The sequence below is a fragment of the Mustela putorius genome, unplaced genomic scaffold (genome assembly GCF_011764305.1).
Source record: "Mustela putorius furo isolate JIRA1106 unplaced genomic scaffold, ASM1176430v1.1 tig00000151_pilon_pilon_pilon, whole genome shotgun sequence".
Taxonomy (NCBI): domain Eukaryota; kingdom Metazoa; phylum Chordata; class Mammalia; order Carnivora; family Mustelidae; genus Mustela; species Mustela putorius.
The window spans coordinates 1,072,719-1,649,434 of NW_025421296.1; the positions used below are offsets into that span (position 1 = coordinate 1,072,719).

General features: G+C 36.5%; 8 protein-coding genes, 3 non-coding genes and 4 pseudogenes across 35 annotated transcripts in view; 11 read left to right on the plus strand and 4 right to left on the minus strand.

The window, feature by feature from the left end:
* Window positions 1-19,137: 19,137 nt before the first annotated feature.
* Window positions 19,138-175,100, plus strand: ARFGEF1 (ADP ribosylation factor guanine nucleotide exchange factor 1). Of its 3 annotated transcripts, XM_045075689.1 has the most exons (39): window positions 19,139-19,725; window positions 68,087-68,117; window positions 68,632-68,788; window positions 69,982-70,128; window positions 71,805-71,984; window positions 74,256-74,532; window positions 78,057-78,167; window positions 90,504-90,679; window positions 91,846-91,979; window positions 95,332-95,566; window positions 105,033-105,132; window positions 105,450-105,589; window positions 105,696-105,804; window positions 106,476-106,677; window positions 113,782-113,893; window positions 114,235-114,440; window positions 114,705-114,789; window positions 120,097-120,268; window positions 129,194-129,345; window positions 133,137-133,265; window positions 134,156-134,314; window positions 134,553-134,703; window positions 141,862-141,952; window positions 146,845-146,885; window positions 146,979-147,148; window positions 147,731-147,882; window positions 148,024-148,196; window positions 148,985-149,145; window positions 150,137-150,267; window positions 153,367-153,496; window positions 154,594-154,729; window positions 154,810-154,948; window positions 156,594-156,666; window positions 164,234-164,366; window positions 167,957-168,096; window positions 169,437-169,605; window positions 170,938-171,076; window positions 172,048-172,165; window positions 173,634-175,100. In XM_045075689.1, exons 1-39 carry the CDS (start codon window positions 19,602-19,604, stop codon window positions 173,796-173,798), a joined length of 5,550 nt encoding a protein of 1,849 aa, XP_044931624.1. In that variant the 5' UTR covers window positions 19,139-19,601; the 3' UTR covers window positions 173,799-175,100. The 3 variants fall into 3 exon arrangements, with proteins under 3 accessions (XP_044931625.1, XP_044931624.1, XP_044931626.1); XM_045075690.1 differs by lacking the exons at window positions 170,938-171,076; window positions 172,048-172,165; window positions 173,634-175,100 and having other exon boundaries at window positions 19,138-19,725; window positions 168,010-168,096; window positions 169,437-169,574; XM_045075691.1 differs by lacking the exons at window positions 19,139-19,725; window positions 68,087-68,117; window positions 68,632-68,788; ... (1 more) ...; window positions 71,805-71,984; window positions 74,256-74,532 and adding an exon at window positions 75,683-75,713.
* On the minus strand, window positions 86,129-87,561 carry LOC106004583 (annotated as a pseudogene).
* A 1,030-nt stretch (window positions 175,101-176,130) lies between the features above and the next one.
* CSPP1 (centrosome and spindle pole associated protein 1) lies at window positions 176,131-343,977 on the minus strand. 11 transcript variants are annotated; one of them, XM_045075692.1, is made up of 31 exons: window positions 343,764-343,977; window positions 332,125-332,233; window positions 324,251-324,350; window positions 296,086-296,189; window positions 295,339-295,362; window positions 290,812-290,892; window positions 289,552-289,653; window positions 287,569-288,011; window positions 275,727-275,825; window positions 274,300-274,367; window positions 260,651-260,744; window positions 259,150-259,207; window positions 257,216-257,424; window positions 254,586-254,707; window positions 254,153-254,231; window positions 238,046-238,175; window positions 235,826-235,973; window positions 227,410-227,562; window positions 224,484-224,596; window positions 221,182-221,331; window positions 220,641-220,787; window positions 217,243-217,347; window positions 215,210-215,276; window positions 214,311-214,428; window positions 195,116-195,255; window positions 192,839-192,979; window positions 190,844-190,890; window positions 188,658-188,721; window positions 183,410-183,519; window positions 178,852-178,990; window positions 176,131-176,999 (listed from the first exon to the last, which is right to left on the minus strand). In XM_045075692.1, exons 1-31 carry the CDS (start codon window positions 343,775-343,777, stop codon window positions 176,791-176,793), a joined length of 3,687 nt encoding a protein of 1,228 aa, XP_044931627.1. In that variant the 5' UTR covers window positions 343,778-343,977; the 3' UTR covers window positions 176,131-176,790. The 11 variants fall into 11 exon arrangements, with proteins under 11 accessions (XP_044931627.1, XP_044931629.1, XP_044931630.1 ...); XM_045075694.1 differs by lacking the exon at window positions 343,764-343,977 and adding an exon at window positions 342,245-342,409; XM_045075695.1 differs by lacking the exon at window positions 343,764-343,977 and adding an exon at window positions 338,407-338,491.
* On the plus strand, window positions 300,224-311,189 carry LOC123390904 (annotated as a pseudogene).
* Window positions 326,219-326,351, plus strand: LOC123390922. The gene has a single exon (XR_006605509.1). It is a non-coding gene; the product is annotated as a U11 spliceosomal RNA (small nuclear RNA).
* Window positions 343,978-344,055: 78 nt separating the features above from the next.
* COPS5 (COP9 signalosome subunit 5) lies at window positions 344,056-361,550 on the plus strand. 4 transcript variants are annotated; one of them, XM_045075704.1, is made up of 9 exons: window positions 344,056-344,512; window positions 344,669-344,763; window positions 346,666-346,900; window positions 348,295-348,423; window positions 349,101-349,166; window positions 349,702-349,787; window positions 355,072-355,183; window positions 358,568-358,716; window positions 361,311-361,550. In XM_045075704.1, exons 1-9 carry the CDS (start codon window positions 344,447-344,449, stop codon window positions 361,393-361,395), a joined length of 1,023 nt encoding a protein of 340 aa, XP_044931639.1. In that variant the 5' UTR covers window positions 344,056-344,446; the 3' UTR covers window positions 361,396-361,550. The 4 variants fall into 4 exon arrangements, with proteins under 4 accessions (XP_044931639.1, XP_044931640.1, XP_044931641.1 ...); XM_045075705.1 differs by lacking the exon at window positions 344,669-344,763 and having other exon boundaries at window positions 344,065-344,513; XM_045075706.1 differs by lacking the exon at window positions 344,669-344,763 and having other exon boundaries at window positions 344,383-344,521.
* Window positions 361,551-374,396: 12,846 nt separating this feature from the next.
* PPP1R42 (protein phosphatase 1 regulatory subunit 42) lies at window positions 374,397-436,964 on the plus strand. 5 transcript variants are annotated; one of them, XM_045075722.1, is made up of 8 exons: window positions 374,437-374,612; window positions 380,574-380,790; window positions 384,455-384,621; window positions 385,900-386,038; window positions 389,743-389,859; window positions 417,123-417,240; window positions 426,150-426,273; window positions 430,069-430,162. In XM_045075722.1, the coding sequence occupies exons 2-8, from the start codon at window positions 380,662-380,664 to the stop codon at window positions 430,145-430,147; spliced, it is 873 nt and encodes a 290-aa protein (XP_044931657.1). In that variant the 5' UTR covers window positions 374,437-374,612; window positions 380,574-380,661; the 3' UTR covers window positions 430,148-430,162. The 5 variants fall into 5 exon arrangements, with proteins under 5 accessions (XP_044931656.1, XP_044931657.1, XP_044931653.1 ...); XM_045075717.1 differs by lacking the exon at window positions 430,069-430,162 and adding an exon at window positions 436,878-436,964 and having other exon boundaries at window positions 374,446-374,617; window positions 426,150-426,280; XM_045075716.1 differs by lacking the exon at window positions 430,069-430,162 and adding an exon at window positions 436,878-436,964 and having other exon boundaries at window positions 374,447-374,612; window positions 426,150-426,280.
* On the plus strand, window positions 379,794-379,923 carry LOC123390920. The gene has a single exon (XR_006605507.1). It is a non-coding gene; the product is annotated as a small nucleolar RNA SNORA51 (small nucleolar RNA).
* A 1,413-nt stretch (window positions 436,965-438,377) lies between the features above and the next one.
* TCF24 (transcription factor 24) lies at window positions 438,378-448,914 on the plus strand. Its single transcript, XM_045075723.1, has 3 exons — window positions 438,378-438,634; window positions 439,238-439,650; window positions 446,536-448,914. Exons 2-3 carry the CDS (start codon window positions 439,261-439,263, stop codon window positions 446,647-446,649), a joined length of 504 nt encoding a protein of 167 aa, XP_044931658.1. The 5' UTR covers window positions 438,378-438,634; window positions 439,238-439,260; the 3' UTR covers window positions 446,650-448,914.
* Window positions 448,915-452,340: 3,426 nt separating this feature from the next.
* LOC123390907 lies at window positions 452,341-471,963 on the plus strand. Its single transcript, XM_045075804.1, has 6 exons — window positions 452,341-452,667; window positions 464,095-464,175; window positions 468,445-468,742; window positions 469,010-469,079; window positions 470,951-471,063; window positions 471,536-471,963. Exons 1-5 carry the CDS (start codon window positions 452,341-452,343, stop codon window positions 471,027-471,029), a joined length of 855 nt encoding a protein of 284 aa, XP_044931739.1. The 3' UTR covers window positions 471,030-471,063; window positions 471,536-471,963.
* On the plus strand, window positions 471,133-471,221 carry LOC123390921. The gene has a single exon (XR_006605508.1). It is a non-coding gene; the product is annotated as a small nucleolar RNA SNORD87 (small nucleolar RNA).
* A 131-nt stretch (window positions 471,964-472,094) lies between the features above and the next one.
* On the minus strand, window positions 472,095-506,835 carry MCMDC2 (minichromosome maintenance domain containing 2). Of its 2 annotated transcripts, XM_045075708.1 has the most exons (15): window positions 506,715-506,834; window positions 504,026-504,216; window positions 503,801-503,931; window positions 503,673-503,732; window positions 501,676-501,871; window positions 500,720-500,842; window positions 500,500-500,604; window positions 497,424-497,549; window positions 495,522-495,759; window positions 491,682-491,887; window positions 489,040-489,206; window positions 488,155-488,334; window positions 484,345-484,487; window positions 479,324-479,433; window positions 472,095-473,773 (listed from the first exon to the last, which is right to left on the minus strand). In XM_045075708.1, exons 2-15 carry the CDS (start codon window positions 504,117-504,119, stop codon window positions 473,607-473,609), a joined length of 2,046 nt encoding a protein of 681 aa, XP_044931643.1. In that variant the 5' UTR covers window positions 504,120-504,216; window positions 506,715-506,834; the 3' UTR covers window positions 472,095-473,606. The 2 variants fall into 2 exon arrangements, with proteins under 2 accessions (XP_044931643.1, XP_044931645.1); XM_045075710.1 differs by lacking the exons at window positions 472,095-473,773; window positions 484,345-484,487 and having other exon boundaries at window positions 479,307-479,433; window positions 506,715-506,835.
* A 379-nt stretch (window positions 506,836-507,214) lies between these two features.
* On the plus strand, window positions 507,215-508,185 carry LOC123390895 (annotated as a pseudogene).
* Window positions 508,186-508,504: 319 nt separating this feature from the next.
* Window positions 508,505-576,716, minus strand: part of SGK3 (serum/glucocorticoid regulated kinase family member 3) — a 145,054-nt gene continuing 76,842 nt past the window's right edge. For 3 of the 5 annotated variants that reach the window (XM_045075712.1, XM_045075711.1, XM_045075713.1), the window contains exons 3-17: window positions 571,319-571,402; window positions 565,680-565,752; window positions 557,734-557,809; window positions 550,973-551,060; window positions 546,113-546,162; window positions 542,933-542,990; window positions 537,196-537,279; window positions 536,951-537,082; window positions 532,808-532,920; window positions 532,681-532,717; window positions 531,999-532,085; window positions 521,416-521,511; window positions 519,023-519,178; window positions 513,949-514,038; window positions 508,505-510,320 (exon numbers count right to left, since the gene is read on the minus strand). In XM_045075712.1, the coding sequence (XP_044931647.1) occupies window positions 510,150-510,320; window positions 513,949-514,038; window positions 519,023-519,178; window positions 521,416-521,511; window positions 531,999-532,085; window positions 532,681-532,717; window positions 532,808-532,920; window positions 536,951-537,082; window positions 537,196-537,279; window positions 542,933-542,990; window positions 546,113-546,162; window positions 550,973-551,060; window positions 557,734-557,809; window positions 565,680-565,752; window positions 571,319-571,402 (1,395 nt within the window). In that variant the 3' untranslated portion in view covers window positions 508,505-510,149. Of the gene's footprint in view, window positions 510,321-513,948; window positions 514,039-519,022; window positions 519,179-521,415; window positions 521,512-531,998; window positions 532,086-532,680; window positions 532,718-532,807; window positions 532,921-536,950; window positions 537,083-537,195; window positions 537,280-542,932; window positions 542,991-546,112; window positions 546,163-550,972; window positions 551,061-557,733; window positions 557,810-563,600; window positions 563,792-565,679; window positions 565,753-571,318; window positions 571,403-576,716 lie in introns of those variants that run through there. The other 2 variants (XM_045075715.1, XM_045075714.1) reach the window with 2 other exon arrangements.
* On the plus strand, window positions 530,256-531,490 carry LOC106003793 (annotated as a pseudogene).

The following is a 576,716-nucleotide window of genomic DNA, read 5'->3' on the forward strand; positions in this document are numbered from 1 at the left end:
GTAATGTGTCAGGGAAGGCCTCACTTACCAGAAGACTCTTGAGCAGAGACCTGACAGAAGTGAGCCATAGATTATCTGAAAAAAGAGGATCCTAGGAAGAGGGAACAAGAGTAAAGATCTAGAAGCAGAAAACACTTGACAAGTTCAGGAAATAACAAGGAGGTCAGTGTGGCTGGACTGAGCAAGCCCAGGAGAGCTTAGTTGAGTGACTGGGGGTAGGTGCATTCCATAGATCCTTGCGGTGTGGGGACTCTGACTCCTGCTCTGAGTAAAAAGGAGAGCCACTGGAAAGTGTTTGAATGTAGGAGTGATAAGAATTGACTTCTATTTCCAAAGAAAAATCCCTGTTGCTATTGGCTAAATGGTGGTAAGAATGGGAAAGGCCAAAAGTGGGAAGACTTGATGAATCTTACTAGGAGTTTTAGTTTATTTTGGTTTGGCTTTTAAAACAACTAATGGATGTATCTTGGGGACAGGGAGGGCTTCCACTGATGATTTTGTCCGCATTGTTGGGCTGTTAACAGATGAAATAGGAAATAAATTGCATTTTAATTTACACACAGGAGCTAGGATTCCCTTTTGACCTTAGGTTCTGGGATCTTTCTTTCTTTTTTCCTCCTTCCTTTCTTTTTCTTTCTTTCTTTCTTCCTCCCTCCCTCCCTCCCTCCCTTCCTCTTCCTTCCTCTCTTTCTTTCTTTCAACTTTTATATTCTAGTTCATATGGGTTACTGGAGTAGAATTTAGTGATTTGTCACAGTTCTAGGATCTTTCTAAGTTTCTCTTTGGTTCATCAACAAACTTCACCAGAGCCTGTTCAGTGACCTTTCTCTCATAACCCTGATAGACCACTGATTTACCTATCCTAGGGCTGTTGACACTGTCTCCATGCAACTCCACCTGCCTTCTGGAGCAGTACTTCTTACATCTGAAGGTACACATAAGTTTCCTTGGGGAAATTTTTGTTAAAGTCCTGATTCTGATTCGGTAGGATGGCAATAGTGCACAAGGATTCTGCTTTTCTAGCCAGTTCCCAGTGCTACTGGTCCTTGGACAATACTTTGAATAGCAAGATATTAGGGTATTCCAAGGATCCTACATACTTCAGAGTTTTTGTGTGAGGAAAACAAAAATTGCATCAAACATGTACAATTAGAAACTTATTCTTCAATGCATTTCTACTGAGTGAGACTATGGGGGACCAAAAAGGAAACTGAATTATCATTTCTTCTTTTTTCCGGGCAAATTACTTTTTTTTTTTTTTAAACACATAGATACTTTGTTTTGAAGGCAAGGGGGATGATTTTTATTTTAATTGATTTTTATAATAGGTAATGCATTCACGGGATTCAAGATATAAAATGGTCACCAATAATGTCCCCTCTTCTCACCCTGAACACCTTGAACTCCCACTTCTGTATTCTTCTAAAAATATACTTACTTAGACTAACTACCTACATGTGTATGTTTGTGTATAAACCTTGCTGCATTTTTTCACAAATAAACTGCCTACTATTCTAAAGTTCACTATTTTTATACTTAATAGAGATTTTATACCTAGTAGATCATTTCATATCAGTACATTATTTTTTACTATGACTATAACATGCCATTAAATGGATGTACCTTAGTTTATTTAACTAGTCTCAAAAAATAACTTTAAATTAATATAATTGGAACTAACAACTCTAAAAACTGCAAATGAAAACAAATTATAATCCAGTTTTCCAGCCATGGAGGATATGTATTTATACACAAGATTAAGAAATTGTTATCAAGCCTATAATAAATTCATATTTTTCTTAAATATTTCAAAAATTAAAAGTCTTAGCTACATTTCAGTGGTGATATTTACAAAAGAAAACAATGTTGATGTCTTCAGGTATATAAGGGATTCCCTTGGAATTATGTATGAGTGGAGTGTTAGGAAATTGCAGTAACTCATGTTAAAACAATAGTGAATCACTAAAAAGATTTGAAAGTATGTAAGTGTTCATGAGAATTCCAAAAAAAGTAACTTATTGCAGTGGAATTATTTATGCACTTGAGTCTTGCTTGCTTATATGTGAGCAGAGTCATGTGTAATGATTCAGAAAATTCCATTCATGGCATATCTATATGATAGAGCCTCTTTATTAGCCAGACCTTCCCGAATATCACTTACATTTTTCTACTGCTAGATATAGCAAAGCTATGCTTCTTTCCATTACCTAAATTCTACTTATCTAATTCTCCAGAATTAGTCATCTCTATCTTATATCCAGTGGGATCTTAATTCAGCCTCATAAAAGTAAAGTTCATATTTGGTGGTGTTAGAAGTAGAGGGTTTTAGAAATTATAGAAAAGAAAAATTGACTTCTTCTTAAGAATTATATGAATTTAAACACATGTATGTATAGATTCATGTAACCACAACCATAATTAGGATACAAAACGTTTCTTCCACTTCCCCTAAAAATTCTCCCTCTCCCTATCTTTTTATAGACATCTCCTACCTCTACATAAAACAGCTGATAACCACTGCTTTTTTTTTTTTTTGGTCCCTATAATGTTGCCTTTTTGAGAATGTCACAGAAATGTATAATACAGTATGAAACTTTTTGAAACTGCCTTCTTTCACTTAGCATAATGTCTGTGAGATCCATCGAAGTTCTTGCATGTATTAATAATTTGTTCTTTTGTATTGCAGAGGTCTTTTTCATTGTGTAGATGTACCATGTTTATCCATTAATTCAATGAAATCCAGGAGTTGTTTTCAATTTTCAGTGAATATGAATAGAATTTCCATAAACATGTGTACAGGTTTTTGTGTGAACATAACTTTTAATTTCCCTAGTGTAAATATCTGGGAGTAGGATTGCTGAGCCACATGCTAAGTGTTTAACTTTGTAAGAAACTACCAAACTGTTTCCTAGGAATTTCTGTACCATTTTGCATTTCTGCCAGCAGTGTGGGTTTAAATTATTCTGCATTCTCTCTGGCACTTGATATTATCAGCTTTTTATTTTGGTCACTCTAATATATGTATAATAATATCTCATTCTAGTTTTAATTCACATTTCCTTAATGGTTAATGAGATAAACATCTTTTCCCATGTTTACTTGCCACTGTATATCTTTAGTGAAATGTCCAAGTTTTTTATCACTTTTAAAATTAGATGGTTTTTTTAAATGAGTTTTAAGAATTTTTAAAATTTGTATTCTGAATGTAAATTATCAGGTATATGATTTCAAATATTTTCTTATTTTGTAGCTTACTTTTTTATTCTCTTAAGTGTCTTTCACAGAGCAAAAGTTTAAATTCTGTGCAATCTAATTTATCAAATTTTTTCTCTTATGAATCATGGTTTTGAAGGTTTTATTTCTTTGTTTGACAGAGAGAGAGAAAGAATACACACAAGTAGGCAGAGGCAAGGAGAGGGGGGGAGGGAAGAAGGCTCCCCACCGAGCAGAGAGCCTGATGTGGGGCTCAATCTCAGGACCCTGAGACCATGACTGATCCGAAGGCAGAGGCTTAGCCCACTGAGCTACCCAGGCGCTCCTGAATCTTGGATTTGATGTCATGTCTAAGAACTTTGGCCTATCCCCAACTCATGAAGATTTATTCTAAAATTCTATAGGATTTTATCCTATCCTATGAAAGTTTTATAGTTTACACTTTATATTTAGATCCATACTATATTTTGAGTTCATTTTTGCACAAAGTATGACTTTTAGACTAAGGCTTTCTCTCCACATATGAGTGTTTAATTGTTTCAACATTATTTCTTGAAAAGACTATCCTTTTACACTGAATTGCCTTTGCACCTTTGTCAAAAATCTATTTTTATGAGTCAACATCTGGACTTTCATTTTCTCCTGTTATCTATATGTCTATTCCTTTGTTAATACAAGTGTCTCAGTTTTCACAACTTTATATTAAGACTGGTGGGTATTATGATTCGTCCAATTTTTTTTCTTCTTTTAAAAAATTGTTGGGGGAGGGGAGCAATCCAATATGACAGTATAGGGAGATCCTGAACTCCCCTCCTCCCACAGACACCCTAAATCTACACGTACAGATGAAATAACTCCCTCATAAAAAGATCTGAAAACTAGCTGTTGTGAAGGAGCAACATCTGGGTGTAAAAGAGCAACATCTGGATGGGTACAAGAAGTGGAGATGCCTTCTCAACAAAAACCCAGCACCAGCACAGTGACCTGCAACTGGAGGGGATTGCACAGATCCAGGGCTTTTCCATAAGAATGTGGGGTTTGTGCCTCATATCAGACACTCCAACCCCTGTGACCTGCAATGAAATGGCCAGTCCCCATTATGTCTAGCTTTGAAAGCAACAAGGCTCATATCTGAAGACCCAAGGGGCTAGGACTGAGATAGGACTCATTTGTCCCAGGACCAACACAAAGGCAGAAGTTTGAAAAGTGCCTACACAGTACATGAAGGATATTATTTGCTTATCTTAAAACATCAGGCGCCTATTCAGAGTCTCTGGAGATGGAGGCTACATACTATTTTCATGCTCTCCCTCTACCTGAATAATGCAGGCAGACATACTTCTGCTTTGTGCTCTCCTGCCGTATTGGTAAAGCCAGCAGATATTCCTTTGCCTTATGCTCCCCTATGGCCCTGTGAAAGCCAGTAGGTGCAACATAGGCACACCACAGCCCTGTGCTCTCCCATAGCTATGCAAAAGCCAGCATGCGCACACAGTACACACAGAGGATGCTCCTAGATTGCCTTGCATTGGAGGCCAAAGGGGCTTGCATTACTGAGTATCACATGACTGTTACAATCAGACAAATTTCTTAGGCCGCCAAACCCAAAGCACTAGATAGATAGTAGACCAAAACACCCTCTTAAAGAACTCCTCTTAAAGAATGTAGGCTATCTTTGCATTCTCCCTTGGCCTCAATTCAGCTTGCTTGTCTCTCCCAAAAAAGATCTTATACACTCATTTGAAGCCCTAATTTTTCCAACTGTCACCGAGGAGATACCAAAAGATTGTCTGGTTTGGAGACCAGCAGGTTTTCTGATTGCAGTGCCATAAGATTATATATATTTGCATAGTTTAAAAGCTACTGGATGCTTCCAATCAGCCTAAAACTAGCTTCCAAACAGCCTAAAACTAGCTGCTAACTGAAATATTTCCCTTTGGAACAATGACAAATCTTGGCACACCCTCAACAACTGGGAACAATCAAGAATAAATCAGACCTTAGAAAATTACAAAGATTTGCAAGAAAACCAAGGTTAGGGCAAAGTTGAAAGATAAGGTCCATCTCCTATACAAGACCCCTCCTTTATGACTGGGAGACATAGCTGTTTCACTTCATACAGAGAAACAGAGGCAAGCAGAAGGAGGAAAGAGAGGAATATGTTCCAAATATAGAACAAGATAAAAATTAGGGAGAAAACCTGGTCAAAAACATGCTCACCAAATTCATGAGAAGAATAGATGAGAACTTCAAAGAGACAGAAAATGTAAGAATACTTTCTTACATTACAAAGAAGTCACAGTGCTTGAAGAAGACAATAATTGAACACCAAAATACACTAGAGAATTTCAACAGAAGACTAGATGAAGCAGAGGAAAGAATCAGCGATCTAGAAGAGAGGGCAGTGGAACTCACCCAAAGAGAACAGCAAAGAGAAAAAAGAATATGAAAAGTAAAGACAGCTTAAGGGACCTAGAGTAGAATAACATTCACATTATAGAGGTCCCAGAAGGAAAAGACAGAAGAGGCCAGAGAACTTACTTAAAAAATAATGCCTGAAAACTTGCCTGAATTGGGGAAGGAAAAAGACATCCACATCCAGGAATCCTTGAATGAGATGAATGAGATGAATCCAAAGAGATTTACAGCAAAACATACCGTAATGGAAGAGTTGAAAGTTAAAGAGAATCTTAAAAGCAGCAAGAGAAAAACAACTTTTTACATACAAGAGAACCCTGATAAGATTTCCAGTGGATTCTTCAATGGAAACTTTGCCTACCAGAAGAGAGTGGCACAATTCATTCAAAGTGCTAGAATGAAGACCCTTCTGCCCAGAAAGATTATCTTTCAGATTAGAAGAAGAAATTAAGTTTTCCACACATGTAAAAGCCAAGGGAATTTATCACCACTAAACTAGACTTACCAGAAATGTCAAAGGGACTTGTGTAAGCTGAAAAGAAATAGCATTAATTAGTAACAAGAAAAGATATGGAAGTATAAATGTCAGGGATAAAGGTAAATATATAGTAAAGGTATGGGTTAATCACTTATAAAGCTAATGTGAAGGTTAAAAGACAAAGACAGGGGCGCCTGGGTGGCTCAGTGGGTTAAAGCCTCTGCCTTCGGCCAGGTCATGATCCCAGGGCCTGGGATCAAGCTCCACAATGGGCTCCCTGCTCAGCAGAGAGCTTCTCCCTCTCTCTCTCTCTCTCTGCCTGCCTCTCTGCCAACTTGTGATCTCTGTCTGTCAAATAAATAAGTAAAATCTTTTAAATAAATGAATAAATAAATAAATAAATAAAAGACAAAGGCAGTAAAAATAATTAATACAATCAGTTAAAGTAGACACAAAATAAAAAAAGATGTAATATATGACATCAAGCATAAAACATGGGAGGAGGAGAGTGAAAATGTAGAGTCTTAGAATGTGTTCAAATTTAAGTTGCTATCAACTTAAAATAGACTTATACATTAAAGGCTGTTATATGTGAGCCTTATGGTAGCCGCAAAGCAAAAACCTATAATAGATACACAAAAGATAATAAGAAAAGAATTTAAGGGACACCTGGGTGGCACAGTGGGTTAAGCCTGTGCCTTCAACCCAGGTCGTGATCTAGAACTGAGACCCACATCGGGCTCTCTGCTCAGCGGGGAGCCTGCTTTCTCCCTCTCTCTCTGCCTGCTGCTCTGCCTACTTGTGATCTCTCTCCGTCTGTCAAATAAATAAATAAAATCTTTAAAAAAAATAAGAATTTCAGCTTATCACTAAAGAAAGTCATCAAACCACAGGGAAGAAAGGAAGATAAGTAAAATGGAAATAAGAGGAATTGCAAAACAGAAAACAATGAACAAAAAGGAAATAAGTACATAGCTATCAATAATTGTTTTAAATGCAAATGGACTATTTTCTAATCAAAAGACATTGAGTGGCTGAATGGCTTAAAAAAAAAAAAAAACAACCAAAATGACCACTTAAATGCTTCCTATAAATAACACACTTCAGATGTAAGGATACACAAGATTGAAAGTGAACGCCTGGGTGGCTCAGTGGGTTAAGCCGCTGCCTTCGGCTCAGGTCATGATCTCAGGGTCCTGGGATCGAGTCCCACATCGGGCTCTCTGCTCAGCAGGGAGCCTGCTTCTCTCTCTATCTCTGCCTGCCTCTCCGACTACTTGTGATTTCTCTCTGTCAAATAAATAAATAAAATCTTAAAAAAAAAAAAAAAAGTGAAGGTATGGGGCACCCAGATGGCTCAGTCATTAAGCGTTTGCCGTTGGCTTAGGTCATGGTCCCAAGGTCCTGGGATCCAGCCCTGTATGGAGCTCTCCGCTCAGCGGGAAGCCTGCCTCTCCCTCTCCCACTCACCCTGCTGTGTTCCCTCTCTAGCTGTCTCTTTCTCTGTCAAATAAATAAAATGTTAAAAAGAAAAGAAAAGAAAGTGAAGGTATGGGAAAAAATGTTCCACACAAATGGTAAAGATGAAAAAAACCAACAACAACAAACAAAAAGAAAACTGGGGTAGCTGTACTTTGACAAAATAGGCTTTAAAACAAAGACTGTTATAAAATACAAAAAAAAAAAAAGATTACTACACAATATAAAGGGGCCAATCCAGTAAGAGGACATAACCATTTGTAAATATCTATGAACCCAACATAAAAGCACCAAAATATAAAAAGCAAATATTAGCAGACATAAAGGGAAAAATTGACAGTGCACAATAATAGGGGACATTAATATCCCACTTACATCAATGGATAGGTTATCCAGACAGAAAACCAATAAGAAAAATCTGGCCTTAAATGATAATTAGACATACATCTGATCTAACAGATATGGAACATTCTATCAAAAAGCAGCAGAATAAACATTTTTCTCAAGTACACATGGAAGATTTCTCCAGATGGATCATCTGTTAAGCTATAAAACAAGTCTCAATAAATTTTGGAAGATTGAAATCATATAAGCATTTTTTTCCAACAACAATGGTGTCAAACTAGAAGTCAATTATGAGACAAAAACTGTAAGAATCCTTCATATGGGGAGATTAAACCACATGTTACTGAAGAGCCAATGCGTCAATGAAGAAGTCAAAGGAGAAATTCAAAAATACCTTAAGTAAATGAAAATGGAAGTACCACTTAACAAAATCTATGAGATGCAGCAAAAGCTGAGAGGAAAGTTCAGAGTGATACAGGTCTACCTCAAGAAACAAGAAAAACTGGGGCACCTGGGTGGCTCAGTCTGTTAAGCATCTGCCTTAGGCTCAAGTCATAATTCCGGAGACTGCGGCTTGCATGGGGGCTCAGCAGGGAGTCTGCATCTCCTGGCACTCCCCCTGCCTGTTCTCTCTTTCTCTCCATCAAAAAAATAAACCTTAAAAAGAAACAAGAAAAATCTCAAGCATTCTAACTTTATACATAAAGTAAGTAGAAAAAGAATAAGAAATGAAGGCCAAAGTTAGAAGTTAGAGCAGAAGTAAATGAAATAGAGTTCAAAAAGACCAATGGATTTAAGAGTTGGTTCTTTGGATTTTATCAACAAATTTTACCTACACTCACCAATAAAGAAAAGAGGGGGTTCAAATCGACAAAATCAGCAATGAAAGAGAATTGCAACTCATACAGAAATATACAGGATCATAAGAGACTATTATGAACAACTACATGCCAACAAACTGGAGAAGAAATGGATAAATACTTAGAAACCTAAAATCTTACAAGATGAATCAGGAAAAAATAGAAAATTAAATGACTGGTTACTAGTAATGAAATTGAATCAGTAACCAAAACCCTCCTAAACAAACAAATTTCCAGAACCAGATGGTTTCACAGGTTAATTCTACCAAACATTTAAAGAATATTTAATACTCCTTCTCAAACTATTCCAAAAGATTGTAAAGGACGGAATGCTTCCAAATTCATTTTACAAGGCCAGCATTACTATGATGCCAAAAGTAGAACACTACAAAAAAAAAAAAAAAAAAAGGTAGGTACAGGTCAATATCCCTGGTGAATATAGATGATAGGTGCAAAAAATCTTCAATAAAATATTATCAAACTGAATTCGACAATAATGTTTAAGAATCACACATCATGACAAATGGGATATTATTCTTGGGATTCAAGAATAGTTCAACGTCCACATATCAATCAATATTATAGACCACATTAACAAAATGAAGGCTAAAAATCATTATCTCAATAGATGCAGAAAAAATATTTGACAAAATTCAATATTCGTTTGTGATAAAAACTCTCAACAAGGTACATAGAGAGAAAACATACCTCAACATAATAAAGGCCATATATATTAAGCACACAGCTAATATCCTACTGAAAAGCTAAAAACCTTTCCTGTAATATTAGAAACAAGACAAGGATGCTCGCTCTCACCACCTTTATTCAACAAAGTATTGGAAATTCTAGCCACAGCAATTAGGCAAGAAAAAGAAATGAAAAGCATCCAAATTGGTAAGGAAGAAGTAAAACTGCCACTATTTGCAGACAGTATCTTTTTCATATAGAAAATCTAAAAATTCCACCAAAATACTGTAACAACTAACAAATGAATTCAGTTAAGTTATATGGTATAAAATCAACATGCAATAATCTATTGTGTTTCTATACACTAACAATGAAGAACCAGAAAGAGAGATTAAGAATACAATTCCATTTATAACTGCATTTAAAAATACCTAGGGAGACAACCATGAGAAACTATGGACTCTGAGAAACAAATGGAGAGTTTTAGAAGGTAGGGGGTTGGGGGGATGGGTGGTGAGCCTGGTGATGGGTATTAAGGAGGGCATGGATTGCATAGAGCACTGGGTGTTATACACAAACAATGAATCATGGAACACTACATCAAAAACTAATGATGTACTGTGTGGTACTAACATAACACAATAAAACCAAAACCAAAATCAAAACCAAAAATAATACCTAGGAATCAATTCTACCAAAGAGGCAAAAGACCAGCACATCAGAGAATATAAGACATTGATTAAAGAAAATGAAGAAGACACAAGTATAAGGATATTAGCTGCTCATGGATTTGAAGAATTAATTTTGTGAAAATGTCCATATCACCCAATCTACAGTGCAATCCCCATGAAAATCCCAACGACATCTTTCATGTAAATGGAACAAATAATCCTAAAATTTGCACAGAACCAAAAAAGACTTCAAATAGCCAAAGTCATCTTGAGAAAGAAGAACACAACTGGAAGCATTATGCTCCTTGATTTCAAGCTATATTACAAAGCTAAAGTGATCAAAACAGTATGGTATTGCCAACAGTATTAACACAAAAACAGACACCCAGATCAACGGAAAAGAGTGGAGAGCCCAGAAATAAAACTATGTATATTTGGCCAATTAATTTACAACAAAGGAACAAGAATAAGCAATAGGGAATGGACCTTCTCTTTAATATTTGGTTTTGGGAAAACTGGACAGCGACATGCAAAGGAATATAACTAGACTACAATTTTAGACTATACACAAAAATTAACTCAAAGACACCAATGTAACACCTGAAAACCTATAAAGCTCCCAGAAGAAAGCATAGGCAGTAAGCTCCTTGACCTTTGTCTTGGTGATGACTTTATAGAACTGATTCTAAAAGCAAAGGCAATCAAAGCAAAAAATAAACAAGTGGGACTACATAAAAAGCATCTGCACAGCAAACAAAACCATCAACAAAATGAAAAGGTGATCTACTTAATGGGAAGGGAGTATTATAAATTATACATCCAGTAAGACATTATTATCTAAAATATATTTTAAAAACTATATAACTCAATAGCAAAAAAATTGGTTAAAAAAATGGGCAGAGGATCTGAATAGATATTTTTCCAGAGAAGACCTACAGATGGCTAATAGGCACATAAAAAGATGTTTGACATCACTAAAAATCAGGGAAATGCAAATCAAAACCACAAAGAGATACTATTTCTCACCTACTAGAATGGATATTATTAAAAAGAGAGAGAGAGAGAGAAAATAACAGGTGTTGGCAAGGATGTGGAAAAAGGGAACCCTTGTACACTCTTGGTGGGAATGAAAATTGGTGAAGCACTATGGAAAAACAGTATGGAGTCTGGTAGCTCCTCAAAAATTGAGGCTTCTCAAAAAATTAAAGGTAGTAAAGGATAGAATTACCATACAATCAATAAATTCACTTCTCAATACTTATCCAAAGAAAGCAAAAATACTAATTTGAAAAGATATATGCTATATTATATTCATTGCACATTATTTATGTGATGGATGAATGGATAAAGAAGATGTGTATACACACATACACACACACAGAGTAGAAAACTAGTCAGACATACAAAAGAATGAAATCTTGCAATGTTTGACAACAGGGATGATCCTTGAGAGTATTATGCTAAGTGAAATAAGAGAAACCAAAATATTATTTGATCTCATGTATATGTGAAATCTAGAAAACAAAACAAACAACAACAGCAACAACAAAACCCTCATAGATACAGAGAATAGAATGGAAGTTCCTAGGGTAGAGGGGGTTAGGGTATGGGCAAAACAGGTAAAGGGTATAAAGTTCTAGCATAAATAGGTCATGGAGATGCAATATACAGCATGGTGACTATAACCAATAATATTATAGTGTATATTTGAAAACTGCCAACAGAGTAAATCTTAAAAGTTTTCATCATAGGAAAAAAAAAATTCTTTTGAGACAAAGCAAGAAACTTAATTAGAGAACAATCTGATGGTTACCAGAGAAGGTGGCTGGGGGATGAGTTAAATAGGTGATGAGGATTAAGGAGCACACTTGTTGTGATGAGCACTGAGTGATGCATGGAACAGTCAAATTACTAAATTCTACACCTGAAACTAATATAACACTGTATGTTAACTGGAATTAAAATAAAAAGTTAAAAAAAAAACAAAATTTTTGTAACTTTTTATATTTCACCTTTTATCTTTTCATTTATTTAGGTCTTCTTTGAGTTCCTTCATCACCATCTTGTTTTCAGCATAGGATCCTGTATATATTTTGTTAGATTTATAGTCGAACATTTCATTTTTTGACTCTGTTGTAAATGGTATTTTTAAAATTTTGGTTTCCAATTGTATATTGATAATATATAAAAATATAACAGATTTTTATGCATTGACTTTATATCCTGACCTTGTTTAACTTAGTTATCATAAGTTCTAGGAGTTTGGGTAGATTCCTTTGGATTTTCTACATAGAAAATTATGTTGAGTGTCAGTGAGAACAGTTTGTTTCCCACATTTCAATCTGCAGGCCTTTTCTTTCCCTTGCTTTATTGTATTGGCCAGAACTTCCAGTATGATATTGAATAGGAGTAGTGAGCATGGACATCCTTGCCTTGTTTCTGATTTTACCATTCAATGTTTTACCATTGAATTTTGTCATGACTGAGTATGATGTTGCCTATATTTGTTTTTTCTTTTTAAATGTCCTTAATCAGGGTGAGAATGTTTGCTGAGAGCTTTTACCGTGAATAAATGTTGAATGTTGTCAAATGTTTTTTCCTATCCATTCATATGATCATATAGTTACTTTTAGTTTCCCAGTGTGGTCAGTTACATCACTTGATTTTCTAATACTGAACAGGTCTGCATTCCTAAGATGAACCCCCACCTTCCCTCCTTTGGTTATGGCATATTATTTTTTTATATATTGCTGAATTTGATTTGCCAATATTTTATATTTTTACATTTATATTCTTAGGGGTTATTGGTCTGTAGTTCTTCTTTTGTTTGGATTTCAGGGTTATGCTAGTTTCATAAAATAAATTGAGAATTGTTCCATCTTCTATTTTCTGAAAGAGATGAGGTTGGTGTTTTTTCTTCTTTAAATGTCTATAGAATTCATGAGTAAAACTAACTGGGCTTAGAGATTTTTTTCTCTATAAAGTTTCAAACTACATTTCAATTTCTCTAAAAGGCAGGCTTTTTATAAAAATTCCCGTTGTTTTTTTTTTTTTAAGTTTTTTTATTTTTATTTATTTGACAGACAGAGACCACAAGTAGGCAGAGAGGCAGGTGGAAGCAGGCTTCCTACGGAGCAGAGAGCCCGATGTGAGGCTTGATCTCAGGACCTTGAGATCATGACCTGAGCTGAAGGCAGAGGCTTAACCTGCTGAGCCATCCAGGTGCCCTAAAAATTTCCATTTCTAATTAAAAAAAAAAAAGGACCTCCAGAAAATTAATGTCCATTTATTTCAGTGTACTAATTGGTGAAAATAGTTTCAAAGGAAAGAAAAGATATGGTCCTACTTTAAAATAATTTTGGCACAGTATTAGTGAAAAAGCATTTTCAAATGGATATATACAATTCAAATGGATATATATGTGACTAAACACAGAATAGCTCAGTATTTAAGAGCATGCATGAACTTTGACAAGTGACAGATATATTTGGTTCTGTAACCCTGGGCAATTAACTTCCATAATATTTCCCCCCCTCATTTGTAAAAGAGGAATAATACTACACACATGGCTGAGTTGTTTTAAGGATTAAATGAGTTAAGGCAAGGGATTCATATAAAGTAAACACTTTGTAGTAGCTATCATCAGATATCATCCAGATTTTACTGGAAATTTTGTAACTATGTATACAGGAAAGAGAGAATAGTATCATGGATTATTAGTAAGTACTTTCCACTCCTCTACAGAATTATGTAACTTAGAGATTTTTAAAGAAATTTAAGTGCTAATGCTTTCAGTTTTATTACTCTGTAAAACATTATAATTGATTATTTAAAATTCACGAAAAATTCTATTACTTCCAACTTCCTGCTCTAGATTTGTAACTTTTCTCTGCAGCATTCTATTTTTTTAAATTTCACTGTGATTATCAAATACCATAATGTAGTCTCCTATTTAATAAAAATATGCTTGCTCCTGTTTTCTTTCTAAATCAAATTCTTCAATATACCATGCTCTCCCTTTGTCTGCCCTGTCCAGTGTATTGATAGTTTTTCTGCAGAACAATGAGCAGGACTTCTGAGTTTGAAGACACTATTCACTTACTTCCCTAATAAACAAGATTAAAAGAAGCTGACTGATAAAAGAGGAATATATCACATTAACTTATAAGCTTGTTAACATGAAAAGCAAGAAAGCAGATTGGGCTTACTTTGGATATGGTCTTGTAGTCATGTCATTGTTATGGCCTCAGCAAAACTGATAAGGTTCTATTTAATCAGTGTTCCCCAACTTTTATTAAGTTGCTTGCTTTAATCTTTCCTTATATCCCTGGTCTTTAAAAATGTGGTCTCATTAAACACTACTATGGATACAGAATTAGATATAAAGTGTGAGGTAGATGATGCTTTATAAGGAGAGGAGGGAGGGACTGGTGCTGTTGGAGATAGAAAACTTAGAAGGTGATGGATTTTAATGAAGTTTTGAATGCTGGGAAACTGGTGAGGAGAACAAACAAAAGAAAGTGGTAGTGGGTGCTCTGGTGGGTGCTGAAAAATGAACAAAGGTATGCAGGTACAGAAGAGCTTGTTTGTGTTTGTGTGGGTACATGGTGTGGGGATGGAAGGAAGATTTGCAGGGAGAAAGGGCTGGAACTTCTGTGCCTACATGTGTATTTCAGGAGAGGAGAGAGTAGGCAGGGAAGGTTACAAGAACAGACTGTTCAGAGAAGCTTAAGGGCTCTGGAGCCAAACTTTCCAAACTGTAATCCTGGCGCCACCACTTATAAATTGTATGCCTGGACAAGTTGACTAAACTCTGTTTCTTCATCTACAAATCAGGGATAATCATGGAAACTTCTTCATTTGGGTTACTATGCCTGGCTCATAATAAGCTCTATATAAATATTACTATAGAGAAATTGGTTGGCAGAGTCAGAAGGGTCAGATGATGGAATGTTTTGAAAGCTAATAGAATTTAGAGGTCATGTGAAAGACTACTTTCGTTTAGTCAATTGAACATAATGTTATTTTTGGTGTTAACGAATATTGGCTTTTAACCGCAATCAGATGTGCTCAAGACTTCATTAAAATTATATTTAAATTTTATTTAATTTTCATGCTACACCAAACTTCTATCTATACTTAAAAAGATGATGGGGTGCCTGGGTGGCTCAGCTGGTCAAGGGTTGGACTCTTGATTTCGGCTCAGGTCATGATCTTGGGTTATGAAATCAAGACCCACATCAGGCTCAGTGGGGAGTCTGCTTGAGATTCTCACTCTCCTTCTCCTTTTGCCCCTCCCCCATTCCTGCCCCACCAATAAATAAATAGATCATTTTATAAAAAATTAGAAATAAATAAAAGGATGATGATAAAGCACACCAACCAAGATGCTAAAACCCAGGTCAAAGTCTTTTATTGTTTGATATTATTTGACTCTTTGGAATCAAAGGGGGAATATTATCTAAAGAGAAAAGGCAGCCACCATGAGGGGCAATTAAGTGATAGAAGGTGAGACTGTAGACTGAGGGGTAAAAATGGACTCAGGAGAAACAATCGTGCAAGAAAACCATATTTTAAAATTTAGAGAATCATAGGTAGTTCAGAAGAATTTGAATGTTTTAAAAATAGCAATGGTCAAATGCAAGTTAATACTGAGATTGAATTTATTTAAATAGGCTAAACATTAAGCAGCAATAAAGGAAACTTGTACATGGAAATACACTTAACATTTTGTGTAAAAATTGCCTGAGCCTGGTACCCCTTCCCCTTCCCCATCTCCCCCATCCTTGTGAATAACAGACTAAAAATATTACCTGTCCTTCTTTTCTTCCAAGGACATCTTTCTTTTAGAGTCTTATCTTTAGTTGTTGTTGTTGTTGTTGTTGCAGGCAGGTCAGAGTTATTGTATTGAATTTCCAGTTAAGTGAGAATGCCTACCTCCCAAGGCTGCATACCGCCTGCCCCCATCACTACCCGCTTTGGGTGGAAGCCCTAAATTCAGCAAAGGAGGAAGATGAATTGTCCTCTGAGAGAAAGGATGCAGGCCATTCCTTTTGAGAGGGTTAGGTTGTATCACAGAGCAGTCAATTGTTCTAAAACTAAAAATTGTGTCCTTGCTCTCGAATTTGTTCCTATCCCAGTCTAGGTCATCTCCATAAACAGCATTTCTACTCATTCTCTGGCTCTGGTCAGAAACGTGACATTCGTGACTTCTTTTTTCCACTTATCTTCACTCCAGTTCATTACTAAGTCCTGTCCATTCTGCTACCAAAATATACCTCAAATCTGTCCACTTTGCTCTATCTCCATGGCCATCACTCAGAAACCACTGGTCTAATGTTTATACAAGTTAGAAAAAGGATTCCCTTCCCCTGGGCAGCTGTTGGACCTGGACTTCAACCCTATTTGCCATCTTTGTGCAGGACATGAGCTCTAAAATCCTGCATGTTGGTTCTGGACCCCAGCCCACTTCATGATGCTCTGTTGTAATCACATTTACTTTCTGCCTACATCCACTCTTGTCCCTTTCCAATCCATTCTCCACACAACAGAGGGACTACTTTTAAATTCCCACTTTTACTTCACTCCCTACTTAAACCTTCAATAGGTTTCTACTGCTATTGGAATGAAATAATCCTGAACCCTTACCATGGCCTATAAGGTTCTGTATGGTTTGGCGCCTAGTTCCCTCTTTTATCTTTACTGGCATGGTTTTGCCTTGATAATTTTCAGCCACACTGCCTTGCTTTGGTTCCTGAAACTTGCCAAACTTTCCCCTTACCCCAAAAGACTGCCTATCTTCTCTTGGCTAATTTTTACTCTTCCTTCAGGTTTCAGTTTAAACGTTACTTCTTTATGATAGCCAGCCCTGAATCCAAAATCTAAAGATCTCCTCATAGCACTCTATTTTGTAATCATACTTAACACATTTGTAATTATACATTCACTAGTGATTTACTTGTTTAATATTCTTTTTCTTTACCATATATGCTAAGCTCCACAGGATCATTCCACAAGGATCATTCCTGACTTAGGTCCAGTATCTTTCATTCATCCAAGTTTCTATTCAAGTTCATTCTAAAGATCTTCTCTATGCTAGTGACTATACTAGATGCTAGGCATAGAGAAGTGAATAGTCAGACGAGGTCCTTGCTCTTACGAGGGAAACATAATCAATCAATAAACAAATAAGCAGACAAGATGATTACAGATGTTGATATGTATTATGCAGGAGACTCTGGGCTCTTTAAGCTCTGAGATCTGTTGTATCAATGCCAAATGTTTTGTTTAGGACAAAGCTAGCTGCTAAACATAACTGAAGAATTTACTTTGCTCATGCAAAGTCTGAAACAAATATTCATGATGGGTGGATGGCTCTCTTCCAAGTGGTAATTCTGGGACTCAGGCTCCTTCTAATTTGTGCTCTGCCATCTTTAGCATGTGGCCACAGAAGGGAAACAGCATGGAAGATTGATTGTGGAATTATTATTATTATTTTAATGAGCTAAATCTAGATGGTTACACCTAATTGCAAGGGAGGCTGGGGAATATAATCTCTGTACTGAGGAAGAAGAGTAAATAGATTTGGTGATCAGCACTTCCAGCATTACCTGGCACCCTGGCATAATGAAGAAACAAATATAAATTAGAAATACAGCTTGTTCTAAAAATTTTTTTAAATCTTTGAGTGTACATGGAAATCAGAATTATGTCTGATCTAGTATATTAAATCTCCAATCCCCAGGGATCTAGAAAGTCTTTAAAATGAAATTAGTGAATTTATTTGTTTCTCAGAATTAAACACCACAGTTTTAAAAATTAATCTATGTTTTTACTTTAATTCGGAGTCACCTTCAAGGTTTCCATTTTTATTTCTCATGGCTTTTAGCCTGTCCCAAATCTTGGCACTTCATAGCCCCTCCATTCGTGGGTTTGGATGATTGTATTAGGACAAGTCCCTACTCAAGGCAATAGAACGGACCAGAAGTGAGAGACACTCTTAACAATTTGGGAATCAGTAGATTTGAACTTGTAGGCACGCACGTAAATCACTTATCAATTCTTCACATATATTTTATGGCATTCTTCATAATTGTATGCTCTAAATTAAACACGGTAGAAATTTTAATTATTCTTTGATATCAAAGCAGACACATGGTCACATGTTTCTGGTAATCTGTATTTAAAGCTTTTCTATTCTTAAACTGGTTTTTATGTCCTCACTGCATTAGTATTAAAAGCACAGAAACACGGAGCTCTAATGGACCTCATCAACTCGAAATATTTACTTGTTAGCTTAACTTCAGGCTCAGTTCAGAAAGAATCTGAAATCTACAGTTTACCGATTTATCCTACAGAGATTAAAAAAAAAAAAATGAAACATGCCTGAATCCATGTCAAATTGGTTTTAGTTTACTCTTCCTAAGAGAGACTCCTCCTTGAGGTAGTCCGAGGGTACGGGCACGGTCCTGGATAGCAGTTTTGCACATCTAGTAAGGAAATTTATTTAGAGTCGAGCGTGGCAGGTAGGAACACTCTATGGCTGAGAATGGGCGATGCGGGTGTTTCCGTGACCCCTGGAACGGAAGGGACTGCACTTCCACTAATGGGACCTTCAGGAAGTCGGAGAAGTGCAAGCACCGTAGCTGGGAGTCCTTTACACCCCGTGGGAGTAAGGGTACCAGGGGTCCAACGCCCCGCAGCGGAGCCGCCCGGAGGTGCCTGCCCGGCGCCGCAGGGCGCCCGCCACGCCCCACGCCGCCCTGCAGGCGAACGCAGGTGGCGACGAGGCCCCGCCGGGCCACCGTACCGCTGCGGATCGGGCCTCTCCTCCCGCGCCGCCCTCCGCCCCCAGCCTCCCGGCGCCGCGGCAGCTCTGGGCAGGCAGCGCCGCCGTCGCCACCGCCGCCGCCGCTTCCTCCTCTGCAGCCGTTCGGCCGCTGCGTGACGCGTCGTTTCCTCCCAACATGGCGGCCGGGGCAGGTCGGCGGTGATGGAGGCCAGTCCGCGGCCGCGGCGGGTGTTAATCCCCACAGTAGCCAGGGCAGCCGTATTCTCTCTGGGTTTCTGAGACGCCGCCGCCGCCGCCTTGTTCCTTGACTCCCGGCAGACGGCCGCCCGGGCTGGGCTCCCTCGCCGCCCCTGGGCCGGAGGGGCGAGTGAGGGGGGTGGCCGGGAAGCGACCCCAGGCCGGGAGAAGCGGCGGTCCGACGGGCGCGGCCCTCAAGGGGCGGCCTCTCAAGGGCTGGTGAAGATCTCTGCGCCCCTCGTCCGCACCGCGGCTGCTCCCACCTGCCTGTCCCTTCGTGATCCCGCCGCTGCCCTCCACGCCTCCTCTCCCCCACTTCCACCCCCTCTTCTTTCTCTCTTCTCTTCCTCCCCCTCCTCCTCCTCCCCTCCAGCCGCTGGGAGCCGCGGGTCGGACGAGCCGCCGCCTCCTTCTCTGCGTCCATGTATGAGGGGAAGAAGACGAAGAACATGTTCCTGACCCGGGCCCTGGAGAAGATTTTGGCCGACAAGGAAGTGAAGAAGGCGCATCACTCCCAGCTGCGCAAAGCGTGCGAGGTGGCGTTAGGTGAGCGGGGAGGAGGCCCCGGGGTGGGGGGGTGGGCGGCGCGGCAGCCTCCACGGGAGGTGGGGTCGTCTGGGGCTGCCTTAGGCCGGCGCCACTGACCTCAGGGAGCCCTCGCGAAGCTCTTTGCTCCCCGGCTGGAGTTGACAGTAACTCGGCTGGATGTGGGGCAGCGGCAGGGTGGAGGAGGAAGGGCAGTTAGCGAGGCTTCGGGAACGCGGCAGGGCTTGGAATCGACTTGAGAGTATCGAGATTTTGTTGCGATGCGGACGGGCTAGCACCCTTTGTGATGAGCAGAAGATGAGCTGTTGTTTATTAGCTTGGAAATTGAGGTAGAGCTGATTCGTCAAGATTGGGCGTGGGAAGGGTTCCGTATCGTAATTTTGATAACTTTGTCTATTGGTGTGGTACTTTGGAAGACAGACCGAAGTTGTTCCCTGTTGACAGTCTTGAGAAGGGGTCTGGCAAGAGGTGTAGCCCATTCTGACATCTCTCCTCCTCCGCCACAGGAAAAACAGAGTGATGTTGTATGTGACTGGGCTGACCTGGAAGAACAAGACCAGAGGTTAAGGGGTGGGGGTGGCCATATAAAAGCCAGGAAGGGAAGGACCTTTAAATATGCTGGCTTTAGTGACAGGGAAGGGAGGGCTTGGAATGGGGAAAATGAAAAAGACAATGACACCCACCAGCCACATGTCTGGACAGTGGCAGCTGCTCTCAAGCTTGAATTCTGATTTATAGTTCAGACGGAGGAGATCTAGTGTATTGAATCCCATAGCAGTGTAAATCCAAACAATACCTATAGTGAGGACAAGCAGATAAAGAATTGTTAAAGGGGGAACACTGATCTATTGCATCCATTAAAGATGAAATCGTTTAGGGAAAGACTAGGACATTTAACACAAAGATTAATTTCTAATGCTTCTGTTTTTATTTTATAGCAGTGGAAATAGATTACATGAAATTGACAAGAAAATCAAGCTCGTTAAATGGGCTTTGGAAGAAGTGTTCTTGAAGGAGGAAAAATCTGGAAAACTTAAATGTGTGTTAAAGTAAAGAGTGAAGACAGGAAAGATCTTTTAATTATTAAAATAGAGTACTTTTTAAAAAATTGGCACAAAAAGCTATACTGTTTTTCTTTTTAAGCTATTTTAAGGTGTGATGCTATGAAAAATATTACTGAAGAAATTTCATTAAAATTTTTTTGAATCTGTAGTATAGTGGGTTTAAGTTTAGTCCTTTGGCCCTTCATGAATCAGAAATTAATCTTTTTATTCTTGTAGCTAGTGAAATACGGTTCTGGGTATATGAGAAAACCTTGTATAGCGAAAAAAATAGAATTTATATAGGTACTGAAAGGAGTAATTATTGAATTAAGGTGGTATGAGGGAAGAAATGCTTTTGAGTTTTTTTTTTTTTTTTTTTAAGATTTTATTTATTTATTTGACAGAGAGAGATCACAAGTAGGCAGAGAGGCAGGCAGAGAGAGAGAGAGGAGGAAACAGGCTCCCTGCTGAGCAGAGAGCCCGATGCGGACTCGATCCCAGGACCCTGAGATCATGACCTGAGCCGAAGGCAGCGGCTTAACCCACTGAGCCACCCAGGCGCCCCTGCTTTTGAGTTTTTTAAAAGAATTATGTGTAGGTTCATAAATAACTTGCAGGTTAAAGGACTTAAGAGTTGCAAAGTAAAGTTTTAGTTTGAGACCACATTTTCCATGTTAATTTTATTTTTAGTACACTAAGTAATAAGTATTAGACCAATGAAATGGAGTGTATCTTGTATATGTATTTTTTTTTCTGCTCCAAAATGCCAATAAGTTGAGCGTGTTTTGATGGAGAGTTCTGTGGAAGGAGAACTGGGGATCCTGGGTTTAATTCCCAGTTCTGTTATATTGCAGTCAAGTCATTGGGCCTTAGTTTCCTTCCTTGTAAATCAGGATATTGAACTTAATTATTGTAAAGTTTCATTTCCTCTAATGTGCCATGACCGTGAACACAATTTGGTTAACTTGTGCACTGAGTATTCCTGCCCTTCTTGATTGGCATCTTTAGAGGCTTAGGGCTTGGTCCTTGCGGTTTAGGAGCTACTTGGTAGTGTGTGTTAAGTGTACTGGGAATTGTCTTTTGCAGATTTTGCTGGTTTTACTTTTTTGCCTGCCTCTTGCATATAGTTAGCAGAAGCTTGTTATGAGAAATATGACTGCTCAGGCAAGGACTAGGCAACACAATACTTTTTTAAAGCTGTATAAGGCTTTTTCTCAAAATTTATAAAAGTTATATTTAGTCTCCTGCAAAATCTCATTGAGCTCAAGATAGTGGATCCCTGATGGATGAACTTTGTTTCTTTCCTTCTAGTCATTCACATACATTATCACAAATTGGTAGGGATAACCCCTTTCATTTTTACAGGAAATGCAGTGTTTTACAATAAGATGGTGTCTTCAGATATGTATTGTCCCTGGAAACTATTATAAGTCTTCTCTTTTTTCTCTTCATTATTGAGAATCCAGACCCACTTTGGTCTCTTGATAATCACTGTGGCCATCAAGCAGGAATGGTAAACTGGAAAGGACTGGTGTGGTCATCCCTGATCTAGATTAGGTTGTGAGTAGGTAGGAGTTGGATGGTGGAAGCATAGAAGTGAGTGCTATAATCCTTCTAAATATACTTTCTAAATAACCCTTCTAAATATACCTGCCTGCATTCTTCGTCCTCCCCACCCCCAAATATTTATTGAGCACCTACCAAGGAGCTGACTGGAGACAGAATAAACAGAAAAGTATATAGTATGTCAGACTTTCAATCCTTTAGTGTTTTAAAATCATTTTATTGCCATGTGAGGTGATTTCAGAGCACTGGTATTCAAAATTCCGTTACCTTTTAACAATGGCCAGTTATAGTTTTTCTGTAAATAATGCTGTTGAAATTACAGTTCATCACATATTCTTAAGAAAATGATATTTTTTTGGTTAAAGTAAAACTTTTAGCACATCTCATCAAGATCAGAAGAGATTTCACTTTATTAAAAACAAAATTCATCCTCAAAGATACTGCATAAAGGAAATTTTATTTTATTTTCACAGAAAAAATAATGAAAACTTTAAAGGGTGTGCAGATTATTTAAAATTATCAAATTATCTTACATTTCAGACTTTATTTTGAAGTACAGAATGGTTTAAAAAAACAAACAAAATACCTTCACATCTACATTGTTACAATCAGTGTGAAGCCCAGGGGAGAAGAATAGCTCCAGGTTGCCCTCTCTTGGTTCCTGCCCCACTACAGCTTTCTGCGGCTAAGACAACTCTGCAGAGGCCTTCTAGGCTGCCCTAGCTTAGCGTGATCCATTCGTGCTCTCTAGAATCCTGAATTAAAAATAGTCTGGCCATCTGCTGGCAGATGAGACAACAGCTGAGCTATTTTTAGGTTCAAAGAATTTAGGATTGTTGCAGGATCTGACTTGAAGGTAGCATTGTTTGTCTTGGGGAGGGTGCATTTGCGCCCTATTCCAGTTAGGCCTCTTAAGTTTCAGGAGTTTCTTTGATGTTAGGGCTATGACTAGTTCAACTTCGGCTGCTAACATCAGGTATGGACAAAGATATTCTGCAAATGTTAAGATGAACTAGTTCAAGTTTGGAAACTGGCACTGACACAGAATAGGAGTGAAAGGGTGACCACAAGAAGGTTTTAGAGGCAAGGGAGGCATGCAGGGGCATTCATAAGGGTGGAATCCCTTGAGATATGGGAGAATGGAGAAAAAGAGGATTTTTGAGGGAAGTAATTTTTGCATCAGACAGCGTATGAATTTGTGTTGTTTATTGTATCCTAAAGTGATCCTACTGATTTAATTTATTCAAGAGTCTGTTACCTGTATTATAGTTACCCCCAGAAATGTAGTTATAACATTTTACAGAAATTTACAGAACTTCCTACTATACCTCCAGTCCCACCCTTATTTTGGTTAGCAGTGTTATAAAAAAGAGATATTTGGGTGGAGGGGAATTACTTGAGTGCTATTGACCCCAATTTTATGCTACTTTTGGTAATATCAAATTTTGTTACTCTGCACCTTTTGTGGAAAAAAAAAGTGATTTATGCCCAAATAATATGCTGCAGTGAACATTTTAATTATAATTTAAATCCATTAGCAAATCTCCTTTTAAACCTTCCTCAATATCTAAGGTGAAAGGTGTTTTCAGTAAGTCAGACTGCTGGAATTTTTGAGGTAGCTAGGAAAAAAGAGTAGTGAAATGAAATAATTGATGAAAGATTCTGTTAAGTTTGAGTTGAAAAAGTAAGTTTGGGTCTCAGTGTATATTCTTTCCATTGTGAAGATTTAGAATGCACATTAACATAGTTGAGATTCTCGAAAGTCTTCTAAGAAAGATACCTGCTCTGTTCTGCTTATTGAAGTTTTACTTAATTTATTTGACCCCTTTCAGAGTCTCTTAACACCTCTGTGATACATTGTTCCTTGGAATTTACTTTGGGGGACACTATTAAAGGGAAAGAAAGACCCTAATTACTGATAAGGTATAGATACAATATAGTAGATGTAGTAGCCCTACATAAACATGAGACCATTCTCCAGATTAGTGATTGTGTTTTGGGAAGGCAGTTCTGTTGGCAGTGAAGGAAGAAGAGTCAGAAATAAGGAGCAGTTGGGAGGAATGGTATCAGATCACAGGACTATTTGCTTACTAGCTCTTTGTTTCCCATCCCGTCTAACGGCAAGCAACTGGTTGTCTCTCCTGGTAATATTTAACTTGTAGAGAGGAACGTCTGTTAGTAATTGTTTTTTCAAAGCAGAATAAAAATGTATTGTGAATGGGAAATAATTTGAGGAAATACTTCTCATAATATACCTTACAGAGTGAAGGAGGGGATATTTGAAAAGGGAAAATGGATGAAAAAATTATTGTCGCCATTCAAAGTTAGATATGTTTTCCATTCAGATACTAGTTGTGCTAGCGGTATGCCAGGTATTATTCCAGTGCTGGGCATATGGCACTGAACCAAACATACTTTCATGGAACTTACTTTCTAGTTTATTGAGGCTAACAGTAAAAAACAAACTAACATGGATTGTCAGATTGTTATTTTCTGAAGCAGTAGTTCAGAAGGGTAAAGGGAGAATGGCCCAGGAGTGCAATTTTAGATAAGGTGGGCAGGAAAGGCCTTTCTCTTAAGTGACATTTCAGCAGAGAATTGACAGAACAGAGAGATTCAGCCTTTTAGGTACGTGGATGAAAGAGAGGTAACAGTAAGACAATGTGTGGTTGGTGCTTTTCCAGGTTGAAAGATTTAGGTGACTGAGGGGAGAGTAAGAGGGAGAGGGATGGAAGAGGAGAGCAACTTTGGATTTTATCGTATCTGTGATGGAAGCCATTGCAGAGTTTTGTATAAGAGAGTGGTATAGCAGATTTACATGTTAAAGGGCTCACTGGTAGTGATTTAGATTAGGCAGGGGTGAGGGGGTGGGGGAGTGTATGAGAATTGTTTGCATTTGGAATATATTTTAAAGGAGTCCACTGAATTTGCTGATGGGTTGCTTGTATGACAGCAGACTAGTTGCCAGAGCTACACGTTGTTAGGGCATTCGCCGTGATGAGAAGGAACACCAGGAGAGAGATAACCTTTGGGAAATAAGTTGTTACAGTAAAACATTTTCATCCAACTCTTTATATATATTTTATAATTTTTTAATGATGGAATTTCCTGATTATATAATAGGATACTTTCTACTGGGAAAAGGAATCAATTAAAATGATAGGATATTTCCAACTGAGACTATACAAAATAATTTTAAATTTGAGTTATTAGGGTTTTTTTTGTGAGCTTTTTTTCCTAAGAGAGCGAACTTTGATGTAGTTAATAAACAACTGGCCTAGTCCCTTTTTGGGATAGGATCTTTGCAGATTTAATTAGTTGAGGATCTCCAGATGAAATCATCTTGGATTCAGGGTGGGTCCCAAATCCTGTGACTGGTGTCCTTATAAGTGGAGGAAGGGACAGGAAGACCTATGAAGGAAGAAGGCTATGTGAAAATGGAGGTAGAAATTGGAGTTATGCTGTCATAAATAAGCCGAGGAACACCTGTAGTCACCAGAATCTAAGGAAGAGGCATGAAGGATGCTTTCCTGGAGCCTTCAGAGATAGCTCAGATATCTGGGCTCCAGAACTGTGAGAACAAATTTCTGTTATTTTAAGCCATCAAGTTTGTGATAATGTGTGAACGCAGCCCTAGAAAACTAATAAAAGTTCCCTTTATCCTAACTTTTCAGACCCAGTTTGATTTGAGTTTCCATTTATAGAATATACCATGTATGTGTTGAAACAATCAGATGCAGTCTTTGGCTAATTTCTATCTCATAAATCTAGACAGTAGTTATTCTGAGGCTTTAGTGTGTGTGAGTCTCTTGAAAAGGTTCTTTTTAAAGGGTACTGGGACTAAGTATTTAAAAAGTTTATGTTCTTTTAGTATTTTTGTTTTGCTTATTAGACTTGATATAACTACGTAGGTCTATATATAGCCTGTGTTACCTTCTCATCCAGGAAAGACTGTAAAAAACAATCTATAAAATATTTCATATCACAGTATTACCTCTGGTAGGATCTTTAGAAAAATTCATGTGCGACATTTAATATTTCTCACTCAACTTTGACTCACTTAATCAGCTGTTTAATAACTGTCTAGAAACTTGCTAAGGAATGAAATAATAAAAATATAAGCAGACAAAGAAGGTATCATGAAGGTCAAGTACTTTATTCAGAGGAGAATCCCATTGTCTTTACTCTGTTTACTTTTAATTATACATAAGTCCAATGAATTGGCAGTTTACTAAAACCATTTTCAAAAGTAAAACTGGGGAAAAAAATAACCCATGACACTGTTAGGTGAAGATCGCCATTGCTAATTTTATAAAAAGCAACTTTATTGAGGTATAATTTACATAGTATAAAATCTGCCCATTAAAAAAAATTAATCTCTATACTTAACATGGGGCTCAAACAGCCCCAAGATCAAGAGTTGCATGTTGTTCTGAGTCAGTCAGGCACCCCCAAACTGCCCATTTTAATTACCCCTATTTACAATAGTGCCTATTTACAGTTAATCCCTGGTACCTCCCACAGCTCTAGGTGTCCACTGATCTGCTTTCTGTGTCTAGATTAGCCTTTTCTGTATATTTCTTGTAAGTATTCATCATACAGATAGAGTGTTTTGTGTCTGGCTTCTTCCACTGAGCATATTTTTGAGGTTCATTCATGTTGTAGCATGTATCAGTATTTTATTTCTTTTTATTAATGAATAGTATTCCAGAGTGTGGATGTACCACATTTTGCTTATTCACCAGTTTTTTTTTTTTTTTTTAAAGATTTTTATTTATTTGTTAGAGAGAGAGATACAGAGCGCAAGCACAGGCAGACAGAGTGGCAGGCTAGAGGCAGAGGGAGAAGCAGGCTCCCTGCCAAGCAAGGAGCCCGATGTGGGACTCGATCCCAGGACGCTGGGATCATGACCTGAGCCGAAGGCAGCCGCTTAACCAACTGAGCCACCCAGGCGTCCCTATTCACCAGTTTTGATGGACGTTTGGGTTGAATGAATAATGCTGCTGTGAATATTTGTGTGTAATATTTATATAGTTACTACCTAGATGTAGAATTGCTGTGTCATATGATAAATCTATGTTTAACTTTTTAAGAAACGAAGTTGTTTTCCAAGTAGCTACATCCTTTTATATCTCCATCAGCAACATAGGAGGGTTTCTCATATGTCCTTGCCAGCCAAAGATTATTACTGTCTTTTTAATTTTAGCCATCTTAGTTGATATGACGTGTTATTTCTTTGAGACACTATTAACTTTTTTAGGTATTTTTTCCATACTTTATTCTGACAATACAATACACACAGACGTAGTCTTCAGAAATTGAGCTAGTTAATTTATAAGGCAGTAGTAAGAAGGAAAAAGAAATAGCTGACATTTATTGTTTACTGTATGCCAAGTTCTGTGCCAATTATTTTATTGTCTTAATCTCCGTTTGTCCTCTAGACAACCCTGTATGTTTTGTGCTGTTATTATCTGCCGTTTGCAAATGAAGAAACTGAGGTTTAGAGCTTATGTTTGGTAGAGTTAAAATATGAGCAAGTCTTTGGGGCCTAATGTGGCAGACCTGACCTGCGCCCTTATCCACAAATCTTTGTTTATAATTAACAAATTACAAAAAGGGAAAGAAGGGCCTCCATGGAAAAAGAGTTACTGTTAAGAAAGAGAAAGGGCAAAATACAGAACAAAGAAACAGCTAACAGCAGTATAGAAAAATACTGCTCTCTACATTTCAGTGATTCTCAGGGGTATTTATGTACTATATGTTAATAATTGCATCTCTTAATCTGTTATACAAAAAAAATATTTTGTGGTCTGCTTAAGTCAGCCAGATTCATGTGTGTTTCTGTGTATGTAAGATTTTTAACAAAATTTTAAAGTAAGATTTTAATAATTTAAGCCATTTGGAAAATACAGCTGTCCCATGCCATTCCCAGGGATTCTGGTGATCTTATGGTACCTGAGTTCCTGGTCTTTTTTAAAAATATTCTAATTTTTTATCTTAGTATTTTATAATATTTTTAAATTATTTTAAGAATTGAAACTAGTTAACGACGGGGGGGGGGGTCTTTCAGAAACAAAAACAAACTCTTACTAGAAGTGTTATCTTATAGGAAGTAAGACTCTGTTACCTAAAAATAATTGTTTATGTTTATGGAGTTATGCTGCCATAAATAAGCCAAGGATCTCCTGTAGTCACCAGAATCTAGGAAGAGGTAAGAAGGATTCTTTCCTGGAGCCTTTAGAGATAGCTCAGATATCTGGGCTCCAGAACTGTGAGAACAAGTTTCTGTTATTTTAAGCCATTAAGTTTGTGATAATGTGTGAACGCAGCCCTAGAAAACTAATAAAAGTTCCCTTTATCCTAACTTTTCAGACCCAGTTTGATTTGAGTTTCCATTTATAGAGTATATCACGTATGTGTTCAAACAGTCATGAGTCTCCATAAATTCAGTGGCTTTCGTAAGTATATAATTGTTGTGGGGTGCCTGGTGGCTCATTTGTTTAAGTGTCCAAATTCTTGATTTTGGCTCCCGTCATGATCTCAGGGTTGTGAGATCCAGCCCTCTGTGCGGCTCTGCGCTCAGCAGGAGTCTGCTTGACATTCTTCCCTCCCCACCCCTCCCCTGACTCAGGCATGCACATCCTTTCTCTCTAAAGTAAGTAAATAAAATTGAAATAAATACAATTATTGTGTAATTGTCATAACTCTCAATTGTATAGACTCTGATCATTATTTCATATGCATTTTCTGTGTATATATTTTGTCTTCCTACCAAGCATTTTATTTTAATAATGTGGTTTTTTTTCTTTTAAGTTTTTATTTATTTATTTGAGAGAGAGAGGGACAGAGATAGGGTGGGGAGGAGAGAGAGAAGCAGGCTCCCTGCTGAGCAGGGAGCCTGATACTGGGCTGCATCCCAGGACCCTGAGATGATAACCTGAGCTGAAGGCTGACACTTAACCACCTAGGTGCTCCTGTTCCTGTTGAAGGCTGACACTTAACCACCTAGGTGCTTCTGTTCCTATTGCAAAGTGTTGTTTGAGTTTGGGGACATTTCCATTTAAATTCTGCTGCACAGAGTTTTCTTAATATATTTTCTTATTAATCTCTGCAAAATTCATTGAATATTATGTATACAGAATTATGTATGGTAAACACTAAGATTGAATTCGTTGGTAGAGTGTGGTCATTTATGGCTCTTGTTCCTTAGGTATGACATGTCATAAATGTACTCTACCTATGCTGGGTGCAAGTATACAGCCATCTGCTGAGGAAGACAAGAGTTTTCATTCTCTTTAGAGTTATTGGTTTGGACTTACTTTTATGTAACCATTCCTTTTCATCTTTTCTTTGCAATTTTTTTTCTGTTCTAAAAGTAGAAAACAAAGACCTGAAACTCCCCTTTATAATCAGAATGTGTATATTTTTGTTTTTTATAGATTTTGAGTTTTTTGGTGCTTATTTTCTTGAATTTATTAGGGTATAATAGCAAGTATTTAACAGGTTCATTTTCTCCCATTGAATTGACAGGTAAAAAACAGTTATGAAGTTAAAAAGTATTTTATTCTGAAATTATTGATTATTAATTTTTATTAACATAGTGCCTCACATGATATCTGACAGGATTAATTAGTCCTCATGTCTTATTTTTTATAATGTTGCTCCCCCCCAAACTAGTATTTTATTTTTTGTACTTTAATACTTACTTTTAGTGTCTTATTAATATAATGCTTAGCTTGTCTTACCATTTGTTTTTATATATAAGATTAAAAGTGTTATAGCTGGAAAGAAGTTGATGATTTCACCTATTTTGTTGGGCTCTCGTGCCTATTCCCTAAATTTTAATTCTTACTTAGTGATTTGAGAATGTGTTTAATGTGTTGACAAACCAAAGCTTATGTGTAATTTCTAATGTGCTTGTTGTATCTTTAGAAATGAAAATGGAACCACTTGAATCTTGTAATAGTGAATAGAAATAAAGTGTTAAAAAAAAAGTGTGGTATGTTTGATACCAGTTAATAATTAAATTAACAATTAAGCCTTAATAATTGAGCTATTAAAATTTATATCAGTGTCCAAAATAGGGATTTTATTATGATTAGAGAACTGTTTTACTACAAGATACATGGACAGAAATTAATCTTAATCAGAATGTATTTGTTATAAATGCAGTGATGAATCTCTGTGTTTGTATCTATGAAGTGAAATTACTTTATTCTCTTTGTTCTCATCCCAACCGCATTTCTGAGGCTATTGAGGAAGACTCTTCAATGGCAAATTAAGAGGAAATGTACCTTTTTTGGTTAATATGTAGCACACACACTTCTTTCTCTTAAAAAGTCAACGAATATGCCAAAGTATGGTATCTTAAACTTCTATATGTGATTATATATTCATTGAGTTATATTCCTTTTGAAATAGTTAAATATTTTTTCAGTTTATAATTTTCTTTCACATTTCAAAAAGCACACTTGATTAAATGATTAATATGCCAAAATCTGATTTACCTGTAAAAAAGTTAGGCATACGAATTATCATCATTGTAATTATTTTTGTTTGGTTGGTTTTTCTTGGTTTGAAAGAAAAATGTCTTTGGGAACGATTAGTCTTTCTGTTTCATTACTAAACTAAAATCTTATTTATGAGAATTTACTGAGCAGTTTTAAATCTTAAATTGAATATCCTTTGAATTTTTTTTAACACCACCTCCTAAATGGTTTCTCCCAACTTGGTCTCATTGAATACCACTTACAAAAAATATAAACAAGTAAGTGGCTCTGAGGACTCATCAGTCAGATACCATGTTATGCACTGTGCTAATTTGAATTGAGAATGACTGAAGGAACAAGATGTGATAAAATGCTTTTGAAAATGCTCATTAAAGCTTTCTACCTTTAACATTTATTGAAGTTATGTGATCTTTGACTAATAGCAAATAAGGAGCTTTGATTGCCACTCATGCATGCCTAATGCTATTCTGTGTAATTAAGACCTCTCATTAGTTTGCTTGACTAAAATATCTTAATGTAAGTTTTTGTTGATTCATTAACTTAATGTCCCCAAATATTTTGTCAAGGATAGTCACTGTTAATAATTTGGCTTTCTAGGAGATGTGTAAGAAAATAAAAATATCTTTGAGTTTGGAAAGTAAATGGCAAGAATGTTTGCTTTTCCTCAGGTTTTCATGTTTATTCTTTATTTTTTATTTTATTTATTTATTTTTAAAGATTTATTTATTTATTTATTTGACACAGAGAGAGAGATCACAATTAGGCAGAGAGGCAGGCAGAGAGAGACAGGAAGCAGGCTCCTTCTGAGCAGAGAGCCCAGTGCGGGGCTTGATCCCAGGACCCTGAGATCATGACCTGAGTCGAAGGCAGAGGCCCAACCCACCCAGCCACCCAGGCGCCACCCCTAATGTTTATTTTTTAAACTTCTGTCCTGAAATTTTCACTTAAAAATTTATCACAGTATTTCAGTTCCTTTTTTTGGAACCACTCCTTTTATGTTCATCTCCTACCTGATCCTCCTTATCTCTTCCTTTTCCTTTTCAAACCTCAGAATCATGTGAGCATTGATACATTAATACATTCTTGATTCCGAAAAGCATATTTTAGAGAAATTGAGGCAATTTAAAAATCATCAGAAAGTAACCGTGTACCTGGTTAATATCTCTTGATGTGACCTCCCAAATGACCACTAAATTGTGGAAATGGAAGGAAATTCACTCCATTGTAGAAAACCAGATTAATGGCAATCTGTTTCTAGATCTGGAAGGAATGAAAAGAAGCTAAAAGGATGAGCGATAACCTAAGTATCTAACAAAGATGTCTAACGTAGGGATAATTCTTTTTTCCTAAATGAAAGAAGATTAATTTGAAATTGCAACAAAGTAATAATCAGAGACATTTTGAAATGGCTGCACTAAAAAAAGAACCCGTTACATCCTAACTGCCATATTCTAGGAAGAAAAAAACGCTCAAAAGACATTCTTACAAGTTTCAATCTGTGGATATTCTTTAAAATTAAGGATAAAAACTATATCCCATAAATATCTAGGCAGAGAAAATAAGCTTTCAAAGAAGGAATTGTAATTTTAGTTAAAGATTGCAAAGAAGAGATTTACCCTAGCTAAACCTAAGTAGTACAAATTTGCTGAAAATGATAGAACAGCAACAGCAACTCTGGTAATAAAGTGAAATATACTGTTTCACGTCTTTTTTTTTTTTTTTTTTTTTTTAATCTGTGCCTTATCCGGCTTCTCTGTCTTGTTTTTCATTGTTCCTTTCTTTCTTCTCTTTCCCTGTCTCCTTCATCTATCCACTCCTTTCTCTCATCCCTTTTATTTCAAATAATATTTTTCTTCCCCTCAAATAACATCTAAAAATTGTTAGAAAATAATCAGACATGTTGTGAAGATGTCTGTACAAATTCATCTATGCTTGTGCTCTTTATGACAACTAAAAGTTGAAAGTAAGGTTGTCAACAGTATGGAGTGGGTTAAATAAATAATGGTGTTTGGAATACTACAAAGCACTGAATAGTGAGTGACATGTTGGAAATATATTCATTGATATAGGAAGATAAATGAGTGGAAATATATGAAAGTTACATAATCTGTTATGTAATTATGTATTAGTGTTTATCTTTGAACAAGTGTATATAGGTATACATAGAGGTGTTCCAAGTATAAGGAAATTTTGACACATATATTGAGAGGCCTGTTCCATTGTCTTGTTTTTCAGTAGAACTACAATATATCTATAACGTTGTTAGAGAAGTATATGTTATTAAAGAATCTATAGCTCTGAAGAACTTCTTTTTATTTATTTATTTATTAAAGATTTTGTTTATTTATTTGACAGACAGAGATCACAAGTAGGCAGTGTGGCAGGCAGAGAGAGAGGCGGAAGCAGGCTCCCTGCTGAGCAGAGAGCCTGATGTGGGGCTCGATCCCAGGACCCCAAGATCATGACCTGAGCAGAAGGCAGAGGCTTAACCCACTGAGCCACCCAGGGGCCCCAGAACTTCTATATATTAATTTTATATATTATTTGTTTTCCTGTCCAGGCCTGTGGTATTTAAATGTAGAGAAAGGAGGAAAAAAAACAAAAACAAAAATAAGTAGTCGTCTTCATATTGATGTAAAAAATAAAACTGAGAAAGGAGATGGAGGATATCAAAGCTAGCTGATTGAATGGTAGTCACATTTATTTAACCATCATGTCAGCCTGGTACTAAACACAGGGACAGTTCAAATGTGTCTTTGGTATTGCTTAGACAGACTTAATTATCAAATAAAAATTGATCGTATTCTAGGCTTTATCAGTTATTAGCTTATGACACTAAGAAAGAAATTTTTTCAGGTAATACCATTTTGCTCTTTCTCATTTTGATTATTCAAAATGGTTAGAGAATAACTGGTCTGAAACAGACTTTTCACTAGGAACTACTTAAAATTTCTGTCTCTGGTTATCTACCTAAGTATCATCTGAGAATTAAAAAGTCTTAGAAAACTTCATTGGTTGCTGTATCTTTGAAAACACAAAGGAGGAATCCTTAATTTTCATCTCAGATAAATCTTAAGATTTATTAATTACTATTTATAAGAAGAAAAGTTTGCAGGTTTTAGAAGATCTCTCCATGTATGTATCCATTGTACTTTTTCAACCCATTTAGTAAAGGTATGAAAATTGATTGAAGAATAGAGTTTTCTTGATGTTTATTAAAAAGCCCATTAGTGTTAACTGGTTTCTACTTAGTATTGCAAATTCTTGGGTCTGCATCTTTTCTGGAGTTGGATACCAAGTTCTTTTCAATCACAGCTGACCTTTGAACAAGGTGGGAATTGGGAACACTGATAACCCTGCACAGTCAGCTCCCCAAAACTTTACTAACAGCTTACTGTATGCTGGAAGCCTTACCGGTAACATGAACAGTTGACTAACATGTATTTTGTGTGTTAAAAGTATCATACCGTTTTTTAATAATAAAGTAAGCTAGGGAAAAAAAAGTTGAGAAATTCAAAAGATAAAATACATTGAATTACCATACTTAATGTTTTCTAGAAAAAAAAAAATTCTGCCTGCAAGAGGTCCAGTGCCATGGAGGTGGGTCTGGCCCAGAGTTGGCAATGTACCAGAGGCTGGGTAGACTTGGCTCAGAACAGGCAGATGATGGGCTAGCTTTAGGCAGCAACACTGACCTGAAGGCACAGCACAGTCCAGTCTGTTGGGAGGTCCATCACTGGTCTGTGGCCATTGGTGGCTGCCAGCCATGTGGGAGTGTGCCCACAGAGAGCTTGGGGGATGGGGTGGGACTGGCCTGTGTGGGAGGGGCCCCAAAGGCTTCACCTATTCTGTCCTGCAGTCCTGCTAGGCTACTGGGAGGAGAAGGGCTCCCAGAGCAGCGCCCACCCTGCCCTCTAGGTGTGTTTTTCTGCTTCAGCATGGCCTTTTGCCTGCCAGCCGCGGGTGCTTGACCTAGCGCATCGTTCAGGGCAGCTCACAATTCTGCCTGGTCCTGGGCCATGGGGGAAGAGGGCGTTGCTCATGGTCTGAGCAGGCCTCCCTTAAGTACTTAGAGGAGAGAAGGCATGGCTCGTGTGCCAGCTGTCTTCCATTCAGTCCTGTAGAGACTGGGGTGGGCAGTTGTAAATAAATGCCCTGTGGCTTTTGCTGTCAGTTCTCAACAAAGCAGAATAAAACCAGTAGAAGTGGGCCTAGACAATTTAAACCCCCATTGTTCAAGAATCAACTATACATAAACTCTCTCATTTATTAAGTATTTTCCTATATATTCCCGTTGAGTCACAAAATAATACTGTGAGTTGTAGATGTTGTTATTCTCTTATATTGATAAATACTAGCCTGAAATCAGTGGGCCAAAAATTTGTTTTCATTCTATTGTAATGCAGTTACAACTTGGTTAGTCTTGAGTTGATAATGTCTGTATTCTTTCCGTTTTTAACCCACTCAAAAATCTCTCATATTATACCAATTCAATATTTATTTGCATTTATAATTAACTTTTTAAAAATGCAGATAGTGTTTAGAAATATTAAACATACAAGTTATTCATTTGTTGGTGGTATCCTTGGATTTCTGGAGAATGCTTTCTTGGCTTCATCATCAACCTGAGTTTTGCCTATTGAGAGAATGAGATATTGGACTGCAAAGGAAGAGAAAATGGATTAATTTTAGAACATGGGACATTACAGAACTGGGACAGCCCTGAAACAAGCTCCTTTACATAACCTAAGGCTAGCATGAGGTTGTGGGTAACAGAATAGATAGAAAGGTGCCGAATGGTGAATTGAGAAAGTGTTAAAAACACACTTTACTTTGCTACACATAAGAGCATTGTATACTATTTAAAATATGTCAGCCCTTTTTTTTTTTTGAATATTTTGATTTATTTATTTGACAGAAATTACAAGTAGGCAGAGAGGCAGGCAGAGAGAGAGAGAGAAGAGGAAGCAGGCTCCCTGTTGAGCAGAGAGCCCGATACGGGGCTCAATCCCAGGACCCTGAGATCATGACCTGAGCTGAAAGCAGAGGCTTAACCCACTGAGCCACCCAGGTGCCCCATGTCAGCACTTTTTAAAATTTGTTGGTGAGAGCTCATTTTATGTGTTTGGGGGATAATGCTAATTATTAGCTATTTTCTGTTAAAAAGATAAATTAGTGGATTTTGCCTCCATGTGGCTGTTTGGGACTATCAAATGTTTTATGTGTTAAATTTTGTCATTTGTGAACTATTGATTTTACCACATGGTTAAAAGCCAGGGTTATTAGTCTGCATTAATAAACATTTATTGAATGCCTTCTATGTGTCTTATAATTTTATTAGATTCTGTGATTGCTAGAGATCATGTATGACCCTTGCCTTCAAGCAGTTTTTAGTGTTCTTGGGGGAAATAGATTGTAAAATGTGCTATCATAGAATTACACATAAATTGATGGAAACCCATTAATGCTAATGTAGACATACATAAAATTGATGGAAACCCAAAGGAAGGACTGACCAGTTCTTTCCAAGAGTAGTGGTTGTGTGAGAGCATGAATCAGGTATAGCTTTATAGTGGAATCTACCTTAGACCTCAGGCTTGCAATCACTAGATGACTGTAATATGGAAGAACATTACAGATAGAATGAGTTGCTTGAGCATAGATGTATGAGTTAGTACGGCTCTCCCTTTTGGGAAGTGCAGGAAGTTCAATGTGGCTATAGGGTGTAGTTTGATAGAGTGAATAAGGAGAGAGGAGTTTGGGGAAGACAGCAGGGGACAGAAGAAGATCTTACAGATCTTAGACTGTTTCTTATATAGACGGTAGAGTGCCAAGCAAAGGAGTGAAGTGTGGGTGTTGCAGTTCAGAAAGATTATTGGCATTATGAAAAATAAATTGTTAGGGTTTGGAACTGGAGGCAATAAGACCATTATATATATAAAATGTATATATATGTATATATGTTTAATTTTATTTAAATTCAATTAACATATAGTGCATTATTAGTTTCAGAGCTGGAGTTTGTGATTCATTGGTTGCATATAACACCCAGTGCTCATTACATCGTGTTCCCTCCTTAATGCCCATCACCCAGTTACCCCATCCCCCACCTACGTTCCCTCCAGCAACCCTGTTTGTTTCCATATATTTAAGAGTTTCTTATAGTTTGTTTTCTTCTCTGTTTTCATCTTACTTTATTTTTCTCTCACTTCCCCTATGATCATCTGTTTTTTTTCCTTAAATTCCACATATGAATGAAATCATATGGTATTTGTCTTTTTCTGATTGACCTATTTCGCTTAGCATAATATCCTCTCATTCCATTCATGTCTTTGCAAATAGTAAGAATTTCATTTTTTGATGGCTGAGCAATATTCCATTGTATCCATTCATCTGTTGAGGGACAGCTAGGCTTTTTCCATAGTTTGGCTGTTGTGGACATTGCTATTATAAACATTGGGGTGCAGGTGCCCCTTTGGATCACTGTGTTTGTATCCTTTGGGTAAATAGTAGTGCAGTTGCTGGCTCATAGGGTAGTTCTATTTTAACCTTTTTGAGGAACCTTGATACCGTTTTCTGGAGTGGCTGCACCAGCTGTGTGCCAGCAGCATGAGAGGGTTCCCCTTTCTCTACATCCTCCCGAAATTTTTTTTTCTAACTTGTTAATTTTAGGCATTCTGACCAGTGTAAGGTGTTACCTCATTGTGGTTTTGATTTGTATTTTCCTGATGCTGAGTGATGTTGAGCATTTTTTCATGTGTTACTTGCTGTTTGTATGTTGTCTTTTGAGAAATGTCTGTTCATGTCTTCTGCCCATTTAGAAGACCATTATACTAATAACTGTTGGTATAGCCCGGATTTGAAGAAGCAGGGGCATGAACTTGTGGCACATATGGAAAGCTTAGATCTCAGTAAATCAGTAGGACTTCATAACTGAGTGTGAGAAATGAGGAAAAGGAAGGCATTTAGGATGATTGAGGTTTCTAATGTGATTTTGGGCACAAAAAGCTAGCAAGCTAGCTCTAGATAGAAGTTTAGGTATTATCAGCATATAGTTAGCCATTTATGTCCTTTGGAGAAAAGGAGATGTATATTAAAATACCCAGTAAATTTGTTCTCATTAATTTCTTTCTTCAAGAAGCATTTGTTAAAGACCTGTTTGCTCCAGATTTTATGCTAAGCCTGAGTAATATAAAGATCTAAAGTATGACCCTTTCTGTTTAAGGAGCAAATTGAGGGAGATGAACACATGAAATAATTTCAGCATAATAAGGTAGATATTGATAATGAAAACCAGAAATGCTTTGGAGATAGAGAAGAAGTATAATTCTGTTAGCCTGGAAGTTCAGAGGAAGACTTCTTAGAGATGACAGCTGTTTATTCTAGAAGGATGAATATGTGTTAGGAAAAAATGGGTGGGTGAAAACTGTTCTTGGGAAGGAGGAGTATCATTAGTTAAGGCATGAGTAGCTGAGAAAACACAAAGTTTGGGAGAGAGTTACCCAGAAAATTGGCATTTTAAGAGTCTTAAATGTGAGGCAGGAACTGTAGGAGATGAGGTTTGTGAGCAGTGTTATAGGTGATGGTGAGCATTGACAGAAAACTGAAGATTTTTAGTTGGGAGTGCCATAAAACATGTAGCTGAACCAGTCTTAAAAGGTACCTGCCAGGCAGATTCGTGGTGGGGGTAGAATTCCAGGCAAAGAGTGTATTTTGAGCAGAAAGCCTGGAGGCATGAAATAGCAGGTCACTTCCAGGGATTTAGAGTTTTCTTTCAATATTGCAGTGTGGAATACAAGGGCATGCAGAGAGATGGAAGTTGTTGATGGGGTCAGATCTTGGAGGGTTCTGTGCTGAAGAGCTTGAAATTTATCATGCCAAAGGTCACTCTGGCACTAATGTAGTAAGACTCAAAAGAGAGATGAGGAATCAGTAGGTCTTGTGAGAGATAAGAGCCTGACATGAAGATGTAACAGAGGAATGGAGAAATCAGATTCAAGGAATTACAGCTGATCTCATTCTTGGCTGTACACCAGGAGCACCTGTGAAGTGTCTTAAAAATGCAATCAGCTACATCACAATACTGGAGATCCTGTTTCACTAAGTCTGGGCATGGGCTTGAGCATCTTATTTTGCTTTTTAATTTTGTGTTTTACATTAGTATGAGTAAAACTGGGTTTCTTTCGTGTGTTTGTGTACAGTTGCATGAATTTTAACACGTGAAGATTTATGTAAGCTCTACCATAATTTAGATACCAAATAGTTCTAGCACCCTCCCAAAATTCTCTTGCTACTTCCTTGCAGTCAAAAACTTCTACCCATTTCTAATCCCTGACAATCACTGCTCTGTTCTGTGTCACTACAATTTTGTCTTTTTGAGAAAGTCACATGTATCGAATCATATAGTATGTAAGCTTTTAGTTTGGCTTTTTTCATTCAGCAAGTTGCTGCATGTATTAATAGTCTGTTCCTTTTTATTGCTGAGTGATAGTACATTGTATGCATATACTCCAGGTTATCTTTCACCCATCGATAAAGGGTATTTGAGTTGTTTCCAGTTTTTGTTAGTATGTCTAGAGCTGCTATAAAACATTCATGTATAGATTTTTATTTGAACATAAGTTTTCATTTCTCTAGGGTATAGGTACCCAGGAGTGGGGCTGCTGGGTCATGTGGTAAGTATATGTTTAACTTTATAAAGAAGCTTCCGAAGTGTTTTCCAGAGTGGCTATACCATTCCACATTTTCATCATCACTGTTGGAGAGAGTTCCAGTTGCTCCATATCTTCACTAGCTCTTGTTGGTATCTATACTTTAACTATTTTTAAACTATTTTAATAGGTGTGTCATAGTATATCATTATGGTTCTCATTTCATTTTCTTAATGGTTCCTGATACTGAACATCTTTTCATGTATTGGCCATGTTACATCCTTTTGGTGAAGTGTCTTAACTCTTGCTCATATTTTAATTTGGTTATTTTTTTTTCTTACTTTTGAGTTTAAAATATATGTGTGTGTGTGTGTGTATATATATACACAATATATATATATACATATATATGTATATATATACGTATATACATATATACGTATATATATACATATATATGTATATATATATACACACATATATTGTGTATATATATACACACACACATATATTGTGTATATATATATATATTTCATTTATTTAAACATACATATTTGTGCACATATACAAGTCCATTGTCAGATATGTTACTTGCAAATAACTTCTCTAGCCTACCTTTTCGTTTTCTAAATGACAAAATTTCATTTTTTTTTATGGATCAGTAATATTCCGTTGTATTGATGTGCATCATCTTATGCATTAATCTGTCTGTGGACATTTGGGTTGCTTCCATAATTTGGCTCTTGTAAATGATGTTGCAATAATCATAGGGGTGCATATGTCTTTTCCAGTTAGTGTTTTTGTATTCTTTGGGTAAATACCAATTAGTGGAGTTACTGAGTAATGGATCATATAATTCTATTTTTAATTTTTGAGAGACTTCCGTATTATATTCTGCAGGGGCTGCACCAGTTTGCATTCCTACCAGCAGTGCACAAGGGTTCCTTTTTCTCCACATTCTTATCAACACTTGTTGTTTCTTTTGTTTTTGATTGTAGCCATTTTGATAGGTATAAGGGGATATCTCATTGTGGTTTTGATTTGCATTTCCCTAATGGTCTGTGATGTTGAGCATGTTTCTGTGTATCTGTTGACCTTCTGTTTTCTTTGGTGAAATGTCCGTTCATGTCTTCTGCCCATTTAAATGGATCATTTGGTTTTTTGGTGTGTTGAGCTGTATAATTTCCTTATATTTTTTGGATTCTAAGCCTTTATTGGATATGTCATTTGCAAATATCTTCTCCCATTCCATAGGTTGTCTTTGTTTTGTTGTTTCCTCTGCTGTGGAGAAAATTCTTACTTTGATGTATCCCAATAGTTTATTTTTACTTCTGTTTTTCTTGCTTTAGGAGGCATCTAGAAAAATATTGCTATAACCATCATCAGCAAAATTACTGCCTGTGTTTTTTTCTAGGATTTTTATGGTTTCAGGTCTCACAGGTCTCCATTTTGGGTTTGTTTTTGTATATGGGGAAAGAAGGTGGTCTAGTTTCATTCTTTTGCATGTAGCTATCCAGTTTTCCTAACTCTGTTTTTGAAGAGACTTTTTGCCATTGGCTATTCTTGCTTCCTTTGTCGAACATTAATTGGCCATATAATCATGGGTTTATTTGAGTTCTGGTCTGTTCCTTGATCTATGTGTCTGTGTGGCAGTACAATACTGTTTTGATGACTACAGCTTTATATCTTAAAATCTGGGATTGTGATACTTCCAGTTGTACTCTTTTTCAAGATTGCTTTGGCTATTTGAAGTCTTTCATGGTTCCATAAATATTTTAAGATTATTTGTTCTAGTTGTTTGAAAAATGCTGTTGGTATTTTGATGGGGATGGCATTTAATCTATAGATAGCTTTGCATAGTATGGACATTTTAACAGTGAGTGTTCTTCAAATCCATGAGCATGGAATATCTTTCCATTTGTGTCCTCTTCAGTTTCTTTTTTCAGTGTTTTATAGCTTTCAGAATACAGGTCTTTCCTTCTTCAGTTAAGCTTATTCCTGGATTTATTATTTTTGGTGCAGTTGTAAATGGGATTGTTTTAATTTTACTTTCTGCTATTTCATTATTAGTCTACAGAAATGTAATGTATTTCTGTATGTTAATTTTTGTACCCTGCAAACTTACTGAATTCATTTAGCAGTTGTAGTAGTTTTTTGATGGTGTCTTTTGGGTTTTCTATGTATAGTACCATGTCATCTGCAAATAGTGAAAGTTATACTTCTTCCTTACCAATTTGGATGCCTTTTATTTCTTTCTCTTGTCTGATTCCTATGGCTGGGACTGTCAGTACAATATTGAATAAAAGTTTGTCTTGTTCTTGACCTTAGGGGAAAAGCAGTTTTCACCAGTGAGTGTGATGTTAGCTGTGGGTTTTTCATATATAGTCTTAATTATGTTGAAGTTTGTTCCCTCAAGAAACCTTTTAATCATGAATGGATGTTGTACTTTGTCAGATCTTTTCTCTGCATCCATTGAAAGGATCATGCGGTTTTTATCCTTTCTCTTGTTGATGTGATATATTACATTGATAGATTTGCAAATATTGAACCATCCTTGCATCCCAGGAATAAATCCATGGTGAATGATTTTTTAAAAGTACTGTTGTTGGATGCTGGTTTGCTAATATTTTGTTGACGATTTTTGCATCTGTCTTCATCAGCAATGATGGTCTATAGTTTTTATTTATTTATTTTTTGGTAGTGTCTTTATCTGGTTTGGATATCAGGGGTAATAATTGGCTTCATAGAATGAATTTGGATGCTTTCCTTCCTCTTCAGTTTTTGGAATAGTTTGAAAAGAATAGATACTAACTCATATATTCTTTAAATGTTTGTTAGAATTTACCTGTGAAACAGCCTGGTCCTGGACTTTTATTTGTTGGGAGTTCTTTGATTACTGATAAAATTTTGTGACTGGTAATCCGTCTGTCCAAATTTTGCATTTATTCCTGATTCAGGTTTGGAGGGCTATATGTTTCTAGGAATTTATCCTTTTCTTTCAGGTTGTCCAATTTGTTGGCATGTAATTTTTCATAATACTCTCATAATCCTTTATATTTCTGTGATGTCAGCTGTTATTTCTTCTTCATTTCTGATTTTGTTAATCTGAGTCCTTTGTTTATTTATGAGTCTGGCTAAAGGTTTATCAGTTTTTTAAATTTTTCAAAGAACCAGCCTCCTGTTTCACTGATCTGTGTTTTAGTTTCAGTGTCAGTTATTTCTACTCTTATCTTTATTATTATTTACTGGTTTTAGGTTTTGCCTGTTCTTTTAGTAGATTCCTTAGGTAAAGTTAGGTTGTTTATTTGAGGTTTTTCTTCCTGTTTGTGTTAAGTCTCTGTTGCTTATCTTCTCTCTTAGAACAGTTTTGCTGCATTCCAAAGATTTTGGACCATTGTATTTTCATTTTAATCTCTCCCCATGTATTTTTTTATTTTCTCTTCTTGTTTCTTGATTGACCCATTCATTGTTTAGTAGTATGTTATTTAACCTCCATTTATTTGTGTTTTTTCCAGATTTTTGGGGTTGATTTCTAGTTTCATAGTATTGTGGTCCAGAAAGATGCATGGTATGTTTCCAATCATTTGGCATTTTTTGGGACTTGTTTTGTGTCCTAACTTGTGATCTGTTCGAGAATGTTCCATGTGCACTTGAAAAGAATGTGTATTCTGTTGTTTTTGGATAGAATGTTCTGAGTATATCTGTTAGACATAGCTGGTCAACCTGTCGTTCAAAGCCACTGTTCCCTTGTTGAATTTCTTTTTGGATGATCTGGCTGTTGATATAAGTGAGGTATTAAGGCCCCCCCCATTACCATATACTATTGATTACTTCCTTTATGTTTATTAGTCTCTTTATATGTATTTGGGTGCTCCCTTATTGGGTATGTAAATAAAGTTGTTATGTCTTCTTATTGGATTGTTCCCTTTATGATTATATAGTGTCCTATTTTGTTTCTTGTTAACAGTTTTTGTTTTCAAGTCTGTTTTGTCTGATATAAATATTGCTACCCTGACTTTTTTTCACTCCCATTTGCAAATAAATACTTTTCCGTCCCTTCACTTCCAGTCTGCATGTGTCTTTAGGTCTGAAATGAGTCTTTTGTAGGTAGCATATACATAAGTCCTGCCTTTTTGTCCAGTGTGGCACCCATTATCTTTTGATTGGAGCATTTAATCCATTTGCATTCAAAGTAATTATTAATAGGTATGTACTCATTGCTATTTTGTTACTTGCTTTATGTTTGTTTTTGTAGTTCTTTGTTCCTTCTCTTGCTCTCTCAGTTTGTGGGCTTTCTTTAGTGATAAGCTTGGATTACTCTTTTTTTTGTTTTGCTTTTGTTTTTGTTTTTGCATACTATCTGTTACCGGTTTTTGATTTGTGGTTGCATTGTTTTGTATATAATATCTTATGCATATAGCAGTCTACTTTAACTTTATGGCTGCTTAAGTTTGAACCCATTCTAAAAGCACTAAATTTTTACTTTTATCCTTCCCTCACATTTTAGGTATATGGTGTTATACTTTATATCCTTTTCTTAACCCATTGAGTCACCCAGGCTACTTTATATCCTTTTCTTTTGTGAAGCCCTTGACAGGATTTTGTAGATAAACTTAATTTTGCTGCTTTTGTGTTTTCTACTTTTTTTTTTTTTTAACTCCTACTAATGGTCTATCCTTTCCACTTGGAGTCCCCTTTTAAGTTTTTTTGGAGGGCTGGTTTAGTGGTTATGAATTCCTTGAGCTTTTGTTTTTCTGGGACACTGTATTTTCTATTCTGAATAATAGCCTTGCTGGATAGAGTATTTTTGGCTGCAGGTTTTTTGTTTGTTTGTTTGTTTGTTTTCCTCCCCTTTCAGCACTTGGAATATATCATGACTTTCTCTTCTGGCCTCCCAAGTTTCTGCTGAAGAATCAGCTAAGAGCCTTTTGGGTTTCTCTTTGTATATAACTGTCTTCTTTTCTTATGCTGCTTTAAAATTTCCTCTTTATCACTATTTTTTACCATCTTAGTTACTTTGTTTCTTCATAAGGATGTCCTTGGATTGTTCAGGGTTCTGTTTCCTTACCCAGTTTTTCAGCTGTTGTTTCTTCAAATAAATTTTCTGCCCCCTTTCTCTCTCTTTTCCTTCTGAGATTCCTATAATGTGAATGTCATTGTTTGATAGTGTCAGAGTTCCCTAAGTTTGTTTTCATTTTTTATTATTATTTCTCCCTTTCCTGTTCAGCTTGACTGCTTTCCATTATTTTGTACTCCAGGTCACCAGTCCATTCTTCTACTTCCTTTAATCTATTGTTGTTCCATCTAGTGTCTTTTTCATTTCAGTTCTTCATCTCTCACTGGTACCTTTTGATGTTTTCTCTTTTTTAAGGGTCTCACTGAGATTCTCCACTCTTTTCTCATGTCCAGTGATTATATTTATGACCGTTACTTTAAATTCTTTGTCAGGCATATTACTTACCTCCATTTCATTTAGCTCTCTTGCTATGATTTGGTCCTCTTTCATTTGGGACATATTCCTCTGTCTCTTCGTTTTGTCCAACTCTGTTTCAGTGTGTTAGGCAAGTCAGCTATGTCTCCTGCTCTTTGAAGTAGTGGTCTTATGAAGAAGAGGTCCTGTAGTGTCCCTTGTAAGTGCAGTGTTCCTGCTTACGAGAACCTGGCACTTCTGGGTATCTCATGTATGTGTTGCTGCATGGGCCATGCTGTTGTGGCTGAGCCCTTTTTCTCTTTAGTCCATTTATCTGTAATAGGCTGTCTTTGCCTGTTGTGGGCAGAATTTGTTCCCTGTGTTGTTAGTGGGCCAGTCTGTGGCTACCTTGGGTATAAATTACATCAAACCATGCATTTGCCAAAGATGGAGTATCACCAAACTGCAGGAAAGGTGTGGAGGTGAGGCACTCCATGCCAGCAGGGTAAGGTTGAGTTTGCTATAGGAGGGGATCTGGACCTCAGTCCTCTTGTGTTCGCAGGATAACTCTGGGGCCCAGTGCACTGTTAGCAAGCTAGATAGTGAATGATGGCCCCACGCTAGTTCCTTCAGGTGTCTGTGCTCCATGTATGTATGCTGGGGGACGGCAGGGGAGAGAATGGTGCCTGCCAGTTCCATTATTCCTAGAGAAGTCTCCAAAGATCCTTGCCCCCTTCCATCACTTGCTCTGAGATTTGTAAACAAATTTCCCTTCTGTGTACCGCAGGCAGTTTTTCACACTGCTGCTTCTATGTAGTGTCTTGGGGGGGCTCTGTGTTGTGTTGTCTTTTGAAGGGAGGGAACTCTGCCCTCCCTGCTCTCCCAGGGGCCTTCTGATTTTTAAAGTTCCATGTGTTAAGAGTCACTGATTGTAAGAATTGGGGAAATTCAGCCCCTCTGGTTTCTTCTTCTTTATGTAGTCGCTCTCATGTCAGTCTGCCTCTCCCCTTTCCACGCCCACAGTCTCCTTCCCTTTCAAGACAGTCCTGTGGTCTTTTTAGTTCATGTCTCTGCCCATCCTATATACTTTTTGATGTTACCTCCTCTTTACATGTAGCTGGCTTGCTAGTCTTCAGGTAATTTTTGTTTTGTTTTGTTTTTGCTTTAAATACCGGTGTGGGTATTATCTAGTTATCTGTGGGATGAGGTGAACTTAGGGTCTTCCCACTCCTCCATCTTCCCCACAAGTCTGTTGTAGCTACTCTTTTTTTTTATTTCCATTTTTTTAAGGTAAACTTTTTACTTTGAAATAATAATGGATTCACATGCAGTTGTAAGAAGGAATACAGACATCATGTCTGTATCTATTATCTAGTGTACCCCATGATAACACCTTGTAAAAATACAGACAGCGTCACAGCCTGCTACCAACATTGCAATAGTCCTCCCATCACATTCAGATTTAACCCCTTGTCCGTACATTCATTTGTGTGTGTGGACTAGCTATACATGATTTTCTAACACACATGGGTTCCTGTATCCACTGTCATAGTCAAGACTCAGAACAGTTCCATCATCACAAGGATCCCTTATAACCATATCCACTCATTCCTAAACTCTGCAACCATTAATCTCTCTCCATTTATAAAATTTTTCATTAAAAAATGTTATAGAAATAGAATCACATGGTATATAACCCTTGGGGATTTTTTTTTCCCCAGTCAGCGTAATTCCCTGGAGATTCATCCAAGTTGTTGCTTGTATCTGTAGTTTGTTCCTTTTTTTTTGGTAAGTGGCATTCCATGAAGTGGATGTACCACAGTTTGTTTAATCATTTACCCACTGAAAGACATTTGGGTTGTTTACAGTTTTTCGTTATTATGAACAAAGCTGAATGAATGAACATTCTTGTACAGATTTTTTGCCGGATCATATGGTTATTGCATGGCTAGCTTATAAGGAACTGTAAACTTGTTTCCCAGAGTGGTGGTATCATTTTACATTCCCACTAGCAATGCAAATGGGATCCAGTTTCTCTGCACACTCACTATGTTTTTCTTTTTGTAGCTATTCTTAAAAGTTGAGGAAACTCTCTTTTGTTGCTAGATTGCTGAGAGTTTTTATCATGTTGAGTTTTGTCAGATGATTTTTCTGCATCAGTTGATATGACCATATGATTTTTCTTCTTTAGCTTCTTCACATGATGCTTTACATTTGTTGATTTTTTTGAATATCAAATTAACCTTAGCTCTTTGGAATAAATCCCAGCTGGTCATGGTATGTAATTTTTTCCCTAGGTTATTGGATTCTATTTTCCAATATTTTTGTTGAGGATATTTACTTGTATATTCAGAAGTGGTAGGGCTCTGTATTTTCTTTTCCTGGGCTGCTGTCTATGTCTGTGCAGTGCAAGTTCTGATACTGACTACCCAAGGTGAGGTCATATTTGACAGGTTAAGTTCTCAGTCCTGCACAAAACTATCCTCCCTCAAGACACTAGCCCTAAGCTCTAGAGTTTCTAGGACATCTGTACTTTTAACCAACTGGCTACACATTTGAGGTTCCCACTTCCTCCTCAGATTGCCAGAACAATTCTCAGAACTCAGGAAAGTGCTCTACTTGGGATTATAGTAGTACTGTTAGGAATACAAATCAGGACCATCAAAGAAACCATAAAGTTTGGGAGAGCTCTAATGCAAAGCTTTCATGTCCTCATATCCTCTTACTGCCACATCAGTATGTATCATCAGCTTTTTTTTCTCTTTTAATAATAGACATCCTAATAGGTATGACCTGATATATTGTGGGTTTTTTTTTGCATTTCCCTTTTCAAGTACCTGTAGGCCATCTGTGTGCCTTTGGAAAAATGACTGTTGAAGCCTTTTGCCCATTTATTAGTTAAACTGTCTTTTTGCTATTGAGTTGTATGAGTTCCTTATATATTTTGGATGTTAATCCTATATTTGAAACATGGTTTGCAAATAATTTCTCCCATTCTGTACATTGCCTTTTCATTTTGTTGATGGTTTCCTTTGCTGTAGAGAAGCTTTTTCGTTTGACATAGTTCTACTTGTTTATTATTGCTTTTGTTGCCTTTGCTTTTGGTGTCAAATCCGAAAAATAATTGACAAAACCAACACTGAGAGGCTGACCCCCTGTATTTTCCTTTTTTTTTTTTTTAAGATTTTATTTATTCATTTGACAGAGATCACAAGTAGGCAGAGGGGGGAAGCAGATTCCCCGCTGAGCAGAGAGCCCAATGCGGAACTTGATCCTAGGACCCTGGGATCATAACCTGAGCTGAAGGCAAAGGCTTTAACCCACTGAACCACCCAGGCGGCCCCCCCACCATATTTTCTTCTAGGAGTTTTTCAGTTTCAGGTCTATGTTCATCTTTAATTCATTTTGAAATGATTTTTTGTGTGTGCATGTATAAGGTAGGGGTCCAGTTTCATTCTTTTGCATGTGAATATCCAGTTTTCCTGCATTATTTATTGAAGAGACTATCCTTTCCCCATTGTATATTCTAGGATCCTTCATGGATGATTAGTTGACCGTATATGCATGGGTTTATTTCTGGACTCATTTCTGTTTCATTGACCTGTGTGTCTGTTTTTATGTCTGTACCATACTGGTTTTTACTTCTTTTGCTTTATAGTTTGAAATCAGGAAGTATGATGATTTTAGCTTCATTCTTTCTTCAAGGTTGCTCTGGGTCTTTGGGATCTTTTGTAGTTCAGTACAACTATCAGGATTGCTTATTTTTTTCTATTTCTGTGAAAAAAATGCCTTTGGCATTTTGACCTGAACCACCTTGTATCTGTGGGTTGCTTTGGATGGCATGGACATTTTAACAGTATTAATTCTTCCAATCCATGAACATGAAATATCTTTTTTTTGATTTGTGTTGTTTTCATTAATGTCTTAGAGTTTTCAGTGTACAGATCTTTCACCTCCTTGCTTAAATTTGTTTCTGAATATTTTGTTTACATAGAAAATTTCTAATAGTTTGTTGTTGGCATATAGAAACTAATTCTTATATATTTTGTATCCTGCAACTTTACTGAATTCCTTTATTAGTTTTTATTTTAAAAGAATTTATTTATTTATTTGACAGATGCAGCAAGAGAAGAACACAAGCAGGGGAAGTGGGAGAGGGAGAAGCAGGCTTCCCGCTGAGCAGGAGCCAGATGCAGGACTCTATCCCAGGACACTGGGATCATGACCACAGCCAAAGGCAGATGCTTAATAACTGAGCCATCCAGCCCTCCTTTATTCATTTTAACAGTTCTTGGGTGGCATCTTTAGGGTTTTCTATATATAAAATCATGTCATCTGTAAATAGACGTTTTAGATCTTTCTTTCCAATTTGGATTTCTTTTATTTCTTGTTTAATACCTCTGGCTAGTGTTTCCAGTAGTTTATTGAATGGAAGTGGTGAGGGTGGGCATCCTTCTCTTTCTCTCAATCCTATTGGAAAAGTTCAGCTTTTCACTGTTGAGAGTGATGTTAGCTGTGGGCTTGTCATATATGGTCTTTATTATGTTGATGTGTACATTCCTTTTGTACCCAATTTTTTGAGAGTTCTTTTTTTTATCATGAAAAGATGACCTTTATCAGATGCTTTTTCTGCATTTGTTGAGCTGATTGTATGCTTTTTATCCTTTATTTTGTTCATGTGGTGTATCATACTGATTAATTGCATTTCAAGGATAAATCCCACCTGATATCTTTTCTAATAGAAGCAGTTATTGCTATAGAGTTCTCTTTTAGTACAGTTTAGCTGTGTTCCATAAAACTTTTGTTGAAGGTTTATTATTATTTAGTACCCAGTATTTTTAAATTTTACTCAGGACTTCTTTTGATCCTGGAATTGTTCAGAAATACTATTTATTTCCCCATGATTCCTTGTTTTTATTCCACCAGAAAATATACTCTGTATGATTTTAGTTCTTTTAAATTTGTTGAAGTTTAATTTGTGGTCTGTGATATGGATCATGTTGCTGATGTTCATGGGCATTTGATAAGAATGTGCATTTTTTGTTGAATAGAGTATTCTATAAATTTAGGTCCTGTTGATTGATGGTGTTATTCAGTCCTTCAATTTTTATCTAGCTGTTCTATTAATTATTGTGAGAGGGGTGTTGAAGTCTTCAACTAAAATTGGAGGTTTCTGTTTCATGTGTTTTGAAGCTCTTTTATTTGTTGCACACACATAAAGGATTGCTGTTCTTGGTGTGTTGACCCTTTTATCATTACTCTGTAATGTTCTTTGTCTCTGTTTTTTTGTTTTGTTTTTCTACTTCATCTGACATTAATATAACTATTCCTGTTTTCTTTTTCCTTAAAGATTTTTTATTTATTTACTTATTTTATTTTATTTTTTTTTAAGATTTTATTTATTTATTTGACAGAGAGAGAGATCACAAGTAGGCAGAGAGGCAGGCAGAGAGAGGAGGAAGCAGGCTCCCTGCTGAGCAGAGAGCCGGATGTGGGACTCGATCTCAGGACCCTGAGATCACGACCCGAGCCGAAGGCAGCGGCTCAACCCACTGAGCCACCCAGGCACCCTATTTACTTAGTTTAGAGAGAGTGCATGCATGGTGGAAGGGGGCAGAGGGAGAGAGAGAATCCCATGCAGGCTGCAGGCTCAGCTCAGAGCCCAGTGTGGGACTCAGTCTCACAACTCTGAGATCATAACCTGAGCTGATATCAAGTTGGACGTCCAACCGCCTGATCCATCCAGGCCCCTCTTTCTTTTGATTAATGTTTATGTGGTCAATCTTTTTTCATTCATTTACCTCGAGCCTATATCATTATATTTGAAGTCAGTTTCATGTAGATAACATAGAGTTGGTTCATATTTTTAAAAACTGGTCTGGTAAAGTCTGTCTTAATTATTGTGTTTAGATCTTTTACATTTATTGTAGTACTGATACGTTAGAGATTAATACTGCCGTCTTCCTTTTGTTTTCTTTTTCTTTTTTTGTGTGTCACTTTTTCTGCTTTTTTGTGGGTTAGTTAACAGTTCTTAGAACTCCATTTTGGTTTTACTATAGAGTTTTGAGTGTATCTCAATATTTGGTTCTTTTGTGGTTATGTTAGATATTACATTATCCATATATAACTTGTCAGAGTATACTGATGTCAATATTTTACCAGTTTGAGTAATGTATAGAAAGCTTAGCTATTCCATTTAGGCCCCATTTTCTTACCTTTGTGTAGTATTGTTTTAAATAGTTCCTCTATGTATGTTAGGAACCGCATAAGAAAGTGTTTTATTTTTATTTCAAATGTCTAATATCATTTTGAAAATTCAAGTGGAGAAATGATAGTGTTACATTTTCCCATATTTTTGTACTTCATATTCTTGGTGTTTTGAATTTTCTTCTTTACTATTTCCTTTCAGTTTGAAGAACTTCTTTTTGGGTTGGTCTGGTGGTAACAAACCTTTTCTTTTCCTTTTTCTGAGAGGGTTTGATTTTACCTTCATGCATTCAAAGTATTTTCACTGGATATAGAGCTTTGGATGACAGTTCTTTTCTTTCAGCTCTTGGAAATATACCATTGCCTCTAAATGTTGGCCTCCATATTTTCTGATGAGAAATCTTCTGTCTTTGAATCTTAGTTTTTCCATAGGTAATACATCTTTTTTTTACCTCCTACTTGCTTTCAAAATTTTTTTCTTTGTCCCTAATTTTCTGAAGTTTGATTAAGGGTCTTGGCTCATGTTTCTTTGGATCCTACTCTGTTTGGGTTTTCGCAGCTTCTTGAATCTGTAGGCTCATGTGTTCTGCCAAACTTGGGTAGTCTTCAGCTGTTACCTTCATACACTCTTTTAGCCCTGCATTCACTTTCTCCTCTCCTTTTGGGACTTTGGTTATATGAATAATACAGTTTTTGTTACTCTTACTAGATCTCTGAGACTTTGTTTATTTTAACCTTTATTTTTTGCCTGTTATTCAGGTTGGTTAATTTCTGTTGTTCTATCTTCAAGTTCACTGATTTTTTTCCTCCATCATATTTATTTAGCTGTCGAATCAATTCAGTGAGTTTTTACTTTTATGTATTGTATTTTCAGTTTTTAAATTTCCATCTGTTCTTTTTTATATCATTTCTTTGCTGACTTTATACTTTTTTTATTTGTTTCAAATATGTTTATAATTGCTTAGTGAAGAATCTTTATGATGGCTGTTTTAAAATCCTTATTAGATAATTCTAATGTCTTTATCTGCCCGGAGTTGGCATCTCTTGATTGTCTTTGCTCATTGAAGTTGAGATTTTTGTGGTACTTGGTATCATGGGTGATTTTCCATTGTGTCTTGGATATTTTGAGTTACGTTGAGAGATTCTGGATGCTATTTAATATTCATTTTGCAAATAGTCACCCTGTTTAGATATAGTATGCATGTCCAGGTGGGTTTGGGATGTTCAGCTCCTTCTTGGGACTAATGATACCAGGGTGGGTGAAAGCAAATGGCCTACTTGAACTATTTAGTTGCTGCTGAGCTGGGGTTGACCCTGCCAACACTATTCTTTAAGATAGAGTATTGCCCACTAGCGCCACCTTGCACCACTCTATTCTTCTTCTTTGCGGTCTTGTAGGATTGGAAATTAAACTGCCCATTCAGCCTTGCTGACATTACTGTTGTGGGGAAAGCTTAGGGTCACTTGTTCTGCCCCATTGCCACAGATGGGAGTATGAGTCCAGCCCCATTAACACTGTAGATGCAGTTTTTCCTTTAGTCTTTGGTAACAGTTGGGCAGATAATATTTAAAGAGTTTTCTGTTCTATTGGCTGTTCTTATACCTGTCCTTTGGCTAGAGGAAGATGAATTTTCTTGAGGCTTTTTTTGGGGGGGTGGGGGAGTCTGTGCCTGTTGGTAGTTACAGGTTGTTATGGCAACTATAGTAGTTACAGGTAGTTACAGGCTTCTTCAGCATGCTATCAGGATATATAGGAGGCAGAAAGAAAACCCAGGGAATTCACCACTCTGTTATTCCTCCAGTCTCAAGGTCCTTCTTTACCTTTGTCTTCTCTACCATTCAGTCTTCCTTTGTTGTATTACATGCTCCAGGATTTCCTAGTTCTAAGAGGTTGGGCTTGTGAGGATGGGGCTTAACTACATCTTGGCCAAAACAAATTATGTCTTTTTCTTTTGAAATTGTGGTGAAATACACATACCATAAAATTTATCGTCTTAACCATTTTTAAGTGTACGGTTCAGTAGTGTTAAGTACATTCACATTGTTGTGTAACTAATCTCTGGAGTTCTTTTCATCTTGTAGAACTAAAACTCATTACCCACTAAATAATTATCTCTTCTCCCTCGTCCCCCTAACCCCTGACAACTACTGTCTCTATGAATTTGTTTACTACAAGTAATTCATATCAGTGGAATTATACAGTATTTGTCTTTTTGTTATTGGTTTACTTCACTTAACATAATGTCTTCAAGGTTCATTCATGTTGTAGCATATGTCAGAATTTCCTTTCCTTATAAGGCCAAATGTATACATACATTGTATTTATATAGACATTTATTGTTTGTTCATTTGTCTGTCGAGAAGACTTGGGTGGCTTCCATCTTGGGCTATTATGAATAATGCTACTATAAGAACATGGATGTACAGCTATCTCTTCATGACCCTGCTTTTCATTTTTTGGGGTGTATACTCAGAAGTGGAATTACTGGATCATATCATATTTTAATTTTTTCAGGGATTTCCCTACCATAGTCAGTAGCAGCTGTACCATTTTACATTCCCATAAATAGTCCAGCAGTATTTCAGTTTCTCCATATCCTCACCAACACTTTTTACTTTTCTTTCTTTCTTTCTTTTTTTTTTACAGCAAGCCATCCTAATGATGATAAAGTGGTATCTCATTGTAGTTTTGATTTATATTTACCTAATTATTAGTGATGGCTGAACTTCTTTTTTATATTCTTATTGACCATTTGTCTACCTTCTTTGGAGAACTGTGTTTCCACGTTCTTTGCTCATTTTTAAATCAGGTTTTTTGTTTCATTGTTGAGTAGTAGTAGGTGTTTTTTGTTTGTTTTTTTTTTAAATACTGTTCTGAATATTAACCCTTTCTGAGATACATGATTTGCAAATGTTTTCTCCCGTTCCTTAGGTTGACTTTCGCTCTGTTAATTATGTCTTTTTATGCATAGTTTTTACTTCTGATGTAGTCTAATTTTACTTTTGTTTCCTGTCCTTTGGGTGTCCTATCCAAGAAATCATTGCCAAATCCAGTTTCATGAAGCTTTTCCTCTATATTTTATTGTAAGGGTTTTAAAGTTTCAGCTCTTATATTTAGGTCTTTGATCCATTTTGAGTTTTTTGTTTCAATATGGTATAAGGTAAGGGCCAAAGATAAAACTTAAAATATTAGAATTTGCTAGTAAACACACAAAATTCTAAAGAAATTTGAGTTGTTTGGTTATTAAGAATTCTCTTTTTTTACTTTGGTGACGTCCAAAGGCTTTCTGCAGTATTGCACATTTTACTTAAGCTACTCTTATAGAAGTTATATTATTATTTAGGTTGTCTAGGGTGGTTATAAGTGTTGTACAAAAAGCAAAAAGAGCTAGTAGACTCAGAATAAGAGAGAAGAATCAGCATTCTCTTTCTGTTTACTTCATACTGTTCATTTAGATAGATGCCATGATATGATCGACAAAAGCCCTGACAGTTTTTTAATTCTGTTTCTGATTCTGCCATTTGTTAGATCTGAGACGAGAAAGTAATCAAGTCTTTTGGGTCTCCTTTCTCATCTGTAATGCCTAGTTCTTAAGGTTATTACAGGATTAAATGACACAGCGTATATAGTCAGTAAATGTTTTTATCCCCTACGTTGTGGTTGGCAAGAGGATGTATATATGGACAGTTTATGTACAAAACCATAAGTATCTACACAATATTAAGGCAGTTGCTTAAATCATTTAGTTTTTCAGAGGAAAGTAGCAGTTAATACAGGTATCTTGGTAAAGGAAAATCTATCAAACTGAACACTTGCAATTCATACACCTTCCATAATATATATTATACTTATGTAAGTTTACATTAAAAATAATGTGTGTAGGGGTAACATTATGCATTATAAGGTTAATAAGAGTTTTCTGTATGGTGGGATTATGGTTGGTATTTTTTTTTCTCCTTTATATACTTCTGTAGTTTCCAGATTTTCTAAAGTGATCTTGGATTACTTTTATAATTATTTTTTAAAAGAAACTTAAAAGGTAACTTAATGCTGAAATATTTGTAAATGGATTTATACCTGGATTTTGCTTTAATTGAATTCATTAAAGAATGAGAGCATGAAGTAGTTCACAGTGTTTAGGTGAAAAGGTAGTTGTTCCAGATGGATAATGGAACATGGGATTCATTATATTATTTATTCTTTACTTTTGAATGTGTCTGGAATTTCCATAATAAAAGTTTTAAAAAATTGTTTAAAGAGTGTATGTACTGTGAAAGGGATACTTAATAAGGATTCAAGTATAAGATGGTTTTCCTTTTTCTGAGGGAAATAATTTTTAGAGAACAAAAAAAAAATTGTCCCCTGATGCAGGAGCCTGCATAGCACTTCACAATTATTGGAGGTTTTTTGTTGGTTCTCTGGGTTTAAGGCTCCTACATTTTAGCTAAGTCCCTTTACTGGGCTGCGTTTACTTACAGAATATACATGAAATGGCATTTGCGCTCTACATCCAATCATGGAAGTCTTTTTTTGTCTTAATACAACTTTATTGAGGTGTATTTTACATATCCTCTAATTCCCCTATTTCTATTGTGCAACTTAGTGTTCTGTTGTTGTTTTTAGTAAATTTAATGAGTTGTGCAGCCATTATCGAAGGTCAATTTTAGAACACTTCCAACACTTTTATAAAAAACCTCGTATCTCTTAATTATTAATCCCATACCTATGCTTAGCACCCGCTTACCTACTTTCCGTCTTGGTAGATTTGCCCCTTGAGGACATTTCCTGTAAATTGAATCATATAGTATGTAATCTTTTGCATATGACCTTTTCCTTAGCATAATGTTTTTGAGTTTTATCCTGGTGCTAGCTTGTTATCAATATTTAGTCCCTTTTTATTGCTGAGTAGCATTCCACTGTATTGAGTTGATATGGTTATGCATTCACACATTGGTGGACACTTAGATTGTTACCAGTTTTTGACAATTATGAATAAAGCTGCACATGGAAGTCTTTGTGTGGATATATGTTATTTCTTTTAGTTAGGTACCTAAGGTTGCAATTGCTAGGTTATATAGCAAATTATGTTTAACTTTTTAAGAAATTGCCAGTGTTTTTCAAAGTGGTTACAGCATTTTATTTACCTCCAGCAATGTATGAGGGTTTCCATTTCTCCCTATCCTCTCCAACAGTTGTTTATTGTATATCTTTAGAATGTAAAATAACCATTCTGGGACTGTGAAATAGCAACTCATGGATTTGATTTGCATTTCGCTAGAATAATCATATTGAGCATCCTTTCATGTACCTGTTAGCCATTAATATATCTCGCTTATATGATGTATAATGTCTATTCAGATCTTCTGGTCCATTTTTTAAGTTGATTATCTTCTCATTTATTGAGGATTATCTATCTTTACCAATTGAACCCCCATACACAATGCACATTCATCTCTCTTGCTCTTTGTCATTCCTTTTTTTTTTTTTTTTTTTTTACCAGTACTTTGTACCTCCCTAAATTCTTTTTTATCCTTGAGGTTTAGTTCAGGTAGCACTTTCTTTTTGAAGGCTTTCCTGCTTAGCTATTACTTATACTTCTGAATTTCCTGGCCTCTTAGATGAATTATTACTTGTTCCTTGAAATTTAGTACTTAATTATTTTAAAAAAGTAGAATAAAGAATGGCATTGGTGGACTTAAAATTTATACTTTGGAATATTGAGTTTCTGATGTGGGTATAGTAATTTATGATTTTTCTGAGGCATGAATTTGAGTCAGTTTTGTATTACTTTTCAAGCCTGGTCTGAGGAGTTAAGTCACTTAGCCAGTAATTGAGGTTAGCTACTACCTAGGTTTCTCCTTATGAGGCGAATTATTTGCCATAGACTTATTTACAAATTTTAGAATTTTTTTTTAAGGTCCACAGACTACCCTTTATCAATTTCAGTGGCCTGAAGTTATCTTGAATTTTAAAAATTGTTTTCATGTATAACTTAGATTCTCTACTAGATTTTATGATCATTCACTTACTCATTCAGCAATCATTTACTGAGTGTCCACTGTGTTAGTAACATTGGCCCTGTCACTAAGTGTGTAGCCCCAGATGTGTCACTTAGGTATCTCTGTTTTCCTTGTATAAATCAGAAAAACAAAAGCATCTATCTCAAAGTTGCTGGACGATCTAATAAGATACTTTGAAATCACCTGCCATAGTACCCGACACTTGGTAGCCGCTCAGTAGACATTAGGTGTTACTATGTGCAGCTTGTGATAAGAAACAAAGATGAATTGGTGCATAAGACTGACAGGGTGGGTCTTTTTTTTGCAGCGTTTACAATCTGGTGAGAATGGGAGACACAGAGCAAGTAATTAGATAAGTGAAGAGCACTACTAAGGAGAATAAAATCTCCTGTGTTACCTCACGGGGGAAATGATGGTTAATTGAGGGGATAGAGATGGGGGAATTATAGATCAAAACTGTAAGGGAAAGACTGAGTCAATGAAATGATTCCTCAAATACAGAGTTGTATTAGAAGCCTAACAATATGCGTATGTATATCTTAACTTGTTTTATCATGCTTTTGAAAATTGTGCTACTAAAAGTGTCGTATCAAAAAAAAAAAAAGTGTGGTATCAGTATACAAGTCTGTTCATAGTTAAGAGATGCAAAAAAGACATTTTCAAAGTCTGGAATATATTTTGGAAGGGCAGAATGAAGCATTTGATTTTCTACCTTAGTATTGCAACTTTGTTAAGTGTCAGGACAAACCAAGATATGGACTTGATGGTGGTGCTTCTGGAGATTAAAATTGTGAATGTATGTGTTCAATAAGTTCTGCCATACACTTATGAGAAATGCAGATTTAGTGTTTTCATATGTGTTTGTGGTGGGTCAAATTTTGACTTACATGTCATTTTCAAAGTATATGTAGATTGCTCTTACTTCAAGGTCTGTATGCTGGACTATAAGAAAATTTGGTATTTAACTCAAAACACTCAGTGCTGCATCAGTTATTTAATTCTTATTTTTTATACTTTTTAATGTACATATGTGTAAGATTTTGCTACTCTATACTAAGGTAATTTTACTGAGACTTCTTTTGGAGAATAATTTTATTTATGTCTAACTACTGGTAAACCCTCTGATAAAATCATAAATGTATTATTACATGAGATGTTTCTTATTATGACTACAGTGAGCATAACTTATTTGTAGACTAGATACATTGCTGAAAAAAATTTTTTAAAGATTTTATTTATTTGACAAAGAGAGACTGTGTGAGAGGGAACAACACAAGCACAGGAAGTGGGAGAGGGAGAAGCAGGCTCCCCGCAGAGAAGGGAGCCCAATGTGGGGCTCAATCCCAGGACCCTGGGATCATGACCTGAGCTGAAGGCAGATGCTTAATGACTGAGCCACCCAGACACCCTGAAAAATTTTGTATAGTGTAAATATTTAGAGGTTAAGTCATTTTTCCTTTAAGATTAGAGCTGCTTTTATGAGGAAAAGTAGTCCCTAAGATCTAAAAATCTCAATAAAAATGCAAAAAATTTTTTATAATCATATTTTTAAGGAACATTGAAATGTGAAATTAATATTTCTAGATTTTAGAGTAAGTAGATATCAGCCTTTAATATTAAGCCAAACATTAAAATATTTATGAAAATATTTATTGTCTTGTTTGCTTGATTTTTTTAATTTAATTTCTCAAAATAGTTAAAATATATGTATAGTGTGAAGTTTAAAAAGTACAAAGAAAAAGATGAAAAATGTTTTCTCCTATTATTTAGTCACTTAATTTTTTTCCCTTTAGGCAAACACTAGTCCTATTTCTAGCAGATTCTTTTAGCAAGTGTTCATGCATTTATATATAGCATATGTGTTGCTTTAAAAATTTCTTCTATTGTCTATTTTAAATGGAGCCTTTGACTATACATACCTCTATCCCAAATTTAAATACTTTTACTAACCCAGACTTATAGCTGTTTGTTCTAAAAGGCTCCTTAAAATTGGGAAGAGTTATACATTTATAAAAATGCTGTCATAAAATTGTTTGGGTGGTTGGTTACTCAGCATTTATATTGTTTGTCCTTTTTTATTTTAAGATTTTATTTGAGATAGAAAGATCACAAGCAGGGGGAACAACAGAGGGAGAGGGAGAAGCAGGCTCCAGGTAGCACTAGGAGCTCAACATGGGGCTCCATCCCGGGACCCTGAAATCGTGGCCTGAGCTGAAGACAGATAGTTAACCAACTAAGCCAGCCAGGCAGCACCCCTGTTTGTACTTTTTCATATTTAAAACTTTGCTTTAAAAAAAAAAAAAGATTAAATCTAGCTCAAACAAAGCACTTTCACACCTCTTCGATAAACCCAATATTCTTACAGGATAAACAACTAGATATTATCATCCCTGTTTTAAAAATCTATAAAATGAGGATTAAAAAGTTTATGCAGTGACAGACCTGGGATTTGACTCTTGTCTTTTTGGGCCTTCAGCCCATTTCTTTCTGCTGTATTCCACTTCTTTGACCAAGCCCAGGGCCCTGACTTAAAATACAGTATTCCTTCCATGACCCCCATAGCTACTGCTTCTTTATATCTTATACTGAGCAGAATCTATGAAATGTCTTATTGTTTATTTACCACTAGGGGTGTTAGCACTTGGAACAATAACTCTGTTCTTTTTGATTTTCACTGTAGTCACTGCAAGTTGTTGACAGTGAACAGCCACTGCATTCTTTTCTATCTAAATATTAAGTCCCATTAAAGGATCATTTTCATAATTCATGATTTCTTTGAATGCTTATTTTCACTTACTGAGTTTTCTTATATTTGCTTTACCTATATTTAATACTTCAGTGGAATTAGGCAGGCACTGGTCTGAATTGTATTGTGATTTTCATTTTGTATTTTTAATATCTTTTATACATAAAGTCTGGAATGGAAAAGAAAATTATTGATTTGGAATATTTATCACTCAAGTCACATTTCTGGTTTTGGTTTTTGAAACAGGATTCCTTCTATTTCTGAAGTAATAAGCAGTGCAGTGGTTTTCTTTATTAGAAAATAATTATGATAACATTGTAAGAGTAATATTATTTTTCATTAATGAGTTGTTAAAATTCAGCCATTTGATTTCGGCTTGGTTCTTATCAAAACCACACTTAAGTCATTTGGTACACCTCTTGTCATCTTGTGTAAGTTACTTCAGGCTTTTTCATCTGTTAAGTGGGCATGCTGGTAATACTGAATGCTATTCTATGGTATATGTATATGTAAAACTCCTCTGCCAATTGTAAAATACACAAATATGAGATATTTTTTGTTTATTAAATTTGTTCCTATTAATGTGATTTTGGTGGGCTAATTTTAGTTTTCATCATCTTAGAAAATATTTCTCAAGGATCAGAGTATAGTTTATGTGCCAGACATTCAAGAATCAGTTTCAGTCTGTTAGAATTTTTTTAAATCCTAGTTTTAAGTTGTTTATTATGGAAAAAAAAATTAATTGCATTAGAGAACTTAAATTACACATTATTTTTGGCCAGAGATGAAGACCTAAATTTGAAAAGTTTTAGAGTTATACAGTGCCTTTCTGTTATAAGTAATTAAAAAATTTAAAGATACAAAGTTAAATTTGGAAATTCAAAGTTTGAGTTATTTGTAAGCTATTCCTTAGGTGGCTTTTGTTGTTTTATGGTGGAACCTTCACTTTTCACCTTTATTCTCAAAGTTCCACTGATACTCAAGCAGTTGAGATCAATAATAATAGAATTTTATTTTATTAATGCTTATAATTCTCTGTGTGACAGGATTTCAATTAGGGCATGTTGCTGTTCCGCAATGTCTGGGGCCTAAGCTGAGGAGATTCAAATGACTGGCTGATATGTGAATGGCTGGGTACGATAATCCTCTGGAGGCTTCTTTACTTAGAAGTCTGGTGCCTGGGCTGTAATGACTTGAGAGCTGGGCTCAGCTGGGATTGTTGACAGAATCTCCTTGGGGTTTAGGCTTCTCACCTCAGGGCTGCTGGATTCTAAGAGTAGGTATCTGGAGACCTAGCATTACAACAGAAGCAGTAATGGGTAAGTAGCTGCTTACCCTTCTTTGACCTCATGTTGGTAGTTGTCCTCTGTTAACTTCCAACTGCATTCTGCTGCTTATATATGTATCTCTGCAACTAGCCCTGATTCAAGGTGAGGAGAATTTAGATTTTGTATCTTGAAGGAAGTTCTGCAAGGTTACTTTGCAGAAGCCGTGTGGGATAGGAGATAATATAGTGACCATTGACCATGTATAGACTAATACAGTCTGCCACATGATGTCCTCATTGTCAAATTTATGTCTTATTATCTACTGAATAGTGCCACTTGAACATTTCAATGGCTTAAAATAAAACACTACTAAAACATACCTTTTCTTCACCCCTGCTCCTTTACCCTTACTCTCTCACATAGTAAGAAAACTGCATTTTGTGTCTAAGTTAATGGTACCTCTATTACACAGTTATGCAAGCCAGATCTCCGCTTGCTGACAGTCTCTCCTCCCCTAGATAAGTGAGATTGTTTCATTGGTTTTCTTTTGAGGTGTTCATGGAATTCACATTTATCCATCCCTATCATCACATCTTTAGACCATTGCCTCCTCTTTAGGTTGCTGTAGCATTCTATTTAACTTCTGTATTTTTATTTACTCCTTAGCTGTATAAGATGCGGTTCTTAAGTCACATAATTGGCTTTGAAAAAGTAAACCGAGTAGAACATATACATCCAAAGAATGTTATTTTCAAAGTAATTTCTGCATTTTTGCTTTTAAAAAATTTTCTACAAATAATTATTGAGCAGCTACCATGCATAAGACATTGTGTTAGCCATATTTGTTCTGTAATCTGTATTTCCCTTTTATAATGTTCATGACTGTTCATGTTGCACTATAATTCCTTTTCTTTTTTTTAATTGTGTTAGTCACCATAAAATTCATCATTAGTTTATGGTGCATTTGTTTTTTAATAAATGTTTTTTTTAAAAGTTGCTTCCATATATATATATGTATATGTGTATACATATACACACACATACACATATAGTCATAATTGATCAAATCACTGTTTTTAATTGATCCTATATCATCTTTCTAGTTTGGGTTGCAGGCTTCTGGAGGCTAATGAGAGCTGTGTTCTCTTTTTCTAGAATAAACTTACAATTTGAAATGGTTCAAAGAAGGACTAAAGTTAAGAAGTTTTGTTTTGTGGTTGCATACCATTCTTCATACTTGGCTGTGTGCCAACTGTGACTAATTGGCAGTTAGATTCCAATTCCCTTTCTAGAAATTTTTCCTTCTGTGGGGTTATTCATTTAAAAGAAACAGGCAGGAAAGAACTGCAAACAATGAATTTCACAAATATTTCTGAATACTGGCACTATTATGGTAATTGATGCATAGCCTCCTACATGCTGCTTTGAAGGAGACAGCAGTTTGGATGTATAAGTTCTAATGTGTTTAATAAAATAAACTATTTATTTCACTTATAAGGTTTTTCTTTAGATTACCAGTTTAGTTTGCATTGAGTAAATACTGTTGTCCTACAAACTATACTTAAGACAAAATAATGTCTTGAGAGGTAGATCTAAATTGTTCATAGTGTATAGATGATGGCATTTGTTGAATTGTATTGGTATTATTTTGAAGTCTGTATTTGTATTTTCATTGGGTGAAAAGCTGCTAAGCAGGTTGATAGCATAATATTATGTGAGGGAATATTTAATACACTTTGGGAATCAAGCACATAACTTGTTTATAATCAGTTATTTTTCAGTAAATCTTTATTTCCTATTTATTAAGTAAGTCCTGTGCCTTATCAGTTGTGTTCACTTGGTTCCAGTTATTTAATGTACCTAGAAGGAATAAACTGGTATTTCTTTCAAAGTACTTCAAATCTGTATTTTTTATGCTAATTCCCAATGACCCATTTCCTCCAGTTTTAATCTTTCTATATATAAGGCAGTGGTTGTGATTCTGTAGTTTTCAAAAATTTTTATAAAACGAGTTCTAAAGGAATAGGGAGAATTAATGGCTAGAGAGAAAGTAATTCCCACAAGAATTTCAGTAATAAAGTTTTAAAGGTCTAGGACAGGGGCGCCTGGGTGGCTCAGTGGGTTAAGCCGCTGCCTTCGGCTCAGGTCATGATCTCAGAGTCCTGGGATCGAGTCCCGCATCGGGCTCTCTGCTCAGCAGAGAGCCTGCTTCCCTCTCTCTCTCTGCCTGCCTCTCCATCTACTTGTGATTTCTCTCTGTCAAATAAATAAATAAAATCTTTAAAAAAAAAAAAAAAAAAAAAATAAAGGTCTAGGACTACATAGTTTAAAAACCTAACTATCACTGAACAGATTCGTCATCTGATTTTTAGCTTATTTCAGCTCAGAAGTGATGACTTTTCTTACGATATCCAATATTGTCTATTTGCGTTGTCTAGTGTTTCCAAAGCAGTGTAAAAAAATATTTTGCAGTTTGTGGTCATCCTTGTCATGATTCTCACTTTAATGGCAAAGTATTTCACAGTTATGCACTATGTGGTTTTTAGTTTGAGCATACTAATATTTCTTAATTTGATGCTTTAACATTTTTTTCATCCAAGTGTGTTTTCTTTAATAATTGAGAATTAGTTTACTTCTTGATTCTACTGTTGAAGGCCAACATGAAGCAAACTGTTTCTAAGCCCTAATTTATTAAAATAATTGCCTCAAAACTCTGTATTACTGGGTATTCATTATAAGAAAGTCAAAGGAATTCCTTTTTAGCGTGCACTCACTCGTCCAAGAATTCTTACAAGTACAATAAATGGGTGAGTGAAACCAAAGCCAGGGTAAATAAAACTCAACTATCTTCTACTCATTTCTTTTAACTGCTTTATAGCAGTGATTCTTAAACTTTTTTGCAGATCAGAATCCCCTTGAAGCCATGTAAAAACACAGACTGTAGGACTCATTACTAGAGTACTAATTTGATACTTACTAATTCAGTATGTCTCTGTGGGTCCTGGTGGTTGGTGGTGATGCTGCTGGTTCTGAGGCCATATTTTGAGAAGCACTGCTTTATAATGTTTATCCTAATAATTGTAGAATGAATTTTTCCATTCAGTTCCATTAGTTAATAGAAGGTTTCTTAAATATAACACAGTGTGTCCTGTGTTATACACTAAGACCAGAGAAACTAGTTTCTGGATCATTACTTACCAGCTGTCTGACTTTAAAGTTATTATTTTCAAATCTGTTACATGGTTTCCTCCTCCATAAAATGAAGAGTTGTCCTTTGAGGATAAAATTAGGTAATGTGTGGAAAAATGTTTTAAACTCTACATTGCTGCACAAATGTAAAGTAGTATTGTATATTCTTTAAAATTTTCAGCTTGTTTTAAAATACTGTGGCTAGAGGATAATGTGCCAGTCAGAGAAAGACAATTATCATATGATCTCACTGATATGTGGAATTTAAGAAACAAGGCAGAGGATCATAGGGGAAGAGAGGAAAAAATGAAACAAGACGAAACTAGAGAGGGAGACAAACCTTAGAGACTCTTAATCACAGGAGACAAACCGAGGGTTGCTGAAGGGGAAGGGGTAGTGGGATAGGGTAACTGGGTGATGGACATTGAGGAGGGTAGTGTTGTAATGAATCTTCTTACAGAAGACTGATGATGAATCACATACCTATAGCCTGAACAACAAACAAACCAAAAATACTGTGGCTTATCATACTGTTATGTTAAATATTTTGAGAAGTACTTATTTTCTGCCTCCCCCTATTGCCCCTTGTCCTTTTAATCTTGATTACTTTTTAGTGACAATGTCTTTAAGTAGTCTCAAATGGGCTTGGAAAGGAAACATGTTAAAATGAATACACAGTCTTGGGATTCTATAAGTAAAAGCATTTTGTGGGACCAGAAAGGTAACTATGCAAGCTATGTTGATAGTTGTCAGTGGGAAAACTTGTAATTATTCCGTGACCTTTAAAGATTTTATCAAAACAGGGACGCCTGGGTGACTCAGTAGGTTAAGCGGCTGCCTTCAGCTCAGGTCATGATCCCAGGGTTCTGGGATCAAGTCTTACACGGACTCCTTGGGATCAAGTCTTACACGGACTCCTTGTTTCTCCCTCTGCCTCTGCCTGCCACTCTGCCTGCTTGTGCTCTCTCTTTCTCTCTCTCTGACAAATAAGTAAATAAAATCTTTTAAAAAAAAGATTTTATCAAAACATTTAAAACTTTTTTTTACTGTGGTTATAAGTGTATAGGGAAAGGAAAAAGTAAAACTCCTATTTAGTACAAGGTAATTTAAAACATTAGAAATGTTGAGTTAAATTGTTTTATTTCCTTGTAAAAAAAAAAAACATCCAGATCAGTTTGAATACTGCTAACTTTGTATATGGAGATAGAAAAAAATATAGTACTATCTGAATTAGAGAAACATTACATTCAGTGTAGTTTATGTTAGTTATGTTTTATTAGACTATTTACATATGGACATTTAGGGGTGCCTGGATGGCTTAGTTGGTTGAATGTCCAACTCTTGATTTTGGCTCAGGTCATGATCTCAGTGTTGTGGGATTGCATTCATGTCAGACTACACGCTCAGTGGGGAGTCTGCTTGAGATTCTCTCTTTATGCCCCCACTAAAATAAATAAATAAATAAATAGGTAGATAAATATGGACATTTAAAAAATAATGGAATCAGGGTGGTGGGGTTATGGACATTGGGGAGGGTATGTGCTATGATAGTGCTATGAGGTGTGTAAACCTGGTGATTCACAGACCTGTACCCCTGGGGCTAATAATACATTATGTGTTTAGAAAAAAATAAAAAATTAAATGAATAAAAATAGTGGAATCATAGAATAAAATGGCTCATAGAGTCTGATAAGATCCTTTGAACCCTAATGTTTTAGAGCAAAGGTCAGCCAATCTTTTCTATAAAGGGCTTTTCAGGCCAAGAAGAAAAATCAGGGATATTATGTAAGTACTTATATAATAAGAGAAAACAAATTTATACAGAGAAGGAGAAAGTCAATGAAATTTATACATTTTTTTTTTATTGACGAGATTCAAAATAATCATAATCAAGTATAAATTTTGTAATCCTGGTCTAAGGAGAATTCTTAGGTGGAGTAACATCTTCACTGAGTTTGAAGGTTAGTGTACCCCGTCGTCAAATTGATTGACGACAGTGTTCAGATGTTCAGCTGTAAAAACTATTTCTAAACTTAGGAAAAAGTGGTGGGTGGGTTTGGCATGTGAGCCATAGTTGTTGACTGATGTTTTGGAATACAAGAGACTTTTGCTATCATCTAGTATTGAAGTGAGGGTTGTTTCCCAAGATCACAAGGCTATTTAGTAATAGGTGGTGTGAAATCATAGTGGTATTTAAAATAAACTACTTCTGATGTTCTTAACTGATGTATTATTAACCAGAATACGCTCTTTCCTACTGTTTTTATAAATGGAAATTCACCTTCTACAAAAACTGCCAATTAGTATTTTAAAAACGAAAAATAAGGTTTTAAAATTTTTAATGAAGATTTGGGGGCAGTTAATAGATTTTTCCTTCATTTGTACTGTATTTTTAAGGTGACTTAAATTAATTTTAATTACATGTATTGGTGAACTGTACAGTTTTTTAGTATCAGATATTATGAGCTTTTTTAAAGTAGTATTTTAAATATCTACAGTTACTGTTTTCATATTGTCCCCCTTCCACTTCTACCACTGGTAAAATGGAAAGAGCTTTAATCCACAGAGGACTAGACTGAAACACCAAATATTAAATGCTTGGCACAGAGTAGGTAATGAATAAATTGTGTGTGTATGACAAAGTAATTTGACAAAGCCACTTTATAAAGGGCTTAATATAGTCTCCAGATGACTTTTACTAATTATTAAATTATAGTTTATTAGTTTCTTTTGATACCAAATTTAACACGTTTATTCAGTATTCAAAGATACATCTATGTAATAGAGTGGTTAAGAAACCAGGATCTGGAAGTAGATTATTTAGTTGTGAAACCTGATTAGCCATACACCCAAGCCGTGCAGCCCTTGAGCAAATTAACCTCTTTGTGCCTCACTTTCCTGATCTTTAAAATGAAGATGTTAGTACAAATCTCATAGGGCTGTGAGGCTTAATTATGTTGGTACATAGTTTGTTCTCAAGAACTATTGGTTACAATAATAGTAATTATAAATGTTATATTTGACTGTTTTACTTTCCAACTTTTTTCAGACAGGTTTAATCAGTTAACCAGACATTCCCCCCCACGCCCCCAGCCTATCAGTTAAATTTAAGGGTCTTTTATTACAGGTAGGATTTACCTAATTTACCTCATTTCATAAGTTATAAACAACAAAAGGGAAAATTTCCCATTGGACTGGGCATGTGTATTTTATAGTGCTTTATGTAGTCATAAGTAGAAATATTGGTTAAATATCAGCACATGTACGTGGTCAAGAAGTTATAGTCCTGATCTGATACCTTGAGATAATCACAAGAGTGATTACATGTAGAGGTTTTTTTTTTAACCCCTCACGGAACATGTACCCTATATTTTATAACTTGAATACATAATATTCCATTCTCAGTATTAATGCTTCTGGTTAGCATAGTTACTTCACCAAAAAAAATCTACTTTGACACAAGAAATTCTTTGGGAATTAGTAATCCGCAGTTGTATTTAACTTATGGTTATTAATATATATTCTTTGTATAGTTTCATTAAACTGAAATACATTAAACTGTATTTCCTTAAACTGTGTAAATTAATACATTTAGCAGCAAAAGAATTTTAGTACTGAATTTCTTTTCAATTTGCATTCTTCCCAACTTCTTATAGAAGTTACAAATGAGTTTACAAAGCCTGTAATCAAATTACTTAATGGTCTTTCTTTTGTCATGTTTTCTAACATATGCCTCTTTTTTCTCCCCAGAGGAAATAAAAGCGGAAACTGAAAAACAGAGGTTTGTGGGGTTTCTTTTCTTTATTAAAAATAATTTGCAGACATATCTTGGCCAAATAGTAATGTAATCACCAATATGTGGCAGATTTTCTGTATATGATCTTTATAATAAAACTAGTAAAAAATGGCTTAAGAAGTGTAAGCAAAAGATCTCATAAATAAGTCTATAAGGGTATTCCTGAAATACCATCTGATATGTTTTAAAGTCTTTGCTTAAAAACTTTGATTCATATTTAGGAGGATTACTAAATATTTGTTTTGTAATTTAAATACTTTCTAAGTAATTAAATAACTAGTTTATTTGATTTTTCTTGCATTTAGTTACAGTAGCCACTAGCTTTTGACCTGTAGCAAATTGAAATTTCCCTAGGGTTTGGGTACCCTTATGAAATATGGGAAGATAAAATTTGGTTTAGTAAAATTCCCTTTAGAACTGAAACTTTGTATTTTTATATGAATTTATCATCAATATGAAAAATGTGATATTCTATTTGGACTCTTCTTTTTCATTTAAGTCCTCCTCATGGAGAAGCGAAAGGTGGATCAAGCACCCTTCCACCAGTGAAATCAAAGACAAATTTTATTGAAGCAGACAAGTACTTCTTACCCTTTGAATTGGCATGCCAGTCTAAATGTCCTCGTATAGTTAGTACATCTCTTGATTGTTTACAGGTATGTGTAAAATGTCATTATCTAAAAACTATTTAATTGAATGTGTTTCTAAACATTACTCATAATTGGTGATTCAGACATTTTCCATGAAAGCCTTGAATATTTTTGTTGTGATAAGAGACCAAATGGTTGCTTATGTTTGAGAGAGAGAAAATAATAGTTGTAAAAAAATGTTCCTAGTTTAAGGGTAACAAAAATCATTAGTTAGCTTAGTGAGACACATTATCTTTACTAAGTGTCGATTTGGTCTCATTTTCCATCAGTGAGATGAAAGAACAGTAAGACTTTTAACCTGCTGCTGAATTTACATATTTCATGATTTGCAGATTTTACTAAATCATTTGCAAATGATTTTACTAAATGCTTTCTGTTTTATTTAAAGCAATAGGTTAATATTGACAGTTTAGTATTTATATTCACTGCCAGACTAAAGCTCTGATTTTCATTTATGTCAGAAAAATTCCTGAAATCTTTCGTCCTGTTTAATTTACATGCACACACACAGAGGATTCTTTTAAGACTTAAGATACTTGTAAAATACCCAGATAGAGGGGTCTTATCTTTTTAGGTATTTTTACTGTTCAGGAACTTATACCTATTTAACTGATATTTCAATGGCTAGGAAAAGACCATATTCATATGATTTTTTTCCAAAGATAGATTAAGTTCATTTGATTTATAACCTTATTTTCCCTGAAAAATTAAAAATTAAAATTATGATATCTAAGGCTTTCAGGGCTTTAATGGATGATGAATGAACAAATCTGTGATTTATAGCCAGTGTGTGGAAATTGAGTTTTCTGCATTTTCACAGATCTGATGTGGAAAGAGATTCTGAGTCACTTAAATGTGTTAATACAGCTTTCACAAAAGCAGTATCAATATAATGGTATAATGCAGTAAGCTATTCTGATTCATCAGAGATAAGGTCTGAGACCTGGCTTTCTCAAAATATTGCCTGATGGTTTTATTGTGGCTATTATGTTTTTGTGGTTATTATGAATATCAGTAATTTTACATGTTTATAGCTAATAAAGTTTGCTTCAGGAAAAGTTGGTAAAACCTTGGCTTTGATTTTACTTTAATGTTTTTGTGTAAAAAGTTTAATATTACTGAATTATATGATTTTAATGTATATTTAATTAGCATATTTATTAGCTTAACAGGGATCTTGGATTCTTTTCCCATTTCAGAAACTTATTGCTTATGGGCACTTGACTGGCAATGCTCCAGATAGTACAACACCAGGCAAAAAATTAATTGATAGAATTATTGAAACAATTTGTGGCTGCTTCCAAGGTCCTCAAACAGACGAAGGAGTTCAGTTGCAGATAATAAAGGTAACTGATTATATAGTGAATTTGTAATTCATAATCCCCATTTTTTAAAATCAGAAACCATTATCTTGGAAATATTTTGAAATCTCATTTTATGTGCTTACCAACTGTAATAGAGGTAATTTAGGGGTTTTGTTGAATGTTATGAGTTCAACAATAAGATTATATTTCCAAGTCTTTTATTTTGAAGGTTCCGATTTAGGCTTGGGCCCCCAGAGTTTTTCAGTTTCTGTAATGTTGACTGTATATATTCCATCTTCCGAGCTTTAGGTCCATGTGATGTTCCTTTGACCCCTCTACTTTTTTCTCTACTTCTGGATTCTTTATAGTCTGACCTCTAGTCTCATGCTTCATCATGTGAACTATTTGTGTACCAGCTTTCCTGATTTCCTTGTACCTTTTCATCTGCTGAACCTGCTTAGCCGAACTTGGTGCTGGGTTTGTGCTATAATATACCTGGATAATTAAAGTCCTTTAAAGAAAAGGCACTCAGGAGGCGCCTGGGTGGCTCAGAGGGTTAAGCCTCTGCCTTCAGCTCAGGTCATGTTCTCAGGGTTCTGGGATCGAGTCCCGCATCGGGCTCTCTGCTCAGCAGGAAGCCTGCTTCCCCCTCTCTCTGCCTGCCTCTCTGCCTACTTATGATCTCTGTGTCAAATAAATAAATAAAATCTTAAAAAAAAAAAAAAGAGAGAAGTCACTCAATTATTTTTTCAGTCTCTTATAAATTTTGAATTCTTAATATGACTACTAATGGTAGTGGTGATGCATTTATACAGTAAAATTTTCTTACACCTTTAGTACTTTTGAAATCATTTACATGTATCAAATGTTTTTCATGTGTGAATGTAGCCCCTTCTGAGCCTTTCAGTTTCATATCTGTATTCACTTCACAAGTCATATTTTTATTTTAAAAAAGCTAGTTGGCTTATCATTTGTCAGTTGGCCTATCATTTGCAGCTACATATGAGTCATAGTTTATTTAGCTTATACTCAGTGCTGACTGCATAGCATTGTACAGCATAAAAGGACCGAGGAGTCCTTGCTCTTGAGAAATTGCAGGTACCCTAATGTATGAACTTTCATGCAAATTTAAGTTGTTGACTTTGTTGGAGGATTCACTTAGGAGTATTTTAAATGCTTTATTCTAATTTAATCTGATATTTTAATGCTGTATCCTATTTGTAAACCTCTTCAACAACAACAGCAGTACATTTATTGAGTCTGGTCTATAAGCAAGATCTCAGAAAAATTTGGAAGTGAGTAGGACATTGTGTATCCTCCAAAGTTGACAGTCTCATTTGATAGATATAGCATATGAAGCATATCTCTGTTCTTTAGTGACAGAGTTAATGCTGCGCATTTTAAGAAACTAAGTAACATTTTTATTAAAATGAAACTTGGGTTGAAATAGTATGATTGAATAGTTTTCTAGTGTTCTAGGTTTGGATTATTTGGAAATTATTACCAATTGATGATATGTATCCAAGGCTGGTAGAAATTCTCTTGGTGTACACTGAGAATTCTGTTAGTGTATACATGAAAGTGGTAATGGTGTCTGAAAATACTCATATTTTTGTGCTGAAACTCTGGGTGTAGAAAATTGCTTCAACTGTGTCTTTCTTTTTATTTATTTATTTATTTATTTATTTTTGTGTGTGTGTGTGTGTGTCTTTTTAAAGGCTTTACTTACTGCAGTAACATCTCAACACATAGAAATTCATGAAGGAACTGTACTGCAAGCTGTGAGAACATGTTACAATATCTATCTAGCAAGCAAAAATCTCATCAATCAGACAACAGCCAAAGCTACTCTTACTCAGATGCTAAATGTTATCTTTGCACGCATGGAAAACCAAGCAGTAAGTATTAAAAACAGAGAGATTTAAAGAATACCTCAGGCATCAAATATAGAGAAGAGTTTATAGAGAAATTACAGTGAAATCTTTTGTGCTTGTAGAGAAGAATATTTTCATTTACAGTTCTACTTACTGGAGATCTGTGGAATTATTTTGCTTTGTTTTGAGGTTTTGCTGACTTATCTGACTTTGGAAAAAACATTTTTCATGGTGCACAAGTAGAATTTGAAAGGTATTTATTGTTGTTATCCTCATGGACGTGTTTATGAATTGATGATATTTTTTATTGTAGTCAAGCTTAATAGATCAATTTAATGTAGATATAAAACTACCTAATTTGATCTGTTCTGCTATAAAATATTTTAGTCATTGCATCCTTTAAAAATAAAATATGTATCTATATTGTGGAAATACATTTGGTAGGGTAAGAGATCAACTGAAGAATCATTTGTCCATATTTTTAAATTGTTCAGGTCTTCATAATTACAAATCAACTTTTAACGTTTTTTTGAGCCCATTTTAAACTTCAGATATTCCAGGGATATCTCCTTTACTCTCTTTCCTTATTTCCAGCATCTTATATATAACCATATTATAATAATCAGAATCAGAAATTGACACTTGTACATTACTTTTAAATAAACTGTAGAGCCTACTTGTATTTCACCAATTTTCCTACACATGTCCTTTTTTTTGTTTCAAGATTGAATCCAGAATCTGACATTGTACTTAATCTGAATTTAGTAAAGGATAGGGATGTTGCTAAATATCTTGAAGCACACAGGACAGCCCCTCTCCACAGCAAAGAATTATCTGATCTAAAATCTTAGTAGCACTGATGTTGAGAAACCCTAGTCTAGAAAGTATGGAAGTCTATAGAAAATGTTTAAAGGTTTATTTTCATGCAATAACATTTTTTTAAAGGATATTTCTAGAATTTCTGTAACTCTGGAATAAATAGAACTAGAATTCAGTGCCATGCTTATCTATGATCCAAAGCATGCGCTTGCCCCACTAAACCATAGCGCAGATCTGTTGAAGTTTAGGCTGAGGGTAGGAATCCATTGCAAGTTGTAGGTTCTTCACTGCTAGTTTGGAAGTTGACTTTCTCATGAGTGGGTTAAAGTATTGGTCTGAAAATTCTGTTCTAGTTCCAACTGTGCATCTAGTTGTTCCCATCAGTTTCCGTATCTGTAAAATATGGGATTTGGACCATGCGTATTACAAGATTCTTCCTACCTTTTGAGCATTAAAATATTTTAATTTAAATTTATATTTATTTTATAAATTCATATAATTAGCTCTGGTATTTCCACATAAACTGGAATATTACTAAGAAATATGAAATGTTCATTTCGGGCACAGTAAAGTATTTACCTTTATGGAAATTAACTCTGTGAGAGTCATTCTTATTAGGCCATGAGGACCAGAAGAGATGTGTCTAAAAGCAATAAAGTGCTAAAAAATGAATTCCTGTGGTTCTGATCATTACCTTTTTAGGATAAGTAAGCCAGTTTTATAGGTGGTATTGTATATATAATAATGACATGTCTTCTAAAATAAAATTCAACATTTGTTGTACAGTTTTTCATCCCTATTAAGATGACTGATTGAGTTTTAAGTACTTAATTTAAGTATTCATTGCTATTTTATTTATTAAATGCAGTTTTATTATTTTTTTTTAATTATGAAGAGGTTTAACAATGTGACATTAAGAACATGTTACACTGAAAATTCCCTTCCACTCTTGTTTCTAATTTGGTCATTTCTTAACCTCCACTCCCTATTGGTAACTATTACTATTAACTACTTCCTTGTGGTATCTAGATTTTGATGTATGAGTTAAAATGAGCATGTGTTTTATTTCCCCATCTGCTTTTTCCCTCCCTTAGTGAAACTTTTATTTGGTTTTCGGAAAATCCACTATTGGCAATAATCCGATTATTATTCTGAGGCTATTAAAATTTATTTCAGTTTTTAAATTTTGTTTTGTTTAGGTTATACATTCACATGATTCAAACACCAAAAGTAGTGAAGAGAAGATACATACTGAAAGACTTCCATCTCTGTTCTTATGTACCAATTTCCATCCCTCTAAGAAGTAACCACTGTTATTTGTTTTTGTGTAGTTTTAGTATATTTTATGTTCTTTGCTTCTGATGTATAAAGTGTTGCCTTATATATAAAGGATTTATAGTTCAGCTTAACATTATCCCTCCACATTTTAAACAACTCATTTTACCAGTACTGGAAAATTATTTTATTTTTTTCCAGTTGCAGGAAGCCAAGCAAATGGAAAAAGAAAGGCATCGGCAGCATCATCATCTGTTGCAGTCTCCAGTAAGCCATCATGAGCCTGAATCACCTCAACTTAGATATTTGCCACCTCAAACTGTTGATCACATGTCCCAAGAACATGAAGGGGACCTTGATTCCCATACAAATGATGTGGATAAAAGCCTTCAGGATGACACAGAACCTGAAAATGGATCTGATATTTCCAGTGCAGAAAATGAACAGACTGAAGCTGATCAGGCAGCTGCAGCTGAAAGTAATCTTTTTGAGAAGGGTTTTTGTGGGGCATGTGTATGTGTGTTAAAGGGGAGAGTGTAGGCACGCATATTTGGTAAAGAAATGGGGGGAGGGTAGTATGCCTTCATGGATATCAGACACATTATGGTAATGTGGATTTTTCTATGCTAAGTGGTGAAGTTAATTGACTTCCACACATAAGACACCTACTAATGATACTATGCATTCATTGGTATCTCATGAGTAATATGATTTACAGATTTGTTTGGGAGGAGATCTGTGTCACTAAAAGAGGTCATAAGTGTCTGTTAGCATGTTGTATAGGAACTTGAGTTTTTTCCTTAAAATTAGTTTCAGAGCCAACAATAGACCTATTTATTTAGTAAGGTTCTGGAATATGACTGAAGACTTTAGGTCATCAGAATGTTATTGGTTTGGAAAAATATTATGGTCTATAAAGTACTGAAATTTAGTATAAAAAGAAATCTTTTGAGAGACCAAGTGCCTAACATACAGAAATATTCTTATGTCCTGATGTGTAGTAATCACTAAAATTGAGACGTTCTCCAATACTATTTTTCTAAGTAAATTTATTTATAAGAAAAGGATGAGGCCCTAGGGGGCTCAGTTGATTAAGCATCTGATTCTTGGTTTTGGCTTTCTGGTCATGATCTCAGGTTCATGAGATCAAGCCATGAGTCAAGTTGGGCTCCAGGCTCCGTGCCCAGCATAGAGTCAGCTTGAGATCCCCCCTCCATCTCCTTCTGTTTCTCCTCCCACTCTTGTGTGCTTGTGCTTTCTTTCTCTCTCAAATAAATAAAATCTTTTTTGAAAAGGGGTTACAAGATAACAAAATTAAATTACATTTATTTATTTTACTAATTTTTTTTCTAAAAATAATCACATGATGTGATTTTTTTTTTTCCTCCAAACATTATTTTGAGCTTTTGCTATTCCAGGGAATTTGGTTGTTCCCTTTGTTGCTTCTTAGGTTGGTGTCAAAAAATGATGGAAATTCTCTTGCCTGTTCACTGTGTATATGTGTGGAGGTAGGATGGTTAGGGCTTAGTAAGAGTTTATCTGAATTCTAGATTTTTCTTTGAGAAAAGACTTCTGTAATTTATTTTCAGCTCTTGATTTTTTTTTTTTTTTTTTAGCCACATCTTTTTTACAACAATAGTGGCATGAACATCAACAGTGGTATGTTTAGATGCCTTTTCACTATTTTTTATAGTCCTTTCCTATTTATTTTAAAAGGGGTAATTTTGATAAATCCAATCATTGACAGTAGTAAAGCTAATAGTAAATTTGTTCTAGTATGCCCTTGCCTGAATTTCACCTACTTTTACTGTGAGTTTATAAAGGGGCTAATTAAAAGGGCTAATCTCTAATAAAGCTGGGGCTTTATTTATTCCTTCATTTCTTCATGGATTCAGTAAACCATTTATTTAGCATACTATGTTCTGGGCACTATGTGGAACTTAGGGTTAAAAAACTGATGGAGATAAAAACATTGTTCTTAAGGTACTCATGGTCTGCCTGGATGGTCGGGTGTATAAATGATGTATAATGTGATAAATATCCTGAAAGTGTCATGCACAAGGTCATTCTGCTTAGAAGAGTTAGGCAATATCTTTGTAGAGAAAGTGATCATGATTTAGTTGAATCTTATTATATAGGAGTTGGAATTGGCTAGCTAGAAGATTATCTGATAGAAGAAACAACATGGGCTGAGACCCAGGGAATGTAAGCATCTACTGTGTATGAGTCACCTTATAGGATACAGAATTATAAATAAAACATAACTCGCTGTATTATAGTAATGATTACTTTGGCCCTAGAGGTATTTTCTCTCAATCGCTGATAAAAATAAAAATTCTTCCTGAGAAGCATTGGTTAAGAGTGCTCTGGAGTTAGATTATCTTCTTTGAATCACTTCTCTATCACTAATTAGTTTTATCACTTTGGACATAATAGTTAACTTCTCTAATAATTTCCTGTGTGTAATATTACTGTTACTATAATCTATTTCTGTTAGATTATTTGTGTGAGAATTGACTCTTGATTCACTAGTTATTTTATACACATATTAGTGACTGTGTGTATTTAGTTTTGTTGAAACTAACTTTCAGATTCTAGATAATTTTAGCCAACTAGAGCACAGAAATACAAAGCTTAGGAGCACTGGCTGGCTCAGTCATTGGAGTGTGTGACTCTTGGTATCTGGGTTGTGAGTTCAAGCCCCATGTTGGGTGTAGAGATTACTTAAGAAATAAAATCTTAAAAAAGTACAAAGCTTAAGGCTGGTGGAAAAATTACCTTGTTAGAGGTAATTTTATATATTTTTACTTTGCTAAAAATTTAAGTGTTATTGTATTTGAATTTTTTTATAAAATAAAACTGATTTGGTGTGCTTATTTATCAAATTTCCCCTTGTGGCATACAGTATTATATAGAATGTAGCAAATATAGATTAGTAGTGGTGAACAATAGAGAGGACAAGATTCTGGAAGCCAGAATCATAAGTAGTGGTCCTTTATAGTAGTATGAGTGGGTGTATTAACCCTATCAACTAATATGCAGTCTGATGCCATTTGGAGTAGGGTCCCAGATCCCAAAGCATCCCAAAGTGCTAATTGAGCCTTCCTGAGATATTTGCGTCATTTCAGAAAACCCAATGGAAATCCTATTTTTATCTGCAAGCTAACTCTGGAGTGTCAGGTTTTACCAGTTTCTCTTAAGCTGTTCAGAAGTTCTGATGGGCTTTTAAATTTGCTTTTGATTGTTAAATTGGGGAACAAATTCTTTTCTTGTTAAATTTGGTTTTATACTGGATATGTGGATTATTGGGGGGAAAGAGTAAGGAAGGGCTGGAAAGCACTGGTGGACACCCAGGTAGCCCTATGTCTCTTCTTTAAGAACCTCAAAAATATTAAGGCACAATGATGAGTTTGTTATTACTGATGAACTGAATTAATCAATGTAGGCTCTAATTACATTTAATATATACTTATAAGAGGTCAGATGTGTTAGAAATATTTCATTCAGAGGCACCTGGCTGGCTCAATCATTGTGTCTGCCTTCAGCTCAGGTCATGATCCCAGGGTCCTGGGATCAAGCCTGCATTGGGATCTTGCCCAGCAGGAAACCTGCTTCTCCCTCTCCCACTCCCCCTGTATTCCCTCTCTCGCTCTCTCTCTCTCTCTCTCTCTCTGAAATAAATTTAAAAAAAAAAAAGAAAGAAATGTTTCATTCAAAATACTTCAAAGTATTTGGCTCCTAAAAGAATAATCTAGAAAACCTACTTAAGTTGAATCATCATTTTTAATAGTTTGTCAGGTAAAGCATTTTTTAAGTTGATTGAATTTATAAATATTTTTAATTTGGGTTAGTTACGAATTTTGAAGGTTTAACTTGTAATCGCTTCTAGTTTCATTTATCATATTTTCTTTTATTCTTAATTTTTAAGGAAGGTTTTTAAATTTAAATGTTTAGTAAAATTTCCAAAAAGTTCATATTTTCTTGGATTTTTCTTTTTTAAAGCGTTATCTAAAAATGACATATTATATGATGGAGAAAACCATGACTGTGAGGAAAAGCCACAAGACATTGTACAGAGCATTGTAGAAGAAATGGTGAACATCGTTGTTGGAGGTAGTGTATTTCACTCAACGTTAGTTTTTTCTGTCTTTGAATATTTCATCCCACTACGGGGGCTATTTATATAATGTGTGGAGCAAAAATACAAGCTTTCTCAAATTGGAGTGTGTGTATAGGAAAAATACTTAAGTATCTTTAATTATAGAACAGTTACTCCCTTTTTTCCTCCAGGTTCAGTTATAATCTTTCATAAAAACCTTTCATAAAATCTTCCCTACTGCATTAAAGAAAAGTTGATGCCATTTCATTTTTTTGTTTTTATGTTTGGTGGCAGAGATACATGCTTTATACTCCTAAATGTTCGAAACTCTATAAACCAGAAAATACTAAAATTGATTTGGTTTTGAATATGTGTATCTTTTTTGGAAAAATCCATGCTTTCTTACACGTTTATTATCACAACCAATGTATAGTTGATATAAGGCCAGTTCCTATCTTATGGATTATATTATAAAGATGTTGTAAAGTTTGTTAGGAATTTAACTCACATTTTCCATAAATAGTACTATTTGTAGAGAGGATTAGATTTGAGACCAGTCCACTGAAGCTTATTTACCCATGTTTTTTTGCACGGGAGTAAGCATAGTACTTTGCTACATACACTTCTAGAAGTATAATTAAATGTACAGTATGGCTCTTGAATGAGAATAACACTGTTTCAGCAATATCTAACTCCCACTTATAGCATCATTCCTAAGAATATATTTTCTTCTTTAATGAAACACTAGAACCCCAGGCATCCATCTGATTGCCTTCTCGTTTTTTCATCTTTTCTTTCAGCAAATACTAAGGAAGTGCATACAGTTGGGTGGCACTGTAGGGGGATACAAAAGTTAATCCAAGATAGACCAAATGATAAGTGCCATTACAAAGAAACAGCTAACATCCTATTAAAATTCAGAAAAAAAAGTGATTATTTCCAGCTTAAGTGATCGAGGAAGGCTTCATGTAGGAGATGACACTTGAACTTAGACTGTATGGATTCACACAGGTATGGGGAGTGGTATTTGATGTATTGGAAGCTCTGTTGGCTCAAGTCTAGAGGAGAGGACTTCTGCCAGACTACCACCTGGAAATTGACAGCTAGTGGTTTGGCTGAAGTATAAAATATGTGATATCATATAATAGAAACTAAGGTTAAAGAACAAACTTGCTGATTAAAGGTTTAAGATTTTAGGCTTCATTCCATCATAAAATAAATTACCATCAAGGATCTTTAAACTAAGAGATGGAATAATTAGAATTATGTACCAAGAAATTAAGTGGGGAAGTAGAAAGTACAGTGGGAGACTAGTGTAGTAATGGAATTCTCAATAAGGTGAAACGGTGGAAATGGAGAGGGAAACGTGAATGGGAAGTGAGATAATGAATGTTAAGTCAAGAAGACTTTGCAACTGATAAAATACCTGGGTGAGAAAGAGAAATTATAAGGTGTGTCAAAGATCCCCAAGAATACCCCAGGGTTTTGTGATTCACTAGAAGGAATCACAGAATTCATTAGTTATGCTCACCATTAAAATTTTTATCATGTAAAGGTACAGTACAAAATCATCAAAGAGAAAAGGCATATGGGGAAATGTCTGCAGGAAATCAAATGCACACTTCAGGCATACTGTCCTAGTGAAGTCACACAGAAGGTTCTTAATTCCTCCACATCAGATTGTGAGTGCTGGTTACCAGGGCAGGTCATTAGACTCAGTGCCCAAAGTTATGTTGTCTCCCTTTACTTGCATGTACCCAAATTTCAGATTTCCTAAAGCAAAGCTGGTTTTTAGCATAAACCACATTATTTGTGCAAGTGGTTTAGGCACAGTGAGCCACTCTTACTAGTTCTGGGAATGGTGGGAACCCTCCCAAAATGTAAATTCCTGGGGGCCAGGCAAGGGCCAACCTTAAAAGCCTACCTTTCTGAGGATAGGGAGTCTCAGGCTTACTGTGTTAACTCCTCTATGCATGGGTGGTCAGCCAGTTTTTCAGCCTAAATGGGTAGCTGGATGGTTTAGAACTAGTGGAATTAAATCATGTTGGAAGAGAAGTTGGCTTGGGGAAAAATGTACTAAATTATATTTGACTACTAAATGTGCTTCTGGTACACCATCCATGTGGGAATTTTATGAAATACATAATAGAAATATAGAAATATGTAAGATATCAAGGCAGGTGCTATAGGTGGGAGTCCTTCTGTTAAAATTAATAGTTGAAGCCATAATCTTGAGGAATATGAATTTTAAAACCCTGTATACTTAGAATCAGAGAAGAAAGAGCATTGTGTGTCCATGCAGTCTTTAAAAGTTTAATAATGTATATGAGGGGATGGCAAATTATATTCCATGAACCAAATTTGGCCCATTGCCTATTTTTGTAAATAATGTTTTCCTGGAACACATGCTCGTTTGTTTATGTTTTGCCTTCAATAGCTATCTTTGCACTACAAAAGTAGAGTTGAGTAGTTGCAACAGACCATATGGCCTGCAAAGCCTAAAATGTTTACTAACTGGCCCTTTGCAAAAAAACTTCACCAGTCTCGAATACATATCAATTCAGAGTGTGAAGTGAAATTTTTCTCTCATTTTTCTCTAACTTTTTACTCAGAATGTTTTCATACCTAGACAAAAGTCCAAAGACCAGTACGATGAACACTTGTATGCCCTTTCTCTAGATTCACTACTTGTTAAGAATTTTGGTGCATATGTTTTATGTGTCTTTAAATAGACCTACACACACACACATACATGTATGTGAATATGTGCGTTTTGCTCATCTTTCCTTGAGCCTTTAAAAAAATTGGCTATATATGTCTTGATACTTTATTCCTAAATACTTTAGCATATATCTTCTAAGAATAAGGGCATTCTTATACATAACCATAATTCATTTTCACACCTAAGAAAATTAACACTATTTTAAGAATATTTAATATAAATACTACATTTTAAAATGTCCCCAAATTCCCAAAATGTCTCTCTTATATACTTTTTTCCCTTTTCTTTTTTAAGTACAGGATCTGAGTACAGTTGCTGCCATTTGATTCTGTCTCTTTTGTCTCATTAGTTTAGAACAAGTCCTCTTGCCTCTTCCCCCATCTTCCATAACATTTACCTTTTTTTAAAGAGTATGATATTGTTTGTAGAGTGTTACGCATTTTGAGTTGATATAACAGTTACCTAATTTAGATTAAATGTATTTGCAAGAATATTGCATAGGTAATGTTGGTACTTTTTATTCATCATGTTAGTTAATTGGTTCATAACAACAAGTTACCCATATTAGTGATAATGTTTCATCACTTGGTTAAGATGGTGACCACAGGTCTCTTCATTGTAAGGGAGACTTTTTACCTTTTAACTATAGTTGACCTTTCAACAAATGACATGGATTGGAACTGCATGGATTTGCTTTATGTGAGGTTTTTTTGCCCCATAAATACAGTCCTGTGAATGTATTTTCTTTTTGTTAATGATTTCCTTAGGATTTTTTCTTTCTAGTTTACTTGACTGTAAAAATACAGTATAAAATACATGTTGAACAATTGTTTATGTTATCAGTAACATGCTGCTTCTGGGCAGCATTTAGCTATTAGTAGTCAAGTTTTGGGGAAGTCAAATTACACAGTTTTCAACTACATGAGGGATTGGCCCTCCTAAGCCCCATGTAGGTCAACTGAAATATGAAATAAATAATCTTATTTCAAGATCATAGAAGGATCTTTCCAGTTAGTGGTTTTAGCATCCATGAATGATCCTTGACTTACATATTGCATTGGTTACAAAATAGTGATTTCATAATTCTAACATTAATTGACGCTTTTCTATGGAGAAGAGCTCTTCTTCTTTAAAAAAAAAAAATAATACTGTGAGCTCATGAGTTCTTTGCTATTCATCTTATTATAATCATTTACCATTATTCTTTGTTCTTGAGCTGGCCAGTAGGAATCCAGCTCCTGTGTCTTTCTGATGTGATTCTATTATCTTGAGCATTTCCTTGTTTTCTGGAAACAAGGTGTTTTAAGTTAAATGTTCAACTTTCCCTTGCCCCAGCTCTGGAATCAGTTGCTTCTTTAAGGAGTTTTTGTTCTTTTTAGTGGGCAATTATATTTAGCCACTAGGCATACTCATTCCTGCTGAGGTGTCATGGTGTCGTTACTTCTTAGCCTTTGTAATGTACAGAGACAGAGAGATCTACCGTCACAAGTTCATATTGATAGTTCCAGGTCACATCCAGTGCCACTAGATTTTTCTTCATCTTCTTACATTTCACATTTGTATTTCCCTTTTCCCACAGTAAAAACCCAAATTCTCAGCAACAATTTACTAAAGTTCAATTTTTTTTATATATGTGTATTTAGAATGCATCCTACTGAGGATGAATAATAGCTACACTATTTACAGTTGTATAATTTATAATAGTAAACTGTATTAACTATTTTATTGATTTATTTATTTGAAAATCACTTGCATGAATGAGAGTCAAAAATTTTATAAAACATATACTCAGAATTCTTCTATCCATTCCTTGCTGACCTGCCTGACATAGGTAGCCACTTTCATTAGCTTTTAGTTTATCCTGTGTGTGTATGTATTTCCCCCAGATTAATAAGCAGGTACTTAACATTATTTCTCTTTCTTTTTGGCAAAACATTGTATATCTTCTCCTTTTTTTTTTTGGTACCCCCCCTTTTTTTTCACTTAATATATGCTGTAAATACTCTTTTCAGTTGTAGGAATTTTCCTTATTTTTTCTCTTGGCTGTCTGCACAGTAATCTGTTATGTGGATGTATCATAGTTGACTCAACTAGTCCCTTATTGACAGGAACTTGGATCATTTCCAGTGTTTTGCTATTACAAGTAATGCTGCCATGAATAACCCTGTACATCTGTATTGTTTCATATTTGTGGGGGTTTAGATTGGGGAAAGATTCATAGAACTGAGATTACTGGGTCAAGTGGTAAATTAATAAGATTAATTAGCTATTGCTAAATGTCCCTTCATAGGTATTGTTCCATTATGCACTCTTTTTTTTTTTTTTTTTTTTTTTTGGTACCATTTTGCACTCACCAGCAATATATAAGAGTGCCTTTTTCTTGATAATTGCTAGTGGAATTTAAAGTTTTGAATTTTTGCCAACCTGTTAGGTGAGAAATGTTTCTTAGTTTATTATTTTTTTAAATTCTAGTATATTTAACGTTTAGTGTTGTATTAGTTTCAGGTGTACAATATAGTGATTCAGCAGTTCCATACATTCCTCAAGGCTCATCATGATAAGTGTATTCTTAATCCCCTTTACCTATTTTACCCATTCCCCCTTCCCCTCTGGTAACCACCAGTTCTCTGTATTTAAATAGAGTTTGGTTTTTTTTTTGTCTCTTTTTTCTCTTTGTTCATTTGTTTGTTTCCTAAATTCCACCTGTGAGTGAAATCATATGGTATTTGTCTTTCTCTCACTGTCTTATTTCACTTAGCATAATACCCTCTAGATCCATTCATGTTGTTACAAATGGCAAGATTTTATTCTTTTTCATGGGTAAGTAATATTCCATTGTGTATGGAATTCTCTTTATCCACTTCTTAATTTGGTTATAATTTGCGTTTCTCTGTGGATGAAAATTAAGTATCTTCTCAAATATAAGTGCCATTACATTTCTTTTTTTAGTGAATCATCTATAATCTTTCTGTTATTCTTGATTTTTTTCCCTTAGGTTTTTTTTTTTTTTTTTTGTATAGCATTTTCATTAGATGCTTATCAATTTTGATGTATGAGTAATTCATAACAAATACTGGCCTTTAGAATTTTTGGTTATTGAATACCTTCATATTTTCGTTTTTTCCCTTCTCTCTTCATTTTAACCTTTCTTTCTGTTGCACCATTTACATTCTCTTAAGCTTTGAAACCCAAAGCACGCACTTACTTTTACTAAGCCATTTCATGAGCACTTCCTTTCAAGATCTTTAATTTCTCCCACTGTTCTTCTTGGTGATTACTGAATGGTTCTTCGGCCTCTTATTTTTGGGGATTTGATGTTTTGTTTGCAAAATTATTGTGAGGGCTTCCTGTAAGGGCAGCACTTCTGCTGCTCAGTCAGAAAGGAACTTCTGCAAAGCTGTGGCCCCATGTGTAGAACAGGCAAGTGAGAGGCAGCAGATACTTCAAACAGCATGTGCCTCAACTCTTGTCACTTAAGTGTTTCTTAATTATCAGTTCTACTTTGTATTTCTTGAACTGTGAATCTTTCTGAATTAGTTTGAATTCTGAAAACATGCTCAGTGTCTTCTCCCACAGCAAAATCCTCAACCTGCTCTGTATTAACTTTCTTTAAATAAATTCTAGTTGCGTATCTTTTTACTTCTGTAACATACCTACCTCTCTCTGACTGTGCTATATCGGCCAAATCAGAGAATTTGTGCTAGTAAATTCAACTCAATAACATAGATTCAAGATTTACTATTTAAAAATACTTAATGTTGGACTGCGTATTAGAGCTTCAAGGACAATAAGACATCTTCTGACTATCAAGATTCTAAAATCTAGTGAGGGAAAAAGCTGCATTAATAGATAATGTCAATATTATAAGCCCTGGAATAGAGGTGTGTTCAGGGTTCTACTGGAATCCCAAGTTCTAGTCTTGAAAGTGAAGGATATTTCCAATCTTGAAAGTGAAGGATATAACATTGCCGTTGCAAACATTTAGATTATTTTCAAGTTTTTGCTTTTTTATAAACACTGTTCTGAGGAGCATTCTCATCATAGATTATCTTTTAGCACTTTAGGATAAATTTATAAAAAGGAATACTTTTTTAAAAAAGGAATACTTTGATCAAGGTTATGGGTATTTAAATTTTATATAATGTATGTTGTTTAATATCACTTTACTAGATGGATTATATCTTACAGTTGTAACTTGTGTTTCTCTGATAACTTGTAGGATCAAAACCCAGGGAGAAGCCATTATTTTTGTAGGTCAAATGTCGGAAGTTTCTTGGTCCAGTTGAGTATCTGTGGGCTATTAATACTTTTCTGAATTGTATGTTCATGACTTTTGCCTGTTTTTCCTTTTTTTTTTTTGTTCTTATTTCAAGGTTTATTCACATCAAGAAATTAACCCTTACTCAGTGTATTGTAAATACTTTTTTTTCTAGTCAATTTTTGTTTTCATTTTGTTTAGCCTTTGCCTGTGTTACTGTTCTGAGCAGCTATTTGACCACATATAAAAGATGTAATGAATATTGTCTTTTTGTATGTGTGTGAACTCTTTTTGTCTTGCTTAGAATGGATTTTACCACCCTAAGATTACAGAAATATTCTGCCCTACATTTTTCTAATACCTTTGTTTTTACTTTTTGAATATAGATTTGTAATTCATCTGAAATTGATTTTTCTGTCTAGTAGGTGATTTCATAGCTAACCTTTAGAATAATTTTTTATCAGTTAATTTGAAATTTTATCCTACATGATTCTGAAATTTTATCCTATAGATTCTGCTTGTGTTTTGTCTACAGTAACAGTGAGCTATCTGGTGTTGAATTGTTTAAAATATTTTGATTTTATAGTACACTTTGATCTTTGTAGTGCAAGTCCCCCTACCCCTGCCAATTTTTTTAAATATCTAGTAAATGTATTCTACATAACTTTAGAGCCAGTTCATTAAGTTAAAAAAAAATTATTTATGATTGAATTTGTATTGTGTTTATAAGTTAATTGGGGAGTTGTATCTTATTTGTAATATTGAACCTTTTTATCCAGAAGCATAAATTCATTCAGTTAGATCTTTTATGTCACTTAGTAAAATTTCATTGCTTTCTTCCTTTTCCTCTTGCACAGTTCCTGTTAAATTATTTCTGTGTTTTTTGTTTTAGTTTTGGTAGTATTTTGGATGAGTCCTTTTCTAATTTACTTTTTTTTCTAATTTAATTTTTTAAAAAATTCTAAGTTTATATTTAAACTGTATGTAAGATTACTTTATTCCTGCATCTTCTCAGTTGTTTCTGCTCTATATTTGCTCTTTTTCCTTACCTACTTGGTGAGATTTGGCTTTACATTCAAGGATCTTTTTGTCATCTCTGTCCAGTTTTATTCTAGTGCTAACCACATTGCTAGGGTGAATGCCCACATGGAGAGTTGTACCATTCACTTCCTCTCACAGAACTCATTCAGTGTAGATGATGTATTTCATCCTGTAAACTTGGACTGCTTTGCCAATATGCTGACCTTTGTGATGTCCTCACATAAATTGTACTTCATGATCCTTTTGAATGGGCATGGATTGAACGTTGTACTTCTGTCTCAGCTTTTTGGAAAGGAAGGAAGACATAATCTTCCTGTAAGTGTGAGAAGGTGCACTGAAATGGCTTGTACTGTTCTTGATCCAGTCAGGAGTCACAAAGGGATTGAACTTTATTTTGGTCTCTGGCACTTTAGCAATGGCCACAAAAGGCTCCTACTTCCTAATTTGATTGGAATATAGAAAAACCCTTAGTTTTCCATATTTATCTCCTACTAAGTTACTCACCTTCTAAATGTGTATTGTTTCTAAAACTTTTTTATTTGATTATCTTGAGTTTTTTTAGGTGAAGAATGTATTTTATCTTTGTTTCTTCTTTTACAGTATTCTAATTTTTACTCTTGTGTTTCTGTTAGAAAACATTGGTTTGAACTCCCTCTCATTAACTCCCTCTCTTCCAAAGCCAGTGTCCTCTTGAAGTATTTCCAGATTTCCGTAGCCATACCAAAGCTAGGATGTTTTCATTTGTTTGGATACCGGTGTTTATGGATATCTAACTACCTAACTTATTTTTTTTCTTTCAACTTCAAACTGGGTCCAGTATAAGATCCCAGAGGCTGATCTGCAAATCAAGCTACTTACTTGTGTTTGTGTGTGAGACCCTGTGTTCAGGATTGGGCGACTTTTCTAAGAGAAATATTGGGGATGGGGTGGGGTGGGGTGGGATCGGGTTGTTTCTTTTTTTTTTTTTTTTTAACCTGATTTTGGGGATGGAGGGGAATCCTATTTTTTATAGTATATTTGTTTTTTCATTAACATTTCCTTTGAGCCTTGAATTTTTACTAAATTTCCTCCTGACTTAAAAATCTTGTTTCTAATCTGGGAATTTGAAATCTTGGTACTTAATGTTACACCAATTTTTCCAAAGAGTTCAAACCAATTTAATATCAGTACATGGTAAAAATTTGCAGCCATTTCAAGCAGCTGGTGGGCTTTATATATATCATCGTTAACTGGTATCATTAAATGTTCTGAGAGGTGAATGTAAAATGTAAAAAGTATAGGTTTTTTTTTTTAATAATAATAAACTTTCAAAGAGAAAAAAAAAATCATGTTAATTATGGCAAGGAACCTCATTTTGTTTCTAACATTACTTTTGTATTTTACCCATAAGTTTGATAATTGCTGTTGTTTTTTGGAGGATACTCTATCAAATTAAGTATATGAGTGTGTTTGTGCCTGGATGTAATTTTACTTTTCTTTTTTAAGTCAGGATTATCTTGAATTTTTTCATACCAGTGAAAAATACCAGACCAGCAATTATCAAACTTACGGGTGAAATATAGCAGTAATGTTACAAACATTACATTTGTCTCTTGCTTATATTTTTCCTAGTAATTTCACTGGGATTCATCAAAAGAGAAGTTAATTTTTAGTGGACTCAATTACCACTTTGAAAACAGAATTCTGCACTTACATTTAGGAGATTATTGGAGGGAGAATTAGAGGAGAAGACATAGAGAATAATAATATATAACTCTGTTTAAAGTACTTTCTGGAGGCGCCTGGGTGGCTCAGTGGGTTAAGCCGCTGCCTTCGGCTCAGGTCATGATCTCAGGGTCCTGGGATCGAGTCCCGCTTCGGGCTCTCTGCTCAGCAGGGAGCCTGCTTCCTCCTCTCTCTCTCTGCCTGCCTCTCTGCCTATTTGTAATCTCTCTGTCAAATAAATAAATAAAATCTTTAAAAAAAAAATAAAGTACTTTCTGTGTATCCCAAATGATTTAATGTGCTTTACTTATATTTATTCACTTAATTCTCCCCCAACACTGGGATATTTAGGTGCTATTACCATTCCCTCTTTTACAATGAGGAAATTGAGAGATTTTAAGTTAACTTGTAGGAAGCAGTAAAGTGAAGAATGTTTTTAGTTCTTCTGAGAAATTTCCTAGGAAGGGAGGAAGGAAAGTATCATCAATGAATATTGATTATTCCTCTCAGAAATGTGAAAAAATGAGAAAAATGGATAGTAGCAGAGGTGTAGCAAGAATTGAATTTTTTTTTCATTGAAAAGATTTGAATATGTTTATTGAGTATTGGAGAAGATTCAGTCGTATACATGAGATTGAAAATGCAATGCTGCAAGAAAAAACTTGAGTGGGAGGAAAGTACTAATGAATGCAAGAAGAGATTGGTTTGAATGATAGTTCACTTTAGAAGTACAAAGGAGTATTTTTTCCCTCTAAAATGAGAGGAAAGAGAAAGATTATTGTTGATGTGATGTAAGGAACTTTATGGTGGGACAAGGGAGAATGAAGTAGCCTATGTTAACTTAACCTACTTCTTAGCTAAGTAGGTAATTTGTTTGTTAAGGGAAAGTGAAGGAGGGGCAGAGGGAGGCGATGTAATTGGGTGCTGTCAGAAAATGGAACAAGTGCTTTGAGGGATAATTGTCAATTTCTGATAATCATTATTAAATTTTTTATGACTTCTTCCAGAGAATCCTTTGCATAGTAAACATTTTTATATATGTAAGGTATGTATAACAAATACGTCTTTTTAAAGCCATAGCACATTAATACATACGTATATATATTGAAAGGTGTAACAGCATTAAGCATGTCTAGTATAAGCATGTTAAAGCTCTGAAAGGGCCACTAGGAAAACTGTTTTATGTAATGCAGAGTTTCCCAAGTAAGTTTTATCAATGAGTATCTTTTTCATGTACCAGTTGTTAATTGTAAAACATGCTTCGAAATCATCCAGTTTAATCTATCCAGGGTGTTCTAATTTGGATAGCAGAAAGGAGCTTCAGAGTTGGGATACCAGATACACTTTTTTCATTAACAAATTAGTCAAAAATTGGGCACATGTTATTAGTTATCAACAAAATAATAGCTACCACTGATTGAGAATCACTCGTGTTCTTTATGAATCGTGCGTATGTAGGTTATTTGTGTTTTGGTGATTCCTCACGAACATTATTATCTTTGTTGCTGATGTAGAAACTGAGTAAAAGAAAGATGAAATAAGTTATCCAGTTAAATTGGGAGACATGATTGATACATAGGTCTTTCATATTCCAAAATCTGCTCCTTATAGTATAGTATGTTTCCCTTGCTTATAGTTCTCTTTTAATTGGTAACATGAAATGAGCAATTTTCTCCCAGATGGCTGAGTTATGGCCACAGACACTTATTTGTTTCTTTTTAAAAATAATACATGTTGGGGCGCCTGGGTGGCTCAGCGGGTTAAAGCCTCTGCCTTCAGCCCAGGTCATGATCCCAGGGTCCTGGGATCGAGCCCCGCATCGGGCTCTCTGCTCAGTGCAGAGCCTGCTTTTCTCTCTCTCTCTCTCTCTCTGCCTGCCTCTCTGCCTACTTGTGTTCTCTGTCAAATAAATAAATAAAATCTTTAATAATAATAATAATACATGTTATACCTAGATTAATTATGGATAACTGGATATTATTTGCATTATCTCTTTGTTTTACTGACAGTCATTTATTTCTATTCATATTAACTAAAAGTATGATTACTCAGAGTGACATGCTGAAAAATATTCAGTGTTGTAGCCATTTCTTCCATGTGTATGTTCTAAAGGATATATTATTAGAGTTATTAATAGGTATTCTAAAAAGAGGAAGGAGGTGCTCATGGTAAAATAGTTTTGGAAACACTGCATAGTATATATTCCCTGTAGAGAGCATATTATAAAGACTATAATGAAGAAAGCTATTTCCCAGCGTATCTCTAACTACTTGGTAATAGAATATTTTTTTGAAGAATCTCTGTTAACATCTTAAGGCTTTAGCATTCATTAGAACCGAGCTGGTAAATGATAATGGAGACCAAAAGTAAGCTCCTGTTTTGGCACATGCCAGTTAGCCTTTGATCAGCTGAGTGTGTTTCCTAGCTAGAGCTACTTAAGGATTGTATTTGGATGTATTCCAAATGCATACTTACTACTAAGTATGCTGACCTTTAAGTGGTGCCAATACATACTACTTCACATTGCTTTTTTGCCACTGTTGAGTTTTAAATATTCTATGCTTTTTCAGTACACTTCAGTTAAGTCAGATGCATTTGCATGTTTTTTTATTCTTACCGTTTTAGATATGGGAGAAAGGACTACTATAAATGCAAGTGCAGATGGCAACATTGGAACTATAGAGGATGGTAGCGACAGTGAAAATATTCAAGCAAATGGAATTCCAGGAACACCAATTTCTGTTGCATATACACCGTCTTTACCTGATGACAGATTGTCTGTCTCTTCCAATGATACTCAGGTATCAGTGGGGGGCAGGGGGGTATCCTGTTAATCTCTTAGATGTATAGGCTACCAGCACCTTATGGTGAATATATGTAGTTGATAATGCTGGCTGATTATAATTTTGGGAAAATAAAAACTTGGGTATTTCTTATTGATATAAATCAAAGCAGTTTATCCCCTAAATATATTGATAGTTAAATTTACAACTCTAAGCTGTTTGGTATTATTCACATCTTCTCTATGCTCCCCCCTATTGAAATTGCATTTAAAAAGAGCATTTTTATCATATATTCATAGGACAGTTCTAGTATCATTGGATGAGAAAGATCTTTAAGACATTTAAGGAACTTCTACTTACTTTCATTCGGGGCTACAATGAAATCTATACGTGGTAGTGATAGGTTCTTCTCATCCTCCCTACCCCTGTATTTAGTGTGTTCTTATTTTAGATAAGGAAGTCCTACAGTAAATCATTGCCCTGTGTATAAGATTAAGCTTTCTTGGCTTTATTAACCTTCCTCGGTTAACAACTTTGAAACATTGCTTTGACAATTTCTGTTGTTTTATGTGTCTCTAAGCAGAGGATATAAAACATCAAATAGAACAAAAACATAAAACACCCAATGGCAGGTAATGGAAAGCATGGTTTAGGCCAGGGAGGAGATATCTTGTCAGAGCATGATGTGCTAGATTTTGTTAGTAATGGTATGAACTGAATAAAATTCAAGAGTTTTTTGGTGGCTAAGTGTGTATTTTCAAAGAATTCATTTTTTTGGGTGCCTGGGTGGCTCAGTCAGTAGAGCATCTGCCTTTGGCTCAGATCATGATCGTGGGGGCCTGGGACTGAGCCCTGCATCAGTGCCCTGCTTAGTGGGGAGTCTGCTTCTCCCTCTCCCTTTGCAAATCCCCCTGCTTATGCTCGCTCTCTCTCTCCCTCTGTTAAATAAGTAAAAAATCTTTATTTAAAAAATAAGAATTTGTTTTTTAAGGTATTAATTTACTGCTGGGGAGGAGCGTGGTATGTCAGATTAAAGAGAGAAACAGTGTGGCAAATTCCTCATTAGGTTTCCCTGTTAGCAGAACCCCCTCCATATATTACAGAATTGAATAAAATATATAGAAAGCTGAAATGGTTTTACACTGGCAAATTTCTTTATTTACATGGTATGTTAACTTGTTTAGGAATCTGGAAATTCTTCAGGACCTTCACCTGGTGCTAAGTTTTCCCACATTTTACAAAAGGATGCCTTTCTAGTATTCAGGTCATTGTGTAAACTGTCCATGAAACCACTGTCAGATGGACCACCAGATCCAAAGTAAGTCATTAGCTATTGTCCTTGACAAATACAATTTTTTAAGATTGAAACTTACTGTTAGATAGTCTTTGGAGTTTTTTGTTATTCTTGTCCCATAGAACTCTCAAAAATACATTTTAGGGCTATTTTGCTTTTTAAAATATGTATTTGAAAAACAGTGAGTTTGAAAATTACTAGGTATCTTACACTGTTTCCCAAAGCATACCAATAGCATTAGAGAAATGTTCCTGATTGAACAATTGAAAGAATTCTTATTTCAGTATTATGAGTAACTGTGGAGTTAATGTAGCCCTGTTACATTTAGCCTTGTGCTAGGTTTCTGAAAGCTACCAGTTGAAAGGTAATAAAACCTAAGAGAAATAAATTTTAAAATTCATAATGAAAGATACTACATATTATGGTCTGAAAAATGCTCTAATTTGATATCTTTCTCTGTGGGAAACAGGAGGTACTTTGAGATGGGAGTCACTTGGCTGATTCCTGTCAAATATATTAGTTTAAACTGTAGGAAAGTACCATTTTTTGTCAGAAATCACCAAATATCTTTCATTTCATGAGTCAAATATAACGAATTTTTGCTTGAGACTGAGTTTGGGCACTATTAAAGAACCATGCCTCGCTAATGTTGCAGCATGATGAGGTGCAGCACGACAATTTTAGGAGAACTTTCTGGAGAAAAAGTCAGCCTGGCCTGAGTAGCTTTTTAAAAAGGATATTGAAATAGGGGGAAAATGTAAGCAATACTACTTCATTTTTTTAGAAACTCTAGAGCATTTTGGTTTCTAAATGTCACCTAAAAAGAAAGACTAGAGACTGTTAGAATAGGGGAAAAAGAAAAACTTTGTAAGTTTTGGTAAACCACGTTTGTTATATTTTGTATACAGTTTTATTTTGTCATATTGTACTGAATCAGTGAGAAACATCTTCTAAGCCCTAAAACCCCAAATTCTAAAATCTTTTTAGGCCCAAATCCTGAGAGTCAGAAATATTACATTGATTTTTCTATTTTGAGAATGTAAACTCCATGGAAAAAGCATTAAGGTTGTTCAGATTGCTGTATAAAGTTGATTATACCCTATGTATGTTATAAGAATATATTCAGAATTTTTTCAATTTCTTATTCTCACTATAACAGGAAAAATAACCATCTCATTCCAAATTGTTGGAAGACTTTGAGGAGGAAGTAACTTAAGAATTTAGTGTTATTGCTAATTGCCATCTTTGCCATGATTTAAAAATGTTATTAACCTTTAAAGTCTCAGATATTTACTTTTCTATATCAACTGTTAAAAAGTGTGATTTGGAAAAATACGAATAAGCAGAAAAAGGAGAATTCTTTAAAGTACCCAAAATAAAAAGAAAACAAAATACATGATTTTAAGGAGTACTTTATGGCAGGGAGCATTCCTTAGTGCTAATAAAGAGTAATCTAGTTTTGGAAAGCTGCAGTCTTTAATATTACAAAGGATTCTTAAGAGAAATAATGTAAATTATGCTCCTACTCCGTAGACTTAAACCAAATATTTAGAAATTTTGTTCAAACATAAAAAAGACCTTTTTGGTCATCAGGAACATTAAACATTAGAACTGAATACAGAAGAAATCAAATTTTCTACCCCTAGAAACTGTTCATTTTCCAGAAGAGAATTTATGGTTTCCTATCTTGAATGATTTTTCCCCAAAATTAATGACTTGTAGTTATATAATTTTCTTTTTTGCCTTGCTTCTCTTGATGTTTTGTGATCTTGCTAAGATGATGTTCCAGGAATAGTTCGTTAAGCTTAAATCATAATTTGAAACCCCCCAGTGAAAATCTGTAGACCTGAAATTTCTAGCTTCTTTTGCATATAAAAGATAATTTGCATAAGATAATCATTTGATCATTTCTTCATTAATGAATGCCTTATAGATAGTAGTCCTTAATAAATGTTTAGCTGGGTGTATGAATAAATCCATGAGTGATTGAGCACATACTGTGTACAAGGCATTTTGTTAGATCTAGGTATTAAAAAAAAAACACAACAAAAATTTATGTGTTCGATAATAGTAAGCTACAGGTTTTAAAGACTACTGGAATTGAGCAGAAAAGATAATAAATTAGCTAGACTAGGAAGCAGTCATAATATTAAAGCGCTGGAAGGCTTCACATGAAGGGGAGATACTTTAACCCATACCATATTTTCGTGGGCTCTTCATAATCTAACCTCGCACTGTTTCTAACTTGATTTAAGCTTTTTTGGTGGAGGGGAGGTAATACTATATTTGCTGCACAAAGCCATCTTGGAAAGTTGATATGTAGCAAGTAATGATATTACTGATTTCAGTTTTATTTCAAAGATGGTAATATTTTTGTGATTCCCATTTACATGAAATTAAAATATTTCTTAGAGTTTCTTAGGTTCTTGAAATACTCGACCCTTAAAACATAACATTTTTAAGGGAGAAATCAAGAACAATTAAGTTTGTTATCTGTGGTGCAAATGTGACACCAATGATACACTATTTGGGAAGAATAAAGTAATTAGCTGCTAGAACATGTTAAGTGTGTTCTGTATTTGAAAAAGTTGCATGGGTTCTTGGTCTGTTGGTGTTAAGAGGCCTCTTTTAATGGAAGAAAAATTATATGTGTGAAATCTGATAATTATAATGCTAGATATTGATCAGAATATGGTATAATATATTGATCAGAAAAAAGGTGAAAATTTAAGCTGAAAAGGAGTTTTTTGCTTTTCATTATTAAAATATTTAGAATAAATGTGTAGACTGTTAAGAAATATAAATGTTCTAAAAGCCTCTTTGTATTTCAAAAAAGAAAAGAACTTTAAATGGTTATTGAAAAAATAAGCTTGAAATAGTCCTATAGCTTCTTCATACAACCAAAACTTTTAATTTTGTTTAGGGTTTTTGAGTAGCATACCTAGGCAAAAAGTATATTATATACTAAACTATTAAGTATTATATACTGTGGAACTATTATATACTAAATATGGCACATAATGTAGGAAACTCATGATGAGTTCTAAAAGGTGAAATATGCTTGTGAAAGAAAAGAACAAGGAATAAATATTTTTCGTGTATGAAGGAACAGTAGGTTGATTTTAAATATGTGTAAATGATTGCTTTTCCTTATAAAAAGTTTATGAGATTATGTGGTACTTGAGAATGTAAGTGGGACTACCATTATTAGTGTCAAAGCTCATTCATGTACTGTGCTTTTGTGGTAGAGTGTTCTGTTCCTATCCATTTTAAAGTTTGTGAAATTTTGTGGTACCAGGAAATATCTTTGGAACACCCTTTTATTACCATAATGCTAAATATGTCCATATACTGTGCCTTTTTTTTTACGTTTTAGGTCTCATGAGTTACGATCCAAGATTCTTTCATTGCAGTTACTTCTATCCATTCTGCAGAATGCAGGACCTGTTTTCAGGACAAATGAGATGTTTATTAATGCAATTAAGCAGTATCTGTGTGTTGCACTTTCAAAAAATGGAGTCTCATCTGTACCAGAGGTTTTTGAGCTTTCTCTTTCCATATTTCTCACTTTGTTGTCAAACTTCAAGACACATCTGAAGATGCAAATTGAGGTATGTTCTACATTGTTGGGTATTTCATTAGTTTCATGTTTTAAATCAGATTATTCATTCCCTAGAAAATTTTTCAGAATGTGAAATAATATTTATGAATTTTCATGTACAACTGACTCTTGAACCAATATACTGCTTTGAACTGAGGGGGGGCCCACTTACATGTGGATTTGTTTCAATAAGTGTTGGTACGGTACTGTAAGTATGTTTTCCTTTCCTTCTGATTTTCTTTTTCTTTCTTTAGTTTACTTGATTGTAATACAGAATATAATACAGCATATAATAGAATACAGAATATAATACAATACAGCATATAATACATATGATGTACAAAATATGTGTTAGTTGAATGTTTATGTTATCAGTAGGCTTGTAGTCAACAGTGGTAGGTAAGTTTTTGGAGAACCAATGTTACATGTGGATTTTTAACTGCACAAGGATCAATGCACTAAACCCTCACATTGTTCAGGGGTCAGCTGTGCTGCTTTTTCATTTACTCATTCAACTAGCATGTGCTTATGAAATATTAAGCACTGGGTGAACAGTAAGAATACAAAATCAGATTAGACACAGCCCTGCCTTCAAGGAGTTTATACTGGTTGAATGAATGATTCTAGATGTCTTGTGTTAGTTCAGCCCTCACAATAATTTTGCCATTGTTTATATTATATATAGTAGTGAATTTGGTTATCTTAAAAGAAAGCTTTAAATATATACTTTATCTACATGGTCTTAAGCCACCTAAGTTTTGGGCACTAAAAAGAGGCTATTAAGAAGGATTACATTTTTAGTGTTTTATTTTAGGAGTTCGAAATTTTAATTTTTGCTTTGTATTATTTTCCAAATGTGCAAATGATAAATTATCATTTCCCAGAGATTTGAGGTGGGTGGAACAATATTACTATACTTTATTACTAATGTTCTACAATATCTTTTAAAATTCTCATGGAATATTATGGGAATAAGAATAAGGCCTTAGTATTTTAAGTTAAAGGTTCATAAATGGGGCCAAATTTTGAACAGGAAACAATTTCTGGCACATATATATTGTCAAATTTTAATTTGTCTTATGTCTGTCAAAATAATGGGACATTTAACTAGGAAAAGTTGCTATTTTTTGATAATTCTTCTCATTATATTCAGGCATTACAATTAAAAGAGATTTTTAAAAAACGTTCGGACCTTTTGCTTCCTTACTAACCCAAAAATCTTTCATGAGATGATGAAGCATTTAAATTGCCATTAGATACTTTTAGAAGACCACATTCATTTAGTTAGAGACTTCTGAACACTGAGACTCAACTTTTTTAAGTACTTTTAAGTAGACTGTGAAATATAAATTCTTAGGGAACCAGATATCACAGAAGTCAAATAAATCGGGATTATTATTTTGTAGATTAAATTTGATGTATAAAACTTTTGGAAGCACAAATTTAAAGGAAATATTGGTAAGAAATTTTGTTTGTCCTCACATGGTGCATTCTCATTATAAAATTGTTGTAATATTGCTCTGTGTGTTTAAAGAAATAAGTTTAATTTCATTCTTCTTTGTCCCTTATGGAAAGCATGAGGATCAAACAAGGCAAGTGTAGATTGCTTTTGAAAAATACTACACATATTCAAATGCAAGTTAAGCTGTGTTCTAGTTGTAGAAAGCAAAGCCGACATACGAAAATCTAAATTTGCAAAGCAAATTTGAGGTTGTTATTATATGAGTATTCATTTTATAAGAGTATTCAGTTCAAAGTTTCGATAATGTTATTTTTCCATAGACATTAACTTACATGTCTGTATCAGATAATTGTTAATGCACAACTTTTCAAGAAAATATTTGCAGACAAAATGTCTTTGATACTCTTATTCTACACATATTATATTTTAGGTGCTCTATAAATCTTTAAAAGTTTGGGGTTTTTTAAGAGCCCCTGTTGATGGGCATGATGTCTTAAATTACAATTGTAGGCTGTTGCTTACTAGTACAATTTGATAACTCAAAGTAGCTAAAATTTTTATTTTCCTCTTTTTCCAAATCTAGGAGTTTTATTTAGTCCACAATTTGGAGAGTTCTAAACTTTCTTTTTTATTTGTTTAGTATAACTGATATTAACAGTATTATTAGTGTCAGGTGTACAATGTAAGGATTCAACATTTGTGTACATTACAGGATGATCAGTGCAATAAATCTAGTTACCATCTGCTATCTCACAAAGTTAATACAAGATCATTAACTATATTCCCCATTCTGTGTATTACATCCCATGACTTATTTCATAACTGGGAGTTTATACCTCTTAATCCCCTGTACCTATTTAGAATTTCCACATCCTCACTCCTTTGTCAGCCATCAGCCTGTTTTCTGTGAGTCGGAGCTTTGTTTCTTTTTTGTTTTTAAGACTCCAAATGTAAGTGAAATCATGGCAGTATTTGTCTTTTTCTGCCTTTACACTTAGCATAATACTTGCAAGTTTCATCCATGTTGTTGCAGATGACAAGATTTGAATTCTTTTCTGTGGCTGAGTAGTATTCTGTTGTACATATATATAATATCTTCTTGATCCATTCATAGACACTGAGGCTGTTTCCATATATTGTCTATTGTAAATAATGCTGCAGTAAACATAGGCATCATGTATCTCTTCAAATTAGTGTTTTCATTTCATTGTATAGATACCCATTAGTGGGATTGCTGTATTATATAGTAACTCTATTTTTAATTTTTTTGAGGCCATACTGTTTTTCATAGTGGCTGTATCAGTTTATATCCCCACCAGTGGTGCACAAGATTTCCCTTTTCTCTACATCCTCATCAGCACTTGTTATTTCTTATCTTTTTGGTAATAGCCATCCTGACAAGTGTAAGGTGATATCTCATTGTGGCTTTGATTTGCATTTCCTTGATGAATAGTGATTTTGAGCAACTTTTCATGTACCTGTTGGCCATCTCTATTTGTCTCCTTTGGAAAAATGTCTGTTCATATCCTCTGCCTATTTTTTAATCGATTTTTTGTTTTGTTTTGCTATTGAGTTGTATAAGTTCTTTATATATTTTAGATATTAATCTTTATTAAATATATGATTTGCAGATGTCTTGTATTTAGTAGATTGCCTTTTCATTTCATTAATGGTTTCCTTTGCTGTGCAGAAGCTGTTTAGTTTGATGTAGTCTTATTTGTTTACTAAATGATTTTATTTCCCTTGCCTTTGGAATCAGATCCAAATAGACATCACTAACAAAGATATCAACAAGTTTACCACCTATATTTTTTTCTAGGAGTTTTAGGGTTAAAGGTCTTACAGACAATTCTTTAATCCATTTTGAATTAATTTTTGTATATGGTATAAGATATTGGTTCAGTTTCATTTCACATATAGCTGTCCGGTTTGCCCGATACCAGTGATTGAAGAGACTGATTACTCATTGAATCTCCTTACCAGTAATTGGTCTATTCAGATTTTCTCTTTCTTCCTGATTCATTCTTGGAAGATTGTATGTTTCTAGGAATTCATGCATTTCTTCTAGGTTGTTCCATTTGTTGGTATATAATTGTTCATAGTAGTCTTTTGTCATCCTTTTTATATCTGTGAAATCAGCTGTAACCTCCTATTTCATTTCCAATTTTGTTTGAGCGCTGTCTCTTTCTTTCTTGGTGAGGCAGCCTGAGGGTTTGTCAATGTGTGTGTCTTTCCAGAGAATCTGCTCTTTGTTTTTTGATCTTTTCTGTTGTATTTTTAGTCTCTCTTTCATTTATTTCTACTCTGATCTTTATTTTTCCTTCCTAAGTTTAGGTTCCATGTATTCTTTTTTCAATTCCTTGAGGTGGAAAGTAAGTTGTTCATTTGAGATTTCTCTTGTTTCTTGAAGTAGACTTATATTGCAATGGTTCCCCTCTTAGGACCACTTTTGCTGCATCCTACAGATTTTGGTATGTTATAGTTGTTTTCATTCATTTCAGGGTAGTTTTTTTATTTCTCCTGTGACTCAGTTGTTCAGTAATGTGTTGTTTAATGTCCACTTATTTGTAGTTTTTCAGTTTTTCTTGTAAATTCTAATTTTAAACCATCGTGTTTGAACAAGGTGTTCAATATGATTTCAGTCTTCTTGAATTTATTGAGACTTTTTTGTGGTCTAAAATGTGAGTGATCTGTCCTGGAGAGTGTTCCATGTGCATTTGAGAAGGGATGTACATTCTGTTTTGGAGTTCTGCATGCTGCTAATGCTTGAATGATACAGGGTTCGAGACACTGACCTCCTGCATAGTTGTAAATTCATGTTAACTATCTGACTCTTCCAGAACTTAACTAATAGCCTACGATTGACTGGAAGCCTTTACTGATAACAGTCAGTCAACATATATTTTGTATATTGTATGTATGATATACTGTGTTACAATAAAGTAAGCTAGAGAAAAAACATTAAGAAAATCATAAGAGAAAATATCTTTACAGAGCTATACTGTATTTATCAAGAAATCCACATAAGATGGGGCTAGAGAGTATTATACTAAGCAAAGTAAGTCAGAGAAAGACAAATACCATATGATTTTGCTCATATGTGGAATTTAAGAAGCAAAATAGATGAACATATGGGAAAGAAAAGAGAGAAAGAGAGGCAAACCAGGAACAAACTATAGAGACCAAACTGAGGGTTACTGGAGGGGGATGGGTTAAATGTGTGATGGGTGAAGGAGGTCACTAGTAGCAGTGAGCACTGGGTGTTGTAGGTAAGAGACGGATCACTAAGTTCTTCACCTGAAACTAATTTTACACTGTATGTTAACTAACGAATTTAGAAAAAAAAAAAAACTTGAAGAAAAAAAATCCACATACAAGTTGGACTGCTTAGTTCAAACCCATGTTTTTCAAGGGTTACCTGTACATCTATTAGATCCATCTGGTTTAATGGGTTATTTAAGACACAGTGTTTCCTTACTGATACTCTGTCTGGATGATTTATCCGTTCATATAAGTGGAGGATTGAAATTTCTTTCTGTACTGCTGTCATTTTCTCCCTTTAGGTCTGTTAGTATTTGCCTTATATATTTCAGTGCTTCTAATGTATGGCACATATATCAGTATTCTATCTTCTTACTGGACTGACCCCTTTATCATTATTTACTGCCCCTCTTTATCTTTTATTACTGTCTTTGTTTTAGTCTTTTTTGTCCGAAATGAGTATAGCTTGCTTTTCACTTCCCTTTGCATGGAGTATCTTTTCTATTCTTTCATTTTGAAGTCTGTATGTGTTCTTACGTCTGAAATGAGTCTCATGTAGGAAGTAATATAGACGTGTCTTGTTTTTTCATTCAGCCATTATATATATATATCTTTTGATTAGGGCATTTAGTCCATTTATATTTGCAGTAATTATTGATAAATACTCAACTGCCAATTTGTTATTTTTTTTCATGACTGTTCTATTCCTTTCTCTTTTTCTCTTGCATTGTGGTGTGATGACTTTTTTTTTTTTTTAGCATTATGGTTAGATTCCTTTCTAATTTTGTTTTGTATATTTACTACAAGTTTTTGGTTTTTGGATGTGGTGAGGTTCAGATTTATCCCCTTGTGTATATATCAGTTTATTTTAAGTTGATCACAACTTAAATTTGAACACACTCCTAAAATGCATTTTTACTCCCTCCCCATTTTATGTTTTTGATGTTGCTTTTTACATCTTTTTATTTTATGTAGCCCTTAACTAAATTATTGTAGTTTTACTTAACTTTTGTTTTTTTAACTTTATTCGTAGCTTTAGAAGTGATTCATTTACTACCTGTACTATAATGTGCCTTTTCTAGTGAGATTTTTACTATTGTATGTTTTCTTATTTATTAGTATCATTTCTTTTCAGTTGAAAGAAGTCTTGTTACGATTACTTATGAAGACAGTTTAATTATAATGAACTCCTTTGGTTTTACTTGTCTGGAAAACTCTGTCCTTCCTTGAAATCTGGATGATAACCTTGCTTGTTAGAGTAGGTTGCAAGTTTTTTTTTTTTTCCTTTCACCACTTTGAATATCTCATGTCACTCCCTTCTGGCTACACAGTTTCTGCTCAGATTTCTCTTGATACGGTTTTTCCTTGTACACAGCTAGTTGTTTTTCTCTTGCTGCTTTAAGATTTTTCTCTATCTTTAACTTTTGACATTTTAATTTTAATGTGTCTTGGTGTGGACCTCTCTGAATTCATCTCATTTGTAACTCTTTGGGCTTCCTGGACTTAGATGTCTGTTTCTTTCCCTCAGGGAAATTTCTAGCCATTAAATCTTCAGATAAGTCTTCTGCCCCTTTCTCTCACTCTTCTTTTGGGACTACTGCCCTGATTGGTAGATCACTGGTCCTTACCTGTTTGGCTCAGTTTCTGTTGAATCCCACGAGTGTATTTTTCAGTTCAGTTAAACTGTGTTCCTTAGCTCTTAGACTTGTTTCCTATTTCATTTTCTGTCTTTCTTAAAGTTCTCATCCATTCCTGTACCACATTCTGTGAGCATCCTTAGGACCATTACTTTGAATTCTTTATCATGTAGATCACTTATATGTATATCATTAAGATATTTTTCTGAGGTTCTGCCTTGTTTTTTTGTTTGAAATCTATTTCTGTTTCCTCATTTTGCTTGACTCTCTGTTTCTGTGTATTGGGTAAAACAGGTACCTCTCTGTCTTCAGGAAGTGGACTTGTGCAGGTGATGATCCTTCTCATTCAGACTTGCCCTGGCTATTGTCCATCCCTGGAACCTTTGTGATTATCCAGACCCCTCATTTATTCTTGATAAGCATCTGTTGTTGAGGATGTGCCTTGTCCTGTCAGTGATCCCTGGGGAGGAATCTCATTTAGCACCTAGTTTCAGGCTATTTGGAAGCCACTCCCTCAGGCAGCTACTTTTAAATATGCAGATATATACAATCCTATTCTCCAGATTAGGAGATATGAAGATGTTCCTTGTGTGACAGTGACAAAAATCCTGACCCCAGGGAAGTGCATAAACTCCTTTGTTGGAAGCCTGGTCAAATTGTAGCAAGGCCAGGGGATGTGCAAAACATGGCTTCTTCCTGTTTACAGTCCCTGGGAGCACCTTTTTCACTTCTAGAGGTGAAGGAGACATGAAGCCTGTTCTCAAGCTGAAGCTTCCAGGCTAAGTAAATAGAGCTTTTTTACAGGAAGACCTTTTGTGTCTCAGTTTGCTGTCTGTGCAATACCCTATGGATGGTGGCATGCCAAGAACAGTCTTTCTGATTGTTACAGTCCCATGTTGCTCTGAATGCCAGCTCTCTTGGCCACCAGGGCCAGGCAGTCAAGTGATATTTCCTCTGTGGATTGCACACACTCATTGGCTGTAGTAAGGCAGCTGGAGAATGTGGGGGAAGGGGCACCCTTGCTGCCTTCAGACTTCTGAAAGGCAGTGCCTGGGGATTTCGGCAGTGCTGTGGCAGAGTGCCTCATCTTTGTGTTTGCTGAGTTTAGGTTGGGTGCAAGAGAATTCCACATGCGCTTGTGCTCACCAGCCTCAGTCAAGGGGCAGGGGAGCACTGCAGCCACCCATGCTCTCTGGCCTCAGCAAGTGTCATGTCCACTGCCCCTTGCTTTCACAGCAAGGAGGCAAACTTTCTTGATTCATGGTACCTTTACAGTTTCTAACCTTTTCACCGTGTACTTGTGCTAAAAGAAGTACCCAACAGTTCCATTTATGAAGTGGTTAGGTCTAAACAGCTTAACAAATATTTGTCTTAACAATGTAGTCTCCATTTGAAGAAAAATAATACAGATAAAATTTTTTAAATGATGTTTTTTATTTCATTCTTAAGTAGTCACAGTTACTTGGCTGAAATGTACATGTCTGTTGGACACTGCCCAACTCCTCAGACCTTGGAATCCATTTGGATATTGCTGCTGTTATTTCTTAGTCCTCATTGACTTTAATGCAATCCCTGCCCCTTATCCTAGCAATCACTAAAACTCAGGTTTGTGAAACTAATGTCACTGAAAGGAATGTAATATGATCTAATGTTGAAACTGAGCAGTCTTGTGAGGTATTCAACAGTTGTGCATTTTCCCTCAGATATTGTCATGCATCTCTGAGTTGGCTGCAGCGGTGCCTAGGGGCAGTGTTTAGGAAATGTGACTGTAAATATTTATTGAACAGCTGCTGTATGCTATGCACTGTAGATACAGTGCTTAGCCAGAAACACCTGGTCCCTACCTTCTTAAAAAGTTATGCTCTTGTGGAAAATGCTGCTGACATTAAGAAAGTAATAGAAATTTGTTGGATTTTGTGAAAGACAAGCCTATTTCAAGGGTACCTCACCCATTTAGGGAGAAAGACATTAGTCACCTCATGTTATCAGTATGCATTTCTGGAGCATATAAGCTCCCTAAATTTTAATGTGTGGCTTTTGGTTTTCTGTTTGAGTCATCCCTTCTTAAATCAATCACTTTTCCAAAATAAATTTGAATGTAGAAATTCTTTCTTAGCTTTTTTTTTTTTTTTTTAAGATTTTATTTATTTATTTGACAGACAGAGATCACAAGCAGAGAGAGAGAGAGGAAGGGAAGCAGGCTCCCTGCTGAGCAGAGAGCCCCCGGTGCAGGGCTCGATCCCAGGACGCCAGGACCATGACCTGAGCTGAAGGCAGAGGCTTTAACCCACTGAGCAACCCAGGCACCCCCTTTCTTAGCTTTTAAGTTGTAATTTACTTAATTGGGTTAACTCCTTTTTATTTGACATCATTTGGTGTAAAGAATAGTAAGAAATAGCTTGTTGTTTTCGGATAGTAGAGATTTCCACTATGTGAGTAATTATAAAAATATCATAGTATAAGAGGATATTTTTATTGGGGGCACCTGGGTGGCTCATTCGTTAAGTGTCTGCCTTCAGCTCAGGTCATGATCCCAGGGTCCTGGGATCAAACCCCACACTGGGATCCCTGCTCCTCGGGGAAACCTGCTTCTCCCTCTCCCACTCCCCCTGCTTTTGTTCCCTCTCTTGTTTTGTCTCTCTCTGTCAAATAAATAAATAAAATCTTTTAAAAAATAGTTTTTTAATTGTGTGGATTAGTGCATTAGATACATTTAAATTTAGGAAAATTAGGCACCTGTTATAACTTCAGAAAAACATAACTGATGAATAAATGTATAATCTTTGGGGGTTTAAAAAGTGAAGTATGAATTACATTTGTTTTGTAAATAAGTTCATGAAATTCTTACCAGAGGACTTTGCAGATTTCCTTTGTAGTGGCTGTGTGATAGCAAACAAAACAATGTGAAGTTCAGTACTCCTACTATGAGGGCTTAGTTTAAGTCACACACCCAAGTTAGCTGAGTACTGATGTTTCAGAGATGGAACTCAAAAGGAGTTGAACTCCAGAGGAGCCTGGATCCTAATCTCTGCTGTACAGCTTTGGGATGTTTAAAAAGTGATCACATATATGCATTACAAATAATATTTTAAACAGCGTTTTTTCCCTAATCACAGGTGTTCTTTAAAGAAATTTTCCTGTACATTTTGGAAACTTCTACCAGCTCATTTGACCACAAATGGATGGTTATTCAGACATTGACAAGGATCTGTGCAGGTATTTGAAATTATCTTTATTATCTTTCCTTATTAAGAGATATTTAAGGGATGCCTGAGTGGCTCCCCAGTAAAGCGGCTGCCTTAGTTTCAGGTCATGATCTCAGGGTCCTGGGATTCAGTCCTATATCTGACTCACTGCTCAGTGGGGAGCCTGCTTCTCCCTCTCCATATGCCGTTCCCCCTGCTTATTCTCTCTTTCTCTCTGTCGGACAAATAAATAAAATTTAAAAAAAAAAAAAACTATTTAAAAAAGCCAAAATATACTTACTTACTTGATGCCTTTTTTTTAAAAAGTAATATATTATATTGTTACAGATGCTCAGAGTGTAGTGGATATTTATGTAAACTATGACTGTGATTTAAATGCAGCGAATATATTTGAAAGACTAGTAAATGATCTATCAAAAATTGCTCAAGGACGGGGCAGTCAAGAACTTGGTATGAGTAATGTTCAGGTAAGAACTTTAAAAGCATTTTCAAATTCAAACTTGGTCAAGGAAGAGCTATGTGTTTTTTTAAAAGAAATTTTTGTTTTTATTCTTTTTATGAATTATTTTGTAGGAATTGAGCCTGAGGAAAAAAGGTTTAGAATGTTTAGTGTCAATTTTGAAGTGTATGGTTGAATGGAGTAAGGATCAGTATGTGAATCCCAACTCTCAGACAACTCTTGGTAAGGTGATATTTTGAGTTTTAATTCTTTGTCATTTCAAGTGAATGATATTTTGAAGAGGATAGTTCCAGTTGGCTTTAGGCCAGTTTTGTGACCTCTTTTTTCATTTAGCTGATAAAGAAAGCATTCTGTATGAGTTAAATATTAACTTTAAAATTAGGAATTTCCAACTTAGTTATCCAAACTTTTTTCTTCTAAGTCTTCCTAGAAATACTTGAATAATATGTTAAAGGGAAGCATATTTATACAGCTTTGTAAAAAGATAACTATAGAAGAAAATTTACACAAGCCAAGATATTTAAGATTGAATTGTTCACCTATGTTTGACATTTACCCTTACTAGGAGAAAAGCTCATAGCTACTGGGCTACCCTAGTATTCCATCAGTCAAGAGTCTTTTGAGGGAAAATTATTTCTCATGAGGCATGAACTGAGAGCCAGTGGCTACTTAGCCCTGCAACTGCAAAAAGAACTTTTAATAGTGCACATTGTACATATTCTAATTCCAGTGTGTTTTAATATTAGAGTATATTATCTGTGATAGCACTTATTATTTTCCAGGTATTGCATAGTTATCTAAGAAACATTGAAGTATCTTCCCTTGAGAGTTTTTTTTTTAACCTTTTACATATCTGAGAGATTAATTTACTGTATCAGTCTTTCTACTTACAGGTCAAGAAAAACCATTAGAGCAAGAGACAAGTGAAATCAAACACCCTGAGACAATAAACAGATATGGAAGTTTGAATTCCCTGGAGTCAACATCATCATCAGGAATAGGCAGCTATAGTACGCAGATGTCTGGCACTGATAATCCAGAACAATTTGAAGTCCTAAAACAACAAAAAGAAATAATAGAACAAGGAATAGATTTGTGAGTGTCCAATTTTAGGAAGAAATGTTACTGAATATTCTTCTGGTAGTACTATATCATCCATGCCCTGGGTTTCTCTACATCTTTGGAATATTTCTGTTCCCTTCTCATTACCCCCTTTCAATGAGTAAATTGGGCAGAGGTCTCTGTATCCAGGACTTCTAGTGACTTCTTATTCAGCTCTCCTCATTTTTTGCAGTCTAGCCCAAGAGACGTTTATAATGCACATTAAATTAATTTTGCAGCATACCTTACATGCTGTTGGAGAATGTTATCTCAGTAGTTTTACATTGTTCACTTGATAGCTCAGTTATAAAATCACCCATTGTATTTCCTAAGCAGATGAGAAGTCAAAAAATTTACAGTATGAAATTTCTAATAGCCAGCTAACTAACATTGCTTCTTTATAGGTTTTATATTTTCTCCTGTTGGATTACAAATGTGCTACTCTTGTTATTGATCCATTGTCACCAATTTCAATTTTATATGTTGGTAAGGTAATGACCTCCTTTTCCAACCTGGCTACTCTACCAGACCCACATCTTACAAAGTTTTCCCACAAAGCCAAGTGGCATCAGCCTGCTCCTAGACTGTCTTCTATCCAAATAGTACCATGCTGCTTTCATTCCACTAATAACCCATGTCTTTCTTTTTTTCTTTTTTTAAATTTTTTTTTTATTTCTTTTCAGCGTAGCAGTATTCATTGTTTTTTGTACCACACCCGGTGCTCCATGCAATATGTGCCCTCCCTAATACCCACCAGCTGGTTCCTCCAACCTCCCACCCCCCGCCCCTTCAAAACCCTGAGGTTGTTTTTCAGAGTCCATAGTCTCTCATGGTTCATCTCCCCTTCCAGTTTCCCTCAACTCCCTTCTCCTCTCCATCTCCCCTTGTCCTCCATGCTATTTGTTATGTTCCACAAATAAGTGAAACCATATGATAATTGACTCTCTCTGCTTGACTTATTTCACTCAGCATCATCTCTTCCAGCCCCATCCATGTTGCTACAAAAGTTGGGTATTCATCCTTTCTGATGGAGGCATAATAGTCCATAGTGTATATGGACCACATCTTCCTTATCCATTCGTCTGTTGAAGGACATCTTGGTTCTTTCCAGTTTGGCGACCGTGGCCATTGCTGCTATAAACATTGGGGTACAGATGACCCTTCTTTTCACTACATCTGTATCTTTGGGGTAAATACCCAGAAGTATAATTGTAGGGTCATAGGGAAACTCTATTTTTAATTTCTTGAGGAATCTCCACACTGTTCTCCAAAGTGGCTGCACCAACTTGCATTCCACCAACAGCGTAAGAGGGTTCCCCTTTCTCCACATCCTCTCCAAGATGTGTTGTTAACTGTCTTGCTAATTTTGGCCATTCTAACTTAACTGGTGTAAGGTGGTATCTCAGTGTGGTTTTATTTGAATTTCCCTGATGGCTAGTGATGATGAACATTTTTTCATGTATCTGATAGCCATTTGTATGTCTTCGTTGGAGAAGTGTCTGTTCATATCTTCTGCCCATTTTTTGATATGATTATCTGTTTTGTGTGTGTTGAGTTTGAGGAGTTCTTTATAGATCCTGGATATCAACCTTTTGTCTGTACTGTCATTTGCAAATATCTTCTCCCATTCCATGTGTTGCCTCTTTGTTTTGTTGACTGTTTCCTTGGCTGTGCAGAAGCTTTTGATTTTGATGAAGTCCCAAAAGTTCATTTTCGCTTTTGTTTTCTTTGCCTTTGGAGACATATCTTGAAAGAAGTTGCTGTGGCTGATATCGAAGAGGTTACTGCCTATGTTCTCCTCTAGGATTCTGATGGATTCCTGTCTCACATTGAGGTCTTTTATCCATTTTGAGTTTATCTTTGTGTGTGGTATAAGTTAATGGTCAAGTTTCATTCTTCTACATATAGCTGTCCAGTTTTCCCAGCACCATTTATTGAAGAGACTGTCTTTTTTCCACTGTATATTTTTTCCTTTTTTGTCGAAGATTATTTGACCATAGAGTTGAGGGTCCATATCTGGGCTCTCTACTCTGTTCCACTGGTCTATGTATCTGTTCTTATGCCAGTGCCATGCTGTCTTGGTGATTACAGCTTTGTAGTAAAGCTTGAAATCAGGTAGCATGATGCCCCCAGTTTTATTTTTGTTTTTCAACATTTCCTTAGTGATTCAGGGTCTCTTCTGCTTCCATACAAATTTTTGGATTATTTGCTCCAGCTCTTTGAAGAATACCGGTGGAATTTTGATCGGAATGGCATTAAAAGTATAGATTGCTCTAGGCAGTATAGACATTTTAACAATGTTTATTCTTCCGATCCAAGAGCATGGAATGGTCTTCCATCTTTTTGTGTCTTCTTTAATTTCTTTGAGTGTTCTGTAGTTCCTCGAGTACAGATCCTTTACCTCTTTGGTTAGGTTTATTCCCAGGTATCTTATGGTTCTTGGTGCTATAGTAAATGGAATCGATTCTCTAATTTCCCTTTCTGTATTTTCATTGTTAGTGTATAAGAAAGCCACTGATTTCTGTACATTGACTTTGTATCCTGCCACATTGCTGAATTGCTGTATGAGTTCTAGTAGTTTGGGGGTGGAGTCTTTTGGGTTTTCCATATAAAGAATCATGTCATCTGCAAAAAGAGTTTGACTTCTTCATTGCCAATTTGGATACCTTTTATTTCTCTTTGTTGTCTGATTGCTGTTGCTAGGACTTCTAATACTATGTTGAACAAGAGTGGTGAGAGTGGGCATCCTTGTCGTGTTCCTGATCTCAACGGGAAGGCTGCAGGCTTTTTCCCATTGAGGATGATATTTGCTATGGGTCTTTCATAGATAGATGAAGTTCAGGAATATTCCCTCTATCCCTATACTTTGAAGCATTTTAATCAGGAAAGGATGCTGGATTTTGTCAAATGCTTTTTCTGCATCAATTAAGAGGACCATGTGGTTCTTCTCTCTTCTCATATTAATTTGTTTTATCACATTGATAGATTTGCGAATGTTGAACCATCCTTGTAGCCCAGGGATGAATCCCACCTGATCATGGTGGATAATCTTTTTAATGTGCTGTTAGATCCTTTTTGCTAGGATCTTGTTGAGAATCTTAGCATCCATATTCATCAGTGATATTGGTCTGAAATTCTCCTTAACCCATGTCTTTCAAAGAGAAGCTGGAAGAAAAAATGAAGTTGCTGACATTTCTCTGTGGATCTAGCTACTATAAACTGTTAAAAATTCCCTTGTATATTGGTTTGCTACTTCTATAAAGCATTTCTTCCTGATTCTTAAACAGTACCTTTTGGTGAATGTTCAGGTTCCATTTTTTTATTGTTAATGTAAAAAAAAAAAGATAAAATGTGTACATGTTTATTGTCATAAAATTATAAAATTTCACAAAATTGCCTCAGGAAATAGCCATTAATAGTTCATTCATTCCAGTTTTTCAGTCAATATTTATCAAAGTCCCATCGGTTCCTGACATTATGCAGGGTCCTAGGGAAACCTGATGAATGAAACAGCCATGGCTTCTGAGGGACTCAAGGTCTAGTATGTGTAATCAGATATTCATATTGAAATTCTTAGCAAATGTTACTCAGCAAACATTTATTTGGTGTTTGGGTCTGTATGCCAAGAACAATGAAAGCGTTGGTTCTTGTATTTGAGATTACAGCCTAAATATGGGCAAAAATCGTTTTCCAAAATAATACCATGTATTGTCCATAATCATATACAGAGTGCTGCCAAGATATGATAGCTCTATTTGAAGTACTTGGGGACTATGTTGGAGTCATCACAGGACTTCATAGTGGAGGTCTTCTTAGTCTCTAGTCAGCCTTTCTGCCCCTGGACTTGATCTCTGCTTCATACTTTAGTGAGAATGCTTTCATGTTGTTATGCTCATTACACTCTTTCCTGACTATAGCACCACTCTTGTCTTGTTCTTCCTGCCATTCTGACCATGCCATCTCAAGTCAGTCTTCTTATGGGCTGTTTATCTCCTGCATACAGCTTAGCATTTCCAGAGTTCTGTCCCACAGTTCTTTTCTTACTTTGTAATTTCTCCTAGATGATCATGTTCTTTTTCAGGGCTTCAGCTACTGTGTATGTGCTAGCATGTCACCACTCTCAAGCGTTCCTTTAAGCATAAATACCTCTACTGAAGTCTAGACGCATGCCTCTAATTGCGCGTTGGACATCTCTATTCGGTATTGCTTAGGTTCTCACACTCAGTGTGTCCATAACATAAAAATTTATCAGTTTCCATTCTCTCCATAATCAACCTCTAATACTTTTAACCAAAAACCAAGACAAATACAACACTTCTGTTTCTGTATTTCTTACTTAGGCTAGTAACCCCAGCTTGCTACCAAATTTATAAGCTAGAATCCTGGGAGTTACTTAGATTTTTTTCCCCTTGTACTTAATCTGTCAGTAAATCCTTTTGAATGTACCTCCTAAATATCTGTGCTATGTATCTCTTCTCTCCATCTCCCACAGTTGTTCTCGCAAGTCAAACCAACACCATTTCTTGCCTTGACTCATGTAATCTTTTAATTGGCCTACCTTTCTTTGATCTTATTTATTCTGTAGTCTTTCTTACACTTAATTAGAATGATCTCTCTTGAATGAGAGATCTGTGTTTCTACCCCCCTCTTTTGCTTTTAAAGAATAAAGTCACAGCTTCTTATAATAGGATATATAGTACCCTTCATGATATAGGTCTGCTGGAGTCTAAGCTTCATCACCTGCCACTTCTTTAGCTCACTTCTTCCTTCCAACAACGCAGAGCTGTTTGTTATAATGTCGTGCTGTTTTATGCTTCCATGTGTTAGAATGACCCCCTTCCTCTCTGAGATGTTTTTTCTTTCTTTTTATGAAATACATAGTTCTTGTTCAAAGCTCAGTTTCACAGTCACCTTCCTCAGGAAATGTATCACAACCATCTCTGTTTGTTACTTCCTTTTCTGTGCTATCTTACCTTGTCAATACATTAATTACTGCATTTTTTAAAAATTTATTTTTTATTTTCAGATTTACAGTATTCATTTTTTTTTAATTTTTTATTTTTTATAAACATATATTTTTATCCCCAGGGGTACAGGTCTGTGAATCACCAGGTTTACACACTTCACAGCACTCACCAAAGCACATACCCTCCCCAATGTCCATAATCCCACCCCCTTCTCCCAAACCCCCTCCCCCCAGCAACCCTCAGTTTGTTTTGTGAGATTAAGAGTCACTTATGGTTTGTCTCCCTCCCAATCCCATCTTGTTTCATTTATTCTTCTCCTACCCACTTAAGCCCCCATGTTGCAACACCACTTCCTCATATCAGGGAGATCATATGATAGTTGTCTTTCTCTGCTTACAGTATTCATTATTTTTGCACCACACCCAGTGCTCCATGCAATCCGTGCCCTCTCTAATACTCACCACCTGGTACCCCGACCTCCCACCCCCCGCCCCTTCAAAACCCTCAGATTGTTTTTCAGAGTCCATAGTCTCTCATGATTCACCTGCCCTTCCAATTTCCCCGAACTCCCTTCTCCTCTCTATCTCCCCATGTTCTCCATGCTATTTGTTATGCTCCACAAATAAGTGAAACCATATGATAATTGACTCTCTCTGCTGCATTTTCAATTTTATAATTTTTAAAAAATCATGTTTGTTTTATTAGGGAGAGAGCTTCTGGAGAGCAGAGATTGTGCCTATCTCAGTGAAAAATGTTTGATTTTAAAATTAAAATTAAAAACATTGTAAGACGTTTGATTTATGGTATGAATTAGGACTTGACAGGAATCATTAGGACAGGACAGGTAAGGACATTTTAGACAAAGAAAATGACATGTACAGTGGCACAGAGAAGAGAAACATTTGAGGACTATTGATCAGTATGGCAGAGGCAGGGTCGGGGGGCAGTCATAGGATATGAAATGAGATCATTGAGTTGGATCCAGATTCTAGAAGACCTTATTCTCCATGTAAGCAAGTTTTTAATCTTGTTTTTTTGACTTTGGCATGCTGGTATTTAAAGGCTTTTAGTCAGAGGAGGAGCAGCAACAGATTTTTTCACCATTTGCCTGAAGGATGGATTAGAATGTGAGCAAAACAGAAGATGGCATAACCATTTAAGTACCATTACCCAGGAGACACGTGATGAGGGACCAAAGTAATTAGTGGTGTAATGAAAGTAGAAACTAAATGATGTGGATACAAGAAGAGGACCTTTGAACTGGATCCTTAAGCATGAAGGAGAAATCCACAGTGAATGGAGCAAGTAAAGGACTTACTGAGGAAATAGACTGCAGAAATGCTTTCTGCTTTTAGGATATGTGGGAATAGATGGATGAGAGGGGATGAGATAAACTAGAGCTGTATTGAGAAAGATTTTGTCTATCGATCTAGTCAGTTTGGACTTGACTTTGAAAACATCAGGTATCTAGGGATTATTTTAATAAAGGAAATAATGCTGTCAGATTGTTGTTTAAACAGTCACCAGATTTCTTTAAAAGCAGAATACTGGGGTGCCTGGGTGGCTTGGTTGGGTAACTGCCTTCAGCTCAGGTCATGATCCTGGAGTCCCAGGATCAAGTCCCATGTTGGGCTCCCTGCTCCCCGGGGAGTCTGCTTCTCCCTCTGACCCTCCTCCTTCTCATGCTCCTGCTCTCTTGTTCTTTCTCTCTCAAATAAACAAATAAAATTTAAAAATAAATAAAAATATAAAAGCAGAAAACTTAGACTTAATCAGTGGGTGTATATGGAATGAACCAAGATTACCTGAGCATTAAGGAGAGTATAAATATTAAAAGCATGAGGTATTTAGTATTTATATCTTTACTCAGAGCTTATCTACAACATGACATTATCTCAAATAGTAAAATGGTTCATATCATTGATAAAGATGGCCTTTTTGCTTCAGACTCTTTTCTAAGAAAAGAAAAATAAAACTTCGCATAATGCGATGTTTTGCATATTCATGCATTGATTATATAAAGTAACCTATTTTCTAAGTGGTATTAGAAAATTAATTTACTGTAGTTTAAGATCTTCTTTTCAAATGATTTTCTGTTTCTAATGTTTCTATTAACTTTAACATCATCTAGATTTAATAAGAAACCAAAGAGAGGAATACAGTACCTCCAAGAACAAGGAATGCTTGGCACTACACCTGAAGATATTGCCCAATTCTTACATCAAGAGGAAAGATTAGACTCTGTAAGAATACCATTTAAAAAAAATTCTAACCTTCTCTGTAAAACTCCTTTTTAAGTTAATAATGATAGATACTGTTTCCCCTTTAAAAGTGCCCTCCTAAGTTTGTAAGTAAAAATTAAAGAATAACCTAGGTATTCTTAATTTTGCTTTTTAATTTTCTAAACTCAAAAGAATATCTTTTTATAATAAACATGTGTGTTTAACTTTTAGTTTCATGCTTGAAATAGTTAACCAGGTAGTCAAAACCTGTGAATCTTGTAGATTTTTCTATTCTTTAAATGTTGTTCTGGCAAATGTAACATTTCATTAGGATATCAGTATTTTTATCTTTTGTTCTTTAGACTCAAGTGGGTGAGTTCCTGGGAGATAATGATAAATTTAACAAAGAAGTCATGTATGCATTTGTGGACCAACATGACTTTTCAGGAAAGGACTTTGTTTCAGCCCTCCGTATGTTTCTGGAAGGATTCCGTCTTCCAGGGGAAGCTCAGAAAATCGATCGGTTGATGGAAAAATTTGCTGCAAGATACCTTGAATGCAACCAAGGGTAAGAAAGATCAAATTCAAGTATTTATTGGTTGCCAGCTATACCCAAGACACTATGATAGGGAGCATCAGAAGATTAATCATCTGTTACACCCAAAGAATTTAGATTGTCTGTCATCTAGAAGTGATAAGACAATTCCATAAAAACACTTGTAATATGAGCTAGAACATAAATCCTGCAAAAGAAAATTATGGAGGTTTGAGATAATTTATTTAAATGCAACTGTACAAAGAAGTTTATAACATGATACACTTACTTTTCCAGACAAACCCTTTTTGCTAGTGCAGATACTGCTTATGTTTTGGCTTATTCAATTATCATGCTGACCACAGATCTTCACAGTCCACAGGTACGTACAATGTGTAATAGACAGTACAAATTAAATAAGTTCTTTTGAATTCAATAAGTACAAGTTGAAATTTTAATCTTATTCAGTGAAATCAGTCACCAAATTGGGGTATTTAATTTGGTGTAGTATTCATTTTACAAATGTGGTTTCTGGGGGCACTGATTTTGGCTCAGGTACTGACCTCAGGGTCCTGAGGTGGAGCCTTGTGTCAGGTTCCACACTCAGCAGGGAGTCTGCTAGGATTTTTGTCGCCCCCTCTGGCTTCCCCATGTAGGTATGCTCCCATGCTCTCTGTCTCTCTCTACCTCAAAATAAATGAATGAATGAATAAATAAATAAATAAATAAATAAATAAAATTTTAAGGCTTTATTTGGGAGAGCAAGAGAACATGAGGGCATGAGCAGGGAGGGGAGGAGAGGCAGAGTGAGAAGCAAACTGCCTGTTGAGCAGGGAGCCCCATGGAAAATGTGGGGCTCAATCCCAGGCCCTTGGGATCATGACTTGAGCCAAAGGCAGATGCTTAACTGACTGAGTCACCCAGGTGCCTCTAAATAAATAAATTATTTTTTTTTAAGTTTTTTGATAATAATTCTATTTAGCCTTTCAGATACCTGAAAAGTAAGTCTATATTTGTCTCATGATTAATAGCTGTATAAAGCTTAAGGTAAATGTTAAAATATGTATATTAGTTCTTTAGCTTATACTTATTACAACATGGAAAAACACTACATAAACTTTTTTTTTTCTTTTAAACATTTCAGACTTAAGCAATAGAGTGGTTAGTATGGGAATCCTTCATTGTGCCCATCACCCAGCTTCCACATTTACCAACTATGGCTGGTCTTATTCATTCTATATCCTCTCTGTCTCCCAGATCATTTTGAAGTAAATCCCAGGTGTCATATCATTTCATCTGTATTTATTTCAGTGTATATCTCTGAAAGACACATACTCTATTTAAATATAACCGTAATATCATTACTCCTAAAAATTAACAGTAATTTTAAAATATTAGATATCTGGGATATTGAGATAATTATTTTCCCTCTTAAAATTCATAACTCCTTCTTAAATATTAAGGAACTGTCACTTGATTTCTGATACCCATTAGCAAAAAAAATTATTTTTAAAGTTTTGGGTATTTTATACTTTGTTTCAGAACGATACTTGGATATCTTTGGGGGAAAATTGCCTTTGTAAATTCATTTATTTGCAAGAATTTCTTTATACTTCTCAGGGATAAACATCTAATTATATCTGTTATTCTTAGGAAATAAACTATTACTAATCTTAGAGGTTTGGAAAAATTAAAATTTATTTGAAGATTAAGATTAAATTTTGCAATATAGGGATTTTTGTGTGTGTGTTTTGAGATGTTTAAGGCAGGGTTGATATGGAAAGTATATATCAAATGTATGATGGGAATTATATGCAGAATTACTGTTAAGCATTGCATTACATGCAACAACTATGCATTCATCAGTGATTTATTTGATTTTATATAGACATGTCTTAAAAAGTCATTTACTATTTTAATCATTTAAAAATTGCCCATGGCAGGGTGCCTTGGTGGCTCAGTCAGATAAGCTCTTACCTTCTGCTCAGGTCATGATCCCAGGACCCACATGATCCCAGCCCCACATAGGGTTCTCTTCTTAGAAGGAAATCTGCTTTTCCCTCTTCCCACTCCCCACCACCGCCTCTCCCCCTGCTCATGCTCACTTGTGCTTTGTCACATGCATTTTCTCTCTCTCTCAAAGAAATAAGTAGAATCTTTTAAAAAACAAATAAAAATAAAAATTTCGCTTGGCATATTACTGGGAGTGTAGTTAAAGCAGCTCCCTTTCAGGTTAATATTACACAGTATACTTTTTTCTATGGTGTTATAAGGCAGTCTACAGATGGTAACTTATTGAATACCTTCATATCCGAGTTTTCTGTCTGGTGTTTTGGTCCAGATCAATACACTACCACCCGTTTGTTTTTAAAATGTTATATGTTTTTTTTAATTTTTTAAAAAGGTGTTATTTATTTGTCAGAGAGAGAGTGTGCACAAGTAGGCAGAGTGGCAGGCAGAGGCGGAGAGAGAAGCAGGCTCCCCACTGAGCAAGGAGCCGGATGTGGGACTCGATCCCAGGACCCTAGGACCCTAGGACCTGAACCGAAGGCAGCAGCTTAACCGACTGAGCCACCCAGGCGTCCCAAATGTTACATTTTTAAAGAATTTGGTTCTGTAAATGAGTTTTCAGCATTATATGCATCTATGTCATATCTTCCCATACATATGTACATCCTGGTGAAATTTGTTTTGAGGAAATATTGAAACATCCTTTAATGTCCTTTAATAGTACCCAGATTGTTAAAAGTTTCTGAACACAGATCAGTTAGGCAACTACTTGAGAACAGTTCTGTGTCTTCATGGCACTTATTTCTGTCCATAGAACATGTGCGTGGTATCCTGGTCTAGCAGTGGTAACTACTTGTAGTCTCCCCACTCCCTGTTAGACTGCTGCTGGCTGGCATCATGTCCTGATATGCAGCCTGCAGTTAGCGAAGAGCTTATGAGTTGCTATGAAGGAAGGTTCAGTTAGAGAACTGAACCCATAATCATGACCCCATATGCTTTGACTACAACAAGATTACATGAACTATAACAAATGGCATCATTTTTAAAGAACACAGGTAAACTTTAAAGGAATTCCTTAAAACTAGGACTTTTCATTCTTATTTGTTTTCAGAGTTAAAATATTTAAACCAAATCATTTATGTTTCTTTTTCACCTAGAATATTTATAATTAGACTATTTTTTATATATTGTATGAATCAATGAATTTTTTTAAAAACTTGAGGTATATTTAGAACACATTTAATTTTTGTGCGTGTATTAATCTCCATCATAGTAACAACTGGCTTGAAGTGACTTAAACACTAAAACTAAACACAGCTTAATATAAGCGCATAAAGGGCACGTAGGTGGCTCAGTCAGTTAAGCACCTGCCTTCAACTCAGGTCATGATCCTAGGGTCCTGGGATCAAGCCTTGAGTTGGGCTCCCTGCTCAGTGGGGAGCCTGCTTCTCCCTCTCCATCTGCCTGCTATTCCCCGTCTTGTGCTCTCTCGCTATCTCTCTCTGTCAAATAAATAAAATCTTTAAAAAATAAATAAGCACATGAAAACAAAAGAGTGGAATGTTCCATAAAAGATAAGCAGGAAAAGAAAAGTAAGATTATGTTTTATCTGACTTTCAGAATCCCATTGTGCCAGAATTGTTCTGTTTGAGATGTATATGTTTATTTAAGGTATCTGAAATTCATGTATTCCCTACTCCCACTTCTGAAAGCTCCCATGCCCACTTCCCAACCCAGACCCACAAGTGTATTGTACTGCTACTTCAGATTTTTATCAAGACTTCTTCTTGTCTCTGGCATTATGGTAAAACAATATGCCATGCTCAAGATCTCCAGGTGATGTTAATCTTCTTTTAGTGTCTTATTGGCAGCACTTATATGGTCTATTATTTTAGTGTCCCTGAGTCATTATTTTTTATTATTTGTCAGAAATCCAGGAGAAATGACCTTCTTTTATTTATTTATTTATTTATTTATTTATTTATTAAAGTGCTGACTGAAGATGAGTTTTTAAAGTTATGGCTTGCTTATTATTCTGTGCACTGTATAAATTAACAGGAGTCTTATCTTTAGAGTTGCCTTAAATTCTTTAATGGGAGAAGGTGGGAATATATATAATTGAATAAATAGTCAGCATACCTCGTTTTATTTTGCTTTACTTTATGACACTTTGCAGATAATTGTGTTTTTTACAAATTGAAGGTCTGTGGCAACCTTGCATCAAGCGAGTCTGTCAGCGCCATTTTTCCAACAGCATTTGCTCATTTCATGTCTCTCACATTTTGGTGATTTTCGCAATATATCAAACTTTTTCATTACTATTACATTTGTTATGATGATCTGTGATCAGTGATTATGACCCGTTGAAAGCTCAGATGATGGTTAGTATTTTTTAGCAATAAAGTATTTTTGCATTAAGGTATGTACATTGTTTTCTTAGACATAATGCTATTGCACACTTAGTAGACTATCGTACAGTGTAATATAACTTTTATATGTACTAGGAAGCCAAAAAATTTATTTGACTCACTTTATTGTGGTAGTATGGACCCAAACAGTTTCTCCCAGATATGCCTGTATCTTCAGAGACGTCCTAAGACCTGGATGAGTTTTGGGAGATACAAACATTTTGACTGTGCTAGTTCTCAAGTTTGGTGACAGGGCTACATCTTATAAACTACAAATTATTATTCCACAGACTGATCAAGGTGTGGCGCAGGACATTCCTGTTCAGAGTACTGTTAACAAGACAGAATGTTCAGAAGATACTTCACCTGGATCACCTAACATTTGTTTGCCATGCTGAGTCAGGGAGATTGTTATCTGATTTTAGATGAATTGAGTTGTTACTTTGCATCCACTGTTATATAAAATCAGCTTTTAAGTCATTAAAACATATTTATGTTTTCTCAAACTAAGATTTGAATTTTTTTTTTTAAGATTTTATTTATTTATTTGACAGAGAGAGAACACAAGCAGGCAAAGAGGCAGGCAGAGAGGAGGAAGCAGGCTCCCTGCTGAGCAGAGAGCCTGATGTGGGGCTCGATCCCCAGGAACCTGAGATCATGACTTGAGCCGAAGGCAGCAGCTTAACCCACTGAGCCACCCAGGCGCCCCTTGATTTTTTTTTTTTTTAAGATTTTATTTATTTATTTAACACAGAGAGATCACAAACAGGCAGAGGGGCAGGCAGAGAGAAAGGGGGAAACAGGCTCTCCGCTGAGCAGAGCGCCCAATGCGGGGCTCGATTCCAGGACCCTGAGACCATGACCTGAGCCGAAGATAGAGGCTTAAACCTCTGAGCCACCCAGGCACCCCTAGATGTGAATCTTTTTACTACCATATGTTTTTAATATTTGTCATGGTCCTTTTTTAAAGACTGTAGCTAGAATTCTTAAACCTTGGGCAAAAACAAATAGTTTCATTATCTGATTTCCCTGTTTCTTACTATAAATTACTTGTGTGCCCATCTGAGAAGGTGTATTAGCATATGCCAGGCTAGGTCTTTTCTATATTGCCTTCATTTTCTAGGACTGTTTTTCATTTTAATACATGTTGAATATTTTCCCCTTCCTGTCCTCAAAGTATTTCTAAATTCTCTCCTAAGAGTATACATATTCTTAAAATAGGAATAGTTTTTAAGTAAGTTTTAAGAATCATAATGGTTTTTCCTTTCTAGGTTAAAAATAAAATGACAAAGGAACAATATATAAAGATGAATAGAGGTATCAATGACAGTAAAGACCTTCCTGAAGAGTACCTATCAGCTATCTATAATGAAATAGCTGGAAAAAAGATATCAATGAAAGAAACAAAAGAACTCACAATCCCTACAAAATCAAGTAAGCAAAGTAAGTATCCAAATCAATTAAAGTCTGATTGTTCAGGAGGATAAATAAGGTTTCCCAAGAGTTTTTCAATTGGTTTACAGAAAATCAGATACTATTCTAATGAAAAGTATTATACAGTTTGCTGATATAATTTTTTTTTTTACATTCTGAGTAAAAATAGAAGTGTATAATATGCATGGATTCATGTGCATTTAATAGATACTTGTCAATTTAGTAGTAAATCTCAGCATGTAGTTGGACATCAGCAAGACAACTTTGGCAGCCCCGTCAGTCTTTTTTGCCTCCTCGTCATCTTTTTTTTTTTTTTTTTTTAAAGATTTTATTTATTTATTTGACAGAGAGAGATCACAAGCAGGCAGAAAGGCAGGCAGAGAGAGAGAGAGAGGAGGAAGCAGGCTTCCTGCTGAGCAAAGAGCCCGATGTGGGACTCGATCCCAGGACCCTGAGATCATGACCTGAGCCGAAGGCAGCGGCTTAACCCACTGAGCCACCCAGGCGCCCCGCCTCCTCGTCATCTATAAGCAACACAATTCTATCTCTTCATCTATTGCTATACATAAACATAAGCTGGAAGTAGGAGTGAGTCAAGGATTTGGGAAGGTTAAGATTGTGAGGGAGCTCATGGAGTTGGAAATCACTCCTTCAGGTGCACCACAAATTATATCATTATAGAGGTCCTAGATGTAACCAGCATGGGAAGCCAAGTGTAGGCTTGGCTCCATTCTAGACATGGTATACATGTGGGCAGTGGTGATTAAATTAGAACTAAAATCTGACTATAAAAATAAGATGAGGGTAGTGGCTCAAGAATATAGCAGCTCAAGAATATGTAATATGGAAAGAAGACTCCTGCCTTTCTGAGCTCTCCCTGGAAGTGAAATCTCAAGCTTTATGTCACAGAACAGATTGCAGTAGCACAGTTCTGTTGCCAGGAGAGGAGCAAGGGCCTATGTGATATGTGTATTTCCAGAAGTTGAGGGCATTTGTGATACGTGTATTTCCAGAAGTTGATAGAGAATTATGAGAGTCAGGGCTAGGGACATGTTAGAAGGAATAGGGAAATATAAATGGCCTTATCTTTTGGAATACTGTAGTAGATGATTCTAAGGAGTTTTTGTACTCCCCTCATTTTATAGATGAGGAAACTGAAGTCCAGAGAGGTTAGGAAACTTAGAATCATAGAATCTGTAAGGTGAGTATAACGTAGAAAACTTTATATTGAATCTGTACAGCTAAAACCCAAAAAGTGGCAAAGCCAAATCTTGAACTGGTGTCTTTGGCTCATTCTGCAGTCCAGTACCAATCAGCAGTTTGCTTGGTTGTGTTATTTTCAGCTCTTCTGCTTATAACGTTGTCAAATATATTGCTCAAGACTTCATTTCACACCTAAGTAGATGCCAGTTCTGTGACTTAGCTGTTTTTTTCTCAGACCCGTAATAAAACATCTTACCCTCCTTTCTCTGGCCTATTTTGTCCATGGTGGTAGAATATCAATAAGAAGCAGGATATGAGAAGGCTGTAGGTATACTGAAATACTGATGTGATCCCGGAATGCTAGGGCCACTGGTTTCTTGTTAACTCGGGAGTCATCATTCAAGCCTGTGTCGTCCAAGGATGCCCTTGCCTTTTACTTGTCTCCTCATATTTTCCCATCCCATATTTTGGTTATTTCCTGAGTTCTTCCACTGTGCCAGATTTATACCTACTCTATTTCCTTCTCATAGGTTTTCCACTTACCCCAACTCTTTTTTTTTTTTTTTTAAGTAAATATATATATTTTTCCCCAGGGGTATAGGTCTGTAAATCGCCAGGTTTACACACTTCACAGCACTCACCATAGCACATACCCTCCCCACAGTCCATAACCCCACCCCCCTTCTCTCAACCCCCCTACCCCCAAAAACCCTCAGTCTGTTTTGTGAGATTAAGAGTCACTTATGGTTTGTCTCCCTCCCAATCCCATTTTGTTTCATTTATTCTTCTCCTACCCCTTTAACCCCCCATGTTGCATCTCCACTTCCTCATATCAGGGAGATCATATGATAGTTGTCTTTCTCCGATTGACTTATTTTGTTAAACATGATACGCTCTAGTTCCATCCACGTCGTCGCAAATGGCAAGATTTCATTTCTTTTGATGGCTGTATAGTATTCCATTGTATATATATACCACATCTTCTTTATCCATCCATCTGTTGATGGACATCTAGGTTCTGTCCACAGTTGGGCTATTGTGTATTGTGAACATTGCTGCTATAAACATTCAGATGCACGGGCCCCTTCGGATCACTACATTTGTATCTTTAGGGTAAATACCCAGTAGTGCAATTGCTGGGTAATAGGGTAGTTCTATTTTCAACATTTTGAGGAACCTCCATGCTGTTTTCCAGAGTGGTTGCACCACCTTGCATTCCCACCAACAGTGTAGGAGGGTTCCCCTTTCTCCACATCCTCGCCAGCATCTGTCATTTCCTGACTTGTTAATTTTAGCTATTCTGACTGGTGTGAGGTGATATCTCATTGTGGTTTTGACTTGTATTTCCTTGATGCCGAGTGATATGGAGCACTTTTTCATGTGTCTATTGGCTATATGGATGTCTCTGCAGAAATGTCTGTTCATGTCCTCTGCCCATTTCTTGATTGGATTATTTGTTCTTTGGGTGTTGAGTTTGCTAAGTTCGTTATAGATTTTGGACACTAGCTCTTTATCTGTCTGATGTGTCGTTTGCAAATATCTTCTCCCATTCTGTCAGTTGTCTTTTGGTTTTGTTAACTGTTTCCTTTGCTTTGCAAAAGATTTTGATCTTGATAAAATCCCAATAGTTCATTTTTGCCCTTGCTTCCCTTGCCTTTGGCGATGTTCCTAGGAAGACATTGCTGCGGCTGAGGTCGAAGAGGTTGCTGCCTGTGTTCTCCTCAAGGATTTTGATGGATTCCTTTCGCACATTGAGGTCCTTCATCCATTTTGAGTCTGTTTTCGTGTGTGGTATAAAGAAATGGTCCAATTTCATTTTTCTGCATGTAGCTGTCCCAATTTTCCCAATACCATTTATTGAAGAGGCTGTCTTATTTCCATTGGACATTCTTTCCTGCTTTGTCGAAGATTAGTTGACCATAGAGTTAAGGGTCTATTTCTGGGTTCTCTATTCTGTTCCACTGATCTATGTTTCTGTTTTTGTGCCAATACCATGCTGTCTTGATGATGACAGCTTTGTAAGAGAGCTTGAAGTCCAGAATTGTGATGCCACTAACTTTGGCTTTCTTTTTCAATAATCCTTTGGCTATTCGAGGTCTTTTCTGGTTCCATATAAATTTTAGGATTGTTTGTTCCATTTCTTTGAAAAAGATGGATGGTACTTTGATAGGAATTGCATTAAATGTGTAGATTGCTTTAGGTAGCATAGACATTTTCACAATATGTGTTTTTCCAATCCAGGAGCATGGAACATTTTTCCATTTCTTTGTGTCATCCTCAATTTCTTTCATGAGTACGTTATAGTTTTCTGAGTTTAGATTCTTTGCCTCGTTGGTTAGGTTTATTCCTAGGTATCTTATGGTTTTGGGTGCCATTGTAAATGGGATAGACTCCTTAATTTCTCTTTCTTCTTTCTTGCTGTTGGTGTAGAGAAATGCAACTGATTTCTGTGCATTGGTTTTATATTCCTGTACAAGTTCTAGCAGACTTGGAGTGGGGTCTTTTGGGTTTTCCACATACAGTATCATATCATCTGCAAAGAGTGATAGTTTGACTTCTTCTTTGCTGTTTTGGATGCCTTTAATTTCTTTTTGTTGTCTTATTGCTGACGCTAGGACTTCTAGTACTATGTTGAATAGCAGTGGTGATAATGGACATCCCTGCCATGTTCCTGACCTTAGTAGAAAAGCAGTTTTTCTCCATTGAGAATGATATTTGCGGTGGGTTTTTCATAGATGGCTTTGATAATATTGAGGTATGTGCCTTCTATCCCTACACTTTGAAGAGTTTTGATCAGGAAGGGATGTTGTACTTTGTCACATGCTTTTTCAGCATCTATTGAGAGTATCATATAGTTCTTGCTCTTTCTTTTATTAATGTGTTGTATCACATTGATTGATTTGTGGATGTTGAACCAACCTTGCAGCCCTGGAATAAATACCACTTGGTCGTGGTGAATAATCCTTTTAATGTACTGTTGAATCCTGGCTAGTATTTTGTTGAGTATTTTCGCATCTGTGTTCATCAAGGATATTGGTCTATAGCTCTCTTTTTTGATGGTATCCTTGTCTGGTATTGGGATCAAGGTGATGCTGGCCTTATAAAATGAGTTTGGAAGTTTTCCTTCCATTTCTGTTTTTTGGAACAGTTTTCGGAGAATAGGAATTAGTTCCTCTTTAAATGTTTGGTACAATTCCCCTGGGAAGCCATCTGGCCCTGGGCTTTTGTTTGTTTGGAGATGTTTTTTTTCTTAAGATTTTATTTATTTATTTGACAAAGAGAGATCACGAGTAAGCAGAGAGGCAGGCAGAGAGAGAGAGAGGAGGAAGCAGTCTCCCACTGAGCAGAGAGCCCGATGTGGGACTTGATCCCAGGACCCTGAGATCATGACCTGAGCCGAAGGCAGCGGCTTAACCCACTGAGCTACCCAGGCGCCCTGCTTGGAGATTTTTGATGACTGTGTCAATCTCCTTACTGGTTATGGGTCTATTCAGGTTTTCTATTTCTTCCTAGTTCAGTTGTGGTAGTTTATATGTCTCTAGGAATGCATCCTTTTCTTCCAGATTATCAAATTTGTTGGCGTAGTGTTCTTCATAGTATGTTCTTATAATTGTCTGTATTTCTTTGGTGTTAGTTGTGATGTCTCCTCTTTCATTCATGATTTTATTTATTTGGGTCCTTTCTCTTTTCTTTTTGATAACTCTGGCAAGGGGTTTATCAATCTTATTAATTCTTTCAAAGAACCAGCTCCAAGTTTTGTTGATTTGTTCTATTGTTTTTGTTTTGGTTTCTATTTCATTGATTTCTGCTCTGATCTTTATGATTTCTCTTCTCCTGCTGGTTTAGGGTTTCTTTTTTTTTTTTTTTTTTTTTTTTTTTTTTTTTAAAGATTTATTTATTTATTTATTTGACAGAGAGAAATCACAAGTAGACAGAGAGGCAGCCAGAGAGAGAGAGAGAGGGAAGCAGGCTCCCTGCTGAGCAGAGCCCGATGCGGGACTCGATCCCAGGACCCTGAGATCTTGACCTGAGCCGAAGGCAGCGGCTTAATCCACTGAGCCACCTGGGCGCCCCTGGTTTAGGGTTTCTTTCTTGTTTTTTCTCCAGCTCCTTTAGGTGTAGGGTTAGGTTGTGTACCTGAGACCTTTCTTGTTTCTTGAGAAAGGCTTGTACCGCTATATATTTTTCTCTCAGGACTGCCTTTGTTGTGTCTCACAGATTTTGAATTGTTGTGTTTTCGTTATCATTTGTTTCCATGAATTTTTTCAATTCTTTAATTTCCTGGTTGACCCATTCATTCTTTAGAAGAATACTGTTTAGTTTGCATGTATTTGGGCTCTTTCCAAATTTGCTCTTGTGATTGAGTTCTAGCTTTAGAGCATTGTGGTCTGAAAATATGCAGGGAATGCTCCCAATCTTTTGATACCAGTTGAGACCTGATTTAGGACCGAGGATCTGATCTATTCTGGACAGTGTTCCATGTGCACTAGAGAAGAATGTGTATTCTGTTGCTTTGGGATGAAATGTTCTGAATATATCTGTGATGTCCATCTGGTCCAGTGTGTCATTTAAGGTCTTTGTTTCCTTGTTGATCTTTTGCTTGGATGATCTGTCCATTTCAGTGAGGGGAGTGTTAAAGTCCCCTACTATTATTGTATTATTGTTGATGTGTTTCTTTGATTTTGTTATTAATTGGTTTATATAGTTGGCTGCTCCCCTGTTAGGGGCATAGATATTTAAAATTGTTAGATCTTCTTGTTGGACAGATCCTTTGAGTATGATATAGTATCCTTCCTCATCTCTTATTATAGTCTTTGGCTTAAAATCTAATTGATCTGATATAAGGATTGCTACTCCTGCTTTTTTCTGATGTTCATTAGCATGGTAAATTGTTTTCCACCCCCTCACTTTAAATCTGGAGGTGTCTTTGGGTCTAAAATGCGTTTCTTGTAGGCAACTTATTGATGGGTTTTGTTTTTTTATCCATTCTGATACCCTGTGTCTTTTGATTGGGCATTTAGCCCATTAACATTCAGGGTAATTATGGAGATATGAATTTAGTGCCTTTGTATTTCCTGTAAGGTGACTGTTACTGTATATTGTCTCTGTTCCTTTCTGATCTACTACTTTTAGGCTCTCTCTTTGCTTAGAGGACCCCTTTCAATATTACCTGTAGATCTGGTTTGGTGTTTGCAAATTCTTTCAGTTTTTGTTTGTCCTGGAAGCTTTTAATCTCTCCTTCTATTTTCAGTTATAGGCTAGCTGGATATAGTATTCTTGGCTGCATGTTTTTCTCGTTTAGTGCTCTGAATATATCATGCCTGCTCTTTCTGGCCTGCCAGGTCTCTGTGGATAAGTCTGCTGCCAATCGAATATTTTTACCATTGTATGTTACAGACTTCTTTTCCCGGGCTGCTTTCAGGATTTTCTCTTTGTCACTAAGACTTGTAAATTTTACTATTAGGTGATGGGGTGTGGACCTATTATTGTTGATTTTGAGGGGGGTTCTCTGCACCTCCTGGATTTTGATGTTTGTTCCCTTTGCCATATTATGGAAGTTCTCTTCAATAATTCTCTCCAGTATTCCTTCTGCTTCCCTCTCTCTTTCTTCTTCTTCTGGAATCCCAATTATTCTAGTGTTGTTTCATCTTATGGTGTCACTCATCTCTCGAATTCTGCCCTCGTGGTCCAGTAGCTGTTTGTCCCTCCTTTGCTCAGCTTCTTTATTCTCTGTCATTTGGTCTTCTATATCACTAATTCTTTCTTCTGCCTCATTTATCCTAGCAGTGAGAGCTTCCATTTTTTATTGCACCTCATTAATAGCTTTTTTTATTTCAACTTGGTTAGATTTTAGTTCTTTTATTTTTCTAGAAATCTTATATCTCCCTAGAGGGTTTCTCTAATATCTTCTATGCCTTTTTCGAGCCCGGCTAGAACCTTGAGAATTGTCATTCTGAACTCTAGATCTGACATATTACCAATGTCTGTATTGATTAGGTCCCTAGCCTTCGGTACTGCCTCTTGTTCTTTTTTTTGTTGAATTTTTCCATCTTGTCATTTTGTCCAGATAAGAGTATATGAAGGAGCAAGTAAAATACTAAAAGGGTGGCAACAACCCCAGGAAAATAAGCTTTAACCAAATCAGAAGAGATCCCAAATCGTGAGGGGGGAGAAAGGGAATAAAAAGAGGTTCAGAAAGAATTTTTAAAAAGAGAGAAAGAAAGAAACAAAAAAAGAAAATGACGAAAGAAAAAATATAAAAAAGAAAAAATACATATATATTAGGTAAACTAGTTAAAAAACAAAAGGGTAAAGTTTAAAAAAATTTAGCAGGAGAAAAGAAAAAAAAATTGAAAAAGAAAAAAAAATTAAATTAACTGCAAGACTAAAGAATCATAGGGAGAAAGCCATGAGATCCGTGCTTTGCTTTCTCCTCCTCCAGAATTCTTCTGCTCTCCTTGGTATTGAAACTGTACTCCTTGGTAGGCGAACTTGGTCCTGGCTGGATTTCTTGTTGATCTTCTGAAGGAGAGGCCTGTTGTAGTGATTCTTAAGTGTCTTTGTCCCAGGCAAAATTGCACCGCCCCTACCAGGGGCCGGGCGGGTTGAGTAATCTGCTCAGGTTTGCTTTCGGGAGCTTTTGTTCCCTGAGTGCTTTCCGTAGAGTTTCCGAGGAGGGGAATGAAAATGGCAGCCTCCCGGTCTCCAGCCTGGAAGAGCCCAGAGTCTGGGGCCCCACTCCTCAGTGCGCCCTCAGAGAATAGCGCCCAATTACTCCATCTCCCTGCCCTCCAGCCGCGCTCCGAGCTCCCGGAGCCTACGACCGGTTCAAGGTAACCTCGAGATGAGAGCTCACTCCTTGGTTTTGTCTCTGTTGCCGGCTTCCCCGTTCTAATATCTGTAAGCTCTGCGACACTCAGACACCCCCGATCCTTATGTGACCCTGCAGCACCTGTGGCTACGCTGACCCCGCATGGGCTTCACCTCCATTTAGCCTCTGGAGTGATGTCCCTCAGTGGAACAGACTTTTAAAAGTCCTGATTTTGTGCTCCGTTGCTCCGCTGCTTGCCGGGAGCCGGCCCCTCACCCCGCAGTCTATCTTCCCATTGCTTTGGATTCACTTCTCCGCCAGTCCTACCTTTCAGAAAGTGGTTGATTTTCTCTTTTTCGAATTGCTGTTCTTCTCTTTGATCTCCTGTTGGATTTGTTGGTGTTTGTAATCTTTAGATAAGCTATCTAACTGATTTCCTGCTACCTGAAGTAGACTCAGGCTGCTACTTCTCCGCCATCTTGACTCCTCTTCCACTTACCCCAACTCTTAGTTCAGGAATTTTCCCCCCATTTTTGAGGTATAATTAATGCAGTATAAAATTAAACATTTTGAAGTGAATGGTTCAGTGGCATTTAGTATATTTACATTGTTGTGCAACCACCACCTCTGTCTAGTTCCAAAACATTTTCATCACCCAAAATAAAATCCTTGTACCTAGTAAACTTAACATTCCCTCCCTCTCACCAGCCTCTGGCTACCAGCAGTCTGCTTTCTTTTTCTATGGATTTACCTACTCTGAATATTCTTCTATAAATGGAATCACACCTTATATGAACTTTTTGTATGGCTTTTTAAGACTATACCTAATTAATATTAATTGATGGTATTTATTATTTCATAGTAAAAAAGGCATGTAAAATGCTTTTTATCTTAAATGCTAATAGTGTTTGTTATTTCAGATGTAGCCAGTGAAAAACAAAGAAGGCTTCTGTATAACTTAGAAATGGAACAGATGGCCAAGACAGCAAAAGCACTCATGGAAGCTGTGAGCCATGTTCAGGCACCTTTTACAAGTGCAACACATTTGGAGCATGTGAGACCCATGTTTAAGGTAAGAGGTACTAATAACTTTTGGTTGCAGTCTACATTTATATGTAACTTGGTTCAGTGTGTTTTTAATTAAGGAAATAACAGTAATTATAGCCCATTAGTGTAAACCCGGAAGCAAAAGCAATGTTATTTAGGATATAGGAGATAGAAATTTTTTCTTAAAGAGAATGAGAAAAGGTATACACTATTAGTAATTAATAAGTGTATACCTTAAGAAATAAGAATGAGAAGAATGAGAATTTTTCAGAGAATGATCATTCTTATTTGGCCTGGTTTTCTCCAAATGAGCTCTATTTAAACCTTTGGAGTAACCTTAAATTTCAGAGTGATCTTGAACTTCTGACCAGGAACTCACATGAGGGTTCCGAGCATACCTGCAGTGCAAAGAGTAGAGTGAGGAAGAAAAGCAAGTGTTATTTGTGTTTATAGGTTGATCTAGTAAGAATGATACTTACTGGTTCTTTAAAATTTGATTGCCTAGTCCTTCTTCATTTTCCAGTTCATTTTATCCTTTCTCTAAAATGCGAGGGTAAGCAAGCAGTGAATCAATAAGGATTACAATTAAAGTCTAGTCGAGGTTGAAAAGGGAAAAAAGGGGTAAAGTACATTCCAATTTGTGGGACAGTGTGGTAGGATGGTTTGTGGAGGCTAAAGATTATGATTTGAGTTCTCATTCAGATATTAAGTATACATATGTATGGGCAGTAAAAGATGACTATAAGATTTCTGTGCTTTCTTTTAGCTCTAAAATTTTATAGTTCTACCTCTATTTCAACTTCTTTGTGATAATGTTATTTCCAAAAGTTGGTGAAGAATTGTGGAATCGGGGAGAGGAACCTAGGGGAGGCATTGTTAGAAGGAATAGTGGAGTATGACTAGCCTTATCTTTTGGAATAATACAGAAAATAATACAAGAAACAATTTCTCCTTATTATGAAACATTTTTATAAAGCACCTTTTTGTTTTGTTTTGAATAATCTCATATTCTTGTTTTTTATTCTCAAATGTTTTTGGTTGGTGGAGGTGGAGAATGAAAAAAAAAGCAGAGGAAACCAGCCATAATTTTATCACTCAAAAAGCTTCTGTTGATAGTTTATATACTACTTTTTTATATAAATACTGCTTTTTAAATATTTTTAAAAATCATTTTATTCATTTATTTGGCAGAGAGAGAGACAGCAAGAGAGGAACACAAACAGGAGAATGGGAGAGGGAGAAGCAGGCTTCCTGCTGAGCAGGGAGCCCGATGCGGGGCTCGATCCCAGAACCCTGGGATCATGACCTGAGCTGAAGGCAGATGCTTAACAGGCACCCCTTAAATCTTAATTATACTATGTGTAGAATTTTGTATCTTGCTATTTCTCACATAATAAGTATTTCCCTGTATCATTAAAAATTTTTCATAAATAGCTTTTATTATTTATTCTCTAGATTAGTTCTAGTTTATTTAAACATCTTCTAAACTAGCATTAAGAATCTTCCCTCTTACTGTCATTTCTACTGCCATTAACCTCTCCAGACATCCTCATTTCTCTTATTATTGTAGTGTCCTAACTGATATCCTTATGTCTGTTTTTGTGCTCCTCTTATCCATTTACAGAGGCCAGAATGATCATTTTAAAATACAAAATGAAATGTTGCCTTCTTCCTTAAGGCCCTTCACTAACTTTGCATACTAGGATGAAACTAACACACCCACATCTGCAACCCTGTGTGGTCTGGTTCCACCTGCCTTTCCAGCCTCATTGCTAGATTTCTTTTGTCTAGTGTGACGAGGCTGCAGTCACACTAGCATTCCTTCAGTTTCTAGAACATACTAAAGTATTTTCTCTTTGAGCATTCTTACAAGCTGTCTTTTGTCTAGAATGCCCATTCTTTCTTTGCCCAAGTGGTTTCAGCTTTAAAATGTTACCTTTTCAGACAGGTCTATCCTACCCCCACCATCCAGAATTGGTCCCTTTTCATAGTGTGCTATGCTTATCCTTCATTGTATTTACAACTGTTGTGTTTATGTATTTACTGATTTTAGAATTTAGTATCTATCTTTTTACTAGATTTTAAGTTCCATGTGGCAAGGGACTGTGTCTGTTTACTTTTCCCAATATCTTGCACCATTCTTAGCTTATAGTAAGTGTTCAGTAAACAAGTGTTGGCTAAGTAGCAGAATAAATTGAGAGATTTCTAAGATGTGATACAATATTGGGGATTTAAATATTATTAAGAATCTTTTTAAATATTGCCAAATTGTATTTTCCAAAGGCATATTCAGTATGAATGGATAATTTCACTGACCCCTGGATATTAGGTATAGTTTGATAGGAGGAATCATTGTCTTTAATTCCTAGTGGAGTTAAACATATTTTTCACTGGCTTAAGAAGCATTTATACTTCTCTTGTATAAATATTGCACAGGTTTCTGAATAGATGTGCTGTTTCTTTCTTACAATAGCACATGTAATTTATTACTTCCATGTGGTACTTCATATTTTAAAAGTACTGTACTTCATATGCTTCTCAAAACACCTTTCTGTAGTGGCAGTCCAGGTATTAAAGAGGAAGAAAATGAGGTTCAGAGAGATTAAGTGGCAGAGCTACAACTAGAAAGAAGGTACTGTGGCTTATGTTCCTTTGCTTAGGAATTATATACTTCTGAACTTTCTTGATGTTACAAACAAAGCTTTGGGTAATCCTTTGGGTATGTTTTTCTTAATAATCTTGAAAACTTTACCTTTTTAAAAATTCCAGTTGTCGGGACGCCTGGGTGGCTCAGTTGGTTGGACAACTGCCTTCGGCTCAGGTCATGATCCCGGAGTCCCGGGATCAAGTCCCGCATCGGACTCCCAGCTCTATGGGGAGTCTGCTTCTCTCTCTGACCTTCTCCTCGTTCATGCTCTCTCTCGCTGTCTCTCTCTCAAGTAAATAAATAAAATCTTTAAAAAAAAAAAAAATTCCAGTTGTCATTTTTACAGTACACTGGTATAAATCTCTTTATGTTTACATAGATGTATAGTTTTGTTTCATTAGAACTTATTAAAAGCAACAAATGCTCATATTAGACAGTAGAAAGTTACACAAGCATACACCAATGTATACACATATGTTTTGATATCAGAATTTTCACTGGTCGAGAGTAGCCCTTTTTGTTTGGTTTACATTAGGTACTCAGTATTACGTACTGGTAAAAGTTAGTATTTGTTGGTTTTCACAGTTTGTAACAAAGAAGTATTTTAGTGAACTAGACTTTTTCAGTGTTGTCCAACAAGGAACCAAGCATATCACTGATATTCCAAGGTAAAATATTTGACTATAAAAGAAGTAATTCTAAATGATGTCCAGGGAGCAGGCTTAAAGAAAAAAGAATAATGTAATTATTGCAAGTAGAAAAATGACTAAAAGAATTTTCTTAGAAATAAAATCTGTGAAATACTACAAGGGACAAATCTTGCAGGGAGAGATGAATTCTGAAAGTAGGGTTAAGACTAATATCATTTGTGAATAGTGACAGTTTCCACTTCTTATTGAAGAGAATAATTTATAGATTATTCTTCTTAAAATATGCCTGAGGTCCTCTACTGAATTTGTAGTCTTACTGTCTTCCTGTCTGTCACTTATTTAAGCCCAGGCAACATTATGTACTTTTTACCCCCAAAAAACTCATTTTTTCCCCAGAACTTTTTCAAATCATTTATTATCTGAAGCTTTGAGAAATATCAATGTATTACTATCATAAAATTTAATTATCACTTGATATTCATGATATCATGATATAGTTTCAATTTTTAATTTTTCTAGTTGGCTTGGACACCTTTTCTGGCTGCGTTTAGTGTGGGTCTGCAAGATTGTGATGATACTGAAGTAGCCTCTCTTTGCCTGGAAGGTATAAGATGTGCAATCAGAATTGCATGCATTTTCAGCATTCAGGTAACAAAGAATTTTGCTTTGTAGCCAGTCTGGAAAACATAAATTACATATGTCATGGCTATAATTAAAATTATTTTTTGATGTTTGACTTACCAAAAACTAATTTCAAGTTTATGATGGAATATAAGTGAATCTAATGTTTAATTTTCCAAGAAACTGACAGAAGAGGTGGTTCTCTATTGATGCATCTGGAATCATCATAGCAACTTTGGTTAGCATTTTTTTTTCTCTGCAGAATATTACCTGTAGCCAGAGTTTCTAAGACTTTGAATTTCTATATGTTTATTTGAATATCTTATTTAAATATGTTGCATGTTCATACTTCCTGTATCATATTTTTTCATACTTACGTGCTTTTATATATTACTTTATAACTTCACTTAAACCTAAGAAAAGTTACCTTGAAAAGAACCAAGTATCTTAATTTTCATGAAGCCAAGCCCTTCTAGTAATTTTTATACTTTGTCTGATAATAAATTTTAGCCAAAGCTTGCTTGCTTTAAAAAAAAAAACCAAAACCCATTTCACATTTATTTATGAATGTTATGGCTTAAAAAGCACAGCCTCGCTGTAGAGAAAAAACGAGCACATTTATAAATTATGTTTCTGCCAGTCTGCACAGTACTTGAAACATAAGCTCTCCTGGAATGTTTTTTACTACATGAATTCATTTGTTGTCACTAAAATCTCATCTTAATTTGACATCTCCATTGTGTTTAGATTTTAGAAATTCATCCTTTTTTATTTTATCATCTTAAAACACTATAGTTTGAAGTATGTAATTTGTGAGTTAAAAACGTACTAAACAAATAAACAGTTTGTTAGTAGGGAATTAGGGATCACTCTGTTGTGTTTGTAATAATATAAGTATACTTTTGTCTTTTTTATAGCTGGAAAGAGATGCATATGTCCAGGCACTAGCAAGATTTACTTTACTTACTGTGAGTTCTGGTATTACTGAAATGAAACAGAAGAACATTGACACAATAAAAACCCTTATCACTGTGGCTCATACGGATGGAAATTATTTAGGAAATTCATGGCATGAGGTATAAGCACTTCATTTTCAACTTTGCAGTTTGGTTTATAAAATGATTTAATGCTTAATATTCTACTCACTGACATGCTTAAAGTGTTTAGGAAAAAATTTAGTGTATTCAGGATATGTTTATTTAGCTCTTTATAATGATTTATAATGTAGCCTATATTTAAATCCTGGCTCTGTATGTTTAAGTATTTCTGTAATCATTTTTAACTTGGAATTATTATTTTTTCTAAATAATGAAGATTCTGAAGTGCATCAGTCAGTTGGAGCTTGCACAGCTTATAGGAACTGGAGTGAAACCTCGATACATTTCTGGAACAGTACGGGGCAGAGAAGGATCTCTTACTGGAACAAAAGATCAGGCTCCTGATGAATTTGTGGGTCTGGGGCTAGGTGAGAATTTTTAAAATTATTTTTATGAAGTATCAGAGATTATTAACTTGTTCAATATATATAACTTTATTGATGAATTGTGAATTAATAATGGATAACTTTATTAATGAATTATGAATTAATAATGAATTAATGAAATATAATTAGAGGAAGATGATAAAATGCCCTTTGGCTAACCTTATGGGAAAAGGAAGAAGACCATGAAGACCATTTTTGCCTGGTCTAGTTTGCAACATTAAGTGGCCCTTAGTCTAAATCTCATAGTTGGGAATAAGAGAAAGGCACATTTTAAAATGACCTATTTTCAACACTAAGCAGGTAACTTAAATGAGTGAAGGCTTGTATAAGATGATAAATAGTTGGGGCAACTAGAGAAGGCATTCACATTCACTATGCAGTCCTAACAAAACTCTGGTGTAGAAACTATCCCATGGTTCCTTATCTGCTCAGTGTGGCCAGGAACTTCCAGATTTAACCCAGTAGAACAAAGGAAAATACTGGTGAGAATGGCTACAGAAGATCTAAAGACAGTACATTGTTTTTTAAGATTGTATTTATTTGACAGAGACACAGCGAGAGAGGGAACACAAGCAGGGGGAGTGAGAGAGGGAGAAGCAGACCTCCCGCCTGGCAGGGAGCCCAATGTAGGGCTGGATCCCAGAATCCCGGGACCATCATGACCTGAGCTGAAGGCATACGTCCAATGACTGAGCCATCCAGGAGCCCCAAAGACACTAGATTTTGAGTCATAAATGGAAACAGTACCACCAGGGAAGAAACAACATTTAAGACTGTCTTTGGCTTTGGGGCGCCTGGGTGGCTCAGAGGAAAAAGCCTCTGCCTTCTGCTCAGGTCATGATCCCAGGGTCCTGGGATCGAGCCCCACATCGGGCTCTCTGCTCAGCGGGGAGCCTGCTTCCTCCTCTCTCTCTGCCTGCCTCTCTGCCTACTTGTGATCTCTGTCTGTCAAATAAATAAATAAAATCTTAAAAAAAAAAAAAAAAGACAGTCTTTGGCTTTGAATACCATACTTTGGGGTTTGAATTCTTTCGTATATCTTCCTTATTGTGTGCAAGTTACTTTAACTCTCTGAGCTTTGGTTTCCACTTCTGCAAACTAATAGTAATATCTACTTATAGAGGTCTTAGGATTAAATAAGAATATGTATAAAGGGACTTCACACAGTGGCTGGTATATTAATGGTTTGTGGATTGTTCTCTAGCCATTTTCCCCACCCCACTTACATCCAAGAAATTTAGAGACATGACTTAAAGAGCAGGAAAGAGATGAGATCTAGGAATATTTACCTTTTAAGGTTTCTACTCTAGCACTATATTTCTGGATATTTTCTATCTTTTTATCTTTTAGTGATTTCTCTGTTGTTGCTCACAGTAAAAATTTTTAAGGAAATCAAAAAAACCTTCCAAGTTTGAAAAAATGATCCATAGGGAAAGAAGCAGCACAGGACCATGTGTGGCTTCAAGCTGGACTGGGAACAGTTATTTCTTAGTGATAGTTCAGCCGTGGCAGCCAGCAGGGCCATTCTGTTACCCCAGTTGGATCTTAGATGTGGTGGTTTTAGGATGTGAAGGTGTAGACCTAATAACTTACCAGCAGGATTTAGAACCAGTGAGCACATTTACGGTGACTTGTATCACCTGGAAGTCTGAGATAGAGATGAAAAATACTTACCAACAAGTGAAATGAATGTGCATTGATTGATTCAGTAATTTTTGAACCCCCTCCCCCCTTTTTTCATTTTTCTTTTTGGACACAGCCTTAGGAGTACAAGAAGACTAAAATAATGACAGGTGCAAATTGCCAGGGCTTAACTTTGGCAAGTAATAGAAGTAGGTTACACTAAAAATAAAATACTGGTGGTGTATTTTATCTTCTAAAGGTTTTAGTCAAATAAGGAAATGATACTTGCTGATAATGTTTCCTCATATACTTGAAAGTAAAATTAATTTGATCATTATTTTGGGGCTATTTAAGTTGTAAGAATATGAGATGACTTGCCTTCTCACTTCAGGAAAATGGAATTTACATAAAAATAAACACTTTTTGGATCTGGAAGTGAAATTAAAAGTTCAGGCTTCCAAGCCACTCAAGCAACCAGCCATATTCTTCCACTTCTCTTTCAGGCTTTATCTAGATTTCATCTTATGCCATCTACTTCTCTTTTTGGCATTCTCCATTCTCCACTCATTCCTGATTGATTAGGTCTCTCATTTTTGAGTCTATATCCTAGAGGGATTCAGTCTGTTGACTTGTCCCCTGTTGGGCAGAGTCTTCCCTTCAGGCCATCTCATTGGTTATCAGCTAGCCCAGTGTGGCAGATGTCCATCCCTGTCCATCTGTGCCCTGTCATTTACTCAGGCAACAGATGTTTTCTTCAGCGGGATGCTATAGTCAGAATTTAGGCTAGAGGAGGATGTAGTCCAGACATTCTGTATATATATGGTCTTTAAAAAATAAATTAATATCTTCCTTTATTGATAGCATCCACCTTCTAGTCTTCCACATAACTACAGTAATGGGGCTGAGTATATGTTTATCTGACTTTCTGACTTATATGTTTATCTGAGTTTCTGACTGATAGCAAGTCTGTATTTCCACTTTTTGGAAACATGAAACTTTTAATTATTAAGGATACACAGCATTTTTTTTTTAAGATTTTATTTATTTATTTGACAGAGAGAAATCACAAGTAGACGGAGAGGCAGGCAGAGAGAGAGAGAGGGAAGCAGGCTCCCTGCTGAGCAGAGAGCCCGATGCGGGACTCGATCCCAGGACCCTGAGATCATGACCTGAGCCGAAGGCAGCGGCTTAACCCACTGAGCCACCCAGGCGCCCCACATGTTTTTTTTTTGTTTTGTTTTGTTTTTTTTTTAAGGATTTTATTTGTTTATTTGAGAGGGAAAGAGAAAGAGAGCACAAGTGAGAGGCAGAAGGAGAAGCAGACTCCCCGCTGAGCCGGGAGCCTGACAGAGGGCTTGATCCCAGGACCCTGAGATCATAATCTGAGCCAGCAGATGCTTAACCAACTAAACCACCCAGACCCCCACATAGCATATGATTGTTAGAATTATATCCATACTATGCTTTTAAGGTGTATGTCAGAGTTTAAAAATTCAGTGCTTTGGACATACAAATGTTTTTTTTTTATGATTTTATTTATTCATTCGATAGAGATCATAAGTAGGCAGAGAGGCATGCAGAGAGAGAGAGGAAGGGAAGCAGGCTCCCTGCCAAGCAGAGAACCCAATGCAGGGTGCCATCCCAGGACCCAGGGATCATGACCAGAGCAGAAGGCAGAGGCTTTAACCCACCGAGCCACCCAGGCGCCCCGGGACATACAAATCTTTTTTTTTTTTTTTTTTTAAGATTTTATTTATTTATTTGATAGAGAGAAATCACAAGTAGATGGAGAGGCAGACAGAGAGAGAGAGGGGAAGCAGGCTCCCTGCTGAGCAGAGAGCCCGATGCGGGACTCGACCCCAGGACCCTGAGATCATGACCTGAGCCGAAGGCAGCGGCTTAACCCACTGAGCCACCCAGGTGCCCCCGGGACATACAAATCTTAAGTGAATATTCACTCCTACCTCTTTGTTCTTTATCTAAGTATTTGTGCTTTTGAGTAATTTGTTTGGTAAAGATGGAACTATTAATCTATCATGGTGTGCTGTTATACAGATCTTTGGAAGATTCCATGTGTTTTTGAAATAGGTTCTTTGGATTGGTAAACAAAATTTTTTTGATTCCTCTAAATATATTTCATAATGATTACAGATTACTATGGTAAATATAAAAATAAAAGCTCTTAAATATAAAAATAAAAGCTTTCTAGGAAGGACATTCAGATGGTACACGAAAGAAGTTAGTGGTTATGAGCATTACCTTTTTCTTACAGATTTTTCTTCATTAAATTCCTGTAATGTGCTAATGTGCTCCAAGTGTTGCTTGACACTATTCTCCTAACCACTCCAGTTCTCTTGTCACTTATTTCAGGTTTTCATCCCTTGTTCACTTGTATTATAGAAATAGACGCTTTGTCTTTCTAGCTCTAGTATCTTCTATTTTGCTGTGTTTTACGGATAGTACCAAAATTCTTTTAGAAAATAGGTTGCACTGGGGCGCTTGGGTGGCTCAGCTGTTAAGCGTCTTCCTTCGGTTCAGGTCATGATCCCGGGGGTCCTGGGATCGAGCCCCGTATCAGGCTTCCTGCTAAGTGGTGAAGCTTGCTTCTTCCTCTCCCACTCCCCCGGCTTGTGTTTCCTCTCTCACTGTGTCTCTCTCTCCTTCTCTGTCAAATAAATAAATAAATCTTTTAAAAAAAAAACAAACAGGTTGCATTATGTCAGTCTTCTAAAAAGTCTATTGTTGCTTGTTTTCAGTCTTTTTTTTTTTTTTTGAGGTTTATTTATTTGAGAGAGAGTACGCACACATGGGCATGAGCAGGGGTGAGAGGCAGAGAAGGAGGAGAGGGAGAGAAGCAGACTACCTCCCAAGTAGAGAGCCTGACATAAGGTCAATCCCAGGACCCAGACTTGAGCTGAAATGAAGAGTCAGTCGCTTAACCAGCTGCGCCACCCAGGTGCCCCATATTATTCCCTGTTTTCAAAAACAATACACTAAGCATAACAGTCAAAGTTCTTCACGTTTTAAGGTTAGCCTTTCTTTCTAGCTTCATTTCCTACTACTGTTCTGTTCCATCTCTCTTGTCCCCAGATAGATCCTCCATTATGGCTTTAACCAAGTGTGTTAAAACATGATGTTTAGGGACACCTGGGTGGCTCAGTTGGTTAAGTGGCTGCCTTCAGCTCAGGTCATGATCCCAGCGTCCTGGGATCGAGTCCCACATCGGGCTCCTTGCTCAGCAGGGAGCCTGCTTCTCCCTCTGTCTCTGCCTGCCGCTCTGTCTGCCTGTGCTCACTCTCGCTCCTCTCTCTCTGACAAATAAATAAATAAAATCTTAAAAAAAAAACAAAAACAAACGATGTTTACTATCATCCTTCCATTAGTTTGTATACACTGCTCCTTTTCTACATGATTATCCTTCTGGGTCCAACTTGAATTAATATATCATTATATATGAAGGTTTTCCATGAGCTAATACCCCTATTCTCCTTCCCCTACCAAAATTAGTTCCGTTGTATTAAAAGTCATTAGTTTATCTTGTCGATGAAGGAATTACTGCATTTTACTAAAGGTGATTATAAGTCTCTCTCAGTCTGTGTCTCCTGGTAAATTAAAAACTCTCTGAGGTCAAGGATCACATCTTTTTTACATTGTTCAGTTCCTGGTGGAGAATTGGAATTCAGCTGCTTTAAATAATATCATCATCTATTATGGTTGCAGTCATAAAGGCATTTAGTGAGTATCTGGTCAGTTGAGTGAACAGCTATTTCTTAGTATCTCCTTTGGACTTAATATGGAGTGATGCCGAGAAATAACAACAACAACAAAAAAATGTTGTGTTTGACCTGGTTTCTTGCCTAAGGGAACTTTTAATTGTGCTGAGAAGGCAGCATTAACACACCATAGTAATTTATGTGAAACTGTATGGAAGAAATCCTGATCTGACTATTACTTATTTAAGTAAATGCTTCGTTCAGAGGAAAAATGCGAACTCAGTTTGGGTTTTAGATAGTTGAGGGATGGCCTGAATAGATTTTGTAATGGCTAGAATGTTGAAGGGTACTGCCTTAAATGCTAGGCTTTAAAAGTTTATGCTTTATCCTGAAAGTCATAGTGAGCAGAATGAATATGATGAGATAGAAGGACTAATCTGACAGGAGACTAGAAAGAGAGATTGGAGAGGGGAAAAATTAGCAGCAAGGAAAGCAGTCAGGGAACTATCCATAATCTGGCCCTGGAATTACAGGGCTCTAAACTGAGTAGGGATGAAAATGAAGGAATGGTTCCAGAAACAGTTCAAAAGAAAGATTTAGTGATTGGTTGAGGAAGGGAAAGATATCAAAGATGATTTTGAGGGGCACCTGGGTGGCTCAGTAGGTTAAAGCCTCTGCCTTTGGCTCAGGTCATGGTCTCAGGGTCCTGGGATCAAGCCCCACATCGGGGTCTCCGCTCAGTGGGGAGCCTGCTTCCCCCTTTCTCTCTGCCTACCTCTCTGCCTATTTGTGATCTCTCTCTCTCTGTCAAATAAATAAAATAAATAAAATCTTAAAAAAAAAAAAGATGATTTTGAGGTCAAGAGTTTGAAAACTGGGAAAATTGTTTTGCTGTCCAACATATGGAACTGATTTTGGAGGGAAAGAGAAATGATTCTTTTTTTTTTTTTTTTTAAAGATTTTATTTATTTATTTGACAGAGAGAGATCATAAGTAGGCAGAGAGAGAGGAGGAAGCAGGCTCCCTGCTGAGCAGAGAGCCCGATGCGGGACTCGATCCCAGGACCCTGAGATCATGACCTGAGCCGAATGCAGTGGCTTAACCCACTGAGCCACCCAGGCGCCCCGAGAAATGATTCTTTTAAATAAGAAGATATTGGAAAATACAGTTAAAATTTCCAAAAAGCATGTAGAGGACTAGAGATTGAAAAGAGAGATCTAATTATATGGAATTGGGAATCCTAAGAAGATAACATTAGAACTACAGTTAGTACTATTTCTTAAATGTTAAGGGAAATTATGCGTACTGTCATTAATTTTGTGGTCTGAATTCTCAGTGCCCCTAATTAATCTCTGGAAGTACAATTGGTCTTTATAACAATCCATGTCCATATGCCATTTAGTATAGCTGATTAAGCGCATTTGGCCTTGATAGGTCACTGATGCCAAAAAAATTGTTTACCCAAAGCTTTGTTTCTTTCATAGGAAAATAACTGGTTTCAGGGGCGCCTGGGTGGCTCAGTGGGTTAAGCCGCTGCCTTTGGCTCGGGTCATGATCTCAGGGTGCTGGGATCGAGTCCCGCATCGGGCTCTCTGCTCAGCAGGGAGCCTGCTACCTCCTCTCTCTCTCTGTCTGCCTCTCTGCCTACTTGTGATCTCTCTCTGTCAAATGAATAAATAAAATCTTTAAAAAAAAAAAAAAAGAAAAGAAAATAACTGGTTTCAGAAATATGTTTTAGAACTATAAGTATATTCTTCCACTGAATTATTTTCGAACTGAAATGACTCTCTTTTATGTGTGGTAGTCGGAGGAAATGTGGACTGGAAGCAGATAGCAAGTATTCAGGAATCCATCGGAGAAACCAGCTCTCAAAGTGTTGTTGTTGCTGTAGATAGGTAAAGTATTTATTTTTTTCCTTTTTCAAATGAATACTATTTTAATTCTATAACATTTCAGTACATTTTGCTCTGTAATGGTTAAAAAAAGAAAAATTATTGCCAAAATAACTTTCCTTAAGTAGTAGACGATATAGTGTGTTAGACGGTGATCTGATGGTGAAGTACCTATAATTTTGCTCTTTAGATCGTGGAATATCTGAAGGAGATAAACAGTATGAAAATTTACATTAATATAAATTAGAAATTAATGGGCATTAGGGAAATGGTTATCTTGATGAAAAAGAAACACATGTTTTATTTTCTTTATAGAAGACTAATTGGTATCATTATTCCTTAATGAAAATGGTTTGTAATCTTTCAGGTTCTGTTTGATGTAAGACTGCATTATGGGTAAATGAAGGATTTGCTGGCAATTCTCATTGCAGACTTCTTTGGAAAGGATTTCAGAGTGTGTCTTATTACCAAGTATTTCTCATTTCTAGTTTATTTTCTAAAAGTGACCCCATACTAAGCGTTTTACTAAGCTTTACTAAGCTTTTTCTAGATGAATGCCCAAATATTTGAAACTTAACATTTTACAACACTGACATTCAGATTTTTTAATTACTTCTGTTGAAACTTGTAGATGTATAGTATGTATTTTTTCTTGGTGCTTGGAGCCTTGTGCTAATCCAGAATTTTACTTCAGATAAAACTTCTTGCTCTTCAGTACAGACTGAACTAGAGTATTCAGTGGCTACTGACCCTGGAAATATACCCTGCCACGTTTTCTTTGAAAAGAACTTGTAATCTTCACTTGCAGACTCTTTTTTTTTTTTTTTTTTTTTTTTTTAAATAAGGGAAGGAGGTCATTTGCCTTTTCCTGGTGAAGGCTAAAGAAAGATTGCATATTCTCTAATACTCCCTGTATGACTTGAAGGTTTACCGTGTGCTTGGCACTTTTCAAAGTACTTTCCGGGTATTACTTATCACTTAATACTTCGAGCAACTTCATGAGATGAGTATTATTATTGTCCTTAATTTGTAAGTGAGGAAATTGAGACGGGGTGCCAAAATAACCTGCTCATCCCCACAACTAATCTTACCTTGATTATTGTTGAAATAACTGTTTCATCCACAAAGAATTTTGAGGAGTGGTGCCAGACATATATTCAGGCAGCATGTCTTCTTGAGCATATGCTCTTATCCTCTCCACCTCTCTGCCTGCATGTACAACTGGAGAGCAGTGTAATAATGTATGCCCTTCTGCTTTTAGGGTAGCTTGTTTCCAGATGATTTTACTATCATTATGAGAATCTCTTCAGGCAAGAGTTAACATTTTACCTACTGTTTATATCCATAGTATATTTTATATGACCAAAGCCAGTTCTAATTTATTCATCCATCCACTGTTTGTTGCGAGGAGACATACCACTTGTTTGAGTAAATGATACGCCTCTCCATTTTAAGAATTTAAGGTATTTTAGAGGAGTCTTAACATAAATTCTGTTAGTACTTTGTTGTCTCAAACTTGTCATCACCAGATAATTTCTGCAAACATAAATCCATTGATTTTACACAAAACCTCAACATTTAAATTTTACTCGTAATGTAAGCATTTAAAGTTACATCTTTAATTTACTATTAGATTATATTCTTGTGTGGTGCTTTTAACTTTCTCATTAAATTTCTTCTGAATTTCTTTCTCACTATCTGAGTATATTTTCATATGTAATATTCTGACTCTAAATTCATAAGCTAAGTCAGATAACTTAGGAGGTATTCAAGTCAGTGTTGTGAACGTTGTCAGGTATCCTGGAAAGTTTTGTACTTGTAACAAGTCGTTTTCTTGTCCTTGGGTCTGGTGTTCTGAATAATGACAAGTATAGGAAGTAAATGTTTAAAATCAAAGTAAATTTTTTTGCTTAATTATTTTAGTGCCTGTTTATTAAGAGAAAAAATATATGATTTTATTAAAAGCTATTCTAACTGTACAGGAATCAATTTTGTCCAGGAATGAGTTACCACTAAAAGTTAAAAACCAGTACCATAGTTTATGATTTTATTAATTTTAACCACACCAGATCTATCTTTATTCTGACCCATCCCACACTTGGAACTTTCTGTCTCCCTTCAGAAAATACATGTAGCTCATCCCCAACTACATTTGCTCATAATATCTTCTGATTAGGTCTTAGAAATAAGTGTTAACTCTGATACTTGCACTGTAAAATTTTTTTACATTTACAGTAATTTAGTTTACCTCTGTATTACATACAGTTTAGAGTTTATGTGGTTCAGAATCTGCAGGTTTTGACAACTTTCTTTCTTCTTCTTTTTCTTGGTTTTTTTTTTTTTTTTTTGGTATTGCTGCATTGCTTTTCATTTTGTGGCTGAAGCAGTAATCTCTAATTTTGTTTTCCTGCCCATAGTTTTTAGGACATGTTATTTATTTGTTTGTTTGTTATTTTATTTATTTATCTATCTATTTATTTATTTATTTATAGCATTCCAAGATTCATTGTTTATGCACCACACCCAGTGTTCCCTGTAATACGTGCCCTCCTTCATACCCACCGTCAGGCTCATCCAACCCCCCACCCCCTGGACAGTCTTTTGATATTAACACACAAGATTCTGGTGCATCGTCCTTGGCTTTTCATACAGGGAATGTAAAATCCATTTCATAGACTGATTTTGTGAAACATAGCTACGTTCTCTTGCCTTAGTTTATGAAGGTGAACTTGAAATACCTTCACAGACTGCCAAGCTCCTACCATATGGCTTATCTGTAGCGGGGCATTACTAAAGATAAAGTGACCCTTCAGAGGCTACCAAAGTGAGTAGGAATTTGAATGTCCTTTTTCAGGATGCATGCTCCCTCTAACTTTTGTCACGCTGACTCTATAAACTTGTCTGATTGCTATTGGTATTTCTTTGTCTTTGTTCTCCATCATTTTAGGGCCTACAGAGAATTTGTTGCTTCTTTCCACTGTAATTGCATATAATCTCCATCTCTGCTTCTGTTCTTGACTCCTTTACTCTTTGTAGTTTGCTTCCTTCTCTGTCTAAAGAATTTTTTTTCTTTTCTTCCTTTTCTTGTTGTTTCTCCTATTTACTGTTTAGTTTTGTTATTGTGGTTATTTTTTTTATAGCCATCACCTATGAGAATACCTGTAGTTTGAGAAATCGCCTAGTGACATTTATAATGTGTATGCCAGCCATTTTCATTTTTGTTCATGTGAGAAGTTGTAGGCTTTGTATATTTCTAATCTCTGGACCCAGTCTAACCACTGGATTAAATGGGGCCTTTATTATTCTACTTTTCCCCCAGATGATGTTCTCAGCCAGATCTTTGAATTATTTTGTTCTACTGACAAGAGCAATAGAGGAAATCTTAAACTATTCCTTTAGCAGGAGATCAGGGTATGAGTCATCACGTTGTCAGTTTTTGTCAAATACGTTACTCATTGCCAGGACACATGGACAGACATTCAAGGGCACTGAGGTTAAAAAATCATGATATACTTACAACATGGGTATAGTGGACATAGTAGGGAAAAAACCAGGATATATTTTAAGTGTTTATGTTTTGCTCAGGTAAGTGTGAAGCAGTATATCAAAGTAGTTAAGAGGGTGGACCCTGGAGTATGCCCTTCCTGGTTTGAATCTTGGCTGTATCATTTACTAATTCTGTAACTTTGAGGAGGTGATTAAATATATTTGTTCCTCAGTTTCTATTTTTATGAAATTAGAAGTATACTAGTCCCTACTTCACAGGCTGTTTGTGATTATTAAGTGAGTGGATATATCATAAAACACCTAGAATAGTACCCACTTTTTGATTATTGGTAGCTATTACTGTTACTATGATTATTTTTTCTTTCTTTCTTTTTTTTTTTTTTTTTGGTTTCAGATTTATTTATTTTAGAGAGAGAGGTGAGCGGGTCGGTGGGGAGGGGGGCAGAGGGAGAGAGCATCCCAAGTAGACTCCGTAGTAAGCATGGAGCCCAACAGGGGGCTCAGTCTCATGACCCTGAGATCACAACTTGAGCTGAAACAGGAGTTAGGCACTTAACCAACAGAGCCCCCCAGATGCCCCAGATTACTTTTATTTCTAAGCTTAATATTTGACCTGCTTCTGCCTTTAACATTTCCTTTTTGCCATGCAAATCCTATGGTACACAGTATAAATTGAGGAATATCAGTTCACTCTGGAAGGTGCATCAAACCCTTGGTTACAAACCTGGAGCATCAGTAAAAATGCAGACTTTAGAAGAAGACTAATAGGTCTATGCCAAAATCTTACATGAAACTTTGAAACAAAGAAAAAATTCAGTGAAGAAAGCTGGGCAAACCTGGACAACACAGCTTAACTCTATAAACATTTGATTTTTCCAGGACAAGTTATTTAGCCACTTCTTAGTTAAACTATTAGAGACTATTTGCAAGCTTCTGTTAGGTTGCTTATAATTTAACATAATGAGTTTTCTAATCAAATGTATGTTACTTGTAAAAACAAAGAACTTTTCATCTTAAGAACATGTTTAATGCTAGTAGATAATCAGGAAAAATTAAAAAATACCTTCTGTTTTGTACTCTGCCAGTTAGTCACTTAGTTTTACAAACTGATATTTAACTTTAGAGTCTCGTATTGATCTAGTGTTTGTGTAAGCTTACTAATAAAATTAAAACAATTTATTCTTTATTATATTTCTGAATGCAAAGGAGGGAGGGAGGAACATCCAAACTATACTTGTTATGAAATGATATATTAAAATTTAGTTGACTACCTGATTTTTTGTTCTTCTAAACCAGATTTAAAGTAGCAAGTACCTCATGCTACTTTTTGAATTGATATAACAGATGTAAGAGTTTATAAATTTTTGAATTATGTTTCTTTTCTTTAGAATATTTACAGGGTCTACAAGGCTAGATGGAAACGCTATTGGTAAGTATATACATTTATTTCACTTATAAATTGGTTTTTGGCTAAAAGACTTGAAAGTTAAGCTAACAAAATATAAATTTATTTATATTATAGTGGATTTTGTCCGTTGGCTCTGTGCTGTGTCTATGGATGAATTACTTTCCACTACACATCCAAGAATGTTTAGTCTACAAAAAATAGTAGAAATATCATATTACAACATGGGAAGAATAAGATTGCAGTGGTCTCGAATTTGGGAAGTTATTGGTGATCATTTTAATAAGGTATTTGAATAATTGTAGGATTTGCTTACATTTGTAATGTTTTTTGTTTAAAATTCCTTAAAATCTAATTGAGATTTTTTTTCCTTTTCTACCTTTTTTAAATTACATTTTTGTAATTAAAAGTAGGGCAACCTTTGAATCCTGTTTTGTTTTTTTAAATGATTGCTCTAGGCTTTAAGTATTTAGTTAAAATGTGTTTTTCTTGGGGTGCCTGGGTGGCTCAGTGGGTTAAAGCCTCTACCTTCAGCTCAGGTCATGATCCCAGGGGGTCCTGGGATCAAGCCCCTCATCGGGCTCTCTGCTCAGCAGGGAGCCTGCTTCCTCCTCTCTCTCTCTGCCTGCCTCTCTATCTACTTGTGATCTCTGTCTGTCAAATAAATAAATAAATAAATCTTAAAAAAATAAAAATACAGTATGTTTTTCTTGTTGAAAAATATTGTTAGTATACCTTAGTGCCTTTGTGGAGAATTTTAGGATTTACCAATTTGTGTTCTTAGTGATAATATTTTTTTCTAAAACAAAAGTGAAGAAATAGACTTTCACTGCTGACATTAGCACCCTATATTTCTGTTGCCATTACAGGTCGGCTGTAATCCTAATGAAGATGTAGCTATCTTTGCAGTAGATTCCTTGAGGCAATTGTCAATGAAGTTTTTAGAAAAAGGGGAGCTTGCTAATTTCAGATTCCAGAAGGATTTCTTAAGACCCTTTGAACATATAATGAAAAGGAACAGGTATTATATTTGTTGAATTGCTTAATATCAGAAAAATACCTTATTATTTTCCACAGCAGGGGGGAAAACAGAAGAAAGGAAAAAAAAAAACTGATGGGTTTTATATATATGCATATCCAAGCAATTATATTAATATTTTAGGTCTCCAACAATTCGAGATATGGTTGTACGGTGTATAGCACAAATGGTTAATTCTCAAGCTGCTAACATTCGGTCTGGATGGAAGAACATTTTCTCTGTGTTTCATCTAGCTGCATCTGATCAAGATGAAAGCATAGTGGAACTTGCATTCCAAACAACAGGGCACATTGTCAGTGAGTATTCTTCTGCCTGCATTCAAGTTAAAAAAAAAAAAAGCAAAGCTTTAATGTTTTCAGAAAATAATAGAAATATAAGATCACAGACCTATTCTGGGTTTTCAGTTTAACAAGGTTTGCCTGTAGAGAGTTCGTAATGATAGTAATATTGTTATTACATTATTATAGTTAACATTTATTGAATGTTTACCAATGCAAGAACAGTAAGCTCATCGAATGTGTTTCCTTTGGTCTTTACAACAACTCTGTGAGCTAAGTATCTTAACTATCCCTTTTTAAATAGATCAGGAAACTCAGACCCAGTGAAGTCAAGTGACCTGCATGGGGTGCATGATTGAGTTACTGGGATTCAAAGCAAGGGAGAGGTTTTTGACCACTCCGTTATACAGCCTCCTTTGACTATAAGGAGAATTAAATACCGAGGTTGTAAGTTAAGCCTGTCTGAAAGATGATAATGATGACCCTCATCATTTTTAATAGATTAAGAGACTGCAATACAGATAGGTTGAACGTAATTTTGTATATTGATCTCAGCAGCTACTGATTCAGTACCTGCTGTACTGTCACTGTATTGTGTATTGGGTTTATGGTATAAAGAAAACACTGTGTACCTCTCCCCACTACTCAAGACAGTCAAGTAAGCAGTAATGACAGATATGAAGTGATGTCTGTTAGACATCAAAACCCTTCATCTTTAAGTATGCTTTAACTTCTGGGGTTGGTTTTTTTTGTTGCAGTTAATAATAATTGAAAAAATTATTTTGATATATTTTCCATCCTTTCAGCTCTTGTGTTTGAAAAACACTTTCCAGCGACCATTGATTCTTTCCAGGATGCAGTGAAGTGTTTGTCTGAATTTGCGTGCAATGCAGCTTTCCCAGACACAAGTATGGAGGCAATTCGACTTATTCGCCATTGTGCAAAATATGTGTCTGATAGACCTCAGGTATAGCGTCATTTAGTAAACAAAATTTTGCTGAGTATTTATTTCCAGTCTGAGATCAAAGTTTATTTGGGAATTGAGGGAATATGAAGCATTTAGTTTTCAGTAAACCCCAAATTATCTGAACTTGTTTCAGACCTAAGTGATTAGTAGTGATAGCTATCATTTATTAAAGGTGTCAGGTGTTTGTTTTTCCAAGTGTAATGATAGCTGTCATTTACTAAAGATATCAGGTGTTTTTCTGAGTACTTTACATGTATTAACTTGTTTAATGTTCTTAACTTTATGATATAGGTAGTGTTACAGCCCCATACAGATAAGGAATCTGAGGCACAAAGAAGTTAAAAAATGTGTCCATGGTTGCAGGGCTAGTAAAGGAGACCTAGGGTTTGAACTGAATCCCATGTCTTTAGCCGTTAGCCCATACTATTTCCTGCATGTGGTGCTGTACAGTACTGAAGTTGGCTGTCTGTGGATGAGCGTGGACTCAAGCACTGAAGTAAAAAGTTGAATTGGCAACCTGGCCGCCAGCCTTAACTTGCATATCTGAATCTATCTCTAACTATCATCAAGAGAATTTGGTAGTAAGATTTTTTACTACATACTAATGTGTACCTCTGGGGGAGCTTAGTACTTTTTACATGCATCGACTCATTTGACCTTCATACTTCCCAAGGTAGCTGATAAGGCACATGCAGCCTTATCAGGGAAAGGATAAAAATGGATAAAAATCCAGGGAAAGGATAAAAATGGAAGCCTGGTTTAACCTGCCGAATATAATAATACAGAAAAGCTGATGAAAGATTTGAAGCTGAAACCAACTTCAGGACTTTAGTGCAGTGCTCTTCATAGACAGTTACAATCTCTATCTTGCTATAAATTGTTTATCAAATTGGCTCACTTTTGATTTGTAGAGCATTTAAAAAATTGGGGGGGAGAAATAATACACAGGTGTTGTGTTTTACCTGAAGTATATCTACCTTTCTTCTTGAAGGCTTTCAAGGAGTACACAAGTGATGATATGAACGTGGCACCGGAAGACAGGGTTTGGGTGAGAGGATGGTTCCCAATTCTCTTTGAGTTATCCTGTATCATCAATAGATGCAAATTAGATGTAAGAACCAGGTAACAATCAGTGTTTGTAACTACAATTTTGAAAGGCTCATTTTGACTTCATTTAACTTTTCTTATGTGAACATAAGTTCAGTAGTTGAAGGCCATAAGTCCATAAGTCATGTGTTTTATCAAATATAGTCATTATTTGATAGGCAGATTTTAAAATATGTTAAGTGGAGCAACAGTAAAAATGGAAATACTACTTTTTCTTCAGATTTTAGTCGAGCATACTACTTTGAGTTTTGGCTTCTCTGTTAATTTAATAGTTTACACATTCTGTCTTTTCATACATTTGTTTCTAATTAAAAACTGAAGTTAGTAGCAAAATTATTTCCTGATGAATGCTAAAAGAATTTCTCTTTGCACATCCTTGGTGAACTTTAGATAAAGAACCATTTCTCTTTGAAGACTGGTCTTCAGAGTAACAGAGTTTTGAATAATGTAGGTCTATTAAAAAAGAAGCACACTCTTTCACAAGTATATTCTCAGTAAAAGATCTATATGAGTACATAGTTTATTTGTAAAGAAACTTCTGTGGATATAATGTAACTGGATGAGGATTCAGTTCACATTTAGTTACAGCTCATGTTAATCCCATAGAAAATTTTTATCCTACATTTTTTACTGCCAAATTGACATGACTGATTTGTATATCCTGTTACCTGTCGACAAATGCTTGAGGCAACATGAGTTTAATTATATGTTTAAATAAAATCTGTCTTTTATATAGCCCATCTTCTTTTTAGGGAGAATCATTAATCATTTGGGCAATTAACTTTATTGGATTTTTTTTTAATTGGAAAGGTAGTAAATAGAGACTTGTAAGATATCAGTGATAGAACTATAATGAAGGAATGAATCTCTCCTTCCTCCTCTTATACCACAACCACCCTCATTCCCATCCAAGGTGGAATGTGATACATATCCTAAGAAACTTCATTTTTATTTGTTATCATGGAAATTTTTATAAAATTAGGTAAGCAGTCCAAAATAGGATTCAAACCTTGGGAATTTGTAATAAAATTTCATAATCACAAGAACAGTATACAGCATTTTAGACATTGAAAATTGTTTGGCAGTGGACCTGTTAGGAACTTGATAAAATTCAAGATAGCCCCTGATTCATGTAAACTAAATTACTGAGATTTATAGCTTTGAATTGACCAGCCATATCATTGGAGCAGCTAATATATCATGACAGACACATCAGATAAACTTGGCATACATACATACATACACGCACATATCCGCCCTTGTTTCTTTGTAGGAATTTATTTGATAAAGAGATGAAGGGTCTTCCTGCTTCCTTAGTTTTTGAGCCTGTTCTTGTCTGGGACCACCCACTTTCCTTCTTGCCATATCCCATCTTGAGATTATGAAGGAGTTCTGGTTGTTAAGGAGAAGAGAAAATATGTATTCTAGTTAATAAAGGAGAGGAAAAACATGAGTAAACTTTGTTCAGTAATGGCATTTTCTTATTTCATTCCAGGATCTTTAAGGACTGATTTTAGATTACATTTCATGATTTGTGTAACAGGTTAATTACACAGTACCTTCACATGTGTTCTCATCTGATTACCTTAAAATCTTATAGATTTAGGATTGGTTAATTAACCTAGGGTCTCACATACTCTTTTTCCCTGTACCAGCAATTTAAGTATTGTTTCAAAAAGGTTTCTTGAACTGTGAAAATCATGGAAACCTCTGTAGCTCTGTGTTTGCTTTGTGGGCCTGGAAAAAAACAGGATTCCCACATCCCCTTATGCCTAGCTGTGGGATTTAGCATCCGGTTACTTAGAGTGGGAGGAGGTGGATTTCAAGCTCAGGAGATGGAGGAAGAGGGAGCCTTGTTCATTGTAGGGGGAAACATGAATTCCAGCAGGCTTCTCCAAAAGAAGAGTATGTTACTTCCACAGGAATTTCTTTACTATGGCTCCTTTACTTTTCATTATACACATTAGGTACTTATGGATCAAATAAACTGCTGTGAACTTGCTAAAGGACCAAAGTACCATTTGCACACGTATTTAACAAATAGTTAGAGCCTATTATGTGCCAGACCCAGAGGTAGCATAGCAGCAAATGAGCTGAACTGTGAACCAGTCCTTATGGAGTCTTTCAGATAACATTTGGTTTTGGCTTACCATCAGAATTTTTAGAAATATAGACTTTTTTCTTACTGGAAAGATACCTATTTTGCTAGAAGAAAGTAACATATAAAGAACAGATCAAGTTTTTTAATGATTACATGAAGGGATTATTATTTAGAGGAAGATAATAAGGAATCAAGAAGGCAGTGTTGAGTTTTAATTTTAACACTTATTCAAAAGACAGTGCATGTGATACTAAGCAATTTATTTGTTCAATAAATACTTATTATGTGCCAAATATTGTTCTATCCCTGGCATATAGTAGGAAACAAACTGCCACATGAATGTCTTAATGGATCAGTTTTATAAATCTTTTAGTTCAGGGATAATCTATGAATGGTTAAAATGTAAGCTAAAAGTCCTGTATGCTAAAAGTCCTGTAACTCTTTGAGAAAAATTTCCCAGAAACCAATTTTATGATGATTATTCACAATCTTTAATTTCATTTACAATCTTAAAATGCTGGAATGATGGGGTGGGAGTGGGAGAAAAGTGAAATAAAACATTTTAAGGCCAAGTCCTTTGGAATTTTCTCCTACATGATGCATCCCAAAGAAACCAGTTTTACAGTGGAAATTTCTTTTTTTTTTTTTTTTTTTTTTTTTTTTTTTTTTTAAAGATTTATTTATTTATTTGACAGAGAGAGATTACAAGTAGGCAGAGAGGCAGGCAGAGAGAGAGGAGGAAGCAGGCTCCCTGCTGAGCAGAGAGCCCAATGCGGGACTCGATCCCAGGACCCTGAGATCATGACCTGAGCCAAAGGCAGCGGCTTAACCCACTGAGCCACCCAGGCGCCCCTACAGTGGAAATTTCTTAAAACTGAATATCTTTTATTAGTTTAAAACCAGTTTTAAACTTTTTTAGTAGCTTTATGACCTCTAAGAACTATTTTAAGAGGGTATTCTGATATGGAATATTTTCTGTGTTATAGCTTCCCACTTGTGTTTTATTGTTTTAGGGGTTTAACAGTAATGTTCGAGATAATGAAAACTTATGGCCACACTTATGAAAAACACTGGTGGCAGGATTTATTTAGAATTGTTTTCAGAATCTTTGACAACATGAAATTGCCAGAACAGCAGACAGAGGTAAGAGAAAAAAATTTCATTTAACACAGATAAGTTAAAAGGTTCTGAGTATTTTCCCTAATACAGTTTAGTAGATCAAATCAAGTACTTAGAAAAGAAAAAAAGTTCCTGGAGAGCTGTTCATTATAATAAATAAAAATTATGTCTTTATAAAAAAAAGAATCCTATTTGGGGATAGAACTGAGTTAATTAATTGGTTGTTTTCAGTGTTTTTGTTGAACTTCCAGTTTCTTTCCTCATTATAATATTGCCACAACTACAGATACCAGTAGCTTTCTTTATATTCATAGTGACTTCTTATTCTGAAGTAAAGAATACATAGTAATAACTTTTATTTATTTTATTTCAGTGTTTTACTACAAACCAATTATAGCATGAATCTCAATAAATGTACGGAGAGAGCCTCAGGTTTTCTTCTTTTGTCCCGTACAGCTGTATTAAATGAAACATTAGGGACTGTGTGGCCTGCAGCAAGTTTTACTTTAGATCTGTGATTTTTGAATCTACAGGTAGACTGTTACTGAAAACATCTGATAATGTAGACATCTGTATATGCACTGGCACAAAACTGTACATGAAAATTATCACTAGTCCAGATTAGTCCTTTATGTATTTGAGAAAAATAAATTATTTACACTTATTTTGTATGGCCCTATTAACCATTTATGGTATTTTCAAGTAACCATACTGCATGAAAGTTTTATTTTAAATTTATGCGAAACCCACTTAGATAAATTCCTATTTCCTTCCTCTGTATTTCTCGTTTATGTTCTGTCATATCATGGAGCAAGGCCAGATGTTGATATTCATGTATATTGTTTGAGAAGAGTTATAATGTTAATAGCAAGATAATTCAGTGATAATTTTTAAAATCAAAAATAATGCAAAAAATTTAATTACTTTACATAAATTGTTACAGAATGATGGAGAAAAATAGATCTCAGTGAGTTGAGGTGAATGTAATATTCTAGAGTGAAGTTAAGTGGTCTGAAAGGAAGATGGACAGCCTTAGCTTTTAAACATGCAAGCATGTTTCTTCTTTAATTCTGGTTGTTGACAAATGGTCTGACCTTCTTTTAATGACTTTTTTGCCTTAGAAAGCTGAATGGATGACTACAACTTGTAATCATGCACTTTATGCGATCTGTGATGTATTCACTCAGTATTTAGAGGTACTCAGTGATGTACTTTTGGATGATATTTTTGCCCAGCTCTACTGGTGTGTGCAGCAAGGTACGTCTATAGCAAATAGTGACACAAAGTGTTAAATGTGGCCCTGACAATACATAAATGAATTGCTCTTTTCTTTACAGACAATGAGCAGTTAGCACGATCTGGTACAAACTGCTTAGAGAATGTCGTTATTCTGAATGGTGAGAAATTTACCCTAGAAATCTGGGATAAAACTTGTAACTGCACACTGGATATCTTCAAAACCACAATCCCACATGCGTAAGGATTTTACTTTATTTTATATTTGTATATTGAATGATAGACATAAAAAGTTTAGTTATTTTTTTTTAACAAATTCTTTTGAAAAACCTCTGTGTTCCATGAATTTGTATTTATTTCAAATCAGAGTTCTATAAACCATAGGTGATACTTGAATTAAATTCTTTATAATCAAAACACTTCAGTCTGATTCGTCATATGATCATTGATCGTATTGAGGTGATTCTCCTTTTTAATAGGGTTTTATTTATCCAGCTTAGAGCAAGCAGTGGTTTTGAATTTTAAAAAAGCAACAAAAAAACTTAACATATATTTCAGTTACTATAGACTGAATAAGGAAAATTTATTTATAAATATATTTTATAGTTAATTGTCCTCTTCTAATGAATTCGTTTGGAATTGAATTGTGGTGAAGGAGTTTTTAATCAATGGAGAAACTGAGATGTAGTCTCACTAAATGACTAATAGCATCTGGATTATTTATAGGACGTACTTGAATTTACTTCCCAGCTCAACTTTGGGGATCTCTGACCTACAGAAAGTTTTACTTGAGATTTACTATTTTTAAATCTACTTAATAAGATGTTTTAAATCTTACTTAAAGCATCTTAAGTAGATACATGTGTATGTACTGACATAAAGCAATGTATGAAAATTAGGAGTTCAGATTTTTAAGCATCATAAACTTTTTCTTGACATGAGTGAAATATGTTTACACTGATACGATCCCCTTGTCAGTATCCTAATAAATAAGACACTGGAAGTCAAACAAAAGGGACATACCTCTAGGAAAGCAGTCTGTAGGTGGGTCTATACTGAAAGGACAAATACCGGTCAAACTTTTCTTATTTTTTAGTGCACATTTTATTGGAACAATGTAATGTACTTGACAAGTGATCCATTTTTGTCAGTTTACCTATGTCAAAAGACAGTATGAAGTCTTGCCTAGCTGTTGTCCCTGTGAAGTCTTAACAAAAACCAGCCAGGCTGAACATTCTTGTTTTTTTATTTGTTTTAGGAACTGCCTCTGTTTTAATTTATTGGATTACAAATGCAGGTTAAGATACGTGATCTTAAAGATCATCTAATAAGCATTTTTTAATAGAAAATAACTGTACCAGAGTTCTTTCCATATTGAATTGAAATGCTATTATCTACCATTGTCTACTCCATTTCCCAGGATCTCCTGCTTCTCAGAAGCAAAAACTTGGGCCTTAGTCATCTTTCTATTCTAAGTATCCAGTCAGGGATGGCAAGTTAGTTTCTTCTTTTGGGCCAAATTTTATTTCATTTATTTTTATACATTAAAAAAAATAGGATCTAAAGAGTTCTGTGAATTTTTGAAAAGTCTCAAACTTTTCTCAATCTCACTTTAGGAAATATTTAAATGACATTACTACTTAGAAAAAGTGAGTTTAAAGTGTTTGAAACTTTCAGAATTTTTTTTTAAACTGATGACCCATGCTAGTTGATTGATTTCTGGAAATACATATTTTAAACTTTTTACTAGATTTTTTCAGTAGTAGTCAGAGAAGGATTATATTGTTTTGGGCATATTCTTGTGACTTTTATGCCTGTTCCAAAACACATGTTGGATGTGTCCTGTTTCACACTCAGTGATTGGTGTGACTTTGGTATTTTAAAGGCTCTTAACCTGGCGTCCCTCTTCTGGAGAAACTGTTCCCCCACCTCCATCTCCTGTGAATGAAAAACAGCTGGTAAGTTTTCATAAATAAATCATATTTAAAATTGCTTGTGAGAGGTAACTTTACTATGGGCCAGATTCTTTTCTGTGAGTCCAGGTCTTTAAAATAGATGGCATAGGGGTGCCTGGGTGGCTCAGTGGGTTAAAGCCTCGGCCTTTGGCTCAGGTCATGATCCCGGGGTCCTGGGATTGAGCCCCACATAGTGCTCTCTGCTCAGCAGGGAGCCTGCTCCTCCTCCCCTCTCTCTGCCTGCCTGTGCCTACTTGTAAACTCTGCCTGTCAAAATAAATAAAATCTTTTAAAAAAATAAAAATAAATTAAAAAGATGGCATAAATTTGTCCAGAATTCTTAGGTTAAGCTTCATAATGGTAAATTCCCGGGTGACTAAAATTTATCTCTGTACGTGCCATGAAGGAAGTATTTTAAATTATTTTATAATGTAGACAGTTTGAGACAGAATAAAATGATGTCGGGAATTTCAAGAGCCAGGCATGAGATTATGTAAGGATTTCCATGCCAAGGGACACCTGGATGGTGCAGTTGGTTAAGAATCCTCTTCTTAATTTCAGTTCAGATCTTGATCTCAGGGCCCTGAGTTCAAACCTTGTGTTGGGCTCCATGATGGGCATGGAGCCTACTTATAAAAAGAAGAAGAATTAAAAAGGATTTCCATGCCAAGCTAAAGACATTATTGGGTATTTATTTTAAATTTTTAATTTGGATATAATTTAACCTATGAGAAATATTACAGTAACAGTTCAAAGAATTTTTATATACCCTTCACCCAATGTATTTATTTCCTAGGTCTACCACAACGAATGGTAGTGGCTTAAAACAACAGATATATTGTCTCATTCTAGGAGGCCAAAGGCCTAAAGTTAAGGCATCAGCAGGACTGCATTTTCTCCAGAGGCGCTAATGGAGAATCTTCTTTTGCCTTTTTCAGCTTCTAGTGGCTCTTGGCAACTCTCAGTGTTCCTTGACTTGTATACTCATCATTCCAGTCTCTCCCTCCATTTTTAAATGTCTGTGTAAAAGTCAAATCTGTAACGTATCATACCTGTCTCTCCTTTCTCTTTTAAGGACACTAGCTATCTCTTTAGTATCTATAAGATATAAGCCAGCTCATCTCAAAATCTTTAATTTAATTACATCTTTAGAGACCCTCTTTCCAAGTAACCTTCATAAGTATCTGAGATTCCAACTTAGATATACTGTTTTGGGGCCACTGTTCAACCTATTGCAGTCTTTACCCTCTGGCACCCAAAAATTCATGCTCGTTCATCTTTCAGGCAAAATGTGTATTCATGCCATTTCAGTATTCCCAAAAGTTTGAACTCCTTAAAGCATCAATAAGTCCCAAATCTGATCTAAACATCATATCTAAAGTCCCAGATCTCATTATCACAGCCATCTAGATCATGTATGTGGTCTCTTCTGGGGGCATCTTCTGTCCCCATCTGTGGACCTGTAAACCTAGAAAACAAATTACCTGCTTGTAAAATACAATGGTGAGACAAGCACAGGCTAACCATCCTCATTCAAAAAGAGAGAAATTGGAAGGAATAAAAGGGTCACTGGTCCTAAACAAGTTCAAAACCCAACAAGACAAATTGTTTTAATTTTCAAGGCCTGAGGGGCTTCTGGGTGGCTCAGTCAGTCAAGCATCTGCCTTCAGCTCAGGTCATGATCCCAGGTTCCTGGGATTGAACCCCAAGTCGGGTTCCCTGTTTGGTGGGGAGTCTGCTTCTCCCTCTCCTTCTGCCCCTTCCTCCACTCATGCTCTCTTCTTTCTCTGTCTTCTCTCTCAATCAAATAAATAATCTTTCAAAAAAAAAAAAAGTCAAGGCCTGAGGATAGTTCTCTGTACCTTTATACTCTGCCTTCTGGGCCCGTGGCTCCTTCTTGTGCCCCAGCAGCTCTTCTTAAAGATTAGCATGTGTTTGCAGCCATGTAGCCTGCCTGTAGAATCCCAGAGATCTGATAATCTTCCTTTTATCCTATGTCTGTTCCTGTGAGTCTAGGCTGGCTGTGTTCTGCTAGTATATCATTTTCAAAATCCCGTGGGTCTCTCATGCATGTCAAGAGTGTTATTTATGGAACCTTTCTGGATAACTTTCTCTCTGTTCCAAGCTTCTCCTGAGGTGTTTGATTGGATCCATTGGATATACACATCTAATCTCTTTCATCAAAATGTTATCTAACTATCCGAAGAAATGTTTTGGTAACAATAAATTTTCTGATTTTAGCATCCTTCACAATCTGGATAGGCCATGATTCTCCAAATTATCAAGTGCTAGGTTCTTTTTGCCTAGTAGTTCCTTCCTGAGTATCTCTCTGGCCTCACATTTTTCTATAAACACCAAGAAGAAACTGGGCCACATCTTTAACCTTTTGCTTAGAAATATCCTCAGCTAAATATCAAAGTTAATCACTTACAAGTTCTGTTTTCCACGCAAGTAGTACAGCACAATTGAACCAGATTTTCTGCTACTTATTTAACAAGTATCACCTTTCTTCCATTATCCAATAACATGTTCCCGATTGCCTTTCGAGACCTCACCAGAAGCACTTTTAACATTCGTATTTCTGTACACATTCTGTTCCATGACTGTATGTGTATTCTTTAAGGGTGACAGAAGACAGATTTCTCCATCATGTATTTCACCACCTTCTGCATCCTCACCAGAATTGAATTTAATGTCCATGTTCTACTAACAGTCTCTTCAAGGCAATCTAGGCATTTTCTGTCATATGCCTCAAAACTCCTCTGGCTTCTACCAGTACCCAATTCCAAAGCCACTTCCACATTTTTACGTATTTGTTATAGCAGTGCCCCACTTCACGGTACCAGAATCTGTATCAGTCAGTGTTCTACTGGAGAAATGGAACCAGTGGGAAATATCTGTATCTATCCATGCATGTATGTATACTATATGTATGTGCATATATCTGTCTTCTTTTTAATTTAAATTTCACAGAATTGGCTCTGTAATTATGGGTGGCAATAATTTGAAATCTGTCGGGCAGGCTGGAAACTCGGGCGGGAGCTGCAGCAGCAGTCCACAGGCAGAATTACTTGGGAGACATGAGGTCTTTCACTTGATCACGTGAAGCTCCAGCCATATTATTGAGGATAATATCCTTTACTTAAAGTCAGCAGGCTGTAGCTGTTCACCACATCTATAGAATACCTTCACAGCAACACTTGGATTTGTGTTGGAACTGAGTAACTGGATCCTATAGCCTAAACAGGCTGACACATAAAACTACATGACACCACGTTTCTCCAGATGTTATTTCACTACATTTGCTTTATCACTTCGTCCCTCCTTCCTTCCTTTTGCTCTCACTGTCCCGCCCCACCCCCACAAACTTCAGAATTCTTTGAAAGCTAAAAATAAGATGTCCTTTATTCCTTCAATTCTTTAGTATTTTTCCTTAAAAAAAAAAAAGAACAAAAGTACTTACATAAGCACAGTCAGGAAATTAACAAAATCAGGAAATTACCATTAAAACAGTACTATTACTTAATCTGGCCTTATTAAATTTAAACCCAAGAGGCCAGAGGTAGCATACTAGTGTCCTTTGGTCAGTTTGTACCCCCCCACACAACTTTTAAATTTCCTAAATAATTGTCAATGGCTGAAAGTTAGATTTCACAGAAGAGTTCTACTCTGAATTGATCTTTAGAGAACAGTCACATGTGGTATATTGGGGCCACATTGCTCCATGACTCTGATCTGCAAGAGGTGTCTGTTCATTACAGATTCCAGCACTAACGAAGTCCTGTTTCAAGCCCGGAATGAGCTTGCTCTCTTTTTTGTTTTTCTTAAATTTGGCTCACCCCTGCTTGCTTTGTGGGCTTCTCTTTTGCTGCTTCTGCCATATAGTATAGTAGTTTGCAGTGTGGGCTTTGATGCGAGACCAAAATGAAATCCTGGCCCTGCAGTGACTGGTTCTGTGGCCTCAGCAAGTTACCTGACCTCATGTTAGAGTGAGTCTTGTGATTAGAATTAAGTCAGGTAGTGCACATAAAGTTGTTGGAACCACATGTGGCGTGAGTGCTGAGAGGCTGGGCTGCTGCTGGGTTGCATAGAGGGAGCCATCGGTGCCCCTCAGGACCAATTCACAGTCTCCTCTGTGAGTTGCTGCTGCCTTCTCAGAGCTGCTACTGCTCCTGCTGCCACTGCTTCTCTCACTCTGCTTTCCTTTGCTTTCTCTTCTCTGTACAACTTAGAGTTTGCCAGTAAGTTGCAGTATTTTCCACACTGTCATTCTCAGCTGAATATTTCCTGCCATGCACTAAAGGACTACTTCCTAACTTATGTTTTGTTTCTTTCATTAAACTTTTGTTTTAATGGGTCTGAAAATTCTGGGATAGATTTTTGATCAAGTGGTTTCCATTTAAAAGTACTAATCTTAAAAATTAAGAACTTAAAATTGCCACATACACACAGAAGGTCCACAAAACATTCTCCTTTCCTTCTGAAGGTTTTACAATGCATTGTAGCATTAACCAGTTTTTTATTATTAAACTTACATGGCCAACTGATACAAACATTTCTGAGACCGTTCTTCCACTACTGATTAAGACTGGGGTGGCGTGTATTGAGGATAATATTCATTTAGCCTTCCAAGCTTTCTGGGCAGACTTGGTGACCTTAGCAGCTTCAGCTGCCTTCTTGTTCACTGCTTGGATGACACCCACAGCAGCTGTCTGTCTCATGTCATGAACAGCAGAATGGCCCACAGGAGAATGGTCAGAGAAGCTCTCGACACAAGTAGGCTTGTCAGCAGCCATATCAATGACAGTGACATCACCAGGTTTCAAGAACTTGGGCCGTCTTCCACCTTATCCTGGAACAACAGTCAGTCTTCTCCTTCATCTCCACAAACTTGCAAGCAGTGTGACATGTGTGACAATCCGGCACAGGTGCATGTCCAGGACTGATGTGGTGAAGAACTACTTTTTAAAAACAAAAAATAGAAAAATACCCAGTTAATTTAAAAAAAAAATTTTTTTTTTGATAGTACAGAAAATAGGGTAAAAAATACAAGTCCCTTTTTACACTGCCCCTTCAGCCACAACTCCAGTGTTTAATACTGTGATGTCTATCCTTCCACCTATTTTCCCATTCATTTCTATATATAGTTAATATTAATTATATGTAGTGTTTCAAAAATTGAAATCTTATTTGGAGACTGGCATTTTATATTTGGAATAGCTAGGAGATATCTGCACTTTGATACATAGAGATTTCTTTCATAGGAGCTCCTCTTTCACTGTAGGGTCCTTTTTAAAAGGGGAAGTGTGAGCATATTCATGATACAAAGCTATTCTAAAAAATGCAAAGATTACGCTCAAAATCATCCTCTTTTACATTGGTTAATCAGAAAGCAATATGCCTAACTTAAAAAAAAAAAATTCCTCTGATGTAAAGGAGACTTTTTAAATCCCAAATACTGTGACCTAGTTTTTTGCACATTTAGTTTTCTGGGGTGAAGCTTCTTAGAAATGACCAGAATGTTCAAAAGAGCCAATGACCAAAAAAATTTTAAAAACCAGTGCTTTAAAAAAAAAATGGTTTTTACTTATATTCAGTAAGACATTTTTAATTGTCAACTGATTAGTTTCCCCCTTAAAATATACTTCTTAAAATGTACAAGTTAAAAAGAGTTGTTTTTTTTATAGTTAATTTTAAACAATAAACATTCCCTTAAAGAACTTACAAATTTAGGTGTTGTTGTATGCATTCTTCCATTTAAGTTTTTTTTTTTTTTTTTTTTAAGATTTTTATTTATTTATTTGACAGAGAGAGATCACAAGCAGGCAGAGAGGCAGGCAGAGAGAGAGGAGGAAGCAGGCTCCCCACTGAGCAGAGAGCCCGATGTGGGCCTCGATCCCAGGACCCTGAGATCATGACCTGAGCCGAAGGCAGCGGCTTAACCCACTGAGCCACCCAGGCGCCCCCATTTAAGTTTTTATCTAAAAGTGCATTATAGGGGCCTGGGTGGCTCAGTCCTTTGAGTGTCTCCCTTCGCCTCAGGTCATGTTTTCAGGGTCCTGGGATTGAGTCCCCAACTTTCCCAGGAGTCTGCTTCTCCCTCTTTTGCCCCTCCCTCCTGTGCTCATGCACACCTTGCAGGCGGACTCTGTGTGTGTGTGTGTGTCTCTCTCTCTTCTCTCTTAAATAAGTAAAATCTTCAGAAAATATTTTTTTGAATGTATTACAGGCCAGTGTGGCCAAATAAATTACCCAACTACTCCACTGGGTCTATATAATTATTACTAAAGTCCTCTTGTGTATTAAACATGAAAAATACAAAGATGAGTAAGAACAATTATAACAATAATAATATGGCTTTAGATTTGTGTAGTACTTCACTGTTAAAAAATATTTTCAGATTTGATCCTTTCAGCAATTTTTTGAACCTGTTTGGTACATTACCCCCGTTTTATATGAAACAGCAAATGAAAAATCATAAACTGTGACATTTTAAATCTAAGTTAAAATATCAGTTTTGATTAATACTCTTTCTAGGGAACGTAAGCCTCTGCCTTCTTTGCAGAAACCCAGGTGAAGGTCGCTTCTGGCTGAGACTGTTAGGTTAGAGTTCTCAGTCCCTCTGAAAACCATGTTCTGGATTCTACCTGGAGTGTGTAGTATTGCCATAACAAAATAAAGCTAGAATAGTAATGCCAGCTATCACATATTGTCTGACACTGTGCTAGTGCTTTGCATTTCTTACCTCATCTTTAATAACTTACAAGAAAAATGTCCTCTCCATTTTCAGGTTAGAAAACCTTAACTCAAAAGAGTGTTCTTTGCTTTTCCAAGGTTATACTTAATGCTGGAGCGAAGGTCTGGTATAGTTCTGTTGGACTTGAGCTTTTCTTCCTGACACCACACTCGCAGCTTCTCACTGACCTTTCTGGTCACCAGTTCTTTTGGATGACAGAATGTCTTTCCCTAAACTCATCCCTACAAAGCTTTCCTGCGCACCACCTACACAAAGCTTGCAGAAATGTCCCCCACCGCTGCCACATATGTGTTCTGTTTAAACAGGTTTCATGACAGTTTATCAATATTGCTGACTAGCTTTTCCACACAGTGAAGCCTTGCATTTTTTTTTTATTGTTTTTGGGTGGTACCAGGCCCGAAACAAATGAGGGGTAGAAAGGAAGATTTTCTCTTAAAGGCTGTCAGCATAGGTAACTATTTTTTTTCTTTTTTATTTAAAAAAATTTTTTTCAGTGTTCCAAAATTCATTGTTTATGCACTACACCCAGTGCTCCATGCAGTACGTGCCCTCCATAATACCCACCACTCCACTCCCCTCCAAAACCCTCAATTTGTTTCTCAGAGTCCAGACTCTCATGGTTTGTCCCCCACTCCGATTTCCCCCAAGCATCGGTAACTTTAAATAATTTTTTCATTGTGTCTGGTATTACACTGCATAAAATGTCCTTTTCATAATGACACACATCATTTTTTTCAAAAACAACATACCAGAAACTGTTTTCATCCTTAAGTTTTATTCATTGTACTTATAATGAATTTTTTGTTTTATTAGGATACAATATCACAGAAATCTGTCGATATTCAGGATTCTGTTCAGCCAAGATCTGCAGATAATAGACAGCAAGCACCACTGGCTGCTGTCTCTACTGTGAATGAAGAAGTCAGCAAAATTAAACATACAACAAGTGAGTTATGTCTCCTAATAGTGTGTTTTGTTTTATATAGGTAAAGGATGAAATGTTTGCTTTTACTTTTGATATTAACAGAATATATACTGTAATTGATGGTGTAGTCACTCTGTTACCGTGTGTGTTCCAACTTAGACATCCACTAATACCTGTAGTACCAGCTTTTTCCGTAGATGCTTTCAACTCATGTTTGTGTCGGACACATAGGTCTTTTCTCAAGCACATGAGTCTTCTCTCTCCATTCCCTTCTGCATGTTAGCCCCATATCCTTTCTGCAAAAGTGGGGCCTGAGGGGCCTTTCTCTACAGTGTTTTCTAAGCAGGAGCACCCAGCTTCCTGTGGAGCCAGCCTCCTTTACACTCAGCTGCCCCAAACCACGTCTTCTCCACTCACCCTCGTAGTTCTGTTCACAAAGAAGGGGAATCCCTTCTGTGTTTTACAAAATTGATCCAACTTTGTTTACTGAAGGAAAATTACAACACCAAGGAAAAGCCACCTCCTCCCTAGAGGAAAGCAGGACAACTCTAATTGCTTTTCTAAAACGAGGTGAAATTCACATAAGAAAAGTAACCATTTCAGGGGTGCCTGGGTGGCCAGCTCTTGATTTCTGCTAAGGTTGTGACCCTGGGTCCTGGGATGGTGCCCCGGGTCAGGCTCCATGCTTATCAGGGAGTCTGCTAGAGATTCCCTCTATCCCTCTGCCCCTCCTCTGTGTGCATGTCTAAAATAAATAAATCCTTAAAAATTTTTGGTACATTCACAGTGTTGTGCAGTCACCCTAATGATCTTTTCATGTGCTTATGCCATATGTATGTCTCTTCTTTGGAGAAATACCTATTCATGTTCTTTGTTCATTTTTAATTGGTTTATGTCTTTTTGTGTTGAATTTTAAGTTTGTTACACACTTTGGATACTCTACCTGTGTCACATATGATTCGCAGAAATGTATATTCTCTGTTGTATAAGTCTTATATTACTTTGATAACATTTTACACAAAGTTTTTCATTCTGATGAAACCCATTTTTTTTTCTTGCTCTTGCTTTTGGTGTCATAGCTAAGAATCCATTGCCAGATTTAAGGTCATGAAGGTTTTCCTTTTAAAATTTTTTATGCTTTTAGTCTCTACATTTAGGTCATTGATCCATTTTGAGTTAATTTTTTTTTCAGAGAATTTTTTATTAATCTTAGGTGCTTTATACTCTTTCGTGAGAGAAGATAGGTTTGGTGTCCTACTTGAAAGGAGTTTCTAGCTTCAGTCGTTGTGTTCTGCTAAAACTTTCTAAAAGGGAGATAGGTAGTGGTGAGTGGCTTATTTGCATTTTTGATTCCTGTTTCTAGAGAACAGCATGGCTTGTGCAGGAATCCATGACAGCTTTAGTCTGCACTGGAACATGCCTTGAGGACAGAATAGTGAATGACTTCTCTCTCGGTCCCAAGATGGAATTTAAGTACACTTAGCTTTGTAAAGGAAGGGTGTGCTCATCGTATATTAGAAAGTTATCACATGGCTAATCTAGGAATGTACCTTTAACTGGAGCAGAGTGCTGCGCCCCGCCCACCCTGAGCTGAGGACTCATACTTCTTTCCTTCTGTTAGACACTCCTCTCCCTCTCCCCTTGAAGTTCTTTGGGAACAGTTCACCATGGGATTGTTGACTCAGAATAGGTGGAGCTGGGAGAAGAACAAATGGCCACCATGTTCCCGTGAGCCCTTTCATTAAATGGACAGGTGATGGCTCCTCTGCTGTCTGATGGAGGCAGCCATCTGCTGTCTGACTCTCTCCTACTCAAAGAATCGTAACACAGACCTGAGTACTTCATCCTGCCTGTAGGATGTACACTTGCAGAAAACATGATTGCCCCATCTAGCCTTGGCTCTGTAGCTGCTGTCCCACATAGTTAATCTTTGCTTAGCTTGGGTGAACCAGTAACACTGTCACCTACCATAACTCTGGCAGTATCAACCAGCCCTAGTTGTAAAATTTGTCCAAACAGATATTGTCCCCAAACAGGCTGCTGGTCATTGCTAGTGAGTCTAAAGTTAAGATCCTTATCCTCCAAGGACACCAGAAAGCAGAGAGGTCCAGCTTTGCCCATTTAATCAGAGTGGAGCCTCGTCAGGTGTACTCTCAGTTCACCCTGCTTCTGTTCCCACCCTTAGCAGCTGATGTTAGAACTAATGAGAACACATCCTGTCAGATGTCAGCTGACTCCCAGCTGTGCTTTCAGGAGTCTCCTGCTCTAGGAACTGACTTTTAGGACTTGAATGGGGGAGGTGAAGGAATGACTGATATGTGTCAGCTCTGACTGAGGTAAAGGACTAGGAAAAAGACACTGAAGAAGAACAGTTGTGGGACTTGTGGCTTCCTTCTTTTTTGTTTTGTTTTGTTTTGTTTTGTTTTTTTAATATGTGATCTAGTAGTAAGTATTAAATACAACAGCATTTCTGGAAAGGAACCTTTATTAATGAATGACCTCAATAAGAATAAATCCATGTGAGTTGTTTTGCTGTCCCTAAAACATGAATTTAAGTTCCACAAATTGGTACCACAAAAGGGAATTTGTACTAAATGCAAAAGTAGACTGAAGAATTCTAAGTCATCCAGTGCTGAGCCAGTCGTTGCCCTAGAGTGGTAAACAGCCTGCTCCCGTTGGGCAGTCACCTGCCTCTGGAAAGCTCACTGGAAGAGCTGGCCCTGACATCCCAGGATTGAGGTATGACCTTGGGCCTCCCTTGGAGTCACATGTCAGCACTGCTCTTGCAGCATCTCAGTAGTTGAGACCTCTTTTCCTACGTTGTGCTTCAGCATTTGCTTAACTGGGACGGTCAGGGAAATACAAAGTTCTTCTATGAACATGTCCTTATGGGTTGGGGGATTGTCAGAAATACCTTGTTGAGCAGATTCCTTTGGGCTAGAGGAATTAGCTGTGTTTCATCTTGCCTGCTCAGCATGGAGAACATTTTGTTACTTTGAAGTTTGGTTAGTTTTGTGATCATGTACTTAGCATAGCTTTTTATAGATTTCCTTGTTTATGGATACATTTGAAAAATATAGTGTGCTACAGTTTTTAACTTGGATCCAAATGAAATATGTGCTCTGGTTAACCCTCAGTATTACCCCATTTGTCAGAATTTGTGGCTGTCTCTCACTTCCTTTCTCACAGATCTGGTTCCTATTGTTTTCTTTTGGTATAGGTTTTTATATTACTTACATTCAAAGGTCAAACGAGTTCTAGTAAATGCTACTAAAATCTTAGCTTTTAATCCATTTGTTACATTTTATTAAAGGATAACCTAAATCTTATTTTGAAAGTTGTAGTGGGATCTTTTTGAACATTATTTACTGTTCTAAGTCCTTGGGAATATTTTTGTTTATTTAAAAAATTAATTTTGTAAGGCTTTTCTAAAAATTGATTACTTTTTTATTGAGTAGTGCTTATGTGCAAAAGCAGTATGTCCTCAGTGTGAAATGTTCAGATAACCTTCATACATACAAATATTTCCTTAGCATTATAATGTCATAGAAATTATAAAGGATTCAAAATAATTTTTGTTTGCATGTGCATTGGGGTGGGTTTCCTCACAGAATTTCCAGAACAAAAATTGTTTGCCGCCCTGTTGATTAAATGTGTTGTGCAGCTGGAACTCATCCAGACTATCGACAACATTGTGTTCTTCCCAGCCACAAGTAAGAAGGAAGATGCCGAAAACCTAGCCGCCGCACAGGTACAGACATGGGGGGAATGGCTGCTTTTACAAGTTGAGGAGAAGTTGGCTTTCACAGTCTGGACTTCAGAGCTTAGGTCACATTAGAGATTTCATTCAGGGGCCTTCATCACAGAAATGTCATTTTAAACCATGGGACTGAATGACATGCCCTAGGCAGTAGGTGTGGACAGCTGAGAGGAGCTTCGCTGACCGGGACCCCGGGGCTTCTGTGGTTAGAGCTCCTAGTGATGAAGCAGCTGGTAAAGAGCCTGAGAATAAGAATCTATGAGGCAAGGGGAAAGCAAGAGACAGTGGTGTCCTGGAAGCCAAATGAAGAAAATGTTTTGAGAAGGATGTGATTCTCTGTCAGATGCTTAGAGGGCCAAGTAATATTTCATCTGAGAATCACCCTCTAGCAATTTGGTAGACTTCAGTGACCTTGACATTGTGTTTAATTGTAATGTTGGGGACAAAAGTATTACGGAAATGGGTACAAGAGAGAAATTGGAAGCAGCAAATATTGTTAATTCTGTCAAGGGAAGTTTTGCTGTAAAGGGGTATAGAGAAATAGAATAATTGCTGAGGAGGATGGAAGGGGTCAAGAGAAGGGTTTGCTTTGTATTGTCTTTAAGATTGACAGTATTGCAGCATTTTCCCTGATGAGAGTGCTCCAGGGAAGAGAGAGAACTGAATGTAAAAGACAGGGGCACTTGCAGAACAGAGTTTGTGGGATGTCTCTTCTGATAGAGATGAGAAGAAAAATTATCCACTAAATGAGGCTGGGAAGAGAGTTCTAGATACATAGAGAAGAGAAAACATGAGTTAGTCATCCGGGAAAGCAGACTAGGGCAGTGCAGGATTGCTGGGCAACACCCAGAGCCCACTTTTAAAAACCAGTCTGTTTTCTCCAGTCTGTTTGTTGTGTGGGTGTAGATGTGGAGTAGGTGGTTTTGCCAGCTAATTAATCTAAAAAGAGCGAGGGATTATGCAAGAGAATAATTATAACTGGAGCGCATGGAGTCTAAACTGATTAAGAAGAGAAGAGAGGACCTAAGTCGGGGAAGGAACAGGAAGGGCTGTAGGCTCTGACAAGAGAAGAGCTCCTGGAGTCAAAAGATAGGAGGAGGGAATTGGAAAGATAGCAGGTGGCCCTTGATGATGAGGATGCATGGAAGGAAGATTCTGGAAATGCAGTAACGAAAGATGGACCTCTCCCTATTTCCTGTTGCGATAAAAGAGATAGAGTTCTGTGGCTTGATCGTAAAACTGAACTTTGAGGAATGTTGAGCTCTAAACTTACTAAAATTTGTGAACGTGTGTGTGTGTACACATGTGCTGTGGTGGTTTGTTTTCCAAAGAGAGATGCTGTGGACTTTGATGTTCGAGTTGATACACAAGATCAAGGAATGTACCGCTTTTTAACATCACAACAACTTTTTAAGCTACTGGACTGCTTATTAGAGTCCCATAGATTTGCAAAAGCATTTAATTCCAACAACGAACAGAGGACTGCTCTGTGGAAAGCAGGTAAGTCGCACAAGTATTACATTTTAATGTTCACCATTAACACTTGTGCACCAGAGGTGTACATTTATCAGAATTCATTGTTGTATAATTCGGGTGTATGCATTTTACACTATATGAACTTTTTACCTTAATAATAGTAGGAAGGCAGTCTACCAGCCAGAACTTTTATTATAGTATATAATAATATGTTTATAATATATACTATAATGTGTAATATAAGCTACTGCTAGGAGAAATTTGTTTCCCCCTTGTGTAATCAGTCTGTTACTTGATTTGACTATACATTTTTTTTTTCATGTTGTTGACCCATTCTGGGCCTCCCTGTCGATACCGTCAGCGTACAAAAGGTGCCCTTTTATGAGAAAAAGTGTGTAAAGGTCCTGAACGTGATATCCTTGCCTATGTATTCAGATGACATCTCCGTGCTTATCTGGGAATGGCCATACCTCAGAATGGAAGTGGATATTTTGAGGGAGGGAGGCATATTTTTTAACAAGTTGGAAAATTTGGGGTATAATTTAATTATATAAATAGAGTATATAATTAAGTATAATAATTGAACTGACATCTGGTTTTCTACTTAAGAAATAGTTGTTTGGCACCTCAGGTAAAAAAAAGTGCTGGAAGAGTGAGAGGCAGCAAAATATGAAGAAAAAAAGAGAGCTAATGTTTATTGAACGTCAAACTCTGTGAAATAGTGTTGGATACTTTATATTTGCATATTTTACTTAATCTAAAGTGATTGTTCAACTCCTAATTAAGCCCATGGCTTTGCTCTTCCTTTTCCCTGTATTGCCTAACTTCCAGGAAGAATAGTCTATATTCATTTTTTTCCCTTTATTCAACCCAAGTTGTTTCTGCCATTCAACCAGGACCACTCCTGCTAACGTCACCAGGTTCCCTGTTTCCATATACATTGGGCCCTTCACCATGCTGGTGGCCTTTTGAAACCTTCTCACTCCTGAGAGGTCTGCGCCTGTTCATCCAGGAGCCCTCCTATAAGCTGTACGGAGCTTTCAGGTGTAGTTTCATTCGAGGAGTTTTGCTTTCCGAGGCCAACATGGTTTTGTATATCATATTCCGCCCTTCCCCTAGCCCCCGGCTTGAAAGGACGAACATTTTAAACCTAGAAATTACCTCCTACTTGGGCCTCCAGTCCACTGATCTCCCCCCACAGTCTCAAGGTGTGCCTTCTCTGAGCAATTCCTGCACTGCTTTGTAAGCAGCAGATGCTACAACTGAATGTACACAAAATGTGCCTTCATACAAGGCTTTTTGTCTTTCTGTGAGATGCCTTCCTAAATTAATCCTGGAAACTTCCCTTTCCTGCAGGCTTCAAGGGCAAATCCAAACCTAACCTTCTGAAGCAGGAGACGAGCAGCCTTGCGTGTGGGCTGCGCATTCTCTTCCGGATGTACATGGATGAGAGCCGGGTTAGTGCCTGGGAGGAGGTCCAGCAGAGGCTTTTAAAGTAAGACTCTTGGTTCAGTTTCTGCCTTTGACCCATGTGGCTGCATGGTACAGAGTAGGAAAAGGCTACTAGGTTTGTACTCAGGGCAGAGTCCACATCCTAGTCCCGCTGCAGGACCATTCAGATAGCTTGGGGCCTAAGGAAGAGATTGTGAAAATTAGATTGTGAGTCCTATAGATGGACGCACTTTTGCACAGTTGATGACATGAGCAGATCGTGTCTGTTGTTACTGCTATAGGACAGGAAAAAAGTTTTCTCCCTTAAAATTTTAAACTTTAGACTATTTGGGGCTTTTTCATGCCACAGATAACTGTATTTTTACAAACAGGTCATATGTGAAAGTGAAAACCTGCCTGCATTTAGTTTGAAAAAATATTTGGAGTTTTGTTTAGTGTTACCTTTTTTGCATTCTCTTTTTACTTCATGACAGCTTGAGATTCTGTTCTTTAAATTTTAAACTCATGCTAAGAATGAAATATGCCATTCAGAAAGAATGCTGTCTTCTTCATTGTATCTGCATATATTCTCAGGGAATAGATGTTCTCAGAGACCAATTAAGTACATTTTAGAACTTCAAGAGATGACTTTGTCCCTGTTTCCCACTTTACTGATGAGATTTTCAAGACCCAGACGTGTCTCACCTTCACGGTGCGTGTAGGGAAGAGCCGCCCCAGATTTCAGCCCTGGTTTCTTAACACCAGGCTTGTACGTGTGCTGCTGCATAGGGTCTCTGAAATTCAATGAAACTTTCAGAAAAATGCGTTTCCTGATACATTGCAGTGGTTTCTTTAATGTCTGGTTTTCTTCTCATTTAAAAAGGATACGTTTATGTTGACACTAGCTAGTGTTAGCAGATAGACTCTTAATCAGTTCCTAGTAGTCCCTCCCCACCTCGTCCAGCTGTTGTTGCTCTATGAATGCCTGTAGCAGCAGGTTTGCAACACATGTCAAGTGAGCCTTCTCTGTTACAGTGTCTGCAGCGAAGCCCTAAGTTACTTCCTTACTCTAACGTCAGAGAGTCATCGAGAAGCCTGGACTAACTTACTGCTTTTGTTCCTAACTAAAGTTCTAAAGATAAGTGACAATAGGGTAAGTATGAGATGTCTTCTCCAGCCCAGCATTTCTAGCCTGACCAGCATCATGCTCAAGCGGGAGGCAGGGGTGCCAGCTTGCAGACTTGAGGCTCAGAGGTGGAGCCAGCAAAGCGCAGGCCATGGTGCCACTTTGTCCCGGACCACGGTGGCCCCTTTCCTCATGGGTATTTCCCATGAGGAGGGTCTCCCTCCTCATCCTGCTTTGTTGTCTAAGCAGTGTAGGGGATTCAGTAAAGAAGGAATCAGAATCCTTTGGGACACCCTGAGAAGCTTCTGGGTCCCCCACACTTTGCAAGTCCCATCCTGACCCCTGAAGTCGCTACTGCTTCATTTTGAAAACTGCCATCCTGCCCAGCCTCTGGCCCTATACTCTGTCCTCACCAACACTGTTTCTGGGTCTGAGGCTTGTGCTCCAGGCTTCAGCCATTCCTTTGGCATATTTATCGGTTCCATGTAACACAGGGACCCTAGTGATTGGGCCATAAACTCATTTAAGAATTTGAAAGCGGTAGAAATGATGATCAATTTAAAAATATGCAGCTAAATATATACAACAACATATGCAAGTAAATATATACATTGAGATTTTTAAAAATATGCATTTTCCTTTTTATAATTGGAAGCCAGTTGCTGTGATCCCTGAATTGGTTTAAAAGTGCCTAGTGAGGTAGCCTGAGATTGGGGTCAAGATGGTGTCACTCGGTGTTGAACAGATGTTCATCCCAAGTCATGTGCTCTAGTCTACCTGCATTTACCTCTGACTCCTGGGCTGGATAAAGCTTGGAGAAGTGACCTAAGGCACCAGCAGCTGTGTGGCCAGGAAGGCCTCCAGACCCCAGTCTGTCTGGTTCCACCATGGGCTTCTGTGGCACCATCAATCATACTCCTTTCTAGGCCCTTGTTGGGTGTGGAGAGCAGCAGAGAGAAAACAGGCAGGCAAGTTGTATTCTGTGGAGGATTTAGGAACTCCAGCAAAGACGACCACAGTACCTCAGTTAAACTATAAATGTGGAACGTCTGATCTTTGCCTGGAGATTGCAATTTTATATCACAGTGTTAGGTAGAATTTTCCATAAAAATTAAAATTTTCTTCAAGAAACAAGATTGTTTCAATAACCCATAGCTTATTAAAAAAAAACCTCAACCGTGGTTCCTGCTTGTCTTCTTACTTTTGCTTATTACCCAGGAAAAGCAGTGATACTAAAAGTTTGTCAGAAGTTTGTCAAGGAAATGTAATGGGAAATGGTTTTCAAAATAAGGGTAGGTAATTGAATAACATTTGAGTGAATCTTTTGAATATCCCTTCTTCAGTTCCATAATCCGTACGGTCCCTGCTTTACACAGATGCCTTTCCTCTGTCTTCATTGATCAGTGCGGGCCCCTGAAGGAGCTTGATTCAGAAGGTTCTGTGGTTTGGAATGCAAGCACTGCTAATGGAGCCATTTCTTTCCCTCTCTCCCCAGTTTAAAGCTCATGCTTCATTCTACTACCCTCTCTTATGTGAAATTATGCAATTTGATTTGATTCCTGAACTTCGTGCTGTTCTTAGAAGATTTTTTCTGCGAATTGGAGTAGTTTTTCAGATATCACAACCACCTGAACAGGAACTTGGAATAAATAAGCAATGATGGCAACTCGGTATTTTTCTGTTGGCGTTTACATCCCTCCGCTCTTTAAAAAGGACCTTGGAGCTGAGGTTTCCTACCTGAAAAACGGTTTCTCTGAATTGCAGTGTTTGAGGGTTACTGGTAAAGATGCTTAGAACTGTAACTCAAACTTGCAGTGCTCCAGTCCCTACTTAGTAATCTGGTGGATTCTGTTTGTCATGTTGGGCTCATGTTGAGCAGAAAGCCTGTTTCCACAGTGTCAGCTTGTGTTCATGTGTCCTTCCCTGTCCGTGGCAGCAGGGAGAGCCCCATACATTTTCAGCAGGTGTGGAAGTAAAACTTTACCCAAAGAACTATAGATGTAAAGATTTGAACTTCTGCAAGAAGTACAACTCAGGAGAGCTGTATTTTGAAGGATAAAATGTTTATAATTGGGGGGTGGGAGGGAGAAGAAGAAATTATTGTTCATGGTAAAAGATATTTAGCAACTATGGTATTCTTATTCTGAAGATTTTTGCACACTCAGGCTATCTGAGATACTGGTAATCATCCTTCTGTGAAAAATGTACAGAGATGCAGGTCTGTAATATAAAAATCTTAAACATTATATAGTTCTTCCTGCACTGTTTTATTTTAATTTCTTTATTTTCTTATTCATTTGCTAAATACCTATAATATTTTGTCAAATGCACTAAACATTTGGGTTGAACTTTTTTTGTCTTTTTTATTTTGTGGGGGTTTTGGTTTTGCCCTTTTTTGTGGGGGGTGGAAAATTTGAGGGTTTAACATGCCCAGAAAGCTGTTGTGTCTGACACTTGTCATGACCAACAACAAAAAAAGTAGAAAATACTCCTACTGACCTAACTACCTGTAATATACTTCTCTTAGGGCTTCTAAAGATGAGCCATTAAAATAGAGTTGATCCTTCATGGACCGAAACTTGAATCACTGCAAAATGAATCTAGGTTGCTGTCACTTTCTTTTTTCTTTTGGGTGGCGGGGCTTGATGTAGATTTTACTCTATGTACAGAATTTAATGTTGAATATGTTAAAATAACAAATCTGGCATGGTTGGGGGAGTTAGATTTACTGGAAATGTATTCATACTGTGAATTGTGCTCTGATGGTTAAAAAAAGACAAGATTGTCAAGCATTCCGTATTAACAGTGGATGTAGAAAATTTTTTCAGATGGATAAAATGTATATGGTACAGATGTAAAGTTTTCTATGTAAAAAATTCTGTACAACTTTCTGTACAATATTGATTCTCATCTGGCATATTCTAATCAGGTTATAGGTCAATAAAGTTTTTGGATTATTTCATCAGTGCAATCAAAACCTGTGTAATCTACAGCCCCAGGTTTCATTGATTCTTTGTTAAAAGCTGAACAATTTAGGAATATTCTTGGCCAGAACTACAAATTCAGTGTTCTTTAGTTCTGATATTTTTCAGCTTTTGGCATTAGGATCATGTTTTCTCAGCCATAGGTTATTCATAATTAAAATTATGTAACCCAAAATAAGGCTACACTGTGTGAAGGCTAAGAGAGCTGAAGTCACTTTTGGGGCAGTTTGTCGGGGTCATTGTGTGTCCTAGGAGTTGTGTGATACTATGGCATTGAACAAAAAATGGAACATTAAGATAATGATTGTGTTTAAAAATATAAGTCTTCAGTCTTTGCTCTCATACCTTAGATGAGTTACTGAACAATGCATTTATAGGTATAACATATTTACTACCCCCAAGACAGCCCCGTGCAAGCCCAGATAGATACTAGAGCTGGGAGTCACCTACCTTCATAGCTGGGAACCACCATGACCTTCCAATCTATCTGATGGGTAAGTGTTTCAGATGACCTGGTGGTTTGTTATTTTGTGGTATAGTTTCAGGACCCTCCCCACAGGAGACAGAGGCTTTCACGATACTTTCAAATGAAGATATAAGAGGAAAAATCTTCACGTAAAAGAAACAATGATTAGGTTACAAAGTTGAGTATAAAATATGCATAGCTAAAATTCAAAATGGAGAAACTTCACACTTGTAGTAAACTTGTCTACACTGTCCGCCATTAGTTCCATTAGTGGAAATGTACAAGAAGGAGTGTCTGGGGGTGTTCTCAGCCATCATAATGCTAAAGACCAAGGAATTATTTCCCAGATTTTGATTTAATCTCTACTTTTTTAAAGGTACCACTTATGGAGTGATTAGGAAGACTTGACTCACTTATCCAAGGGTCCATGATGGCACAGCAACAATTCTAGTCTCTGTCCTTGGACCCTGGGTGGTCCTGTCTTCAACTTCTAAAACACCTTGTCTCGAAACCTCAATTCCAGTTAAAATAAGAAATTGACATTGATAATAAAAAATAATTTATTTCTATTGAGTAGTTGTTAAGTCATATAAATTAGTAAACGTAATGCCTTCATTTGCATAAACAGGCAAAAAGATGTATTTAATGTATGGCTTATGGGAATAAAATCAGTTATGATTGCCCCATCATTTATACTGAATGAGTAGCTGTAAAAGACATGGAAATAACTAGCACATTTGATTCATTACCTAGCAACTGAAATACTCAGCTACAACCAATGTATTTATTAAATGAATTATTTTGAATAGCATTGCCAATGGCAAATGTACATACAAGCATATTCAGGTTTTACAGTATTGTTAAGACACTTGTTTTATTCACCTTATCTTACTGACAAGCAGAATTTAAAATAATGCACATATGGTAGTTGATTCCAAGAGTTCATTACCACCCCAATTTATGGCAAAATTATGCAAAAATAATTCTGTATAATTATACATTCTATAAATTAATCATTGCCTTTTATTTATGTACAGAATATATACATCTTTATTATACATCATCATAGGGGAAAAACACCTTATATACAGATGATACTTGGGTAAGTAACAGGGCCAAAAGTAGCACACGTATTATTAAATGTTCCGATTTGACATTCCTTTCACCTTAAAAGGCACTGCTGGGTCCAGTACAGATTTATTTTAACCATGGGCTGTAGACAGGCCCTGCCAACTGTAAGTGCCTGGTTTTCCAGGAACTTGCTGCTGCTCCTGGTTCAGCTGCTCAGCCATGAACCGTTTCAGCGTTTCTGAGGTGCCTGGGCGGAGCCAGGGCTCAGTGGCTACAGAGTTTGATCCATCGTCCCCCACATGCTTCATGTCATCGGGGTCAACCAGTGAACTCTCATCATCTAAAGGAGGCAAGAGGGACATGACTCAGGTAACACTGGTGGCCAGGAGTTGAAATGCACACAGATCTCTTCCTGTAATTTAAGCCATTCCAGCCCTGCATTTCTCCACAGGATTACGTTCTACAAAGTACTCTTTTGTTCAGGTCCCTCATTTAGAGGTAGGAAAATAACGGTCAAGTGAATAGGTGACTCTGTGGTGCCAACACCCACAGGGATTCCAAAACAGCAAAGTAAAGAGCGATAAACGTTAAGCTGACTGCAGAAGTGTATGCAACCTTACAAAACTTTTAAGTCCAGCAAAGTTTTAGAAACTCCAAACCTATTACCGATGCTCTAAGGAGAGGAAATCCTTTTAGGAAAGCACTAGACAGGTAGACAGGAGATGAAATTACATCCATTCTTGTACCTAATCTAAGAGGTTGTTGTCTACTCCATTAAAAGGTAGGTCCTTAAGTTTCATTCTTTAATTGAATATACTCAACTATTTCTGTATTTTACTTATTAGATATAATAGGAAAATCTGCCTTCCTACCCTGTGATGTCTTTTTTTTTTTTTTTTAAACATCTCCCGGTCTGTGAAGAATTAGCCCAGCAAAGGGATATGTGCAGTCAATTTAATAAGCAGTCACTCCACATCATACCAAAAAGCTCCTGTTTGAAAGGACAATGTTAAAAAGAAGTTTAGAAGCTAAAAACCTGTAAGAGATTCTTTAAATGCTCTACTTTTTTCAATTTAAATATACCCCTGTTAATTATGAATCACCCTTACTGGTTCTAAAAGAAATTTAAGAATAGGCAATCCTCAGTGCAGACTTAAAGAAATGTTTTCCCACTGGTCCACATTTTTTCAGGTACGATATGAAAAGTACTGCTTCAGTTTACCATATGTGCTGGCATTTGATATGGAACTGCCACCAGAACATATGATACCCTGACTCCTAGAGATTATAGGAGTATAGTTTTAAATTTAAATGAAGTGTTAAAGATAGGAAGATTGCTATTAGGCTTATTGTATGTAGCCTCACAGACTAAAGGGAATTGTCCCAAAAGACCACTCTATTGTTCACTAAAACTAGTACTGAGGGGTTCACTAGCTGCCTAAGGAATCATCCTGCTGGTCACCCAAACAACGAGAGACCATGAAGCCCTAAGAAAAACACTAAACCTTGGCTTCTGTTCTAAAAAGAAACATCAACCTGGGGCTGCTTTGCTTTGTCTATGGCACTAAAAGCCAAGCAAAAAAGTTAAAAAAAAATTTTGTTCGTAGTACTATAAACTCATAATAGATGTGTTCTCTAAAGACTTCAAAGTTGTCAAATTAGTTTCTAATAATTCCTCAGTTCGGTAAGGGGAGTGAGATGCTGATACTAACCAGCATTTTCCCTGATGAAAGCAAAGAGCCTGGATATATGTAATAAAAATTTCATCGGTTTAGAATCCACTCAGGTGACACCTGGGTGGCTCAGTTGGTTAAGCGTCTGCCTTCATTCAGCTCAGGTCATGGTCCCAGGGTCCTGGGATCAAGTCCTGCATCAAGGTCCTTGCCCATCAGGGAGTCTGCTACTCCCTCTGCCTGCTGTTCCCCCTACTTGTGCTCTGACAAATAAATAAAATTTAAAAAGAAAAAAAAAATCCACTCAAAAAGCATACCCTCTCTGGTAGAATGTGATGAAAAATTGATCCGGAGTCCAGGTTTTCCTGGATAGTGTCTGTGGTTTTAGGCCTTACAACTCAAAGGGATTGCAAAATTCACTGCATCGTCCCCCAGCCAACAAGTTTGGCTGTAAAACTTCTTGTAAACTGTTTGAGTTCTTACAGAATGTGCTGTAGTCCCTTAAGACTGGCCATTTACCTGTATTAATCAGTTTATTCTGAAGTTCATTCAGTTTTCGCATCCGTTCCTCATTTTTCATCCTAAGCTGATCAATATTTATACTGGACACAGATCTTAAAGAGAGACCATCTGGTGGCATATTAGGATGATTGTTATCCTGTAATTAGAAAAGAGAATTTTTGAAACAAACATTGACCTCAATCAGTGAACCTAAAAATATTCTTGCTCCTGATAAATATATAGTGTAAGGAATAAAGTAGAATATAAATGCTACAGATTTCCATTTAAGTTCTGGTGTTTATTCATGCAGGCTCAGGTAAAGATACAGCATCTGTGATAATAATATGTAAATGCTGCCAGGCTGGGTGAAGATGGGAAATTTTAGGACCCAAAAGGTAAAAAAAAGTGAAACAACGGGCTAAGAATCCATTAAGCTACAGTAATCAATTCAGGTGGTAGTGGCTTAAAGCGAGACCTACAGATCAATGGAATAGAGTCCTGGAACAAACCCTTACATTTATGGACAAAAAGGCCAACAAAATTCACTAGGGGAAAGAAGAGCCTTTTCAACAACATGTTACTGGAACAACTGGATTGTCCACAATGCGAAAGAATGAATTTGGATCCCCACACCTCACATCAATTGCGAAAATTAACTCAGAGTAGATCTCTGACCTCCTTAGAAGAAAACACAAGTAACTGGGTTAGGTAATGGTTTCTAATTATTAGACCCCAAAAGCACAAGTGATAAAACAGAAGATTGGTAAGTTGGACTCCCATCAACAATGTAAAAGACAACCCACAAAATGAGAGAAAACTATGCAAATCATACATGTAATAAGGGACTTGAATCTCAAATACATAACTGACAAAGCAACAATAGCCTGATTAGAAAATGGGCAAAGGATTTGCAGACATCTTAAAAGAAGATACTGAACATCATAAGGGAAATGAAAAACCCACAATGAGACTTCACACTCCCTAGGATGACTATAATAACTATAATAAAAGAGACAGTAACAAGTGTAGCCATGATACAGAAACTGGAACCTTCATCTATTGCTAGTGGAAGTATAAAATGGTGTAGCCACTTTGAAAACCAGTCTGGCAGTTCCTCAAAATGTTGACCATAGTTACTTCTATAACACAACAATTCTATTGCTAGGTATGCATGCAACAGAAATGAAAATCATCAGAAAACTTGTACACAAAAGTAGAAACAATCCAAATGTCCATCAAGTGTTGAATGGATAAACTGAATGTGGAATCCCCATTCAAAGGACTATTACTCAGCAATAAAAAGGAGGCAAGTACTGACATGCTAAAACTTGACCATATCTCATTTCTGTGTATCCATCCAGAAAAGGAAATACTATGGAGACAGAAAGTAGACTGATGGTTGCTGGGGAAACAAGTTACTTCCACCTACTAAAGCTACACATGTAATAATGCTAATAACAAACAAACAAACAAAAAATAATGCTAATAACAGCATTTATCCTTTGTGGACCTGATTCAGTGCTAATGGTTCATATATATTATCTAACTGTATCTCCATGTCACATATATAGGACAGCAACAGTTTAAGAATTTGCCCAAAGTTATCTAGTCAACAAAGTACACAACGTCACAAGGGCTTTTTACTGGGTATACTATAAAAACATTTACACAGGGACACCTGGGTGGCTCAGTGGGTTAAAGCCTCTGCCTTTGGCTCAGGTCATGATCCCAGGGTCCTGGGATCGAGCCCCATATCGGGCTCTCTGCTCAGCAGGGAGCCTGCTTTCCTTCCTCTCTCTCTCTCTCTCTCTGCCCGCCTCTCTGCCTACTTGTGATCTCTGCCTGTCAAATAAATTAAAAAAAAAAAATTTGCACACATTCTATGAAAAGAATATAGGTTGAATATCAGCCTTCCTATAGAATGTGACCTTGGACAGGTTATCTGAACAAAATACTTTATAATAGGCTTAAGTGTCTAAGAGGATAAAGCATACTTTGCAATAAACGTTTATCAATTGCTTCTTGTACTTTCTGAAATCCAAATATTCTGCAACAGAGGAGGAGGAAGATTAGGGTGTGGAATGAACATTCTGTGCCAGGGACTGCTAGGCTTATAACCACACTAGGAGATAGGAAAACACTACCTCAGAGAAGCCAAGGTACCAGAATTCAATGACCTACTAAGGTTAGGGAACTATTTGGTGGTGGAGCCTAAAGTCACCTCTATCCACAGCAAGTGCTCACTCATTACTGGACCACCACAATATATTTTTTACTTTTACTTATTTATTTTCAAACATTTTAAAAAATTTATATTCAATAAATATGTAACATATTACTGGTTTCAGAGGTACAGGCCTAGGATTCATCAGTCTTACATAATACCCTGTGCTCATTATATCATCACATGCCCGCCTTAATGTCCATCTCCATTAGCCTGTCCCTCCACCCATCCCCACTCCAGCAACCATCAGCACTCTGTTTCCTATGATTGACAGTCGCTTATGATTTTTCTGTTTTTTTTTAACCCCCTTTTTTCCCCTATGATCCTGTCTTTTGTTTCTTAAATTCCACATATGAGTGAGTAATTGTCTTTCTCTGACCTATTTCACTTAGCATAATACCCTCTAGTTCCATCCACATCGCTGCAAATGGCAAGATTTCATTTTTTGATGGCTGAAATATATGTTATATATATAATTAATTAATATATATAGACTTGGTTGTGGTGAATAATCCTTTTACTGTACTTTTGGCGCCTACTGCAGAGGGTTTTTCAATTGTACCTTTGGATCCTATTGGCTAGTACCTTGGTGAGAATTTTGGCATCCATGTTCATCAGGGATCTTGGTCTGTAATCCTCCTTTTTGGTGGGGTCTTTGTCCGCTTTTGGGATCAAGGTAATGCAGGCTTCATAGAAAGGGTTTGGAAGTTTTCCTTCCATTTCTATTTTTTTGAAACAGCTTCAGAAGAACAGGTATTAATTCTTATTTAAATATTTGATAGAATTCCCCTGGGAGGTCATCTGGCCCTGGGCTCTTGTTTCTTGGGAGATTTTTGATTACTGCTTCAATTTCCTTGCTGGTTATGGGTCTGTTCAGGTTTTCTCTTTCTTTGTGATTGTTTTGGTAGTTTATAAGTCCCTAGGAATGCATCCATTTCTTCCAGATTGCCTCATTTGTTAGCATATAGTTGCTCATAATATGTTCTTAAAACTATTTCTTTGGTATTGGTCATGATCTCTCCTCTTTCATTCATGATTTTACTTATTTGGGTCCTTTCTGTTTTCTTTTTGATAAGTCTGGCTAGGGGCTTATTGATCCTAATAATTCTTTCAAAGAACCAGCTCCTAGTTTCCTTGGTCCATTCTACTGTTCCTTTGGTTTCTGTTTTGTTGATTTCTGCTCTAACCTTTATTTATTCTCTTCTCCTGCTGGGTTTAGGCTGTATTTGTTGTCCTTTACCAGCTCCTTTAGGTATAAGGTCAGGTTGTATATTTGAAACCTTCCTTATTTCTTGAGAAAGGCTCATATTGCTATGTCCTTCCCTCTTAGGACCTCCTTTGCTGCAGCCCAAAGATTCTGAACAGTTGTGTTTTCATCATTTGTTTCCATGAATTTTTAAAATTCTTCTTTAATTTCTTGGTTGACCCATTCATTCTTGAGTATGATGCTCTTTAGCCTCCATGTATTTGCCTTCTTTCCAACTTTCCTCTTGTGGTTGAGTTCTAGTTTCAAAACATTGTGGTCTGAAAATATATAGGGAATGATCCCAGTCTTTTGGTACCGGCTGAGACCTGATTTGAGACCCAGGATGTGCTCTCTTCTGGAGAATGTTCCATGTGCACTGGAGAAGAATGTATATTCTGTTGCTTTAGGATGGAATGCTCTGAAGATATCTGTGAAGTCCATCCAGTCTAGTGTGTCATTCAAAGTCCTTGTTTCCCTTTTATCTTCTGCTTCGATGATCTGTCCATTTCAGTTCCCAGGGTGTTAAAGTCCCCTACTATTATTGATGTGTTTCTTTGATTTAGTTATTAATTGGTTTGTATTTTTTGCTGCTCCCATGTTAGGGGCATAAATATTTACAACTATTAGATGATCTTGTTGAATAAACACTTTAATTATGATATAGTGTCCTTCCTCATCCTGTATTACAGTCTTTGGTTTAAAATCTTATTTGTTTCAGGGTGTGCGGATGGCTCAGTCGTTTAAGCATCTACCTTCAGCTCAGGTCATGATCCCAGTCTTCTGGGTTCAAGTCCCACATCGGGCTCTCAGCTGAGCGGGGAGCTTGCTTCTCCCTCTGTCCCTTCCTCCTGCTAGTGTATTCTGTCACACTCTCTCTCTCATTCTCGCTCTTAAAACAAACAAACAAACCTAACTTGTCTGATATAAGAATTGCTAACCCAGCTTTCTTTTGATGTCTATTAGCATGATAAATGGTTTTCTACCCCCTCACTTTCAATCTGGGGGTGTCTTTGGGCTTAAAACGAGTCTCTTGTGGACCAAATGGTCAGAACCCGGACCTCTCCTAAACTGAAAAGGGAAAAAAGAAAAAGATACTTCATACATACAAAGTCCAGTCCTTTCTGTTTGTTCCTCCTGCGCTCCCTTGCAGAGGGCACCTGGGACGGCGGAGGGAGGATGTCATCTTCAATGGCAGGATATGTCTCGCCATAAGCACCTAGGAAGACCACACAAAGGAGAAGCCTTAAACATCCATCATTTCAAATTTTTTTACTCCATGCTAAACCAATACTTTGTTTTTTACTAGCTTTAAGGTATTATTTACATATAATAAAATTCAGCTACTACAAATGTACACAAACAGCTCAGTAACTTTTGTGGAATACACATTTTATCTATGTATTCACCAGGTGATGGACCTGTGAATTGTTTCTAGTTGAGAGTTACTAATTTGCTGTGAACATTCGTGTACATGTCTTTGTGGCCATATGTTTTCATTTCTTTGGGGTATATTCCTAGGAGTGAAATTGCTGGATATTCTGTTTAACTCTATGTTTAGCCTTTTGAGTAACTACCAAACCATTTTCAGAAGTGGTTCTATCATTTTACAATATAAGAAGGTTCTAGTTAACCCATACACCAACACTTGGTATTATCAGTCTTTTTGATCACAACCTCTCTAGTGATCGTGGAGGTAATCCATTTAGAACATTTAGAATTTTTCCAACTCTTTATTTTAAAAGACTATTTTGAAAAACCTAAAGGAAAGTTATAATACAATAAATACCTAAAATCACCATTCTTATTTTGCCACATATACTTTATTTTATATGGGGGGTGATGGTGTTAATGGTGAACCAGTAAGTTGACACTTCATCTCCACATAGTGAAGTATGTACTATCTAAGAACAAGGACTGTCTCCTACATTATACCTTTATCACATTCAGGAAATTTAATATTGATACAATACTACCATTTGCCCTATAAGTGATATTCAAATTTCTGATATTTAAAACGTACAGCTTTTTTAAAGGCAGCAATAACTACATTTTACTGAAAGAGATGTGGTTTTTTAAAATTCCAAAAATAAAGTTTTGTGATTTCTGTATATACCCAACCATTAATGCACTTGCTTTAAAAAAAAAAGACGAAAACAGGGTGGAAAACACCCCGTCCGCACACTCATAGCTTACCTCGCTATCAACAGAGTGGTATGTTTGTTAAAATCAGTGAACCCGCACTAACGCATTATCACCCAACATCTGTAATTTACATTAGGTTACTCTTGGTGGTGTACATTGCATGGGTTTGGACATGTATCCAGTATGACAATACCCACAGGATAGCTTCACTGCCCTAAAACTCTCCTGTGCACCACCTATCCATTCCTTCCTCTGTATCTGCTGATCTCTTTGCTGCCTCCATAGTTTTGTCTTTTCCTGATGGTCATAAAGTTGGAATCCTATAGTATGTAGCCTGTTCAGATTGGCTTCTTTCATACAAATGCATTCAAGGATCTTCTGTATCTTTCCATGGTTTTGTAGCTCATTCCTTTTCAGCACAGAATAATAATATTTCACTGTCTGGTTGTATCACAGTATATTTATCCATTCACCTTCTGAAAGACATCTTGGTTGCTTCTAGTTCTTGGAAATTACTGATAAAACTGCTGTAAATATCTGTGTGTGGATTTTTGTATGGACATAAATTTTAACTCCTTTGTGTACATATCAAGTAGTGTGACTGCAGGATTGTTAAGAGTATGTTTTGGTTTCTTAAGAAACTTCCAAACTGTCTCCCAGATGGCTGTACCATTTTACATTCCTATCAGCACTGAGTGAGAGTTCCTGTGATCTTGGCCATTCTAACAGTGGTATCTTGTTATGAATTTACATTTCCCTAAAGACATATTTTCATATGCTTATTTGCCATCTGTAGGTCCTTAGTGAAATATGTTTGGATCTTTTGCCCATCTTTTAATTGAATTGTTCCTTATTGTTGAGTTTTAAGAGTTCTACTTGGTTGTGGTAACATTCCTTTATCAGATGGGTCTTTAGCCAAGTATTTTCTCCTAGTCTCTGGCTCTTCTTCTCATTCGCTTGACACTGTTTTTAAAGAAAAAGTTTTTAAAGAAGTCTGGCTTATCCAATCTCTTTCTAATGGATTACACCTCTGGTATTGTATTTAAAATGTCATCATCATCCCTAAGTTCTTCTAGGTTTTCTCCTCTGTTATCTTCTAGGAGTTGTATAATTTTGCATTTTACATTTGGGTTTATGGTCCACTTTGAGTTGTTTCTGTTGAAGGGCGTAAGATCTGTGTCTAGATTCCTTTTCTTGCATGTAGATGTCCAGTTGTTCTAGCACCATTTATTGAAAAGACCATCTTTTGTCCATTGAACTGCCTTTGCTCTTTTGTCAAAAAACAATGGAATGTACTTGTTTGGCTCTATTTCTAGACTCTATTCTGTTCAACTGATCTATTTGTATATCCTTTTGCCAATACCAAACCACTTGATTACTATTAACTTATAAAGTTGAAGTGTCAGTCTTCACCTTTGTCCTCTTTACATACTGAGCTGGCTATTCTGGATCTTTTGCCTCTCCATATAAACTTGAGAATCAGTTTGACTGGGATTGTACTGAATTTATAGGTCAAGTTGGGAAGAACTGGTATCTTAAACCATATTGCATCTCCCAATCCATTAACATGAAATCACCTGTTTTATTTCATAAGTGTTTTATAGTTTTTCTCATAATAAAATCAGTATGAGATCTGTATCTACACATTTCTTTTTTAGGGGATGCTAATGTGAGTGATACTGTGTTTTAAATTTCTGAGACCACCTGTTCATTGCTGGTACATCTAGGAAAGCAACTGACTTCTGTGTTTTGACCTGGTATCCTGCAACCATGCTGTAACTACTTATTAGTACCAGGATTTCTTTTATTCATCAGATTTCCTACAATCATATCATCTATGCACAAAGACAGTATTATTTCTCCCTCCCAATCTGTATTCCTCCTTTTCTTGTCTTGGCACATCAGCTAGGACTTCCACAATGATGTTGAGGAGCAGTGAGAAGAGACCTCTTTGCCCTTTCCTGGTCTTTACAGGAAAGTTACTATTTCCTCATCATTAAATATGATGTTGGCTGTACGGTTTCTGTAGATATTCTCTATCAAGCTGAGGATGCTCCCTTATAGCCCTAATTTGCTGAGTTATCATGACTGGGTGTTGGATTTTGTTCAGTGCCTTTCTGCATCTACTGATACTGATCATGTGATTTTTCTTCTTTTGCCTGTTAATAGGATGATTACATTTTGATTAATTATATTAACTGAATATAAACAAGTTTGCCTACCTGATATAAATTCTACTTGGTTGTGGTATTTCACACATTGTTAAATTCATTTTGCTAATATTTTCCTGAGAATTTTTGCATCTATGTTCATGAGAGGTACTGGTATGTAGTTTTCTTGCACTCTTCTCTGTCTGGTATTAGGGTAATGCGGACACTCAGAATGTGTCCCTCTACTTCTGTTTTCTGGAAGAGGTTGTAGAGAACTGATAGAATTCTTCCCTAAACATTTGGGAGAATCCACCAATGAAGCTATCTGGACCTGGTGCTTTCTGTTTTAGAAACTTATTATTGATAGAATTTCTTTTTTATAGTCAATTTGTGTTTTTTCCAGCTTAATTTACTACAGACATAGAACACTGTAAGTCTAAGGTGTACAATGTGATGATCTGATATTACATATATAGCTGACCCTTGAACAATGCAGGGGCCCTGCATGTTTGAAAAGCCACATATAGTTTTGGACTCCTCAAAAAATTTACTGTTGACCTGAAGCCTTACTGATAACACAATTAACACATACTTTATATATATATACATATAAAGTATGTGTTAATTGTGTTATCAGTAAGGCTTCAAGTCAACAGTAAATTGACTTGAGGAGTCCAAAAGTGTGTGTGTATATATATATATATATATATATATATATTTTCTTCCAAAAAAAGAAGAGAAAATGTTACTGAGAAAATACACTTTCCCCAGTACTGTATTTACAGAGAAAAAATCCACAGAGAAGTGGATCCGCACAGTTCAAACCCATGTTGTTCAAGGGTCAATTACATATTGCAAAATGTTTTTTTTTACAAGAAGGCTAGTTAACACATCCTCTTCCTCCTTCACAGAATTGCCATTTTGCTGTTCTTGTTATGGTGAGGACATTAAAACTCCACTCTCACAGCAACGTTCATGTTTATAGTACAGTACTGTTAACTGTAGTCAACATGCTACATATTTAGATCCTCAGAACTTTCTCATCTAGAGAAAAAGCCTTACCCACATTCACTAGAACAGTGGTAACAGTCATGACCATAGGATATTTGTGGGATATCAAGAAGAGAGATTGCTATATCTTTGGTCTAATATAATGAAATAGTCCAAGACACAATCTTGAGTGCCCCAAACTGTCTTAATTTTTGGCAGGAATAGGTCACATTGCCCTGATGCCTCCATAGACAACCTCCCTATCCTATTTCCTTCCTCCTGGTTTCTCTATCTGTAATCACTCTCCACAATATGACACCCTGGAGGACACCCTGAAAAGAAACACTCACTAAAAAAGTATAGGCTAGTTTGGATTTTTCATCTCATGAAATACAACTAGTATGTAGGATATTTAATTCCCTGATGGCCCTAAGACAGCAGAAATGCTTATGATCAGAGTACATAATTACATGTGCATTACAGTACTTAAGAATATAAGTAAAGGTACTGTGAGATTTATTTTTCCTTAAAACTAAGAATATCCTTATGACCTTTTAAAATTGAAAGATTCACATGCAGTTTTAAGAAATCAAAGAGGTCCTTTGCATACTTTGGCCAGGTCCCTCCAGTGGTAATGTTTTGCAAAAGAAAGCAACAACAGTCTCACACCCAGGATACTAATACTGATAAAATATCCTTGATCCTGACGCACTGATCTCTTAGTAGTATTCCACTGAATGGATGTACTATACTTTAACCAATCATCTACTGAAGGATATCTGGGCTGACTCCAGTTTTTGGCTATTATAGTAAAGCTGTTACGAAAATTCATACAGGTTTTTGTGTGAACCTTTCCTATGACTACTAAAGTTCATTTTAGTTACAAAGTTTTTAAAATCAGAGTAAGTCATATTTGATAATTATTAAGTTAATAAAATAGAACATTCCCTTTCTACCACCTTGCAAAACAGAGAGTGAAGTGCTCATTTTGTCAAGTATGGAGAAGTATACTTAAAAGAAATATAAATGCTTAATATTTAAGTAACTAGATTGGTAAAAGAAATATACTCACCAATAAAAGCACTATCAGATTCCAATAATGAAGTTTTCAAGAAATCATCGGAGTCCTCTCTAGGCTAAAAGAAACATCATGTATTAATGATTTTTATTAGTCCTGTATGGAAAAACAACAAATTTGTACCAAGAGGCACAAGTCTCTACACTGTTCCAAAAATTAGCAAAAAATGAATGGAGAAAGGTAGGACTGGCTGCTTGCCTCCTACACCACATTCCAGTGCCCAATAAAGAAAGACCGGTTTTATTTAGGGTCACAATACTGCGATGAAAACAGTATGAAGCAATGAACCCAATTAAACATTAAAAGTCTTTAAACTGGTACACCTGGTTGGCTTAGTTGATTAAGCATCTGCCTTTGGCTCAGGTCATGATCCCAGGGTCCTGTGACTACATCCCACATGGGGCTCCTTGCTCAGCAGGGAGTCTGCATCTCCCTCTGCCTGCCACCTCCACCAACTCTTCTCTCTCTCTTGATCTGACAAATAAGTAATAAGTAATATCTTAAAAAATAAATAAAAATTAAGTCTTTAAACCACAGCCAAGATTCATTCATTCTTTCAGTTATTTGTACAGTGTACTTCCTATTATTTCCTCCATGCCAGAACAAAGATGAGTAAGAGTTTCTGCTGTGGAGTGGATCGTAATCTCATGGGGGAGAGAGGGCTGTGTCCTCAGACAATGACAGCCCTATGAGACAGCAGTTGTCACAAAGGTAGAGCACAGATACAGAGGAAACATAAGAGTAGGGGGGAAAATACCACTAAGATTGTGTTTATAATGAGCTCTCAAATAAGAGATTAACAGATTTACACACAGAGAATACTGTCTCCTTATATGTTGGAAGGAGCCTAAAGTCACATACCACCACTTCCCCAGCAGATTTCTAGGATGTGCTAGAACACTCCACTGAAGAGCTAACCATTAATTTCTAAATACATTCCACTAATACACAGCATTATCAGAATTCACAGCATTATCACTGAATTCTTCCATAGGTTGCATTTAACTTTCCTTTTTCATTTAACACCTACTGATTCTACTTTTGCTTTTTGGCATGAACAGCTTCTAATATTTACTAAATGGTCTGAACCAGATGTTCCTAGCACCGCATACCACCCAGCCTCTCTTGCTCATCAGAGTCCTTCATGTATCTGAAAAGTGATCCAAGTCCAGGTAAGCTCTATCTTCTCCATGACAACCTGCCCCACTTTTCATTTGTGTTTGCTATACAATCCAGTTTCTAGGGTGATGAGGACCCCAAAATTTATTAGCTTCTTGGTAACAGCCATGATAAGCTGTTTCTGCTGAGTTACTACTCAGCAAAATATGGTGTTATTTTGTTATTTTAATCTGGGATTTTGGTTAAAATTTTGGTTAAATTTCAGTATCTTTTCACTGAGAAATGTGGCTGCCACATTCAGAGAAACCTACCAACCTGCAGAGATTTCAGGAATAGGGATGGCATGGGGACAAGGAGGAGCTCTCAAGACCACCTTGGTTTCAAGCCTGGGCTGTGCAGCTTACCACTGCGTGATCATGGGCCCACCGTTTCCTCTTCCGTCACAGAAAGAATGCATATCTTGTATACTTGAGAGAAATAAACATCAAGTACCTAGCACAGATAGGGTGGTCACTCTCTAACTGGTAGCTATTAGCAACATCATTATCACTTCAAATGAAGCACCAACAGCTACCAACTGGTGACCCTGGGCTACTAAAACAGCTGAGCTGAGCCTTACCTTTATAATCTGAAAATGCAATAATATTGTTACTGTTACTCGTGTGTATGAAGGTTAAATTTATTTCCAACCTCAGTCTTTTCCCCTGAACTCCCTTACCTGTCTGTTACTTGCCAGTTCCAACTGTTTGTCTAGCAGGCATCTCAAAATTTACCATGTTTAAAACTAAGATTAAATACCTTGCCTGAAGTCACACGGCTAAAAACAGACCAACCTGAACAGCCTAGCCCTGAAGTCTTGTAACCACAATATACTTCGTATAACAATATGCTTTCTCTCTACATATTCCACTAATACATCTCTGAATACCCACTACAGGGATGAGACAAGAGTTAAATTCTTTCTTAACTCAATATTCAAAATTGGATTACTCACTTACCTTATTCCTAAAAATTTTTTATCCCCCAAAAACTAGCTTGGAAAATCGTAACTGGTTTCTTACCATTCTGCGGTCCCGTACTTTAGCACTTGGGATGGCATCCAAGTCAGCTGTAGTTAATGGAGAAAAAACATTTAAAAATAAAAACTTTTACAATATCCTTTGTGACTAGCTCTCTACTGTAAATTTTTTCAACTATCACATTTTAGAATGTTAAGCTATTACTTATTAATTTATAATTATATATATAAATATATTTATAACTAGTTCAGCATCCATTCTAGTTGAATAGACAAAAGTAAAAATCATTGTGAAGTCTGCAGGAAAAGAAAATAATGCAGGATTCTTCAAGCTTCACTCATATTTCCACAATCTGGGTAGAAAGTTGCTGAGTGGACTTAAACACGGGTCCCTCGCATGGAATTTTTCAGCTCCAGGCACCTGGTTACACAGAGTCTCTGGAGGAAGTATACCAAATGCCCCCCCCCCTTTTTAAAGATTTTATTGATTTATTTGACAGAAAGAAATCACAAGTAGGCAGAGAGGCAGGCAGAGAGAGAGGGGGAAGCAGACTCCCTGCTGAGCAGGGAGCCCAATGTGGGGCTCGATCCCAGGACCCTGATATCATGACCTGAGCCAAAGGCAGAGGCTTAACCTACTGAACCACACAGGTGCCCCAACCAAAGCCCCCTCCTCTTTGATTTGACCAGTTTTCCTATGTGCATCCAATAGTGCATTTTGTCCTTTAGGGACTGCCTTTAGGAATAAATAGGGTACGAATGAATGATAGCCTATACTCCTTCTTAGAATATTTTATACCATGCTTGTGATTATTTTACCATATTTAAACCACATTCTTATGAACTCAGTCATCATAGAGTTCACTGGAAGTTGGTCGGTGGCTGCTGTGGAAGATGGATACCCTCGGTGCCCAAATGCACCTGCATCTATCCACCTGGGGACTACTTTTCAGTTAACCAGCCGAATATGCCAAGACTGCACCACATCAGATCAGCAGGGTCTCCTAAGGAAATATTCCACCAAAATGCTTATAAAGGTTAAAAATGTACTAGTTTCTCTTTTCTGATGACATGCCATAGAATGTGGGTTACCATGCTGTCAGAGGGTGATGAGACCATTGTGAAAAGTTCTGTATCAGATGGATGAAAGACTTCCCCTATATCAATCTTTATCAAAGCCTTGACCTGGGCCTAAAATGGTGCGCAACTTATTCCTGTGATTATGTCTCATGGTCAAAAAAGTTTCCTCAGATCCTGAGGCCTGAGAATGAGAATGTCTTATTCTTATTACTGGACTGTTGTGTTTTAGGACTTATTTTCCATTGCCACCCTCAACGGCCTGCAGGACTCTAGGCCAACGGGGCCCACAAGATGCTGTGCTCTGTGAGGCAGCTACCCCCACTCTGCTGTGGGTACCCACAGTTCCCTACCCCCAGTTCCATACTCCCATGGGACCCTAGATTTCTCCTTTGCAGCGCTCAGTACGCTTAGGCTTATTTAGCCTCTAACTCCTCCAACAAAGTATAAGCTCCTTGACAGCAACAGCATATTTCATTCATCACCACATCCCCTGGATATGCATCAGTACCTGTGCTCACCACAGGCACTCAGGAAGCACCTGTTGATTGGCTGATTATACAAACACACATTCACAGCCCAGTGTCCCTGAACAGATTTTATGCCCTACCAAAACCTGTCAGACACACATGGCAAAGAAATGCCCCACAGGGCACTGGAGTGTTTGCCCAGCACTCCTTCCCTTGGTTCCTACTTCCTGCTGCAGATGTCACGTGGCCTAGCTGAGGTACTCCATCCTCCCTGGACCCCTCTCACCCACAACGTGTGCCTCGGCCACACCCATCAGAGCCCTCTCGGGGACCTGTCCTTTTCTGGGGCTATCTGCCAAAAGGGCCATGTGAGCATGGAGCTACCAGTGGGAAGCTGCCTGGGACTGCAATCAACAACAGAGAGAAAAAAGGCTAACAACAACAACAAACACCCAGTGCTACTCTTTGAGACAGGAATGACGATTTCTTACCTTCAGCACCTTCCTGCATCTTCATTCTATTCAGTTTCTTCTGCTGCTCTCTTAGCAGGGCTTGCTGCTGGATCTCTAAGGTGTGGTGATCTCTTGGAGGATCTGGGTACATGAACTTCAGGTCAACCCGTGTTTCTGAATCTAGTACAAAAAATATATAGGTAAGTTCAATCTTGTTTCCAAAGGAGATTTTATAAAACTTCAGTAAACATATGAGGAATGTAATTTCAAAATCAAGGAATAATAATGTATCACCAAAGTCAAAATGTATTAAAATTATCATAAAACTCAAGAACACGAAATTAATATTCTGTAAGTAAATGGCCTTTCACAAACTTAGCAACATTAAAAGGAACTCCCCCACCACACCACCCCAGAACAAGCAGTAGCTTATTATGCATTCCCCATCCGTACTTCCCCACTCCCCAAGATTTCCCTCCAGAGCACACAGCTGGGCAACTATGTACACGTATAGCCACGCAGTCAGTCACACAGCTACAACTCAGGGAGCCATTAGACACTAATCGAAGCCAGTCCCTAAAATATACTGAAAAAAATGAAAACATAATGTTATCAAGCCAATTAATATTTTCACCCTTGTAAATATGCAAAAAGCAAGATAAATACAGACTGGCTGGAACTTTAGGAGAGAGGTCATTATTGGAGGAAATGACAATCTAAGAATTCATCTATGCCACAAGTTCAAGAATATGAGGTGAGCAGAATGAAAATGATAAAACTTAACTTTTAAATCTTGAGAACAAAATGTAGTTCATATATCTAAAAAGCCTTGAAACTATTATTCCCTTTGATCTCTAATTATACTGTTGGAATATAATTTGAAGAAATTATCCTAAATATGTAAAAAGCTTTATGATCAAAAGTTATCACCATTACCATATCCCATGTGAGAATAAGCATGAAAAAGACAAATAATGTCTTGGCTTATAATGAAAACAGTCTGACTGCGCAGGTCCCCTGACCAAACTCTGAGACCTACTGGCTTAATACACTGCCTGGCATATAGTAAATTATCAATAAATCATAGCATTAAAAGACAACAGTAAATGTAACTGATGACACTTATAAATCTAAATGAAAAACAAAAGAGAAAATTAAGTAACAGTTTTACTGTTTTTTGTTTATTGTTTGTTTTTGTTTTAAATAGGCTCAGAAAGAAGACTAGAAATATGAATGGTGCTTATATTTAGGTGCTTATATTTAGGTGGTTTGAGCAAGGTGATTTTCCTTTCTAGTTTTCTGTGTTTTCAAAACTTTCTGTAATAGATACTAATTTAAAAAGCAAAAAGAAGAAAAGTTCAGTTCTGGTTCATCTGGTAGATCATATGACCACATATCCAACAATTTGCCCCTTTGACTCCAAAACCTGCTCTATTACATGGTCCAAAAGGAAAATCACATATAACACACATTTTGGTTCCTCTATACATTTTCAGTCTCCTAGGACCTGTGTCTCCTGGTAATCCTATTTCTCTACTAAGCTTTCTCTGCTCCTTCTAAGTGCTACATCAAAATCAAATCTTCTCAACTCTCTTCCTTCAAATACTCTCCATTTGCTCCTGCCTGAGTTACTCAGGGACGCTGCTCTCCTCATTCCTTCTTTTTCCCATACCCTACACACACCTCTTACCCTGTCACAGCCCTTCACATTAGCATTCTACCCTGTTCTCCCAGCTCTTCCCAGCCAAGCCTACCTCCTCCAGGAGCTGTCTTATGCTTACTACCTCCAACACTCTGCCTCCTAGTCAATCCTCATTCCCATGTTAATGGGCTTCTGGTACCCTAATTCCACTGAAAAAGATCTAACCAAGGTCACCAGTGACTTCTGATCCAACCAACGCTTTGCACTATTCCTCTTAAATGATCCCTTCTCCTTGACATATTCTCTTCCCTTAGATTTCGGGATACCACATTCTCCAGTCACTCTGACTGTTCCTTCTCAGTCTCTTTCTTAAGCTCAGCTTGCCTTGTCGCCGTTCCATTAATGACAAGTGCTACTCTTCTCTTTAGTCTACCTGATCTAATCGACTCCGGAGAGGCTTTAAAAGCTGTATGTTCTGCAAAAGAAAAGAGTTAGACAAACTCAAGTTTCACCTACTAGATTGGTAAAGTGAAGAACTAAAATATATAGAAATTTTATTCATCATTTTTTAAAATAGGTATCCTAAATGAAACTTTACTTTAGAAAAAGGATACAAATAAGCACTTGAATATGGTTAGAACACAGGCTGTATCTCAGAGCAGCATTCTACTCACCTCTATCTTTCAGCTCATTGAAGTCATGAATATTCTGAAAAGTAGTAACATCTAAGCCCTTAGGCGACTGTCTTCTGACAGGAGCTTGTAGCCGATGCCTAGCCATGTCAAATATATCCATGGGATTCCTTTCTCTTTTCCTATAGACAGAACACAAATTTAGGTAAATGTGTTTTAATGTGAGGCGAATCAGAGCTTACATTTAACTCCCTCTACAAAAAATTTGGAATCTTCTATCACACGATATTACAAAACTTTAGTATCTGTTATTTCAATCTCCTATACTAAAAAATATAGTAAAGGTCAGTGTACTCTTTCAAGATATTCTGATGTAAAGGCCCTTATTAGGAGAATAAATGAGTTAGCTTTATCTTAGAATATTCACATAGTAGAAAGACCATAGTCTTTGAAGTCAGCAAAACCAAGATTCAAAGACAAGCTTTGCTGTTTTCTGGCAGTTTGACCTTGACTTCATCATCTGTATGATGCAGATGATGTCTATTCCTTCTAATTAAGTGAAGTTATACACTGTAAAGTACCCAGCATTGTATATGACATATATTAGGTAATCAATAAATATTATCTTCCCCTCAGCCTAAAATAAAAATTATACAGAGAAATATGGTATTAATACACTTCCCAATATAAAGGGTACTATCCACAATCTCCAACACTAATTTTACAAGGCCTTTCAGGGAATTCAATTATCTAATTAGTTCATTTAATACTCTACTTCTGTGGTACCTAGGAAGTTAACGTAATGGGCAGGGGGCTTAGTGAGTTTCCTGTTAGGGTTCTGGGGGAGTGACCAAGAAGAGGAAAGGGATGGGGGACAGTGTCTCTAGCCCTGAAAGGAAAGACCTACCAGTACTTCCTGCAGCATTTGATAGGCCCTTCTATTACTGAAAATGAGGATTTAAGCTATAATTGTCAGAGGCTTGGCCCAACTCCTGCCTTCATTTCTTCATTCCACTAATCTTCCCTAAGCACCTAGATGGGAACAGCTCAGATCCCAAAAGGCAATACCACAGCTCTCCTGGAGTTTCCTTTCCTGGTGAGGGTAAGGAGTCACGTGGGTCACAAAAGTACCCTGCCAAGGCTGACAAAGACCTCCAAATAGTAAGCCACCTAGGGTGACAGGAAATGCAACACAGATTCATTATAATGCAAAACAAATATTAAAAAGGCTTCTAGGAGGCCATTAAACTCTGTTTAAACTGCCTAGTTTCCATTACGGCTATAAGTTAAATAGGCTGCTAAATTAGGAATTAGATTATTAGATCTTCCTTGGATATGAGCTGCCTAATATTTGTTTTGTGCCTAACACAAAGTAAGAGCTCAAAAATGTGAGCTTAATTAATGAATAAGAGATTCTTTTTATGAAACAATTTATAAAACTGGAATAAAGAATCAACTCAAATGTCTCCCATTGTGATACATATTGAAAATTAAACCAAAGTAAATGTATTTAACCAGTTCTTGCTAAATGATGGCAATCTAACATATATTCTCTAACTTAAGTTAGCATGTAGAATTTACAAGGTACTTTCAAATACGTACATCTATTTATTCTTCACTAAAATCTCATGGGGTAAAAATTATTGTTACCACTTAAAAATGAGAAAACTGAAAAGCTGCCTGGCTTCTCTTGTATTAGTTTGTCAAAAGACAGTACAGTGTTCAATTTATGAATGAAACAAAGAAAATAAGTGTCAATAAGTTAAACATGCATGTTTAAATATGCAAAGCTGCAATAGTGAAGACATTCATAACATCACAAAGTAAATTAAAAAAACTATATTGACCTCTCAATTACTTAGAAATAGTTGATAAATAAAATCGAATTGTCCATTGAAAACTACCAGCATGTGTTAACATTTCATTATCTAGCCATTCTGTATTTTTGAAATTTTCTCACTCTGTTTACTTAGCCAACCAAGCTTGGAGGTTAAGCTGCTATATTAAACTCCTATCACATACTGGATTACAGTCTTTTTTTTTTTAAAGCTTTTTTTTTTTTTATTAATTTGACAGAGAGAAATCACAAGTAGATGGAGAGGCAGCCAGAGAGAGAGAGAGATAGGGAAGCAGGCTCCCTGCTGAGCAGAGGGCCCAATGCGGGACTCAATCCCAGGACCCTGAGATCATGACCCAAGCCGAAGGCAGCGGCTTAGCCCACTGAGCCACCCAGGCGCCCCACTGGATTACAGTCTTAAACATCACTATAAATTTAATAAATATACAAAATGATACACCAGGAATAATGACAGATATGTTTATGACTTAGTAAACATATATATATTAAATTATCTAGCTCTGTCCACTAATAGGATCCAGAAGCAAAGACACCCAGCAAGCATACCCAACATCCAGAGCTTGGTTTCTAAATACCATTCTCCATGAGGAAACAAGGCTTTCTGGAGAAATGGCTGATTTCAGGGCTGGGGCAGGGGAGATACAAGAGGATTCTGGAGTATGTCTTATAATACCAAAGAGGAAGTGCTCAGAAAGAACGGAGAATGGATTATACCGCAAAGTACAAAATAAATATATACAAAATTGAATAAATCAATAAAGGGAAGAGAAGAGGCAATTTTTTTTTTAAGATTTATTTATTCAAGAGAGAAAAAGAGGGAGAGCGCAAGAGCACGAGCAGGGGGAAGGGCAAAAGGAGAAAGAGAGAGAAGGAGACTCCCCACTGAGCTCAGAGCCCAGCGTGGGGCTTGATTACATGACTCCAAGATCATGACTGGAGCAAAAATCAAGTCTGATGCTCAACCAACTCAACCACCCAAGCTCCCCAAGAAGGGACAAATATTTCTTACAAAAAAGCTCTAAATAATATATATAGATAACTAACCCCATCTACAGGAGATGGAGCTTAATTCTACATCCTAAGCTGTGTGCCAAATTTGTTGATTCTTGTCCTAATAATAGTAACTGCGCAGAGAAACCTGGCAAATTCTACTTTAACCAAATGATGAAGGTTCCCATCCCCAGGAATGTCATGTAGATGCCATATACCTTTGTTATATAATGTGATGAAAGGACCATCTACCTGTGCTCTTCTGTCCAAAGACCTTTAACACCAGTCTAATCATGAGTGAATTTTAGATAAACACAAACTGGGAGATATTCTTATAGGATTCTACCTGGCCAATACTCCTCCAGACTGTCACAGTCATGAAAACAAAGAAAAGACTCAGAAACTGTCCTAGAACAGGGGAGACTAGGAGATATGACAAATAAATACAATGTGGTACCTATATTGATTAGATTCTGGAACAGAAAGAGAACATTAATAGAAAAACAGGAGAAATCCAAAAAAGTCTGGAATTTAGTAGTAATGTTCCACTATTAGTGACAGTCAGACTCTAGTAACACAAGATGTTAACAATTGGGAAAACTAAGTGAGGGTCATATGGAAACTCTGTACTATGTTTACAACTTTTCTTTAATTTAAAATGATGCCTAGATAAATCATTTATTTTAAAAAAAAAACCTTTTAAAAAATAAGTGTGGTAGTTATCCACTTTATTGATTTTAAAATCTACCAAAAGACTGCAATCTGCAGTTTGAAGAATAGTACTTTAAAAAATTTATGAGTCCTTTTGGCAAAAATGATCAGAAATGTTTAATAATCTAGAAGTTATTTTCTAGAAAGTCAGTATTTTATAAAATAGATTGTTGATGGAAAATGTAAAACATAGTTTTAAAATGTAATTATCGGGCGCCTGGGTGGCTCAGTGGGTTAAAGCCTCTGCCTTCAGCTCAGGTCATGATCCCAGAGTCCTGGGATCGAGTCCCGTATCAGGCTCTCTGCTCTGCAGGGAGCCTGCTTACTCTCCTCTCTCTCTGCCTGCCTCTCTGCCTACGTGTGATCTCTGTCTGTCAAATAAATAAATAAAATATTTTTTAAAAAATGTAATTGTCTATGATTATTCCAACTCTGAAGTTTTTTGTTCCTATATCATTTTCCACCTCAAAGACTAAATTTCTGTGCCTGATTTTGTAGAAGACTAAAAAAGGGAAAGTAAAGACAATGTCCTCATAATTTTCTAGTATTGTTTCAACTATCTCTTTCTCAGCGTGGACTTCCCTACCACTTAGAGTAGCTTACAAAGCAACTTCTGCACCAATTTGCCTTGTGTACATAAGGACTGAAATTAATTATTTTCACTCACTGATTTCCGTGATGAGACAAAGAGTCCATTCTCAGATAAACCTGGAAGAACGGTGTGCCACCAAAAACTCATTCTTTACTAAGTCTAATCCTATCAAACATTTCATGATTAGGGCTAGTATTTCTGGTATTCCTTCAAAAAAGTACTACTACTTTCTTCCTCCCCGACCCCAACATCTCTGTCACCATCACCACCACCACCACCATCATCATCACCATAAATATATTATTGGCAGTACGGAAGGACAGATAAAACACTCAATATAAATGTTTTATATTAGGCTAAATAAATATACATTAAATATCCCATATTTTTGCAGAGAATAGATTCAACAGGTATGGATAAATGTTTTATGAAGGCAACTTAATCTACATAAAATTCAAGAATGTCTAAGAGTCTAAGAGAATATTGGTGGAGACAGTCCAAGATAGGAGAGAAACAGCAGACCTTAATTTTGTCTGGCTACAGGAATTCAACCAGTAGCGATCAAATCATTTTGAATACCTATGAACTCATCCCAAGATCTAAGGAAAGAATAGCTGCAACTCTACAAATAGAAAAGCGACCACTTTCTGCAAGGTAGGAGGTGTGGAGAAATGAATCCAAAGCTATATATATGGGAGGGTAAACCTCAGGGGGAGGGAGCCTCCCTAAGCCAACATCAGAAACTGATACAGCAGCCAAGCAAAAAATCAGTAAGGGATGGCCCTGCCTGAAAGGCACACTCAGGTGCTGAAAGAGAGCAGAAACCTAGGTGAGACAGTATGGTCTTAGGATCCTCAGGGTCACAGAAACACTGGGGATGCCTAAGGGTGGCAGAGCTCCTAGGGTTTGAAATGGGGAAGCAGGCTGCAATCAGAAAGCCCAGGTGTGGCTGTCAGTGTTTCCATAAATCATGAACTACCAAACAGCTTGGCAACTGCACTCCAAGCAGGGGTCCACCAAGCGGCAGAACCAACCCAACTTTTTTCCCCAGGGAAGCAGTGGCACAAGTGTGCGCCAAAGGAGGCTCAGGGTTTGGAGACTCCAACTGAGTTGTATGCCTAAGATAGAAACACTTGGTCCAAGCTGAGTGAGCATAGAAGTACATATGGACACCAGGGAGATAGATGTAATTGACCCCTTATCTGTGAGGGGGCACTGAGGAGTGGGCCCTGACCTTTCAGTGTGGGGCCAGAGATTGGGAGGCTGCCATTTTCATTCTCATCCTCTAAAGTAGAGCAGAAAGTTTTCAGGGAACAAAACCACACAGAGCAAACTGGACCACTGTACTTAGCATGGCCCCCTGGCAAGGGCAATGAAGTTCTGATTGAAGCAAAGACACTTGAGAATCAGCAGAACAGACACTTTCCCAGAAGATCAACAAGAACATCCAGCCAAGACCAAGTTTAGCCATTAAACAGAACTGCAAAACTCCAGCACTAAGGGAAAACAGTATATAGAATTTATGGTCTTTTGCCACAATTCTTAGGCTTTCAATTTTAATTTTTCTGCTCTTTTTCAACCAATTTCTTATTTTTTATCAACTTTTTAAAAATCTTTTTAAATTTTCATGTTTACACTTACATTCTAGCCTTTCATTGTATTTAAATTTATTTTTGTACATATATGAAAGTTTTTCTTTCTTTACAATTTTAGGATGCAGTTTCTTCTAACAAACAGACCAAAATACTCAGGATGTAGTGTATTGCTCTGTTCTGTTCAGCTGTCAGTTGATATTCCCTTTATTTGTCTTTTAATTCTCATTTGTTTACAGTAACATTCTAAACTTTATTGTATTTAGTTTTATTTTTGAATATGTTTAAGTTTTTCTTTCCATACAATTTTGGAATCTAGTTTTCTAATAAACAGACAAAACTACACACAGGGTCCAGTGTATTGCTCTGTTCTGTTCACCTGTCTGATTATATTCTCTCACTGCCTTTTTAAAATTTTTATTTATTCTGGTTTCACGTCTCCTCTGATTATTATAATTAATATAAATTATAATTTATATAATTATAAACTATAATTTATTATTATATAATATATATTATATAATCTGTTGTAATTCATATAAGTTATAATAATTATAAACTATAATTAATATATATAAGTCCTCCTCTAAAATTATCTGGGGTCATTGTTGCCACTTTAGTATTTTGTTCTCTTGTTCATCTATTCTTCTCTGGACAGAATGACAAGACAAAAAAACCTCGGGGAGGAGTGAAGATGGTGGAGAAGTAGCAGGCTGAGACTACTTCAGCTAGCAGGAGAACAGCTAGATAGCTTATCTAAAGATTGCAAACACCTACAAATCCAACAGGAGATCGAAGAGAAGAAGAACAGCAATTCTAGAAACAGAAAATCAACCACTTTCTGAAAGGTGGAACTGGCAGAGAAGTGAATCGAAAGCGACAGGAAGATAGACCGGGGGGTGGGGGGGGGTGTCTCCCGGCAAGCGGCAGAGCAACGGAACACAAAATCAGGAATTTTAAAAGCTCTGTTCCGCTGAGGGACAACGCTCAAGAGGCTAAACCAGGGTGAAGCCCACACGTGGTCAGTGTGGCCCCAGGCCCCAAGGGGTCACGGAAGGATCGGGGGTGTCTGCATGTCGCAGAGCTTGCAGGTATTAGAACGGGGAAGAGGCAGAGCCGAGGAGTAAGCTCCAAGCTCGGGGTTACCTTGAACCGGTCACAGACTCGGTGGCTCGGAGCATGGCCAGAAGCCAGGGAGACGGGAGTAAGTGGGCTCTGTTCTCTGAGGGCGCACTGAGGGGTGGGGGCCCCGGCTCTCGGCTACTCCCAGCAGAAGACCAGGAGGCCACCACTTTTATTCCCCTCCTCCGGAAATCTACAGAAAGCGGTCAGGGAACAAAAGTTCCCAAAAGCAAACCGAAGCGGATTACTCAGCCTGCCTGGCTGGTGGTAAGGGCGGTGCAATTTTGCCTCAGACAAGGAGGCTTGAGAATCACTACAACAGGCCCCTCCCCCAGAAGATCAACAAGAAATCCAGCCAGGACCAAGTTCACCTACCAAGGAGTGCAGTTTCAATACCAAGGAGAGCAGCGGAATTCCAGAGGAGGAAAAAGCAAAGCACAGAACTCACAGCTTTCTCCCATGATTCTTTAGTCTTGCAGTTAATTTAATTTTTTTTCTTTTTCAATTTTTTTTTCTTCTGCTAAATTTTTTTAACTTTTACCCTTTTGTTTTTTAATGTTTTTTAACTAGTTTATCTAATATATATATATTTTTCTTTATTTGTTTTCCCTTTTCGTTTTTTAATTTTCTTTTCTTTTCTTTTCTTTTTTCTTTCTGAAACTCTTTTTATCCCCTTTCTCCACCCTCAAGATTTGGGATCTCTTCTGATTTGGTTAAAGCATATTTTCCTGGGGTTTTTGCCACCCTTTTAGTATTTTACTTGCTCCTTCTTATACTCTTAACTGGAAAAAATAAAAAGGCTGCAAAATTCACCACAAAAAAAGGAACAATAGTCAGTACCGAAGGCTAGGGACCTAATCAATACAGACATTGGTAATATGTCAGATCTAAAGTTCAGAATGACAATTCTCAAGGTTCTAGCTGGGCTCGAAAAAGGCATGGAAGAGGGGCGCCTGGGTGGCTCAGTGGGTTAAAGCCGCTGCCTTCGGCTCAGGTCATGATCTTGGGGTCCTGGGATCGAGTCCCGCATCGGGCTCTCTGCTGGGCAGGGAGCCTGCTTCCCTCTCTCTCTCTCTGCCTGCCTCTCCATCGACTTGTGATCTCTCTCTGGGAAATAAATAAATAAAATCTGTAAAAAAAAAAAAAAAGAAAAAGGCATGGAAGATATTAGAGAAACCCTCTAGGGAGATATAAAAGCCCTTTCTGGAGAAATAAAAGAAATAAAATCTAATCAAGTTGAAATAAAAAAAGCTGTCAATGAGGTGCAATCAAAAATGGGGGCTCTCACTGCTAGGATAAATGAGGCCGAAGAAAGAATTAGCGATATAGAAGACCAAATGACAGAGAATAAAGAAGCTGAGCAAAGGAGGGACAAACAGCTACTGGACCACGAGGGCAGAATTCGAGAGATAAGTGACACCATAAGATGAAACAACACTAGAATAATTGGGATTCCAGAAGAAGAAGAAAGAGAGAGGGAAGCAGAAGGAATACTGGAGAGAATTATTGAAGAGAACTTCCATAATATGGCAAAGGGAACAAACATCAAAATCCAGGAGGTGCAGAGAACCCCCCTCAAAATCAACAATAATAGGTCCACACCCCATCACCTAATAGTAAAATTTACAAGTCTTAGTGACAAAGAGAAAATCCTGAAAGCAGCCCGGGAAAAGAAGTCTGTAACATACAATGGTAAAAATATTCGATTGGCAGCAGACTTATCCACAGAGACCTGGCAGGCCAGAAAGAGCTGGCATGATATATTCAGAGCACTAAACGAGAAAAACATGCAGCCAAGAATACTATATCCAGCTGGCCTATCATTGAAATTAGAGTGAGAGATTATTTTAATCTCTGCCAGGACAAACAAAAACTGAAAGAATTTGCAAACACTAAACCAGATCTACAGGAAATATTGAAAGGGGTCGTCTAAGCAAAGAGAGAACCTAAAAGTGGTAGATCAGAAAGGAACTGAGACAATATACAGTAACAGTCACCTGACAGGCAATACAATGGCACTAAATTCATATTTCTCAATAGTTACCCTGAATGTTAATGGGCTAAATGCCCCAATCAAAAGGCACAGGGTATCAGAATGGATAAAAAAACAAATCCTATCTATATGTTGCCTCCAAGAAACTCATTTTAAAGTGAACAGACCTCCAGATTTAAAGTGAGGGGGTTGAGGGCGCCTGGGTGGCTCAGTGGGTTAAGCCGCTGCCTTCGGCTCAGGTCATGATCTCAGGGTCCTGGGATCGAGTCCCACATCGGGCTCTCTGCTCAGCAGGGAGCCTCCTTCCTTCTCTCACTCTCTATCTGCCTGCCTCTCTGCCTACTTGTGATCTCTGTCTGTCAAATAAATAAAATTTTTAAAAAAAAAATTAAAAAAATTAAAGTGAGGGGGTTGAAAAGAATTTACCATGCTAATGGACATCAGAAGAAAGCAGGTGTGGAAATCCTTATATCAGATCAATTAGATTTTAAGCCAAAATATAATAAGAGATGAGGAAGGACACTATATCATACTCAAGGGATCTGTCCTACAAGAAGATCTAACAACTTTAAATATCTATGCACCCAACGTGGGAGCAGCGAACTATATAAACCAATTAATAACAAAATCAAAGAAACACATCAACAATAATACAATAATAGTAGGGGACTTTAACACTCCCCTTACTGAAATAGACAGATCATCCAAGCAAAAGATCAACAAGGAAATCAAGGCCTTAAATGACACACTGGACCAGATGGACATCACAGATATATTCAGAACATTTCATCCCAAAGCAACAGAATACACATTCTTCTCTAGTGCACATGGAACATTCTCCAGAATAGATCAGATCCTCGGTCCTAAATCAGGTCTCAACCGGTATCAAAAGATTGGGATTGGGGCGCCTGGGTGGCTCAGTGGTTTGGGCTGCTGCCTTCGGCTCGGGTCATGATCTCAGGGTCCTGGGATTGAGCCCCGCATCGGGCTCCCTGCTCCGCAGGAAGCCTGCTTCCCTATCTATCTTTCTCTCTCTCTGCCTGCCTCTCTGCCTACTTGTGATCTCTGTCTGTCAAATAAATAAATAAAATCTTTAAAAAAAAAAAAAAAAGATTGGGATCATTCCCTGCATATTTTCAGACCACAATGCTCTGAAGCTAGAACTCAATCACAAGAGCAAATTTGGAAAGAACCCAAATACATGGAGACTAAACAGCATCCTTCTAAAGAATGAATGGTCAACCAGGAAATTAAAGAAGAATTGAAAAAATTCATGGAAACAAATGATAATGGAAACACAACGATTCAAAATCTGTGGGACACAATAAAGGCAGTCCTGAGAGGAAAATATATAGCGGTACAAGACGTTCTCAAGAAACAAGAAAGGTCTCAAGTACACAACCTAACCCTACACCTAAAGGAGCTGGAGAAAGAACAAGAAAGAAACCCTAAGCCCAGCAGGAGAAGAGAAATCATAAAGATCAGAGCAGAAATTAATGAAATAGAAACCAAAAAAACAGTAGAGCAAATCAACGAAACTAGAAGCTGGTTCTTTGAAAGAATTAATAAAATTGATAAACCCCTGGCCAGACTTATCAAAAAGAAAAGAGAAAGGACCCAAATAAATAAAATCATGAATGAAAGAGGAGAGATCACAACCAACACCAAAGAAATACAGACAATTATAAGAACACACTATGAGCAACTGTACGCCACAAATTTGACAATCTGGAAGAAATGGATGCATTCCTAGAGACATGTAAACTACCACAACTGAACCAGAAAGAAATAGAAAGCCTGAACAGATCCATAACCAGTAAAGAGATTGAAAAAAGTCATCAAAAATCTCCAAGCAAACAAAAGCCCAGGGCCAGACGGCTTTCCGGAGGAATTCTACCAAACATTTAAAGAAGAACTAATTCCTATTCTCCTGAAACTGTTCCAAAAAATAGAAATGGAATGAAAACTTCCAAACTCATTTTATGAGGCCAGCATCACTTTGACCCCAATCCAGACAAGGATCCAATCAAAAAAGAGAACTAGAGACCAATATCCTTGATGAACACAGATGCGAAAATTCTCACTAAAATACTAGCCAATAGGATTCAACGGCACATCAAAAGGATTATTCACCACGACCAAGTGGGATTTATTCCAGGGCTGCAAGGTTGGTTCAACATCCGCAAATCAATCAATGTGATACAACATATCAATAAAAGAAAAAACAAGAACCATATGATACTCTCATAGATGCTGAAAAAAGCATTTGACAAAGTACAACATCCCTTTCTGATCAAAACTCTTCAAAGTGTAGGGATAGAGGGCACATACCTCAATATTATCAAAGCAATCTATGAAAAACCCACCACAAATATCATTCTCAATGGAGAAAAACTGAAAGCTTTCCCGCTAAGGTCAGGAACACGGCAGGGATGTCCATTATCACCACTGCTATTCAACATAGTACTAGAAGTCCTAGCCTCAGCAATCAGACAACAAAAGGAAATTAAAGCCATCCAAATCAGCAAAGAAGAAGTCAAACTAGCAGTCTTCGCAGATCATATGATACTATATGTGGAAAACCCAAAAGACTCCACTCCAAAACTGCTAGAACTTGTACAGGAATTCAGTCAAGTGTCAGGATATATAATTAATGCACAGAAATCAGTCACATTTCTCTATACTGACAACAAGACAGAAGAAAGTAAGGAGTCAATCCCATTTACAATTGCACCCAAAACCATAAGATACCTAGGAATAAACCTAACCAAAGAGGCAAAGACTCTATATTCAGAAAACTATAAAGTACTCATGAAAGAAATGGAGGTAGATACAAAGAAATGGAAAAATGTTCCACGCTCCTGGATTGGAAGAATAAATATTGTGAAAATGTCTATGCTACCTAAAGCAATCTACACATTTAATGCAATACCTATCAAAGTACCATCCATCTTTTTTAAAAAAATGGAACAAACAATCCTAAAATTTATATGGAACCAGAAAAGACCTTGAATAGCAAAAGGAATATTGAAAAAGAAAGCTAAAGTTAGTGACATCACAATTCTGGACTTCAAGCTCTCTTACAAAGCTGTCATCACCAAGACAGCATGGTACTGGCATAAAAACAGACACATAGATCAATGGAACAGAATAGAAAGCCCAGAAATAGACCCTCAACTCTATGGTCAACTAATCTTCGACAAAGCAGGAAAGAATGTCCAATGGAAATAAGACAGCCTCTTCAACAAATGGTGTTGGGACAACTGGACAGCCACATGCAGAAAAATGAAATTGGACCATTTCTTTATACCACACACAAAAATAGACTCAAAATGGATGAAAGACCTCAGTGTGAGAAAGGACTCCATCAAAATCCTTTAGGAGAACACAGGCAGCAACCTCTTCGACCTCAGCTGCAGCAACATCTTCCTAGGAACATCACCAAAGGCAAGGGAAGCGGGGGCAAAAATGAACTATTGGGATTTTATCAAGATCAAAAGTTTTTGCACAGCAAAGGAAACAGTTAACAAAACCAAAAGACAACTGACAGAATGGGAGAAGATATTTGCAAATGACAGATCAGATAAAGGGCTAGTGTCCAAAATCTATAAAGAACTTAGCAAACTCAACACCCAAAGAACAAATAATCCAATCAAGAAATGGGCAGAGGACATGAACAGACACTTCTGCAAAGAAGACATCCAGATTGCCAATAGACACATGAAAAAGTGCTCCACATCACTCGGCATCAGGGAAATACAAATCAAAACCACAATGAGATATCACCTCACACCAGTCAGAATGGCTAAAATTAACAAGTCAGGAAATGACAGATGCTGGCGAGGATGTGGAGAAAGGGGAACCCTCCTACACTGTTGGTGGGAACACAAGGTGGTGCAACCACTCTGGAAAATAGCATGGAGGTTCCTTAAAACGTTGAAAATTGGGCTACCTTATGACCCAGCCACTGCACAACTGGGTATTTACCCTAAAGATACAAATGTAGTGATCCGAAGGAGCATATGCACCCGAATGTTTATAGCAGCAATGTCTACAATAGCCAAACCATGGAAAGAACCTAGATGTCCATCAACAGATGAATGGATCAAGAAGATGTGGTATATATACACAATGGAATACTATGCAGCCATCAAAAGAAATGAAATCTTGCCATTTGCGATGACGTGGATAGAACTAGAGGGTATCACGCTTAGCAAAATAAGTCAATCAGAGAAAGACAACTATCATATGATCTCCCTGATATGAGGAAGTGGTGATGCAACATGGGAGGTTTGGGGCATAGGAAAAGAATAAATGAAACAAGATGGTATCGGGAGGGAGACAAAACATAAGTGACTCTTAATCTTACAAAACAAACTGAGGGTTGCTGGCGGGAGGGGTGTTAGGAGAGGGGGGTGGGGTTTTGGACACTGGGGAGGGTATGTGCTATGGTGAGTGCTGTGAAGTGTGTAAACCTGGCGATTCACAGACCTGTACCCCTGGGGATAAAAATATATGTTTATGAAAAATAAAAAATTAAAAAAAATACTCACCTCAAAAAAGAGAACAAGAGGCAGTTATCAAGGCCAGAGACCTAATTAGTATGGACGTGAATAAAAGGTCAGAACTAGAATTCAGAATAATGATTATAAAAGCACTAGCTAGGCTTGTAAAAAGTATAGAAGACATTACAGAAGCCTATCCTGGAAAAAATAAAAGAACTAGATAAAAAAAGGCTATTAATGAAATGCAATAAAAATGGAGGTTCTAGGGCGCCTGGGTGGCTCAGCGGGTTAAAGCCTCTGCCTTTGGCTCAGGTCATGATCTCAGGGTCCTGGGATTGAGCCCCACATCAAGCTCTCTGCTCAGCAGGGAGCCTGCTTCCTCCTCTCTCTCTCTGCCTGCCTCTCTGCCTACTAGTGATCTCTGTCTGTTAAATAAATAAATAAAAATCTTTTTAAAAAATGGAGGCTCTGTCACAATAATGAGGCAAAAGAGTGAATTAGTGATACAGAAGATAAAATGATGGAGAATAAAGAAGCTGAGAAAAAAAGACATAAACAACAACTGGCTATAAAGGGGAGAATTCAAGAGGTAAGTGATACCATAAACCAAAACAATGTTAGAATGGGATCCCAGTAGAGGAAAGGGAGTAGGGCACAATGTGTACTGGAGCAAATTATAGCAAAAACTTCCCTAATCTGGGAAAGGAAATAGGCATTCAAGTCCAGGATGCACAGAGAACACCTCTCAAAATCGGGTATAATAGGTCAGCACCTTGACATATAATAGTGAAACTTGCTAATCTCAGACACAGGGAGAAATTCCTGAAAGCAGCTTAGTACAAGAGGTCCCTACAAGGATAGAAACATTAGACTGGCAGGAGACCTATCCACAGAGACCTGGCAGGCCAGAAAGGACTGGCATGATATATTCTGGGTGCTAAATGCGAAAAATATGCAACCAAAAATACTTTATCCAGCAAGGCTCTCATTCAAAACTGAAGAAAGCATAAAAATGCTTCAAGGACAAATGGAAACTGTAAGAATTTGTGATCACTAAACCAGCCCTGGAAGAAATATTAAAAAGAAAGAAAGAAAGAGCCCAAAAGTAACATAGACCAGAAAGGAATTGAGACAATATATACAGAAACAGTGACTTTACAGGTAATATAATGGCACTAAGTTCATATCTTTCAATAGTTACTCTGAATGTAAATGGGCCAAATGCCCCCAAAAGACACAGGGTATCAAATTGAATAAAAAAGCAAGACCCATCCATACAACTGTCTGCAAGAGACTCAGTTTGGACTGAAAGACACCTCCAGATTGAAAGTGAGGGGGTGGAAAACCATTAATCATGTTAATGGACATCAAAAGAAAGCTGGGTTAACAATTCTTGTATCAGACAAATTAGATTTTAAACCAAAGACTGTAATACGGGATGAGGAAGGATACTGTATCATAATTAAAGTGTATATCCAACAAGAAGATCTAATAGTTGTAAATACTTATGCCCCTAACATGGGAGCAGCCAAAATTACAAGCCAATTAATAACTAAATCAAAGAAGCACATCAATAATAGTAGGGGACTTTAACACCCCAGGAACTGAATTGGACAGATCATCGAAGCAGAAGATCAACAGGGAAACAAGGGCTATTGAATGACACACTAGTCCGGATGGACTTCACAGTCCATCACAGTGCCTTTCTTCAGGGCACTCCATCCTAAAGCAACAGAATACACATTCTTCTCCAGTGCACATGGAACATCTCCAGAAGAGATCACATCCTGGGTCTCAAATCAGGTCTCAACTGGTACCAAAAGATGGGGATCATTCCCTGTATATTTTCTTTTTTTTTTTTTTAAGATTTTATTTATTTATTTGACAGAGAGAGAGGCATCAGGTAGGCAGAGCTGAAGGCAGAGAGAGAGGGGGGAAGCAGGCTCCCCGCAGAGCAGAGAGCTCAATGCAGGGTTTGATCCCAGGACCCTGAGATCAAGACCTGAGCCAAAGGCAAAGGCTTAACCCACTGAGCCACCCAGGCGCACCCCCTGCATATTTTCAGACCACAATGTTTTGAAACTAGAACTCAACCACAAGAGGAAAGTTGGAAAGAACTCAAATACATGGAGGCTAAAGAGCATCATACTAAAGAATGAATGAGTCAACCAGGAAATTAAAGAAGAATTTTAAAAATTCATGGAAACAAATGGAAATGAAAACACAGCTGTTCAAAACCTTTGGGCTGCAGCAAAGGGGGTCCTAAGAGGGAAGGATACAGCAGTATGAGCCTTTCTCAAGAAATAAGAAAGGTTTCAAATACTCAACCTGACCTTATATCTATAGGAGCTGGTAAAGGACAGCAAATACAGCCTAACCCCAGCTGGAGAAGAGAAATTTAATAAAAGATCAGAGCAGAAATCAATGAAATAGAAACCAAAAGAACAGTAGTACAAATCAACGAAACTAGGAGCTGGTTCTTTGAAAGAATTAATAAGATTGATAAACCCCTGGCCAGATTTATCAAAAAGAAATGAGAAAGGAATCAAATTAATAAAATCATGAGTGAAAGATGAGAAATCATGACCAACACCATAGAAATAGTTTTAAGAACATATTATGAGCAACTATATGCTAACAAATGAGGCAATCTGGAAGAAATAAATGCATTCCTAGGGACTTATAAACTACCAAAACAATCACGAAGAAAGAAAAAACCTGAACAGACCCATAACCAGCAAGGAAATTGAAGCAGTAATCAAAAATCTCCCAAGAAACAAGAGCCCAGGGCCAGATGACCTCCCAGGGGAATTCTATCAAATATTTAAATAAGAATTAATACCTGTTCTTCTGAAGCTGTTTCAAAAAATAAAAATGGAAGGAAAACTTCCAAACCCTTTCTATGAAGCCTGCATTACCTTGATCCCAAAAGCAGACAAAGACCCTACCAAAAAGGAGAATTACAGACCAAGAAGATCCCTGATGAACATGGATGCCAAAATTCTCACCAAGATACTAGCCAGTAGGATCCAAAAGTAAAACTGAAAGACCATAGCCAATAGACTCCAACAGTATATTAAAAGGATTATACACCACGACCAAGTGGGATTTTTTCCTGGGCTGCAAGGGTGGTTCAACCTCTGCAAATCAATCAATGTGATTGATACACTACATTAATAAAAGAAAGGACAAGAACCATATGATCCTCTTGATAGATGCAGATAAAGCATTTGACAAAGTACAGCATCCTTCCTTGATTAAACTCTTCACAGTGCAGGGATAAAGGGAACATATCTCAACATCATAAAAGCCATATATGAAAAGCTCACAGTGAATATCATTCTCAGTGGGGAAAAACTGAGAGCTTCTCCTCTAAGGTCAGGAACACGGCAGGGATGTCTACTGTGACTACTGTTGTTCAACACAGTACTAGAAGTCCTAGCCTCACCAGTCAGACAACAAAAAGAAATAAAAGGCATCCAAATTGGTAAAGAAGATACTCTATGTGGAAAACCCAAAAGATTCCATCCCCAAATTGCTAGAACTCATACAAGAATTCAGCAAAGTGGCAGGCTATAATATCATACACAGAAATCAACTGCATCTCTATACACAAAAAATAGACAGAATAAAAAGAAGTAGTCTATTCCATTTACAATTGCACCAAAACCCCTAAGATACCTAGGAATAAGTCTAACCCAAGAAGCAAAGGATCTATACTACAGAAACTACAGAACACTCATGAAGGAAACTGAGGCAGACATAAAGAAATGGGAAAATGTTCTATGCTCATGGACTGGGAGAACATATATTATTAAAATGTCTATGCTACCTCAAGCAATCTACACATTCAATGCAATCCCTACCAATATACAATCAACTATTTGCACAGAGCAGGAACAATAATCCTCAAATTTGTGTGGAACCAGAAAAGACACCAAATAGCCAAAGGAATATTGAAAAAGAAAACCAAAGCTGATGGCATCACAATCCTGGACCTCAAGCTCTATTACAAAATTCTAATTATCAAGAAAGTATGATACTGGCACAACACAGACACATAGATCAATGGAACAGTAGAGAGAAACCACAAATGGACCCTCAACACTCTGGTCAGCTAATCTTGAATAAGGCAGGAAATAATATCCAGTGGAAAAAAGACAGTCTCTTCAACAACTGAAGAGTGCTGTGAAAATTGGACAGCCACATGCAAAAGACTGACAGTGGATCATATATCCTTACACCATACACAAAAATAGAATCAAAATGGATGAAAGACCTGAAAGTGATACAGGAATCCTTCAAAATCCTAAATCCAGGCAGCCAATTCTGTAACCTCAGCCACAGCAACTTCTTGCTAGACACTTCCCCAAAGGCAAGAGAAACAAAGGGAAAAATTAACTACTGGGTCTTGATCAAGATCAAAAGCTTTTGCACAACAAAGGAAACAGCTGACAAAACCAAAGGACAACCAACAGAATGGGAGAAGATATTTCCAAATGTCTTATCAGATAAAGGGCTTGCATCACAAAATCTATAAAGAACTTATCAGACCGAACACCCAAAGAACAAATAATCTAATCAAGAAATGGGCAGAAGACATGAAAGCCATTTTTCCAAAGAAGACATACAAATGGCCAACAGATACATGAAAAAATGCTCCATATCACTCGGCATCAGGGAAATCCAATTCCAAACCACAATGAGATACCACCTCACATCAGTCAGAATAGCTAAAATCAGCAAGTCAGGAAAAGACAGATGTTGCTGAGGATGTGGGACAAAGGGGAACCCTCTTACCCTGTTAGTGGGAATGCAAACTGGTGCAGCCACTCTGGAAAACAGTATGGAGCTTCCTCAAGAAGTTAAAAATAGAGCTATCCTACGACCCAGCAATTACAGTACTAGAGATTTACCCCAAAGATATAAACGTAGTGATCCAAAGGGGCACCTGCACCCCAATGTTCATAGCAGCAATGTCTATAATGGCCAAACTATGGAAAGAGCCCAGATGACCACTGAGAGATGAATGGATAAAGAAGATGTGATATAAACATATAATGGAATACTACTCAACCATGAAATTGCCATTTGTAATGACAAGGATCAAACTGGAGTGAAATAAATCTAAGCTAAGTGAAATAAATCAATCAGAGAAAGACAACTGCCATATGATCTCAATCATATGCAGAATTTATAAAACAAAACAGAAGATCTTACGGGAGGAGGGTAAAAAATAAAATAAGAAAATTTCAGAGAGAGACAGAAACCCTAAGAGACTCTTAATCATATGAAACAAACTGGGCATTGCTGGGGGGAGAGGGGTTGGGGGTTAGGGTAAACTGGTGATGGACGTTAAGGAGGGCAAGTGAAGTAATGAACATGGGAATTACATAAGACTAATGAAACACTGACCTCTACTTCTGAACCTAATAATACATTATATGATAATTAATTGAATTTACATGAAAAAAAAAGTAAAAGCATATTGGTTAAAGAAAAAGCCACTTTGCCAAAAAAGGAAAAAAGAAAAAGGAAACCTATCACATGTTACAAACAAAAATAGACTTAATAAATCATATACTGTTTTAGATTGGTTGCACTGAGTCCCTCCACTAGGATATAATTATTTAGCTATATTTCTTTTCAGGGAAAAGGCTATTTCAGTATTACAATTTCACCAACAATCTGTTAAAAACTTTTCTTAAGCATGCTACTTATCCATTCTAATATATGCGATTTTAAAATAAAGAAATAATCCTGGTCCAAAACTGTAGAATTACTGGATAGGTTCTGATTTATGTGGAACTCCTTTTCCTGAAGACAAGAACAACAAAACACAAGAAGAAACAAAAAACTCGAGTTGAAACTTGCCTTATATGAATTTCATCATCACTGTCAATGTGTAGCAACCGCCCTTGTAGACGCCGTTCTTCACTACGAAGCTGTTTTCTCATTTCTGATAACTCCATAATTACATTTTTTTTCTCCTCTGCAAATTCACATTAACAAGTAAAAATTAAAACAGGCATAATCACAGAAGATTAAACATTAAAACATAACCACACTTACACAAAACTAAAATGCTTAGAGACAAAATTTTATGAAAGTCATTTTTAATGTTTTATAAATACAGATCATATTTATGAATACCCATAAGATACACACATTTCTGAAAATACAGGAACTGCCAGACTTTAGAAATATCTTGGGCTGGGGAGAGAGCAACTATAAAGAAGCAGCACAACATAAGAGAGTTACTTTGCGGTGATGCCGCAGTTCTTCTTGTTCGGTTTGTTTTTTTTTTAAAGATTTTATTAGAGAAAGAGAGAGAGAGAATATAAGAAGAGGGGAGAGGCAGGGAGCCTGATGTGGGTCTCAATCCCAGGACCCCAGGATCGTGATCTGAGTCAAAGGCAGACACTTAATCACTGAGCCACCAGGCACCCCTGATGCCACAGTTCTATACCTTGATTGTGCAGTAGTTATACAAATTATACATAATACAAACGCACAGAACCACACACAAACACAAACACACACCAATTACTTTGTGTTAAAACTGTGAGACCTGATGGAGGTCTGTAGAGCATACCAACCAAGCCAAGTTCCTGGTTACTGTTCTATATAAGATAGTACCACTGAGGGAAGCTGCAGGAAGGTACACAGGACTTCACTATGCTCTTCTGCAACATTCTGTGAGTCTTTAATTATTTCAATAAAAAGCTTAAAAGAGAAATATTACAAGTTACAGACTTAATAGTTAACTCTACCTTCTGCACGGAGCTGGTTTCTCCTGGCAGGTACCGGAGGAGACTGTGCCCTGGATATGGAACTTTCCTGTTTAACAATCATAACAAAGATACATTCAGTATGTCTTCCCTATTCAGAAGCTTGAAAAGAAAAATTTTTTGAAGGAACTATACGTAAAAGGAACCAGATTTCCCCCTATCCAACCTATACACTTACCTAACATGTGTTTTTCTTTCCCGTCACAACGGAAGTGTCCTTGCTTCATCCAAATACAATCCTGTCACCTGTCCTCTGTATCTAGTAAGTGACTCCGACCTCCTCCAATCACTCTATTTTCTCAGCTTATGCTTAAAAGTCTCTTCCTTCTTGTGTGCCTGGGTGGCTCAGTTGGTTAAATGACTGCCTTTGGCTCAGGTCATGATCCTGGAATGCTGGGATTAAGCCCCACATCGGGCTCCCTGCTCCACAGGGAGTCTGCTCTGACCCTCCACTTCTTATGTTCTCTCTCTCTCTCTCTCTTTTTCTCTTTCAAATAAATAAAATCTTAAAAAAAAAAAAATCCTTAAAAAAAAAAAAGATTCTTACCTCCTCCTTCATCATCATCTACTATCCCTTCTCTACTTCCCTCCACAGCCATCCTTTCAAGAATAGATGCAACACGGTGTCTACTTTCTCATGCCCATTCACTTCTCACCACACAGCTACTACCTTTGCTTCTACCCTATCACTCCACTAACACAGCTCTTACCAAAGTCAGCAGGTGATCCCCAAATAACACATTCAATGGGCATTTTACACCCTTATTTTACTTGGCCAGTAGCAACTGATATTGCCATTCTCTGTCACGTTCTCTATCTTTATTTCCTTTCTCTGCTTCTTAAATTTTTAATTCCCTGGTATTCCAATCTCAGCTCTTTTTACTTCCCCCAAATTCATCCGAGACAACTGTACTAATATGACAAGGAAATATGTTAGTGGCTTCCAAATCTACAAAACCAGTCGAGAGCTCCTTCCTTAGCCACAAACTGTATCTTCAACCACCCACTCTATATAAATCTAACAAGAAACTTGAAAATTGTCACTGACACTTACCCCCATAAACATAGTCTGTAAATGCCAGTACTTGTGTCTCTTAAATATGTCTTAAAATTTTCACCCAATCTCAGTTCTTAGTGTCACTGGCTTTGAGTCCTAAAAGTCTCACAACTGGACTCCTGCAAAACCACTGTAACTTCTCCCCATGTTTACGGTCTTACCCAACCTCTAAAATACATCTTCACACCAGTGCCTGAGAGAACGTTATATAAAACAAATATGGCCATTCTCCAACTTATGACATGTCATTCTCCTACTTAAAGTATTACAAAGCATCCCCATTCATTATCTACCACACTCCTATTAAATCAGAATCTCAGAGGGTGGGATTCAGGACAATGTTCTAACATTTGCTTTGTCTATTCTGGTAATTAGTCCATTTGGTATTCACTCATTTATGGGAATAAAGCCAAACTCCCTACAACATCCTACTTATGGTTTGACGTCTAACTCTGTTGACGCCCTGGTCAGGCCTTCTGAGGCCAGCCCAAACCATGGTGTATTCTTCTCCATTTGTGTCATATGGTTTACACTTCCATGATTTTGATTCCTCCTCATTATGGCAACTTCCTACTCATTCTTCAAGAGTCAACTCAAGGATCAACTCTTCTGGAACATTCTCCTAGCTCTCTTTTGATCACAGCTCAGTCAAAAGTTTAAGGGACTTCATTAGCATAACTACAGCTAGCCAGATAATATATTACCAAAGAAAAGGCCTTGAGAGGGTTGGACAAAAACCATTTGCTAAATTATACTCTGTCAAAAGAATTTAAACTTTATGACACCAAGCATTATCAGTTACAGCTGATACAACAAATAAATGCAAACACTGTCTATATTTCAGAATTGAAAAACTATAACATAGCTAAATATGATGAATAAAAAAAAAATCTCATTCAATTCCCATCATCGGAAATAACTTAGCTAAGATTAACAAATCAAAAGAAAAAATATATACCTGAATAAAGGAACTTATAATGCTGTCAACTGAAGGAGGTCTTTGAAGTCTGCTTGCAATTTTGTTCTGAAGAGCAGGAACTACAGGAGAAGGCTGTCTCAAGCGCTGGAGGAAAAAAATTATACGTATATATATGTATATACATATATATGTGTGTATATTTATACACACACACACGCATATATAAACAAATATGTATATATATACACACACACCAACATAAGTATGCATATACACATACACACATACATGTATGTATACATATATGTGTGTCTGTGTACACAAACACTCCTAATAGTTAATAACACCATTTAGGGAGTTCAGAATGCTATTGTTTTTATTTAATAAAATACTTTTTACCAAAACAAAGTCAGAAATTCAATTATGTAAGATCGAAAACATCAGCTATGATAAACATAAATTGATTTAGATTTTAAAACAAAAGGACTCTCAGATGAGAACAAAAAAATTCAACAAACATAAGTAAAGCAACAGCATACCAAGTATTAGGAAAACAACAAAAACAAAAAATAGAACTAAGAAAAACACTTGTCTTAATAATAAAAAGAAACAGGACAATACAAAACACAAAAACTATTTTCTGGAAAATAATATAAATCAACCTATAAAACCTAGATCCCTTGTCACCAAAAGCATCACAATGAGGGAATTTTCCAGATCACAACAGCATTCTATGTCTCCATAAGAAATAAAAGAGGGTTTCAGTTTACGGCATAATCAAGTTAACAGCTCCCAACTTCACATAAAATCAAAATGCAGAGAACATAAAACTTCCCAACAAAATCCAATAATAATTATCTGGTTAAAAAACAAAAACAAAACAAAAAACACCCAGCCCAGACTATATGTATGGATGTTGAACTGTTCATTTTGCATGGTACAAAATCAAATATCACTTTCACTGGTGACTTTGACAAAGTTAAAAATAGATTTTCTTTTTTCTTAAGACCACTAGATGCCCACAAGCACAATTATAAAAACAAAAGAAACCTTCTAAAAGACCACAGAGGATGAAGCAAACAAAGCATGCTCCACATAGTGAGAAAACAAATAACCATCAAGGAAGCATAAAAGAACAAAAAAAGTCAGAAATTCAATTAATATGATCAATATATTGGGTATGATAAAAACAGATGGATTGATGGATTTAGGTATCACTGCTCAAAAGATAATTCTCTGATTAGGATAAAAAACTGAATTAAAAAAAAAACACATAAAACCAAATTTAACAAACAAAATATACAAGCTAAATAAAAAGTAAATGGTGACACAAAGGTAAAAACTAAGAAAATGGACAAAAATATATCAGGCATAAATGAATAAAAGAAAAATTACAGCTAGTAATGATAACTTCATAACTGAGAGCAAAATACATTAAAGGGAATAAAACTGGTTTAAAACTATGGTACTTCACAACTGAACTAGAACATTCATAAAACTGTATTTTCCTAAGGAAAGCATTTTCTCTTAAACATAATAAGAAATTGGCAGGAACATAACTGGAAAACTAACAATTATCTTTTATTTTTAAATAATTTTACAAGAAAATATTCTCTGTGTTTTCCATTCAACTCCGCTATAAGCCTAACATGGTTCTAAAAAATATAAATGCTATTAATTTAAAAAATGAAGGCATGATATTTCAATAATGTTTTAAAAGGTAGAATAAATATATATCCAACTTTAAGAATAAATGGTATTGCCTAACATTACTAGAACACTGAAAATAAATAAAACAAACAAAAAACACAGGTGTTACTTATAAATTTTCTCTCAAATAATGTTTCAGCAGATTCTAACTGCAAACACTTACTTCTATCACCATAAAATCCTGAGGTGAGAAATCAGTTAGTGTATCTGAACCCATCAAAAATGGCTCACGTTGTCTGTAGTATACCAAACTACATCATAAGTACACTAGATGAGCCCACTGGTTAAAAGTAGTCTTTTTGTGAATGCTGCTTAGAAGAAATAATGTCCGTATAAATCTAAGTTTTTGAAAACCATTTTCTTTTTTTTTTAATATATACAATGATATGGCCTTTATTAAAAGCAACAATAAAACAGTTTATTGTTAAACAGCAACATGTTTTAGGCACTACTGGATGAAACATAATAATAATAATAATGGCTAGTTTTTTTTTTGTTTTAAGATTTTATTCATTCATTTGACAGACAGAAATCACAAGTAGGCAGAGAGGTAGACAGAGAGTGGGGAGAAGCAGGCTCTCCACTGAGCAGAAGCCCGATGCGGGGCTCGATCCCAGGACCCTGGGATTATGACCTGAGCCAAAGGCAGAGGCTTTAACCCACTGAGCTACCCAGGTGCCCTAAAGCTTTTTTTTTTTTTTTTTTAAGATTTTATTTTTTATTTTTTTTTTAATTTTTAATTTTTTAAAAACATATATTTTTATCCCCAGGGGTACAGGTCTGTGAATCACCAGGTTTACACACTTCACAGCACTCACCAAAGCACACACCCTCCCCAATGTCCATAATCCCACCCCCTTCTCCCAATCCCCCTCCCCCCAGCAACCCTCAGTTTGTAATTAAATTGGGCTAAACCTACAGCACATACAGAGTTTTTCAAGATGTGGTCCACAGGCCAACTACATCGGAACCCCCAAGAATGCCTGTAAAATGCAGATTCCTGGACTACCCTCAGATTTATTAAAACCGGACACTTTGTATGTAAGACCTCAAGATACATTTTTAACAAATCCCCAGGGATACTTATGCATATAAAATTTTTTGAAATACAGCTTTGAAAAATGACCAAGGGTGTAAACTGGAGCTTCATAGGGGCCAAGTATCTTCCTAGAGAGAAAACCTCTGATAACTTTGACCACACATGTAATGGTGAATATCAACCAGTCTCAGATACTGACTTCAAACCAGTCGACTGTGACCCAGCAGTTTCTTTTTAAATTTCCAATCCATCAAGGATAAAAGTGTAAAACAGTAAAAATGAAATACCAAATACATTAAAAAGTTTTAAAATGACATTACACAATTCAAGTCCAACTTTCTTAGAGATCCAACAGACATAAAATTACTTTGACAAATTGCTACAAAACTTTCCAGACACTTTCCATTTCTGCACCTAACTCTTCTCACGAATAGCTGGCTGGGTGCTACTCCATAGACCATGGGAACAAGACTGACTAAGGTAAATAAACCCCTTATATTCACTGGGGGACAAAAAGCAGCAAAGCAATGGCATGACCTATATAGGAAGTTCAGTGCGCTGTACTGAGATGAAGTAGCATGATGGAAGGGAGGGGAAAAAAGCAACTCCTCCACTCTCTCTTTTGCTAAGGCCACAGTGAAAGTGGTTTAAACTACAGGTTTAATTGACATTTTTGTCTGAAACTTACCTTTGTTTCTTCCCCGATTATATCTTCTCTTGCATAGTAGTGTTGAAGCTGCAGATTATGTTTTTCTTCCTCTTCTTTCTTCTTCCTTTCTGCTTCTTTTCGTCTTTCTTCAGCTAACCGAATAAGCTCTTCATTTTTTAGCCTTTGCTTTAAAGAGAAAAATACAACACTCCAAACATACATCCTGTAGTCCATTCAAATACCTGTTGCCTTATTTGTTTGAAATAAAGAGATAAAATTGAAGATACAGATGATAAAGTGTTTTTTAACAAAAAGAAGATGTCTATTTAACAATAAAGTTTTAGGCATCTTTTATGACATCCTGGTCAGCCTAAACTAATTTTTGGCTTAAAAAAATCATCACTTATCTCTTTTCTTAACTTAGTTTTTACTTCAATACAATAGTATCCAATAAATGGATAATGATCTGAAATTTTCTAAATGTACTCTAGGATTGTTCTTCTCTGTAATACCTTTCCAAGACAAAATAAAAATTTCACTGTCAGGGTAAATAGAAAAACAATGTAGGAAAAAAATGCACCTCTTCCTCTTTCTCCCTTTTTTTTTCCTGTTCCTCTTCGTACTCTTGCTGAATTCGCGCTCTCTGTTCTGCAAGCCGTTTTTCTTCTTTTTCCTCTGCAATTCTCAGTCTCTCTCGCTCTGCTTCCTCTCTTTGTTTCTTTTCCTCAATCTAATAAAGAATTAAACCTAGTTACTACTTTGGGAAACTAATGAAAGTTAGAATACCATGTAATATTTTGTAGTATCCTATGAATTCAGCATTCATACCCTATTTTTAAGTTCCTAAATTTTTCAGTTTCCTATATTTATTAGGGAGGCTACATTATGTAATGTTGAGTTATGAGTAAAATTCCAGCTCCACAAAATACTTAACTCACTGAGTGACTTTAAGGAGACATTCTTACTCAGCTTTGTCATCTGGTAAAAAGAGTTATTAAGATCTATATCTCCAAGGAGTGCTTTATGATCTATACAACAAAACCTCATATTTAACACTCAGTTCCCTCTTCTTACTACACACACACACACACACACACACTCACAATTACAAAGTCACTTATCCATTACCGGTCACACCCATAAATGGATCACACACCCAAGAAATCCACAGAAATGCCATTCCAACAAAAATGCTACACAGCAGGGGCGCCTGGGTGGCTCAGTGGGTTAAGCTTCTGCCTTCGGCTCAGGTCATGATCCCAGTGTTCTGGGATCAAGCCCCACATCGGGCTCTGTACTCAGCAGGAAGCCTGCTTCTCCTCCTCTCTCTGCCCACCTCTCAGCCTACTTGTGATCTCTGTCTGTCAAATAAATAAATAAAATCTCTTTTAAAAAGAATGCTACACAGCAGTTCAACAGAAAGAGGAAATCTATCATCTAGGTCAGCTGTTTTCAAGCTGTATAATACAAAGGTGCATCAAGGGTCCTGCATCTATTTTACCAAATTTTATCCTACAGCTGAAAAGATTAAAGTTAATTATGTCTAAAGCTGTAATTAAAAATGGTACATTACTTATCAAATTTTAACCACATAAGGACTTCTGCTGCATTAACTTTAACACTATAACTTTTTTATGCATACACGGAGCTAAGGCTTCCATCTTGGTACACAGATTTGAACATTTTATAACATTTCTTTTGACATTTAAGTTTGGGGATACTTCCTGTCTGACACTTCAGTGTTGATAGTAATAATAAATACCATTTAGATATTTTAAATTTTCTTTGAGTTTTGTGTTAGATTTTGCTCGTGAGAGAAAGTTTTAAGGGGCTGCCAAAAGAAAAATATGTAAGCCACCATTCAAGAGCAATCCATTCGCAGGTGCACTGAGGATTTATAGGCTGGGAGAACTGAAGGTTAAACTTAGTCAAAAAACTGACATAGTCAAACCTTCCCCTACTACTACTTTTCTCCAGAGAGAAAGACTCTTAGAGCCCTCTAAAAATTTAAGTGCGTATGATACAGGTATGATACTTAAAGTCAGGAGGCCTGGATTCAAGCACTGGCCTCACAATTTGCTGGCTCTGCCACCAGAGGTAAGCATCCTAGCCTGGATTTTAGTTGCATGTCATAAACCAGAAATAATAAAACATTCTTCGGTGAGCCTGAAGATTAATGAGATATTATATGCAAACGTACCTTCTAAATAATAAAAGGCTATATAATTCCAAGATTGTTTTTCCCCCTTAATTCTACCCTAAACCATGCTAACACTCGTTAAGTATAATAGCAGTTACATAATTTTGACTTGCTGTCATTATGGGCAGTATAGCACAGGGCATTTCAAGTTCAATAGGTGACTCTCTGACCCTCAATCAGCAGCTATATGAGTGGCCAATACTGTAGGACTTCTTTTTTTTTTTTTAAGATTTTTTTTTAATTTATTTGATAGAGAGAGATCACAAGTAGGCAGAGAAGGAGGCAGAGAGAGAGTGGGAAGCAGGCTTCCTGCTCAGCCCAATGCGGGGTTAGATCCTAGGACCTTAAGATCATGACCTGAGCTGAAGGCACCCCCTGAGCCACCCAGGGGTGACCTGAGCCACCCAGGCACCCCCTGTAGGGACTTCTGACGCCACTCTCTTGCATTCAATATCTCTATCCATTCTGCTGATCCTTACAAAGGTCTTTCTATCCATTTCCATTGTTGCCACTCTAGTAAAATACCCCTGCTTCCAATTTTTTAAATCCCTCAAAAATACATCTTAAACACTAGTGCCAGATCAGTCACCCCATACCCATTACATCACTGCCTTATTGAAGAGTCCACAATAATTAGGATTAGAAAGCTGACATATTTAAGTAGAACTTTTTAAGGAGAATTTAAGAGGTTGGGATTAGACTGGATAGCCTTTGATATTGGACTAAGGAATCTGGATATTTTCTGTAGAAAAGAAAAGTTACTACCAGTTTTTGAGATAACATGAGAAATCATATCAAAAGGAGACCACCCAGACATAGGATGAATCTGATAATGGGATGTTAAGGGGCATGGAGGTGAGAAGAAAATTAGGAGTCCTTCTCTTTCACCTCAGGCTCCACCCCTAGTATTCAGCACAAAAGTAGACACAGTATGAGTATTCAATCATTCTGTTTGTTTAATAAACCCTGGATACTCAAGTGTCTTCCTTTGGGCATTTCCACCATTTTTAAAATGCTATTTGCTTACATACATAAATGAGGCAAATAATGGCAAAATGTGATTACTTCTGATTTTTAATAATTTACAAACTCTAGTGAGTCAAGAATAAATCATTTGGAAAAAAAACCCTGATTTTCTACTAACCCATTAAGCATCTAGACATATTCATTCTATGCCTAATAAGTGAATATTTGATTTCATTCCGTTTTAGAAATGTCAGAATTCTTTAACAATTAATGATTTAATAAAGTTTAAAAAGGAGTAGGACAACTGGCATGCCTAATATGTCTCTATATTCCCTTTTCAGATATAAATGAAGTAATATCATTTTAATACTACCTATATCTGATGTAAATTAAATTATCTTAAATAACTGTGGAGATATTTTAGAATTTATTCTTTATCCCGTGAATAAAATCTTTGCAAGTTTAGTTTATTAAATCCTAACAAAATGTGGCACCTGGGTGGCTCACTGGGTTAAGCCTCTGCCCTCAGCTCAGGTCATGATCTCAGGGTCCTGGGATGGAGCCCTGCATTGGGTGCTCTGCTCAGCAGGGAGCCTGCTTCCCCCACTCTCTCTGCCTGTCTCTATGCCTACTTGTGATCTATGAAATAAATAAATAAAATCTTAAAAAAAAATTTTTGCTAAAACTTTGAAACCATGATAAAATAAGCACTTCACCTGAAAACGAAGAAAATTCTTGTATAATTCTTGCTGTTTAATCTGAAGTTCAGTTGGAGGCTCACAAAATATATTTCCCCGAGCAAAAGGAGAGCTCTGTGTTTGCATATAACCTTGAAAGAGAAATTTTGCAAAAAACATACCATTACTCAATGGTTAGAAAATATAAAGGTTAAAAAATAAACTTTGCTACTAATTCCATATTGTGAATATATGTGCTAACTACGGAAGTCGAGAGGTCAAAAATCAGAAGAGTAAGGCTGAGATTAGAATCTGAAGACCAGCTGAAAACTAATGAGAGAAAGAAAAAGGGTGAAACAAAAATAGAGTTGAAAAATCTACTATGTCTATACCTGAAAGATACCAAGGAAACAAAGATAATAGCCTAAACAACTTTAACTACAGGACAGACTTTAAAGTAAATTTGTATAAGAAAAAAGTACATTTAAATTCTTATGTAAATACCCTCTTCTTAAGAATATTCTTAATTATATATTAAAATGTAGTACATATACATATATTTTAAAATTTTGTCTTCTAAGACAAATCAGTAATTCCAAGTCTTTCCATCTATGGTTCACAATAGTTAAAATGCCAGCTCTGAAAACATTTTTTACAAACTAGAATGATTCTTTTATCACTGCAATAATTTTTTTAAAAATTTCAAAGTAATGGTATATAACATGAACAATAAAAATATGCTATATATTCCTATAAAAAGGATAATACTCTGGGGAAGGATTAAATGATTTCATAAAGACACCTGAAAAATAATGATACCCCAGGAGTCTTTCTTCAAATGCAGGGAAGCCTCACATAACTTTTTATATTATTTTTTAGTTACTGACTTAGTCTTTATACCATCAATCTAAAGCATTTCTTTCTCTTACTCATGTTTGCAGTTTAGCTGCCATTTAGGCCTATTTTTCCTTTGTGCTTAAGTTTACTAATGCTTACTTGAATAAATCAGCAGAAAGTCAACTCAATACTTAAAACGTTATAATGAAAAGGTGGATTAGCAAAACAAAATTAAGTTTTCAAAAGTAAGCAGTTTTTAAAAAATACATGACTAAAATAAAATCATAGAGAAACACATGCTCTAACCCAATGTATACAGGCATCTTAATAAGCAAACACTAAGTCATATTAGTATGGGCTTCATAAATATGGTTCTGCATCCTAGAACCATAAAGTAAAAGAAAAAAATGAACTTGAGGAAAGGCCTCAAACAGGACTAATGAAGAGAAAACATAAGCACACATTATAACATTCAATTTTAAGATATATTCAAGTTCCCTAAGGCCTTTAAAATATTAAATGGCACATGTGTATGTGTATGTGTAAACATACCAAAACCCTGGCATTGTTCAGAAAGGCAATAGGCAGTTAATTCTGCTGTGATATATAATCATTCAGCTTGCGTATTTTCTTGGGAAAGGGTCACAGAAACTTGATTTTGTCCAGTGTTTTTGTTTGATAAGCAAAGTTAAGTTTCTGCTTGATAAGCAGAGCTAGATACCTAAATCATTATTAACATGATAGAGAAAGTTCTGGGTGAAGACACAACTACAAACACCAGGTGTGGAAGAAAGGCTAGAGAAGGAGTACGTAGAACTGGGATCTCAATACAGACTAGTAGAAGAAAGAAGTAAAGAGAAAAATAATGATGTATCCAAAGAAATAAAAATTCCCTTCAATAAAATGAAAGGTGTTTTTACTGCACAATGAATTAATACAAAGAGTGGAAGCCAAATTAATAATTACATAAAAATTTAAAAATTCAATTTTAGTGCTCTAAAAATGAAGACTCAATCCACTAGGTAAAAATCTATTGTGGGTTAAAGTAAGAAAGCACTTTCTCATAATTAGAGATCCAACAGTGGTAAAAGTTGTCCATGGAAACCACAAGTAGCACATCTCCTAAAATGTTCAAAAAGAGCACAGAGATTAGTGCTACCATCAAAGATGAAAGGCTGGTGATTCTAATCATATCTGCCTATTAAATGTGTCTGTTTGGAGAGGCAGTCATGGGTTAAAAAAATTTTTTTTTAAATTGAAGATTAAATGATCAGTCAGGGATATTTTAGGACTTTCTAATGTAAAGCTCTTTACTAGTCTAAAATCAAAACTTTAGTGGAAGTACAAAAATAGAATTTGTAGTAAATAAATGATTACTTTTACAGGCATCAAAATACAGTGCAAGGTGATAGATATATCTTTTAAATTTCCTTTGATTTTAAAATATGTAACATATTTTCATATAAACTTGATAAAGAAAGATGACAAGTTTCCCTGTCAAGTCATAAAGAAAGCTACTGAATAATTTCTTATTTATAGAACCTTTAATTCAAGGATGTTGTTCCATAAAAAATCAAAATATTGCTTAAGAAAGGGAGATGTGACCAGATACAGAATTAAACTTTTAAAAAAAATTAAACTTCATTTCTTTGTCCTTTGTGGTTTCACAAGGGGAGGCAAATGATTACAAAATAAGTAAAAAATAAACAACTAAAATAAAAATAATAAAAATAAGCAATTTATTTGTACAATAGATCATATCACATCTGATGCATTTTCACTAATTCAAATAGTTATGGGTATAAGAAGCAAGAGAGATTATTTGTCTGTATATGTGTGAAGAGACTATTTGATTTTAAGAAAGTCTTCCCACCAGCAAAATAAAAATTTTAACAACAGCTAAAGGCTGAGAAGAAATACACAGTATTAAGAAGCAAAGTATATTTCCCTATTCACATTTGTCAAAATATTTAAGAAAAGGTATTATGAATAACATATAATGCTTCCTGACTCAGTGTAACCAAGTTTTCAAAATCACAATATGACCTTTGTCAGGCAAGAGAAGAGAAATGCTATGGAACAACTTTAGAAATGTCAACAAACAAAAAAATAGAATGTGATTAAAAACCTGAGTTTTTATTTGTAGAATCTTCTAGGTTCTCAGCATTTGAGGTGGCTAAATTTTGGTCTAGAGATACAACAGCCCTTTTATCTTCATATGTTCTTGCATCTGGGTTATGGTAGGCATCTATATTTTGTCTGTGCATCCTATTCAAATCAGCTGAGAGGGAAAAATAAGCCATTTATTTCAACACATACACTTTTGTACACTTAATACATTTTCTAAAAGTAGAGAATCAGAGAGAAAACAAGACAGAGTTGGAATAAATCAATGGTGTCTTGGAGCCCTGAAAATAGAAACAGAATTATTAAAACTTCTAAGATTTTCAAAAAATAACTTATAAAACAAACTCAAAATCAGTAGAGAGCTTAAGAATGTCAGTAGATCTTTGACAACTCATAAAAACTATATTCATATCTATGTTTCTTAAGAAGTTGGCATCTCTTTAATACAGAACAGCAACAATTCAAAACAAGTCATAGTGACATTTCTTCAACCACATTAGTATTTCTAATGAAAAAATATAATCATGTACCACAGAGTTTTAAAGTATATCCATAAACTCTTTTGATGGTCTTCCCTTAAAAGATGGAGTTCAATTCCCCTCCCTTTAAGCATAAGCCAGAGTTAGTAACTCACTTCTTATGAATAAAATATTGCAGGATGATGGCATATGACTTCCAAGACTACTTCATAAAAGACATGGTTTCCATTTTGCTTGATCTACTGGATCACTTACTCTGAAGAAAGCCAGCTACTCTATCATAATGGCACTGATGGAACCCTATGGAAAGGCCCCTATGACAAGGAACAGAGGCTTCCTGAGCCATGTGAGGGAGCCATATTGAAAACAGATTCTCCAGTCCCAGTCAAGCCTTCATATGACTATAGCCCTAGGAGCTATTTTGGACCCCAAACTCATGAAAGATCCTGAGATAGAAATACCCAGCTAACCCATTCAAAAACTGACTTACAGAACCCCAAGATAATGTCTGTTACATTAAAACATTACACATTGCATAATTTGTCACAAAGCAGTAGATACCACACACAGATCACAAAAATCTGAGCACAAAGAATCAGGTAAAACAACAAGTCAATCTTAAAAACAAGCTGTAACAAAATAAAAAATAGTTCTTCTCCACAAAACAACTGGGATAATAAGGGACTAGTTGAAATCACAGAGAAACTGATTGCAAAAGAACTACCAAGAATTGGTAAGGCAAAAGTAGCTAGGTGCTCCTGCAATCATCACCAAATCCCGGGATCTATCCCATCACTAAATCCTGGATATGGAAGGTAAATGAAAACAGAAGGATGATGATAAAATTGAGGTCATGAACTAACAGCTGTGGTCCTTAAAGTCACCAAATTACATAAAAAAAACTCAAATAGGAGATCACTATCTCATCATCCAATATTCACTAGAACAGCATAAGAGCACTCCATATAAATGAGAAGTCACTATAAATAACAATACATACAGTATTCTTCCATTTTCTATTAGAAGAGTATGGTATATCAAGCTCGCTCCTTCTAAGATGATAACCTGAGCTCTGTTACCAAATTAATGAGTGTTCAGGGAATGCAATCTCATTTTGATATTCACTTAGACAAACCATAAATTAAGAGATAAATGTTCTATAAGTAAACAAACACATGAACATGTGTTACTTCACTGTTGTGAATTTATTTATGTAAAAAGAAAGTGATGTCAGCAGAGTGTATAATTAGTTAAGACTATCAGATTAAACAATCACAACTCCATATTACTACTTATTGGAAAACACTATCAATCAAGTAGTCACTCCTTGTCTGTCTTTCCGTGAGGTGGTTTGAATAATGAAAGGTTTAAAATCAGCTAAAAATCAAAATTAAAAAAAGGGCTTTGGTGAAGAGTATAATTTGCCAACTGCAAAGATGCCACTGAAAAATGGCCTTTATTTAAAATGTATACCATATCATTTAATATAAAACTACTAGCATTGCAGAATAATTCTACAAAGAAAAGAATAACAAAAGAAAATATTATAGATTAACAAATGGGAAAATAGTCCTACTCTCTGAACAATTTATCAGACCAGGACTAAATCATGTGATAGCTACAGTAAACAATATTTGAAACTTTTTCACTCCTTATTTAATTATCTTTTTTTATAAGCCTAAATACTTTGAAATTAAAATTTTATTTTTTTAAGATTTAGTTATTTAGAGAGACAGACAGCAAGCATGCACATGCATGACCTGGGAGAGGAGCAGAGGGAGAGAGAGGAGAGGAGGAGACTCCTATCTGAGCACAGAGCCCACCAGGGTGTTTGATCCCATGACCCTGATACCATGATGGTGCTCAATCCCATGATACTGATACCATGATCTAAGCCAAAATCAAGACTCAAACAATCAACTGACTAGCCACCCAGGCGCCCCACCAAATTAATTTTGTGAGTTAGCTGTTGGTTGATGGAAAATACCAAAACATTTTAAGAAAATGTCTGAAAATATTTCTATAGACCCAAGATTATTCAGCAATCATGACTAATTATACAAACTCTTCTACAAGTTAATTCAGAGAGCTAAAGAAAATTTCCAACCCTAATTTCACTAATAACATGTATTTCAAAATTAACTTACAATATACACACTTAAGATCACAGTCTCTAAGGCAAATGAAAATCTAACTGATGACTTATAAAATAAATCTCATGAACTTAAAAATATTAAAATAACAAAAATTATATTCTCTGAACAAAAGAGAACATATACTAGAAGTGATCAGAAGAAAGGTACCTGGAAAATACCCAAATATATGGAAATTTTTAAAACTCAGGTCTAAATAATAGGTCAAAGGAAAATCACAAAATTAGAAAAGTTAATTGAATGAAAATAAAAATACCACATATCAAAATGTGTGCTACAGTTAAAGCTATACCAAAAAAAAATTTATAACATTTTTATTTATTTATTTAAAAAAATTTTTTTTTAAAAGGAAGAAAAAAGAAAATTCCCTGCCCAGATGACTTCACTGGTAAATTCGAGCAACAAAACAGTAAACTTTTCCCTACTCATGTTGATGCCAGGATCAAAGAGCAGCTCAACATTTAAAAAATTAGTCAATGTGGGGCACCTGGGTGGCTCAGTTGGATAAGTATCTGCCTTAGGCTCAGGTCACGATCCCAGAGTCCTGGGATCGAGCCCCGTTTCAGGCTCCCTGCTCACCAGAGAGTCTGAGCTTCTCCCACTCCGGTGGCCTGCTGCCCTGCCTACTTGTGCTATCTCTCTGTCAAATAAAAAATTTTTAAAAATCTTTAAAAAAATTAGCAATGTAACTCACCATGTATCAATAAAGAAAGATGTAATTATCACTTCAAAAGATATAGAAAAGCACTTGACAAAATTCAACATATATTCATGTGAAAAGTATGAGGAGGAATAGAAGAGAATGTCCTAGACCTGATTAAAGAAAAAAATCTACGAAAAAACCTATAGCCAACATTATACCAACTGGTGAAAAGACTGAATACTTTCCACCTAAAATCAGATAAGACAAGGCTATCTGTTCTCATGATTTCTAAGCATTGTACTGGAGTTCCAAACAAGTGTAAAACATAAGCAAAATAACTAAAAGGTACGGAAAGGAAGGCAATGGAAAGGAAGAAGTGAAACTGTTTGCAAATAACATGATTGCCTACATTAAAAAATCCCAAAAAACCTACAAAAAAAAAAACTACTAAAACTAATGCATTAAGAACACAGAAAAATCAACTGTATATACGAGCAATGAAAAAATGACTACTGATAATTTTAAATGTATTATTTAACATTTAAAATAGCATTAAAATACATGAAATACTTATGGATACAATTAACAAAATATATTACAATACCTGAAAACTGCAAAATACTGCTAAAAGATGTTAACTAAGAGTCAATAAGCACATAAATATTCCACATTCATGGATCAAAAGACTCAATATAGTTAAGATGCTGGCTGTCCCAAATTGATCTTTTTGTAAATGAAATCTCAATGAAAATCCTACCACACTTTTTTATTGAGGTTGGCAAACTGATAGTAAAATTTCAATGAAAATGGAAGGGAGGGAAGTCAAGTAGACAAAACAATCTTGAGAAAGAAGAACAAAGTTGGGAGACTCACACTTCTCAATTTCAAAACTTACTACAGAGCTATAGTAATCAAGAGAGTATGATATGGGCATAAGGATAGACATCTAGATCAATGGAACAGAACATTAAAGGGTCCATAAATAATTTTGTGGTCAACTGATTTTCAGCAAGCACATCAAGGCAATTCAATGTACAAAATGTTCTAAAATTGACTTTGTGATTGTAGCACAGCTCTGTGAATATACTAAAAACTGCTGAACTGTATATTTTATTTTCTTTAAATATTTTATTTATTTATTTGTCAGAGAGGGAGAGCAGCAGGCAGAGGGAAAAGCAGGCTCCCTCTAAGCAAGGGGCCCAATGTGGGACTTGATCTTAGGACCCCAGGATTATGACCCAGGCCAAAGAAAAATGCTCAGCCAACTGAGCCACCCAGGCATTGTATGTTTTAAAGGGATAAACATTTCATGGGAAATGAGAGCTCATTAAATTAAAATTTTAATTTCTCATTTAGAACACTATGCTAGATTACTGAAGATGTTAGCATTATGGGAAGCTAGGTGAAGGGTACACTCTATATCTTTGTAACTCTTCTCTAAGTCTTGAATTATTTCAAAATAAAAACTTTTTTTTGTTTGCTTTTTTTAAAACCACAATGAGATGTCCTACCTACTTAATAGAAAGGCTAAATACAAGGGCTGATGAGAATGTAATGCAACCAGAAATCTTGTGCTTTGCTGGTAAGAATGCAAAATGGCACAACCACTTTGGAAAATGATCTAGCAGTTTCTTACAAAGTTAAATATACACTTACTTAATGGAATTCCCAGGAATTCCATTCCTATGCATCTAGCCAGGAAAGACGAAAATTTATGTGCACAAGAGCTGAAGGTAAATGTTTATAACAGCTTTATTTATAACAGCCTGAACTGTGAACAAGCCAAATACCCATCAACTGGTAAAAGGATACACAATCATGGTACCTCCACGTAGTAGAGTTCTATTTAGTAATAAAAAGAAGTAAACTACAGACACATACAACATGGATAAACCACTAAAACTAAGGAGAAAAGGATACAAAAGGCAAAAACTATTTTGTCAGAATGCAGATCAGGGGTGTTGGCAAGGGTTGGATAAACTGGAAATGTTCTGAATCTTGATTGTGACTGTGGGTCCTGGAATCAGTTGTCAAAACTCGTTGAATAATACACTTTAAAAAGAATGAATTGTGTCATATGCAAATTGTGTCTCAATAATCACATAAAAACAAACATAAATCTAACTGGGGCAAATACTATACATAAAAGAAATACAAATATGAATCAAAGATATGTGAAGAAACATTTAATCTAACTATTAATCAGTTAGAACTAAAATACTTCTGCTGTCTTTCAAATTGGTTAGGTATTTTTTAATTTTATTGATTTTTTGGAGTAGTTTTTAAGAATTTTAACATATGATAGATTCATGTAACATCACTATCCCTAAAATCATTTTAAGAATATACATGTATATAACCTTTAGAAAGGGGCTTCTTTCACTTAGCTTAAGTTCTTTGAAGAGTTTCAAGTTACTATGCGCATCAATAGTTCATTCCTTTAACTGCTAGGTAGCAAGCCATGGTACGAATGTACTACAGTTTGTTTATTCATTCACCCATTAAAAGTCATTAGAATATAGTTTGTTTTATTGGAACTTAAAAAAAAAAGAACTTTAATGAAAAAGGAGCTAAGAAGAGAAACAGATTTTTAAGTGTCACACAAATAATAAAAATGAGAAATATTTACTTTAAAAGGGAGGGTTGATGCAAAAAAAAAAAGTTAGTGCTATTCTAGTCATCTGGGTAACAGATTTTAATATTTATTAATAACTACTTCCCGTTATAGACATCTTCCCCAAAGAGCTAAGGATAAACATTAAATTTCCTTAATTTCTTTGCAATAAAAGACCAAAGATAAAACAGGAGTAACTAGAGAAGCCAGCAGCCAAATTAAAGTGGGCCAACAGAAAGTACAGAAATTATATGATCTTGGTCATTATATGAAGTAAACAAGAATACAGATCTTTACAACATGTTTCAAATAGAATAGATAAATCACATTCCTTCCCTTCCCTCCCTCTCTAAAACAGATCAAGTTACAAACAGATAGCCTTTAAGGGATGAGTTTACCTGCTTTGAAAATACCATTTAAAAAAGAGTTCCACTGTATTTGATAAAATAATATACTTTTCTATCACATGGCATGACTGTCGCATTAAATAAGCAAAGTAAACATTACTGCTAAAAATGAAAAACACAGAAAAGTCTGCTTCATTACTATTAGGTCAAACAATTCTAAAACAGTATTTTATAATTCAATAATCCACATTTATCCTACTCCCTACCACCAACTAAACACATACAGAACAACATAACTGTATTGCGTGAACTGGAAATAATCTTAGAGGCCAGCTTCAAAGTCCTAGGAAATTATTCTATTCCAGTGTTTACCAAAGTTTCAGGCATTTAAGCACCTCCTACCCAGTAACTACTATGTTTCTATAAATTCACAATTTAAATTCACTACAGCAAAGACTTGACTAGATGCTTATCAATGTCATATCCTCTTCCTAGGCACTATAATTAGGTCTCCTTATAATTAGGTCTGAATATTGGAGCAAAGAGACAAAGCAATATTCCCACCACCTCGAGACCAGAACCCCCCCCAAAACTCTCAACTAATTCTCCCACCACTAAACCCTGTTTGGCTGCTAGAAGTGAAGGATGTCAAAGTGGATGAATGATACAAGAAAAGAGCCCTGAATTCCTGAGTCACCTCTTGGAGGAGACCCACTCAAAGAGCATCCGAATGAGACATCAGTGAGAAGTAACTTTTATAGCCTTAAGCTTTCAGCCACAAGCTTCTGATAATTAGGGGGTGTTTGTTAAAGCACTTTTTGTTAAATGCCTGAATTAACACCTGTATTTTAAAAGGATATATTATAGCATTATCCAATGAAAAACCAGTTTTTTAATATATATTCAAATCAACAATTAATTTTTAAGATAAGAAATGTTTATCTATGAATCATCTAAAATCACCTCATCTATAAAAGAGTAAGAGTTCCAGTCTTCAAACCATGAACAAAGTATGAGGTGAAGATAGGAAAGGAACAAATCCTTTGGGAAGAAAAGATGTATCTTAGCAATTTAAGTGGGTCTCAAATACATCTTTTTAAAAAGCCATCTTTAACAAAGCAAAAGCATAATATTTAAGAACTCTTAATAACTCAATAACCAGAAAGTATTCTGACTACATCCCTCAACTATCCCTATAATAATGTATAATACTTGAAGAACAAAATGAAATCTACATTTTTACCATTTACTGGGTTTCTAGTATTCATTTCTCTATTCTAATAAAACAATTTTCAAAAACCTATCTTTGTCTCTTTTTATCCTGATCTAAAAGTTAATCAGAGACCATCCCAATATACAAAACAAGTTGTATAAGACCTTTTTTTTTTTTCAAAGAGCTGGCTGTTGTTTTTATCTCAAACATTTAAGAGGGGAAGAGAGAGTATGTGAAAGTTGGGGGGGAGGTGTCAGGCAGAGGGAGAGAGAGAGAGAGAGAAAGAATCTAAAACAGGCTACACACCCAGCACAAAGACCAAGGTGGGAATCGATCTCACAACCCTAAGATCCTGACCTGAGTTGAAATCAAGAGTCAGACGCTTAACCGACTAAAAGACGCAAGCACCCCTCTAGATCAAATATTTATGAGAGTAAATAACTTAAAGACAAATCAATATGTTTCTGCAACCTACCAGAAAGTTTCTGAGATCTGGTCTTTATTTTTCCATGGAGTCCTTGCACTGTGCAGGTATATGGCATTTATGAAATACTGCACCCCACAACTATTTCAGATCACTTATTTTAAATATGTCTTACTAGTTTAAAAAAAAAAATTTAATAAGAGTTTTGTTATTTTTACCAGGATGTTTTTTTAAAAAAAAATCTAATTACCGGTTTGGGTAAAAACCTGACAACTAACATGAGCTTTTCTCTGCAATTGAATTATTATCATTAGAGGATGAAAAAACATGTAATAAAATTAAATGAATACTCAAAAAAAAAAAAAAAAAAAGACTTTCTAACCTATTATTATATGTATTATAAAATATCTCTTTTGCATTAAGCTATATAAAAAGAGACCTTGCCTTACAGGCTATGATACTCACTTCTACCCCCACATTCCTTTAAAAATTTAAAAATATTTCAGTTTCTTTTAAAAACAACAGATCAATGGAAATAACATACTTATCAGATTTCCTTTTGCATCTCTCAGAGGAGCACCACCTCCACCTTTTCCCCAGGGGTTGTAACTTCTCATTTCAGCTTCTAATTTAGCTTCATATTCTTCTTTTTCTTCACGTTCTTTCTTCCTTCTTTCTTCTCTTTCCCGAATCTTGTTAATATTAAGAAACATTAGTATTAACAAGTATTCTGATACAAAAAGTTTAGTTTTAATATTAGATTTTATTTTTCTTATTAGAGAAAAAAACTGGATTTTTTTCTTTTTACACAATCTGCCACCCTATAAAATTTGAAATCACAAATCTATGGAATACCCAATTTAAAAACACTTCCTTGGCTAAAATAAACAGCTGTTGGTCCCTCATATCATTGCTTCCAGAGTGCTTTCCAGCCACTGATGCCAGCTCTAACTGTACAAATTCTTCCTTCCCACCAACCTCTACCAGAGCTATTCCTTCCTAAACCTTACTAGTTGCATGAGGACCAACAGGATCTCCCTACTTCCCTTTTTCATCTACCCTGTTATGGGACCTGACCAGCCATAAACTACTCCCCACATCTCACCAGACCTACTCATTTTACCCTTGGAAACTCCATTCCCAGAAGTCAAGAGGTTGAAGGTTCAAAGCTATTCAGAGAATTCTGGGCTACTTTAAGTAAAACTTTATGAAAGCATACAAAACAGTCTTTTCATCATCAAATATAAGCACAGGCTGGTCTCTAGGCATGGAAGGCAATGAAAAAGTATCTATGCTTTGGAAAGTTACTCTTAAAATCACAACCACAGGGGCACCTGGGTGGTTCAGTGGTTTAAGCCTCTGCCTTCCACTCAGGTCATGATCTCAGGGTCCTGGGATTGAGCCCCACGTCGGGCTCTCTGCTCGGCAGGGAGCCTGCTTCTCCTTCTCCCTCTGCCTGCCTCTATACCTACTTGTGATCTCTATTTCTGTCAAATAAATAAATAAAATCTTTAAAAAAAAAAATCACAACCACAAACACACACACACACACACACACACACACAGAAATCATAACCACATCCATGGAAAATTTAAGCAACCACCCCACCAAGGCTAAGAGGTCATCACATACATGAAATAAAATTCTAGAGTTAGGCAATGTAGCTTTGCCAGTGGTGTTATTAATATGCTCATTTGAAAACAGATATAAATTCAATCTTTTATTGTAGAAATCTACCATCCAAAAAATAAAGCTGTAATTCTACCTTTTAAAAAATCCATTTTCAAGGAGGCTGCCCAAGTAAAATCTGAACAAAAAGAGCTTTAGAAAAAAAATCCAAGTGGAATTTCACAGAGAAGTACTTCAGATAGACATATACCCGCTAAGAGTTCCAGAATCCTCTCAGAGATATGGATACTCCCCTAAGAACCCCATATATTTAATATAATTACTTTTAAGCAAACTTTCTTAAAATATTACAAACTATAACAGAACCCATTATCCTCGTCCCTAAAAATGTTCTACTTTTTTCTCTTAGTTCATATTCATAGCCTCATTATTCTTATAGACTACAACATTCAGAATCATCTTCAAGCCCCCTGTTCTTTATCATTCCCTCTATCTAAGTCCTATCAATAAATCCCAGAGTTGTCTTCTAGATGTCCCCCCATCTTCCCTATCTAGTAAGGGCCTCCTTACCTCCTGTCTGGACTGCCTCAATAGTCTATAGAAAAGTTTTCTCTGCCACATTTTTCCCAATCATATACATCACAACTAGCTACCCCTCTAAAACTTAAAGGTATTCACATCAACTATTCTTTTCATTCTCTGGCTTAAACTTTCTTCCCTTAGGCTCTCTGTAACAGGATAAAACTGAAAATTCCTTATTAGTTAATCCTTCACAATCCAGCACACTATAATACTTCAGCCCCTCTCCCACATCGATTTCCATTCCCTGAATATGCCAGGAATTTAAAATGTATTCATTGTTTAACATGCAGTTCAAGTATCAACAACACATGAAGCCCTCCTAACTGCCAGGCATTTATTCTTATCTTGTGCTTTCAAAATGTGCTTCCAAAAGTATTCTAATCTAGCTGCACCAAAATTTATCATAGTGAAATATAAATGAGTGGTATTGCTTCTCCTCTGCCAAGCTGAGTTCAAAGGGACCACTGAGCTAACACATAAAATGTTCAACATTAAATGAATGAACGAATACAATGAATGATTAAATGAATGAATGAATGAATGAATGAATACCTGTTGCTGCAAAGCTTCTTGGTAAGACTGAAGTGACTGTTTTGAAGGCTTTGGTTTATCTTCAAAAAACAATCCTGAATTTATTGCTCGATCACTTGTAATTTTCAGTTCATTCTGTCCAACCACATTCCTATATCAAGTACACAATAATTTTAATCCATCTATGACAAAACAAGAATACATTTCTCCTTTGAAATAGTATACTGTTTAAGCAGGTTTAAAAACATGGAAAAATGTTTCCCTGAAGGTCAAGGAGAAATCCGTAAGTAAATGTCCCCTTACTAAGCTCTCTCTACTATCTCTGTTTCACAGTTAATGGAACTCCCAAATTTATTAGATCTATTTCTTGACCCACATGACAGATACATGGGGGTAAAAACTTGCTGATAATACATCAAGCAGTACATATATGACTTATGCACTTTTCTGAATATAGAGAAATAACAATATAAGTCTCCCAATATCATAACTAATAATTTATTTAATAAATGTACTCTAATATAAAGTAATAACTTCTTAGCCGTTTCAAGAATATTATTTGGGACAGACAGTAAAAAGTCTGTCCCAAATAATATTCAAATTTTTGAAGAACCTGCAAAAAATCAAAAAAGGAAAGTTTAAAATACATTATGGTTACATAAATCTCAAGCAAAAAAGTGCTACCACTTTGAAGAAAGTAATACATTTAAAAATCTGAATTACAAAAGATAAACTCAAGTATTAGATTTATAATAAAACTATATATTTTTTAAAAGATTTTTATTTATTTATTTGACAGAGAAATCACAAGTAGGCAGAGAGGCAGACAGAGAGAGAAGGGGAAGCAGGCTCCCCACTGAGCAGAGAACCCGATGTGGGGCTCGATCTCAGGACTCTGGGATCATGACCTGAGCCGAAGGCAGAGGCTTTAACCCACTGAGCCACCCAGGCACCCCGAATAAAACTATATTATTAAAGAGACTACAGGAGGCTTTTCATCTCCAAAAATATCCTCATTTCAAATAATGAGTTCCTTTTGTGTATCTAACTTATCCAATTTATTTACAATCTTCTATAAGGATAAACAGATATGTTTATGTATACTGTCTCACTGGATCATGAGAGGATAAAAGGAAAGATGAGGATGGGGTGGCTGGGTGGCTCAGTCGATTAAGTGTCCAACTCTTAATTTCAGCTCAGGTCATGATCTCAGGGTCATGAGACTGAGCCCAGCGCTACCTGTGGAGTCTGAAGATTCTTTCCCTCTTCCTCTCTGCTTCCCTCCCCCCACAAAAAATTTTTTTTTAAAAAAAAGGAAGGATGAGGGGAGCCAGAGCAAATCATTCCTAAAAGATGTTAACTTTTTCTTTTTTTAAAAGGTTTTATTTATTTACTTGTTAGAGAGAGAGGGAAAGAAAGAGCGCACAAGCAGGGGAAGCAGTAGACAGAAGGAGAAGCAGGATCCCTACTGAGCAAGATGCCCCATGTGGGTCTTGATCCCAGTACCCTGGGATTATGACCTAACCGAAGGCAGATGCTTAACTGATTGAGCCACCCAGGCATCCCTGTTAGACTTTTTAAGAGGAAGGGGGCTCTGCATGTGTGAATGGAAAAAGGTTGAAAGGGGTCATTTAAGACCAATCTCTCAAAACAAACTGGCTACAAATTCCAAAATCTAAAAGAACTTACCAAACTCAACACCCAAAAAACCAAAAAATCCAGTCAAGAGACAGGCAGAAGACATGAACAGACACTTCTCCAAAGAAGATATACAAATGGCCTACAGACTCATGAAAAAATGCTCCACATCACTCAGCAGCACAGTAATAGAAATCAAAACCACAAGGTGATACCACCTCACACCAGTCAGAATGGTTAAATTAACAAGTCAGGAAACATCAGATGTTGCTGATATTGTAAAGAAAAGGAAACCCTCTTACACTGTTGGTGGGAATGCAAACTGGTGTGGCCACTCCAGATAAAAGTATGAAGTTTCCTCAAGAAGTTAAAAATAGCACTGACCCAGGACTCAGCAACTGCATTGCTAGGTATTTATACAAAGGATGCACACACAGTGATCCAAAAGGGCACCTGAACTCTAATGTTTAAAGCAGCAATGTCCACAACAGCCAACGTATGGAAAGAACCTAGATGTCCTTCGATAGAGGAATAGATGAAGGAAACGTGGCATATACGTGTGTGCGTGTGTATATATATATATACACACACACACAAACACACACAAACAATGGAATATTTTATCAGCCGTAATAAAGAATGAAATCTTACCAGTTGCAAAAATGTGGATGGAACTAGAGGTATTATGCTAAGCATTATGCTAAGCAAAATAAGTCAGTCAGAGAAAGACAAATACCATATGCTCTCACTCATATGTGGAATTTAAGAAACAAAACAGATGAACATAGGAGAAGGGAAGGAAAAACAAAATAAGAGGAAAACAGAGAGCAAGGCAAACCATAAGAGACTCTTAACCATAAGAAATAAACTGAGGGTTGCTGGAGGGAATGTGGATATGGAAATGGGAAAAACAGGTGACAGGTATTCAGGAGGCCACTTGATGTAATGAGCACTAGGGTGTTATATGCAAGTGATGAATCACTAAATTCTACCCCTGAAACTAGTAATACGCTACATGTTAACTAAACCAAATTTAAATAAAAAATTTTTTTTAAATAATTCATTCTTTTTTATGGCTGAACAGTATTTCATTTATATGGATATAATGCATTTTATTTATCCATTTATGGACATTTGAACTGTTTATACTTAGAAGTATTATGAATAATACTGTTACAAACATTCACATATAAGTCTTTGTGTGTACAGATATTTACATTTCTCTTAAGCATATACCTAGGAGGACAATTCAAGTGATGTCTGATGAGCATATTTAACTTAAGAAACTGCCGTTTCCTAGAACTGCCTTCTACATAATAATTATGTATGCAGCAATGCTGTAAAACTATTAATTTAATATTTTATCAGCATTTTAAAAATAAATAGAAGAAAAAAATACATAAAGCTATACTTTATTCTTTTTTTCTTTTTTTAAGAGACCTTACAGATTTTACTGATGATACTGATGGCTTAAGACTAGTAGAATCTCGGGACGCCTGGGTGGCTCAGTTGGTTAAGCTGCTGCCTTTGGCTCAGGTCGTGATCCCAGCATCCTGGGATCGAGTCCTGCATCGGGCTCCTTGCTCAGCAGGGAGCCTGCTTCTCCCTCTGCCTCTGCCTGCCATTCTGTCTGCCTGTGCTCGCTCTCTCTCTGATAAATAAATAAAATCTTTAAAAAAAAAAAAAAAAAAAAAGACTAGTAGAATCTCTAAAACTCTGCCCGGCTTATGAGACCTGGGATGGAAATTGTGCCAAAGGTGATTCTAAGTGTTGGGTAAAGTTGGAGCAGTGATTCCTGAGCAAATGAAAGCTCCTCTTCCTCTCTTCCCTTTTATCCGTCTTTCTCTGGTGATTCAGAGCTCTTACTACTTAGATATCATCCAGACCTGGAAGTGCACCAGAGAGACGACAGTCAAATTTATTGACATGCAAGAAAAGAATGTGACAAAGAGGTTATTAAGGACAATGCCATGCCACTATCAAACTGGAGAAGTGGATGACAATGTCAAAGTTATAGGAAATAATTTGGTCTTCACTATATCCTCAGATGCCCATCAATGTATCTCCTAATTTTTGAGAAGGGAATCTGTGACATTTTGAGAATTTGAGAATTTGATTAAAACCTACTTTCATTGCAGAAACATATGTATGAATGTATATATATATATATATATATATATCATACACACACATAAATTATGCATACAATATTTCAATGGATTTATATAGCCCCTCTGAAACCTAAATACCTCATGTTAAGAAATCACAAACATCCTTTTCAGCTCTGAAGTTCTTTAATTTGGTCCTAAATAAAACCCTGCTCACCAAAAAGACAGTACTTTGTATAGTGGCAAACGTTGGTTTACAAAATAATTATAACCTCTTCTGTTATCACAAATCATTACAATGTAATTTTGATAAGTTGCCTAAAGTGTGGCAAAGAGTTAAGGCTTTGCAGCCAAAAAAAACTACTTTTAGATTTCTACCTTAATTGCTTATTCAGGGAGGACTTAGGGGAGTCACTTTATATAGCTGAGTTACAATTTCTTCAGCTGCAAATATTGATACATATAATGTATAATGCATATAATGACATGACAGTAGCATATACTACTCTATAAACTGAAATTGCTGCTATTATGATAATGTTTTAGTAAATGTGTATCCAATTTGAACAATTAAAATTCTAAGGACAAGTCATCCAGCAGTGAATAGTTTTGGGGACTGAATGGCAGACTTACAAGCCCCTTTCCTATAACATTTTTACCTATGAATTCAGCTGTGTTAAAGAAATAAAACATTGGAAAGACGACAGATCAGGTGCACATCAAAAGAGTTAACAGAAGCGCAGGTTCCTTCCACCTCTAATTAGGCTAAAATGCTTGGAAATAAAAATAAATACATTAGGAAACAGTTTATAAGAAATTAAGGAGGTTATTCCACTATTTAACTGTTACTTTATATCACAATTTTACACTTTGTAATGTGGCATTCAGAAAAACATAATAGAAAAAAAAAAAGACAACTTAAAAAACGACTATACTGGGGACAGGACTCACAACTAACAGTAAATGGGTATGAGGGATCTTGTGGAGATGAGTTTTCTGAAACTGGAAACACTTCCACAATGGCAAAGTAGGGACCTCTGAAAATCTGTTACTCCATTTAAGTACTGAAAACACTGTTAAAAATTGCCAAAATCAACTTTTTTATAATTTTGAAAATTAATGTAAGGCTTGCAACAATCCAAGAAGAGTTTTAAAAAATGAAAAAAAGAAAAATTTTCATTAAGAACAACAATCTTTATGGCATGTGAATCTGTCCCTTCCCATTCAACTTCCACCTAGCTCTACTGAAACCTTAAAATCCAACAGCATGCCACAAATGGCAGCTGTAAAAACCAGCAGCACTGCCACTGGAAATGCAGAACAGGTTTGGAGCTCCCCCAAGAGCCAATTTCTAGGAAAATGTCTATTTTGACCTATCTGGCAGCTCCCGGGAAATCCTGCCTTTATTTAAAGCATACTTAGAGCTTGCTCAGTATCAATATTCTTATCATGAAGTGTTTGTAGAAAACAATCAGCAGGGGTGCCTGGGTGGCTCAGTGGGTTAAGCCTCTGCCTTCGGCTCAGGTCATGATCTCAGGGTCCTGGGATCGAGTCCCGCATCGGGCTCTCTGCTCAGCGGGAGCCTGCTTCCCCCTCTCTCTCTGCCTGCTTCTCTGCCTACTTGTGATCTCTCTCTCTGTCAAATAAATAAATAAAATCTTAAAAAAAGAAAAGAAAAGAAAAAATCAGCAGCAATTGTGCAACACTGCAGTATCTGTGGCAGTAAAACCACTGGGGCAAGCAAAGGCCTGACCAATCCCTCAAAAAATAAATAAATAAATAAATAAATAAATAAATAAAAATCAAAAGAAAAATTAGGGAAAAACATATCCACAGGGGCTTGAAAAACTAACATATTCCTATGACTCCAGAAAGTCACATGCATATGCAGAGTTAGCAGATATCCAGAAAAGCTGTGAGAACACCCTGATCTCTCACTTCTGCTGGTATTGAGGCTCTATGCTAGAAGAAGTAAAAGCTAAAGCAGAGATGGAAATTGCTGGAATATTGTACTGAACATGCCCCAACACAAACACAAAACACTCAACAAAGAGTATTACAGATTTAAGTCTTTTAAGGAAATTTAAGCCCTTTAAGGAAATCTCTGTCCAGTCATGAGCTAATCATTAAGCTAAACGAGAAGAGGCATCAGTAGCCATATATAACAAAGAATATAAATTTTATAGAATTAGTTCATAATAGTTACTTTAAAAAGAGCCACAATGACAAATAGCAACAATAAGCCTTAGGAAAGGAGAAAATCAGGTTTCTACAGTTGCCACATTTCTTTTTAAATGTCCAGTTTTCAATAACTAAAAAATTTATATGAGACTAGCAAAGGAACAGGGAGGTATAAAATAAACAGGAAAAAGCAATTAGTCAATACAAAGTCCTTGAGGAAACCAACCTGTTGGACTTGCTGGACAAAGACTTTAAGAAAAAACTTTTTACTATTTTAAATTAATATTCACCTAAACTCAGTTCTTTTAAATTAACACAGTAATTTCAATCTGTAACAAAAACAAAAAAGCCCACAAAAATAATAACTAAAAGAGAATTAAAAAGGAATGCTATAAAATATTTGGGACGCCTGGGTGGCTCAGGGGGTTGGGCCTCTGCCTTCCGCTCAGGTCATGATCCCAGAGTCCTGGGATCGAGTCCCAAGTTGGACTCTCTGCTCAGCAGGGAGCCTGCTTCTCTCTCTCTCTCTCTGCCTGTCTCTCTCCCTAGTTGTAATCTCTCTCTGTGTCAAATAAATAAATAATCTTTAAAAAATATATATTTAATATAAGGGCACCTGGGTGGCTCAGGTGATTAAGCATCTTTTTTTTTTTTTTTTAAGATTTTATTTATTTATTTGTTAGAGAAAAAGAGAGAGAGCACACAAGCAGGGGGAGCAATAGGCAGAGGGAGAAGCAGAAATAGCCTCCCTGCTGAGTAAGGAGCCTGATGTGGGACTCAATCCCAAAACCCTGGGATCATGACCCAAGCTGAAGGCAGACATCCAACCAAGTAAGCCACCCAGGCATCCCAGCATCTAACTCTTTCACATGTCCTGCATCAGCATCAGGCTCTGTGCTCAATGGGGAGTCTACTTCTCTCCCTTCCTTTCCCTCTCCCCTTCCCTGGTTGGCAGGTGCATGAACATGCTCTCTAAATCAATCAGCCAACCAATCAATAAAATCTTTGAAAAAATATTTAACATAAAAGAAGGCCTTAATAGAGGAAAAGAAAAACAAAGAGTTGTTGTTTTTTAAAAAAGCAAAATAGCTCACAAAAATCCTATCTTAATAAGAATTGCACTATACATAAATTTAGGCAGAAGCTAGCAGAAAAAAGTGGGCCAGGGGACAAGGCGTGGGGAAGGGAGATAGAGGGTAACAACCAGGATGCAAAGGTATGCTGTCTGCAGAGACAGATTTTAGATTCAAATACACAAATAAATTGAGGGTAAGACATGGAAAATTATATAGCATGCAAGCTAAAAAAACAACAACAACAACAACAGGAGTAGCAAATTTATAACAGAAAAATTCACTTAAGGTCAAAAACCATTAGTAGACACAAAAAAGAATCTCTTATACTGTTAAAGGGTCAACTTAACATTAAGAAATAATAAACATACATGTACATAACTACAGAGATTTAGCATATAAAAAGCAAAAACAGAAGAGAACAGAGAAATCAAAAATAATAGAGACTTCAATACTTCACTTCTAATAATAGATAGGACAACTGAACAACTACATAGAAGATCAACAAGGAAATACAAAAAATAATACTATAAGCCAACTAAATCTAAGACACACTGATGGAATGATCCACTCAACAACAGGACAATACACTCTCTTCTCAAGTTTATAGAGAATTCTCCAGCACAGACCATATGTAGGTTATAAAACAAGCCTCATTAAATTTAAAAGGACTGAAGTCATACAAAGTATGTTCTCTAACTGCAAAAGAATTATACCACAAGTGAGTAAGAAAAGAAAATTTGAGAAATTCACAATTCCCAGGATCCTGGGATCATGACCCAAGCCAAAGGCAGACGCTTAACGAATGAGCCACCCAGGTACCCCAATTTTGTGGAAATTAAACAACACACTCTAAAGTAACCAACAGATCAATGAAGAACTTAGAGGAGAAATTGGACATAGGGACAATCCTCTCACATCTTCAAAACCCTTAAAGGGCTCAGCCTGACAGAAACTTGGGGCCAACATCTCACCTAACATCTGGTCCCTCTTCTCCCCCTGAGAAAGTGGATTAACTCTGTCCTGCTTATGGCTCTATTTGTGCAATTCTTTGTCACCCATATCACCAGGCCACCTTAACATTTTGGTGGTCCTATATATGAGGACTGGACACTGCTTACCATGATCCATCTCCACCAGATCTCCTTGTCAACCAATATTAAGTGAGTCAAAATTTTCATTTTTAAGAGGACTCTGTGAGATCTTGAGTATTAGGAATTATTACTAAGTGTTGGCTGATTTACCATGGCAGAATCAAGCCTCAGTACTGGGCTCAGTCAACAATCAGTGTATCGACCATTGGAGGGACAAACTCTTCTGGGTCCTTCCGGTCTTGGGACCATCAATCCCTTTCCCTCACAGGGGGCCTTGAGTTTGGGCAATACCCTTTTCCTCTTGGGCTTGGTATTGGTAAGGGTTTCATCTTCTTCTTGGAATGCTGGGTCAAGATGTCTCCCTTCATGATTTTTCCCTTTGTTCCAGTCTTCAAAATCTCCTTTCTCCTTTTCCTAGATTTCCGGATAGTCAATACCATGTCTACCCTTCTTAAGGAATTGGAAAATACTTCGAGGTGAATGAAAATAAAGAAACAACATACAAAATGTCAGCGATGCAGCTAAAATAGTACCCAGAGGAAAATTTATATTTATATACACTAAAAAAGACATCAAATCAATAACCTAACCTTCTACCCTCAAAAACTAGAAAATTTAAAAGCAAACTGAAACCAAAGTAAGCAAAATGAGTGAAACAAAAAGATCAGAGAAGAAATAAATGAAATGGAAATTAGAAGCACAAGAGAGAAAATCAGATAAATGAACAGTTAATTCTTTAAAAAGATCAACAAAATTGACATAAGTTCAGCTAGAATTTTTTTTTTTTTGGTCAAAAAAAAAAGACTAAAATTACTGAATTCAGGAATAAAAGAAAGAGTATCACTACTGACCTTATAAAAATTAGAAAGACTTATGTAAGGGAATACTATGAACAACACTATCCCAAAAAATTAGATCATCTTGATGACATAGGTAAATTCATAGAAAGATACAAACTACCAAAACAGATATAAGAAAAAGTTAAATAAACTGACATCAGGTAAAGACACTGAATTAGTAAAATAAAAAAACAAAAAACAAACAAACAAAAAAAACTACCCACAAAGGAAAGACAAGACCCAATTAATTTCCTGGTAAATTCTACCACAATGAAAGAATTAACAACAATCTTTCACAAACCCCAAACAGAAAATGGAGGCACACTTTGAACTAACTCTATTAGGCTAGTAATAGTACCATCCTGATACCAAAATCAGACATGAACGGGCACCTGGGTGGCTCAGTCAGTGAAGCACCCAAGTCTTGGGTTTCAGCTTGGGTCATGATCTCAGAGTTGTGGGACTGGGCCCCCCACTGGACTCCACCATCAGCTCACAGTCTGCTTAAGATTCTTCCTCCCTCCTTCTTCTCTCTTCCCCCCACTCATCCACTCTCTCTCAAATAAATAAAAAAATTTTTTAAAAATCTGACATGAAAACAAAACCAAAGAATAATATCACTCATAAATACAGAGGCAAAAGTCCTCAACCAAAAATTAGCAAACTGAATAATCCAGCAACACATAATAAGGAATAGTACTTCATGACCAAGTGGGATTTATCACACGATTTCAAGGTTGATTTAAGATCTGAAACTAATTAATATAATACACCATATTAATAGAATAATGAACAAAAACCTTTGAAGCATCTCATTAAATGCAGAAAAACCATCCGGCAAAATTCAACTTCTAATTTAGAAATATGTTGAAATATGTTAAAATTCTAAATACCATTTATGATCAAAACAATCAACAAAAAATAAAAGGAAACTTCGTCAATCTGATAAAGGCAATTACAAAAAAACTGTAACTAATATCATACTTAATGGTTATAAATGTCTTTCACTTAAGATCAAAATAAGATGAAGATACCCACTCTCATAAGATATATTCAACATTGTACTGAAGGTTCTAAGCAAGACAATTAATGAAGAAAAAGAAATAAAAGGTGTAAGAAGGAAAGGAAGAAATAAAATTATCTTCATTTACTGATGACATAATCATGCATACAGAAAATGCTAAGAAATCCACTAAAAACTGTTAAGAGTTCAGCAAAGTTGCAGGATACAAGATCAATACACAAAATTCAATTGTATTTCTATAAACTACCATGAATAATATGGAAATGAAATTAAGAGAACAATTCCATTCACAACACCGAAGAGTATTAAATACTTTGGAATAAATAAACAGAAGTTAAATAGTCTAAAAGTTACAAAACATTGTTGAAAGAAATTTAAAAACCCCAAATAATTTTAAAGAAATTCCACATTCATGGATTGGAGACTTAATATTGTTAAAATATAAGACTAAACCATAAGGAAATAGAAAGTCTGGAAAGACCTATAATTAGTAAGGAAATTGAATCATTAATCAAAAATTTCCTGACAGAGTAAAGCCACAGACCTGATGGCTTCAATGGGTAAAGTCTACCAAACACTTTAAAGAAAAACTAATTTCAATCCTTCTCAAACTTTTCCAAAACCTTGAAGAGGAGGGAAGACAACCTAACACATGCTAAGAAGGCAGCTTTACCCTTATATCCAAACCAGACAAAGATGCTACAAGAAAATTACAGACCAATATTGCTTGTGTCCACTGATGTAAAAATCCTCAACAAATACTAGCAAGCTAAATTTAAAAGCCTATTAAAAGAATTAAACACCATGGTCAAGGGAGGATTTATTCCTGGAATACAAGGATGGCTAATATATAAAAATCAATCAATACTATATACCACATTAACAGAAAGAAAGAAAAAAAAACACATGATCACCTCAACTGATGCTGTAAAAGAATAATAAAATTCAACAATCTTTCTTGATAAGGAAACTACCTTAACATAATAAATACCATATTTAAGAGACGGGAATCTTTTCCTCAAAGTTCAGAAACAAGGCAAAAGTACCCATTTTCTCTACTTTTATTGAACGTAGTATAGGAAGTTCTAGCCAGAGCAATTAGGATAGAAAAATAAGTAAAAGGCATATAAATTGGAATGTAAGAAGTAAATTTCTATTAGTTGATGACTCATGATCTTATACAGAGAGAACTCTAAATCCTCCACACAAAAAAATACCTGTTAGTAAAACAAATTCAGCAATGGTAGGATACAAAGTTAACACAAAAATCAGTTGCATGTCTATACACAATAAATAATCTGAAAAGGAAATTACAAAAGTAATTCCAATTATAATAGCATCAAAGAGAACAAAATATTTGATGCAATATAATAGTATCAAAGAAAACAGCGGTAAAAGACTCGTACATACACTGAAAACTTTAAAACACTGCTGAGAGAAATTTAAAAAGACAATAAATGGAAATGTACCCCATTCGTGGATTAGAAGAGTTAATACTGCTAAGATGTCAATACTACCCAAAGTGATGCACATATTCAATGCAAGCCTTATCTAAAACTCAATGAATTTTTTTTTTTTTTGTAGAGGAGACACCCTTACTTTTATTTTCTCAAGGGACCTCAAATAGCCAAAAAATTTTTAAAAAAGAACAAGCTACAGGACTTATACTTCCTGATTTTAAAACTTACCACAAAGCTACAATAATCAAAACAGCATGGTAGTGGCACATAAAGAAACATATATAACAAATGAATAGAACTCAGAACTAAATGCATGGATGCAAAGTAAAATAATTTTTGCAAGGATGCCATGAACATACAATAGGAAAAGTACAGTCTTTTCAACAAATGATGCTAAGAAAATGATAGTCACATGTGAAAAATGAAGCTGGGTCCTTAATAACGCTTCCTACCAAATGGATCAAAATCCTCAATGTAAGGCCAAAAATTATAAAACTCTTAGAAGAGGGCCGCCTGGATGGCTCAGTGGGTTAAGCCGCTGCCTTTGGCTCAGGTCATGATCTCAGGGTCCTGGGATCGAGTTCCGCGTCGGGCTCTCTGCTCAGCAGGGAGCCTGCTTCCTTCTCTCTCTCTCTCTCTGCCTGCCTCTCAGTGTACTTGTAATTTCTCTCTGTCAAATAAATAAATAAAATCTTTAAAAAAAAAAAAAAACTCTTAGAAGAAAACATAAAGCAAAATCTTCACAATTTGGGGGCGCCTGGGTGGCTCAGTGGGTTAAGCCTCTGCCTTTGGCTCGGGTCATGATCCCAGGGTCCTGGGATCAAGCCCCAATCAGTGGGGAGCCTGCTTCTTCCCCTCTTTCTCTGCCTGCCTCTCTGCCTAATTGTGATCTCTGTCTGTCAAATAAATAAATAAAATCTTTAAAAAAAAAAAAAAGCTTCATAGTTTGGTTTTGACAATAATTTCTTGGCTGGGACACCAAAGACACAGCCAAAAAAGAAAAAAAAAGGCAAATAAAACCATGAAGATTAAAATTTTGTGTGCATTGATAGTGTTGCTAGGTACTGTCAACAAAGTAAAAAGGCAACACAAAGAATGGGGGAATATATTTGCAAATCATTAATCTGATAAGGAATTAATATCCACAAAAAAAGAGAACTCAAGATTCATCAACCAAAAAACCAAAACACCCAATTAAAAAATGAACTATGACTTGAACAGGCATTTCTCCACAGACAGACAAATGGTCAATAAGCACATAAAACTTCAGTCAACAACAGTAATTGTAAGGAAATGCAAATAAAAATCACAATGAGATAACAATTCATATCTATTAGCATGGCTCTTATCAAATAAAACAAAAATAACAAGTGTTGGTCAGAAGGTGAGAAACTGAAACCCTCATATACAGTTGATGGGAATGAAAAATAGTACTGCTGCAGTGGAACACAGTATGATGGTTACCTGATAGGTAATTACCATATGATCCAGCAATTCCACTTCTGGGTATATACTTTAAAGAACCAAAAGTGAAGTCCAGAAGACATACTTGTATACCCATGTTCACAACTGCATATTTGCAACAGCAAAACATGGAAGCAACCCAAGTGCCTATTGACGGATGAATGTATAAGCAAAATGTATAAGCAAAATATTCCTCTACATATGAGGAATATTATTCAGCCTTAAAAAGGAAGGAAATTCTGACTTGTGCCACAACATGGGTTAACCTTGAAGCATTATAAGTAAAATAAGCCAGACACACAAAAAAAAGTTACATGAGACTTGACTTCTATGAGGCATCTGAAGTATTTGAAATGACAGAGACAGAAAGGGGCAGAAGGAGGGGGAAATAAGGAGATGTTTGTTTAACAGGTAGAGTCAGTTTTACAAGATTAAAAGAGTTCTAGAAACAGGTGGTGGTGATGGTTGCACAACAATATGAATGTACTTAATACCATTGAACAACACACTTAAAATGCTCAAAATGGTAAATTTTATGTTATGTGTGTTTTACCACAATAAAGAAATTGAAAAAAAATTAAGGCAATACTGAGCAGGTCTGCAGATTCCATATAATGTCTACCAAAAATCTCAACTGACTTTTTGTGTAAATTGGCAAGCTTATCCTAAAATTCACATTGAAATGCAAAGGACCTGCAGCAGCCAAAGCAATCCTGGAAAAGAAAAACAAATTTGAAGAACTCACACTTCCCCAATTTCAAAACTTACTACAGCACTATGATAATCAATGCTCCTGGCATAAGGATAAACACACAGATCAATGGAATAAAATACAGAATCCCAGAAACAGAATCACAAAAATTAGTGCAGTGGATTTTGACAAAGATGCAAAAGTAATCCAATAGAAGAAAAGTAATCTTATTAACAAATAATGCTGGGCACCACTAGACATCCATAGGGAGGAAAAAAAAACCCTTCAATCTAGACCTCACATCTTACCTAAAAATTAACTCAAAATGGATCATGGACATAAATGAAAAACTATAGAACTTTTAGGGAAAGGGGAAAAAAGAAACAAAACAGAGAAAATCCTTGGGATCTAGGCCTAGAAAAAGAATACTAGATTTGACACTAAAAATACGATCCATAAAAGGAAAAACTGATAAATTGGGCTTGATCAAAATTCAAAAGTTTTGCTCTATGCAACACCCTACTCAAAGGATAAAGACAAGTTTTAGACTGACAGAAAATACTTGCATACCAAATATCTGACAAAGAACTAGTATATAGAATATATCAAGAAGCTTCAAAAACTCAAAAAAAAAACCAAAACAAAACAAAAAAAAACAACTCCAGTTTAAAATGTGTAAAAAATGAGGCACCTGGCTGTCTCAGTCAGTAGAGCATGCAACTCTTGATCTCAGGGTTGTGAATTCAAGCCCCATCGTGGGCATGCAGACTACTTAAAAAAATAAATAAGTAAAATAAAATGTGTAAAAAATATCAAGAGACATTTCATCAAATATATGGCAAATAAATACATGAAAAGATGGTAAGCATCATCACTAGCAGAGAAACGTAAATTAAAACCCCAATGATGGGGGCGCCTGGGTGGCTCAGTTGGTTGGACGACTGCCTTCGGCTCAGGTCATGATCCTGGAGTCCCAGGATCGAGTCCCACATCAGGCTCCCAGCTCCATGGTAAGTCTGCTTCTCCCTCTGACCTTCTCCTTGCTCATGTTCTCTCTCACTATCTCTCTCTCAAACAAATAAATAAAATCTTAAAAAAAAAAAACAACCCAATGATGTATCATTACACACCTATCAAAGTGGCATAAACAAAAGTCATGACACCAAATGCTGGTAAAGATGTAAAGAAACCAGATTCTGGATACACTGCCAATATAAATGTGAAATGGTACAGTCTCTATGAAAAGTTTGGCAGTGTCTCATAAAACAAAGTTGTTACTACCATATAACCCACAATAACACTCCTGACCAATTATCCTAAAGAACTAAAGGCTATGTTCAAAACCTGTACACGAATATTTACAGCAGCTTTATTCATACTAACTTAAATGTCCTTCAACGATGAAATGTTTAAACTGTAGTACAAACATACAATGAAATGATACTTAGCAATAAGCATAAACAATTTATACATTCAACAACTGGATGGATCACAAGGGAATTATGCTGATTTTAAAGAGTAAACTCCAAAAGGTTACATATATGATTCCATGTTTACATAGCATTTTTTAAATGGTATTAAAGAAATGGAGAACAGATTAGTTGTTCCTAGTGCCTATGGAGGGAGTAGGGGCAGGAAGAAACTAGGTGTGGCTGAAAGGGCATGATAATGGATCCTTGTGATGAATGTTCTGTATCTTGAATGTATCCGATGTCATATATTTGGGCTATGTCATTGTACCACAATTCTGCAAGATATCTTCTTAGCATTACGAACTGGGTAAAGGAAATACAAGATGTCTCTATATTATTTCTTATAATTACATCATGGGAATCTATAATTATCTCTAATAAAAAGTTTAATTTTAAATAATAATGCTATATAGTATAAAGATATTTATGATATATTTTTAATTTTAAAAGGTTACAGAACAATATAAACAATATAAGATAATTTTGGTGTATGTTGTGTATATGATTTTGTGACTAAATAAGACTTCCTGAATGCTCAGTTAGATGCACCTATCACTGGATGGGGATTATAGGTGATTTCAATTTTTTCATATGCTTTTTCTCTCTTTTTTTTTTTTAAGATTTTATTTATTTATTTGACAGACAGAGATTACAAGTAGGCAGAGAGGCAGGCAGAGAGAGAGAGGAGGAAGCAGGCTCCTGCGGAGCAGAAAGCAGAAAGCCTGATGTGGGGCTCGATCCCAGGATCCTGGGATCATGACCTGAGCCGAAAGCAGAGGCTTTAACCCACTGATCCACCCAGGCGCCCAATGCTTTTTCTATTCTTATTTCTCAGTATGTATGCATAACTTTTCTAATGTTGAAAATAAGGTTTCTCTCAATATTTTAAAAGTACTTTCTATGAAACATTTTTAAATTTTTTAAAATACTTTTTAATTTTTTAAAAGTACTTTCTATGAAACATTGACTTAAAAGCAATACTTTGAATATACTAGTTATGCAATAATTGACAGTTAAGTTAGATTTGTTCTGAAAGAAAAACAATAGATTCTATGGAAGACAAATTATTATTTTAATAACTTACATAATAGGCTGTGCTGGCTGGTGGGTGACAGGAGCACTAACATAAGCTGTAGGCTGTACTCCCATCATTCCTGAACCATCTTAAAAGAAAACAAACACATTTATTTCAGAGTACCCATTTATTTACATTTTATTCCTAAAGAAAAAGTCACACACTGAATGTTACCTAAGGGAAAAATTTCATATTTCCTTCTCAGGAGTTAGTAAAGAACATTGCAAGAAACCACAAAATAGACATTTCTTAAAGTTGAATAAAAAATAAGTAACTATGAAATAAAGCTGAGTTTTAAAATAGGGCATTTTTAAGTCAATAAATATGAATATCTGAATTAAGTAAAGCTGTGGTTTTTCAACTTATTTATTTTTGCTTACAAAAAAAATAATTTTCCTAACTGAATCACTAGGAAAAAATATTTAGCCTATAGATAACTTACAATAAGCAAGACTGGGATCCAAATTATTCCTGGCCCCATAAAAATAGTATGCATCATCATAAGGAGTCCGATAGTTAGTAGCTATAGGTGGCAGTAGGGGAGGAGGAGGCAGAGGTGCAATCCTGTATCAAAAGAAAATTGGAAAAATTTTCTCATATTTCACTGTAATTTTTTTAAATCAAGACATAATTCTTTTGCACAATTTTATTGAAAACCTTATTGCTGCTTTAGAAAAGACCATCATCTTGCTTTAATTTCTTATCAAAAATTAGGATTCAAAAAGCAAAATATACTACCACATCTCAGTATTTAAGTTATAACATTTATGTAAGACAAAAACTTTGAATAACAATTCATTTCTAATTAGTCACTCTATGCCAGTATTGAACAAACGCGGTCCCTGTCCCTCAAAGTAATACAGAAATAAACAGGCAATTACAGCCCAGCATGAAGTTAAACAATATAGATACACAGTGCTGTAGGAATATGGAACAGGGACATTTAACTCACATAGGGGAAAGGAGGAAAGAAGAAGTAAGGCTTTCTAGAAAAGACAATGCTTCTGCCATGTTGCTAGAGTCACAAAGAGAAGGATAATGCAGGAAGAAATGGCAAATAGATATAAATGGGATTATAAACGGTTCCATATGACTGGGGGTAAAGAATGTACTTTTTAATTCTAAAATAATTTATTGTTCTTTCTTTCCCCCCCCCCTAAAGATTTTATTTATTTGACAGAGAGAGAGAGAGATCACAAGTAGGCAGAGAGGCAGGCAGAGAGAGAAGGAAGCAGGCTCCCTGCTGAGCAGAGACTCAATCCCAGGACCCTGAGATCATGACCTGAGCCAAAGGCAGCAGCTTAACCCACTGAGCCACCCAGGTGCCCCAATTTATTGTTCTTTCAAAGGAAGTCATATATAATGTGAAAGAGAAGCCACTTAACAGTGAAGTTTGGACATAATGTTTTGTCTTTCATAAACTTGTGAAGACCTCTATTTCTGCACTTCATTGCTGATTAGGAAACATCTCTCTATTTGCACCAAGGCAATATTTTCTAACAGTAAAAATGGAAAAGGCAAATTCCTTTAGATGACCAGAAAGAGAAAAGGAGAAAAGGGGGAATCCTGGAATGGAATGTCTTCTTTTTTTTTTTTTTCTTTTTTTTTTTGGAATGTCTTCCCTTTTGAGTGTATCTTAACAAATTATCCCTTGTTGAATATTTCAAAAACAATTTTGAAGAGCTAAGAAGGCATTCAAGTTCTCTCCAGTTATTAATATTTTTCACACTTACTGGCCACTCAATGTGTCTAACCTCACTAACCTCACTGCATAGGTACGTCAACAAAGCAGTCAAGAGAAACTGCTATGAAAGGGAAATGTCAACATCATTATATCATAAATTTGTATAGAGATTTATACAGAATCTGATCTTTACAACAGCTCTGGAAATGTAGGTAAGAAAAAAAAAGACTATTATTTCACGGTACAAATGAGAAAACTGAAGTTTTATAAAGGTGTAGTATTCCCAAAATTGCAGACAGTGGAGCCAACCATTTTAATCCCTAAAGCATTGTGGAGACCATCATACTATGCTCTGTAATTTTGATCCCACCTAGTGTTTTGAGTCAGGAAGTCATTAGATGAAACAAACAAAACATCTAATAAACACAGTACACACAGTGCTACAATTTGTTAATTGTAAATGAAAGACTAAGTTCTACTGAAATTATAGCACACTTTCTTTATAGAAAGAAAGTATAGCACAGAAAATATAGTCTTTTATTTACAACGAACAAATTGTAGCACTGTGTGTACTGTGTTTATTAGATGTTTTGTTTGTTTCATCTAATGACTTCCTGACTCAAAACACTAGGTGGGATCAAAATTATACAGCACAGAAAATATCAATGTTAAAAAAGAAAACCACTTAATTAAACACTCTCCTATAATAAATACATTAATAGTAAGCAAAAAAACAAGCTCAAATCCTACTAAGGGAAAATAGCGCCGTCCAGAAAAATACTAATGTTCACGAGAAAATTTTCTTTATGTACAGTCTCATATAGCATTATGCCTTTTATCTATAAAAATCAAATCCTTACCCTAATACCTAAGTTATAGGTTTTATAATCTCAACATTTTTTATTTCAGGTATTTGAGTTGCTTAGCCTGTAAGTAATTGCAGAGAGACTTGAAGGAAATAGAAGCCAAAATAAAGCAATATATACAAAAGAACCACATGAGAAATTTTTTTCCGCTTAAACTGAAAGAAGTAATCAGTGTTTGCCAAGTGGAAATTATAAAATTGAAGAAAATGTATAGCTTCCTGTATGTTAAAAATCTTTAAAAAACAAAATGTGACCTAAAACTAAATACTAAATGCAGTTAGTTACACAGTCTAAAACTATTAAAGCATCTTCAAACAGTAAAAGAATGTTTTAATGATTTCCCTTGTTTTTATAAGAGAAAAGACTAACAACACAAATTTTAAGAGAAATTCTTTCACAGAAGCTGTTAATCATAGAAATATCTCTGAAGGACAACTTAATCTGCTTCAGCAAATCCTTGTAAACCTGTAATATAATGATACCTTACCTAATTCCCAAACACAAAACATTTTAAACAAGCACCTGGGAGGCACCTTTTCACCAAGGGTGCAGGTGGGTCCAGTGAGCAAATCTTCATTCTGAGATGGGATGGAGTGAATTGATGGGATGGGTGGGGCAGATGGGGTAGATAAAGGAGGGAGAGGTGTCTGGAAAGCTACTCTGGGTCTTTCAGGTGGTATCGTCTCTTCAAAACGTCTTGGTGCCACACTAAACTGCTTTAGTCTATCAGGCTAAAATAAAGAAAAAAAATCTGTTTGTTACATATAATCATAAATTTAAAGGTAAAAATTTAAAGGTGGAAGGAACCTCAAAAGACCCTCTATCCCAGATTATAAACAGGCACTTTAGTTAGTAACAGAATAAAAGAATTTTTATAACTATAAAAGACTTTGAAGATCTAATCCTTATTTTATAAATGGGGTAAATGAGGCTCACTGAAAGTATATAAATCACCTAAGGCCTCACCATTAATAAGTAATCAAGCAAGAACTAGAGCCAGATATTAATTCTAAATATAAAACTCTATTATACTCTAACACTGTGTTATTTCTCTATCCAACTGCCTTTTCTGACATCAAGTATTCTCTAGAATGGTCAGCAAATGTTTTCTGATAGAAGCCAGACAGAAAATATACCAGGCTTTGCAAAACATGCAGTTTCCTCAGAACTACTCAACTCAATCATAGCACCAAAGTAGCCCAAAACAGTCTAAATAATAAGTGAGGGTGTGCTGCAATAGAACTTTATTTACAAAAACAGGAAGCAACTAGATTTGGCCACAGGCTACAGTTTCCTAACCCCTGTTTTAGAACATCATTTATGTATCTTTTCCTAAAATTTGACATCAAAAGTCAACCCCAAAGTAATGGTTTAACTATTGTATCTAATGTTCTTAGTTATTCTCATAAAGCAACTTGGCACTTAAAAGGCTGCTTCATTCAAATATAAATAAGAATGTCCATCAAATACTAATATAAACTATATATAATGTATCCATAAATTAAATGTTTAGCATATTACCATATTACATTAAAAAGTTCAAGATTTTAAAAGAAAGTTTTTGATTGTGAAAATTATTTCACAGGTATTCACTGATAGAGGAAAATATATTTAGCTTTAGAATTATCCTTTCTTCCCCACCATATTTAATTCCTCAGGAATGATTTCTCAGATTAATCTAAAAGTTTTATTCTATGAGCAGTCAAAAAGCACATTAGAGTAATATTAGCACAGTATTAAACTTCTTTAAATGGATAACTCAGAGGATATACCTAAAAGTTGCCTAAAGCTGAATAATTTTAAGTTGCTCTATTCTTTCTAAGAATGAACTTTTTAATGAAATTGAAGTTTCTTAGTCATCAAAGATAAAAACTTGCTGTAACATATCCCACTACAGAAAAAGCATATTTTGAGAAGAGCAATAAATTATTACCTCCTCCTTACTTAACTGCAATGATGTAATTCATTTCACTAAATGATGAGAATTGCAAAATTAAAGTAAAAACAAGATTATTATGTCTCTAGTTTTAGAGTAAATAAAAATTTCTAAAATGCTTAAACACTAGAATCAAAGATTTCTGTTTCTTTGGAAATCATTCAATCTAACAAGAGTGGTAAGATAAACTCGAGAAAAATATTAATATTTATTGCAAATTAAACTGAGATAACTTTCCCCTGGATAGCGCCTGTGAACAAGGCAGAAAGAACTAATTTAAAACAAACTAAAAAAAAAACACACACACATAAACAAAAACGCACATATGAAAAAGGAAAAATTATCTTAGAGGAATAAACAAGTAAAAGTTAGGACTTAGGTTTTATGAGAACTGAATTCATTACTATTCAAACTGGTCTACTATTATATTTTGCCCAATACCTTCTATCTCTACCTGTCATTACCACTGAGGCTTATTTAAATGAAAGAGTAAACATTAAAAGATGCCAGAAACACTTACTGATTTCTCAGGGTCTCGTACTCCAGAAGCTGCAACACTGAGTCCCATATCTTTTTCTCTGAACAAAATTAAAATTCTGTATATTAAACAGTTATAGCAAACACTATCAAAATCATAATCATTACTAAAACAAACTTAAACCCAAAGTTCATTCAGTAACATCTTCAAGTACAAGTAATTCCTTTAACTGACAATAAAATCTTAAATAATTCTGAAAACTACATTTTTTATTTAGTGCAAAATAAACTAGATTTCACATGTAAACTGACTTAAGTAAGTCTTAAAACTAGTGCCTGGAGTACTTCAAAGCCTCAACAATTCGCACAGAATTACAGAAGTAATTTTTTGCGAAACAAAAATGTTTAGGGAATGTGTATGTTTTGTTGACTAAAGGGTAAATAATTAAAAATTAATATCATACTTTTAAAGTATTTAAACAGAGTTTTTAAGAAAAAGATGTTACCAAAAAAAAAAAAAAATGATGTTAGAAATGACTAAGATAAAACAATAGATAATGGCCTTTTCTAACATAGAGGAAAAAAAGCAAAACTAAAAGTTAATAGTATATGGCCTCTGGAAACAAGATATCTATTCCTAATTGTAAACTATAATTATTATTTCACAACTATTTCTACAAGAAAGATTACAAACACTGAGAGTCGGGGGCGCCTAGGTGGCGCAGTAGGTTAAAGCCTATGCCTTCGGCTCAGGTCATGATCCCAGGATCCTGGGATCAAGCCCCACATCGGGCTCTCTGCTCAGCAGGGAGCCTGCTTCCCCCTCCCTCTCTCTCTGCCTACTTGTGATCTCTGTCTGTCAAATAAATAAATAAATAAATCTTTAAAAAACAAAAAAACACTGAGAGTCGTATACAATATAAATCTATATGGATTTATCGTGATTATTTTTTTATATTGCATTTATGGGTATGCTTATAATTTCACATTGTTATAAAACAAAATACTTCCATTTCATATTTGTGGGCATGTAGATAACATTAAATGCTACTCTAAATAAAAAATTGAAGAAATAACCAAAGGTACATAAAAGGCCTGTTATAGAATATACAAAAAGTCTATTATCTGTTACCTATGGCACCATAAATGAACGTTCACATACTATTTGTTTTATTACCTTAGCTGATATAGAATGTAGAGGCTGAAATAGAAGTGACTTTCAAACACATAATCATCTTGGGAAAAATATTCCCATATTTTACTATATAATTGTCATCACCATATCATTTTACACAAAAGCATTTTTCAAAGATTTTATTTATTTATTTATTTATTTATTTTAGAGAGAAGGAGAAAGAGTACATGTGAGCAGGGGGAGGGAGAGAGAAGAACCTCAAATGTCCTCTGCAGGGCTGACACGTGACCCAAAATCAGGACCAGAGCTAAAATTAAGAGTCAGATTCCCAAATGACTAAGCCACCCACATACCCTACATAAATGCATTTTTATGTTCAAACATCTTTTTAAATGCAAACCTTCATTACCGTCTCTTGTTCTTCTGTTGTTCAGCCATCTGTTCCAACAGTTCTAGTCTGTATTTCTCTTTCCTTTTCTGAATAAGTTGTCTATCTTCACTTCCTAGAAAGTGGTAAGAAAAAAAAAAAAAAAAGATTTTAACTCTTAAGCAACATCTTCAACTAGAAACTTAGATTTTAAAAAGCCTCCATTTTTAATTACATCAAAGAGTAATTAATTACAGCACATGCAGAAACTATAAAAGGCAAAATTGCAAATTACCTCTTCAATTAATTTCATAATTTCTGAGTATCTTTTATATGTCAATCACCAAACACATCACGCTTTCCCAAACCTCTAAACTTAGTTGAAAACCTTAAATAAAAGAATACTCAGGGCACCTGGGTGGCTCAGTAGGTTAAGCCTCTGCCTTTGGCTCAGGTCATGATCTCATGGTCCTGGGATGAAGCCCCACATTGGGCTCTCTGCTCAGCAGGGAGCCTGCTTCCCCCCACTCTCTGCCTGCTTCTCTGCCTACTTGTGATCTCTCTCTCTCTGTGTCAAATAAATATATGAAATCTTTTTTTTAAAAAAAGAAGAGAAAAAGAATACTCTAAGGGAGCCCGCATGGCTCAGTCAGTTAAGCATCTGACCCTTGATTTCACCTCAGTTCATGACCTCAGGGTCATGGGATTCCACCCTGCATAAGGCCCCACACTTTGCTCCCTCTCCCTCTGCCCCTCCCCACCTCTCACATGCACACTTGGTCTGTCTCTGAAAAAAATTTTTAAAAATTAAAAAAAGAATAATAATCCCCATCCCCATTTTTCTAATAATTGGGATGATATCATCACTAATAACTCCTACAAGCCCCTTAAATTTGGTAAGTGTGTCCAAATTGAACACCTCAAAAGCAACTGCTCCTCTTTGTTTTTCTGGTAACAACAATAATATCAACCCTCTAAACCTCATGTAACTTTGCATGCTCATCATCTCTTTATTCACTTCATGTGTGGATCCTCTTATTATTCTCACCACCTTTAACTCTGGATAGTACCTGTCTACATTTCACCTGAATTGCAGCAATAACCTGATTAGTCTCCCCAATCGCCCTCTCTCCGCTCATGATTTTGTGATTACTGTGATTTTTTTAGACTACAGTTGACAATGTTACATTAGTTTCAGGTGTAGACACTGATTCAACAAGTCTTCACATTATGCTATGCTCACCGGGAATATAGCTATCATCTGTAACCATATAATGTTTTTATATATCATTGACTATATTCCCTATACTGTGTCTTTCATTCCCATGACATTCATTCCATACCTGAAAGTCTGTATCTGACACTCCCCTTCATCCATTTTGCTCATCTTCCCACTCTGCTCCCCTTTGGCAATCATCACTTTGTTCTCTATATATTAGGTTTGATTCCACATTTTTGCTTATTCATTTGTTTTTTTAGATCCCACGTATGAATGGAATCATATGATAGTTGTCTTTCTCTGACTAATCTCACTTAGCCATGATAACAACTCACTCTATCAAGGTTTTTGCAAGTGGCACAATCTCATTCTTTCTGTGGCTGTGTAATAATCCCCTGTCTGCATATTCCACTTCATTATCCTTTTGTCAACTGATGGACACTTAGGTTGCTTCCACATCTTGGCTATTGTAAATAACACTGCAATAAACAGAGGAGTACATATATCTTTTTAAATTAGGGTTTTCATTTTCTTGGGGTAAATACCCAAAAGTGGAATCAATGGATCATACTGCCTTTTTTTTTTTTTTAAGATTTTATTTATTTATTTGACAGAGAGATCAGAAGTATGCAGAGAGGCAGGCAGAGAGAGGGCGGGGAGTAGGCACCCTGCTGAGCAGAGAGCCCAATGCAGGGCTCTTTCCCAGGACCCTGAGATCATGACCTGAGCTGAAGGCAGAGACTTAACCTCTAAGCTACCCAGGCGCCCCTAGTACTGCATTTCTATTTTTAATTTCTTGAGGAACCTCCATACTGTTTTCCCCAGTGTACCAATTTACATTCCCACCAACAGTGTTTGAGAGTTCCTTTTTCTCTATACCCTAACATATTATTTCTTTTCTTTTTTCATTTTAGACATTCTGACAAGTATAAGATATCTCATTGTGGTTTTGATTTGTATTTCTCTGATGATTAGTGATACTGGGCATCTAGTGATATTGGGCATCTTTGCAAGTGTCCTTTGGTCATCTGTAGGTCTTCTTTAGAAAAAATATCTAGCCAAGTGCTCTGACCATTTTTAATCAATTTTTTAAAAGATTTTCTTTACTTATTTGACTCAGAGAGAGAGAGCAAGAGAGGGAACACACAGGGAACACAAGCAGGGGGAGTGGGAGAGGGAGAAGCAGGCTTCCTGCTGAGCAGGGATCCTGATGTGGGGCTCAATCCCAGGATCCTGGGATCATTACCTGAGCTGAAGGCAGACCCTTAACAGCTGAGCCACCCAGGCACCAATTTTTTTCTTTTCTTTTTTTTTTTTTTTTTTTTTGGTGTTGAGTTGTATAGGTTCCTTTTATATTGTGGATATTAATCACTTATTGGATGTATCATTTGCAAATATCTTCTATTTAGTAGGATGCCTTTTCAGTTTGTTTATGTTTCCCTTTGCTGTGCAAAAGCTTTTTATTTTGGTGTAGTTCTAATAGTTTATTTTTGCTTCTGTTTCCCTTACAGGAGACATTTCTAGAAAGATGTTGCTACATCTAATATTGGAGATACTACTGTGTTCTCCTCTAGGACTTTTATGGTTTCAGGTCTCACACTTAAGTCTTTAATCCATTTAAGTTTATCTTTGTGTATGGTATAAGAAAGCTGTTCAGTTCCAGTCTTCTAAATTGTAGCTGTCCAGTTTTCAAGCACCATTTATTAAAGAGATTGAAGAAAGAAAGAAAGAAAGAAAGAAAGAAAGAAAGAAAGAAAGAAAGAAAGAAAGAAGGAAGGAAGGAAGAAAGGTAAGGGAGGGAGGGAGAGAGGGAAACTGATCTGTCCAGTGTTATGCCAGTGCCATACTGTTTTGATTACTGGAAGCTTTGTGGGACTATCTTGAAATCTGGAATTGTGATACCTCCAGGGTTGTTGTTGTTGTTTTTTTTCCCCTCAAAATTTCTGAGTCTTTTGTAGTTCAATACAAATTTAGTATTATTTTTTTCTGGTTTTGTAAAAAAATTCCAATGGAATTTTGCTGGAAGTGTAGTGAATCTGTAGATTGCTGTGGGTAGTATGGATGTTTTAATAATACTAATTCTTCTACTGGTGACTGGGTGGTTCAGTCAGCTGAGCATCCAACTCTTGGTTTAAACTCAGGTCATGATCTCTGGGTTGTGGGATCAAGCCCCACATTCAGCAGAGTCTCCTTGAAATTCTTTTCCTCTTCTTCACCTCAGCCCCTCTGTGTGCCTGCACACTTGCATCTGCTCTCTCTCTCTACACCCCACCTCTAAAAATATATATATAAATAAATCTTTTTTTAAAAATACCAATTTTTAATTCAAGAGCATGGAATATCCTTCCATTTGTTTGTGTCCTCCTCAATTTCTTTCATAAATGTTATTACTGCATATCATAATGATACTCCTAATCTAGATATGCATCTTCTGGAATACCACACAATCACTGGATATCAAAAATGCAACTCAACCAGCAATTTCTCTACTACCTTAATTATTAGTCTCCCTATCATCAGTGACTAAAGAGCATCTAAGTATGCCCATTAAGCCTAGATGTTAGCAACAGTGAAGCTCCCATAGGAGTAAGATGATTATATTAAGCAAGCTTAATAATGTTTTACATCAAAGTAGATTGATCCATTCTGCTTCTGATCATTATGGAGTAATAAACATAGAATACAACCTCCTACCATAAAAAGAAAATAATAAAACTAGGCAAAATATGAAATAATTATTTTTCAGACACTAGACAATAGGTAATACAAGACTATAATAACAGTGAAGGAAAATTAAGATGAGCCCTTTAAGCATCGCCACTTCTGCCTGAATACAATTTCCAGGCCATGGGTACAGGGAAGGAAAACCAAACAAAGCCAGAAAACTAAGCAAATCAGATAAAGATAAAAATTCAGGAGGCTAAAATGTCTAGAAGTTGGGCGCCTGGATGGCTCAGTCATTAAGCGTCTTCTGCCTTAGGCTCAGGTCATGGTCCCAGGGTCCTGGGATACAGCCCCGCATCGGGCTCCTTGCTCAGTGGGAAGCCTGCTTCTCCCTCTCCCACTCGCCCTGCCTGTGTTCCTCTCTCACTGTGTCTCTCTCTGTCAAACAAATAAATAAAATCTTTTTAAAAATAAAATAAAATAAAATATAAAATGTCTGGAAGTGTAGGGCAAATCTTCAAAAAGAAGCAAAAGAGCTTCAGGGGCACCTAGGTGGCTCAGTCAGTTAAGCATCTGAATCTTGATCTCAGGGTTATGAGTCCAAGCCCCATATTCAGCTCTACTCTGGGAATGGAGCCTACTTTAAAAAAAAAAAAAGTCTGTGGAGGGGAAGCCTCAGACTTTACTATGCATCGTATATAAATGCACAGGATAAAACTCCAATAAGCTGACAAAAAATTATGAAGGACACAAACTGAAAAATTCTTGGACATCCCCAAAGTAGAAATTCCAGCTTTAGCTAGGAATAGGAGTTCTCAGTGGTCTCCTATTCAAGGAAGAGCCCCCAGAAAGGTGATTTGATAGTAATAGGACCGAACTGCCCCTATGAAGTAGGCTACTTTAAAATGTCCCGAATAAAATTTTTAAAAAAGACCTCAAAAAGGTTAGTTCTTCAGTATCAGAAAAATGTGACTGTGGTAGACAAAATTCTGATAGATCCCATATTCCCTGCCTTCTGGTGCTGATTCCCTGTATAAAACTCTCCCCTAGGCAGGACCTATGACTTGCTTCTAGCCAACAGAATATGACAAGGTGAAAGGACCTTGCCAATGTGATTAGGGTCCCAATTCCAGATCAAATTTCAAGTCTGAATTAATCAAAAGGGAGATTATCTTGGGTGAGCCTGATATAATCAGGTAAAAGCCCTCCCTGAGTTTAGAGATTCTCCTTGCTGGCATAATAAAGTGAGCAGCCATGGTAAGAAAGCCCACGTGACAAGAAATTATGGATGCCCTCTAAGAACTATGGGCAGTCTCCAATAACATCCAGTAAGAAACCAAGGCCCTCAGTAATACAGCCACTAGTAAATGAATTCTGCCAACAATGTGAATGTGCTTAGAAGTAGATTCTCCCCTATTCAAGATTCAGATGAAGAAAACAGCCTGACACATTGATTATTATAGCCTTCAGAGACCTGAGCAGAGAACCTGCCTAAACTCCTGACCCACAGACACTGTAAGGTAATGTGAGATGTTCTGAGCCATAAAATTTGTGCTTATCTTTGAATCAGCAATAGAAAACTAATATAATGACCATTAACCATTAGAAATGTTAGTCAATAGAAAAAAACACATGAACAACAGACGATGGAACAACAAAAAGATATTAAATTAGCTATCAGAACTATGCCCAAGTATTAAATAAAAATAGGAACACAGGGACAACTGGCTGGTTCAGAAGGTAGAGCCTGTGATTCTTGATCTTGGGGCCAGATTTCAAGCTTCACGTTGAGCATGTAACTCACTTAAACAAACAAACAAACAACAACAACAACAAAAACTGTGTTCCCTCTTTTGCTGTGTCTCTGTCAAATAAATAAATAAAAGCTTTAAAAAAATATTTTTTAAAAAGGGGCACCTGGGTGGCTCAGTCGTTAAGTGTCTGCCCTCAGCTCAGGTAATGATGTCAGGGTCCTGGGATCAAGCCCCGCATCAGGATCCCTGCTAAGTGGGAAGCCTGCATCTCCCTCTCTCACTCCTCTGCTGTGTTCCCTCCTCTCTTACTTGTCTCTCTCTGTTGAATAAATAAAATCTTCAAAAAATATATTTTATAAAAATCAACTGGGTTTAATAAAACTTTAAAAATATGTATTTCTAAAGATTTATTTACTTGAGAGAGAGAATGTGTGCAGGGGGAAGGGCTGAGGGAGAGAAAGAACCTACAAGCAGGCTCCCCAGGTGAGCTTGGAGTCTGACACAGGGCTTGATGCCTGCACTCTGAGATCATGACCTGAACCAAAAGCAAGAGCTGGCCATTTAACCAACTGAGCCACCGAGGTGTACCACCCATCTTTGTTTTTTCTTTTTTTTTTAAGATTCATTAAAATATATATATATATATTTTTAAAATAGGACCATAATGAGGAAGAAATAGAAGTTGTTATTTAAAAAAAAAAATGGGGAGTTTTGTTTCTACTTAGCAGAAAGCTACAAGAGAACACTGTTCAAACCCTACAATGGGGAAAAAGCGCATCATCTATAAAACTGTAACTTTTAAAAAGCCCATTAGAGAGCTGAGGTTATAAGCAACCAAATGAAGTGAATTCCAAAGGGTATAGTAAAAACCAATTCAAAGAGAGATGGGATAATCCAACAAATTTTTTTACCTTTCCTAGAATGTGGAGAAGTAGGCAGCTGCCTTAAAAGGAGGTATGAAACCTGAAATGTTAATGAATTCTTAAAGGCTTTCTGTGGGCTAGAGTTAAAAACATAGATTCTCTGGAAAACCCAGACACAAGAGGAATCTGCACTCACTTCTCCACCTCCACCAGATGTTTCTGAGAGAGACTGGAGACAGGACAACATGAGACACAAGAAAGAGACCATTCTGAGGCCAAATAACACTGCATGCTTTCCCAATCCTTCTTTCATAGAAAGCAACAGCCGTATTCTATTGGTTGAACAGCAGAAAACCTTCTGGACCCAGCATTCTGCACTTATGAGGTTCTATTACTGTTAGGGGGAAGGGTAGGAAATTCTCACCCAAGACCCTCCACAAACATAAAGGAAGAGTTTGGCTACCACTCTGGGAAGCATCAGGAACACTGAGAGAGACTCACTTCTGAGAACCAGATGCAAAGAATCAGCCTTCCACCAAAGAAAAGGCAACAGAAATCACTCTGTCAGTCAGGCAGGTTCTGCTGAAAATTAAAGTGCAGGCACACTGAGAAAATTCCTCCAGCACTCCAGGTCCCACACTAAGACAGAGAATTTAAAACATTTCTAAACAAATGGTAGAAGAAGAGTTGAAAATCATTAAACATGCACAAGACATGAACATCTATATCAACCAATTGATGTACTTGACATATAAAAGCCACTACGCTCAACAACCATATAATGCGCATTCTTTCAACTACAAACTAAAACTTCACCAAGATGAACTATATTCTAAGCCATTAAAAACATTTTTTAAATTCAAATTTGAAATAAATGAAATTATACCAACTTTTTTGGATCGTAAGGGAATTAAACAAGCAGTCAATAATAAAAAGACAGGAGGAAAATCCCCAAATATTTGAAAATTTAAAAGCATACTTCTAAATAATCCATGATTCTTTTATAAACCCCATAATATATTGTTATTTTTGCTCTAAGTAGTCATTGTTTTAATTTTTAAAATAAAGCAAAAGACTCCAAATTAGATCCTTGAGGCAAAATTATAGCAAGACAAATTTCAATTCAATCGAAATGAGAATTTTATAACAATCTCATTATGCTACCTCTGGAGTTCCCTATGGTTCCATACATATATAGGCTGGGCAGGGGGGTAACTCATGAGATAAATCACTGGATTAAATGATTTTAAATGGTTTGTCCTAAGCATTAGAGTCTACTGTCTCACCAAATATTCATGCATAAATTTCAGGATTACAATAATGGTAAATTTATGCCATTCAATGTTAAAATTTCAGGGCAGAGTAATCCGTTTATTGATAAAATTATTTGTCAATGGGCTCTGAACAAAGAAAGCCATTTCTCCAATTTTTCATGTTTAACAAAATACATCATAAGAATGAAACCTTTACTCTCACCTACTAATAGGTTACACTGGTAAATTCTCACTTAAAGACACTACATTAGAATAAAACTCTAGGGGTGCCTGGGTGACTCAGTAGAGCAGCTGACTCTTTAATTTTGGCTCAAGTCATGATCATGGGGTCCTGGGATCAAACCCCACATCAGGATCTGATTGTGTTCTCTCACTCTCAAATAAATAGATCTTAAAAATAAAAAAATTTTAAAAAAAAAAGAATAAAACTCTAGTTGCTATGCCCTATTTTCTCATAATAGCCATTTCAAGAAAACAAAAATTTGAGAATATCTCAATAAAATGTCTCTAATCCTAGATTTAAATTACTGGCTACTTTCAGGTTGAATGAATCTAAACTTTTATCCAATTTCCTCACATACTTCCCTTGAAATCAAATTTCAGGTCATTTGTTCTAATAGTTTTTACACAGAAAACAGACTACTTTTCTATTTTAAAGTTATACATAGGAAATAAGTAAGGGCCTCTCTTCACACTGTTTCTGAAATTATGACAAGTAGCAAATCAACATTCTTATATTAACCAGTGACCTTCATTTCTGATAAAATAAACAGAAAATCTGTATTATGATCATGGTTTGAACAAACACCTTCTCAAACTACTGGGAAAGAACATAGGAAAAGGATGTTTATCAAGGGATAAAAAGGTTTAGTTCAGGGAAACTAAACTTATAATGTAAGGCAGTTCTATACTAGCTAAAGAAGAAAAAGAAGAAGAATGAAGAAAAAAAACTATTGCATATAAAACAGAATATAAGAAATAGCTACACTACAATGAAGTTACTGAAATTAATATTTCATTTATCTTCTATGGAAAACTCATCATTAAATAAAATTTCACTTTAAAGTTATACAAGGAGCTATACAGTACACATTAACTATTTAGCATATAGAGTCTACCATAAAGTAAGCACTAGATAAGTTTTCTGTTATTAATAAAAATAGTTTTAATGACAACACTGACATCTCACTAAAGACCCTATCTAGAAAGGAAGGAGCAAGATGGTAGAGGAGTAGAAGATCGAAATTTTGTAGGGTCCCAGGAATTCAGCTAGATAGTTATCAAACCATTTTGAACACCAACAAACTCAATAGGAGATAGAAGAAAAGAATAGCAGCAATTCTACCATTTTCTGGAAGGTAGAACATGCAGAGAAGTGAATCCAAGGCAATACACGGAAGATAGGGAAGACAGACCCCAGAAAGGAGGGGCCAGCTCCCGCAAAACAGAGAGCAGCAGAGCACAAAATCAGAACTTTTAGAAGTCTACTCCACTGAGGGACATTGCTCCAGAGGCTAAGTGGGGGTGTGGGGGAGCCTTCACTGCAATAGTGTGGTATCAGGTCCCTCAGGGTCACAAAAAGACCAGGGGTGCCTGTGTGCGGCAGAGCCCGCGGGTACTGGAGCAGAGAAGCCATCTACAGAGATGGAGCCAAGGACTGGTCTCTCAGCTGGGGGTTACCTTAAAAAATGATCCCCGGCAGAGTCAGGCCACTGCTCTTCAAGCAGGGAACCCACAAGGCGGCAGAATCAGGGAGATCACCGCCCTTCCACCACCAGGCGGAACGGTGCATGAGCACACTACAGGAATCTGCTGGGTTTGGAGACTCCAAATGGGGCCATGTGCCAGAAACAGAAATGCACTGTAACAGGCCAGGTGAGCATGAAGCACAGCCAGAGACTGGGGAGACAGGAGTGACTGACTGCTTTTCTCTGAGGGCACACTGGGCAGCTGGGCCCCAAGCACTCAGCTCCGCTGGGTCAGATATTAGGAGGCCACCACTTTCGTTCTCTTCTGCCATCCTGAACAGAAAGCATTCAGGGAAAAAAAAGCTACAGAGAGCAAACCCAAGCAGATTACTTAGCCAGCCCCCTCTAAGGGCAGTGGAATTCTGCCCGGCAAAGACATTTGAGAATCACTACAATAGGCCCCTTCCCCAGAAGATCAGCAAGAACATCCAGCCAAGACCAAGTTCACCAATCATGAGAACTGAGGAACTCCAGAATGAGGGGAATGCAGCATAAAGAGTTCATGACTGTATTCCCCATGATTCTTCAGTCTTTCAAAGTCAAAATTCATTAGATTTCATTCTTATTCTATTTTTTTAACTTTTCCTCTTTCTTATTTTAATCTATTTTATCTTACCAATACCTTTTAAAAAATCATTTTTAATTTTCACTGCTATAGTCATATTCTATCCCTCATTGCATTTAATCTTATTTGTTGTATACATATAAGTTTCTCTTTATTTAAAATTCTGGGATACAGTTTCTTCTAACAGATCAAAATATACCCTAAATCTAGCATATAGCTTGGTTCTAGTCTCCAGCCTGATCACATTCTTTCCTTTTTTTCCTTTCTTTTTTCAACCAACTTATCAATTCCTTTTTTAAAATATTTTTTAATTTTCATGTTCAGTCATATTTCATCCCTACAACATGTTTACCCTTATTTGTGTGTGTGTGTGTGTGTGTGTGTATATATGTTTTTCTTCCTTAAAATTGTGGGAGGCATTTTTTTCTAAGAGACCAAAATACACCCAAAATCAGATGTGTGGATCTGTCCTATTCACCAGCCTAATTATATATGTGTGTGTGTATGTGTGTATATATATATATGCATATATATACATATATATGTATGTGTGTATATATAGGTATATGTATATAGATATGTACTTTTTTTTCTCCCCTCCATTTCAGGTCCCTTCTGATTTGGTTAGCATATATTTTTCTGGGGTCATTCCTACCCTTTTAGCCCAAGGCCAGATGCCTTCCCAGGGGAATTCTACCAAACATTTAAAGAAAAATTTTCCTGAAACTGTTCCAGAAAAAGAGAAATGGAAAGAAAATTTTCAAACTCATTTGATGAGGGCAGCATTACCTTGATCCCAAAACCAGACAAAGACCCCATCAAAATTACAAATCAATATCCCTGATGAGCATGGATGCAAAAGTTCTCAGCAAAACCCTGGCCAATAGGATCCAACAGTACATTAAAAGGATTATTCACCATGACCAAGTGGGATTTATTCCTGGGCTACAATGTTGGTTCAATATCTACAAATCAATCAATGTGATAAAATACATTAATAAAAGAAAGAACAAGAACCATATGATACTTTCAATACATGCTGAGAAAGCATGTGACAAAGTAGAGCATCCTTTCCTGATCAAAACTCTTCACAATATAGGGACAGAGTGTACATCCCTCAATATCATAAAAATAATCTATGAAACACCCACAGCAAATATCATTCTCAATAGGGAAGAACTGGGAGCTTTTCCCCTAAGGTCAGGAACATGGCAGAGCTGTCCATTATCACCACTGCTATTCAACATAGTACTAGAAGTCCTAGCCTCAGCAATCAGACAACAAAAGGAAATTCAAGGCATCCGAATCGGCAAAGAAGAAGTCAAACTCTCACTCTTTGCAGATGATATGATACTTTATGTAGAAAACCTGAAAGACTTCACTCCAAAACTGCTAGAACTCCTATAGGAATTCAATAAAGTGTCAGGATATAAAATCAATGCATGGAAATCAGTTGCATTTCTATACACCAACAATAAAACAGAAGAAAGAGAAATTAAGGAGTCGATCTCATTTACATTGCATTCAAAACTGTAAGATACCTAGGAATAAACCTAACCAAAGAGCAAAGACTCTGTACTCAGAAAATTATAAAGTACTCCTAAAAGAAATTGAGGAAGACACAAAGAAATGGAAAAATATTGGGGCACCTGGGTGGCTCAGTGGGTTAAAGTCTCTGCCTTCGGCTCAGGTCAGGATCTCAGGGTCTTGGAATAGAGTCCCACATCAGGCTCTCTGCTTGGCAAGGAGCCTGCTTCCTCCTCTCTCTCTGCCTACTTGTGATCTCTCTCTGTCAAATAAATAAAATCTTGAAAAAAACAAAAAAAGAAATGGAAAAATGTTCCATGCTCATGGGTTGGAAGATAAGAACTTGTGAAAATATCTATGCTACCTAAAGCAATCTACACATTTAATGCAATCCCTATCAAAATACCATCAACTTTTTTCAAAGAGATGGAACAAATAATCCTAAAATTTATACGGAACCAGAAAAGACTCCAAATAGCCAGAGGAATGTTGAAAAAGAAAACCAAAGTTGGCAGCATCACAATTCCAGACCTTAAGCTCTATTACAAAGCTATAATCATCAAGACAGTATGGTACTGGCACAAAAACAGACACATAGATCAATGGACCAGAAGAGAGAGCCCAGAAATGGACCCTCAACTCTATGGTCAACTAATCTTTGACAAGGCAGGAAAGACTGTCCAATGGAAAAAAGAGAGTTTCTTCAACAAATGGTGTTGGGAAAACTGGACAGCCACATGCAAAAGAATGAAAATGGACCAATTCCTTACACCACACACAAAAAGAGATTCAAAATTGATGAAAGACCTCAATGTGAGACAAGAATCCATCAAAATCCTTGAGGGAACAGATAGCAACCTCTTCGACGTGAGCCACAGCAACTTCTTCCTAGAAACATGCGAAAAGCAAGGGAAGCAAGGGCAAAAATGAACTATTGGGCCTTCATCAAGATCAAAGCATCTGCACCGCAAAGGAAACAGTCAATAAAACCAAAAGACAACCGAAAGAATGGGAAAAGATATTTTCAAATGACATATCAGATAAAGGACTAGTATCCAAAATCTATAAAGAACTTACAAACTCAACATCCAAGGAACCAATAATCCAATCAAGAAATGGGCAGAAGACATGAACAGACATTTCTGCAAAGAAGACATCCAGATAGCCAACAGACACATGAAAAAGTGCTCCACATCACTCAGCATCAGGGAAATACAAATCAAAACCACAATGAGGTATCACCTCACACCAGTCAGAATGGCTAAAATGAACAAGTCAGGAAATGACAGATGCTGGCGAGGATGCGGAGAAAGGGAACCCTCCTACACTGTTGGTGGGAATGCAAGCTGGTGCAACCACTCTGGAAAACAGTGTGGGGGTTCCTCAAAAAGTTGAAAATAGAACTACCCTACGACCCAGCAATCACACTATTGGGTATTTACTCTAAAGATACATATTTAGTGATCTGAAGGGGCATGTGCACCTAAATGTTTATAGCAGCAATGTCCACAATAGCCAAACTACGGAAAGAACCTAGATGTCCATCAACAGATGAATGGATAAAGAAGATGTGGTATATATATACAACGAATACTATGCAGCCATCAAAAAACCCCCAAATTTTGCCATTTGCAATGAAGTGGATGGAACTAGAGGGTACTATGCTAAGTGAAATAAGTCAATCAGAGAAAGAAAATTATTGTATGATCTCTTGGATATTAGGAATTTGAAAGGCAGGGTGGGGGTTGGGGATAGGAGGGAAAAATGAAACAAGATGGCACTGGAGAGGGAGACAAACCATAAGAGACTCAACCTCAAGAAACAAACTGAGGGTTGCTGGAGGCAGGACAGGAGGGACAGGGTGGCTGGGCGATGGACAATGGGGAGGGTATGTGCTATGGTGAGTGCTGTGAATTGTGTAAGACTGACAATTCATAGACCTGTACCCCTAAAAAAAATAATACATTATATGTTAATAAATTTAAAATATACCAAAAAAAAAAAAGGAAAAAGAAAGAAAAAAGCCTTGTTTAGAACAATCTGCAAAAGTTTAATCAACTGGATGTTTTGTACATACCAAAGAGCATTCCTGCAAAAGGACTACAGAGCTCTCTGTTAGATTTGGATGGTTCATTGTCTCGAGCACTAAAACAAAAAAGAAAAAGAATTAGAGGCCAGATGATTTTCAAGTAACAAAAATTTAAAGTAAACCGTAGGTATGAGTTATGGGGCTTTGGACTATGGACTATGGACACCATAATAGTCACATATTTTAAAGTCAGGGTAAAATCACAGCATTTTCTTTCTTTATACAGTAGGACCTTGATATTCACACTCTATAAATATATAACCTTTTTCTTCAGCTTGCATCAATGGCTCTATAGATTCCCAATAAAACCCTTTTTCATAAGAACAGTTAACCCAGTTAGGAAAATGAATATAAATACACATAAATCCTAATAAAAAGAAAAGAGATACTTATTCACATGCTTGAAAAAGATCATCTCTTAAAAACCCCTTCCTTATAGAAATAACGAGGAAAAAAAAAGACAACCCCTCAATTGAAACCCAATCAGACCCAAGCAGCAAATTATCTTTACTCAAGCACTTGTACATAATACTTTTTTTCAAAGAAAATAGACACCTTTCCTGACATATGACATTACTATCTTCATTATACACTACAGATTGGGAATCGTTTATACTTATGTACAAAATAAGAAAGCCACCAAAATGATAAAAACTATCAACAAAAAGAGAACATAAATATAAAAAACATATAATTTCTGTTTTTTCATCATGACAGAATTATTATGAGCATGAATTTTACAAAGTAAGCATAAAAGTTACCTACCTACTCAATGGGCTGAAAATTTAAAAAAAAATTTTTTCAAAGGAAAACTCACATTGCAGGAACATTTTCAATTTATTTCCACACAAGTTATATCACTCCTGTAACTCCCAATGTATATTATTGAATTTTAATCCATTAAACTACATGCTTATTTCTCCTTACATTATTTCAAACAAATTTATATATACTTTATAATTATAGGGACTTATTTGGAACACCTTGGCACACTTATAATCAAACATTGCTGTTCAAAAGAATGCTGTAAAGTACTATAAATTCTCATTTAACACCATTCACTTAATTCTTTTATTTTTCCCTTTAATTATTTTCTTATTAAATAAGGACAGCTGTTATCATACTATACCGTTCTACTTATTCAGTAAGCCCGTTTTTTTGGTTTTTGGTTTTTGTTTTCTTTAATTTATTTGACAGACAGAGATCACAAGTAGGCAGAGACCAGCAGAGAGAGAGGGGGAAGCAGGCTCTGCACTGAGCAGAGCGCCCAATGCGGGGCTCGATCCCAGGACCCTGAGACATGACCTGAGGCTTTAACCCACTGAGCCACCCAGATGTCCCCAGTAAACCAGTTTTAGTGGTTGCCGTTTCACAGTGTAAAGACTGAAAGGCAGAATTCATATGACATACTATACCTTTTATTTCCAGCAGATGAAATGCGTATGTTTGACTGTTCTGTGACATCACCACCATGCTCCATGGGAGGTACATCCCCTCGTCTGTTCCCGTACATCCTTAAAAACACATTAGCTTATAGAGCTTGCTCCACGTACAGTGGACCTTCTTACATCTCTTTGGTGCTTTTACATTTGATATTGGAAATGTTAAAGGGAACAAAGAGTTATAATGAAGTTTTACTGCAAACACATTTGAAAATTAATTTGAAGGAGATTTAATTCAAGTATGACTTGCTGGTTAATAAGAGAAACAGAGTTTGGATTCAATAGTCTTTAAAACAAAGGTTATTATAAATTATTCCAATATAACTTCTAGAAAATTTTAATTTCAAAACTCTGCATATACTCATTTTATCATTCATTTAATTCAAAGAATTAATTAGTACCTATTACATGTCAAGTACTATTTTTTTTAAGCATTGGGTATATGAACATGGTCCTTGCCCTCATGAGCATTACAGACAATTTCACAATGAGATCTCTTTTTTAAACAAAATTCATAGATTCTGGAAATTATCTCACTGCATATATAAAGCTTTTTATCTTAAAAATGTAGCAGCTGTCTTACCATTAAGTTAAATGTGGCAAGGCACAACATTTGCTAACACTGTAAATCACATGGAAAAATAAATATTAGCAATAGGTGAAAGGAAAACATTATAAACAAATAGTCTGATACATTGGTAAAAAATTATCACTTTACTCACAAGGTCATGAGCAACAAAAAAGAAAGAAAGGAATTTTTTTAATCATTTTCAGAAAATAATCCTTGAAATTTTTTCAATTAATCTTTTTTTTTCCACTTGGCAAACACTGACTTCTTCAGCTTAACTCCTCATACCAGAGAAACCAACATGACTTTTCACACCAACATTTATCAGCATCCATGAAAATCAGCATTTCACAAGTTATATTTCTTCACGTGGATGTTAACAAACTATATTTTCTCTCAAAAGGACTATTAGAGAGAAATATGGCTGTTAAAGTATTATCAATATTGTGAGTGAATTTCATTTTCACATTAAGAAAAATGGCAATTTTTAGGAGAAAAACTTTTCGTTCTCCACAGAGCTAGCACAGAAGTCTTTCTTCACTTGTGTCCATCACACAAGCTGCTGTCAATATTATCTGTGGGGAAAAAATTATCCAGAATTGTGACCTTCAACGTATATGAGCTTTAAAAAATTTTTTTTTACGATTTTCTTGATTTATTTGACAGACAGAGATCACAAGTAGGCAGAGAGGCTGGCAGAGAGAGAGGGCAAAGCAGGCCCTCTGCTGAGCAGAGAGCCAGATGCGGGACTCAATCCCAGGACCCTAGGATCATGACCTAAGCCAAAGGTAGAGGCTTTACCTCACTGAGCCACCCAGGCACCCCAAATAACTTCAATTTTTTATCCATATCTAAAGCAACAGAACCCTCCACAAGCCCTTCCAAAAAGGAATGTCAACTTATTTCAACTTATCAAAACAGAGCTGGTTTTAGATCTAAAACCTATGTGCTCAAATCTGTTTTAATCTGACGTAACAGTTTAGCATCTCTCATTCCCTATTTCTACCACTTAAAGAATTGATAAATATAAACTCAAATTCAAATTTGTAATTAATAATTCCAAGCAACCAGATTTAGTTATACTTGTCTATATTCAATATGCATGAGCAGAAAAAAGTTAATAGCACAGGCCTAAAATTGCCTATCCTTAGAAATACCTATTTGGAGGGCAGGCCCTTGGCTGGCACCTGGGAACATAGATTTTGGGGGGAGTCCTACCATTCTCAGGACTAATAAAGAGTGGCTCACTGTACCTAAACTGTTTATACAAACAATATAGTTTTTGCTGAAATCTGCTTTCCTTCAAGAAGTTCAGAATTTTCATATATCCTTGGTGCCTATGTGACCAGCCATCAATAAAAACATTGGGCACTGACTCTCTAATGATCTTTCCTAGTAGACAACATTACACCCATGTTGTCATATTTCAATGCTGGAGGAATTAAGCACATCCTGTGTGACTCCACTAGGACAGAACTCTTGGAAACTTGTGCCTGCTTGCCTTCAGATTTTGTCCAAGGCTCTTTTTACTTTGCTGATTTTACTTTGTATCCTTTTGCTGTAATAAATCATACCCATGAATATAACTGTATAAGGAAGTCTTGTGAGTCCTCCTGATGAATTACTGAACCTGGGGGTAAACTCCCATGACTCAACAGACAAAAGTAAATGTGTTGATGTGGTACAGTGCTGCCTCCCAGCAAATTAGAGAAATTTAAAGTTACAATTTTTTAAAAACCTATCTCGCCAAACTATGGAAAGAACCTAGATGTCCATCAACAGATGAATGGATCAAGAAGATGTGGTATATATACACAATGGAATACTATGCAGCCATCAAAAGAAATGAAATCTTGCCATTTGCGACAACATGGAGTGTATCATGCTTAGTGAAATAAGTCAAGCGGAGAAAGACAACTATCATATGATCTCCCTGATATGAGGAAGTGGTGATGCAACATGGGGGCTTTAGTGGGTAGGAGAAGAATAAATGAAACAAGATGGGATTGGGAAGGAGACAAACCATAAGTGACTCTTAATCTCACAAAACAAACTGAAGGTTGCTGGGGGGAGGGGGTTGGGAGAAGGGTGGTGGGGTTATGGACATTGGGGAGGGTATGTGCTTTGGTGAGTGCTGTGAAGTGTGTAAACCTGGCGAGTCACAGACCTGTACCCCTGGGGATAAAAATATTTGTTTATAAAAATAAAAAATTAAAAAAAATTTTTAAAAAACCCTATCTCGATTTTAAAAGCTAAAATTAAAGGCTACTTATTATACAATTTATCCAAGAGTTTGTGACTTTCTGCATTTTCAGTTAGGTTTCCTAAAAACAACATTGAGACTTGCAATTCTAGCTTATCTTTATGCAGTTGTACCAAAGTATGATATATCCAAAGCATCTGTATTCAAAGCATCTGTATACCAAAGTATGATATATCCAAAGCATCCAAAGCATTGTATCCAAAGCAAAAAATGTTTTGTAGGTTCTTCAGTATATATAACTATCTCAATAAGGTAAGCACCATAAACACAAAACGTCATTTTCAAAGTCCATTCTAAATTAAAGAAATTTAAGAAATTATTTTTGGGTAAAGTTAAGGTCTGATTGTTAAATTCTATAGTAAAATTATAAGGCTTCCTAATGAAGTGCCCATAGGGAATATAGCTTTAAAAAAAAAATCATTACCATAACAATAAAAATCCCGTCTTGTCACCAATAAAATCAAAATCTTGTCATGATAAAATCAAGACTAGAGAAACGTTTAAGAGGCCAAAGAAAAGTAGAGACATACATTTCACTAAAAAGGATAAAATAAAATCTTAAGGCATCCTATTTAATTTTATGGAATGACTCATGATATGACTATGCCTATTTTGTTAAATCAATGAAAAATTACTATTTACAGAGATTTTATAAATATTTTTAAAATTTACTACTATATTAAAAACAAAAACAAAAACAGAAGGGAAACCAATAAGCTATAAAGCCAAATTACAGAATAGCAAGTAAGCTACCTTATTTCCTATTAAAATACCCTCATAATTATAATGGAATTTCCTTAATTTACTGAACTTTTTTTTTTATATTTCTAATAAATCTAACATCTAATCACTATTAACTACCCCTGTCAGCTCCTTTAACAGCTGTTATGTGGTCTTATAATATATCTTAAAAACCTCTATTGAGGGGTGCCTGGGGAGCTCAGTCAGTTAAGCGCCCAACTCTTGATTTCAGCTCAGATCATGATCTCTAGGTCAGGTCATAACAGGCTCTGTGCTGGGTGTAGAGCCTGCTTAAGATTCTCTCTCTCCCTCTGCCCTTCTCCCGACCCCACATATACTTGTTTGCTCTCAGAAAGAAAGAAAGAAACAAACAAACAAACAAACAAAGAAAAAATGAAAAGAAGCCTTTACTGAGACAATGAAGTTCTCCAGAAAGACGGGAATTGGTGAGAGCCAATAGTGTTTTCATCATTTCTATCTCTTCTCTTCAATCCTCTCAACATTAAAAAAAACCAATGAATGGTAATAGTAATGAACTCAACTAAATGTCTAAGAACAATCTGATTCTAATGAAAGTTCAGGAGTTCAATTTGGGTCATTTGTTCCTGAGAAGTCCTTTCTGTTTAGTTATACCTTTAAAGCCAGTACCAGATTAATTAAAACTATCCCTGAGACCCAGAACCAATGTCTCTAAATATTCTATGGCTTTAAATCCATAGATTGGTTTACCGCACCTCAATCCACTGATTTTGTCAGAGACAACCTCAAATAAGAATTTGCTTTCTTTGACAAACCAAATCAGATTTAACTGAAATAATAAAATAATTGTAAGTGGTTTCCATCATCCTATCAAAAGAAAAAGTTTAACAGGTATGCTAAATGGAAAAAGCTTTTTCTCTCTCTCTACTTCCTGAAGACATGGGTCAATAACTTTAATTAGGTTCAAACCTCAATGCCCAAGGAAACCAGGTATAGGCTAGAGGCCAAGTTTACTCTAAAAATTAACACATGTGTCTACCTTCCAAAAAATAATTACTCTTACAGAAGCAAAGCAAATTCTCTAACAGCATAAGTTTTATTCCAGCTAATTTAAATATAAATGAACAACTCCTATGTGATAATGAATAACTTACTTTTTTCCTTAACAAACCACCGAATCAAACTACTTTAGGAATAAATTTGCAATGTTTTATGCTATCAAGAATAACACACTGTAAAAATAAAATATTTACCATCTATTGGTCCTAGACTCATACAGCTCAAAGCAAAGAAGAAACAAATTTCTCCTTACTTAAAAAAAATCATCTAATTCATAAAATGGCTACATCATCTTGTTTTCATACCAAGAACTTCTCTAATGTGAATGAATTCTGCTATTATAGGTACTCTCCTAAATGTTAAAAGAAAAATACTGAGCTGTTAACTGTGGGTTACCATTTTCCTGTTTTCGGTTATTTCAAAATTTTATTTGCTTTAATTCAGTAACAGTGTTTTTCTAATATCAAGGACATCTTTAAAATGGAGAAAAAAGTTAGTATTAGAGGCCCTTCCAGAAACAAATGAAAATTAATATGTATTAGGAAAAAAAGTATTAAATAACTCAAGTTTTAATGAACCATTTCTCCTCATTTACATTTTACAATTAAGCATGCACATTTCTTAGAATGTCCCACAGTAAGTAAGCACGTACTCATCTATGTGAAACATACAGATTCTAATTTCAGATGGAATGTTATTTCAGAATTTTATTAAATAACTACTAAGATTACAAGCTAACAAATATCAACAGTTAAATATAATGAAAGTGCTAACTGCATTAATCACATAAAAACTTTAAAAAAGCATGTTTTTAAAGCTAAAAGTTTCTTTTACTCATTAACATTGGTTATAAAGTAAACACAATAACGTGATATATTAACTTATCCAGTTCAAGTTAAAAACTAATAAAGACTAGGATGACCACATTTAAGTAGAGCCCACAAACTTCAAAGTACTACGAAATACACCACTACCTTCAATTTCTAAAGTTCCTCAAACATAAATTTTAGTCAAATTGTAAATATTTATAAATAAATAACACATAAATAAACACACACGCATAGACAAAGAATGCAAGTGTCAAGCAAAATGCTAACTACCTTGTTAATTATTTAAAAACACTGGCCAATGATTAATGATAGTTCAGAAGTGTAACCTCATTCCTGGGCTTTAGCTTTCCCATATCTAAAGTGGGTAAAACAGTTCATTAATAAATACATTATCATACTTGAAATTATTTATGCGGTAATTAAAAAAAAAGTGAAACCAAAAATATAAAACTCAAAAATTGTTTTAAAATTAAAACTGGAGGGGCGCCTGGGTGGCTCAGTGGGTTAAGCCGCTGCCTTCGGCTCGAGTCATGATCTCAGAGTCCTGGGATCGAGTCCCACATCGGGCTCTCTGCTCAGCGGAGAGCCTGCTTCCCTCTCTCTCTCTCTGCCTGCCTCTCCATCTACTTGTGATTTCTCTCTGTCAAATAAATAAATAAATAAAATCTTTAAAAAAAAAAAATTAAAACTGGAATTTATCACATGCTGACTTTTAGAAGAAAAAAAGAGAAAAAGAGAAACTTACAAAAATGAAGGAAAATTAATTTTGTACTTCTCATAACCAGTTATAATTATTTTTTGTCAAGAACTTCAGGTTAATATTACATTATATCATGAATAAATGCTTAGACAAAAAACAAGGAAGAACATTACATAATGATAAAGGGATTAATCCATTGAAAGGAGATTAACAATTGTAAATATCTATGCAGCCAACATAGGATCACCTAAGTTCATAATGCAAATATTAAGAAACATAAAGTGAGAAACTGACAGTTATATAATAATAGTAGAGGAATTTAACACCCCACTTACATCAGTGGGTATCATCCAGACAGAAAATCACTAAGAAAACAGTGGCTTTGAATGACACATTACATCAGATGTATAAAGAACAGTCCATCCAAACACAGCAGAATACACATTCTTTTCAAGTGCACATGAAACATTCCACAGGATAGATCATATGTTAAGCCACGAAATAAATCAGAATGAATTTAAGAAGCCTAAAATCCTATCAAACATCTTTTCCAGCCATAAGTATGAAACTAGAAACAAATTATAAGGGGAAAAAAGAAAAAGACAGAGAGAGAAAGCAAGTAAAGAAACACAAAAAATGTGGAGGCTAAAAAATATTCTACCAAGCAATGGGTCAATGAAGAAATGAGAGAAAATCTAAAACACATGGAGAAATATGAAATGGCGAACACAACAGTCCAAAATCTTTGGGACACAGTGAAAGTCCTAAGAGCATTTCACAGGCCTACCTCTAGAAACAAGAAAAAACCTCCAACAAACTAATCTTATACCTAAAGGAACTAGAAAAATAACAAATGAAACCCAAAGTCTGTAAAAAGAAAAATATAAGATCAGAACAGAAATAAATAAAATGGAGAAAAAAAAACAATAGAAAGGATCAATAAACAAAACAAAATTAATAAACCTTTGGCCAGACTCATCAAGAAAAAAAGAAAAAGGACTTACATAAATTCAGAAATGAAAGAGAAGTAACAACTGACACCAAAAACACACAGAGGATTTTAAGAGACTACTATGAAAAATTATAGGCCAACAAATTGGGAAAACCTAGAAGAGATGAAAAAATTCCCAGAATCATATAATCTTTCAGGGCACCTGGGTGGCTCAATGGGTTAAAGCCTTTGCCTTCAGCTCAGGTCATGATCTCAGGGTCCTGGGATCAAGCTCCACATCAGGCTCTCTGCTCGCAGAAGCCTGCTTCCCCCTCTCTCTCCCTGCCTGCCTCTCTGCCCACTTCTGGTCTCTATCTGTCAAATAAATAAATAAAACCTTTAAAAAAATAAAAAAATAAAAAGAATCATATAATCTTTCAAAACTGAATCAGAAAGACACAGAAAATCTTAACAGACTGATTACTAATAACGAAATTGAACTGCAATTAAAAAAAACTTCCAGCAAACAAAAGTCCCAGAGAAGATAACTTTCCAGGTGAATTCTAGCAAATATTTAAGGAAGAGTTAACACCCATCCTTCTCAAATTATTCCCAAAAAATAGAAGAGGAAGGAAAAGCTCCAAATTCTCTCATTGAGGCCAGGATTACCCTGATAATCAAAACTAACAAAGACACTACAAAAAAGAAAAAAGAAAAAAAAATTACCCACGAACCTACAGGCCAAAACACCTAATGAACATAGATGCAAAAATTCTCAACAAAATATTAGAAAACCAAATTCAACAATACATTAAGAATCATTCATTACAATCAATTGGGATTTAGTCTAGGAATGCAAGGATGGTTCAACAGATGCAAAACAATCAACGTGATACAACACATTAACAAAATGAAGGATGAGAGCATATGATCACCTCCACAGATTCAGAAAAAGCATGTCACAAAATACAACATCCACTTATGATAAAACTCTTAAAGTAGGTTCAAAGGGAACAGACCTCATCTAATAAAGGCCATATATGAAAAACATACACTTAACACCATACTCCATGTGGAAAAACTGAGAGCTTTTCCTCTAAGATCAGGAATAAGAGAAGGATGTCCACCCGTGGTACTTTTGTTCAACACTGCACTGGAAGTACAAATCATAGCAATCACACAAGAAAAAGAAGTAAAAAGTATCCAAACTGGTAAGGAAGAAATAAAACTTTCACTCTTTGCAGATGACACGAAACTATATGCATAAGTTGTAAGATTCTACAAAAAAACTACAAGAACTAATAAATGAGATCAGTAATGAAAATTAATATACTGGTTGGCTCAGCTGGTTAAGCATCTGCCTTCAACTCAGGTCAATCTATAACAAAGGAGGCAAGAATCTACAATGGGGGAAAAACATTTCTTCTATAAATGGTGCTGGGAAAACCGGGAAAAAAAAAAAAAAAACTGAACCACTTTCTTACAACATACACAAAAATAAACTCAAAATGGACTGAAGACCTATACACGAGACCTGAAACCATAAAACTTCTAAGAGGAAAACACAGCAGTCTCTTGGACATTAGCGTTAGCAACAAATTTATGGGTATGTCTCCTAAGGTAAGGGAAACAAAAGCAAAAACAAACAAACAAAAACTACCAGGACCACACCAAAATAAAATCCTTTTGTACAAAAAGGAAACCTGTATCAACAAAATAAAAAGCAACCTATTGGAAATATCTGCAAATGATTCATCTTACAAGGGGTTACTTTCCAAAACATATGAAAAACTCATACAATTCAAACCCAAAAGCAGATAATCTGATTAGGAAACAAGTAGAGGACCTGAGTAGTCAGTTTTTTGAAAGAGACATACAAATGGCCAAAAGACACATGAAAAGATGCTCAATATCACTAACCATCAAGGAAATGCAAATAAAAACCACAATGAGATAGATATCACATCACACCACTGAGAATGGCTAGTATCAAAAAGACAAGTAGTAGTAAGTGCTAGTTAGGATGTGGAGAAAAGGGATTACCGTACAATGTAGTGGGAATGTAAACTGGTGCCGCCACTATAGAAAACAGTATGGAGATGGCTCAAAATAATAAAAATAGATACACTATTTGATCCAGTAATTCCACTACTGGGTATTTAATCAAAGTAAATGAAAACCCTAATTTGAAAAGATACCTGCACCTCAATGTTTAATGCAACATAACTTAAAACAGTCAAGCAACCCAAGTGTCCATCCATAAATGAATGGATAAAAGTAGATGTGGTATAGATATAAAGTGAAGTATTAGCCATAAAAAAGAATGAGATCTTGCCATTACCAACAACATGGATAGACCTAGAGGGTACTATGCCAAGTGAAAATAAGTCAGTCAGGGAAAGAAAAATATCATATGATTTCACTCATATGTGAATCTAAAAAATAAAACAAATGAGCAAACAAACAACAAAAAACAGAAACAGACTCATAAGTACAGACAGCACTCTTGTTGCCAAAGGGTAGGGGCATGGATGGAAAGGGCTAAATAGGTGACAGGGATTAAGAGATATAAACCTGTAGTAAAAAGTAAGTAAGTCACAGAGATGAAAAATACAACACAGGGAATGCAGACAGTATTATTATAATGTTGTATGGTTAGAGATGGTAACTATATATATTGTGGTGAACACCTCATAACGTATAAAACTGACGAATCCCTATGTGTGCACCTAAAACTAATATAACACTGCATATCAACTATACTTTAAAAATATTTTTAAAGAATAAATGGTTAAAGCAAGAGGCCAAATGCAGTTACACATTTCTGTAGTTTCAAAAATTTTACTAATAAGTAAAGTCATTTTTCCGATCTATTACTCTGCCTCCTAAATAAAAACTACTTAATTACAGAAGTGAATTTGGGTTTGTTTGTTTTTTTTTGCTGGAATTAAGTAATCTACAAATCTGCAATAGAGAAATTCAATTGTAACCTCATACCTTAGAGATATATGTGTAAGTTTACGCATTAACAAAATGGAAGTATTACATAATAATGATTTAAATTTGAAGAATATTTCTAAACATTGTAAAACATGTAACGGGAATTATTCTCACTCATTCTCATGTTTAATCTATTCTTAAAATACTACCTGGAGAAGATTATATAAAAAGAGGTCCTTTTGACTGTGGAATATATATATATATATATATATAAAAGATAGTTCTCAGATAATTAGGCTGAAATTCATTTGTTCCAGTATAAAATTATTGCAGAATATAATTATAAAAATAATAGATTAAACATATTTTAAAAGCAATCATAATAAGTTTCTTGAAATTCCAAACTTAAAAGATAGCATTACATTACATTTTAAAGATAAACAGACACCATAAAGAAAAAAAATGTTTTCATGTACAAAGAAGGCAAAACCACGAGTGCAAGACTACCTGCAGTTCCCCAATTGAGAGCTCTTTTAGTTTAGGCAGGCTTTAACTACCTTCGGGTATAAACATTTTCAAATATAAAACACTGTAGGATTTAGACTGTTTTCTGAAGTACAATTAGATTCAAATCAGATAGAAATGAGAAGTAGCATTGCAAAATTATAGTCTATCACTCACATCACTTACTACTAAAAAGACTGGGTGACCAGGCCGTAATAGCTACAGAATAAAGAACAGAAGACAACGAAGTGTAAAGGTTCTGTATTATTATTAATAACTAGAATGCTCAATGCACAACATTATATCTCAGAAATGTTCTAAAATATTTAAATGGTAACCTACTTGGACTAAGAAAACAGGTCCCATAAACTCTTTAAAATTTAGATTTCACCCTTTCAAGTTAACATGTACTGACAAATACGGAACCCTGCCATATTTCTATCTCCAAAAGTTTATGAAAATAGAGCAAATTTTAAGTATTAAGATAAGTGACTTAATAAAACAAAATCCTACTGTAGCAGGTTAAGAAATTATAAGTAGTGGCCCCCAAAAAATCATTCCAAAGAACTGAAAGGCATCTGAAAATCTGATAGTAAAAATCTGATACCATTTCATTTAAGTAAGTGTTTAATAAGTGACTTAAAAAGAGTGAAGAATATTGATAGAAGTACTGAGAGCACAGGAACATTAAAGGAACAAACTATATTTCATCTCTTTTAAATTGTCCTTTTAATCTACATTTTAACATCTGTAACTGGGATTGCCATCAACCTGGTTTTAAAGTTTTTCAAGTTATTACAAAGAGTTCTTGTTTCTCCTGTCATTCACATAGGGCAATAGGAATCTGAAACAACCCTGAATTCTTGCCTCAAGGTTTATCAAACAATACTGGCAACATGAATTCAGACTGCAAACCTGAATCAGTACTGACTTACAGTTCATAACATCAGAGAGGGGTTTTGTTTTGTTCTTTAATCCCTCCATTCAGTGCCAAAGTTGAAACATGGACGCTTCTTTTCTATCCCCTTCTGTGAAAAAATTTATTCCCCATTTAATTTTACATGAAGGTTGTAGCCTTTCAGTGTCCCAGCTTTATTACAGGGTCCCTTTTTCCCCCACCTTGGGGGGGGGGGTTCTATTTGTTCTTTCAGTGGCACATAGAAAATAATCCTGTAACTTCAAATTGACAGCATCTTAGAATTAACCAATTATGCAGATAAATGAAACTGCTTCTCCATAACATAATCATAGAAAGTAACATTAATACTAAGCAAAGAAATAAAAATGAAGTTGTAAATACCTGTCATTTGTATACACTCTCAAAAGTCTTCTATCAAAATCACTTTCATATCTAAACCTCTCGTCCATTTCTTCACTTACTTCAGGATCTTGATCAGGTCTATAATACTGTCTATCAAAAACACGATCCTCATTAAACCTGTGAAATCTTCTATCTGGAATGTCACCTTTGTTGGCAAACCTTTGAGGTTTTTTATTGGAAATGTCCACGTCTTCATTAGTTTTTTTAATGAGTCTTCTATTCCTTAATTCAATTTCATCATCTAGTTGTCGGTATCTGTCCTCCTCTAGTCTTCTTTGGTTTAGAAGCTCTTCATATGCCTCCGAAGGAGTTAATAAGACATTTCTTCTAGGACCCTCTGAATTTTCATAAGATGTTTGTATTTGTGAGGGTAAATCAGGCTTAACCTGACTAATAGGTTTTTTATTTCTTTGATTCTTGTGCTGGTCAATTAAAAAAGAAAACAAAAAACAGATATTAATGCAATGCTATTTCTTTTCTTTTTTTTTTTTTTTAAGATTTTATTTATTTATTTGTCAGAGAGAGAGAGAGAATGCATGAGCAGGCAGAGTGGCAGGCAGAGGCAGAGAGAAGCAGGCTCCCTGATGAGCAAGGAGCCCGATGCAGCACTCGATCCCAGGGTCCTGGGATCATGAACTGAGCCGAAGGCAGCGGCTTAACCAAATGAGCCACCCAGGCATCCCTGCAATGCTATTTCTTATATTACATCCTTATATGATGCTTAGTCTATTTCTCATCTGAACTCCAGGGCCTAATCACCCAAAAGAAATAGCTATCTTTAGAAAAAAACTTCAAGGAAATGTTATCCTTCAAAACCTAATAAATAAAATATAACAAGCAACAATGATATGGGTAAGTGGCTACAAAAAGGATAAACTAAATGCAAATTCCTATCCCAAAAGATACATATTTTTTTGCAGGTAATACTGCTTCAAAATATTTCAAATTAAATTCTTAATACAAACAATACAGAAGTGGTCAATTTTTGGCCCTATTAATATCAACCATTCTTAAATTTGGAAAAAAACATATAACTAGAAATTGTCAGCATTTAAAAATCACTTAGAAGTAAAAATTAGGGGGGCCCCTGGGTGGCTCAGTGGGTTAAAGCCTCTGCCTTCGGCTCAGGTCATGATCCCAGGGTCCTGGGATGGAGCCCCACATCAGGCTCTCTGCTCGGCAGGGAGCCTGCTTCCTCCTCTCTCTCTGCCTGCCTCTCTGCCTACCTGTGATCTCTGTCAAATAAATAAACATAATCTTTAAAAAAAAAAAAAAAAGTAAAAATTAGGGGCACCTGGGTGGCTCAGTACCTTAATGTCCAACTCTCGATTTTGATTCAGGTCAAGATCTCAGGGTCATTAGAACTCCGTGCCAGGCTCCATCCATGTTGAGCATGGAGTCTGCCTAAGATTCTCACTCTCCCTCTCCCCCTTCCCTGGCCCCCTCCCCTGCCTGCTGGTACTCTCTAAAAAAAAAATTTTTTTTAAATAAAAAGTAAAAACTAAACATCACTTAAAGCCAATCTCAAAAATTAAATCACCCCCATGAAGTTAAAAAGTAGGGTAAGTTCTTCAATAAGCAATAAAACCATTAATAAAACTAAAATATTAAAATGCCCTGTGTTTAGTTCAATTTGACTTAATCTTTAAAATATTTACATAAAAAACAAGTGAAATTTCCAACATATAAAAATATTTTCGGGGCCCCTGGGTGGCTCAGTGGGTTAAAGCCTCTGCCTTCAACTCAGGCCATGATCTCAGCGTCCTGGGATCGAGCCCCGCATGAGGCTCTCTGCTCAGCGGCTAGCCTGCTTCCTCCTCTCTCCCTCTCTGACTGCCTCTCTGCCTACTTGTGATCTCTGTCAAATAAATAAATAAAATCTTTAAAAATATATATATTTTCAAGTAAGTACAAAATGTTCAACCTCCGGTGTTAAAGATTTACTTTAAAATCAAAACCTACCTCAGTACTACTCTTTTCTACCTGTCTGAACTTGTCAGTAGATTCTTCTTTACCCCTGAGAAATTGATTGTATTCTTTTTTGCGTTCAAGTTTCAACCTTTCCTTAAAATAAAAACCAAAAGGTAATGTTAAAACTCCTCAAAGTACCTTTAAAAAAGTACCTTTATGTTCAAACAAACTCATACAAAATAAGAGATCTTACCCAGAATCAAGCTTTATTAATAATTTCAAGGATAGAAGTAGTTGCAAGACACAAGAGAGGCAGGAAGAGGTCTGAAACAATCAATGCAATTCCCCAATTCTCCAATGCTTACTTGCCACATTAAAATAAGCATTACTACGCATTTAGGTCCAGGTTAATAGAGAAGATCTTTAACAGAAGGGAGCTGCTTCAACTAAAAGCATTCATAAATAAATCTTTCCCACTAGTAACTACATGACTGTGTTTGCCAGGAGACCTGTCATTATCATGTTTCCAAGATTTGACCAGGTTACCTTCTTTCTTTTTCAGAGACATCTGCTGCCTCTATTCCCCCACCCCACTCTCAAAAGACCTAGTGTTATTCATTTCTTTCCCAAGTATCAGGAAGGTTGATTACATAAAAACATTAAAAGGTAAAATTATCACAGACACTATAATATAAATATTCTGTTGAAACACATATTAGGAAATGTTTTTAAGCCTTCATATTTCCTTTGTCACTGAAACAGCACAATCTAAAAAAAAGAAATTAAAGATTACCTAGGTCATCTTTTGAAACTTATATCTGTCTGTCTTATGTACTATGTTATGATCACTGATCTGGCTTGGAAATTCAGTCCCTACAAGGGGTATGCAGTGTTTTATCTCTACCACCTCTAAAGAGTAAGTACATGTATTTGTAGAGTGAAAGAAAACACATTCAAAAAGCTCCAGATCACACCCTACATCAAAGCTCAGTATACTCTCATTCACTCGTCTCACTGATAACTGTGACACACAGCATGAACTTTATAGCTCAGAAACCAACGCTGAAAAACATAAATTCTAAATATTCAATTAATTCACATATTAAAGATATATCACATCATCATAAATGTTATGTTCAAAAGTTCTTTTAAAAACAGCACAACTAGAGACTCCACAGATTTCTTTAAAAAGACATATATTCAAGAATGGGAAATGATAGAATCTTCTGCTTGCATTTCAGTCAGGAGTACGTTAACTATTTTGATACCTCACAAAATTATTACCCACAATAACTACTCCTATCCACCTACCTTGGCAGATAGCCTCTCACCAATAGGAAGAGAAACTCCCAGGGTAGATGGATCTGTTTCACTCGTGGACAGAAAATTTTTCTGTATATATACACATTAAAAAAATATATTACCTAATTGCCTTTATGTTTCATAAATGTGTCTTTACATTCTATTTTCTAAACTATACATTATGCAGAGTAAAAGAATGAAATGGAGATGAAGACATAAAGTACAAAAGTAATTGGAACACAGAACTTTCTTCCAATCAAAAAGTCCCTGAAGAGGAGAATCAGGTCTTAATTTTCATTTGTAACATATATATTCCAGATGATTAAAAAGCAAGGGAAAAAGAAAACTCTTTCCCAATTTATATTTCTTTTCTAAGCACATATTCTTCATTATCAGTGCTCTACTAGTCTTTGGCAAATTTGAGGCAAATTTAAACTTCCTCACCAAGATCTGCATACATGCTGCAATAATGTTTTTTTACTAATTTTCCTGTGATAATTTATGAGGGGATATCCACTCAAATGCCAAAAGATATAAACTATGAACACTGTTTCCGTATATGTATGACCATCCTTATTCATTAAAGATTTAGATAATGCAGTGTAGTATATAGAGCATCAGACTAGGAGTCAAAAGACCTGGGCCCGAGGACTAGTCCCAACACTTCTCAGTTCTAGAACAATGAGCAAGTTGCTTAACTTCCCTGACTCAGTCTTCTTACATAAAATGAGAATGGTATCTGCTCTGCCTACCTACCAAAGCTGGTATAAGGTTCAAAGAGGATTAAAATGTAAAATATTTTAGAATACTATAAAGCAAACACAGGATGATTAAAAAATATATATGATCCCCAACTTGGTACTGCTTGGTAGTCATATAATCTGGAAATTATTTAACATCTCTGACTCAACTGCTTTATTTTTTAAGGAAGGGATAACGCCATCTAAATCATTAGGTTATGAGGATTAAATGAATTGATACTTGTTAAGCTGTATAGTCCCATGCCTTTTATTTATTCATTAAATAAGGAATTATTGACTACCTAAAACTTTCCAGTTACTTTTTTCAGTGGTAAGGAGACAAAAATAAGACTATATCCCCTCTATGTAAGAAATTTACAGTTCAGCTGAGGAAACAAACATGTAAACAAATAACTACAATATAATGTACCAACTGATACAATATAACTACATTCAAAACATTTGGGAGCAGAGTGATTAGTATAACTAAATGATTAATAAGGTTTCATTGAGGGATGTCTGGATGGCACTGTCGGTTAAGTGCCCATAGGTCATGATCTCAGTGTTGTGATCTCAAGCCCTGTGTTGGAATCTACGCTCAGTGGAGTCAGCTGGAGATTCTTTCTCTCTCTTCCTCTGCCCTTTGCACTAGTGCTTTCTCTCTCTCTCTAAAATAATAAATCTTTTTAAAAAATAAAAATATAAGATTTCATTGAATCTGAATTTACAAATAAGTTATGCTACAAAAGCTTATTTGAAAACTGGTTGTTTAGAACTCTAAACTTATTTGTCAAAGGAAAAAACAGGATACCTGACTAGATCCCTGAGTCAGTTTAGCTCTTACATTAAAAAGTACACCATTGGGGCGCCTGGGTGGCTCAGTGGGTTAAGCCGCTGCCTTCGGCTCAGGTCAAGATCTCAGGGTCCTGGGATCGAGTCCCACATCGGGCTCTCTGCTCGGCTGCTCGGCAGGGAGCCTGTTTCCCTCTCTCTCTCTCTCTGCCAGCCTCTCTATCTACCTGTGATCTCTCTCTGTCAAATAAATAAATAAAATCTTTAAAAATAAAAAAAATAAAAAAAAAAAGTACACCATTAACCTAGCCATTTTGTAGAGTTACACATGTACAAAAAAACATATTCAGAGTTCCAACCCTGGGAAGACAGAGAGACAGCATCCTCACTCCTTCGCTGGGCAATTCACACTCCCAACACAGGCCCAGAATGATGTTTGGAATGTCCAATAAATGAAAAAAATAATAATAATAAGGACAGCAGAGTGAGTTATTTTAAAAGCTCAATTTTAGACATATTCTCATTCACTCAATAAATACTGACTGCCGACTGCCCCAAAATGTTTGATATGTCTGAGATTCATCAGTGAAGAAAACAAAGACCCCTGCCTCCCTGAAGCTTACATTCAAGCACAGGAAACGGACAAGAAATAATAAACATAATGAAGAGTATGGTATGTTAGATGGGGGGAGTGGGAAAAATAGAAATCTAGAGTTCCCTTTTGGACATGCTCAACATGAGATATCCATTAGATTTCTAAGACAGGTAGCCAAATGGAAAAGTGTGAAGTTTAAGAGAAAACTCTGGGCTATAAATATATATTTACTAATTCAATTTAAAAATTGTTCTTCTGAGAATACGTTTTCCCTGCACTTCTAAATGGTCAAGTGTCTTCTATTTTAAAAACTCAAAAGAAGATGGCAGTTGTTTAATGTTTCTTCTTGGCAAAATCTAAGGACTTTTTTTTTTTAATTGAAATATCCATGCAATCCAAAAAAGTCAGAAAGCCACAGGAAAAAATCTAGAAAGAATAGGACTTCCTAAAGGGTCAAGAAAGCCACTGCAGCCACCTACCCAAATCCTATTTGGATTTTCCTTTTTCCATGTTTTCCTTTCCATGCCCACTTTCTCAGACGTCAACCAAAATTTGCTCTTCCATATTAAGGGACTACTGCTCCTCTATCACAACCATATTCTGGATACCCCAACACCAAAAACTCCTTCATACCCATTTGAATTTAAATATCTCTTTTCCTTGATCTTTTTCTCTTTCATAAAGGCAATCTCTTCCTATGCCTCCTACCACCATTCTTTTTTAAGATCTTCTATGAGGAAATATAATATCCACAAGTGAAAAAGGTAACAGAGGAAAACCCAACCCAATAAGGAACAGTAGGAGATGGGGAGAATATTGAGGTACAAGGCCAGGGAGGTGGGCTGTAACATGAAAGACTTCACATGCCATGCTAAGGAGTATGCATTTTTATCCTTAAGGTCTGTGAGCAGACACTGAAGTATTTAAATTGGTAAGGGACAGGATCATTCTGGAAAGTAGTATGAAGAACAAACTAAAAATTAGTGGAAGCAGAAGTGAAAAATCTATAGCAGTAATTTAAAATAAACAGTAAGAATCTCTAATATGCAGTACTAACAGTCCTGAAAGAGTTATCAAGGTCTTCACAGGCTGCTTATAGAGGTATAATGTTTCACACATATCAAATTAAAAATCTAATCTAGGAGCACTGGGCTGGCTCATTCTATAGAGCATGCAACTCTAAATCTCAGGGTCATGAGTTGAAGCTCCATGTTGGGCATGGAGCCTACTTAAAAATTAAATAAGTAAATAAATACATAATAAAAATAATAAATAAAATTCCTTTTTAAAAAATCTAATCTATTCTATCCTATCTACCTACATCATGATTTTTTACTACCCTCAAAAAGAAACTACTCTAACTTATTCAGACTGGTAAATCACATGTGCCTTATTCATACAAAGCTAAAGTCTACCATCCAAGTCCTTCATTGTATATTCTCCATCTGAAAAGCTTCCTCTCCTTGATTTGCCCTCTAGAATTTCCAAACCCCACCTATCCTACAATGTCTTACAAAGTAACACCTTGAGGTTTTTCCTGATCATTATAGCCTTCTTAATAGTTACAGTTTCTAACCTGTATGAATGTTGTCTCTATGACCAGATTCAAAGACACCTTGAAGACAGATTCTTATTTTTTTTTAAGATTTATTTATTTATTTGATAGGTAGAACTCACAAGTAGGCAGAGAGCCAGGCAGAGAGAAAGCAGGAAGCAGGCTCACGCTGAGCAGAGAGCCCGATGCGAGACTCGATCCCAGGACCCTGGGATCATGACCTGAGCTGAAGGCAAAGGCTTTAATCCACTGAGCCACCCAGGCGCCCCCCGACAGATTCTTCTTCATAAGTGCTTAAAAAGTGTTGGCTGAATGATGAATGAATGTGTGAGATTCATTTTTTAAAGTTCTATAAAAGTATAATATTTTTATTTTCCAATATAAATTTATAAACACAATCTATGGGTTTGGGTGCAAAAATACTAAGTAATCCAAATCTTGACAACACAGAATTAAAAAAAAAATCTTAGAATATCCTGAGTATCTATTATTTTATTAACGTTAATGTGAGCCTAATTTGAAGAAAAAAAACTGGCATGCTGAAAACATGCCAGTTTTAAACATATAGCTTATAATAGCTATAAAATCTTTCCAAAAGATGCACAAGAAAGCAACAAAAATAAATGCAAAGCAGGAATCAAAAAGAATGCTTGATTATATCAATGAAAAATTACAACATACAGACTGCCATCTTGGTAAAAGCAAGGATACAAAATGTTATCATTCAAAAGTCTCAAAATCACAGATAAAGTTATTTTTCTTTTTAGCTTCAAAGCAATTTCATAAATGAAAATAACTGCAAGCTACTAGATCTAAAAGAAATAAAGAAATATAAAGGTTGCAGGCAACCCTACCTTTCTTTTTGCTTGTGTAATACCCTAAAGTCAAAGGAAACAAACCATTGATAAAATGTATTCAAAGTTCTTTCTCTCCATGTGCAAATCAGAATAAATAATTATACACTTGGAACAAACATTATAAAGTATTAAAAAAACTATAGAGTATCTTGGGATGACTAGAAACATCATAATTGTTTAAAATAATGTGATAACCTAAAAATTAAATTGCATTTCAAAACTTGTAAGAACTCATTAGCAATTACGTAATTTAATCAACCATACTTAAAACAAGGGTTCCACTAAGTAAACAGATTAAATCATAAAGTAAAGACTTTGGAAGCTAAGTAAATATGTTAAATGAAGTTTTTAAAAGCTTAGCTGACAGGAAAATAAGTGGCAACTAGAATCCCATGTATCATTTTAATACATGGTCGTGGGGAGTAGAGGAGTAGGGAACCATAATCAGGTTTTTTTAAAACCATGATAATTCTACAAAGAACATGAACAACCAGAAGTTACAGTTTCATTTAAAATTAAAACTATTCCACTGCAAAGATTAAGAATATGTTATTCCGTGGCACCACTTCTCAGCACCACTTTCTACCAATGTCATATATGTCCCTTAACTGTCACTATAATATCCTACTATTAGATATCAAAGATAACCTAAAAATTAACATTTTTGACTAAAACCTTAGGAAAATAGATTCAGCAAATGAATTCTGAAGCATAAGATCCAGCTAACTAATAAGAATATATTACCTGAGTAAGATAACGTCTGTAATCCTGCCTCAATTCTTCTTTTAATTTATGTTTCTTACGTTCATAATCTTCCCCAAGGGGTAAACTTAATCCATAATCAATTCCTAGAAAGAAAACAGGTAATATAGCTCATTTTCAAACCAATATCAATAAAACATAATCTGCTGTCACCAAAGCACAGTAGAAAAGAACAGAGTCATGTTTGATTCTGAGACTGGGATCAGGATAATGAATTGTTTATTTATTTATTTATTTATTTTTAAGGATTTTATTTATTTATTTGACAGAGAGAGATCACAAGTAGGCAGAGAGACTGGCAGAGAGAGAGGAAGGGAAGCAGGCCCCCCGCCGAGCAGGGAGCCCGATGCAGGACTCGATCCCAGGACCCTGAGATCATGACCTGAGCCGAAGGCAGCGGCTTAACCCACTGAGCCATCCAGGCGCCCTGAATTGTTTATTTTAAATGTTTTGGCAGGTCGGGGCACCTGGGTGGCTCAGTGGGTTAAGCCTCTGCCTTCAGCTCAGGTCATGATCTCAGCATCCTGGGATCGAGCCCCGCATTGGGCTCTCTGCTCAGCAGGCAGTCTGCTTCCCCCCCCCTTCTCTCTGTCTGCCTCTCTGCCTACTTGTGATCTCTCTCTCTGTGTCAAATAAATAAATAAAAAGTAAAAATCTTAAAAAATAAATAAATAAATAAATAAAATGTTTTGGCAGGTCATATATTCACACATATGGGAAATATCCCTCCCACCCATGAAATCCAGTCACCGAGTTCTCCTGCCCAAAACATCCAATATTACCATTTCTTGTATTTCCTTCCAGAAACTTCATGCATCTATAAACGGATACTTTTAAATTATTGTGTGTGCATGTTTCCTGTGTATTTACTTCTTCTTCCTTTAGGTAAATGATTCTGCATTGTTTAGCATCTGGCTTTTTCACACAGTATAAAATTAAAGAAAAGCTGATTACCTTTTTTATTTCAGTTAATTCTACAGAAATTTCTATAAAGATAAATACCTACAACAATTTTAAGGTCTGTTTTCCAGTCTATGAAAATTAATAATGTGATTTTTTTTTTTACTATAAGACTATTTTTGTTATAACATGTTTAAGGAAAAATTATGTACTATGCATGGCTCAGGCTTAAATTTTCAAGAACTTTTATTAAAGTTAAGCCACTAATTCTGATTTCATATGAATGGATATTAATTTTTATTGTGGTAAAATATACATAATGTAAAATTTAAATTTTAACTGCTTTTAAGCATACAATCAAGTAGCATTAATATATTCACAATGCTGTGCAAACATCACCACATACACAAAATTAAGGCCATTTCCAGATTTTTTTCATCATCCCAAACAGAAACTCCATAGAAGGATGTTAATTTTTTAAGAAAAACTTAAATTTTCATGGGCACCTGGTTGGGTCAATCATTAAGAGTCTACCTTGACTCAGGTCATGATCCCAGGGTCCTGGGATCAAGGCCCACATTGGGCTCCCTGCTGAGCGGGAAGCCTGCTTCTTCCTCTCTCCCTCCCCCTGCCTGTGTTCTCTCTCTCACTGTGTCTCTGTCAAATAAATAAATAAAATCTTAAAAAAATAAATAAAGTAAAGAAAGAAAAACTTTAATTTTCTTGTTTCCATATATAGAGCTCAAAAATCAAATTACATTTTGGGGTGATGACAATAGTGATGGCCGTACAACTTGTACATACTAAAAAAAATGAGAGTTGTACAATTTCAGTGGGGAAACTTTATGATATGTAAATTGTATCTCAATAAAGCAGTTAAAATCAAATTATATACTTTCAAGAAGCACAGAAAACAAATGAATATTTAGATTTTTGAAGCTCCTCTCCTTTTTAGTCCTACTATGTAATACTATAGCATTCAAAAAATTATCATTTCTAAATATTTTCCTTAATTAGTTAGCAATCCAAAGAACATAGACTAAATAATAGACCATAGTTTATAAACTAATATGGATATCACCATTTTTGTGTCTTACTCCCTCACAATGCAGCTAAATGATGGGACTTTTCATAAAAGTGTCATATAACTGCTTTATTACATCACTGAAATATTTCAGGGGGGGAAGGCCCAAGGGGTATACATATAAATGTATGTCTGTTGATTTTTATGGAATACTAAATTCCACTTTCCACCTTGAACATCATGGAATTCTCTTGAAAAACACTTCTGGCCCACATAATCCTGATAATAGTGAGTAGAGTAGGTCTCCTTAGGGATGCCTCTCACTCACGCTCCCAACTGTCTCCCAAAAGAATTTAAAGTATCCCGTATGCTTAAAATTTTAAATCATTCTAGAAAAGCATTCTTTCATCACATAGGAATCTAAACCTTATTTTTAAAGATATAACATTTAAGCCTAAAGAGAGAAATACCTTTGATTTACACTTTCAGAATGGAGTATCACACATGGAACTAAATCATAAGGTCAATGAAGGTAAGGCCTTCATTTATTCAAAATTTACTCAATTTTATAATGCCTGGTATACAACCTATATCCAAGAAATGTTTATTGAATAAATGTATAAATGAATGCATGAATGAATCCTTAAATAAGAGGAAAGAATGAGAGAAAGGGAAAAAGCACACGATTTTTAGTATTTCATTTCTGATTTTAGGCAGTCTGCATAGACAAGCAGCATAATAACTAGTAAACAAAGTTACTTATCTCTAGTCACAATGGGTACTCTACTGTGTCAAGGAGGAAAAGAAAACAATGCTGCAAGGATTAAAATGTGGTTTTCATTTATAAATCACTATTTATACTAAGTTCAATTTCGTTTATCAAGAATTTTTGCCTTTTACTATTGCCACAAACCGTATTTGTAGTAATTGTCTTAAGAGACAAGGAAGAAAGTGGGTAGGAGAAGAATCAATGAAACAAGATGGGATTGGGAGGGAGACAAACCATAAGTGACTCTTAATCTCACAAAACAAACTGAAGTTTGCTGGGGGGAAGGGGGTTGGGAGAAGGGGGGTGGGGTTATGGACATTGGGGAGGGTATGTGCTTTGGTGAGTGCTGTGAAGTGTGTAAACCTGGCAATTCACAGACCTGTACCCCTGGGGATAAAAATATATGTTTATAAAAAATAAAAAAAAAAAAAAAAAAAAGAAAAAAAAACACAAAAAAAAAAAAAAAAAAAAAAAAAAAAAAAAAAAAAGAGACAAGGAAGAATACATACTGATTGCCTTCTGAACTACTTTAAATTTTATTAAGTCTAAGGTTTAGTCAACAGAAAATACTAACTTTTTAACTGTTATTTTTGTCATCTAATACCAATATTTTATGGCATTAGAGGTAGGCCAGAGAAATAAAACAAACATATGGAACAATTTAAGTATTCTGTTCCTTTTAAACTATGCATGAACTATGGCATCTCAATTGACTTAATTAAGAAACATGGTCAGACTTACTTATTCAGAGCAGTTGTCTTATAATGGTTTTAGTGGCAAATAAAGCATCAGTGTCATCTTAGCTTCATTTGAAGTGATGTCACTTTACCAAATACATCAGTGACTCTAAGACAGTTAACATTATGCTTCAGAACTGTATCAATTACAAGTATTAGTTTCTACAGCAGTTATGGGGTAAATAAACTATTTAAAACTAAAGTATGCAATCTTTTTAAAAATTAATTTACAATGCTAAACAGAATGATAATTTAAAATATAACTAAAATTTAGTAAAAAAAATCATCAATTTCCTGTTGTCTATTTCCCAAAATCTTTACATTAACGGTAATTTTCTAGTTTAGTCTAAACCTCAGAGCTTCTCTGCTATGTAAAATTCTGTTGTTTCCTTTCTGATAATTTTTAAATTTAACACTGTAATTGCTTTCTTTATAATTCTTTTACAAATTTCCATAAGCATAACTGTATTTAAAATGAATTTTTAAAAATCACACAAAATTTCTAGTAACAAGAGTAAATCTCTATCTTACTTTAGTAATCTGTAATCATCTTGCTTGATTTCCAAAATAATTACTTTAGAGCATGAAAAATAAATCCAGAAAATTTCGGAGCCTAAAATACAGATCAATAATATTTTAATATAAGATTAAAGGACATTGCCTAGAAATGGATAAAAACACATAGGGACTATGGTCACGGAAGATGGATTCTTCAAGTACCCAAATTTAGAGGTAAGGGAGTTGAAAAGGAACCAGAAAAATATATTGAAAAGGAGTCTGCTGGAAGTCTTCCAAGCAACCTCCAGGCTGAGTGATTCACTAGAAAGACTTACATAATGCATTATATTAATGATTACAGTTTATTACTATGAAAGAATACAAAGCAAAATTAGCAAAGGGAAAAGGCTCACACAACAAAGTCCAGAGGTAACTAGGTACAAACTTCCAAGAACTCTTCCCCAATGGAATCCCATAGGACACACTTGTTACAACATAATGTGAAGTGTTGTCTACTAAGAAAGCTCATTAGAGACTCAGTGCCCCTGGTTTTTATTTAGAGCTGTTCACATAGACATCCTCTGCCAAGCATACACCAAGATTCCAGATTCCCCAAAAGGAAAGCAGGTGTTCTACTTGATCATAGGGCTTACACAAACAATTTTATTTAGGCACAATGACCTTATCATTTAGAGGAAGTTTTAGAACAGTACAGGAAACTGTTTACTACTTAAGTTCAAGATACTAGCCAGGGGCCAACCTTGCAGACAGGACTTTCTAAGGATAATCATTCCCAGGCCTGCTTTGTTACAAGTGTTCTACACAAAGAGGAACTAGTAAGATAGGAAGACAACCAGGAGCCAAGCGAAGAAAATACTCCAAGAAAGCAGTAAGATGCTAAATGGAGCAGGTAGATTGAAAAATTTAAGATCTGTACACTGCTCATTATATGTAGTTACATAAGGGTTACTATACACCTTGATGTTTGTGGGTGAGCAGCACAGAAGTAACCCTGACTGGAAAAGTTTTAAGAAACTGAGGTGAGAGGAATTGGAGATTATAAATAAACATAAACAACTCTAACTTTTGCTACAATGAAGAACCTAGAAATTGACAGTAACTGGAGGAACATAAAGGATTTTACAAAATAGGAGATATAGCAATACAGAAATGTTCTAAAAGAAAGGAAAAATAATTTATGATTCAGATGAGGAAATCTGATGGAGTGATGATATTTTCAGTGAAAAGGGACAGAATGCTATATAAGGAGAGGAGTTGGTCTAACAATGACAATCTATGGTAACAGAAGACAAGGCAGACTATAGTACAGATGAGGGCTGGCTGGCAGAGGTAAGGGTAAATTCTAATTTACCTAATTCTAATTCTTCTATTTTACAGTGAAATACAAAGTAAAACCATGGACAGGGGGATGGGGAATGGAGTTTGAGGAGAGAAGAAAAAATAAAATAGCTACCTTGTAGAACAGGATAGCAATGGATTAGGGAAATGTAATAAACCCACCAACAGCAGTGAGGACACACCTTGGGTTAGTAGTAGGTACTTTAAAGTAAAAACAAGTACCTGGTTGTAGGTTTTCACCACCCAACTACAGCTACATAAAGACAGACTACATAAAGACTACATCAGACTCAGAGACAGATTTAACAAGAGATGAGATTTAGCAAAAGGATAAGATAAAGGGAAACAGAGGCAAGAAAGATAAGGGTATGCAAGGGAGTCCAATAATATAGGCCATGGAATTTAGGCTGCATAAGGAAGGAAATAATGACAGGGTAGGTCCTTCAAGGGAGTAGAGTCAATGGATGGTTAAGTCCTGGTAATGTCAAATATTTGGAATAGTTGTCAGAGGCAGGATACAAGAGAAAATCAGCTGAAAAAACGAGAAGTGGTCATCAAAGAAAATACTTGGAACTGTAATTCAGTCACTGGTAACAGAGGTCGAAGACAGAACTATTTAAGTGAGTGGCTGAGAAGAGTGGTAAACAATATCACAACATGAAGAAGCCAAGAAACTGAAAGGCACTAAATATTTAAGGAATTAGGAACGGCTCTGAATCTGTGAATAACTGCAGTAAGAAGTGAATACAAGAGACTGATCCTGCAAATTTCAAAGGTGTTAGGTTACAGGGAGGACAAGAAGCATGTAAGTCCCAAAAAAGAATACGGCCTTTACTCCAACTCCAGATTAAATGAAGGAAGAAAATATAGCACAGCATCTGGCACACAGAACGCACTCAATATAGGTTAGCTGGTAGTAGTAGCAATAGCAGAAAGAATAGTGGACTTTAATTTCTATTGACCTTTCAAGCATCAGGATCCTTCTTGGTTTAAACTATCTTTATTGGTGAGGCATCTCCATGGCTCAGTCAGTTAAGCATCTGCCTTCAGCTCAGTTCATGATCCCAGGGTCTTGGGACTGCGTCCTGCATTGGGCTTGTGGCTCAGCAGGGAATCTGCTTCTCCCTTTTCCTCTGCCCTTCCTTCCTCCCCCCTCCCTGTGCGCTCTCTCTCAAATAAAATCTTTTTAAAAAATTATCTTTAATGGTTTCTCTTGTCAAATGTATAGGGTATCAATAAATCAAAGTTTTCTGACAAATCCCAAAATACTGATTTTAAGCACTTTCTACTGTGGAAAGCAAAGAAAACTTTGTCCCACAAGCCCAATTTTTAAAAATTGAGGAAGAATATACGTACCAAAAAGCACAATCTTAGGTATATTCCTCAATGAATTTGTACAAAAGTATGCACTATTGTAACAACTTGATTTCTTTCCACCTCACAAGGGACACTTATGCTCCTTCCCTATGAATATTCCTTCCCAGAGCTTACAAGTATTCAGACTTCTATTAATGTGGATGCGTTGAAATACTACTTGAATCTCAAATAAAAATAATCATTAAGTTTGTGATCTTTCACATTTTACTTCTTTCAGTCAATATATTACTTCTGTGGGATTCAGCCATGTAGCTATATGCACGGCTTTAAGTTTGTGACTCCTTTCATTGTATGAATACATCACAATTTTTTTTTTAATCCATCCTACAGTTAACAGATATTTGAGCTGCTCCCTGCTGTTTGGGAGGGTGGGGGAAGCACTATTATGAACAAAATTCCACTGACATTCTTGTACATGTCTTTGGTGAACACGTGTATTTCTCTTGGCTATTTTCCTAGGAGTGGAATTCTTGGGTCACTGGATAAGGTCACAGAGTTTAGTAGATATTGCCAGTTTTTCAAAGCTACACCGTTACCCATTCCTAAAAGCTATGAATGAGTTCTAGTTAATTCACAGCCTTGCCCACTCTTGGTATTGTAAATATTAGACATTATACTTCTGTGCAATGGTGTCTCAATGTAGTTTCAATCTGTATTTCCTAACAACTAATGATGCTGAGCATCTTTGCAATGCATTTGGATTTCCTTCTTGAAAACAGCTATCCAAGTCTTTTGTCCATTTTCAGAATTGAATGGTTGTCTTCTGATATATAAATTTTATACACACACATACACATACATAGAAACATATGTAGATTTTTAAAAAATTTTTTATTGTAATGTTAGTCACCACTACAGTACATCATTAGTTTTTGATGTAGTGTTCCATGATTCAATGTTTACATAAAACACGCAGTGCTCCATACAATCCGTGCCCTTCTTGATACCCATCAGATTCACCCATCCTCCCAACCCCCTCCCTTCTAAAACCCTGTTTGTTTCACGGAGTCCACAGTCTTTCATGGTTCATCTCCCCCTCCAATTTCTCGTTCTCCTAATGTCCTCCATGCTATTCCTTATGTTCCACAAATAACTGAAACCATATAAAAATTGACTTTCTTTGTTTGACTTATTTCACTTAGCATAACCTCTTCCAGTCCCAACCTTCTTGATGCAGGGAGGACAAGAAGCATGTAAGTCCCAAAACAGAATATGGTGATGAAATATTCCATTGTGTATAAGGACCACAACTTCTTTATCCACTTGTCTGTGAAGGGCATCTTGGCTCTATCCACATTTTGGCTATTGTGGACACTGTTGCTATGAACCTTGGGGTGCATATGGCCCTTCTTTTCACTACATCTGCATCTTTCGGGTAAATACCCAGTAGTGCAGTAGCTTTGTCACAGGGTAGCTCTATATTTAATTTTTTGAGGAACCTCCACACTGTTTTCCAAAGTGGCTGCACCAATTTGCATTCCCACCAAAAACTGTAAGAGCTTTCTCCACAACTTCTCCAACATTTGTTTTTTCTTGCCTTGTTGATTTTTGCCATTCTAACTGGTGTAAGTGGTATCTCAATGTGGTTTTGATTTGAATTTCCCTGATGGCTAATGATGATGAACACTTTTTCATGTGTCTGTTAGCTTTTTTTATGTCTTCTTTGGAGAAGTATCTGCTCATGTCTTCTTCCCATTTCTTGACTCACCTGTTTTTTGGGTGTTGAGTTTGAGAAGATCTTGGATATCAGCCTTTTGTCTGTAGTGTCATTTGCAAATATCTTCTCCCATTCTGTGGTTGCGTCTTTGTTTTGCTGAAGGTTTCCTTTGCTGTGCAGAATTTTTTATCTTGATTAAGTCCCAAAAGTTCATTTTCGCTTTTGTTTCCCTTGTCTCAGAGACATGTCCTGAAAGAAGTTGCTGCGGCTGAAGCTGAAGAAGTTACTGCCTATGTTCTCCTCTAGGATTTAGACGGAGTCCGGTCTCACATTAAGGTTTTTCATCCATTTAGAGTTTATCTTTGTGAATGGTATAAGAGAATGGTCTAGTTTCATTCTTCTGCATGTGGCTATCCAATTTTCCCACCTATTGAAGAGACTGTCTCTTTCCCACTGGATTTTTTTTTCCTGATTTGTCAAAGATTAGTTGACCATAGAGTTGAGGGTCCATATCTGGGCTCTCTATTCATTTCCACAAATCTATGTATCTGTTTTTGTCCCAATACCATGCTGCCCTTGGTGATCACAGTTTTGTAATATAGCTTGAAATAAGGCAATGTGATGCCCCAGCTTTGTTTTCTTTTTCAACATTCCCTTGGTGATTAAGGGTCTTTTCTGGTGCCATACAAATTTTAGGATTGCTTGTTCCAGCACTTTGAATAATGCCATGGGTATTTTGATTAGGATGGCATTGAAAGTATAGATTGTTCTTGGCAGCACAGACATTTTAATAAGGATACTGCATCCAGCAAGACTGTCATTCAGAATGAATGGACAGACAAGGAGCTTCCAAGACTGGCAGAAACTCAAAGAAGTATGTGACCACAAAGCTGGCCCTACCAGAAATATTAAAGGAGGGTTCTATAAAAGGAGAAAGACCCCAAGAGTGATATAGAACAGCAATTTACAGAGACAATCTTTAGAAACAAAGACTTCACAGGCAACATGACATCAATAAAATTCTTTCTTTCAATTGTCACTCTCAACATGAATGGCCTAAATGCTCCCATGAAATGGCACAGAGTTGCAGACCATATAAAAGGACATGATCCATCCATATGCTGTCTATAAGAGACTTGTTTGGAACCCAAAGATGCAGTCCGACTGAAAGTGAAGGGATGGAGAACCATTTTTCATGCCAATGGACCTCAAAAGAAAGATGGGGTAGCAATTCTCATATCAGACAAATTAGATTTTAAGTTAAAGACTGTAGTCAGAGATACAGAAGGATACTATATCATTCTTAAAGTGCCTACCCAACCAGAAGATCTAACAACTGTAAATACCTATGCCTTCGACACGGGAGCAGCCAACTACATAAGCCAACTGTTAATCAAAATAGACATACTGATAATACATTTATTGTAGGAGACCTTAACACTCCACTCTCAACAACAGACAGATCAACTAAGTGGAAAATGAACAAAGAAACAAGACCTTTGAATGACACACTGGACCAGATGGACCTCATATATACAGAACATTCCACCCTAAAACAGAATACTCACTCTTCCTGAGCACGCATGGAACTTTCTCCAGAACAGATCACATCCTGGGTCACAAATCAGATCTTAACTAATACCAAAAGACTGAGATTATTCCCTGCATGTTCTCAGACCACAATGCTTTGAAACTGGAACTCAATCACAAGAAAAAATCTGGAAGAAATTCAAACACTTGGAAGCTAAAGACCATCCTGCTCAAGAATGTTCAGGTCAATCAGGAAATCAAAGAACTTAATCAATTCATGAAAACCAATGACAACAAAGACACATCGATCCAAAACCTATGGGGTATGGCAAATGTGGTCCTAAAGGGGGAAATATATAGCCATCCAAGCCTCACTCAAGAAAACAGAAAAACCCCAAATACACAAACTGTCTTTACACCTTAAAAATCTGGAGAATCAAGGTGCCTGGGTGGCTCAGTGGGTTAAAGCCTCTGCCTTCAGCTCAGGTCATGATCTCAGGGTCCTGGGATCAAGCCTCTCATCGGGCTCTCTGCTCAGCAGGAAGCCTGCTTCCTCATCTCTCTCTGCCTGCCTCTCTGCCTACTTGTGATCTCTGTCTGTCAAATAAATAAATAAAATCTTAAAATCTGGAGAATCAACAACAAATTAAACCTAACCCACGCACAAGAAGGGAAATAATTAAGATTAGAGCAGAGATCAATGAATTAGAAACTAGAAATACAGTAGAACACTTTAATGAAGCTATAAGCTGATTCTTTGAAAGAGTTAATAAGATCAATAACTTAATAAGATCTCTAACCACTGGCCAGACTTACTCAGAAGAAAAGAGAAAGGACCTAAATTAATAAAACTAAGAATGAAAGCAGGGAGATCATGACTAACATCAAGGAAATAGAAACAATCATCAGAAATTATTATCAACAGCTATATCCCAATAAGTTAAGCAACCTAGAAGAAATGGATGCATTCCTAGAAACCTATAAACTTCCAAGACTGAAAAAGGAAGAAACTGACAACCTCAATACACCAATAACTAGTAACAAATTGAAGCAGTGATCAAAAACCTCCCCAAAAAACAAAAGTCCAGGGCTTGATGGATTCCCTGGGGAACTCTACCAAACATTCAAAGGAGAAATAATACCTACTCTCCTGATGCTATTTCAAAAAATAGAAATAGAAGGAAAACTTCCAGACTCTTTCTAGGAGGCCAACATTACCTTGATCCCCAAACCAGCCAAAGACTCCATCAAAAAGGAGAATTTCAGACCAATATCCCTGATGAATACGGACGCCAAAACTCAACAAGATCCTAGCTAACAGGATCCAACAGTACATTAAAAGGATTATCCATCATAACCAGGTGGGACTTATCCCTTGCATGCAGGGGTGGTTCAACATTCGTAAATCAATGTGATAGAACACGTAAATAAGAGAAGAGACAAGAACCACATGGTCCTCTCAACTGATGCAAAAAAAAAAAAAAAAAAAAAAAAAAAAATTTGACAAAATACAGCATCTTTTCCCGATTAAAACTCTTCAGAGAATAGGGATAGAGGACACATTCCTCAACTTCATAAAATCCATCTATGAAAAATCCACAGTGAATATCATTCTCAATGGGGAAAAGCTGACAGCCTTCTCACTGAGATCAGGGACATAAGGATGCCCACTCTTGCCACTATTGTTCAACACAGTACTAGAAGTCCTAGTAATAGCAATCCCACAACCAAAAGAAATAAAAGGTATTCAAATTAACAAAGAAGAAATCAAACTCTCTCTCTTCACAGATAACATGACACTTTGTGGAAAACCCAGCAGTCTCCACCCCCAAATTACTAAAACTCATACAACAATTCAGTAATGTGGCAAGATACAAAAACCAATGCACAGAAATCAGTTGCTTTCTTACACACTAACAATGAAACTGTAAAAGAGAAATTAGAGAATCAATTCCACTTAAATAGCACCAAAAAACTGTAAGATACCTTGGAATAAACCTAACCAAAGAGGTAAAGGATCTATACTCTAAGAACTATGAAACACTCATGAAAAAAAAATTGAAGAACACACAAAAAGATGGAAGAACATTCCATGCTCTTGGATCGGAAGAATAAACATCATTAAAATGACTACGCTGCCCAGAGCAATCTATACTTTCAATACCATCCTGATCAAAATACCAGTGGCATTTTTCAAAATGCTAGAACAACCAATCCTAAAATTTGTATGGAACCAGAAAAGACCCTGAATTGCCAAGGAAATATTGAAAAAGGAAAAAAGAAAGCTGGGGTCATCATGTTGCCTGATTTCAAGCTATATTACAAAGCTGTGAGCACCAAGGCAGCATGGTACTGACACAAAAACAGACACATAGATCAATGAAACCGAACACAGAGCCCAGATATGGACCCTCAACTACGTGGTCAAATAATCTTTGACAAAGGAGGAAAAAATATCCAATGGAAGAAAAACAGTCTCTTCAATAAATGGTGCTGGAAAAATTGGACAGCTATATATAGAAGAATCAAACTGGACCATTCCCTTACACCATAAAATACACAGATTTTATACATATACCCATGGCTGCTATGTATTATGATGAATAGTTCTTTAAAAAAAAAAAAGATTTTATTTACTTGAGAGAGAGAACACAAGCAGGGGGAGTAGGAGGAGGAGAAACAGGCAAGAAAAATAAAAAAGAGAAACCAATAATTTTTTTTAAGATTTTATTTGAGAGCAAGCACATGCAAGTGGGGGGAGGGGTAGAACGAGAGGGAGAAACAGACTCCCTGCTCAGCAGGGAACCCAACATGGGACTGGATCCCAGGACTCTGGGATTATGACCTGAGCTGAAGGCAGACACTTAACCCACTGAACCACCCAGGCACCCCTGTGATGAATAGTTCTTAATTTTAATAAAGTCCATTTTATCAGACTTTTCTTTTATGATTAGCTCTTTTCCTGTTTATTTAAGACATTCTCATCTACCCCCAACATCTCAAAGACATTCTCCTATGTTTTCTCTAAGAGCTTTATACTATTAAGTTTTACCTTTAGGTCTGTGATTCCTCTTGAATTAATACCGTTATGCAGTTTGAGGTATAGGTTAAGGTTTCTTTTTTTTCTCTTCTTTAGTATGGATGCCTAACTTAACCATTTACTGGAAAGACCATTCTTTTCTCCACTGAATTGCAGAGGCACCTATGTCATAAAACAGATATCTGTATATAATGGATTTGTTTAAATCCTCTCTATTCTGTCCCTGTGGTCTATTTGTCTAACCTCATGCCAAAACTAAATAGTCTTAATTACTATAATTTCATACCAAGTCTTTATATATAATAACACTAAGTTTTCCAACTTTATTTCCAACTTTTTCTTCAAGACTGCCATGGCTATCCAAGTTCTTTTTATTTCCCTATAAATCAGCTATCGAGAAGCCTGCTGGTACTGCACTGATCACCACACAAAATGAAATGGTGGAGCAATCTTAAAGATCAATGGGAAAACTATGATTGTTCTGTGACTTTTATGAACTTTTGTCAAAAGAGTAAAAAACAAAACAACAAAAAAAGAAAAAACCTACTACAGGGGCGCACCTGGGTGGCTCAGATGGTTAAGCATCTGCCTTCAACTCAGGTCATGATCCCAGGGTCCTGGGATCCAGTCTTCTGTTGGGCTCCCTGCTCTGACTCTCTTTCCCCCTATGTGCTGCTCCCCTTGCTTGGCTCTCTCTGCCTCTGTCAAATAAATAAAATCTTAAAAAAAAAAAAAAAACCCACTACCAACAATAACAACAATAAACCCTGTCAGTTATAAACATATATGGAAATTAAGAAAAAGGAAACAATTATTTATTATACTAAAGTTTAAAACATTAGCAACACTGAGAATTAAGATATTTTTTAATTCCTGGGGAGGAGGGAACTTTTCATGAGTTAATTTGAACACTGCTTGCCTTGCTGTATACCTTACAATAGTCACAAGCATCTCTGCTATGCCTTGGCAATCTGATCATGTTGAGAGACTTCTAATCCATGCACATAGAATGTCTCTCCTTCCACTTGTACATTCTTTAATTTCTCTGACACATTTTGTAGTTTTCTGTGTATAAGTCTCGCACAGTTTGTTAAATATACTTTTAAGAACAGGTGACTCTGGAACAATGGGGGAGGGGGAGTGGCAATCCCCATGCCACTGAAAATCTATACATACTTTTTTTTTTAAGATTTTATTTATTTATTTGATAGAATGAGAGAGAGGGAGAGCATGAGAGGAGAGAGGGTCAGGGGGAGAAGCAGACACCCTGCTGAGCAGGGATCCTGATGTGGGACTCAATCCTGGGACTCCAGGATCATGAACTGAGCTGAAGGCAGTCGCCTTACCAACTGAGCCACCCAGGCGCCCATACCTTTTTCTTTCTTTTTTCTTTTTTTAAGATTTTATTTATTTATTTGACAGAGACACAGCAGAAGAGGGAACATAAGCAAGGGGAGTAGGAAAGGGAGAAGCAGGCTTTTCGCTGAGCAGGGAGCCCGATGTGGGGCTTGGTCCCATGATCATGGTTTCGTGACCTGAGCCGAAGGCAGATGCTTAACGACTAAGCCACCCAAGCACCCCCACACAAGCTAAGGAAAATGTTCCTTAGATCGTATGGAAGAAGCCGCTGGGATCTCCACTAAATCTCGGACTTCTAGATACTAAGATGCTCTGCAAGTAACCAAGCCCCGTGCAAGCTGGAGGCACACCTCCCACATGGTCCCTCCAGCCAGCCGGACACCTCAGATGAGAGCTGTGCCTAGACCAGCACCAGCAACTCAGCCCTCAGCAGCAGCTCCACCATATGCTGTTGGCTCGTCTGCTGCGGCAGCCAGGTCTCATAGCCCAGATGGCAACCACAGCAGATGGCGTGGTTGTGGGCTCTGCTGTTGGGCACAGGATGGGTCATGCCATTACTTGGGGCTTGCGAAGAAAGTAATGCTGAGCCTTCAAGGCCTGACATCACTTACCAGAAGCCTCTGGGAACCCAGCCAGCATACCAGCAGCAGCAGTTTGACCCATGACACTAGGAGGTGAAACAGTTTCTGCAATGTGCCCAGAACCAGGGTGACCTTAAGCTTTGTGAAGGTTTCAGCGAGGTACTGAAACAGTGCAGATATGCAATTAGCCTAATCAAGAAGTTCAGATTAAAGATATGGAAAATCATCTTTCATGACCAAGTTAATTTAGCATAAAAATATAATTAATAGTGAATATATAAAGTGTAAAACCACCAGGTGAACCTCTCCTTCAAAATTAAATACAGCTATCTTTGGATTTAGAATGAAAAAGGGTATTCTTACTACGTAGACGTTCACTCAATGTTCTGAGCTTGGCGCTGGGCAGATGTTTGTGTGTCTCCTTAAATCACCCTTTGTGATATTCTCATTTGTGAATTAATTAGAATAAAGTGACTTTCTCCCTCCCCTAAAAAATCACAAGGAAAATACATTGATAGTACTTTACTGTATTTATCAATACTGTTAAGTGTACATCATCTATCTACGAGATGAATCACATTGGTACCTACATCAATATTATCTTATTTGTCTTTTGACTAAAATATTGTCAAAATTATATGTATTACTAACACTAAACATCAAAAATGAAATGATAATGGGTGCCTGGCTGGTTCAGTCAGTAGAGTGAAGATCCCCTTTCAAGCCCCACATTGTGTGCAGAACTTACTTAAAAAGAATAAAAAGACAATGTGAAAAATAAATTTATATTTGCAGGTATAATGACATGTATTAATAACAAAGAAGCAGCAACATGATTACTTTATGGTAGCCTCATAAAATTGATACAAATGTTTCATGGTAGCCTAACCTATACACTAATGAACTGTTACAAAATTTTTATGGCATACAGTATTACAGTCATATTCATAATATAGTATAGGAAACATTGTCACATTAGTTTAAAAACCACTTATCTATGATGATAGGATGATAGTTTCTTCAGTTACAAGAGAGGCATACTGTATGATAATATAATTCTTTGAAAGCAAATATATAAAACATAGAAAACCTAATTAATTTTATAGTAAACATCACTCACCTTGTTCCTACACAAGGATAGGCTATCCATTTCCATAGAAGTCTTGCATGCAATGTTCTATGCAATGAATATTTAGGCAATAATAATAACACAAAAATATACAGTTCTTACCATAGAGTTATTAAACTTTCACACTAAGACACAAAAGATAACTGCAACTACTGTACAGCACAATAACTGCTTACTATTCACTAAGTGGAAGGGATCATCATAAAGGTCTTCATCCCTGTCATTTTCACAATGAGTAGGCTGAAGAGGAGGAAAAAGAGGCATTGGTCTTGCTGTCTTAGAAGCAAAAGAAGTGGAAGAAGAGGGAGCAAAGCCAGGAGAGGCTGTCACACTTGGTATCCCTTTAGGAACATACACTGTAATTTGTTGTTTTTTCATTTCTCTAAAAACGTTTCTATACCCTATCAATCCTTTCTCCACCATATCCTCTAATTTCAGTGCCCATAACACTGAAGAGCCCCTGTTGTGAAAGAAGTCAAAGCAGTCTTGAATAACTCAAACACTTCTGCCAGATTGTCAGATGTCAATTTGTTTTCTATCACTGCTCTTCGAGGTCTTTCTTCTCATCATTTGCCATGGTTTGGAAGTACTCATCTCCACTGAGTCATCTTCTATTAATTCCTCTGGCATGGCGTCTACTTACTCTTGAACTTCTCCAAGATTCTTATCTTGAAATCTTTTTTTTTTTTTCTTGGCCATATCCACAATCTCTTTCATAAGTTTCTTGCCTGGCTCTGCTATAAATCCTATGAAGTCATGCACAACATCTGAAGACAGTTTTCTCCGGCAGGAATTTATTGCTGCAGCCCTAATGGCTTTCATGGCTTTTCCTATACAAATGATGACCTCTTCAAACCTTCCAGACTTTCACGGTGCTCTCCCTACCAGGGTTCTCTCTTCCATACTGCTGACAATCCTCTCCATGGAGTACCATATGTAATGAGCTACAAAGGTCCATATAACCCCTTGATTTAGAGGCTAAATAAAAAGATGCTGTGTTTGGGGGCAAGTAGAATATTCAACATCTTCAGTGTTGAAATCATGGGGTTCTGGGCAGTCAGGGGCACTGTCCAATATCAACTGCTTCTTTTCCTTACTAACATGTGTCCTTTGTGGTATTTTTATTTTCGAAATAGGGGACCTTCATCTGCATTAAAACTTGTTCAATCAGATATTCTTTCTCCTCAATGATTTTCTTAATGGCATCTGGGAATTTGTCTGCTGCCTCCTCATTTGCAGGAGCTGCTTCCCCTGCTATCTTGGCATTAAGATAAACCTCCTTCCAAAATTATCCAACCATCCCTTGCTGGCATTAAATTCTCTACCTTTAGATTCTTCATCTTCCTTTTGCTTTAAGTTGCCACATGATAACTTTGCTTTTCCTCAAATCATAGTACAGTATATAGGTATGCCTTTCTTATAGCAATCCTGCACCCACATAAAGTTTCTATTTTCAATAAAACATGAAAAGGCATTCTCAAAAAGTGCAAGGTTTTCACACCTGCTGGCGTAGCAGAACAATGGCTTCATGAATTTCCTTTTTTTTTTCTTTTTCACAGTGGTCCTTAACACAGAATTCGATGATCTTGAAATGCTGAGCCAACCACAGCAGTAGACCTTAATCAACCTATCAACCAATTCAATTTTTATTGTAATAGGACTTTGCTTCTTGGGGGCACTCCCAGCATCACTAGCGGCACTTTGTATGGATTCCAGGGTGTAACCCAAAGTTTACAATATTGCACTAAAGACCATGAAAAACACACAAGAATCCAAGGAGATCTCTTTTTACTGCACTACACCATTTACTGGAACTGAACAGTTTACTTAATATTTTCATATTGTTCATTGCTAATATAAAGAAGCAACTTTTTTTTAATTGATCTCATATTCTGTGAACTTGCTAATAAGCTCGTGATTTCTAATAGTTTTTTTGTGGAGTCCTTAGGATTTCTCCAAACAGAATCATGCCATCTGCAAACAAGGACAGTTTTACTTCTAACTTTGATGCTTTGTATTTCTTGTAGTCTTTCATTACACTGGCTAGAACCCTCAGCACAAAGCTGAATGACGTGGTAACTTTACACATCTTGTCTTTTTCCTGCTCTTAGAAGGAAAGCTTTGTAGTCATAAACTATTAAGTGTGATGCTGGCTATAGGTTTTTCACAGATGCCCTATTTCAGAATTGAAAGATCTCTTCTATTCCAAGTTTGTTGACAGTTTTTATTATAAATCGGTGTTGGATTTGGTCAAATGCTTTTTCTGCAACTATTGAGAAAACCATGTGCTTTCTGTCCGTAATTCTATTAATCTGGTATATATTAATTTTGAAATATTAAGACTAAAAACTTGCATTGCTATGATAAAGCTCACTTGGCCAGAGTGTATAATCATTTTTATATGTTGTTAGATTCAATCTGTTAATATTTTGTTTATGATTTCTGAATCAATATTCAAAAGACATACTACCTTGTAATTTACTTTTCTTACAAAAATTTCATCTGGCCTTGATATTAGGATAATACTGGCCTCACAATATATGTTGGGAAGTGTGCCTTTCTCTTTTGCTTCAAGTTTATAAAGGAATGGTATTATTGCTCCTTTATTTTTTTTTTTAATTTTTTATTTTTTATAAACATATATTTTTATCCCCAGGGGTACAGGTCTGTGAATCACCAGCTCCTTTAAACATTTGGTAGATTTCAACAACAAAACCATCCAGGCCTAGGCTTTTCTTTGTGAAAGACTTGTAATGAAGATTTCAATTTCGTTACATGTTATATGTCTATTTAGATTTTGCATTTCTTCTTCAATTAATTTCAGTAATTTGAGTCTTTCTAGTAATTTATCAATTTTGTCTAAGAGGTCTAACTTGTCCACATAACACAACTGCAATATTAAACAAGTCAGCAAACACTAAAGATTTACTGGTGCTAACAATTATGTGAAATCCTACTTCCATTTTTTTTTTTTTTAAATATTTATTTGAGGGTGCCTGGGTGGCTCAGTGAGTTAAAGCCTCTGCCTTCAGTTCAGGTCATAATTCCAGGGTCTTGGGATCAAGCCCCGCATTGAGCTATCTGCTCAGCAAGGAGCCTGCTTTCCCCTCCTCTGCCTGCCTCTCTGCCTCCTTGTGATCTCTGTCTGTCAAATAAATAAATAAAATCTTTTTTTTTTTTTTAGATTTTATTTATTTATTTATTTATTTGACAGACAGAGATCACAAGGAGGGAGAGAGGCAGGCAGAGAGAGAGGAAGGGAAGCAGGCTCCCCGCTGAGCTGAGAGCCCAATGCAGGGCTCTATCCCAGGACCCTGGGATCATGACCCGAGCCGAAGGCAGAGGCTTTAACCTACTGAGCCACCAAGGTGCCCCAAATAAATAAATAAAATCTTTAAAAAAAAATAAGAAAGATTTATTTGATAGAGTAAGAGAGAGAGCATGAGAGGGGAAAAGGTCAGAGTGAGAAGCAGACTCCTCGCGGAGCTGGGAGCCGGATGTGGGACTCGATCCCAGGACTCCAGGACCATGACCTGAGCCAAAAGCAGTTGCTTAACCAACTGAGCCACCGAGGTACCCCCTACTTACAATGAGTTTTTAACATTTTTTTCTATACCACTTGTAAAGAAAGTCAAAAAAAGAAAAGATTCCATTAGTGACTCTGATGGTTAATTCTAGGGGCCTACTTGGCTGGGCCATGGTGTCCAGATATTTGGTCAAATGTTACTATGAATGTTTCTGTGAGAGCACTTTTTGGATGAGATAAACACTTAAACTGGTGGACTCTGAGTAAAGCAACCTGCCCTCCATAATGTGAGTGGGCCTCATTCCATCAGTGGAAGGCCTTAATGAAGGCTGACCTTTTCCAAGCAAGAAGGAATTCTGCCAACAATCTCCAGACTTAGAACTGCAACATCAGCTCTTCCCTGGGTCACCAGCTTCACAGCTTACCTTACAGATATTAGACTTTCCAGCCTCCATAATCACAAGCCAAGTCCTTAATTATTTCTCTCTCTCTAAATATGTGTGTGGGTGTTTATTTATGTATTATATGTATTTACTTATACATACACATTCTTGTGGTTCTCTGAAGAACACTGACAAATACAGTGACATATTAATTGCTGAATTTGAAGATTTATCTAAGGTTAACCTAACATCTTTTTCTTCTTATTAATGAGACCATTTTTTTTTTAAGGTTTTATATATTTATTTGACAGAGAGAGATCACAAGTAGGCAGAGAGCCATTCAGAGAGAGAGGGGGAAGCAGGCTCCCTGCTGAGCAGAGAGCCCGGTGTAGGGCTCAATCCCAGGACCCTGAGATCATGACCTGAGCTAAAGGCAGAGGCTTAACCCACTGAGCCACCCAGGCGCCCCAGTGAGACCGTTTTTGATAGAAAATTGTTTTTAGGGCAACTGGGTGAATCAGTTGTTAGGCAACTGCCCTCAGGTCAGGTCAAGATCCTGGAGTCCCAGGATCGAGTCCTGCATTGGGCTCCCTGCTCAGTGGGGCGTTTGCTTCTCCCTCTTACCCTCCCTGTTCTCATGCTTGCGCGCTCTCGTTCTCTCTCTAGTAAGTAAAGTCTTTAAAAAAAGAAAATTGTCTTTAGTATTTCCTTTAATTCATGAAATTTTATTAAATTTTATTAAAGTTACTGAAAATATTAAGTTTCTTAATGGATTTCTTCTTACTCTGTATTTAGTTTTTCAAAATAAATTTCAACATTGCCACATTTAAAAGCTAACCTCTCCTCCAAGATACATACTGACTCAGTAAATCTTCATTTAATATTTACTGAGCACCACCTATACGCCAGGTACTTTGCTGGTCTTGGGGAGATAAACAGGTATATAAGTCTTTGCCCAAAAGCAAAGAACAGCATCTAGACAATAAACAAGCAAGCATAGAATTTCAATATAACACAGTAAGTGCTATATGACATCTTCCATAATCCACAGCAAGTACAAGTTTGGTACACAATGAACTTTCTTTATACACAGAGATAAAGGCTGGCTAATACAGTTTTATGCCCAGGTCTAGGTTACCTTTTTTTAACTAAAATTTCAGTTTCTTTTTTGGAATATAACTGGCTTTTCAGTATTTACAAGTTATATCTGAGTTGCAAAAATTCTTTCTACATGTTTTCCTCTGTATTCCCCCATTCAATAATGGCTGCCACAATTAGGACACTTTTTTCTTGCATCTATAATGAAAACCTTAGACAGGAACTGCTCCAGGTCAAATAGATGCATACCACTGCTTTTTAATCTCAAAAGGCTGTGGTCATGTCCCTATACTGTAAATCACAAAACTAGTATTTTCAAATACAGAACAGGATCTATAATACCAGATATAGAGAAAAAGAAGGGGTATATACACATACGCACAGTCTAACCATGAAATTATATACAAGATACTGCTTAAGAGAAGACTAAAGGGTAGGGTTGGGAAGGTCACAAATTTTCAAACTATTATGTACTTTTAAAAAAGATTTATTTATTTATTTTAGAAAAAGAGGGAGAGCACGAGCAAGGGGAGGGGCAGGGGAGAGACAGAGAGAGAGAGAAGCAGACTTCCTGCTGGACACAGAACTCAACACAGGGCTCAATCTCAAGACTCTGAGATCATGACCTGAGCTGAAATCAAGAGTTGGATGCCCAACCAACTGAGCCAACCAGGGGGTCTCTGTTCTATACACTTTATCATTTTGCATGTGCAAATTTTATTTCTTTACTAGAAAAAATTTTTTGACAAAACTCAAAACAAAGCAATGCTTCTATCTTCACCATTTGAGCTACCTTTCAAACGTAGCAGAAACAATCTATGGATGGTGGGTTAAAAATAGGTATATATGAAAAAATGTTGAAAGTACTGGCTATATTATGTCAATTATTAAAATATCTTCTAGGATATAAAGCATTAGAATCAAAGTAATAATTCTCAGGGCGCCTGGGTGGCTCAGTCATTAAGCGTCTGCCTTCAGCTCAGGGCATGACCTCAGGGTCCTGGGATCAAGCCACACATCAGGCTCTTTGCTCAGCGGGAAGCCTGCTTCTCCCTCTCCCACTCCCCCTGCTTGTGTTCTCTCTCTCTGTCAAATAAATAAATAAATTCTTTAAAAAAAAAAAAAAAGTAATAATGCTCAATCTAAATGAAAATATTCAATTTCTCTAAGAAAGAGAAAAGCTTAAAAAGATGATATTTAACTGAGGTACATAGACCTAAACACTTAAAAAATTACAGAAAGCACTTCTAATAATGGTTACAGGGCGCCTGGGTAGCTCAGTGGGTTAAGCCGCTGCCTTCGGCTCGGGTCATGATCTCAGGGTCCTGGGATCGAGTCCCACATCGGGCTCTCTGCTCATCGGGGAGCCTGCTTCCTCCTCTCTCTCTCTCTGCCTGCCTCTCTGTCTACTTGTGGTCTCTCTCTGTCAAATAAATAAATAAAATCTTTAAAAAATAATAATAATAATGGTTACAAATACAATAAGGAGTTAGTAAAAGTCGACTAATTCCTTTTAACTAAAAAATCACTAATGTGCCTAGATATGGTGTAGAAAGTATTATTTGCTTCTACAGGTCATTTTCAGCTGACTCCCATATTTCATTAAACCTAAATTATTCTAACAAATTCCTACTAACGACATAATTTCATTGACTTACATAGACTAAACCATGTACATGCTATATAAAATAAAGAACTTCACTATCCTTTGTCCTGGTTCCTAGAAGGTTAATTTCTAAATCCTTGGAATATTCCGAGTGATGAGAGGCTTGGAATATTCATGGTAGGTCCCTGGGACCCATACCCAATAGTTTATACAGATTCATGGTCAGCTCCTACATAGTTTATGCTGAAGAGATAACATAGATGTGAGCTGGTCACATCAGAAAGACCACACTGGAAAGATGTGATTAGAGGGTTAGACCCTTCAACCATTTAACATCAGCCAGACCTCAGGTAAAAATAGGGAGTCTGGAGGCTGAGGGAAATCTCAGTAAAAGGGCCAGTGAAATCTCAGTAAAAGCTCTGGACACTGAAACTCAGGTGGGCATGCTGGCTGGCAATCAATGAATTTGCAAGAGAGGAGGGTAACATGTCCTGAGGCTGACAGAAGCTTCACATGCGGACCACTCCTAATCCATCTCTCCTCTTTGACTAGTTCTAATCTGAGGCCTGTGCTACAACAGAACTGTAATCATGAAGTATAGCACTTTCCTGAGTTCTGTAAGTCATTCTAGTGATTTATAAAATTTGACAGGGTAGTAGAAACCCCCATATTTGTAGCCAGAATAGAGGATAGCCTGTGGACTCCAATAAAACTAGCTACTGATGTCCAAAGTAAGAGAAGCCTTGTGGAGGACTATGCCCTTAAACTGTGAAGTTCGGTTCAATCCTGGGTAGTCGGGTGTCAAAAACCAACTCCTGAAATAGTTCTGTGTGAGGTACAGAATGAGAATGGAAGAATAAGCTACATGGATAAGCATTACCCATAAATATTACCACTAACTGATATGAATTTAGAAAAATCAGAAAAATGCAGTGGGTTTCATGATAGCTGCATCATGAGCTATCAATAGATTTTCACTCGCTAAATGAATATTGCCAGTTTATATATTATTGATAACTACTGTGCTTAATTACTTATTCAAGTAGGGTATCAAAGAACTTAATTCAAAATATAATTTCCAAATTTGACCTTTTTAGACCAGTTTGCTTCCTAAGTCCTGTAAGAAACCACATGAGAAAACTCTCAAAAAAAAGAAAAAAGGAAAGAAAGAAAACTCTCTAATACCAAACTCTTTTACAATTTTCCCATCATGACAAACTACATATTTGGCCTGACTTCTTTCCAGTCTTATTGAGAAATAACTGACATACATCACTGTGTAACTTTAAGGCATATAGCTTGACTGTTTGATTTAAATATACTGTGGAATAATCACCACAATAGGTTCTGCTAGCATCCATCTTCTTGTATAGATACAATGAAAAGGCAAGAAAAAAAAGACAAACATTTTCCTTCTGATGAGAACTCTTAGAACTGACTCTCAACAAATTTCCTAGAAGTCACACAGCAATGTTAGCTGTAATCATCATGTTATACATTATTTCCCTAATATGTATCTACATATTATTTATTTTTAAACACTGTAGTTATTTATAACTGGAAATTAAGGTCTGTTGACCACCTTCCTCTAATTCCCCTGCCCCCACCCTTCACCTCTGGTAACCACAAATCTGAGTTCTTTTTCTGAGTTTGGTTTTGTATTCTGTTTATATTCCACATGTGAGATCATGCACTATATTTTTCTGACTTATTTAACTATGCATGTCTTCAACTCAACAGTAGTGTGCAATCAAGGGTTCCATGCCAGCATTTGTTATCTGTCTTTTTGATGATGACCATTCTAACAGGCATGATGTGGTCTCTTTGTAGTTTTAATTTGCATTTTCCTCATGACTAGTGATGTTTAGCATCTTTTCATGTGCATTTGGCCTAATTTTAAGGCCACAATTATTCAAGCCAGTCAGTACCTGAATACTGATAAGTTATCAAATCAATCAAATTATATATTATTCTTTAATAAGATTCAAAGCACAAAAACAATTGTTGTTTCAGCTGGCAATAAAACACTATGAAAATTAAATTTTACACACCTAACAGAATAGTTTATTTTTGCAATCGGAACCTTCATTCACTTACAACATCTTTAATAAAGTGCCAGGAACTATGCTAGGCAGCAAATATACAATGCCAGGCAAGCTGGTATACCACTGCAGTAAAAGAGACAGCTAAGTAAATTCAAAACAACACTTCATGGGGAAAATCAACAGGACAGAAGCACAAGGCATAAACAGCCAACACAGTCTTGGAAAAGCAATAAAAGGATAAAATTATCATACAGTAAACAAGAATACACTGAAGGAGCTGAGGAAGATTAATGTGATCCTTTGTTTTCTGAAAGGATAATGAGGGCAGTGCAGACTTAGTTGGGGGGGTGCTAGACCATAAAACAAAAAGAACATTAGAAAAAAATCTGAGACAGCATAGGCCTGCATAAAATAATGTTTGTGGGATTAGAGAAAAATCAACTTATTTTTAAATTCAAGCAGCACAGTCAAATGAACTTATGTAATTACTTGCTGTGGGAGACAAAGGGACAAAGGGAGTCGAGGATTACTAAGCAACACCTCATGAGAGTACCAGAAAGTTTAAGAAAAAAGATAATCTTGCATATGTTAATTTTGAGCCCATGACATCCAAGTATAGATGTCCAATAGGAAATTAGACATATGGGTCCAGAGTTCAATTAAAAAAAAAATCAGGATTGGAATACAGATTTAGGGGTCATGAACACACTGATGGCATATAAAGCCTCTTGAGTGGATAAGGTCAGTCAGGGAATGTATGAAACAAAAAGGCCTAAGACATTGCCCTAAAGAACACCAATTAAGGAATAAACAGAGGTCACTGTCTTTAAACTAGACTTTAAACTATCTATCATTTGTGCATGTAATAAAGAATAATTCTTAAATTCTTAATTCTCAAAAACCAAAACCTACATTAAAAAAGATATGAGGTCACAAAATAAGGATTTATTACCAACTATGTGCCAGTGATCTTTTCACATGTACTCAATTATTGCTACAATAACCTTTTTAAGGTAGATGCCAATTCTTAAGATAAGGAAACAGAGTTTAAATAACCTGTGCCAGGTCATGAAGGCATGACAGGTACAATCCAGAGTAAGCTGTAACCCAGAATTTCAAAGTGATTCTGTCTAACCTTATTGCTTAAGAGAATCTACTTTTAAAAAATTATCTTTGGCAATAATCAAAATTTCAATTCATAAAAATTTAGGTCTGGAAGATAACCCAACTTCTTTATGTTACAAATAAGGAAACTGGGGTCCTTAAAAATAAAGGAGCTTTTCCAAAATACAATACTAAAATTTAAAAAGAGCCTGGGGGCTCCTGGGTGACTCAGTCAGCTGGGCATCTGACTCTTGATTTCAACTCAGATTGTGATCTCAGAGTCTGGGGATCAAGCTCAGCATAAAGTTCCACGTTCAGCAGGGAGTCTGCTTGGGATTCTTTCCCTCTGCCCTTCCCCCTGCTCATGCTCACATGCTCTCTTACTCTCTGACAAATAAATAAACCTTTAAAATAAATAAAAAGATCCTGAACAGTCAAAGCAATATTGAGAAAGAACAAAGTTGAAGGTATCACAATAAGAGATTCCAAAATACACTACAAAGCTGTAGTCATCCAAGCACTATGGTACTGGTACAAAAACAGACACACAGATAAATGAAGCAGAATAACTAGCCCAGAACTAAATCCACACTTACATGTTCAATTAATCTATGACAAAGGAAGCCAAGAATATACAATGGGGAAAAGATAATCTCTTTAAAAAATGGTGTTGGGAAAACTAGATAGCTACATGCAAAAGAATGGAACTGGATGACTTTTGTACACCACACACAGAAATAAACTCAAATGTGACAGACACCTAAATGTGAGACCTGAAACCATGAACTCCTAGAAGAAAACACAGGCAATAATCCCTCTGACAGCAGTCTTAGCATCATTTTTCTATGTATGTCTCCTAAGGCAAGAAAACAAAAGCAAAAACAAAATACTGGGACTACGCTAAAATAAAAAGCTTTTGCACAATGAAGGAAACCATCAACAAAACAAGACAACCCACTGAAGAGAAGAAGATATTTACCAACAATTCATCCAGTAAGGGGTTTAATACCAAAAATATATAAAGAACTAAGGCAACACCAAAAAAAAACCAACAAAACAAAACATGTAATATAGTTAAAAAATGGGCAGAAGACAGGAAGAGACATTTTTCCAAAGAAGACATAAAGATAACCAACAGACACATAAAAAGATGTTCATCACCATAAATCAACAGGGAAATACAAATCAAAACCATATTTATACCTGCCAGAATGGCTACAATCAAAACATAAGGAACAACAAGTGAAGAAAAAGCATGTGGAGAAAATCACGTGGAGAAAAAGGAACCTTTGTACACTACTGCTGTGAATGTAAACTGGTTTAGCCATCATAGAAAACAGCATGGAGATGGCTCAAAAAATTAAAAATAAATGTAACATATGACCTAGTAATTTCATCACTGGTTACTTAACCAAACAAAACAAAAATGTTATTTTGAAAAGATATCACCCCTAAGCGCACTACAGTATTATTTACAATAAAAAGATAGGGAAGCAACCCAGTATCCATCAACAGCAAACGTATAAAGATGACGTGGTTACATATAAGAAATGAATATTAGCCATAAGAAAGGGCAAGATCTTGCCACTTGCAACAACACGGATGGATCTAAAGGGTATTGTGGTAACTGAAATAAGTCAGACAGAGAAAGACAAATACTGTATCATTTCACTTACATGTGAATCTAAAAAACAAAGCAAACAGAAAAACCAGCTCAAATATAGCAAACTGAACTGGTGGTTGCCAAAGGTAAAGTGAATGAGGGGACAGGTGAAATAGATAAAAATCCAAACAAAGATGAAAAATATAGCATAAGGAATAGAGTCAGTAATACCACAATAATGTTGTATGATGACCTTATCGTAGTAAGCAACGAGTAATATACAGAATTGTTCAATCGTTTGTACACCTGAATATAATAACACTGTAATGTTATTTATACTTCATTAAAAAATCTCTACATATTTTCACAACAGACCATGATAAAAAAAAAAACTCAGTATAGCTGCAATATTAACTTTTGTACAATTCTAATATAGTAATCTATAATTAAAATGTTCACTAGCATTTTGTAGCCTCTAAGCATCTCTGATTTTTAAATAAACATCCATCATTTTTATGCAGTTAACACATTTATCCTCTCACACACAAATTCCATTCAAATTTTTCAATTAATTTTTAACTATATTGTATATACTTACTGCCATGATTCCCATAGATTATAAAAGAATATCATTTAAAATGGGTAGGTGGTTCTCAGTATGCATTATATTTCCTTTGCAGACAGTACAGTCATATGTAAGATTCCAGAAATCAAAGAGTTACTGCAATTCCAAAGAAATCTATTTTTCTGAAAATACAAAGCTCTTTCACAACAGCCTGCTAAGAATACTTTAAAATCAATTTGACAAACCTAATGACATACCTAAAGAATTCCTGGTCTGTTGACTGTTTGGTGGTATGTTTTCCTTAGCCATGGAGATTAATATTTTACTGTTTTCAGAAAGCTTCTCCGATGCCTTTCCCTGAAAGAGACATTATATTTACAAAAGTAAGGGGGAAATAATCTACATTAAATATACACTGTACACTCAACACTCTAATTAAATGACTTGGCCAAATTACATAATGCATCATAGAAAAAATTTAAGTGTTACATCTGAGGAATTAACCAAAAGTATTTAACACTGTAATAAATGTAGTAAATTCTAATTAAATATTAGAATTCATTTAACAACAAATACTCACTGAGTTCCTACTACATAGTGTCCCAGGCACTGGAAACACAAATGAAAAGAACATATGAGAATCTCTGCCATCATAGAATTCAAACTACTGAGGGGACAAACGATAAACATAATATGTAAGTAGACTATGTAATACATAGAGAGTATGTAAGTAGACTATGTAATACATAGAGAGTAACCGGTAAGGTCTATGGGGAAAAATGAAGCATGGTAAGAACAACCATAAATGATGCAGCAGGGACTGAAAGACCTAACTGAGCAGTGATACTTGAATTAAGACTTAAAGATCATGATTTATGTACTACTTAACAATAATAATTATAATAAAATTATATGTAATAACTCTTTTCAAACACTATAACCTAGTCCTAAGAAAAGAGTAGTTCATAACCACAGACTTCAGGGCTGGACCATGAAGCCACGACTGTGTGTACTTGGATGAATTAACCCCTTTGAGCTTCACTTTTGTGATCTGTAAAACAAAAATAGTCCACATACTTAGCAGGGATATTATGATTCAGTAAGATAATACATGAAAGTCCTTGACACAACTCCTTGACCAAAGCGGCTTTTATGGAAAGACGGCAACGTAGTATGATGGTTAAGAGAGCAAGTATTACAGTCAGGATGTCAGAAATCAAAGCCTACTTCTACTAACTCTGTGACATGAACTTCCCCATAACTCAGTTTACTCACTTAGAAAATGAGCATAACAGTATCTATCTCATAGATTCATATGAATCATAAATGTAGCCTCTTAAAACTAAGTCTCATCCATGAAAGGAAAAACCCTGCAACAAAGAATAATCTATCCAGCAAGGCTAGCATTCAGAATAGAAGATAAAGGTTTCCAGACAAAACTTAAAGGAATTCATTACCACTAAACTAGCCTTACAAGAAATGTTAAAGGGGATTCTTTGTGTGGAAAGGAAAGGTCATAGCAGGAATAAGATAAGTAGAAAAGGAAAAAATTTCACAGCTACATATTAACATAGTAAAACAGAATAATCCCTTATAAAACCAATACAGAGGTTAAAGCACAAAAGAAGTAAAATCAAATACATCTATATGGGCACCTGGGTGGCTCAGTCACTTAAGCATCTGCCTTCAGCTCAGGTTATGATTCCAGGGTCCTATGATGAAGCCCCACATCAGCCTCCCTGCTCAGCGGATGGCCTGCTTCTCCCCTCTCCCTCTGCCCCTCCCCCTGCTTGTGCTCTCTTGTGCTCTGTCTCAATCGAACAAAATCTTTTTAAAATATATATCTATAAAAAGTAAGTAATGGGATTCACAAAATAAAAGAATGTAAAATATGACACTATATAACTAAAACATAGGGGAGATAGGAGTAAAAATCTAGAGCTTTATAATGGGTTCAAACTTAAGCAACCATTAACTTAATAGACTGCTTGCTATATGCATAAGATGTTACATATAAGCCTAAGGTAATATATAAACCTACAAGAATATCGCTGGAAAAAGCCCATCAAAGCACAAGAGAGCAAGAGAAGAAAGGAACAAAGAACTACTAAAACAATTAACAAAATGGCAGTAAGTACATACCTATCAATAAATACTTTGAGTGTAAATGGACTAAATGCTCCAAAAAGACATGGGGTACAAACGGATAAAAAAGCAAGACACACAAAAAAGGGCTGTGTCATGAGTGGCACATGTTGGGCAGTTGCATTGCTCTTCCTGTGAAATGGACATTAAGAGATTTCAGAATCATAATTTTCTTGTGTCTGAGCAGCTGTGATCATTGGTCCCAGTGCCCCATTTAAAAAAAAAAAAAAAAGAAAAAGAAAGAAAAGGGAAGGGGAAAAAAAAAAAGGCAAGACATAATATATATGCTGCCTACAAGAGACTCTTTTAAGACCAAAAGATATAGACAGATAGAAAGTGAAGGGATAGAAAAATATTTATCATTCAAATTGAAGTACAAAGACTGCAGGGGCGCCTGGGTGGCTCAATGTGTTAAGCCTCCGCCTTTGGCTCAGGTCATGATCTCAGAGTCCTGAAAATCGAGCCCCCCTCATCCGGCTCTCTGCTCAGCAGGGAGCCTGCCTCCCCCACCCTCTCTGCCTGCCTCTGCCCACTTGTCAAATACATAAATAAAATCTTAAGAAAAAACAAAACAAAAACAAATACTGTAACAAGAGAAAAAGAGGGGTGCCTGGGTGGCTCAGTGGGTTAAGCCGCTGCCTTGGGCTCAGGTCATGATCTCAGGGTCCTGGGATCGAGCCCCACATCGGGCTCTCTGCTCAGCGGCAAGCCTGCTCTCCTCTCTCTCTCTGCCTGCCTCTCTGCCTACTTGTGATCTCTGTCTGTCAAATAAATAAAATAAAAATCTTTAAAAAAAAAAGAATACTACACAATCATAAAGGGATTAACTCAACAAGAATACAGAACAATTGTAAATACTTATGCGCCCAACATGGGAGCACCCAAATACATAAAGCAGCTATTAATTAACATAAAGGAAGTACCAATCAATACTACTATTGATAGTAATGATAGTATTGGTAGTAATACTAGTAACAGGAGACTTTAACACCCCACTAACAACAACAGATAGATCATCTTTACAGAAAATTAACAAGGAAAACAGTGGCTTCAAATGACACATTGAATAGGTGGATCTAACAGATACGTTCAGAAACATTTCATCCTAAAACAGCAGAATACACAATCCTTTCAAGTGTACATGAAACATTCTCCAGAATACATCACATATTAGGCAACAAGTCCCAACAAATTCAAAAAGATTAAATTTAGTCATATCATGCATCTTTTCTGGCCATAATGATAAGAAACTAAAAATCAACCACAAGAAAAAAAAAAAAAAACTGGAATGAAGACAAATACATGCAGGTTAAATAACATGCTACTAAACAATGAATGGGTCACCCAAGATATAAATGAAATTTAAAAATACACAGAGACGAATAAAAATGAAAACATGATGGACCAAAATGTTTGGGATACAGCAAAAGCTGTTCTAAAAAGCAAGATTATAAGCAATATATACCTAACTCAAGAAGCAAGAAAAATCTCAAAAGAGTAACCTAACCTTACATCAAACAAAACCCCAAACCAGTAGAAAGAAGAAAACAATAAAGAAATAAATGAAATAGAGCAGAAATAAATGAAATAGAAACTAAAAAAACAACAGATCAATGAAACCAGAAGGTGGTTCTTTGTAAAAATCAACAAAATCTGATAAGCCTTTAGCCAGACTCACCAAAAGAGGGCTCAAATCAACAAAATCAGAAATGAAAGGAGAAACAACCAACACCACAGAAATATAAAAGAATATGAAAAATTATATGCCTACATATTAGACAACCTAGAATAGATCAATTCCTAGAAACATACAATGTTCCAAATCTGAATCAGGAAGTCAAAGAAAATGTGTCCAGACCAATTACCAGCAATGAAATTGAAACAGTAATCAAAAACTGCCAAGGAACAAAAGTCCAAGATCAGATGGCTTCACAGGTGAATTCTACCAAACATTTTAAAGAAGAGTTAATACCTATTCTTTTCAAACTATTCCAAAAAATAGAAGAGGAAGGAAAGTTCCCAAATTCATTCTCAAATCAAATAAAGACAATACCAAAAGAGAACTACTGGCCCATATTTCTAATGAATATAGATGCAAAAGTCCTCAACGAAATATTAGCAAACCAAATTCAACACTACATTTAGAAAAAAACGTTCACTACGATCAAGTGGGATTTATTTCTGGGATGCAAGGGTAGTTCAATATTCACAAATCAAAACAATACATAAAATCAACAAGAGAAAGGATAAAACTATATATACATTTCTGTAGATGCAGAAAAAGCATTGGACAAGGTACAACATCCACTTATGATAAAAACTCTCACCAAACTAGTTAGAGGGAACATACCGCAACATAACAAAGGCCATATGGGAAAATCCCAGAGCTAACAACATTAACAGAAAAATTGATGCTTGCCCCCTAATATCAGGAACAAAACAGGGATGTCCACTTTTACCACTTTTATTCAACTTATTAATACTGAAAGTCCTAGCCACAGCAATCAGACAAGTTAAAGAAATAAAAGGCCTCCAAAATGGTAAGGAAGAAATAAAACTTTCACTATTTGTAGATGATATTAAATACAGAAAACCTACAAGGCCATAGGTTAAAAAAAAAAAAAGAAAATATTCAGAAACCCATTGCGTTTCTATCATGAAACAGAAATCAAGAAAACAATTTCAGGGGGGTAGAGAGGGTGATTGGGTTATGGACACTGGGGAAGGTAGGTGCTGCAGTGAGTGCTGTGAAGTGTAAACCTAGTGATTCACAGACCTATACCCCTGGGGCTAATAACACATTATATGTTAATAAAAAAATTTAAAAATCAATAAAAAAAATCGGGTAAAAAAAAAACACAATTTCATTTATAACTACACCAAAATAATACCTAGGAATAAACTTAATTAAGGAAGTGAAAGACTTATACTGTAAAAACTATAAAACTGTGATGAAAGAAATTGAAGACAACATGAACAAATGGTTAGATATTCCATGCTCTGGAATGGACTGGAAAACCAAACTTTGTTCAAATATCTATACTACCCAAAGCAATCTACAGATTTAATGCAATTTCTATCAAAATACCAACAGCATTTTTCACAGAAATAGAATCATCCTAAAATTTGTATGAAACCACAAAAGACCCCAAAAGCCAAAGCAAACTTAAAAAGAAACCAAAATACAGGAAGTACCATAATCCCAGATTTCAAGATATACTAGGAGGTTCTAATTATAAAAGTAGTATGGTATAAAAATAGACACACAGATCAACAGAATAGACTAGAAAACCCAGAAATATGTGGTCAACTAATCCGCAGCAGCAGCAGAGGCATGAATATGCAGGGGGAAAAAGACGGTCTCTTCCACAAATGGTGTTGGGGAAACTGGACAGCAACGTGCGAATGAAAGAAACTGGATGATTTTTCTCACACCATACACAAAAATAAACTCAAAATGGATTAGGACCTAAATGTGAGGTCTGAAACCATAAAACTCCTAGAAGAAAATACAGGCAATAAGATCTTAAAACATGGGCCTTACCGTGATTTTTCTAGATATGTGTCCTTCAGCAAAATTTAACTATTGGAACTGCATCAAAACAAAGTTTCCCCACAACAAAGGAAATCATCAACAAAACAAAAAGACAACCCCCACAATAGCCAAACTGTGGAAAGAGCTGAGATGCCCTTCAACAGATAAATGGATAAAGAGGCTGTGGTTCATACATACAATGGAATAGTACTCAGCCATGAAAAAAGGATAAATGTCCAACTTTTGCATCAACAAGGATGGGAATGGAAAAGATTATGCTGAGTGAAATAAGCCAAGCAGAGAGAGTCAATTATACGGTTTCACTTACTTGTGGAACATAAGGAATAACACGGAAGACATTAGAACAAGGAAAGGAAAAGTGAATTGGGGAAATCAGAGGGGCAGACAAACCATGATAGACTGTGGACTCTGAGAAACAAACTAAGGGGTTTTTTTCGGAGGGGAGAGAGTCGGGGGATGGGTGAGCCTGCAGGTGGGTATTAAGGAGTGTACGTATTGGATGGACCACTATTAATTGCATTAATTGCACATAAACAAATAATCTTGGAAGCATCAAAAACTAATGATGTATTTTATGGTGACTAAAAAAACACAGTAAAAAAACAAGACAACCCACCGAATGGAAAAAGGTATTTGCAAATGATATAGCCAATACCAGGTTAATATCCAAAATAAATGAAGAATTTAATACAACAACTCCAAAAACCCAATTTAAAAATGGGTAAAGGACCTGAATACACATTTTTCCTAAAAAGACATACAGATGGCCCAGACACATGAAAAAATGTTCACCATCACTAACCATCAGAGAAATGCAAATCAAAACCACAATAAGATAACACCTTAACGCCTGTCAGGATGGCAACAATAAAAAAACACAAGAAACAAGTGTTAGTGAGGATGTGGAGAAAAAAATCATGTACTGCTGGTAGGAATGCAAACCGGTGTAGCCACTGTGGAAATCAGTGTGGAGGTTCCTCAAAAAATTAAAAGTAAAATTACCATATGATCCATTATTTCCACTACTGGGTATTTACCCAAAGCAAATGAAAACATTAATTCAAAAAGATACGTGCAACCCTATGTTTACTGCAGTATTATTTACAAGAGCAAGATATGGAAACAACCTAAGCATTTATCCACAGTTACACACACATACATATACACCCCATAGAGTATTGCTCACCCATAAAAAAGAATGAACTCTCACCATTTGCAAACAACATGGATGAATCTAGAGGGTATTAAACTAAGTGAAATAAGTCAATCAGAGAAAGACAAATACCATACGATTTTACTCATTCATAGAATTTAAGAAACAAAACAAAGGAAAAAAGACAAACAAAAACAGGCTTTTAAATTTGGAGAACTGGTGGTTGCCAGAGGGGAGGTAGGTGGGAGGGGAAGAGCATTAGGCATATACTTAGAATGATGAGCACTGAGTAATGTATAGAACTGCTAAACCAGTACACTGTACGCCAGAAACTAATATAATACTGTATGTTAATTATACTGGAATTTTAAAAAAACAGAATAAAAGATTAAGCCTCTTCCATAACTAGCACACAATAAATGTTATCTATTTAAGTAAAATTCCCTCATAATTAGGGTGACCATATTATTTATCATGTCAACCAGATGCCCATACTTTCCATACCTTTGCCCAAGACAAATGCTGAACCAGATGAGACATGGGGCAATAGGTAAGCCAGGGCTGTCGGGTTAGCCAATAGATATGGGGACTTTGATTACAATGGACTGTATTAAAACAAGATTAATCTACATCCTATATCTTATCAATACACTGAGCTTAAGAGACAAGGTGCCCCATCTATCTAGATTAGTGCTATAGTAGAGCTTAGCATAGTACCTAGCACAGACTCAGTATTTCCTAAATGGATCAAATTACTCTTTCACCAAAACTAGGAAAGCTTTAAGGAAGTTTTTTCAAACACTGTTTTCAGAAACAGTTGAACAAATTCTAATCTGGAAAGCAAATATACCAAAATAAACTATTTCAATAAATTCACTTTTGTAGATTTAAAAAAATTTTAAGACACTAATTTATTGAAGTTGTATTTTTCATTTAGATACATAGAATATGAGAACTTTTTTTTATATCTATCATATTCTGAAAGTACCTCATACTAGAAGTAGTCTCCTAATCATTTTATGAAGCACAACAATTATTAATTAAACCCTAGTAAGACAGAAGAAACGGTGAGATATAAAACAACACAACAGAAAAACTACATTCATAATCAACGCAATCTTGTCCAGTATCAGGCTCTCAGACTCGGTGACAAGACACCCAAACAAAAGTATGAAACAGAAGATTCTCACTCACTGAAAAGGAATTTTGCACTTACAAAAAGCTAATCTTCAGAGACAATTTTAATGAAACATGCTAAAAAAAATTATTAGCTTTACCTTCATTTCCATATAAGGTGGATCACTTTCCAATTCTGCCTTGTCTTTGGCCAGTTTGGCTTTTTGCTCTTCAATAAACTCATCCAAATTATCAGCCATTTTGCAGATACTGAAAAACAAAACTTGAATCAGCACAGCTATACAATATTTTTAGGATAATTAACAACATGTAGACTTAGCCCACATCAGTATTCAATTTCACTTACCAAACTGAGAAAATCATATAAGCTTGGCCAAAATATGCCCGCTTGGTTCTCTCCCAACCCGCCCCCAAAACCTATGACATACATACTAAATATCTGAAAAGATATAAAAAAGAATATTCACAACTACCATTATCATCTCTTTCTCTCTCCCTCACATTCACACACACACTTTGATCCATAAGTCAAAAAAACAAAAACAAAAACCTTTTAAAAAAGTGCTTTAATTATTTGGCAGTAATTTCAAACTTAACAAAAGAAGTTACAATAAGAACAGAACAATGTGCTATGGTGAGTACTGTGAAATGTGTAAGTCTGATGATTCAAAGACCTGTACCCCTGGGGCAAATAATACATTATATGTTAATAAAAATAATTCTTTAAAAAAAGAAAAGCACAATGAATCTTGGTATATTCTTTACCTATTTCAAGATTTTTGCACAACTTGCTTTGCTCCTTGTGCACACAAGTTCATTCTCTCTACATAAACAATTTCCTCTAAAATTTTTCAGAGGATGAATTACATACATTTACCCCTAAACACTTATGAGTATATTAAGAATTAGCTTGTTCTTACAGACTTCAATATAATTATCAACTTCAGCAACACTATTTTTTGTATCTAATCCACTATCTGTGTTCCAATTTTGTCAAATGTCCTTTACAGCTTATTTTTCTCTCCCTCCAGCTCAAGATCCAGTCCAGGTCAAGTGCTGCAATTCTTTGTTATGTGTCATTAGCCTCCTTTAATCTGGAACATTTCCACAATCTTCCTTTGTCTCATAATACTGTTTGTTTGTTTTTTGTTTTTTGTTTTAATATGGCCCAACTAACATGAACACTTCAAATAGAACCTCCCCTTTTGAGGTTTGCCTACTGTACCTTTTTAACTGAAATTCAATTTATGCATTCTCAGGTGAAATACTACTTAAGTGGTGATGAGTCCTTTCAAAGTGTCAACAATTAGAGACATGCATGTCCATTTGCCCTTCATTAGTTATATTATTTTTGATTGCCTGGTCTATATGCTGCCTGATTTCTGCATTACTTTCCCTTGTAACTAATATGCAGCCCAAAGGGAGATACATTTAGACCATACAAACACTTCCGCTCAAAATTTCCTGGATGTAGCAACAACTGGTGATTCTTAACTGATCCAATCTTTCAATCAAGAGGGCTACAAAATTCTAATATTCCAATTCTACCACTCCCTGCGTATTTATTTACCAGTTGGCACTTATGCTATTCTACAAGCCCTTCCTTCCTCCACATGTCTTTATCAGCTTATTATCAGTATAGACTCATGAATTCCTTTCTTTTTACAGTGAGGTCTGGAACTGTTTTTAAATTCATAAATTTACTCACTTTACTGAACAGTTTCCCTAAGTTTTGGTGAATTCATGGTTGTGTAATTATCACCATAACCACATTTTCTAATGCCTCTATGACCCCAAGAAGTTCCCCTGTGCTGTTTTGTAGTCAGTTCTTACTCCACTCCACTCAGGCAACCACCAATCTGTTTTCTGTCTCTACGGTTTTTGATAAATGCAGAAATATTATGTAATTGATCATATAATATGTAGTCTGACTTCTTTCACTTAAAAATGTTTTTGAGATTCATCCTTATAGTTACATCTATCAGTAAGTAGCAGGAATTTTTATTGCTAAGCAGTATACAATCATACAGAAATTCCAGTTTACCTATTTACCCATTATGGAACATCTGGATTGTTTCTAACTGAGGGCTATTTATGAATAATGCTGCTATGAACATTTGTGTTCAGGTTTTTGCATGGTCATATGCTTTGAGTTCTGCTAGATATGTACCTAGGAGTGGAATTACTGAGTCATATGTAACATGTTTCACATTTTGAGGAACTGGAGAACTGTTCCTGTAAGTATGACATAGCTGGACCATTTTACATTGCAACCAGCAGTGCATCCTGATCAACCCTGGGTTTTTTCAGGCTTTTGAATCTTAGCCATTTCATTTTTGATCCTCAGTCATTGACTATGTAATAGTATCAGATTGTGGTTTTACTCTGCATTACTTTAAAGACTACAATATTGAGCATCTTTTTCTGTGTTTATCTGCCGTTTGTAGATCCATGTATTTAACCACTGGCAAAATGTCTCTTCATATCTTATGCCTATTTTTAAAATTAAATTGCTTTATTATAGGTCTTTATATATAGAAGATACCAGTTCTTTATCAAACATGGTTTGTAAGTATTTTTTCTCAGTGTATGGTTTAAGTTTTCTTACTGTCTTCTTTCTTTAATAAGACTTTTTAGAGCAGTTTTAGGCTCAGAGCACAACTGAACATAAGGTACAGATTTTCCATATAACCCTTCACACATGCACAGCCTCCTCCATTATCAATATCCCCCACCCAACTAATACACTTGTTATCAATGATGAACATACATTAATACATCATTAGCACTCAAAGTTCATAATTTACATTATGGTTTACCTTGGTGTTATCCATTCTATGGTTCATACATAAATATAATAACATTTATCTACTATGGTAGTTTCATACATAATAGCTTCACTGTCCCCCAAACCCTCTGTGTTACACCTATCATTCCTCCCTCTGCTCTGAACCCTGGCAACCACTGATCTTTTTACTGCTTCCATAGTTTTGCCTATTCTGCAGAGTCAAACAGTTGGAATCACACATTACGTAGACTTCACACGGTCTTCTTTCACTTATATGCACCCAAGGTTACTCCATGTCTTTTCATGTCTTTGTAGCTCATTTCTTTTTAGCACTGAATAATATATTGTGTGGTTAGCCACTCATGTACTCCAAATTTTTTGTTACTTCCAGGTTTTAGCAACTATGAATAAAGCTGCTGTAAACATCTGTGTGATGATGTCTTCTAAAGAGCAAAAGTTTTTAATTTGTATGAAGTCCAATTAATTTAATCACTAATTCATTCACTTTTCAACAATTCTGAATCATTTGTGCTTTCTGGTGTCCTATGTAGGAAACTTTTCCTAACCCAAAATTGCAGATATTTTCTTCTACCTTTTTAGAAGTTTTCTAGTTTTCTCTTATATTTAAGTCTGATCCATTTCAAGTTAATTTTTGCAAATGGTGCAGTTAAGTCATCAAGGTTTAATTTTTTACACATGGATATAAAATTATTCTAACATTACTTTTTTACACTATTCTTTCCTCATTGAACTTGGAATTTTTTTAACCTTTTTTTTTTTTTTCCAAAAACATGAAACTTAGTGACTAATTAGATGTGTGGCAAGAAAGAAAGAGTCACTGATGACAACGGTTTTAAGTCCTGGAAGCTAAATATGGATAGAATCCTTAACAGGGGGCGCCTGGTGGTCCATGGGTCAAAGGCTCTGCCTTAGGCTCAAGTCATGATCTCAGGGAATCAAGCCCCAGATCCAGACTCTCTGCTCAGTAGGGAGCCTGCTTCCCCCTCTCTCTCTGCCTGCTTCTCTGTCTACTTGTGATCGCTGTCAAATAAATAAATAAAATCTTTTAAAAAAAAAAAAAAAAAGAATCCTTAACAGGAGTGGGTCACAAGAAGTTTTTTGGCCTGGTTTGGTTTAGATATGTTAAATTGGAGTTAAAAAGATATGCTAATGGAAATTTCCAGCAGATACTTAGAAATTCAAGACACATTCAGGGAAGACCACCACATCTGAAATGTTTAAGAGTTGATTATGTTAAAGTAATAGTTTAAGCTGAAATGAGCACGAACAAGGAAAAAAGAGATGACCCAGAACTAAATGTCAGGCAATGTTCTCTTGAGGGGGTTACAGAAGAAGCTGGAAAAAAATAGAGAGGAATATTTAAAAGAAGGATATAAAGAAAACCAAATCAACATAATTTGGAAGGAAAAGAAGAGATACAAGAAAGAACTAGTCAACAATTTCAAATGTAAGAGAGTTAAAGGGGGGGACAAAAGCATATACTGAATTTAATACTTAGGAGACAATAACTTGTAAAAATATAGAAAAGCAAGCTTTACCTAAAATTAAAAAAAAATAAAATACTGGGGTGCCTGGGTGACTTAGCTGGTTAAGCCTCTGCCTTCAGTTCAAGTCATGATCCCAGGGTTCTGGGATGGAAAACCCTGCACTGAGCTCCCTGCTGAGTAGACAGCCTGCTTCTCCCTCTCCTTCTGCTGCTCCCTCTGTCTCTGCATACTCCCCTGTTCCCACCCCTTCCCCACTCTTTCTCTGTTTAAATGAATGAATAAAACCTTTAAAAAAAAAAAAAAAATGTTGAGAGGCACCTGGTTGCTGCATGGGTTAAATGTCTGCCTTTGGCTCAGGTCATGATCCCAAGGTCCTGGGATAAAGCCTCCTATCAGGCTCTCTGCTCAGTGGGGAGCCTGCTTCTCCCTCTCCCTCTCCCTCTGCCCACCACTTCCTCTGTGCATGCTGTCAAATAAATAAATAAAATCTTGTAAAAAAAAAAAAATGTTGAGGGGCGCCTGGGTGTCTCGGTCGTTAAGCATCTGCCTTCAGCAGAAAGCCTGCTTCTCCCTGCTTTGTTCCCTCTCTCACTGTGTGTCTCTGTCAAATAAATAAATAAAATCTTTTTTAAAAAAAAATTTTAAGAAAAATTTTTTAATTTAAAAAATAAAAAAAGTGGCATGAGGAAACTTCTGGCAGTGATGGACATGTTCATTTAAAAAAAAGTTGAAATTTATATCAATTAAATAGTATATAATATGAACTTCAGTCTATTATTTACTTCTAAAAAGAACACTGATTTTAAAGATTTTATTTACTTATTTGACAGACAGATCACGAGTAGGCAGAGAGGCAGGCAGAGAGAGAGAGAGGAGGAAGCAGGCTCCCTGCTGAGCAGAGAGCCCGATGCGGGACTCGATCCCAGGACCCTGAGATCATGACCTGAGCCGAAGGCAGCGGCTTAACCCACTGAGCCACCCAGGCGCCCAAGAACACTGATTTTAAAATATGGTTTTAACAAAATACATTCCAAACCAACAAAAGTTAACATAGTTAAGCCATTTTTAATTTGCTAATTGTGACAAAAGATTTTTCCTAGTAAAAATTCAAAACAGCTCAACAGCGAACAGTAATTTTCATGTTTTAAAAAAAAAATCACTTCTTAAAATCCCCTAATTTCCCTCCTTTATGTCCAATAGAAATAAAATGATAGGATAATACATACTTTGAAACAGAATTTTATACAAAATGTAAGCAGAAATGTCATTATCTAAAAAACAAAAGGTAACAAGCCTCTCACTCTGATCTAAGGTCTCCACATAACACTGGTAATAATTATTACATTAACAGTTCATTTAACTCAAAGTTTGGAAGTTCTCTCTTGAATTTAAAGATACTTAAAATTTCCCTTTAGTCTAAATTTTTTCTTCTTTTCTTTTCTTTTTTAAGTAGGCTTCACACCCAGCATTGGAGCCCAACACAAGGCTTAAACTCATGACCTTGAGATCAAGAACTTGAGCTAAGATCAAGAGTTTGACCCTCAACCAACTGAGCCACCCAGGTGCTTCCCTTTATTTTATTTTATTTTTTTTTTTAAAGATTTTATTTATTTATTTGACAGACAGAGATCACAAGTAGGCAGAGAGGCAGGCAGAGAGAGAGAGAGAAAGAGGGAAGCAGGCTTCCTGCGGAGCAGAGAGCCCGATGCGGGGCTTGATCCCAGGACCCTGAGATCACGACCCGAGCCGAAGGCAGCAGCCCAAACCACTGAGCCACCCAGGCGCCCCATGAGCCACCCAGGTGCTTCCCTTTAATCTAAACCTTTAACATCCATTATAAATTCTAAAATTCATTTTATGTAACCATAGTAATATTTTTAAACAATAGCAGTACGTATACTATATGCCATAACTAAAATATCAAATTCATTAGATATAAGTATACATTTAATCACTTCTAATTTTGTTCTACTATCTGATTAGACTACAGTATCTTTAAATTGAAAAATCAAAGATACTAATAAGCTTTCTTCTGGCAATGCCCTGCAAAGACCACCAGGAACACTACTGTGGTTAAACTTCGGTTTATTTATCATTACATAAAGGAATGAATCCTTGATACTCACCATGGGGAAATCTGGAGTATCTTAACATGGAGGTGTTAGGGGCACCTGGGTGGCTCAGTGGGTTAAAGCCTCTGCCTTCGGCTCAGGTCATGATCCCAGGGTCCTGGGATCGAGCCCCACATCAGGCTCTCTGCTCCGCAGAGAGCCTGCTTCCTCCTCTCTCTCTCTCTTTGCCTGCCTCTCTGCCTACTTGTGATCTGTCAAATAAATAAATTAAAAAATCTTTAAAAAAAAAAAAAAACATGGAGGTGTTAGAAAAGACAAATAGGGTTTGCAGCTTGTTAGGTGATTTGGGAACAGAGCTTTGCTGTCAGAAGGTGAGAGTAATTCTATGACTGGACATCTTAAGAAACCTTATCTAAAGCTGTAAACTGGTTAAGAGGCAGCCATCACTCATCAGCTGTGAGATGGGATGCTTGGTTTTCTGTAGCTTGGACAACATTCATGTTTTGTCTGTGTTTGGACAGGATTATGGAGTGGTATTGTTTTTCTCTTGATTATCCCAGACACAGAGCTTTGTCAAATGTTGATGTTCTGTGCAACTGTTTATCTTCAGTGGAAGAACAACAAGCCTAAGCACTAGTGTCAAGCCAGTTTCTAGTAACACCAAGGCCTTGGTGATAGTACAGCCCAGCTTCCAGCTGTCATGACCACTTTTTCCTTTATCACTCCTTCAAGCATATGACAACTTACATAAAACATATTTCAACTACAAAATTATTCAAGATTTAGTGACTCACATAGACTGTGTTGGTAAGTACAGCCTAATAGATTAAGAATATTTATAATTTGAAGATTAAATTATAAGAAAATCAGCTGAAAGAAACCTCAAGGGGATTTTTTATTTTCCTTCACCCTACATTGTCAACTTCTTAACCCACTGAGCCACCCAGGCGCCCCATTCACAACTTCTTTTAAAGTCTTATTATCAAGTTGTTTTTACCCCAGTAGCTATGTACATAGTATACAGATGATAAAGTTCTTAAGAAAACAGTTTAACTGAAAGATCTGGACTTGAAACCCAATTCCATCATTGATTGACTCGTACGTGGCCAACCTCAATATGCTCCTTAACCTCCCTCTTACTTTCCTCATCTGTAAAATGGAAATATCTACTTCAGAGCTGTTATGAAGAAAACACTAAATGGCACATATAAAATGCACGGCACACCTGACACTGAGAAATCAACAAATTAGAGCTGTTTCATTAACTCATTATATTTCAATGGTACTTATATACACCAGTAATTACCTTTTTAAAGAAAGCCTCCAAAATACACTGGAATTTAAATCACCAGTAATTGACACTTGGTTATCATAATCCAAATCAACAAGTTTAGGGGTGCCTGGTTGGCTCATTCGATTAAGCATCTGCCTTCGGCTCAGGTTATGATCCCAGGGTCCTGGGACAGAGCCCTCAGTGTCAGGCTCCCTGCTCAGTGGGGAGTTTGCTTATCCCTCTCCCCATGCCCTTTCAAGCTCCCTGCCCTACTCTGCTGTTTCTCAAATAAACAAACACAATCTTAAAAAAAAAAAAAAAAAAGTCTAATTCTTAAACTTAGGCCCTTTTTGTTTATCATCTAGATAGACATATAAGCAGACCAAAACATACTCATTGTGTTAAGCCTTGGTGAATCTAAAAAAAAAAAAAAAAAAAAAGACCCAGAAATAATGGGGTATGCCCAATTTTTTCTCCCCATTTCTTCAATCACAAAGAGAAGAGAAAATGTTGCCATTTTCTTCCCTCTTGAGTGAAGTGTAAATTTCCTCCCTACTCTGGAAGCATAAGAAATAGAAAATACTCCCCCTCTCTTAGGAGGGCAATATTCAGATGCTAAGGAGACAGAAGGTTTAAAATATGAACCCTGCCATCAGATTTAGACAAGATAATACCCCATGTCACAGGGCTACATCTGGCCAGACTTGGGGTTAGGAAATGATGTGAAACACCCATAAAAGATCCAGCAGCAATATAAAGAAAACAATTTGAATATGTCTGGAATTCACAAGAGTCCAAGACAGGAGCTAGGGGTAAGGTTTAGTAGATTTTTAAAATGATCTTTACAGCTATAGGAGAAAATATTCCTTTGAAAAAGAGAAGCTAGAGTGGGAGAACAGGGCTGAGGACAGAAAAGCAGAAAGTAATAACATATGTCCGTGGGATGCAGAGAGGAGCCTACGAAAGTCTTAGAAGAAAGAGAAGGGAGGAGGTGAACCAGAACAATGTTTCTCATTTCCCATCCATCTAGAGATCTTTCCACCAAATGAAAAGTATTTAATCTTTTCTCCTAGCAGATGACATACATCCACAGGATCAATTTGCTTCCATGAGCATACCCAATTCTGACAAATCCTTCTAAATGTTGCTATCAAGTAACTGGCGGGGAGAGAGGAAGGGTGAAGGTTAGGATACAGACAGAGTGAACACAGAAAAGCACAATTAAGGCTTTTAGCAACTTACATCCTTAATGGTGATGAAAAACAGTAGCATAAATTAGCCTTTCACTTATGCAAAATTGCCAGAACACTCGCTCAAACACCTTTGCCTCCCACTCAGTATAGCAGTGGGAACGCAAATCAGAATGTTAAAAGAATAATCTGAAATCTGCTCAAAGTTTGTAATAAATCACACGTGCCTGAGAACTTTGAGTAAAAATGTGCTGAAACCAACCTTTTCAATTTAGCCTATTTAAAGCCATCTGCTCCCTTTCAGAAGGTCATCTGTACGCAGGAGACCTAAAATTTCATCCCCGGGGAGGATTTAACCTATTTAACCACCACAGAGCCCGTGTCCTCCTAGAAAGAATATTCAGAAAAGAAAGCAGCATCTCACTGGTTTTCGTGGGATTCCTTCTTGCTTGTCAACATGTTATACCATTCTTTCATATAAAACAGAACCCCTCTGAGGATATATGGCTTTTTGCAAACCTATATGGGTTGCTATTAGGTTCTTAGCATTTTCCGAGGTGTTTGGAAACTGTTGGTTTGTTTGCCGGAAGTGAAGGTAAACTTTTGAATCCCATTGTCTGAGAGCCAGCTTCCCTCCAGAAATGAGTCCCACTGCTCTCAAGAAATGAGTCCCCCATTTACTGAAAACTGGATCCCAATTCCAGACACCAATCATAAAATGAAGGCAATTAGAAGAGATTCGAGCTTAAGGAAAACAGAGTATTAACAGCACCAACTTCACAGCGCTGTGCTGATTGAATAAATTTCACTTGCAAAAAAAGCAAAGCGTTGAGAACCGCGTCGAGCGGACACTCTATAAACGTTAGCCATTACCCAGCACCCAGTAAAGGAAAAGTGCTCCAGAAGGCTTAGGCCAGCAGCGGAGAGCCGGCTGTTGGGGAGGGAAGGCACGCGGGAGCTGTGGGTGGCGGCCCGGTTAAGAAGCGTCAACGCGTCGTCAGGCAACCGGGTCGCCACAGCACCCAAGGCGGCGGTGGCTGCCGGGGCCCCGGAGTCCAGACCGCGTAACTGAGGCACCGTCCCCGAGCCACCAAGCAGCAGCGAAACCCCCGGAACCCGGCCGAACTGCTGCGAAACCCCGACCAGGATCCTGTATCTGAGATACCGACCTCAACCCTGTAAATCGGGCACCGCCCCTAGCCCGGCATCTGCGAGACCTCACCTAGCAGAGAACCCTCGCCCTCCCAAACCCCGCGAGCCCGGCTCCGCAGCCAGCGTGGCAGCCGTGAGACCTCCGCCTCCGGGGAGCCCCAGCCCCTACCCCTGCCCCTGCTCCCGCCCCGGGGCCGCGAACCCAACCCTGGGACACCACCTCCCCCCGACCACACCCCGCCAGGCCCGCTTCCTCTCAGTGGTTGACTTGGCTTACTCGGAAGAGCGGGCTTGCGTTGGGGAAGACGCACAGCGCCCTAGAGAAGCTCTTCGCCGGCAGAACAGAGAGCGATGGCAGCCCAGCACCGGAATACTGTGACAAGCCCAGTAGCCCCGACTCCGCCTCTAAAGCCGAGCCCTCCGCCCGCCCTTCCCCAACGGACGAATGCGACCCCGCCCCCACTAGGCCGGGTGTAAGGTTGCGTAGTCGGGGCGCCCCCTGCCGTCCCGGAGGCCGCAAAGCACGCTCACCGGTTCTCAAGTTAAATCCTGGGAAATTCTTCCCAAGCTAAATCGACTCTAGCTAGCCCCTCCAAACCTTCCAAGCCACAGACGGCGTGGAAAGAATAAAGGGTAGGGGTGGCAGTGAGAGAAAAAGTTTTGGCATACACCTCTCCTGCGTATTTTTCCTCTCCAAGAAGTCTGGTCAACGTTTGTCCTGGGCTTTTATAACTAATTTCAACATATTCGGCTCACTCCAATACAGAGCGGCCATGTGCCACCTCTAGAAAAGAGATCTCTAGCTTCCCAAGAGAGTGGAACTAAGAATACTTTATCCTAAATTACTTTGTAAGAGGGTTTTAAAAACAAATTTTCTTCAAATGTAAGTTAATGTCAAAACTGCAGGAAGGGGTGTAGATTCGCTAATTCTAATGTTTTTATTTTAACTATTTGCCATACACAGTACTATAAGGGGAGGACACAACTCAGTGGAGTGTCCTGAGCTCTGAAGCTTACAGGAGAAAGAAAAAATTCCAAGCAAACAAATACATAAGTACAATGCCATGTAACAGTTATAGAAGCACCTACAGACATTTAAAGACACCTGAAAGGAATCATTATTGGACAGTGGAGGAAGTCAAGAACGATTTCAAGATAGAGATCACTGAGCTGTGTTTTTAGATTAATTTCAGCTCCCAAGCAAAAAACAAAACAACACAGCCACCAGGGGAGAGTAGTTAAGCAACGATGTCCACACATCCAAAGTTTCAGGGTGATTTAAGATGAAGTTGGAAAGGTGAGCTGTGATGCTACTCTTCCCCTCCCTCCTCCACTCCAGGCCAAAACCAAACAAACAAAAAAACTATTGACCATCTGTGTTGGGTGTCAGGAATAAACAAGGAACACAGAACTGGCTCCTAGGTTTTGGAGCTTAGAATCTAGTGTGGAGTTGGGAGAATGGAGGGGAAGAAAAAAACATCTAAAATAAGGAAATAAGCAAAGTAATTAAAAATTTCACTAACTGTGGGTAGAAAACAAGTTGGTGAGATTAATTTGGACTTGGGGACAGGAAGAGGTATCGCAGAGTTATGCTGAAGATTAAATCGTAAACTAATTTTAAGGATTGAGTACTATTTTTTCCGGAACACTAATAGCTTCTATAGATGTTAACTTTTACAAACACGACAAAAGACACCATCATAGCCTCCCACGAGTTTCCACAGCTTCCTTGGAATGTCAGAAAACTCCCCGCTAGCGAAGCGTAGTGCCAAACCAAGCTACAGAATTTTACGCACGTGTAGTGACTCATCTGGAAGTAAACAAGGATACCACGTTTATCTTCGTCTCAACTAGCGTCCAGAACTACTTATATCTCGAGTTTCTCACAGACATCCTTATTGTTTGGGCTTTTAACAAACATTTAAGATGTCTACATCCACATAAAAACAAGCTTTCTCTCCTCAACACAGCCTAAGGATCTATCCATTTTTAATATGGCGGAGGCCGAGCCTGCGCAGTACGAACAAAGAGGACCCGTTTCAGTTTCTGGCATGCCCTTCTTCCGGCGGGGAAGGCTATACCATTCTCATACCCAATTATTGTGTTTGTCCTAATTCACACATGTGATTTTCTACGACAATGCGTTCTCATTTCAGCCACAGGAAGACTTCTCTGTCTCTATTATGTAACCGCTGTTTATATCGTGGCATCCCGAAAGCGTTCCCTCCATCCCCGAATGGTCTGTACCGACTTCACCTCCGGTTCTAGGTGTCATGGCTGCCTCGAGAGACTAGTACGAGTTTGTACCTGTGGTGGGAAGGGTCCGAAGCCCACACCCGGGAACCTAGTGAGGTAAAGTTGCGTCTCGGTTGTGGAGCCGACAACTTCTCCGATTCCTCGGCAATGGCGGCGTCCGGGAGTGGTATGGCTCAGAAAACCTGGGAATTGGCCAACAACATGCAGGAAGCCCAGAGTATCGATGAAATCTACAAATACGACAAGAAACAACAGCAAGAAATACTGGCGGCGAAGCCCTGGACTAAGGAGTGAGGAGGTCCCTGGCGAGACGCAGGGGAGGGAAGGGGCGGCGGGAGTTTAGGACACCCAGGGGGAGTGGGAGTTGCAGAGGGTGGAGAGTTTGTGTTTTCATGGGCAGGGAGAAGAATATGCCCCTGAGAAATTTTGGTCCTTTTGTCTCCTCAGTAGAGCCAAAACCCCTCTCCGGGGCTTGCTTCAACTCCCCTGTCTCTTTAACCCATTTGATTTCAGAGGATGTAAGAGGAAAAGGACAAGCGAGTATCATCTCATTTCTTATTATCTGTATTGTCATATATATGCCACACACCCTGCTTTAAGTCTTGTGTCGATTTACACCTTGCTGGGACCTTCAGTTTATCTCAGACTGGAGACTGCACCTGTCTTTAAAACCCAGATCAGCCCAGGGGTGTCTAAAATGGGACTGTGAGCCATCTTTCAGAGCTCTATAATACATTGTTGACTGCTGATAACTGTTTCAGAAACAACGAGGCTCTACCTAGTCTCCCAAAACGTTACTCCACCAGATCTCAAGAGCTAGGAATTTTATCCGTAGAGTTTAAAGCTCTTTGCTCCTTAGCAAAAGCCCCTTTTCTCTGGGAGTAATGACAAGTCAAGGACTATTTACCCACAGCAGATTGTGTGAGGGAGAGAGTAGAAAGTAGAAATGGGAGGTAGCAAGGACAGCATGTTTATCAAGTATTTAATATGGGCTGAGCACTGAGCTAGGAATTTCCATGTGTTATTTAATCTGCATGACAATCATACTGTATTTTCATTCCTTTTCTTGCAAATAAGAAACAAGTAAATGTAAGTAACTTATTTCATCATCAGACTGAGGCAATGGACTTTTAAGTGAATAACAGACTGAAGTCAAACCTCATGACTGTCACTAGTTAGTTGACTGGCCCTAGGAAATTTGTGTATCTTCATTTTTTATCTATAAAAAGGAATTAAGACCTATCTATTGGTAATATCATAAAGATTAGATGAGATAATATATTTTAAAGGGCCTACAATGTATGTAAGGGGAGATCAATAACTATCTTTTTTTTCTTTTTCCCAGTAAATGAAGGAGCCAAGATTTTAATTCATGTCTTGACTCCCAATACCAGGTCTCCATATTTCTCACTTGTAACTGAAATCTGTGGGCAGACATATTAAAAAGGCTTCTCAGGAAAAAAAAGTTGGGGGGTGTGGTAGGGGCTTCTCAGAGACATTGACTGACCACATTATTAAAAAGTGCTGTCTGCTTACTTTTATAACATTATACATTTAAGGTTGCTATAGCCTATTAAATATTTGAACACTATCTGCTTGCTTTACTCTCTGATTGTGGCTTAAATATATTCATCCTAGCTCTCCTGGGCTGCATCAGTGACACGGAAGTTGTAATTTTATTCAAGATAGTTTAGTCACATCTACATATGACTAACTGAAACAGTGATGGAAGCAGAAGTAAAGATATTAGAGCTACATTTTCAATTCTGAGGCTGATGGCACAGAAAGTAACACACTTTTTCAAGAGTACTATAGATGGGCTAAAACTAATCACAGCTATCACTTATAAAGTTTTAGTGTGTGTCAGGCAGTAAGCTAAGCATTTTATATACATTATTTCACTTACTTTATTTCCTCCTAACAACAAATCTTTGAAATATTCCTATTTGCAGATGAGGAAATTAAGACACAAACATGAAGTGGTTATCTCTAAGACTACAGCCAGTGTCAGGGTAGACTCCAATGTAAGCAGATGGATGTCAGAGACCACATTTGGAACCATTAGGCGAGAAAGTTAGGCCTGAGAATCTTGAGGTGCAACCATCCAACTAGAGTCAGAATGAGAGATTTGGTGATTCCAAAATTAATTGAGAAAAAGTCTATTGAACTGGTCATGTAATTCCTTTCTACTTGAATAGCATATTTTAAAAATTATTTCACACTTTTCCCTTCCCCTGAAAGGAAATATTTTTCAGGACCCTGACATGTTTATCATTTCCAATCCCCTGCAGGAAAGCTACTTCCTTTTTCTTTTCCACATTCTACACTCTTTCCCCTTGCCATCACTATAAATTGCTTCAATACTTACTTGTAATCTTTACAAAAACTGTCTTTGAAATTATGTTTTATATAAGTTAATTATACTGTGCTTTTGTTTTGTAGCCACCATTACTTTAAGTACTGCAAAATCTCAGCATTGGCTCTACTGAAAATGGTGATGCATGCCAGATCGGGAGGCAACTTAGAAGTGATGGGCTTGATGCTGGGAAAGGTGGATGGTGAAACTATGATCATTATGGACAGTTTTGCTTTGCCTGTGGAGGGCACTGAAACGCGAGTAAATGCTCAGGCTGCTGCATATGAGTACATGGCTGCATATATAGAAAACGCCAAACAGGTAAAAATATTGTTCCTTAAAGATCAGTAACTCTAAATTAAGAGTCTCGTGGTGACTCTTGAGTTTCTAAACTTAAAACAATCCTCATTACATAAAGTTCATATTTTATTTCCAACAATTTCTATGTAAAATGTGTAAAAGGTTAGCATGGATTTTTTTTTTTTTTTTTTTTAAACTCGTACTCAAGGGGCACCTGGGTGGCCCAGTGGGTTAAGCTTCTGCCTTTGGCTCGGGTCATGATCTCAGGGTTCTGGGTTCGAGCCCCACATCAGGCTCTCTGCTGAGCGGGGAGCCTGCTTCCTCCTCTCTCTCTCTGCCTGCCTCTCTGCCTACTTGTGATCTCTATCTGTCAAATAAATAAATAAAATCTTTAAAAAAACAAAACAAAAAACTCATACTCAAGAGAGTAGATCTTAAAAGTTTTCATCATAAGAAAAAAGTTGTACCTAATGTGCAGTGATGGATGTTAACTACATTTCTTGTGATCATTTTGCAATATATACACATATTGAATCATAGTGTATATCCAAACTAATACAATGTTATACGTCCATATCTCAGTAAAAAAAAAAAAAAAATTATTTCTCACACTCAGTATCAGATGTATGTTTAAAACCAAAAATTTGGAAATGACCTAAATGTTCCTGAGTATAAAACTGATTAAACGGGCACCTGGGTGGCTCAGTGGGTTAAGCCTCTGCCTTTGGCTCAGGTCATGATCTCAGGGTCCTGGGATCGAGCCCCACATCGGGCTCTCTGCTCAGCGGGGAGCCTGCTTCCTCCTCTCTCTCTGCCTGCCTCTCTGCCTACTTGTGATCTCTGTCAAATAAATAAATAAAATCTTTAAAAAAAAAAAACTGATTAAATAGATTATGGTATAGCCATACAATGAACTGTAAGCCTGCCTTTAAGAGAAATAAAAATTAAAAAGTAGTTATATCTTTATCTACTTGGAACAAACCCCATGATGTTGTGTTGAGTTGAAAAAGCAGAGTGTAGAGCACTGTATGTGGTATGCTGTTGTGTGTATCTCTCTTAATCTACGCATATGCAAAGAATATGTCCGTAAGATAGGAATTATATAAGCAGTGGATATAAGCAGTGGTTATAGTGGTTTACATCTGGGTTGAGAAACTGGGTAGTTGGGGGTAACAAGGTAGGAAACAGACTGAATAGCCTACTCTACTTGTGTCTTGTTAATTTTATTCCTGGAGCTTCAGGTATTGTGCTTTGGGTATTACCTATTGGAAATAATGCTTTTTTAACCTAAAAGCAGCATATGCTATCCACTGTTCTGCATGTTTTCATTTTATCATAATGCTATGTAAGCAGACAAATGACAAGTGTCTTTAAGATTAAACAGAATTCTCAATCTTCTCTGCCTTCTTTGTTAGGTTGGCCGCCTTGAAAATGCAATTGGCTGGTATCACAGCCATCCTGGCTATGGCTGCTGGCTTTCTGGGATTGATGTTAGTACTCAGATGCTCAATCAGCAGTTCCAGGAACCATTTGTAGCAGTAGTAGTAAGTATTTTTACAATCAGTCTTAATTAAGTTCTTCATGAAGATTTATTAAAGCAAATATACAGAGAAATAAAAACTGTAGAACAGTCTGGTGTCATTATGCCTAGGATTGAATCTGAATTCCACCTCCTAGAAGCTGGGACTTCAAACAAGCTACTTAACCTCTCTGTAACTCTTCCCCAACTCTGTAAGATGAGGGTGATCACAGCACCTATGTCTTAGTTCCCTGCAAACCGTAGACATTCAGTAATGTTGACTGAATTCAGTAAGTCAGAAATTGCTAGAGCAGCTCTTGCTATGCTCACAGTGTTTTAGATACAATCCAGGTTACTATGAGAAAGGTAGAAAACTGTTCCTCTAGTAAAAGAAAACTTTTGAAAAAGAGATGAGAAAGTCTTCAGATCACATTCTTAAATAGTATAATAACGAGATCTACTTTCTAAATTAATTATGATAATTCTATACTTAACCACTTTATTCAACTTTGTTGTTATTTGGTTTGGTCATTTTTTTCCAATTATTTTTTCCTGTTATTTGGTTATTTTACTCAGTGTTTGTATGTGTGCATGCATGCATAGTGTTCTATATATGTAGGTAGTTCTAAGTTTAACATTTAAACAAATGGAAGTATATAACAGTTTCATAACTAGCAGATATCAAATACATCTTTCTTATAGATTGACCCAACAAGAACAATATCTGCAGGGAAAGTGAATCTTGGAGCCTTTAGGACATACCCAAAGGTAATTTTTAAAATGCGAGGTCCTTATAATTTTTTAAATGACTTATTTTTAAAGTCATGTTATGGTTAATACCCTGTTTTGTCCTAAACAGTTTGAAAATATTTACAAAATAGCAGTCAACCAAAACAAATTGTCTTTAGCAAAAGATAACACATTTGTGTTATATGTTGCTAAGAAAGCAGTTTTCATTTGTTAATAAGTACTTGTGTGCCCATCGTGACATTCTGACAGGTACTAGACCACAAGCTAAATACATCTGTTTCTGTCCCTACAAACTGAAATAGATATTAGCATACGTGTACATCCCCTGACAAGAAAAAAATGAATCTATAAACCAAATCCAACCATTAGCCATCATTGGGGTTGAGAGACAGAATAAGCACCTTTTTGTACTGGAATGTCTAAGTTCAATATGTGACTCCCCAGAATTAATGTTTCTATAAATGGAAAGCTGCGTAGAACGTATGTTTTTTTCTGCATGAGTGTTTGTGTGTGGTTTCTTTTTTAATCTTCTATTTTCTCCATTTTTGTTGAGGGCTACAAACCCCCTGATGAAGGACCTTCTGAGTACCAGACTATCCCACTTAATAAAATAGAAGACTTTGGTGTACATTGCAAACAGTAAGTAATTTTAACGTGTATGGGATACCACAATTATCATAAGAATCCTTAGTCCAAGCCCTTAATTTCACGGAGGAAAATAAAGGTTCAGATGAAATGCATCTCATAATCCCTTTTAAAATTGTAGTAAGAATACAGAATTTAGGATAATGTTTGAATTTTTTATTAATAATCATTTTAACCTATTATTTGCCTTTCACACAACTATAAATATTGTCATTGTATAAGATACTTAGCCCATTGTTGAAATTAACAACTGAAAAAAGTTGTATTCAGGATGAACCTGACACCAGCATGTCTGCAAGCTCTCATAGTAACCAAGTTTCATTTGTTTGTTTATGAGAGCACATGAGCAAGGGGGAAGGGCAGAGAGAGAAGCAGACTCCCCCTCCCCCCACCACTACCACCACCGAGCACGAAGCCCAACACAGGGTTCTATCCCAGGACCCCAAGATCATGGCCTGAGCTGAAAGCAGCCTCTTTAACCAACTGCGCCACCCAGATGCCCCTCAAGTTCCGTTTAGTAAAACTTCATCCTAAGCATTTTCACTCCAAAATTTAAAGAAACCATTCTAAAACCAATGAATTATATACTTCTTTAAAATAGTGAATATTGTATGGTGAGTGCTGGGAAGAGTGTAAGCCTGATGATTCACAGACCTGTACCCCTGGGGTAAATAATACAGTATATGTTAATAAAAATAATTAATAAAAAAAAAGAAAATAGTGAATGTTAAGGTATATGAATTACATCTCAAGTTTTAAAAGTATTAAGCCAGTGAAAACAGTTTTCTCCTTCTGAATATATCTTGCCGCATCACATTGACCTTCCCACCATATTCTGGAGCCTGAACCAAAGCACTGGCCTTCTAACTAGTCTTCCAGTTCTCCTGTTCACCCCTTTAAAGATCTTTTGTCAGCCAAATTGATTCTGTTAAAATGTAAGTGAGGCCATATTCCTCCTCCTCCAGAATGATTTCCTGTATCACCAAAAATAAGATCCATAGTCCTTTTGATGGACTAACAGCCCTATGTGATCTGACCCATACTACCTCTGAGCTCATCTCCTATCACTAAATCTTTGCTCTCTCCAGTCCAGTCACAAGGGCCTCCTCATGGTTGTCAGAAGTGCCAGGCAACTTCCTGCCTCAGGGCCTTTGCATTTGCTGTTCCCTCTTCTGAGAAAATTGTTCCTGTTTCCACGTGGCTCACTGACTACTTCAATCATGGAGTATCTGTTTAAGGGTCACCTTAACAGAGAATGTTTACTGGTCACCCTGTCTAAAATAACACCTTCCAGTCAGTCACTGTGTTTCAGTTTCCCTGCTTTTATTTTTCTTCTTAGCACTTACCATTCTGGTATGTTTTTGATTCCTTGTTATTGACCCCTTTAGAATTTGAACTTCATTACAATAAACTTAGTTCACTGCTGTAGACTAACATTTAAATCAGACATGGCACATAAAAGGGTGGGCATCCCCCCAAAAATGTTACCTAAATGATTAGGGTCCCCTTTTCTCCATACCGCCTATCCAAACTTCTAGGAATACATCTTATTCTTCCATTCAGAAATTCTTAGAAAATTCTAGAATTTCTAAAATTGAGTTATAAGATATATCAGTCATCCCTTACATACATCAGGGGGAAAAAAAAGATTATTTTTTATTTTTCAGTTAGAGACTTGGAATTAAATCACATAATTTGCCCTATTGGAAAAAAATTATTTAAAGAACACAAAAATTTAAACCATTCTAGTTTGAGAGAATTGCTCCTAAGCCTGGAAACACCTTTGCTGTGATACTTTCTCAGCGTAAAAGTAAATTTTTTTCATTTATATTGAGTTATAGTGATAGAAAAAGCTTATACCTTTAATACCTACGCTACTTATTACACTACCAACAGCAGTTTTTGAAAGAAAAAAGACTGAGGCAGTCTATGCTTTCTGTATCCAAACAAACCTACATTTCCTATTTTACTAAAATAGAAGCCCATCAGAGAAGAAGAGCCACTTCTAGCAATCTACATTGTTAGAGCCTAGAATTTTGAATCTGAAATTACTTAGATATCCAAAGATAATCTCTTAGGATCAATTCCTGAATAAGAGAGAATAAATTCTTTCCTAGGGAAAATAAGGGGCTTGATTTATTTTTGTTTAAAATCTTTAATGAAACATAGTGCCAGGCTGAAAGAGCGGGGTTTGGGGCAGCCTGCTTATAGATCCATTTCCAAACTTATTTGATAATAAGGTATGACGTCCAGTTTATATTGGTCTTTCTTTCCTGCCTTAAATCCCACATCATATTGCACACCCAAAGTCTGTTTAAAATAAAGAATATAATGTAGATATTAAATATTTTTAACTTTGAAGAACCTTGGTGAAAATAGGACACAGGGGTTGTTTTGTTTTGTTTTTTTTGTTTTTTTAAGTTAGCTTGTATGTTATCAGTGTTATGCAGGAGCATGGTTTAAAGAGTAAAATGGTTCTATGAAACTTATTATGAAAAATAACAATTTGTACCATTCCCTTTCCCATCCCCCAGAGGCAGTCACATAAACTATTATAGTTATTCCTATATGTATTTACCCCATATCTTCAAACAATGTGCTGATAGCGCTACTTCTTTCTGTTCTAGACAGTATCTATTATTGACTTCCCATACAGAAGATGAGGTTTTAGCTCCCCAACTAATTTTGAATGTTCTTCTTGTTTTCAACTCTACTACTGAGATTTGCAGCTAATCACTCCATATTAGACAAAAAATTTCATTGCATCAGCCTCTGGTATTAAAACAGTAATTACGTTAACATCCATTAATTTTATTTTTTTTATTTTATTTATTTATTTGACAGACAGAGATCACAAGTAGACAGAGAGGCAGGCAGAGAGAGAGGAAGGGAAACAGGCTCCCTGCTGAGCCTGTGATGTGGGGCTCAGTCTCAGGACTCTGGGATCATGACCTGAGCCAAAGGCAGAGGCTTTAACCTACTGAGCCACCCAGGCGCCCCGATCCATTAATTTTAAAACAAACTCTATAGAACTTCGTTTGAGTTCTCTTATTTTCCATCCTTTATAAATCCAAATGTCTATTGCTATATTCATCTCTCATTTCTTTTTTTTTCCTCAAGTACCAGAGATATAGCCCCCTGCTTTCTAAAGCTGACCTTTTCTACTTGAGCCCCTCATCCCCTCCCCATACCTAACTCCCTTACTCCTGGGATCTTACTTCTTAAATACTCTCTTAAATGTCTACAGTCTGCATGTAAAAATAAAACAGAGTTTTGATAGTAGATACAACTTCTCATATCCTTTCTCTGCCACTTACTAACTAGCTTTGAGTAAAATCTTTTCTGTCTGAACATTTGTCTACAGACTGGGAATAATAAATGCTTTATGTGTATGGTTATAAGAAAGACTAAATGAAAATGTATGTAAAGCATCCAGAATGTAATAGGTGCTCAAGAAATATGCTGTTCACCTGCACATTTCATTAGCCATGTCCTGTCCATCTTCAGATCCGCATAGGTATCTTAATCTTGAAAAGACCCTCACTTAATTCTGATGTCCTCAAATTCTTACTCTTTTTTAATTTCTTCACTCACTCCTGAATTAATTCAACAAGAATTTCTTATGGTGTCCACCTGTCTTTTATCTTTTGCACCACTAACCTGCATCTGAGCCTTTCTTCATATCTGCTGCACTACGATAGTATCCTTTATGGTCTCCCTGCCTACTACTATTTCTCTGAAACACATCCTATCGTAAACACCTCTTTGGCCCTATCATTGCTCTGCTCAAATATCTTCCGTGAGTCCCCACTATCTAGAAGATAAAGTTTAAATTTATTTTTTTAAGTTTTTATTAAGTTCTAGTTAACATAGAGTGTAATATTAGTTTCAGGTGTATAATCCAGTGATCAGCATTTCCATACAACATCAGGTGCTCATGACAAGTGCACTCCCTAATCCCCATCACCTATCTAACCCATCCCTCCACCCATGAAGTTTAAATTTTATTACCTTTTGTGTAATATCTTCTACCAAATAGATCCCAACAAAGCTTTCTAGGTTCCCCTCATATAGTTATTCTGCTGTTGCTTAACTGTCCAGCCAAAGTGATTTATTTACTGTTCCTTTTATGACTTTCCTGTTTATAAGTCAGTGCTGCTTGCTTAATGCCCTCCTTGCTGTCAGCATACGCGCACATAGACTCATGTAAGGGTTACTCTCAGTCCCGCCTTCTCCCTAGGACTTCTCAGGCAATTCTGTCTACACTGAGAGTACTCAATATCTCTAACATTTAATTGGTGGTGGCTAATTCTGTATATGCCCTAGAGTATCACTGTTATTCACTATATATCATTATATTTAATTTTTTGTGGATTCATACCACATTTCCCCTATAAATAGTATTAAGCTCCTTAAGGTTAAAAAAAAAAAGTCTCTTGTTTCTTTGTATCTATTGATGTACAGAACCTAGTGAGTATTTAAATATTTATTACTTTAAAAATACATGTTTTTCATACATTTAACCAAATATTTTCATGAGCTTACTGGTTATAAATCAGGCACCTTTGAAAGTAGTATTTTTTTTAGGCACTCTAAGGATTCTACTTTGAGGTTTGCTTTCCAAAAAGCAGTATGTCCTGGGCACCTGGGTGGCTCAGTGGGTTAAGCCTCTTGCCTTCGGCTCAGGTCATGATCTCAGGGTCCTGGGATTGAGCCCCGAGTTGGGCTCTCTGCTCAGCAGGGAGCCTGCTTCCCCCTCTCTCTTTGCCTGCCTCTCTGCCTACTTGTGATCTCTCTCTGTATCAAATAAATAAATAAAATCTTAAAAAAAAAAAAACAATAGATCCTAATTAGGGGATTAGAAGGAAGAAATGGGAAAGCCACATGTCATTTTCAGTATTTTTAAAAGCCTACCAAAAATTACCATTGACCCTAGAAAAGCAGTTCATTAAGTTTATGTGCTTTTTGGCCAGAATTTATAAACTCAATAACATGGATAAACATATGTCATTCAGAAGTTCTGACTAATTGTTAAGTTTTGGGGAATGCTGGACTCTATAGTGGGAAGAAATTTAACACAAGAAAGTTTAGTTAATAGAAGATTTAAAACCATGCCTCTGAAGTGTGAGGAAGCCATACCTATTATTCTATTGGACTAAAAACTAAAACATAACTATTTGGATATAAAATGTAATACACTTAAATTTGGCCATAACTTTTATGTGAAATGGTTGAATTTTTTTTTTTAGCTTACTAAACTTGTCCTTTTGTTTCCTAGATATTATGCCTTAGAAGTCTCATATTTCAAATCCTCATTGGATCGCAAATTGCTTGAGCTTTTGTGGAATAAATACTGGGTGAATACACTGAGTTCCTCTAGTTTGCTTACTGTAAGTACTATATTTCCAAGGAATGCATTTGAATTTTATCTAAGCTACATAAGTTGTTTAATATCCAAAACTTTTTCCTGGAAAGGTTATACCTGACTTAGCCAAGACACCAGGGCTGGGATAGATTCTGCACATGACCAGAGCTGGATTGGGATACTAGGTGAAGCCAAGATCTGTGTCATGTGGCATTGAGATTAAGTCCAAGTGACAAATATAGGTGGCCAGATGAAAGGGAAATCTGCCCCTTCCTTAAAGCGACAGAGAGAAAAATACAAATATTGTTTTTTGTTGTGTCAAGTGCCTCAGGTAGGACCCCAGTTACAAGTGACAGGAGACGCATCCAAGCCGGCCTAATCAAAAAAGAGAATCTTTTAAGCTGTGAAGTCCAGGAGTAGGGCTTACTACAGGCAAGTTTGCACTGAAACAGTATTGTGAGATCTTTGTCATTCTGTCTCAGCTTTGATTTCGTATCAGTCAGCTTCAGTTTTGGGCTTCCTGTGAAAACAAGATTGCAGGGGCTCCTGCGTGGCACCTGGGGTTAAGTGTCCAACTCTTGGTTTTGGCTCAGGTCCTGATGTCAGGGTCATGAGATTGATCCCAGTTTGGGCTCTCAGCTCAGTGCAGAGTCTGCTTGGGATTCTGTTTCCCTCTCCCTCTCCTTTTCCTGCTCATGCTGTCTCTTAAATAAATAAATCTTTAAAAAAGTGGGGGGGGACAAGATGGCTGCATTAACTTCAGGCCTCCCGGCCTCTCATTTTCACATTCAAAACAGAAGATCAGAATACACATAGTCACGCAAAACTCCAGGCAAAACCTCATTGTGTCTGAGGTTTGTTTAGGTCACATGCCCATCTTAAAGCTCTGGGCCAAGGGAATGAGCACCATGAGTGGCTGTGTCAAGGCAAGTACTTCACTGCTTGGGCTGGGCTAGAAAAAATTCAGAAGCACATGGACTAAGAATTAGGAAGCATCGTCCCCAGAAGGAAATCAGAATATCATTAACTTAAAATAGCAGATGCTGGGCAACAAAAAATAAGATAAAATAAATCACTGAATTTTTTCAAATATATCATTAAAACAACATAACTTAGAAGGATATTTATTTTACAAGCTTCTACTGGAGCTTAGTCACAAACAGTTGCTTTTCCTTTTCTTTTTTTTAAAGTAGGCTACCTCACATAGTACAGAATAGCATAATGGTTAGAATCACAAAATTTGGTACAAGGTAAACTCATTTCAAAAAGAACTCTGGCACTTTACTAGATGTGTGTGACCTTCAGAAAGTTATTTAATGAGACTAAGCCTATTCTTGGGTTCGGTGATAACAGTACCTACCTACATCATTAAGTACCATGACAGTTAAATGAAATTCTTTATGTAAATCAGTTAACAAAGTGCCTGGCATATAATAAAGCCTCTGCAAGTTACTATTTTTTGTTTGGTTCATTTCTTTGTTCATAGGAAAAGGCCTCACTTGAGCATAATTTCTGTGATTCTATTATTTACTTTAAAGATTTTATTTATTTAGAGAGAGAGCCTGAGCAGGGGGAGCAGGAGAGAGAGAGTCCCAAGCAGACTCCCTGCTGAGCACAAAGCCCAACAGAGGGCTCAGTCCCATGACTCTGAGATCATGACCCAAGCTGAAGCCAAAAGTTAGACACTTAACTGACTGAGCCACCCAGGCAACCCTTTCTATGATTTTAAAAAGAGTTCTGACAGACTTCTTATTCTTACTTTGTAACCTTAACAGTCAGAAGTAGCAAATTAGAAGGAAGGTAAGTGATCATTATAGCAAACGTTTATTAAGTGCTGCTTTTATGCCATATACTGCTAAATGCTTTGTGTGTATTGTTTCCTTAGAGGCAAGTATACTGATGAGAACCAGAAGTGACATATATTGGCCGAGGGAAAAAACACTAAGACCAGAGCAGTCTGAACCTTTCTTTGCCTAAAGGCAAACAGCTCTACCTACTCAGCCAGCCAATGGCTATCCCTGTATTCCAGCACTGCATATGTTGAGGACATTAATAATCAAGAAGAGGTTAAATTAGGTTAAATTGTATTTTCTTCTTTTTTGTGGTTGTATATATGGTTCATTACAGCATTTTAGGAAAAAATTTATAGGGCTCCTGAGTGGCTCAGTCGGCTAAGCATCTGCTTTCAGCTCGGGTCACGATCCTGGGATCAAGCCCCTCGTTGGGCTCCCTGCTCAGCAGGGAGTCCACTTCTCCTCTCTCTCTGCTCCTCCCTCCCTCATGTACACACTCTCTCTATCTCAAATAATCTTAAAAATTTTTAAAAAAGAAAAAATTCATAAACGTATGTTCAGTGCATCTCTTTCTCCAGAGAGATGTACAAGTTGAACTTGTACATTGTCTTACAGATTGAGTAAATAGAGTAATGTACTAGTTGTTGCCAAGTTGTTTATTTAACCTTCACTCTTTTTTGAAGATAAGGGAAAGAAAATGGAACATATACTTCATAATGCATCTTAGTGAAAAGTTGTTTTCCATTTTAGACCACAACATTTTAAAAAAGAAAACCCATAAAAATGCTCAAGTGCTTAATGCTTAAGTATACATATATAACTGTTAAAGTTTTTCTTTTTAAAAAGTATGAAATATTAAGGGACAAATGGTATTTATAGGTGTGTGTGTAAGCATATAGCAATACTCTAAAATATAACCAGGATTACAGCTAAGTGGAGGGATTATAGGTGTTTCCTTTCCTCTTTACTTTGCTCTACATTTTCCAAATTGTCTGTAGTAACTATTACTTTATAATCAGAAAACCTAAGATAAATGTTACTTTTTAAAAATCGTTCAGTATTAAATGCTGAAATTTCAACAAGAACAAATAATAAAATTAGCTAATAGTTATTAAGCCTTTACCAGTTGCCAAGGACAGTCCTAAGAGCTTTATATACATTACTCCATATACATTACTTAATTTAGTCTTCATGATAGCCTTAATGTAGAAATTATCACTATCCTCTCCCCAATTTTCAGAAGACAACTTAAAGGCACAGAAAACCAGGGAGTTTTCCCAAGGCCTCCCAGCTAATCTGCAGCAGGACCAAAGCTGAGACTCTGGCCTATGTACTTCACAGCCTCTCATAATAACAAGAATTAGATTAATGAGTCAAAAAGAATTCCAGATTTAATCTTGAAATTATAAAGGGGAGGAAAACTCCACACTCGAACTGCTTGAACTTTGGAGTCAGTCTGTACAAGTAAATCTCATTTCTTACTTCAGTGACTATCACACTTAAATTTCATGGTGGAATTCTTTGTAAATGAAATGTTCTAAGAAAAAAAAATTACATTAAAATATATATATATATATATGCACACACACACTGACACAATGCCATTTTCCCTACAGAATGCAGACTATACCACTGGTCAGGTCTTTGATTTGTCTGAAAAATTAGAACAGTCTGAAGCCCAGCTGGGACGAGGGAGTTTCATGTTGGGTTTAGAAACACATGACAGAAAGTCAGAAGACAAACTTGCCAAAGCTACAAGAGACAGGTAAGAGCAAATCTGTTCCTACCCCTAACTAGTTCTTTTTATTTCAGAATTTGCACCTTATAATTGGATTCAAATTCCTTATGTTTCAACTTATTTACAACTTAGAATGGTACCTGAATGTTGATATCTTGGGACCTTTAAGAGTTGTCAAATGCAAATTTTAGCTTAGAAAATTTAGATTAAAACATTTAAGGTTTAAAGATCTAGGTAATGTATTATTAAAAAACTGCCAGTCATCTTTTCTAGATGTAGCTAGAAAGTGTGCTGAAGAAAACCAATCCATCACTGGATCTTTTTAAAAAAAAAAAAAGAGGGTGGTTGGGTTATAGACATTGGGGAAGGTATGTGTTATGGTGAGTGCTGTGAAGTGTGTAAGCCTGATGATTCACAGACCTATACCCCTGGGGCAACTAATACATTATATGTTAATTAAAAAAAAAAAATTCTGCAAAAGGACATCCAAATCTATTCTAACTTAATTGTCTTTTGAGGGATTATATTGAGATTTCTTAAATTTATCAAACTTATTTTTATGAAGCTTTAAACCCCTAAATATAAAAGAAATGACTGCATTTCTCTTAAGTTATTCTTCTGAAATTATCTTAATACAGTAATTTAGTATCCAAAATTACACTATCAAGAATTTTTTTTTATTAATTTTTTATTTTTTATAAACATATATTTTTATCCCCAGGGGTACAGGTCTGTGAATCACCAGGTTTACACACTTCACAGCACTCACCAAAGCACATACCCTCCCCAATGTCCATAATCCCACCCCCTTCTCCCAAACCCCCTCCCCCCAGCAACCCTCAGTTTGTTTTGTGAGATTAAGAGTCACTTATGGTTTGTCTCCCTCCCAATCCCATCTTGTTTCATTTATTCTTCTCCTACCCACTTAAGCCCCCATATTGCATCACACTATCAAGAATTTATTAGGAACAAACTTGGAATGTTTTCTCTGATAACTTACGAAATAATCAGGTGGCCCTTCAGATGCATAGAGGATTGGAAAGACCACCTAAATAGCATGTACTTTCATATAAGTTTGAACTTTAATGTGATAATTAGCTACAGAGAATAAGGGAAAATTATGTTGACATCTATATAAACTGATACCTTGGTATCCATCTTCAGAAAAATTGAACTGGTCAGGAGGACAGAAAAGAGAGATGGGAAGGTAAAGTGTGTTAGGAGCAGAAGCCATCTTGGGTTAAATTATCTTATTCTTTTCCATGAATTTTTAGAAGGTTTAAAGCTAGTGACCTGGTTAAAAATTTAATCTTTCTTTAATATTAGGTCTCATTTTTTTATGAGTGTATGCTTTTGCTTATCTATTTTTATATCATTTGTGATTTATAATTTTATCTACATTTACACCTCAGTTAGCAAGCAAAAATTTCACAATGGTAATGTCTCTAATTATATAAGAAGAAAAGTAGGAAGGACAAAAGTAGTAGTAAACAGGTAGAGTATTTTCCTTTTGTGGGTAACTTTATAAAAATTGGATATCTTCTAAATATTGCGGGGTTTTACTGTTTTTTGCTTTTTAATTTTTATCAGTTTTAAAACCTAAGTCCTTCACCCACTGACTTCGACCTTTAATTGTTTGAAGGATGTTTATGATTATTTTGGGGGGAAAAGCATAGTATTCTTTAAATTAATCTCTTTTTTAATAATTCTAAGTAATAAACAATAAGGAGTAAGATTTTAATGTAATATCAGAATCAGTCTGTAATGAAGAATTATAAATAACTTCAGTCACCTTCCAAAACGGAGCTTTTCCCAAAACTGTTGATAAGTAACAAAATCAACTATTGTAAATTATATCAAATTTTATACTGCTCTGTTGTGAAGCTTCTAGTAAGTGTAGTTGACTCTTGAACAATGTGGGTTTGAACTGCATGGATATCCTTATATGTGGGGTGTTTTTTTTAGTACAGTATTTAAATACAGTACAGTAATATAAATGTAGATTTTAAATACTTCTCTGTAGCTTAGTTTTTTGTAAGAATAGAGTATATAATATATGTAATGTACAAAATATGTGTTAATCAACTGTTTATGTTACTGTTAAGCTTCCCTTAATACTAATCTCTTAGAAGTTAAGTTTTGGGGGAGTCAAAAGTTACATGTGAGGGGTGCCTGGGTGGCTCAGTGGGTTGAGGCCTCTGCCTTCAGCTCAGGTCATGATCCCAGGGTCCTGGGATCAGGCCCCGCATCGGGCTCTCTGCTCCGCGGGGAGCCTGCTTCCTCCTCTCTCTGCCTGCCTCTCTGCTTACTTGTGATTTCTCTCTGTCAAATAAATAAATAAAATCTTAAAAAAAAAGTTACATGTGAATTTTCAACCAAGTGGAAGATTTGGTACCCTTAACTCTCATGTTGTTCGAGGTTCAACTGTAATGAAATGGTTAAAAGACTTGATGAAGGCTAAAAATCACAAGAGTAAACTGTAAATTGTGGTTCATGGAGTATAAATAGAACTGAAAATCATTATTGGGGGTACAAGGATGGAAATGGAGGGGAGGGAACTTGCATATTCAAAACAGTTTTAATGTTCTTATGACATTATGTGATGTGTTTTTTCTTTCCAGCTGCAAAACTACCATAGAAGCTATCCATGGATTGATGTCTCAGGTTATTAAGGATAAACTGTTTAATCAAATTAACATCTCTTAAACAATCACTAAGTAGTACTTTTGACTGAAAGCCAGTATGAGAAAAATACTCAAGTAACACTTTAAAACCAGTTACCAAAAATCTGATTAGAAGTATAAGGTGCTCTGAAGTGTCCTGAATATTAACATCGTGTAATAAAGCTCTTTAAAATGAAATTGTTCTTCCGTTATTTTGTGGGAGCAGTTACATTATTTTTCTAGTATCCTTTAATGTTCTTGACTGTAAGAGAAAGAAATACATTGGCTATTGTGGACATTACTGTTATGAACACTGGAGTGCATATGGCCCTTCTTTTCATTACATCTGTATCTTTGGGGTAAATACCCAGTAGAGCAATTGCTGGGTCATAGGGTAGCTCTATTTTTAATTTTTTGAGGAACCTCCACATTGTTTTCCAAAGTGACTGCACCAATTTGCATTCCTACTAAGAGTGTAAGAAGGTTCCCCTTCCCCCACAACTTCTCCAATATTGTTGTTTCTTCCCTTGTGGAAAGAGCTAAGATGCCCTTCGGCAGACAAATGGATAAAGATATGGTCCATATATACAATGGAATATTACTCAGCCATCAGAAAGGATGAATACCCAACTTTTGCCTCAACTTGGATGGGACTGGAGGAGATTATGCTAAGTGAAATAAGTCAAACAGAGAAAGTCAATTATCATATGGTTTCACTTATTTATGGAACATAATAGCATGAAGGACATTAGGAGAAGGGAAAAATGAAGGGGGAGAAATCAGAGTGGGAGACAAACCATAAGAGACTATGTACTCCGAGAGAGTTTTAGAAGGGAGGGGCATGGGGGATGGGTGAGCCTGGTGATAGGTATTAAGTAGGGCATGGATTGCCTGGAGCACTGGGTGTTACACGCAAACACTGAGTCATGGAATACTACATCAAAAACTAATATACTGTATGGTGATTAACATAGCACAATTAAAAAAGTAAAAAGATACAGAACAAAAAGGAAGAAATATTTGTTGGAACCTTCCTATTTTCTAAATTTAAAACAATTTCAGCACTTCACTTGCCATACTGATTATCAGAGCCACTTTTTAATTCACTTATACCTTCTTTTGGTAATCTACTAGTAAAAATATAATTTAACATAACATTTTTATTTTCTTTGAACGTTAACCATGTCGCATCTTGAGTTATTTTCCTGAAAATTAAATAACTTAAGACAGAGCCTAACATAGGTTTTCTAGTCATTCAAATATTTACTAAGTACCTTTACTGAATAGGTCAAATTTTACTCTGCAGATATTCTGAACAAGAAAGACAAGGCCACTGTCCTGTCCACACAGAAGCTACCATGGAGGCTAAAGCTAAGTTAACAAGAACCTATGTGTACTAGTATGAAGGGAAAAATAGTATGCTGGGAAACTCAAGAGGAACACTTACACTAGGGAGTTACCCAGGTAGACTTCTTGAAAGAAGTGACCTGATATAAAGCTGAAATTTGAAAGATAGGAGGACTAGCCAGAAAAGCATAATGGTAACACAAGTTTATAAACAGTAGTACAGCAACGTGTAGAAGGCTAGAGGTAGAGAGCATGAACCTAGTACCTTCAAGAACTGATACTCAGTGAGACCTGAGAGTGTTCAATTGGACATGAGAAGTAGCAAAAGATGACTTTAATAGATAAGATGAGGATAGATTCTGCAGAGGCACTTTGAATTTTATCCTAACAGCAATTCGGAGTAAGAGTTTTAAACAGCAGAAATGTACCAGACTGATGTTTCTAAGATCTGGGGGTGAGGCACGGCTGAAAGCAAATGAAATGACTTGTGGAAAATAGTGAAAAGACAAGACAAATCATGGAAACATCAAATACAAAAATCGCCAGAGGAAGAGAAGACCACAAGAGCAGAGGAGAAACTTTAAGAAGTAATTTATCAGTGACTTGACATTCTGCCAAGAGGTCAAGGAAAAGAAAGCCTAAAATTTTTCTGTTAGATTTAGCACTGAGGTAATCTTTGGTAAGGAGGAAGCCCACTAACATTGGTATCTAAATACATTCTTGGACAATTGATGACACGTTAGCATTTTGGTCTCAACCTTTTAATTTTTTTAAAGTAACCTCTACACCCAATGTGGGGCTCAACTCCTGTCCCTGAAGTCAAGAATCATGTTTTACCAACTAAGCCAGCCAGGAGCCCCTCATTTTGTAACTTTAAATAAAAGGCACCCCCAATTTCAGATGGTTCAAACTCACCTCCATTTTCATAACCTTAAAAAAGAAGACTGCCCCCCAATGAGCAGCCAAAATCTATTTACTGCCATAATCTTTTTCAGCAACATCTTAGGGAACACTGACAAGCTTGTTGAGGTTTTTTATTCACAGGACTGAATGGTTAATGTTTTTGACATGATAAGAGTAATAAGGAGCCATTGGAGCCACCATGAAAACATACTAGCAGTTTTCATTCTAAGACTTAAATACAGTTATCCACATTTAATTTGACATTTATTACCTAAACAGTTAAGACACCTTGGTGTGATGGAAAGTGCCTATGATAGCAATACCTAGGAAAAGAAAGTGTTTCAATCCTAACTTCATTGGACTCATATTGGTAACGATGCACTGACTGGAGGTAACACACATACACACAACAACAGTTGCTTAAAGAATAAAAATTTATTGGCTCACCTCACCCCAGAGTCCAGAATCATACTTGGTTTAGGCACAACTGGATTAGGCTTCCTGTTATGGTTCTCAGCTCTGCCCTCCATGTGTTGGCCTGAATCTAAAGCTGTATTCCCCCAAATTGGCTACACACCACACCACATCATCCAGTCAGGGGTAAAGAGCTGTTAGAGTAAGGTTCAGACTTCACCCTGGTCTAATGGAATATGAGCCCACACCTGAGATTATATATAGGACTGTTTAGGCCAATTAGGGGCAATGCCTGGAGGTAGGAATGGAATGAACAATCCCCAAAATTCATAACTACTACAAATTAAGATTAAATGGATACTACAAGGCAACCAATAATGTCCCCTCTATTCAGTGGTGTAGCCAGGCAAAAAGGACTCAGGAACACTTGCGTTTTGTTGTAAATGTACTTGGTTTATTAAAAAGCAAGTTCCTTTACAAATATTTTTAAAGTATATCTTTAAATTGTATTGTCATGGTCACTTTTGGCAAAAGTGCTCCCATTTTAATGAGCTTTTAGGAAATCAGGGTTCAATTGCAGGCATCATTCAGAAACTAAGTTGTGAATTGGGTTTGTCTTTTCCTACAAAGTATTATCTTACACTCTTGAGCTATTCAGGAGCGGAAAAGAACATTTTCTAAGTGAAGTATATTTTTTGTTCAGTTTCAATTTTTTTTTCCAGATATAATTTCTCAAGCCCTTTGGTGATAATTTACAGGAAATGTCACTCGTCATCAAAAACTTAATCCCAGTGTCCAAATAATAAGACTGGAGCCAGAAGCACAGGCTGGAACAGACATAAAGAAGTCAGTGCATATGGAATGGGGATTGGGACCTGTTAAGGGTACATAAAGGAAGGTCCCAGAATCGAGGGTTTTCCAAATTTTCCAGATTGTTTTAGTATCTCAAGGTCTTTATTCCAAACAATTCAACAGTACTTTCTCTGTATATTATTAAGAATTTATGCATTACTACCATTTTTTTGTTACACTGTCCAGTTATGAACTGAGTACTTTATTCTACAGGTTTTATTTATTGACTAACAATTAAAACACCACTCAAGTTGTTATTTTGAAACCAGCAGTACTACCAAAACAAAGAACCAACAGGAGGAGAATGTAACAAACACTGTTCGTGTTCCATTTGTTTCTGAATTTGGAAAATAAGCTCTGAGACCAAACATCATGTACTCCACTTGAGGAATGAAGTCTGAAGATTGTTGTCACAAATTAGTATGACTATCTGGTTTTCAGGATTTTGAAAAATCACTGCATTGCACAATATAATAATAAACTGCCCAACAGCACAAGCATATTGAAAATAAACACAGAAGAGCAAGAACATAAGTAACTATACAATGAATCACAGAAACTGGGAGTTGGAGTGCTGCATATTGCAGAGGTTCAGAGTTTCCAAAAATCGTTCCATGAGTGATGAGGTACAGATGCGTAAGTCATGCATGCAGAGAGGAGTTCATTTATATTGCTAAGTCTGCACTGTATCCACATGTAGCTGAATAAACTGAACTAAACAGAGACTGTTGAATTTCCAAGGCTTCTTTCTATATTTCTGGATTGTTTTAACTATAAATACCAAAGACATACATCAGTGAGCAATGTGGCAGCAGGGGATGTTTTGTTTGGTGTGGTTTTTTTTTTTTGTTTTTTATGAAGATAGAAAAATATACTATACAAAATGACATCTTTTTTTACTCATCCTTGTGAAATAAAATAAGTAAAAGATGATTATGTTCAATTATGAGGCATTTATCTCTTTCACTGTTTAATAACTGATGTATATATGCAACTTTGCAAAATATTAGAAAATTGAAAATCTAATCATGTGTTCTCTTGTTTTGTCTTGTTTTCAATACAAGTTCCAACAGCAAATAAATTTACCTTCTTCGGGCAAAAATGCTAGTTTAAGGATTTCAATTAACTTCTGAGGTAATAAGTCTATAAGTTTCTAAAGGATTCTAAACCGTTTATCCAAATAGTAGTGGAAGAAATAATCTATCCTTGAAATACAAAGTTATGATTCACTTATTTTAGAAAAGTAGTAACACAAATTTTAAGTCAACTATAACCAAACTGGCATATTTAAACTTTTGATCTTAGAAGTCAGAATATTACAAAAATAAAATAAGGAACTCTGTCATTTGGGGTCAAATTTGGGAGGAAATAGCTAAAATCATAGCTTGATAACTAGCACCAGTGATTAATTGCTTTTTCAACATGTGGATTATCTTGGTGCCAAAAATTATGGAACAATTGCCTAACAAATTGGAGAGTCCCTGATGTCTGTACTCATATTTTCTTTGGATTATACTAAGCAATTATGCTAAACTTTCTAATGACTGAGTAAAATGGTATTGTGCCTTGGGGCACATTTTGATGAACTACAGTTGTACTTTTCATAACCTAAGAGGCAATGCATAAAGAAGTATATTGTCCAGAATATAGCTCTGTGACCTTTGTGTTAGATTACAGAGAACTCTAAATCTCTTTCACATAACTATGAATATGTTTATTAATAGTCATTACTTTAAACTACCAGTACTCCTGAAAAATTAGTTTGTAAAAAGCTCATCTCCAAATCAATGTTTGATTTAAAGGTTCCATTTTTATTCCCAGAATTTGCTACTTCATACCCCATCCTCACCCTCACTTCATTATTTGTACTAAATATATTTGTATTTATTATTTTTACTGTATTTATGATATTAAATCCTTTAAAACCATATGTGTTTAGCTTTACTCTTTTACTTCAACTCCTATGTAATCCATCTATCATTTCTTGCATGTGTTTCCAGTATACTTGAGGCTATTATCTTAAGATTCTAGGCTTAAATGAAGTAACATAAATTAGGCTAAGTAAGAAATTAATTTATGATCTTATATTATGAGGACACAGCCATGGCTGAATAATTACAACCATCTGAAGTGCTCTATATCCTCAGAAAAGTTAACTTGATATATCACTGATGTGAGAATTATACATAAACACCACTTTCAGGCAGATTATTTTTGAACATTCTAAATAGTCTCAATATTTAAGGTGAAATACTACATCACTTAAAACTAAGGAACTATTAACTATTAAAATGATAATTCATTTAGACAACATGAAGATTATGAACTTCTAGTTTTCCCCAGATCTAAAAATTAGGCTCTTAAGAAGTGCTTTACCTATTTCAGTAAATAGCAAAACTGAAACAAAAGCTATATTAAATATGAGAATTTGGAGCACAAGTAGAAATTATATTTTCTAATTCTCAGGCTCTTGCTACCAGATTTCTAAGAGCATCTTTGATAATATTATATCATATTAATATCACATTACAAGAACATTACATTTTTTTAAAAGATTTTATTTATTTTAGAGAGCACACACACAAGGGGGGAGGGGCAGGAGGAGGAGAGGGAAAGAGAAAGGATCTCAAGCAGATACCAGGCTGAGCTCCGAGCCCAATCCAAGAGGCAGCCTCCCCCACCCCCAACACCTGCACAGACCCTCTATCTCAGGACACTGAGATTATGACCTGAGCTGAAACCAGGAGTCCGAAGTTTAATTGACTGAGCCACCCAGGTGCCCCAGAACATTACATTTCAATCAAGATTTTGAATTTTAGCTTATAATAAAGTGGGAACTGTCCTCTACATTCTGCTTTATGGGTTAAATGTTGCTATATGTCAAAACTCAAATTTCTCACTGTGGCTTAGGGGCTGATCTGATTCCTATTTTTCTTTCATTCCATTCTCCTCCATCCTGAATAGAATCCAGCCACAATGTCCTCTGGGTCCTTATGCTCATGCAGTTCACCCCACCCCCCACCTGCCAAGCCCTCAAACTGGCTGCTTCCTGGGCCTGGAACACTCTCAGGCCTGGCATATTAGGCTCTTCATTCTTCAAGTTTCAGCTCAAATTCTGCCTCCTCAGGGAGACCTTGCCTTCTCATCTCAAGGAAACATCTTTCCCCTTCCTTCCTTCCTCCCTACTTCTACACTCCTATTTCAGTCTATTTCCTTCACAAACTATACCACAATCTGAAATTATCTTTGTCATTGATTTACTTCTTCACTCTATGTCTCTCCTTACTAGAATGTAAATCCATAAGCCTGGGGACTTGGTCTAACTACCTTTTGTATCCCCAGCAGCTTGAACAATGGTACATGGGGTACTTGGTGAAGATTTGTTCAATGAAGAAATAAATACAATGGACATTTCAATTTGTATTTGAAAAACATTAACAATATTTGTTTTTAGAATGATAAGATTAAATGTGTTCATGTCTTTATGGGAAACTGACTTTTGTTGACTGTGCAGTCTTTATAAAATGAGTATCTTTTCCCAAACTTCTTCATAGATTTAAAACAAAAGTGAAAAAAAAGGATTTTCTTCATTAAAGAGTCACTATTGCAGAAATATGGAAAGGGCCACACACTAGCAAAAAAAGCAAGAGCCATTCTCAAAAACAAGCATGAAGGAGAAGAGTTCTTTTCAAGTAAGCTTACTGTCCACCCCAAAAAGAAAAAAAGACAGGAGCCAAAAATAATAATATTAATAAAAATAACAACAACAATAATAATAAGCAACTAAATAAGGTATATAGATATATGATGTTTTCACTGATTTTAACAAATTATTGTGAAACACCTGAGAATAGAAAATGCTACATCGCTACATTTTACTATTGGCCCCAATCATCACCAACTAATTAAACTTTTGCTAAACTTATTATTGGCTTGATCAACTTCAGCAAAGTCTTGGATCTATATTAGAAAACAGAGGTTCCTCACCCCTTATTCAAAAGACAATTTTTAAAAAATTTGTAAAACATGGGGTGCCTGAATGGCTCAATTGGTTAAATGTCTGACTCTTGATTTCAGTTCAGGTAATGATCTGGGGGTCATTGGATGGAGTCCCAAGTATGGCTCCTGCAGGGAGAAGAGTGTCAAGCCCCACATCTGGCACTGTGCTGGGCATAGAGCCTGCTTGGGATTCTCTCTCTCCCTCCCTCCCCACCTGCTTGTGCTCTCTTGCTCTCTCTTAAAACAACTAAATAAATGAATAAATAAACAAATAAATAAATAAATAAATAAAATTTAAAAATAAAAATAAAATTGCTAAAACATAAACAATGAACTGTTCCTGAAACAGTTAGAAAAAGTCTAATTTTAGACTTAATCTAAAATTAAGTCCCTTTCTGGGGTACCTGGGTGGCTCAGTCCCTCTGCCTTCGTCTCAGGTCACGATCCCAGGGGTCCTGGGATCCAGCCCTACATCAGGCTCTCTGCTCAGCAGGGAGCCTGCTTCCCTTCCTCTCTCTCTGCCTGCCTCTGCCTACTTGTGATCTCTGCATGTCAAATAAATAAAATCTTTTAAAAATATAATAAATAAATAAATAAAATTAAGTCCCTTTCTTATTAATGCTTTCTAAAAGACTCAAACTAAAGTGTTAGACTCTAAAGATTGTAGATGTTTCAGAAATATAGAACAAAACTTAAATAAGACCAGCAGTGGCAATGTTTATAAAACTATTCTTCAGAAAATAGTTTAATGTAAGATATATGAACTTTATGATATGTGACTTTAATGATTTTCAGCTTAGATCCCTTAATTTATAGTCACATCTCATATATGTTATATTTATTACAATTTGACCATCTAGTGGAGGATGAAAGTGAACCACTTTAGAAAAGATATTTTATATATTGAACATACTAGAACTTTAAAAAGTAGAACTTGAGAAAAAGTCTTTGTGTATAAAAATTAATAGAAGTTAAAAAATAAAACAGAACTTAACATAGTCCTTTCACATCCACTCTTAGGTATGAAGTGGCAATGGACTGACAGTTGGATTTGAAAGTAATTTTTGAGATTAAGGTGACTTAATATGATGAGGGATTGTGTGAGTGAGTACTACTAGTATGTGAGGCAATATTGGGAATAGTTCCCAGGCTCTATTTTGGGTAGTATGGTGGATTGTGAGCAGGACCGACTTCCTCATTGGCTGTTTCCTAGACAGAAAATGGAGGAGAATGATCAGATTTGTACAGAATGGAACTGGGTTCATTTCTGACAATATCAGTTTTAGTTGACTCTAAGACATTCATCTCCAGGTGAAATGAATGTCTAGCAGCCATGTGGATGCATAGGTCTGGAAATAAGGAGAAATACCTTGGATTGTTTTATATATAACCTATGTAATAAGCATTTACATTCATAGAATATATTATATAATAAATGACAGAAGCCAGTTATTAAAAAAAGCAATCAGTTACTATGTTTTTAAAATACTATTTATTATTGGTGTCCATATTGTATACACATGGTGTTAGAAAGTCATGAAGCTCTCAGTTAAATGATCATCACCAGGTTACAGAAATCAGGAGTGGTACCTTGAATGGAAACTCCCTCATCCATAAACAAAGAGTTTCCTTTGTACTGATTCTACAACTGCAGCTTCTATAAATGTATATTTGCTAAGAAAGTTTTCATTCTAGCTAAGCTAAAACTTCCTATAGTCACTTTATTTTCTCTGAGCTTCCTCTCTAAATATCCTATGAAAATGGGAATAATGCCCCAAATTTCTAAGCACAATTTCCCTCCTTAAGGGAATTTTCCATTGTTTCCTGTATAATTTATTGTTGTATTAACAAATTATGCAAAAACTTAGTGGCTTAAAACAATATATATTTATTATTTCACAGATTTCATGGATCAGGAATTTGGGTCCTCTCCTTCAAGTTCTCTCACAAGGCTATAATCAAGGTATTGGCCAGGGATGAGGTTTCATCTTAAAGCTCAACTAGAGCAGGATTGACCCCAAGCTTCAACAGTAGGTCTCAGTTCCTCATTGGCTGTTGGCTAGAGACCATCTTCAGTTCCTTGCCAGGTAGGGCTCTCCTAAGCAACAGTTTGCTCTATAAAAGAGTGCAAGCCAAAAATGCAATAAAGAGAGTCTGCTAGCAAGACAGAAGTCATGATATTTTGTGACTTAATTGCAGAAATGATGTTTCATCAACTGCTTTGTTTTATTGGTTAGAAATGTCACTACGTCCAGTCCACACTCAAGGAGAGAGATCATACAAGGGCACGAATACCAGGATATAAGATCACTGAGGCCATCTTAGAAGTCTGCTTACCAGACTCACTAATATTTACCAATCTATAAGGTCAAGACAAAAAAAAAAAAAAAAGAATTAACTCCAATAACTGCTAATTTTTCTCTACAAAGTTATATGATGATATACATGTCCAGGCCCTTTAATTTGTTGGTTTCTTAATGAAAGTAACTAATCATTAAGATGTCTGCTTAGGGTCTCACAAAGGGCTATATGATATGTACTCTAGGATGTTGGGAAATATATACATTTAATTGACAAAGATAGAACAATATATGAAACAAAAAGTGTGTTTCTGTCTAAAGGTACTTGGAAACTCGAGGGGAGACATTTTAAAATGTGCGTTTGTAGCACTAGTCTTCCAAGAGTACCTTTTAAAATGACTCTCAAGACTTCACATTTTTTTTTACAATACAAATTTACCAGCATCTGTCAGAGTGTAAATCTTAGAGTACTTTACACTGAACTTACAAAAGTGTCACTGAAGACAAGTATTTCTTATAGTCTGCCAAATTTCTGCCACATTGGAAAATACACAGATGATTGTTTAACACTGTGTGCCACTAGACAGGAATTATATTTCACATCTTAATGAGAAAATACTTTGCCTTAAGCTCAACTTGTTGCATTAAAAAAACTCATTAGTAATTTGGTGATTTCCAAAAAGATTAATTAATTAAATACCAGCAGTCACAAAGATATTTCCAATTCCATGAAGATCAGAATCTAAAATGAACTTTTAGTATAATAATTTTATCATTTTTTAAAACCCTGATTACTGAAAAAAAAAAAAGAGAGAGAGAGAGAAAGAAACAGTCTCTCAAGACTGTGGTCAAGAAATAACCACTATTACTTTTTTTGGTATAGAGGTATATATCTACATCTAAATCCTTACATGAATAGATGTAGATATATATACTTTAGACATTTAAATGTGTACATAATTTTATGACAAATGAGATCATACGTTTTTATAATGATATGTGTAATTGTTACAAAAACAATGATTAACAGAGCAACTGATTTTCAATCAAGTATTGTCAAACATGCTTCCAGCAAAGTAATCTTAGCAGCAAGTTAAGTGAGAGCAACCCAGAACACAGAACAGCCCTGCTTACATTAATAAAGCTGTTCCCAAATAAATGACCTACAACACAAGTAAAAAGGGCATCTGATTTGTGCCTTAGTACTTTAGTCATATTATTTTAAAGATTTTATTTATTTATTTGACGGAGATCATAAGTAGGCAGACAGGCAAGCAGAGCAAGAGGAAGGGAAGCAGGCTCCCTGCTGAGCAGAGAACCTGATGCAGGGCTCAATTCCCAGGACCCTGGGATCATGACCTGAGCAGAAGGCAGTGACTTTAACCCACTGAGCCACCCAGGTGCCCCTTTAGTCACATTATTTTAATCATTCTTTACTTTCTTGTATCTTTCTATAGCCTTTTATTCTGTAGGTACTCCTCCTCTTCAAACTCTTTGCCTAGTATCCGAATCTAACTTACTAGGTTCTAATTCACTTAATTATTATTTGTTCTCTGAACAAATATCACCTCTGATGACTCTGTCTCTGACATGATAATTAACTTTGCTTCCCTCTTCTATCCAAACTAGTTGGCATAGTTATTGACTTTCAATATCTCTTTTCTCTAGTTTTTCCCACACTATCATTATGACTGCATGGTTTCAATGGTTACATCTATCCTGGAAACTATTAAGCCTATCTCACTCTACACTTAATAGCTATAAACCAAACTCATCCACTTCACTTCAACTTTCTTGCCACCTTTCCTCTTTCTCCCCTATCATTTCTTTATCCTAGCCAACATCCAGGAATTTTCTTCCAACTTCTTCCTCCCTTTTTATCCTATCGATCTCTATTAAACAGTGTTTCAAGATGCCTCCTAAATTTGTTCAGTCCTTGACACTTCCTTTGCCTTCAACCTAATCCAGGCCAAAATTCCCTCACAACTGGATTTTAGCAACAGTGTTCTGAATGGGGTAAGGGTTCATCTGTCTGTATCCCCTTATCTTTCCTTCTAAGCTACTCTTACTGTAACAGTCAATGAGGCATAAGGAAAGGGGACTTGAGCCTGAAATCAGAAGCCCAAGGGGTTATTTTTCTCTGTCACCTCAGATGGGACCTTCACATATTTCTTTCCTTCCTCTAGGTCTGGAAGTTTCCTTATTTGCAAAATGACAAGTTGGACTGTCACATGGGCTCTAAGTTCCCTTGCAACTCTAACAGTTTTCTGTTCTGATGTTTCTTTGCTCAAGGAATAGCAATGACAACTTTCCATTGTTTCCCAGACCTACCCCCATCCTTTACTCTCTCCCCCTCCCCCTTCCCCTCCCTCCCTTTCCCACTAAGATCACAACTGTTACTGTTCTCCAAGTTGTACTGTCCCTTACATCCAGATTGCTCAATTCACCATATCCTTAATGAGCTCCAGTCTTCCCAATGTAAATGTCTGTTCCTTGCTCTATTGTTGGTCTCCTTCATTTATATATTACTTGTTTTACAAACATTTTGAAGTGACTGCTAATGTATAAGACACTTTGCTAGGTCCGGAGAATAGAGAACTTAAAGACAGAATCCTTGCCCTCAAAGAATTTACCACCTTATTGCAGAAAATGGCTAACAGATACATAGTAATGTGTTAAGTGCTATGCTAAAGGATTTAATATATCCTAGTTGTTTGGGGGGCAGAGAAGAACAACACTTAACAAGACTGAGTACATAGGAAACCTTTAAAAAGGATGTGCTAATTTCAAGCTGGGTCCTTGAAACTCAAAAGGGAAATAAAGAATTGAGGAAATAAAGGTGTGTCCTATTGCTGCTTTGAGAAGCCATGAGGAGAGGAGAAATTTAAACAGGGCATACTGGGCCAATTGTCAGATTGGAATACTGGAGAATAGCCGGGCAAGAAGCAAGCAGTGAAGCTGATCATGATGAAAGAACTGGAATGTTACCCTAAGGACTTTGGATGTTACCCGAGGAAAGAGTGAAGAATGGACTGTACTTTGGTTCAGACAATGTCCTCCTCCTGCTACTGGGTAAAGCTGGTTATTGGGCAAGGAATCATTCAAAACTGACAGAAGGATAATCCGGTAGGGGGAAATTGTGCCCTGACAAAAACTGTTCAGGCTGCTGTTTCGCTCACTAAACCGCTAATATGACCGAGGCTTCACGGCTTCGCCAAGCTAAGTGGCTTCACTCGGACCCCGTCTAACGTCCCGCCGCCGCGTCACAGTGACCCCGCGCCAGGCCACAGCAGAGGGGCTTCCGGAGACATCGCGAGATTGCCCGGAAACCGCGGCCCGGGCAAAGGCGTCTGGTCACCAGGCAACCGCACCAGGGCTGCTGAGGAACCTGGCGCCTAAGAAATTTTACAGACTTGACTTCCAGACTCGGCTCGTCCCGCAAGTGGTGAGGTGCCTACAGGGAAGAGGCGTGGGGACTAAGGAAACCCTAGAGCTACGTTTCTCAAACTTGCCTGCCATTAAGACTTGCTTGGGTCACTGGTTAAAATGAAAAACCCTAAGCCTTATCTCTAGACATCTAGAATTTACAGAAAATCAGTCTGGACGTTTTTGTATTTTAACAAATAGCTAGAATCAGGCAAGGATGGGAAACAGCTCCAGAGGAGGGAGACACGGCTAGAGTGATGGGCGCCGGGCTGAGGGAGCGGGATCTGTGAAACGGATATGAGTTTGAAAAGGAAAACCTGGGAGCCTGGCGATGTAGAGCATTGGGAAGCCAGTGAGCCTGAGGCTCGCTAAGGGAAATATTCAAACTAAATTCGGAAAAATCCACTGCCTGTAGCCTGTGGGAACCCCAAGAGATAAATTAAGGCAAAGCGTCCATTAAAATGGTTTCTCAGAGCTTGTAAAGCAGCTCTAATCTGTCCCCAATGGCAATCCGGAGAGATAAGAGATATCCTAGGCAGGAGGAATCCCGAAATAACCGGTATCTAGTAATGAAAAATTATGAAAAAGCTGTTTCTCAAACTTTAGAAAATAATGAACCTCTTTTTAAAGAAAAGCAAGGACACCCCACAAGTGTTGACATAATTATTTTTATTATAATGTTCTAAAATGCGTCCAAACCCTAACTAGGTTCCATTGAAATACCTGAAACTTATAGTATCTCTAAAGTAAACTACAATACCAATAAAGTTCAAATTAATCTTACATTAACAAGATGAATAGTGGTGTTCTGATGAAACTAAATCCTCTCTGGATTTGACCGGTACAATGCAGGTTCTTTTGAATGAAGTCTATATTATTTTGTGTTATGGGTTGATTCAGTTATTTCCCTTTCCATATTCAAGCCCCTGGAAAGTTTTCCTATAGCTCGTTGATGAGGTCCATTGCCCCTTTGCTTTTCTAATTACCTGAGACAATTTAATTAATTTCTATACAAACACCAGCTTGTGTACTGGAACCCACAGACAAAATCCATTTATAGCAAGGTCATTCATGAGGATTTAGATGATACAAAATTGGGACGCCTGGGTGGCTCAGTTGGTTAAGCAGCTGCCTTCGGCTCAGGTCATGATCCCAGCGTCCTGGGATCGAGTCCCACATCGGGCTCCTTGCTCCGCAGGGAGCCTGCTTCTCCCTCTGACTCTGCCTTCCACTCTCTCTGCCTGTGCTCGCTCTCACTCTCTCTCTCTTACAAATAAATAAATAAAATCTTTTAAAAAAAAATAAAAAAAAAATAGATGATACAAAATTTATCTGTTTTAGCCCAGTTTAGAAAACAGAGCCTGAAGCAAAGACTCATATGATAACACTTTGGGGGGGGGGGTTATAATCTCAGGGAAGCAAGAGAGAAGGAAAAAAGGAATGAGAGAGAGATGGAAGGAGGACAAATATAGCCCAGTATATAACCCTGAAGACCAGAGCTGTCTTCAGTGAGACCTTTGAAATGGCTGTGTCTTCTGAAAGTACACAGGGAAAAGAAGGAAGAAAAAATAATTTGTAACTTCTGTCCCCCACAGATAAAAATTACCCCATAGGGCATCACCTCCTTTATAGCACAGGGTTGCTTGTGCATGGTCACCTGTACAACAGTTTCCTGCCTCAGCTGTAAGAAAGAAAGCCTGGGGCATATAACCACTTTAAGATGTGCATTTTCACTACGGTTATCAGTGTAAAAACAATATTTGAAATTTCCAGAAAAAGTTCTAAAATTTTAAAATAGTAGCTAAAGAAATCACATTTTTAAAATATTTTAAATATTTCAAATATATTTTTTAAAATATTGCATTTCTACATACTAGCTCCAGAGAATGTAATTCCTAAAAAAAAACCTGTCACTTGCAATATCAACAAAGATATGATCCTTAAAAACGACAAAAAAATTATGCATGGTCTTAATTACAAGAAAACTGTGAAACTATTGAAAATCATTAAAGCAGCATGCCTAAATTAGAGAGGCATACCACAGTGATGGAAAAGAAGACTCAATATTAGTGCTTCACAAATTGTTTATAAATTCAATGCAATTCCTAACAAAATCCTGACAGGATTTTTCATGGAACGTGAGAATTTACCATTTTGATTTTAAAATGTGTATAAAAGGGTTAAAGAGGAAAGGATTCGGGGTGCCTGGGTGACTTATTCATTGAGCATCTGCCTAAAGCTCAGGTTATGATCCCAGGATCATGGGAATGAGCCCCAGGTAGGCTCTCTCCCTGCTCAGAGTGGGGTCTGCTTCTCCCTCTCCCACTCCCCCTGCTTGTGTTCCCTCTTTCGCTAGGGGTCTCTCTGTCAAATAAAAAAAAATCTTTTAAAATAAATAAATTTTTAAAATGTTTTTTAAAAAAAAGGAAGAGAGGATTCTGGGAATATGGCTGAGTAGGATGCATCTGTTTCTCCACCTACACAACAAATGCACTGATAGAATCTGGTGTAAATATTTTAGAACCTGGTATCTAATGAAGGCTTACAACTTCCAGGGGAAGACTTAGACCACAAACCTCAATAAACTTTGGTCAATCTCACCTCTACAGCAACTAATCCTCTACCCCCAAACCCACAGCAAGAAGTTACACAGGGGTTTCTGGAGCACCTTACATACAGCTTGCAGAAGCCAAAATGGGCAAAAGCACACTAGCCACCAAACATCAAGGATCTGTCCTCTGACCACTGATTGCTGCTTCTGATCACAGCAATGCAGACAAAATGTGCAAAGCAAAACCTAAACATGTCTACAAGAAAAAGAAAAAAAAGAGGTCTTTCTCTTAAAATGCGGGTAGCAAAGGAATTACTAAATAAGCCACAAAAAGCATAAAACATGAGCAAAAAAAATGATACATTTAACCACATTAAAAATTTACAGCTTGTTTTTTTTTTTAGAAAATGCCATTAAACATAAACTGGGGGAAAAAAGGAGAAAAGACAAAGTATAATCGGGAAATAGATATTTGCTACATATATAATCAAAGAAATACTGGTATCTGAAAAAAATACAGTGTATCTAAAAATTACTTATAAAAACACAACCCATTAGGAAAAATGGACAAAATATAAGAAACCACAATTAACAGAAAATGAACTCCACATGGTGATAAACAAGAAAAGACCCTCAATCTCTAGTAATTATAGAATACAAATTAAAACACAAGGAGGAGATGAGAATACTGACCTGGCTGTTTTCAAATCCCTTTTTTGCTTTATTTTTACTTATAAAAAAGATCTGAGAAAAACAGAAATAATGAGCTATCACTTCACACCCAACAGATTAGCAAAAAGACAGCCAATATTAAGTACTGACACTGGTACAGAATGTATTGTAAAGAAGAAAGACCTCTCTTAACTGCACTGGTAAAACTCATTTGGAGAACAGTTTGGCAATTAAAAGCAAAATTGAAAATGTCCAACCCAGAAATAGCCACTCCCAGTTTTAAACCCTAAAGAAACTCTTGGACGTGTGTTAAAAATGTCATGTATATAAGAATCATAAAAGCAACACTGAAAAAGAAGAACACCTAAAGATCTATCATTGTAGGAAATAAATTCCTTACAATAGAATGTTACACAGCAAGGGGCGCCTGGGTAGCTCAGTGGGTTAAAGCCTCTGCCTTCAGCTCAGGTCATGATCCCAGGGTCCTGGGATTGAGCCCGAATCAGGCTCTCTGCTCAGGAGGGAGCCTCCTTCCCCCTCTCTCTCTGCCTACTTGTGATCTCTATCTGTCAAACAAATAAATAAAATCTTAAAAAAAAAAATTACACAGTGATACAAATATTCTAGAGCTACACATATCAACTCTGATGATTCTCACAAACAAAACATTAAGCAAAATAGAAAGCTGGAATCAGAGTAGTGCCATTTATGACTGTAAAAATACATTTTAAAAAGTACTATATATTGTTTAAATATACATACATCTGTAGCAAAAGTATAAAGACATGAATATAACTCTAAACTCTAAAAATGAGACATCTAACACTAAACTCTAAAAAGAGAATAGGTAGAAAGGTATAGAAAGGTTCCAAATGGTTTTTTTTTTTCTTTTTATTTGACAGAGATCACAAGTAGGCAGAGAGGCAGGTGGGGGGGCTCGGCGGGGAATGGGGAGCAGTCTCCCCACTGAGCAGGGAGTCCAAGGCGGAGCTCAATCCCAGGACCCTGAGATCATGACCTGAGCTGAAGGCAGAGGCTTAACCCACTGAGCCACCCAATTGCCCCCCAAATGTATTTATAATGTTTTATATTTTAAGGTGGACTATAGGTTCATGATTGTGGTGTTATTCTTTACGCTTTCATTATGAATGATTTTTCAGGCAATATTAAAAATGGGTTTTTTTACTTAATTAGAAACTTTGTTCAGAATATTATTTTCATGTTTGAAATTTGATCTGTAAACAATAATCTTAAATTTTGGTTGTAAAATGAATTCATGCAAATTTCAAAAATCTACAAAGATTTATCAATTTTATTCTATAGATTACATTTTGCATTCTGAAGTGTATATGGTTATAATCCATATCTTTGAATATTTTATTGTGGGCATTTTATATCATATAGCCTGTGTAGTTAGTTATATGTCAATGTATGAGAATACAAATTGGAGGCCATCTTCTACTAAATTCATTTTTCTTCTGATGCATTGGTTTCCTGTCCAGAATATGATGCAAACTGAGGTGTTTGGTTGGTGAAATTCCAGATATATGAGAATAATATCACTCAATTTTAAACTGTACTTTAAAAATATAATAAATTTTACAAAACTGGGATATTTATCACTTAAATAGTTATACTTCCAAGATGATTGAAAAAAATGGGTTACTTTAAACCTATGGACCACATATGGATCTCTTACATAAAGCAATATTTTATTAATTAATTAATTTTATTAATAGTATGTTCCCCTTATTTAATAACCCTAATGTATTCCAGGTGAAACAGTGAAATAGATAGTATTCACCTTACTTGTGAACAAAACAATAAAATAATAATGGTGATAGCAAATGTTTATTGACTTGTGTACCAGACACCATGCAGAATATTCTATACATGATTATCTTAGGTAATCTTCATAATATTCCTTGGAAGTAGGTACCATTATTAACCTAATTGTATAATAAACAGAGGTAATATAGCCTCCTGATGCTTACCACTGGCTATGTTTTTACATGGAATGTGCAGAAAGAGAAAGCAGAGTAAACCCACCAAATATACCTCAGCCCAGGCCCTTTGCCTGGTTTTTACTGTGAATGGGGGGACACTAGTGGAAAAAACAAAACTGATTTACCCTGCCCAAGATTGCCTGACCAGGGGGCAGTGGAGCCAAAATCTGAACCAGGCAGTCTGGACTGAAAAACACTGCCTTATGTTGCCTCTTTGTGGATTACAGTTGTAGTAACATAATAAATTTCAAGGCCAGCTCCATTTTCAAGAATTTTGCACCATTGTCCTATGTACATACTCACAGTTTTTACATGATGTGTTCTGTTTTCAGGGTTTTGAAAATATAATCACCATGGGTACTATGGAAAAAGGAGCCAGAAGACTTGGTTGCATTCTCAACTGCCACTACCTTCCGTAGTTTGAGACAGATCTCTGGGCCTTAGTCTCTTCATATGAGAACATAAGATAATATTTCTTGAGAGGAAAAAAATCTTTTAAAAGATGCCCACAGTAACAACTCAGTACTAGGGAGAGGAAAAGATTTAAAAGTAGAAGTGAATGAGCATTGTATATTTAACTAATTTTGGTGTTTTAAAAACAATTAAGTCTATAAACTTAGAAAATACCTAAGTGCCTTTAAAAATGCCTCCAAAGTAGCTTATCAAATAGTTTTATATAAGAAAATTAAAACGTCAAAATAATTTTTCCTAAATTATCATGTAGATAATATTCCTTTTTTTTAATTTTTAGAAAGTTGGGCATAAAACAATACCTAAACCTGCTTTTGAGATGATATCAGAACCGAGCTACTGCTGAGAGTTTGATTCAGGAAGAAATCATGGTTCGACTAACCTTGGATCTAATAGCCAAAAATAGCAATCTTAAACCCCGAAAAGAAGAAACCACCTCACGCTACCTGAAGAAAATAACTCATATAAATTTTTCAGACAAAAATATAGATGCGATTGTAAGAATTCTGAAATTGTTTCCTATTTTTAGATAATTAACAATGTAAAATTTAAAATAGGTGTCAGAAAATACAACCTTATTACCTGTATTTTGATCATACTTACTGTGTTTTGATTAGTATATTGTTTTCACTTTAATTTCTTGCTTTTGATGTTAAAATTATTAAAACTAAGTCTCTATAAAATATACCATCGTGATTATTAAATATATGTGCTAAATATATATGTCCCCCTGAAATATTCTATAGTGTAGCAAACTAGATTTGAAAGTGGATGTTAGGGGCGCCTGGGTGGCTCAGTGGGTTAAAGCCTTTGCCTTGGGCTCAGGTCATGATCCCAGTGTCCTGGGATAGAGCTCTCTGCTCGGCGGGGAGCCTGCTTTCTCCTCTCTCTCTCTGCCTCTCTGCCTACTTGTGATCTCTGTCTGTCAAATAAATAAATAAAATCTTTAAAAAAAGAAAAAAGATAAAAGAAAGTGGGTGTTAGAAAGTAGTTTCAAAGATAATACTTTTTATAATTCCAGTTCCTTGGAATATGAGTTGTTTTTTTTTTTTTAACAAGATAGCAAGAATTAACTATGCAAATATCGTATTTCAAAACTTTAATAGTGAAATCTTTTTCACTCATAATTTAACTGGTTATATAAATGGAGATTATACTATAATTTATATCAGACAAGATTACGTTTGTTTGAATATACTCTGACACTATATTTTCTCTGTGTTTAGCTAATTCTTGGCTTTTGGGAAGCTTTAAGAGGAGAAATAACACTTTTAGGCCATTTGTATTGGTTTCTGTTGTCTAAAATAAAATGCTAAAGACTATAGACAAGAGAAATTTTCTCAGAAATATAAGATATGTGAGGGTGGGGATGATGTCTGTTTTGTTCACATCACTCTAAAGCTCCCCCTCCAATCCAATTTAGCAGCTAACCCATATTAACTGCTTAATAAATGTTTATCAAAATGAGTGAAAAAAAATACCAAAGCCACAAGCACAACTCTCAATCAAGATAATTTTTTTTTTTTTGCAGAGATTCTACCAAGTTCCTATTCTGTATTTCTTTTCAGTTTCTTTTTTTTTTTTTTTAATTTTATTTATTTATTTGACAGAGAGAGAGATCACAAGTAGGCGGAGAGTCAGGCAGAGAGAGAGAGAAGCAGGCTCCCGCTGAGCAAAGAGCCCGATGCGGGGCTCGATCCCAGGACACTGAGATCATGACCTGAGCCGAAGGCAGTGGCTTAATCCACTGAGCCACCCAGGCGTCCCAGTTTCTTTTTTTTTTTAATTATATTTTATTTTTTTGTCAGAGAGAGAGACTGAGAGCACACAAGCAGGAGGATGTGTAGGATTCAATCCTAGGACTCTGGGATCATGACCGGAGCCAAAGGCAGACGTTTAACTGAACCATCCAGACGTCCCTTCTTTCCAGTTTCTTAGTGATTCTTCTCCCCATGAATCCAATTGCCCAGAAAACTCTCTACTTCTTCATACCATTACAGACTTGTCTTCTGCAGAAAGCCTCCATTTAATGTTCTTTTGTCTCCTCACAATCAGTGCTCCTTTGGTTTAGATGATCTTTTTTAGAAGCAAAGCAAACTAGTTAAAGCACAGTTAACCCTGGAGCTATGCAGAGTTAGGGACTCCAACACCCCCACCACATTCCCCAACACGCTATCACCCAACACAATTGAAAGTCCTTGCATTATATACATACAAAATAAGCTAGAGAAAAGAAAGTGTTATTAAGAAAGTCATAAGAAAGATAAGATACATTGCAGTACTGTACAATATATATAGAAAAAGAATCCATGTATAAGTGGACCCACGTAGTTCAAATCCATGTTGTTCAAAGGCCAACTATAATTCAGTTGGGCACCTGGGTGGCTGGGTGGCTGAGTTGGTTAAGTGCCCCACTCTTAATTTCAGCTCAGGTCGTGATCTCAGGGTCATGAGATTGGGCCCCATGTCAGGGGGATGGAGCCTGCAGATGAAGCCTGCTTGGGATTCTTTCTCTTGCTTTCCCTCTGTCCTTCTCCCCCACCCCCAACCCTATCACATGCACGTGCACCCATGCTTATTCTCACTCTAAAAAAAAATTCACACTAAGAATACCTTGTAAACACAATTCCCAAGATGTGGTTATATTTTTTAAATCTTTTTAATAAAAGTTGATATTTTTTAAGATTTTATTTTTTTTTTTAAAGATTTTATTTATTTATCAGAGAGAGAGAGGGGGAGAGAGCGAGCACAGGCAGACAGAATGGCAGGCAGAGGCAGAGGGAGAAGCAAGTTCCCTGCTGAGCAAGGAGCCCGATGTGGGACTCGATCCCAGGACACTGGGATCATGACCTGAGCTGAAGGCAGCTGCTTAACCAACTGAGCCACCCAGGCGTCCCAAGATTTTATTTTTTTTAAAAAAATCTCTATGCCTAATGTGGGGCTCGAACTTACAACTTCAAGGTCAAAAGTTTCAGGCTCCACCAGCTCAGCCAGACAGGCATCCCAAGCTGAGGTACTTTTGAGCATAGCTTCACTTTATCTCTTGCCTGCTTACTCTAGGCTGACTCTACCACCACATAAGAAATGGCAAACTTAAAAAATATATACCTTTAATTATTTTCTTATCTCCAAAGTAACTGGTGTGAGAAAGCACATTGTGTTTATTAGATCATCGGTGGATGCCTTTTTAAAAAAAAAATCTCTTTGCTGAATGTTATAATTTAAGTATAATAGTTGACAGCAGACTCAAGAGAAATGAATGTTCTTAACAGTTACTTATCAATAAAAATTTTTCAATCAGAAAAAAAAAGTAACTCGTGTGCATTTCTATGAAATACATATTAAAAGAAACTGGCCTAATCCCATCATGCAGAAAAGACCACTATTAACATGTAGGTGATGTCCTTCCAGTCTTTTTTCTAGCATGTTTTCATATAATTTTACAATACTGGGTCATATTGAATGTACTGTTTTCATTTTGAGATCTACAAAACATTGCTAAAGTAACTAAAGGATATCTAATGGTGAAAGAGCATTCCCTTCAATAGCATTATCGTAGTTTATTAATCTATTGCTCCTGACTATCTATATGACTTCCCATTTTCAGTATCACAAACATGTTTACTTCCAATCCTAGAGAAAGATTAAGACCTGATTTATAGGAATGCCTGGGTGGCTCAGTCTGTTAAGCATCCTGGCTTAACTCAGTTTAACTCATGCTCAGCAGCGAGTTTTCTTCTCCTTCTCCCTCCACCTCTAAACCCCTCCCCTGCACTCATTCTCTCTCTCTTGCTCTCACTCATTCTCTTTCAAATACATAAGTAAATTTTTTTAAAACCCTGATTTATAATGTTAAAACAATAATTTGTTAAATGCTTCAACTTCCAGAGGAACCTAACTGCTTCCAAAGAAAACTGCTTGCCCTAGGAAAATCTTTCCTAACAAATACAATTTTATTGATATAGCTACAGAATACAAAACCTAGAACTAATTTTACTATCATTCAAGACTTGTTTTGACTGTGCTAAGAACAGAGAAATACTTTTCTTTTATATTAAACATAAGGAAACTCGCAGAACGGTTAAGTAAAGAACTTTCTTTAAAACAAACTTCTAAATTTTCAGGAGAAATTAAGTATGACCTGTTTTTGTTTTCTTTTAGGAAGACCTCTCTCCTTGCAAAAATCTTAGTGTTTTATATTTGTATGATAACCGTATTAGTCAAATGACTAACTTGAATTACGCTACAAACCTGACTCACTTATACCTACAAAACAATTGTCTTTCATGTATAGAGAACCTCAGGTCATTAAAGAAACTGGAAAAACTGTAAGTGTTTTTATTTTTAAGTAATGTAATTGTTTGTAATCATTACAGTAATATGTTTGCATGCGGGCCTTTCCATTATCTGCAGTTGTGTGGAACAGGCCTCAATTTTTATTCTCTTATAGTATTATTAGTACAAAATAAACTGTTACACATGTAATACTTGGCAATTTGTCTCATTAAGCCTGACACACTTTTCTTTTGCAGGAGGGTGAGTTGTCTTAACCACTTATAAGGATACCTAAAGCATCCCTAAAGACTCAACTGGTGAAAAAAGTTTCCATGGAAACCAGATGAGCTCTCCTTTCAGAATCACACATCTCAAAGAGGCAGGGTCATAGAGTTGATACTGTTGATTTGATTGTAAAAAGGCATTTACTGCCTATAATGATTTTAATTCAACAATGAAGACTGGTTTATTCATTTTTCCCAGACTGGAAGAATTACCAGTGCTTCTCAAAAGTAGGCCAAGAACCTCAAAATGGGAAGAGAGTAGGGTAGAAAATGCTAATTAAAAATGCAGATTGCAGGGTGCCTGGGTGGCTCAGAGGGTTGAGCCTCTGCCTTCGGCGCGGGTCCTGATCTCAGGGTCCTGGGATCGAGCTCCATGTCAGGTTCTCTGCTCAGCAGGGAGCCTGCTTCCCCCCTCTCTCTCTGCCTGCCTCTCTGCCTACTTGTGAACTCTCTCTGTCAAATAAGTAAATAAAATATTTTTAAAAAATGCAGATTGTTGGGTTCTGATCTAGATAGCCAAATGAGAGTCTCTGGCGTTAGGCCCCCAAATCTTCCATTTTTAAAACTAATACCCTGGGAGGTAGCCTAGGTGGCTCAGTTGGTTCAGCCTTCAGCTCAGGTCATGATCTCAGGGACCTGGGATGGAACCCTGTGTTGGGCTCCCTGCTCAGCAGGGAGTCTACCTCTCCCTCTCCCTCCACCCCCCTCATGCTCTTTCTCACACTCTCTCTGAAATATATTGTAAAAAGCTTAAAAAAAAAAGACCCTTCTATCCAGATGATTCTTCACCTAATATATAAAAGTAATACTGGTAGATCATTTAATAAGGACTATTCCAATTCTCTTACTTTAAAAAAATAAACTTATTTCTTAGACTAAATTAAGTATAAGAATCATATAAATAAAGCTTTCATTGATTCATTAAAAGACGATTCTGAAATTTCCACATATGTAATTTTCACTCAGCTCAGTGATTGTTATGTTTTTGTCATGTTTACAGACCATGATTCTCAGAACGCGTATTTAAAATTGTTTTCTATTTTGCAGGTATCTGGGAGGCAATTACATTGCTGTCATAGAAGGTTTAGAAGGATTAGAAGGACTAAGAGAACTTCATGTTGAGAGTCAGAGGCTTCCCCTTGGAGAAAAGCTTCTGTTTGATCCACGAACTCTTCATTCTCTGGCAGTAAGGCCAATTTGAGTATTCTGACAAAGACTATAGTTATTAACAGTTATAATGGAACAGGAAGGTAGCAAAGGTATATCTGGACATTACATATGCTCTGTATGTTTATATGGCCAGTTGAGAATTTTTTTTTAAAGATTTTATTTATTTATTTGACAGACAGAGATCACAAGCAGGTAGAGAGGCAGGCAGAGAGAGAGAGAGGAGGAAGCAGGCTCCCAGCCAAGCAGAGAGCCCGATGCGGGACTCGATCCCAGGACCCTGAGATCATGACCTGAGCCAAAGGCAGAGGCCCAACCCTCTGAGCCACCCAGGCGCCCAATTGGCCAACATATAGTACATCATTAGTTTCAAATGTGGTGTTCAATAACTTATCAATTGCATATAACATCCCATGCTCATCACATCATGTGCCTCCTTGATGCCCATCTCCGAATTATCCACACCCCCACCTCCCTTCCCTCCAGCAACCCTTAGTTTGTTTCTCCTTCTCTGATCACTTCCCATTCAGTTTTCCCTCCCTTCCACTATGATCCTCTGTGCTGTTTCTTATTTTCTACATGAGTGAAACTATGATAGGTTTTGACTTATTTTGCTCAGCATAATGCCCTCTAGTTCCATCCACATCAATGTAAATGGTATTTGTTCTCTCCAAAGGCTGAGTAATATTCCATTGTGTATGTATGTGTATATATCTATACAGATCTAAATAGATAGATAGATAGATATGTATCTGTGTGTGTGTGTGTGTGTGTGTGTGTGTGTGTATGGATGAAGATTATAATCTTCAGTGGACATCTGGGCTCTCTCCAAAGTTTGTTTGGCTATTATGGACATTGCTGCTATGAACATTAGGGTCACTACATTTCTATCTTTGGGGTGTATCCCTAGTAGTACAATTGCTGGATCATAAGGTAGCTTTTTAACTTCTTGAGGAAACTCCATACTGTTTTCCAGAATGGCTGCACCAGCTTGCATACCCACCAACAGTGTAAGAGGATGTACCTTTCTCTGCATCCTCATCAACATTTGTTGTTTTCTGACTGACTAATTTTAGCCATTCTGACTGGTATGAGGTAATATCTCAAGTGTGGTTTGGATTTGTATTTCTCTAATGCTGAGTGATGTTGAACATTTTTTTTCATGTGTCTGTTGGCCATTTGTATGTCATTCTCAGAGATATGAGAGCTATGTCTGTTCATGTCTCCTGCCCATTTCTTCTGTCCATTTATTTGGTTTTTGAAAAGTTCCTTACAGATTCGAATTTGCGAAGTTCTTTATAGATCTTGGATACAAGCTCTTTATCTGATACGTCACTTGCAAATATCTTTTCCCAGTCTGTAGGTTACCTTTTATTCACTGTTTCCTTTGCTGTGCAAAAGATTTTTATCTTGATGAAGTCCTAATAACTTTTTTTGTTTGTTTTTGTTTCTCTTGCCTTTGAGATGTGTCCTGAAAGAAGTTGCTGGAGCCAGTCACAGAGGTTGCTGCTTATGTTCTCTTCTAGGATCTTGAGGGATTCCTGTCTCACATTTAGGTCTTTCATCCATTTTTGAGTCTGTTTTAGTGTATGGTGTAAAAAAAATTGTCCAGTTTCATTCTTCTACATGTGGCTGTCCAATTTTCTCAGCACCGTTTATTGAAAAGACTGTTCTTTTTCCATTGGATATTCTTTCCCGCTTTGTCAAAGATTAGTTGACCATAAAGTTAAGGGTCCATATCCATTTCTGGGTTCTCCATTGTGTTCCATTAATCTATGTATCTGTCTTTGTGTCAGTACCCCTTACTGTCTTGATGATTTAGCTTTGTAATAGAGCTTGAAGCCCAGGATTGTGATGCCACCAGCTTTGGTTTTCTTTTTCAGCATTCCTCTGACTATTTGGGGTCTCTTCTGGTTCCAAACAGTTGAGCTTTTACTTGAGGGTTAAAATGAACTTTTCTCACATAATTTCTCAGAGATAAGAAGTTATAAAGTGGGAATAATAATGCCTGCCTCTAGAGTACTAAGGATCAAAAAAAGGTTGTGGAAAGGTTATGTAAATTATTGGGTTCTAGTCCAGATGTCAATCCATTCATAATTTCCGCCTTGGTGATTATCATGATTCAAAATTTAAAATATTCGGAAAAAGCCTAAGGAAAGAGTCATGCATAATTATTTGGCAAATTTTAAACAACCTAGAGAATCATGATGATGAAATGTTTTCTCGCTGGATTCTGATTTGATTGTAGGTTGCACTACATACAGCTCTGCTTCATCAGAAGCAGGCAGATCTGGGAGATTTGAAACTCCCACTGTGACCTGACGCCCAGATACATGGTGAACGTGTCACAATTAGTTGAGAAGCCAGGGGGCGCAATGGAGGCTTTTGCTAATTCTCAAAATGGGATTTATTATGATATGCTACCTTCAGTTCTGGGGCAAGAGACATAAAAGGAAAATGGTTGTGTGTTTATAGATTTCATTGGCTTTATTTTAGAGGGCCCAGAAACAGAGGGCAATAAAAGTTTGTGAACTGAATTTATAAAACTTGAAAAATTGTCCTTTAAATTGGAAAAGAAAGAAGCGATCTTATTTCTATCCTACCCTCTCCCTGTCTTCCCCATAGAATTAAGTGTATCTCAGCTCATCTCCACTGACCCAAATAAATTGATCCCTCTAAGAGGATGGCCAGTTTTATTACAAACACCAGTATAAACATTTTGCTTGCTCAATTTTTGCATAGATTCAAGCAGATTCTAAAATTCTAAATATAAGATAATTTTTTTAATTCTTAAAAAATATCAAGAAGTATTTTCTCTAAAGGTTAGTTATGGATGGCTTGGTGGGTCAGCTCAGTCTTGGTAGAGATTATTAGGCCATAGATTTTAAGATGGCTTTGGTTTAGTGCTTCTCTACTGTGTATTTATGTCCTCACTAACAGTGATGTTCATACTGCTTGTAAATTACCTAATTTTTATTTTTTTTTAAGATTTTATTTATTTATTTGACAGAGAGAGATTACAAGTAGGCAGAGAGGCAGGCAGAGAGAGAGAGGAGGAAGCAGGCTCCCTGCTGAGCAGAGAGCCCGATGCGGGACTCGATCCCAGGACCCTGAGATCATGACCTGAGCCGAAGGCAGTGGCTTAACCCACTGAGCCACCCAGGCGCCCCCTAATTTTTATTTTAAGTGCCTTCTGGACATATGGATTGTCAAGAGAAAACTATATCGAGAGATAAAGATAAAAATTAAACCAGATAATCTCTAAGTCATTTTTCCTACTTAGAAAAATAAACAAAAACTATTTCTTCCTATGTAAGTACAAATCTTAGTGATATTTAACACAAAAAGATAATTTGCTTAAACTGAAATAACCGTTTTTCTACACTCTGTTATCATTTGTTTGTTGGGGCACTTTTTTTTTTCTTTGCTTCTTGATTCCTGGCTTCTTTTCTCTATAAATTTCTTTTATATTCTAGAAGAGGAAAATCAGTCTTATGAAGGAATTTTAGACAAAAATAGTAAGTCATATCACATTTACTAAAGTCCTTAAAGTTATGTCTGGAAAAAATATGGCAGAAAAACAAAATCTCCATGGCTTTTAATTTTCTTGCCTAAAAAGCATAATAGCCTGAACTGATACATTTTTCACAAATTAAGATTTCTGGTTACTATATACAGCATTTAATTAGACTAGTTATTAATGCTAATTTATTTTTCTTACAGAAATCCCTCTCTATATTGAATATCAGCAATAATAATATTGATGACATAAGAGACTTAGAAATACTGGAGAATCTTAATCAGCTCATAGCAGTTGACAACCAACTTCTGCATGTGAAGGTAGTGTAAAGAAAAAATAATTTTAAAGTATTTACATGAAATTGTGAATTAAAAGTAATTATTTTTCTAAATATCTATAAAATTTATTACTTTAAAAACTATTCTAGGGACGCCTGGGTGGCTCAGTTGGTTGGACGACTGCCTTCGGCTCAGGTCATGATCCTGGAGTCCCGGGATCGAGTCCCGCATAGGACTCCCAGCTCCATGGGGAGTCTGCTTCTCTCTCTGACCTTCTCCTCGTTCATGCTCTCTCTCACTGTCTCTCTCTCAAAGTAAATAAATAAAATCTTAAAAAAAAACTATTCTAGATTAACTCTAAAACTAGGATATGAATCTCAGCTTCTTACTGTATTTGCACAATTCTGTCCTCTTACGGGTTTTTCTCTTCCATACCCCTATGCCTCCACTCCTCACCAACAGAAAGAGGTTTCTCTGAGAAGGAAATATGTGCTTTTCCTCTCTGCATTATTTTTCCATCAAATGTTTCCCTCTGGAGATCAGATTTCTTACCACTTAACTCTGATCTCCCAATGACTGAATTTCTAGTAACTATGATTAGATCTGAACTCTCTCCTGGCTGCTGCTCCTTGAGCAAGTATCTGGATCTTGAACTTATTCTAATTTGTGCCAGCTGTATTTATGATATGTTATATCTTATCATACCATATTCATTCAATTATTTATTCATTCAAATATGTACTGAGCACCTACATGTCTGTCAGACACTGTAGTATTCTATGTAGTTCAGAGGAAAGAAGGATAAAGTCCTGGGGCTCAAAAAATCCACAGTCAGCAAGTAACAGAACAACATTGTGATTCTGTTTTCATAAGTTTCGTGGTAGCACCAACTCAGCCTGGGGCTAGAAAAGGCTTCCTGGAAACAGTCATCTGTAAGCTGAGCCACTGCCATGACCTCAGTTTCTGGTATGGCAATAGGGTGGGCTGGGTATAATTTCTTTACCTGAAGCCATAGGGGCAATGAAGGGCTTTCTCCCCCCATAAACAGAGCTCTTGTTTTCAAAACTACTTCCAGACATCTATCCAATGACCTTAAATAAGTTTCTCCTGACTTGTTTCCAAATTCAGACCTATTACGGGGCTAGTCCCATAACTACTATAAGCAGTAGATAATTATGAAAATATTACACATATTATACTACAACTAAATTCCCCAAAATACCTAAAATGTCACTGAATAATCAGGATGGATATTCAAAATAAAAATAAGGAATAAATAAATATAAATAGATAAATAAGATAAAATAAAATAAAAATAAGGAATGCTTCCAATAAGGAAGCATGACTCAGTTAATTGTTGCATCTTACAACAATTAAGAAGGATGTAAGAAGTTCATGGGATAAAGTCTACATTCAAAAATATTTTAAGTTTTAGACTGCTCTTCTAGATCCCCCTCCAACTGGGCATTTTGTATTCATCAAAATTATTTAATTTTTCGATGAATTTAAAGTATTTGTATGAATATGATTTTGTGGTAGATCAACAGCCTTATATGAAATACACTACACATGCATATGATCCTAATCAAAGTGACAGAGCCTGGAGTCTAAGTTTTTATTAAGTAGAGAAGATTTGTGCTGTGTGTAACATTCCTTATTTATCACATGGAAAATAGAAACAGAGCAGCCAGTTATAGAAACTCACTTTTCCTGGGGAGAGAAAAGTGGAGAATTCTAGTCTCCCAAATTGTCATCAATTTTAAGTACAGTTTAAGTATTTTTCCCAAATGTTTTTGTAAGCCAGGTTTTTACATGCAATGCTTGGTAATGAGTGGTAAATGTATTTTAAACGATCTGATTAGTTGTTAATTATAATTACTACCAAGATTCATTTCAGTTATTGTCATTATCCTTAAAGCCTTATGCTATTATGTTTTTAAAAAAGATTTTATTTATTTATTGAGAGAGAGAGAGCACGAGCACACTGAGAGGGAGAAGGGGTAGCTGAAGTGGGAGAGAGAGAAGCTCAAGAAGATGTAGCGCTGAGCATGGAGCCTGAGATTGTGACCTGAGCCAAAATCAAGGTTTGGATGCTTAATCAACTGAGCCACTCAGGAGTTCCTCTGTTATGCTTTTAACTCTGAACAGAAAATGAAAGTCCAGTAACAGGACAAAAATGCTAGGCTCCAAATGATTCCAAAGGAAGTTTTTCTGAATGACATTAAGACCAATCTATTTCAACTACAGTGATTCTTAAGCTATGTTACTAATGCATAATCAGGAAAAATGTGTAACCAAAATAAATACTTTCATTACTATTGATTATTCAGCCCAATGATAAAAGTCTAAATAAACAAATCCTTATATTTTAAGACTGAAGTCAATGTTACCTCCTCTGTGTAGTTCTCCCTGAACCCATCCCCATCAAGTTAACCTATTAAAAATATTTATAATATTATATGTGCCAGGCAGTGCTCTATGTTTTCCGAAAACATTCTAGGCGCCAAGGATACCATGATCAAGACAGACAGCATCTCTACCCTCAAGGAGCTTACATTAAAATGAAACGGGAGGGAACAGTCAGAAAATAAATAAGCAGAGAAGATCATGAAAAGGGCTATGAAGAAATTAAATAGGATGACATAATGCAAAGGGGGTCAGTAGATATTTTAAATCAGTTTATGAAAAAAATTCCTCTGAGGAAATGACACTTATGCTGAGACCTGAAGAGTGATAAAGAATAAACTGTGCAAAGAGCTAAGAAAAGAACATACCAAGCATAGGGAACAGAATATTTAAAAATTCTGAGTATCCGAGGAACAAAAAAGAGGCCAGTTTACTGTGATAAGCATCTCTGTGCCTAGCTCAGTCTCTAACACAGTGTAAGTACTCAATAAATAATTGTTGAATGAGTGAAGAGGCAACAGTTAAACGTGAGATTATGATAGGGGTCAGATCATAAAGATCTTTTAAGCCATAGTCGTGAATTTTATTCTAAATGTAATAGAAAGTCACTAAAAGGATTATATTTTTAGAAGATTATCAGTTATGTGATGAATAGGTTGCAAGGGGGCGCCTGGATGGTGCAACTGCCGTTGGCTCAGGTCATGATCCTGGGATCCTAGGATGGAGTCCCTGGAGCCTTGCACTGGGCTCCCTGCTCAGTGGGGAGTCTGCTTCTTCCCCTGCTCATGCTCTCTTTCACTTGCTCATTCTCTAGTTCAAATAAATAAATAAAATATTTTTTAAAATAAAAATTAAAAAAAAAAAAGAATGTATTGCAAGAATAACAGTGGGACGCCTGGGTGGCTCAGTTGGCTAAGCAGCTGCCTTCGGCTCAAGTCATGATCCCAGCGTCCTGGGATCGAGTCCCACATCGGGCTCCTTGCTCCGCAGGGAGACTGCTTCTCCCTCTGACTCTGCCTTCCACTCTGTCTGACTGTGCTCGCTCTCGCTCGCTCTCTCTCTGACAAATAAATAAATAAAATCTTTAAAAAAAAAAAAAAGAATAACAGCAAAGACATCTGTTGGGAGACTACTGCAAAGGTTAAGAAAAGATGGTTGCTTGGAGATGAAAAGAAGTGGATGGATTAGAGGTATATATTTTTTTTATTGACCCTATGGAACTTGTTGAGTAGGATGCACAAGAATAAAGGAAAGAGAAGAATCAAGGATGAATCATTGTTTTTTTGCATGAGGATCTGGGGAGACATGGTAGCCTTTACAAATTGGGAAGTACAAGGGATGGAATAAAAGACTTCCTTGTATTGAAATGTCTACTGGACACTGAAATTGACAGACCAAGTAGACATTTGGAATTCAAGGGAGAAGATAGGAAAGTTTGAGAGTCAACAGTACTAACAGGATATTTAAAGCTATGACTCTGGGTGAAAGACAGTAGGAATAGAGAATAGATTCCAATATTTAGAGATCATTTAGATGAAAAGGCACTAGGAGAAGTTAATGATGTAGAAGAAAACAAGAAAAAGAAGCTTCAAGAAAGAGGGAATGGCTCCTTGCATTTGACGCTGTTGAGTGGCTGACATGAGGGCAGATAATACGTTGACAGAAATCTACTGGATTTGGCAATAGTGAGATTATACCTGGTCAAGTATCATGGTTGGGTTTTGTTTCGTTTCGTTTTGTTTTCATATTTCAGAAATGGAGTACTTTAACAGGGCTTTGCACTTTTTTCTTCTAACCAAAGCCACATGAACCTCTTAGAAATTTCTTTCCATGTTATGGCTTGAAGAACTTGAGGTTTTTCATGAAATACTTCTTCATACCTGAAATTTCAATATACAACAGGACAAAAATGCTAGACTTGAAATAAAATGAGATGAAGGAAGAAAAAATTAAAAAGATTACCTGGACAGACTACCTTAAAATTAAAGTTCCCAGGGACAGGTTTAATTTGTGAAGAAGTTCAACCAGAGAGAGATTGTGGTTGGAAAATCACAGCAGAATTTAAAATAAGAAGAAATTAAATATTCAATACAAAGCTTAAATGACAAAACTGTATGTCTCCAAGAAAGAACAAAAGAGAAAAAATGGAAAATAAGCAAGTAAAAAAGAAATTTAAAAAATTAATTCAGGAGATCCAACATATGACAAATAAGAATACAAGAATCAGAAAATAGGGGGGGAAAGAAATAAAATTATATTTAAAAATAATATAATGGGCTATGATGTATAAACCAAAACAAGAATCATCTCTCTCTCTCTCTCTCTCTCTCTCTCACACACACACACACACACACACACACACGCACACACACCAGAAAGCCAGATAAAATATGTGAAACAACTTTTTCAGTCACTAGACTAGAAGTGCGCAGGACTGTGGACCCTAAGAGAAAGAAAACAAACAAGGTGAGCTCTCTAATTATCCCAGCTTTCTGCCTGAAGGCACTTTCCAGACCACAACTGCAGGGAGGGCAACAGCAAACAAGTGCCATGAAAATGTAAATCATAACGGCAGAAAAATCACTCAAGAAAAAACATCTGAAAATGACATGGAGGATGGAATTAGAAGACAGAACTTTTAAAAAGCTGTTATAAATATGGTCTAGAATTTAAAGCATGAACACAAACAGAAGAGAAATGAAAGATGCAAAGAAAAAAGTAGCTTTTGAAACTGAAAAATGGATCTATAATGAAAAATTAATTGGATGGCATTCAAAGTAGATTAGACATTAGAGAAGGCAATTGTTATGATGAGCACTGGGTATTGTATGTAAGTGCCGAATCACTGAATTCTACTTCAGAAATCAATATTGCACTGTATGTTCACTAACTAAAATTTAAATTTAAAAAGTAGATTGAATATTACAGAAGAAATTATCAGTGAACTTAAATCTATAGCATTAGAATTACTGAAGCTTAAAGGTACAGAAAATAAAAACACTAAAAAATGAACAGAGCCTCAATGGCTTGTGGAATATAACAAGCATTCAAACATGTATGTACAAGGAGTCCTTGGAGGAATAGGGGCATGCTGGGGACTAAATGTTTGCGTCCCTTTAAAATTCATAAATTGACACCTATCCCCCAGGTGATGGTATTTGAAGGTAAGGCCTTTGGGAAATAATTAGGTCTTGAGGCTGGAGACCTCATGAATAGGATTAGAGTCTTGTTAAGAAGAGAAGGGACTACAACTTTCTCTCTTAGCCATGTGAGGATATAAAGAGAATACAGGCATATACAAACCAGGGAGAATGCTCTCACAGGATCACAGTATCTGCCACCACTTTGATCTTGGACTCCCCAGCCTCCAGAATTGTGAGAAATCAATGCTTTTTGCTTAAGCCATCCAGTCTATGGTATCCTATTGTAACAGCCCAAATGAAGGAGGAAGCAGAAAATAGCTTTGAAGGAATAGTGGCTTCAAAGTACACAGAATAGTCAAAACTTTTTTGGGAAAACAAAACCAAACAAACAAAAAAACCAAGTTGAAGGATTCACACTTTCCTATTTCAAAACTTACTACAGATCTGTAGTAACTAAGGCAGTGTGGCATTGTCATAAGTATGAGACTGGGAATCCAGAAATAAACCTTCAAAAAAATAAAAGAAATGAACCTTCACATTTATGTCAACTGATTTTTGACAAGGACACCCAAGACACAGCCCAATGGGCAGAGAATAGTTTTTTCAACAAATAATGCTGAGATATTTGGATAGCTGCATATAAAAGAATCAAGTTGGATTCCTTCTATAACATAAAAATATATTTAAAATTGGTCAAAGATTTAAATATGAGTTAAAACTACAAAACTCTGAGGAAAACATTGGGATAAATCTTTATGACTTGGTATCAGACAAAACCTTCTTAAATACAACATTAAATGCATAACAAAAAAGATAAATTAGACTTCAACAAAATTAAAAACTTTTGTACTTCAAAGAATACCACAAAGAAAGTGAAAAAAGCCACCCAACAGACTGGGGGAAAATATTTGCAAGAACTATAACTGATAACAGACTTGTGTCCAAAATATATTTCAAAAACTCTCATAACTCAATAATAAAAAGACAAACCAATTTATAAATGGGCAGAGAATTTGAATAGATATTCTACAAAGAAGATATAGAAGTGGATAATCTGCACATGAGAAGATACTGGGCATCATTAGTTCATTAGGGAAATGTAAATCAAAATCACAATTATACACCATACCTGATAAGATAGCTATAATTTTTAAAAAACGGATAATAACAAGTGTTGACAATATTGTGGAGAAATGGGGTGCCTATGTGGCTTACTCATTTAACTGTCTGACTCTTGGTTTCAGCTCAGGTAGTGATCTCAGGGTCCTGGGCTCAAACCCCATGTTGGGATCTGCACTCAGCATGGAGTCTGTCTCCAACCCCTACCCCTCTTGTCACTTGCCCGTTCATATGCACATGCGTGTTCTCACTCTCTCTCAAATAAATAAATAAAATCTTTAAAAAGATTGTTAATTTTTTAAAAGAAAAATAATAACCACAGATCATGGGTTAATGACATGTAAAAGTAAAATAACAATAGCTAAAATGACAGGGAGGGAGGAAATGGCAGTGTACTAAGGTTACATATGAAATGATGTCATTATTTGAAGAAAGACTGTGCTTATTTAAGGATGATTGTTCTAAACACTAAAGCAACCATTAAAATAACAAAGATGTTTGCAACTAGTAAGTCAGTAATAGAAAATGAGAGGCAAAAATAGGGGGGAGCAAGAAAAAAAGGAAAACTGAGCAGATAAGACAAATAGCAAGATGATACTTTGAACTCAGTAATATTGGTAATTATATTAAATATAAATAACTAAACATTCCAATTAAAAGGTAGAGATGGTAAGACTGGATTTTGAAAATCCAATCATGTGCTCTCTGCAAGAAAACACTTTAAAGATAAATATATATACAGGTTAAAAGTAAAATTACAGGGAAATATATACACAAATAATAAAATTAGCTGAAGTAACTATATTAATATAAGATAGAACAGATTTCAGGATAAGAAATATTACAGAGAGAGATCAGGAAATTTTATGATTAAAAAGTGCCAAATCATTAAGAAAACGTAACACTCCTCAAAAGATGTGTAGCTAATAAAAGAGCTTTAAAATGCAGAAAGCAAAATTTGGCAGAAGAGAAACAGATAAATACATAATTAAAACAGAGATTTCAACATTCTCTCTAAGTAGCTGGTAAATCAGTAAGGATATAAAAGATAGGTAAAACACAGTCAGCTGAATTAATCTAATTGACTCTCTCAGATCACTCTACCTAAGAACAGAAGTTGTAATATTCACCAAAATAGTCCATTATGCTAAGCCATAAAGCAAGCTTCAAAAAGTTTAAGGAACTGAAATTTTAGAGAGTACGTTATTTAATCACAATGGAATTAAATTAGGAATAAAGGAAAGAGCTTAAAATCTCCAAGTACTTCAAGATTTTAAAACGCACCTTTATTTTTAAAAGATTTTATTTATTTATTAGAGAGAGAGAGAGAAAGAAAGCAGGGTAAGGAACAAAGGGAGAGGGACAAGCAAACACTGCACTGAGCACAGAGCTCAACACGGGGCTCAATCTCAGGACCCTAAGATCATGATCTGAGCTGAAACAAGAGTTAGACACAACCAACTGAGCTACCCAGGCACCCCTGAAAACGCATTTTTAAATGTGGGACAAAGAAAAATATCACAAGGAAAATTAGAAAATATTTCAACTGAGTGAAAATGAAAAAAAATTGAAAATCTGTGGGATGCAGTAGCATACTGCTTAGAGGGAAATTTATAGCTTTGAATGTTACAAAAGAGGGAAAATTATCTAACTTAACGACTTCAAGAAGCAAGAAAAGTAAATACCAATTCAGTTCAAAAGAAGGAAATAATAATGGTAACAGCTGAAATCAATATAGAATTATAGACTCACTACAGAAAAATCAATCAAACCAAAAGCTGACTCTTTAAAAATAAAAAGTAATCAATTCCAGGTGAGTTGATAAGAAAACAAAGAGAGAAGACACTACCAATATCAGAAATGAAAAATGCATTGCTATGGTTAAAAAGATAATAAAGGAATGGTGTAATGAACTTTATGCCAATAAAGTTGACAGCTTAGGTAAAATGTAAATTCCCTGAAATACACAAATTAGAAGAAACAGAAATTCTATATAGCTCTGCATCTTTTTTTTTTTTTTAGCTCTGCATCTTTTAAATAAATACTTCTAAACATTTCCACAAAGAAAACTCCAAACTCAGATGGCTTTGTTGATACACTCTATCATACACTTAAGAACCAAATTATACCAATCCTCCACAAACTCCTTTAGAAAACAGATAAGCAGGAAATACTTCTCAACTCATATTATCAGGCTGACGTTATCCTCCTATTCCCAACTTTACAAGGAAAGAAAATACAATGAATGAAATAAATGAAAACAATATCTTTCATGAACACAGAAACACAAGTCCTTGCCAAAATATTAACAAATAAAACCCACCAATATATAAAAAGATAATCCATAATGATCAAGTGAGATTTATCCCAAGAATGAAAGATTGGTTTGATATTGGTTTGACAAAAATCAATATAATTTGGGATGCCTGGATGGCTCAGTCAGTTAAGTGCCGGCCTTCTGCTCAGATCATGATCCCAGGGTTCCAAGACTGAGGTGCACATCAGGCTCTTTGCTCAACAGGGAGCCTGCTTCTCCCTCTTCCTCTGCCTTTTTCTTTGCTCATGCTCTCTCTCTCTCTCTCTGACAAATAAAATCTTAAAAAGAATCAATGTAATTCACCAAACAAAATAAAGGAGAAATATGATAATCTCAACAGAGGAACAAATACATTTTTAAAAATTCAACACCCATTTTGGTCTTTTTAAAAATTCTCAGCAAAGAATAAATTGAAGGGAACTTAACATGATAATTGGCATTCATGTAAAATCTATAAATAGCATCATACCTAACTATGAAAGAATAAATGCTTTCCTCCTTGAGACTGAGAATAAAGCAAGGATGTTTGCTCTACTTTATAGCAGAAGTCCTGGCCATGCAATACTGTTTTTTTACTGAAAAAACAGTAAGTTTGGAAAGGAAAAAAAAATATCTTTACCTGCAAACTACATGATTTGACAAATAAGGAATCATAAAAAGTCTACAAAAGCTATTAGATCTTATAGAATAAACTTAGCAATGCCACAGGAAACAAGGTCAACATGCAAAAATCATTTTTCACACACTAGCATTAAACAACTGGAAAATGATTGTTTTAAAAATGCCATCGACCATTCATGTCAAAAAACATGAAATACATAATGATAAACTTAAAATATGTGCAATATAAAAACTAAAAAAGGAACGCCTGGGTGGCTCAGTTGGTTAAGCAGCTGCCTTCGGCTCAGGTCATGATCCCAGCGTCCTGGGATGGAGTCCCACATCGGGCTCCTTGCTCCGCAGGGAGCCTGCTTCTCCCTCTGACTCTTCCTTCCACTCTGTCTGCCTGTGCTCGCTCTCACTCACTCTCTCTCTGACAAATAAATAAAAAATTAAAAAAAAAAAAAACTAAAAAATACTGTTGGAATAAATTAATGAAGAACTAAGTAAATGGAGAGAAATACCATTTTTCATGGATTGGAAGACTATATTCTTAAGATGCTAATTATTTTTAAATTAATCTATACATTCAACATAATCCCAATCATAATCCCCGCAAAATTTTTTAAAGAAATTGACAAGCTGAGGGGCTCCTGGGTGGCTCAGTGGGTTAAAGCCTCTGCCTTCAGCTCAGGTCATGATCCCAGAGTCCTGGGATCGAGCCCCGCATCAGGCTTTCTGGTCAGCAGGGAGCCTACTTCCACCTCTGTCTGTCTCTCTCTGCCTACTTGTGATCTCTGCCTGTCAAATAAATAATAAATAAAAATCTAAAAAAAAAAAAAAGCTAAAAAGAAAAGAAATTGACAATCTGATTCTAAAATTTATATGATAATGCAAAGGACCTAAAATATTGAAATAATATTGGTAGAAAGAATGATGTTGAAGAACTCTTTCTACCTGATTTCACTACTTTATTGCTACAATAATCAAGACAGTGCATTAGTGACATAGGATGGACACAGATCAAGATTTATATAGAAATCACATGTGTTCAACTGATTTTCTTACACAGGTTCCAAGATAATTCAATGAGAAGGATTAACTTTTCAATAAATGCTGGTGGAACCACTGGATATCAAAATAGAAAAAGTGAACCTTCACCCTTTATATTGTATACAAAATTCACTCAAAGTAGATCATATCTAAATTTAACTGCTGGGCGCCTGGGTGACTCAGTGGGTTAGGCCACTGCCTTCGGCTCAGGTCATGATCTCAGGGTCCTGGGATCGAGGCCCGCATCGGGCTCTCTGCTCAGCAGGGAGCCTGCTTCCTCCTCTCTCTCTGCCTGCCTCTCTGCCTGCTTGTGATTTCTCTCTGTCAAATAAATAAATAAAATCTTTAAAAAAAAAAAATAAATAAATTTAACTGCTAAGATATAAAACCGTTAGATAAAAAAAAAAACACATAGATTAGACAAAGTTCTTTAAAGAACTCAAACACAAAGAATACAAAAAGCAAGACCCATAAAAAACCTTAAACTGGACTTCATCAAAATCTATTTTTTTAAAAAAACTTCCATTCTTTGAAAGACATTAATGAAATGGTAAACCACAGATGGAGAGAAAATATTAGCTATCATACATGTCATGAGCAATTGTTATCCAGAATATATAAAGAACTTTTGAAATTCTATGATAAGAAGATGAGCAATACATTTTAAAATGGGCTAAAGATTATAACAAAGTTTATAAAGGAACATATACTAATGGTAAATTAATACAAGAAAAGATGCTGAGATCATCATTCATCAGGAAAAAGTAAATTTCAACCAAAGTGTGATTCAACTACAATGGCTAAAATTAAAGACACTGAAATCTCATTTTTTTTAGTTTTTATTTAAATTTTAATTAACATGCAGTGCAATATTGGTTTCAGAAGCAGATTCAGTGATTCATCACTTTAAACACCCAGTGTTCATCACAAAAGTGTCCTTTTTAATACAGATCACTCTTCTAGCCCATCACCTACCCAACTCATTACATCAACCCTCAGTTTGTACTCTATCATTAAGAGTCTCTTACAGGGTGATGGGCATTAAGGAGGGCACTTTATGTAATGAGTACTGGCTATTATATGCAATTGATTAACCACTAAATTCTACCTCTGAAACTAAAAAAAGGGGGGGGGAGTGTTTCCTTCTCTCCTTTTTTCCCCCTTCCCATATGTTTGTCTACTTTGTTTCTTAAATTCCACATGAGTGAAAGCATACGGTATTTGTCTCTTACTTTGCTTAGCATAATACACTCTAGCTCCATCCATGTTTTGCAAATGGCAAGATTTTATTCTTTTTTATTGAATTGAGTCATATTCTATTGTATATAAATATATACCACATCTTCCTTATCCATTAATACCAATTTTTGTGGGTTTTTTCATTTTTTAAATTCAATTAATTAACATATAATGTATTATTAGTTTCAGAGGTAGAGGTCGGTGATTCATCAGTCTTTTTTTTTTTTTTAAGATTTTATTTATTTATTTGACAGAGAGAGAGATCACAAATAGGCAGAGAGACAGAGAGAGAGATGAGGAGAAGCAGGCTCCCTGCTGAGCAGAGAGCCCTATGCGGGACTCGATCCCAGGCCCCTGGGATCATGACCTGAGCCGAAGGTAGAGGCTTAACCCACTGAGCCACCCAGGCGCCCCTCATCAGTCTTATATAATACCCAGTGATCATTACATCACATGCCCTCCTTAATGTCAACCATCCAGTTACCCCATTCCCTCACCCCCCCTTCCAGAAACTCTCAGTTTGTTTCCAATGATTGAGTCTCTTATAGTTTATTTCCCTCTCTGATTTCATCTTTTATTTTTTCTCTCTTGCCCTATGATCCTGTTTTGTTTCTTAAATTCCACATATGAGGAAATCATATGATAATTGTTTCTCTGATTGACTTATTCTGTTTAGTGTAATACCCTCCAGTTCCATCCACATCATTGCAAATGTCAAGATTTCAATTTTTGATGGCTAAGTAGTATTCCATTGTATATATGTATCACATATTCTTTATTCATCTGTTGATGGACATCTGGACTCTTTCCATAGTTTGGCTATTGTGAACATTGCTGCTATAAACATTGGGATGCAGGTATCCCTTTGGATCACTACATTTGAATCTTTGAGTTAAATACCTAGTAGTGCAATTGCTGGGTCATAAGGTAGCTCTATTTTTAACTTCTTGAGGAAACTCCATACTCTTTTTCTGAGTAGCTACACCAGCTTCCATTCCCACTAACAGTGTAGGAGTGTTCCCCTTTCTCTGCATCCTCACCAACATCTTCGTTTCCTGGGTGGTTAATTGTAGCCATTGTGACTGGTATGAAGTGGTATCTCAATGTGGTTTGGATTTGTATTTCCTTGATGCCAAGTGACGCTGAGCATTATTTTTCATGTGTCTCTTGGCCATTTGTATATCTTCTTTGGAGATATGTCAGTTAATGTCTTCTGCGCATTTCTTTATTGGATTACTTATTCTTTGGGTGTTGAGTTTGATAAGTTCTTTATTGATTTTGGATACTAGCCCTTTATCTGATATCTCACTGCATTCTGTCCATTGTCTTTGGTTATGTTGACTGTTTCCTTTGCTGTGCAGAAGCTTTTTATTTTGATGAAGTCCCAATAGTTCACCTTTTGTCTTTGCTTCTCTTGCCTTTGAGATGTGTCTAGCAAGAAGTTGCTGCAGCCAAAATCACAGGGGCTGCTGCATGTGTTCTCTTCTTCATTCCATCTTACATTTAGGTCTTTCATCCATTTTGAGTCTATTTTTTGGTATGATGTAATAAAATTGTCCAGCTTCATTCTTCTACATGTGGCTGTCCAATTTTCTCAACACCATTTGTTGAAGGCACATTTTCCATTAGATATTCTTTCCTGCCTTGTCCAAAATTAGTTGAGCATAGAGTTCAGGGTCTATTTCTGGGCTCTCTATTCTATTCCATTGATCTACGTGTCTGTTATTCTGCCAGTACTATACCATCTTGATGATTACAGCTTTGTAACAGAGCTTGAAGTCCAGGACTGTGATGCCACCAGCTTTGGTTTTCTTTCTCAACATTTCTGTGGCTATCTGGGGTCTTTTCTGGTTCCATACAAATTTTAGGATTCTTTGTCCCAGCTCTGTGGAAAAAAAAGTTGATGGTATTTTGATAGGGATTGCATTGAAAGTATAGACTGTTCTAAGTAGCATGGACATTTTAAAGATATTTGTTCTTCTAATCCATGAGCATTGAACATCTTTCCATTTCTTTGTGTTAGTCTCCCATTTCTTTCATGAGTGTTCTGTAGTTTTTCAAGTACAAATACTTTTCCTCTTTAATTAGTTTTTTTTCCTAGGTATCTTGTGAGTTTTAGTACAATTGTTAATGGGATTGACTCATTAATTTCTCTCTCTCCTGTCTTATTGTTAATGTATGAAATACAACTGATTTCTGAGCATTGATTTTATATCCTGCCATGTGGCATTGCTACATACATTCCTGTATGAGTTCTAACATTTTGGAGTGGAGTCTTTTGGGTTTTTCATGGAGAATATGTCATCTGCAAAGAGTGGAAATTTGACTTTGCCAATTTAGATGGACTTATTTCTTTTTGTTGTCTGATTGCTGAGGCTAGGACTTCTAGTACTATGTTGAACAACAGTGGTGGCAGCGGACATCCCTGCCATGTTCCTGACCTTAGCGGAAAAGCTCTCAATTTTTCCCCATTGAGAATGACATTTGCTGTGGTCTTTTGACATATGGCTTTTATAATACTGAAGGCACATACTCTCTATCCCTACACTCTGAAGAGTTTTGATCAAAATAGGATACTGTACTTGGTCAAAAGCTCTTTGTGCATCTATTGAGAGATCATATGGCTCTCATCCTTTCTTTTATTAATATAGTGTATCACATTGATTAATTTGTGGAGGCTAAACCACCCTTGCAGCCCAGGAATTAAATCCCACTTGGTCATGATGAATACTCCTCTTAATGGATTGCTGGAACCCCTTGACTAGGATTTTGGTAAGAATTTTGGCATCCATGATTATCAGGGATATTGGTCTGTAATTCTCATTTTTTGTGAGGTCTTTTGTTTTGGGATCAAGGCAATGTTGGCTTTATAGAGTTTGGAAGTTCTCCTTCCATTTCTATTTTTTGAAATGTTTCAGAAGAATATTTATTCTTTTTTAAATGTTTGGTAGAATTCCCCCTGGGAAAGCCTGGTCTCTTGTTTGTTGGGAGATTTTTGATTACTGCTTTAATTTCCTTGCTGGTTATGGGTCTGTTCAGGTTTTCTATTTCTTTTTCATTTGGTTTTGAGTTTATAGGTCCTTAGGAAAGCATCCATTTCTTTCAGATTGCCTCATTTTTTAGCATATAGTTGCTCATAATATGTTCTTATAACTGCTTGTATTTCTTTGGTGCTGGTCATGATCTGTCCTCTTTCATTCATGATTTTATTTATTTGGGTCCTTTCTCTTTTCTTTTTGATAAGTCTGGTTAGGGGTTTATTAATCTTATTAATTCTTTCAAAGAACCAGCTCTTAGTTTCCTTGATCTGTTTTACTATTGTTTTAGTTTCCATTTCATTGATATCTGCTCTGATCTTTATTAATTTTCTCCTCCTGCTTGGTTTAGGCCTTATTTGCTGTTCTTTCTCTAGCTCCTTTAAGTGTAAGGTTAGATTGTGTATTTGAGATCTTACTTGTTTCTTGAGAAAGGCTTGTATTGTTATATTATTCCATCTTTGGACTGCCTTTCTGCATTCCAAAGGTTTTGAACAGTCGTGTTTTCATTTTCATTTGTTTCCACGAACTCTTTAAATTCTTCTTCAAGGGGCGCCTGGGTGGCTCAGTGGGTTTAGCTGCTGCCTTCAGCTCAGGTCATGATCTCAGGGTCCTGGGATCGAGCCCCGCATCGGGCTCTTTGCTCAGCGGGGAGCCTGCTTCCTCCTCTCTCTCTGCCTGCCTCTCTGCCTACTTGTGATCTGTCAAATAAATAAATAAAATTCTTTAAAATAAATAAATAAATAAATAAATTCTTCTTCAATTTCCTGGTTGACCCATTCATTCTTTAGTATGATGCTCTTTAGCCTCCATGTATTTGAGTTCTTTCCAAATTCCTCTTGTGATTGAGTTCCAGTTTCAAAGCACTGTGGTCTAAAAATATGCAGGGAATGATCTCAATCTTTTGGCACTGGTTGAGATTTGATTGGAGACCTAATATGTGATATAGTCTAGAGAATGTTCCAAGTGGACTTGAGAAGAATGTGTATTCTTCTGCTTTAGAATGGAATATATCTGAATATATCTGTGAAGTCCATCTGATCCAATGTGTCATTCAGGGCCCTTGTTTCCTTTCCATTCTGCTTAGATGATCTGTTCAGTGCAGTGAAGGAGGTGTTACAATCCCCTACTACTATTGTATTGTTATCAATGTATTTCTTTAGTTTTGTTACTAATTGGCTTATATAACTGGCTGCTCCCATGTTAGGGTCATAACTATTTACAATTGTTAGATCTCCTTGCTGGATAGATGCTTTAATTATGATATAGTGTCCTTCCTCATCTTTTGGTTTAAAACCTAATTAGTTTGATAAAAGGGATTGGCCACCAATGCTTTCTTTTGATGTCCATTAGCATAATAAATGGTTTCCCACCTTCTTAATTTCAATCTGAAGGTGTCTTTGTGTCTAAAATGAGTCTCTTGCATACAACATATCGATGGGTCTTGCTTTCTTATTCAATCTCATATCCTATGTCTTTTGAATAGGGCATTTAACCCAATTAACCCATTAACATTCAGAGTAACTACTCAAAGATGTGAATTTAGTTACATCGTATTACATGTCAAGTCACTGTTTCTGTATATTGCCTCTGTTCCTTTCTGGTCTATGTTACTTTTGGGCTCTCTCTTCACTTAAAGGATCCCGCTTAACATTTCTTGAAGGACCGTTTTAGTGATCACAAATTCTTTTAGTTTCTGTTTGTCCTGGAAGCTTCTTCTGTTTTTGAATGACATCCTTGTTGGATAAAATATTCTTGGCTGCATATTTTTCTCATTTAGTACCTGACTAAATAAGACTAATGTTTCTATCCTTATAGGTTATGAACCTCTTGTCCCGAGCTGCTTTCAGGATTTCCTCTTTGTCGCTGAGATTTGCAAGTTTCACTATCATATGTCGAGGTGTTGACCTATTTTTATTGATTTTGAGGGGGTTTTCTGTGTGTTCTGGACTTTAATGCTTGCTTCCTTCCCCAGATTAGGGAAGTTCTCTGCTATGATTTTCTCCAATATACCTTCTGCACCTCTCCCTTCCCCCTTCCCTCTTTTTCTGGGATCTCTATTATTCTAAAATTGTTTCACTTTATGGTATCACTTATCTTGAAATTCTCCCCTTGTGATCCAATAGTTCTTTATCTCTCTTTTTCTCAGTGTCTTTATTCTCCATCCTTTTGTCTTCTATATCACTAATTCTCTCTTCTACCTCATTTATCCTAGTGTTTAGAGCCCCCAGTTTTATTGCATCTCTTTAATAGCCTTTTTTTATTTTGACTTGATTAGATTTTAGTTCTTCTAACATCTTGTTCCTATCCATACTAATTAGGTCCCTGGCAGTCAGTCCTGCCTCTTGTTCTCTCTCTCTTTTTTTTTTTTTTAAAGATTTTATTTATTTATCAGAGAGAAAGAGGGAGAGAGAGCGAGCACAGGCAGACAGAATGGCAGGCAGAGGCAGAGGGAGAAGCAGGCTCCCTGCCGAGCAAAGAGCCTGATGTGGGACTCGATCCCAGGATGCTGGGATCATGACCTGAGCCAAAGGCAGCTGCTTAACCAACTGAGCCACCCAGACATCCCTTGTTCTCTTTTCTTGAGGTGAGTTCTCTGTCTTGTCATTATTGCAGAAAATGGTTGTTTTTCTATTTGCAAAGTTGCAGCTATTCTTTTTCTTAGATCTCTAGTTGCATTCACAGGTGTGCTGGATGATTTATAGCTATTCAGCTGAATTCCTGGGATCAGATGAAACTAAGGTCTCCTATTCCTCCACCATCTTGGACTATCTCCTCTGACCCCATTAATACCAATTTTTGATTGGATCTGGAGCAACTGGGTTTCTCATTAATTGCTGAGGAAAATCTAAAAGGCACACTTCTTTGGAAAATTGTTTGACAGTTTCTTATAAAGTTAAATATATACTTTTTATTAATGTAAATAAATATGACTCAGCAAACCCATTTTTAGTTGTTTATCTGAGTGAAATAGAAACCTATGTTCACACAAATATCTGTATGCAATTCTTTATAATTTTATTTGTAATTTTAGAAACAACCAAGTTGCCCTCAGATGGGAAATAGATAAGAAAAGCTATATTTTGTACCATAGAACATCACCCAACAATAAGAATGAATGAATTGCTATTGATGGATACAACAGCATGGACAAATTAGAAAACATTATACAGAGTGAAATAAGGTAGACAAAAAAGAGTACATACTGTATGACTTCACTTATATGAAACTCTTGAAAAGTAAAAACAAATGTACACAGTACTAATTGTATCAATAGTTGCTGAACAGGAATAGAAAAGGTTGACTGGAATGGGCCAGGAGTGAATCTTACAGAATAATGAAAATATTTTGTCTTGGTTATAGTGACTGTTATATGAATGTATAGGAGTTAGTATTTTAATGGGTGCATATTGTTTTATGTAAATTACAGCTCCATAAGGTTAATCTTAAACTAATATTGGAAAAGTTTCCAAAACCAAAGGACATGAATTGCCAGATTGAAACAAGTCTCCCAAATGCCAGCACAGTGGATGGAAAATGATCCATAACCAGGTCCATCCTTAAAAGTTTTTAGGACACTAGGAGTAAAGAGTTCCCAAGGAATTTGACTGAGAAAAAAAAAAAGATAATAATACAAAGAATCAAAATGGAATCAGAATCATCAGACTTTTTTATCTGGAACACAGTAGAAAAATGCCTCCAAAATTTTGAGATAGAAATATTCTAAACCTAGAATTATATACTCCATTAATTTTCAATCAGTTATGAGGTATAAAATATCTTTGAACATGCAAGCTCTCAAAAAAAATTATGTCCCTTTCTCAGTCACCTCTTAAAGAATGAGTTTCATCTAACCAGGATAGAAAACTAGGCAAAGGGAAGACATAGGATCTAGGAAGCAGGAGAAAGTCAAAAGAAATTCCCAGAATGAATATGAAGGAAATCTGAAGTGAAGTCTTAAGTAGTCTACCAGCCCAGGTTGTAGCAGGCTGAATTGGTGATAAATACATACAAAAATAAGCAAATAATCAACCAATATTTAACTCCAGGGAAAATAAAAAACAGTCATAGTGTATTATGTGATTTAACTTTGAATAACATTTAAGTGGGCTTAATTACATAGTCAATAAATACTAACCATATCAACAATTTTAATTTAACTCTATTGACAGCATTGGGGAAGGGAAGTTTATTAGGGTTTGGAGTGGTACTTACAAGAATTATATCATCATGTTCCATAGTAGGAATTCAGTAGATAATTATTTAAGATTTAAAAATCAATAAATAACAGCTATTATTTAGTAATGTAGAGGTTAGTATGTGTAGGAATAGCTGTAGAAACTGAAAGTGGTTTTTTATAAGTCCTCAGTTTCTCTTTAAGTTTTGTTATAAACCTTACGGTCTTTTTTTTTATTTAAAGATTTTATTTATTTATTTGACAGAGAGAGAGAGAGAGAGTGATCACAAGTAGGCAGAGCCGCAGGCAGAGAGAGGGGGGGAACAGGCTCCCTGCTGAGCAGCAGAGAGCCCGATGTGGGTCTCGATTCCAGGACCCTGAGATCATGACCTGAGCCAGAGGCAGAGGCTTAACCCACTGAGCCACCCAGACACCCCATGGTCTTACTTTTTAACAGTGTTGATTGCATTGCTTTGATTTTAAAAAATCCAATTTAAAAATGAGTGAATGACTGGTAAGGAATACCTGGTTAACAGAATTCTGTTATCATATATCACCATATCTCTCATTAGACTGAGAGCATTTAAGAGCGAGGAATTTTTGTTATTTCAGAATTCCCTAGAGTTCAGCTCAGTGAGTGCCTGGCCCATAACAGGCACCTACTGTGTGATTACAGAATGAATGAAAAATCAAAAAATAAAAAATATTCAACCATCTGAAGAACTAATATAAACCATTCAGCAAGTTCCAGAGGTTGGACTATGCCAAAAGTTGCTTTTTCCTCCCATAAAGAGACGATATCCAGGAAGTAAGGATAAATTTTAAGTTCTTTTACTTCCAGCAAAAAAGACAAGCAATTTAAAATGCCCTGCATATCTTCTTGGAAGAATGAATATAGACTTGACCAGGGTTCATTTAAAATGTGCTCTTGTGTTTTTGGTGGAAATGCAACATGGTATAGCCCCTCTGGAAAACAGTATGGAGGTTCCTCTTTCAAAATGTTAAAAACAGAACTACCCAACATTGGTAGATGACGATCAACAACAGCCAAATTATGGAAGGAGACCAAAGGCCCATCAAGTGATGAATGGATAAAGAAGATGTGGTATATGTACACAATGGGATATTAATCAGAGATGAAAAAGAATGCAATTGTTGGGGTGCCTGGATGGCTCAGTGGGTTAAAGTCTCTGCCTTCGGTTCAGATCATGATCCCAGGGACCTGGGGTCGAGCCCCGCCTTGGGTTCTCTGCTTAGCGGGGAGCCTGCTTCCTCCTCTCTCTCTCTGTCTGCCTCTCTGCTTACTTGTGATCTCTGTCTGTCAAATAAATAAATAAAATCTTAAAAAAAAATGCAATTGTTATTTGCAACAACATGGATGAAACTTGAGTGTATTACACTAAGTAAAACTAGTCAGTCAGAGAAAGACAAATGTATGATTTTACTCATGTTGGAATTTAAGAAACAAAACAGATGAACACAGAGGAAGGGAAGGAAAAATAAAATAAGATTTAAAACAGAGATGGAGGCAAACCATAAGAGACTTTTAAGTCTAGAGAACAAACTGAGGGTTGCTGGAGGAGAGGTGGGTGGCTGAATGGGCTAAATGGGTGATGGGCATTAGGAGGGCACTTGCTAGGATGAGCACTGGGTGTTACATCTAAATGATACATTACTAAACTCCTGAAACCAGTACTACACTATTGTTAACTAACTTAAATTTAAATTAAAAATGATAATAACAATTAAAAAATAAAACATACTCTTTGTGGTCCATTTCAAATCAACTTCTAATGACTTAGTAAAAGGACCTGTTGAAGTTTAGCTACAGAATATTAACTTGTTTCTTGGAATGTATTATTGGGGTCAGTATCTCCTTTTTTTTTTTTTGCTTTTATTTTTCCATTCTTTATACTCACTGACTGAAGCTGCCCTAAAGCTGCTGACATTAAACCCTGCGCCATGGGAAAGAAAGCTCAATGTGCCACACCTAAGGTCGTTGATATCCTTCCTCAAAGTCTTCAACAACAGACAGCTTTGTGCCATGGGGAAAAAGAAGTAGACATCATTAGAGACTCCTAACAAAATCCCTACAATTACCCAAGGCTTTTAGCACTTAGAGCAACTGCTTTTATATGGACATCCATAAGTTCCTTGTATACAGCTAACAAAAAAATACATGAAATGTGAAAAAAAAGAAAAATAACTATCCCTAAGGATAGTTAAATAACTTCAACTCTTCCAATTAAGATTCAGGTTTGAGCAATGAGAAAGATAGTTAAGAAAAATCAAAAGGAAAAGATATAACCACAACAAAAATTCTGGCAGGGCAACTTAAAGTCTTTGAGCTCTGTGGAAGGAATAAGAAAAGGAAAAAGAAAAAAAAATTTGGTCACTGGCAAAAATAGTTATTCTCAAATGATGCCCATGCCCTAGCCTACTGTGGGTACTAGGGCCACAGGGGAGTGGCTACGGTAGAGGTGGAGGCACAGGATACAGACCTGGAAGAAGCTTCCTCCTATTTGGGATTTTCCCTTTCTTCTCCCTTCTACAGACCCACAGCTGCCAAAACTCCTCCTTCCAAGATCCTCTAACCCTGCCTTCATTTCTCCTATTCCTTAGTTCAACAATGGTCCAGGGCAAAGGTTTGGGGCAAGGGAGGTGGAGGGAGGAGGGGGAATGGTGGCAGAGGAGTAGAGGAGGAAATAGAATAACAGAGGATAAATCCAGTCTTTTCTCTTTCTACGTCTGTGGCCTCTCTCATCAGCAAATTTTTCAAAGGGGTTTTATGTAAGTTCTCCTTTATAGTTTCTGTCCTGTCCTTCTAATGTCAGATCCATTGATTCATGCATGCATTCATTCATGTCTTCTTATCCATTCATTCAAAACACCTACCATCTGGCAGTGCTTGTTATGGGGGAGACAATAGTGAACAAAAGTGAACAAATAGTGTTCAAATAGTGAACAAATAGGCCCTGGCCTCAAAGAGCTCTCAACCTTTAGAGAAAGAAAAACAATAAGCACATAATCACCTAAAAATAAATGTAAAACTGCACCTCTGGCAAATACTACAAAGAAAAAGTATGTGACTCTGAGAACTTCCAAACAGGGGGATTTGCCTTAGTTACAGAGCTCAGTGAAAGCTTCCCTCGGAAGGGATTGCTAAACTGGGTTCTGAGAGAATAGAAGGGTTTACCAGGTAAAGAATAGCATGTACAAAGGCCCCAAAGCAGATGAGAGTTTGGCCAATATGAGAACAGAAAGCAGAGAGAGTGAAGGTGGAGCACACTACATATAGAGGCTGATGGGTAGATGGGCCACATAGGTCATGATAGAGAGTTTTGTTTTTAAGAACAATGCTGAATCACTGAAGGTGTTTGAGCAGGGGGTAAAGTAGTAATAAAGTAGCATTTTCTTTTAAGATTTTATTATTTGACACAGAGAGATCACAAGTAAGCAGAGAGTCAAGCTGAGAGAAGGGGGAAGCAGGCTCCCTGTTGAGCAGAGAGCTCAATGTGGGGCTTGATCCCAGGATTCTGAGATCAAAGGCAGAGACTTAACCTACTGAGCCACCCAGGTGCCCCCAAAGAGTAGCATTTTGAAAAGACCAGCATAGCTACAGTGTGGAGAATAGCTTGGAAGAGGCCAGACTAGTTAAGAAGTGAGAGATGGTAGAAACTTGAACAGAGCTGGAGTAGAGATGAAGTAAGTAGATGCTCTGGAGAGCTGTTTGGAAATCAAGTGTACAGAACTTGGTGGTGAGTTAGATATACAGAACATCAAAGAAGGAGAGGTCAAGAATGATTCTCTGGCTTCTGCCTTGCACAATAGAAAATAGAGAACTCAAAAATCAGGTTTAGTGGAGAGGGAGAAGATGATGAGTTTTGGTCATATAGAGTTTGAGGTGCCTTTGTAGTCTTCTGGACAAAATATTAAATAGACAATTAGATATATAAAGCCAGAGCCCATGGACAGAAGAATATGGGTGTCTTTAAGATGTTGGTTATGTGATCACTTAAATGGTCATCATGAATGATACTATCTAGATATGGGAGGAAGAATATTTGGTGAAATGCCCAATGTAGTTTCCCATAAAATATGGTTCTTCCTGTCATGTACAGATGACCCTTCCTTCCTCAGTGTAACAGATGTTTTACTATTTTCATCAATGTGGCTATTCTTTTTCTGTAAAGGGTATACACATAAATGGAGATCATGGTGTATTAGACAATTGTTTTTCTAGCCATGATTTTACAGTCTGCTGTGGTCCAGGGAAGAAAAACAAGTTTGAAATAAATAAATGTATATTCTAGAAAAGGAAGGCAAGTGAATTGATCCCTGAACATCTGCCACAGGGACAATGTCCTTGGAGAGGCTTTATAACATTGTCGCTGCACAGCTATTCTTTGGGCTTTTTCTCAATTACATAGGTTGTTTCCATGGGTCATTTCAGGTAACAGTCCACTGGGTATAGCTCTTTTTTATGAAATGATTTCTCCAGTCTCAAAAGCAACTTTTATAGAACACTTTGTTTATATACCGGGGATTTCTGTGGTCAGAAGTTTGTTACTTGTAGAGTCAGAGATTAATTCAGGATCCAGGGAGCCTGCAAAAATACCATTAGAGAGCAGTCAGTAAGAAAAGATGCTCCAAAGAAACTGAGAAAGTCTGAGATGGTAACGTATGGCTCAGTAATAAGGATAGCAGTGCCTGTTCAGGAGGACCAGGCTGCAGGGGTGCCCAGTGATTGAGGAAGCACAGTCAGTGGCCTAGACCCTTGTAACTCCAAATGTTGTCCTAAGACCAGCAGCATCAGCACCAAAAATGCAGAATCTCAGCTTTTGTTCCAGACCAAACATATCAGGACCTGCATTTAATAAATGAGATCCCTAGGTGATTCTTAAGCACATCAAAGTTTGATAAACACTGTTGTACTACTCTTTCAAGAAGTGTAGTGATAGTAAGTTTAAGAGACAGGATGAAAGGAGAGCAAGATTAGAAATATAAATGCAAAAGAAAGAATACCCCAAGAAGAAAAGGCCTAGAGAAGGGAAAACATCAAGAGGACTGATTAATTTGGAAAGAAAAAAAAATGGGACTCTTCCTTTGTTGACAAAAATAGGAAAGAGTAATGGAAGAAGTGTGAGACCAAAGACCGAAAACTGAGAATACTCTGTGGGCAATGACCTAGTTCTCCCCAGTACACAGCAAAGTCAACCACTGAGGAGAATAAAGAGAGGTTTTAGGCCAAACAATACTCCATAGTTTAAATTCAGAGGATTCTAGCTTAAATGACACTTACTTTTAGTCAACACTCCTTTGCATTCTTTCCTATAACTCCTTTAAATAAGTATTCATCAATCTATTAAAATATTAAAACTTCACTGACCATTTACAATAAAACTTCCATTTCTATAAGTAGTTGATGAGCCATGAACTTCACTAAGGCCAATATTATATACCTTGATGACATATTAAGTAAACATCATGGTTGCAAAAATGTATAAAAATTTGAAAGAAGTTATATTAAAAAAATCTTTACCTGCAGTGTTTATGTCTGCAAAGTTTGCTAAATCAATAAAACGATCTGAAAAGTTCATCTCAGTCAGATATATTAGTGATTTACTTCATTGGTTTTCTGATGGCCATTTATCATGAAGTAAAGCATCTTCAGAATGAATGGTGGAAATAAAAAATTTGATGTGCCTGCCTCTCAACTAAACTAAATATTTGATTTATAAGACACAAATGAACAAACCACTATGGCCTGTCATGTTTTTCCAGTTTCTAATTTATTCAACCTCTGCTCAATATTGATCCTGACAAGCAGAGTAACCCAAAGATAAATTTATTCACTCCACAGTTTAGTCAGAAACAAGCCAAAAATTATAGATTTTCCCAGGCAGATGATGACAAGCAGTCAGGGGGATGACAAATGGCTGTCTTTAGATTTAGTTAGGACAGTTGGACCAGACATTTCCAATAAAGATTGGAGCATGCTGGTCAAATACAGGTTCATCAATGGCCATCATTAACTGTAGAGCAAGCACTGCCAGTTACTGCAGGCGTCTACATAGGAGGTTGGGCACCAGCCCTGCATGGGAAATAGAATCAGTTCCTCGGTATTTTGCAGCACTCCTCTAAGTGATAGCCTGACATGATCATTTATCAAACAGAGACTGTCCAGAAAACTGTCTGCTCCCTTTAGTAACATTGAAGGGCAGGAAAGCAAAAGCATTTTATTAAAGACAGGAAGGCAATGAACTACCAGAGCGTATCCAAAGGGTAATCATATTTCAGCACAGGATTAGTTTAGTCTTAAATAAACACACACTGGAGGGAGTATGTCGCGGGTCATTTATCAACTGAGGAATAATTAACAAAACTCTACAGGATTCTTTTTATCTATATACATTTTAAGTTTTCTTATTATTATTATTACTCAACTTTTGGGTGATGGCATCATATTCAACACTACAAAAATTCAATGCACAATTCCTTCCTTAGAGGTCTTAGACTAAGAGAAATACTTATGTGAAACTCTCACATAAAATAATCATGGCTGTATCAAATGCTGTTGAACAAATGCTGTGGAGAGGAAATAATCCAGAGCCCAAGACTGAAAGATGAAGTTACAACTTTTGAAGACAGCTTTCTTATAAGAAATCAACTACTAGTCAGTGAGTCAGAAGCTTATTCTTCCTAACAACAATTTTTACACTCTTGATCAAAATTAAGAGAAAGTTATTAGCTAAGGGGTGGTAGGACAGACAAAAAGAAAATTAACATATTTATTAGTTACCTGCTTTGTTCCGGGCACTTTATTTATATGTGAGAACTAATCCTAACTTTCACACTTTATAAGTGAGAACATAGACTTGCCTAAGGTCATACAGTAAACAGCGGGGCCAGGAAGATTCGGTTTGTCTATTTTTTTTAAAACCCCTATTTTTTTTCACAAATTACTTTTTTGGATACCTCAGAGTCTAGTACAGAACTTAGCCCATGATTCAATATGTATTTTGTTGAATAATGAAGTAGGTAGAACCGGAAATATTTTTACCATTTTATGTAAGAAGATATTGGTCTCAAAAAGATGAAGAGAACTACCAGGTGCTCTGCAGTGGGTACTAGATACCCACCCAGCTGTCCTTATAATTATTCCCCTAAAATACCATTCCTTCATGCAGATAGAGGCATATTCCTGGATGTTCCAAATTTGTTACTTCCATGATATGGAAGAGTTCAGTGGGGATTTTTTTTCCCCCACGTAACTTCTACATCCAACATGGGGCTTGAACTCACTCTCCTGAGATCAAGAGTCATATGCTCCACTAACTGAGCCAGCTAGGTGCTCCTTGTGGGTATTTTTAGTATGTGGAAGGGAACTGTTGTCAGCACTCATAGTAAAATTAATTAATTAATTAATTAATATTTTCTGGGGTGCCTACACCTAGGTGGCTCAGCCAGTTAAGTGTCCAACTCTTGACTTTAGGCTCAGGTCATGAACTCAGGGTTGTGAGATCAAGTCCGGCACTGAGCTCTGCACTAGGTATGGAGACTGCTCAAGATTCTCTCTCCCACCCCCCCCCAAAAGCCAAAACTAAACACAAAAAAATTATTTTCTGAAATCTAAAGAATAAATGCAGTCTTATCAAAAAAAGTTTTCCAAAAATGGAAAAATGAAATATCTAAGTAACAAGAAACATGGATCAAGCAAAGAATGAGATAGAAGGTACAAATAGATTAAGTAGATATTAAGCTTTGAAGGTGAAGAAATGATACCAGGAATAAAAATATCAAGCAATGCATGGCCAATTACTTTCCGCTTTGCAATTAAGAACATGTATGAATTAATCTATACTTTGTATTTCCTAAAATTTTCCTTTATATCCTATAATTTTGCTCTTGACTTGAGAAGAATAAATGGAAGAATCATAGGTGTTTGCCTGTTGCTATTCTTCAGAATTTTCATTAGCTCTGTAATTCTTACCACCTTATTCTAAAGATAAGATATTCCCCTAGGTGTATACAAGATCAATTAGTAGTATAGACCATTTTATTCAAAAAAGATTTATGGTACACCTTCTAAGTACCTAGAAAAACAGTAATTAGCTAGACGAGCAGTGATTACCTTTAAAAACCATTAACTGGTATGAAAGAAATATTGATGACTATGAAATACTTGTGTCTTGCTTTTCCTTCTCTAATTATAGGATCTGGAATTTTTACTGAACAAGTTGATGAAGCTGTGGAGAATGGATCTAAATGGAAATCCTGTTTGTCTCAAACCTAAATACAGAGACAGACTGATACTGGTGTCCAAATCACTGGGTATACATTTATATTACATTAATATAATTTCCTAGAGAAAGAGAACTGGTTAACTTGTTAATTTAATATCAAGCCTTGAAAAATATAAATATGATATCAGAATCTATGAAAGTATAATATTAAGTTCAATATTTTAAGTAAAAGCAAATTTAAAATTGAGAAATAAAACATGAAAAATATCTGTTGTTGAGAAATAATTAAGGCACCACATACCCTTTCTTGGAAAAATGTGTAGAACTTGCTGACCTTTTGTCAAATTCTCATTGGCACAAATCCTCTGAAGATCCCAAGAGACTCTTCAGTTCTTGGATCTGTAGATAAAAATTAATCAAAGTATTCATAGCTTGACAATTGCCCTAAGAACGTACAGGTTCCTTTCATTTGAAAGGGGAGCAAGGTAGGGAGTCCTTTATGAGATCCTTAGAAATAACAACAGCCTGATTATGCACTATACTGGAAGTATTAGACCACAGCTCTTCACTAGGGACCAAGTTATACAACATTAAAAAGATAAGCACTGCCTTCTCACAAAGGAGATTCATGAAAGAGTTTCCTATATCTGAACTTCTGTGACATGCTATACTTGGGTATAAAAAACTAATGCATGGCAAAACCATTTCAAAGCTCATAGCTGTAGTAAACCTTGATTGATCATGATGTTATGCTGTGGTTCTCTTGGGGGAGAAAAGGGTTGACAAAGGGTATATCACAAAAATCTAAGATTTTTTTAAAAATATATAAAAATATGTATTTCTCAAATACATATTCAAGGGTCACACCCTGCCCACCATACTTGACCCCACCAGCCAAAGGAAGGAAACCGAAAATACACCAGGAGAAGAGTCATGCGTAATTTCTGTAAATTGTGCAAATGAATCTACAATAATGCACATTCCCCCAACTCTCCATCTCCTTCCCTTCCTGCTCACTGCACACAATTCTATTAGTCTACTTTCCTTAGGAAGCAGAGTAAATACAACTAATGTTAGATGCTTAAGGACTTTCCTATGTTCATGGAACCATTTCTGGGAACACTTCTCATTATATAGTACTGTAGATAATGAAGTAAAGTATGTGAAGAGAAGGTACTGATTCCCAAATAAATAGGATTTAGTCAAAATTTTTAAAAAAATCTTTCCTAAACATATTTTTGCGATTATAAAATTAATACACATTTCCTTTTTTTTAAATTTTAAGTAGGTTCCATACCCAATGTGGGGCTTGAACTTAAAATACTGAGATCAAGAGCTACAGGTTCTACCAACTAAGCGAGCTAGTCACCCCTAAAATTAATACACATTTCGTATAAAAATGCAGAAAATAAGAAAAGAATATTAATGTCATTCATAATCCCAAAATAAATCTGCTATTAACACTTTAGTATATGTTCTTTCAGTCTTTCCTCTTTGGTTCTAGCTGGTCTTTTCTTTCTTTCTTTTTTTTAATCTTTTTTTTTTTTAAGTTTATTTATTTATTTATTTATTTTTTAAATTTGAGAGAGACAGAACAGACAGGAGAGGGAGAAGCAGGATCCCTGGTGATCAGGGAGCCCAACATGGGGCTCAGTCCCAGGATCCTGGGATTATGACCTGAGCCCAAGGCAGATGTTTGCAACCAACTGAGCCACTCAGGCACCCCTAGAACTTGTCTTATTTTCATGTGCTTTTTTTTCCTAAATGAAAAACCAAAACCAAAAATGAATTGAAGACTTCGTTTGATGTGTCCCAGTAAAGACTGAGGAAAGACATGTTTTGTAAATAACCCAGTCCTCACCGAACAGAATGATAAGCCACACATGTGGTTTACTTAGCCTGAGTGAAAACAAATTTTGTGTTAAGAACAACTCATTAAGGGATGCATGAATATGAATTGTTGGAAATCGTTTAAAAGAATGGGACTTTCTGAACTGGCAGTATACCCACAAATGATGATGCTGTGTGGGCAATGTGAATTTTTCAAGATCTGAAATCTGTAAAATGGACAGGCAGCATTTCTTTTCCTCTATTTATGCCTGGCTGGCTTTAAAGGGTAGAACCAGACCCAGGGTAAGGATTCCAGTACTTTGCATGTTTGCAGTATTAATAGCAAGGACACAAAAATACCTTATTAATACTGAAGTGTTCATAAAATTCAACACCAGCCCTCACCCAAAAACTGAACCTATTCTAAACATAATTTATTTCACCTTAATATGTTTTAAAAATTCTTTCTCCTTCAGAGACAATTAATTTATTTTTAACTTCTCCGATGAAATTCTATAAAACAATAAAATGTGCCTTAAGGTTTATAATTTAAAAAATTACACTGTCAGTTGATTTTCTCAATAATCCTTATTAATTTCTTCATAATCTAGTGTGACCATTAACAATTGCCAAAAACAATCTTTAAAGCCATATTGACACAGTAACAACGAACCATCGGAAAAGTAAATTAAGAAAACAATAGCACAAAAAAGTAAAATACCTAAAAATAAATTTAACTAGTAAGGTAAGAAAAAAAAAAGAATTGTATACTGAAAACCACAAGACACTAATGAAAGAAATTAACAAATGAATGGAAAGACATCGTATATTCATGAACTAGAAAATTTAATAATGTTAAAATTTCCATAATACCCAAAGGAATCAACAAATTCAGTATAATCACTATCAAAATGCTAGTAGTGTTATCACAGAATTGAAAATTTCACAAAATTTCATTAAAATTCAAATGCAACCACAAAAGACCACAAATAGCCAAATCAACCAAGGCATCACACTTCCTGAATTCAAAGTATATGACAAAATACAACAATCAAAACAGTATAGTACTGGCGTAAGATAGATATACAAACAGAATAGAATAGAAAGCTTAAAAATAAATCCATTCATAAATGGTCAAATGATTTTCCACAAGGGTACCAAGAATACACAGTGGGGAAAGGACAGTCAAATGTGGTTGGGAAAACTGGATATCCACATGCAAAAGAAATCCACTCAAAATAGATTGTAGACTTAAACAGAAGACCTGAAACTATAAAACTAGACAAAAATACATGAGAAACCTTCATGCCATTGGTCTTGGCAGTGATTTCATGGACATGACACCAAAAAACACAGGCAACAAAAACAAAAACAAACAAGTATACTACATCAAACTAAAAAGCTCATGCACAGTAGAGAAAATAATCAACAGAGTAAAAAGACAACCTACAGAATGGGAGAAAATATTTGCAAACTATACATCTGATATGGGGTTAAGCTCCAAAACATATACAGAACTCCTACAACTCAACAGCAAAACCTAATAACTAGATTTTAAAATGAGCTAGGGATTTAAAAAGGCACATCTCCAAAGACCTACAAATGGCCAAAAGGTATATTTCAAAAATGCTCAATATCATTAATCAACAGGGAAATGCAAATCAAAACCACAGTGAGGTATCACCACACACCTGTCAGATGGCTATTATCAAAAAACCAAAAGACAACAAGAGTTGGTGAGGATGTATAGAAATTTGAAACTTGTACAGTACTAGTGGGGATGCAAATGGTGCAGCCACTTTGAAAAACAGTAGAACAGTGCATCAGAATTTAAGAATAAAACTACTATATGATCTAGCAATCCCAGAAATTAAGGTTTAACCTGAAATTAAGGTTTTGAAGAGATATTAGCACTCCTGTGTTCACTGCAGCACTAGTCACAATTGCCAAGATGTAGAAACAATCTAACTATCCACTGACAGATGAATGGATAAAGATAACATGGTAGATACATATACACTAAAATACTATTCAGCCTTAAAACAGAAATTCTGCAATATGTGACAACATGAATGAACCTTGAGGACATTATGCTAAATAAAATAAGCCAGTCACAGTAAGACAAATAACTGCATGATTCCACTTATATCATCTACCTAAAATAGTCACATTCATAGAATCAAAGAGTAGAATGGTAGTTGCTACAGGCTGGGGGAAGGGGTAAAAGGGGAGTTACTAGTCAATGGGTATGAAGCTACATGAATAAGCTCTAGAGGTCTACTGTACAAAGTTGTACCTATAGTCAAAAATAATGTATTGTACACTTAAGAATTTATTTACAAAGTAGACCTCATGTTAAATGTTCCTACCACTTATATTTAAGAAAAAAAAAAAAGCTTCTGCACAACAAAGGAAACAAACTAAAAGACGATCTACTGAGTAGAAGATATTTGCAAATGACATATCCAAAAAAGGATTAATATCCAAAATATATAAGGAACTTATACAATTCAAGACCAAAAAACCCACAAATAATCCAATTAAAAAGTGGGCAGAAGACATGAACAGACATTCCTCCAAAGAAGACATACAGATGACCAATAGACACATGAAAGATGCTCAACATTGCTCATCACCAGGGAAATATGAATCAGACCTGTAATGAGATATCACCTCACACCTATCAGAATGGCTAAAAACAAAAACCAAAAAACCAAAAAAAAAACCCCAAGAAACAACAAGTGTTGGCAGAGATGTGGAGAACAAAGAACCCTCATGAACTATTGGTAGGAAAGCAAATGGGGCAGCCACTGTGGAATACCATCTGGAAGTTCATTAAAAAGTTAGAACGAAAGGAATCCATCAAAATCCTTGAGGAGAACACGGGCAGCAACCTCTTCGACCTCTGCCGCAGCAACATCTTCCTAGGAACAACGCAAAAGGCAAGGGAAGCAAGGGAAAAAATGAACTATTGGGATTTCATCAAGATCAAAAGCTTTTGCACAGCAAAGGAAACAGTTAACAAAATCAAAAGACAACTGACAGAATGGGAGAAGATATTTGCAAATGACATATCAGATAAAGGACTAGTGTCCAGAATCTATAAAGAACTTAGCAAACTCAACACCCAAAGAACAAATAATCCAATCAAGAAATGGGCAGAGGACATGAACAGACATTTCTGCAAAGAAGACATCCAGATGGCCAACAGACACATGAAAAAAAAGTGCTCCATATCACTCGGCATCAGGGAAATACAAATCAAAACCACAATGAGATATCACCTCACACCAGTCAGAATGGCTAAAATCAACAAGTCAGGAAATGACAGATGCTGGCGAGGATGCAGAGAAAGGGGAACCCTCCTACACTGTTGGTGGGAATGCAAGCTGGTGCAGCCACTCTGGAAAACAGCATGGAGGTTCCTCAAAATGTTGAAAATAGAACTGCCCTATGACCCAGCAATTGCACTATTGGGTATTTACCCTAAAGATACAAATGTAGTGATCCAAAGGGGCACATGCACCCGAATGTTTATAGCAGCAATGTCCACAATAGCCAAACTATGGAAAGAACCTAGATGTCCATCAACAGATGAATGGATCAAGAAGATGTGGTATATATACACAATGGAATACTATGCAGCCATCAAAAGAAATGAAATCTTGCCATTTGCAACAACATGGATGGAACTAGAGCGTATCATGCTTAGCGAAATAAGTCAAACAGAGAAAGACAACTATCATATGATCTCCCTGATATGAGGAAGTGGTGATGCAACATGGAGGCTTAAGTGGGTAGAAGAAGAATAAATGAAACAAGATGGGATTGGGAGGGAGACAAACCATAAGTGACTCTTAATCTCACAAAACAAACTGAGGGTTGCTGGGGGGAGGGGGTTTGGGAGAAGGGGGTGGGATTATGGACATTGGGGAGGGTATGTGATTTGGTGAGTGCTGTGAAGTGTGTAAACCTGGTGATTCACAGACCTGTACCCCTGGGGATAAAAATATATGTTTATAAAAAATAAAAAATTAAAAAAAAAAAATAAAAAGTTAGAAAAAGAACTATGATCCAGTAATCACACTTCTGGGTATTTCCCCCAAAATACACAAAAACTAATTCAAAGGGATACATACACCCTTATGTTTATTGCAGCATTATCTACAATAGCCATATTATTAAAGTAGCCCAAGTGTCCATTGATAGATAAATGGATAAAGAAGATGTGGTATAGGGCGCCTGGGTGGCTCAGTGGGTTGAGCCGCTGCCTTCGGCTCAGGTCATGATCTCAGGGTCCTGGGATCGAGTCCCGCATGGGGCTCTCTGCTGAGCGGAGAGCCTGCTTCCTCCTCTCTCTCTCTCTGCCTGCCTCTCTGACTACTTGTGATTTCTCTCTGTCAAATAAATAAATAAAAATCTTTAAAAAAAAAAAAAAAAAAAAAAAAAAAAAAAAAAAGAAGATGTGGTATATATACAATGGAATATTATTCAGCCACAAAAAAGAATGAACTTTTGCCATTTGCAACAACATGGATGGAGCTCGAGGGTGTAATGCTAAGCAAAATAAGTCAGTCGGAGAAAGCAAATACCATATCACTTCACTCATATGTGGAATTAAAAAAACAAAACAAATATGCAACAGGGGAAGAAAGAGAGAGAGAGAGAGAGAGAAACAAACCAAAAAACAAACTCTTAACTACAGAGAAGAAACTGATGGTTACCAGAAGGGAGATGGGTGGAGGGATGGGTGAAATAAGTGAAAGGGATTAAAGAATGTACTTATTTATCATGATGAGCACTGAGTAATATATACAATTGTTGAATCATTACATTGTACACTTAAAATTAATCTAACACCATGTGCTAACAAGTTGGCATTAAAATTAAAAAGTTAATAATTTTAATTAAAAAGCGCCTGGGTGTCTCAGTGGGTCAAAGCCTCTGCCTTTGGCTCAGGTCATGATCTCAAGGTCCTGGGATGGAGTCCGGCATCGGGCTCTCTGCTCCGCGGGGAACCTGCTTCCCCCTTCTCTCACTCTGCCTGCTTCTCTGCCTACTTGTGATCTCTCTCTGTCAAATGAATAAATAAAAATCTTTATAAAAAAATAAACAACTCATTAAAACAAATCTCATAGGTCTTTGATTTTATGTCCATTACCTGGCTTCCTCTGCTGAACCACCTCTATATGATTATTTTCTAAAAGAAGAAATCAGGCTAACTAAGGCACAGTCTCCTAGTCATTTCTCAGCTCTGTCTGCATCATAAACATGAGGAAAAAGGGATCATGGTAAGAGATTTGGATTTTCATTCCTTAGCTCATTTCTTAGCTCTATAACAGATATTTTAAAAATATTTATTGGTTTACACATATAACACCCAAAAATACACTAACATATTATACAATTACTAATAAAAACAAATCTGGAAAGATAGCAATAAATCCAAGTGGTTGGGAAAGCTAAGCATAAAAAAATGACCTTTAACATAAAATTGTAAGTACAAAGATGTTTGATAATAGAATATTTAGCCAATTTCTTACATTATAATTTGGAGAGTACCAATTTCAGTTACAATAAGTACATGGGACAATATATGGAAACAATTATACTTCTGGAGTTTATGGTTCTAGTTTATATTTCCAGTTTCATCACTTTATTTTGTACTTAGGATTTAACAATATTATGGATCATATTTAAGTAGCACTGTTATTATTTTCAGTAGTGCAGGGCACCTGGGTGGTTCAGTGGGTTAAGCCTCTGCTCAGGTCACGGTCTCAGGTCCTGGGATGGCGCCCTGCATTGGGCTCTCTGCTTAGCAGGGAGCCTGCTTCCCCCTCTTCTCTCTGCCTGCTACTCTGCCTACTTGTGATCTCTTTCTGCATCAAATAAATAAATAAAATCTTAAAAAAATATTTTCAGTAATGCAATCAGTATCAGGATACTGTCAATTTCCCTGTAAGAACATGATTTTAAAAAGTTTTACCACTTCCTTTTCACATTCTGGGATCCAGTAGAAGACATTACACGGATAATGAAAGAAAAATATGTAATTACCTTAAAAAACTACTATATAGCAAATTTTGTTAGAAAGAGATAGTCTTTTTATTAAATGAAGGCCACATGTATTCATGTAATTACATATAATACAAAATGTCCTATAAGGGAATAGTTTGATATTTTATAGTATATATAGTATATATACATATACAATGGAATACTCTCAACCATTAAAAATTGTGTTTAAAGAAAGACATGGTAAAATGATTATAATACAATAATAAAAATTAGGACATAATACTATGTAAATAGAGAATCCCAACCTTATATAATATATACACATACATAAAAAACAAAAAAATGTTAAAAATATACTGATAGTGGGTTGTAGTGATTATTTTTGTTGTAGAACACAGGCAATATTAATTTTTTTCTTTTCTCATTTTTTTGTATTTTCCAAATATCTTACAGTATATAAAAATTAAATTTTTTGTAATTTAAGATGCTCAACTTCTTAAAACTCTTTCAGAGGAACAAAACGTAAACATAGCTGAAATCTTCATAGAACCAAGAGGCCAGTTTTGTGGGTTGTCCCTATCATATCCTATGTCCTAGGAAGTAATAGCAGTGCCTGGGTGGCTCAGCTGGTTAAGCCTGGGATATAATAAGCATTAATAATGTATGTGCTTTTAAAATACCATGCTAAATGTACAAAATTTCTTGTTCATCTTAACATAAAATATGTTTTGCTTTTTCTCAAGAATAATAACCATAGTATGGAAATGAAGAGATAATATCTAAATTTTATTGACTATGACATTTCTGTTTTTAAAAATTAAAATTTACATGTGGCTCTAGAAAGGAAACCATGTATTAAATTGTTTACAATGATTATCTTTGTTGGTGATAGTTAAGGAGAGTCATGAATAGTAATTACAGTCTTTTTATGTTTTTTCTCACCATGTTTCAGTTGTTTATAATAAGCATTCATTCTCTTTGAAATCAGAAAAAAAAATTAAAAATAAGTAAAAGCTCAACAAAAACAAATAGTATAAATAGGATATTTTTATAAGATATTTATTTCAGCCTCTGGTGTAATTTAAGTTCATGTGCCTTAAACCAGAAATATATATACAGTATTTTTTAACATATTTATTTTTTCTCTAGAATTTCTCGATGGCAAAGAAATTAAAAATATGGAAAGACAATTCCTAATAAATTGGAAAGCATCCAAAGATGCCAAGAAAATCAGCAAGAAAAGGAACAGTAAAACAAAGGATGCAAGTAACTCATACTAAGTAAGCAAGCTGTCATTCATTAATCACTTTTACTAAAGGAGAGACTATTCTAGTCAACAACAACAACAACAACAACAAATGCCAACAAATAAGAAATAAGAGGCTTTTGTTTAGATTTTTTGTTTAAGATTTGGGTTTTTTTTTTAAACTTATTTACAATTCCTAGGAAATTTTACCTATAATGTTTACATATGAAAATGACAGCTACTGTTAACAAAACTGTGTTTGGTTCATGTTGAGTTTGACTGTGTCAGCTATGAAAACAGAGCCATGGGGTAGAGGAAAATCTTCTATCTGACAAAAGCGCATGATATTTTAATTATGCAAATGGTGAAACAATCAGCTATGTAAACTGTGAAACCTAAGTCACACCAAACATTATGTGTGTTTAGCACCAGTGCAAAAATCAGTTTCGATCTAAATAAAAATGTATGACAACCACATCTGTGACCTATACTCTGTGACCTGTCCCCCTCTTTTTAAAAAATTTATGCATTTGACAGATACAGAGAGAGATCACAAGTAGGCAGAGAGGCAGGCCGGTGGAGGGGGGAGCGGGGGGAGCAGGCTCCCTGATGAGCAGAGAGCCCGATGCGGGGCTCAATCCCAGGACCCTGAGATCTTGACCTGAGCTGAAGGCAGAGGCTTCACCCACTTAGCCCACTTAACTTAGGCAACCACCCCCCTTTTTATATACATGCCCTAACCCTTGAATATTTTGTTCATGTTATGCTTAAAGTTACAATACAAAGGACAGGTCAACTTCCCTTGCTTAACTTATGCAACTAAATGCAGCCAAGTATAACAGGTAACAATTATCTTTATCATACTTGGGAGCATCCTAGAATTCATTCTTCACAGATTCTATAGTCCACAACATTGGAATGAACCTCTTCCTCTGTTCCTGAAGTGTCTTGAATGCTAATGGTCCTCCTATTTCACAGCTAATAGGATGGGTTTATAAAAAGGGGTTAGGCCAGGAGAATAGGGAAAGGGAAGCTCTAATAGTGTAGTGAGGCTTCATGCATGGATACCGTATCCTGCCACTCTAGAACAAGGAGGCTGAGGTGAGGATAAGCAAAGGTAAAAAGGCAAGGAGCGCTGTCTGTCAAATAAACAAATAAAAAAAAAAATCTTAAAATAATTTTAGGGGCACCTGGGTGGCTCAGTGGGTTAAAGCCTCTGCCTTCGGCTCATGTCATGATCCCAGGGTCCTGGGATCGAGCCCCGCCCACATTGGGTTCTCTGCTCAGCAGGGAGCCAGCTTCTCCCTCTCTCTGCCTGCCTCTCTGCCTACTTGTGAATTCTGCCTGTCAAATAAATAAATAAAATCTAAAAAAAAATTTAATTAAAAATGTTCTTAATGTAAATTTTTAAAAGCCGTATAGAATGTTACATAGTACAGAAGTATCAATTCACACCTTCATATAGTTGGTATTATAATGATCATTAATAATTTAAAATAGAAAGCACTCTGGTCTAGGAGACAAAGAAGAAGGGGTAAGGGAAGAAAAGAGGTAATTTTTACTGTGCTAAACATTTCAGATATCTATAAACATCACTGCATTTAATCATTATAACCTATGGCAAAGATAATTATTATTTTTTTAGATGAGAAAGCTGAGTTTTAGAAAGATAAAATAACTAGTCTAAGGTCACAAAGATAGCAATGATTAATCAAAAGTATTTAACTTTATCAAACAGCTTTGGCTTCTAGTGACTGCTCTAGCAATGAATTGTGGCTAGAATTGTGCTTGGATATAAAGACAATGATGTCTTCTCTACTTAGAAATTCACTTCAGATTGGTGGGAATTTAGGAAAATCTTTAGATGAGTAAATATGTAATATTATAAATAAATAATATTAATAAATAAAAAGGAACTACAGAGAAAATTGGATAATATAAAAAATTTAAGTATTCTAATAGATTATATGATTTACTATATTGAAAAATAAACTCTAAGGTCAATTAAAATACAATTGAAATTGAAAACTGATTAGCTGCAAGAGAAAATTATCTGAATTTTCTTTTTTTTAAAAGATTTTATTTATTTATTTGACAGACAGAGATCACAAGTAGGCAGAGAGGCAGGCAGAGAGAGAGAGAGAGAGAGAGAGGGAAGCAGGCTTCCTGCGGAGCAGGGAGCCTGATGCAGGGCTTGATCCCAGGACCCTGAGATCATGACCCGAGCCGAAGGCAGCAGCCCAAACCACTGAGCCACCCAGGCGCCCCCTGAATTTTCTTTAGAAGTAGTTATTCTCCCCAATGTCCATGTGTAAACCTGGTGATTCACAGACCTGTACCCCTGGGGATAAAAATATATGTTTATAAAAAATAAAAAATTATTTAAAAAAAAAACAAAGGCAGAAATTAATAAATTACAAAATAAAAAAAAAAAAGAAGTAGTTATTCTCCCTTGGCCACTTGTAGATATCCTCTCTCGCCTCCTACAAGTTTGCCATTTTCATCCAAACACAATGACACAGTTCTGAGCCTTTCAGGCTTAACATCAGTGACATCTGTGGATACATGTATGTAGCACACGATAACCCTATCCTTAGGTCTGTTGCCAACAACTTAACACTGTGGTCTTTATACTAAGGCTCTGTTATTATTTCTAAAAAAAAAAATGGAATGCATGAATTAAAGTCTAGAAGATATGTATTTTTAAAATCTATAATATACCTTCAGGTCTTTAGAAGAACTAAGATGAAACTTTAAAGACACCTTTATCCAACCAAATCCATTATAAGTGAGCAGGAATTCTCAGAACGACAGTAATTTCTATAATTCCTGACCTTTTACATATTTTTGATAGCCTTATAAATTTGGATCTCTATGTCAGGGATTATGACAAGATTATAGGGATTATAACTTCAGACTTCAAGGATCTTATGATAAAAAATCTTGTCTTAAATATAGCCAGTAACTATGTAACTCAAATTAGGAAACAAAATCAAACACTTTAACAAAATCCAAATTATATGCATATCTTTTAGCATATATTTAGGTAGTGCTTCTATGGAAACATTCATTTATTCATTTAATAAATACTTATTGGGCACCTTGGATATACACAGAACTATGCTAGACCCTGGACTTAGAGATGAATAAAATAGTCCCCATTTAAAAGGAAATAACTGGGCGCCTGGGTGGCTCAGTGGCTTAAGAGTCTGCCTTCGGCTCAGGTCATGATCTCAGGGTCCTGGGATCGAGTCCCGCATCGGGCTCTCTGCTCAGCAGGGAGCCTGCTTCCTCCTCTCTCTCTCTCTCTCTGCCTACTTGTAATCTCTCTCTGTCAAATAAATAAATAAAATCTTTCAATAAATAAATAAATAAATAAATAAATAAATAAAAGGAAATAACTGCTGGAAAGGGAGGAGGATTTGTCAATAGGGAAATGATGTAGAATGTTACGTGCCGAAATAAAGGTATGAACACACTCCAAAAACTATATGTAACTAATCTATTCCCTAAAGGTTAAACACTCTGAAAAACTAAACTCAGAACAGCAGGATGCAAGGGCAGTTAATCTGCAGTTAATATTTATATTAATGTTGGTGTACCCATTTTGGCAATAAAATCTGACCATAAACATTCCTGGATAAGTTTTTATGTATGCAAGTCTATGATATTTTATCTGGGATATTGAGTTTTTAATTGGTTTTATTTTGGATCTATTTAACTTTAATTCCATTTCATAAATTATAACTTTGGATAGTCTAATAATATCATAGGACATGGTTACAATTTAGTTATTAGTTTCAAAGCAGAACCTTTAAACACTTTGTACACAACAAGTAAATTTGGAACAATGCATCACATAGTTCCTGTTTATTACTCACAGGTGCGTAGGGCAAAATGAGACTTTTTCTAATTTAATCCAAATGGAAATGCATCCACACAAAGCTCCCAAGAATATAACCTTAAAATTATTAAAGATATGGGGTAGATTCTTTCAAGTATTTGTGTGATCTTTCTTTTTTGGGAAGATGGGACATCCTGTCAACAAAACAGAGGAAAAGAAGCCCTCTAACTGTCTTATTCTTGGGTCTCAATTCTCAAGCACCTGCAACCTGCCCCCAAAAAAGTTCATTTTTGGTCTATCCAAATAACCTCACAGTTGTGGTAGTACTACTACTAGTTCAAGAAGAGCTAGGAGTCACAGATTGGATATAATCACTGAGGTAGGGCAAGTGACTCAGGACAATCCCAGAAGCAGATAAATATGTCTGAATGAGCAGGGATCATACCAAAGGAGCCTGAGGCCTAGTTAACAATGGTGGTCCACTAGTGAATAGAAGGCTATGCCAAAGGTATCTAGTGGCAGAAAGGAGGGGCAATCCAGAGTATTACAGAGATAGGCTACTTTCACCACTTCTCCAGACCAAAAGTTCTTAATTTGATGTTCCGGAAGGAGTAGCTTCATTAGATTCTCAAAGGGGTTTGTAATCTAAAAAAATAGTTGAAGAGTCACTATTCTAAACCTTGAGTATATGCATAATGTAGCTCCATATGAATCAGACCTAAGTTTCTTCATAAGGAGAAAAATGTTTTCTTGGTTTTAAAAAATGGCATTGCTTCTGGGGCACCTGGGTGGCTCAGTGGGTTAAAGCCTCTGCCTTCGGCTCCGGTCATGATCCCAGGGTCCTGGGATTGAGCCCCGCACTTGTGTTCTCTGTCTGTCAAATAAATAAATAAAATATTTTAAAAAATAAAAACTAAAAATTAAAAATGGTATTGCTTCAATATAAAGATAAATCATACCAGAAAATAAGTTAACGAATAGGCACCTGCTATATGCTGGGCAATATGAATATAAAAACTCAAATGAGATAGTCCTGATCTCAAAGGTTTTATAACAAGCTGGTTGGAGAGTTAAATGTCATACAATTACTGTGGAGTGTGATAAATGCTATGAGCATTATAAACCAGATCCTAACACACCCTATAATTTATTCATTCAAGTTTTTCTCATTTATAATCAGTATGATTGCTCTATTGATCTTTCTAATCATATCACAGTAGTCATTACAATATAATGAAGGGGGCAAGAGCATGTTTCATTGAGAAAGTAATCAGAGCCAGTGTACATACTCTAGAATAGATTTCCTTTTTCCAGAACTGCCTGCTGAAGGCCCTCTTTGCAGAGTCCAATCAAGGGACAGGACTTAGCATTCTTTAATTTAGTTAACCTAAAGAAGACCAATGAACAACACTGTTGTATTGTCCTACCTCCATTCCCTGAAGAGTGGCTTAGGCTTGCTGGGACAGAGGCATAAGGGAGAAAGGGTCCTGTGAGTTTGGAAAATGCTTTATTTAGGGAGAGGAAAAAGGTTATGGAGTCTGAGCTCATCTCCACTCGCCAAAGCAACAAACAAACAAACAAACAAAGCAAACAAACAAAAAACAGAAGCTGTATGAGAGTTTGCTTTACTGCTTTAGTTGCAAACTTTACATGCAAATGTCTGTTGCCATTACCATCAAAACCTAAGCCACTCTGTCCATAGATCACCCTGTTAGTCTCTTAAAAGATTTAAATAATTAGTGTTATTTCCACAACAGTGTTCTTCAGTTTCATTTCTTTGCCAAGCATCTTGAAAGATTTTGCTAATATGTCACCAAGGTGGAAAAAAAAAAACAATAAAAAATGAACACAGACTCAGAAAACAATTGGTAAATTCTATACATCACCACACTACTGTTAGATCAGTTGTGAACTGTGGCATATACGGTACATTCTATATCCCCGAGCAAAGCTCTAATTTCTAGGATTGCACTGACAAAACAGCAAATACATTCTATCCACATTTTCCTAGCTAGGAACACTAAATACAGAGCTAAGTGTGTCTCTGACTACTATGTACTGCAAAGACCAGATGCTCTCAAAGAAGCCAGCAGAATAGAGGTTCCTGTGAGAAGGAAATAAAGAATGTCCGGCTTTTGTCACTGTCAGTGAAGTCAATTATGTTCAATCCAAGTCTTCAGTTTTATAATGTGAAAAAGTATTACATAAATATTTTTAAAGTTTTTTATATCTTCTGGTAACATTTTTACTGAAGGCATGCCAAAATATTTTGGTATCATAAAAGATTTAAATCTTACCAAATGGGAATATCAGTTCTATTTCTCTTTAATAAAAGGTGACTAATATGGAATTTCATTAAGTTCTTGATATCGATTTTTAGAGTATGCTTATCACTAATATTTTAATAATTTAGCATAAACCTAAGAGAGAATGAGAATAGATGGTCACTAAAGCATTAAAAAAAAATCCTCAGGATGCCTGGGTAGTGCAGTTGGTTAAGCTTCTGATCCTTAATTTTGGCTCAGTTTGTGGTCTCAAGGTCATGATCTCAGGATTGTGAGATCAAGTCCCTTGACAAGCACTGCACTGAGCACAGAGTCTTCTTAAGACTCTCTCTCTTCCTCTCCATCTGCCCCTATCCTGTGTGCACACGCGTACACACTCTCTCTCTCTCAAATAAATAAATCTTGAATAAAACCCATAAAGAATAAATTCTAAAAATCTAAAAAGTTGATTAAAGCAACTCCTTCCCTTAATTACTTTAAGGGGAAAATGAGCTAGTGTCAATAGACATGTCCCCTATAGTCTACATCTAATGCTCAGAGGTATAAAAGAACTTAAGCATCTTCTTCCAAAATGATAAAAGTATGTGCCCCATATTTCTTTATGGTTCTACACATTAGGAGCTGTGCCTGTATCCTATGTGAACACAGGGAAGCAACATCTGTCCAATGACAGGGGAATGTTTTTACCTCCTTTATAAATGCGTGCAGTCTGTGCTCATGTATATTTACACAAGCCTGCTTTCCCTACAGGGAGGAAAAAGTCAGACTCATTGACGTTGTTTTTGACCCTCAAACTGAACTTGATACTATCGATGTACATTTTAATTAAAGATTAGTTCAAAACTATTTTTTATTTAACAGCTGATTCTAAACAAATGCCTTCACTGTTCAATTAAAAATAATTTATGGTACTAAAAAGTGTACACATGATTGCTTCTTTCTGTGTTTGTCACAGTAAATACTTCTGACAGATGTTTCCTCTCTTTTCAAATATGCTAGGAGGTGCTTAAGACTTAGTAATTTTAAAATAGACATTAAATGCATTTACATATTGTAAATAAGATTCACTGAGAATACTGGAAAGCACTGTATATTGAAGAAAGCAAATTGTTACTTGATTGTTTATCTTTCAAGCCTAAACCATGTCCATAAAGTCAATTCCTCTCTCTTGTTACTGTAAAAATAACTGCGTAATTGGGCTAGAATCTAGCCCTTAGTTTCAGATACTTTTAAGGAATGTAAATCTCTGGGACCCATAATTCACTGGGAAATGTTCACTGTACATTATTTAACTATTTATAAAATACCTACTATCTTCAGTTAGAATATGGAAGTATTAGATTTCTTTGAGTTAAAAATGAACTTTAAAAACAGTAAAAATAACTTGCTTTCACCACTGCGAAGGTTATGTTTGAACACTTGTAACAATAGATCTTCTATCTCCCTCAAGAGTTCTTAAAACTTAGGTAATATTTTTAGTTACAAAATTCTGGGATGATCTTATATAAATTCATCCACAAAGCTCTAAATGCCTTTAATTATGCTGTGTTAAACCTAACCTCAGTCTAATTCATTTTATATGTTAAATAAACTTCTATGTACCAATAATGTAGGTATAATATTAAGACATTGATTTGTAGTTAGTTCTCAAGGAACCCTTCTAAAATTAGGACACCCCTCCTTTAAAAAAGCAATCATGGTAAGCAACAAAGTTTGGGTTTTGTTTTTTGTTTGTTTGTTTGTTTGTTTTAGAAAAATCTAAGCTAGGTTTTGTGGCTTCTAGTCTCAACTCTGTCAATGGCTTACTCTGTGAACAAGAGTTAAGTAAAATCTAATTTTTAAGAATTATGTTATTTCTCATTTTAAAATGTCTACTTTGATACCTGAATATTCACTACCCCAAATTTTAAAAACAGCAGAACCCTCTCAGATAAGAATATGATCAGACTTATTTTATAGCCAGGGAAAAGAAGCATTGGAGAGGCTCAGTCAGAGCGGGGCCCAAAGTCACACAACTGCCATGAGGCAGAGCTAAAACTTGAATTCAGGTCACTGACTCTAAAATCCAAGCTCTCAACTACTCTGCAAGGGGTCTCAAAAACGTCTTCAGGTATAGGCAGGTAAATTAAGTGAGGGAAGCAGGGAGAATGTGATTGAGGTGAACTGGAGAGCATGTGTTCACCTAAGGGCACCTGCAGCTACTCTGCTCCAAAACTGCAGCCAGGCAGAGCTTTCTCAAGTTCTTAAACTTGACAAATCAGGTTTACTGGCAACCAAGATATCTAGATTAAGAAATCAATGGATTTTAAAATATTGGCTTAATTTTTCTTAAAAAATATATAATGGATAAAAAGAAAAAGAATCTGGTAATGCTAGCAAAGATAAGGAACAACTGGAACTCCTATGCACTGCTGGTGGGAATGCAAAAACAGCCACTTTGGAAAACAGTCTGACATGCTTTTATAAAGTTAAACATGTACTTAATGTATCTAATAGTCTCAGTGTTAATCCCAGGTATTTTTCCAAGTGAAATATAAACCTATATGCACAGAAAAATCTATACCCAAACATGCATAGAAGCTTATTAATAATCACCAAAAACAAAATGACCCAAAGGTCTGACACTAGGGAATGGATAAATAAACTGTGGTATATCCACAAAATAGAATACTATTCAGCATTAAAAAGGAATGGACTAGTGATACACAAAACAACATGGACAGATCTTGAAGCACCATGCTAAGCTAAAGAAGCCAACTTAAAAAAAGTTAAACTTAGAAACTTAGAAAACTTTTAAACTTAGAAAAAATTTAAAAAGAAGCCAACTTAAAAGAGTACACACTGTATAATTCTATGACGATCTGGCAAAGGTGAAACTATAGGGACAGAAAACAGATCAGTAGTTGCCAAGGCCTGGGAGTAGAATGCACAAAGTCACAAAGGAATGGAAGGGTGGGGTGATGAAATGCTGCATATCTTTACTGTGGTAGTTTTTATCAAAACTTGCTGAACTATAGACTCAAAAGAATGAATTTAATGTATACCATACTTTAACTAAACAATAAGGGAAAGAGTTGAAAGGTGAAAAAAGCACCAATTATATAAAACCTATGTTCTATTATAATATATATGTGTATAAAACAACAATGTATTTTCTCCACTGGTATGTGTGATTATTTTACATCACAAGGATAGTAAGTTAAGGACAAATTGATATATTTAGAGAAAGACATATAATTTTAAGATCTACACCATACCCCATGAAATAAAATCTATAGCACTCTAAAGCCATCTACTTTCTGGAAGACTACACAAGAACTCCAAAGAATATACTATACTATGAAAAGAATGTTTGAATTGTTAATAGGGAGCCAAGTTAAAATATATCCCTTATTGCAATGATAGATACAAAATACATTTTGCAAATTATGAAGAACTCTACAAATATTAAATAGACTAGGTATGGTAAAAAGCCCAAGGAATTAGGGTCAGTCGGCCAGGCTCAGACCTTGTCTCTGCCACTTGCTAGTTGTGTGACCTTGACAAATTACTTAATCCTGCTTACTCTTATTTTCTCAACCATAAAATGTAAAATCCTCAAAGGGTTTTTGTAGACTAAATGAGAAAATGAAGTGTTTTTTTGTAAAGCACTTTGCACATATCATTAAATAAAGTACCTGTTAGTAACGTATGTAATGTTGAAAATTTTCATCTTCTATTTTTAACTTACTGGCAAATAATGGCTTCTTGGTGGATATAGGACTACTCTAGAATCATGAAAGGATTTTGAGAGGCTGCTTAGAGTGGCAGCAGGTAAGAAGATGGCCCACAGTGGTTGGTACTGTGTCACCAGTCTTTTCTTTTGAACCTATCAGGCAACACAGAGGTCCACTTTCCAGCCTCTGTTATCAGTGAAGAGCTTGCTGATGCCCCCACCTCCACCCTACCTCCTCCACTTAACAGGAGACTTTAGCAGGCTAGTATAGGGTGAGGCATGTGAGATGACAAGGGTGCAAAAGATAAGAAGCCCTCCATCTTTGCCTCACCTTAGCCCAGCCCATCTTCCCTCCAAAATTCTTATTTCCACACTTCTCCAACACACAGATTTTCCACATTCTTCTTTACTGGGGGAGGGGGAGGCGGAATTATTCGGCTTCTTTTTTTTTTTTTTTTAAAGATTTATTTATTTATTTATTTATTTGTCACAAGTAGGCAGAGAGGCAGACAGAGAGAGGAGGAAGCAGGCTCCCTGCTGAGCACAGAGCCCGATGCAGGGCTCGATCCCAGGACCCTGAGACCATGACCTGACCCGAAGGCAGAGGCTTAACCCACTGAGCCACCCAGGCGCCCCAATTTTTCTGCTTCTTTTAAAAAGATTCACACAGTTGGGTGACTAAGCATTAGCCTCTACTATTGTTGTATCCTAGAGTCTATATGTTTGTTCTCATTTTGGAGAACTTTCATTTTTGAAATATTACTGTCTTTTTTCTCTATTAATACAGGAATCTTTCTTTGAAGGAATCTGAAAGCTTGCAGAGAAAAAAGTGACATACCCGAACTTCACCTTCTTTGTAACTCAAAAATGAAAGGAAAAAAAAAGTAAATTCAGCCTTAAGTGATCTGAAACGTTTGTGTTTGTGTGTGTGTGTGTGTGTTTTAACTTTTATACTACTAGGCAATATTATCTTTTGTAGTTTGTAGCTCTAGGGTACTTCACTATATAAAAAGCCTTTAAGCGGTTTGATTTGCTTCTTTATGGCATCTGAAGCATTGCTTTTCAATTGCTTTATTCCTCATTACAATTTACTGAGAAAATAAAGATGTGCTTCCTCATTCATCAAAAGAAAGTAATCCTTTCTTGAGTCAATGGTATTTTGGCCCATTCCTTTCTAAAGAGTAAATCTAATTACAGTTATTGAACGAGAACTCAAGATGATGATTATTCTGATCCACTAATATACTTGAAGTGTGGAATGATATATTAAAATGCAAGTATCACCATCACTACGTACTAATTATAGTTCCAATTGTACAGAAATTACATCGCATATACAAGAGCAATCTCATCAATGGTATTTTAAATTTGACATCCTGTCTTGACTCCAAAGATTTTTAAATGTCCTGCTCTTCGAATTGAGGGCCTTATTTCAAGGACACACTACGTTCTAGAAACTATCTGCGTCCGCTGGGACTTCACCTCTGAAGGCCCTGGGTCCGGGACCGGCGGCGGCCACAGGGCTGGGAGCGTCCCCGACCCAGCGTTTCCCGGGCGGGCTCCGAACAGGCCCAGCGGCGCCGAGGCCCCCGTGAGTTCTCTAAGAGCCTCGGACAGAGGCCTCACCGCACAGCTTCCAAGCCACGCTTCCCGTGGGCCCCCAAGTGCAGGACAGCCCGGGAGAGTTCCCTGAAGGGAGGCGGGGCCAGGACGAATTTTAGGTCCAAAAAATGATACAAAGCGGGGCCCCGCCAGTTTGTGACGGAGACTAGGGCAATGGTCCGCGCCCCCGGGGGAGAAGCGACCGCGATCCCAGAGCTGTTTACTCTGATTTGGGGAACTTCAGCTTTCAACGTCGGCGCACTATCTCCGAGCGGCTATAAGCTGGTCACGGAGGACCGAGCCGGAGGGACTATTACTTAAGTCAGGGCGACAGGAAACATTTACCTTCGTGGTAGAATAATACGTTAGCGCTTCACAGCGGCACACTCCACATTTCCTCAGAAAACTAAAAGTCACGCTCGGCAAAACGGCAGGGTTCCCGCCTCAGCCCGGCGCCTGCCTGGGAGGCGCCCGCGCTCAGGCCGTACCCATGACAGGAAGGCTCGCGGTGAGGCGAGAGAACTAGCGAGGCCGCCCCACCGGCCTTCAGCACCGCGGACGCTCGACGTGCAGCGCCTTTAGTCACGCCTGGGGAAGAACCGGGACGGGGTGGGGGCGGGGCCATGGTGACGCTCCGCCCCCCATGGCCCCGCCCCGTCGGGCTATTTGATTAATGACTCGTAGCCCCTGGCCAAGCCCCTCAGGTGGGCGCGGACCCCGGCGGGCGCTGCTGTCCCAGCCTTACATAAAGTCTCGCCAACACACGCCTGGCCACGGGGCTGCCCGCCTAAAAGGCGCGCCCCGCAGGGCCTAGAAGCGGCTGTCGACTTCGGCTGGCCGAGGATGGAGTGACCTGTGAGGCCCTGGCCACTCAGACCCAGCTCGACGCTCTTGGCCCGCTAGTGCAGCGGAGCGGAGCCCTGCACCGCCGCTCCAGGAAAGGTGAGGACCTCGGTCCGACCCCAGCTGCGTCGCTTGGTCCCCAGGTTCGTTAGGACAGCGGGTGCCTTAGTCCAAGGTGAGGTCAGGGATGCCCTTTCCTCCTGCAGAAACTAGAATGAGCTCCCGCCGTCACCCCCGGGATCACTGGCCTCGGGAACGAATGGTGCGAGGGCTGCCCGCGTGGGCACTGAGGACCCTGGCGAGGCCAGGGGTTCCCGCTGCGCCCGGAGAGAATGACCTGCCCATCTCTCTTTGGGACTGAAGCATACTGGTTCAGAAGTGCCAACAAATTCCGAACCGGAGCTGTGCTTCGGAGATCTCCCTTCCTCGGTAGAGTAGCCCTTTCACTTCTATTTCTCCGTGAAAAGTAAAGCCAGCACCATGCCCCCCCAGAGCCTTCTAAGCCCAGGAACTGTCAGGCCCCACAACTCTCCCAAGGCGACGGGAGGTAAACACGCCCCAGACAAAACGACCTCATCTCTGAGAACGCCCCGAGCCACGTCGATGGTCCGGCCCCGCGTGCAGTTGGAGCGGGAGGCCTCGGTTCCCCCTGGTTAAGCCCGGATCCGCGCCGGTCCTCACCGCGCCTTGGGTCCTTTGCAGGGCACGCAGCGCGGGAAGCCGCCATGGACCGCGACGGCCCGGCGAGCAGCTCCCGGATCGCTAGCAACGAGACTGCGCTCCCGGTGGCCGCCACGCGCGACTCGAGCCCGGGCAGGGCTGGGCCAGGACCCGCGGGCCCGGGAGGCAGCGCCCGCCCGGGGGGCGGGAGGCCGGCTGCGGCGAACGCCGCGCGGGAGCGAAGCCGAGTGCAGACCCTGCGGCACGCCTTCCTGGAGCTGCAGCGCACGCTGCCGTCGGTGCCGCCGGACACCAAGCTGTCCAAGCTGGACGTGCTGCTGCTGGCCACTACCTACATTGCTCATCTCACCCGAAGCCTGCAGGACGACGCCGAGGCGCCTGCGGATGCTGGGCTGGGCGCCCTGCGCGGCGACGGCTACCTCCACCCTGTCAAGGTAGGCAGGCACTGCGGCCTGCGCTGGGCCAGGGAGTGGGGCTCATTAACCCTCTGTCCGCGTTGGCCAGAGCGCTTATAGCCCTCTGTCCCAGGCAGACGCCGCGAAGCGGGGTGAGACGGGAAGCAGATCCAGAGAGTGACCTTGGCCCGCAAAGGCACCGGTAACCAGGTCCTCACTGCAAAATGCTGCTCTATAACTGTTCACAGGTAGTGGATTTAAACCCAAAGTGGCTTGGGTCGTAGGGGTGTCTTATTCCACTTACAGGATGCATCCTTTCCTAAGTGAGAAGTTTCTTGGGAATGTCTGGTGGAGTATTTGGCAAGTTCTGGGGATTTTTATTATCAGATTTACATTTATGAGCCTTTGAGAGTTTTAATTTACATAATTACATTTCAGTCGTGGTTTTTATCAGATGGTTGAAAAGTTTCACGAATTACAGGGAGTGATGGAATTACCGCCCCTTAAATAATCCAGGAAACCATGTTGAGATTTTTTTTGTAAAACTGGTAAGAACAAAGTGAGACCGTTCTGCCATCCTGTGGAGTAAATTTTCAGTCCGTTTTAATAAAGGTTAATTATCATGGATTAGGCAGTTACCTAGAATGTTAGAAAAACTATATTTATGTAAGTTTCACAATAGATTGGGGTATGTTAACCTGATTCAAAACTATATTAAAATTCTGTAATGTGCAAAATTAGCCCCTAGAATCCATTTTGTAGAAATTTTTTACATTACATGTAGGTAAAATGGTCAGGGTTTTCATTTAGCATGGTGTATACAGTTATGATTTATTATCTATATTGCAGTGCTTAGGCTCTGCATTGTCCTAGATTCGATGGTTTCAAAATCCAGCATTCATCTGGCCTTCTGTTCAAAATGCATTATCTTTCCTATATTTTCTAAATCTAAATTTTCAAATTTTTGTTTCTACCATTCTGAAATATTTTGCCACACACACAAATACAAAATTAGGACTTAGCCTTAAGCATGTCCATGTTCCATAAATTATTGAATAACCATCATTGAAATGTAGTAAAGCACACTCTCTAATATTAACTGAAATTAAAATTATGTGGTGATGTTTAACAGTTTATTTTGCAAATATAATCAGTATGATGATAGACTCAAACTATTTTGAATATAGAAATTTGAAATATCATGTTTATAATTATGATAGACCTCATTATATTCATGTGCTGTATAATATAATCTCCCCTGAAAAGTCATTCATTATTAGGGGTTTTGCTCTATAGTCTGCATTACATTGATATTCAGGTATATCATTAATATTAGATTTCTTTTAACTTGACATTTCCCATATATTGTAAAAAAAGTTTAACATTAAATAGACTTTACTACATAATGCATCTATTAAATGCCTCTCTGGGAGATACAATTCAGATAAGAAATCAAATTTTTTTCACCTTTGTTTCTTATAGTATCTTTTTGAATAAATATTGTTAATAATTTTCTCCTAACAGTAAGCTTAACAGGAGTTTTTTGGTTTCTGTATTTGATTCAGGCACCAAATGTTTTTGTAGTTTTATAACTCTTAAGAAAAATCAAATTTCATTTGTCCTCAAATCAGTTGTTTTGATTTTAAAAGACAATTCTAGGGATAATGAAACAAGGCCAAGGATTTCCTCTTTAAAATGAAATTGATGATGGTTGAACAAGTGACTAGTCTGTTTTAAAATCATTAACTGAGCAACTATTGTGTGCAAAGCACAGGAGGGTGGATACAATTAAGAGTAAGACTCAATCCCTGCCCTAAATGAATGTATAATAGAGACAAAGACAAAAATAAAATAACGGTACTGTGAGGGATAATGTTCTGTGTACCATAAGTGAGCTATAACCATGTGCTTTTGGATGTTTGGAGGAAAGAGATTTCATACACGTTAATTGAAACCACCTGTAACACATTATTTTATGGATATTACCAAATGCTTAAGTATTAGGTCTATCTTTGATTAATCTAATGCAAAAGAAATAAAAATATTCTGATCGTACTAATTTTTAGTTAACTAAGGGTGTCGTAACCCATAGTTAAAAAGTGTTCTGAGATGACTTTATTTTTTCTGCCTTACAACATAGTATTACCATGTCTTTGATGATTAAAGATCTGTTCACAAATATTTCAAGGCCATAACATTGAGTCATCAGTCCTTATTATCTGTATTGGGATTTAGCATTTTGGGGAATTTACATTAAGAGTACCTAAAATGAAGCTGAAAGGTTTACGTGACTGGGATCCTGGGGCATAGCCTAAAACAGCAGTTTTCATCCCTCTGGGATGTAAGCGATTTGATTAGCATCAGAGTACCAAAGGGCAGTGATCCTTCAAGAGAATAGGAATATATTTCAGATTCTTATATTGGGAGGAAAGCACAGATGACTTTATTAATTGCATTAACCTTGGAGATTCACTGTTGATAATATACATATACAATAATTTTTAAAATAAATACAAAGTTTATTTTGGGGTCATTTAACACCAGAATCCAAGAGTGCATTTGTTAAGATTTTCAGGTTCAGTTTGGTTAATCCTGTGAGTTTGCTAGATTGTTCTAAGCAACATGAAATAACATGGTTTTAAATAAATTTTATTAGGTAAAATAGAGATCAGGACTGTGTTAATCTACACAATGTTAAGACATTCCACTGAAAGGCGATATGTAAAACAGTCCACTGGCTTTTTTGGCATGGAACTGACATGCAGCCTAACCAACATTTTACTTACATTTTATTTCTGACTCTTAAAACTAATGTGTACATTAAATTAAGTTGAATAAAATCATTAGAAGCCTTTTGTAAAATCAAAGTACAAAGTTCTTTTTATTTTTTTTAAAGGTTTTATTTATTTATTTGACAGACAGAGATCACAAGTAGGCAGAGAGGCAGGCAGAGAGAGAAGGGAAGCAGGCTCCCCACTGAGCAGAGAGCCCTATGGGGCTTGATCCCAGTACCCTGGGATCATGACCTGAGCTGAAGGCAGAGGCTTTAACCCACTGAGCCACCCAGGCGCCCCTCGAAGTACAAAGTTCTTAAAGTTTTGGATTCTTTTTTAAAGATTTTATGTATTTATTTGACACAGAGAGAGAGCACAAATAGGCAGAGAGGCAGGCGGAGAGAAAGGGGAAGCAGGCTCCCTACTGAGTAGAGAGCCTGACTCGATGCAGGGCTCATGAAGCGGGGCTCGATCCCAGGACCCTGAGACCATGACCTGAGCTGAAGGCAGAGGCTTAACCCACTGAGCCACCCAGGAGCCCCAAGTTTTATTATTAAGTTCATGAAAAATGAGGCAAAAATTCATATACACATTTTTAAAAATTTATTTTATTTTTTAGTAATCTCTACACCCAATGTGGGGCTTAAACTCATGACTGTTAGATCAGGAGTCATGCACACCTCCCATTGAGCCAGCTAGGCACCCCAAAAATCCAAGTATACATTTTTAAGATTGCTTCATTAATTACTTATGTCCCGCCAAGGAACACAGATGCCTTCATTTGTCTCTACACTCGGTTGTATGATTTCAAGTAATTCTCAGTACAGCAGTACCCAGGTAGCACATATCAGAAATACCAGAGAGCATTCAGTAGAATGTTTATTTTATTTGCTTTTAAATATATTTAATGCATATGGAATATTCAAATTATACCCAAAGTTTAAGCATGAGATTTTTATGCTCATGAATATGAGGCAGGAATTTAAAAGACAGAAGTACAGGTTTATAATATGCTAAAAATTCTGCACTTGAAATTATTTTAGTTAGCCCATACTATTAACTACAAGTATCAGTCCACTTGGGCTGCAATAACAAAATACCATAGACCGGAAGGCTTAAAGAACAGAAATTTGTTCTCTCACAATTCTGGAGTCTGGAAAGTCTAGGATTAAGGTGCTAGCCAACTCAATTCCTGGTGAGAGTTCTCTGCCTATCTTGCAGTTGGTCAGCCTCCCTCTTTCTCAGGAAAAAGAAGCTTTCTCTTCTTAAAAGACCACTAATCTGGGTGCCTGGGTGGCTCAGTTGATTAAGCAACTGTCTTCCACTCAGTTCATGATCCCAGGGTTCTTGACCAGGTTGTCAGGTTCCCTGCTCTGCAGAGAGTTGGCTTCTTCCTCTGCCCCTCCCAAAATTCATCTTCTCTCAATCTCTCTCTCAAATAAATAAGTAAAATCTTTAAAAAAAAAAAAAAGACCACTAATCCATCCATCATGAGGAACCCACCCTTTTAAACTCATGTAACCAGAATTACTTGAACAAATACCATCACGTTGGGAGTTAGAGCATCAGCATATGTATTTGGTTGGGGTGCGGGGGGCACAACACAAACATTCAGTCCATAGCATTATAGCACAACGTTCTTCAGTATAATGCAGGACTCGAATCTGACCTAACAATGTCAGCTCCTGATAGATCAGAAAAACCCCAGACCAGTTTCTAAAACCCCTGAGGTTATCAGCCCATGGCAAGAACCCAAGGACAGGACCAGTGATACCCCCAAAATATAAAAGAATGCACATCTGTGATTTAAAAAAAAAAAAACAAAAACCTGAACGGGATGCAAAAAGAAGTAGCTCAGTGTCAGTGTTATTACTACATCAAATATAAAGTACAAAGTTATTTGTAGGAAGATTATACAGAAGTAGGTCATTTCAAATTCTAAGCAACACAAATTTTATACTTTATCTGTGTTTAAAGTATAGATTTCCAGTCAGAATTTAGGACTCTAAAATAGACCTGAACTGCATGAGAGCAAATTTACTTCTTATATCTGGAGGCATAAAACTGGGACTCTTGTTGGTGGCTAGGAACAGAAGTTTCCTGGATGGTATCACATGCCTACTTATTATCCCTTAATGCTACATTTTACATCTGGAATGCCAGTTTAGGTGTAATGCTGTACTCAGAAGTACAATCTGGGGGAGCCTGGGTGGCTCAGTGGGTTAAGCCGCTGCCTTCGGCTCAGGTCATGGTCTCGGGGTCCTGGGATCGAGTCCCCGCATCGGGCTCTCTGCTCGGCAGGGAGCCTGCTTCCTCCTCTCTCTCTCTGCCTGCCTCTCTGCCTACTTGTGATCTCTCTCTGTCAAATAAATAAATGAAATCTTTATTTTTTTTAAGATTTTATTTATTTATTTGACAGAGAGAAATCACAAGTAGATGGAGAGGCAGGCAGAGAGAGAGAGAGGGAAGCAGGCTCTCCGCCGAGCAGAGAGCCCGATGCGGGACTCGATCGCAGGACTCTGCGATCATGACCCCAGCCGAAGGCAGCGGCTCAACCCACTGAGCCACCCAGGCGCCCATAAATGAAATCTTTAAAAAAAAAAAAAAAAAGAAGAAGAAGTACAATCTGATTCTACCTTATACTCAACTTCTGCAAAAGGAGGTCCATTCCAATTTAATTGGTCTGGTGTGTGACATGGCCATCAGTATTTTTTAAAGTTCCCCTCATAATTTTAATATGATGCTTGAGTTAAGAATCTGAAGTTCTTAGGGTCTTTACCTTGTTAATAATTGTATCTCTATTGAGCACTGCAGGTTACCTGTCGGGCATTTCAGAACATTTCATTGTGCTGTGTAACCAGCAGTGGGCCTGTGAATGTCTAGTGATAAAAACAGCTTGCCACTCGCTGCAGCATTTACTCTCTGGAGAATGTGGGACCTAATGGACCTTTGGGAGTTGCACTTTATTAGTCTAAAGACTTCTCTTTGTGTAAAAGTGCATTTCTCTGACTAGTATTTCACAGACCTTGGAACTATCAGACAACCCCCCTCAAAATAAATTATCTGAAAGTACTACTTATGTAATATGTTTCTTCATCACCATGTCTATTTGGTAACAAGCTATATTATTTTTGAAAGGTTATCCATTTTTTAGAGTGAAATTAGAACATTCATAATCAGAATACAAATATGATAATTACAGAAAGGTTAATGCTGTATGATGCCGCTTACCTCCAAACATTTATTTTGGATGTTTTATCTAGGTAACACCAAACATTATAACATTTGCAACTTCGAGATACTACTTTTGCTAGATAAAAATTTTTTTCAAGATTTTTATTTACTTATTTGAGAGACAGCACGGGGGAGGGGCACAGAGCCCAACATGGAACTCATTCCCAGGACCCTGAGATCATGACCTGAGCAGAAACCAAGAGTTGGTTGCTTAATCAACTGAACCACCAGGCGCCCCTAGATAAAATGTGTAGATAGTTGAATTACTCACTTCTCATTGTAGTTCTATGATAAGTGGGAACATACATTTACCATGTATAACTTCTCAAAATATCTTTAAAGCCAGGGATCTTATTTTGGCTCAATTTTATTTGATATTTAGTTGTTTTTTTTTTTTTTTAAAGATTTTATTTATTTATTTGACAGAGAGAGATCACAAGCAGGCAGAGAGGCAGGCAGAGAGAGAGAGAGAGGAGGAAGCAGGCTCCCTGCAGAGCAGAGAGCCTGATGCGGGCCTCTATCCCAGGACCCTGAGATCATGACCTGAGACGAAGGCAGCAGCTTAACCCACTGTGCCACCCAGGCGCCCTATATTTAGTTTTAAATTAAAATACTGTTGATAGATTATTTTGTTTCACTTAACTATATTCATTCTCTATGATTTCTTGAAGTTCTTGTCCATATGCATCCATATTATTTTATACAGTTATAATCAAAGTCTTGGTACATTTTTACTTTTATTGTTAGCATTAACAAACATTTCTTATGTTGTTCCTTAGACTTCACAATTACAATTGTTGCTAGCTTCATGATACTGCATTTGCTTTGAGGCATTTGGAATTTTTAATATTACTAGTAAAGACATAGCTGTTTCAGATACTAACTTTTGGATTCTTGCTTAAATATTCTTTTTCAGAAATGGCCCATGCGATCAAGATTATACATTGGTGCTACTGGTCAGTTTCTGAAGCATTCTGGATCTGGAGAAAAAGCAAATCGTGGCAGTACTACAACAGACTCACAGCCTTAGGCTTTTCCCTGATGGGTGCTGATAGAAAGTGGCATCCATTGTTTTTAAACAGTAGGAAATCATTCTGTATTTATTACATCAGACATAACGAACATCGTGCCTGAAAGTTTACATGTGAATCCATAGTGGTATGTTCCGGTTTATCTGTCTAATCTAAATAAATGTGGAAGGAAATCATCAGTTTTGCGTAAAACACAGCTTATCTACCCATTGTGAGAGATATTCATTACTGTATAGTGCAAGAAAAACTATTGGAAAACAGAAAGATACAAAAATCAAAGAATCGTGTATATATATATATATCCAAAGAATATACACATTTTCTATAGGGTATCTATTACACCCTGAAAAGCTGATAGCTATCAATAGTCTTGACAGCTAAAAATAAAAAGACACCAATATTCCATTTTTGTGAAAACCAGTCTGTGCTTAAGTTGGTCTGAGAAGCCATTTCTATTGGAAGGTGTGAGATCATTTATTCAGTTTCAGCTAAAGATGTTTGAGAAGATTGTTGAGGTATTGTGAAGTTGCAATACTTCTACAACTAGTTATTGTTCCCTCTTAGAAAACCTGTTTGGAGTACTGGAAGAGTTTGCTGTATTAGACAGGGTTTGGCCACCTTCCTGGATGACTATGAAATAGTGTATTGTGTTTCCAATTTTTGGAAGGCTTTGGGAATCCCTGCAGCCTGGTGTGAAGAGCAGATGAGTGTCACTGAGCAACAGTGCTCCTCATTCTCTTCCTTGGGTCCTCCATATCCCCGCCACCTCTTTCAGGTCCTGACTAGATGAGCAGGGGCAGCTGCTGCCCCTTCCAGAGAGTCAACCCCTCATGGTCATGATCTCAGCTTTGCCAATCCTCCTTCTCCCCCGTCAGTTGCTGTTCACAATCTACCTACTTGGCCATTATGAAACAGGAGAAAACCTGTCTGATTTGGGAATTCTGGCCCTGATCTGCTCCTTGAGGGGGTCTGAGGACACCCAGTGACTACCCTGAGCTCAATCAGGCCACAGCGTATCCCCCCTGAATCTGCCCCGATGTGAACGTACAATCAGGAAGGTCCTCTACTGTGGGCCTCTCCCCCAACACTGCACACCAGGTGTCCAGGGAGCAGCTTTTTGGCCTGACTGCGCCTGTTTTTGTTTTCAACAGGAGTCTGGGGGTCAGAGCCATGAAGCAGAAATGTCTGTCAGGGACCACTCTGAATCTCAAAACAGGTCTCTTGTCATATCTTTAACTCCCTTTCTTCTCTTTCTCCTCAGTCTTTACTATTCTTTCCAACTGTAAAGTTCATTTAATTCTCAATGACCTAAGGTTAAAGAAGCTGAACTTGATCAAGATTAGCAAATAGGAAAATATATTAATGGACTGGGTTGAACTGATTAATACAGCTGTTGAACCATCATTTTATTTTTCTCCTCACTGCAGTGTTTTTTCAGCTTTTGACAGTGAAATGAGGTAAAAGACCAGTGGAAGGCAAAAACCATCACTCAGTTGATTCAGCTGAACATGATCATATTTTGGCTCATATCTGATAGCCTGTAATTTTTATGATTTTAATGTGAATACTCCTAGTAATGTGACCAAAGCATGTCTTTAAAAAAAGAAGGCATATAATGAAAAATTTTCTACATATTAATATGTAGCAAAAATGTTTGTATATTTAAATATTTGTAAATATATTTACCCACTCATATACCATTGAAAGGAATATAATGGAAAATGAGGTATGAATCCAGCCATTCACTATTATAAGTAATTGCCATAAAGAGTGCTATGACTAATCTTTTATCTTAAGGCATGAAATCAAAGTTCTTTAAAATTACCTGAAACTGAACTCTAAATACTACATTTGATAGATAGCAATAGTTTCAGAAATGGTTTTCTTGCTAGTAGTAATCTATTTGGCTACATTGTTAAAGAATTTAATTGGGGGGAAATTATGACTTCTGTTGAATTGCCAGACTTCCCTAAATCATCCTGTTGAAGAGTTAAGCTTTGCCTTTGACAGTGTTACTTTTTATTTCTTCTTGTCCACTTACAGAAAAGAAATGTCTTAATGCCAAAGAAGTATATTTCTGTCATAGCTTTCCATAATATCTCATTAAATTGCTAAATATGTTAACAGTTTTTGGTAGCTTTTAAAATCTCAAGGGAGAAATTGCATATTTTCACCCAAAGGTTCAAAGGAGCATGCTGTTTAAATTAACGGTGCACGTTCAGGATAAAGGTATTACTAAAATAAAGCTTTAATTTGAAAATTAATTTAGTCTGTTAAATTTGCATCTGTCTCGGGATATTTTACAAATACTTCAGGTACTTAAGGTACATCTGAAATCTTTCTAGAAGATGGATAACTATTTGGCATTAGCTTCTTCACGGTGTTCCCCTTAACAGAGTATATATTAGGACTGGGGAGGGGTGGTATATTTGGGTCACAGTATTGTCCCATAATCTGCAAGGGAAATCTTAAATATCTGTCATTTCATTCTGCTCTTAGCAATATGACACACATTTAAATTCTTCTATAGTGAAAATTTTAGATAGGGAAGTGCCTTTTTAGAAGTATAACCGATTCCAACAGACTTTAAAAATATTGTTTCCTTTTCTGATTTTAAAAATACAGTGCAGTTTATTATATGTAGATTATGCATCAATAATTATATTAAAGGTATATATATTAAGTGTATATTATATATATTAAGTATATATATTAAGTTTTAATTTGTAAAACAGACATATATCTATATATATATTGTATATATATACATTATATATATAGTATATATATATTGTATAGATATATGTATAGATATACATATCTCATGTTTTAATTTGTAAAACAGACATATATATATTGTATAGATATATGTATAGATATACATATCTATATAGATATATATGTCTGTTTTACAAATTAAAACTTAATAAGGAAGGGATTATGTGGAAAATAAAAGTCCTGCAATAGAAGAGGGTGTTTAGGATATAGAGTAAGGGTGGGGAAATCTATTCACACATTATGTGGTAATAAAGATTGGTTTTGCATTTTTATAAGCCTTATTCGGCTCAACTACTTTAATCTGCAGTTATAGATATCCAAAACAGTGGTTTTCTTATCTATTCATGGAGACTTTATATAAACTTAGAAGAAATTGTGCAAAAAGAAAATAAATGCTAATTGAACTTACTGAAATACCCAGTCATTATTTTAGTTGAAATTGTATTTTAGGTTAAATTATTCAATAATTTCTCTTTCTCTCACAGGTCCTCATTTAATATTCATGAAAGCAACTAACCAGTTATTATCAAGAAAAGAGAAAGTATTCAGACTCTAGTAAGATATCTCTCTCTCTCTCTCTCTCAGTGGAGCGAGGTAGTTCTATATATATTTTTTCCAGCACATCATTTAATCTTTTTATTTAAGCCTTGGGGTATCATAGTGCCATTCTGAGGAAAGAAGCCAATATAGACAAAACATTTCTGCCATGGCTTACATTATTCCCTTAAAAATCAACACATGAATTGTACTTGGTGTAATTATAAGACAAGTTGCTTGTTGGCTTCACATAAAACTGTATTCTTAGCTGGTAGGGAGAAGAAATTATAAATCAAACAGATTATTTCTGATCCAAATTTATATAGTAGATATCTTACTTTGACAGAATGGCTTAATCCAAATGCTTTCTTAACCAAGTATAGGTTATTGCAGATTATATCAATCATGTTTTTTATTTGAAAAGATATGAACTTGGATTCTTCAAGCATTGGCAGATTCTGTTTTATTTTTTTAAAGATTTTATTTTTATTTATTTATTTGACAGAGAAAGATCACAAGTAGGCAGAGAGGTAGACAGGGGGCAGGGAGGAAGCAGACTCCCCACCTCCCCACTGAACAGAGAGCCCGATGAGGGGCTTGATCCTAGGATCCTGAGATCATGACCTGAGCCAAAGGCAGAGGCCTAACCCACTCAGCCACCCAGGCACCCAGATTCTGTTTTAATATGGTAAGAAATTGTCTTTTCTTCTTCTTCTTCTTCTTTTTTTTTTTTTAAAGATTTATCTATTTGAGACAGAAAGAGCAAAAGGGAGGGTCAGAGGGAGAGAGAGAAAATCCCAAGCATACTCCCAGTGAGCGCAGAGCCCGACAGAGGCCTCTGTACCAGGATCCTGGGATCATGACCTGAACCTGAAACCAAGAGTTAGACACTTAACCCACTGCACCACCCAGGTACCCCAAATTCTCTTTTTTTAAAACATTGCAGGGGGCACCTGGGTGGCTCAGTGAGTTGAGCCCTGCCTTTGGCTCAGGTCAGGATCTCAGGGTCCTGGGATCAAGCCCCACATTAGGCTCTCTGTTCAGCAGAGAGCCTGCTTCCCTCTCTCTCTCTCTCTCTCTGCCTGCCTCTCTGCCCACTTATGACCTCTCTCTCTCTCTCTGACAAATAAATAAATTAAGAAAAAAACAAAACAAAACAAAAAAAAAACATTGCTGGAGGATGTGATTATCTACAGTTTCCCAAATGACTTAAAACTGTTAGTGTACTATTGTTCTCTTTCTCCAAGGTCCACTTTTGTTTTTTTTTTTAGTTTTGTTTTTGTTCTTTTTTTTTTTTTTAAGATTTTATTTATTTATTTGACAGAGAGAGATCACAAGTAGGCAGAGAGGCAGGCAGAGAGAGAGAGAGGAGGAAGCAGGCTCCCCACTAAGCAGAGAGCCCGATGCGGGACTCGACCCCAGGACCCCGAGATCATGACCTGAGCCGAAGGCAGCGGCCTAACCCACTGAGCCACCCAGGTGCCCCTTGTTTTTGTTCTTCTTGTAACTTTAAAAATATCCAAAAGATAAGATTCCCATTTTTAAAAGGAACACTAAGGAAATATCAAATTGTATATCTCAAAGAAATTAATATGTATTTCTGTTACATACTGGTAGCAGGATAAGATTGTTTATTGGGAAAAAAATGCCCCTTAAATCCTATAGATTTGCCTTCTATAAACTTTAAGTACAGCACAAATGGTACTGCAGCACAGTTGGGAATGTGGGACATTAAGTATTCTTGCCTAACTACATAAACCCGGGAAGGGTTTCCCTTCCTATGTTTATACAAGTCTTAGTTTCAACTCATAAGAGAAACCCGCTCAGTGAAATATACCTCAATCATTCAAACTCTTTCATTATGAATTGTATCATAGCATTCAGCTGTCAGAAGCTTTTAAATTATAAACTGAAGAATAATCTTAACTATTAGGCTTAAAGATTATGTCAATAGTCATTTCCTGTGCCTGTGAATGTTCCTGAAGAAACTCATGCATTCCTGCCTTCTCAGAACCAAAAAGTATGTCCATGGGGAGCTCTGGAGGTGGACTTAAATCACTTGTCTCCATCTTTATGGTCAATGTGAGGTCTAAATAACAATTGATTTTAAACATTCTTATTTTCCAGTAAGTTCTGAAATCACTCAATTTAAAAATCTTAAATGTATGCTATTTGAAAGCATCTTAATGCTTTATGTAGGTGTGTATATCATGTGGATCAGTATTTTTTTTAATTATGCTGTATTTTTTTAAAGGCCTGTGCAAGTTTGTTTCTCCTTTGTGTGGGGCATGTCTGTACTTCTTGCTGATTATATGCCCCTATATTGGAGTTATCTTGAAACGTAGGCCATAAGGAAGTGGAAAAGGTGGTGTGCAATGGCAGAAACAGGGGAGTCAAGAGAAGGAAGAAAGGTGGGAAGTAGGAAGCTATTTCCAAATCCTCCTTTCAGAATGAGGAGACCAGGTCCACCATGGAGGCAATCGGACTCTGAGAGTGTTATTCTGGAACACACTGGAGAGACTGCCTTCAGCAGAGCTGACACCAGAACAAGACCAGAACAAGAAAAAAAGCTGCTGGTGCTGAGCCACACCCAGCCTGCATGGTCCAAAGAGCAGCCACATCAGGAAGGACTAGACCCTAGTGGTTCTATTTCCCTCTCTGGCCAGACAGCCAATGCCAGAAGCTGGACAATGTCTAGACTGGTAGTAGTGATGGGAATGGCAGGACTCAAGACAGAAATTTTTTTCTCTTTCTCCATGGTCCACCAATAGTAACTGCTGTTCTCTCCCCCTGCCCCCAACCCATGCAAGCTGCACCCAGACTTATGGCCACTCTAGGGATACATGCTCATTACATTAGTGGTCTCTCTTCCCTTGATGAAAGGAAGCAGAGCTTCCCGCAAAAATGGTGAGAGGTGAGAGAGCGGGTTACTCAAGATCCACCCTTAAGTCAAACTTGAGGAAGTGAGGAATGGGGAGGCCAGAAGAGGTGGAAAAAGAAATAGATTCTAGATAAAAACCTAAATCCCACTTCCTAACAAGAGGTGAGTTGGGGGACAACTGTGTGAACAAAGTTCCTTGGGGCATGAAGTAGTTTACCAACAAGAGGAAGGGATCATACATATACACATGTATATATGTATTTAAAGATTTTATTTATTTATTTATTTGAGAGGTAGCACAGAGGGAGACACAGACTCCCCACTGAGCAGAGCCCAATGTGGGGTTCCCATCCCAGGACCCTGGGATCATGACCTGAGCTGAAGGCAGATGCTTAACCGATTGAGCCCCCCAGGTGCCCCAGGGGACATATATTTTTAAATATGAAACTGATTTAGTGGTGTGCAGCCTCCCCTATCCACTGAATTAAGGACCTCTGGTTAAAGGGAGATTCCTAGAATAAAGTCATTGCTCGCCTTTGAAGTCACAAAACTGACTCAGAATCCCTAGTAAGATAATAGACCTAAATTTCAAACTTTGTTGAAAGACAAAATAAAAATCTGAAATTCCAAAAGTTGCCCTCTGTTATTAACAGCCAAGATTGGAGGCCTCTAAAGAGAGTTTTGCACTAAATGGTAATAGAGGGGAGAGTCGGGCCAAGGGGCAGACAGGAAGAAAGGCAGCTGTGCAGACATAATTTTCCACTGCCATCCACTGTGGATAGAGTTGGGAAACATGGGGCAGCAAGGATATGGTGACAAAGGCTGGCCTTGTCACACTTCTCTAGGCAAAGCCTGGGAGGCCACAGGCCCCTGGACAAGAGCACCCAAAGCCTCACACATGCCGAAGGTGGTGAGAGGCACTGGCTGAGCGAGGATCCGGAGGGCAGCTGGCATACTGGAGGTGCAGAAGCAAGGATGCCAGGAATCCGGAGATGGCAGAGTAGGGGGCCTCAAAATGGAAGGCTGTAAGCCAACTCAGGGCCCCAGCAGTAACACCAGCATGCCACCAGTATAGCAGGCACACTATGTCCATGAGGTCTAGACCCAGAGGGCAGAAAGGTATGGGAGCCTGCAGTCTCTCCCTCTACCTCCTTCAGATACATAATTTCTCCTTGAAGCTAAGACAGGGACTGAGGGAAAAGGGCAGATAAGAAGCCCACTGATCAGAGAAAACAGCTCCATAGAGTCAGCTTTTACTTGACTGAATATTTAACTGCCTGCTTATCAGATATTTTTCCTCTTCCAGAGCAGGTATTCCAGAACAAGATGACATTGAATACAGGACATAGAGCCACATAATTTTCTTCACACTCAAGTCCTCATGTGGACATTAACCCACTTAATCATTTAGATTAACTATCTGCATTGATAATTTACAACATAATTGTTCAGTTGTGTGGGCTTTTTTGACCTGATAGTTTAGAACACACCTCCACAAGGGACTGTGATGACACGGAGGACATTCATGGACCTCTGCAAATGGATTAGGAAAATTCAGAGAGTATGGGAAGCTTGCCCAGGGATGCCCAGCTAGAGCCAGGATTCAGACTCAAGCTTGGAGAGTCTGCTTCTTATCTGCTCTAGGCTGCTTGCCTGGATGGTCCAGGAATTCCAGTGTCCTACCCCCAATCCTGCTGGAAAAACCCTTCTTTGCTTTAGGTCTCTCACTGTAGTAAGCATTTGGCTTAGTGTTTGCCTTCAACAAATTTCCCTTGCCTTTTCCTCCTGTTCCCCTCAGCTCATAAAGTGGATAGAATATAATTACTGAGGAAATGCATATAGACAGCAGAGAAGCCAGAGAATGTCTTCCCTGGCTGGTTAGCTCAATTAGATGGAGGGTTAAAGATGGCAGGGTGAAGCATGACACATGTACAAATAAAACAAAACAAAATAAACCCCAAAAAGCCATAAAGGAAAAGATGGGTAATTTTGACTATATAAAAATAGATTCATAAAACAAAAGAAAAATCATAAACAAGACAAATAGACAAAAAGTAAACCAGGGTAGAGGGGATACTAGGAGGACACAACATATAAGATAGTTATAGTAGTAATTTGCTTTATATAAAATCACCTCTCGGTGCCTGTGGCTCAATCCTTAACCTTCTGCCCTTGGTTCAGGTCATGATCCCAGGGTCCTGGATCAGGCTCCTTGCTCAGTTGGGAGTCTGCTTCTCCCTCTGCCCCTCCCCCTGCTTGTGATCATGTGTTTGCCCACTCACTCTCTTTCTCATTCTCTCACAAAAGTTGATAAATAAAATCTAAAAAAAATAAAATTAGCTCTCATAAGTTAAAAAATCCAGCAACTCAGTAGAAACTTCTGCAAATCATATAAGTTCATAGCAAGAAAACAGCCCATATCATTATAAAAAGACAAACTCACATATGATTAAGAAATATAAATTTAAAAAGCAATGAAACAACATATTTCACCTATCAGGATGATATAGACTATCCCGTTGTAAGACCAATAAGTCCTGGGGATGTAAGACAGCGTGATAACTATAGTTAACAAAAGTGTATTACATAACTAAAAGGTGCTAAGAAAGTAGATCTTAAAAGTTCTCATCACAAGAAAAAAAAAATTGTGGGGCGCCTGGGTGGTTCAGTGGGTTAAAGCCTCTGCCTTCAGCTCAGGTCATGATCCCAGGGTCCTGGGATCAAGCCTCACATTGGGCTCTCTGCTCGAAAGGAAGCCCGCTTCCCTTCCTCTCTCTCTCTCTCTGCCTGCCTCTCTGCCTACTTGTGATCTCTGTCTGTCAAATAAATAAATAAAATCTTTAAAAAAAAAAAGATTAAAAAAACCTTGTAAATATGTGAGTTGGATGTTAACTGGACTTACTGTGATATTTCACAACACATACATATCAAACCATTATGTTGTACACCTTAGACAATGTTATATGTCAATTATGTCTCAATAAACTGTGGGAAATGGTTAACTGGACTCAGAAGGTAAGTGATGATTAATTTTTCTGGCATACTGGAGTTAATTTATTTTAACCAGGCCCTAATGCTTAAGAATGTTTTGTTTTGTTTGTTTAAGAGTTTACTTATTTATTTCAGAGAGAGAGAGAGAGAGAGCACATGAGTGGAGGGGCTGAGAGAGGGAGAAGCAGGCTCCCCACTGAGAAGGGAGTCCAATGAGGGACTCAATCCTAGGACTCTGGGATAATTATCTGAGCCAAAGGCAGACACTCAACCAACTGAGCCACCCAGGCACCCCAAGAATGTATGTTTTTGATTAAAATAAATCTCTAGTTTTTATCCTCATGCCTTTCTTCCCCTCTCCCTGGTAATATTAAATGGAGCAGAGGTGGCGGTGGGTGGGGGGGGGGGGAAGAATGGTACAAATTTGAAATACCCATTATTGGGGAGGATAAGGAAATGAGGACTGTCATACTGTTGGAGTGTAAGCCCTTTTAAATATAGTTTGGTGATATCTCTCAATATTTTAAGTGTATACACTCCGATTTATTAACTGTATATTAAAGGATTCCCCTAAAGATACTCTTATATTCACAAATGTAAGAATAATTACTCCAAGGGTGCCTGGGTAGCTCCTTGGGTTAAGCCTCTGCCTTTGGCTCAGGTCATGATCTTAGGGTCCTGGGATCCAGTCCCACATCGGGCTCTCTGCTCAGTGGGGAGCCTGCTTCCCCTCACTCTCTCTGCCTGCCTCTCTGCCTACTTGTAATCTCTGTCTGTCAAATAAATAAATAAAATCTTGGGAAGAAAAAAACAAAACAAAACAAAATTACTCCAAGTATTCATCTTTTACCCTGCAATTTGTAGATTTAACATGCAGTGTTACCTGTAGTTTCAGCCATACCCAAGTAACCTATCAAAAATGCAAACCTGAGGATGTAACACACCTGCTGAAATCCCTTTAAAGATTCTCTATTATCTAAAGGTCTCTAACACTCTAACTTTGCCTATGAAACCCCCTACCTATATTATTCTATATTATTGCCCATACTCTACCACTTTTTCTTTTACACTTTCCATTACACACACACACACACACACACACACACACACACACTGCTATATCATGCTTCAGTGTCTTTATTCATAAATCATAAGTTGGTCCACAAACATTTTTTCATAGTTTTTTTATTGAAGTATAACTAAAATACAGTGTTACATGAGTTTCAGGTATACATCATAATGATTCAGCAAATTTAAACATTTCTCAGTGTTCATCATTAAATGTTCCCTTAATCCCCTTTCTCTATTTCACTCAACCCCCACCCACCTCCACTCTGGCAACCACCTGTTTGTTCTCTGAATTCAAGTCTGTTTTTTGTTTGTTTGTCTGTTTTTCCTTTGGTTATTTGTTTTGTTTCTTAAATGCTACATATGACTAAAGTCATATGGTACTTGTCTTTCTGTCTGATTTATTTCACTTAGCACTATACCCTCTGGGGTTGCAAAGGGCAAGATCTTGTTCTTTTTTATGGATGAGTAATACCCAATTGTAAATATATACCACATCTTCTTTATCCATGCATCTGTGGATGGGACACTTGCATTGCTTCCGTATTTTGGCTATTGTAAATAATGGTGCAATAAACATGGGGTGCAGGTTTTTGGACTTTCCTTGGATAAATACCCAGTAGTAGAATTAATGGATCATATGGTATTATTTCTAATTTTTTGAGGAACTCCCATATTTGCATTCCCTTCCATGCTGCACGAGAGTTCCTTTTTCTCCACATTCTCACCAACATTTCTTGTGTTTTAGGTTCTATCTATTCTGACCAGTGTAAGGTGATATTGTGGTTTTGATTTGAATTTCCCTGCTGTTCAGTGATGTTGAGCATTTTTTCATCTGTCTATTTGCCACTTAGATGTCTTCTTTGGAAAAATGTCTATTCAAGTCCTCTGCCTGTTTTTTAATACTATACTAACAATATAATACTCTATTATTACTATGCTAATATTTTTTACCACTACAGTACACACTGTCCATTGTTTACTATATCAGTTAGGAATTGCATTAAGCTGCTAATAAAAAAGATCCAACCTCAGGGGCTTAAATAAATTGGGACTTTATTCTCTCATGTAAAAGAAATCCATAGGTAGGCAGTCCAGGACTGGTAAGGTGGCTTTGTAACATCACCAGGGGCCAAGCCTTCTACTTATTTCTCACTGGCCAGAACTGAGACACAAGGTCACCCCAAGTATAAGGTGTTATCAGTCTGGGTTCTGTTGAACCCAACTATTTTAAAAAGAAAGATGCAGGACACTGGGTAGCTCAGTCAGTTTTCAGCTCAGGTCATCATCTCACGGTCTTGAGAGCCAGTCCACATCAGGCTCCATGCTGATCATAGAGCCCGCTTAGGATTCTTTCTCCCTCTCTCTCTGCCCCATCCCCCATGCACAAACGTGCACTCTCTCTCTAAAAAATAAAAATGAATAGTAAGATTAAGAATGGGGTGCTTGGGTGGCTCAGTCCATTAAGTATCCAACTCTTGGTTTTGGCTCAGGTCACAATCTCAGGATCTTGGGATCCAGCCCCACATCCAGCTCTGCCCTCAGCAGAGTCTGCTTGGAATTCTCTCCCTCCCTCCTCTGCCTGTCCCCTGCTCACTCTCTTGCTCTCTCAAATAAATAAATAAATCTTAAAAAAAAAAAAAAAAGGAAAGAAAGAAACATATTTTAGAGCATTAGTGACTTACAGAGTCATTGAGATGAAACAAACTCAGGCTTAATTCATAGGAACAATTTCTAAAATCATTCCACAGACCTGGGCTGCCAAGGCAGCTGATACTTCTGCAATGATCTGAACTCTGCTGGCTTGGGACGCCTGGGTGGCTCAGTTGGTTAAGCAGCTGCCTTCGGCTCAGGTCATGATCCCAGCATCCTGGGATCGAGTCCCACATCAGGCTCCTTGCTCAGCAGGGAGCCTGCTTCTCCCTCTGCCTCTGCCTGCCATTCTGTCTGCCTGTGCTCGCTCTCTCCCCCTCTCTCCCTCTGATAAATAAAATCTTTAAAAAAAAAAAAAAAAGTTCTGAACTCTGCCAGCCAAACAGGAAATTACCCCTACAGTGGCTGACTCTAGAAGCACACTGCTTTTGCTGCATGTATGTCAGCAAAATACATGCAGCTGACATGTGCTGTCAGCTTAGATGGCTTAGATGGCTTGTGGCCTGCTTTTCTCATCACATAACTTGATTTAGAATTCAGGTCTTATATCAATGCATTTGATGAGCAGTCACAGTCAGAATCAAGAGAGCTGTCAGCTGCAAGAGAGTCTTAAAATACGTACTACTTAGCTTTTTAGCCTCTTAAATACAGAAATGCAAATAGCTATCAAGTGACACATTCTCCAGCATCTACCACAGGAGGCAGGGGAGATAAGCAAACAGATTGGCTTAGCCCTAAGGCAAGGCACAAAACACAAATAAAATCAGGGTCTCAATTATCTGGGAAGAGAGCTGGGGTGGCTACAGAGACAGCAAGAGTGTCTGCTATGCATACCTGACCCAGTCTTAAGAGATAAAGGAAGACTTTTCTGAGAAGGCAAAAGGGGGACATCTGGGTAACTCAATTGGTTAAGTGCCCAACTCTTGATCTCAGCTCAGATCTTGATCTTGGGTTCATGAGTTCAAGCTGCAATGGCTCTACTTGAAGAAGAAGGAGAAGAAGAAGAAGAAGAAGAATAACAACAACAACAACAACAAGAGGAAGGCGGCAACGAGGGACAAGAAGAGTAATCCAGGCATAGGGAAAAGCAAGAATATGTTGTTTTCGGGGTGGGGGAGGGGTGAACCTGGGTGGCTCAGTTAAGTGCCTGCCTTCAGTTCATCATGATCCCAGGTTCTGGGATGGCAGGTCATCAGGGCAGGCTCCCTCTCGGCAGGGTGTCTGCTTCTTCCTCTTCCTCTCCCCCAATTCGTGCTCTCCCTTCTCTCAAATAAATAAGTAAAATTTTAAGGAAGGAAGAGAGGGAGGGAGGGAGAGCAAGCAAGCAAGCAAGCAAGCAAGCGCGCCTGGGTGGCTCAGTGTGTTAAAGCCTCTGCCTTCAGCCCAGGGTCCTCGGATCAAGCCCCGCACAGGGCTCTCTGCTGGGCGGGGAGCCTGCTTCCCTTCCTCTCTCTCTCTGCCTGCCTCTCTGCCTACTTGTAATCTCTGTCAAATAAATAAAATCTTAAAAAAAAAAAAAAAAGAAAGAAAGAGCGAGGAAAGAAGAAAAAAGGAAAGTGGGAGGGAGGGAAAGGTGGAGCACAGGGAAGGGGTATGAATACTTCCCATATGTTCTTATTTCATCTCATAAAAATCATAGGAATGAGTATTATCATTCCCAATTTGCAAATCAAGAAGAGCCTTCAAAGGCACATTAAAGAATTTGGATTTCAAGATAGCCAGAAATTCTCCATAGGAATGCAGAGGTGTTTGGTGTTAGGGAGCTGCTGGTAAGCAGAGAGAAGAATACAGACTTCCAAACCTCATAAAACACCATAAATATAATGATAAGGACTGGGAAAAGTTATTTGCCATGCAGGTAACTGTTAATTGACAAAAGATTAGTATCCAGAATATATAAAGAAATCCCATATGTCAATTTTAAAAGTTACAAATACTCCAATAAACAACTGGATGAAGGCTAGGGCTTAACAGAAGTGAAAACCCAAATGATTAAAAAACATACAAAAAATTAAGGAAAAAACAAAATATATATAAAGTTATCTCTTCAACCTCACAGCAAATGCAAATTAAAATAACAATAAATACCATTCCAGATTTATCAGATTGGCAAAAAAGTTTAAATTCTGAAAAAAGTTTTGACAGGGATATGGTACTATCCTTTGAAAACCAATGTGACTATATTAAGTATCAAGATGTATTCCTCCTTCATTCCTTCAACCCACCAATTTAGCTTCTTGGGAATAGTATCCTGTGAGAACCAGCTGTTAATTATTCAAGTATTCAGGTATTACATAAACCTGTTGCTAAATAGTTAGCATCTTGAAATCAGCCTTGATGGGAATATTGACACCACAGAAAGCTGCAACGGCTACAAATCAGGCTTAGGTGTTTTGTTTTTTCTTAGATCTTGTTTACCAGAATACAAGCATACATAGAGAAACTCTCGTGCGTATGCACGAAACACTGTTGAAGAAACATTCAGAATCTATGCTATGTTTAAATTTATGGGTTATTAATTATCATTTGCATTAAATCATTACTAAGGTACGAATAACAACATAATTTAACCTTAGTTTGAATTTTTCAATTACCTTCACATTCACAACTCTCTATGTAATCGTTCTTAAATAATTTCTTTAAACGGTAAGAAAAGTGTATTATTTCACAAAACAAGAAGCCTGAACTGGAGTGCCCCCCAACCCTGGCTTGTTAATTTAGTGACTATTTGATGTCTTCAAGTTGCCTGATTTTTTTCTCCTTTCTACTTCGCCATTTCTAGCAAGCTTCCCTCATTTAACAAGATGGCTGCAGCAATGCCAAGAATTCTTTCACAGATGATATCTAGGGGAAGAAGAGTATTTCTTCCCATTTGTGTCTTTCCATCAAAGAAGAAAACTTTCCCTGAAGTCTCCTGTCGGACTTTCCCTCAAGTCCCATTGGTCATCTTGAATAATTCCAATAACATTCCATTACATTTAGAATTTGTCAAAGGATTTAAGTAGTTGTTTGCAAGGCTTACTCTTTACATGAAAGTTAAATTTTTCAGCAGAAAATGAAAACCCCAGTGTCTCACATTGACAATTAAAGCCACTCATTATTTTAGATCCGGGCAGAAATCATAAGTAATTTAGGTAATTTTCACCAAAATTATCTCAGTAAAGTTCATGTACTTCCAAGTGTTTAAGAATCAACTTTCATTCAGATCAGTGCCTTATTTTCTGACAATTTAATGTATTTTTCACAGATTTGGAACTTTAACCTTGACAAGAGGTATAAATGCTATGATTATCTCAATGTCAATATTATGTTTAAAAATAATCTTGCCTGAGGTAAAAGGATCTTATATATAAAAGTCATGCATTTATGACTAGGGTCATTTACATTTCTCTTGCATTAACTCTATTTTGACATGCTTACTATCGAGGAAGGGAGAGCACAAGCATGTGGTTATTACAGCCAACTTCCTTCCAGTTCCAACTTCATTTTCTGCTGCAAACATCTAGGGGAACTAGGAGGTTCTCCAGATCATTCACTAATATGAAAAAGGACTGAAGGGCAAATGTATTAATTTACTAATGAGATTTACATGTGTAAAGTACAGACTATAGATTCTGACAGCTTAAGAGAAAATAATATCCTATATTCCCTGAATCCACACATATGTCCATCTACAAAATGTAAACTTTCTAAGGTAATCCCGGTTATACTTTCAAATCAGTGGCTCTTTTTTAAAAAGTTACTTTTGGTAAATTGCTATATCAGATTTAAACCATAACTCTTTTCCCTTGAAGTGGTTTTAGTTGTATCTGCAAACTGGCAACATTAACTCAGTTCACTACTTGGAGACCAGCAACCCCCAGGGATGTGCTCATAGCTGGAGAATACCCAACACTTTTCATAATGCAGGTTAAGGGTGAAGGAAGGAGTGATGATGAGCTGAAGGGACAGATTTTAGAAATGGTCTATTTACGCAGTTGGAAGCAAAAATGTACTATTTTGATAATTATTTTTTAAGCTTAATTATAAAATTGCATACGCACAGTAAAAATCCGAACAGTAGAGAATGGTACACAATAAAAAATTAAAATACCACTTTCCCCACAAGCCCCAAGTTTCACTTTCTAGAGGCATGCATTGTCAACAGTTGCTTTTATATACCACATTTTGTCTGTTCGTTCATCCATAGATGGATTTGGGTTGTTTCTACCTTTTGGCTATCATGAATAATGCCATGAACATTGGTGTATAAGTGTTTGAGTCTCTGTTTTCAATTTTGGGGGGGTAAATACCCTGAAGTGGAATTGCTGGATCACAGGGTAATTCTGTTTGACTTTTTTGAGGAACCCCCATATTGTTTTCTCCAGTGGCTGCACTATTTTACATTCTCAGGAGCAATGCACCAGGAATGATACAAGGGTTCCAATTTCCCCATATCCTTACCAATGTTTGTTATTTTGTTTTTGTTTTTAATTTTATTTATTTGACAGAGAGAGAGAGAAAGCACAATCAGGAGGAGTGGGAGAGGGAGAAGCAAGCTTCCTGCTGAGCAGGGTGCCCAGTGAGGGACTCCAACCCATGACCCTGGGATCATGACCTGAGCTGAAGGCAGATGCTTAACCATCTGAGCCACCCAGGTGCCTCTGTTGTTTTGTATTAGCCATCCTAATGGGTGTGAATATCTCATTACAGCTTTGATTTGCATTTTCTGAATAGCTAGTTAGATTGAGCATCTTTTTCATGTGATTATTGGCAGCTTGTGTATTTTCTTTGGAGAAATGTCAGTTAATGTCCTTTGCCCATTTTTGCAATGAGTTGCTTGGTTTTTTCACTGTTGAGTTTAGGAGTTCTCCATATATTCTGGATATCCACCCCTTATCAGATATATGCTTTGCAACCATTTTTTTCCCATTCTGTGAATTATCTTTTCATTCTCGTGACAATGTATTTTTTTTTTTTTTTTTTTTTTTTAAGATTTTATTTATTTATTTGACAGAGAGAAATCACAAGTAGGCAGAGAGGCAGGCAGAGAGAGAGAGAGAGGAGGAAGCAGGCTCCCTGCAGAGCAGAGAGCCCGATGCGGGACTCGATCCCAGGACCCTGAGATCATGACCTGAGCTGAAGGCAGTGGCTTAACCACTGAGCCACCCAGGCACCCGACAATGTATTTTAATGCATTAAAGTTTTTTATTTTGGTGAAGTCCAACTTCTCTATTTGTCCTTTTGTTGTTTATGTTTTTGGTGTCATATCCAAGAAATTATTCCCAAATCCAAACTGATGAAACTATTCCCATTTTCTTCAAAAAGTTTTATAATTTTAGCTCTTATACTTAGGTCTTTGATCTATTTTGAGTTAATTTAAGAACTTAATTCTTTTGTGTGTAGATACTGTTTTCTCCTATCACTTGTTGAAAAGATTGTCTTTTCCCCACTGACTGGTGTTAGCATCTTTGTCAAAAATCAATTGACCAGATATGCATGTGGCTATTTTTTAAGCATAATGGGAATTTATTCACATTATTTTTTGTGTGTGCAGTCCAACGTGCGGCTTGAACTCAACAACCCTAAGATCAAGATCGAAGCTGAGAAAGAGGGCTTAACCGACTGTGACATCCAGGTACCCCAAGTTATTCACATTAATCAAGGTCACCTGGCAACCCTGTCTCTACACTGACTTTTTTTCTTAAGATTTTATTTATTTGACAGAGAGAAAGAATACAAAGAGGGGTGCAGCAGAGGGAGAGAGAGAAGCAGGCTCTCTGCTGAGCAAGGATCCCGATGTAGGGCTCAATCCCAGGACCCCAGGACCCCAGGATTATGGCCTGAGCAGATGCTTAACTAACTGAGCCATCCAGGCATCCCTCTACATTAACTTTCTTAAGTCCCTTTGAAGGTGATAGACTTGAAAGGGAAAGGGGAATTCTAAATCCCTCAAATCCCTTTACTATTAAGAGTAAAGTTTAAAGGACTAAACTTTAAGTTTTGCAGAGGAAAAGTAATCTCAAGAAATGACTTAAACTAAATTTCCATTAGAAAGGAAGAACATATATAAAGGCTTCAATAGAATAAGAGAACAAAGTGCACCTGGGTGGCTGGGTAGAATTGAGCCCCACATCATCACATTGGGCTCTCTGCTCAGCAGGGAGCCTGCTCCCCCCCCCCCACCTCTCTGCAAACTTGTGATCTCTCTCCCTGTCAAATAAATAAATAAAACCTTTAAAAAAGAGAGAGAGAGAGAAGAAAATGAAAGGTCAAAAGTCAGGTCTAGGCTCATTACCTGCTCCCACCCTCAGTGCGGGAGACGGTGAAGTAGGAAAACATGTTAAGTGTTAGTCTGGAGGTGAGATGAGGTAGAAATGTAAACTGCAGCAATACCAGTACGTGCTTTTATCAAAAGAAGTAGGAATAGATAAGAGGCAACCAAAAATTAATAAATAAACAGTATAAAGAGACTGGAACTTGTTTATATGCTGCTGGAAGGGTCCATTGGTGAGAGAGAGAGATGACACAGAAGAGAGAAGATACTTGAAGGAGCATCCTTGAGGAGGAGAGAACCAAGAGCTTTTAGAAGGAGGGACACATTGGGGAGCAACATCACAGATGGAGAAAGTGGGCACTAATGCATAGAGGGTGATTTCTCAGCTGCTGGCTTCTCTTCGTTCAATGGAGAAGAAAAAATGTTCCGTTACCAATTTGCTTTCATCTCCAGATCTACCCCATATTACTACTGTGTTAGTGGACCTGAACCATATAAACATTTCCCTTTTGCCAAACAAGTAATGTTAAGGTTTGTCTGCAATGAGTACTGAAGGGAGATTGCAGGAGGAGCTTTTCTTCCTGTTTCTGGTTTGCTCCTTTCAACAGGTTCTTTTTTTTTTTTTTTCTTTTTTAAATAATGCAATTCAGGTATATTTTTTTAATTTTTTATTTTTTATAAACATATATTTTTATCCGCAGGGGTACAGATCCGTGAATCGCCAGGTCCACACACCCCACAGCACTCACCAAAGCACACACCCCCCTCAATGTCCATAACCCCACCCTCAACAGGTTCTTACAGGACACTGTGGCCAGCACCACATAACACCTTCCTGTGGGTAGCTTTCCCCAGCCATCCAGAGGGCACCTTACTTCTCTACCATTCACTTAGCCACAAAATCTGGAGTGGGCTTGGGAACACCAAATCTGTTCCTTGCTAGGCTATCTCAACTTAGAGAGTAGCAGCTTTAATATCTTATTTCCACATTCTTTAAAATTTTCTTTTTCTCTTAATAGATAATCCCTATAATCCCTTAATAGATAATTCTTTTTTTTTAAAGTTTTTAGTTATTTACTCCTTTAAGTAACCTCCACATGCAACATGGGCTCAAACTCATGACCATGAGATCAAGAATCAAACACTCTTCCGACTGAGCCAGCCAGGCGTCCCTACAGTTAATTCTTTATGTTAAATTTTCCTGTTTCAATTACTTTGTAGTTTCTCTTTGTGGTCTCTTAAAGGGTTCTGACTTAATAAGTTTCCCCCTAAGAATGGGGGGGAGGGGAAAGAGGAGAAATGGGCTGGAAAAGGGGGTAAATAAATTTGCCAGACAAAAGTAGGATTTCCATTCCACTGTCTGGATGTATTGTAATTTATTTTACCAGTCTCTGGATGTTTAGGTTCTTTAAAACACACACACACACACAATGACACAATATAGATATAGATGGATACTCTATTAGTCTACCGATGCTTTTGGAGACATCTTTTCTTTCCTTTCCTTTCTTTTCTCTTCCTTTTCTTTCTGTATATTTATTTTTGACTGTTATGACTGCTGACTCTTTGAAAAGACTGCCAAAATAAACTGTTGGTAGAGCAAAGTCAAGTCTGGGCTCCTAGGTGGCTCAGTTGGTTAAGCGACTGCCTTTGGCTCAGATCATGATCCTAGTGTCCGGGGATGGAGCTCCCTGCTCAGTGGGGAGCTGGCTTCTCCCTCTGCCTGCTGCTCCCCCGCTTGTGCTCTCTGTCAAATGAATAAATAAAATCTTTAAAAAAAAAAAAGAGAGAACAAAGTCAAGTTCATTGCTTATCACAAAAACTTGTAAGGAGCGAGGGATAAGAGAAGTAAGGGAGACTACTGCCTTGACAGTCTTGATAGCATCTTAGAAAGGGGAGGGCAACAGCAGCAGAATATTTATGAGGTTTTTAAAAGTCTGGATTGGATAAGGTTTGTTTTTTTTTTTTTTTAATATTATTTATTTGAGAGAGAGAGAGAGAGAGAGAGCATGAGCCTCTAGGGGGAGGGGCAAAAGAAGATAATTTCAGGCAGATGCCCCGCTAAGAACGAAGCCCACCGTAGGATTCAATCTGACAACCCTGAGATCATGACTTGAGCCAAAATCAAGAGTCAAGGGGGCTTATTGGGTCAAAATTCATGACGTAATTTACATAGACATAGCTCTGAATCTTGGATAGGAACAGTCATTTGATAAGCCTGGTAGACTGATTTGTGTCCTGAGAAGGGCATATTTATTCTCATGAGGAATAACTGAGCTCGTCTCTGGTTGGGGGAAGGGAGAGAGGACTTTCCAGAAGTTTGACTTAGGTAAAGTTTCTTAGACATAACAGCCAAAGCCAAATCCCTATAAGAAAAAAATTAAGGGGCTGCTGGGTGGCTCAGTTATTAAGTATGTGCATTCGGCTCAGGTCGTGATCCCCGGGGCCTGGAACCAAGCCCTGCATCAGGCTCCCTGCTCAGTGTGAAAAATACAAGAACTCTGGAAAACAGTTTGGCAGTTTCTTACAACATTAAACACACACCTATCACAAAATGCAACTCCTAGGTATTTCTACTCCTAGGTATTTCCCAAGAGAAATAAAAGCACATGTCTATACAAAATCTTATATGAATATTCATAGCAGCTTTATTTGTAATAGCCAAACACTGAAACATCCAAATGTCCATCAATGGGTCTATGGATAAACAAATAGCGGTATATCCGAATATGGGAAAATTATTCAGCACTAAAAAGGGAATTAAGTGTTGTTACATACAATGGCATGGATGAGTTCCAAAATAACTATGCTAAATGAAAGAAGCCAACAAAAACAGTACATACTGGGGCACCTGGGCGTCTTAATCAGTTAAGCATCTAAACTCTCCCTTTTGTCTCAGGTCATGATCTCCAGGTTATGGGATCCAGCGGCCCCACACACACACACCTTGGGCTCCATGATTCACAGGGAAACTGCTTGAGATTCTGTCTCTCCCTCTCCATCTGCCCCTTTTCCCCCAACTCTTCCTCACTCTCAAATAACTAATTAAAATAAATTTTAATTTATTAAAATTCCCTCTCTGTCTCTCTGCCCCTCCCCCTCCTCTAAAAATAAGAGTACATAGTATACGATTGCATTTAAGCAAATTATAGAAAAATGCGAACTGATGTATAGTGAGAGAAAGAAAGTCATGGTTGTTTGGGGATGGGTTTTGCAGGAGGGGTTTGGAGAGCATGAAAGAGACATTATAAAGAAGCATGAGAAAATGTTTGGGGGTGATAAATATATTATCTTTCTTTGCTATTGTTGTTAAAGATTTTATTTATTTCCAGGGAGAAAATGAGAGAGAGATCGATCTTACTCTAAATTGGGATACCCAATACCACCAGTTTTTTACGCACCGAACTAGGTGTGAGAGTAGGAGACTAAGCAAATATATTGTACTAGGAATGGGAGACCCTTCCTTTTTGGAGCATTTTCCGCTCTCTTCGGCCCTTTATGAACTGGGAGATTAAACATTTGCATGCTCAGTGAAATCGCACAACGTGAAGTCCTCGTAAGCCCTGAAAGCCTCTACGGAGTTCCAAAAGTCCCCCCAGTAGGAACTTACATTGTGGCACTTCACTGCAGGCGGAGATGCCAGACCTCTCGGCTCTGCCACACGTCTGGCCAGATGCTGGGGCCGCAAAACCAACCACCCGCCCCAGCTCTCAGCTGGGGCTCCGCTGCCCGGCGAACGCCCCCGCAGAACCCCCAAGCAGGGGCGGGGCCAACACAGGAAGAGGCGGGGCCAGGAGTGCCGAAGGGCCGGCGGAAGAAGCTGTGCTTTCTTTTCCGCGCGGCCACCGAAGGATGAGGGTGTGTGAGGTCCCTTCGGCCAAGCGGGCCGGGTGGCAGCGTCTGAGGGCCAGTCGCAGGGCTCTTCGAGGTGGGAGTCCTCGCGGTTTTAGTTCCTCCTGTTCCTCCCGGGAACCTGATTCCGTGCCGGAAGCCATGCTTACTTACCTCAGGCCTTCTGACCTTTGGTGCCCGCGCCCAGGGCTTCCGACCCTTGCCGGAGCTCAGCGGAATGGTTGGCCCGGGAGGCGGACTCCTCCCTGCTAAGTGGACGCGGCTGGAGCTTGCTTCCCAGTCGTTGGCTCTCGCATGTTTTGAGTAACCAGACGCGACTCTTAACCTGACCCTTCTCTTTTAGTAACCCTGGCTTCAACTGTTCTAACCTCAAGAATTAATAAGGCGTCTCCTCAGATTCAGGTCGTTCCGAGGTGGGTGGAGGGTACGGCGGGTAGGTTTAGTGCCCCTCCCGGCCCTTCTCCGGAGCACTTTTGTATCTCCTGCAAAGCCTTGTGTGCGGCCTAGACAGTTTTAAGGTCCGCTAAATGGGCTGCGTATTTACCCCTAGTAAGGGAGCATTTTGTAAAATCGGGAAGGGATTAGCTCCAGGAAGTTAGGACAACCTTTACTTAACTATACTTTGTGATTGGCATTTAAAATTGTTAACAGTTTAGGAACAGTTCTGGTAGGGATTTAGTACAGTTAAGTAGTCGCATTTGTGAGTCTGCCTTTCTAGATAACGCCAGAGACGTGGTATTGAAGTTGGAGAACAACACGTACTGTATAGATCCCCGCCCTCGCCCCACAGGCCATAAATGCCTGCTCTACCCTTAGATGTTTGCGTTTGTATAGAGATTTGTATTTCTGGACCTAAGAGGGAAGAAACAAGGTCAGCCGCTAGGAGACTGGAAAAATACGGCCTGTTCAAAAACAAGTTATTAATGAATACTTCCATCGACGAGACTTGGTAAAATCCTGTGGTTTTGTTGTTCCCTCTCCAAATACGTTGCTGACAACAAGGCAACTGTGATGGCTGCAAAATCGTTTATATTGGGTATTAGTCATTATTTTGAGGCCTAAGGGGCTTGAATCCAATTTTTATTGATAAATATTGGGATTTTTAAAATTTTTTCAGTCTAATGTTTGGTAAAAATATTGATAATGTAGGTAATTCCTGAAGCATAATAAATACAGAGGGTATCAAACGATTAATGTGATTTTACCAATACAGTAGCGTCTCAGTTCTTTCCCGTGCCATTCTGAGACGCCTGTTATCTGGGCTTTTTGTCGCTTTCCCCTTTTTTGAGCTGAGTGGAACAGATAGTTTCATTCCAGATACGTTTATCTCTAAACATTCTTAGACGCTACACAGATGGGATTATGCATGTAGTTGTCAGTAGTTTTCATGAATCTCATTACACTGAAATTTTCCAGTTGGAATTATTCATAACTAATAGTTTGTGTTCCTAATATTGATTATGTGAAATTATTTCCAGACTTGAAAATGATAAATTGTTTTGCAAGGTCCAGCATTTGGTGTGTCTTCATAAATCATTTCCAGTAGCTGTCCGGTTCAGTGATTTATCCTCCTGGGGCGCTGTGGGATATGATCTGTGGTCCTGGACATTCCCTTTGCACTGCTGAAGTGTGCTTTCAGGCAACCTGGGACTTAATTCCACAAGACTGTCCAATAATGATGCCAACATAATTTATCTGCTGTAAAACTGTATTAGATTTGCCATTGTGATGCTTTGGTTGGAGGTCTGCACACTTGTTTTTATATATGTAACCTTTAACCTGATTCATATCTCATCCTTGTCAAGCTCTGAGACAGAAAAGCAATGGCCAGATACTCATTAGGACCATCATGTCTTAAAATCGATACTGCCACAATAAAGAACTATCATATGTATCCACCATTTTTCCTATTCATGCTAATAAACCCATTTCCAGCTTGGAAAGATCATTTATAGAATTATTAGGACCCAAACAGTCAAAAATACTAAAATGCTCAAATCATTATAGAGATTTAAATTTGGGGTTTATCTGTTTTGACTATCAAAAAAAGAATTAAACAAAATATTTTGCTCATTAGAGGTGTGTTAAACAGAAAATTTTTCCAGTATATGGAAAAATAATGTGGTTTTTATTAAGAAGTTAGTTGGGAGTCAGGAAGGTTGCAAATATTACTGCACTTATGATTCCTGATAAGGAAAAATTTTTATTGGACCATTTTTACATATTAGATGCCAAACAAACGGATGCAAGTACAAATGAGAACTCAAAATACTTTAATTTCAAGGTGCAGCAGAGCCTGTGAGGTGAAGATGAATGAAGGTCATCCCGATGTTTTCCAGAAATTGCTCACAGGATGGCTGTGATAAAACCACTAGGAGCACAACTGCACATAATGAGGTACCAAATTTAGTGTTAATCGTGTGCTTTTTTATGTTTAATACATTTTTGACATAGGTTTAAATTATAACTGGCACAATGATGACTTAAATTACTTTTTGCCGTTTACCCAGCTGAGGGTTTCTTTGAAGAAATAATTTTAAGACTGAGATGCCAGTAACCTATATTGTTTAGGTGAATTACACAAGTATAATGCAATTTTTAATTAAAATGGGTGAACTGTTCTTTTCAGCGTATAGGTAGCTGCAGATGAATATTCAAGTCCAAAACTGTCATGGTTAAAATTCATTGCCTCAAGTAAGTAATTATGATTTGTCAAGTAATCACAGCTATTAATAATCAAAAGTATCTGAAACTCCAGTGGGCTAGCACCATTTCCTGTTAAAATTGCCTGCGTATGTGAGAAGTATGATTTCTTTATGATTCTTGACTATGGAATGATTTTCACTATTGGTTTCTGATTTTTTTCTAGAGGCATGCAGTTGGAAGGAAAAATGAAGAATTGGTCAAGAAGACATGAATTGAAACAGATAATAAAATTAATATTTTATTTAAAATTGATCACCTTACAATAAATGATGTAGAAAAATACATCTTTTGAATACTTGTAACTGCTGGTCAGTAATGCCTGTTATCTTTTAAATATTTCTAAACCACTCCATTTTCAAAATCATTAGTCAGACTTGTTTTTAACATTCTTTAAGGATACTGTGCTCTTGTCAATAACTAGCTCACTTGTGGATGATTCCCTTTGAGAAGCCAGTCACCCAGGGAGACATTCTAGTACCTCCAGTTCTCCTGCCCTTTCTTGCCTTAGGGGATTTCAGCAAACTAGATATTCATAAGGTTTACCCCCAGAACCTGCTATTATATCTAATAAACAAGTATTTTGGAATCGTCTTATGATCTATGGAATTTGTTTAAAATTTAAATCTTATTCTTTGTTTTTACTTTTGAATAAAAAAGTAACCCTGGGGTACCTAGGTAGTACAGTTAGTTGGGCATCTGACTCTTGGTTTCTTCTCAGGTTGTGAGATAAAACCCAGCGTCAGGCTCTGCACTGAGCATGGAGTATGCTTAGGCTCTCCTCTCCCTCTGCTCCCCCTCCCTCATTCTCGCTCATGAGTAAATCTTATTAATAAAAAATTTTTTTTAAATCAATTGCTCTGAAAAAAAAATTCTGATCTATTACTAGAACAAATAATGTTACATTAAGGAAAATAGTGATTGGACGACTCTCCAGTCTGTCCAGTACTTAAGGATTTACAAGAATTCTAAAACTAGGGGCTGCCTGGGTGGCTCAGTTGGCTAAGTGTCTGCCTTTGGCTCAGATCATGATTTCAGGGTCCTGAGATTGAGTCCCACATTGGGCTCTCTACAAAGCGGGGAGTCTGCTTCTTCCTCTCATGCCCCTTTTATGCTTGTTCTCAAATAAGTAAATAGAAGTTTCCAAAAAAATTCTAAAATTTCTAACTGGAGGTTTAGGTAAATCTTGCTTTTCCCCTTTTGAGTCCCACAGTCTATAATGACCTGCCTTTATCCAAGTTAACAATTTCATTATGGCAAGTCAAACAGTACAAAACCTGTATAGCAACAAAGATGCCACAAAATAAAGTCTTAACTAGAATTACAGAACTTCAATATGTAAATTGTTTTTGAAAACTAGCTTTGCTTTCTAAACAGGAGTATCTGTGACTAGTGTATATGCACTATTTTTGAATGATTTTTCAAAGGTCCATAGAGAAACTGTCCCATCTTTATGGTTAAAAAGCTCCATGAGGTACCAGTTTCTAAAGAATCAGCATAGTAGTATCTGGGTGAAATTTTGGCAATTTTGTAATGACATTTTCCTTTGAGTAAGATTTATTTATTATATATATTTTTTTAAAATTTTATAATTTCTCTTAACTTTGAAAAATGAAAAGGATTTGGGGATTTTACAAGTTAAGCATATTTTCTTGGTCTTACTCTCCCCAGCCCACCCTTGCCCCACCTTTCAAAGTAGATCTCCCTCTAAAAACAGGGTTTGCAGATTGGTTTCTTTGCCTTTTGGTACCTTTCCTGTAACCAATTTAGGTTTAAAGAGCCAATTCTTGCCCTTTGATTTGATTTAAATTACTTTTTCATTTAACCTGGCTTAAAAAATGGGGAATATCCAAGCTTTCCCTTATTCTATAATTAGGGCTTCCAAAATGATAGAATGGACATAACAGTGTATAATACAGTATGAAATCTTAAATTTGAGGCTTCTGTTTATAGAAATTGCTGTTGTCCAGTTCATGGGTGCATGACAAATGGTTTAAAAGGACTTGTAAGTAAATATTTTCTTTTAAAGTGTTGTTGCCATCTTGTGACAAGTAGAGGGAATTACATAAAAGTGATTTTTTTACATTGCTTGGTTTATAAGTTTTTCATATTGAGACCATATTTCATACATTTAGGATAGTGTTCTAATGTATTATTATACATAATATTACCTGAAGCATTACTTCAAAATCACACTTTTCTACTGCTTAAATATGAAGAAAATACCCTCAGATTGGCTATTCATCGCTAGTGAAAAGAGCTGTCCCAGGTCCATATGTGGTAATAAACTGTTGGAGCTGCTGTTGGCACTGAGTCAGATAAATGTCCCTTTGCTCTAAATACTCTTCATTATACAATTCAAATGGAAATACTGCATTTGGAGCAACACAAAATACAGTGGCCCCTAAAAAGGAAAAAAATGTTAGTGAGAATTCTTCAAATGCTAAATTTGAAATCGTGTTTTTCAACAAAATAGTATGTTTTAAAATTAAGTTCTGACCTATTTAATAGAATATTTCAATAATCATTTAAAGTTGACCTGTTTTTGAGACTTACGAGATAGTTTCAGTACATGCACAAACTTAACAGTGCCAAGAAGAAATAACGTTGATTACATTTTAAAGTTCAGAAACTACAGAAATTTGTTATCTGTTGACGTCATTACAGTTTTGAACCTGAGTAGTGATGTGAGGAGGTGGAAGTAGGGAGAGAAGATATTAGAAGATATGGAAATACTTTGATAAAGGTTAAATGGATGATTGAGGATAAAGACATCATTGTATGTTTTTCAATTATTTAAAACCATTGCCATAAAGGCAGACATCAGCCTATGGAATAGAATATAAAGCCTGAAAATAACCCCTCAAATACATGGTTAGATGATTTTTATAAGGGTGCCAAGACCAATGGGGAAAGGACAGTTTCCAACAAATGGTACTGGGAAAACAATATCCACATAAAAAAGAATGAAGTTGGTCCCTTACCTTATAGCAGACTAAAACACAAGGACTAAAAAAAAATTGGGGAAATGCTTCTTGATACTGGATTTGGCAGTGATTTCCTGAATACAACATTACAAGCACAGGAAACCAGAAGAAACTGGTAAATTAGACTACTTCAAAATAAAAAACCTGTGCATCAAACATAATCAACAGAGTGAAAAGGCAACCCATGGAATGGGAGAAAATACTTGGGAATCATATCTACTAACAAGAAGAAAACTACCCGGGGCGCCTGGGTGGCTCAGTGGGTTAAGCCGCTGCCTTCGGCTCAGGTCATGATCTCAGGGTCCTGGGATCGAGTCCCGCGTCGGGCTCTCTGCTCAGCAGGGAGCCTGCTTCCTCCTCTCTCTCTGCCTCTCTCTCTGCCTGCCTCTCTGACTACTTGTGATCTCTCTCTGTCAAATAAATAAATAAAATCTTTAAAAAAAAAAAAAAAAAAAAAGAAGAAGAAAACTACCCAATTCAGAAATGGGTAAAAGAGAAAAAGACATTCTTCCAAAAAAGATACACAAGTAGCCAATAGGCAACATGAAAAGATGGTCAACATCGCTTTAGGAAGATGCTGAGATAATGCCTCACACCCATAAGGATGGCCACTACAAAAAACACCCACAAATGTTAAATTTGTGGGAAAAAAAAAATGAAATGTTGGCAAAGTCCTTGTGTACTGTTGGTGGGAATGTAAAATGTCCAACCCTATGGAAAACAGTATGGTGTTTTATCCAAAAAATTACTATATGATCCAGTGATTTCATTTATGGGTATATACCCAAAAGAATGGAATCCAAGGTCTCAAAGAGGTAAGTGTATACTCATGTTAATAGCATTATTCAGAATAGCCAAAGGTAAAAGCAATCTAAAGTCCATTTTTGAATGAATGGATAAAGAAAATGTGTGTGTGTGTATACATACATACATATACACATACACTAGAATATTCAGTCTTGAACAAGAAAGAGATTCTAATGCATGCTACAACATGGATAAACCTTGAGGACATTATACTAAGTGAAGTAAGCGGGACAAAATAGGACAAACACATGATTCCACTTACATGAGGTACATAGAGAAGTCAGATTTATAAAAATAGAAAGAATGGTGGATGCCAGGGCCTGGGGCAGGGGAAGATTGGGGAGTTACTGTTTATTGGGTATAGAGTTTCAGTTAGGGTCAATGAAAAGGTTATAGAGAAGGATGGTGTCAACAGTGTGAATGTACTTAACACCACTGAATTGTATACTTAAAAATGGTTAAGATAGTAAATGTTAGATATTTTTTTACCACAATTTAAAAGAAAAAAAGAACTGGCTGTTACTGTAGGAAATAAGCTCTTAAATTCTGTTTCGTTGTTGCTTCATTGAGTGAACAGTGAACAGTCACACTGTGACTGGCCAGATGTAGAGTGGGTAGTCAAGCAGAGTGCCACTTTTCCTAGAGCAGCCTGTCCTCAATTAACAATTCTATAGCCTCAGACTTCTGTGACTGCTCCCTTTACTACTTCCTTTATATTACCTGCATCTTTGCTGTCCCTTGAGACACTGCTTTCTTCCCCGTGGCTCTCTTAGATGAAGCTGCTTTTTCTCAAAACACCTCATACCTTACTATCACAAGGCAGAGACAGTGCCTAACTTGCTGCCCCTTTGTAGCAAGACCAGACCATTCTCAACCCTGCTTTTCTCTGAATAAAAATCGTTCTTCTAATGTCTAGTACCACCTGGCTTTACTACCCTTTCTCTTCCATGGTAAAGTCATCAACCAGTTCTTAGCACAAGGCTCATAATCTCCTCTTTTCCCTAATGCTTACCTTTCCATGACCTCCATGTGAATTACTGCTTTAACTTCAGACCTCCCAGTCTTGACCTTTTCCCTTCTACCTCCACTATGCATAGGAAGGTCACAGGTAACTGATCACCAAAAACTTACTTCAAAACCATTAGTTCAGATGTCCCCCTTCCCTGAACTACCTTTTATACTTCAAGCTTCCAGGTTTTTTTTATCTCCAAGGCCTCTAATCAGCTTTCTTCAATTCACTCCTCTTATTTATTTACTTATTTATTTTAAAAACTTAAAAAAAAATATTTTATTTATTTATCAGAGAGAGATAGCACAAGTAGGCAGAGTGGCAGGCAGAGGCAGAGAGAGAGAAGCAGGCTCCCCGCAGAGCAAGGAGCCCAATGCAGGACTCAATCTCAGGACCTGAGCTGAAGGCAGTACCTTAGCCAACTGAGCCACCTAGGTGTCCCTCACTTCCTTCTTTTAAAGGAAGAATCTCTGCCAAGCCAGTCCCCCAACTCCTTGCCCCTCTACAACAGTCTGTCACACTCAAACATTAAAACCTTAACTCTGCACTGGCACATTTGCTTTATGCTTGCACTTGGGCTGCTAGGCAGAAAATCACCTAATTGGCATTTCCTGGTTTCACTTTAAATGAACCACAGAAACCTCGGCTGGATGGGAACTTGCACTGCCAGACAACCCTGCTGGGTTTGTCTAGCACAACTGTCCCCCACAACATGACTATTATATTCCATTCTTCTCTCAAACATTTTGTTTTAGCTGATGATCTTGTGTAGAGTATATGACCAAATCTACAGAACGAATTCTGTATCCATTTGTCTTCCCTCCTATAAAATGAACTCTTTTCTATTAGAGGCCAATTCTTTCATATGTGCTGTGGATCCCATCCTCTCTTACCTTTTTAAGGATTTTACTCCTTTGATCTTCCCCCAGTTCTATAGTGTCATTTGTTTACTCCCTATTTATTGCACATCATAAGATCTATTTATTCTTTTTTTTTAAAGATTTTATTTATTTATTTGACAGAGATCACAAGCAGGCAGAGAGGCAGGCAGAGAGAGAGAGAGGGTGGGGAGAAAGCAGGCTACCTATTGAGCAGAGATCCGGATGCGAGGCTTGATCCTCAGGTCATGAGATCATGACCTGAGCTGAAGGCAAAGGCTTTAGCCCACTGAGCCACCCAGGTGCCCCAGATCTATTTATTCTTAAAAAACAAAAAACAAAAAACTAGGGCACCTGGGTGGCTTAGTCGTTAAGCGTCTGCCTTTGACTCAGGTCATGATCCTGGGGTTCTGGGACTGAGTCCCACATCGGGGTTCCTGCTCAGCAGGGAGTCTGCTTCTCCTTCTCCCTTTGCTGCTCTCTCTCTCCCTCTCTCTGTCAAATAAATAAATAAATAGATAGATAAATAAATAAAATCTTAAAAAAGAAATTATCCTTTCTTGGACCGCACATCCTTCTCTGGATAATACCCTGTTTTTCTTCCTCATCTTTAGAGTCAAACATCTCAAAGTTGTCTGTGTGTATCCCACCCAAACCCCACTCCACTGAAGTAGCTCTGATCACAGACACTTTACCCCTAGATTGCCAAATCTAATCTTCTATAACTATACGTGATTTTCTTTCTACATTTTAGCTGCTACTTCTCAGTGTCCTTTGTTAGTTCCTCCTAACTCAACCCCATTTCTAAATATTGAAATTCTTCAAGGGCAGTCCTTGGAGTTCTTAGTATAATCTCTTTCTAGGTGATTTCAAGTGATTTCTTCCATTCCATGGCTACGAATGCCATCTCTGTGCTGATGGTTCCCAAATTAAATTTCTAAATTAGAATTCTCATCGAAACTCCAGATTCTTATATGTCTACTGGTACCTATGTAGGATGCCTCAAACTTGTATCTATCATTTGGTTATTCTCCCTTGCCTTCTTCTCCTTTTTTCCTAGACTTGGTAAATGGCACCATGATTCACTCAGTTGCTCAAGGCAGAGGCTTGGGAGATTTCCTTAATTCTTCCCTCTACCCTCTGTCCCAGCTTCTAAATCTAGTTCATGAGCACAATCTATTAGTTTCTGTATCCAAAAAATATTTTTATGTCATTCCTCTTACTTAGGGTTGGTTGGGAACCAATATTTTACTCTCTTAGTACATAAAATTAATTCAGGATGATAATTAACTTTTTATGGAGATCACAGACCTATAAGATATACTTCATAAAACTTACTATTCACTTCTCTAAGCAAAAAGGCATAAAGCACATACACATAAAAATTTTTATAGAATTTAGAGATTCACCATCCCCTAGAACTCTCTAAGTATTCATAAATTTCAGGTTAAGAATGCTTGATTTAGATAATTACAGAACAAAGTTCTAATGTTCTAAGGAATCTCTGCAAAAAGTTATTACCATATAAACTGAATTTAAGGCAAATTTAAGCACTGAACGTACATACACAGAAAAGCCAATGTTAATACATACTTTAATTCCTAAGGTTGGAACCAAAGTTTGGTTTCAAGGATGGTTATATTTTATCAAAATTAATGTCTCATCCAATTCAACAAAGACCTTGTGAGAGTAACTCTCTTTACTCTTACCCTAAGAGCCCTTTAATTTTTTTATTAGCAAAACCATAATAAGCTCAAATTAATTTCAAATAATTAAATGCTATAGTCACCGGATTAATAATTATTTAATTAATAATCTAATCAATTAATTAATAATTAAATTGATAATTAAATAATTAAATGATATAGTCACAGCTAGCAATTCAGAAAGGTGGTGATGCCAGATGATCACATTTTCTTTAACTATGTGCCTAACTCCATTGAGGGGGACTGCTTGACAATTAAATGTTACATGCTATTTTAAAAGGAAGATGAATTTAAAATCACCTCCTGTGTTGTATTAAGTACATGTTTTTACAGAATTCTAAAAGCGTTGCAAAAGTTCAAATATCCAAGCAATCATACACAATAAGCAACTTAACAGAGGATACTACCTATAAACAATTAGTGTTCAAATTCAAACAGGCCTTATCGGATAAAAATTTATTATTCTTTAAAATAATATTTAAAATATATATAACATTTTATTTTAACAGACTAAGAATATTTAAATATAATTATTTATAGTGACCATTAACAAATTTAATAGATTACCATATTTCAGTGTGAGAGATGTTTCAAATAATAAGGCTGCAATCAGTGCATCTTCTTTAAGCACTTTACTCCTTAAGTTCAGTCGAGCATGGGCTTCAGCTAGGGAAACTCTGTAAAAGAAAATAGATGCTAATCAAAATATGTTGGTATTATAAAGATAATATATATTTTGGCAGGAACAAATCAAGACGTATGTGTACATAAGCCATACTTTAAAGATTAGCTTATTTTTACTTTAAATTTAGTTTCTTTTCAAAGCATGTTTTTCCTACTAAGTTCAATAGACTATTCCAGAAAAAGCAAATATCCTGACTTGTTATCAAAGACTTGGTTTCTACCCTGACTTCTCTTCATTTTTATTATTCTACACCCTCTTCCCCAAGTTCTATTCAGATAAATACACAGTTGGGAAAATTAACCTAACTAAATATCTCTTATAGATATCTTTCGTGTTTTCTTCCAGTTCTTCATCTATTTAAAGTCCTCATAGAATCTTGAAATTTTAGTTTTGGAAGAGACCTCAAAGTTAGGACTCATCTTAGATAATTCAATTTTCTCTACAATATCCCAGGCTACTTATTGTCCAGTCTCTTCTGAACTTTTCCTAGGGCTCACTAGGAATCCACTCCTTTATCTTCTATTTTTAAATTAACCCGTGATTACCTAAAAAATTTCCCTCAAGCTCTCATTAGGTATATGTAATGTATCTGAATGATCGCTGAGCTTGGAAATCAGAAAACATGGGCTAAGTCTTTAGAATTTTCTAGATGTGTGACTTCATATATATCATTTACTTTCTGGAATTTTTTTTTTTTAAGATTTTATTTATTCATTTGACAGATATCACAAGTAGGCAGAAAGGCAGGCAGAGAGAGAGGAAGGGAAGCAGGCTCCCTGCTGCACAGAGAGCCCGATGCGGGGCTTGATCCCAGGACCCCAGGATCATGACCTGAGCCGAAGGCAGAGGCTTTAACCCACTGAGCCACCCAGGCGCCCCACTTTCTGGAATTTTTTTGAAGCTCAGGTATAAAATGGGAACAATAATAATTCACAGTTACTATAATTTCAAATAAAGCACTTGAAAATTTGGGGACTCACCCACAAAGATTATATAAATTAAAGCTGAAATTGGTTTCACTGAAACTTCTATCCATTGGTCCCTAGTTTTATTTTCTACGATTATAAAACAAACTTAATACTTCTTAAATATGACAGCTCTTCAAATATTCAAAGACAACTTTCCTATTTGCCCTATGTTTTCTTTTCTCTAAGATAAAATATTCCTAGCTCTTTTTACTGTGTTGTAAGATGTAATTTTCACTACTCTGACTTCTTTCCTCATGACCAGATTTGGCTAATATTCTTTTTCAGTATAGTACTACAGGTGTGATTTAACCAGCAATGCAAAGGTGAGGCAGAACTAGCATTTTTTTTTTTAACTCTAGATACGATATTCTATTACACAACCTGAATTCAAAGTATTATTAGCAACCATATTACATTGTTTGCCCATATTAAACATAAAAAGAATGAAATCTCAAGTCTTTTTCATATTACGACATCAACTATGGGGCGCCTGGGTGGCTCAGTGGATTAAGCCTCTGCCTTTAGCTCAGGTCATGATCTCAGGGTCCTGGAATCGAGCCCCCGCATCGGATTCTCTGCTCAGCAGGGAGCCTGTTCCCCCCCCCCCCCCGCTCCTCTGCCTGCCCCTCTGCCTACTTGTGATCTCTGTCAAATAAAGTTAAAAAAAAAAAAAAAGACATCAACCTTTTCTTATCCATTCATACTTGGTTAGACCAAGATCATCATTTGAGTCTATGGAGATCTCTCCAGAGTTGTTTATTTTCAAATCTGACTATCATGTTCCTGATGTCCTCACCTAAGCTCCTCCTAAAAATGTTGACCACAACAGAATATGTATAAGACCCTTCAGGGAAAGAGAAGAGAGTACTATTCAGCTCTACTCCAGAAAAGCAAGGAAGGTGTTATTAGGTACCTGTTTAAAGAAGCAGGAGAAAAATTTAAAGTTTATGACTCTTCTGAGTTCATTTACTTTGCTATTTCATAAACCCCATCTCCACCTCTAGTGTTTATTTCTACAATGGGAAGAAGTGGAGTTATTACATTGAATTTAACTCTGCTTTATTTTTGTACCAATATAGTCAAATGTAAACTGAGGCTATATGAGTTTAAAGAAATATTTTTTTGCTACAGAGGAAAAAAATGAGACAATAGGATTTTCAAGATTTTGAGTATTTAAGTACTGATGTGAGTATTTTATTTTGTTATTTAAGAAAAAAATTTTTGGAGGTGCCTGAGTGGCTCAGATGCTTAGGCGTATGCCTTTGGCTCAGGTCATAATCTTTAGGTCCTGCGATCAAGCCCCATGTCAGACTCCCACCCAGCTCAGCAGAGAGCCTGTTTCTCCCTCTCTCTCTTTCTGTCCCCCTGCTTGTGCTCCCTCTGTCTCTCAAGTGAATAAATAAAATCTTTTAAAAATGAACCCCTTTAAATTAATTAATTAATTAAAGTAAAAATAATTTTTTTAGGTAAGCTCCATGCCCAATGTGGGGCTTGAACTCATGACCCCAAGATCAAGAGTTGCATTGTTCACCAACTAAGCCAGCAAGGCACCTCTGATTTGAGTATTTTAAATATTCCTTCAGAAAATGGCAAACATTACAAAATTCCATTTACCATTTTAAAACATGAAAAGCTGATGTCTACCTTCTTTTATTTTCAGGAATTTTTTCAGCTCTATGAAGATAAATATACAGCTAGGAAAGTTAATTAAACATATTTATCTCTTGTAGACCTAATTCTGACATTTCCTGCCAGTCTTTCACTTACTTTATATTGCAGTTATAACAAGATATTTATTTATTTATTTAATGGATTATTCTACTCCTGGTCCTACTTCATGATTTGTTTGAAATTACACATTAATTTTTAGCAAATGACATAATGGTTTATCAAAAGGGGACCGTTTCAATTATGGTACAGCCACACTGGAACACAGTAAGAATAATGTAATTCCTTATGTTCTTTTTTTTTTTAAAGATTTTATTTATTTATTTATTTATTTTATTTATTTGACAGAGAGAGATCACAAGTAGGCAGAGGCAGGCAGAGAGAGAGAGAGAGAGGAGGAAGCAGGCTCTCCGCTGAGCAGAGAGCCCGATGCGGGACTCGATCCCAGGACCCTGAGATCACGACCCGAGCCAAAGGCAGCGGCTTAACCCACTGAGCCACCCAGGCGCCCCTAATTCCTTATGTTCTGATAGTACTATAATACAATATGTAAATCATTCATGATTCCATTTGGGCAAAAGGAAAATATCTATCTCTGTACTCATACAGAGCTATATGAATATAGAGATAGATATTTACATATCTATTCATATAGATAGATATTTATATTTAGATTTTTCTCAACTTATAATGGATTTACATCCTAATAAACCCACTGTAAACTGAAAATATCATAAGTCAAATATGCATTTAATACACCTAGCCTACCAAACATCGCTTACCCTAGACATTCTGAAAACACTTACATTAGCCTACAGTTGGGTAAAATCATCTAAACAAAGCCAATTTTATAACGAAATGTTGACTATCTCACATAATTTACTGAATAGTGCACTGAAAGTGAACCACAGAGTGGCTGTAAGGATATAGAATGGTTGTCTGTGTACCATTTGTTTACCCTTTTAATCTCGTAGCTGACTAAGAACTGCAGCCCAACTGTCGCTGCCTAGTAGGAGAGAGTATCCTACTGCATATTGCTAGCTGGGAAAAAGGAAGAAATTCTAAATGCAAAGTATGATTTCTATTGAATGTGTACATTTCACACCACTTACACAACTATGAAGTTGAAAAATCATAAAACCATCCTAAGTCAGGAGCCATCTATACATATAATATGTTTAAGTAATATATTCATCTAAAAATATGTAACATATTCAAATAAAGTATGTATTTAATATACAGCATATATTTAAATTACATATGTTTGTACCTGCTAGTATTTGAACGGATAATTTTTGGAAGAACACAAAAAACTGTTAACAGTGATTCTCCCTCTAGAGATTGGGACAGCAATGGGTAGAGTTAGCTGGACACCGTACTCATTATTTAGGACTTTTCTTTTACTGTGTCCATACTTTACTTTTATAAAAATTAGTTTTTTAAAATGACTTCCTGGGGCGCCTGTGTGGCTCCCTGGGTTAAAGTCTCTGCCTTTGGCTCATAGGCTCATCGGGCGTGGCTCTCTGCTCAGCAGGTAACCTGCTTCCTCCTCTCTGCCTGCCTCCCTGCCTTCTTGTGATCTCTATCAAATAAATAAATAAAATCTTTAAAAAATAAAATAATATAAAATAACTTCTCTAAGAACAATAATAGATGAGTCTTCTAAAGTATTTAAAAGTACAGGGAGCAGTGTACTTAAAACAAATTTTTTCAGAGTGCCTGGGTGGCTCAGTTGGTTAAGCAGCTGCTTTTGGCTAAGGTCATGATTCCAGGGTCCTGGGACGGAGCCCCGCAGTGGGCTTCCTGCTCAGCGGAGAGCCTGCTTCTCCCTCTCTCTCTGCCTGCCACTCTGCCTACTTGTGCTCCCTCACTCTCTCTGTCAAATAAATAAATAAATAAAATCGTTAAAAAATAAAAAGAAAAAGAATTTTTTCTAGGCTCAACTAAAAAGTACCTGAGCATAAAAAAGCCACATTTTAAAAAACAAGAATTTGCATTTGAAATCAGTGTACTTTACTTAAACCCAGTTCATACAGAGATTCCAATAAAAAGATACTTTCATGAAAATAAGTAATGGGCATTCAAATGATGTAACCATATAACAAAAGGAATTGTTATATCACCTTAAAATCTTTTGAAATAAGGTAAATTATAAACCAAACAATTACAATCAAAGAAAGAAAGAAAGAAGTAAAACATATATAAGTTAATTAAACATGCCATTTAAAAGTCAATACTGGTTTTAAAATTTTAGATTGAATACCTACAAGTATTTTAATGCAGATGCTGACAGTTTTGATCCACTTATAGAATCTGTTCTGATCCTTCGACTTGCTAGATAATAGCCATGAATCATTCTTTCTGCCTCCAAACTGAATTCTACATTCAAATTCTTTGCAAAAGCCAGCAGCTAAATTAAAAGTGTGAAAAATTCAAACTTAAGAAAAAAGAAATTTCCAAACTTTATTATAAAATCTATATTACAAATATCCAAAGTTTGTATATTTTATTTACATCAAAGTTGGTTAAATATCTGGGGCCATCCCCAAAGTCACTGAGCATTTAAAATCATAGTCTTACAAATAGTCTTGTAAATACTGTTAAAGTTTAGCCAGAATAATCTCTTTCTCCCTCTTAGCGCAGAAATGTTCTGTGCAATGTATTTCAATGAGGATCAGGTCTTTGCTTCCAGTGGAATAAAAGGCTCACTTAGATCCTTTCAGTGGGAGAGGCTTCCCCCAGCAGCTCATTTCCCTTTGAATAGCTTTAATTCTTTGACAAATATTTTCCCTTGTGCTCGCTCTCTTTCCCTCTCTCTCTCTGACAAATAAATAAAATCTTAAAAAAAAAAAAAAAAACAAAAAAAACCCCTTTCTCTCATGGCCCTAGAGCTACCTGCCCTCCCTCCAGCTGAACACTACTAATGTGGGAGGCACTGTGTTAACCACTATGAAGGTGGACTTTCCAGGACCGAACAAGCCTTCAACATAACGATTACCACTGTCTTCTCTGAGCTTTGTGCCTTTTTCTCCTGAGGATTCCGGTCCCTTAAGTCCTTAATCTGTGACATCATTTTCAAACTTTTCACCATCCTGTTTGTTTTCTGCTTTTTCAATGCAGAATCAAAAGGAAAATTTAATCATATTAAGGTTACTATTAACCATAATATTATATTTTAAATAAAACTTTTTAAAGGATCTAGATATGTCCTGTATTGATATGTTCTGTCTTCTTTTTTTTTTTTTTTTAATTTTTTACTTATTCCTCTGACAGAGACAGATCAGAAGTAGGCAGAGAGGAAGGCAGAGAGAGGAGAAAGCAGGCTCCCTGCCGAGCAGAGAGCTCGATTCGGGGCTCGATTCGGGGCTCGATCCCAGGACCCTGAGATCATGACCTGAGCTGAAGGCAGAGGCTTTAACCCACTGAGCCACCCAGGCGCCCCTATATTCTGTCTTCTTTATTCTCCTTATACTTCACAGTTTCCTCTAGACCTTCAGAACTGGATAATAATATTATTAATAATATCAGTAGCCCTCTCTAGCTTTCAGAACCCCATGGAGTCACAGAAATGTGCCAGCTGTCTCTCCCTTCAGGAAAGGATTTGCTCCCAGCTCCTGGGAGTACTGTCAGCATTGGCCTCCAGGTGTCAGCCTCTTTAGGGAATGCCTCAGGACAGCCCTCTACCAAATGACTGAGTAGAAGTGGGACAAGTGCTACCAAAAAAGTCTATTTCTGTCCAAAGCAAAGCAATCCCTGGTGGCTCTCTTTACCTCCAGAGCTCAGTGTAGGATTATCTTTGGGCCTGCGTCACAGCTTGACTCCTTTCTCTGCCCAATCCTGCTTCCTCCTCCCTTCCACAGGTATTAATAGAAGAGCTAGAAGAGCACTCCTGAGTAAACAATGACACTCTAAACTCATCTCAGTCAGCCTCCTGGAGAGCTCAGTCTGTGACACACTCCACCCAATCTGTTTCGTATAATGGACAGATTTATCTTTTGGAGAAATCATTTTTGCTCTTTACGGGCTTAGTAAAGTCCAACTGTTCTCTACAGTCTGATGAATCAACTATAATTTTCTTTTTTGCCTGAGCTTTATGGCTTATTGTAATTTGCCAAATCCTAATCCCAATGACTCTAATTTTTGTTCCAGTAAACTAAGTCTTCTCATAGTTTTCCAGGTATATTCATTTCTACTTTTGTCTTTGCTCCTTCTTTCATTCCTGTTTAGAATGTCCATCCTTCCTGTCATCTAACTCTTACTTTTTCTTAAGGATCAACTAAAGTCTCACTTCCTTGAGTCTTCCCAACTCTTGCATTCTACTTGACATCTTCCTTCCTGAATTCCTAAAATACTTAGAGTACTTAGAGTTAGCACCACCCAGTTTAGCACTTAAACTGTCTCCTAATGGTTTCTTGTATCTTGTTTTTATCTCATTTAAATGACAAACTATTTAAAGATTTATTTTTCTGTGAGAATATAAAAGAACAGAAGTAGGCTCGTATGTATAAAGTATTCAGTAAAGACTTAATTAAAAAGCCCAAGGGCTTTTTTGTTTGTTTTTCAGAGAAAAACAGGGCAAAAATTTCTCTGGTCATTAGTATGTCTATATATTTAGCACACAAATTCCTAGAGACTAACTACCTTCTTCTTATATATTAAAACAAACAGGGGTACCTGGGTGGCTCAGTCTGTTGAGCATCCGACACTTGGTTTTGGTTCAAGTCATGACCTCAGGGCTGTCAGATGGAGCCCCATCCCATGTTGGGCTTTGTGTTGGTCATGGAGCCTGTTTAGGATTCTGTCTTGGGGCACCTGGGTGGTGCAGTCAGTTAAGTATCTGCCTTTGGCTCAGGGTCCCGATCTCAGGGTCCTGGGATCAAGCCCCACATCAGGTGCTCTGCTCGGTAGGGACCCTGCTTCTCCCTCTACTTCTGCGTGCTGTTCCCCCTACTTCTGCTTTCTCTTTCTCTCTGTCAAATAAATAAATAAAATCTTAAAAAAGAAAAAAGGTTCTCTCTCCCCCTCTCCCAAATATAAGTAAATAAATAAAACAAACAAAAATACCTAATGTATCATAAATATTATTTTTCTGTTTTAAGCTATGTGAATAAACAATGCTCATAATTCAGTTTTAAGACCACCTCAGTTTTCTTTTTACCCATGCAATCTGCCTACAAGGAAGGCAGGTAAGAAAAAAAAATTCTAATGACTCACTGATTCCCACTCCCAGTATTCCCTGCCCTTTATCTATCTTATCCAGGTACTTTAACTCTACAGTGACTAGAATTCTGAATAGTTAATATTAAAAGAGCGTCACTTGTAAATACTTGTGTTCCTTTAATAGCTATAAAAATCATTGCTAACTTACATCATCTACTCTCAGGTTCTCTGAACACGCTGCACATGTTTTCATGGCAGGACACTGAAATGGGTTAGTGAGTTATGACAGGTATTCTCTAAAGTCATAACTCTAAAGGCATTTGTATAAAGTAAATCCCTTTGAACAGTCTGTAAAATGAAAATAACTATATACCTATATAGCCTCTCATCATAATTTTCCATAGAAAGATTTTTTATTAAGATTTTTTTATTAAGATTTTTATTTATTATTTTTTTTTAATTTTTTTTTTTTTAAAGATTTTATTTATTTATCAGAGAGAGAGGGGGAGAGAGCGAGCACAGGCAGACAGAATGGCAGGCAGAGGCAGAGGGAGAAGCAGGCTCCCTGCTGAGCAAGGAGCCCGATGTGGGACTCGATCCCAGGACGCTGGGATCATGACCTGAGCCGAAGGCAGCTGCTTAACCAACTGAGCCACCCAGGCGTCCCTATTAAGATTTTTAAAAGCTATTTGGACAGTGGTACAAACAATTAACTCAACATTTTAATATTTATTATCCTTAAATAGTTTTTTATTTAATTATAGTCCTAAATATTTTCTATACAATGCCTTAAAGTATTTAAAAGCTGAAAGGGACTTAGAATAAAAGAAGTCTAAATAAAACTGCTCATTTGAGTTCTATTTCAATTGAGAAACATTAGCACAAGTATGCTTGGTACTCAATTATTCTACTTGTACCTTTTCAAAATCTTCAGTTGTGAACTTCTTAGAAGCCACATAAAGTTGCCCTTCAGGATCAATGGCTTTCTTTAAAGTATGTTGCACAGTAGAAAGAAGTGGAGAGCAAGGTGATGATTCATTGCACTTAATCAATAATCCAAATGCCTCTAGGAGATTAGTTGGAATTAAACTGCAATCCTACACCAAATGAAAATTTAAAAGACAAACATTAAACTCTGGCATTTCCACAAACACTTTAGAAATAATTATAAATTAAATACTGTTTATAATTATTTAAATTATTAGCATATTTATATTATATCTTATTATATTAACTATGTAGCTATTTTTTAATTTTAGTATTTGTTATTATTGTTATTTAAAGTGATTCCTGAGTAGCATGGGAACTTAATATGACCAAGTTTTTTTTAAAGATTTTATTTACTTATTTGAGAGAGAGAGAGAGAGAGTGAGAGAAAGCATGAGAGGGGAGAAGGTCAGAGGGAGAAGCAGACTCCCTGTGGAGCTGGGAGCCCTATGCAGGACTCCATCCTATGACTTTGGGACCATGACCTGAGCCAAAGGCAGTCTCTTAACCAACTGAACCACTCAGGCACCCTTAATATAACCAAGTTTTTGAATGCTCTTTATTATTTTCTTACACATGATTCATTAAAGCCTACTCTGGTGCCTATTCAAATAATAATTTCTAGTAAACAGACACCTGCTTTGCATGACTAAAAAAATGAAAATTTTCAAACAATCATATCATTATATAGTTCTACTACCTGATTAAAGATAGACATGGGTTAATAACAAAACATTAAGAACAACAAAAAATTGAGATTAAAATCTAGTTAAATTCCCTGAACATTCTAAAAATAAAATATACATATACCTTACCATCTGACCAATTAGAGTGTTTGTTTTCTGCATATTTTTCCTTGAAGATGAATCCATATCAACAAAAGACCAAAAACTGCACTGAACTGGAAATGTCATTTGTTGATTAACACCATCCCCAAACTTCTTTCCTGGGATATATACTGTGATGTTTCTGCTTTCCACAACTAAGTCAAAAGACATTACCCATTTATTATTTAGTTCATGTAGGCCTATATATCTACAAATAATAACAAATATTATTATATAGAATTTTATACTCTAAATGTTGGACAGTAAAGACACAAGTAAATTCGGTTGTTTTGTAAGATATAGTTAAATTAGAGGATCTGCCATAAAAAGAATAAGACAAAAAAATATTTGCATGTTTATGTGTCCCATGACTTGATGAGAACAACAGTGTAAGCCATGTAGCTATAATTATGGTCGGTATCTGGGTGAAATAGGTAGAGCGTTGAGAGATTGGTCATATAGGTCATGCTTACAAGGGGGTTCTAAAATTAAGCAATGTTCTTTTATGCGGAAAAAAATAAAGCAAGACTTGTATGTAAGAGTGAAAGAGCATAAGACTGAGAGAAAATATGAACTACAATGACTTGGGGAAAATACATCTCAAATCCAACATGTTGAAAACCAAATTCATCATTCTCTTCCTCAAATGACTTTGTGTGGATTTCTCACAATTAGAGATATCACCATCCAACTACTTAAAACCCAAATTAAAAATGTAGAAGCAAGGGGTGCCTGGGTGGCTCAGTGGGTTAAGCCGCTGCCTTCGGCTCAGGTCATGATCTCGGGGTCCTGGGATCGAGTCCCGCATCGGGCTCTCTGCTCAGCAGGGAGCCTGCTTCTCTCTCTCTCTCTCTGCCTGCCTCTCCATCTACTTGTGATTTCTCTCTGTCAAATAAATAAATAAAATTTAAAAAAAATGTAGAAGCAACATAATCTCCTTTCTGTTCTTCTTTCACCCCTTGTAATCATTCAATCTATGGATTCAATCCAATTCCTAAGATTCTATCTTCCAAACAGTTCTCAAATTAGTCTTCTCCTCATTCATGATAACAGAGTCTTCTGTTTAAATTTATCTTTCTTTTGGGTCATAAGGTAAATAGTATTTTTAACTCTACAGAAACTGCCAGAGCAGTTTTCAAAATGGTTGTACTATGTCATATTCTCATCAACAATATATAGGAATTCCCATTTTTCCACATCCTTGTTCTGAGATTTGTTGTCAATCTTTTTAATTTTTTTAGTTTTTGCTATTCCAGTAGCCAAGGCCAGCTACTTAATATGTAGGCCCAGTGTAGTCTAAAAATCCGGGCTCCTTAACCAAACACAAGGGAAAAGCTGCTGTTAAGTATAATAATATATAAAGATTTTTCCTTTAAAAGTATTTTATTAGTTATGAAATGTAACAGGACTGATGTGGAGAAATTAGAATCTTCATCCTTTACTAGTGGGAATGTAAAGTTGCACAGCCCACTGTGGAAAACAGTTTGGCAGGTCCTCATTAGGTTAAACATAGAATTAACTTATGATCCAGCAATTCCACCTCTAGGTATACACCCAAGAGTTGAAAGTAGGGACTCAAACAGATACCTGGACTCCAATGTTCAGAGCAACATTATTCACAATAGCTGAAAGACAGATACAACCTAAGTGTTCCTCAACAAACAAATGAATTTTTTTTTTAAAAGTGGTGTATATATATATATATAAAATGGAATCTTATTCAACAATAAGAAGAGAGATTCTCGAATGGACAAATTCATGAAAACAGAAAGTAGAATGGAGGCTACCAGGGGCTGGAGGTAGGGAATAACAGGGAGTTATTGTATAACGTACAGAGTTTCTTTCTTTCTTTTTTTTTTTTTTTAAGATTTTATTTATTTGTCAGAGAGAGGTTGAGAGACAGAGAGCACAAGCAGAGGGAGCAGCAGGAAGAGGAAGAAGCAGGCTTCCCGCTGAGCAAGGAGCCAGATGCAGGACTTGATCCCAGGACCCTGGGATCATGACCTGAGCTGAAGGCAGCCACTTAACCAACTTGTATCACCCAGGTGTCACTGGATACAGAATTTCTGTTAGGAATTATGAAAAGTTCTAGAAATGGAAGCTGGTAAGGATTATATATAACACTGTGAATGTGCTTAATGACACTGAATTGTATATTTAAAAATGGTTAAAACCATAAATTTTATGTTATGTGTACTTCACCATGGAGGGGAACTCCTTCAACTTGGAAAGGAACATCTACAAAAAAACCTACAGCTAACATCATATTTAATGGTGACAAACTCAAAACTCTCCTACTAAGATGAGGAACAAGACAAGGAGGCCTCTTTTCACCACTGTTTTTCGGCATCAGAGTAGAAGTCCTAGCTAAAACAATAATACAAGAAAAGAAATCTGGGCCAATACAAACTCACATATTAGCATAACTGAGAGCAAAAGCTAAAACAGTATATTTGCATATTAAATTCCTCTCTTTTTATTTATAAAGGTAAAATGAGAAATGTCATTTAATATAATTTCTCAATTCCTAAAATGTGTACAATATAATCTTAACAGTTAAGTATCTCCTTGACACTGGTGAAACTATAAGTTAAACAGGTAAAAATTAATTAGAAAAAAATATTATTTACCTGATTGAAGCTGTTCTAGTTTATCCTTTTTGTGTGAAGCCAAGTCTCCTATAAAACAAATACCACCTTTAGCTAGCAAAGCACTGCCAGCCTGAATGCTAACTGCTCCAGTTCCATACTTATTCCTGGATAGAGTAGGAAAAATTTCAGTAGAGACGAGATGACGTATACCACGGGGCACAAGGTTTATACTAAAATTCAAAAGCCTAGGAAAAAATAAATTACTCATTATTATTATTCAAGGTTTTATTTTCAGAAGTGATCATGTATAACAGCTATGCAATTAAATTTAGTTTGAGTCAGTGCTTTATGAACATTTTTTTTAGATTTTATTTTTAAGTAATCTGTACACCAAACATGGGGCTCAGACTCAAAACCCCAAGATCAAGAGCTGCATGCTGTACTGACTGAGCCAGGCAGATACCCTTAATGAGCACCTTTTCTAGGGATAAAAATATATATGAGACATGCTCTTTAACTTGGAAAGTTCACAGCCTAGAAAGACATAAACAAAAAACTAAAACACAATGTTTTCATGAGAATATCCATAGAAGATTATTATTTCTTCCCAGAAGGCAGTCAGAGAAAGCTACAGAGAGATGTCATTTGAACTTGCCTTCCTCTTATGGATTGCTTTCTTTTGTTTATTCAGAATTTTCACATTTAGGCTTGACAGTAGCCCATAATGATTATCCCTGATGCCTATGTATTGTGTAACTCTTGATACATCTGTTTTCTAACCTCTTTGCCAATTTCCTTAGCCTCTTCATTTCTTAAATTTAAATTCTAAGAAAAGATTATGATTATCTTAACTTCCAAAACCTTCCCACAGAAATCACAGCTTGCTAGTGCAATCAACTATGATGAGCTGACACAGACATCCAGTGCAAAAGAGGATGAAGTAGTATTCTTTAAATAAGGATAGGTAGATGCTGTAAAATTTCTAGTATATATGCCTTCTAAGGAATTTGGATGTTAGTTTGAAGATATATAAAATGGGGGAATGAGATTTAGAAAGAAACTTATGCAAGCCTATAAAGCAGTGGTTTTCAAACTGACCTCACATTAAAATCACCTGGGGATATTTTTAAAATTCCAATGTCAAGCCCCACCCCAAACCATTTTAGGGGTGAACCAAAGTCATAAATATTTCTTCTAAAATTCTCCCAAGTGGAGCGCTTGGGTGGGTCAGTTGGTTAAGCATCCGACTCTTGATCTTGGCTCTGGTCTTAATCTCAGGTTCACGGGCTCAAGCCCTGTGATGGGCTCCAAACAGATATCTGCTCAGATCAATTTTATATCTAGTTTATACCCAGTTCAATTCATTCTCAACAATGGTGTCAAAACAATTCAATGAGGAAAGTTAAGTCTTTTCAACAAATGGTAAGGAAAAACTGTATAAATGCATAGGAAAAAACATTAACTTTGACTCCTACTTCACAACATATACAAAAATTAACATATAATGGGTAACAGATCTAATGTAAAAACTAGAACTGTAATGCTTCTAAGAGAAAATATAAAAGAACATCTCCATGACCTTAGAGTAGGTAAAGATTTCTTTCTTTTTTTTTAGAAATTTTATTTATTTGACAGACAGAGATCACAAGTAGGCAGAGAGGCAGGCAGAGAGAGGGTGGGGGGGGAAACAGGCTCCATGCTGAGCACAGAATCCAATGTGGGGCTTGATTCCAGGACCCTGAGATCATGACCTGAGCCAAAGGCAAAGGCTTAACCCACTGAGCCACCCAGGTGCCCATAGGTAAAGATTTCTTAAACAGAACCCAGAAAACACTAAACTTAAATAAACTCAATAAATTGAATTTCATCAAAACACAATAGTCTGCTCATCAAAGACATTTTTAAGAAAAAAAATACTAGCTTTAGACTGAAAGAAAAATTTCATGCTACATATATGTGACAAAGGACGTATATCTAGAACAACCCCTCTTAAAAGTGGGTAAAGGACTTGAATAGACACTTCATAAAAGAAGATATATGAGCAGCCAATAAACACATATGAAAGAGCTCAGATCAGCAGTCATCAGGAAAATGCAAATTACAACCATAATGTGATACCATTTCACATGCACCAGAATGGCTAAATTGAGAAAGACTGACAACAACAGATGTTGGTGATGACAGAAACAACTGGAATCTTACATTGTTAGTAAGAATATAAAATGGTATAACCACTTTGGAAAACAGTTTGACAGTTTCTTATAAAGTTAAATATATATCTACCTAATGACATAGCAATTTTATTCCTAGGTATTTATTCAAGATAATGAAAACACATGTCCACAAAAAGACCTGTATAGGAATGTTTACAGTGGCTTCATTTATAACAGTCAAAACATGCAAAACCCAATCAATGTTCATCATTAGGAGAATAGATAAACAAATTTTGGTACATTCATATAATGGAATACTACCCATCAGTAAAAACAATGAACTACTAACAAACACAACTGTGTCAATCTCAAAAACATGTAGAGTAAAAGAGACTAGGCCCAAAAGAATATGCTTTGTATGCATTGTATGATTCTATTTTTATGAAGTTCAAGAACAGGAAAATTAACCTACAGTGACAGAAATCACCTGTGGAAATAGGAACTAAGTTAAAGGACTTTCTGAGGTAATGGAAATGTTCTATATCTTATTTTGGTGCCAGCTATCACAATGTATGCACTTGTCAGAACTTATTACGGTATATACTTAAGATCTGATTAATTCACTATATATAAATTTTAACTAAAAAATGAAACAACCCCCCCAAATCTCTCATACCACCCCAAATACCACAGGAAAAGCCAGAGGTTAATGACAAACAGGAAAAGAGACAAAGGCCTTAATTTACAAGAGATACCACAAATCATTTAGGAATAAACAACTTAATAGAAAAGAGGACAAAAGAGGTTCATAGAAAAATAATAGAAGTGTTTAGACTGATGCTAAAACTTACTTCCAATTAAAAAAGTGCAAATTAAAATAAAATACCATTTTCCACCCATTCAGATGGCTAAATTTAAAAGTTTGATAATACCTAGTGTTGGTGAGATTGTGAGGAAACAAATACTCCCATGCTCATCAGTGGAAGATTAAATTGGTACAATCTGTAGCAGTTAGTACCACATTTACATTGCAATTTAATTTTAATTTAAGTTTAGCAAAACATCATCTGTCCAATTAAGCTAAATTTGCATTTTTTAAATTTTAAATTCATTCTATGAATTTGTTTTTGCTTTACAAATGCATCCAAGGTATTAATATAAGAAGTTTATCCCTAGCTTTTGAGCATTTAAGTGATTTTAAAAATGGTACTTCCTAGTGGAGAGCCCCAAAATGCTGAATAGAAGTTTATTCCAAAGTTAGGGTGATAGTCCCAAAACAATAATTTTGGCACTTTTCACAGACTTATTTGTATACAGTGCATCAGTATTATTTAATGGAATCTTGGAGAAAAATAAGACAATGGCCTATTGGCTTGTTGGCTCTTCGGGGGAAGATTATTTTAAAATGAAAGCAAATAAAAAATAGAACACTGAAATAGGGAATGAGGGAAAAGGAAGCCTGTGAAGGATGCATTTATTTGTAAAGGTCTGAGTGAGGAAACTGGTGAAATTCTGCGTGGTTAGATTCTCAAAATATTGAAAGCAAATATCCAATTTATCAATTCCTGTTTTTAAAGTTTTGAAATTCATTAATAAAAGTTTATTTAAATATTTATAGTGCCCAGTTGAATTCTAAATATTTGTTTTGTAATAATGCTCATGGAAAGGATTTATGCAAATCCGTGACCAATGTATACTTTGAAAACATTCGTATCACATATTTTACCTGTCTACAAGTAGAGTATCACTTGTTATAATTAAAATATCCAGGCAATCTTTCAGTTCCTTGTTACGGTCACTTGTCTGTACTAGACTCATCAGCAAACAGAGCTTGAGTAAATTGTAAGTCCCAGGAGGAACAATTTGTGATGCAAAGATATTGGCAAGTATTGCTGTAAACTTCCAGCATGAGCTGGAAGTCAAAGAGAGAAGATACCTGAAATTGTCGCTAATTCCTGAGGGAACTGGAAGTAAATATTAACACATATATTAAAAAGGGTTTTAAAACAAGAAAATGACATTATAGATCTCTAATTCCATTTATCAAAAATATTATCAAATTATAGTTCTTCTAGTAAAACCATACTCAAATTCTTATGATGTTAAATTATTATATATATATATATAATATAAATTATATTAAACTATGATTAGAGGTCACTTTGGTCTCTCAATTTTATTCCAGGGAATATAATAAAAGGAAGCAGTTACTCCATGTGTCCACATAGACTGGCTGTGATGGGGGCAAGCAAATCCCTCATTCTTTTCCTTTTAAGGCCTAGATGAACAAAGCCAGATCGGGGGGCTCCTGTATTACAGTGTTTGCTTCTATATTTCTATGTTTAAAATAATAACCACCTTTAGTGAGGGCTAAACAGCAGAATGGGAATTATTTGAATGGTGCTATTAAAAAGGAAGATTTACTCTCTACTACTTAGAAAGCACTGTACTGAACTATACTGTGACATTCTAGATCTTCCCTATTTCCTTACTCTATCTGGCTCCTAAAAAAAAAAAATGATTTATTGCAGCTAATCATTAGGAGGAATAGCTGTGCACGCATAACTCAGTCATTTTCTCCTTCCTCTTAAGGGTTACCATCACAGAGTAATGGTTTTTTCTATTCATCCAAGCCAATGGACAAAGGGAGACCTACTTTAGTGTAGCTCCTGCCACATTTGGGTAGTTAAATCTGCCTAATTCTGTAGAGCAGCATGAGAAAGCACACTTTTTCACCTACATATAAGTCATGTTCTGCTACCAAATCAGTAAGTCAGGAAACATTTCACAGCAAAAGTTATGTCAAATATCATTAAAATATCTATTGTCCATTTGTGCTTCTTTTCTTCAATACTTTTATTCTTTTAAGAAGCTTTTCTCTTCAAAACAAGCAGAGGTATCTAGAATCCACTTGCATTTAAATTTAACTCGGTCCTCTATTATTGCAGATGGTTATCTAGTGATTAAAAAAAATCTAACTTTATCCAAGATTTAACTAATCTTTCGTACTTTAATTATTTGTGTGGCAAGTTAAGACTAGGTCTGCTCTCTACTTTTACTTCAAGCCTATTTATGTTTGAGTTGTTAAAGGAAATTATCAGTAACAAAGGTATATTTTGGCCCCCATCTGCCTTTCTCTATTATCTTATTCTTGATTGATTTAGCTCAGATGAGGAAAAGGATGCTATTGTATTGGGTTTTTTCTCAGACCACAAGTTGCTTAACATTGCTTTAGTTAGAAAATAAAAGGTTGGGTAGAAAAATCTTTTCATGAATGTCTAACTCTTGGCATTTGGACATAATTTTCTCATTGGTAATTATGAAAAAATCAAAATAAAGTTTAGGCAAAAAAAGGAGTCCTTCTTGTGGGCAAGGTTCTACGTTATCACATTTTATTTCTTTCATAGCATTTATTATCTGAAATTGTCTTGTTGATTAGTTTATAGGTTTACTGACTGTCTCCCATATGATTTAAGAGTAGGAACCTTGATTATCCTGACTATAACTACACACCTAGTTCTTAGAAGGGTGCCCAGCAATACTTATTTCCTGAGCAAGTACTTATTTCCTGAACACATGGACTTAAATTTAAATACTTGTTAATATATGATACTAACAATTTCCTTACCTTTTGGGTTGCAAGAAATGATACTATTTGCCTCTATACAAACAGCAGTTTGTGAAGTTTTTACACAGGTTGGAATTCCAATAATTTTATACTCATTTCCTATATTCATTTTACTCACTGATTCATCTAAGATGATTAAACACAAAAGAAAATAAGTATTCACTAAATGAAACTTGTACATGTTTGTATGGTTCCAATACCTAAAGGTAGTAAGAATTTAGTACTTAAGTTAGTTGTAAAGCATTTACTTTTGTGTGTAATCTCTATATAGAGTAACACTGATAATGTAAATTAAGGCAATTTCATTGCTGGTAAATTTTGATATTTATAGGTGATGATGAATTAATTTTAAGAAGCAACAAGACAGTCTCCTCTAAGACAATTAAAGGAAAAACAAGGATCAACCTATTTAAAATGAAATGTCTTTGCATTAAATGATAAAAAACATTAATAAAAAATGACCTATAAATAATAATTTGAGAAGAAAATAATTTTAAAAGGTATTGTCACTACCTATAATATAGGCAGGTATTTTTACATTTATTATCTAATTGAAAACTGTTAGATATTGCTATTCCTGCTTTGTATATGAAGAAACTGAAAGTTAAGCAAATTGTATAAGGCTACACAGTACATAGCAGAACTGAAATTCACATCTAGATCTGGCAATCTCCAAAATCTACCTTCTTGCAGTACACTAGGTTTCCCTTCTCACATCTACAGACTAGGCAATGCTTTTGTACAAATTCAAAATTGGTTGGTTGATTGACTGATTGTTTTCAGTGGTCTCCATGCCCAGCATGGAGCCCAATGAGGGGCTTGAGCCTCACGACTCCAAGATTAAGACCTGAGCTAAAATCAAGAGTTGGAAGCTTAATCAACTAATCCACCCAGGCACCCCCCAAAATTTATTTTACAAACATACACTAAAAATCTTGATCCTCCATTACACAGTTAGAAGCTGGCTGGTTGTAAAACTATGAAAGAAAGGCTTAAAAGGAGGGACAGGATTAGCATTCTTCATGAAGAAGATCAAAAGGTGATCTTAATCATTTTTTTCCTTCTCTTTCTCTGGCTTTTTTTTTTTTTTTTTAAAGATTTCATTTATTTGTCAGAGAGAGAGAGTGTGCACAAGCAGGGGAAACAGCAGCTAGAGGAAGAAGCAAGGTCCCCACTGAGCAAGGAGCTTGATGCAGAACTCCATCCCAGACCCTGGGATCATGACCTGAGTTGATGGCAGACACTTAACTGACTGAGTCCCAGGCGCCCCTCCTTTTTTTTTTTTTTTTTTTTTTTTTGCTCCACAGAGCTTTATGGTATACCCTGTAGACTGGAAGGGAAGAATCAGGCACAAGAATTGAGAAAATAAAAACTACAAACCAGTCAGCTGATCAAACAAACTAACAAAAACAATTAACTGAAGGATACAGAATGAATTATGAGGAAAAAATAAAAGCAAATTGTTTTTCAACTGTTCCTTGAATTACAGAGTTTGGCAAATGTATCTCAAGGTCAAGGAAAGGTCAAAAAAAGGTAAGGAGGCTGGGAAGTCTGGTTATTTCTTCTAACGTCAATCCCAAAAGGCCTGTTTTTTAAATTAATTTAATCTTTAAAATTCATTTAGGTTCTATATAAGTTTATTTGAAGAAAGGGTTTTCTACCAAAAATAAAAGTTGGATAGCCACTTATCTTTCTATATTATCGGGTTTGTATGTAGTATATAATAGAATTAAGTAATTAAAAACATAGACTTTGAGGCTGGAATGCCTGAATTTGAATGATGGCTGTGCTACATACTAGCTATGTGACTTTGGACAAATTACTTCTCTGTGCCTCAGTTTCCAAATTGTAAAATTGAGATAACAATAGAACTTACTTGATGCAGTTGCGCCTAAATGAGTTAATATATGTAAAAGTGACTGGCACACAGTAACTGCTATATAAAAATTACCTATTATCGGGGCACCTGGGTGGCTCAGTGGCTTGAGACTCTGCCTGCGCCTCAGGTCATGATCTCAGGGTCCTGGGATTCAGCCCTGCATCGGACTCTCTGCTCAGTGGGGAGCCTGCTTCCACCTCTCTCTCTCTGCCTGCCTCTGTGCCTACTTGTGATCTCTGTCAAATAAATAAATAAAATCTTTTTTAAAAATGACCTATTATCATCTCTGCTTACATGCCTGCTTCATCCTTGTGAGGCGACAGTAGAAAGAGTTCTTGTTTGAATTTCTGTTTCCCTAAATCTTGAGTTTCCTATACATGGTTGACATCCAAGTTATCTCCTTCTGAACAGTTTAATTCCTCCAATTTCAGCCCAAGAAAAGAGCCTGAGCCCCACCCTCATTTTCACAGTTCTGGCTTTTCAATGAAGACTCACCCTTCTCTGGGTAATTAATACCAATAATGATTTTCTCCACGGCAGACTCTGCCTGCACTCATGCAGTTCTCAACAGTTAATCACGTGTCACAGCTCATTCATATTTTAAGCAAATATTTATTGAGGTTTTACTATGTGCAGTAAAAACACTAAGTCCTTATCTTCATGAAGTTTACATTATAAAATAATCCCATAGGTGCCTGAGTGGCTCAATAAGTTAAGTGGTCGAAACTCTTGGTTTCTGCTCAGGTCCTGATCTCCCTGTGGGGGACACTGAGCTCTGTATCAATCTCCTCGCTCAGTGGGGAGTCTGCTTCCCCTCTGCCCCTCCCCCTGCTCACAAACTCTCTCTCTCTTTCAATAAATAAATAAATCTTTAAAAAATAAATAAAATAACTCCAATGTTTACATAAGACACAACATAAAATGATGGGAGAACATTGCCATAAATAATTTTGTCCCTGAAACTTAGCACAGTGCTTGGGACATAGCAGGCACTAATATTTTTTTTAAGTGAATGATGTATGACTCAATGAATAACTGATACATTAGCTAAATATGACTCTTTAAGACACTCAAAATAAGACCTATGATTCTTAAGATATAGAAGTACCATTTATACTATATAACTATAAACAAGTCAATTACATATTTTATATATTTTACAGCTATTTGTTTTTAGTTCACACAAAACTTACTTACCTCTTAGAAAAATTGTAAGAGACTGAAACCTAAATGGCTGGTTCTTAGAATATCCTCGAAAAGCATGAATTGCCTTTGCTGTGATTATTTCAACTATCTGTTTATCTTAAGGCAAATAGCAAAAAATAGTTATTTGAATATACATTCAATCTAATTTCCATATTAAGATATTAAATACTATTTAAAAATTTGTAATTACAAAATATGAATGCATTTTTACCACCAAGTACTCTAAATTTTCTGTCTTCTTGAAGTGAAGATGAACATAGATTACACAAAAAGTCATTTCTTACTGTTGCAGATTCTGTAGCACCAGGCACATGCACTCTTATATACTGAAATCCTAAAAGAAAACAGAGGTAAGCTAAATTTGCTTTTGGATTTAGCTACCCATTTTCAATCCTTTAAAATTTTTCTAATTCAAGGTATAATTAATTCACTTTTGCATGTAGGTTCAGAGCAGTCAATTAACATTTATTGCATGGCTATTTCTTGCCAGACACTATGCTAAGGCACTCTTTTTGGTTTTTTTTTAATATTTTATTTATTTGATAGAGACACAGCAAGAAAGGGAATACAAGTAGAGGGAGTGGGGGAGGGAGAAGCAGGCTCCCCACTGAGGAGGGAGCCCGATGTGGTGCTGCTCTCAATCCCAGGACCCTGGGATCATGACCTGAGTCGAAGGCAGACGCTTAAGGACTGAGCCACCCAGGAGCCCCAAGGCACTCTTGATATAGATCCTTAAACACAGTTTCAAAAGGCAGCAATAAGAAACAGATAATTTCAATATATGGTATTCATTTAGAGGGTTCAGAGAGAAGAAAGGAGGCATGACATCCAACCCAATGAGAAGTGGAGATGAATGGAAAGATGTCCTGAGAAGTACTGAACTGAAGATAAGCCAAAGGTTTGAGAGAGGACATTACAGGGAGAGGAAACAGCATGAACAGTCATGGAACAGTGTATGAGAAGAAGCACTTCAAAAATCCAAGAGCACCTCTTATATTGTGGGAGAGAGAAGGGAAAGAAAAGAATGCACCTGAGGATTATGCAAAGTAAACTTGTATACATGAAACATCAAGTTTTATTCCATTCTTTCTACTCCATGTTTCATAAAACTAATGGTAAACATGATTTAGGATTAAACAATAAATTGTTTTACAGTTTTATATCTACCTTTTGAAAGAGGACATGCTTCATCTGAACAAAGAAATCTTGCACCTTGTGTATACTTGGTTACAGTTGTCATTGCAATCACAATTCCTTGCATCATATAAAATCTTTGAGATGCATAATCAAGTGGAAACTCACAAAGATCAAGAATATAACTTCGCAGAGGAGGTAAATGTGTTAACTTCAGCACTATATTAATCTAATAGAAATGTAAAAATGGTATTAAAAAATTACAGATTCATTTGGACTTGCATTACACTATAGTAAGTATATTTGTGGAGTAAATCAGGTAAATAATTTGTTAGTGTGATCAGGAATCAAAATTTAAGCATAAGACAAAAGATTTAAATATAAAATTAAAGATGCAAACCCCTAAATCTTACATTTTAATTGCAAATATAATGAACTAAGAATTTTTCCTTAAAAGTGCAATTTCCTGGCTATATCCACTGAAAAGACCTATAAAACAATGAGGATCCAATAGCAATGAACCCTTCCAGTACCCAGATTGTGATTTCTTAAATATTATTTCTCACCAAAAAAAACCAAGGCTGCTTAAGGGAAATGGCTGACTACAGGTCTGGGAAGGAAAATACAGACCTGTTGCACCACTTTGTGCCAGAAATCAAGGTAGCTACAAAAAACTAAAACATGGGATGTGTCAAAACGAAATAAACAAAAACCTTATGGGACTCCCAATGGATCAAAAGCACAATAACATACATCAAAAAGAATGACAAAGATTCATTGAAATATATTGTATATACTTTTAAACTCATGAGTTCCTAAAAAAAAAAAAAAAAAAAAAAGGATAAATGAAACCAAAAAAAGTATTGGTCATCATTGGAGGCTCTCAGAGTTCAGTTCATTATTCTATGAAAATTTATAAATGGAAAGAATCAATCATTTACTCTGCCCTTCAGATACAAACTGTATTTTAGGGTAACAAAATAGTTGATGAGAGAAAACTCCTGTTATAGAACAATTTCAGCTAATAAATTCAAAAGGTTGCTGAAATTAGAAAAATCACAATTTTACAACTTCTAATGAAATAATGGATTCTACATAATGGTCATCAGTGGCTGCAAAAACTATTAGGTGAAAGTTGATGGGAGGGTGTATATTGAAGAGGTCAGACTGGCATTACCAGAGCTCACTGATCAATTGTGCGGTTACTAAAAGTGAAAAACAGTTTATTTCTCCTAATGCAGTGCAGTATGAAATACATGACAATAAGTATGATGTATTCTTGTCAAAATGAGTTGAATCTGAATTTAAGCAAGTTTTTAGAGCTAATTCTATTTCCCAGAAATATGGCATATGGAAGAATAAGTTAAATACCATAAGAACATAATCAGACAAATCCAAACATTGTACAGGACAATTAACTAGTTTCTTCAAAAACTCAGTGGTATAAAAAGAAAGAGGGAGGAAACTGCTCTAGATTAAAAGAGATTTAATGAGATACAATAGCCAATTATAATATATAGACCTTGTTTTGATCCTGATTTGAACAAATCAATTGTGAAATACTCTTGAGAACCCAAATAGGTACATTTAAATATGGATTGGAAATTAAAGGATACCAAAAATTGTTATTTTGTAAAGGGTCATAATGGCATTGTGGTTGTTTAAGAAAAATGTCCACAGCTTTTAGAGGTTGCTACTAAAGGATGTAGTAGTGACATTAAGATGTCTGGGATTTGTCTTAAAATATTTTGGTAAAAAATCCAGGTAATGGCAAAATATTGTAAACTATTAGATCTGAATGATACATATTCTCTTTATTTTGGGGTAAGTTTAGAATGTTTTAATATAATAATGTTCACTGTTATAAATGATAATACAGGAAGTAAAGATGTGTATTTAAGATATTCTATTGAACTCTGAAAAAATGTAGTATCTTTTTAAATAAAAATATGAATACAAAAATATTTATTTACAAGTAATCTTCAAAGCTTTTTACCCTAGTTTTCTTGTTAAATTTAAATAAAACTTACTTGAGTTTCAGTCTGTAATTGTCCAATTAATGACAGAGTCTTAACAGCAGTAAAACAGACCTGCGATTTCAAACAAACAAAGTTACCAAAAATTCCATGTGGCATGAAATTATTTTTCTTTAACTTACTGATTGAAAAACTTGAGCAGCTTTTAAAGGCTTGTGTAAAATATGATTTCCAAGTTCAGCATCCAATTCAACAATATCAGAGGGATTTACTAAAATATTAAATCGATAGACAGCATAACTTTGTTTTGAATCTGTAAAAATACACAAATATAAAAATGAGAACAGTAACATGTAGGAATTTATTTTAAAGTTTCTAAAATATAAAGTCACCTTTGCTGAACATACCGTTGTAGTATTTGCAGTCATCTATAAACTTTTGGAGGCCTCCACTTCTGTCAAGGTAAATAAGGGCTGCCTCTTTCATTTTCAGATTTGACATTTTCTCCTAGTTAATGATTCTTCTGTATTGCATTGGTTAAACCACAGTTGCTGGTAAAGACTACAGATGATGAAACACACAAAAAAGATGAGAATACCTGGAAATAAAATAAATTAGAATTTACACTTCACAATCTCTAATAAAACTTTACAAACTGTTCAACTTAAAATTGAGAGTGAAATGAAATGAAGTAAAATTTCCAACTTAAATTCCTACCCAAAAGGAAACAAACTTTTTTTTTTTCCAAATAACGTTTTTTATCAATAGGAGGTCAGCAAATTCTCCACAAGATTGCATATCTAAGAAGAGGAGCCTCAACTGTCTCTTTACAGAGTGGGTGTTTCCAAAAAATGCTTGTTGAAATAATATTACATCATGAGGTCCCCTTGCAGGGTTGCTTAAAAAATTAAAGTGGTAAAAGTTGTTTCAAAAATTCAAAGTAAAATGTAGTTGGCCTAAAAAATCTGAAAACTTAGTTTTAGATACAGCTTTTCCTAGTTGCTGTGGGGGAATCACTTAACCTCTCTTGGCTCAGTTATCTTCATCTGTAGAAAACAAAGGGGTTGTATTAGATGATAAGGCCTCTTCTGGATTTAAATCTTTTATTAGTGACCAGCACAAAACATTAAACCCTGATAATGAGAACAGAATATGCAAAAGTCATTTAAAGGGACGTCTGGGTGGCTCAGTCAGTTAAGCATCTGCCTTCAGCTCGAGTCATGATCTCAGGATCCTGAGATTGAGTGCCACATCAGGCTCCCTGTTCAGGGGGAAACCTGTTCTCCCGTCTCCCTCTATCTACTGCTCTGCCTACTTGTGCCCCCTGCCCCCTGACAAACAAATACATAAAATCTTTTATAAAAAATTCTTCATTTAAAGACAGCCAACAGTAATTGGAAACAATATATATCAATAATTGTATTAGGTGTTAAGGATGAAATGATTAAAATCGGATCTTGCCTTCAAGGATCTACCAATTTAGAGAACTCAGAAATGATAACCATCACATTTATTCATTATCAAATATTTATTGGACATTTACTATTCCTTGGATATGACTCCTAGACAATGGGGATACAAAGATAAATAAAATATGATTTCTATTGTTCACAAAGAGTACAGTGAGGGATGAGAAATACGTAAAAAACTTACAATTTACTTGCTATAAAAATATTAGTGTACTGGGGTGCCTGGGTGGCTCTGTGGGTTAAAGCCTCTGCATTCAGCTCAGGTCATGATCTCAGGGTCCTGGGATTGAGCCCCACATGAGGCTCTCTGCTCAGCAGGGAGCCCGCTTCCTGCCTCTCTCTCTGCCTGCCTCTCTGCCTACTTGTGACCTCTCTGTCAAATAAATAAATAAAATCTTAAAAAATATTAATGTACTAAGGTGCACAAAAGGAACAGGATATATTAAATAGTTCACAAAATGACATCATCCTTGTGTTGGGTCATAATATTTTCTATTGTTTTAGGATATTCTGACTTAATACAATGGGTCAAGAGAAAAAGCAATAAATTCTACTTTAAAGGTGATATTTGATAAAGACTTCACTAACTGGAAGAGATGAAAAGACAGGAGGATTTTTCCAAAGATAGGGTAACCCCTTGTTACCCCAATTTTCAGACCTACACTATTGAATCCATGTGCTTACTACTTCATATTCAGGCTACTTTCCAAATAAAAGTTAACTGAGACTGTTCTTTTTGCTATTGCACAGGAGGGAAATTTCAGAGTTTCTCAGCGGTCATAGTACAATGATCTTAAAGCGTATTTTGTGTTCAGGACATCTGTGCTTCATTTGAATATAAGTTTTCTGGGGCTGAGTGAAGGGAGGCTATTGGTAATTAAATGGGTGAGTCTCAATCAGATTATTAATGTGTTTGAAGTCCATGATGATTATATAGATAGGCAAAGAAAAGCCATCAGAGGTTTTAACAAGGGGGACACCTGGGTGGCTCAGTCGGTTAAATGTCTGCCTTGGTTGGGCTCACATCATGATCCCAGCATTCTGGAATCCAGCCCCATGTCAGGTTCCCTGCACAGCTGGAATGAAATGAAGGAGAGCCGACGGATTCTAGATTTTTAACGTTTTCATGCTGGACATGGTGACCAGACTGTAAATGTGTTCAGGATGGGGGTGTGTGGATAATGACGCTCTAATGGAAGTATGGAACTCCGGAGAAGCGTAGGAAAATCATGTAAAAGTTCACTTGTGAGACCGTAACCCCGATGGGCTCTTGGGAGTCCAGCAGAGAGAGAGAAAGAAAGAAAGAAAGAGAGAGAGAAAAAGAAAGAAAAGAGAGAGAAAGAAAAGGAAAGGAAAGGAAAGGCGGCGAGAGATAAAGCTCCAGAGTACGGGTGTAAAACAGAGGTCTTGGGGAGTATATTCACTTTTGAGAAAGGGAAAGGGGAGACACGACATGGAAGCCTGTGGAAAGGCATTAAATAAGAGAACAGGGATAAAATTCTACAAGTGTTCCCATACTCTAAAGAATTCAAGTGTGTTGGTTCACTTGGAACAGGCGCGAGTCGCGTCTTCTCACCCTGTCGCAGAAAAACACCTCACAAACAAAGTGGATAAAAGCGAAACTGACCTCACACCCTCGGATCTAGAACCTCTTCCACTGAGCCAACCACAGCCTCTGCGACCAGGAAACCAGACGCACCGAAGCCTGCCAAGCGAGCGTTTCCCTCAAACCAACACCCAAGCCGAATCGCACGCATGCGCACACCTTGCAACCGTTGGTGGCGCGCTGGCTGCCGGGACCCTGCCCCACCCCTCATCAGGGTGGGTACCCAGACTCTTCCTCCTCCCTCTTTAATTAAATCAACGTTGCACCTTCACTGTAAGGCAAAGAAGAGGGACAAGAATAGAAACAATTCTTTGTTTTTTGTTGTTTTCACAGGCAAAGTGTCTCCTTGGTTTTTGTTTTTATTTTATTTGAAAACTCTCCCGCTGGGAAGGCAAAATGGTGTAATCAAGCTGGAAAACATTTTGGACTACTTCAAAGGTGGAGTTACTTTATGATCCGTGCCAGCAAGTCCGTGCCACACATTATCTATTATACATATATAATGAGCGGATTTAAAACATATGTTCAAATTGGTCTGGCAGTGTCTGGCCGTGTTTTCTCACAAGACTTTCAGAATGAGGCGATTCCTGGCCAAGAAACAAAAGCAGAATCGTCCCGTTCCCCAGTGGATTCGGATGAAAACTGGTAATAATATCAGGTACAACTTCCAAGGGGAGGCACTGGAGAAGAACGGAGCTGGGTGTATAAGGCATCACACATCATGAGAAGACACACCTAATTGGCACCACATACTTAAGCTACGTGAATATCCTGTGTTCTATCCTATCACTCTGTAGACATCCTTCCTACCTGGCCAATAGATAGGTTTTATCAGGGAAATGATTTTTCTGTTACTATGCCTCTGCACCATTAGGTTGGTTCAGTAATAAATGCGAGACCTTCCGGCTTAAAAAGAAAAAAAAAAAAAACACAAAAAAACCATATGTTCACACAAAAACTTATACATGAATGTTCATAGCCAAAAAGCGGAACCAACTGATAAGTGGAAAAATAAAATGTGGTATAACCCTACAATGGAATGTTATTTGGCCTTAAAAAGGAATGGGGTACTAATATATGCTTTGACATGGATGAGCCTTGAAAACACTATGAAAAGTCAAAGAAGCCAGACACGAAAGACCAAATATTGTATGATTCATAGGAAATGCCTAGAACAGGCAAATCTGTACAGAAAGTAGATTACTTATTTTTAAACTGTGGTAAAATATATACAACAGTCACCTTTTAAATGTTTACCATTGCTAAAATTATACCCAAACAGTGTCTGTTGGATCTCTTTATAAATATCCTAAGATCAAAAATTATTCTGGCATAGACAAATTTTGAATGGAGATACTGCTTCCAGTCTCTATCTACATCATTTAGCATCTCACCCCCAGGTATGCCCAAGACTTGTCAATTTTAGTGTGTACTATAATGTAACAATGGCTGGGAAGCTCTTCACTGTACCATACACAATAAAATAAGAGAGAACATGAAGAATGTTAGGGATTCTTCATTTAGACCTTTGAATTTATTTTGGAAATAGCCATAAAATTGTTCAACTATTCAAAGGGCACACATTTTTTTTTTCTAAAAGACAGCATGCTATGAAAGAAAAAATAAACTTGAAACTTGGAAGATGTTTATTCCCTGAATAATATGTAAGCCTCTGATAATGTAGATAATCTAATTTTTCTGTTTGTCCAAAGTTTTATACATTTATCCCTCACATACACAAACAATTCATTTTTGTAATGACTTTTATAAACCATCACCAATTTAAAATAATGACAGGAATTAGGTGCTTATTAATCTTTTTGCTAGTTTTATTATACTATAAGATTTGTATTTCTTGTGATCCAATAAACATCAGCATAATATTTAAATTTGTCCTTAAAAATATACAATATTGCACTTTAATTTTTGGCAGTTTAATTAAGGAATGACTGAGTAAAAAAATCATACAAGAAACTACAGGTTTTATTTTGCTTTATAATAAGCAAAGAACTTTGTGTAAAAGCAGAACTTACAGTAGTGCCAAAAAACCAAGTATTTACAGTGTTGCTATTAAAGTCTTACCTCTGAAGGAAGATTCAGTGTATTGGATGCAAATATTATTAATCTAACAAAACCACACTCCCCTCCTCCCACTTTGCTGAACAATTTTCAGCCAAAGGCTATTGGTGTAAAATGCTTTTGTGATTTCTTTCTCAAAAGAAAATACATGGAAAGAATGCTTGTTCCTGAAGCATATAAACTTGGTCCTTAAACTTTCACAATGTTTCCTACATGACTTGAAAAGTCTCTAAGAAGCAGAATTCCAAGACAAGCATTATTTTTTAGTTTTTCTGTATTCTCTTTTATAATGACAAGTACACAGTTAGTTTGTTTTTAGTATGATTTTAAGGTCAGTTTCCTGTACTTATTCTAGGACAATAAAGATACTGACAGTGCATCTGCCTGATTTTTAACTTTTATTACATTGTTGTGAGATACATATTAATACTGACCAAGAATTTGCTATTCTATTTTTTAATCCCCAATTAGGTAAAAACTCTTAGAAGGCTCAATATTTTTCACTCATTAACCAATTAGAAAGACAGTTTTGAACAGCTGTTTGCAAAAGCGAATGCCAAGATTCAGGACTACTTAACAACATAAAGACCAGAAAGAACATAAATAGAATGTATTTGTAATATAAATACATGACACAGAGACATTCATTTTTGGCACCACCTAAAAAAAAATCCAGTAGTATTTTATTACTCTTCAGATCTTTGGGAATACTCTAAATTTTCTATTAAGCTTTTATTTTTCTTCCAGAGAAAAAATAATTCACAAATTTGAATTGGTATTTCAAAAGCAATGGATCTCCTTTGTTATTTTTTAATTTGATCTGCAGAATGAACACTTACTCAAAGTGTTAACTCACAGCCCATGTGTTAACGATGCTTTTACGTTTTAATCCTACCAAGAACTGATTATGTCAAACAATGACTTGTGGAAAGATGTGGTTTCTACTTAAACAACCACATACCAATTGCATAGTTCTGATCTGAGAACAAAGGTCAAAAGTAGAGAGAAAGGCATTAATGTATGTTAACCAAACTGAAACAGGCTGTCGAAAAATAGTCTGTCTTGGGTAGATGTTAGTGTAAACTCAGTGGGGAAAACAGTCATTAGCAAAAAGTTTTTTTAAAAATAGGTTAATGCTGAGAACAATAGCTTTTAAAATTTCAGTTTAAAAATAAGCTTAATAAACAATAATACAAATTTTAATTCGAAACTTAGCTCTTTGAAATGCCCTATTTTCTTGCATACAGCAGAAAATACATTTTTCATAGTTTTTAACATTACATGTAAAAATGAGGCACTAGTTAAACATATTTGAATATAGTCACACAAAGAAGAGTTTCAGTCTCAATGCTCAATGGTTTCTGGATGGCAAACTGTTCACAAAAATAAATCTTCTGAAGGAGGTGCATAAGAGAAACCAACGAAGGCATCATCTGCTTCCAGCACACTGGCGTTCACTATAGAATAGTCAGAAGACACACACACAGAATATGGAACTGTTTCTTCTGTAAACGCTGCATCGAAGTTCCTGATATCATCTGGTCCTGCCTAAAACATTAAAAGCATGTTATTACCTTAGGTTGCTTTTCATTAATTTAGTCTTTCCTTAAAACCCCTTCAAGAATGTATATATTTATTCCTGGCAAGTTTAGATGTCTTCCTACTTCACCATTTCTTTGAAACAATTTCTGCTTTTCCTTTCCAGAGTTTACCATCCTTCCAGCAAAGTTCTTGTTGGAAGTGGGGGGAGACAAGGGTGAGGAAGGCTAGCATAACAGAAGCTTGACCTATGTTAATTTGAACCTCAGACCTTGCAACTGACCCCCTTTCTCTCTACCCATCTTAAGTTTAGAAAAGGAGACCAGGTAGGTTTTCAGGATGGCACTTTTCACTTGAGTTCCATAAAATGCTTGCGCATCCAGTTTCTGTACTCTGGGCAGGTAAAGCCTTTTGAGGAGAAAAGGAAGGGGCTGCAAACAACCTGTGCTACAGAGGTCATTAAGCCTTTGGCTAGGACACCTTAGCTGTAGAGACCTAAAGAAGCCAGAAAGCTGGGAAGTAAAGCCTGGCAGCAGCTTGATGGAAGCAGTTCTTCTTCATCCTCTTTTACAAATCTGATAAAAGCTAACGGATTCTTCCCTTCCGATGTATTCCCAGATAAAAACTGAGAGAGAAATTCAGGTGACTCACTCTTAGAACTCATCCCTAAATCTCTAAGTTCTCTGTGCTCTAAGGGGGAGGGAATTCTTAGCATGTCTAGGTCATCAAGTCTAACTGAGGTGAACAGACAAGGATCCAGAGCAGATATTCTAAGCCAAGAATACAGCTAGCCTGGTAAGCTACAAACAGCAGAGCACAGACAGAATGTGAGATCCTTCAATGTGAGATCCCCAATAAGAGATCCCTCAATAAGGGAAATTCTTCTACAGAGGAAGAAGAATGCTAGAATTTGTATTTATGTAATATAAAAAATGTCAACAAATTCTTACACGTAGCCCCAGAACAGGCTTTGGAATAAGACTAAGGTTTGAATTCTGGCTATGAAGTTTGCTAGCTCTAATTTTTTATATAAACTACCCTATCTCTGTGAGCTTGTTTCCACTTCTTTAGGTAAGAATACTACCACCTACCTGTTAAGGTTGTTGTGAGGATCTCATGTGTTAATACATAAAATTCCCAGAATCTGACATGTAGATGGTGCTCTGTAAATTACGGCAAATGTTCTTTTCCTGATGTTAAAGATATTTTATGAATGCCCTTTTGGCTCATGGCTAGTACTGACAGGAATAATAATGCATTGCTTATGTTAAGAGTGAAGGAGGGCTTGGTCTTTGAAGAGCCTGAGCTCAAATTCTAGTTCTTTAAACTCTGGGGAAGTTAGTCAACCTTTTCTGCACCTAAGTTAATGCATCTGTAATATGTGGAAAAGAGTAGCACTATTTCACAGAATTGATGTCAGGGTTAAATAAAAGGATACAAGTACTAAAAACAAAGTATGAGAACATTCACGTTATCATACTTTTTCTGATCTCTGTTAAGTGGAAAATGGTAACCTATTAGAATCTGTCAGTCAATTTGAACATCTTTTCATATATTTAAAAGCCATCTGTATTTATTTTTCTGTTACTGCATATTTTGTGTATTTTGTCCATATTTTTACTGATCATTGGTCTTTTTCTCATTGACTTGTAAGAATGCTTTTAGTGTTTAAAAATCTTCGCCAGTTTGTTATTTGAAGTGGGTTTTTTTTTTCCCCTTTCTTACCATGTAGACATTTCTAAATTTAATGTGGCCAAATTTACCAATTTCTTCTGTGGCTTCTCAGTTGTGGATCTTGCTTTAAAAAATTTAGTTAATTAGTCATAAAAGAGTGGGGATTCAAATGGAGGTACTGACTCTGAAGTCAACATTATTTCCATTTTCAGTACTGCTTAGGAGTACCTAACTCTTTAATGCCTGATGACATATTTATTTGAGGATAACTAAACTCAGTAAGACTTTCAATTTAAAAAGAAAACTATAATAATTCTTAAATGGACACCTGGGTGGCTCAGTGGTTAAGTGTCTGCCTTCTGCTCAGATCATGATCCCAGGGTTCTGGGATTGAGACCTGCATCGGGCTCCCTGGTTGGCAGGAAGCCTGCTTCTCCCCCTCCCATTTCCCCTACTTGTGTTCCCTCTCTCACTGTGTGTCTCTCTGTCAAATAAATTAAAAAAAAAAAAAAAATCTTAAAAAAAAAAAAAAGAATAATTCCTAAAGGTCCTAAGTTCCTAATGCAAATTCTAGAAATTAGGGACAGAAATTATCCTTAATGGAGTCACTCACTTCTGGATAAGCTATATGAAATAAGGCAATCTATAAGTATTGTTATGTTAATAGGTGTAAATGTCTCACCTATTAAATACTACTAGCCACAGGCTATGCACTGAAACAAATCTTTAACAAAATGAGTAGACTAAATAATATTTTCCTAAAACGATTTCCTTATTCTGTACTAATTTACTAAAAAAGTATGTCATGAATTCCACAGCACCAAAACACTTAAAGTAAAAGAAAAAAAAAATTCACCATGATCCCACAACCCCAAATCAATCCTGGTTTCTATTATATTCTCTTCTAGTCCTTAACTGTTATTTTTACTGCTATAATAATACATCACAAAAATTGCCATGTTTTTTATGTGATAATATAAGGATTGCCATGTTTTTATTTAACATTATACGGATTTTCTAAGTACCTGCTCATTTTTACATTTACTGTTATTACCATTCACTTAACAAGAAAGGGCAATTAAGTATAAGAAAGCATGGATAGAACAGTGACTGTGCAATGAGGCATAGATTTGAATCCTTGCTCTGCTACTTTTTAATCCAGCTATGTGGCATCTCTGACTTCCCATTTCTTCATTTATAAAACATACATAATAAGAAGGATAGTAATGGTAGTAACTTGGTAGCATGAGGAATAAATTACATATTATAATGCATAAAAGTATGCCTATAGATATAGCTTTCAATAGTTCATAATATCATTAGCCTATTGATGATTATTAAACATTTCCCAACTGTTATGTATTTGTTTCCCCAAATTTCCAATATTGTTAATGCTGTAAAAAGATCTTTGATGAAGCTTTCCTCTTTAAAAAAGAAAAAAAAAAAAAAGACTTTAGGTAAAAGATTTTAGATAAAGTGTTTCCATCAGTTGATTTAATAAGTCAAGCTAATATGAACACTTTATTTTCCAAAAAGGTATCTAACAATTTACATTACCATTAATAATGTTTGCTTGTGTCTGATCTCATATCAATCTAGAAAAATATGTGTATTAATGTTACTTAAAATATTTGCTGGTTTATAGGCACGAGACACCTCAATTATTCTAATTTGCATCTTTTTTTAATCTAACAAGCTCATCCCTTTCTTATACATGCTCCAAAGAAACACTTCATAATTACTATCCTAAAAGATACTCTTACCAATGTAATATAACTACAGTTTTACTGGTCATCCTGAAGTTATCAGTGTACCAGATGACTCTGAGAGATACATTTTTCAGATATTTAGATACTGATTCAATTTCATTCACATTAGATTTTGAGATCTATTGCTAAGATTACGATTAGCTATAGTTTTATATTTCACTATATTAGAAAATAATATTTGAATATATTCTTACCACATTAGGATTAAATGGTGGTGGAATCCTCTTTTGCACAAGATCAGTCCAGCTGAGTGATTCAAAAAAAGGATGATTCTGAATTTCAAGCTAAAATGTTAAAGAAATACATACAGTTTTTACTAATGTTGAAAACTGTAATTAAGTACTCACTGAATAATTAGATGAAGCCAAACCACTACCACTTTGTCCCTCAATAATTTTTTTAGGTAAATACTTAGGGTATTCACATGGTAAGACAGTGTAGTGGGGAGACTATCACCAGAGCAGACATGAAAGACAGTTACTTAGAATGACCAACCTAAGTTATATCCCTTCATAGGCATGATTTCTTTGCAGGTAAAATGGAGTTAATATTTCTGTCCTAAATATTTCACATGCTATTTTAAGGACTGGTAGAAAATATGGACATAAAAGAGGTATGAAAAGAATAAGGCACAAGGCGCCTTGGGGACACAGTCGGTTAAGCATCCGGCTCTTGGTTTCGGCTCAAGTTGTAATCTCAGGGTCATGGAATCAAGTCCCATGTTGGGCTCTGCACTTAGCATGGAATCTACTTAAGGCTCTCACTTTCTCTCTCTCTCGCTGTGTCCCTCCTCTCTGTGCTCTCTCTCAAATAAATATATCAATCTTCAAAAAAAAAAAAAAAAAAAGGGACTACATAAGCACAAAGAACTGTAATTACTGTCTGAATGGGAGAGGTAAAAGAGAAGTTAGGTAAAAGATAAAAGAGTTTTGGGGGCACCTGGGTGGCTCAATGGGTTAAAGCCTCTGCCTTCAGCTCGGGTCATGATCCCAGGGTCCTAGGATCAAGCACTGCATGGGGTTCTATGCTCAGTGGGGAGCCTGCTTCCTCCTCTCTCTCTCTGCCTGCCTCTCTGCCTACTTGTGATCTCTGTCTGTCAAATAAATAAATAAAATCTTCAAAAAAAAAAAAGATAAAAGTTTTTTACACACTGGGGCAGAGGTAAAGATCAAACTGATAAGTTTCTGTACCAAAAAAAAAAAAATTCCAATCCGAGTTAATATTACCAAAAGCTCACAGAGTATTGATTCCAGTTATTTTCCCTGCCAGGTGACACAGGAGTGTATAAAGTAGGATCCAACCTAGTTTGGTGGGCTTAAAAAGACTTTTTGGGGCGCCTGGGTGGCTCAGTGGGTTAGGCCGCTGCCTTCGGCTCAGGTCATGATCTCAGGGTCCTGGGATCGAGTCCCGCATCAGGCTCTCTGCTCAGTGGGGAGCCTGCTTCCCTCTTTCACTCTCTCTCTGCCTGCCTCTCTGCCTACTTGTGATCTCTGTCTGTCAAATGAATAAATAAAATCTTAAAAAAAATAAAAAATAAAAAGACTTTTTAGAGATGAAGTAATGTTTGATTGGAGGTCTGAAAGTTGAGTAAAAATTAGTCATATAAAAAATGAGGGAGAGAACATTCCAGGCAGAATAAGAAGGTCCTGTGGGGGCAAGAGGGTTATTTTGGTCAAGAAGATGAGCCAAATATTGTTGTAGTACAGGGAAGAATTGGGACTGTCACACAAGGGGAAGCCTACAAGGCAAACAGGCCATACCATATTGGGTCTACATTAATAATTTTTTATTTTATTCTAGGATTGTGAGAAGTCATGAGGGAGTTTTAGGAACGTCCCAGATATGGAGAATTTTTGGTTTGTTTTTTTAAGACCACTCTGACTGTCATAGGGAAATGGACTGAAAAGCCATGAGCAGATTAAGGAAAAATAACTAGTGAGTGTTGTGGCCAAACACAAGCTGAAAATGGTAGGGGTGCCTGGCTGGCTCAGGGGGTGGAGCCGTCACTCTTGATTTCAGGCTTGTGGGTTTGGGCCCCATGTTGGATACAGAAATTACCTGAAAAGAGAATCTTAAAAAAAAAAAAAAAAAAGTTGAAAATGGTAGAAAAAGAATAGTCACAGTAGGAGTAAAAAAGTGTGAGGATGAGGGAAAGATTTAGGAAGTAAATACAATAGGATCTGGCTGCCCACTGAATATGGAAGTAAGGAAGAAAGAGGAGTCAAGAATGACTCAGATTTCAGACCTGACGCACACAAAAAGAAAATGGCAGAAGTTCAATTTGGAACATGCGATGTTTAAGGTTCTCTGCAGAAATCCGAAGGGTGGTGTTGAACAGGCAGATATCCTATTAGTCCCAAGTTCAGAAGAGAGGTCTGGATTGGAGTGATGAACACGTGAAATGAAGACATACAGATAACCAAAGCCACTGGGCTAACTAAGACTGTCCAGAACAGAGCACAGAAGAAGGAAGAGGGTTTAGGACAACCACAAGAAACCACAACACTTAACCATCAGGTTGAAATATAAAGGATCTTACACGGAACATATGGAAGAAGGCCCAGAAATACAGAAAGGAAAGCATGAGATGACTGCAGGATCTTGTGGAAGCCTATGTCACAAGAGTACCGGAAGTTTATTTTTTTAAAGATTTTACTTGTCAGAGAGAGGTGGGAGGGGACTAGCAGGGGAGCCGCAGGCAGACGGAGAAGCCAACTCCCCCACTGAGCAAGGAGCCCAATGTGGCACTTGATCCCAGGACCCTGGGATCATGACCTGAGCTAAAGGCAGACGCTTAGCTAACTGAGGCACCCACGTGCCCCTGATTCAGCAATTTTAGTAGCTATTTTTGGTAAATGGAGAAATGAGAAGAGACTGGGAAATTAAAAATGAGTACAGAAACTTTTAGCAAGTTTGGCTGTGAAGGGAAAAAGTATTACCTGGCAGGAGAGCATGGTTGAAGGGTTTTGATTTAAGAAGCAAGAGACTTGGGGCGCCTGGGTGGCTCAGTGGGTTAAAGCCTCTGCCTTTGGCTCAGGTCATGATCCCAGGGTCCTGGGATGGAGCCCTGCGTAGGGCTCTCTGCTCAGCAGGGAGCCTGCTTCCCTTCCCTCTCTCTGCCCGCCTCTCTGCCTTGTGATCTCTGTCTGTCAAATAAATAAATAAAATCTTAAAAATAAAAGAAGAAGAAGCAAGAGACTTGATAATGTTTAATTATCGACTGGAAGGACCCCTCACAGAAGGAAGTAGTTATCTGTGTGGAAAAAAGGCATGCACAGGGTTCCCTGTGAGGAGTCAGGATCCAGTGCAGAGGTGGAAACTGGCCTTTTCTACTACATTAGAAAGAAGGAAACGTCAGCGAGCAGGGGCATGTGGGTCTGCAAATCTGACAGTGAGTTTGTTTGACTGAGTTTGTTCTGCTCTGCTGATTTCTGTTTTCCCTATAATTCAGAAGGCAAGATCATCTGCTAAAAGTGAATAAGGAGAAAAGGAGTCTGGAAATTTGCAGAACATCTGAAATAGTTAAGACAGAGAGGAGGAGAAGCAGCTAGAGAAACACAAGAGCATCACCAGGCAGTGGTGAAGCACAGGGGAGACTAGTCACTGGAACTTCGCAGTGCTTCCAGTATGCCCAGTGCTGCAACCTTCTTCAGCACTATACAGCAGCCCAGAAGATAAGAACTAGATTCAGCCAGGGTTGGGATTTCTGCCAGGGATATGCTTAAAAGGACCAGGGGTGAGAAGGTGTAAAGCATTAACAAGACTGAATGAAACAATGGACTATGGAATGAATCCAAGCTAGATGGAAAACTGTTGACAGAGCAACCTACTGAACTGGGGAGTGTGGAGGGACATAGCAGTACATACAAATTTGTTATTCAAGTGCAAGTTCACAACTGATAAACAGCCCCTAAGAGTGTGAGAAATTTATTTTTTAAGATTTTATTTATTTGGGGGCGCCAGGGTGGCTCAGTGGGTTAAGCCTCTGCCTTGGCTCAGGTCATGATCCTAGGGTCCTGGAATTAAGCCCTGCATTGGGCTCTCTGCTCAGCAGGGAGCCTGCTTCCTCCTCTCTCTCTGCCTGCCTGTCTGCCTACTTGTAATCTCTGTCTGCCAAATAAATAAATAAATAAATCTTAAGATTTTATTTATTTGTCAGAAAGAGAGAGAGAGTACAAGCAGGTGGAGAGGCAGGCAGAAGGAGAAGCAAATGCTTGCTGAGCAAAAAGCCCAATGTGAGACTCGACCCTAGGAACCTGGGATCATGACCTAAGCCAAAAGCAGCTGCTTAACCGACTGAGCAACACAGGTGTCCTGAATTTGTGATAAATTTAAATGAATTTAAAAGTTCATATTCCGGGGCGCATGGGTGGCTCAGTGGGTTAGGGCCTCTGCCTTCAGCTCGGGTCATGATCTCAGGGTCCTGGGATTGAGCCCCGCATCGGGCTCTCTGCTCAGCTGGGAGCCCGCTTTCCCCTCTGTCTCTGCCTGCTTCTCTGCTTCCTCGTGATCTCTGTCTGTCAAGTAAATAAATAAAATCTTTAAGAAAAAAAAAAAGTTCATATTCCCAAAAGGTCATGAATTTACTGATACAAGACCGTAACACCAGTAGCTACACAAGTCATTTAATTACCCTAATTTTTAAAAAGATTTTTTATATTTAAGTAATTGCTCCACCCATTGTGGTGCTCAAACCTATAACCCTGAGATCAAGACTCCATTTATTGACTGCATACTCCATTCACTGACTGAGCCAGCCAGGTGCCCCTAATTGCCCTGATTTGTTAAAGAAAAACAAACAAACAAAGAAACCTATAGTTTCTATAATTACCTCAAGGAGGTGTCACCAAATTCTCAGAATAAAAATTATTAGGCAAAAGGCATTACCTCATGCAGACAGGAGGCACTCAATAAATTCTTAAGTAAAATGATTTAAAAGTTTAGGTAACCAAAAAAATGCATGCCACACATTTTTTTAAAAAGGGGGAAAAATTCTTATAAATGAAAAATAAGTAACAGAGTGTGAAAACAGGATGGGAGGGATGAAGAGGAGAGGCTCGAACTGTTCTGAAGATCAAATGGAAAGCCTATCTAAGTGCTTCAAACCCATAAACACTGGTGGAGAACTGCTGGGACAAGCATGCTTCCTTCCCATGGTGCTATTTAAGGGCTGTATACGTCCCAGTAAATGACACATAAAATAAGAATTTATCTTCAAATCTTAAAATAAGCTTTAAATAAAGCAGGTACTGGGAAGAATGTACATACAAAGTCTTCTTTGGCACCAAGTCGATTTTGCCTGTCTTTTTCTAGGAGTTCTTCCAGAATGGACCAGGCTGTGAGGCTCACTCCTGGCCTCAAACTCAGGGGCTTGTGAAGAATATTGTCATACATTTCAGCAACATCTCGGCAATAAAAAGGAGGCTGGTGGGGAGAAAAAAAAGAAAATAGAATTAGGGTTAATTAAGCTATGTGGAAATGGGGTTGAAAGAGTTGGATTTGGCCTTGCTCTACAAGGATCAGTGTGGGTCTGGACAGATCTAGAATGCCCAGGCCATCTGTAGGGTGGTCTCCAAGCTGAAGAGGGTGTAGAACCCAGCACATGTGGAGCCCAATATGCGCTTGCTGAATGTTCAAGACCACCCTGCAGATAGGTGTAAACTGTGTAAACTTGTAATAGTATCCGTTTTAGAGAAAAGCGCCAATCTCATTAGCAGCATAAGGAAAGAATGACTCCACTCAGAGATTCAACATAGATCAAATATTAAATAGTTTCTTGAGACTTGGAAATAAATGAATTAAAACAGAGATTTCCAGTAGAGATGAAAACCTGAAGAAGTGCTCCTTCCTACGTGCTTGTGGTGATGACAGCATTATGGGTGCACACTGCAGAATTACAATTCTATTGTTACAGCCTGAAGACCTGTACAGCTTCAAAATGAGGAGTAGCCTATTAACCATCAAGTTAACTTTTACACCAAAAATAATTTTTAATGTTAAGGCAGCTATATAGCTTGTTATTTTCTTTTTTACAGGAAAGAAAAATGTTTTTACTTTTTAAAATTGAAACTTTATTTTTAAAAAGTTAATATAAGTATCATTATTGAAGTATATGTTTCAAATGTTCCCTTTTGAATCAACTGCATTTTACATACAATGACAGTATTTTCCACTTTCATAGTTCTCTGAAGAAATTTAAAGGATTCAAAAAATATCAGGACAGCAAATACCTAGCATTTAAAGAAAGGAAAGTATATCAGGTGTTCCAAGTCAACAGCATTACCAGAAAATGAGATCTTTTAATAAGCAATGGCAAAGAAGAGACAGTGTTGGTTGTCATAGGAATCTATCATTCAAAGTTAGCACTGTAAGACAAATGCACTAACATGCACCTCATGTTTTAGATTTCACTGAGAGCTCCCCAGTTTTCGGGGGGGCGGAATTCCCACATAAAACAAAAAGTGAAACAAAAAAAACCGAGCCCCAGGTCAGGTCTCTGCTGATGGTAATATTTAGCTTAGTGTGGGCAGCAGCATGGGTGATAAGCACAAGGTCTCCAGCATGGGGCTGCTGGACACTCATGAAATCACAAAAGAACTTTAGAAACTACTCTAAATACCTCAAAAAGTGTAAAGAAAAATATATATTGTTCCTACAAAAATATATAAACTAACCAAAGTCCTAAATTGCTCACTTTTGGTTGTAATGATCTATTTTATTTATTTTTATTTTAGTAATCTCTACACCCAACATGTGGCTTAAAGTCAAGAGACCAAGATCAAGAGTCGCATGTCCCTCCAACTGATCCAGCCAGGCGTCCCTGGTTGGAATATTAATTAATATAGTGAATAACTTTACACATGTTAATCAGAAGCACTGGTTAGCCTTATGTGTCAATTAATAAAAACTGGGGTAAATGATTTCATAGTGAACATTCTTTTTTTTCAATAAAATCTAGACATGTTTGCAGTAAAAGGAATAGAGGGTTTCCAACAGCAGAAAAAGTAGAGCACCAGTATTAATCCTATAAAAATAAAACACAAGGCAACCAAAAGATATGATCTTCTAATAAATACAAAAATCTTTTCCTTCTATCTTTTTGAAACTGGGTAGAATGATGGGGTAAACTGTATGAAAGTAAATAATAATAATGTTATAGCTAATGTCTATTTCTAAAAAATGCAAGTAGGATGGGAATACCGGATTAGTCTAAGTAGTGATTCATATGACAGAGAAATAATTAATAATAATTAAAAGATTAGTAACAGGGGCGCCTGGGTGGCTCAGTGGGTTAAGCCGCTGCCTTCGGCTCAGGTCATGATCTCAAGGTCCTGGGATCGAGTCCCGCATCAGGCTGTCTGCTCAGCAGGGAGCCTGCTTCCTCCTCTCTCTCTCTGCCTGCCTCTCTGCCTACTTGTGATCTCTGTCTGTCAAATAAATAAATAAAATCTTTAAAAAAAAATTTTTTTTAAAAAAAGATTAGTAACAAAGGAAAAGTTTTTCCTTTTGTGTATATTCCTAATGTGATTTTGGATGCATTTAACCAGGTTACTAATACTCCATCAATGTTATCTAAGAGTCCCTGGGATTAATAAAAAAGAGAGACAACTTAAAACAATGAAAATATATTGAAATAATAATGAAAGAGCAGAAATACATACCAATCCATACAGCATTTCATAGAGAACAGCACCGAGGCACCACCAATCTACAGTATTGTCATAGGGCTGTTTTCGGATTACTTCAGGAGCAAGGTACTACGGAAAACATTAAATATTAGAGCAACTCAATAAATAACTCATGATAAAATTTAGGAATAATTAAGAAATTTAACAAATCTAAGATGCTACTATGATACTAAAAACATTATCTAGATTTTTAATTCATTGGGTATTCAATCACTTCCTCCCAACAGATGGGATGCAATTAGGGTGAACAGAAGAGGAAAACAAATGCAGAAATCTGTAACACAGTGTTAAACTAGGTATTGGGCTGGGGGGCAGGGAGAGTCTTTCACAAGACTAATTTATTTTAGAAATTCCTCTGGTCATCATTTATAACTGTTTCTCTTAAAGAATTAAAGAAATTCTTTCTTTTCTTTCTTTAAGAAATTCTTTTAAAGAAAGAATTTTTAATAAGGAAATTATAATCCATTTTTCTCTTCCATCAAAGAAAAAAGAACTGTTATTAGAGAATTATAAGAGTAATTACTATTAATTACTAAAGTAATTACTATAATTACTACATAATTCTCTAACATATTATTTAGAAAAGTTGTATAAATTATTAGATGGCTATGCAATTTTTATTTGTAAAACATTTAAACATCATAATTTCACACATATAACATGGTGAATTTGAATTTGAGATTTCTAAAATATATGTTTTTTCTTCCTATATGAAATAAGGAAATAATTCTTCTTAGGCTTTTTCAAAAAAAAATGTGATCCAGGCCACCTGGGTGGCTCAGTTGTTAAGCATCTGCCTTCTGCTTGGGTCATGATCCCAGGTCCTGAGATCAAGCCCGTGTCAGGCTCCTGCTTCTCCCTCTCCCACTTTCCCTGCTTGTGTGTTCTCTCTCTCTCTCTCTAATAAATAAATAAATAATCCTTTAAAAAAAATGTGATCCAAAAAATGGGAAAATATACTGAAAGGGTTTAGCAATTTCTGACTACATTTGGATTTAGATAACCAAAAAACTTGTGTTTCCTCTCTAAAAACTATAGGACTTAAAAGATTTTTATAACTGTACAATCAATATACATCTGAGATAGTCCAAGATGACAGAGGAGTAGGAGACCTTAATTTCATCTGGCCCCAGGAATTCAGCTAGGTATCAAATCATTCTGAACACTGGCCAACTCAACTGGAGATCTAAGAAAAAGAACAGCTGCAATTCTATAAATAGAAAAGTGACCACTTTCTGCAAAGTAGGAAGGGCTGAGAATTGAATTCAAAGCAATATATGGGAAGATAAACCACGGGTTAATTCTGCACAGGCAAAGACACCTGAGAACCACTGCAATAGGCTCCCCAGAGGATTACCAAGAACATCTGGCTAAGACCACATTTATCAATCACACAGAACTGCAAAATTCCAGGGCTATGGGAAAATGGTATATAGAATTTATGTTTTCCACCCCATGATTCTTTAGGCTCTCAATTTTAATTTTTTCCTCTTTCCACCAATTCTTGTTTTTAATCAACTTCTTAAAAATCTTTTTTAACTTTCATTTTTACACTTATATTCTATTTTCTTGTATTTCATTTTGTATTTTATATTTAATTTTATTTTTGTGTGTATATACATATTTTTTCTTTCTTTACAATTTTGTGATTCAGTTTCTTCTAATAGACCAAAATATACCCAGAGTCTAGTATATTGCTCTATTTCCTTCACTTGTTTAATTATATTCTTTTTTCTTCTTTCTGTTTGTTACAGTCTTTTTAAATTTTTGTCTTCACAGTTACATTCTAGCTTTTCAATGCATTTAATTTTTGTGTGTGTGTAATATAACTTTTTCTCTCTTCCCAATTTTGGGATGTAGATTCTTCTAACAAACAAACCAAAATACTCTCAGGATATAGTGTACTGCTCTGTTTATATTCTATTTTTTTTTTGTCTTTTAATTTTCATTTTTACGTACCATTCTATCTTCTCAATATATTTAAATTTATTTTTGTACATATATGTTTTTCTTTCTTCACAATTTTGGTATCAGTTTTCTAATAAACAGACTAAAATACACACAGGATCCAGTGGATTGGTCTGTTCTGTTCACCTGCTTGACTATTTTCTCTCTTCTTTTAAATTTTAATTTTTTTCACCCCAGTTTCAGCATTCTTCTGATTTGTTTGGGGTTGTTGTTGCCACTTTAGTATTTTATTTTCTTGTTCATCTATTCTTCTCTGAACAGAATGCCAAGACAGAAAAACTCACCTCTACAAAGAGAACAAGAGGTGGTACTGATGGCCAGAAACCTAATCAGTATAGATATAAGTAAGATTTTGGAATTAGAGTTCAGAATAATGATTATAAAGATATTAGCTGTACTGGAAAAAAGCATGGAAAATACTAGAGAATCCCTTTCTGGAGAAATAAAAGAACTAAAATCTAATAAAGTCAAGATAAAAAATGCTATTAATGAAATGTAATAAAAAATGGAGGTTCTAACTGCTAGGATAAGTGAGGCAGAAGAGAGAATTAGTGATATAGAAGACAAAATGTTGGTAAATAAAGCAGCTCTGAAAAAGAGAGATAAACAACTGGGTATCAAGGGAGAATTAGAGTCATAAGTGATACCATAAACCAAAACAGTATTAGAATTGGGATCCCAGGAGAGGAAGGGGAGACAGGCAGAAGGTATACTGGAGCAAATTATAGTGGAGAATGCCCTAATCTAGGAAAGGAAACAGGCATCCAAGTCCAGGAGACACAGACAAAGCCCCATCAAAATAAATAAAAACAGGTAAACACCTTGACATATAACAGTGAAACTTGCAAATCTCAGACAGACCTTCAAGGGTAAAAACATTAGATTGGAGGCAGACCTATCCAGAGAAACCTGGCAGGCCAGAAAGAACTGGCATGATCTATTCAGGGTACTAAATGAGAAAAATACGCAGCCAGGAATACTTTATCCAGCAAGGATGTCATTCAAAATAGGAGGAGAGATAAAAAGCTTCCAAGACAAACAGGAACAAAAAGAATTTGTGATTGCCAAACCAGCCCTCCAAGAAATATTAAAAGGGATACTTTTAGTGAAGAGAAAGCCCAAAGGTAACAGAGATCAGAAAGGTACAGAGACAATATACACAGAAATAGTCAATTTATAGTTAGTACAATGGCACTCAATTCTTATATTTCAATAGTTACTCTGTATTTAAATGGCCTAAATGCCCCAATCAAAAGACATAGGGTATCAGATTGGATAAAAAAGCAAGATCCATTGATATGCTGTCTGTAAGAGACTCTTTTTAGACTCCAAGACACCTCCAGATTTAAAGTGAGGAGATGGAAAACCATTTATCATGCTAATGGACATCAAAAGAAAGCTGGGTGGCAATCCTAATATCAGACAAATTAGACTTTAAACCAAAGACTGTAATATAGATGAGAAGGACACAGTATCAAAATTAAAGGGTCTGTCCAACAAGATCAAACAATTGTGAACAATTATGCCCCTTACATGGGAGCAGCCATTTATATAAACCAATTAGTAACAAAATTAAAGAAACACACTGATAATAGTAGGGGACTTTAACATTCCACTCACTGCAATGGACAGATCATCTAATCAGAAGATCAACAAGGAACAAGGGCTCTGAATGACACACTGGACCAGATGGACTTCACAGATATATTCAGAGCATACTACACTAAAGCAACAGAATAAACATTCTTCTCAAGTGCTCATGGAACAGTCTCCACAGCAGACCACATACTGGGTCACAAATCAAGTCCCAACAGTACCAAAAGACTGGGATCATTCCCTGCATATTTTCAGACCACAATGCTTTGAAACTGGAACTCAGTCTCAAGAGGAAAGTTGGAAAGAACTGAAATACAAGTAGGCTAAAGAGCATCCTATGAAAGAAGAAATGAGTCAACCAGGAAATTAAAGAATTCATAGGAACAAATGAAAATGAAAATACAACTGTTCAAAATCTTTGGGGCATAGCAAAAGTGGTCCTAAAAGGGAAGGAGATAGCAATATAAGCCTTTCTCAAGAAAACAGGAAAGATCTCAAATACACAACCTAACCTTACACCTAAAGGAGTAGAGAAAGAACACCAAATAAAGCCTAAATCCAGCAGGAGAAGAAAATTAATAAAGATTAGAGCAGAAATCAATGAAATAGAAACCAAAAGAACAGTAGAATGGATCAAGGAAACTAGGAGCTGGTTCTTTGAAAGAATTAATAAACTGATAAATCCCTGGCCAGACTTATCAAAAAGAAAAGAGAAAGGACCCAAGTAAAATCATGAATGAAAGGGAGAAATTATAACCACCACCAATATAAGAACATATTAGAGCAACTATATGCCAACAATGAGGCAATCTGAAAGAAATGGATGCATCCCTAGAGATGTAGAATCTACCAAAACTGAACTAGGAAGAAACAGAAAATCTGAACAGATCGATAACCAGAAAAGAAATTGAAGCAGTAATCAATAATCTTCCAACAAACAAGAGTCCAGAGCTGGATGGCTTCCCAGGGAAATTCTACCAAACATTTAAAGAAGACCTAATACCTATTCTTCTGAAGCCGTTTCAAAAAATAGAAATGGAAGGAAAATGTCCAAATTCTTTTTTTTTTCACTTTTTATTTTTTTTTTAAGATTTTATTTTATTTATTTGACAAAGAGAGATCACAAGTAGGCATAGAGGCAGGCAGAGAGAGAGAGAGGAGGAAGCAGGCTCCCTGCTGAGCAGAGAGCCCGATGCGGGACTCGATCCCAGGACCCTGAGATCATAACCTGAGCCGAAAGCAGCGGCTTAACCCACTGAGCCACCCAGGCGCCCGTCCAAATTCTTTTTATGAGTCCAATATTACCTTGATCCCAAAAACAGATGAAGACCCTCCCAAAAAGGAGAATTACAGACCAGTATCCCTGATGAACACAGATGCCAAAATTCTCACCAAAATCCTAGCCAATAGGATCCAGAAGTACATTAAAAGGATTATTCACCATGACCAAGTGGGATTTATTCCTGGGCTGCAAGGGTTGTTCAACCTCTGCAAATCAATGTGATATATTACACATTAATTAAAAAAGGACAAGAACCAGATGATCCTCTCAACAGATGCAGAAAAAGCATTTAATGAAGTACAGCATTGTTTCCACCATACACAAAATAAAATTAAATATATCACAAAAGCCACATATCAAAAGCCCACAGTGAATATCATTCTCAGTGGAGAAAAACTGAGAGCTTTTCCCCTAAGGTCAGGAACATGGCAGAGATGTCCACTCTCACCATTGTTGTTCAACACAGTACTAGAAGTCCTAGCCTCAGCAATCAGACAAAAAGAGATAAAGGGCACCTGAATTGGCAAAGAAGTCAAATTCTCACTCTTCACAAATGACATGATACTCTATGTGGAAATCCCAAAAAATTCTACCCCCAAATTGCTAGAACTCATATGGAAATTCATCAAAGTGGCAGGATAAAAAAATCAATGCACAGAAATCAGTTACATGTTTATATACTAACAGTGAGACAGAAGAAAGAGAAATTAAGGAGTAGATCCAATTTACAATGGTACCCCAAACTGTAAGATACCTAGGAATAAACCTAACCAAAGAGGCAAAGGATCTGTTCTCAGAAAATTACAGAATACTCATGAAAGAAATTAAGGCAGACACAAAGAAATGGAAAAATGTTCTATGCTCATGAAGAACAAATATCATTAAAATGTCTATGATACCTAGAGCAATATATACATTTAATGTAATCCCTGTCAAAATATCATCAACTTTTTTCATAGAGCTGGAACAAAGAATCCTAAAATTGGTATGGAATCAGAAAAGACCCTGAATAGCCAAAGGAATGTTGCAAAAGGTGGCCAAAGCTGGTGTAATAAAACTTCAAGCTCTAATACAAAGTTGTAACCATCTAGATGATATGGTACTGGCATAAAAACAGACACATAGATCAATGGAACAGAATAGAGAGCCCACAAATGGAACCTCGACTCTATGGTCAAACAAACTTTGACAAGGCAGGAAAGAATGTCCAATGGAAAAAAGACAGTCTCTTCAAGAAATGGTGCTGGGAAAACTGGGACAGCTTTCTTCTGTATGTATATTCAGAAGAATGAAAGTGAACCACTTCCTGACACCATATACAAAAGTAGACTCAAAATGGAAGGAAGACCCAAATGTGAGATAGGAATCCATCAAAATCCTAGGGGAGAACACAGGCAGCAACTTCTTGGTAGACATGTCTCCAAAGGCAAGGGAAACAAAGGCAAAAATGAACTATTGGGACTTCATCAAGATGAAAAGCTTTTGCACAGCAAAGGACAAAACCAAAAGACAATTGACAGAATGGGAGAAGATGTTTTAAATGAGATATAAGATAAAGGGCTAGTATCCAAAATTTATAAGGAACTTATCAAACTCAATGCTCAAAGAACAAATAATCTAATCAAGAAATGGGCAGAAGACATTAGCAGACATTTCTTCAAAGAAGACACACAAATGGTCAACAGACACATGAAAGAAATGTTCCACATCACTTGGCATCAGGGAAATATAAATCAAAATCGCAAGGAGATACCACCTCACACTAGTCAGCATGGCTATAATGAACCACTCAGGAAATGACAGATTTTGGTGAGGATTCAGAGAAAGGAAAACCCTCATACACTGCTGATGGGAATGCAAGCTGGTGCAGCCACTCTGGAAAACAGCATGGAGGTCCTCAAGAAGTTGAAAATAGAGTCACTCTAAGACCTAGCAATTGCACTACTAGGAATTTACCCTAAGGATACAAATGTAGGGATCTGTAAGGGCACCTGTACCCCAATGTTTATAGTAACAATGTCCATAATAGCCAAACTATGGAAAGAGCCCGGATGTCCATTGACAGATGAATGGATAAAGAAGATGTGTGTGTGTGTGTCTGTATACACACAATGGAATACTACTAAGCCATCAAAAAATGAAATTTTGACATTTGCAGTGATGTGGATAGAACTAGAGGGTATTATGTGAAATAAGTCACTCAGAGAAAGACAATTATCATATGACCTCACTCATATGTGGAATTTAACAAAACAGGATCAGAGGTGAAGAGAGGAAAAAATAAAACAAGAAGAAATCAGAGAGGGAGATAAACTGCAGGAGACTCTTAATATTAGGAAATAAACAGGGTTTATTTCCTGGAGAGGAGGGGGCCAAGGGAAATAGGGTACTGGATGATGGACATTAAGGAGGGCACACGGTGTAATGAGCACTGGGTATTATATAAGGCTGATGAATCACTGACCTCTACCTCTGAAACTAATAATACGTTATAGGTAGTTAATTGAATTTAAATAAAAAAATTTTTAAAAATCAACTTAAAGGAGTTATAGCTTACAAAAAAATGCATCCATATTTTAAAAACTCAGTATACATTGACAAAAAAATGTTTCTTCATACACAAACCAAACTAGAATGGTTACAAATATATCTAAGAGCTATGGTAGATTAGAGAAAGGAAGGGAAAAAAATTTCAAAGCATTTTTACTTTTAATTTTTCTTAAGTTTTCTGATCTTGATTAAAAGTCTCATGTGAACCTTTTATCACACATTTCATCATGACATTTGCAATTACTCTAAAAAAAAAGATGAAATATTACCTGGCTTCTAAGATTACTATAAATACATTAGAATTAAGATAGTTTAAAATAAACTAAGTGTATGTGTGTGTGTGTGTGTGTGTAGAATACCAAGACTTTAACATAACTTGTAATGATTATTATTATTTGTCTCAAATGGAAGGATACATTTTTCTGATAGCTAACATGATTAGACAATGAGATGTTCTGATTAATTCTGACTTGTAGTTTTCTTTTTTTGTTTTCTTCAAGATTTTATTTATTTATTTGACAGAGAGAGTGAGTAAGAGAGCAAAAGCAGGGCAGCTGCAGAGGGAGAGGGGGAAACAGGCTCCCTGCTGAACAGGCTGCCCGATGCAGGGCTCTATCCCAGGACCCCGGGATCAGATCTGAGCTGAAGGCAGATGCTTAACCGACAGAGCCACCTAAGCACCCTGACTTAACGATTTCTTTCCTCTACATCCACTGCTTTACTTTCCTCTGTTAAATACATGGCTATTTTATTATAAAATATTTTCATCACACAGAAAAGAGAAAACAGAACCAATATAGCGGCCACTAATTATAGGCAACGTCAGTATCTTGCCATATTTGCTTTTAACTTTCTTAAAAAAAACAGCTTTACTTAGATACATACCATGCAATTTACTCATTTTAAAGTGTATATTTCAATGGTATTAATATATTTAGTGTGGTGTAAACATTACAATTTTAATATTCTTTATGCTGATTTTTTTAAAAAAAGGATCAGAAATCTAATCAAATGCTTTAAAGAGTCTAAGGTAAACTTTTAACATTAAAAACAAATAACCATATGGGAGGATGGGGTAATTGGGTGATGGGCATTAAGGGCACTCGATATAATGAGCATTGGGTGTTCTATGCAACTGATGAATCCTTAAATTCTACCCTTGAAACTAATAATACACTATGTTAACTAACTTGCCTTTAAATAAAATCTTAAAAAAAAGATAAAAATAAATAAGCGTAATTTATATCTTTGTTGGGTTATCTGCAGTAGCTTATAATCTCAATTAAAAATACAATCAGGGAACTTTCCAAAATGCTCGGTGAGAGGAGGAGCAGTGGCGGCTGCCCGAGCTGCGCCAAGCAACGCATTCCTTCCTGCTCCTCCACACCAGCCTCGGGCCTCTCATAGGCTGTAGAAAATGGTGAATGAAACCACTTACTATGATGTTTAGGGGGTCAAACCCAATGCCACCCAAGAAGGACTGAAAAAGGCCTACAGGAAACTGGCCTTGAAGTACCACCCTGGTAAGAATCCAAATGAAGGAGAGAAGTTTAAACAGATTTCTCAAGTTTACTAAGTTCTCTCTGATACAAAGAAAAGGGAGTTATATGACAAAGGAGGGGAACAGGCAATTAAAGAAGGTGGAGTTGGTGTTAGTTTTGGCTCCCCCATGGACATCTTTGATATGCTTTTTGGAGGAGGAGGAACAATGTAGAGAGAAAGGAGAGGTAAAAATGTTGTGTATCAACTCTCAGTAACCTTAGAAGATTTATATAATGGTGCAACAAGAAAACCAGCTCTGCAAAAGAATGTGATTTGCGATAAATGTGAAGGCTGAAGTGGTAAGAAAGGAGCAGTCGAATGTTGTCCCAATTGCCGAGGTAATGGAATGCAAATAAGAATTCATCAGATAGGACCTGGAATGGGTTAGCAAATTCAATCTGTGTGCATGGAGTGCCAGGGCCATGGGGAACGGATCAGTCCTAAAGATGGATGTAAAAGTTGCAATGGAAGGAAGATAGTTTGAGAGAAGATTCTAGAAGTTCATATTGACAAAGGCATGAAGATGGCCAGAAGATAACATTCCATGGTGAAGGAGATCAAGAACCAGGACAGGAACCAGGAGATACTATCATTGTTTTAGAACTGAAGGACCATGCTGTTTTTACTCAGCAAGAAGACATTTTCATGTGTATGGATATACAGCTGGTTGAGGCACTGTGCGGTTTTCAAAAGCCAGTATCTACTCTTCACAACCGAACCACTGTCATCACTTCTCACCCAGGTCAAATTGCCAAGCACAGAGATATCAAGTGTGTATTAAATGAAGGCATGCCAATTTATCGTAGACCATACGAGAAGGGTCGCCTCATCATCGAATTTAAGGTAAACTTTCCTGAGAATGGCTTTCTCTCTCCTGATAAACTCTCTTTCCTGGAAAAACTCCTACCTAAGAGGAAGGAAGTAGAAGAGACTGATGAAATGGACCAGGTAGAACTGGTGGACTTTGATCCAAATCAGGAAAGATGGCACCATTACAATGGGGAAGAATATGAGGATGATGAATATCATCCCAGGGGTGTGTTCAGTGTCAGATCTCTTAATGGGGCCAGTGAACAACACTGCTGGCATTTTACATACAGTAGTGAATGAGTGAAGGACTATAATCATAGCTCACTACTTGCTATTGGTTGTTTTTTTTTTAAAGATTTTATTTATTTATTTGACAGACAGAGATCACAAGCAGGCAGAGAAGCAGGCAGAGGGAAAGGAGGAAGCAGACTCCCTGCTGAGCAGAGAGCCCGATGTGGGGCTCGATCCCAGGGCCCTGGGATCATGACCTGAGCCGAAGGCAGAGGCTTTAACCCACTGAGCCACCCAGGCGCCCCTTGCTATTGTTTTTGTTTTAATATTCAACTATAGTAGTGTTTTAAAAGTTAAATGAAGGATAAACTCAAATATAAAAGCAAAAAAAAATACAATTAATAAACTTTAAACATTCTGAAGGGATGATTATCAGATATATACAAGTGGCTAAAAGCTTTCTGAAACAAGAGTTTTATTCTACTTTTCTGATCTCAAATATTGTATATGCAATTTGTGATTCATTTTTATATTTTACACATGATTACATAAACAACAAATGAAACCTATTTCTTACCTCTGGTGTCCCACAAAATGTTGTCGTCGTGTCAGATATAGCAATTCCTTCTTTACAAAGCCCAAAATCTGTTAAGACAACATGTCCCTGACAAAAAGAGGGGCAGTAAGATAAAACAATGCATGGGCATAAACTGACAATTTTTAAAACCATTTTACTTTGAAATAATCGCAGACCCACAAGAAACTGCAAAAATAGTACATAGAGTTTTGTGTACTCCTCACTCAGCTTCTCCCAATGCTGGTATCTTATATAACTGTAGTAAAATATGAAAATTGGGAAACTGACATTGGTAGACTACTGTTAACCAGACTGACCATTTTATTCAGTTTTCACTATTGTTTTTACACATATGCATTTGTGTGTGTGTATATGTAAGTGTGGTTCTATGCAGCAGAGATGTACAGATCTATGTTACTATTGCCACTGTCAGATAGAAAACTATCCATAACCCCAAAGGAACTAAGGTACACACTCATGCTACCCCTTCATCTTTGTACTCCCCTATTCCCACTGTCCCTGTCACCTTGCAACCATTCATCTGTTTTCCATCTCTATAGTTCTGTCATTTGGAGACTGTTACATAAATGGAATGAAGTGCCCTTTGAGACTGCCTTTTTTCCACCAACTATAACGATAATAAAATTGAGAATGGCAGATTTTTTAAAAAGATAATACTTACTACTGAATCCAAAAGAATATTTTCTGGTTTCAAGTCTCTATTAAAAGGAAAGCAAAGCAAAACTGAGTATTAACGGAAATAAAGTAATAAAAAAAGATGTTTTTGTAAGAAATACATTAAAACGTACCTGTACACTATTTTGATGGAGTGCAAGTAACCCAATGCACTGGCAATTTCAGCAGCATAAAACCTAGCTCTGTGTTCGGGAAAGGACCGTTCTCTTTGTAAGTGGAAAAATAGCTGTAAAATGGAAAAAGAAATGGGTATTAGGATCATTCACACATAAAGTGAAACAAATATATCCTATAAATACAAAAAATAGGATTGGGGTTCTTCTGAACATGAGATAAAAAGCACAGAACTCTCACTCTGTATGTGTCCCCCTGTTCTCTCTTCAACCATACGTCTTTCCTTACCCTTGCTAACTTGAACTTGCTCATCTCTCATTTATTCCTCAGTCCTCAATGCGGCAATGTCCTTACCACTCTGGAAAAGATTATCAATCAAGACTGATGATGTTGACATTGCCATGGAGTGAAATAAGATCTCTCACTAGCCCCTTTTCTGACTGTGGTTTCATTTGGAAAAAAAAAAAAAAAGAAAAAAATCAAACACTATTCAGAGAGACTGGAAACAAGTGGCGGCAGACCAAATATAACCCACAGATACAACGTGTTTGAGCCAAATACTGTTTTTAGAAAAAAATCTAAATTAACTGTTAACATTTAAAAATGGAGAAACTTTTAGTAAAAATTCAGGTTTGGTTTCTTCTGGGGGTGGGAGGGAGGAAGCGAAGCAACATTAAGCCTAAATTCCAGTGTGGTAGCAAATGGCTGGCACTAAGCAGCAGCCTCTCCTGTTCATTTCCTGTACTTCTGAAATCATATTTATTTCTTACCAAATCTGTCCTTTTCTCATTAGGTCACCTGCCTGGGCGAAGTTTGCCCTAGGTCTTTACTCAAAGTACCCTGGCTTCTAAAACAATGATCTCGCTCCTTCTTCCCTGGAGAATTCCATCTCTGCTGCTTTCCAGCCCCTTACACCTCAGGGACAGCAATGTGTCTGGCCTCAGTCTCTCCACTGTTATTTTTTCTCTGGATACCCTGCGCAGGTAACCTGATCCATCCAGTGATTTTAACCACCTCTGTGTTGACGTCTTTCATGTGGACATACCCCACCTACACCTCTGCTTGGAGCCTCTCCTGCAAAGACATGATGTCTGCTGCTTTTTCTGGAATATTTCACAAGCCAACACATTCAACTTGTCTGGAACAGAGTCCCTTGTCTTCTTTGCAGATTTACTGCTACTGCTGCTGTATTCTATCCTTAATGACATCACTTTCTACCCAGCTCTCTGAGCCATGGGAGGCAACAAGGTACAGTGAGAAGAGTCAGGTTTTAAAGCTGATCAGACTTGGATTCAAATTCTAGTTCTTCTCTTTCTGTATGCAATTCACTTAACTTCTCTTACAAAAACTATCCCCCAATTTTTCTTAAACTCTTCTGAAAGGTTATGGTGAAGATCAGTTATAACAGATCCTGACAGAGCAGGAATGTGGAGGCTGGCTTGGGATTCATCTAGACTGTTCCTTTACCGTTAGCCTCTCTATCTATTGAATAAATTTTTCTGTTTTTATCTTTTAATTATTTCTGAAACACTCCTTCCTTTTTAGCCCTACTATACTTCCTCTATTAGATGTAACTAATAGTACTGTAATATTCTATTTATCTGAGCACATCTATCCAATATAATATTAATGAAAACTACCCAAAATGAAAATCTGATCATACACCAACGATAGCTAACTAAATCAAAGGCACCATGCCAAGGACTTTATGTGCTTGTATTATTTAACCTACCCAACTAGTTTCAGGCAAAAAACTAATGAGGAAGCTGAGGTTTGGGAAGGCTTGTCTATTTGCTAGTATCATATCAAAGTAAGTACACATGTCAAGGTTAAACTGTTAAGTATGAAAATCAGAGGGACTATCAACTGATGAATTACTGAACTCTACATCTGAACACCAATGGTGTTCTATGTGTTGCCTAACTGAATTTAAATTTAAAAAAAAGAGAGACACCTGGGTGGCTCAACTGGTTAAGCAACTACCTTCAGCTCCGGACACGATCCCAGGAGGGATCAAGTCCCGCACGGGGCTCCTTGCTCAGCAGAGTCTGTTTCTCCCTCTCAAATAAATAATAAATAAATAAATAAATAAAATCGTAAAAAAAAAAAAAAGTCAGGGGGACAGTACTAGTAAGAATAACAGGAAACCGATAATGAAATTATATCCCTCCTACCTCTCTCTATACTTTCTCGTATTTATTGCCCTTCTACTACTGTCCCATTTAGCTTCTCCTCCACCAACTCCAACATTCTATTCCATTCTTTTTATTTCCCATTATCTTAGCCAAGTTTATCTTTTAGAGTACAAGCCTACATTTTCCCACCTTTGCCACTCAGTTTATGAGCAATCACTGTGTAAAACGGGATCAGACACAAGGTCCCCAAACAAGACAAAAAGCCACAGACAAAGCAGGAAGCTTGCAACAGGATCTAATCTAATCTAATCTAATCTAATCTAATTGCAGGACATTTCAAAGTCACGGACTGGTACTCAGGTCCAGGTTAAATCCAGGACGTGACATATACTAGAAAACATGGTGACATTGAGGAAGTTACTTAACTTCTCTGAGCCTTAGAAGAGTATTTATCTCAAAGAGTTATAGTGATTAATTGAAATAATGCAGGTAAAGTAATTACAAAGTTCCAGGCCCTCAATAAATTCTCATTATATGTTAGCACTCCTGTACGCACAGAATAAAATGACAAACTTCAAATCTTCAACCTTCAAAGTTTTGCCTCTTCAGCAAGGAGGCATTTTTGTCATACAACTGCAGAGGGCTGAATAATGATTCTTTTAACTATCTTCCCCCACAAATGATCCAGGTGTGTCTTATCACCTTTCAGGTTTGCAGTCTCCCTTCTTTTTTTTTTTTTTTTTTTTTAAGATTTTATTTATTTATTTGACAGACAGAGATCACAAATATGCAGAGAGGCAGACAGAGAGAGGAGGAAGCAGGCTCCCTGCCGAGCAGAAAGCTAGATCCCAGGGCCCTGGGATCATGACCTGAGCCGAAGGCAGAGGCTTTAACCCACTGAGCCACCCAGGCGCCCCTGCAGTCTCCCTTCTAATTCCTTTATTCTACAGTTAAGTACACTCTATTAAGTTTGAAATAATTGTTTTCCTCTCTTTCTGATCTAGGACCAGAGGATGAAAGATCCTTTTGTCAAGTCTAGGACACAATCTGGGAAAATAATTTTTAGAGACATTTGGAGCTCAGATATCAAATTAGAAAGGTGTGAGGACTGAGAAACAATAACAGGGGGTGGTCCACTCTCTAAATCCTGGAATCACACACTGCCTGAGTTCAATTCCTGGTTCTAATACTTACTAACCACATAACTTGAGCAAGTTACCTAGCTTCTCTGTGCCTCAGTTTCTTTATTTTATATAACAGGATTGTTATGAAGATAAAATAATAGAGAGCCAGAGTCCTGGGCACATTCAGTATACTTGATGCATGTTAGTTACTTCTGTAATTATTATCATGACAGTAGCGTTTTCCAAAATGTATTTCAATATCCTTCTAATTCAGAGTTTTGGGGAATATTATTAACAGATTTGGTTCAAACAAAAAGGGACTGCATGCTAAGAAAATACTTTCAAAGAAATCTTCGCTTTTTTAAGGCAGAACTCAAGTCTTTAACATGCTGAAACATACTGTGAATCACCAAGAAACATATTGTTAATTGCCAATGGGATAGAATATGAAACATTTTCCACACTGACTTCACCACAGAACTCTTTATTAGAGGATCTTCTTGTCTGATTATAGTTTGCATGTTTTAGACAATGACAGGCTAGAGTAATCTTTATATGCAACTGTGGAGACAGTAATTATCTAAATACAAATCATGTTTTATTCTAACGTTTCAGTGTATTATTCTTGCTATATTACCCATGAAGTCTGCAGCTTCACATCAAGGTTCTTTTATGACTCTTCCCACCTACACACCATAAGCTGTTTAAGAGCTTTGTTTACTGTTCTCTGTATCTTGCTTTGTGCTTATTAGCCAGCATCTTGAGTCCAATAGCTGTTAATGCTGGCCTAGTCTTCCAAAAACTGTGAAGCAAAGGAAAACTATGACTTTATTCTAGTTTTTCTAAACACTATCAAGATTAGAAAACTAATCATAAAACTCACCTCCCCTCCGTTAACAAAATCCAGAACAAAATAAAGCTTTTCAGTTGTTTGGAAAGAGTAATGTAATCCAACCAAAAATGGATGTTTCACATTTTTCAAAAGCACATTACGTTCAGCCATGATATGTTTTTGCTGTTTAAAAAAAAAAAAAAAAAAAGTAAAGGATCAACTTGTATTATATACCAGGAAACAATTCTGTTAATTGAGAAAATGGATTTAGGATAAACAACACTATTTTATTTTACCTCTTTTCTGTTGAGAACTATTTTTTTCTGTAACACTTTGACAGCATAAAATTTTCCATCCAGTTTCCTTTTTGCAAGAAGAACCTGTTGTAGTTAAAGATTGTGCAAATAATTAGACATTTCAATATTTTGATAGAAATAAGTCACTTGTCAACAAATTCATATTTAAATTATGTACAAAGAAAGTCTAAATCGGACACAGATAATGTTTTAGTTTTGAAAACTGACAACTACTGAATATTTATTCTACTTCTTCTTAGATATTTTAATAAAACAATCAACAAAAAAGGGATGTTAATCACTTGAATAGCCAGGTACCATTTCTTTGTCACTTAACGTGCTGATGTTTGAGACTTTTACTAAATTTAAGTCCCAGAATCTATACTGCTTGAGATTCTCAAGTGTGTTCAGTGTTATGTGAGCACACAAGCCAGGCTTGAGTCCTAAAGAGTGTCCTTAGGAAATACTGAGGCTATCAACTTCATGGATAGATTAAAAAACAGAGAAGGAAATGGTTTCTACGTGATCAAAATGCATTTTTGTTTTAACATTTAGGTTTCTCTTATAAGTTGTTTTGTTTTTGTTTTTTTTTAAAGATTTTATTTATTTATTTGAGAGAGAGACAGTGAGAGAGAGCATGAGTGAGGAGGTCAGAGAGAAGCAGACTCCCTGTGGAGCTGGGAGCCCGATGCGGGACTCGATGCAGGGACTCCGGGATCATGACCTGAGCCGAAGGCAGTCGTCCAACCAACTGAGCCACCCAGGCGTCCCTTGTTTTTGTTTTTTAAAAGATTTTATTTATTTGACAGATAGAGATCACAAGTAGGCAGAGAGGCAGGCAGAGAGAGAGGAAGGGAAGCAGGCTCCCTGCTGAGCAGAGAGCCCGACGTGGGACTCAATCCCAAGACCCTGGGATCATGACCTGAGCCGAAGGCAGAGGCTTTAACCCGCTGAGCCACCCAGGTGCCCCTCTTATAAGTTTTTAATTCAGAAGCATTCAGAGAAAGAAGCACCATGTGTAGCTGAGTTTCTACAATGGGCTGGGCTGTACGCACTTTCAAGGATCTAAGGAAATTTAGAAACGCTTGCCCAAGAAAAAAAATACTTAGGGTTTTGCAAATAACTTTAAGGGATTCAAGATGCCCAACAAGTTGTGTTAACTATTAAGTGACCCATTTCAAAGACGCCTGGATGGCTGAGTCAATTAAGCATCTGTCTTTGGCTCAGGTCATGATCCCAGGGTCCTGGGGTTGAGTTCCGCACCGGGCTCCCTGCTCAGCCAGAAGTCAGCTACTCCCTCTGCTTGCTGCTCTCCCTGCTTGTGCTCTTTCTCTGACAGATAAATAAATAAAATCTTTAAAATAAATGAATGAATGAATGGATTTTTAAGATAACCTGATATAGTGACTAGTGACACTACTGGGCCTTATATTCTAGCATATGTGTTGTCTTCCTCACTACAACATAAAACCCCAGGTGTTAAATGTAAGTGTTGAATCAATAAATTGTGCATCTGGAACTGGTATTACACTGGCTGTTAACCAAGTGGAATTTAAATTAAAAATGTTAAATTTTTAAAAATAAAACATTATCAGTAGCCTGAAGCGCCCCTTCTGCCCTATTTCAGAAACTACTTATCCCTGTCTTCCTCAACTATCTTAATTTCAGGTTTTGTCTTTTTCTGAATTTTATGTAATTAGAAATCATATAAAGTTATATCTGACTACTTTCATTCTAAATAGTGTAATATGTATTTATGTTGTGGCCTGCAGCACAATTTTTGTATTTTTACTGCTGTGCAGAATAACACATCACACAATTTAAAAAATTTGATTCCAGTATAGTAACTCAACAATTCTATACATTACTCAGTGTTCATTATGGTAAGTGTACTTTTTTTTTGATAAGTGTACTCTTCATCCCCTTCACCTACTTCACCCATCCCCCCCACCCACTTCCCCTCTGGTAACCATCAGTTTTTCTCTATAGTTGAGTTCATTTCTTGGTTTGTCTTCTTTTCTCACTTTCTCATGTTTTGTTTCTTAAATTTCATATGAATGATATCATATAGTATTTAACTTTATACTCTCTAGATCCACCCATTTTGTTGTAAATGGCAAGATTTCATTTTTTATAGCTCAGTAATATTCCATTGTGTGTGTGTGTGTGTGTGTGTGTGTATGGATATGTATATACATATATTGTATCTTCTTTATACACTCATAAGTCCAGGACACTTGGTTTGCTTCCATGCCATGGTTATGTAAAATAATGCTGTTATAACCATAGGAGTGCATATATCTTTTTGAACTAGTGTTTTCATTTTCTTTGGATAAATATCTAATATTAGACTTACTGGGTCATATGGTAGTTCTGTTTTTAATTTTCTGAGGAAACTCCATACTTTTCCCACAGTGGCTGTGCCAGTTTGCATTCCTACTAACTGTGCACAAGGGGTCTTCCTTTTCTACATCCTTACTAACACTTTTTGATTTTAGCCATTCTGACAGGTATAAGGTGATATCTCACTGTGGTTTTGATTTGTTGAGCATCTTTTCATGTCTCTGTTGCCCATCTGTATGTCCTCTTTTGAGAAGTTTGTTCATTTCTTCTGCCCCCTTTCTAACTGGATTACTTGGGTTTTCTGGTGTTGAGTTATTTCAGTTCTTTACCTATCTTGGATACTAACCCTGTATCAACCATGTCATTTGCAAATATCTTCTCCCATTGAGTAGGCTGTCTCTTTGTTTCGTTGATTATTTCCTTTGTTGTGCAGAGACTTATTTTGATGTAGTTTCAAGAGTTTATTTTTGGTTTTGTTTCCCCAGCCTCAAGAGATAAACCTAGAAAAATGTTCTTTCAGCCGATGTCAGAGAAATTACTGCCTGTGTGCTCTTCTAGGATTTTTATGGTTTCCATTCTCACATTTAGGCCTTAATCAAATAGAGTTTATTTTTGTGTATGGTTTAAGAACATAGTCCAGTTTCATTCTTTTGCATGTAGCTATCCAATTTTCCCAACACTGTTTGTTGAAAAGACTTTGTCCAATTGTATATTCTTGCCTCTTTTGTTGAAGACTAATTGACTGTATAATTGTGGGTTTATTTTTGGGCTCTCTATTCTGTCCCACTGTTCTATGTGTCTATATTTGTGTCACTACCGTACTGTTTTGATGACTGCGGCTTTGTAGTATATCTTGACATCTGGATTGTGATACCTCCAGTTTTTTCTTTTTCAAGATTGCTTTGGCTGTTTAAGGTCTTTTGTGGTTCCATATAAATTTTAGAATTATTTGTTCTAGTTCTGCGAAAAACTGCATTACACAGTTTAATCCACTTTTTAATGGACAGACATTTGGACAGTTTATGAATAACAATGCCATGAATATTCTGGCAAATGCTTTTCTTAGCACATGTGTGCATGCATGTCTCTATTGGACATACAGCTAGAAGTAGAACCAATGTGTCACACAGATAGTGGCATACCTTTAGCTTCAATAATTAATAGCAGTTTTCAATAGCATAGGTATTTCACACAGGAATAAATCTAATCAAAGATGTGTAAAACTCTATATTAAACACTGTAAAACATTACTGAGAAAAGTTAAAGATGAATTGAATTAAGAAAGGGATATACCAGGGTGCCTGAGCGGTTCAGTGGTTGGGTGTCTCTGTCTTTGGCTCAGGTCATCATCCCAGGGTCCTGGGATTGAGTCCTGTGTTGGGCTCCCTGCTTGGCAGGGAGCCTGCTACTCCCTCTGCCTCTACCCCTTCGCCCCACACGTGCTTGCTTGCTTCTTCTCTCTCAAAAAATTAAAATCTTAAAAAAAAAGAAAAGAAAAGAAAAGAAAGGGATATACCATGGTCATGGATTAGAAAACTCAATAATGTAAAAGTAGTAATTTTTCCCAAATTGACCTACAGATTAAAACTCAAAAAGATATGCAAAGGGCTAAAACCTTTTTTTTAAGATTTTATTTGTTTATTTGACAGACAAAGATCACGAGTAGGCAGAGAGGCAGGCAGAGAGAGAGAAGGAAGAAGGCTCCCTCCAAGCAGAGAGCCTGATGCGGGGCTCGATCCCAGGACTCTGGGACCACAACCTGAGCTGAAGGCAGAGGCTCTTGAAGAACAAGGAGGGGGGATCTGTTTTGTTGGATATCAAGCAACACAGTCTAGCAGACTGATGGAATAATATATATCTTGAAACATAAACATATAAAATCTAGAAGAAGATCCATGCATATATGGACACTAGATAAATGAAGAAGTTTACCCTGCAGTTCAGTGGGGAAAGAATTGCTGTTTCAGTAAATTGTGTGGGTCAGGTGGCCATCAATAGGGGAAAAATGAACTGCGACCTTACAATTTCATGCTACATCCAAGAACCAATTCCTGGTAGACTCTAGATCTAAACATGAAGTTTCCAAAAGACAATGTTTTTTTTTTTTTTTTTTTTAATATTTTATTTATTTATTTGAGAGAGAGAGGGAGAGAGAGCAAGAGCACAAGAGGGGAGAATGTCAGAGGGAGGAATAGACTCTCCACTGAGCTGGGAGCCTGATGTGGGACTCAATCCAGGGACTCCAGGATCATGACCTGAGCCGAAGGCAGTTGCTTAACCAACTGAGCCACCCAGGCACCCCTGTTTTTTGTTTTTAATAACGGATTATCTCTAACATCCTGAGCATTCTGAGCTCAGTATCCCTTTCTAACTATCCCTTTCTGTTGCTATACTAGCACAATATCCAGCACATACTGTGTGGTCAACACGTGTGTGCGTATTAACACACATGGATTTAATTGTATGGTTATAGTTTCTGGTATCCAGGGAACTCAGAAAACAAACTAGAGATACCCAAAGCTCAGAATGTAGCAAACCATAATTAAACACATGCATATTTATTTTCACTACAGATTGAAGCATAATGCAAAGAAGCACTTAAATATATCTAAAGATTCTGGCAACTTCATCCACAATGCTTCTGGCCTTAAAGCAGTTTCTCCTTCCTTGGTATGGCCACACTGTCAAGTTGTATGATTCATCTGACGCTCACTGTATGAGGAACGGCAGGGTTTTCACACATCCCTTTCCTTCCCCAACTGTTATTTTCACAGTTGCTCATTTTTGTCTTTCCAGCTTCAGCCTAAACAGAACCTCTTTAAAGAAGCCGACGTTGACCAACCCACCTGAGTAGGAATTTTCCCCCCACTTGCCTATTGTCCTCTATCATACATTCTATTCTATGTTTTACATCACAGTCCCCATTACTGCTTTTCATTATTTGTTGACTGCATATTTTTAATCGCCTCTTTCCCCTATGGGGTTGCAAGCCTCACAAAGGTAGTAACTCTCTCAGTTTTGTTCAATACTCTCTAACTAACCAGGAGTCAGTACACTGCTTGGCACATGAGAGGTGCTAACTGTATGCCAGCATCTGTGCGACACACTGGTTCTACTTCTAACTGTATGTCCAACCTACATGCATCCTATGCACCAAGAAGGGCATATGCCAGAATATTCAAGGCATCGTTATTCATAAACAATCTAAACACTCAAACAAATGAACTTTATGTTAAAATTTGAGTAAATGCCTTAACTACCTAAGTATTTTGAAGGTAGAGAAAGCATCGTAACTCCATATCCTGCATACCAGCAAGTCCTGTGGCCTGGAATGTATAAGGCATGCATTCCTGAAGTACTTATTTACTGAGTGGCAAAATAAAAACACTCTTACCTTGCCAAAGCTGCCTTTCCCAATAACTTTCAGGAAATCAAAGTCTGTTGGTTTAGCACTGAAAAAAATGAATGATGACAAGAATTAGCCTCCTCGAAACTGGAAAGATGTTAACTTTTAAACATTTCTTAGCACCTCACTCTTTACTAAGAAAATGCTGGGCAAAAAACATTTTAGCATGAAGACTCCAGGTTTCACACGTGTAGTTTCTCATCTTGAATATAAAATAGGTAATAATGGATAATAGTAAATATCTACTTGCTGATAAGACATTTTACAACTTTATTAAAGCCTTGTTAGGTTCTGCTTAAGACAGATTTCATTAATAGTCCCTTTGGGAGAAAAGGATAGACCTCTCTCTCTATATATTTATCTATATAGTTTTGAAGTCAATTTTATTTAACCATAAACCTCACCCATGTTGTTAATAAGGACACTGAGTAACTATATAAATTAGTAATACATTCCAAGGACTACCTCATCTGGCAATTCTTTGGACATATAATATCACTTATTGTGCATTACACATAAAAGACCTCTCTGCTTATTCTCATAGATGGTAATTCAGGAAATCCAGTGGAGAAACCAAAAGGATTACTACTTTTGTCTTTTTATTTATATTGACCTGTCAGGTGAAAACAACATTGGCTGTAGGTACGCAAAAGCACATGGCAGCAGAAAGTTGAGCCAAAGCAGCCAGAAGAGCTTTTTCCTTCAACACACTCTGAATCCCAAGTTGGACTAGGGAGAGGAGAAAAACTCCATTTAGATTTTAAACTTCCTTAATTTTTCTTAAAACTTTTATTTATTTGAGAGAGAGACCACAAGCAGGAGGGGAAGGCAGAGAGAGAGCAAGAAGCAGACCCCTCCTCTGAGCAGGGAGGGAGCCTGACATGGGGCTCAATCCCAGGACACTGAGATCATGACCTGAGCCAAAGGCAGATGCGTAACCAACTGAGCCACCCAGGTGCCCCTAGGTTTTAAATTTTCTTTAATTCATTACCGAGATAAATGGTCAATTCAAACATGAGAGTAACACCAGGTCTAGGTTAAATAATAACAGGTAAAGATTAGGGAGATAAATACTTAACTAGGCTCAGGTTTTTTTCTTCTTCAAGAATCTGCTCTTTGGACTAGTTACTTTGTTCTTGAATGATATGCTGAGATACTGAAATAGTTTTTTTTAAACAAACGTAATAGCAAAAAATCATGCAAATTCCTCAATCATGCAATTCCTCAAAAGAGGCTAACTGAGACAAGACCCAAGGCCCCAGTGTTAATTGTTGGTGACAAATCCTAACTGAAAGTCAGTTTCTGTTTCTGTGCTGCCTGACCAACTCTGTGTATGGCAACAGAAAAGCAGCTCAAAACCAAACCTCCCCTTCCGGCTTCCACCTCCCCCATTTCTTTGCTTTCCTTTGCAGTAAAACTCCTCAAGTAAGAGATCGAAATTCTTTGGCTATTCCTGCTATCCTCTCCCTTAATTCTCTCTCTCTCTTTTTTTTTTTTTTTAAAGATTTTATTTATTTGACAGTCAAAGATCACAAGTAGGCAGAGAAGCAGGCAGAGAGAGGGGAAAGCAGGCTCCCCGCTGAGCAGAGAGCCCGATGCGATGCGGGGCTCGATCCCAGGACCCTGAGACCATGACCTGAGTCAAAGGCAGAGGCTTAACCCACTGAGCCACCCAGGTGCCCCTCCCTTAATTCTCTCTTGAACTCCTTCCTATCAGGGTCTATATCCACCATACCACTGAAATGGCTTGCAAAGGTCACCAATGACTTATCAAGTCCAGTGGTCAATTCTCAACACTTACTTGCTTTACCAGCAACATTAACAGAGTGAATTACTACCCCCTTGAGACACTTTGTTCACCTGATTGTGTGACATCACATTCTCAGTTTTTCTACCTTACTGCAGCGGTGAATGACCCAATCCTTGGGCTATTTCTATCTGTCTTTACTCACTAAGTGGATCAAAAGGGTGAGGGAAACATTACATCCTGGGATAAAAGACAGACTACTTGAGAATGAATGTGGTGAACCTGAAGGATCATTATAAGCCAAGTACAGCAACATTATACGTTTTCCTAAACCATGGCAGATACCACTCATCAGTCAGGGCACTCCTCCAGCTGAGCCAAGATGTGGCCCTGGAATCCTCTGTATTCAGTGGTCTAACCTCTAATGAAATGCTGGAGTCGACATTCAAGATGGAAGTCTGTATTTGCCATTCCTGCTCTTCCTCAAAATGCCTTCCCTGTGCTTAAGCAAATAAGGGACTATGAGAAGAACTGGTTAAAGCAGGTTTACTACCCTTTACTATGCTAATATCCATCATGATTCCTCTGGAACAAGCTGGCTGACAACTAGGGTTTCAGCAGTAAACACTGAGTACCAGTCATACCCATTAAGCCTGTATGGATGCTTCTGTCAGAGTAACCTCCCAGGACTTAAGATCTCCTTAGAAATACAGTCTATTTCCATCCACTCCTCCATGCTTAGCAAAATAAGTCAATCGGAGAAAGACAACTATCATATGATCTCCCTGATACGAGGAAGTGGAGATGCAACATGGGGGGTTAAGGGGGTAGGAGAAGAATAAATGAAACAAGATGGGATTGGGAGGGAGACAAACCATAAGTGACTCTTAATTTCACAAAGCAAACTGAGGGTTGCTGGGGGAGGGGGGTTGGGAGAAGGGGGGTGGGGTTATGGACATTGGGGAGGGTATGTGCTATGGTGAGTGCTGTTAAGTGTGTAAACCTGGCGATTTACACAAATAAAAATATATTGTATGTTTATAAAAAATTAAAAAATTTAAAACACACACACACACACACACACAAAAGAAATACAGTCTATTGGCTTTACACACACACGCATGCGCACATTCATACACACACACACACACGAGAAAAATAATAGTGGAAAAAAATAGCAAAACAGCAGAACCCAATTACAATTGGTGGATTTAAAAACTCCTCAGAACTCTATCAAAGCAATGCAAAGCTAGAGCAGAAAAACAGGCAAGCATTTGATAGTATTATATTCACTATAACTATGATTATTCTATTTTTCAGGGTTCTAGTTAAACTGGTCTAATTAAAGTGGTATGTACATACACAGGCACAAAAAAAGGTCTTCTCAGAATTCAGTTAGAGGAGGTTTGAAACAGACTTACTGAGGATTTCCAGATGGTCCCAGGTTGATGTTCTGTGAGGTAGAGTGTAGCTGTTGGGATGGGGGAAAAAAAGCAGTAATGCTCTTATTGGAGTTTCAAGGTTATCAGTCAGTGAATGTTTCTGAAATAAAATATACTAACTCTGCCATAAATATTGGATGTACTGCATGTAAAAGAAGCCTGAAGTCCTCATTCTTAACAAATGTACTACCTTATTTGGAAACACACAATCAATATAATTACGATAAATTCCAAGAGCAGTTGTAAGGAAAAACACAAGGCAGAAATAAAGCTCACGGGTGTCAAATGAAGTACACTGGGGAAAGCTCCTTGGACAAGGTAGGTGTAGAAACCACAATTTAGGAAGGATCATTTCTACATTTAAAAAGCTGGTTAAAATGGCTGTCCGTTTTTTCAAATTTTCAAGTAATTGTTTATTAATTTATGATATGGAAAGGATAATATCATGATACTGAAGACTACTAAAGCTGGACTGAATCAGAGGAGACAGACCTATTTCTAAATCAAATACACGTCAACAAGAGTGCTTTTCTAATTCCACCCTGTAGTCAAATAAAAATTTTAAATAGCCTTTTCTCTCAATAATTAATATAGTAAATTCAATCCCTAATATTAATTTAGAAGTAAATCTTTACTTACTATGCCATAAAGCAATTTAACTAAAAAAAAATTCTTCCTCACTAATTAATAGCTAGAAATTTAACCCCAAATCCTGCAAGATTAATCTCGTGATCTTGTTAACGCGAGCACTTTTTATAAAACCAACTGTAAGTGAATTCTGCTTCACATAAATTCCCTTTGAGATTCCTTGTGCATAGAGAATTAAAAGTTATAAATATCCCAAATATGCACACTTTTACTACAGCCCTGCATAATTATCCTTCAAGTAAGTTATAGATACGAGCTTTAAAAAATTTTTCTCTTTAATCAGAACCAAAAAATTTTACCTAAGCAATTTTTTATTAGAGACATACATCATACAGATTTCTACTTAAATTCATTTGAAACTTACCATCTCCAGAATGCAAACTACTTTTAAAAATAAAGGGCAAAAGTTCCTAAGCATAATGTATTTCTTCAATAATAACAATACTGCCACCAGCTTTTAACTTACAAAACAAAATTTCCTATCAATATCTCTACATGAAAAATCTTCGTTTAATACAGTTTCAGCCCCTAGAAGACAGAAATACAGAAGACCACACAATCTAGCACAAGACAAAAAAAAATGTATAAAAAAATCTGGTTCGAGAAATGAGAAGCATCCTGTTGTGCCATAATTTTAACATGGAGGAATCTTTTTTGTTTATATATTATATTGTTCCAGAGAATCTGATAACATAATACAAACTAAGTTACAATTTTGATAAATTTATTCTTTTAATGAAAGTGCAGAAAACTGATGGATCATTTTTTTTCTTTTTAAAGATTTAGTTCAGAGGGAGAGGAAGAGAGAGCTTCAGGGTGAGCAGGGGGAGGGGAAGAGGGAGAGACTCTTCAAGCTGACTTCCCATTCAGTGTGGAGCCCCATGGAGGCAAGCCCACAACCCATGAAATTACAACCCGAGCCAAAACCAAGAGCCAGTCACTTAACCAACTAGGCCACCCAGGCCCCCCCAAATTGGATCACTTTTCTTTTCAATTAACTCTCCTCATATAGATGAGGGAAGAGGAATTCAATAAGCATGGATTAAAGAATAGGACAACCTATATGCCCTGAATTGCACCAAGCACAATGATAATGGAAATTATTGGGAAATATAATCAGATAACTTTTTACTCTATCTACTATTTTTAATGATTATACTACACCAAGGATGAGGTATAATTTATTAACAGTGAACACTAATAAAAAGCATAAGTTTCTTGACTTTTTTTGGCCTCTACTTTTCTCTCACTAAATAAGGTAAAAAGGTCCAGATGCCCTGAAAGATATTTTATGGCTATTAATTAAGTTATCCACATAGAAGTCTTTATCAAACAGCTACACCAGGGTGCCTGGGTGGCTCAGTCCGTTAAACATCCCACTGGTGATTTCGGCTCAGGTCATGATCTCATGGGTCTTGAGACTGAGCCACTGGTTAGGCTCTGCGCTTAGCAGGGAGTCTGCTTGAGATTCTCTTTCACCCTTTTCTGAAGATTTTTTTTTAATCCATATTTTAAAACTGCAAGAGATCCTAGTCCCAAGTTTCCGATTTTATGGATGAAAAAAGAGAAAGGAAATGAAATTCAGATCTGAATGAAACGTGGCAGAGAACAGGAACCAGAACCTGGGAAGGTCTCTTTAGTCTGGTTCTTTCTTCAAAACCAGCTGTCTCCTACAGCAAGAAAAGGTATTTTTCAAATGACCTAAACCTATATCCTCTCAACATGATTGCCAAGCAAAACATGGAAAATCAGGGTTACATACATTTTACTCTTTAGAATATAGTTTAATAGCTTCATCTTTTTCAATTAAAAACATATACTCATAGTTGGAAAATATGGATAGAAAAAAATGCTTTTGAAAAATCTATAACCGGGGTGCCTGGGTGGCTCAGTGGGTTAAAGCCTCTGCCTTCGGCTCAGGTCATGATCCCAGGGTTCTGGGATCGAGCCCCACATTGGGCTCTCTGATCAGCAGGAAGCCTGCTTCCCCCTCTCCCTCTCTGCCTGCCTCTCTGCCTACTTGTGATCTCTGTCAAATAAATAAATAAAATCTTAAAAAAAAAAAAAAAGAAAAATCTATAACCTTATTAACCAATGATTTTGCAAATATTACAGCAACTTCATGTAGTTTTTACTTAATGTTAAAAAACTGACTGGAATCATACTGTGAGAATATGCCTATAAAATTTTATACCCCGATTCCAGGTACCAGTATGTCAAAACTTATTATCCTAAAAAATATTCTCAAAATGGTACAGTATATGGGGAGAAACATTATTTAGTTAATATTTAAATTGATTCTAATTTTTCATATAAACTGTACAACAGTGAGTATTCTTTTCTGTGTGAGGAAACATTTCATTTGCATCAACTCCTAAATAACTTGAATATTTTCATGTTTGGTAAACATTGCCAAATTGTTTTCCAAAAGAGTTGCATAACATTATGCCAATGCCAGGAAAGCCTGAGGGTGCCTACTGTGCTCTACCCTTATCAGTCCGGAAATATTTTATTTACTTTGCATTTTTGTTAATTTGGCAGAGAAAAAAATCTCTGTTGTACAAATTTCACTTGCTACTGGCACTGATGGATTGAACATTCCCCCACATATCTATTTACTAACAGTATTTCTTCATGCCTCTTTTCTCTTAATCTACTGGGATCTTATTAAGTGTCCTTTTTAAAAATCCATTTGTATGACATTTTTATATAATATTTTTCCTTCTTATGCCGTATTTATACAAGTGCTGTCCTAGTTTGTTTCCCTTTTGACAAGCTGCACAGATATAAAATTAAAATATCCTTTTATGCTGTCCTAGGACCAACCATGTCACAAATGGAAAAGATAAATCAGTTCTCTTAACTGAAAACCCTCTTGTGGCATCAGAGATGGAAAATTACAACTTTATAGTAGTCACAAAAAAAGAATAGGTCTATTTTCCAAATGAAGATTTTTAGCTGTGCGACAGTAACATTCTGATTCATGTTATCTTTTAAATCACAAAAACAGAACCATGACAAAATAAGACATTATAAAGACAAAAACACCCTTCAACCCAATACCTCTGATTTTTATGTCTATGTTAAGCAAACATATATAGTTTTCATCACTTTTTAATTATAAAGGTGTTACCATATTTATATATACTTTTTCATTATAATTTTAATTGCTAAATAATAATTCTCTGGGCTAAGTTTAACAATTTACCTTTTTCACATCACTTTCTAAAGTAAATGTTGAAAACATCTTTATAATATGCTACAGCTTATTCTAATTATCTATTTGTTATCACAATTGATTTAAAAAAATAAGAATATTCTAGTGTTGATTTCGAACACATATTGGTTATGTGCCTGTACCTACAGGAATAAGACTTAGTTGATGCCAACTGGCATATGTATAGTGATTGGCTTTTTGAATATAAAAACTTAGCAATGTAGAGGAAGAAGTATTCAATTAACACAAAGGCCTTTCCTGCTGGTCTAAATTCAAAAAACAGCTTAAGTATGTTAATGATTATGAAGATATATAATGATAAAAAATTAAGATGTAAAGCAAAGGCAGAATATAAAATTGTACATACTATGCAATTAAAATTAGGTAACTAAAAAATCCTTATATATTAAGAGAAGGTTAGAAAGAAAACCACTAAAATATTAAAAATTACTGCTCTGGTTAGTGATAAGAAAGCAATACATCTATTTTTTTTTTTTTGAAGATTTTTTTATTTATTTGACAGACAAAGAGTGAGCACAAGCAGAGGACTAGTGGCAGGCAGGCAGAGAGAGGGAGAAGCAGGCTCCCCAAGGAGCAGGGTGCCAGATGCGGGGCTTGATCCCAGGACCCTGGATTGTGACCTGCACTAAAGGCAGATGCTTAACCGAATGAGCCACCCAAGTGTCCCTGCATCTATTTTCAAAATTTCTACTAACAAACTTTCTACTATTCTACCTACTAAATTGCTAGTATGTATTGCTTTTTTATCACAGACGTCCTCATTTTGTAAGTTTTATAAGAAATAGTAATCAGTAAAAGGTGAACACATTTGTTTTTATGTATTCTAGAGAGTAGAAAATTTACAATAGATGAAATTACATAATTTTAAGTATATGTTGCTGTAAAGTTGCCAGTAATTTCATCTTTGGGGAATGGTATTTTTTCTTTTAAAAAGATACAATCCCTCTTACTACCTTCTGAGTACTTCTTTCATCCTCATCTTCAGATGGATCTGACTGATGTTTTGGACTGTCCATTTGAAGGAATGCTCTGACATCTGGACTAAAAACAAAAATTAACTTTATTATGACTTTGAAAGCATTTCTATAGCTTTTCTCCCTTTTAAAATGAAAATAACCACAGTAATATGTAAAGAATGAAAGCCAATACAGTCCATCAATATTATTATAAAAGGAACAAACTGATTAATTTTTTAAAAATAGGGAATTCAACAAATGGTCAAAGCTATCAACAAGGCAGTTCATAAAGAAAAAGACCCAAATGGTAAGGACGATGTCTAGCTTAATTAATAATAAAAGAAATACAAATTAAAACACTAATAAGATGTCATTTTATGTCCATTAACTGGCTAAAAGTTAGAAAGATAGATAACATCAGAAGTTGGTATGGATATAGGGAAAGAGACACCCTCATGCATTGCTAGTAAGAATGTGAAATGAGGCAACTTTTCTGAGAAGAAATTTGGCAATACTTGGTGTAACTGTGTCTGCATTTTTCCTGGGCCCAGAAATTCCAGTTCTAGGAATAAACCACAAAAAAAATTATGTGCAGTTTCAAAAGACACATAACTAGGATACTAACTGTAACTTTCTAATAGTTAATCAAAAGCAAAATAGACATCTGCCACTAGAGAAATTAGTAAGAAAGCTATGGTCACTGACCACAGAGAATTCTACTCAAGTCAGAAACAAGGTAGCACAGTATCATTTTTGTGTATATATATATATTAAATATTCACAGACATGAAGCAACACTCAATAAAACAAATTCCAAAGACATAACAAATACATGAAAGTGGGTATCAATGGGAGGGATGATGAGATGAGTAGGAAGACCAAATATGAAGAGAAAAAAATGAGAGTAAAATACAAGAGAGGCCTTGGTGCACTAATGCAGAGAGGATTGCATTAATGACAACCCTGAGGGATGATTTAATCCCTGTATCTGAGGTATCTCTTCCTCACATTGTCTTTAATGCTTAAGTAAAATATACATTCATTGTACGAAATTCAGAAAAATGAAAAATAATTTTTAAAAAAACAGTAGGGTTGATGAGAATGGATAATAGCCACTGTGGAAAAAAGAGTTTGGCAGTTCTTCAAAAAGTTAAACATAGAATTTCCATGTGATTAAGCAATTCCATTCCTAGGTATGTATCCAAGAAAAATAAGAACATATTCACACAAAAACTCACAAATGTTCATAGCAGCATTATTCACATAGCCAAAAAGTAGAAATAACCTAAATGTCTATCAGCAAATGAATGGACAAACAAAATGTAGCATATCCACACAATGGAATATTATTTTGTCATAAAAAGGAATGAAGTACTGACACATGATATTCCATGGATGAACGTCAAAAACATTAGGCTAAAAAAAAAAGACGAAAAAGGTCATATATTTTAAGACTGCATTTTATGAAATGTCCACAGTAGGCAAACCCATAGTAATAGAAAAGCAGATTAGTGGTTGCTAAGGTTTGGGGGAAAGGAGAAATTCAAAAGTACTGCTAACCCTTCAACAACTTGAGGGTTAGGGACAGCAATGCCCCATGTAGTTGAAAATCCATGTGTTACTTTTGATTCCCCCCAAATTTAACTACTGACAGCTTGCCGTTGACCCAAAGCCTTACCACTAACATAAAGAGTTAACACTTACTTTGTGTTATATGTATTACCTACTGTATTCCTTTAGAACCTACAGAAAATCTTAAGAAAACCACAAGAGAAAATGTATTTACAGTACTGTCCTGCAGTTATCAAAAAATAACCAGGCATAAACAGACCCACAGTTCAAATCCATGTTGTTCAAGGGTCAATTGTAGTCTCTCTGGAGTGATGGTGTTACATTAGCCTTGAGGCAACAGAAATGGATAGTTGTGATGGTTGCACAGCAATGTGATTATATTAAATACCACAAAATTGTATACTTTAAAAATAATTAGAAGGGTGAATTATATTTATGTGAATTTTATCTCAATAAAAAAATTTTTTATTCTTTTTTTTTTTTTTTTTAAACAAACCCTTATGTCGAGGGAGGGATGACTTTAAATAAATTGCTGCGAGGGAACTGCTCTGCTATGAACGAAGCCCCGACCCAGAAGCAGGCCGTCTCTGAATGTTTTAGCACGAGGTTCCCCACAAACATGCGTTGCGTGATGGGCAAGGAGAGGTGCAGCCTCCTTTCCAGCCGCGCCCCGTTTCCCGAGATGAGGGGCTCTCCGCATCCGACCCCAGTCCTGACGCGTGGCCACGCCCACGCAGGGCATATGCAGTGGCCTGCCGGCAGGGACCACATCATACCAGCCATCTTAGGCCATCCAAGGCCAACCGAGGCCAATTGAGGCTCCACAGCCTTGCCCTATTGTTCGCCTGAGTGGGATTCTGATTTAGAGGCCCTCCGTCATAATCCCACAGATGGTAGCTTCGCCCCACTGGCTCCTCAGCCAAGCACTAAAAATTTCTTTTAAAGGTGAAGTTGAGGATCTTCAATCTTAACACACAGAGGCAACTTTTACTAATCTTGGTGGTATTTTATTTCAAGATTTTCCTGCACTGTTAAGACCATTCTGTATTTAAAATATTTTGATCTTAACTATTTTTCACCTAAATATTACATCATAAACATTTCCCCATGTTGTTAAAAACTCCTTGTGAACAGTCACTCTTGATAGATGTATGATGTTGTATAATAAGAGTGCACTAAATGTTACTCAATGATTCTTTAGCTTTAAGATATATATATAGATGGCCTCCAACTTTTTACTATACAATTTACACTGCTATAAATGTTGCCATTGATAATCTTCATGCACAACATTTAGAACTGCATTTAGCATTTTCACTATAGATTTTTAAAAATACACTGACTTATAAATAATTTTCAGGATTTAAATACAGTTTGTTAAGCTGATTTCCAGAGAGGTTATATTAATTTATTCTTTCCCAGCAGTATACGAACATTGTAAAGATTCTCTCTAGCTCTTGTTAGCATTAAATATTAGTTTATATTACTATCTTTAATAATATAAGTGAAAAATAGTAATTTAAAGAAAAGGCACTCAACTTTATTAGTAATCAGTGAAATACAAATTAAAGCAACAATAAGAGACCATGACCCACTCATCAGAATGGCTAAAACTGAAGAAACTAACAATACTAAGTGTTGGTGAGGTGAGCAGTGATCTCAGACATGGATAGTGGAAGTATTATCTGGGACAATCACTTTGGAAAACATTTTTAACATTATCCCCTAAGGTTAAACATATACACTGCAACCCAGAAGTTCTACTCCAGATTTATCACATGTTTGCACATGTGCACAAAAAGACATGTTAATGGCAACATTATTTGTAACAAAATAAAAATAACTCAAATGTGCATCAGCAGTAAAATGGATAAACTGGAGTATATTCATACAATGGGCTATTATAGAGCAGTGGAAATCAATAAATTCTATTTGTCCAACAACATATTTGTGTTTATATTTGTGTCCAACAACATAAATGACTCTCACATGATTGAAAACAAGCCAGATAGAGAATACATGCTGTATGATTCCATGTATTATAAAGTACAACAATGGCACCTTAATCTATCCTGCTAAAAATCAGGAGAATCATTAACTTTGGGAAGGAGGGAAGGAAGAGAGTTTCAGAGGAGGCATGTGAGGGGTTTCCGGTATGCTCGTAATGTTCTATTTCTTGGCCTCAGGGGTGGGAACATAGATGTGTTCAACTTCTCGTAGTTCATTAAGCTGTATAATCATGATTTGTGCTCTTTTCTGTATGTGTTATCCTGCAATAAAGCTAAAATAAGGTATTTTTACTCGTATTTGCATTTCTTATATAAGGAAATAATTAATCAGCCACTTGTATCTCCTCTTTCATAAATCATTAATGTGCTTTGTCCATTTCTTTTGGTGTCTTAAGTGTGTACTATCTGTACAAGCTCTTTCTATATTAAGCAAATTTTATCTATTGTCCTTTACTATGGGAAGATTTTCCTACATTTTTGGTTTTTAATTTCACTTGTGATTTCTGGGGTTCAAAAGTTTTTATTTAGTCAAACATCATTGTTTTACTTTACAATACATCATGCGCTACTAATATGCTCAGAAAACCCTTTATTTAATCTAGAAATCACAGATGTAAGTATTAACCTATCTTATTCCAGTTTTTAAATAATTCTAAACATAAATTTTAATAAAAAGTTTTAAAATAAGCAAGCAGAGGTATTTTTAATTTTTAGGTAATCTCTACACCCAACATGGGGCTCGAACTCACAACCGCAAGATCAAGACTTACACATTCCGCTGACTGAGCCAACCAGTACCCCATTAAGTAAAGGTATTTGTAAAGTGCATTTCCTTAACACAGGAGAAACAGGTACACAGTAGGTGTTCAAGATACACTTGATGACTGGCTTCTCTTCTTGCTCTCGTTAATCTATTTCATAGTTTGAGGTATAGAGTAAAAGTGTGAAAATTAACAAAGCTCTGTCAACACCAAGCTGAGATTCAGAAAATATAAAATGTCATTTTTTATTAAAAAAAAAATGTCAGTTAAAAATTAAGTTTGAAAAATCTCTTGGCTATTTATTTTTGGAATTCTATAAATGTCCTCTACCCTGAATGCAATGGTGGCATTATCGGTTATATAGGTACATAAAAATCCATTAGGTTATATACTTAAGAATTATGTATTTTATGGTATAATGTTAAAATGAAAATAATCAAATTGCTTTTAATTGACTTTTAATACCAAATATAACATCTCTGAAATGCTATAGTTCCAGATCCAGAATCAATATTTAGAATTTGATACATAGAGGTAGAGGTTCTGAGTAACACTTCAAAATGCCAGGAGAAATAATCACCAGCAACAACATTTGTTCTATATTTATTCCATGTGAGGCTCTGTCAAAGAAGACAAATTCAACCTCTCGATTTATGAACTCTATTTCAAACAAGCCACTAATGTGACAATCTGAAGTAATCTCAAGTGCAGACAGGAAAAATTAATGGTTAGGGAGTGGATCTAAGCTGAAGACCCAAAAATGAAAACACATGTCAAGCCATGGATCTACCTGTATGTTCCTAGGTATTTCTGATATGACTCACCTTTCCAGCTTAGTAGCATGAGACCCACACAGGGCTGGGAAAGCCCCTCGTTAAGTGGCTGCCTGCAGTTCTGGGTGGCGAAGGCCTGGAGACCTTGTCTGGGTCAAGAGAATACTGTTCCACGTGGAACAAGGATAGTGGCATGTGTGCATGACCTTTGCCAACTCCTTCAGCCTTATCTCCTTTCTGAAAACCTACTCCATATTCTAGTCACTGTGAAATGTAAACACTTAAATGTCTTCAACATGTCCGGCTTTTTGTAGATCCTGTTACATGTACTACTCCTTTTGCCTGGATGTACTCCCTACCTTTTCTTGAACAACTGCACATCCTTTAAATCCCAGGAAGACTTGTTTGCCCTCCTCCCAAGGAAAGCTGGCCACATTTTTCTCCATTGTCTTCTAGTACCTCTATCATAAAACTTTCTTACCTTTAATTGCTTGTTTACATGTCTGTTTCTCCCACTAGACTGGGAGCCTGTGCCTCTGGCAGGTTTTTTCATTACCAATGCATAGAGCAGATACTTAATAAGTTCTTTTTAAAAAAGTTTTTATTTAAGCCAAACTATGGAAAGAGCCCAGATGTCCAGTGAGAGATGAATGGATGAAGAAGATGTGGTGTATATGTGTACACATACACATGCACACACACACATAGACACACAATGGAATATGCAGCCATCAAAAAAAGAAATCCTGGCATCTGCAACAACATGGATGGAGCTAGAGGGTATCATGCTAAGCGAAATAAGTCACTCAGAGAAAGACAATTATCATATGATCTCACTGATATGCAGAATTTAAGAAACAAGGCTGAGGATCACAGGGCAAGAGAGGGAAAAAATGAAACGAGACGAAACCAGAGAGGGCGACAAACCATACAAGATCTTAATCTTAGGAAACAAATGGAGGATTGCCGGAGGATAGGAGTATAGGGAGATGGGGTGGCTGGGCGATGGATACTGGAGAGGGTATGTGTTGTGGTGAGCACTATGTATTATGTAAGACTGATGAATCACAGACCTGTACCCTTGAAACAGATAATACACTATATGTTAAATAGAAAAATAAATAAATAAATAAATAAAAATATATAAATCGCTGAGCATATGTCAAAAAAACAAACAAAAACAAAACAAAACAAAACCCCAAAAACCAAACAAAATAAAATTCTGATGAGCAATTTAAAAAAAGTTTTTATTTAAATTTGAGTTAGTTAACATATAGTGTAATATTAGTTTCAGGTGTACAACACAGTGATTTAATAAATGCTTTCTGAATATAATTAGAAAAATTACATTACTCTGTACTATGTAACTCTGTACTATGCAAAGTTCTTTCAAGTTTAATCTACAAAGCTAATACAAGTACAAAAGAAAGACAGACAATAACTAGGGCCTTGAATAGATGGGGCCTTGAGTTGATGGAGGGAAAAGAAGATTAAGAACACCAGGGGAAAACTGCTTGAGGATTTTACAAACACATACAGCACAATAATATTCCAAGGAATGTATAAAATCTTTATCCGTAGCTTATACAAGATTCTTAAATTGGGCTTCAGCACCTCTTCAAAACACAATGAAAATTACTTACTGGTTGTAAAGTTCTGGATACCTAACTAAGTTCTGAATGAATTCATTCAGTCCTGCTCTTCTTTGTTTAATAAAATCTGTTAAGAGAGACATAAACTATTAGGATTATTTATGTCAGACTATGATTATCAATACAGTTATGTAAGAATGGACAATGAAAAGAGTGCATTTTCATCAATAAGCTATTCCTTAATTCATGTTTCTTGATATACAATAATACTTAAAAATATATATATTTAAATATATAAATACAATGATTATAAAATTAAAATCAAGCAGAAAACATATCTCCCAAAAGAGAACTCTCCAAAGAAATGTCCAATTTAGGTTCTAAATAAATTCACTATAAAACTTAAAGAGGGGCTTTGCTTTGCCCAACTCCTCAAGTACTACCATGTAATGAATAAAAATTAACACAATGACACTGGTGATGGAAAATTGCACTAATTTACTGGAAATCCTTGTAACTGGTTAACTGAATATCAATTAACCAGTTACAAGGATTTCCAGTAATTCTTGTTACTTTTTGGTGAGTATCACCAAAACTTGGCTGCTAAAAAATTCCCCCTGCTAAACATCCCTTGAAAAATACAATGGAACAATTTTCTAAAAAACAACTGTCTAGCAACTTCAAAGTGTTTTGACTTGATAATTAAGGATTATGCATCAGCAGGTTAGCAATAAAGGTTAAGCACAAAAGTTTCTTTGAATTAAAAATACTTTTTTTTTTTTAAAGATTTTATTTATTTATTTGACAGACAGAGATCACAAGTAGGCAGAGAGGCAGGCAGAGAGAGAGGAGGAAGCAGGCTCCCTGCTGAGCAGAGAGCCCGATGTGGGACTCGATCCCAGGACCCTGAGATCATGACCTGAGCCGAAGGCAGCGGCTTAATCCACTGAGCCACCCAGGCGCCCCAGAATTAAAAATACTTTATTCAAGCATCTTTGCTACTTACTAGTTAACTGACCTTGAACCTCTCTGAGATTTAAATCCTTACTTGTAAAAGGATACAATTTTAGACCTCTTAATGCTGTTATAGGATTGAGACAATGCATATTAATTTACAGTAAAATGTTGGTAGACAGAAAGAGCACAATCTTTAGCTATTACTATTTTTGTTATGGTTGTTGTTATTTATTGTTGTAGGGTTACAAATCCACCAACCTAAACCCTAATTCTTAAGAAATATACTCTAAAAATGGAAAAAAAAAAAAACCCAGAATGCTTGAGAAAGTGTCTCAAAGGGTGAATTTCTCAATAAAAATCTATAAACATTATTCAACTCAAGAATGAGTTTTGGTGGCTCTGTGGTTTAAAGCCTCTGCCTTCGGCTCAGGTCATGATCCCAGGCTCCTCGGATCAAGCCCCACATTGGGCTCTCTGCTTGGCGGGGAGCCTGCTTCCCTCTCTCTCTCTCTCTCTGCCTGCCTCTCTGCCTACTTGTGATCTCTCTGTCAAATAAATAAATAAATAAAATATTAAAAAAAAAAAAAAAGAATGAGTTTTGGTTTAGTAAAATGGTTTCTATGTAATAAAGGTTTTAATGTACAATGTTTGTCACCAAAATTATGGGTTGTTTCTAGTCACTTAGGTTTATTTCCATTTCTTAAAGGTAAGGTATGGCTATAAAAGAAAAAATATAAGTCAGATCTGGTCTGTTAGATCCAAATGCACTTAGTACTTTTTTTCTTGTTAAACTGTGAATTTCTTGAAGAATTTCAGGATGGTATCTTATAAAACTCTTCTAAGGGCATTCTTCTATTTACCACAGTGTAAAGCTTAGGTGACGTTTAGGTGAGGTTTACATTAGAAACTACACTTGAAACCGTTGTTTTTCAGGAACTGAACGTAGTAACATAGGAGAAAGCTAAAATGAATGACTACATTTGAGATAGAGAAAAGTTAATGATTATAGGGATGCAGCTCTAACCTGTTCTGTGGATACTTACTAAAGGTACATTTTACATTGGGAGATAATTGTAAGAGTAAGTTTCTGTCTTTAGTTGAGCTACAGCGCATGCTGCAGTAAGTATAACTAGACCTTCCATTTCGTTGCTGACTTTGAACAGTTTTTAAAAGCCCTTATGGAAAACCCAAAATGAGAAAGAAGTCAGTAATGAAAAAAGAAGCCCTACAGTAGTCAGAGATTTGAGGAAATTTCAAGCTTAATTTGTAGATAAACATTAAGCATGCAAGTATCTTTAAAAATCCCAGGTAAGATTAAAATGGATACAAGTCCATTACTGGGTGAGTCCCAAGAATTTATATACAGCTGACATACTGTCTTTAAGAATTACAGTTAGAGATTAATATATATATACATATAGGCTTGTGCACGCGAGAGGGGGTGGAGGGGGAGAGGGAAAGAATTCCAAGCAGGTTCCACATTGTGTGGGATTCGATCCCACGACCCAAGGATCATGACCTGAGCTGAAATCAAGGGTCAGATACTTAACCACTACTGAGCTACCTAGGAGCGCCTGGAGAAATATATTTTTAAAAATCTCTGCAATGAAGAACTTAAGTGAATTTATCTGTTGTAACTCAAAAGAAATTTCAGTTAGAGACTGAAATCAATGCTTAGACAATAAAATGAGAGTTTTAGTCTTTAGAGTGCATACAAAAATGACCTATACAGATTTCTCTGTCATTTCACTATTTCAAGAAAAATCAACTAAGAGGACACAATTTCCAATACTGTGGGACAACAGGAAAAAAAATCACTAAACTCTGAAGTAAGGAGGTCTTGAGTTTTAATCCTAATACTGCCACTCGTGGCCAGCATGCCTAATTATACTCACCACCAAAAGTATTTAGAGCTCCCAGGGACCAGATTTTTTTTTTTTTCAGTCCTAACCCACACTTTTCAGATTAGGAAACAAGGTTAAGATTTTTGTAATGTTCCAAACAAGTTATCTAAAATTTTAAAATAGCATGTACATAATAATATTGTGAATTTTGTTTTAAAAGATAACATGCATAAATCGGACAATAAAGTGAAAAGAGAAATAAACAAACCTGGATGAATGTAATTCTGCTATATATTAGCTGTGTGGCTGATCTTTGCTAAGTCTCTACTTTCCTCATGCATGAAATGGAGGTAAAAAAGCTACTTTACAGTTAGGAACTCAAATAATGGCACAATTATTACTACTGCTACTGTTATTATATTATTAAATTATTACTATATATATGTTATTATATGTTACTATTATAATGGTAGCAGCATTTTAAAAAACAGCCTACTATAGGGAAAGAACACTGGAATCAGAGGGTAAGATGTAATTAAATCTCACTTGTGCCACTGCCTAGTTTTCTAACCTCAGACTCCTCCCTTCTTTAATCTGTCAAGTAGGGGATAGAATTAGATGATCTGTAAGCTCTCTTTATAGCTATAACATTTTGGGACTCAAAATAAAAGTCATCTGACTGAAGGAAAAAAAAAAAGGAGTAACATGGTTAACAAAATTACTGTACCTAATTCAGAATCACCAACTATTTGAAAGTTTAAGTTCTAAGAGAAGTGATTTTTTAAAAATCTTTAACCTAATATTAAGTAGACCTTCCAAAATAAGTGACTAGTTGAAAATAGCATGCATGGATACATTTGTTCATTTGTTCACCAATCACCTATTAGACACTTCACCCTGTACAAGGCACTAGAAATACAAAAATGTTTAATTAAGACATGGTACCTATACTCAAGAAGTTCAAATTCTAGTGGAAAACAAATTTAAACAAGTCACTCCTTCAGCACACCAAAGGAACAGAGAATTCACAAGCTGCTATGAGAACAAAGAGGCTCCTCAACTCTGCCCAGGGACTAGCACTTAAGAAAAATTTCCTGAGGCACTGGTACCTACACCAAGTCTTATGAAGAACTAGATGGGTACAATGTCTTGGCTTCAGAAGGATGCAAAGACTAGAATAATAATGGAGAGTTGTCTTTTTATTTTGTACAAACCTAGTTCTCTTCAATTAGTAAGGGTTAAAGAAATAAAAGTGGTTTATATACAAGCCGTGGAAGGATCATGCCTTTAAAAAAATATTTTATCTTTAGCCCTTAACCAAGTGTTATTAAAGGTACTTAACTCATGTTAAGTGATGTTTTTGTGAATGGATAAATAAAATACTGAGCAAATAGTTATATATTCTAACATTCATATTCTCTAAATTTCACAAGCTCTATCTTTTATTGGACTCACACTGATTTTGTTATTTTGTATACTTATTTTTCAGTAGTTAAGATAAAATAAACTTGTTTTTTTTTTTAAACTTCAAAAAAAACAGTAGTTTATATACTGACCTCAGGATCCTACTGGCAAAAGGCTTGATATTAAAAGTATAGGTATCTCTGTGCTCTCTACAGAAAGATCCTTAAATTCAAAATGAAATTTTAACTCTGGAAATTACAGGCAGAAATAACTCTTAAAATCTACCTTCAGATATATAAAACTTATCTTAGAGAGGTTGGCAACAACCAGAATCAAGAAGTGAAGACAAGAATATGGAGACATCCTCTTAAACTATGACATAAGAACACAGAGATATCTCTATCTCTTTGTCTTCTTCCCAAGACGAAATGAAATGATTCTATCATTAGGTTCAACTAAGGGCTCTCCAGAACTCTAGCCTGAGTTCAAGTCTTTATTATCAAAACACAGTTCGACTCCTCTCAAATGTCTTTCTGCCACTTCACAGTAACTCATTCTCTCGTTCACCCAGTCTTGACACCTCACTTGTCTCTCATTCTCTTCTCTACATCTCCTTTACCTAAGCAATCACCAAGATTTCCATTTATAGCTCAGTCTTCGTTCTGATTATCTAATGTGAGGTCTATTGAAACAGTCCCTTAGCCAGTGTTCTAGCCTCTATCTCGTCTCTTCTCTCTGGTGTGCCTACTGTGTATCACACACTATCGATTTCACGTCGTTCTTCATACTCTCTTTACCCAAATAGGGTAGGTACTCTAGGACTAACATGTTGTCTATGATGTTTTTCAGCCTGTGCTCTGCAGACACATTTCACTGCTCTACCAACAAAGCAGCTCCCTTTTTATCTGAGACAGGACATATTCTGCAAGAGATATCACCAGGAAAAAGCATTCTGCAGCTAAAAACAAAATTAGTACAAAGGCACTGGCCTACAGAATCAATTCTGCAGAATGTCCAGTCTAGCTTTGTTGTAGCAACTCAGTCTTCTGACTCTATGAACTATGCTTCTGAGCAAGAGCTGCCTCTTTTTAATTTGCTTCTTTTTATTAATGAATTCCTTTATTCAAGTAATATTTATTGAAAACCCAAGATCTACCAAGCACTATAAATCGATAAAAAAACAAATATCAATGTTCATAAAATCTACAGCCAGATGAGACAGACTGGCAATGACAATGAAGTGTGCTAAATTCTCTCAAGGGAAAAAAATTCTACACGTAACAGGGGAAGTAAGAACCCTCTCCAATCCTAAGGTTCATAAAGTGTAAAAGAATGAAGAGCCTCTAGTTGAGAGGGCTATAGGGAATGATCCAGCCACCTCAGGGGAAAAACCAAGTTTAATTAAAGCAATAATATAAAAGAAATATGAAAAAGATGAAGGATAAAAAGGAATTTGCTAATCATGGACAGAATTTCACAGGGCACAGTGGAAAAAGGTTTGAGAGGTAAAGAAATGATAGAAGGCTGAGTTGCAGAGAAGATGTCCAATCAAGATAAGTGATGTGAGAACTTGTGTCTTGAGTAGAGATCCAAGAAAGCAGACATATATAGAATCATAGGTTTAATGGGTTACAAGGCTACAAGCAAATTAGTTACAAAGGTAAGCCAGATAGATGATAAGGATAGACAGCACTCTAGCTCATCAGGATTCACCTGTAGCACAGATAGACAGCTTTTCTCATCTGCATAAGGAGGTTATGTGATGGATAAGGAGACCTCTGTCTCTCTGTAAGCAGCCATTTGTAACCTGGACTGATACTATGTATTCAAGTGAAAGAAGTTCCAGACTTGAGGCTTCAGACATACAGCTCCAGACTCCTGACAGCCCTGTTTCATGAGGCTTCCTAAGGGTGAACAATAGGACATTTTCTTAGTATCCCATTCAGAGCCTTGCAGAGTTCTTATGTATACAGTATATATTTAATAAATATTCTGGATGTAACAAAGAATGTCCTTCATGGTTACAAAAGTACCCCCAAATTATCCTTAATGACCTATAAATTTACCTGAAGCTAGACTGCTGGAATTTAATTTCTAAATCTGACACTTACTAGCTGTGACCCTGGGCAAATTAATTAACCTAAATGTGCCTCAATTTCCTTACCTATAAAACAGTGATGATAATAAGAACACCCGCCTCAAAGGGTTTTGTGAGGACTTAATGAATTAAAAGATCCAAACATAAGCAGTAACCTCTTCGACATAAGCCACAGTTATTTCTTTCAAGACAAATCTCCAAAGCAAGTGAAACAAAAGCAAAAAAAAAAAAAAAAAAAAAACTTTGGGGACTTCATCAAGATAAAAAGCTTCTGTACAGAAAATGAAATAGTCAACAAAACTAGGAGGCAGGCACGGAATGGGAGAAGATATTTGCAAATGACATTACAGATAAAGAGCTGAAATCCAAGATCTATTAAGAACTTTTTAAACTCAATACTCAAAAAACAAATAACCCAGTCAAAAAATGGGTAGAAGACATGAACAGACACTTCTCCAAAGAAGACATACAAATGGCTAATAGAAACATGAAAAAATGCTCAACATCACTAGCCATCAGGGAAATACAAATCAAAACCACAATGAGCTACCACCTTACACTGATAAGAATGGCAAAAATTAACACAACAGGAAACAATAAGTGTTGGTGAGGATGTGAAGAAAGGGGAACCCTCTTACATGGTTGGTGGGAATGCAAGCTGGTGCAACCACTCCAGGAAACAGTATGGACATTCCTCAAGATGTTAAGAATAGAGCTACCCTATGACCCATCAATTGTACTACTAGATATTTATCCCAAAGATGCATATGCAGTAAAAAGAAGGGGTACCTGCACCCCAGTGTTCATAGCAGCAAAGTCCACAACAGCCAAACTGTGGAAGGAGCTGAGATGCCCTTCAACAGATGAATGGATGAAGAAGATATACACAATGAAATATTATTCAGCCATCAGAAAGGATGAATACCCACCATTTGCATCGACATGGGTGGAAATGGAGGGGATTATGTCAAGTGAAGTAAGTCAAGCAGAGAAAGACAATTATCGTATGGTTACACTCATATGTGGAACATAAGCAATAGCACAGAGGACCATAGGAGAAGGGAGGGAATCCAAACGGGGAGAAATCAGAGAGGGAGATGAACCGTGAGAAACTAGGGACCCTGGGAAATAAACTGAGGGTTTCAGAGGGGAGGGTATAAGAGGATGGGGTAACAGGGTGGTGGGTATTAAGGAGGGCACATGCTGTGATGAGCACTGAGTTTTATACATAATTAATGAATCACTGAACACTACATCAAAAACTAATGATATACTACACAGTGGCTAACTGAACATAAAACAAAAACAAAAACCCACAGACATGCGAAGTGTTTAAAACAATGCCTGGGAAGCGCCTGGGTGGTTCAGTCAGTTAAGTTTGGCTCAGGTTATGACCTCAGGGTCCTGGAATGGAGCCCCACATCGCATAGGGCTCTCTGCCCAGGGGGAGTCTGTTTCTCCTTCTCCTGCTACCCCTGCTTGTGTTCGCTCACTGTCCCTTTTTTAAAATCTTAAAAAAAATCCCAAAACAATGCCTGACACACAGAAAGCCCCATCTTGAGGCATTATGTTCAAAGAACATGAAATCGATTAGCTTTGTGAAACCTCGTGCACCATACAGCACAATCAACACATTACCTATTACTTCAAACTTCAATTATCACTTATGGCTGGTCTATGAAGGTATTGCTTACCTGGATCAAAATTATCGCCAAATATTCTCTTGGCAGGAATCTTCAGGGCCATAGCAGGAAATTGTTTCTTTAACTAGAATTTTTAAAAATACCATTATACGAACTTAACTGGTTATACATGTACCAAAACAAATTACAATCTGATTTTCAAGAAAATCTGTAAGGCATACTTTTAAGGACATCATGATCAAATAAATACAATATTAAATTATACCAATAAAATAACATTAGCTTGTTATTGATGACAAAATCATCCTATTTTGTCCCAATAGAACACTTAGTATCTTTGTGACCCTGGATAAGTTACTTAACATCTCTGTGTTTCAGTTTTCTTGTTTGTAAAATGGAGATAATTTTAGAGCTTAGATAAGAATCTGGAGTAAAGCTCTGAATACATGTTACTCACCATTTATTACCTCAAGAGAAGTTGTGATCTTTGCATTCTTTCTAAATGATCAGACTTAACAATTGTTTTTAAGAAAGTGGTGAATTTTGTTTTCCAATAGCCTCTGCTCTAGCCTACCCCTTATTAAAATTTTAATACATCTGCTTATCAGATTTGCTTATCCCAGGACAAAGAACAATGTGGCCCTGAAGACATTAAATTTGGGGCAGTAAAGTCATTAAAATGGGTTAAGGCTTATTTTTATTATAAGCTTCATGTCAAAAAACTACACACACACACACACTACATACCCAACTACCGAAATGTCAGAAAATACAAAGAATGGAAGAATATTAATCACTCTACACCATGAGTATGCAGTCAGCAAAATTCGGACTGAAAAATCTGTAGACAAATGACCCTGCTTTTTCAACAAAGAACTGTAAAGGAAAGAAAAGAGAGGTGGAGGGGGAGACTTTGTGACATAAAGACACTTCATAGATTTATTAACCAGTCATATAAACACTGACTATTAGATATTAAAATGTTATTGTTAATTATTTTCACATGTGATTACTAATTGTGTGTGTGCATTTTTAAAGAACTTTTATCTTTTTAGAGATGTATACTAAAATATTTACAGATGAAATTAAACGAAGTCTAAAATTTGCTTCAAAATTACAGTGGGCTGGCTAGGGAAAGAGATGAAACAAGAATGGCCGTGTATCTGGACCTAAGGCAGCTGGCTGGTACGTTATATTATTTTCTGTATTTATGCTATTCTACTTCTGTATGTGTGCAATAATTTCTACAATTTAAAATGCAGGGGCACCTGGGTGGCTCAGTGGTTTAAAGCCTCTGCCTTCGGCTCAGGTCATGATCCTAGGGTCCTGGGATTAAGCCCCGCATTGGGCTCTCTGCTCCGCAGGAAGCCTGCGTCCTCCCTTCTCTCTGCCTGACTTTCTGCCTACTTGTGATCTCTGTCTGTCAAATAAATAAATAAAAATGTAAAAAAAAAAAAAATTTAAAATGCAAACTACAATCATAAAAATACATTTCTATGGACAAAATGTTTATAGAATGGATATTTTACTTTTTGTTTTTTTCTTTTACTCTAAAGGGAGCACAGGGAAAGAATTTGTGTTTTCAAACTTAGGGATGGGGAACCTGGGTGGCTCAGTGAGTTGGGCTTCTGTCTTCAGCTCAGGTCAGGGTCTCAGGGCCCTGGGATCGAGCCCTGTGTCGGGCTCTCTGCTCAGCGGAGAGCCTGCTTCCCCCACTCCCTCTGCCTGCCTCTCTGCCTACTTGTCATTTCTCCCTCTGTGTCAAATAAATAAATAAACAAAAATCTTTTTAAAAAAACAACTTAGAGAAATCCAGGCCAGGCTGAACCTCACTTCTATGGTTTCAAGGAACACAACTGACATGATTCCTGTGTTTTGCTTTGCCACCCTCACTGCAGGACGCACAGAATTTGGGGTTACAGAAAAACAGGCAGACAGAGAAAATGGAGAAATAAGAAAAAGATGAAAAAAGGAAGAGAAATACAGAAAAAAAGAGGGAGAAGGATAATAAAAACTCAACTAGATTTGAGGAAAAATTTCTACAGAAAGCTTAAGATAGGATGTTTGATGGAATAAGGAAATGAAAGTGATCATGGTGGGGGAGAGTACCCCAAACAAATCATTCACTTCTTCTTTATATTTAAAGCTATTCAAATATTAACACCCTAAACTAATTAAGCTCTAGCTATTTATTTATAGAAAGTGAGGGGTGGGGAGGCAGGGAGGGATACAGGAAAAGGGAAAAGCAAACTCCCTGCTGTGAGGCTTGATCTCAGGACCCTGGGTATCATGACCTGAACTGAAGGCAGACATTTAATCAACTAAGCCATCCAGGCACCCCAGACATCCATAATCTCTAGTTACTTAAATCATGAAACCACCATGACATGAGGATGGCTCTTCACTCATGCAAGATTTCCACACTGCTGAGTTTTTAGGCCACATCCCCTACATTCCAACTTCTTATAAACAATTCTACAGAAGGAAACACGTTTAGAAGGTAAATCTGACTCATATAATCATTTAAGCAAATGTAGAAAGAACCTCAGATTTTCAGTTATTCGTAGTTCACTGGAAAAAACCTGATCTTATTTCTCTAAGAAGTTCATATAAACTATCTATATGTGCATATGTTTGTTAAAGTACCATCATGATAGCTATGGTCAAATCTGTACAATCCTCAAAAAATGCCGATCATTTACATAACGGTATCCAAGAATTTCAAACAGAGCTGGCAATTCAACCCTCACCCAGTCTCCAATATAAACTATTTTTTAATGTAATTATTTTTTAATCTCTCAACATTATGGGGTACCTGGGTGGCTCAGTCAATAAAGTATCTGACCTGACCCTTGATCTCAGCTCAAGTCTTGATCTTGGGGTCATGAGTTTGAGCACTGCTTTGGGCTCTAAACTGCATGTGGAGCCTACTTAAAAATAAAATAAATAAATAAATAAAAATGATTAACATTACAGAAGATAGCCTCATGTACAAATTGTTTTTGGATATTATTTTGTTTCAAAAGTGTGACTTCACTTACAGTAAAAAAAAGACTGCCTCGATAGCCTCTAATTAAGCAATTAAAAATATATAGAGAGAGAGTTCGGTTACATATGCATTAAGGAAAAATTTAAGAACAGAAGAAAACACAGTAAAAAATACTACAGTTACCTCTGAGTAGCAACATAGGAGGGGTGATTTTTAAGTTTAAACACTTAATTTCCTCCGCATTCCAGATTTTCTATAATACATATTAATTTTACACAGGAAAAAATGCCATTTAAAAACTTAAGTATTACTTTTTAATTCAATTTAATTTAATTCAATTCAATTTTAACTAGCAAAACATTTGAATACTATTTCAAAGAAAAACACAGTGAAATACTAAATAGAAATGAATTGGAAAGGGCACCTGGGTGGCTCAGTCAGTTAAGCATTTGCCTTTGGCTCAGGTCATGATCCTGGAGTCCTGGGATTAAGCCCCATCAGACTCCCTGCTTGGCAGGGAGCTGCTTCTCTCTCTGCCTATCACCCACTCATGTGCGTGCATGCAAGTGCGCACGCTCTCTCTCTCTCTAGTAGATAAATAAAATCTTAAAAAAAAAAAATGAGTCAGAAGCCTTACTTTCGTGACTTAACAAAACATGGAATGTTGTACAGCTAGTCACTGGATTCATTCAGGCCCATTTATGAAGTTAGTTATCTCTTAACTGAGATATGTTTAACTTTCTCCATATTTAAAGATTTTACAAGTGGTAAGTCACACACTTCTGCATCTATTTAATTCTACTTTTTTAAAATCAAGAGACAGCGTTAAAAAAATTGAAAAAAATTACCTTCTGAATACGAAACAATTTTTTCTGAAGGATGCCTGGTAATCTACCATTTATTAAATAATGACATAAAGAGATTCCTATTTATTCTTAGGGCAGAGAAAAATTGAAATTTGGGATTTAAAGCATAACTGCTTTTTTCTTTAATTGAAGCAAAGCTCGGAATCCAGAGCTGTCTTAATAATGTGAGGTCTACAATGACCAACACAGGTGATGTTCTTTGGCCTCCTAGGTATGTATGACTAATACTCTACAATGGACAATAATACACAAGCACTGGTCTCTGCATTGATCTGGCCTGATGTGTTAGAATGACCATGGTGCTCCTGCTTCCTCCTTAAAAATAATATTTAATATCTAAATTTTGAATATATAAAAATATTTTGTATTAATTTAAATAATTAATGATCCCTTAGATATCACCCCCCCCACCTACCAGTAACTGTCAGAACTTAAAAAAGCCCTTTTCATTTTAGTTGTGTTGGCTACTTAAAATCTGGAACCGAAGACTTAACTCCGGCCAAAAATGCAACTATATAAGGAAGGTAAGCTTATGACAAACTTTCAGACCTAAATCTAGTTGCTGGGCAATTTAACCAGAAACAAAACGACGATAAACAACTATTAGTGAGGCAGTAGAAAGACTTTATTTCTAATATTCTGATATTAACTGTATTTTAAGCTGCACATATAATTTTCACATCTTTAAGAGTTTACTCGAAAATTCTCAACAATCCTCTCTCCACCCTTTTTTGTAGAAATTCCAAAGTTAGGATGCTTCTGAAGAATCTCTTACCCTTTTCTGCTTATCTGTTTGAGAAGGAATATTATTTAATCAAAGAAATCTCTCTTGGGGTCCCTGGGTGGCTCAGTCGGTTATGTGTCTGCCTTTAGCTCAGGTCATAGTCTCAGGGTCCTGAGACTAAATCCCACATCAAATTCCCTGCTCAGCAGGGAGGCTATTTCTCCCTCTTCCTCTGTCCCCTTGCATCTCTCTCTCTCTCTCAAATAAATAAATACATAAATAAAATCTTAAAAAAAAAAAATCTCTCTCATTTGTAAGTTTTCTTAGGTGTTTTATTTCATTACATATTTTTTTTTAAAGATTTTATTTATTCATTTGACAGAGAGAAATCACAAGTAGATGGAGAGGCAGGCAGAGAGAGAGAGGGAAGCAGGCTCCCTGCCGAGCAGAGAGCCCGATGCGGGACTCGATCCCAGGACCCTGAGATCATGACCCGAGCCGAAGGCAGCGGCTTAACCCACTGAGCCACCCAGGCGCCCCTCATTACATATTTTTTAAGTTTTATTTATTTAAATACTCTCTATACTTAATATGGGGCTTGCACTCACAACCCTAAGATCAAGAGTTCCACACTCTTCCAACTGAGCCAGCCAGGAACCCTCAGGTATTTTGTGTTAAAAAAAATCCGGGGGCACCTGGGTGGCTCAGTGGGTTAAGCTTCTGCCTTCAGCTCAGGTCATGATCTCACGGCGTTGGAATCAAGCCCCACATCAGGCTCTCCGCTCAGTGGGGAGCCTGCTTCTCCCTCTCTCTGCCTGACTCTCTGCCTACTTGTGATCTCTGTCTGTCAAATAAATAAATTTGTTTTAAGATTTTATTTATTTATTTGATAGAGAGAGACACACACAGCAAAAGAGGAAACTCAAGCAGGGGGAGTGGGAGAGGGAGAAGCAGTCCTCCTGAGCAGGCAGCCCAATGCAGGGCTCGATTCCAGGACCCTGGGATCATGACCTGAGCTGAAGGCAGACGCTTAACGACTGAGCCACCCAGGCACCCCAATAAATAAAATCTTTAAAACAAACAAAGTTCCCGCAGACTGACATTTACTTACAGTATTGTAAAGCTTATCAAACTCTGCATATCTCCTGAAGACAAACCATTCACTCCTGCCCATTGAGACCAGAACTTTATAAACCTGTGGAAATAAAAAATAGCATTAACAAAACTTGATTGCAAAAAAAAATCATTAGCTATTTAGTAGGTGAATCGCCCATTTTTATACTCATGATTAGACATCCATGTTTATGCATGATTCTCTAAAATACACAAGTATACTGGCTAAAAGACTCACTTAGTCTTCTTGAAAGGAGATATTTTATTTTATTTATTTTTTAGGAGATATTTTATTTTTAAAATGTTATGAAATATTTCTACAGTTTTCAAAAGAATAACACAGTGAACACCTGTGAATTCATTCAGATGTCTGAATTCTAACATTTGCCATTCTTGTTTCAGACCCTTTCCCCAAGATTACAACATTATAGATTCAATTGATGCTATTCTCCTCTCTTCTTCCCCAGCAGTAACCATTATCTTGAAATTATAAAGTATTTTCCAAAGTGATGCGGGGCACACAGTAAAGACTCAGCTAAAAGTTCTTCTTCTAGGTCATCTTGTACACAGTATTTTTCAAACGAGGAATTATCCTCAGACTTCCTACTACTATCTTACCTGTGTTTAATAATCATATATAAATATATATAACTCCATATAACCAGAGTCAACAACCCTATGAAGTAAGCAGAACAAATACTATAACCCTTACTATATACGTTAGAAATTATGGCTCAAAAAAGTTTAATAATTTGCCCAAATTCACAGACTTATGAGACTAAAATGCAAACCTTTTAGCCCTTTATATACCAGAGCCAGTATCAAATCATCAACCATTATAATACAGAATTAATTCTGATAATCCATCCCATCCCATTCTCTCAGAGTATAATTCAACATAATAATGTAGAGAGGATGGTTTGGGACTCTAAACATCTGTTTCATTTCTTTTTTTTCTTTCTTTTTAAAAGATTAATTTGAGAGAGAAAGCGAGAAAGAAGCATGAGGGGTGGGGAAGGGCAGAGGGAAATGAAGAGAGTCTTAAGCAGACTCCACACTGAGCAGAGAGCCTGACACAGGGCTTGATCCCGGAACCCTGAGATCATGACCTGACCTGAAACCAAGAGTCGGACACTTAACCAAGTATGCCACCCAGATGCCCCATGTGTCATTTCTAAAGAGAAAAGTAACAAGAACCAAGGTGTTTGAGGAAAAGCTCAATGATGAATAACTTGGGTTATGAATTAAAGAGATAGGAATTACTTTGGAGTTTACAATACAGCAGTCCACAGTCTTTCAGACAACTTGGAGTAAACAAGGTTTATTTTAGAACATGGGCATACAAATATGTATAAACTATCCTTTCCCATAAAAGATTGAAAGCTATGCTCACAGGTTCATAGATAATACTCTGAGGACAGCACCTCTCCGAGACTGCATGTGATTAGAACGAGAATTCTGTAGCACTCTGTAAGATACGGTCACATTAGCAAGAGCACAGTGAGAAGGGTCCCAGGTTGCAAACCACATTCCTCTGTGAGAGAGAGGATAAGATCCCACATGGAAGGTGAAACAAAGTCCTTGGTATCAATCACTGGAGTTAAGTGATGGATTACTTAGACTGAGAGAAAAAGGGCACCCAGGTACCTACATGAGCTACATACATCTGGTGGTGGGTGGTAACATGGCTCTTCTGGTCTTAACCAAGAAGGCATCAAGTGGTCTAAGAGGAAGATGTTGGATGTAAGACATCTGTTGGATGTAAGACACCAGATTTATTTGTAAGATGATACAGCTCACAAGGAGAGAAGAGGGAAGTAGAGGATAAAGAACCTGGTTAAGGGGCCGCTGAAGCTATGGTGTTTCTAAGACCAGATTACAGATTTAACTCATGGAGCACTCAGGATCAGACAGGACTGCTAGCAAAGAATCAGAAACTTAGGTTTAGATTATTGCAAGCTTCTTGAATTAGTTATGCTGGCTTCCTAGTATGGTAAGGTGGTTTCCCATGGTTACCCAAGGACAGCCAAGACTAGAAGCCACAAATAGGCTCCAGGCAGAAGCAGCCCTGCTTCAGATAAAGCCCCATGAAGTTACCAATCAGCCGTATGACTTATGAACAAGGGCTTTTTTTTTTTTTTTTTTTTTTTTTAAGATTTTTATTTATTTGAGAGAAGGAGAAAGCAGAGAAAGAGAAAGCCTAACTCAGGGCTCCATCCCAGGACCTCGGGATCACGACCTGAGCCAAAGGCAGACACTTAAGTGACGGAACCACCAAGGTGCCCTAAACAAGGGCCTATTACATGAATTGAAATAAAACACGAGTTTGAGGTAACAACAAACAAGAGTTTGAGGTAACAACAAACTCTTCAAATTTTAAAAAACACTTTCATTTGCAGAAGATGCACAAGAATTCACAGATAGTACGATACTTATTACAATATAAAATTATTATTATTATTTTTTTTTTTAGTATTTCCTTACTGCCTTTTACCACCAGAAAGTGAGTTCCTTGAGAGCCAGGGATGTTATCATTCTTGCTACCTACCATACCCCCAGTGCCTAGAACAGCATCTAGCATGACGCAAAAACTCAATGACAATTCGTTGAATGGATAAATAATCTAAGTATAATTTAAACTTGGTTTAAATTAAGACATCCTAGAAGATAATGCATTTCTCTGTTAGAAGCTTCACAGCATAGATCTATATAAAAGACATGAGAACTAGAGTATAAAAATATTATCAAATAGCAAATAACACAATCTCTGTTTTCATTCCCAAGTATGACACAGGAATCTGGGACCCACTGAGGCTCAACACAGAGTCTGCATTGGATGAGGTAGGGTCTATCCGTGTTGACTAGAACGGAGGTTCTTGAGGATTGCCCTGTAGTGATCAGCAACTAATATGTGAACTCAGTACTACTCTTCATTCAACATCAATTCAACAAATACTTCTAAAATATCCAACTCTGTTCTGGGTACAGATAAAGAGGATAGGGGCACATGGGTGGCTCAGTCATTAAGCATCTGCCTTCAGCTCAGGTCATGATCCCAGGGTCCTGGGATCAAGCCCCACATCAGGCTCTCTGCTTGGCAGGAAGCCTGATTCTCCCTCTTTCTGCCTGTGTTCCCCCTCTTGCTGTGTCTCTCTCTGTCAAATAAATAAAATCTTAAAAAAAAAAAAAAAGCTAAATAGGGTAGAGGCACCTGGGTAGCTCAGTTGGGTAAGTATCTGACTTTTGATCTCAGCTCAGGTCTTGATCTCAGCATTGTCAGTTCAAGTCCTGCAGCAGACTCAAGGCTGGATGTAGGGCCTATACTAAAAAAAAATGGGTGATGCACCTGGGGGGCTCAGTTGGCTAAGCATCCGACTCTTGATTTCGGCTCAGGTCATGATCTCCGGGTTTTGAGATTGAGCACTGTGTTGGGGTCTCTGCTGAGCTTGGAGGCTGCCTTAAGATTCTCTTTCCCTCTCTCTCTGCCCCTCACCGACCACCTCCTCCAAAATTAAATAGGGTAAGCAGGACAGACAGTAGGTGTACTCTACTATATACCTCTACTGTACTGTAAAGAGTAGGAGTAGGGAGGGCTGTGAAGGTGCTATTTTATATAGGGTGGTCAGAAAAAGCCTCTCTACAAAGGCAACGTTTGATCATCTGAAGCAAGGAAATGAACAAAGTGATCTGGAGGAGGCCTTCAAGAATGCAGGGGACAGCTCTGGGAACAGCTGGGTAAGAACAATGCTATAGACTTCCTGAACCTTTCAAAGATGGCATGAAAATACCTCTATCATGAAAAGTAAATGGACACTGAGATAACTCACTGCCTGTATTTGTTATATATGAACTTCCATCAAACTTGGCAGGAGGTTATGCCCTTGAAGGACAGAATGCTCATGGGTTTAAAAAAAAAAAAAAAAGAAAAGGGAAGGAAAAAAACCTTTCATACACTTCACTATTTTACTGAGGTACACTGACCTCTTATTTACCATCAATGTGACGTTTCTAAGACTTGCTTATAAGATTGTGGGATAAATGAACAATGTTTAAGATACTGCTGTAACAGACACTGAGCAGAGGCAAATGGCCAGACACACATTGCAGTCTTTCCTCAGTCTCTCCTCTGGGCTTTGGTACAGGGTATGGAGGTACATTTATTAAGAAAAGGAAAACAGGGGCACCTGGGTGGCTCAGTGAGTTAAAGCCTCTGTCTTCGGCTCAGGTCATAATCCCAGGGTTCTGGGATGGAGCCCTACATTGAGCTCTCTGCTCAGCAGGGAGCCTGCTTCTCCCTCTCTCTCTGCTTGCCTCTCTGCCTACTTGTGATCTCTATCAAATAAATAAATTAAAAAAAAAAAAAGAAAAGGAAAACAGAGGAGAGAAGAACAGAAGCTGTTTCTAGTTCCTTGTCTGGGACTTTGGGACAAAAGTGTCATTTGGGGGTTCCAGCCCCACCTACTTAAGAGAGGAGACTGGATCGCGCTTGCTCTCTCTCTCTCTCTCTCTCTCTCTGACAAATAAATAAATAGAATCTTAAAAACAAAACAAAACAAAAATACACATGGGTGGCTCAGTCAGTTAAGCATCTGCCTTCAGCTCAGGTCATGATCCCAGGGTCCTGGGATCAAGTCCCACATTAGGCTCCTTGCTCTGCAAAAAAGCCTGCTTCTTCCTCTACCTGCCACTCCCCCTGCATGTTTGCTCTCTCTTTCTCTGAAAAATAAATAAATAAAATCTTAAAAATGAAAGAAGGAAGGAATGAAGGAAAGGAGGAGACTGGAGTGGTCAGACCAAAGGGTTTAGTTTAACTCCTCAGTTTTCCCATGTGACATGAACTCTGAGTTGAAAGTCAGTTGTCATGGATGCAATGGCTGAAGCGAGGTGATCCCCAGGTCAGAGGTCAGGGTAGACCACCTGAATCAAGAGCAATGAAAGGAATGGCAGAGCCTCAGTGGGGTCTACAGCCATCAAGACCAATAGGAAGCTGGGTCAGCAAGAGTCACCACCACTCTGGCTAAGCCAACAGAGAATAGAAAACAAATCAGTTGATTGACTGCAGATGCCAGCAGTGAATGCCAACAAAATGTCCAGGGCTAGATCAGGTCAACTACTGCTGGCCGTTTGCCAGATCAGTCACTCTACACCCAAAACAGCAAAGATCTAGAGGGCTGACAAGAATGCAAGAGCCTTCAGCAGGCTACCATGAGGTCAATCAATGACTCAATAAATACCATGAAAGGGGACACCTCTCCACTCATAAACCATGATGTCAAGTTGGAGAAGCATGTGTTCAAATAGGAGAAATAGAGTAGAATGAAGACAGCCTTAGCATTTTAACTTAAAAGAACTGCTTAAATTTTAGCTCAAACTAAGTGTTAAACAGAATTGAGTTA

Coding starts and splice junctions, on each gene's coding strand:
- ARFGEF1 (XM_045075689.1), top strand. CDS start 19,602: ATGTATGAGGGGAAGAAGACGAAGAACATGTTCCTGACCCGGGCCCTG. Junction 105,590..105,695: donor TTGGTATGAGTAATGTTCAG/GTAAGAACTTTA, acceptor ATTATTTTGTAG/GAATTGAGCCTGAGGAAAAA. Junction 172,166..173,633: donor TAAAGATAAGTGACAATAGG/GTAAGTATGAGA, acceptor CTCTCTCCCCAG/TTTAAAGCTCATGCTTCATT.
- CSPP1 (XM_045075692.1), bottom strand. Junction 227,563..235,825: donor TGCAAAAGGAAATCTGATAA/GTATGTTATTTC, acceptor TTTCCCTCTCAG/CTGATTTGAATAGGATGCAC. Junction 224,597..227,409: donor TTCTACAAATAAAAACTCAG/GTTTTTAATCAC, acceptor TTCTCTTTCAAG/GTTATATGCAAACACAGAGC.
- COPS5 (XM_045075704.1), top strand. CDS start 344,447: ATGAAATCTACAAATACGACAAGAAACAACAGCAAGAAATACTGGCGG. Junction 344,513..344,668: donor GGCGAAGCCCTGGACTAAGG/AGTGAGGAGGTC, acceptor TTTTGTCTCCTC/AGTAGAGCCAAAACCCCTCT. Junction 346,901..348,294: donor ATATAGAAAACGCCAAACAG/GTAAAAATATTG, acceptor CTTCTTTGTTAG/GTTGGCCGCCTTGAAAATGC.
- PPP1R42 (XM_045075722.1), top strand. CDS start 380,662: ATGGTTCGACTAACCTTGGATCTAATAGCCAAAAATAGCAATCTTAAA. Junction 380,791..384,454: donor ACAAAAATATAGATGCGATT/GTAAGAATTCTG, acceptor GTTTTCTTTTAG/GAAGACCTCTCTCCTTGCAA. Junction 386,039..389,742: donor GAACTCTTCATTCTCTGGCA/GTAAGGCCAATT, acceptor TTTTTCTTACAG/AAATCCCTCTCTATATTGAA.
- TCF24 (XM_045075723.1), top strand. CDS start 439,261: ATGGACCGCGACGGCCCGGCGAGCAGCTCCCGGATCGCTAGCAACGAG. Junction 439,651..446,535: donor GCTACCTCCACCCTGTCAAG/GTAGGCAGGCAC, acceptor ATTCTTTTTCAG/AAATGGCCCATGCGATCAAG.
- LOC123390907 (XM_045075804.1), top strand. CDS start 452,341: ATGGCAGAAACAGGGGAGTCAAGAGAAGGAAGAAAGGTGGGAAGTAGG. Junction 452,668..464,094: donor GCTGGACAATGTCTAGACTG/GTAGTAGTGATG, acceptor TTGTGTGTGCAG/TCCAACGTGCGGCTTGAACT. Junction 468,743..469,009: donor CAGTCGCAGGGCTCTTCGAG/GTGGGAGTCCTC, acceptor CTTCTCTTTTAG/TAACCCTGGCTTCAACTGTT.
- MCMDC2 (XM_045075708.1), bottom strand. CDS start 504,119: ATGTCAAATCTGAAAATGAAAGAGGCAGCCCTTATTTACCTTGACAGA. Junction 503,733..503,800: donor CTGCTCAAGTTTTTCAATCA/GTAAGTTAAAGA, acceptor TTGAAATCGCAG/GTCTGTTTTACTGCTGTTAA. Junction 479,434..484,344: donor GCATCTGCATTAAAATACTT/GTAGGTATTCAA, acceptor TTTCTTTTACAG/AGTTTCCCTAGCTGAAGCCC.